The sequence below is a fragment of the Stenella coeruleoalba genome (genome assembly GCF_951394435.1).
Source record: "Stenella coeruleoalba genome assembly, chromosome: 1".
Classification (NCBI taxonomy): Eukaryota; Metazoa; Chordata; class Mammalia; order Artiodactyla; family Delphinidae; genus Stenella; species Stenella coeruleoalba.
In genome coordinates this window covers 51,662,938-52,200,434 of record NC_137169.1, presented here as the reverse complement: position 1 = coordinate 52,200,434, position 537,497 = coordinate 51,662,938, and the positions used below count along the sequence as shown (strand labels likewise).

The 537,497-nt window shown below is 40.6% G+C and overlaps 1 protein-coding gene and 1 pseudogene across 8 annotated transcripts; both read right to left on the bottom strand.

Annotated features, from left to right (window-relative positions):
• Nucleotides 1–50,255: 50,255 nt before the first annotated feature.
• On the bottom strand, nucleotides 50,256–448,272 carry NFIA (nuclear factor I A; the record flags this gene model as incomplete). 7 transcript variants are annotated; one of them, XM_079919085.1, is made up of 11 exons in its annotated part: nucleotides 447,704–448,272; nucleotides 436,541–437,072; nucleotides 257,851–257,916; nucleotides 206,554–206,628; nucleotides 184,984–185,101; nucleotides 178,614–178,741; nucleotides 136,597–136,725; nucleotides 115,427–115,605; nucleotides 113,000–113,165; nucleotides 87,494–87,585; nucleotides 50,256–57,583 (listed from the first exon to the last, which is right to left on the bottom strand). In XM_079919085.1, the coding sequence occupies exons 1-11, from the start codon at nucleotides 447,773–447,775 to the stop codon at nucleotides 57,566–57,568; spliced, it is 1,575 nt and encodes a 524-aa protein (XP_079775211.1). In that variant the 5' UTR covers nucleotides 447,776–448,272. The 7 variants fall into 7 exon arrangements, with proteins under 7 accessions (XP_079775211.1, XP_079775214.1, XP_079775215.1 ...); XM_079919088.1 differs by lacking the exon at nucleotides 447,704–448,272 and adding an exon at nucleotides 443,366–443,555; XM_079919089.1 differs by lacking the exon at nucleotides 447,704–448,272 and adding an exon at nucleotides 442,813–443,068.
• LOC307193596 (protein phosphatase 1 regulatory subunit 14B-like) lies at nucleotides 122,680–130,700 on the bottom strand (annotated as a pseudogene). The gene is made up of 3 exons: nucleotides 130,629–130,700; nucleotides 125,108–125,523; nucleotides 122,680–122,718 (listed from the first exon to the last, which is right to left on the bottom strand). The product of its transcript is annotated as a protein phosphatase 1 regulatory subunit 14B-like (transcript).
• Nucleotides 448,273–537,497: the final 89,225 nt, after the last annotated feature.

Genomic DNA, 537,497 nt, shown 5'->3' with positions numbered 1-537,497 from the left:
TTAGTCCATTTAAATTTAATAAATTACTAATTTATTTGGGTTGAAATCTACCATCGTCCTATTTGGTCTTGATTCGTTCCACCTCTTCTATGTTCCTTTTTCTCTCCTTTCTTTTCTTCTTTAGGTTGAGATTTTTTTATTGTTTTATTTTCCCCTCTATCATCTTGTTTTTTATACATTCCTTTATTATTATTTTAATGTTTATCCTAGGGATTACAACATGCATACTTGACTTTTTAAATCTAACAGCATAACTGTAATACTGTGATCAAATATATTATATATTATATATTGTTACATATAACATTATTTATAATACGAGAAATGCAAGAAACTTAGAACACCTTCACTCCATTTAATACCCTCCCAAATTTGTGCTTTGTTGTCATGTATTTTAACTCTCTGAATGTTTTATACATTGTTTCTCTAAAATTTATCTTTTTTATTCCTTTTCTTTCCTTCCTGCCTCTCCATGCTTCTGTGAGGGCTCATTTTCCTTCTGCTAAGAGTGTCTTTAGCATTTTCTTTAGTGTGCATCTGCTGTCTAAAAATGTCTTTATTTTGCCTTCATTTCTGAAATACATTTTTGATTCTAGATTACCAATTATAGTTTCTATTCTAATATATTTTATTTTAAAAAGCTGTATGTAACTTATTACATCGATTTAACAAACCACTGCATTGAAGTGGTTTAAAGGTCACCACAAACCATTGCAAACCTGTAAATGGAAAAACTCTGCTACAGAATGTGCCCCCTGACCATCCAGCTATTTCAAGCCATCCTGAGAAGTAAAGTGGTTTCCGTAGTGAAGAATCTCCAACAAGCTTGCCAAAACACTAACCACTTTTACAGAGGAGGCCTTTGGAAGAGTCATTCAGTCTTCAGCTTCCCAGACTCCACGGCTGGATCTGAGCCAACCTTGTGAATTACAAGAAAGTTTCTACCCTTATCGGGAACCAGAAATCAGATTGCTCATGCTGCCACTCTAAGGACAGAATCGAAAAGAGGCATACTTAGGAAATAACAACTTGTAAAGTCATTGACCAACCTTTGCACTCAGAACTTGAGTAGTACTAGCTAGAGGCAGGCTGAGGCAACCATAAAATTCTAGGATTCACTCACACTTTAAGCATTTGTTGAGTGTCTACTCTGTGCCAGGCGCTCAGGATAAAAAGATAAGGTATTCGTCTCCATAACTGATGGGACACCCATCAAAGCACCTGGGATGACCCTATCAGACATTTTTTTCCTCCCTAAGCCCTTTAGGTGAAGACTACCCACTTTGCCTCCACACCACTCCTGTTCTTCCAAAGTCCACCAATAACCCAGGTCACCTTCTGCGTGAAGCCATGTGTTTTAGTCACTATAACGCTCTCAGTCAGGTCATAGTCAAACCTTGGAGTATTGGGAGCCATTCTTCCAATCATTCCCTAAATACTAATTGTGTGTCTATTACATGTCAGGTACTGTTCTAGGTTCAGGAGATGTAGACCCTACAGTTATAGAACCTTGTGGAGTAAGGACGACAAATAACAAATAAACAAGCAGATATGTCAGATAGTGGTAAGGCTATGAGTAAGGGCAACAGGAAAGAAATCAAATATGATGGGGATATCTTAGGGAGTGTGGTCAGTGGAGTCCTCTCCAAGGAGGTGAGATCTGGGCAAAGCTCTTGGTGAAGTGAAAAAATGAGTCATGAAAAAACTTAATGGATAAGCACTTCCTGACAGAGGAATAGCTAATAAAAAATCTCTCAGTTGGAGCATGCTCGGCCCATTCAGGGAAGAAGGGAAGAGCAAAGAGGCCAGCATGGCTGGAGCACAGAGAGCAGGGGGAGGGCTAATAGGAGATGAGGTCAGGCGGGTGATCAGAAGCCAGGCATGGTGTCAGGTGTCAATTCCAGGTCTTTAAGGGGACTTGAGTACATGGATTATTCATTTAATAATTGCAGATAAATGTTTTTATTTTAATATGACTAACATATAGTTTTATTTCTCCAGTTTTTTTTGGTTTTTTTTTTTTTTTTGCGGTACGCGGGCCTCTCACTGTTGCAGCCTCTCCCGTTGCGGAGCACAGGCTCCGGACACGCAGGCTCAGCGGCCATGGCTCACGGGCCCAGCCGCTCCGCGGCATGTGGGATCTTCCCGGACCGGGGCACGAACCCGCGTCCCCTGCATCGGCAGGCGGACTCTCAACCACTGCGCCACCAGGGAAGCCCTCTCCAGTTTTTAAATCATTAGTTTAAAAGTCTGAACATAAATTTAATTCAAATTACAGCCCTAGGAAGAGCATGACTGTGGGGTTGGCTTCCCTTTTAGACCTATCTGTAAAATGAGGATAAATGACATAATATACAAAACTAAAGCATTCAGCGCAGTACCTGACACTCAGATGACACTCACATTTTTGTTTTGTGTCCTTAGAGCACAAGACAGGGGAAGGGTGGGAGAGAAGACTCCTTGGGGGAAGCAGGATTAGTTCACACAGAGTAGGTTTCATCCTGTTGGGGAGGTCTCTTTAAAGAGTTTTGGGAAATGGGGTGAGAATGAGATTACTCAGAAGAGGGTGGATTTGGGAGGATGCAGGCTGTGGTAGGGAAGGTTATAAGAGGGCAGGAGACAGCAGAACCGATAAGAAGGCGGCTGCAGTAATCAAGGTGAGAGACGGGGAGAGTCTGAACTTGCCCACTGCAGGAAGGGTGGGGGAGGAGGTAGGGGGGAAATGAATTTAAGAGATTCCCACAGCTCCCAAAGCTGTTCATGCATCGGTGCCATTAAGGGAGCGTCCTCCTCTGTCTAAATTGCTCTGCTCCTTCTGCCCCTGCTCTCCTCAACCTCATCTTAAGAATCTTCAGCTCAGGGAAGCCCTCCCTTGCCCCCAGGCTGGCTTTAGACACCCTTCCTTATGTTCCTTCCACAGCTCTCTGACCCTCCTGGAAAGATGCTTTTCTTGTTTCGCTTCCCACCTCCGTTCCTGGGAGAACAGCAAGGACCCCCTTTCCTTTGTACCTACAGCACCCTTAGGGATGCTCAGTCAATCTTTGTTTTTCACATTCAGCCTGGCATTGTGATTTCCAAACAGAAGTTGGTGAAGCCTGGGAATGCTCCTGTTTTCATTAAGAACCAAGTCACCCCTTATAATTACAAGGTCCCAGATTTTAAGGCCAACCTACGTTCTTTTCATTTCAGAACAGCGTGTGCCCTATAACAAGAATATGTCCCACTGCTCAGACTTCTTATTTCAGGATTAAGGTTTCTAAGGAGAAGCTGGCTTTGGTACCCAGTAACCAGGTTACTGTTGTTTGGCCTCCATCCTTGAAAACTTGTAATTTATTGATTCTGATATTTATTTTGTATCCCATCACAAGATGTGCAGATAACAGAGGCAGCCCTGAGATTAAGAATTAAGACTGGAGAATGATCCTAATAATTAAACCAGCTCCTTGGGTAGCACACTGCCCATTTACTCTGGGAGTCTACTGTATATAAATATTCTTTAACAAATTACATCCCTGTCAGGCCAGGACTCCCCAAACAGGAGCGCCTCTCAGGTTGCTCCAAGAAGACAATTACTTACAGCAAAGCCAGTGAGCGGGGAGGAGGCAGTATATCAAACCTGCAACAAAGAAAAATGTGAAGGCCAGCAAAGAGGAGCCCCGTCAGCGGAGCTGGCGTGGCTGTGCCCTTTCATTAGAGATGCATGGCTCTCTGCTCGAGTTCCGGCATTCTGGGAGCAAGCTGGACTGGGGAAGTGGCAAAAAGAGGATTCTCACGTGGGAGAGACAGTAGACACAACACCCACAGGCCTTGGAATCGGAAAGAGCAGTATTAACACCATTGCTACTGATAATACTAACATCGACAATAGCAATAGTAATAGCGAACACTTATGCAAGGCTTACTGTTTGTTAGGCTCTGTTCTAAACATTTAACATGTATTAACTCAAGTAATCCTCACAGCAACCCGATGAGACAGGTACAATTATCACCCTCATTTTACAGAGGGGGAAAATGAGGCATAAAGAGATCAAGGAACTTGCCCAAGGTGACGTCGGTAGTCAGTGGTGGCGGTGGAAATCATACCCAGGCAGCCTGGCTCCAAAGTCAAGCTTCTTACCTGCTCTGCTTTATCAGCTCTTCACCTTGGGTGATTCATGTAGAGCAGCGGTCCGCAACATTTTTGCCCCCAGGGACCAGTTTCGTGGAAGACAATGTGTCCACGGACAGCAGTGGGGTGGGTGGGGAATGCTTCAGGCGGTAATGTGAGCGATAGGGAGGGGCAGATGAAGCTTTGCTCGCTAGTCCCCCGCTCACCTCCTGCTGAGGTGTGGCCCGGTTCCTAACGCACTGCGGACCAGAGGCAGTCTGCAGCCTGGGGGTTGGGGACCCCCGACATAGGGCCCTTGAGTTAAAGTTATCTCCGCTGTTAACTGGGGATACTGGTACTCACATGGCAGGGTTATTTTGAGAGATCGGATAGTAGGCACTCAATTAATAGTAAACGAGAATTGGAAAATAGTGTAGTGAAAAGAATCCTGGACTGAAATATCTTGTAACAGTTTTGGATTGTAAGTAACAGAATCTGACTGACTCGCCTAGGCCAAAATGGAATGTATTGAAGGGATACAGGATATCTTACATTGAGCCTCCAGGAAACAGTCTCTTGGAGATTTCTCTACAGTGTTCTCAGTAACAAAACCCATGAGGGAGTGAGGAAGGAAGGTTTGGGCAGAGGGAGAAGTTAACTGTGATCCCACAGGGATGGCCTTTCAGAATTGTCACAAGGGAGGCCCTGCCAGGGAGGGAGCATAACCTTGGGTGAGGTGACAGAGCAGAGGGCAATTCTTGGGATGCGACTTATCTGTGGCCGTCAGCAAGCCACACTTCCAGTCCTGGGAGGAGATCTGGGTAGTGCATCAAAGCATCCCCTACAGGCGGTAATGTACAGAATTGAAGTAAAACTAACAGCCAGGCTTGAGAAAGGAAGTGGGTAGACTGCACTGGGCAAGCAAGGTAGCAGGAACAAATGGAGAGTCTTTCTGTAGTCACAACGTCACTTTCCTTGTTCCTTTCTTTCTTTCTTTCTTTTTTGAATAATTTTACTGGATCTTTTTTTTTTTAATTTCATGGAGGTATAGTTGATTTACAATGTTGTGTTAATTTCTGCTGTACAGCAAAGTGACTCAGTTATACATATATATTCTTTTTCATATTCTTTTCCATTATGGTTTAACACAAGATATTTTTTTAACTATTTTATATTGGAGTATAGTTGATTAACAATGTTGTGATAGTTTCAGGTATACAACAAAGTGATTCAGTTATACATATACATGTATCTATTCTTTTTCAAATTCTTCTCCCATTTAGGTTGTTACATAATACTGAGCAGAGTTCCCTGTGCTATACAGTAGGTCCTTGTTTATGACAAGATATTGACTATAGTTCCCTGTGCTATACAGTAGGACCTTGTTGTTTATGCATCCTGTATATAGTAGCTTGCATCTGCTAATCCCAAGATCCCAATTGGTTCCTTTCACTTAATGTTCAAATTCCAGGCAGAGAGTGCCCAGATGGGTCTACTGGGTTGCATGACACCTGTTGGCTAGGATGGGTGGAGACTTTGATCAAAAGTTCTATCAGGTTCCTCCCATCAAGAGATGGGGACTGTTTTTCCACCCCTTGAATCTGTGCTGACTTTGTCACTTGCTTTGACGAATAAGATGCAGTGGAAGTGATGATGTCTCACCAGTTCTGAACCTAACAGGTCTTGAGGACTTCTACTCTCTCATAGAATCCTGCTCAGCTGCCATGTGAATAGGCTTGGACTAGTCTGCTGGAGGGTGACCCTCCGTGTGGAGCAGGGATGAGCCATCTCAACTAAAGCCCATATAGGCCCGCTAGTTCCTAGCCGACTTTGCATCCAACTGTGCATGCGTGAGTGAGCCCAGTCAACACCACAGGAGCCCAGCCCCCAATTCTGATCCACAGAACAATGAGCTAAATATGTGGTCATTGCCACTACGTTTTGGGGTGGTTGGTTACTTAGCAAATGCTAACTGACACATACTTCTAATATACTATGTGTCCGTCAGCCCTTGCCCATGGGGATCACGTGAGCTTTCTTCCAGCTCAGGTTTGGTCATTCAGATTGGTACCTCCCTTCCCGTACATCGGCTTTTCCTTCACTGAAGGCGAGGGGGCAGAAGTGCGGAGGCAGTTAGTCTCAGGTTCCTTTTGCCACATTCAAATCCAAACCAGCAGTTCACTCCTCAAATGGAGCATGTGATCCTAAATGAGCTGGTATGTATGTGTGCATGTGGTTTTTTAGTTAGTTAACTTGTTAGATGACTTTTTTTAGTTTTCCAGGTTTAGTAACAATATTTCAGGTCTTGCAACTTTTATTGGAATCACGTTATGTACCATGCATTTGTTCTATCAGCTGCTTCATGCATATAATTTTAGGATTACCCCCATGTTCCAAAGGCTCAAAGAAGGTATATAACTTTCCCAAGGCCATAGAGCTAGTGGCAGAACCAGAACCAGCACCAAGGGTTTCAAAGTTTAATTTATATATTCTTTGTCCTATTATGGGCAAACAACCAAGCCAGGGGTCTCTGCCTGGGCTGTGTGACCACTCCTATAGAAACATGTGCCTTTTGGGTCCACCAGGTAGAATCAACAGATACCTAAAATTTAACAGAATTGATCTTCATCCAAAATTTGGGATATACATTGTTACATAACGGTAACACCATAACTTGTGTTTAATACTGTGTGTAGTTGATTAGTTTCATTGTTTTTGTGGAGACCTATGCTTTGTGTTTTATCATGTCGCCAAATGTTATACATACTGTTTTATTTGGATAATACAGCCCTGAAGGGATACAGACTTCCTGAAGCCTGCTTCTGAATTCAGGGGTAATATTTAGTTGGCATGAACAAGAATAGCTGTATTGATTGTCAAACACTGGAATAATTCCATAGTTGGCAGAACGCACTTACCCTGAGCCTTCAGAATACCTACCCACCCCTCCCTGACTCAGCTATCCTGTACCCTCACCTGAGACCTCCGCCACCCCACCTCCCCAAGATCCAGCAACTAAAGGGTGCACATGTGGCCCCGTGCGGCCTCCAGTACCCAGCCCAAGCAATGCTGTGGGGCGCCCACTGCTGGACCTCAACCCCAAGTACTGATATTTCCCTAACATTACTCATGTCCACTCAATAAACTTGGCACTTTAGAAAGGTGTCTGATAGGGCTACATTTGAGGATGCGCTGGAGATGGCAAAGACTGATGGAATAGAAATTCTGTATTCTGGAACTTTCTCCATCCTTTACCACAACCCTCCAAATCTAACTGACTCATGTCCTATCCACTTAGGGCTCATGCTCTGCTTGCCATGGGGAAAGGACCCATCCCCTGCAGAACACTAGTTTCCTGAAATGTTCCTTTCTGAATAAAAAGGTTCTGTGACCATCTGAGCTGGTGAATGCCACCTGCTCTGAGAAGACCTGTGATAAAGAAAGCTACTTTGTTTAATCCAGCCTTTCCTAACCACGAAACCCCATTTACCCCCCATTAGACCTATTAAATTTCGACTTTCCCACTTGAGAGACTGGGCATGTACAAAAGCCTCAGTGAGGGAGGATGAGGGATGAAGGGAAGGAAGGGAAGATGGAAAATGCTGCTGACTGTGTACTTGTAAACCAGATAGGGTCAGGAGGTGAGGCAGGGAGGTGGAGATAGGAGAGCAGAGAGTGCAGGAGAGCACACCGCTGGCCCTCCATGGCCACCACGCCCTCTGAATCCTGGGCAAGCGCAGAGAAGGGAGTTACAGCAGCTGGGACTGTCTGCCCAGGATATCTGGAAAACCACTGGGCTGATTCCAATCTGCTGGTTGAGAGCTGGGTTCTCTTTCCAGCTCGGTAATTTTCCAGCTGTGTAACTTTGAGCGTGTTATTTAAATTCCCTGGACCTCTCTTTCTTCAGTTCTAAAGATGAAATTAGACAAATGCATGTAAATGATTTCCAACCTGAAGGTGCATGGGAGTCACCTGGAGGACATGTTAAAACACAGAGTGCTGGCTCCCACCCCCAGGGTTTGACTCAGTAGGTCTGGAGTAGGCTTATGAATTCAGGCTTCTGACTAGTGTCCAGGTAAGGCTGCTGTTGCAAAGTGTAGTGGGGAACACACTTTGAGTAGCAATGGATATAAGTTAAAAGTGCTACGTAATTTGTAAAGTATATCTTTATTAGTTTAAATAAATGTATCCATTCTGTGTAATTTAACTCATCCGTTCTGTGTAAAGTAAGGATGTGTTTGGGATGAGGCTGATCTATTACCACCTTTGTGCTCTTGGGAGCAAATGTTTTTGTGTCTGTGCCAGAGGGGTGATTCCCATGGTAAAAGTCTCAGGAAAGCATCTGGGGACCCAGTAGCCTCTGTCACATTGCATGGGCAGGCATCTGCTCTGGCTACAGGGTGGTCAGTCCCCCAGACATCTCCCTGAGGATGCAGAGTCATTTGTCAACTCCAGGGGGGTCACTGACTAGTACATCTCCTTGGTCACTCACTGTATTCTGTAGAACTCTTGACTCTTAAGACACCCTGTGGTAAAATCTTTTCTGTGATTATATCCCCTTGGGTGTGTTCTATTTCCTCTTTAAGCTTCACAGTACTCATTAATGCTTAAAGGCTCTGAGAAGTACTGCAGGAAAGAAGCCTGTTCAACTATGATTGTGTAGTCTAAACCTGCACAGTCCAATACAGTTGCCACTAGCACATGCGGGTATTTAAATTTAAATTAATTAATTTTACATAAAATTTAAAATTCAGTTCCTCAGTCCCAACAGCTATAATTCAAGTATTCGATGGCCACGTGTGGCTGGGGTCTACCATATAAACAACGCAGACATAGCATATTTCCTTCGCTGTAGAAAGTTCTATTAGACCCATACACAGGACTTCAAAACCCAGATCCACCCTTTACCAGCTGTGTGAATTTACACAAGTTCCTTAAACTTTTAGTGCCTTAGTTTCCTCATTTATAAAATGGGCCAAATAAATGGTACATACCTCAAAGCGTTGTTGTGAGAATTAAACAAGTTAATATATGTAAAGCACCTAGAACAGTGTCTAGCACATAGCAAGCCCTCAATAAATAGTGCCTATTATAATTTGTTTAACTGATTGTTCTTAAACGGATTTTTACTTGGAACCCATTATCTATGTAATACTATTCACTTCATGGAACACATTGGAAATGTGTATATTATGGAACACACTGGAAAACATTGGAGAACGTATTCTATGGAACACAACACTGGAGAATATTGTCCTATATTTCAAAGCAGGTTTCAAGAAATCAGGGAGGTTCTTTACACTGTAGTTCTGAAGACAGTCACGAGAAATCCCTAGGAGGATGAACAGGGCTGTCTAAGAGCTCGCTGAAACCCTTTTGACTGCAAGAAACTGAACTCACTTGAAACTGACTTCAAATAAAAAAGGCATTTTTGGAAGGATTTATTGGGATCTCTTGGAATTCAAAGCAAAGTTGAACAACTAGGTCTTAGGCTGTGGGAGAACCATGGCAACTCCAGGATTGTAACAGCAGGACTTGAAAGCCTTCTGTTCTAGAGTTCTTCCAATGACCATTCTTAGTCCAGTTCCAGGTTCTGACTTCCAGGCATATTTTCTGTAGAGAGAAAATCTTACAGGCCCAGCTAGGGTCAGTCACCAGCTCTGGTCCAGTCAACGATGGCTGAGGAGGCTCAGTCACATGATAGAAATGTGACTCCTTCTATGTGATAGGAAGGAGGGCAGTTCTCAGAGAAAGGATGTCATCAAGCAACTCAGAGAAGTGACTTGCCCAAGGTCTCCCAGCTATCCCTGACACTAAAAGCCCTCGCTCTTTCTTGCTAGGCAATGCTCCCTACACTTCCACACTTCCAGTGTGGAAGACTCACAACTGGATTTCATCTTGGTCTTCAGGCAGCCTAATCCACAATCAACAGGTCTTTTATTGCTTGACAAAATGCTCATCCCCCTTTGGCATATGAAGCAAAGCCACAGAGATCGGAAAGAGCATAAGCAGACCAGAAAGATAATAATAACCTTACACAATGTTTCATGACTTATAGACCTTCAAAGTACGAAGTACGCATTATCAGAACCTCACACGGACTCGGAAGGGGAGTGGGAGAGGAGTTGTGACTCCCATTCTACAGATGGAGAAGTTGAGGCTCGGAAAAGATAAGTTCATTGGTAGAGAGACCCAAGTGTACTAATGGGTCCCCTCCCCCTCTCAAGGAACATCTCAATGATCCTGTGACGTAAGCATGATGGAAATGATTATCCCCTTTCCTGTTGTGATGGCATTTTTGAGCAGGATAGCCCAACCTCCTTATTTCATAGATGAGAAATAGAAGATTAGAGAGAAGGTGCTCTCCCAGTCGCCATTGACCTACTTCTGTTCCTCCTTTGGGAGAAAAAGTTTGTTAGAAGATGTATGTCTAAAGCCGTCATGGGCAGTCAGGTAAGTTCACTTGGATATTTATTGGATAACTGCTCTGTGCTGGGCACAGGGGACATAATACCACCTACCCTCTCCTCTGCACTAGTCTCCCCTTGCTCACACCATTAGCCTCCGCTGTACCTCAGACAGCACGGGCACAAGTACACAGTAAGGCCTTTGCTTGAGTTCTTCTCTCTGTCTGGAAGGCTTTCCCCACGTATGTGCTGGGCTCACTCCCTCAACTTCTGTTATCTCTGCTCAGATTACTTTTTCCCAGTGAGACCTACTCTGAACCTACTCAGACCACCTTATTTCTTATAGCAACCTGGGACCCCTCCCCTTAGCTCTCCTGAACCCCCTATCCTGCCTGACTGTCCAACTGAGCCCTCTTAGCATATCTCCTGTGCTCTATGATGCTAAGAGAGACTGTCCTTTCTGAATCTTTACTTGAATTACTACCCTCTCTCATCTTAACTTAGATAAAAGCCAGTCATGGAGAAAGGGGTGAGCATGTGGCAGCCCCCAAGAAAGGAGGCAGCGGTGGAAAAGAAAATGGAACATCCTGTCGCATACCCTGCTCCTTGAGACTATAGGAAGCCTGGCATATTGGAAGAGCTCCACATGGCCAGAGCATGGAGCAAAAAGGACAAAGGGGAAGGGACAGGCTTAGAGTGGGGAGCTCATCAAGTACCTTACAAACCTTGCTAGGAAACTTAGACTCATCCTGAGAAGACCGAGTGTCACTGAAGGGTGTTAGCTGCAGAAGGGAATGATTAGATCTGTGCTATGGAGAATATGTTTAGATACAGGAAAGTCTGCAAAATAGGGACTCAGGGAGACCCATTAGGAGGCTGGTGAGAAATGATGGTGGATGGCAGTGGATTCATAGAGAAATAGATTCAAGAGCTACAAGACAGATAAAACAGAAAAGACTTGTGGCTGATTGGTTGTTGATGGTGAAGGAGTGAACAAATAAGAATGACACTCAGATTTCCATCTTGGGCAACTGATACATGGTGGTGACATTAACAGAGGCAGGGAACACAGAAGGACAAGCATGTGAGCCAGGAGAGGGTGATGAGCTAGGTTTTAGGACTGAGGGTCAGAGGGACATTCAAATGGAAATGTCCAGGAGGCAACTGGATAGGCTCGAAGTCCCAAGGGATTGGCTTCTCCACACTTTGTCATGGAGGGGCAGGGAAGAATCAGAGGGGTTACAGTGGTTATCAACTGGGGGAGACATTGCCCCCCACCCCCTGGGAGATGCGACAACGTCTGGAGACATTTTTATTGTGGGGAGGGTCCAGGGGCTCCAGTGGATAAAGGACAGGGATGCTACTAAACCCCTACAACGCACAGGACAGTTTCCCACAATAAGGAATTATCTGGCCCAAAATGTCAGTGGTGCTGAGGTCGAGAAACCCTGAATCAGGAGGAGCTGAGCACCGTGTTGGAAGCGGCATAGTTGTTACCAAGGGTACAAGCTGGAGTCTGAGAGTCAAGGTTTAAGCCCTGGCCTGTACTACTCACTAGCCACAGGACCACTGGAGTGTTACTTAAACTTCCGGAGCCTCAGTTTCCTCATTTATAAAATGAGCCTGGTAATATCTCAGGCGAAAAGGAGCACAACGCGTGGCTCATGGAGAGCACTTAATTCATAGTAACTATACTGCTTGCAGGCAGGACCAGGATCCGTCTACTCAATGAAGAGTTGTTGAGCGCCTGTTAGGTGCTGGACATTGTGCCCAGAGCAGGGGTACAATGACGATAAAGTGCAGTCCTTGCCTTCATGGTTTCGACACTAAACACCACACACACACGCACGCACACACACACACCCATCCCAACATCTATCAGAAAAAACAGTAGCCCCTCCCCGAATCCTTCTCATGGATCCAGTTGGCAAACAGGATTGTCCAAAAGTATCTCCTCATCTCTCCCTGCCAGTCAAGTGTGTTTCTTCAGGAAAGAGAGGATGCTGTTGGTGTTTGAGCCACAGACTTAGCCCAGAGAAGGAAGAAGGGCTTTCCTTCTGTGCTCTCACCTTTGTCCCATCCTCAGAGCTCCCATGAGCATCCCAAGTTGGCGCCCATCTTCTCTCCTGCAGGCTCTGCTGGTTTGGGGGCGCCTGCTCAGTTTTGAGCCTTCATCTGTGACACTCAAAGGGGAAAGGAACCTCTGACTTCTCCCTGCTATAGGGAGACAGAGCTTTCCTTCCCACATGAGATCCCATGGCCACAGAGCCCATAAACCCTAGAAGAGCCAGATCTCAGGACCCACTGCAACTTTTAGTGAGAGCAGGAGAAGAGGGGCTAGAAACTGACATTAACTGAGCATCTACTAGCTGGGTGACATCGGGAAAATTACTTAACCTCTCAGAGTCTCAGAGACTTTATCTCAAAAAATGATAATACCTGCCTTCTAGGGTTCTCATAAGATTAAATGGACACCTATGCCAGTGTCTGGAACATGGAATGTGCTCGTTTATTCATTCAACAAATATTTATTGAATTTCTTCTCTGTATCAGGCACTGTTCTAGGCAATGGGGATTAACAGTGAATAAACTGGACTACAACCTCTCCCCTCATGAAGTTTATGTTTTATTGCTTAAGAATTGTGGCTATTTAATATTATTTGTTAGGTATTACACTACACTTTATCTAACCACCTATCTTTCTATACACATATATGTATATACATGAATATATTTATATTTATATCCAGTTAGTTATGATTGTTCCCTTTTATTTATTTTATTAAAAAGTTTATTGGGGCTTCCCTGGTGGCGCAGTGGTTGAGAGTCCGCCTGCCGATGCAGGGGACACGGGTTCGTGCCCCGGTTCGGGAAGGTCCCACATGCTGCAGAGCGGCTGGGCCTGTGAGCTGTGGCCGCTGAGCCTGCACGTCCGGAGCCTGTGCTCCGCAACGGGAGAGGCCACAGTAGTGAGAGCCTGTGTACCGCAAAAAAAAAAAAAAAAAAAGTTTATTGAAGTATAATTGATTTACAATGTGTTCCTTCCGGGTGTACAGCAAAGTGATATATGTATATATTCTTTTTCAGATTCTTTTCCCTTATAAGTTATTACAAAATACTGAGTAGAGTTCCCTGTGTTACACAGTTGGTTATCTATTTTATATATAGTAGTGTGTATATGATAATCCCAAACTCCTAATTTATCCCTCCCCCATTCTCTTTTATTTAAACAAAGATATTGAGGTTCAGATGAATAAAGTAAATTGTTCACGTTCCCAGAATTGGAAGGCAAGAGACCTAGAACTGAAATCCAGGTGAGTCTGCCTCTAAAAAGTTGCTCTTTCAACTATGCTATAGTCAGAGATGCAATCAGACCCAGCAAAACCTCAGAAAGTGGCAGCAACCATTTCAGGAGGGCATGTTCCTTTCCACGTCAACAGCTCTTGCTGCATAGAGACCCTGATTTTGAGCACTACGATGAGCACTACAGACCCTACCGTGTAGGCCATAATTAATGGAGATGCCAACTGCCAACTAACCAGAAAAACTCCAGCATCGTAAATCTGTCCCCTGGCTTCTCACGAGAACTGATGGATGAGGAATTCAGCTTAAATACTTAACAATCAATAATTCAAATACCTATCCAACCATTTGCAGGTTGGCATGTTTATAAATATGAGGGTTACACTTTCTTGCATCTTACATGAAATGTACCTCGGGTTGATTGGAGGGGCTAAAAAGTCCCCGTATTTTATGGGGAAGAATCTGGGGGAGGAGACAGAATTATCCTCTCAGTCTTGGCTCAACTTGAATCTATGAAACTTCCAGCTACTATCATGTACCTTTGTGTCATGCCCTCACCTTGCTGGTAAGCAAATCAACCACAGATAATGTGTTGGAAGGCCCAGTGGTGCAGCTGGAATGAGATGCCAGAGCCTGATCTCCTTTCCATCAGCAGCTCAGGGATGAAACCTAACACACAGCCGACAGGACAATGAATTATTCACTTTGAGCTTCCGCAATCTCTCTGTCACGCGAATGGGTCATCTCTGTGGCTGTAATTCAACCTGCTTCCTCCTTCCCCACTTCCCAACAGACAACCAGGAATGAGGCCCAGCTCTGGGAAGACATTCTAGCCCAGTGGCCGGGGGCTGTGAGCCGCGTGTATCTGGATGCTGGAGAGAAGTATTGCTGTTTGAATTTAACTGTTTTGAACGAATAAAGCCGAAGTCGGCACTGACAGCAGTGATTTATCTGCACTTCACAATTATTGAATTTAGATGCTGCATCCACTTGGTGATTTATTAAACTGCTCTCCCCTCCGAGGGAGAATCAAAGCACCTCCTTTGGCCCTAATGGATAGACACTTTGTAGGCACTCTGGGAAGCCTTTGCTGATGAGACTTACTACCTAAATGAGAGCCCTGGCTCACGGTGTCTCTGCACGGAAATAACCTCCATTATTTGCGTTTCCTTCACAGTCGATAGCTTATCCTTTCCAGAGAGGGGCGGGGCTGTTGGCAAACGCCTCTGATGCTGTAGGGGTGGAAGTGTCAGGTCTGAACAATGAGCTGCATCCCCCCACCTGTGTGGGACCTCCCAACGAGGTTGAAGAGAGACCCACAGCTCTGGCCACCGGCTGCCTGCATTCCTTGTTCACAGGTTCTACCTCCCCGTGGCTGTCCCTCAAAACAATTCCATTCAGGACCTTGACCATTTTCTCCTTCTCAAAACAATGCAGATTCTGAAACCCACCCGTGGGAATGGAGAGGAGAGAGGGGCCATGAAATGAATCCAGGCCCGGAACGCCCACCGCCCTCATGATTGGGAAGGGCTGTGGCATCTCTGTGCCACCCATCATGGACAATTCCAAGTGGCGGATGGCCTGTTAGTGAAATGAATCCCAGGCAGCAGCATATCTGGTGTGGAATGTTGCCTTTACTCTGGGAAAACAAAACTAGCCGGTGGGGAAGAAAAGGACAGAGCAATGAAAGCCAAGTTCTCCCTTCCAGAGCCACCAGTCATATAGGCGTGTCTTAGATTCAGGTTTCCAGGGCTACAGGGGAATGGATGAGGTAGAGGTCAGTTATATTTGAAAGAAGACAAAGGAAAAGCAAAGCTGATCTAAGACAATGATTCATGAACGTCAGAGAGCGTGATACGTACAATTACTGGAAACTTGTATAAAAGGCACAGGAATAGTAACGCACATGTGAACAGTTTGTGATCATTGTAAAGCATATTCACAATCATTTTTATGGAGTGGGGCAGTCCTGATGAGAAGGAGAATCTGGAAAAGGGCTCCGTTACAGGAGGAGGGAAAGACATAAAATTGAGTTATTAGAATCAAAGTAGGGAATTCTCTGGTGGTCCAGTGGTTAGGACCCCTCGCTTCCCCTCCTGGGGCCAGGGTTTGATCCCTGGTTGGGGAACTAAGATCCTGCAAGCCACACAGCACAGCCAAAAAAAAAAAGAAACAAAGTAAGTTATGAATACATTTAGGAGAAAGTGGACTAGTCAGGAAGACCTTATGGAGAACATCTGCGGTACCGTAGACCTGTGGTTTCTCTCCCTGACAGAAGGAGTCAGTATGGATCATAAATCTTACGACGGCATAACCAAGTTTTCCGTCTTTTCTTTTTTACCCGTCGGTGTTGATGCCTAGAAGGAGCCTCAGGCAGAATTTCCTTCTCACCTGTGTACCTTGGCTTGGGTTGAGAGCAATTGTAATGGCTGCCCTTATTCTTGTTCAGGAAACTTGGGCCTGCTTGGAACAGAGGGACTGAAGTAGAGCAAGAAGCCAAGCTTTTCATCTGAGGCTCATAATCATTCCGGTAAGTAAATATTATTGGTTCTATCTTTAAAACAAGCCAACAGAGGCAAAGAGTGGTTAGTACCCATCTCAAAGTCACACATTCATATTGTTTTTTTACAGAGCAGAGATTTTAGTCCATGTGTTTCCATCTCTCCCCCGCCCCAGCTCTTTTCCTGTTTTCTACAAAGAAGAGAATCAGGACCTGGGGGGAAGAGAAGGCCACGTAGGTGGGACCTGGGGCTCCTGCCTCTAAATTAACCAGAATATTCTCCCCTCTTTCACACACGATGGTTCCAAGTACAATCTTAGAGAAAAGTCCTTGTGCTTCCCAAATACATTTAAAGACCACTATAATAGACAAGCTAATTTTCCTTTTGCTGGCGACTGGATATGAAGATGAAACAAAAAACCTGCATGCTATCTGAAGGCCTGATTCTTATATATTAGCCATTTTTCACATAAATAATGCCTTTCCCTAATCCAATAGTAACATAACCTGGAACATCAGATTCAAACAGACTACTGAACCTTGTACATAGCAAGGTTTCAGAAATATTGATTAAACTGAATTGAAAGTCTCAAATACATTGGCAGCCGTCATTCATGGGTGAAGCCCCTACTTGCTTTTCTTGGGGTCAGCAAAGGCCAGACACTTCTCTGGAATTCAGTATGAGGCAAGAGGAGGCCAGATGTAGCTTGTTCCTTCTTGAAGGACAGAAACTTTTCAGCATTTTGGCAATTATTATTGAGAAACCACCCAGAGAGAAGGTAGTTTCAAACACAATTAGGATTCTATCTTAAGAAGAAATCAGAAACTGCCCATTTAACGCTAATGTTTGACCTACTGTGAAACAGAAGAGGGAGAAGCTATTACAAATTTGCTAATACCATCAAAACTTATAAAGTGATAAAACGAGGCTACATGAAGAAAAGGCAGTCACCCCAAGCATGAGGCAGGCTAATAGCTGTGAATATATAAAAGAGCAGAGAATTATTCTGAAAACCAGTGAAATAGATCGCGCTGTTTTATGGCCACTCTGCACGGTGACCCAAGGACACTCCTGATTCTTGACCGGTTGGAATGATCTCCAAAGCGGGACACACACCCCAGGAAACTAGCATGATGATTGGAACTGCTATTTGCATTTATTTTCGTTTCATCTATTAAAAATGACTATTTTGGTGTGATTTTTATGATATCCATGTATTAGTACAGAAGTACACAAATAATAATAATAATAATCTTAAATAAACATATAGCTATCTCTACTACCCAAACTCTTGCTATCAGAATGCTAGAGCCAAATCAATTCAGATGAACTTTAGGATACATTTTTTGTTATCCAAACTCTTACTACGTGCTATTGGAAACTCGGCGGCCAAATTGATTTGGATAAACTGGTATTCCTCACTCTTCAAATACTGTATTCCAACTTAAGAACTGATATATTTGGATAGTTGAAGGATGGTCCACTCTCCTTGGAGGATACTGAATCATGGAGGTGACAGGGGTGTTTTGGGTTTTTATTTATTTTTATATTATATTTTATTTTTTGGCCACATGGCATGTGGGATCTTAGTTCCTCAACGAGGTATCAAACCCATGCCCCCTGCAGTGGAAGCCTGGAGTGTTAACCACCAGACCGCCAGGGAAGACCTTTGTTTTTTAACTAAGATGTACTGTGAATGGAATTTAGGAGACCGGTGCTGCAGGCGGCCACATCGATAGGTCTGACTTTGAGTCACAGCCAGGCAGGGCTTGCAAGACCCTGGGTCATCTAATGGCCCCGGACCAAACAAAATGCTGCTTTCGTGCTCCCGTCGAGAGCGAAGTTGCATCTTTCTTGAGAATTAAATTCTGATATGTGTATAAGGTGGAAATTTCATGTCATCAAAATTTCCTTTGAAAATCCCTTAGGAAAATACTATTTTGGAGGTTGACGTACCATCTCTTAGTAAGTCCATGGTAGTCAGGTTTTTATTCCATATGGGGGAAAAAAATCACCATTTCATAACTGAACCCTCGTGAAGATATTGGGTTGCACTTTGAGGCTATGTGGTACCAGAAATTCATATCTTTAAATATTTGAATCAAACTCAGTGCAGCAACACATTTTATGAGAGGCCATGGGGAAGACAGATCCCCTGAGAAAAAGCCAATTCCAGTGTCCCCTTCTTATGCTCCCCCTGGCCAGACATGTTGAGTGGAATGAGAGTAGATTCCCCCTTGACTACTGAAGTGGAAGTCACGTGAGTGACGTGGTGGTTGCCTAACTCTTTGTATATACTTGAAACAATTGAATTGTATACTTTAAATGGGTGAATTACATGGTGTGTAACACATCTCAGTAAAGCTGTTATCAAAACAGAAAAAGCAATAAAAAGCATATAGCCCTAGGCACTCGTTTCTAAAAAAATAAATTTCCAAAAGGTGAAACCAGTACCATTCCCAGACCCAGGTTCTTCTCCTGGGCCCTATACTTTAGAGATCCCTGTCTCTGGCTCTCCTATAGCTGTGCCCTCCCCACAGACGGAATGTCCATGGGGCTAAGAGAACACACCCACCAAGATTCCTCCCTGCCCCTTATAGTCCATGCTACTGGTACTAAGCGCCCTGGAATTCCTGCCCAAATGGTCCAATCTGCTTTCATGGCTCGTAGAGGCTCTTCACCTGTCCATCTCCCAATGGTGATGGCAGGCTTTGTCACCGGTATACATACTCCTAATTTTGAGAGGGTAAACTAGGGGCTACTGTTTGCATTTCAGTGGGCATGCAGACAGAGCTTCGACATTCAGGTTGGGCTTTCCAGGCACATGCACAGGACTCCTCACAGCGCAGCACTGAAGTGGAGGTAAGAAAAGAAAAGGGTTAGCCTTGATTCAGGGGCCCTTTCTCTTATTCCTGGACCCTCATATGTTGGAACCTACCAGCCATGATGGAACAAAGATCAAAATCAGAATAAGCATCAACCTACCGTACTTTTTCCAATATAAGTACATTTCCTCTTTCTCAGAAATCCCCCAACAGTGATGGCTAATACGTATTAAATGTTAGGCTCTTTTTTCATGCATTTAACATGCATTATCTCACTTATTTCTTAACAATGAGGTGGATGCTGTTATCACCCCAACTTCCCTAATGAGAACGCTGAAGGCTTGCAAGAGGTTAAGAAAATAGTTGAGTCAGAATTTTGTAACAGGACAATCTGACAAAATCCCACCGAGTCATACTGCCTCCCTAGGAATGCCTGGCTCATAGATAAGAGTGTGTGAGCAAGAAGCAGTCCTTTTTTTAGCTTCTAACAACTCTGAGAATGATACAAAAGGAAAAAAATATGTATATCTTCCAACAGAATAGTTGACCAAGTTCCTTTCATTTGAACAAGATCGGATAGCGCAGAACGCGCATGAGTATTGTAATACGAATCACATTTGCAGAAGACATTTTCATTTTTCTCTGCAGTATGAAGCAATGGGTTGCCAGTTACTCCTTCTAAGATTAATCTTTCTGCATCAGAGATATGGAGATTAATGGTTCAGGGCATGATGACTTATGCACACATGAATATGATTTTCTACATGTTACTAAAAAATTGGTTCACAAAGCATTGCTTCCCTCTGAAATCTCAGTGCCATAATTACTTGAAACTTATTGGTCTGTACGAGGGTGGTTTTCTCAAGGTTGCAAAGAGGACCGCCACATTTACCAGCCCAAACTTGTTTTAGAAGAGCTGACTCAATTCCAGCATGGAAACAATTAAAAACAATTTATAATAAATGAATATTTGTGAGCATGTCCCATTATTAGGTGGCACCCCATTCTACAGAGGGGGAAACTAAGTCTCAGAGAAGTTGCATAAATTGTCTAAAGTGGTAGGTAAGGATCAGAAATCAAATCGGTCCCCTCATGGCACGTGGCTTGCTGGAGTCTGGCCTTTCTACAAGTACAAGGGATGGCCATTTTCACAGTTATGTGACTTTTGTATCAACCTAGAGAGTTGTATAAGAATAGGGCCATTTTGGCAGATGCTTCCCCAGCCTCAATTTCTCCATCTTCTCCTGGAAATAGCACCCAGATCTTGGTGCAGAGAGCAGCTCCTTCCTGGGCTGAGCTCCCCTCTCTGGAGGGAATGACTTCCACCTCATTTTCAGAGGGGGCTCTGATTGGCTTAAATAGTTTGGCTCATCTCACTCTGATCCACAAGGATCTTCAGGATGGGCATGGGACCAAGTTTTCCTGGTGAGACGTGAGGAGACATCTGCTGGGACTTCCAGGAAGGAAGTTTCCTTTTCCATCCACAGTAACAACTGGAAGAGACCAGTCTTCCTCCTTTGGGGCATGCAGTGTATGAAGGAGAGGCCTGAAAACATGGCTGTCATTCTTGCTACCACAGGAGAGGCAACCAGGGGAAGCGGGGGAGGGAAGGGGAGCTGACGCAGAGAAGAGGGCAAAGTGGAGGAATAGCAGAGAAATGGAGACACAGCCATGATAGTGTGACTTTTAGATCAGCTCACACCTTGACGTGTCAGTTTTGCTTAATTTTGATTGAGCTGATATAGTAGAGACTAGCTTCCCTTTGTATATGAGAAACTGAGGCTCAGAGAGGTTGAATAACTTCTCAGGTCCCCATAGCTAGAAAGAGCTGTGTCTAGGACTGAAATACATGTTCCTTTACCTCAAGTCTACAACTTCTTCAGTGTTTTAAAAGCTGTTTTCCCCAAACTTGGGTCAAGCTATACTTTTTCCTCTTTACCCGGGAAAAATAAGCAGACACCCACTCCATAGAAGATTTACAGAGAAAAGGCCAGAAGACACTGAAAAGAACAATAAAGCCATTGTAACAGAAAGAGCTGTACCAAAGCCAACAGAACCAACAGAATTGGAAATAGCCAATCCTGGGCATTCAGAACAAGTTCTATTAAAAATGTTGATTGATTTATTAGAAACCAGGGAGGCCATTGTAAGTTTTTATAATTAGTAGGGACCTCAAAATAGTCCCATTAGAGATGCAAGAGATATGGGAACATATGTATATGTATAACTGATTCACTTTGTTATAAAGCAGAAACTAACAAACCATTGTAAAGCAATTATACTCCAATAAAGATGTTAAAAAAAAATAGTCCCATTAAGATGCCAAAATGATGAACCTAGGGGCAGGACAGGAGTAAAGACACAGACGTAGAGAATGGACTTGAGGATACGGGGAGGGGGAAGGGTAAGCTGGGATGAAGTGAGAGAATGGCATGGACATATATACACTAGCAAATGTAAAATGGATAGCTAGTGGGAAGCAGCCGCATAGCACAGGGAGATCAGGTTGGTGCCTTGTGTCCACCTAGAGGGGTGGGATAGGGAGGGTGGGAAGGAGACGCAAGAGGGAGGGGATATGAGGATATATGTGTACGTATAGCTGATTCACTTTGTTATACAGCAGAAACTAACAAAATGTTGTAAAGTGATTATACTCGAATAAAGATGTTAAAAAAAAAGATGCCAAAATCCATGGAACAAATAAGAAATGTAAAAATAAATTAAAGCATAAAATACTAACTTTAGAAAAGACCTTAGACATCATTTTATCCTACCTCCCACTAAACTAATGGAGAATTCCTTTTACTACATTCCTTTTACTACATTCCAGATGGTCATCCTACCTCTGTTTGAATACCTCCATTGATGGAGAGCTCACTATTTCATGAGGCAACCAATCTGGTTTTAAATTACAGTGTACTCTGATTTAATTAATGAAAACAAAAATACAGATAGACAAAGCCAGTAAGGTTGCAGGATAGTTTATATTCTTTTAAGTTATTTATTATATTTTAACTTTTTGTTTCTTAGCATTTCCTGTTATCTTATCAATCTTCCCTTGATTTGGCAAGCAGCTTGTGTGTTCTGTGTTTTCTGCCTTGGAAGAGGGATGGCCAAGCCGAGAACTAAGGAAAGTCAGGGCATAAGTAAAAGATTTAACGATTTAGATGTAAAGCCAGACTATCCCACCTTCAGAACAAAACAACATCAGCAACAAAGACAAAATTCTCCAGACTGGAGAAGGTAAGAAATTCACAGGAGAAACACAGAGAGCTTAGACAGAGGGGGTGTTGCATCCCACCCTCCACCTTAGGTCAAGCTCAGAGTCAGAGGAGACAGCAGAAATTCCAGACAGGATTGCAGAAGTCAATAGCCCTCTCTCCTTCTCTGAGGAGAGTCTGTGAAAGGGGAAAATACCCCAGAGTAGAAACAGCCACGTGGGTTGTCTAGAGAAATAGCTCTGCTATGGTCCCACAGGTTTCCCCATAGCACAGCATGGTAAGGGGTGGAGGGAGGTTTCCCACGCACAGAGAGAGATGCTGCCCAGAGCTCTTGCCAGTGGAAGGAGGAGGATTCCGTGGTGACCTCTGTGGGCTCATGACATAAGACCACATAGAAGTGACAACATCCCACTGAGCAGATGGAGCTGAATAATGACCAAGGGTCAGGCTCCCTGTACCCCTCTGCCAATTTTATGGGCTATATAGCACCCTTGAAATGAAACACCATCCCGCGATACCGGTCATTTGTCTTTTTTTTTTTTTTGGCTTCTCAAAACCAAACCCCCATCTGGGTTTTGGTGAACACTTCCTTAACGGGAAGCGTTCCCTCTCTCTACCACCCCCTCCCCTGCTAGAGTGAGGGCACGTGACCTATGGTCACTAATTGAATGCTTCTACCCAAAAGTTTGACTCTTGAGTGAGTGAAGCAAAGACAAAGGGATGATGAGACCAGCCACAGGATGGTTCTGTTTGTTACTGGTTGTAGCTACATCCTGGCCAGTTTTCCTGCTGCCTAGCCTTGCTTGGCAGGGCTGACAATTTTCCAAACCCGTGAGCTACCCAATACCTTCCAATGAACTTTGTTATGAAAGTTAGTCAGACTCTTTCTGTTCTTGCAGTTTCCCAGTACAGAGATTTATACCGAGGAGTATGCAGCAGCAGGCTCTTCAAATCAGAAGGGCTTTAAGGTAGAAATCTGGGATTGATTTTATTGCCTCAGTGGGGAGTTGATGACCATGATCATCTTTTTAGGATTCAGAGATAGGAACATGGAAGCCCATGGTTCATGGCGGCAAAACATCTTAATCATCACCGGTGGTCATTTGTACAAAGGGCTCATGAGAAGCAAGGTTTCAAGACCACTGTCCCAGGACAGTATACAAGACAGGAGGAGTTCAAGGACTGCAGGATAGAGTGGCTGCTTCTGCTGGCCGTGGTTAGTTTATTAAAAGAGAACAAGTTTAAATACCCCAAAGTCTCCAGTTAAAACATTTATTAACACGCAGCAACCTACTATGGCAGTGCTATTGATAAATGAATGTCCAACCTCTAAAAGCCACATAGCTGAGAGACTGGAAAACAAATTCAAAATGGGACCTGAGGTTTGTCGAATTACATCATCAAGTTCTCAGCCTTGTCTTGCCTCTCAGGAGATAGTTAAGGCATGGATAGGATAAGACTTGGAATGAGGGTATATGAACAGCTCAGAGAACTCACTGACTCTCCCGTGCTAGCCAAAGCAGCCCTTCTCCTTTGACTGCTGATTCTTTTTCATTTTTGCTCAAAGATACTAGAACTCCCTTACCCCAAAGAGTTACACTGATGGAAGGACTATTTTTATGAACCGCCTTACAGCAACCCTCCCTTGTCCTGAGGATCAGAGCTTGAATACCCACGGGGAAGGTGGGGAGTAAAAAGTCAAACCTGCAAGTAGAAGGCATATAACAAGTAACTGGCCAAACTTTGCTAATTTACACCTTCAAGGATCTGGGGAATATGTGTGGGAATGAATTCTGTAGGCTCTTGACTAAGGACAGAAGAACATAATTTTAGACCAAATTGAAGTCATTGACGTGGATGCACTTAGCAGAGACTCCAGATTTTGCAGCAAGTTCGAACAGCTGGGAGTAGATACCGTTGTTTGTTCAGTTGGTTGACAGAAATCTGGACTCAATGGTGGCCAACACTAAACAGAGTTGAGATGTCATAAATTCCTTGATATCATGTAAAGGAAAGAATCCAAAGACTTTGAGAGATAGAAATGCTGGAGTGAATTTATCATGTGCAACTTATCCTTTCACTCCCTAACTATGTCTCCCAGGAGAGCACAGAGGACATCCCCTTTGCCAAAGTCTTGAGAAATACCTCAACGAGGGGAACACCAGCGTCTTTGCTGTAGCCACTGCTATCTGGAGGCTGGGGCTACTGATGGGAGCCACAGTTCGCATGGGGTCCCAGGATTCAGCAGGGGTGGAAGGAAGCTAGGGCAGCAGAGGCTGTGTAGTAGCTTTTCAATAGCAGAGGTGGAAGCTGAAGGGAGAATCCTTCCTGTCCCCTCCCTGGGGATATGTGACTTTAATGAAGCCAATGAGATTTGGCTCTGAATCTTTTATCAGACGTTTCTTGTGCAAATATTTTCTCCCAGTCTGTGCCCTGCTTTCTCATTCTTTTGACATTGTCTTTTGCAGAGCAGAAGCTTTTCATTTTAATGAAGTCCAGCATATCAATTATTTCTTTCATGGATCGTGCTTTTGATGTTATATCTAAAATGTCATCACCGATGCCAAGGTCATCTAGGTTTTCTCCTACGTTATCTTCTAGAAGTTTTACAGTTTTGCGTTTTACATTTAGGTTTATGATTCACTTTGTGTTCATTTTTGTGAAGTGTGAAAGGTCTGTGTAGAGATTCACTTTTTTTGCCTGTGGTTATCCGGCTGTTCCAACACCATTTGCTGAAAAAACAATCTTTGCTCCATTGTATTGCCTTTGCTCCTTTGTCAAAGGTCAGTTGACTACATTTATGTGGGTCTATGTCTAGGCTCTCTTTTCTGTTCCGTTGATCTATTTGTTTGTTCTTTCACCAATATCACACTGTCTCGATTACTGTAACTTTATAGGAAGTCTTGAAGTCCAGTGGTATCAATCCTTCAACTTTGTTCTTCTCCTTCAATACGGAGAGCTCAAAATCTCAAGCAAGCAAAACAAAAATGACAGATGGTGAGAATGTATTGGGGGACCTTAGCATAAACACCCAACTACTCAACCCCACTTAATGTGACTCTTGATATTTCACAAAGCTCAATATGATCAAACCCTTATTTAGCCCTCCAGTTTCATCTTGCTCTGCTCCCTACACATCCACTAGGCTTCCAACACATTGACCTTGTTCAAGTTCCTTAAACTTATCTAGATTTCCCTCTCCTCACAGCTTTCACACACAGTGTTTCCTCTGCTTAAAATAATCTTCCAGGGCTTCCCTGGTGGCGCAGTTGTTGAGAGTCCGCCTGCCAATGCAGGGGACATGGGTTCGTGCCTCAGTCCGGGAAGATCCCACATGACGCGGAGCAGCTGGGCCCATGAGCCATGGCCGCTGAGCCTGCACATCCGGAGCCTGTGCTCCGCAACGGGAGAGGCCACAACAGTGAGAAGCCCGCGTACCGAAAAAAAAAAAAAAAAGTCTTCCAGCTCTGGCCTGGCTAACCCCACTCATCCTTCAGGTTTCAGGTAAATTAGCCCTTTATTATTAGGTCTTTCCTATATTACACTCTTCTCTTTATTTTCCTCTATAGCTCTTATCAGAATGTTAGTTCCATTTTAGTTTGTGTATATTTTCTGTGATGTCTCTCTGTTCATCATCCTCTAGGTTTCATGAGGGGAGGAGTCATTTCTGCTTCGTTCCTTGCTGTGTTTACAGCTAACTTCTGGACAGTGGACCCAACAGAGAGATGGTGCTCAAAAATTATTTGCTAAATGGATGCTGTATGCTGTTCTGATGATTTTTCCTCACTTGTATAATGGGAAGATCTTTTCACGTCAATAAACACCAATCTACAAGGTCATTTGCAATGGCACCATAGTATTCTACAATAAGGATGGTGATGATGATGATGATAATAGCGATCTTTATTTGATCACTACTATCTGCCAGACACTGTTGTAAGGGCTGCACATATTTTAACTCCTTTAACCTTCCCCAAACCCTATGGTAGACATTTGTATTATTCCTATTTTACAAATGTGGAAACTGAGGCACAGAATATTTAAGTAACCTTCCTCAGCATCGCATAGTATCCTGTGCAGCCTGGATTTGAACCCAAGCATTTTGACTCCAGACCCCCCTGTGCTCTTAATCTTTTTTTTTTTTTTTTGTCTCACAACACAGCATGTGGGATCTTAGTTTCCTGACCAGGGATAGAAACCGCGCTCCCTGCAGTGGAAGCCCAGAGTCTTAACCACTGGTCCCCTTGTGCTCTTAATCTTGATGGTATATTGCACAGAAAATTCTATTTCATTTTACCAAAGGCTTTATTGTGGTCCATTTAAGTTGTTTCAAACTTTGGGTCATTGAAAATACTGGAATTAATTCCCAGTATCTTTGTACAATTATCCAATCATATTTGAAAATATTTTGCCAAATTCCCCACCAGACTGAACATTTTTCCATCGGCAGAGTAAGAATGCTCTTGCCCACATCCTTTGATCTTTTTAGAAACTTAATGGGAGAAATACGTCTACCCAGTTCAGCAAATAAAAACACAGGATGACCAGTTAAATTTGAATTTCAGATAAATAACAAATACATTTTTAGTATAAGTATGTCCCAGGAAATACTTGAGACACATGCTACTTAGTATAAGCATATCCCATGTAACATTTGGGACATACTTACAGTAAAAAATTATTCATTGCTTATCTGAAACTGAAATTTGACTACAAATTCCAGTTTAACTGGGTGACCTGTGGCCCCACGTATTTATGAAGCAATAACTAACTGCTGGATACTTTGACAGTAAAAAGGAACATATAGTTCCTGATATCAGCTAGTGCACTGTCCAGTGAGGGAGAAACACATAGTTAAATCTAACACAAGGTAGGGAAGGCAGTGAGAGAGACAGGGGTGTCCACGAGGGACATTTAATACCAGACAGGGGAGGTAGAGAAGTAGTCCTAAGAGACTCTTAAAGGATGAATAGAATTTAGTTGCCCTCAGAGGGAGTGGAGTATTTCAGGCAAACGGGAGTGTACAGTCAAAAGCAAAAAGCAGTCTGGCTATGTCGGTGACCACAAGCAATTGATGTGGCTGTAGACCAAGTGGGAAGTAGGGCATGAGGAGAAATGAGCTTGGGGATTGAGGTAGGAGCTGAATCATGAATGTGGCTCGTCATATAAGCCACGTTACTGAATAGAGCGCGATTTGAAGCAGGACAATGATGGGGACATCCTCTCTGCTGTCCAGATAAACTGCCATTGTTTTGAAGTCCCATTTCTGGTCCTAGCTCCTCCAGGAACCAGCTGCTACTTGATGGCCTGGGGGTCTCTCCTCGGGGCTTCTCTGGGAACAAACATTGACCACATTGTGTCATAAATGCCTGTTCGCTGTCTTCCCCCAAGGGACTTCCTGAGGGTAGGAATCATTTCTTTGGCACTCTGTACTGCAGCTTCCAATTACCCATTGCTTTTACTGAATCCTAAATATTTGCACCAGTGGGTACTGCATCCATGATCTCCCACTGGACCATATTCTCTCTGCTTCGAGATTGTACTCGACCTCCAGATGCACTTCCAGGCCCTAATCATACTGTCAGGAGCTTCCTTAGTGCTGAGAGCCCTCAGTTAATCCCAAGGCCTGGAAATGAACTTCCTTTTTCCAGATCGTTATCACGGTCCCCCACCAGTCTTCCAGCAGCTGGATGACTTCCGCTTTAGAAAACTTCCAATGAGAATGACTTCTGTCAATGACTTCCTGCAGCAGAGTCTCAGGTAGCAGACAGTGTCCTCTGGTCACCCCAAGGCTACGCTCTTTGGGATGTCCCATGGCCAGAACTTCGGCTCTCTATTATCCCCTCATCTTCCTTCCAGAGGCTTCTCCTCTCGCAGACCGTAAGGTTTCTCAATTTCTTGGGGGGTACTTTTCCGTCATTCCCATGTGACAGGTATATACTGGTCCATATGCTTGTATGCTGACCTTGTTATGGCCCCCACCCCCAGCAAGGATAACCCTGCTCTAGTTTCGTCCCTCAGCAGATCCAAGCCCTACATGGCACTTGAGTGGGTCCCACACTCAGTGCCCTGCTTGCCTCCTGGATAGCTCTGGCGGTGACATCCTGCCTTGGCTTCTGTGTCTCTCCAAGATTGTGAGTGTCTATGGTTTAATTACAAGAACTTTGAGTCTGAAAAGCCTGGCTTGGAATCCCAGCCTGGTTGACTTTCATTTTATTATTTAATTTAACCTGCTCAAGAATCCCGTGATGACTGTGTTATTATCTTTTGTAGACAGGCAAAAGCATAAGAAAACCAAAAAACCTGTGGGCACAGAAATGTTAAATAATTTTCTCAAGATTACCAATCTAGCGAGTGGGGTACCTGGGATTCAAACTTGGCTTCTGTGATGTCAAAACTCACGTTCTGCCTGTTGCGTGGTCTCCAGGCAATGCGTGGGCTCAGGGCAAGTCACTTCAGTTTTATGAGTTCCAACTTTCCTCTGTCTAAAACAGAGTTAATAATAGGTTAATAAGAGCCACCTCTCAAGATGGTTGTAGAGATTAAATGGAATTATGTAAATTAGGCACCTAGCCCAGAGCCTGACAACAAATGTGCAAGAAATATTTCCTTCCCGCCTTGCTATGTCCATCCGGGTAGATTTTCCCATTGTCTTAGCAAGGGGCAGCTCTGAGGAAATAGCAGTTGTGTCAGCCGCACCAACCTGGGAGGAGCTGCTTTGCAGAAGCGCAGGTGCGTGAAAGCTCTTTTCCCCAGTTATCAGGATGAAATGGGCAGAGTCCGAACAGGCGCCCAGGAAACACCTCCTCACAGATCAGGAAGCATCTCATCCAGCAGGATGGCCTGAGACCTCCCCTGGGACCTGGGAACCAAGTATCTACCATCCTGTGACATCCCAAAAGAAGGTATCAGCTAACGGGCTCAGTAAGTATTTGGGAGAAATACTCTCTTGGATAAAGCTACTTTTTGGTACTTATCTCCCCACCCCATCTGAGCATGTCCATGGCCCTGCTCTGAGTTACGAGGACATAAATTTCCATCACAAATTTATTGCCATCATTTATCAACTCCTGTTGCTCAATGGACAAGTAGTTAATTTTAAAATGAAGTGGGGCTGTTTTCATTAATACCCTTGCACGAACTACCCATCAAAACACTCAGAGACAATTAATACCATGTTGCTGAATACTGAGTAGATAAATATCTCCAGTCTTGGCTTGTCTCTGGGAGATAGAAGACATTAGACTCATCCTCTGCTGTAATAATATTCTCTCATTCTCTTCCTCTCCATAGCATCAGAAACATTTACATCTAAGAATGAGATTCAATAGCCATACCAGCCCATAACATGAATTTAAAGGGCTGTTGGTTCACAACATCTAAGTAATGCCTTCAGGATATAGTGGTAATGACAATAGACCTAAAAAGAAGATGGAACATATCTGAGGAAGATGCATCTCCAATACCAGAGCCTTCTGGCCTTGAAGGCTTTCTGGAAGGCAAATGCCTTGCCTCTGATGGGGGCTGAAGTCCAGGCTGGTTAGCAGCCTGAGCAGTGGGTGGAAGTTGGAGCCCACATTCCCACAGGCTCAAAACCTCCATAGAAAGAAGAGTCTAGATTTTGACAACTCTGGAGCCACATCAGGGCTTCATGGCTTGTGGTCGTTTGTTATTTTACTAAGGCATGATTTTATACCTCACATTGAGGCTGCTGTCAGAGTGATTTTCTCACTTTGGAGGAAGCCTAGTAACCCTCCCTGCCCCCAGCACCGCATCCAACCGTCGTTGTCCTTAACCATTCACTTGCAGGCCTACTGTGTGCCAAATGCTGTCTTAGGCCCCGGGGACGCAGCACAGGATCTCGACCTTCAGGGAGCGTGTTCACATCAGCTTTATTATTTTCTACCTGCCAGCATCATTTACACAACTCTTAAGAGGTAATAAAAAATTCGTTTCTTTGTGGAAAATAGCCCTGAAAAGAAATCCAGGTGGTGCATTAAAAAAAATTTGGGGGGGCTTCCCTGGTGGCGCAGTGGTTGAGAGTCCGCCCGCCGATGCAAGGGACACGGGTTCGTGCCCCAGTCTGGGAAGATCCCACATGCTGCGGAGCGGCTTGGCCCGTGAGCCATGGCCGCTGAGCCTGCGCGTCCGGAGCCCGTGCTCCGCGACAGGAGAGGCCACAGCAGTGAGAGGCCCGCACGCTGAAAAAAAAAATGGTTGTTGTTTTTCCCCCCATCTTGCTTAAAAAATACATTCACTGTGGCAAAAATTAGAAACTATAGGTAAGAAAAAGAGAATAATTAACCCCCTGAATCCCGCCATCCAGAGATCACCACAGTTAAGCTCCGCCTCCTGCGCACATGGGCTCTCGTTTCTTTTTTATATATATCCATAGCTTTTTTAAAAAATATGATCATTCTTTGTGTGATTGCCCCTCATCCCATCTTAATAAACACACTTCTATAACTAATGGCTGCATACACTCTCAAGGTTACATTTTTTGCTGTTGTTGCGTTACGCGGGCCTCTCACTGTTGTGGCCTCTCCCGTTGCGGAGCACAGGCTCCGGACGCACAGGCTCAGCGGCCATGGCTCACAGGACCAGCCGCTCCGCGACATGTGGGATCTTCCCGGACCGGGGCACGAACCCGTGTCCTCTGCATCGGCAGGCGGACTCTCAACCACTGCACCACCAGGGAAGCCCTCAAGGTTACATTTTAAGAGCATACACCAGATTGCTTACCTAGCCCTCCATGTTTGGATACTGAGGTTGTTTTCTGTCCTTTTAAAATGATAAACAACACTGTAGTTTCTTTTGTCTACCCATTAGTATTACTAGACCCTGGTGCACATCCCTAATTATTTCCTGAAGATGAATGCGTTGAAGTGGAATTTCTAGGTCAATTCACATGCACATTTTTGAAGTTCTTGACATATGTGGCCAAACTATCCACAAAATGGCTCCAGTTTAAGCTCCCAGACATTTGCTTCCTCTGTCATGTGAAGACTCACCAGCTTCTCACAGTCAGATTATAGAGACACAGATTGCACCTGCTCCACCCTCTTGCTTCCCTCTTACTGGGGCAGATCCTCCCTCCTCCTGCCCAGGGCTCCCTTTCCCCTGAGCTCTACATCCCAGCCCTCCCCTGGCCTCAGCACTTTTCCTCTACCAACTGTCCTTTCTTCTTCTGTGAGCTCTTTCCACATGAAAAATGTTGTCACTTGCATAGTAAAAGAAAAACATTTCCTTGAACTCTGCTACCACTGAATTGTGCTCACCCACATTCCTATGTTGAAGACTCAACCCTCAGTACCTGACTGCATATGCAGATGAGGCCTTTGAAGAGGTGACTGAGTTAGCACAAGGCCTTTGAGGTGGACCATAAGCCAGTGTGACAGGTGTCCTTCTAAGAAGAGAAAATTTGAATGCACAATGAGATGTGTGTGTGCAGAGGGAAGGCCACGCGAGGATCCGGTGAGAAGGCGGCCAGGAGAGAGGCGTCCAAAGAAACCAAACCTGCTGACACCTTGATCTTGGACTTCCAGCCTCCAGAACTATGAGAAAATAAATTTCCATTGTTTAAGTCCCCCAGACTGCGGTGTTTGTTAAAGGCAGCCAGAGCAAAGCCATGCAACCTCCTTACAGAAAACCTTTTCTACAGCTGTCCTTAAACAAACTTACCCTTCATTCTCTTGCTCTATCTCGCCATACAGCCCATGGCAATCTGGCTTCTGCCCGCACTTCAAGAGACAGCTGCCACCAAGGTTACAAACAACCTCCACAGTACCAACCCAGCCCACGCCCTGCCTAGCACAGACAGGCACTGGGCTGGTGTAGAAGGAGTTGCTGTTGTAATCACTTGAGTAAGAGGTGCAGCTCAGTCTGGCAAATTAGAGAACAGGGTAATAAATATGCCCATATTAGTTCTCCACAAAATGCATATTGGCATTTTTCAAGACATAGGTGGAAGAGACATACATACACACAATAGACTTACTTGGAAAATAGAATAGCTGTGCCCACTATAGACTCTTTGGAAGATACCTTGATCAATTTCTTCCAGGTCCTTTTTTTTTTTTTCTTTTCTCTATGCAGAGGTTGTTTGATTGCTATAGTCTGCGACATATTCTTGGTAGGCTTATTTTTATCCATCCTTCTCCCGTTTAGGGAACATTATCACTGTGCCTCCTCCAGCTATATTCAGGTTATTTAAAAGGAGGATGTAGCTCACTGATCTTCCTGATTCTCCCTTCAGTTTCAAAAAGTCAGGTTTGGGGCTGTTTCTGGTGGTGCCGTGGCCTCCATGAGGATTAAAAGTGAGTAGGTTAAGAAGCAGCCCCCCGGACTGGGAACCTGGTGTGTCCCCGCCACCGCCGCCCCCAGATGTCCAGGTGTGTGACCGAAGGCTCTTCAGGGGCTGGCAATGATGCCAAATGCCACTGAGAAAGAAGGGTGAGTCAGGCAACGGCTCTTGCAGCAAGCACCTGGCATGCGCAAGGGCTTTGGTTGCAGTGGGGCTGTTTCTGTCATCGGCTGAATGGCTGTTTTCCTTTGGAAGGAGGGACTTTAAGGTATCTTTCGCAGATCCAGAGAGACACAGCTCTGGGCATTTGAAAGCAGACTTATGGTCTCCGGCACCAAGACTGTCTGACTTGCTGCAGCAGATGAAGCTCTGATAACGAAAGAGGCGGGAATTTCCATCATACTTTAGGGCATGGGTTATTCATACCACATCCCCTTGGGCACGCAGGGCCAGTGCAGGAGGGTGGGTGGTAGGAGGCGTAGGGATTATCCTAACCAGTCCATCAACAAAACTTCCAGAGAATCAGACCCCAGAAGGAAGAGGCAGTCTGGACCCAGATGGCGCCAACCTCCTCTTCTCTGAAGCCCAACATCACTCCTTCCTCTGAGGCTTCCCAGGTGGCTCCTTAGAGGCCCAGCTCTCCCTTTTCCAGCACATCCTGCCCACTTTCCAGGCTCACCTGCTCTTCCATGGTGTCTGGAGCCTGACCAAATTCCTCCCTTGGCTTCCTGCCAGTTGACAGCCTATAGTTCAACAGCTTGTTTGTGCGGTATCTTTTCTGTAGCCAGCACTGAGGACCCAGAAATGTTTCCCATTATGTATCATTAATACATAAAGTGGAAAAATGCCAATATTAATGGGGGGAGAAGAAACACAGAGTGCTGTGGGGTTCAAGGCCGCAAAGACAGTCTTTAAACCCAACAAATATGCCAGATTCTCAAATTTCAATCTCTAGCCTACCTTTTTTTATCCTGTGCTTCAAACATTTAACAACCTACCTCCTTCTTGACATCAATGTGTCACATGCATATATGGCTTAAAATTGAGCTCTTGGGCTTCCCTGGTGGCGCAGTGGTTGAGAGTCCGCCTGCCGATGCAGGGGACACGGGTTCATGCCCCGGTCCGGGAAGATCCCACGTGCCGCGGAGAGGCTAGGCCTGTGAGCCATGGCTGCTGCGCCTGCGCGTCCGGAGCCTGTGCTCCGCAAAAGGGGAGGCCACAACAGTGAGAGGCCCGCGTACCGCAAAAAAAAAAAAAAAAAAAAAATTGAGCTCTTAATCTTTCACACACCCTGAACTAGCACCGACACTGGTACTGGCATCGAGGCCCCCGATGCCCACCAGCAGGCTACCTGAGATTCATTAGGTGCTGCCACTTTGTCCTCAGTTTCTGCTGTCTTTCTAGAACCTGAGGATTTCTCTTTCTTCCTTGCAAGCTCAGCCGTACAATGAACTTTTAAAAATTGCATATTGTCCAGTATCTTTAGTTGTAAGGTAATTTAATTGTAAAGTAAGTTGTAATTTCAAGGTAGCCTGGTCTGCCTGAAATGCCTTCATTATGGTAATTTTTTTTAATTGTGAAATATAACACAAATACAGTTAAGTGCAAATAAAAATCTATAGTTCAATGATTTATCATAAACAAACCTTCTCCTTTATTCTGTTGATATGATGAATTACTTTTATTTTTGAATGCTAAGTTAACCTTGCATTACTGAAATAAAATTAAACCCATTGTGTTATAGGTCCTTTTACTATAAAGCTGGATTCAGTGTTAACATTTTGTTTAGGAATTTTGCATCTATATTCGTGAATGAGATTGGCCTGTAATTTTTCTTTCCCTTAATATCCTTTTCACACTTTGGTATCAAGGTAAAATAGAGGGGTCTCTCTTTTTCTCTTCTCTAAAAGAATTATGAACTATTAACCTCATTTCTTCCTTTTAAGTGTTTGGTAGAAGTCACTGTTGGGAGATTTAGGTCCTGGAGTTTTCTTCTTGGTAGGTAGGTTTTAAATTTCTTTCATCTTCATAAGACAGTTTAGATTTTCTATTTTATCTAGTGTCAGGATTTTAAAGAAATTTGTCCAATTATCCATTTGGCCCATACTTTCTAGTTTTTTGGGATAAAACTATTTCACAAACTTCTCTTACTATATTATTTTAATAATTACCTTATCTATAGTTATGTCCCCCTTTTCATTCCTGACATTGCTTATTTGTGCATTTAAACTCCTCTTTTATGGGTCATTTTCCTCAGAATATTCACTCTTATTGTTTGTTTCAAAGTACCAATTTATGGCCTTGCTGACCTCTGTTGTATGTTTGCTTCGTCTTTCAATTTGTTTCCTATTTATCTTTCCCTTCTTTCCACTTTCTTTGGGCATAATTTAGTGATCTTTTAAAAAATTATTGGGACTTCCCTGGCAGTCCAGTGGTTAAGACACCATGCTTCCACTTAATGGGGCACAGATTCCATCTCTGGTCAGGGAACAAAGATCCTGCATGCCGTGTGGTGAGGCCAAAAAATAAATACATAAGTAAATAAAATAAAATTAAAAACTAAAAAACAAATAATTCTTGAGTTGGATCCTTAGTGCATTGACTTCATCCTTTTTTATTTGCTAAGATATGCATCCAAAGGTATAAAATGTTATATAAGTATGATTTAGCTAAATCTCTTACATTTTAAGAAGTGCATTTTTATTTACATGTAGTAAAATTTACTGTTCTTTGTTGATGAAGTGCCTGTTCAAATCTTTGGCCTATTTCTAGTTGGATTGTTTTATTACTGTTTGAAAGTTCTTTATATATACTGGACACAAGTTCCTTGTTAGACTATATGCTTTGAAAATATTTCCCCCAGTCTGTGGCTTTTCTTTTCTTTCTCTTAACAGTACATTTTGACAAGCAAAAGATTTTAATTTTAAAGAAGACTAATATATTATCTTTTAATGTATTACACTTTTGCTGTTGTATCTAAGAACTCTTGCAAAATTCAAAATCTTTTTTTTCTAGAGGTTTTATAAATTTACATTATACATTTAGTTTTTTTTTTTTTTTTTTTTTTTCAGTACACGGGCCTCTCACTGTTGTGGCCTCTCCCGCTGCAGAGCACAGGCTCCAGACGCGCAGGCTCAGCGGCCATGGCTCATGGGCCCAGCCGCTCCGCGGCATGTGGGATCTTCCCGGACCGGGGCATGAACCCATGTCCCCTGCATCAGCAGGCGGACTCAACCACTGCGCCACCAGGGAAGCCCTATACATTTAGTTTTATGCTTCAGTCTCAGTTAAATTTTGTACAAAGTGTGAAGTATACATCGAGGTTCTCCCTCCTCCCCTTTTTTTTTTTGCATGTGGACGTCCAATTTTCTAGCACCATATGTTGAAATAAACTATACTTTCTTCATTGGGTTGCCTTTGCCTTTGTCAAGAATCAGTTCACTACATTCATGTGAATCTACTTCTGGACTCTGTTCGGGTCCATTGATCTATGTATCTATTCTTTTGCCAATACTGTGCTGTCTTGATTACTGCAGCTTTATAGTAAGTTTTGAAATCAGTGTGAAACCTCCTATTTGGTCCTCCCTCTCTTTCAGAATTGTTTTGCCTATTCTAGTCATTTTGCCTTCCCATAAAACATTTGAAATCAGACTGTTGATATCTACCAAAAAATTGTGCTGGGATTTTTATTGAGGTTGCACTGACTCTACAGATCAATTCGGAGAGAATTGACATTTTAACACTATGAGTCTCCCAAGCCAAGAACGTGGTGAATTCATTTACTTAGGTCTTATCTAATTTCTTTCACCAGTGTTTTATAGTTTTCAGCATACAGATCCTGAACATATTTTATGAGATTTGTACCTAAGTACTTTGCAGGGAATGCTGTTGTAAATGATGCTTTTAAAACTGAATGCTAATTGTTCATTACTATTATATAAAAATATAATTGACGGCTTCCCTGGTGGCGCAGTGGTTGAGAGTCCGCCTGCCGATGCAGGGGACACGGGTTTGTGCCCCGGTCCGGGAAGATCCCACATGCCACGGAGCAGCTAGGCCCGTGAGCCATGGCCGCTGAGCCTGCGCATCCGGAGCCTGTGCCCCGCAGCGGGAGAGGCCACAACAGTGAGAGGCCCGCGTACCGCCAAAAAAAAAAAAATTATATATATATATATATATATATATATATATAAATGATTTTTGCATATTAACTATATATTCTGTGACCCTGCTGTTATGGACTAAATGTTTGTGTCCCCCTAAAATTCATATGTTGAAACCCTAATACCCGTTTGGTGATATTTGGGGGTTGTGCCCTCATGATGGGATTAGTGCCTTATGAGAAGAGACACCAGAGAACTTGCTTTCTCTCTCTCTTTCGCCTAAACTCACATAAAGAAGAGGTCACGTGAGTACACAGAGGGAAGGTTGCCAAGAAAAGAGGACTCAGAACAAAACCTACCTTGCTGGCACCTTGATGTTTAACTTCCCAGCCCTCAGAACTGTGAGAAATAATGATATTTTGTTATAGCACCCTGAGCCGGCAAATACACTTGCTAATCTCATTTACTAGTTGTAGGAACTTTTTTTCTGTCAATTCTTTGGATTTTCCTCACAGACAATCATACAGCCTGTGAATAAATATAGTTTTCTTTCTTCTTTTTAGGGTCAGTAATAGTAACATGTTGAGGCATCCTGGAGCCTGAAACAAAAAGAAAAATTAATAATATTGACCTTGTCTTTATTTGAAATGTTGATATTTTGTTTATTCTGAATATTTTTGCATTAATTTTTACTAAAAATATTTTCATTAGAATATTATCTTGATTACTGAGTTTGGGGGCACCTTTTTAAAAATATCTTTTCTTTTTTTATTTTATTTTTTATTTTTTTTGTGGTACGCGAGCCTCTCAATGCTGTGGCCTCTCCCGTTGCGGAGCACAGGCTCCGCACCCACAGGCTCAGCGGCCATGGCTCACGGGCCCAGCCGCTCCGCGGCACGTGGGATCCTCCCGGACCGGGACACGAACCCCCGTCCCCTGCATCGGCAGGTGGACCCTCAACCACTGCTCCATCAGGGAAGCCCTCTTTTATTTTTTTTTTAAATAAATTTGCTTATTTATTTATTTTTGGCTTGTTGGGTCTTCCTTGCTGCGTGTGGGCTTTCTCTAGTTGCGGCGACCGGGGGTTACTCTTCCTTGCGGTGCGTGGGCTTCTCATTGCAGTGGCTTCTCTTGTTGCAGAGCATGGGCTGTAGGTACGCAGGCATGTGGGCTCAGTAGTCCTGGCTCGCAGGCTCTAGATCGCAGGCTCAGTAGTTGTGGAGCACAGGCTTAGTTGTTCTGCGGCATGTGGGATCTTCTGGGACCAGGGCTTGAACCCGTGTCCCCTGCACTAGCAGGCGGATTCTTAACCACTGCGCCACCAGGGAAGTCCTTAAATTTCTTAAAGTTTATTGACCTCATGTTCAAGGAAAAAGTGCATTCAATGTCACAAATCTAGTTTTAACTTTTTTTTAGTTGAATGAAATATTCTTTAAATTCTATAGTGCTTTACAATTTTCAAAAGTTTCACACACATGATTTCATATAATCCTATAATAACCCTTTTTTCCCCCCCCATCCCTACATTGCCCCTCCCCTCTTCCCTCTCCCCACTGGTAACCACTAGTTTGTTCTCTATATCGGTGAGTCTGCTTCTTTTTTGTTATATTAACTAGTTTGTTGTATTATTTAGATTCTACATATACGTGATATCATACAGTATTTGCCTTTCTCTGACTTATTTCACTTAGCATAGTGCTCTCCAAGTCCATCTATGTTGCTGCAAATGGCAAAATTTCATTCTTTTTTATGGCTGAGTAGTATTCCATTGTACCCATTCCTCTGTTGATGGACACTTACATTGCTTCTGTACCTTGACAATTATAAGTAATGCTGCTATGTACATTGGGGTGCATGTATCTTTTCAAATTAGTGTTTTTGGGTTTGTTGTTGTTTTTTTTTTGAAATATACCAGGAGTGGAATTGTTGGATTGTATGGTAGTCTTCTTTTTAGTTTTTTTTGAGAAACCTCCATACTGTTTTCCACAGTGGCTGCTTCAATTTACATTGCCACCAACAGTGCACGAGGGTTCCTTTTTCTCCACACCCTCACCAACACTTGTTATTTGTGTTCTTTTTGTTGATAGCCATTCTGACAGGTGTGTGGTGATATCTCATTTTGGGTATGATTTGCTTTTCCCTGATGATTAGTGGTGTTGAGCATCTTTTCTTTTTTTTGGACACCTTCTTAAATTTTGCACCCTAGCAAGTGCCTGACTTGCCATGTCCAAGCCTTGGTCCTTGGTTCACTCTACCTCAATTGGGAGCCAGAGTTCTGGAGTCCTGTTTGTCAGAAGAGCAGAATAAAGAGATGAGGCAGTACCCATGTCAGGAATCTTATACCTCCACACACCTGGTCTCCAGTCATGACCTTTTCTCCTCACCTTAGCTGATAGGGACTCTGAGCTACAGGGCTTACTAGGAAAGAACAATTGGATGGCTGGTCCTTCCTGCCACCTAAATCATGTGGAACAACATCTCTATCGTAATGCCGGCAGTATTTTCATTGGTTTAAACAAAATAACATTGGTAACTGCCTGGCACACAGCTCTCAATTTTGGTAGCAGTTGTTATTATCTTTATTATTTTGGGGGACAATTTACTCAGATATTGTTTGTAGTTTGTCCTTGCTGCTACAGGAAAATCAAAACAATTAGATTATTTTTCTTCTCCCATCCCAAGAAGGGAGTCAGCCTCCATGTTCCAGGTCAAGGCTCCCTTGATTCATGGTGACTAACAGCTGTGGAGGGTCTGCAGTTTCCTAGTCATCATTTGGGTGTGTAAAAAAGAAATGTAACTCTGTTTCATTTGTGATTCTTGGCTTCTAAGCTGTTTTTTGGCCAGCAACTCAATCTAGACACTTTTGGGTAAATTCAGGCCAATCGGTGATTTCTGTCAAGTTTAGAATGATTAGGTCCACTTCCAGTTCAAAACCACTTGCAGTTTCTCCCCTCTCCCTCTCTGGAGTTGGCTCCAATGTCAGGGGCACTGAGAGGACCACAGCTGGGCAGCAGTGGGTAAAGGGAGGCATAACGCTCCAGTCTCTCCTGCATCTTGTTCTCATGTTGCCAGAGATGCTACTGTCCCCATGGCCTCCTCTCTTGTCACAGACAATGCCTGGGGGTTGCTCTGTCTAGGGGCACCTTTGGCTGTTGGGAAGTCCCCAGTATGAGTGATTCACATGGAGGATGCCTCTTCCTCTCTCACTCCCGCGGGCCTGTTCGCAGGCATTTCTGTTGTGCATCCCTTGGCCTCACCAGGTGGCCTCTTGTGGATGGCACACAGGCCCACACTCCCAAGGTCCATGTCTTCGTCAGGGCAACATAGGGTTGTCATTCTCAACGGGGTGTGCCCCACCCCGTTCCCTCAGGACTTTCTTGTACTTATTTCCCGGCCTCCCCTCCCAACCTTTCAAAACAAATGGGGACACCAAATGGGCAAACTCTCAATGCTACTTCTCTTTCTTCTAAAACTCTTTCTACCTTTCCCTTTCTAGAGCTTATATATCATTTTCTCCCTGGACAAGGGAAGAAAACGGTTGACCTCTTCAGAAAATTCATGAATTTGGACAAGGGCAGCTGTACTCCTTGAGTTTTATGTGTAAGGGACCAGGTCTCGGCTTCAGTCATGGGCTCTGTTCATAGCAATCAATTCACTTCTAGCTTAATTTATGGCTGTCTCTTTTTGAGGGGGAGGAGTGACAAACAACGGGTGGCCCCAGGGAGCAGAATGGAGCATGTGTCATTAATATTTCTGTGGCATCTCTGTTCGGATGCAGAGATTTTATTTTATTACCTTTCAAAAGAACCCCTTAGCACAGTTATTGGCACTTGGTTGTCATGAATGCAGGCCAACTTACAGAGATACCAGTCTGAGGTCTGCTCTCATTATTATATTAGATCCAGAAATAAGGATGGTATTTTTGCTTCTTCCATCCCAAGAGGCTAGCAGAGACTCCATGTTCTGAGTTCCCTTGCCTCAGAGAGACATTACCATTTTTTATGTTTCAAGGTCAAGGAACAGGCACCCAGGCACCTCCACCGAACTAATTTACTGGGAATACGGCCTCAATAAGATGGGTTAAGGCAGGAAGGTGAGGAGGTGGAAGACGCCAAAGTGACCTTTTTATAGAACCTGAGAAAGCAGGAGTAGAGAATGTTCTGTGACACTTGGGTCATGCGGGCAGAACCACTCAGAGGGAGGAATGTTGCCTGCGGTGCAGAGGGGGCTGGACTCTGGGCATCACAGCCTGAAGCCTCAGCTCAAGAGTCCCAGGCCCAGTGTGGGCTGGAGGTACCACTCTCTGAAGGGAAAACCAGGGCTTGGCCAATTAATCTCAGTAGAAGCAAGCCAGATACATCTCGGGGCAGGAGGCCCTTTCTTGTATTTTCTGGGTCATTAGATGGCAGGGAGCGGGGGTGAAGATCCTGACGACTTCTTTCCCCTGAGCAGAGGCAAATTCAGGCACACCATCTCTGCTCCATTTCTCTCAGACCTTAAAATCCAACTGTCAGCCTTTAATATGATCTTCTTTTGTTTAACAAGGACTTTTATCACCCTGTGAGAACCAGCCCCCCCCCCCCCCCCGCCTTTTACAAATAAGGAGTACTGAGATTCTGAGATGTGATGGTTAAGGTGAATCAGGGTGTCAAAGTGTCAGAGGAGAAACTCAAACCCAGGCCTGCTGCACGAGGCATCAATGCATGACCTCTCAGCTCCAGACTCGACCCTGAGTCCAGATCCTGTGTATTTTCCATCCCTGGAAACCATGAGGCTCAGGTCCCCCGCGGGGGCAGTGAGCCACAGAGTGTGACTCTCTGACTTCCTCTTGCTGTGCCATTGGCAGATACCTGGGTTTCTGTGCCATGCTTGAGGATTCACCCGGACCTAACTTCATGGGAGCTTTTGGAGGACTGATCCGTTGTGAGGACAAGACTCCTCTCACCTTGTGTAACAGATGTGGTTGTGTGTCCTCACGAGTGGCACCTGAGTGGGTCATGCTCCCCACTCAGCCCACTCTAAACGGTGCTCGGGGTAACCAATCGCTCCCTTGACAAGGTTTGTACTGACCACCCACTCTCAAAGGACAAGAATTGTTTAAAAAACTTAGCACACTCAAGTGGTGCTAAAATTATTCATATCTCTCTTTGATTATTTTGAAAGAGCTTAAGGGTTGTAAGGCACCTACAAGTCCTAATCATGAGCACCTTTTAGGGTTCAGAGGTGAGCCTTGTGGTTCACGATTGCTAGCTGGGTGACTTTCCTCTTTCTGTGACTTGTAATTTCTTCACTTTTTTTTTTTTTTTTCCCATACGCGGGCCTCTCACTGTTGTGGCCTCTCCCGTTGCAGAGCACAGCCTCCAGACGTGCAGGCTCAGTGGCCATGGCTCACGGGCCCAGCCGCTCCGCGGCACGTGGTATCTTCCCAGACCGGGGCACGAACCCGCGTCCCCTGCATCGGCAGGCGGACTCTCAATCACTGCACCACCAGGGAAGCCCAATTTCTTCACTTTTTAAGTGGACTAATAGCATCTCCTTTGCTGGGTTACTGGGAGGATTAGTGATTAAGTGGGATGACCCAGTGACACAAGCCAAGCACCTACTCTCCTGCTGAGTCAGGTTTCAGGCTGGGCATCTAATTGACGTAGGAATAAGTAAGGGCCCATATAGCCATCATTTATGCTTTAGTGGGAATGAGACAGAGGCCCTGTGTACGTATGTTTACCAGTCTAGGAATGAGAGTAAACACAATGTGCTGGACTGGAAAACACTTTAAAGATCTAGGTAAGTGGTTTAAAATATGTAATTGGGATTTTAAAAATCAGGTTTTGGGGAAGAACATTTTGAAAACTTTTGAAATAAATTTTGAAAAAAAACTCATTTGCAATCAGTGGTTTGTGGGCATTGAGGTTTATCAGATCCTGGCTGTATTCTTGCTCCTGGTTCCTGCCTGGCTCAGTTCAAGCCCAGCGAAAGCCCAGTTGGGTGGAGATTATAGGGAAGAAACAGAGGCCTGAAGAGCTGTCTATACAGCAGTGGCTGTTGTCAGGGATGGTAACTACCCGCAAACCAGCGCCCTCCAGAATTCAGGGTGAGGAAAACATGTAGAGGATAAATGGCCAAGGAGACAAGTCAATCAAAGGAGAAGAATTCCCCATCTCTCCTGTCGGGAACCCAGTCAGCCATCTTCAGTGGAGGTTGGGCTCCATCTTTCCCGCTGTCCCCCGACAAACCTTTTAGAACTCATTATTCTAAGTGTTCGTTACAGCGTAGTGTTCTCTTAGAACGACTTGAGACCAGCACGGGCAGAATATCTGCTTTCATTGATCTGCACTTGAGAGTTACAGGAAGGGAAAGATGATTTAGTGCCTATTTTCAAAGAATGAAGGATCTTTTGTTCAGCTCTTGCCAAGGAGCAGACAAAGGAAGCGGGCTTCACCTGTAACAGGAGGGGTTCGTGTTAGACAGAAGGGAGATTTATCAGGCAGGGAGGATGGAGACACTCGAGTGAGTTATGGTATCTCCTTACCTGGAGATCTTCAAAGTAAGATATACTTCTCTCTGACAGGAGCAGTCGGGGTTGATGGTGGGGGGGCAGGATTCCTTGCTGGAGGCAGGGAAATGGACTTTAGTGACCTTTGAAGGTTGAGTCCAGCCTTCTGAGGCTAGGATAAACTAAGATGGGAAAATTTATGGTTTTGACATCCATCCTGTGAATAAATCTGAGCCTCTGCTGGAGTTTAGGAGAAAGAAGACTCCGGAAGCCTGCTCTGGCTTGACCACTCTATCAGCCCAGATTCCAGCAAGAAGCAGACGGCATATTCAACGCAAGATCATTTGAGAGAGGTTTAATAAAGAGGCTATTGACGAAGGTTTGGGCAATAAGTAGAGAAATTACAAAGGACAGAGCAGTGCCCTCTTACCACCTCCTGACGAAGGGAATGAGGAGAGGGAGACGTTATCAGAACCCAAAAGGAGAAATGAGGGCCATTGTGAGAAGGGCTGTGACCTTCTGTTAAGGAATGCCACTGGCCAGCGGGGACCTGGGGAGAGAGCCAGGGAAATAAACGCCCTGACATCACTGTCCTGCCCCCCCCCCACCCCCGCATCTGCTCTCTGGGCTTCCAATTGGCTGATCCCTGGACACCTGAGGTCGAGGAGGCCCATTGATGAGGTCGTGCAGTCTGCCTCCTGAGCAGACAGTACTTGGAGAGGGGTGAAGGGTAGACCAGGAGGGGCAAGGACAGCTGACTGACACATCCATCGCTGGTCCTGTCACACAACAAAGTGCCTTTTACGTGCCAAGCAGTGTTTCAGGCACTAGGAAGAGGGCAGTGGACCAGACATATCTAGAGCTAGCTGCCATTAAGAAGTGTGCCCCACCCCTAGGCCCCTGTATGCACTTTAAGGTCACACACAGGCAGCTGTTAATATAAGGAAAGTTACTGAAACTCTGTGCCTCAATATGTTCATCTGTAAAATGGGAATAACAGTTGCGTCCCCTTCATGGGGTTGGGTTATACGTGCGAGCACATGTAAAGCCCTCGGTAAGGTGTATGGTATGAAGTAAGGGCTCACCCGGTACGTGTTGCTGTTCTCACTATTGTTATGCTATTGCTGTTTATATCTTTTAGCCACTGTCTTGAACTCTTTCTCTTCCTTGAATTCCTTCATTGTGCATCTCCTCCCTGGGCTCCCTCTCTGTTCTCCCTCTCCCTTGGGCATACCTGACCCCACGTTACCTGGCACATGATGTCTCCCTGGTTCTTACAAGGCCAAGGTGCAATCATTTGGTTTGCATGTCTATTTCCTCTGCTAGACTCTGTGTTCCTCTGGGATGATCTCAGATACATGGCACAGGAGAGGAACTCAATAATGGTGGTCGAGTTTGTTTTGAATGACTTCGCATAATGAGATTTTTGTAGTTTTAGGAACCAGAGTGTGGCCCAGGCCAGTGTTCAGAATCCAGGACGGTAGAAGTGAAGGTAGCAGATAAGGTAGATGAAGCAATCTCAGGGCTCTAAGAATCCAGCTCCACTGCCCCATAGAGCCTGATTGGAAGCCCCTCCTCCCTGCCCTGGGACCGACTTCTATCCCAGGGGCATACATTCACAAGGGAAGAGGATGCCCACTGAACAGGGCGCTAAGAACAGAAAGAGCTTTATCTGAGTTTTCAACCAGAATTATTCATTTTGTTCTTAAGGTGGCAAGCTGGTTTTTTTTTCTTTCTTTCTTTCTTTTTTTGTCAGCAGTGGGTGGCAAAGGAGACAGAGTTCTTTGCCATTGAGGTGGACTCTCCTTTGCCTCCACTGTCCCTGTCAGAGAAAAAAAACCAGTTAGGGATGCAGTTGGTGGAGAACAGTTCCTGGGGCACCTTTCACTTTGCCCCAGTTATTTTGGCCACAGCTTCCAGAGTCAAGGCACAAACACAAGGTGAGTTCCTTGATCCATCCCATAACAGCGTATGAGGCAGCCTTGGGATTGAATCCCATTGGGTCAACTTCCAAGGTCAAGAATAGGCTTCCAGTTTAGTGGTGGAACATGTTTATGCCACAGGGATGCAATGCACAAAATGGAGACTGTGAAAAACTCTTCAGGACAAATGGCCCAGTTTCTTCAGCAAATAATTGCAAGGAAAAGAAAAGACAAGGGGACCCTTCCCTTTAAATATTTAAGATACATACAACCACTTAATGTAGGGACTTTATTTGGATCCTTATTTGGACAAATTATTTAAAATATCATAAGACACTTGGGAGTATTTGAACACTGATTGGTTATTTGATATTAAGGAATTATTAATATTTTGAGGTGTGATAATGGTATTGTGAATACATTTTACAGAAGTCTGTTTTTTTATAGAGGTGTATTCTGAAATATTTATGGATGAAATATATGATATATGAGATTTGCTTCAAAATAATCTGGGGGTGGTCAAGAAGTGGATGGAGTATAGAGGGCCTAGGAGTTAATTGTAAGAGATGAATAGCAGGTACACGGGAGTTCATTAATCAATTCTATGTTGTACGTAATGGTATTCTTCCATAATAGAAAATTTTTTTTTTTTTTTTTTTTTTTTTGCGGTACGCGGGCCTCTCACTGTTGTGGCCTCTCCCGTTGCGGAGCACAGGCTCCGGACGCGCAGGCTCAGCGGCCATGGCTCACGGGCCCAGCCGCTCCGCAGCATGTGGGATCTTCCTGGACCGGGGCACGAACCCGCGTCCCCTGCATCGGCAGGTGGACTCTCAACCACTGCGCCACCAGGGAAGCCCTTAGAAAAACTTTTAAATGTGATAGAAATAAATGTACTGTTTGCTTGTTTGCCAGGCTCCCTGAAATGAACTTGAAATTCAAACTGAATGTGGCAGATTGCAGCTCTATTTACAATAGCCAGGACATGGAATCAACCTAAATATCCAACAGCAGATGAATGGATAAAGAAGATGTGGCACATATATACAATGGAATATTACTCAGCCATAAAAAGGAATGAAATTGGGTCATTTGTAGAGATGTGGATGGACCTAGAGTCTGTCATACAGAGTGAAGTAAGCCAGAAAGAGAAAAACAAATATCGTATATTAATGCATATGTGTGGAATCAAGAAAAATGGTACAGATGAACCTATTTGCAGGGCAGGAATAGAGACACAGACATAGAGAACAGACATGTGGACACAGGGTTAGGGGGAAGAGGAGGGTGGGATGAACTGGGAGATTAGGATGGACATATATACACTACCATGTGTAAAGTAGATAGCTAGTGGGAATATGCTATAAAGCACAGGAAGCTCAGCTCGGTGCTCTGTGACAACCTAGATGGGTGGGATGGCTGGGGGTGTGGCGGTGGGAGGGCGGTCCAAGAGGGAGGGGATATATGTATACACAGAGCTGATTCACTTCACTGTGCAGCAGGAACTAACACAACATTGTAAAGCAATGTCACCCCAATTTAAAAAAAAAAAAAAAGAAAGTGAATATAGAATGGCCTTATATGTTTCAAAGATAAATGGAAACTTGTTCATTCCTCATAGGTCAAGGGAAGCACTATTTCTCTCCAGAAGCCAGTAAGACTGCTACACGTTAGCCATTTTTTAAAAACAAAGAACTAGAACTTGAAGGGTTAAAAAGATGCCTAGAACCACTTCTCCTGACCAACTCCCCTGCCTGATGAGAATGGATTTCCCTGGCCATTCACTGTTGAGGGAAACAGAAACCAGAGCCAGGTGGGCCTAGACTCTAGCTGGGTTCTATTCAACGTAGCCTAGTGCCTGATGCTTGGAACTGTGCTTCCCCACACCTTCTCATCCATAGTCATTGACCCATTTGGGCCTTTCTCTCCACTGAGACTCAGGGAGAGGTGTAGTCACTTGTTTAATATCATATGGCCCACAAATGATGAAAGTGGGACTCACACCAAAGTCCTCTAGTTTCAAGCCCAGGCTTCTAGACACTACACAATATTGCCCTCCCAGTGTCAGGGGTCCTCTCCTTAGGATGCACCAACTCCAGGCTGCAAATAATAATAGTTGTTATGTGGTTGGTACCGTCCTGGGTGCTCTCATGCATTAATTCATTTAAGCCTCTTAAATGATCTCATAAGGTAGATACTATCCTTATGCCCATTTCACAGGCAGGAGAACGGAGGCCCCCAGTGTTGCAGAACTAATAAAATGAGAAACCGAGATTTAAACCCAAGTGTGTCTGTCCTCAAAGCTTCAACAATACTTTCTATGCTACTTCTTCCTACTTAGTGGAGGCAGGTGTTAGATGAAAGTTTTCTCAGAATTTTCAGCCAAATAGAGACCTGGAAATGACAAGGAAGAAGACTTATGCCATCAGTGCGCTGAAAGAATGCCTTAGCTCTACATTTTGCAATCACTTATTTTTTTAGTTACTGCATTCACATAGCATTTACAATGGGCCAGGCCACTGCTGGCCATTTTACAAATGTTAACTCATCAAATATTAACTCATCAAATACAGCAGCCTTTTGAGGTGGTCAGGTATTGTTGTTATTCTTCCCATCTTACCAATGGGGAAACTGAGGCACTCGCCAACACCACAGAGCTAACAAAATACAGAGCCAAGATTCAACCCTGGCAGTCTTACGCCTGACCCTGTATTTGATCTCTACATTGCCTTCACCCCAAACTCGGTACCTACAAACAATCTGTCCTAGAGTATGTCAGTGAGGGAGCAGAGTTAGTGACTTTAACTCCAAGTCTTAACTCCAGATAATAGAGACCAAAGTTCTGCTACTGGCCAGAGTAATAACCAAAAGGTAGTAACTGGTTCTGTCTAACTTGGACTCTAAGGTATGTATGGGAGAAATTGATCTATTCACCTGAGTCAGAAATATGTTTTGAGGACGGACTGTACCTTTTGGAAAGCTGCAATAATAAGAGAGAAAATATTAAATTTAATAGGATAAATCACGTATAGCACTTAGCACATAAAAGAGGTCAATACACAGTAGCTATTAACACCCTTATTAACCTCTCTGATCTGTTCACTTGTCTTCCACTCCATCACAGGAGCCACAGCCCAGGCGTCCTTTCTCTGGTTGCTGCAGTACGTTCTCGCTGGCCTTCTCCACTCAGCCCACTCCCCACACTGCACCCCCACCCCCACCCCAACTAATCGGCAGTGGTGTTCTCCAGCCTTCCCTGAGAATGGATTATCCTTCCTGGTCCTGCTGAACCACGTGACGTGCTCTGGCTGATGAAATGTGAGCGCAAGTGGTGTGTGTCAATTCCAGACGGAATTGTTAAAAGCCAGTGTGTGTCCTGCCATGCTCCTTCTCCCCCATGTGACATCCAGCAACGGTCCAGATGGTAGCTGCTTTTCACCTTGGGTCCTGGAATGAGGAGATTCTATACAGAAGTCCCAGCAACCCTTGTCAGACAAGCAAAATAAGATGTAAACTTTCATTGTTTGTTGTAAGCTGCTGCACTTTTGGACCTGTTTGTGTCACAGCATAGATCTAGCCTAATCTGACTGATACATGTTTTGTGATGCTCTTAGAGGGTAGGACAAAGATCTCTAATATGCTGGCAAGGCCCTGTAATATTGTGACCTAAACATGAAGCTTCATCTTGTACCATACTTCCTCTCTTTTTCTCCTCTTCATCCAAACAGGCCTTCCTTCAACCCCCTCCTAGGGCTACTACAGGCTCATGCTGTTGCCACTGCCCAGAACATTCTCCCCGCTGCCCACCCCTTTGCTTGGTTAATTTCTGTCTTACCAGTCTCAATCGGCTTTCACAGCAATGTGTACGTATCCTTTAGAGCACTTAACACAACTACATGCTTACCTTTGCTGCTGTTTGTTTGAATAGTACTTGTTTTTCTCCTAGGCTGTACACCTCCTAAGAATAGTTGCCCAGTCTTTACTTACTTACTATCTCTAGCCCTTTGCATAGTCCCTGGTACATAACAGGTACTCAAAAAATATTTGTTGAATAAACAATTGAGTCAATATATTGTAGCGATTACAGGAGGGAAGTTGGAGCCAGACTTCTTGGATTCAGATCCTACCCTGCCATGTATTTGTTGAATGACTTTGGGTAAATCATCGAATCTCTCTCTGCCTCAATTTCTTCATCTGAAAAAGGGGGATTAGAAATAGTAGCGATCCCACAGCGTGCTTGGGAGGATTAAACGGATTAAGATATGTATTTATTTACTTGTCTTTGGTCTCCAAGCCCACCCTTCCGTATGCTGTTCTGTGGGGCTGCTAGTTTTCTCACGACATTTTCCAGACTCTTGCCAGATGGCTCCGGTTAGATCTAGCCAGTGAGAGACCCTGGCAGGAGTCTAGGACTAGGAAGGAAAGCAAGAAGGAACTTCCTTCTGGGTTCAGTTCCTTCCCACAATGTGACAGCTGCCAAGGACGGAGGCACGATCAGCCCCAGCTCCTTTCAATTCTCCCAGCACCAGTCAGGCTTTACTGCCTCAGAAGTGCTGATACCCTTGGCTGTGAACCCCTCGCCGGTCACCAGCTGCCCACGTCCTCTGAGAGGTCTGAGTACGAGCCATGTGGTGTCCCCGACCTTCATGGTAAAGATCCAAACATCATCTGTGGGAGGTCCCTCCTTGGAGCTCCTAGGTTCTAGTAACCCGACCTTTCACTTTTGTTTCCCTAACTTCAGAGGTGGTGGCTATACTTGTGTTGGAAAACCTATTAGACCCTTTTCCTGGTGCCTGCCTGGGGCCCGAACGGATGCAATATCTAAAGCACTTAGAACAGTATCAGGCCCATAGTAAGCACTATGTGAGTGTGAAGTTTTGCATCTGCCTAAGTAGGTAAAAAAGCCAATATGGCCCATGAGAACCCTGTGAAGGGCACAAGGTGTCTGACATCCATCAAGGATCATGCAAACGCCATGGTGCAGAGAGACCGTCTGTCTTCCGCGGAAACTCCAATCCACATCCGTAACTGTCACTCAAACACCGCCACCCAGGTATGATTTAAAGCAAATGATGACACAGCTTCCATAGCATTAGCAATTTTTTATTTTCCTTTTTTGTTGCATAGGAAATGCAGTACTTGCTTCCAGTAATTGTATTGTAATGTGAGAAGGTGGTAGCACTAATGGTTGAATACAAGAGTTAAACTAATCCACACCAGCTCAAAAAACCTGTGGAGATTTAGTTGAATAAGAATGGACGCCCACAGTGATTCTCAACCAATTACAAATTTTCACAGAACACAGTCAAACTAAAAGGGTATCTATGAGAGTCAATACAAGTATACTAGAGGCACAGGGGGCCCGGCTCATAAAAAACAAATGTCAAGCCAACTTATTAACACGGGGGTGTTTAGTGTCACAACAGCTCTCTCATCACTGGAAGTGTTTAATCCCCTCCCCGCACAATTTGAAATGAAAAAAAAACCGAGGTATCTTGAGCAGACAGATTTCTAAGGGTGGTGGGAAAAGCCCCCGGTGAACTATGTTCCGGTCAAAGGTCAGGGCAGTAGGGGAGGGGGTCGTGTATTTGCCTTTGAAAGTCTTCCTTAAGGACCTCCTAGAATCTGCTAAAGCTCCAGCTCTGGGTCTAGCTAGTACCTCAGTGGTGATGCTACCAAATGCCTCTGCAGTGCAGAAAGGCAGTCGGAGACCAGGGAGAAAGGCAGCTCTCTCAAGCCTCCATCCCAACGTAGCCAGTGGCCTTGTGGCCTTCGGTTGAGATGTTTGAAAAAAAAAGTGCTAAATTATAGACTATTACTAAAAAAAATTAAAAAAATAAGAGTAACACAAATAGAATCAAAAAGGGAAGAAAGCTTGTGTTATTTTAAGAAGCTGAGCATAAAAACAGCAGGAAAAATAGCCCCATTCATTGGACACCATTTGTCCTTGAAACCACCGTGGAGAGACACAAGTTCACATCGCACACGCTGGGGAGTATTTTCCACCCTGAAGGTGCTCTGGTTGGATTAGAGGTGGCACTTCTACCACATATGCTTGTGGTCCAGACATACTTCGGAAATTGTGTTTTTTTAATTAAATAGATTCAGGAGTCCACAAGTGGAAATTCATGATGCATGGCACACAGGCAAGGTCCTGACCCCCACATGCTGCTGCCTCCCCCATTACCATGCTCAAGGGCAGGTGGTCCCCCCTTATCTTTCTGAGCATTTCTGGTATCTGCTCCCCATTTCCCCGGCCGCCTAATTTGATTATGTAACCCTTTGGGGCATAAAAGGCAGATCAGTGCTGGCTTAGGAAAAAAAAAAAAATGAGATGAAACATTTCATTTGGGAAGCAAGTCATTTCAAATTTAGACCGAAAAAAAAAAATAGTTGTATTTTAAAAATCCCGTGTTAATAGCCAATTTCTTTTTCTTATGAATCGGGCCCAAAGTTTGTACAGAGTTTTATTTTTGAAGAAAATATTGCAACTGTGCATGAAACTAAATAGCCACGTGATCTCATAAAGATTTTTTTTCGTTTTTTTTTTTTTCTTTTAATATGAGGAAGTCTGGTGTGAAGACGGATCAAGCATGGGTACCTGGCTGAACACTGTCCATTAAGAAAACGTTTCAGGATCAGCAAAGCTTCAGTCGAGGGTGAAGGAAAATGTCCCTCATTTGGAAATGTCCTCGGTGTCTTCAGAGCAGAGTTCTTGAAATTCAAATGGTCGTTTTGAGACAAAAGTCTTGCCAGGGACTGATTTCTGAAATCAAACACCCATGCTTGTCCCCTAGGAAAAAGAAAACAAAAAACAAAAACGAAAACAAAAACACAAGTAATACTGAATTAAGTAAATGTATACCTCCAAAATACTGAAAACAGCCGAAACCAAGAAAAGACAGAATTTGCATTCTCAGTGAAATACCTTTAAACCTAGCTGACAAGAACCAAGTCAGAAAAAAAGACTAACATAATTTTGAGTAATATTCATACAGTTCACTAAGCATTATGGAATAGCATGCATTAATATTGTACGGTTATTTTACATCACCTATACCAGAAGGTCCTGACTGACAGACAGCGAAGGCTACCGGTGTAGAAAAATCTTACTTCAGAAGAGCAATATAATACAGATTTCACAGGCACTACATTTTAATATATCAGGTATTATGCTGGTTTTCTTATAATCCTTTCTGTCCTAAAGCTGGCATTATAACAATGACCAAAAAGGCAAGGATTGAAGTAAACGGAAAGTAGATACCAAAGTTGATATAGTTTTTCTTCAGATAGATTAGTGCATAGTTCTCATGCAGATAAACACTGCTATGCATTTACACTGTTGGAAAGCAGAGTGAATTGAGCCCAAGTTGTCACATTTGTGTAAATCATTTTGTCAGCCTGTAATAGCACCATGTAATGGATTTGCATTAAACATTAAATTGATTTCAGAATTGGTGACACAGTATTCACTACAGTTAAGTGCTATGGAATAGCTTCAATGTTACCTGCTATATATCAAAGCAATTTTCATCCCACTGCTTTTTTATTGGAAAAAATAAAAGGAAAACATACACGACACTAATTAGACGAATGCACAGCCTTGGACGTGGAGAAGGCAGAGCGGGTTTACTGTCAAACAGTAAATACATGCATTGACTTCAGGACGAGATTGGCCTTGGAAGCTGATTTGAATGAAAGCTGTGCTGGGGGGCAGTGCAGCTTTCTGAGACTGTCTTATGTCTTAGGACAGATCTCGGAGCGTGGGTGGTGAGGTGCCACTGAAGCTCTCCGTACATTACCATGCCAGTTGTGTTTTAAATTTGTTCTATGGAGGCCTGCTACCAGGAAAAAAAGAAAGAAAGAAAGAAAGAGAGAAAGAGAATGAGAGAGAGAGAGAGAGACCACCACCACTAGGGACAAACAGATATGATGCCAAGTACATTAAATGACATTCTTAGAAACTCCCTCCCCCCAAAAAAAACAATCACAAGGAAAAAAATTTTTTTTCTTAATCCAGATTTCATAAATACTTTATGACACTGTAACTACAGAGTTCAAAGCCTATGAGGATAAGGGTTCGAAAAGTGAAAGACAAACTTTTTGAGATGGGTTTTGCATCTTCTGATGGGCTGCCTGAATACTGTGACTCTGGGAAGTCTGGGTTCCTTTACACTTCACCGGTCAGAGTATGAAGAATATAAGCTTTGGGAAGTGTGCCTTGGCTTGCCCGTAGCCCACGCCTGACTGTGGGGCAGGGAGGAGCTGTCATGCCAGGGTGTGAAGAAACAGAAAAGTTAGTTCAAACCTCAAAGGAAAGAAAACGACTGTGGGATGGATAGAGCGGCATTGGAAAGAGGTCCTCTGCCCATGAATAATCAGACAAGGAGCGTTTTAGTGGCAAGGGGATGGGCTAGAAAAAAAAAAAAGTATACAGAAAAATGATATGATTTAATGTTTGTGCCTCTGACTTCAGTTCCCAAAGAAGAAAATGGAGAGTTATTTGAGGGACTTATCTTTGCCAATATTGTTAATGCCATTTGACGGGAGAGAAAAAATTCAAATGGGTCTCAGAATCAAGGGCTGGGCCTCCAAACACGGATGGCCCTCAGTCTGTCAGTCTACACACCCCAGGTAGCAAAGTCTTCCTCAAAAATCTTCGCTTGACTTTGAGTCTAAAAAGGTTAAACACTCATATTGTTGGTGTTTCTTTTTTCCTGCTTGATCACAACTGAACTACAGTTTCCTGCTGCTTTCTGGACAATGAAACATGAACAAAAATATAACTTAGTGTGTTTAATACTTAACCCCTGTTCGTTATCACCCTAGACTGCCTCCCTAATGTTTTAAAGCCTTTAAAACATTTTTTTCCTGCAAATCTGTTCAGAGTTCCCTAATTTTAGCTTCATCAAACTTAATACAACAAAATACCTTCAAAAATACAGCATACCTGTAACGTCCATTTACAATGGTTTTTCAGTAGACCTATACTTCTCAAGCATAGGAATATGCTATACCATTGAGAGAGAGAAAAAATAACTGTATTTAAATACTTACAAAAAAAAAAAAAGGAAACAGGAAAGTTTTAAACTTAAATCCAGTTCCCAAAGGGAGGGGGGGCAGGAAAGAAAGAAAAGCCATTCTATGAACGCTGCCTTTATAATGAACAATCAGAAATTTCACTAGGCTAATTTGACAGAAATTTTTCCTCATTTAAACAACATTACAAAAGTCCTGCATTATAAAATAGGGTAGAATAAATCAGTGTAATCAATAAAACTATACAACAATACAAATTACATATCTTCTGAGTGGGCAGTTAATCTCTCTCTTTGCAGTCATGACTACAACATGCTCACTAAAAACAACTAAAACTGCCCAAACTATTGCTTAGTTTGTTTTGTTTTAAAAAAAGGGTGCAATTTTATTGTATATACAACCAATTTACTGGTAATACCTTGGCTTATCGCAAGGTTCTGACAAAATGTTTGTCTAGGCTTTTTTCCCTTCACTGTGAAGCACTGAAAGCTGCTATTTTTTTTCTTTTTTTTTTTCTTTTTTCTTTTTTTAGTGCACATATGTCATAATAAAGTAATGCCCAGCTAAGTGCTATAGGGGAAGGCAAAGTATGCTGGCTGGCTAGAGGAAGTGACACCATATACTGACAATCACACCATACAACAGCGCCAAACGACTATTCAACCACTTATCAGACACATATGAAAATCCAAAATGTTTTATTTTATTTTTTTTTCCTTAAATAGAGATAACCAGTAAACAATTTTCAGAACTTGGAAGTTTAAAAACGTGCATATAAAAATGGGCATTATATACTTTGTATTGAATGTGGATTGACTGCAGTCTGCTAAGAAAAATGGGGTGTGGGAGCTGAAGAAAAGGGAAGTTGTCTTTTTTTTTTTTTAAGGCTTGCTTGTGAAAGGAACAGTTGTAAAAACAAAATTGCTTGAAGCAGGGTCAGCTTAGTGCTTCACAGTTTGACTGCTTCTCTAAGAGGAGCCCTTCCTGCGCACGTGCATTCAAAAATCACAAATAAAGTACAAAGACAGACACCTAAAACACACTGCGTCAAGTGCAGCACCGACTTTGGTCAAATAAAAAAAATAAAAGAAAAATTAATCATAGCTAAGCTTTTCTACACGATATAAGCAGGTATTGCATATTTTCATATATCTGGGGGCGGGGAGGGGAATAAAGGAAGACTCCAAATAAATTGTAAAATGCAGCAACATCCAAAATACTGATATTCTAAGCATCTACAGATCTCAGAATAGCACTGCCACTGACCACAGAGGACAATAAAGACTACTCCTATCTGCGGAACAACTAACTCTCTATTTAGTTCTAGATGTTGAAACTGACAATGGCTGACATAAAAGTCACATTTACAAAAAGTGTCTCCAAATGCTTGACTAGGGAAAAACCCCTTTCAATAGAGGAGCATGTGCAACAATTCCACAAATAATCGCTATCCAGGGCAAGGCACATTGATATGGAATTTTTGTTTTCGTGCAAATTAAGGAAAAAAAACAAAACAAAACAACATCGTTTCGGGGGGGAAAGATGAGGAGCAAAGTGTCTTCCCAAGAATTTCAGTTACTTGATTGTATAGGACAGTAGTAGAACCCTTCTGAAGGGCTGAAAAACATAGTTTAAAGGCAAGTGCCTAGAGTAGGGATTACAATATTGTGTCTTAATGCACTCTACTTTATCCTACATTAGCTATATAAAAATTAGTTACTAACACTAGAACATGCAGAGACTTTCTCTGATCAGCAGGGCTTGCCAACCAGAACGTATATATATGTATAGTATAGGAAACCTTCTTGAAGTTGCATGGGAAGCAAAGGGGTGCTTCGCTGTCTGGTAGAAAAATCACTTGCACTTTTTTTTGTTCTTTTTTTGTTTGTTTTTTGTGGTTTTTTTTTTTTACATAAGATACAGGACATTTGGGGGTGCAAACTTTTTTTTTTCCCTAACAAGTACCCTTGATCTGAATGGGCACCAGCATTTGTGTCAGTATTGGTTTCATTATTATTATTAATATTATTTTCCCATAGCCCAGTTCAGGGGCGCAAAGGTCTTTAAAATTTCTGGACAATCTCTGGAACAATGAAGTGTCTGATAACTGATAAATCCTATGTTGCCTGATACATGTAAAAATTTTCAGAATTGGCATAATCCATTATAGTGACTTCTAGCTTATAAAATTAACAGATACCATGATTTCATTTTAGTTATGTGCTTTGATAACAGAAAATAATTAATTAGCATTTAATGTAGTTAACATATTGTGGTAAAAGCACCATTAGATTTGTTTTTTTGTTTTTTTTTTTAAATTTTCCTTCAGTTTTTAAAGGGATACAAGTTTAACAATAAAAAACATAAAAAGCAAAAATAGCTCCCCTTTTTCTTGCAAGGCTGTTTTTTACCCCAATAATTTAGAGTCCTGGGGTGGAAGGACTTGAAAAACAAAAATAGAATTTTCAACAATCTCTATCTTACAAAGATATTTAGCTATCCAATGAAATTGCACTTTACTCAATTCAAAATTCGATTGTTTTGATTGATTCCTGTCAGTTTCTGTCAAAACAGACCATCTTCCCCATTTCCATGTGAATTTGTGTGTCATTGTTGAAATTGTTGAAAAAATGTTTTTTTTTTTTTTTAAATGTAAGTGCAGCATTTCAAAACTTTTAAAAAACTGAATAGTAGTAGTAGTAGTTTGCCATTTTCGGAATTATTCTGCAACGTGAGTGGATTCACTGTCCTTCCGGGCCATGTTATCTAGTTTACTGCTGACTGCTGAACCAAACCAAACTAAAAGAAAAAATAAAAAAGGAACATAACTGCGTTTTCTTTTTCCAATATGTTACAGAAAAACATTGCCCTTTGACTGTCCCGTAAGTTAGATATTGCAGATCTCAGCTACTACAAAAGACTTAGTTCTCCATGTGTCTCCTGACTGCTCAAGGAGGCTCACACCTGTGTGGGTAAATTCATGAAATACTGTGAAACAGCCGGGCTCCGTAAAGAAAGTGTGTCACAACGGGAAGTCAGTGAGCAAGGGTAGACCTTCTCCAGCCACACTGCCTAATGCTCACGCTACCACGGAAAACACTTCAAATGTTACAAAGCCCAACCATTTCCAGCACCATATGAGAAAATTACAACAGTCCCTAAAGTATTAAAAAAAAAAATCCCAAAAGGTTATGGCCTTTGCTGTTGGACCATAATGCTCGCTGTTTCCATGTACAAGTTGATTTGATTCTCCCCTTCCAGTGACAGTGAAGTTGTAACTGCGCTGGGTTGAGGATGCGTCCATGTTACAGAGTTGAGAAGGGGTCAGGTGGTCTGTCTGGTGGATGGTGGGACGCTGTGACTTTTATCCCAGGTACCAGGACTGGAAGACAAAAGGAAAAGTGCAATTAGAGGCACAATTTGGAAAGTAACACATTTTAAAAGTTGCCCTTCCAACGGTGAAATCAAGATCTACGTTAGGGACGAAGAGGGGATTCACTGGGAAAAGTAAAGGAATGACAAACAGTAAATCTTGAGACACTGAAAGTGATCTCACTCTTCTGAAATTGAAATTCAATGCCTTTGTTGGGGTTTGCCAATGTTTTGAGTGTATCTTACAAAATAAAGTATTTATGTCCACTTGAAATACATATATGGGTTTTGCAGTCTGGAGAGGGCAGCTATAGGATGGCAGGAAGCTTCATCATCTGGTTTTTGATTGAACCCTCAGCACCTAGCACAGTGTCTGGAATAGAAGGTTCTCAACAAAGAAAAGTTGAATGAGTGGAGAATGGGCGAGGGGAGAGGTTCTGCGTCATGATGAGTGTCTTCTCTGATGAATTTCACAACGTCTCCTTTTCAATGAGACGTTATTGCCACATTCTTGTAACAGGCACAGATGATCAGCAGTGATATAAGAGTAAATGGAGCTATAGTAGAAAAAGTGCTGTACCAAGAATCCTGGGTGATTTAGGACAAGTCACAGCATCTCTCTTCTACTCAATTTCCTTAGATGTACATGAGGTAGATTTTATGATGTAAAATGCTCCTCTCAAGCTCAATCTTTCTAAGATAATGTTTTCAAAAATGACATAAAATAATCATGTGGTATCAAGATCTCATCCTATTAGCTACTGTGATGTCCAAAGGAAAAAAAATGAGGTCACCTGCATAGCCCTCGTTCACGCTTCCGTTCATGCGACATTTATTTAGACCCTTCCATATACCTGCTGGGCCCAGTTACCTTTTCCCTTCATAAATCCTTAGGTGATTAGCTTTGGGCAATAGTCTGATGATACGTCATTCTATATGCTGGTACTTCTTCTATGTTAGCTAAACAAAGTGACCAATTATGGTCTAATATCAGAGTCAGTTTCACAAGTGAAATAAAGTATGTGGCTTTTGACAACTTTTCTCCAGAAATACCCTACCAAATTCACCACATTTATCATTATTCACAGAAAAATCATCAACCTCTAGCAAAAGTGAATGCTTCCGAAATCTCTGAGTTGACAGCATCAGAAAGGGTTCCATTTGGGTTGATTCAGTCAGATGAAGGCTCATCCGTGTCCAAGAGATTCAATTAGGTAAAGCAGGGACTCGTTTGATCCCAGGATAAATGGCGAAGTGATAGCTACATGGAGGTTGGGATAAGATTTCCTGGTCACACAAGCTACCTTTGATCTCCAGAGGACTTGAAAAAAACCTAAGCCTAAACCGAAAAACTACTCATCCTGTATACTTTTAGATGTTATTCTTTGACCACATGCTTTGAGGAACACAATAAAGCCTCTTGTGTACTGAAAGGAAATCATCCTGGCAAATACACACGGCCTAAATCGAACTGGACAAAAGAAAGAAGGGGGAAGAGAGGCGCGGGGAGGGCAGACTCCAAACTGTTATTTCTAGTGGGCCTCCCGGTGAGCTGACGTGGATCCTAGTTAGAGCCGAGTCCCCCTCTAACAAAAGTCTCAAACTTTGGGTGCGGCGAATAATGCTTACAATTTCTGTTCTCACACTTTCTAAGTCAGTTGTGAAATTCCAGACTTCTTAAATCTGACACTGTGTCGTAGTTCTCGAAGCAAGCACCTGGGACCCAGTGAGTCAGCAGAGGGAGCAGTTTTCCATACACAGTTTCTGGACACAACCTTGGTGCACTACAAAAATCTGCAGTGCCTCTATGCTTCTCTAAAAAAGCAAAGCAAAGGAAAAAAAAAGTTTCTTCACACATCTTACTATTCAGTGTGTGCCTTGCCGACAAGGTTACCCCAGAGCAGCTCTGTAATCCTTCACTGAAATAGGCTTTATTGATTGCTCTGGTCTATTGTTCTCTTTTCAAGTCCCCCAAGTTCAAGTTCATCCTGGTGTTACATCATGTCTGGTTGCTACGAGCAACCAGACAGACCCAGACGTGACTATCATTAGCAAGAAACCCTCCGTTCTCCTCCCACCAACCTTCCAGTGGCTCTGACGTAGCAGGCTCACTGCAAACACATTGAAGTATTTATTCTGCCTAATTTATGACCTACACAGCAAGCAAGACCCCCACTCCAAAAACCAACACTGTTGTATATTTAATTAATCTGTCTTTCTCTGGCACTTGGGAAAGTTAGACAAAGGACTAATTATTGTGTTTCACTCTCCACACTTTTCTTTTGGGGGGTGAATATTTGCATGGGAAAGAAAACTACAGGCCCAGCCTTGGCCACCACCCCCCCCCCCGCCCCTTTTTCTTTTTGCCCTATTGACATTTCATGAAATACTTTAGCTGCTTAAGGGAATTATAAAAAAAATGCGATGTGAATGTTACTCCTTCTGAGTTGGTATTCAGTAACACAAATCAACTCATGACATGTTTAAATTTAAATGCTAACCACACACTCTCAGAGTTACTTTAAAGGTTAGTTTTTAATCAATAGAAGTTGCTGACTCCTAGTTTTGGAGCCGCGCACTGCAGCTCTTGGGCTTTTGTCTAACGTTAAAGCTTTCAAACTTTTTTTTTTCCTTGGGATGATTTTAGCAATGATTTGCAGACACAGAAGGCTATTGTGCTCTGACCAGCAACATGTCACCAGAGGAGCGAGTTGCCCTGGGGTGGGGTGTCAATATGGCTCCTGAAGGCCTGGGTTAGGGGTCTTTAAGAACCCGTGAAAAAAACTTAATTAACCCTTTCAGGCCCAAACCAAAACCTATTCTCAAACTTTTTCACTCCTATAATTTGACCATTAGTCCTTATTTCCACATTACACTAATCTTCATGACAATTAACCCGGCTACTTGACCAAAGCTTTCCAGAATGGGAAGTCAGCCGGTTAGGGGAACCACACAGGGATTTTTTTTTTTTTTTTTTTGAATGAGGGCTCTTTGATTAAATAATTTATTTGTAGAGATGGCAGATAAACCATTATAATGCTAAAAAAAAATCCATCCATTTCAACGAATGTTCTCATGATCAGTTTGTGGCTGAAGACCCTCCTAAGTCCGTTACGGACGAGCGTGATCGTCGCACGTGTGTAAGCCACTCGACTTCTAAAAACTTCCATGAACTACGAATGGCGTCCAGTGAACAAGATAATGTTTGGAAAAGCCCATTTTTCTCTTGTGATGTTTTATTATAAAATCTATTATTCAAGCAGAGTGCAAGTTTCAAAACATTACTTGACGAATAATTCTGGGCATTTTCTTCTTGGAACGTACAAGAAAAATATTAAAGAAATCTGAGATTGTTAAATTGGTGGGGTTGAGGAGAAAATCACTGGGAAAGTGTTGCCACATTAAACAAAATTCATTTATGGAGAGTCAAAAAATTGTCTTCAGATATTTACTGACATAAGCTTAGGTTTCTTATGGTTTCTGCCTTCATATTTTATAGCCCTTCAATCTAACCTCCTGTATCCAGATGGACTACAAAGGAATCTCTGTCCCTTATCTGCAGTGAGTTCCAATATTACAATACAATATCAGATGATGTTATCTTGATACATTTACATTAAGGAAGTAAACACAGAGCTTTGATCTGTTTTTTTTTTCCTTGCGGACTCTCAGCTATAGTAGTTTTGGAGGTCCATAAATCCACACTCCCACGGGGGCTCGAGTTAAGTAAAATTACTCTGTTACATTCACAATTTCTACAGTTTGGGATGTGCTAAAGGAGGAGGGGAGGGGGCTGGAAGGGGGGGGTAATTGTCCTCTCTCAGTGTTCAAGGTGAAACATCAAAAGAAATCTGCAGTCCAGGACCAGAGCTCAGCTTTCCTCTTCTCCAGTCAAATGAAGAAGTAATCTCATCAGGTTGGAAAGTGCTGACTAAGGATTTAATAAAGTGCCTGCAGATGTGGCGTCTCTAAGGTATTCAACTCATGTAATGCAAAACAGCTCCACACTGAATGTGCTTATAAAATTTCATTTAACCATTGCAGCGTGACTTTTTTTTTTTTTCACCTTTCTCTAAGGAGTTTTATCACACTTCCCGCCCCTTAATTTACAGCTCCATGAAAGTTCGAATCCCATTCTGCCAGGATTCTGGAATACTCACAGTAGTCAGGTTTTATGAACCATAAACAACATCTATCCGGCTGCATCGTAAGCAGGAAGCCTGAAATGGCTCTTGGTAGCTTTGAAAGCAGTCTCTTTCCTTTCCTATGTTGTAGGGAGAGCAATTAGGAAACTGAGGTTACTTTCCAAAATTTGGTCAGGAAGGTGCCTAAGACATGGTTGATGAAGACTCAACTTCTTAGTTAACACCAAACATGCTAATGCAAATAACGACTTTTAAAAAGGCTTTTAATTACACTTTTCACTAAGAGGGCAGGATGTATATTTTAGAAACAAAAGGAAACGCAGGTCTGTTTGAGATAGCTATATTTCACTTTAACCAAAAAAAGGGAGAGAGTGCTAGGGGTGGGGGTGGGGAGGGCGGAACAGACTGTGACGCAGCAGAATCTGTTTTTCAAATTAAAAAGTTAAACAAAAGGCCTCAAGGGCAAAGTTGAACACTGCGGAAGGAGGTTGTTAATGTGGAATCCAGAACTGGGTGTGACACTTTGCTTTCTTCTCCAGGCAAGGTGGGTTATTTCAGGACATTCACACACAGAAAACAGAAACACACAAATACAGGGAGGGAGGCCTCGGGCCCCAGTTCCCACTCCTTCCTACTCCATCAGCCCCCGAAGAGGATGCTGCCAACCAGTACTGCATGAGTTGCAGTCAACGTTTTGACTTCTCTCTTGAGAAGATGCTACCTCTACTGGGTCACACTAATCCAGTTAGTCATTTTTGGCTTCCTGCTCTTGTTCGATGAGCTCAAGCCCACCGTTTAGCCCAAATGAGTTGTCCTTGGCAAATCAGCCAGAGGTCTGGTAGACGCCCCTGCCCGCTTCTAATCCAATGGAAATGGACAGGGCCTCGGAGTGCACTCCTGGTTTCTCACGTTAGTATACATCATTTGGGAGTACTTCATCACTTACATAACAAGTACTAGCATCTACTGTGTGCTTTGTATGCTAGGCTCTGGGGATATAATGAATACAACAAATACGGTACCTGCTCTTAAGGAGTTGCCCTGCAGAAAGAAAGCGCTGGATTTTAGACTTCTATATCCTTCAAGAGACCAGCTACCCTGATCTTCTCACAGTTGGATCTTTAAAAACTTATGTCATCTGATAAGGCTGAGTATCCAATGTCCGAGGGACCCGGGACCTAGTCCCACTTTTTCCACTGACTAGTTGTGTGACTTCAAGTAAGCAGGCCTCTGTCCTCTGGCCCCCAGAGGACTACTGTAGGGCCATTCTGCATTCCATGAGGGGAAAGCAGTTTCTAACACTGGCTCCTTCTGACAAAGGTGACACGCTGTACCCAGGTGTCAGTTATCGGTCTTGCCAGCCACGGGCTTTGATCTCTGCAGCCATTTTTCTTGTGTGACTTTGTTAATTAAAGAAAGCCTGTTTTCAATAACACTAAACCAAGACTTGTTTATTGTACAGGAAACCACTAAAATGTTAATGTGCAGCGACTGGCCCTGCTTACCTTTGCGGCCTTATCTTTTCACTGCTGGTACTCAACACTCGTGCGGTGTTAACCTTCTTCCAGATCCCCCAAAGCCAAATACTTTCTCTCTGCTGGGCCTTGGCGAAGGGGTCCCCCTCTCCTTGGCTTTGCTAATGCTGGCTAGTCTTTGCTGTCTCAGATTATCAGTCCCTTCTTCCAAGGGGTCTTTCTCCAGGCCTTTAGTCCCGGGGTATTCCCTCTGTCCCAGTCACTGAACTGTCATGACCTATTTTTTTCCCTCAAGAAAACGAACTGTCTTCTTGCATGTGGCATCTCCAGAGGCTTAATAAATACTGTTGAATAAAGGAAGAATGGAAGGAATGAGGTTATCTCCAAGGCTCCCAAAGCCTGGTGCTGGTTACTCCAACAAGGCATTTAGATGGGTGACTTCTGGTACAGCCGTGCCACATCCATGCTCACGCCTCATGTCCACATCTCCCCAGGTGAAGGTGCTCTCCCCAGAGAGACACAGGTCTCCACAAGCCGCCCCAGGCAGTTCTGATGGAAAAGCTCTTGTGACGGGGCCAACTGCAGCCAACTGCGGCCGTAGCATGTGCAATAGTTTTGTAACATGGACCACGGCCTACTTACTACGAGCGCAGAGGAGTTGTCCAAACCACCACTCCCTGGAGAGTGACCGTGCTGCTCCCGGCCAAGACCTCCGTTTGGTTCAAACCTCAAGACGGGAAAACACTAATCTTTTTACCCAATAAGCCATCCAGCACCTCCAAACCTTGAGAGTACATACACAATCCAATTATTCCAACGGTCGTTCCAAAGTCTGACTCTTTCACCGTATTCCAACTTGCCCTAGTGTCTGCCTCACCATCAAGTAAAGTTCTTTTTTTCTGGTTTCCCTTTACATTTTTATCAAGTAATCTTTTACCTTGTGAAACCAAAGACTTCCGAATTAAAAACTGCACTCTGGCTCACTCAGATTTGCTCTGCCGACTTATTGGAGGGCTGAGTGCACAGTGGTGAGAGGTGGGACGCTGGAGTCAGAGTTAACAGAATCCCATCATTTAACTAGTACACCATTACATGCTAGTTAAGTGATCTTAGGTAAGTTAGTTAGCACCCCTGCGTCTCAGCTTTAGACTCCGGGAAATGGAGATAACAACTTTATCAGTTTTTGTGGGGACCGAATGAGCTAATGCCTGGAAAGAGACAAGTACCGAAAAGCCGAAAGCCAGGGTAGATGGGTTCTCTAACTATAAAGTGTGTACAGGCCTTAAGGTCCACAGGAGACCTACGGGGGACCAGTTCCCTTGGAAAGGCATTGATCAACAAGGCGGCTTTCTCTCATTTAATGATATAATTTCTTAGTTAAAGGTAGCAGTTGCGTCAGTTCCATTTCCCCAGTTGCAGAAGAAAGTTCTTGAGAAAATAAAAATCTGTCTTTAATTGCGGTATTAAAATCAGAGCAGCGAAACCAACTGCACAAAAGGAATTGGCTCAAGTTTATGAAAGGCATTTGGGCCCTTGCCTTGCAAGGCTGAACTGCATGCCTTGGAAGTTGGGGATGAGGGGGAGAGGGGATCCGGGGTCGGGTGGGGGGGAGGGAAGGGGGGAAGGGGGGGGAGGGTGTGGAGGGAGGGAGTAGTCAGGCAACCAAGTGGGACAGAAACAATCCTATTTTGGTTTTTGTTAGCGAATGGCATACTACATAGATCAGAGACTTCTTATAAAATACAAACCCCCAGTGTACACAAAGCACAGGAAAATGTGAGGAAAAAAGGGAAAAACGAAAAGCAGCTTAGGGTGTGTTAACGCTGCTATTCTGTCAGCTTAAAGAGTATTTTATGCTTGATCAACAGCTCTTTTTTATTGTGCTTTTCTTTCATTCATTCAAGACATCAAAGCCAGGCACCACCAGTGTACCTGCCCTTCTGGAGCCGCTTGAGAGGGGGTCCTAATGAAGCACGACTCTGGGAGCGGAGACCCCCGTGGACACGGCAGTTCAAAGGGAATATTTCAACAATGATTACATTTTGTAAATCTTTTTATGAAAGAGACAGCTTATTTCCTGCTTTTTCATGAAAAATAGATTATCCATTAAAGTGAGCCCACGCCACGGAAGCTGCTTGAGATCTGAGGTGCAGCGTGGAGATTAGGGGAACAAGGACCCGATGAAATCGTCCAGAGTTCCTATCTATTTGCCTATGATGGCACGGCGTCTGCTCTGGGAGGAGCCCGGACGGTGCGCTGGACGGCTCTGCTGCGGAAAAGGCGGTGACCAGGGTGTTCTGAGGTTGATTTTTCAGCTTGGGCCTTGTGTCTTATTATTTGTGCTTTAAGATGTTTTTTGATTCCACAAAGTCCAGCCAAATATCAGAAGGCACCAGGCAACCCCTTTTATTGCACAAAAGTAAGATGAAAGATTTTAGTTACAGATTCATTAAATGCTGTATTTTAATGCTCTGAAAAGGGACGACCCCTTTTCCGTATGGGAAGTTAGCCATAAAAAAAAAAAAGCTGGCTCTGGGCTGAAGATACAATACAGGCTTTATTATTGGCTAATGTCAGCCCCAAAGGCAAAAATAAAGAAGGCAGCCTGGCCCTTTGTAATTTCTGATTTTCAACATTAAATAATCTTTCCCCTAGTCTTTCTTTCTTTTTTTCTTTTTTGGCGGCAGGGAGAGTTGAGGGGAACAGGGCGGGAAGAGAGTATGATTTCCTGGGGAGCTATGAAATGAAAAAAATGTATGTTTTCTACACATCAGATTCCAATTTTAATTAAATGCCTGCTGTCTAACAAGTGCAGACGGTCACACTTGGGGCTGGCCCAATGGTGGCCCAGGGAGGTAACCTTTCTGGTTTAAAAAGAGAGGCGTGGGAGTGGAGGTCGGCGCGCAGCCGAGCGTGGCCACATTACAATAATCACGCCACCGAGTGCTTCCCCACTCCTGCTCTTCCCCCAGAGCCGAAAAGCTCTTCCCAAACATGACTCAGGTTCACAGTAAATCTATCATGTAGATTTACTGTTCCGATTGTGCAGGTAGATAAAATCTGGTAAGGAAGAAAATAACATTGAAGTGAAAAGTTCAGTAATTTCAAAAATTCTCCCGGAGACCTCCTGCAAGAGAACGACAGAAGACCTGCTACTTTGCCAGAAACGAATTCCCAAACGAACCTTTCCAGTCAAGGAGCCCTTTAGGCACTGGATGGTACTTGCCCCCTGGACCCATTCCCACCCCCGCGGGTAACCTCTTTGCCAGGCCCCGAGCACAGGTCTTTGCTTCGGACCTTCTCTGTTCCCTGTCCAGGGTCCTTCCTTCTGTCCTTTCCAGTCCCAGTTTCCTGCCTCCCTCCACCCACCCCTCCAGCCAGTCTCTCTCTCTCTCTCTCTCTCTCCCTCTCCACCTGTGTTCGATCCCCCACAAGAATGACGGCAGACCCCCACTCTCTCAAAGGCTATGCAAAGCAGCAGCCCTCCCCACTCCATTCACTGGATTAAGAGGAAGGAAGAGGGCACACTCAACTGCAACCGCAACTACCCGCCTGGCAGCCGGGACGGAAGCTTGTGTATTGAGCCAAACAAGTGAGGCGCAGAGGCGGGATCAGGACGGAGCGCAGAGCAGGTTGTAGCATCTCGGTTCTCAGATTCTTGAGAGGAGAGAGCGAGAGTACAGTAAGATACAACTCAGCACCGGACGCTGAGGCAGGGGCCTGGGTTCAAGTCTCGGCTCCATCACTGGCTGCCCTGCGATTTTGGCTGCTCTGATTACACTACGAGGATCCCGTTCCTACACTTTTACCTTCTGGGAACACCTGCTCTTCAATTGTATGGGTCCAGGAGTCATCTTTTCCTTGTTCACTGTGTAGATGTGATACTGGCAGGGATAAAACTGTTCATATCCCTCACTGAGGTTAGAAGGAGCTTGACCATGCAAAAAGTCAGAGACCTAAATTCTAGTCTGTGTGACATCAGGGGTCACAACTTTACGTATCTGCAGAACAGGCCTCAGTATACCAGTTGTTATAACATTATTATATTATTGGGGGGAGGAAATAACAAACATAGAGACAGAGCTTTGAAATACTGGCCTAAAATGTAAGCAGCATCATTAAGGGAGGCATTGGTGTGATCTAGATGTCACCCGACGGGGTTAGGGTTTCATCGGAGCCAACTGCCCTGGATAGAAATGGAATGATTTCCCCAAGTCCAGTCAAAGTTCTTACGTGACATCCCTGAAAGCACAAACTAGGGATCAGTGAACAATGCTTTCCTCCTCCTTCTGAAAATGTGGTAGGATTTAGGGTTTTATGGCAACAAAACTTGTCTTTGTTAAGACGTGACTTGCAAAACAAACCCACATGGGGGAGTTGGCAGTTTCAAATGACAGTACTTTTTTTTTAATGCTGAAACAGCAAATGCTTTTTATGTTCAGATTTTTTTCCTTCTATATTTGTAGATTAAATTTACAACTAAGCAATATTCACTACTACAAACAATTAGACTCTTCCTGAATATTCTTCCAGTTGGAAGCTTCTTGGTAGGGCTGGGTTGGGGGATTGTGCAAAGGTGAAATCCCACAGCATGAAGGGTCTCTGTCAAAGGTCTTATCAACGATTTGGACGTGAACGTAACATATGGGATCAACAGAGCTACTAGGCTTCCCTGTCAGGAATCTATGCTTCTGGGAGAGAGGTAGTACCATTCTAACACAGAAAATTTAATTCATTTTTACCTTTTAGTAATGACTTTAAAGATGGTGATTTCATAAGCAAAGATTCCTGAAGACATATTTAAGACTGTGTCATAAAATCAAGCACGCAAACAAAATCACTTACTTTGTTTTCAGATGAATTCTACTTGGTAGTGCTCTCCTAGTAACTGAGATTTAAGAACAAACTCAGAACTCGTGCACACAGTGCCGATTTGGAACAGTTCCATACCTATCACTTTACTATATTTTAATGAAACCAGTTACAGATTGGATGATGTTTATGTGTTCTTTGGCTTTTTAAATACGCTTTTCTCTTGTTAAATCACCCTATGGCTAGGAGATCCCATCGTTCACTTTGCAAGAATGGTGGCAAATTCAAATGACACATATTAACTTTCTTTCTGATTCTGCGATCACAAAAATCTTGCAAAGATGCCACCTTGTGCTATCCTAAAGGCAGTTCAGTTAAAAAAAAAAAATTACTCGAAGACTTTCTTTTCTTTTAAAGAAGTGAATTGTCTGAGCTGAAATATGGCTTCCTGTTCTACTGCATCAGCTTTCTGTGTTGTTCTCCAGGAACAGGTTTACAAGTTCAAGTTCAGGTTTAAACTAAATAAAACACTCCTCAGGAGTTTATAACTGAGCCTCATTTACATGTGCTCCCTCTGAACTCTACCGGCCTCTGTACACTAGTTTCCAAGGCTTGGGGGAGGAATGTTTTACAGTTGGAATCTGTACTGCTTTCTCAGGCATTTTAGACTCAGAGGCCAGGCAACAGCAAGCTTCAGTTAGTATTAAAAGTTTCCTCAGATCTACTATAAAGTCAAAGAAAGAGGGGAAGAAAGACAAGGCCAGGCCTGGAAAACTGAATCTTCTTAATTTTCCCGATAAGGCTTTCGTGGTAACATTCCAGTTAAAAAGATTCTGGATGCAAATTCTAGAATTCCATAGTCATGACTTTAGATTTCTCTGAAATCATTTTCAACTCTTTGTGGAAAGTGGTCAATGCATACTTATTCTCTCCAAATATAAGACCTAGGGTTTGTGTAAACTGGTTTTCTGACTTGAAAAATACAGTTAAAAAGTGTTATGAAGATAAATGCCCCCAACTCAGAAGGGACTCCTTAATATGTTTATGAAAAAACCTAAGGGATTTTTGAGGTCAAAAAGATCTCAGGGATTTTCCAGCCAACAAAGTTACACTAGAGAGGAAGGAATGGCTATTTTTGGTTTAGAAGCTTGAAGGGTTGAAGTAGGGCTTCTGAGATGCTCATAGAAATCAATCTGGAGAGAACTGGTTTCCTGGCTGACTGAGATTAAGACTCAGTTTCCTTGCTAAACAAGGGTCCTGGAGTTCAGAGAAAGCAGTGATGGTCTTTGTGGACAGAAATGGAAGGAGAGCTGGACAAACAATACCAAGAACTCTGCCACTCAACTTCTCTGTGAATTTGAGTTTGGCAAGAAAGTGGGTACAGCAATAATAAACCAATGCTTCAAACACCTGAGTGTTACTCTATAGCATCTCGGCCCTGGAGCAGTTTCCTGATAGGTGAGCATACCCGGCACTGCAGGGTGTGGCATGCCCAGTACTCCAGCTTCAGCAGCTGCATCCCTGCACAGTGACAGGTGATAAGTCAGATAAATAGCTCAAAAGAAAGCACTGCTGTGGGGATTCAGAGAAGAAACTACCTGGCTCAGGGAAGATGGACTGAGTCCATCGTGAATCTGGTCTCAGTTTGTGCCTCTGATTAAGAACACCTTCCTAGCACCGTGGTTGTGAGGATGAAGTGAAATAATACATGAGAATATGGAAGCGTTTTGTCTTTTAACTTAAGTTAAACTAAGCTGTTAAACAAAGGTGATGCTTTTTTTATGTATGTGTCTTCCTTTCTGACATGGGGAAGACAGAAACCTCATCTCTATATGCTAGCCCACATAGCTTCTTGGCCTGGTACTTAATGGGCAGTCACTTTTCTTGGATAAATACAGTAACAGCCTGAGTATGCTGGCTATATCCTCTTTTCTCTCAATCTCTTGAACTTAGCCTAGCTCAAATGCTAGACGCATTAAGGATTCTTAAAAACCAAATTAAATGTGAATATGCGTCCAAATAAAACCCTTTGCTATGAACGTAGTAAGTTTCTTCTATTGGATAAAGACATGAATAAAAGTAGAATCCACACAGATGACATTCTGTAGAAATGAACGATAAAATTAGTTTCTTTGGGGGCGGCAGTTAACTTATGACGACTGAATGAAATCAGGACTCACAGCCCTGAGAGTTTCTCTGCCTTTGGCCAGGAACAATTGGCCAAGCTGCAGAAAGATAATAATTTGCATATGTGATAGTCTCTACTATACCATTGGTCACTCATTCCCAAATTACTGAGAATCACATGTTCTTTCCTTTGTTAGTTTTTGTTTCTCTTCTTTCTCATAAATATCTATCCAATTTTGACTCATTCCCCACTATCCTTTGAACTTCTGCCTTAAAGGTTGTTGCAGGAAACAAAGTAAACATAACTGCCAATGTCATTTTTTTTTTTTTAAGTAACTCTGGCAAAATGGTGGATGGGAGGAATTCGATACTCAAATGCTTTGCAGATTTTCCTGAGGATTTCATCTATCCATGCAGCTTTGAATTCTTCTGAAGACAAAATAATTTGATAGTTGACCTGACAGTTCAAAAAGTTTTACATTCATCAGTGTGTTGGTAGACTGATGCAGATCTAATGTTATTTCATTCATGCTGAATCTTAGGGCAAAACCGTAGTCTCATCCTTCAGCAATTGTCTTTTAGAAACAGAGGCCACCAATTTGGAAACATGCTTGTTGGATGGAGCTACATGAAAGGCACAGGATGAAGAGGGCAAGCAATTGCCTGAACACAAATTAGGCCCTTGGAGAAGCTGCCTTGTCTCTCCTGCACCCTTAGAGTTATTCAGTGGGTACCATGCCTTATCTTACTACGGAGCTTAATTCTGTGCCTGGTTCTTATTCAAAGCAAGCAGCCAGGAAGGGGTGCAGAGGGACAGTCCAGATTTGACATCACTGTCCCCAGAACTGAGGAACACTAGAGAATTCCATAAGCAGTGTCATTCTGCAGTTCTTGTTTTACAAAGGTCATTGTGATGCAAGGCCAAGGGGAAGAGCCATGCAAAGAGCGTTCCTGGAAGATGGTGGGGGTGGGTTAAGGGAAAGGATTATGTTATTAGGAGGGAGGGGTGAAGAGAATTTGGTACATCTTTAGACTTTGACAGGAAAAAATATTTGGGAAGAAGCCAGCAGAGAGATACAGTCTGGCCCTAGCTGAATGGTAATGATGGAACTAATAGCAACATTGAGAGCTATCCAGATACCAGAGAGAACAACTGGCAGATATTAAAATCATTATAAGATGTGAAATTATACCTCTTGCTGCGTCATTATCACTACATTTCATAATATTTGTCTAGAAAAGCACACAGAGCCTATCAGGTTAAATTAATCCTAATGATCAATTTCAGTTTTTATTCTAATTAAACGATTTCAATTTAATTAATGTGAGCACAGAAATTAGGCAAAATTACAGATGTAAATGTTGAACTTTAAATCAAAGGTCCTCCCTGCTCCCTGCCTCCTATAAAAGTACCTTAAAATATTTGCCTGTGAAAGTAGATGGGAGTTTTAACCTTTGTCTGCACTGTGAAAGACAGAAGTTAGAAAAATACGCCGCCGAAAGCTTCCCTAGAGCACAGACAGAAGCACAGGTTTAAAAACCACCCATGCACACCCACACCCACATGCACACAATACTAGGTGGTAGTGTGTGAAGATAAATTCTGCACGGTGAACTCTGGAAGTATATGCTTTTGTTCCTCAGGATTCCAATGCACTTGGGTCAGTCTAATGGATATTGAACTTCTATAAAACACCCCTGTAAAATAGAAACTGTGCACCCATATCCTAAGCCACATATTAAACTACCAGTGCTTTCCCTCCCTGGTGTCAGAAACCCTGCCTCTCAGACCTGCTTTGCCTCTGATTAGCTGTGTGGCTTCACAAGTCGTTTCAACTCCCTGAGCTTGGGCCCTCTTGTTTGGAGGGGCTGTTTTATCAGAAGTATACACACTTTTTTCCAAAATGCACTTTAAGTCATATCTGAAAAATGATGGGATGTGGACGTGACAATCTTTAAGAAAACTATCGGCTTCAGGATTCTGAATTTCTGTAACTTCCCAAAATACAAGCATCTTAAAATGGATTTGAACATGGCATGGGGTACCATGTGTCTGAGTCATCCTATAAACACCTTTAAATAACCTTTCTTCTCCCTTAATAAAAATTCAAAGGAGATGGGATCCAGAGCTCTACAAGCTTGAAGAAGAAAAAGGACCTGTAAATGGATTCTTTTGCTACAAAGAAAAGAAAAAGATGGCAAAAATATGAAACAGAAAAAAAGATAATGAAACGAAATGCATGTTCTTTTTTTTTTTTTGTATTTAAAAAACTTGTCCTGGTGAATCATACTTAATAACAGGTCTGTAGTGTCATAGAGTCTTGGTCTTAGAAGAATGTTATATGCAGCGTAAGGTTCTATGTTATTTCTCTTATCCATAAGATAGCCACAACTTCTTTTCCCACAAATAAGCCTTCATCCACGAGCCCTCATCATGACTTGTTCACAATTGTATATGAGAATTATTTGACAGCAATCAATCCACTATTATTGTTTGGGGACATTAAAGGAGAACAGCAGAGTAATTTAACAATATAGTTGATTAGTGTAATAGTCATCATTAAATTTAGTAGTAATAGTGGGATTTCTCCTTACCTTGGTTAATGATCATGGACAATTCATTTCTTGACTGCCAGTGGTAGAAACGGTTTTTAAAATATTAACTCCTGCCCCTTGGGAATGACACTTAGCCCATCACATTTAATTTTTGACGTTCACTGAACAGCATGATCCTAATCTTTTGATTTTATCATCTTAACTAGGAAACATTAAAATATGGATTGACTCCAGTTGGCAGGAATCTTTATGTTCTTTTCACTAAAAAAGCTATAAATCCAATGGTTGACCTTTTATTTCCAGGTCACAAATGACACCCACTCACTTTTGTCCATTCACATAGGATTTATGTTAGGGTCTACAGGTATAAGCCATGAAAGTTGAACTTTAATGAAATGTCTTTCAAAGATGTGCACTTAACCAAAAATGTCCCACAAAAAATTAGCGGATGGCCTTTTAAAAACATCTATTATATCTTCAGGTTCACTGCTGGCTTCAACTAAGTCTATTTTTCACTTGTAGTAAGTTTCTTTTAATAGTAGCATTTTTCTGAGGATATAAATTAGGCTTGTGTTTGGGATGATAATAGTACCTTAGTTCCCAATTTAAGTTTCTAAACTGAAAGAAGATTTCTGAAATGTTCTCTCTACCATCACCATAATTCATCTATCTCCAGCTGAAAAATGTTCCTTGTCGTTTTTCACAGAATCAATTGTATTGATGGGAGGTGTTCTGTGTTGTCAATCAGGGAAATGTGATTTGATGGGACCCCAAAGCAGTGAGATGGGGGAAGGAATACCAAACCTGCTCAGGTCCACGCCATCTGAGTGAGATCAATGTTTCCCATAATACTCTTCCTGTCATGTAGCGCCCTGTCACAATTAATAATGTAGAAGGAGCTGATTAACTTAAGTAAAGTGCTCTCTGCTGTGTAAACACATAAAGATCTATGAGGCAAAAAAGGGGGGGGGACAGGAAAGAACAAAACGTCATTTTTATTTTTCACGTGGAAACGTTCTCACTTTCCATTCTTCTCTTGTAACAATTACTGCACCAGCCATTCTGACGGAGTCGATAAATTGATTTGGGTCTTGATGCTGCAGCAAAGCAGACTGATCTGAGACACCATTATCTGCATTGGAGAGAGTGTGTGTGTGTGTGTGTGTGTGGTGGGGCTGCACTTTGGTGGCAGAGGGCAAAGGGGCAAAGTCAGGAAAGGCACATCAGCATTGTTCTAGATGGGAAATTAAGGCTCTAACACGGAGTTTCTGGAATGGACAGATGCACGCATGTGTGTGCGCATGTGTGTGCATGTTACGTGTGTGCATGCGTGTGTTGGGAATGGATGGAGAAAAAGCAGCCTTCAACTTGGCTAAAGGATGCAGCCTAAGTAATACAGTATGCACCACTTATTTAAGTCCCCGCGGTATTTCAGTCACTCACAGCCATTTGCAATTCAATGAGGATCACCACCCCATTAGAGCCCGTCATGTCAGCTGCGTATCTGACAAAATAAACATTCAGAAACTGTGCTCCTAGGTTCATAACTTGTTTTTTGCACTGGGATTTTTTTCTTCTCTCCCTCATCCAGAATAAGGTTTAATCGTTTTTTAATATGAAATTATACCATACATAGAAACTCTCCATATACATTCCTCAGTGTATTTTTCCTCACAACCAGAAACTGAAGCTGTTAGCTGAGCTTTAACTTGCTCCTTGGGAGTATGCTAAGTATGTTCTTAATAAATAAATATCATTCCACTAGCTAGTGAGAGAATTAATGGCACAGTTTATGGAAAATGGACATGGGAGGATGGAGGGAGAGACGACGGAGCCCAGGGGAAAAATTACCAGATTACCTCTGTGGTTCTCACCATATTAACATTTCTATGTCTCTACTGGCAATCACGGGTCCCTGGTCCCAAAGATGAAGGAGATGCATCCTGCCTCACTTCTGGTGCTGACAGAGGTTCCATTCTAAGGAGTGAAAAGGCAGCAGCACACGTCAGCTTTCCCTGTGCCAGGGTGGGTGCTGGGGGCTTTACATTCTAACCATATTGAATTTTCACAAAACTCTACGTGGAATGCACAATTAATGTATAATTTTAAAAATGTGACATCTAAGGGTCAGAAAGGCTAAAAATTACCCCAAGGTGACTGTGGAAGTCTGCTCAGGCTGCCATAAAAAAATACCATAGACTGAGTGGCTTAAACAACAGAAATTTATCTGCTCACAGTTCTGGAGTGGAAGTCCAAGACCAAAGTTCTAACTGATTTGGTACCCGGGGAAGGTCATCTCCCTGGATTGCAAATGGCTGCCTTCTTGCTGAGTCCTCACATGACACAGAGCATGCTCTCTGGTGACTTTTCTTTTCTTTTGGTTAGCTGCACTGCGTGTCTTACGGGATCTTAGTTCCCCGACCAGGGATTGAACCTGGGGCCACAGCAGTGAAAGCACTGAGTCCTAACCACTGGACCGCCAGGGCATTCCCTGTCTTTTCTTAAAAGACCACTAAACCCATCATAAGGGTCTCACCCTCATCTAAACCTAACTACTTCTCAAAGGCCCCATCTTCAAATACTATCACATTGGGGGTTAGGGCTTCAACATATGGAATTGGGGGGGGGGTTACAATTTAATCCATATGAATCATGTACTGAGATAAATCAAAATCAAGTCCATCTGGCTCCAAAGCTTCTATTTTCTCTACTATGTTATACTGCCTTGGAGAGGAGAGTACCTCATGACCATAGGTCTTAATGCTGCTACTACCTGCAAAATCTCAGACCCCATGCATGGTAAACCAAGCTAAGTTAAGGTTTCTTCACATATAGAGATCCCACTGTGCCCTTCACCTGCTTCCCATCTCCCGCAGAATAAAGTCCAAGTGCCTTATCATTGTATAAAGGCATGTATGTATTCACGACTAGACCCCGTTTAACTTGCCAGCCTCATTACTCAACATTCTCTGTCATTTACCTTACATTAACCAACATATGAAACAGAATTCTCTGAACACACACCACTGTTTCTCTGCATGTGCTGTTCCCCTCTCCTGGAATGGAACTATTTCTGTCTCCTTCCAAACTAGCTCATGTGAAATCTCCTCTAGAATATCTTCCATGAATTCCCTGCTTCTCCCCCGGGTTAATTATCTACTCTCTGCACTACCTGTAGATTATACATACTTCAACTGTTTCCCTTACCATACCTTACTATAATTTGTTTACTTTTCTCCTTAAAAGTCTGTGAGCAATGGATGGCAGGGATTGGATCATATATATCAGTAGTACCCTGGTGTGGTAGTTACCAGGGATATAGTATGTGCTCAGTAAATTCTGGTTTCTTTTTTCTCCCTAAGGACAGCTGGTGAGTGGGACAGATGAGCTAGGAAGCCAGATATTTTGACTCCTAGTCCAGTGCTCATTTTACTCTACCAAGATGCACTACAGTCAGTTCCCTTACTAGACCTTGCCATTGTATTGTCCTTCCATTCCCCCCACCCCGACGCCTGGTACTTCTGCTTCCCCAATACACATACATAACACTTGGCCATAGATCCACAGAAGGGAGATTGTACTTCAGAGGGGCAGAACCTGTGTTCCACGAAGGCTGCCTTAAATTTCCTTTAACATGCAGCATATCCAGCCTTGGAAGGCGGTGTTGGGCACTTCCCACATCGTTAAGGCAGAGCCACGTGGGCCCAAGGCTGCCCTGTGCTGAGGATGTTTGTGCCTGGGCTGCAGCTCCATTTAGCCCAACACATTCCGATTCTGGGGGTGGGGGGTAGGGGGGTGGGACAGGTGGCAGCATGTGCGGGGAAGGGAGAGTGTGAAGGCGAGGAACACGGGGCCAGGACAGCCTGTCCTAACCCAGTGTCCCAGCTCCAACCCAGGGATCCAGCTTATCACAAGATCATGTGGTTCATTAGTTAATGTGTAAAGCATTTGGAAAGTGAAAAGCCAATTAGAAGTGCTAAGTTACTTTGTCTCTGCTATAAAGGAAGCGATGTGAAGCCTGAGGAAAAATTCTCAGGCAAATATTTTGGGGGAAGCCTGCACTGTGGAATGTAACTTAATGAACAGGCTCCAATGAAAGGCTATACCCCCAAAACATAGGCCACTGATAAAAGAATGTGTCTTCGTCCTCAATAAACAAACAGGAGGGTAAACAAGTGGGTGTGGGAAAAGTGGCCAGGAAGAATCACTGAGAACTCACGTGAGATCTTTGAGAATCTCACATTAGACAATAGGCTCTGGCCTTGGAACTATGTGTATCTGTGGAACCTTCAAGGTCTTAGACTCATTAGAAGGCCTGGGAAAGCCTGTGTCCTAAAGGAACCTCTCCTAATGCGAACAGTCATTATTTAGAGTGCAGAAACATTTGGTAAAGCAAATTCTTCCCCGGTATGGGATTTTCACATGCAGGGGCTTTGTGGAAAGTGGGAACCCCACCTGTACTGCCTTCTCTCCTCAGAGCATGTAGCAGGGCCAATGCACTCATTTTCCTGTTCTCTGAACTCTGTTGACTCAAGCTCAGCAAAACCAGGCTCTTTTCTTTTGCAAAGGAAGCATCTGGTTCCAAGTCATAAAAGAGAAACCCAGAACCTATTGCTGACTGTTTGATAAGCACCTGGGAGGGCACGTGGAGGGCACTGTTTCCCAGAGTTCCCCTGCAATTACAAAGGCACATGTCCTTCAACGCAGCCTTTTCAGAGTCCTCGTTTACCAGAAGAACCTTGACCCAGCCCTGTGGGAGCTGGTCTGCAGAAAACTCCAGCACTTCTGCCCAAATCCTGGACTCCAACAGAGGGCTGAAATGAGATGATCACTGTACACTCATACATGCACACAGCATACCTGTCTCCTAGATGCACAGGGAGTGAGTGTGGAGGAAACGCACTGGAAGGAGACAAGCAGCAAGAGAGGAAAGGAGTCAAGTGCAAGAACAGGAGTTGAAAACAGCATGAAACCTACCAGGGAACGGGGAAAAAGGAAGATGGGAGATACTGTTAACAATCTACCCACTATCTATTGCCCCTTCTTTCTGCAATTTTGTTTAGGGAGGACAATGTGACCAACCCTGGGTAATGAGTCATGATCATAGCCAATCAAGATAGTTTTGTGTTGGCTTTCCTGGCATCTTTTGCAACTAAAGATTAAAATGTGACCAGTTTTAGTCAATGAGACCCAAGTAGAAATTTGTTAACAGGAAACAGGGAAGGAATAAGGCAGGATCTTTGTTCCCTGATATAAGAGGAATAAGGGGGAAGGATATGGGTATGATGCCTGGAGCTGCAGCAGTCATTTTGCAGTCAGAGGCACCTGCTTGTGGATGCTAAGAATGGTAGAGCAGAATGTTAGAAAGAGCAAGGTTCCTGCTGGCAGCATGTAGCAGCTGAAACAATGCCAACAACCACTCACTGACAGATTTCTTGCTATGTGAGAAAAGAAAACCTGATTGGCTGAAGCCACACTTAATTGGGTTTTCTTCTATGAGGTAGATACTTTATCACCTTCATTTTATAGATAAGGAAACAGAATTTTAAAGGGTAACATGTCCAAGATCACTCAGATAAATGGCACAGCCAGGATGTGAAAACAAGTCTATTGTACTCTACGATTCATGACCTTTTCCTTGTTCCCCTAAAGAAATCAGACCATGAGCGTCAAGAGCATTTCCCTTAGGAACCCTCCTACGCTGCTGGTGGGAATTAAGTTGGTGCAGCCACTATGGAGAACAGTATGGATGGTCCTCAAAAAACTAAAAATAGAGTTGCCATATGATCCAACAATCCCATTCCTGGGCATATATCCAGACAAAACTATAATTCAAAAACATACACACACCTCCTACGTTCATAGCAGCACTATTCAAAGTAGCCAAGACATGGAAACAATCTAAACGTCCATCGACAGATGAATGGATAAAGAAGATGTACACATATAGAATGGAATACTACTCAGCCATAAAAAAGAATGAAGTAATGCCATTTGCAGAAACATGGATGCAACTAGAGATTATCATACTAAGTGAAGTAAGTCAGAAAGAGAAAGACAAATACCATATGATATCATTTATATGTGGAATATAAAATATGACACAAAAATGAACTTTTATGAAACAGAAACAGACTCACAGACATAGAGAACAGACTCGGGTTGACAAGGGGGAGGGGAGAGTGAGAAAGAGATGAAGTGGGAGTTTGGGGTTAGCAGATGCAAACTATTATATATAGAATGGATAAATAACAAGGTCCTACTGTATAGCACAGGGAACTATATTCAATATTCTGTGATAAACCATAATGGAGAAGAATATATATATAAAAAGAATACATATATATGTATAACTGAATCACTTTGTTGTACGGCAAAAATTAACACAACATTGTAAATCAACTATATTTCAGTTTAAAAAAAAAGAGCATTTCCCTCAGTATCTTGAAACTTCCACTGACTGGAAACATCATTATCAAGACACATTTCAGGGCTAGAAATTTTGACAGCAGTTCTGCATTTGATACTATGGTTTTCTGACTTCACTGTAAGGCTACCATCAAATTCTGATCTAACTCCTCTCAGCTCTTTACACCCATTCACAGCTTCTTGTTTCAATCTTTCTCCCCCGCTTCATTTTCTATCCCACTTTTCCCACAATCCCAAGGGCTAATTAAACAAATACCAGACGTTTGGTCCTTTTTCTTCTTCCACGAAATCTAAAATTTCCTGCGAAATCTCCCTTTCCTCTTCCCCTTCTCCATTGCCACTGATCTCATTTAAGTACTGGAAAAGAAGCAAGCATGAAAGGAACCACTATTTATTGTGCACCTACTGTGTGCCAGATCCCATGTAAGCACCTTAATTCTTTCAACGATCATCAATTTGCTTCAACTAAGAAGTTTCCCCAAATCTTTTTGGAGCAAGGCAACAAACAAACAGAAAGGCTAAAACCAAACCAAAATATGCCATTAAACATGATGGGATCTCCGAAGTATTAAAAACTAAGGGAGAAAAAGGAGACCAGTACCTAGAACTGAGGCTCTCGCTTGGTTCAGAAGTGAAATTTGTGGCTGAGGACAACTAAAATGTGCTGCCCAAATAAAACTTGAAAGACAAAGGTTCTGTTTATTGAAAAATGTATTTTAAGCGTGTCTCATAGGCTGTCCGTGAGTCAGCTGCCATGTGTTTGTGAAGAGAACGTGGTAAGAACTTACAGGCTGGGGTGGGGGCTGGGAAGCTGGGGGAGTCACTCCTGCCCACAGTAAGAGGGAGCAGATGGCAGGGGAAACATCTCCGCGAGGCGGTGCTGACTATTCAACACCTACGGCTGGAGCAGAGAACATAAGAGAAAAGAATGACCAGGCACTGCCTTTCCCCGCAGATTCTGGGGGGTACATTCATTTGCTACAGTTCTTGCCACCCTCAGAGACATGATTTCCCCTTGGGAAGTCTCCTCTGCCTTGGGGCACAATTTGGCTTAAGAGAAGAAATGGGGTGCAGGGCAAGGATAGATGTACCCAGTTGAATGAGGCTTTTGGAGTACCTTTAGGGCAGATGCTCAGTGGAAGAATCCACGAGATTCTGATCTTGTGGAGGTGTTGTCCTAATTTTGTCCTAACTGGATGGTTACTTTAGATCCAGCATTTGGTGGGCAGGTTCTGCCCATATCTACACAGTAGCACATGAGGACGCATACAAGTCCTTCCCTGATGGGGCATGCTGAAGGGAGTGTGGGCTCTGGAATCAGAAGCGGGTCTGTGTCCTGGCTCTACGAACCCCCAGCTATGTGGTTCTGGGGAAGTCACTTCCCTCTCTTTAAACCTCAGTTTTAAAGTCTGTATAATGGGGATAATGATAACGGCTCTGCCTACTTCAAAGGGTTGCTCTGAAGATCAAATGAGAAAATACTTTGTAATCCAGAAAATACTGTTTAAATATGAGTTTAGTTATCAACTGAACAACAAATGCTATTATTTGTTGAGCATTTAACAGGTGTCAAGCATTTACTTTCTCTACACTAACAGAATTTAAGACTCAACACAACCGTAGAAGGTAGATAAATACAGTTATCACCATTTTACAGTTAATAAACCAGGCTAGAAAAATTGAATTACAAAGAAAAAATTTTAAAAACTACAAGAATTGAAGTACACATACTACTGCTAAGTGATGAAATAAAGCTCCAACCAAGATCTGAAAGGAAAGCTCACAGTCTCAGCTGCTCTGCTATCTGGGCTCTGGGCAGAGGCTGGTTGTTCTCACAGATGCAGACTAATGTCATTAGTAAAGGTCTTTTTCCCAGGCAGGATGACAGAATGAACTCAGTCTTGATTTCACAGATGCAGGCTAATAGGAAACTGGGGCAGGTCGTCAGAAGAACCAAGTACAGCGTCGGTCCTATTCCTTGATGTAAGAGGATGAGTCAATCTTAGACCATAAAGAGAAAACAGTCAGTAACCTTTCATTATAAATGGTTAAGGATGAAGACAGTATTCAGGAAAGAGAGCAGTTCTGGAGACAGACTGGTTCAAACCCTGGCTACCTCGTTTGCCAGGGGGCAAGTATACTCTTTGAAATTTCAGTTTCCTCATCTGTAAAATAGGGATAACAGCACCAATCTCAGAGGGCTCTGAGGTCTGTAGGGAGTGCAGGCACAGAACCCGGCATGCCCTGGAGCTTAATACAGAATGCCCATTTGGCCAATTAACTTTTTTCAAAGTTAGGAGTAAATGGAATTTTATCTGCCATTCCTCTCCAATCCTGGGAGTTTTCAGCTGTATGGGCTTGTAACAAAAATGCTCAGATCCAATTCTAACTAGAAGGGGGACGATATTTTTTATTTTCCTTTCTCTAACAAAATCTGAGTTTCCTGCCTTTGCAACTATCCAGGCTGCTCCTTGAACTTCTGTGTGGTACCTAACCTCCTACAGGCAGGCAGCTGGAGTCTGGGCAGGGAATGGCTTCAGCTAACTGCAGTGCAATCTCAAGCGAGCTTGGTGTCCTGGGTGAGAACATTACGCAAGAAAGGCTGTTTCTTGGAAATGAGGGACTGGGGCGGGGGGTCTGGCTGATATGCCAGCAGTGGGAAAGGATTCTAATTTTATCTGCTTGGTCCAGAGAAGACAGAACTCAGCGTGTCTCTCTACCTAAGATGGGATAAAGCCTTATTGACCAGCTCATGGCAAAAATTAAAAGTACAGGAAAAAGGTAAAATGTATAAGAACCAGAGCCATATCATCAGTCCAAAGTTAGACAAGGACAGAAAAACTATCTAGCGTTTTCTGTCCCTTCCACTCTTTGGAAAGTTCTTCTACTCAGCTCTCTGGTCTCAAAGCCTCTTGGGCAAATCCTTATTGTAACTGGTATCCCACTGCATTATTAACGTTGTTGTCATTACTATTATTCTTTACATCTGTTTCCTCTATTAGACTTTGAACAACTTGAGGAGAATTGTTATTCCCTGCCTTCTTGGGTCCTGGGAATATAGTCAGAAATGATGAGTGACTGATGAAAGGGACTTAGGAAGTTTTGCATTCTGCAGATTGCCCGAGCTTTGGTTTCTTAGGCAGAGTTTCAGGAATATGACACACAGAATGGCAACAGATCCAAACGCTCTCCATATCCACCACCTCCCTATGTTCCTTGTGCATCCCCACCAAAGGCAGACAGCGGGTGCTATGCCCATAATTTAGCTCTGCAGGGACCTCTCCAGATGAGCCGGTTTCCAGTACAGTGAAGTGTGTGGTTTGCGCATACATTTGTAAATTTCATGAGGCAAAGGGAGCCACACTGCTTGCCAGTCAGGCAGCTAAATGATTTATTAAGCAAAGGTTACAGCACCTGTGTCTTTTTGTCAACAAATCAGGCCCATGCCATGCCAAGCGATTCTTCTAATAACCCAAATGGTAATTTGGTTTTAAATAGCATTTCAGATACCACAATTCTGTTGAGGTAGAACAGCGATAGATTTGGGTGGCAGGGAAGAAATGCCTGTTTTTTAGTATTGTTTGCACTCATTTTTCATTTTAAAGAATTAGTCTTCATGGGTGTTCTGCAGGTTAAGCATTTTATTTGAACATTCTGATTAAACTAGAACCTGAAAAAAAATGAGTTCTTTGCTCAGTCCTTCTGTGTGGGAATTGGTATTTCTATTTATTACCTCATGATGAAATATTAACTTTTTTTCTCTAAATAAATGCCTCCTCTTAATGGCTCTCATTTTCAGGGACCAGATTAAATTATGAGATGCAACTGAAATGGCCATTGGCTTTCTGCTGTTTGAGATGATGCCATGCTCTCTTATATCATTCAGTGGGCGTGCAGGGGACATTAATAGTGTCCAAAGTGAAGTAGATACTCTATGCCCCAGAGACTTTTCTATATGTTAGTATCAACTATCATGGTGGACAATACTGAAAAATAAGAGATTCAGGGTGGTCACGGTTTCTTAGAACAGATGGGTGTTCTAAAGGCTGTCAGGAGGTGGCTACCCCCCATGTTAATAATGAGCTACAAAATGGACGAGTATAAGGAAAACGAAAGGCAAATCATGATAGTAGCAGAGGTAGCAGACAAGTGATTCAGAAGAATGGGACAGATAACTTGGCAGGAATGTTCCAACAGAGCCAAAAGCTGGGATGAGATAGACAATGCAACTGGAAGGCGGTTTGAAAGAAAACTAGCTCGAGGGAAGGCTAAAGAGAAGGCAATTCTGTCTCAGTGAAGGGAGGAATTCTCTGGAGGAAAAAAGATAGACTGGAAGGGAAGGAGGAGAAAAAATGGCTTTCAATTATCCATGTTATCTTTCCCTACCAATCATTACAGATGATGAATAGGTGCAATAAAAGCCAATATTCAATTTTTCCAATTTACATGGAAAGAAGGCCATAATATATTGTTACGGGGAAGAAACAGCAGGTTACCCAACAGTGTATATAATATGATCTCATTTTTGCAATATATTTGTATGCATCGAAGCAGTCTGGATGGATTTAGACAGAAATGTTAACAGTAGGACTACAAGTGATTTTTATTATTTTTCCCATCTGTATTTTCCACAATTAACATGTATCACGACTGTAATAAGAAAAAGTCATTATTTTTAAACTTCCTTATGAATCATTTAGATTCAACCCGTATCTGCTGACTACCCACTATGTGTTGGACACGAGAGCACAAAATGACAGTGGGTTTTCTGGTAAACAGTCCACTCTTCCTGGCTGTCTTACAGAATTTTAGACTCTCAAGTGGAGAAAGGACCATGAAGAGTTTATCTAATGATTACATTTTAAAAATTGTGGTGAAATACACACAACATAAAATTTACCATCTTAACCATTTTTAAGTGGACAGTTTAGTGATATTCAGGACATTCACACTGTTGTGCAACCATCACCACCATACACCTTCAGAGCTTTTTTCATCTTATAAGACTAACACTCTGTCCCACCAAACAATAACTCTCTCTTCTGCCCTCTCTCCAGCTCTCGGCAACCACCATTCTACTTTTTGTCTCTATGAATTTGACTACACTAGGTACCTCACATAAGTGGAATCGTATAGTATTCGTCCTTTTGGGACTGGACTATTTCACTTTCCATAACGTCTTCAAAGTTCATCTATGCTGTAACATACTGCAGAATTCCCTTTCTTTTCAATTTTGAATAATATGTATGATACCACATTAAAATGGTATATACACAATAAAATGTATATACCGTATTTTGTTTATCCATTTATCTGTCAATGGATATTTGGATTGCTTTTACCTTTTGGCTATTGTGAATAATGCTGCGAAGAACATGGGTGTACAAGTATCTCTTGGAGACCCGGCTTTCAATTCTTTGGGGTATATACTCATGATTAGATTTTAGTGCAATCTCAGATTTAAAACCAGGGAATACGTCAGTGGTATTCCTGAGAGTTGAGCATCAGTCTCTGTTTGAGTATCTGCAGGGAAAGGTGCTCACCAGCCCATGAGGCAGTACAGCACAGTGGTTTGAGAGCATAGGCCTTGGAGTCAGACAAAACTGGGGAGGCATTCTTGCTCTGCCTCTCATCATGTGTGGCCTTGGGAAAATCAACGATCTCTTCAGATCTCAGGTTTCAAATCTATGAAGTGGAGATAATTATATATATCCTATTGGGTAGCTGTCAAGATTCGTTGGATAATGTACCTAAGGTACTCAGTACATAGAAAATGCTCAATAAATAGAGGCTATGTATAATCAAAGAACTCTCTTTTTTTTTTTTTTTTAAAGAAAGGTCTTATGATAAACTGAAAGCTGCCTACTTCAAATGTCTATTCATTAGCTGGAATTCTATCTGCTGGAAAAAACAGGGACCGTATCTAATCTGTCTTCTACAGGTTGATGTTTCAAGAGGTTTCTTTGGGGAAAAGGGAGACCATTTTATTTTGTATTTGTTTATGGATTTCTGTGCGGGATACCTCTCCTGCATTTATAAAGTTTACCTATCTGCTTGGGTGACACTTCAATTTTTACTTCTTTAAAGGCAGAAAAGAAAAGATTGTTTTTCCAGAAAACTTTTCCCATAATTCAACTAATACAAAGTTCATGCCTTATTAACAAAAATATTTATATAGAAAAATGCAAGCTTGCCTAGGAAATTACTAATCTGCAGGCCATGTTCAAATTATGTCTTAAAAAATTCCTATAAAAATTCTTCTTCTGATGTCCTCTCAAAAAGATTACCTAAAAATATTATTTTTATGATCTATATCTATATATGCCTACCACTTTAAATGGTTCCAGAAAGTAGTTCCTTTAAAAAAAAAGAGTTAATATATATACCTAAATATTAAAATACTTAGAGCACACTTTTATCTCAGGATATTTTTTTGGGGAAAAAGAGTAACTCCATTAGCGTGGTTTCTCATAAGACAATTGGGGATGGCTTTCTTCAAGCCAAAAGTGGCAGGTGTCACTGTGATAAAAAACATTTAAGCTGTTGTCTCTATGATGCCAAATATTTAACAGAAACCCAAAAAATTCAGTTCCAGATGCCAATACTGGGTCTACATGACATCATTCATACAGATGCGTAGAAAATCTGGATTTTTAAGAATTGAATTTTTGTGGTCAACATCATGAAGACTCAGTTTCTGGGTTAAATAAGGCATTTGTGAAACAAAGCCATGTTGGAATGCAGGGTACAGTTTCAGTTCAGTGAATCACAGCTTATATAAAAATACTATATAAAATACAAAACAGGACATTTCCAAACTGCATTTTTGAGGTTCTTAATGAAGTAACCTGAGCCCACTGGTGCTTTGAGAAAAGCAATCATCCAATGTAAAGCTACTGTCCCCAGTTCTCCCCTTCTCATTGACCTTGATCATGTGAGCCAGAAGTACAGGAAGAAATGTTCTTCTACTGTAATGCCTTTGAGGTAATTATTCAACTTCAAATTCACCAGTTAAATATTTGAAGGTATGGGAAAATAAGCAATAAACTTGAACAATTTTATGGGGAGTACTGAATAGGCGAAGTTAATCCCAGATGCCATGTACCTGCCAGTTTCAGAAGAAACAGCAGAAGTGGGAAATTCAAGAGTTAACCTTCTCCCTCCCCTCCCTCCTTCCCCTCTCCCTCTCCTCCCAGCTGCCTCCTCTGAGGCTGTACTTTCCGTGACCCTGCTTCAGTGTAAGGAAGGCTTCAGATGCAATGCTGTTTAACCCACGCTGTCGACACAGCAATAAACTAAAACCCTTCACAGAGAAAGCAAGCGGACCCAGGAAAGCAAATCTATCTCGTTCATAAGCACCTGCTCATAGCGTTACACACAAAGATGAATAGTTATAAATTAGGCATCTGGAGATTACATACCGAGGCGCATGCACAAAATATCTAGGAGAATTTTTCAAACACTGTGTTGAGAACCTCAAAGAGAAAATTCTTTATGTCAATTCTGATAATATACAGTCACATTCTGATTAGGAGATCAGAGAGTAGATTCTTCCAAAACTTGCATCTAATTCTATTCCACAACTCTCTAAGTATCTTTATATATGCTACCTTTGAATTCCAAAAGTCTTTCACTGTTTCTCAATTAACAGAAGCTATTGCAAAACTTTTAAAAGAGATTCTTTCTCCTTGGCCTATACTAACACAAAACACAACTATCTATTGAAAAACAAACTCTAGATGTCCTGGCATACTCTTTTTCAATCACCTACCTCAAAATATGACATTATATTCACATAATCCCCTCCCACCCCACTGGGGCCAGCGAAGCCAGTAACAAACACCTCCTATTTCAGTACCAACACCAGCAACTTAACAGCGCTCAGGAACCCTTTCTTTTCCTTTCTCTTAGAAAGTCTGCCAGGTTCCTGGGGACCCTATAATGAGTACATAAGAGGGACTGGCCCCCCATTCCCTGCATGCACTCTGATGTCGCCGGCAGCCAGAGTATACTTTCCAGGTTCAATAGGGGCCTACTTCTGTCTGCTTGCACGTAGAGAGGCACAGATTCCTAAAAGAGGGAGCACACGCTATCCAGCCTGGGAAAATTTTCTTCCCATAGCAAAAGCAGTTCTGGCACAGAAGCCCTCCTCTCCTACCCCCTCAATACAAGAAGCAAAAATTGCAGGCACTGTTTTCCATGATTTCTAAGAACACATGGAAATGTGGCTGAAGGGCCAGGATGGGTAGGGGTCGGGAGGAAAGGGGACTGAACAGGGGCTGGGAAATGCAGCCTGTTGTGCCGAAAGACGAGTTACAATGCACCTGATGAATAAAACAAGCTGCACCACATACAGAAAAGATGAGAGCGGCCCACCTGTGTCTGTTGAGGGATATTTACAAAGCTTGGATCCCGTGGTCCAACACTGACGAATCGGTTTGCGGGGGAGGTGCTGGGTGTCGAGTAGGCTGTGAAGGGAAGGGACACATGCGTTCAGGAAGCAGCACGAGATTGCACACAGAAACAACACCAAAACACACAGTCTCCGAGCCTACGCGGCTGATTAACAAGGAAATGTGCAAACACTGTAGCTAGCAGAAGGATCTGGCTAGCAAGGGCATTTTAGACAGTCAAAAAGGGAAGGAGTGTTGGCTTCCAAAGACTGTTGGAATAAAACGATGTCAAATTGGTGCTCAGATGAGCTCTTTTCTCCTTCCATCATACAAATTAGAACATGCAGGACATTTGTAAAGTATACTTTCTGAGTTAAACATGAGCTCTGGGGTCAGAAAGAGATATCCTAGTCTTTAAAAGCACAGGAGAAAGAAATTAGGTAGAAAGGGGAGGAAAGTAGTTCATTTTACAACCTTACTTTTCACACTATTACCCTCCTAAAGATCATGAAATGTTCCTGTGCCTCCATCTCTAAATATGGAAGAGGAGTCTTTATAGAAGGGACTGGGTTCTCCAGAAAAGTGGTGGAAAACCATTTAGAGCACGCTGTCTTTACAGGCTCAGTGGGGCGTCTAGAATTTTATGATGCACAAAATGCTCTTAGAGTACTAACATTTGTAGTCTTCCCACCCTAGAACCCTTCTGTTCAGGTACAAACCATCAAGATCCCGTGTAAACCTGGAACCTCAGGTACCACACTTCAGCCAACTATCCTTTTCACAGTACATGAACGTTTTGTTGTTGGTTTTTATACTCATATTTAAGAGCTTCACTATAGTTTAGAGAGAAAAAATTCTGTGGTTCTGGTGTTTCATTGGTTCATATATCCAAATGAACATTTTGTTTTCTGGTGTCCTTCAATTCACTTCTTTACCACAAACTCCAAGGATTTATTCACATTCTTTCTTTACTAAAATTTTTAGATAGACTATTACTTAATTTCAAATTTCTTAACAATACTTGTAAAAGGCATAAGTTTTCTGGACTAACACGAGACATGCACCATCTAAAAGATGAAAAGGATTTGCATTTCTTAAAAAACACAGATAATTGAGGGAATAATACCAAATTCATTTGCCAGATCTTTTTCCCCTTGTTGACATCATCTGCTTCTCTTCCTTTGATTTTCTGTTTCACAGAAAACTGCTCACACTTCTTGTTTCCCTTGTTAAGCACATCTAGACATAAAATTTCCACCAATCTGGGCCAAGTCCTATTGGTCATTAGAGCTAAGTCACCCACGCAGAGCTGTGATGGTCATGTGGGTATGGTTGTGTTAAATCAGCATGGAACAGAGGAGGAACATAAGGTTCCCCTGATGTCTATTCTTAAGAAACTTTTTGTTGTTGTAGTATTTGTTTTAGAAGAATTCATCCAATAACAGCTTTATATAAAGTGATCTAAACGTATGGTACACTGTACTGTCTAGCAACGCGAATCTACTGATTTCTTCCCCAGCCTATCCTATGTCAAGATTAACCTGAACAGATTTGAGAAATACCTCTGCATTTAGCCGTTCTGTATGTGCCTCTCACTCACTGGTATGGGGGAAATTTGCTTTTTTAAAAAGCTCAGTAAAATACTCTTTATTAATTGTTTCATTCAGCCTATTGCTCTACTTTGATATGCTTTCAGAAGTCTCAACAGAAAGTCATGTATTGAAAATGATGTACTATAATTAGCTGGCAGTGAATTTACCTGCTTCTAGGGCACAAAGAGGATGTGGGAGAGATAAGGAGGAAGCTAGTAGATAAAATAACCTGTTAGCCGTTAGGAGGAAAAAAAGTGTTTTTTCACATGTGAATAGGTAGGTAGGTTGAGAAGGAACAAAAAGGCATAAAGAGTAAGCTGAGGTTCTAAGACTAAATGACTGATGACAGATGCTGAACCACGAGGCCTTGGTTTGATGGTCCTAGCGGAGCAGTGTGTGCATGTCAGCCCTGGTCACTGCAGACACACAGCAGGATTTCCTATGATGTTTTTACCATACTGGTGACGTCAGAAACATGCATGCTGATTGATCCTAGGATACATGGTACTTTTTTTTCTTTTTCTTTTTGGTGTGTGAATATAGTTCTTCGTTGACCATACATAGCACTAAATCTGGAAAAGTGTGTATTACATCCCATTCTCTATCTTGCCTTTTTTTTTTTTTGCGGTACACGGGTCTCTCACTGTTGTGGCCTCTCCCGGTGCGGAGCACAGGCTTCGGACGCGCAGGCTCAGCGGCCATGGCTCACGGGCCCAGCCGCTCCGCGGCATGTGGGATGCCCCCGGACCGGGACACAAACCCGCGTCGCCTGCATCGGCAGGTGGACTCTCAACCACTGTGCCACCAGGGAAGCCCTGCCATTTTGAAAGTAGGGTTAGCATCCAAATAATTGAGCCGCTCAAAATTACCATGAGGCTAACAATTGGCTATTGTCCCTTCTTCAATCATGAGACAAAACATCCCAGAAGGCCTTTAATGCTCTCACAAGCTATTAAAACTTCTCCAAACTTTATTTTGGTTTTTAAAAAAGAGAGCAATGCTGAGAGAGGTGGTAATGTGTTTGCCTTTTTAAGAAAAGGATATTACAACTACAAAAATCTGAGAGTCTCTGAGTTCCATCGAATGGAACAAAAAGTGCCCAGGGAAATTTATTCTATAGAAAGTTGATTCTGGGAAAAATCAAGGACACAGGAAAAACAAGGGAAGGAAGAAAGTCTGACTCATCTTCCATTATTGTAGCTAAAATAGGCAGTGTTCACCTATAACAGGATGTAGTTCCAGAGATGATATGACATAAGTTGAATTTGATTTTCCTAAAGAAACAGTGGAATGAGGGAGTTATCCTGTTAAACAAAAGCCTCAGTTGAAACTTTTTACTAAAACAACCACATATACCATGGTGAATCAATTACACATGCCCAGTTAAGAGCTTTCAACATGAATATAAAATCAAGTAAAGGGGGAGATGTGGTAATGAATTATATACAACTGTGTTTACTATGCTATTATATCACATTCATTATCTTTCTTAATTATAATTTTTGCCTATTTACAGCAGCAATAATCAAATGCTGCTGGAGGAGCTTCAGGACATCATGAAATCCAGAAAATAATTTTCTAGGAAGATTATTGTAGGCATTTTTGAGAATTCTGGAGGGAAGATTCAGGGGCATTTTACGATTTTCTGATAAAGTCAACAGGGAAATCAATTTGCTTATATAACCTCATTGTAAAAGTCCTCATGGCAAACATGACTATTAGAAATCAAATTATGATTGCTTGCCTGTTTCTGAAAAAGAAAGTGTTTGCTTTTTTTTAGCAGCCATTTTACCTACATGAGCAGTATCACCATGGACCATTTTCTTAACATTTTGAAAAAACATTCCTATAAGAAGCTTCTACCAGCTCTTATTTGGGCTAATCTGATCGTACTTTTTCTCTTTCTAACATATTTCTTCAGATTACCCAAGACTCTTAGCCTTAGCCCCAGGGGTAAGTACCAAAATCCCAAATCAGAATTTGATCCCATATCCTTCTGTGTTGCCCACTTACCATATGCACTGCTAATTCTATAATCCTTCACTTAGGCAGTACAAGTTGGGCCTCAGGATGATCAACTGGAAAAACGGTTCATGAACAGTTCTTTATATGCAGTCGGGCCTCTGCGGATGCTGGAATCTATCTCTAGGGAGCTTGTGGGATGGGCAGGGAGAGTGGCAGAGATCACCCATTAGCCCTGCTCTTTACAACCCTGCAGGTGTTCCCTGGGAGAACTGCCTCTATGTCCTCAGAAATGGATGTAACTGACTGCCTGCAAGCCAAAGAGAATTCCAACTTTTGTTGTTCCCAGGTTGTCTGGTTTTTTGTTTGTTTGTTTGTCTTGTGTTGTTTTCCTGAATAAGAAGAAATAAGGGATGTGTCTGGATAGAGGAATCACGGCATTTCTAGATGAATCAGTTTTGAGTCTGTAACAGCCTTCACCCAACAATCATACCTGACCATGGTGCTAAGAAAGTGGTCAAATTGTTTTGAATAAAAGATGCTTGGAGTTTTCCTGTTTGGGGGAAAAAATATGACTGAAAAACAAGATATTAAAATATTAAAATATGTGTATCAATGTTAGTTGATGTTTCTTTAAGATAAAAATGGTATCAATAAAACTACTCAAATCTGACAAACTAGAAAATGTGAGCGCATCAGCTTGTTTTGAAAGTAGGCAGCCAGACTCAAGATCTAGTTCAAATTTAGCAACCCCTGAATTGCGTGTAATCACTGAAAAACAGGAGAGCGAGAAAATTTAGATAGATTTCTGTGTAGAGCTTGGGTGTGAAAGGAGAGCTGACCTTTGGACGAAGCCCCCTCCTGTGTCCACAGAGCGGCTACCAGGAGGTTGAGTGGCCAGGTGGCCTGGGGCTGAACGGCCTGAGGATAGTGATGGCCAGCTCCTCTGCTGGGGAGGAGGAGGGGGGATGACCTGGTGAGGCACCTTGGCAGGAAAGACAATGTAAGACAGCTAGTGAGCTTTGACATTCTTTGTGTGTGTGTGTTGTGTGTGTGTGTGTGTGTATGCGTTAGATATTTGTCTTTTTTTTCTTTTTTTAGTATATGTGCTGCCGAAGCGAGCACAGACATTTGTCTTTTAAAAAAAAATTTATTGAAATATAGTTGACTTACAATGTTGTGTTAGTTTCAAGTTTACAGCAATGTGATTCAGATATATATATATATATATATATGTGCCTATTCTTTTAAAGATACATTTCCATTATAGGTTATTACAAGTTATTGAGTACAATTCCCTGTGCTCTGCAGTAGGTCCTTCTTAGTTCTGACATTCTGAATTTACTTCCAGACACAGGAAGCAACAAAGTTCCCCAAACCCTGGCACAAAGTTTGAAGAGAAGTTTGTGATCTGTTTCATCAGAGATTCCAACTACGTAAAAGGAGGAAATACCAATTCTTCATTCCCTTAAACTCTACCAAGTCTAACCGCTGTGGTGCATCAAGGAAAGATAGTTTAATATATTCATATCCTCTCCCTCTCTCTCTCTTACTCTTTGTCTGTCTCTGTCTCTCTCTCGTGTGAACACTTCCTCTGTGCCAGGCTCTATGCTAAGTTTTATGGGAGTTAAAAAGATAAGCCAGACACACGGCTATCCATGAAATGTTAGAGTCTAGTGGGGAGAGATGAGTACAGAAAGTGAAAATATGAGTGCCTAAAAGTAATATAAATAAAAATCTTTAGGGTGTTAAAGGACAGAAAAGTGACACCTGGCAGGGGAACAGGAAAAGCTTTGTAGAGGAGATGGAGATGGCTGTGATGACGGGCTGTAAAAGATGTGTTGGTTGACAAGTTCAGATGGATTGGGGATCACAGAGGAAGCTGCATGAGCAAAGAAACAGAGTTGGGTAATGGGGATGTCAATCGCCGAGGGAAAGGAGAAAAGATGGGACGTTGTGAATATCTCTGCCATAAGGTCAGGGAAGATAAAAATTGAAGGATCAGAGACTTGAATGTTTGAAAATGGAGGAGGAAAAGTCTATTGAATTTTTCCTTCAAGAGGAAGAAATAATTTATAAAATTATCAAAGATACCAGATTTCCATTCTAAACACCATTAAGACCGTTAGGCATCCTAACACTTTAAACCTTTCCCCTCCTATCTCAAAATCAGTATACACTTCACATGTTCCCTTGTGTTCAGAAACTCAGACATACTCACATGTGCAGATATCCCTTTAAAAATGCTAGTCAAAAATTCAATTTCATTCAGCTAGACTTACTGCCTGCCCAGGAATGTGCTGGTTACTGGACAGAAGCCATCCAAACAAGTTTAGGAATGCAGACTTGAACACACCACTGTGTCTTCAGACTGCAATTTTCTAAATGTTTATCAGTGACACCTGACGGTGCACGAGAACGCATTCAGTTGCAAACTGAAGCAGTGAGATGACTAAATACCTGATTGAAATAGTTTCTGCAATCTTAACTGCACTATCACATGTTACTAGTTTTTTAAAAAAGCCCTGTGAGAAAACTTTCATTTCTAGAAAAAAATGTGGAAGCTATTAGAAAATAGATTGGCTAATTTCTAAATGAAGTCCATTACAATTGAACTCATTTGGGAACTTGAACAGCACTATTTCTTGCCAGGTCACAGAAGAAATGCTGGAGGATATTGGAGTTTTTTTCCTTCGAAATAATCTATGAGTATCGACAAGTTTATAGGGCCTGGGTTAGCATTATTAATGTAATTATACAGCCAAGGAAACACAGCCTTTGTTGACACATGAATCCCCAGTATTCAGAGGTTTAGAAATTCCCACGTGAATGAATGGATATTGTAGTTTTCATCCAGATGTTTGGAATCTAGAAGATAACCACACTGAATTTCCATTACTTTGATCACATCTGTGCAGTTACCTCATTCTATTATCTCTGCAGATCTTTTGTCTCTACAAACAAGCTACCAACAACACAAAAAGACACAGCCCTCAGGGCATGAAATTAAAGCCTACTTATCGCTAGTAAATTATTACAGCATAACATACCCACAAGCCTTCTTCCTGAAAAGCTAATGAATTCGAACTTTAATATATTAGCATTACTTAACATGTACGGTAACAATTTGCATGAAATGTTTAATGTGCCAATAGTTCTCAAAAAATCATGAAAAGAATCAATTTAAGCAGATGGCTTTGCTCTGCTGGTCTCTCTACTTGTATTAGGGATCTTCATAGGGGGCAGGGGCTCAAGTGACATCATGATTTGGGGTAAAACGTACAGAAGGGAAGGTATAAGACAATTCATGTGTGCACACAGAGAAAAGGGGATCAGAGCCACTTGTAAACTGGAGGTGCTTTGACGTTATGTTACCAAAATCTGTGATAAAGAGGTACTCTACAATGAGTGTTTCCTGTAAACAACCTATTTACACTGCCTATAATATTCTTTTTCGTAATAACTTAAAGGATAGGAATACAGCCTTGTTTCAGTTCATTTAAATTTATTTCTAATAACTAATCCACATTCTATGTCATGTATTTTTACGTGTATGCCAGCGTGTTGTGCAACTGATAGAACATACTTATTGATCACAAGCAACCACATAGACGGGTAGGCACAGGTGAAAGTAATATTAAAGAGTCACAGGGAATAAACCCTGGATTCAGCTGGGGTTTACTAAAAAAAGAAACGTAGATCAATAGATTAGATCCCTCCCTCTTGAAAGGCTTCTGCAGCCTCTCCAAAGGCAGTGTAACTTTGGAAAACCACTTCTGGGACTATATCCTCAACAAATACTTAAAAGTACATATAAAGATTTATGCTCCAAGATGTTCATTACAGCATTACTTACAAGTGCAACAAACTGGAACCAACTGATGGAATACTGCAGCCATTAAAAATGTTTTAATATAATAATGACACATGTTTATAATATGAAATAAAATGAATAAAATTAGTTTACAAAACTGTATATATATGTATGTATATGTAGGCACACACACACATATCATGATCAATTATGTTGAAAATATGCACAGAAAGTGATTATCTCTAAAGACTGGGATTATGAGTGATTTTAAAACACCTTCCAGTAATTCTTAATCTTAAATAAAATAAAGACAAACAGAACCTGAAAGCCCCAAGTAATATTTTTATTTTTACAGCAGTGCAAGGTAGTTAATAGAAAATGAATTTTAGAATCAGAAAATCCTGGATTGAATCCATTCAGTCTCTTACTAGAAATGTGACCTTGGCAAGCCAGTTAACCTCTCTGAGTGTCTCTATATAAAAAGTTCAGCATAGTAAATATTATTTACTCTAATACTCCCAGCTCTTTAAGGCTTCACCCACTCTGTGAATGTCTAATAGGCGACCCTCTCCACAGGCGCAATCCAGAGAGCGATCCCTAAGGAGAGGCTTAGCCAACAAGGTGGGAAATCTCCAGAATCCCACTGTACTTTATATTAAAACAGTTGAAGAAAACTGCTAAACTCATCCAATCAGGGACTACTGATTCCAAAATCTGATTAAGGGCATTACACCCTGAGATACCTGCCTTCCACCAATTAAAAAAATAATACTCAAACCTCTCAAGGGTTAACGTTATATCAGACTCAAATATAATTTGTAAGGGGTGTAAGATGGCACAACTTTTCTGAAAAGCAATTTGGAAACGTGTATCAAGAGGAATATTCATACTGTTTGCACTAGTAATTCCAATTCTAGAAATCTGGCCTAATAAAATTATTCAAGTTGGGGACAAAAATATATGTTCGACAATATGCTGGAGCATATTCCATAGGTTGGAACAAAAGTTAATGGTCTATGGTAGGAGAATAAGTAAAAATATTTAAAATCACATTTCCTAGCTTTTTATTTTTTTATGAAGAAAAGGTGTAAAATACTCGTTAAGAAAATAACATACAAAATATTATATTCAGTAGGTCACAATCATATACACATAGACATGCACTGAAAAAATGGGGGAAAACCAGACCAAAATGTTAATAGTAGCTGGTTATAGGAGAATATGATTTTTAAAATCCTTTTCTGTATTTTTCAAGTTTCCTACACTGCCATTGTTATCTTCATGAAGAAAATCTTAAAACTCATCTGTCATTTCTGTCATCTGAAAAAGTAAAAAACTGAGGCAAAAATAAGACCTGCATGGGTTATGATAACCTAAATGAATGTAATCATCTATTGTCGGCTCTCTTTTGTAACTCACTCCTTCTTTACAAAGTTCATTTCTTCTCTCTTTTTTCCTGCTCTCATTCCTGTTTTTCATCCAATTCAAAGTACCCAAGAGTTTTTACTGGAATAATTTAGAAGTTCTTTGGGACTTCCCTGGCGGTCCACTGGTTGAGACTCCCCGCTTTCAGTGCAGGGGGCACAGGTGTGATCCCTGGTTGGGGAACTAAGATCCTACATGCCACGCAATGAGGCCAAAAAAGAAAAAAAAGTTCTTTATGGCGTGTCTTAGGATTTTCAGAGGAAAGGTGTATGATATTATATCTTGAAACACAGTAAGTGTCCCGGTAGAGTAGAAAGCACGGGGCTTTAGAGTCCAACAGACCCCGATTTGAATTCTGGTTCAGTCTCAGTTTTCTTTTTTTAAAAAGAGGGCTAACGAGTCCAATTCTGCGGATTAAAATAACAATCAACTGCAACTAAGGTAACGCATATGAAAATACCTATCGAAGTGCCTGATTTCCAATAATTATTTTTCTTTTTCCTTTTCAAATTTAGACATTAAAAACTTGGGTTGTACAAAAAGTAGAAGTACTCTGCAAAAAGTATTTATGAAAAATTATGACTTAAGATAGCATGTGTGCATCTGTATCCAATGGGTTCCTAAAGCAGAACTTGTGACCAAATAATAGCTACTGAGAGTGAAAATGCTAACTTTCGACTCAATTCCATGTTCTCTGTGAGGGAAAAAGAATAGTATTCTTTACCAGAAAGAGCACATATTTTTGCTATCACACCCGAAGTTCAGGTTAGGGCAACTAAAAACTAGATGTATAAAATTTGCCAAGGATTTTATGGACCACCCCCCTTCCCTGCCTCCACTGTGTGAGTTTTGGTCACTACAGTTAGTGGTTGGGGTATAAAGAAGAATTTTAGTTCATTGGACAAATACTTTAAAAATTAAATAAAGCATTATATTTGACATAAAAGGGGATTTAAAACTCAATAATATCTTTCATTCTCGTTGGGCAAGGCACTAAAGAACTACCCCCCAATGAACCAGTTTCCATCCTTCAACACACAGTCAAGTGTGTATATACATCCTCCACTCTATGGCAGTAGGTATTCTATACATACTTTTTCTTAGTGCTCTCTTTTGCTTACTTAATATAACTCAAAGATTATTCCATGAATTCATACAGACTATCCTTACTTTTTCTTTTAAAAGATTTATTATTTATTTACTTCTTATTTTACTTATTTTTGGCTGCGTTAGGTCTTAGTTGCGGCACGCAGGATCTTCGTTGAAGCACGCGGTATCTTTCGTTGCGGCGCGTGGGCTTCTCTCTAGCTGTGGCGTGCGGGTTTTCTCTCTCTAGTCGTGGTGCACAGGCTCCAGGTCGTGTGGGCTCTTTAGTTTGCGGCACATGGGCTCTCTAGTTGAGATGCGGGAGCTCAGTAGCTGTGGCGCAAGGGCTTAGTTGCCCCGCGGCATGTGGGATCTCAGTTCCCTGACCAGGGATCGAACCGCGTCCCCTGCATTGTAAGGCGGATTCTTTACCACTGGACCACCAGGGAAGTCCCCCTACCCTTACTTTTAAAGGGTTTCTAATGTATATCATATTGGTGGATATGACTGGTGTTACCAATCTTTTATTATAATCACTGTTGCAATGAACACTTGATGTATAACTTTGCTCACATGTCCAACACAATGCATGGCTTACATTTAAAATTTATACACACACACACACACACACACATATATAAATATATATAAAACAAAATTGTCCTCTGAAGAGGTTGAACCAATTTACAGTCCTCTAACAGTATAGGAGTGTGCCTGTTTCCCACACACTTACCAAGATTGTGTCAAGATCCTTTTTGATCTTTGCTAATCTGATAGGTAAAAATACCATTCGAGTTTTAATTTGTATTGCTTTTATGCTACATGAATGAGACATTTTTCAAATGTTTTCCATTTCTCTATGTTTATATCATTTTGCTGTCTTTCTGTTGGATTATTGGTCTCTCTTACTGACTTTAAAAAACTATTCAGAGGGGGGACCTTGAAGATGGCTGAAGAGTAAGACGCAGAGATCACCTTCCTCCCCACAGATACACCAGAAATACATCTACACGTGGGACAACTCCTACAGAACACCTACTGAAGGCTGGCAGAAGACCTCAGACCTCCCAAAAGCCTCAGAAACAGCGGATTAAAGCTCCACAATCAACTTGATGTACCCTGCATCTCTGGAATACCTGAATAGACAACGAGTCATCCCAAATTGAGGAGCCGTGTGGATGAAAGGCCCTTGGTGCTCCAGCCAGGAGTCAGGGCTCTGCCTCTGAGGTAGGAGAGCCAACTTCAGGACACTGGTCAACAAGAGACCTCCCAGCTCCACGTAATATCAAACGGCGAAAATCTCCCAGAGACCTCCATCTTAACATCAGCACCCAGCTTCACTCAACGACCAGCAAGCTACAGTGCTGGATAACCTATGCCAAACAACTAGCAAAACAGGAACACAACCCCACCCATTAGCAGAGAAGCTGCCTAACATCATAATAAGGCCACAGACACCCCAAAACACACCACCAGACATGAACCTGCCCACTAGAGAGACAAGATCCAGCCTCATCCACCACAACACAGGCACTAGTCCCCTACACCAGGAAGCCTACACAACCAACTGAACCAACCTTAGCCACTGGAGACAGACATCAAAAACAGCGGAAACTACGACCTGCAGCCTGCAAAAAGGAGATCCCAAACACAGTAAGATAAGCAAAATGAGAAGACAGAAAAACATACAGCAGATAAAGGGGCAAGATAAAAATGCACCAGACCTAACAAATGAAGAGGAAATAGGCAGTCTACCTGAAAAAAAATTCAGAATAATGATAGTAAGGATGATCCAAAATCTTGGAAATAGAATGGACAAAATGCAAGAAATAGTTAACAAGGACCTAGAAGAAATAAAGATGAAACAAGCAACGATGAACAACACAATAAATGAAATTAAAAGTACTCTAGATGGGATCAATAGCAGAATAACTGAGGCAGAAGAACGGATAAGTGACCTGGAAGATAAAATAGTGGAAATAACTACTGCAGAGCAGAATAAAGAAAAAAGAATGAAAAGAACTGAGGACAGTCTCAGGGACCTCTGGGACAACATTAAATGCACCAACATTCGACTTATAGGGGTTCCAGAAGAAGAAGAGAAAAAGAAAGGGACTGAGAAAATATTTGAAGAGATTATAGTTGAAAACTTCCCTAATTTGGGAAAGGAGATAGTTAATCAAGTCCAGGAAGCACAGAGAGTCCCATACAGGATAAATCCAAGGAGAAATACACACACATTAAGACACACATTAATCACATTAATCAAACTGTCAAAAATTAAATACAAAGAAAGCATATTAAAAGCAGCAAGGGAAAAACAACAAATAACACACAAGGGAATCCCCATAAGGTTAACAGCTGATCTCTCAGCAGAAACCCTACAAGCCAGAAGGGAGTGGCAGGACATACTGAAAGTGATGAAGGAGAAAAACCTGCAACCAAGACTACTCTACCCAGCAAGGATCTCATTCAGATTCAATGGAGAAATTAAAACCTTTACAGACAAGCAAAAGCTGAGAGAGTTCAGCACCATCAAACCAGCTTTACAACAAATGCTAAAGGAACTTCTCTAGACAAGAAACACAAGAGAAGGAAAAGACCTATAATAATGAACCCAAAACAATTTAGAAAATGGGAATAGAACATACATATCGATAATTACCTTAAATGTAAATGGACTAAATGCTCCCACCAAAAGACACAGATTGGCTGAATGGATACAAAAACAAGACCCTTACATATGCTGTCTACAAGAGACCCACTTCAGACCTAGAGACACATACAGACTGAAAGTAAGGGGATGGAAAAAGATATTCCATGCAAATGGAAACCAAAAGAAAGCTGGAGTAGCAATTCTCATATCAGACAAAATGGTCTTTAAAATAAGGACTATTAAAAGAGACAAAGAAGGACACTACATAATGATCAAGGGATCGATCCAAGAAGAAGATACAACAATTGTAAATATTTATGCACCCAACATAGGAGCACCTCAATACATAAGGCAAATACTAACAGCCATAAAAGGGGAAATCGACAGTAACACATTCATAGTAGGGGACTTTAACACCCCACTTTCACCCATGGACTGACCATCCAAAATGAAAATAAATAAGGAAACACAAGCTTTAAATGATACATTAAACACGATGGACTTAATTGATATTTATAGGACACTCCACCCAAAAACAACAGAATACACATTTTTCTCAAGTGCTCATGGAACATTCTCCAGGATAGATCATATCTTGGGTCACAAATCAAGCTTTGGTAAATTTAAGAAAATTGAAATTGTATCAAGTATCTTTTCTGACCACAACGCCAAGAAACTAGATATCAATTACAGGAAAAGATCTGTAAAAAATACAAACACATGGAGGCTAAACAATACACTACTTAATAATGAAGTGATCACTGAAGAAATCAAAGAGGAAATAAAAAAATACCTAGAAACAAATGACAATGGAGACACAACGACCCAAAACCTATGGGATGCAGCAAAAGCAGTTCTAAGGGGGAAGTTTATAGCAATACAAGCCCACCTTAAGAAGCAGGAAACATCTCGAATAAACAACCTAACCTTGCACCTCAAGCAATAAGAGAAAGAAGAACAAAAAAACCCCAAAGCTAGCAGAAGGAAAGAAATCATAAAAATCAGATCAGAAATAAATGAAAAAGAAATGAAGGAAACAATAACAAAGATCAATAAAACTAAAAGCTGGTTCTTTGAGAAGATAAACAAAATAGATAAACCACTAGCCAGACTCATCAAGAAAAAAAGGGAGAAGACTCAAATCAATAGAATTAGAAATGAAAAAGAAGAAGGAACAACTGACAGTGCAGATATAAAAAAGATCATGAGCCATTACTACAAGCAACTCTATGCCAATAAAATGGACAATCTGGAAGAAATGGACAAATTCTTAGAAATGCACAACCTGCCATGACTGAATCAGGAAGAAATAGAAAATATGAACAGACCAATCACAAGTACTGAAATTGAAACTGGGATTAAAAATCTTCCAACAAACAAAAGCCCAGGACCACATGGCTTCACAGGCGAATTCTATCAAACATTTAGAGAAGAGCTAACACCTATCCTTCTCAAACTCTTCCAAAATATAGCAGAGGAAAGAACACTCCCAAATTTCTTCTACGAGGCCACCATCACCTTGATACCAAAACCAAACAAGGATGTCACAAAGAAAGAAAACTACAGGCCAATATCACTGATGAACATAGATGGAAAAATCCTCAACAAAATACTAGCACACAGAATCCAACAGCACATTAAAAGGATCATACACCATGATCAAGTGGGGTTTATTCCAGGAATGCAAGGATTCTTCAATATACGCAAATCTATCAATGTGATAAACCATATTAACAAATTGAAGGAAAAAAACCATATGATCATCTCAATAGATGCAGAGAAAGCTTTTGACAATGTTCAACACCCATTTATGATAAAAACCCTGCAGAAAGTAGGCATAGAGGGAACTTTCCTCAACATAATAAAGGTCATATATGACAAGCCCACAGCCAACATCATCCTCAATGGTGAAAAACTGAAAGCATTTCCACTAAGATCAGGAACAAGACAAGGTTGCCCACTCTCACCACTCTTATTCAACATAGTTTTGGAAGTTTTAGCCACAGCAATCAGAGAAGAAAAGGAAATAAAAGGAATCCAAATCGGAAGAGAAGAAGTAAAGCTGTCACTGTTTGCAGATGACATGATACTATACTTAGAGAATCCTAAAGATGCTACCAGAAAACTACTAGAGCTAATCAATGAATTTGATAAAGTAGCAGGATACAAAATTAATGCACAGAAATCTCTGGCATTCCTATACACTAATGATGAAAAATCTGAAAGTGAAATCAAGAAAACACTCCCATTTACCACTGCAACAAAACGAATAAAATATCTAGGAATAAACCTACCTAAGGAGACAAAAGACCTGTATGCAGAAAATTATAAGACACTGATGAAAGAAATTAAAGATGATACAAATAGATGGAGAGATATACCATGTTCTTGGATTGGAAGAATCAACATTGTGAAAATGACTCTACTACCCAAAGCAATCTATAGATTCAATGCAATCCCTACCAAACTACCACTGGCATTTTTCACAGAACTAGAACAAAAAATTTCACAATTTGTATGGAAACACAAAAGACCCCGAATAGCCAAAGCAATCTTGAGAACGAAAAACGGAGTTGGAGGAATCAGGCTCCCTGACTTCAGACTATACTACAAAGCTACCTTAATCAAGACAGTATGGTACTGGCACAAAAACAAAAGATAGATCAATGGAACAGGATAGAAAGCCCAGAGATAAACCCACGCACATATGGACACCTTATCTTTGATAAAGGTGGCAGGAATGTACAGTGGAGAAAGGACAGCCGCTTCAATAAGTGGTGCTGGGAAAACTGGACAGGTACATGTAAAACTATGAGATTAGATCACTCCCTAACACCATACACAAAAATAAGCTCAAAATGGATTAAAGACCTAAATGTAAGGCCAGAAACTATCAAACTCTAGAGGAAAACATAGGCAGAACACTCTATGACATAAATCACAGCAAGATCCTTTCTGACCCACCTCCTGGAGTAATGGAAATAAAAACAAAAATAAACAAATGGGACCTAATGAAACTTCAAAGGTTTTGCACAGTAAAGGAAACCATAAACAAGACCAAAAGACAACCCTCAGAATGGGAGAAAATATTTGCAAATGAAGCAACTGACAAAGGATTAATCTCCAAAATTTACAAGCAGGTCATGCAGCTCAATAACAAAAAAACAAACAACCCAATCCAAAAATGGGCAGAAGACCTAAATAGACATTTCTCCAAAGAAGATATACAGACTGCCAACAAACACGTGAAAGAATGCTCAACATCATTAATCATTAGAGAAATGCAAATCAAAACTACAATGAGATATCATCTCACACCAGTCAGAATGGCCATCATCAAAAAATCTAGAAACAATAAATGCTGGAGAGGCTGTGGAGAAAAGGGAACACTCTTGCACTGCTGGTGGGAATGTGAATTGGTACAGCCACTATGGAGAACAGTATGGAGGTTCCTTAAAAAACTACAAATAGAACTACCATATGACCCAGCAATCCCACTACTGGGCATATACCCTGAGAAAACCAAAATTCAAAAAGAGTCATGTACCAAAATGTTCACTGCAGCTCTATTTACAATAGCCCGGAGATGGAAACAACCTAAGTGTCCATCATCGGATGAATGGATAAAGAAGATGTGGCACATATATACAATGGAATATTACTGAGCCATAAAAAGAAACGAAATTGAGCTATTTGTAGTGAGGTGGATAGACCTAGAGTCTGTCACACAGAGTGAAGTAAGTCAGAAAGAAAAAGACAAATACCGTATGCTAACACATATATATGGAATTTAAGAAAAAAAAATGTCATGAAGAACCTAGAGGTAAGACAGGAATAAAGACGCAGACCTACTGGAGAACGGACTTGAGGTTATGGGGAGGGGGAAGGGTGAGCTGTGATAGGGCGAGAGAGAGTCATGGACATATACACACTAACAAACGTAAGGTAGATAGCTAGTGGGAAGTAGCCACATGGCACAGGGATATTGGCTCGGTGCTTTGAGACAACCTGGAGGGGTGGGATAGGGAGAGTGGGAGGGAGGGAGACGCAAGAGGGAAGACATATGGGAACACATGTATATGTATAACTGATTCACTTTGTTATAAAGCAGAAACTAACACACCATTGTAAAGCAATTATACCCCAATAAAGATGTTAAAAAGAAAAACATACAAAACTATTTATAGTGCCTGGAGGGGTGGGATAGGGAGGGTGGGAGGGAGGGAGACGCTAGAGGGAAGAGATATGGGAACATATGTGTATGTATAACTGATTCACTTTGTTATAAAGCAGAAACTAACACACCATTGTAAAACAATTATACCACAGTAAAGATGTTAAAAAAAAAAACTATTTATATATTACATAATGTAGCCCTCTGCCACAGGTGTTGCAAATATTTTTCCCACTTTATCATTGTCTTTTGACTTTGTCTATAGTGTTTTTTTTCCAGTGTATACATTGTTAATACTTTTAGAGTAGAACTTATCAGTTTTGTTTTCATGGATTCTGTTTTTTTTGTATTATTTGAAAGGCCTTTCTCACTCCAATATTTCACAAAAAGTTTCTCCTATTTTTTTCTTGGTATTTTAAGGCTTAATATTTCTATGTTATATTTTTTGCACCACCTGGAATTTATTTTGGTGTAAGGAATTTTATTTTTTCTGGACAGCTACTCAGTCATCCCAATATACTTTACTGAATAATCCCTTTCCCTCTTCCAATAAGAAATGTCACTATTATCATATACTAAAGTACTGTAGTTATGTAGGTCTCTTTCTAATTCAGATGAATATAAAAAATTAAAATATAATGGGGATAGTAGCAGTACTGACAGAAGAATAAATATCAATGTGGAAATAGAGAGATCAAAGTAAAATAAGTTCCCTGGCACTAAGTGACATCAGACAATAACTGAAGAGTAGATAAGAAAGAGTAGATAAGAAAGAGGAGGGAGTTCTTTAGAATTGTTCTGTATCCTGTCTGGTGTTGGCTGGAAGAATCTATGATGTTATAAAACTCATAGAACTGTACATTAAAGAGTGAATTTCACTGAATGTAAATTTTTTAAAAAAATTTAAAGACTAAAGGAATAGTGCAGGCATCAGTAATGAAAAACTGTTTTGTGAAAGGAAGCCGCTAACTTTTTTTTTTTTTTTTTTTTTTTTTTTGCGGTACGCGGGCCTTTCACTGCTGTGGCCTCTCCCGTTTCGGAGCACAGGCTCCGGACGCGCAGGCTCAGCGGCCATGGCTCACGGGCCCAGCCGCTCCGCGGCATGGGGGATCTTCCCGGACCGGGGCACGAACCCATGTCCCCTACATCGGCAGGCGGACTCTCAACCACTGCGCCACTAGGGAAGCCCCCCCCTTTTTTTTTTTTTTATTCTTTCTTGTCCTTATCCACTGGCTCTTGTCTGAAAGAGGAAATACAGTCCTTAGTCATTTAAAAATTGTGTAAATATGACATATCATTCACTGATTTGCTCTAAATTCAATTACTGATTAAAATTGTGTGTTTTACACAGAAAAACGTGTTGGTGAAAAAGAGAGCTGTCATTATGTGGGTGAAAACTCAGAAAGTAATTCTCCTAAGCATTCAGCAACAGTTCAAGCTCTGGAGAGCAGTGGGGAATAAAGAAAATCTGCCTTTAGCTATAGGTCCTGTTTGTCTACCTTTTTTGCTATTTTTGTCTTATCTCCCTCCAGATCTTCTACTCTCTTCCTTTCCCTGCTAACAAAAGTTACTCTCAGCAACAGAAACCAATCCACACTAAAGTATAAATGACCACTAATATCTTCCTCTGTACTATTCCCACAGGGTCTTCACTGCAAACATGGAAACTTTGGGCTCCGGATGCTCTGGCCAAGTGCATGAACTACAGGTTCAAAGTGGCTGGGTGTGAGTCATGATGCTGCTACCCTTGGCTAAGCGACCCTGAGAAAGTTACCTATATCTTCGTGCCTTGTCTTTCTCAGTTAGGGTATTTACTTTTTAAAGTACGTACTTCATAGCACTAATGTGAGGATTAAAACAAGATAATACATAAAAAACATTTTTTAAAGTGCTTGACACATTAATAAAAGCTCAATGGTTTGTTGTGTTATTAATTTCAGACGAGAGCAGACAGTTGTGCCTGCTCGGTAACCGAAAATCAAGTCCCATTGCTTTGTAATTTGGCTACAGTAGGAGCTAGTACCAAGCTACCATGGGATTACATAATCTTGGGAAAGTAACCTCCACTCTGGAATCTCAGTTTCCTTGTCTATAAAATCCTGACCTCACAGGAGTCTTAGGAAGACGGAACGAGATAACATACATGTGTAAAGAGCTTTGCTAACCAAAAAGCACTGAACATATGTTAATTATTACACTAGGAAATTTCAATCCCCGTCAGATTATTATCTTTCTGGTTAACAGGTTCAAACTCATTCATATAATGAATATATACAAGATTCATCAGAGATATAAAAATAAAAAAGGGAACTTGTTATTACATGCTTCTAATTTAACAGAATTCTAGTTTTAAAAAATCACAAGTTCATGGCTAAGAAGGCATGGAGAAAATTGTTTATAAGTCTTTTATGCATTTTTAAATTGAGTTTTTGTGTTCGTAATTAATTTAAAAAAGGAAAATATGCATGTTTTATCTTCCATCATAATTCAAAAGTGTTTCTTTCTTTTCATTATAATTCTAAGCTATGATGCCAATCTTCAGTTTCTTTTCTGGAAAAACCCATTTTTATAGTATGTTCTTGGTGCCAACCTATTATAAAAAAATTGAATCTTACAATGCAATTAAGAAAATGAATAGTGGATTTTGAATTATCATACCACAAACAGACCCAAACGTAATGAGAGATTTCTCCTATTCTGGAGCTGTTGTCCTCAGGACTCTCAGGAATATCCACTTGTTTTATTACATGTTTGCAAAGGAGTCCCTCCGCAATTAATGAGATGGTACATGTGGAAAAACTGAGTACACTGCAAACAACTGCAGTAGGTAGGATGTTATTATAATTGGTCTCACCAGTAAGATACCTAATAGGCATCTCCAAATATAACTTAGTCAAACCAAACTTCTGATCCCCACCCCTTGCCCAGAACTGCTCTTCCTGCAATTTTTCCCGTCTCAGTTTATGGCAACTCCATCCTTCCAACTGCTCAGGTCAAAAACCTAGGAGTCACTGCTGTTTCTCTAGTGTTTTTTTTTTTTTTTTTTCTTCTCAACCCACATCTAATGTGTCAGTAAATCCTATCAGCTTTACCTTTCAAATATTTCTCACCACCTCTACTGCCCGGATGCTGGTACAGGTCATTAGCAACTCTTGCTTGCATTACTGCAATGGTGTGCCACCTCCCCTCCCCGTGTTAGTTTTCTCCATTGTACTTACTGGTCCCTAAATTACTAGCATACTTATTCTTTAATTATTGTTTGTCCCCTCCCTCTAGCTAAGCTCCACAAGGGAAGGCGATTGTCTGCTTTGTTCACTTTTGGATCCCTGGCACCTAGAATAGTGGCTGGCATGCAGAAGACACTCATCATATGTATTGATTTTTTTAAAAAGCCTCTTAACTGGTCTTCCTGCTTTAATTCTTGCCCCCTGAAACCTATTTTCAACAAAGCCTTCAAAGAGTTTCTATTAAAACCTAGGTAGGGGGCTTCCCTGGTGGCGCAGTGGTTGAGAGTCCGCCTGCCAATGCAGGGGACGCAGGTTCGTGCCCCGGTCTGGGAAGATCCCCCATGCCGCGGAGTGGCTGGGCCCGTGAGCCATGGCCGCTGAGCCTGCGCGTCCGGAGCCTGTGCTCCGCAACGGGAGAGGCCACAACAGTGAGAGGCCCACGTTCCGCAAAAAAAAAAATAAAACAAACAAACAAAAAACCTAGGCAGTATCACTCCTCTGCTCCCCATCTCACTCAGAGAAAATGCCAAAGCCCTAACCATGGCCTATAAGAACCTCCTTCCTCCACGCCCTCTCGCCCCCCCCATCTCCCAGTCACATCCACATTCATCCACATTACCCCTCAGACCTGGCCTCCCCCTACTTTCACTCATTCACTCACTCTGCTCTCACCACACTGGCCTCCGGGTTGTTCCTTAAACATGCGGGCTGGACTGTCTGATCCTCCTGCTTGCAAAGCGCTTCCCTCTACAGTCTCATGGCTCACCCTCTCACCTCTGTCAGACCTTTGTTCAAATCTCCCCCTCTCAGACAGGCCTTCTCCAACCATCCTATCTAAGTTGTATCCCAACCCCACTAATCCCAACCCCTCTGTGCTTCATTTTCCTACGTAGCACTTATGTATCACCACCTTACATCACTCCTACCTATTATACTTATTATTTTATTTATCGCCTTTCTTCCTTCTGTAAAATGAAAGCTCCGCAAGATCAGGGATTTTTATTTCTTTCATTTCCTGCAGAATCCTAGCATCTAGAACACTGCTGGCACGTAGTGGATGGTCAATAACTATTTATTGAATGAATGAAGGATGTGATAATCTCTCGCTGGGTATCTAAACCCAGTTAATCAGCGGGAATGGAACCCATCCATTGTGAATTACTCTTAACCGGTTATCCTTTCTATTTGTCATGGTATCCTAAAGAGATCAGGCATAGTATATCAATCTTTCTCCAAACGAATCAACAGTATGAATGTCCTCCTTGAGAGACAGCAGAACTCTTATTTCCACCCTCGCTACTCTGTTTTTTAAGGCACTGGTAAAGATTTTTCCCATTAAAATCTATTTATTTTATAGGCAAACATGTCCCTCCCCAAATCTGCCTTACCCTGTTTTCCTGGCCACAGCTGCAAAGTTGCATATTGGTGCCAGAGGCAACTGATTAGTTTAAAAGTATATATTCTGCTTTAGGCTGGTATCCATTTGTATTTCATTATAAGAGCATATTAAAAATGATGTCTTGGACTTTTAACTGTCTATAGCACAGCACATCTGTCACCCCAGTTCATCCTGACAATCTACCTATGAGAGTGTGTAGAGCAAAGTATTATTCCAACAGACACAGGAGTCCAGGCCCAGAAAAGCTGGTAATATAGGTGATCCTGGGTATGATTTCCTACTTTTACTTTTTAAATCTTTTTTTTATTGCAAGTCATCTTAAACCCCTCAATAGGAAAGGCTGTCCTAGGTTATACAGTTAGTGTTTTTGAAAAAGCCTCAGTTTCAGACATACTGTTGGGATACTGAACATCTGTACTTAATACTCTGTTGTGATGTTTCTCCTCGCTAAAGTTGAGCTCTAATAAACTGACAAAGATAACCAGGATCCAACCATCCTGTGGTTTTAATTTCTAAGAAAGCACAGAATTTATGAAATATACTTTTGCTCTAAATTTTTATCCAGTGGTAATCCAATTTTAGACACCCCCTCCTTCCACCCACAAGCTGGTTTCTGAAGAGAAGTTCTACCTTCTCTCTCAGACTTAAAACACCAGAATGATATTCCTACTAAACAGCTTAGAAGTCACTCAGTCCAAAAAAATCTTACCTGAGGCTCCGCATCTGGACCCAAATCCCTCCCAAGTCTCTTGTGGCACCTATGTGCACCCCTGTCCCAGTGTTGTCAGTGTGAGCTACCCGTTTCCCAGCTGTCTCCTGCAATAAATCCCACATTTCTTTAGAGCAGGGATGAATCATCTTTGTATCCCCAGGGGCTAACACAGTCCTTGGCACATGACGGATACTCGATATATGAAGGATGAATAAATGAATGAAAGAAGGTAGTTATCAAAGATGAATGTTAAGGAAGAGGGGCTACAGCACTCTTGGTATCTTTTCCCTCCCATCCACTCTTGGGCCTCTCCACTCCCTCACTTATTGTAGCGATTGGAAGTAGACACTGGACGTGACTCGTCCCACCCCTTCCTCTCCTCTTTCCCTTAGGGAGACAGGTGCTGCCAGGAAGCACAGAGCCACCTGGACCTCCATCAGCTCTACACAGGAGGGCAGCCCCCTCCCATGGGAAGGCCTGCGGTGGTCCTGCACTGCCAGCGACTGGGTGGGTTTGTTTGTGTTTCAGCATTAGGAAGCACATTCGCCTGTAGCTAAAAAATACATTTCCTAATAGTAGAGGTTATAGTCTAGTCTTCCATCTGATTTTTTTTCTTGTATTTTATTTATCAATTAGTTCAGGAATTGGGGCATGGAAGAGGATTTGTTGTGCGGGGGTTCTTAAATCTCTTCCCAATGTGGACTGGTAGGCTTTGAGATTTTTAACTTGAGAGGCTTCTCTTATGCTATAAATTACCAGTTTCCCAGAATATCACTGTCTTAATAATAAAGTAGAAGATGGTCAGGTGATAATTGCTGTGAAACAACATATGACTGTGAATTCAGCAAACCCCAGAAAAGACCAAAAAGGCTAAGATTTATGATGATAAAAACCGTTCTATACCATCAGTAGGACCCTTTGTTTTGTCTACATTCCTAGAATTCTAGGATTCAAAAAGTAAGTTTCAAATTATTACGTAAATATCAAACTTTGGGTCCCCTTTCCTGATATTCTCTTTCCAAAAATCTCTAAACACTGTGCTAATGCACATGCAATCATAACCGGATCTGCCCAGACGCCCTCCACACTTCTTCCCATCGTGTTGAAAGAATGCTTGAGGCTGGGCACAAGAGGACCATGGGTATCTTTTTATACAAGGCATTAGATCCAATCCATGGAGTGGAGTCCAGGGAAGGGACCCAAAGGTATCAACCTGATTGAGGGATTGAGTAGCTTCTACATGTCCTACAGGAATATTTTTTCATTAGCCAAGCCTAGAGGCTTCCACTAGCTAAGAGTTTTGGCAGATAATAAAATGCTCCAATTTATTTGGTGGTAGCGCTTATCGTGGCTGATTTCACATAACCCTGCCAGCTAGGTATTATCACCCACGTTCTACAGATGAGGAAACTGGGGTTGGTAAAGAAATAGAGATAGCAGTGTGAAAGGTGAGGGTTTGAGCCCCTATCCTTTAGACTTCAACAGCTAGCTGCCCAGGGTATTTCCACTCGTCCACAGTGCCTCAGAAAAGCCCCATCCCCGTTACTGGAAAATGCAATACAGATGCATGAGACATTGATGGTGGAGGTAAGGATATGTCTACACAGAATAAAAAGAACATTAAACAAAGCTTTTTGAGGGTTCTGCCAATGTCCTGAACATACAGAGAGAAGATGAACAGAAAAGTGGTACCCAGAGGCATGTACAGAGCACAGTTTAAGCACATGGCTGCCGATGTGTAAGTCAACATCCCCAGTGACTAGATCTAAATAGAGTTTGGAGATGATTATTTCTCTGACTCCTTTGAAGATGTTACATGAATACACAATAAGCAGGACAGGCCTATGAGCTTCTGCTTCTCAGAAGCTTCTTTTCTAAGCTGAGCTTCCAAGATGCTTAGAGCAAGCCTAGTTTGCTTCCTATGTCACTGGACACTCAAGAGTTTTCTCCTTTGTTGAAAAGTGTTGAACCCCCTCTTACCAAGAGAGGTAAGCCTCCCCAGAATTGGCCCTAGACCCTCAATCTTTTTGCTATGAAACCAGAATCCATGCACAGGGCCACTCACTGCTACATGTGTTATCAAAGTGGATACGTACTAGAGAGCCCAAAGCTCATCCACGCCCAAGAGAGACCCTAGACATTTGGGATTCAGTGTCACCAAAATTAAATCCAATGAACACAGTGTCACAATGTCACAGTGTCACAAGAGGCTCATTTTTTCTCTTTGGTTCCTTCCGTCCTGTACTCGTGTCCCCAGTGCTGAGAAGTCTGAATCATCCTTCATCCTTCACTATATTCATCCAAGTGGTTGTCCAATCCCAAAGCTTATGTCGATAAGACATTTCTTCTTGTGCTCTCCTCCATTCAACTTCTATAACTGCTGCTCAAGTTCTTGATCTTAACACTTCTTTCGTGGTCTACGCTCATCTTTTCCTCAGTAGATTCCTTGCATTCAGCCTCACCTCCTTGAAGACCTCCTCTCCTTAGGGGCACTGTCACAGTTCCCATTCTTTCCTGTGCTTTGATCTCTCTGTAAAGCTTTAGAGAAGGTGGTCATCACACCCCCGTCAAGGTCAGGTAGTCCAACCATCACCTGGGAACTCTGCCTCCAGCTGTCACTCTTTTAGTCATTGTTTCAGGTACTAAGAAAAGCCAAATTTATGTGTTTAAGCTACTTCTATTCCCTGTCATCTTTAAAATATCAGGAGAGCTGTTCTCCCTCTAATTCATCAAGTAATGATTCCCATTATTCCAAAAGGTTTTGAAATCCTATACTGTCTGATCACATGTTCCCATACTTTTCAGAGACAAGCCAAGATTTCTTTTCTCTTTCCTTCCAGTTTCATCTTCCATCTCCTCCCTCTGCCAAGCCTAGCCATGCAGCTGCCATGGCTACTGGCTCTGACCTTCTGCCAGGCTCTTATTCTTCGCGAATGTTCAACGTACACACCTTTGAATTGGTTACTTTGATCTAAACTTTTTTTCTATTTGATGGATGAGTTGCATTAACCTTGGTACCTCATCACATGCATTTCTCTTGGATTGTAAGTTACTGGAAGGCAGGGCTCTAAGAAGCATGAGGAACTCTTTCTAATAAGAATCCATAAAAGTAGATGCTGTTTGATGATCATGAGGATAGCATTCAAAGCCACTCAAATAATAGGCAAAATTTAATACTTCATATCTTGACTTCAGCCCTTGGCATGTAGTTACACCATTTCATCCACCCAAACACCCAGTCATTTCCACACCTGATGTGGTTGGTAGCACCCTAGAGTGCTGTTTGCTCTGACCTGGTCTTGGTTCTACAAACTCATGCTACAGCCATCGCTGGGGATCGTGCCTTTCACTGAAGCCTATGCAGTGAGGGGCCAGGCGTAGGTGTGCATTCACGTGTGCAGAGCACGACCGGCGACCGGCGCCGCATCTCAGCGATACTTACTTGGTGAGGTGGGGGACGCTGCGCCTCCTTCCGCTGACGTGGTCGGAGGCTTTGTGTCTGGCACCGGCAGAGGCACAGGCCTGGCCATCGGTGGTGGCGGCGGTGGTGGCAACATGGGGGTGGGGAGGAATGGGTTGTGCACTTTGCCTTGGCTACTCCCGTTGGGCTGCCAGGGTGGGAACCAAACAAAACACGCACAAGAGAAAGAAGACACAGATAGAACCATTAGCCGCTTCGGAAAACAAAAGATTCCTTAGGCACCTTTCACATAAATTACTAAGTATTCTAGCTACTTGAATTCTTCCGTAAGAGCATATGGATGAAGAGCTGTGGGTTGCTCTTAAGGCATTCCACAAAAGTACAGTCTTAGGCATACATGCTCAATGCACCCTAAGCTTACCTCTTGAACGACTCTGACCTTCTTTGCATCTGATTCTAGAAAATGACCTGCTAACTTTTGCTTGGTATGTTTTGATTCTGTATTAACTGTGACTTTTGTCATCATTCTCATGATTATTGAATATTGATTTAATATATAAGTGTTTTATAGATTGTGGAATTATTCCATCATGTCTATTTATACAGATATAACAAAGTTTCCTAAATATGCATTTGAGATTAAAAAAATATTTTATTTTCACTCTTCAAAGTTGATATTATATAACATTTAATAAATATGTTAAGTGAACATAAAAAATTTCTTTCACATATTGTATAACATCAGGCACAGAAACTTTAGAATTCAGCTGTCAAAATTCTGCTAAGGAAAAATATCACTTCTAATTTTGATTTAAATTATATAAGCATATGCCTTAGGAGTCATATTTATCTGGCTGCCTGATGTTAGAACAACCAAGTAACAGCTCTTTAACAAAAGAAAAGTTTCCTTCTGAAGAAAGCAATAAAATCCATTTATTTTTGAGTTTTTCGAAACAGTCCCGTGAAGAACCTGCCTTAAACCCTATAAAATTTTGATCAAAATGCAAAACTGGTCATTTGATAGTTATAGGGGATGATGTCAGGACTATTAAAAAAGAGTTAGAAATTTTAAAAGTCAGATGCTTGATGCTGGTGATCACTTCAGTTTCCCATGGCTTCCCAAGTGGCCTTTCTGCCTCTGGTCTTCAGTGACACTATTCAACCAACAATAACAGCTCCTACTTAGGCTCTAGTCCTGAATCAAAATTCAGTTGCTGGCCCAGGCTTTTAAGTTTAAGCTTAGTAATTCTGCAGAGGAAGTATCACTGCCTCATCAACATTCACTTATATATTTAGTATTGTTCCTCAAAGACAATCTCATCTGACAGTCAGAATGTTGTGCTTTCTTGCCAACAAACTTGCCTGTGTGTCATTTCTGAGTGGGCTAAAAGTCCACAAGTGAATGCTTTAGAATAAGCCAAGCAGATGAATACACAAGCAAAAAGAAAAAAGGGTCCATATTGATTTGTTGTCTAGACAGAAATGTATCTGCTAACACATCACCAGACATTAGTCAAGGCTGCCTGTTCTGTCTCAGATATGCAGAATCAGGTATTTCTTCGAGGGAAGAAAATCGGTGATAGGGTCGTGGGATATAATATTCTAAATTAGGCAGTAATAATTATGGCCCATCTGTGGCTTCATTACAGTTATTAGGAGAAAAGGAAAATCACATTTGGCTTTATGCTGGTCATTATTTCCAATTCATTGTTATTATTATTGGCCTTGGGATAGAGCTCTCCATTGCAAACATTTGGTTCTATATTTGAAATAAAATTTGTGATTTTAAAAAATCACTTTTACATTAGGAATATTGTTTCAAATTGTGATTTGGTTTATTTGAGAAAAAATGAAAACCTCCATTCGAAACTACTGAATACTATTTAGCTTTATACAAAGATAAGTGGGAAAGATATCTACTTGCAGAAATAACAAACTATAATAAACTACTTCTAGAATCTTGAGTTCAAGTACTGGTCAACTTGATGTAAAGTGTTAGAGGACTATTTTTTAAAAATATCAACTTAGCTGATCTGAAACATCTGTGCCCCCTCCTCCCCCTACCTCTCCCTACCACCCAAAATCATTATTTCAAACTATTTGGTCTTTCTATTTTGTTAACTGCGTGAGCCCTTGGGTTAGTATGCATGAGGTGGAATTATCTGCCCACAGACCTTAGAAGGTTACACAGTTCACCCTTGAGATGATTTATATCCATAAACTTGACAGTTGCGAAGTTAACACAAACACTGTTTTTAAACCCTGGCCAATCCCTCTTAGAGTAAGTTAACTTTCCCACAATCTAGAATAAATATGACATTTGCCTGCAGTCAGTCAACACAACATCAGAGCACAACGTCATATGGTCATAAGGTCTTCCCTTGTTATTTTTACGTTCGGTTAATATTTCTAAAAAATTGAAAAAAAAAAAAAAAGAAGTTTCCTTACATTGAGGAACCCCACCTGTCCAGCCTGCTGACCAGCATCAGGGCAGACAAGTTGGACAAACTCTTTCAGCGTCTCCTGAGGGTGATAGCGGATGGCTGGGTGGGAGAAGTAAGGCCCAGGCTGCTGGATGATGGGTGATGTTGGAAAATGAAGAGTTGATGGTGTCGCATGTGGACTTGCTGTAGGAAAAGAAAACATCAGAGTTAATAAGAGAAAGACTTGTTTTGCCACAGCTTTTAAACTGGATTCAACTTCCTTTTAAAATTTCTTCTCCTGCCCCAATTCCTAGTAACTGCTCGTGTGACAGCATTTAACCCTGGAGAGGTCTGATAGATTTTCTTCCTTAAAGCTCTAAGACAAACATGGAGGCTAGATGAGGGTAGAGTTTCAAGCTGTCTTTCTATTTTCAGTGGACATGAGTTATAAAGGCATTAATAATCCTTGGTGAAGCTGAAGATTATTCATTACCTTAAGAGCCTTTTTAATGAAGCAGGCAATAAAAAATGTATTTGGTAGATTAGACCTGATTTAACTGACATTACATATGACAAATTCTAGTTTGCACATACGGATCCCCTTTCATGCTGAGATTTCCATAGACAATAATTCATTGTTAAAGCTCTTATACTCCTTTCAAGGAAATTTCTAGGGACTAATTCAGGATGAAATTTTTTGAAGTCTGTAGTAAATGATCACTTAATGAACCCATGCAATCTGGGTGCCTCACTTTACATAGAAGGTTTATGTTGCCTTTTTTTGTGGCCATTTCAAAGCCAAACTCAGAAACGCATAGATGTTAGTTATAGCAGGGGAACCCACAGGCTGAGTAGGTAGGCAGTGACCCCTGCTAAATTGTTGGCCCTCTGCTCATACAAACTGATGAAAGGCTCAGACAACCATCATTCCCTTATATTTGAACCCTGCTGAGTTTCACTGATACAGGAAGAAGATTACATTAGATTTAAAAAACGTATGTGAGGTGCTTAATAATCTTTCCTGGGAAGATTTCTGCCCTTGAAGTGGAAGGGTGATTCGTGAAGCCTGCTGAAGGGTAAGAACAGCACATGGGAAGGGCTGAAGACACTCAAACCAAGTAACGCCAAGATGGCGGCTCTCACTCCCCAATGAGGGCCAGAAAAACAACTGCCAAGTAAAAGCAGATGAGAGTATTTATTTTTCCTTTACTTTTTGCAGTTTAAATCTTTAAACTCAAGAAGGCCCTGCAAAGAGAAAACAAAGGAATACCCAAATATTTGGAAAGTAAGACTTTCCTAATATTGAGGGTGACTCATAAAACGAAGAACAACTAAGTGAGACTGGCCACACTTTCTACCACCATCCCATCTGTCAAAAAAGGATGCATCTCTATTGATCCCCGGACACGGGATTTTTGTTCCCTACTGTAGCTGTAGGACTGGAGCATTTTCTGACTAATAATTAGAGTGGCTAGGACTCTGAGGTTCAGAATGGCATCTGTAGTTTTTAAAGAGTAGAAATAGGGGTTTGGAGTGGAAACAAGAGTCCAGTCCATACGTTGCAGATGACCTGATGGGATCCTTTCATTCATGCAACCTTTAACCTATCCAAAAATATTCCAAGGCTCCTACTATGGGCTTGGGATACAACACTGAGACAATACAAAGTTTTGTCTTCAATCACATAATTGAGGGCATCTTGAACATAACCCACTCGAACTAGAATTCTTGTCACCTTCCACCCCTCATACTGGCTCTTCTCTCTTCTCCATATTAGTAAATAGCTTTTCCATCCATTTAATGATTCACTGTCATATCCCTCGAACAGTGTCTGGCACTCAGTAAATATTTGTTGATGGTTCAATGAATGATTAAATATATGAGTGGTACAGAAATTAATAAAGTAACCATACAAATAAATGGAAACTTAAAAAAAATATTTTTAACCTGGCAAACAGCCAGAGAGCTTGTAGAAAAACTGGTAAAACTTCGGGCTTCATACACTGAATGGTAAGTTTTGGAATCCATTACTGTCTGAGTTAAAATCTGCAGCTAAAAAGTTAAATGGCTCTGGTCATCTCTTACTTTGCGAATTGTGCTTTAAAGAACCCAAGGAATTTTTTCATCTAATATGGTATGGTCATCTTTGCTGGTAGCAAGAAGCTTTGACCCGGTGCCGTGCATTTGACCGAATAGTTTCTAGTTAGAGCTGGAATGTGGCATCTCCCAAATGAGGCTGGGAATGTACTGAGCACAACAAAATGATACACTCAACTTTTACAGCATGTCAAACACAAAGGTGGCAACTCCATTGTCAAGAGTCCCCAGGAAGCAGACCTTAATGATAAAGTGGCAATGCTTCAGGTGCTCAATGGAAAGTGATGAATGATTGTGAGATTATGAAATTGTGGTGGCCAGCAGAGAATGCTGCCCAAGGGAAAAAATTCACTTGAGCAAAGACTAGACAGATAAAAGTTAGAGAAACCTGACAGAGGAAATAATTCAACAGGACCGTGGAATCCCTCCCTTAATTGTTAATAAGCATCCTTGCCCTCCTGTTGTTACTGCTGTTGTTAAATATGTAAAAGAAAATCATTAACAACTTGAATGTAGACCTTAGTTTCTTTATTACATTTTACTAAAATCAATTTATTCACCTTTTTCCTGTGTCATAGAGTTTATTTTAACATAGACCTAAGAACACATGGTACTATATGGAGTTAATTCCACAATGGTTGATTTATAAGGATCAATTAATTCTTAATTAATACCAGGAAATCATTTAGCCTGTAGATTCACATTAGACAACTGCTGAGTCTGCACTGCAAAGGGTCATCCTTCACAAACCCTACTTTCTCATGCCTTGGACATTCTGGTTCAGCCATTAGTCCACTGTGGAACTGGATATAAATCATTCAAGATCCTGAGCTTTAATTTCTTCAAACAGAAAACAGTTGTGTTACAGACATCATAAAGTACTCTTAAATATTAGTAAATACCCACTATTTCTCTGGATAACCTGCTAGCAGCACTCTTTTCCTGAACAATGAGACTGCATTGGGTTCTTCCATTGCTCTAAAGCTCAGACTTAAGATTTCAGCCATGTCTAAATTTGGTTTTCCTCCTTCCCTATTTCTTGTTTTCTCCCTTTTATCTTGGATTAGATGTTTTCAGTGTGCCTAAGTTTTTGTCCAAGTAGTTGCAGATTATTTTAGAAAGCGTCACTGGGGTTAAATCAGTCAACAAATCATTCAATCAGCAAAATTCATTAAATGTATTTTGAGATGGTCAGCTCAGGCCCTAGAGAAGAGAAAATACCATTGTGAATCTGGCATGGTGCTAATGCAATGCAGAAACAATGGTATGAGTCCAAATTTTTGACGCAGAAAAACATCTCTTATGGATGTGTGTGTGTGAGTAGTTGACACAATAAAAAATTAGAGCACATTATGTAAATGCATATTTAGATCCTTTAAAATGTGCATTATTTACTTGAGAGTCAATAAAGGCTTTTCTCAAGTGGTTACAGTTTATTGCAATGCATCCATCTGTATCCAGGCTGATGTTAATACAATTTTGTGTATTAAAAGGCACTACAAAATTGGCTGCTTCTGGGGTCTAATACCTTAGGCCAGGAGCAGCAGAAAGTGTCAGAAACACTCCATTCTGGATGGATCTCACTACTAGTTTAAACTTTAACCAGAGGCCAAACTAGTTTCGAACAACTGCTTGGGCTTTTCACAAAGAATACCAGTAGGATGGGAAGGAAGGAAATTTGATCAGGTTTCTTTGGCTGGAATGGCCCTGCCTACACGTTCTGAACAAAGTAGCCACAGTTAAAGAAGCAGAGACCCAGAATTTCCCAAAGCTGTAGGCTCAGTTATTTATTGCAAAATGATCATATTACTGGATACTTAAAAACAAGAAAGCAGGTCAGTCAGGTTGGTTTACCTGTTTGCACACCACCCACCCACCACCCCACACAGTGGCCCCGATTATTTAAAGGACTCTCTTGGTTTTAGCTTGAAAGAGAAAACGTTTAAAATTCAATGTGATTGAGTATATATATTTTTAACTTAAAAAAATTCTTCCTTCTTTAAGGCAGAATTGATTAAGACTGGGGAAGGAGAAGGTCAAGGTCATTACTGTTGTATTGTGTATGTTGAGAGACTTTTTGTGGTCCAACAATTGATTCTCGGTCTGAGAGTCCACTATAGGGAGGAGGCTTTATGGACACATTTCTAGCTCAAAGAAGAGAAATATGCTCTTCTATTTAGCCCTGACATTGCCTTAATTCCTTTATTTCTTGTCCATGAACCACCGCAGACTCTCACGGACTGGACAGAGACTTGGATTCTTTTCATGTTAGCTTTTGCTTTCCGGCACCAGCCCTTAGAGCCTAGTCTCTCTTTTATAGGAGGCTCCAAAGATAAGCTTTCAAGAGAGCAGTGCAAACAATAAAATCTAATCCTCCTTCAGGTGCAGCATGCTCTTAAGACAGCGTTACACACAGCCTTCTTCCCTCACAGAATGAATGACCACTCCCAAGCCCTGGCACTTGCGAAACTTCAGTCTTACTGTTAATTGACACTGTCTGTGGCAACAGGTGAGATTCCAAAATGTTTGCTTCACTCTGTTAGCACCATTAGAAGAAAAAGCTACTCATCTGTCTTCAGTGGTAGGATGTTCAGACAAAAATAACCATTTCCATAAAGTACAAGGTGGCATTAAGAACTCCTGACTACTCGTATTTAAAAGTAAAGATTTTAATAAGGCAGAGCTCTAAAAGGAGCAGAAAGTGGAAGAAAAAAATTGTGCTTAAAAAAAAAAGCCTTCTATAAGGGCAAACGGAACCTGAGTTGTTTGGGTTGTCAACTACTATGCAGTTTGCTTCTTCAGAAATTCAAAACCACAATATATAACAACATGATAGCCTACCTAAAGCTGAGAAATCTATATTAATGGTCCATGGCTATAATTTATAAATCATGCATGAGTCAGACCTGCCATTTATGAAAGCCTAGAAGTTTGGAGTTATGGGATTTATTTTAACAGAGACACAAGGAACGAGGAATTGGCAATGGTTTTCAAGCCTTTGGGAGGTGGAACCTTTTCTAAATAACAAACCTGTGACTCAAGCCAAGGTTTTCAAAACATATAGTACGCATCTTTAACATCACTGAGAGGCATGCAAAAGAACCTGGGTATGTCAAATAAGAGAAATATATGACATCACATGACTTGCAAAACACCAGTATTTTTATATTATTGCTACCAAACAAAGTAACTTGCTGTTACAGTAGATTTCCAAGATAACTGATATATTCTATTCCATTTGAGTTAAGGTAGAGGTTCAGGGTAGAGATCAAATTCCAATATCTTTTGGTCTGTTTTTAACCAAAAAAAAAAAAAAAAATAGAGAGAGGGGTGAGGGGCAGGCCAAGGTCTTTTAAAATTTTAATTTAGATCAATTTTAGCTCTTGAAAGACTTTTCTTGCTCAAATGCCCTGGTTTATAGTCTAGACCAGGGGTTGGCAAACATTTTCTGTAAAGGCCATAGAGGACAGAGTTTAGGCTTTGAAGGCCTCATGGTTTTTGCTGCAATTACTTGACTCTGCCACTAAACGCAGGAGCAGCCATAGATACTACATAAACAAATCAGTGTAGCCATGTTCCAATACAATTTTATCTTAAAAAACAGGAAGAGGGCTAGATTTGACTGGTGGGCCATAGTTTGATGGCCCCTGGTATAGACCCACATAATTCCTGTTCACCCTCCAAACACCTGCAACGCTCTGCTTGTGAGCTGTGCACCAGACAATCACCGTTCCTTCCACCTCTTCCCTACCAAACTGCATCCTTGTCCCAGCTGCCCTTTCTGCTAGAGCCTCACCTTTTTTGAAGGCTTCCAAAGCAACCTGCTTGCCATCTGTATCTCCACGAACTATCCACTGTCACTCTTTGATTGTCCCTTTTCACCATTATTTAACATGCCTTGTGTATGTGCTGGTTTCCCACATCCATGTGTATATCATGTCAAATTAAACATATGAGTCAGAAAAGTAGTAGATAACCGACAAGGACCTACTGTGTAGCACAGGGAACTATATACTCAATATTTTGTAATAACCTATAAGGGAAAAGAATCTGAAAAAGAATATATTTATATATATAAATTTATATATATATATGTATATGTATGTATAACTGAACCACTGTGCTGTATACCTGAAACTAACAGGATGCTGTAAATCAACTATAGTTTAATAAAAAGAAAAGAAAGGAAAGAGAAGAGAAGAAAAGTAGAGTGATATAAGGACCATGGTCTTTGGAGTCAGATAGACATGGATTTAAATTTTAGCTCTATCATTTCCAGCTGTGATTCAAGTTTCCAAGCTTCTCTCAGTTTGCCATCTGTATAATGGGGCTTACACCTCATAGATTTGTTTTGAGGATTCAATGAGACAATGTATATAAGGCATATGGAGCAGCTCCTGACCATACGGTTAAGTGATCATCAATAAACAGCTTCTTTTACTTGTAATACTATTATAGGTAAGGATGGGTATGGGGATGAGAAATGACTAAATTGGAATTTGCTCCTATGTGCTAGGGACCTGTTCAAATCGTAGAATACACAGGGGGAAGGGAACAGTGGAGTAAGAGGCACCTGTTGCCTATCTGTCTCTTGGACAAATGAGTGCATAAATATTGATAAAAGAGTATGAGCTAACAATATGGATATGACATGAGGGTCTTGAAAAAAGTTCCATCAACAACAAAATGCAAAACCAAAGCAACAGAAGCAACCTTGATGTAAAAGTCATAGATTCCATAGAAACAATGACTGTAAAGGCTCTTTTTGGATGAAATACACCTTGAATCCCTACCTTTGCTTAAATCTTAGACTCTGAGACTTAACCTAGAAACTTAGAACTATGGGGCTATCTCCCTCTAGACTTTATTTTTTACTTAGACCTATAATCCTTAAGTGTCCATCCTGACCTCCCCCTTTACCATGTAGACCCCTGCTACCTAGGTACACTTCTGACCTAATCAGATTCTGAGCATGGCCTCGTCATAGCCTCATACAATGGAGATCTCTACCACTGCCCTTAAATGTCCCACTGTGTTAGTTATTGGGAGTTGCTTATCAGAGAGCCAATATATGTTAACTGCTTAAAAAGTTTTTTAGAAGCTCTGGGGTACTTTTTAGGAAAATTTTCTAGTTAGATAAAGAGACTTGGGTTTTAATTTTGTTGCTGTCTCTACCTGGCTTTAAATGTGGGCAACTTCTCTCTCCTCTGGTTCTTTCATCTGCAAAATGAGGAGTTTGAACGAAACAGTTGCTGAAGCTCATCGAGCTTTAAATTTCAATGAAATTCAGTCTCTGGGATTACATTTACAAATAACAATACAACTGATCCATATGTAACAACACTGAAATCTAAAAAATGTGAAACAAGGGAGTATGTGGGGTTTCAAAAAAAATTTATTTTCATTTATTTATTTTTGGCTGCGTTGGGTCTTCGTAGCTGCGCACAGGCTTTCTCTAGTTGTGGTGAGCGGGGGCTACTCTTCGTTGCGGTGCGCGGGCTTCTCATTGTGGTGGCTTCTCTTGTTGCAGAGCACGGGCTCTAGGCACACGGGCTTCAGTAGTTGTGGCTCGCGGGCTCTAGAGCGCAGGCTCAGTAGTTGTGGCGCACGCGCTTAGTTGCTCCGCGGCACGTGGGATCTTCCCGGACCAGGGATCGAACCCGTGTCCCCTGCATTGGCAGGCGGATTCTTAACCACTGTGCCACCAGGGAAGTCCCGGGAGTATGTGGTTTTTAAAAGAAATTATTTTTTAAACGTTTCTGGGATATTAGGTTCTCGGGTATATCTGGACTCAGTCTCTAGGAGCCTGTGCCTTTGGGAAGGCTGTGATATTTAGAGTTTTAAAAACCCTGAGGGAATGTGCCAGTTCAAGCTCTGTGAGATAGAGCCCCAGCCTTTGGGTCCTGACAGGACCCCTTCTCTGAACAGATCATACTTGTGCACGCATCCCCTAAGCTGCCACGACGGCTAATGTGCAATGCATTCAAGTGCCACAGAACAGCTGTGATTATTGGAGATATGAAGAGTGACCGGTTATTACGCAAAGTTGACAAGACTTCAGTTCCATGAAGGGAACTTGAGCTTCTACGTAATATGCAAGCAATACTGCGAGTCAAGAGATGAATAAAAGAAAAACATTTAAGGAAAAAACCACCACCATAGATTGGATGATCACAGAGGTTAACAGAAACCGGCAGAGAATGAATTCTCAAATGACCTGTCGGAAGGGCAGTCCCGCAAAAGAGAATTTCAAAAGTAAGCTCCGTGGAGGTTCTCTAGCCTATGCGAGGCGTACCAAGTCCTGGGACCGGCGCTGTTTGGGAGTCTTTGCTGGCTGACATTTAAAATAAAAAAGGCAAAACCAAGCAGATAAACAAACAAACCCCACAACAAACAAAGCTATGATTGATTCACGGCCTTCCCCCCACTACCCCCGCCCAACTGGCAGGTATACATTGCAGTTCAAGCCCCTGTTTCTGAGCAACACGATTACTAAGGCACAGGTTTCAAAGTAGCCTCCTGAATTCACCCTACAGGATTTAGGGATTTATCCTACTGCTGGTAGATTTCTCACAAGGGGAGGAAGTAGGAGAAGAATTGGTCCAGGGTTTGAAGTCAGGGTACCAAAGATTTACCCCAGGCTGGGTATCAACTAGCTGTGTGTCAGCCTCCTATGCACCTTAGTTTCCTCTGCTGCAAAATGGAAATTGTATGTCTGAATGGTTTTTAGAGCTCAACTATTTTGGGTTTGAAATCATTCACTCCCTATGTGAGTCTAGGAAAAGTTATGTAACTTTTTCAAACCTGCATTTCCTTGTCTGTAAATTGGGTAAACTGGCACTAATTTAAGAGATTTTCCCGAAAATTAGAATTATTTCTAATTCTAGGTGCCTAGTACATAGTGGGCTCACACCTTTAAAATGAATGTGCTGAGAATATATTGTGTGCCAGACAGCGTGCTTGATTCTGGGCTATTTATTATTCTTAGAGTTGTGTTTTTAGGATAAATTCAGATATATGAAAAGTAATCAGGATCATGCAGTGCCACGTGGCAACCTGAGATAACTGGGAATCAAGACTTGAACTGTTCTCAACTGTTTGCATGGCCCTGGAGGTCCCCGGCATGGACTAAGTGTCACTCTTCTAAGACCGGGGTTTGACCTGTGCTCTGTAAGCTCCACCTGCAGCACCAAGTCACTTGGCTGATAGCAGAGCCAAGCCCACTGCCTAGCACACAGGACAGCTTTGCTCTTATCTCCTGTACTGGACAGCTCTCAGTTTTGGCTGCCCAGCAGTCTTTCACCCTTTCTTCTGGAAACAGAGCTCTAATGTTTCTTTGGGTAACTATCCTTCCCTCCACCTCAGTCTGTCATTAGCCTAGACTTTACCCTCCCCCCAGTTCTGTGGGTGGGCAGGTAACCCAGGCCACACCAATGAGAAACCCCGTTATCTTTTTTGTTTTTTTTTTAATGTCCGGGAAGACACCTCTGGGCCAGAGGCACGGGGAGCCCCACTCATGGCACCAGGCCTGGCTGCAGGGCCCCCCAGTATTGCTGTTGCTATGAGGGCGGGGGCCAGGGATTGTCCTGTGGAGCCACTGTTCACTTGCGTGGGGGACCCTTCCTTTCTTCCGGGGTGTGCTCAGCTTCTGCATGTCCTGGATCTTGTCCAGCAGGCCAGAGACGGAGGCCTCAGTGGGTTTGTAACAGTCCACCAGGAGCTCCTTGACCCTGGCAGCTGGGTCTCATCACTCTCCACATCCAGGAGTTCACCCACAGCAATCTCCAGCTCCAGGATCCCCTCTTCCTGGTAGTTGTAGAGGCCAGGGAGCTGCTCCAGGATCCACTCCTCCAGGTTGAGGCGCTTCCGTAGCTCCTCGAGGTCATACTTAGCCGTCACCTTCCCTTGGCACCTTACTGGGCCCTCACCTGCAGCCCCAGGGGGGCTCTGAAAGCAGACACTGCCACTGCCCAGCTTGGGGGCCAGGACCGCCAATGCTGTGCCCCCTGCGGGGTGGCTGTCCACCTGGCAGCTCCCTCCACCCCATTATTTTTTAAACATAAAGATTATTTTAAAAGCGAGCAAATGACCCAAACCAGGCCAATCAGAGCCATAAGCATCCTACTCTAGGGAGTAGGACCGTCCCTAGATCTCTTGTGGAACAGCTGTTCTCTTTCCCTTGGGATTGTTACATTGGTGGGGATTAAGTCTGGAGCTGCTCATATCATCAGTGCCATGATCTGAGGAGATTCAGTCTAAGAATCAAGTTCACACAGAGGACAGCAGAGCTGAGAAAGATAAAGATATAGATTTCTGAAGGTATTGCCTGAGCGTCTGGATCCAGCTCTACCTGAAGCTGCAAACCCTCTGACTTTTCGGTTACATGAACCAATCCATTATCTCCTTTTGGGGAGACTGGAGGGGTGATTAAGCAATCTGGCTGGGTTCTTTCACTTGTACGAATATTTCACTTGAAAGGGTGCTTATTAACATGTCTTCTGTTCATTACTGGGTATGCAACAATTCAACAACTCTTATTACGGTATTCAGGAATTTGAGGTTTCAGGAAGATCTAGAGATATCCCTCAGCAATACCAAGGTTTTCTAAATCTGTATTGTATGCCAATAGAAGGGACCCATACAACCTGACACAAATAAATCCAAATTCCCACAATCACTTTAAATACCTGTGCTATGTGATCCCTGCTAATTCCCCTCTCATGAATCTCATCCGAGCAATAATTATTTGTTCTTCTGTTCTACTAGGCTGCAGGGGCAGGACTGGCTTGTCTGGTTTGCTCATTAGGGCCTAGCACAGTGCTTGGAAGATGATACATTCTCAAAAATTATTTGCAGAATTGACTCTCGTAAATAACAATGGTGCTTACCTCCCTTTCTTTCTAAAGATTTTTTTTTGATGTGGACCATTTTTAAAGTCTTTATTGAATTTGTTACAATATTGCTTCTGTTTTATGATTTTTGGTTTTTTGGCTGCGAGGCATGGATCTTAGCTCCCTGACCAGGGATCAAACCTGCACCCCTTCCATTGGAAGGCAAAGTCCTAGCCACTGGACCGCCAGGGAAGTCCTGGCACTTATCCCTTTAGCAAGAGCCATGCCTGAATGAAGACAAGCCAAAGCAGTCTTCACCATGGCAATGGGCTAATCATCATGGAAGGGGGTTCACCTGCCTGATTGGGAAGGCACCCCCCCGCCCCCGCCGCGTTCTTCTAACCACACAAGAATAATAGGATGGAGTAACCAGGCTGTCTCACTTCCCTGAGGCCCCATCTCTTCTAGGCTATGAGGCTCCTCCCAGTGAAGGGAAAAAAAAACACTCCTTCTGGACCCACAGGAGCAGATAAAAGAGAGAACTGGGAATGGGGGGTGAGGAACGAGGGAAGTGAGAATCCTTTCAAGAGAACCACACAGAAAGACAGCAAAAAATGATATGGGGATGGGGGGGAATCTGAGACAGTTAACATTAAAATATATATATATATATTTTTTTTTGGCTGCATTGGGTCTTCGTTGCTGTTTTCTCAAGTTGGGGTGAGCAGGGGCTACTTTTCGTTGTAGCACACGGGCTTCTCCTTGCGGTGGCTTCTCTTGTTGCAGAGCACGGGCTCCAGGCGCGTGGGGTGACTTCTCTTGTTGCGGAGCATGGGCTCTAGGTGCGTGGGCTTCAGCAGTTGTGGCGCACGGGCTCAGTTGCTCCACGGCATGTGGGATCTTCCCGGACCAGGGCTTGAACCTGTGTCCCCTGCATTGGCAGGTGGATTCTTAACCACTGGGCCACCAGGGAAGTCCCTGAGACAGTTAACATTTAGTAACATATTAATAACATATGTGGCCCTTTCCATATGTCATTTCACTTCCTCCTCCTATTAACACCTTAACGTTTTGTACAGGTGGGAAATTAAGAGACCAGCAGAAGATGGGTGACTGGCACAAGCTTATGCAGATCCCAAGTGGCTGGCCAGGATTTGCATTCTATCCTGGCTGACTCTACAGCCCATGCTCTTTTCACTGCACTCTGCTGCTCCCATTTGAATTATTTTTCAGAGGTCAAATGGCTTATTTCCTTTCATGATATTTGCCTCATAGGTCCCTTATTACCGTAATACAACCTGGCAACTCTGATGTTCCTCACATGTGTTTTGTGCATAAGAAGAATGAATTGTTTGGGGTTGGGGGAAGCAACTGCCATTTAGTACTAAGAAATATGGCAAATGTAAGTTTACTGTGGAAATACACATTTTAAAAAACATTCCATACACGTGAGTGGTTAAATACGCTAGTTTCAACAATACAAAGGATGCAGCGTGAAATGGGTAACTCTCCGTGATCCTGCAGCTACATTAACAGGACTGTACATTCCCATTTTGAGTATCAGTGCTCACCCCCCTTTGCCTACATGGATGATAAGCTGATACTACATAAACATTGTTAAAGCTACAGTTCCATGCAACAGTAATTCACTTAACTTTAACATGATTTATGGTTCTGTCAATCGGTGAGGTTGAAAACCCTGTGCTGAAGCTTAAATGTGAGCTTCATATTTAAAACAGCAAGTGTGTGTGTGTGTGTGTGTGTGTGTGTGAGACAGAAGAAAACATTTCATATAGAGAGGAGATACAAGTCCAATATTGACTTTTTATTCTACTCTGAAAAAAGAAAAATAAAGAATGAATCTAAACATGGAATCAACATTATATTAAGCTCAACCAGAAAGACCTGGGAGTTTATCTGATTATGTGATTTATAGTACAAGTGATACCCAGAAGTCTCATCAGTGACATAATTCCAAAGAAACCTTGCTCAGAACCCACGCCTTCACTGTGGCTGCATGTGTGGGTCTGTGGTTGGGGGGCGGGTAGGGGAGTGGAAGAGAGGGAGGGAGAGATGGAGAGATGGAGAGCAGCTTCTTTTGTCCACATGAGTTTAAATCTGGGTCCACGTGGTTAATCACCCATCACCCTATTCTCCTCTCCGGTGCTCACCCGGGAGGCATTTTGCCTCTTTAAGAGATAAGGAGCCAATTGGTCTTACTGCTCTAACCTGTCCTCGTTGGGACCACATATTAACAGATTCCACTGCAGAAGAGCTCTCTTTAGAAGTTTGCTGCTGGGATGACAAATTAACCCAGCAGGGTGTCCCACACATCTACCTCAGTACAAATTATTAGTGTAATAGAGCTTTTAGTTATGCATTTATCTAGTAATTATTGAACGGTTACACAAAACCAAGCTGAGCGCCACGGCCCTTTATGAGGCTCGCTCGGTGGGTGGCCTTCCAGTTCATTTAGGATACCAGTTCACTTGCAGACAAATTAGCTAAACAGCCTTCTCCTTTAAATATGTTCCATGTCACAATGAAACTCTTTACAGTACAGTAAAGGTACAGTTTTAATTACATGCTTCCTGACTTTTGTTTAGTTGTAGTTTTGAAACATTTGCTCGAACTGTTTTTTCCTTTGGCTGGGCAGTAATAGGTGGTTGTAAGTATCTGGCTAATGAATTTAATAATTTCCGGAACTGGGACTTAAAGGGCCTTTGCTAAAAAGCTGCTTCTCTTTACCATCCAGTTCCTCCAAAGCCCATCGACAACGTTTCCCATTAGGCTGGACACCAGCACTTGAGCTAACCTTGCCCCGTGTTCACAAGCCCTCTTACTCTCTTTTTAGTGCTCCTCAAAGGTCGTACTTGTTAGGTCTGTGATGCCTGCATTTGGAAGTCAATTCTGATTGTTAGAAAGACAATGTAATGTCTTCTCAAATGACACACTACAGTAATAAATAAACACCTTGCATCTGTTGGCAGATTATTTCAGCGCCTTGTTAGCAACAGGTACTTAATTGCTTCTCATTTTCCTGAGATGATTCAATTGCACTAAACCAGGAGAGACAAATTAGATTCAGCTCCACTGAAAGGAGCACCAGCGTGTTCCACAACTAAGTTAAGAAGTTTTCCTAAGAGGCAAAGAAGTTTGCCAATATGATACGAGAATGCTAAATGAAACTATTGCTTAGGTAGAGGGCCTATGTCAAGGAAGGGTGCCATGGTTATGAGCGTGACGAGGCGCCAGGGACTATTCCTTCTTCAGGATCCTTAGTTTGGGCAGACGCATTTCTAATACCATAGAAAATATTCCATAAAAAGGGGATCAAATCATTTTGAGCTCAGCATTTCTCTTAATGCCCATGAAAGTAGAAGTTCTTAATTAAAACCAAGCAAACGTATATCGAGCATTCATTCACCATGCTATGCATCTCCCTAAATGTTGCCAAATACACGCACTTGAATATTGTATTATTATCACACATGGGGGATGGAAAGAACTCCCTATTATTCCCGAACTTTCTGTTTGCTTTCAATCAAATCCATGTTCTTATTCATTTATTCAACAAATATTTATTGAGTGCTTTCCTAATGCCAGGCACAAGGCTGAGGGATACAGGATATCGGGAGGAAGAATAAAGAATGGTCCCTGTTCTAATGGGCCCTGCCATCTAGTGATAACTGCTGCCTTCCTGTGGTACCTCTCCTTCCTTCCTCCTCTATTATTGTCTATGAGTCTCCGCTCTTCCAACCTTTCCTGGTGACCTGAACTTCCTGGAAGGTTATCTTAATTCTCATAATTCTCCGCAGTATATTTTTCTTGGCCAAACCGGGAGATGTTAACTTCAGACCCTCAGATGTCTCATCACTAAGAGCAAGATCCCTGTTTGGGCCACGAGGATCATGGACTTAGAGAGGTTTAGAGAGCATGTAAACGTCTGAACAGAAACTGGCAGGATTCTTTGAAAGCTGCACAATAAATCTTTGGTTTATATGGCTATTGTTTTAATACATCTTGTGCATGTTTTCAGAATCAGGGCAATTTGATTTCTAAACTCCCTTCACATGTATGTGTGTATAAATATGTATATATATATATATATATATATGTGTATGTATGTTGTGTGTGTGTGTGTGTATATATATATATATATATATATATGTATATGTATGCATGTATGTATGTTTTGACCCATAAAGAAGTGGGGCTTTAGCCCTGTGCTCACATTTTGTATGTCTGGATTCCTCAGTACTTAGCTAAAGCACGACTGCTGTTGCCTTGCAGGCTTACGACTAGGAGGTACTCTGTCTGAGAACGGGGGTAAATCACGCTTGTTTGGACTCGCCCAGTGCCGAATGCCATGGTAGTCCTCTATCAGGTTGCCCCCGACCCTGACGGCACCCTGGAGTCCCCATCACAATAATACAACGGCTGGCTTTCTTGTCTGCCCTCCACCAGGAAGTAAGCATGCTGAGGCCGGAATCCAAGCTTCTCTTTTTTACTCTATTAAGCAAGTAGCAGAGCACCTTGTACACTTTAAGTGCTTGATAAATACTTGCAGAACGGGTCCCCGTAATGAGAGTCTGCAAGCTAATTTCAATATTCAAAAAAAACAAAAAAAGCCAAACTGACCTCCAAAGTTGTCTTTGAAGTGACTCGCACCTACCAGAAACCCTGCGTTTACCAGTAGCAAGGATTCAGGGGCTCATAAAAAATGTCAAGTGATCTGTTTATGGCTGTTATTAAAAAAAAACTCAGTGTGATAACGCGGGTTATGTCATGCTTATCGAAAGATCTAAATGGTTATGTCATGTTTTTGACTAATAAAAATTGTGCAAACAAACTAATTGTTTAAATAAATGCAGTTGATTTCTCCCAGCGGTAGAGAAAAAGGTAGAAACTGCTGATATGGTGAAAAAGGCACAGCACTGGAGACTGGATTTCTAGTCTTAGCTCTGGCCAGCTCAGATTTCACATTTCTATGAGTAATGGGAACTATGTTGCTGACTGCTAGCCAGCATATTTCTCCCCTATTTACCTACTTCTAAAGCCCCAATTTTATACAGAGCAGCAATATGCTCAGCTATAAGACCTAGATTTTCCAGCCTCCCTTGCAGCTAGAGGAGATTGTGTGGCATAGCTCTGATCATGCTGTGTAACATTCTATAAAAGGTGGCAGAATGAGCTGGCGGGCACTTTTTGCCCTTGTCGGTTCCCTTCTTTCTGCTTGGAAGGCAGATGCATGGAAAGAGGGTAGTGGCCATGCTGTGACCATGAGGTCACAGCATGAGGATGAAAACGACCCATTAAAGCATGGGTAAAAGAAGAAATCTCAGTCCTTGATGGTGCTTTGGTGACACCATGACAGTCCTGAATCATGTATTTGTTTCTATATGAGAAAACTACAACCTGCTTAGTCCGACTTTCAGTTACTTACAGCCAAACACATTCTTAGTGGATACAGGGAAAGGATTAAACCAGAAGATTCTCAGAGCACTATTCTGAAATTCTATGGCTCTAGATGAAGCTCAATCAGTGCTTATTTGCGATTACTCTCAACTTCTGCCTCACAACGTGTATAGTGCAGGCCCCTCCCTGCTTCTCAATCCCGAAAGCACAGAGTTGCCTTACCTAGTGCTGAGCATTTAAATTAAGTATCATTCATTATCTTGTTTTTGAAAATAGCAGACTTTAGGCAGAAACATACGTTTCAAGAAGACAAACTTTCAAGAAGTTCGAAAATATCTCTGATGAGTACTCCAAATAATTATCAAAAAGAGTTAGGCTCTTTTAAATCATCAGGCAAACCTACAACTCTTAAAAAGGCAAAAGGAAGAAAAAGGATTTTTTTCTCCATTATCATGAATAAGATAAATTTTCATGATTAAATACTTTATTATGGTTGAAATTTTAAGTACTGGTAAAAGAAAGTCTCTGAAAGCCCAATCGCTCAGCTTGAAGTACACAGTAATTGTAATAATGTATAACAAAATACAAATGCCCTTACTGAAACTTAATCTCTTCCCCACTCCCTAGGACACTGCATAATTTTTAACCCCTTCACCTAATTTTAACTACATAGGTGGCAAAGTATTACCCCCATGATACAGATGGCCAAACTGAGGCCACAAGGTTAAATGATTTATCAAAGCCATAAAGAAAGCTAATATCAGAGAAGGGATTCATTTTAAGAAACCACATGTCTCTACCTTCACGAGGTAAATAGGAAAGTGATTGGAATAGCATAAACTAAGAAAAAACATAGCCTTTAATAGCAAAGCCTTACTTCATAATCTTGCAAAAGCTTTCTTTGGATGAAAGGCCATCGTTCTTCCTCATCTTTAACATTCCTCATAAAGAAGTACTATATAAACTATTATCCTTTGTCACCCTTTGTTCTTCTGAAGCAATGACAATCTGTCAGTGTCAGGGAGGGGATGAATGTCTCTTGTGTACCTTTATGTGCAACTTGAGTACTTTTTATTCACTCAAGCAATATTTGAGCATATTTGAGCATTGTGTATGAGACACAATGAAGATACCCAAAAGCACACATTAGAGATCCTTCCTCTCAGAGGTTTTGCTCTAGAGGAGGGACAAGACATGTACATTAACTAACAAAGCAAGACCATGTCGGTGGAGGGAATGTGCAGGTGTGAAAGTCTCCCGGAGTCTGTGGAGTGTGAGATGATGGTGGCCTGGGTGGAGCTGAGCAGGTTTCGGGTAGAAGGTGGTACCCAAGCTGGTCTTAGGTTGGGCAATATGTGGACAGGCAAAGGCAGGAGGACAGCCTGAGATTTTCAAACCCTGGATGAAAACGGGTGATTTAATTGTTTGTATGACCTGAGTACATACTCTACTTCCAGGCACTGTGCTATGGACTGCAAGTACATGATTTCCTCTACTCCTTAGATAATACAATTCTCTTGAGGTTGAGATTAGGATCTTCAATTTATAGATGAGGAGCCCATGGCTCCAAGAAGGAAAGCTATGTGCTAGGTTCTCACAGTTGGTGAAAGTGGTAGAGACAGGATTCAAATACCAGTCCATTCGACCCCCGAAGTTTTGCACTTACCCACTCCCTTCCAGGCTCTATTTTTCTGCCTCAGCTTTACAATCATCAAAGAGAGGTTTCCTTTTTAAAAGGTGGCCACCGAATTTCCAAACATAGATAATTTTTGCAGTGAAAAATGGGGTCATTGTTTTTTCAGGGAGGAGACCTTGCTTTTCTGTAACTCTGTTAAAATATCACCCTTGGCCTGGGCACTGAGGTACGTTACAAAGCTACTGCTTACTAACTGGTGTTTGTCTCATCAAGGTAGTCCCCTGAGAAATTTTAAGGAAGGCAGCAGAAGCCTTGCAACCTAGGTGCTATCCAGAGGTGACTATACCATGTAATTCTGAACAAGAGTGCAGTAAACAGCCTCCCCAGTGCCCCAGGATCCTGATAAAGGACACACCTTTCTCTTCTTCCTTCTGAAGTTGGATCATCTGTCAGGATTTTCTAATGATTTATCATTTCAGACTGTGGTAACTCCTTATAATAAAAAGAACATGTGCAATTGAATTCTCCTTTATGTCCAATGTCTCATTTATTCCACACTGGCTCCCTCGGTCAGACTCTCCTCCTTTAAATCCGGCCTCATCTTCCTAAAATATCAACTCTTACTCCCAGATGTGATGTCATTCCAAGCATTAGCTTTCCAACTAGTTCAGAGAAGAATAACTGGGATGATGATACCTGTAGCAAGTATGTCTTAAATAATAAGCACCTGAATACCAACCTTTAAAAAGGTCTTAGCCCAAGAGTGTCGCATGTTAGTCTATCTCAATTCTGTGATGATGACCACAAAGAGGCTGCTGAAGTATTTCATCTCAACTACCCCACTTCCCTTCACCAGACCACTAAGTGGGGCAGGATGCAATAAGAATGGGTACCTGAGTAGATTTCCCAGAAAGGAGAACTGAGGATGCTGGGAACCATCTTGAATTCTGGTGAAAAAAAAAGAATCTTTGGAATTCCATAATTCTTAAATTGAGCATCTTTCTCTTTTCCACATAAACAATTTCATGAGTATGAATAGATCAAAACTCACTGTCCTGTAGGCTAAGACGGTCCCCTCTGGTCCAACCCAGTGTGGGTCATTTTAGCAAATGTGATTGTTTAGCATGAAGAAAGCACCCAATCATGGCACCCACAGTAACTGCTAGAATCATTTCAGTAATTTCTAGAACTATGGTCTTACGGCAAGACACACAGAGGGCATTCAGTATTTATTGAATAAATGATAACATATGCACATTGCTTTGTGCTCCTTAAAGCGTCTCTACAAATATTGTTTTATTGTAGTTTCTGTATAAGCATATGAGGTTGGGAGAAAACATTCATTCAGCAGTAGTATTGTTCCCATTTTATCGATGAGGATATTAAAAAATTCAGAAGGTAAGTGGAAAGGGAAAGAGGCAGCTTAACCAACTAACCTGAGTGCTGACATTGCTGCTTCCCAATTCTTATCGCTCTGCTGTGCCCATGAGTCTTTTCTTTGTTTGGAATGCCCTCCATTCATGTAAGCAACTTTTAAGATTTGACTTCAATGTTATGTACACTTTGAAGTCTCTTTATTTGACATAAAGTGATAAGTAACAGTGCATTCCACATCATCTTCTAAATGCTTATTTTCCTGCACTAGATGATATGCTCTATGAGGACAGAAACCACTGATTTCCCAGTGTCTGTATAGTGACAGGTACTCATTAAATCCTTGTTTAATGGATGAAGGAACCTCCATAGTTCCCTCCTCTGAGGCCCTACAGAACTGTCTGCTTTTCACATTAATTTACCATTTAGAATGTTAACCTGACCATAATAAAGATGAGAAACGCCACATGCCTTATCTCCCTGAGACCAAAAATCTTCTGACTAAAAGGGCTTTGTATTTCTTACTTCGCACCACATTTCAATGCTTAAGGAATGTTGACAACGAGGAAAATATCCTACTGGCCCATTTAAAGAGACTCATTCTGGGACCACATAATCCCATTCAGATGCAAGGTTTTCAAGTTAGGAAAAAATACATATTTAGCTTCTCTGATTGTACCACACACACTCTCACACACAAGTGAAATAATTAGGGATCTTGAGAAAGTTCCGTCAATGATCACAAGATGTTCAAAGATGGGGCAAGTGAGCAACCATAATTGTGGAGAGAGAAACTGCTTCACACAATAGTCAGAATACTTATTTTCTTCAGTCTGATTTCTGCACGTGTGCATTGGCCAGCCCTCTCAGCTGCCATATTTCCCTGAGATGCACACAGAGTATTCATAAAGGGATTCAGATTTGTGGCACTCACATTGAGATTAATGCAAGAAACATCAGTTTCCCCAGGCGTATGTCAAAGTAGACAAGAGACCATAACTTTCTAGGATGTTTTATGATACCAGCTGGTAGATCACAAACCTACCTAAACGAAAATCCGATGGGAGAAAGCAAACGTGGTTACAATTATTCGTACTCCTACTGTGGGAGTTTCATAAACAAACTAATAAATATTTTCATCTTGCAATAAGATCAAGTTAAGTGATTTGCTGACATTCTCTTGAGGTTTAAAGCTTGTCTTTAATGTGAAATACAAATCATATTTCTTGTGGACACATTTTAATAATAAACTTAAAAGCACATGAGACAAAAATAATGAAAACATTGCAATGAAAACCAGACAAACTATCTACCACTTCAAAAGGAGGGAATGAAGATGGCTCGTCAACACAGTGATTGCAGACAACCTCAATGCAAAATGCCACATATTGAAATCAGGTTTCAAGGAAAGGGAATCAGCAGGGGTGAGAGAATGAAAATAAGCTATTGCTTGAAAAGAGGTAATTGACTACACAAAAATAAACTACCTAACACACGCACACAAATACACACACATTCACGTGCATGTGATCCCCTCGTACAATTTGTAGGACAGGTTTGATTTTACTTTAATTCAAATTACCTCCCACCTCTTTTCAACATCCCACCAGCAAAGAAACAGGTAAGGATCAGGGTTTGATGCCAAACCTCTTGGGTCCCTACAATTCCAAAGCAGCCCCCGAGGATAAGAAATTGGAACACTTGCTGCCTTTAGGACCACTCTGGGGGAGCCTTCATTGTCTCTCATTTTGCTACTCTGGTCTCATGTCTCTCATTTTGCTACTCTGGTCCCAAGGTCATGATCTAAGCACAATCAAGGGTGCCTGTGGAGCAGCTCACCTCTGGGTCCTGTAATGACAGGTCGGTGATGCTGTGTGAATGCCGTTCCCAGGGAGGAGGTCTGCGAAGGGGAGGGGCTGCTGAAACCAGACTTCTCCGACTTCTTCAGTGTGGTTGGAGATGGCATTCCTGGCAGGAAGGATGGAGTGACAAGCACACTTAAATCACGGAACAACAGTTTATGCAACCTAAAAGATCAAACTTAAAAGAATTTAAAAAAGAAATCTACCTGTAAAGGGAAAATTTGTTTTGAATTGGTTTGAACTTGTCATAGGAACAAACAGGTGACAGAACGGTCCCCTGATATCAGCATAGAGCTGATTTCAACTTACTCTCCTAAATCACAGTCCATTTGGGGGTTACTGATCTTCTCTAATTATGGAGCACCACTTCCCCAGTGCTTCCTGAAGTTGTTGTCCGAGCCAGTGGCCTTTCGGACCCTTTGTAAAGAAGGTTATAGAAGCATATGAGGACCTCATATGCAGTCATCTTATCTTGCCAGTTACTTTACTTCAGTGTCAAGGCACTCTCTCCACATTTTATACAATTTAGCTATTTTAACACTTAAAAAACCCTCATCAATGGTAACTCAGTTGCTCATCCAATGAATAATTTATAATAGAAAAAAAAGAAAAGGTAAAAGTTAAAAAAGAAAAGTTAAATGGTTAACTAAGGTATAACCAATGCAAATAACACTGTAAAAGAATAATGACAAGGGAAAGATATTTAATGACATGAAATAAAGACATGGAAAGCGATTACAAAATAGGATATTATACAATGATGCCATTTTAAAATGTATTTCTATGTACAGAGAAAGAACTGGAAAAAATATGCATAAACTATAACAATAGTTCTCTCTGCATGTTGGATTTCAGTGATTTTCACTGCTTCTTTTTGCTTACTTGTTTTTTCTATGATGAATATATTTTAAGAAAATAAAAGCTTGTTTTTTAAAAAATAGTATTTTTACTATAGTCTAAACTTTTCATAGCATTTCCAGCATAGGAAATGCTTTGGGAAGAAAATAATGGGAAAATGGTCCCTTGTAATTACTGCATCTGTAATGTTCTCGGCAACTACGCTGACACACACAACTAGAGGCATCTATCAGTTTGGTAGGGTGCCAGTTAAAACAATGAAAACTTGGATATAAAAATAAAGGAAATGACTCCTAGTCTCCACATCACAGGAAAGATTTGGGCTCTTTTAAATTTGCAGCACAAAATTGGTCTGATTTCATGTTAAAAGAACCAAATCTCATTTTACTTATACATATCTACATGTATTATGTTCTGCCTATGACCAGAGAATTATTTGGGTGAACTGGAAAAATAAGTAATAAAAATAATAATGATATTAGCATGTAAATGTTACCGAGTACTTGCTAAATTCCATGTACTATTCTAAGCACTTTATAGGTATAGATCTGTTTAGAAATTTAGTTAGTCTAAACATGTCCTTGTTATTTCTAATCACAGATTTCCTTAATGAAATTCTACAAGACAACCTTCAAGTGTGACCACAGATTCTATAAGGAGAGAGACCAGGTCTGCTTTGCCTGCCTCTATTTTCAGGCTATCTAACAAAGAGTCTAGAACATATCAAGTGGCCTGAAAAGATATGTAAACTACCTGTACAGTTCTCGGCTTTATCTGTGGCTTTACTAAGAGATGCCTGGACAGAGCAAAACTTGGGGTATTGACACCTAAGAAAGAAACAAATTGCAAATCGGCAAGCACATTTGCATAGTCAGACATAAGGACAACATGAAGTGGCGTGTGATTTCACACGAGCTAGACAAATCCAGATCAGATCCGTTCTACAGATCAATATGTGTGTGATTTGAATTAGAAGCAAGTCACTAAGTGATTTAGCTATATTTATTTGCTCGCTGAATCAGTAACCAAAGTCAAGGCATGCCAATGTCCTAACATCCCTAGGACGAATTGAGATTTTGGATCAACGTTCATTACAAGTAACCTAACCTAAGGTATCATCATGTAATTCCATCACAGGAGAGATTTCAAATTAAAAAGTGAAAGGAAAGAAATAAAAAGCTCCCAAATGTAAAGAAATCTCCCAATTCATTCAAAACTCTTCTGTGCAAGGCAATTTTTAGGCTTCCAACCAGTCCACTGATTTAAACTCAGTCAAATGCCTGAATTATGTGTCATGGAACAGAAATAGAATAGAAAATGAAAATGTCAAAACTTTTGAGATGGCAGAATTTTTTTCAGATGATGGAATTGATGATGAAATGCAGTATCTGAACTAATCTTATTAAAGAAAGCAAATGGCTGGACTCAAGGAAAAGTCATTTCTTTGAAATGTTCATGTTTTCCAACCCATGCAATTCTAAATACGTCAGAAATGTTGACATGATTTAAACCCACCACTTAACGCTTTTAAAAGGGGAAGTGGAAGTCAAATATAGACAATTAGCATCAAAATGCTTATCAGGTTAGTAAATGGATTCAAAATGATCAAAATTTAAATCCTCTTTGAAAGGGTTAAAGAGAGAAGAAATACTTTCCACATACAAGAAGAACAAACCAAACTCTGTATAATCTTCTAAATTTATCACGGTCAAGTAATATGAACCCCAAGGCTGTCATGAATCTCAAAATTACTTTGTGTTTTCAATTTTTAAAGACTCATATTGAGCATGTTTCCTTATTATTTACTTATATTTTCTCCATATGCATAATGTATGTTTTGGTTAATTTGCTTTGTATACTTAATTGACCAAATGACGTTTTAAAATGCTAGTCAACTGCTTTATGTTTAAAGCTAGACAACATTAATCCTGCCTTTTATTTTTGAAATCAAATTTGGTTTCTGTACGTTACTTTAAAAAGAAACTCTTTGTTAAAATTTCTTTTACCAAATAGCTATGCAGAACTGTTACACAATTACTGCACAGATTGACTGATTGGCTTTCTCTTAATGAGTCAAAATTTTGATTTAGAACTATTTTTTAGAAGTATCAGATTTTTAAAAAAAGATTATAAAGTAATGCTACACGTTTTTCTGGAACAAAGTATTACTTCAAAGTTCCTTTCAATATGTAAAAATAAAGAATTATATAGAATTGGAAGCAGAAATTTACCATAATGTTTATTTTCAATGGGACATTCCTGGAGACCTTCAAGATGGAGGAAGAGTAAGACACGGAGATCACCTTCCTTCCCACAAATACATCAGAAATACATCTACACGTGGAACAACTCGTACAGAACACCTACTGAACACTGGCAGAAGACCTCAGACTTCCCAAAAGGCAAGAAACTCCCCCACATACCTGGGTAGGGCAAAAGAAAAAACAGAGACAAAAGAATAGGGACGGGACCTGCACCAGTGGGAGGGCTGTGAAGGACGAAAAGGTTCCACACATTAGGAAGCCCCTTTACTGGCGGAGATGGGGGGTGGCGGACGGGGGAGCTTCCGAACCACGGAGGAGAGCGCAGCAACAGGGTTGCGGAGTGCAAAGCGGAGAGATTCCCGCACAGAGGATCAGTGCCGACCAGCACTCACCAGCCCGAGAGTCTTGTCTGCTCACTGGCTGGGACGGGTTGGGGCTGGGAGATGAGGCTCCGGCTTCTTCAGAGGTCAGATCCCAGGGAGAGGACTGGGGTTGGCTGCGTGAACACAGCCTGAAGGGGGCTAGTGCGCCACAGCTAGCCGGGAGGGTGTCCAGGAAAAAGTCTGGACCCGCCTAAGAGGCAAGAGACCATTTTTTCGGGGTACGCAAGGAGAGGGGATTCAGAGTACCACCTAAACGAGATCCAGAAACGGGTGTGAGCCACGGCTATCAGCGCGGACCCCAGAGACGGGCATGGGACGCTAAGGCTGCTGCTGCAGCCACCAAGAAGCCTCTGTGCAAGCACAGGTCACTATCCACACCTTCCCTCCAGGAGCCTGTGCAGCCCGCCACTGCCAGGGTCCCATGATCCAGGCACAACTTCCCCGGCAGAACACACAGTGCGCCTCAGGCTGGTGCAACGTCACGCTGGCCTCTGCCGCCGCAGGCTCACCCCGCATCCATACCCCTCCCTCCCCCCCGGCCTGAGTGAGCCAGAGCCCCCAAATCAGCTGTTCCTTTAACCCCGTCCTTTCTGGGCGAAGAACAGACGCCCTCAGGCGACCTACATGCAGAGGCGAGTCCAAATCCGAAGCTGAACCCTAGGAGCTGTGCAAAAAAGAAGAGAAAGGGAATCTCTCCCAGCAGCCTCAGGAGCAGCAGATTAAAGCTCCTCAATCAACCTGATGTACCCTGCATCTGTGGAATACCTGAAGAGACAACGAATCATCCCAAAATTGAGGCAATGGACTTTGGGAGCAACTGTAGACTTGGGGTCTGCTTTCTGAATCTAATTTGTTTCTGGTTTTACGTTCACCTTTGTTTAGTATTTAGAGTTTATTATCATTGGCAGATTTATTGATTTGGTTGCTCTCTTCCTTTTTTTTAATATATAGATATATATATATTTTTTCCTTTTTCTCTTTTTGCAAGCATGTATGTATATACTTATTTGTGTGATTTTGTCTGGATAGCTTTGCTTTTACCATTTGCCCTATGGTTCAAAGTCTGTCAGGATTTTGTTGTTGTTGTTGTTTTTTAGTATAGTTTTTAGTGCTTGTTATCATCTGCTTGTTATCTGGTTTGGTTACTCTCTTCTTTCTTCCTTTTTTCTTATTACTTTAAAATTTTTAATAATCATTTTTTATTTTAATAACTATTTTATTTTATTTATTTCTTTTTTCTCCCTTTTCTTCTGAGCCATGTGGCTGACAGGGTCTTGGTGCTCTGGCCAGATGTCAGGCCTCTGCCTCTGAGGTGGGAGAGCCGAGTTTAGGACACTGATCTACCAAAGACCTCCCGGCTCCATGTAATATCAAATGGTGAAAGCTCTCCCAGAGGTCTCGATCTCAACGCTAAGATCCAGCTCCACTCAATGAGCAGCAAGCTACAGTGCTGGACATCCTATGCCAAACAACTAGGAAGACAGGAACAAAACCCACCCATTAGCAGAGAGGCTGCCTAAAATCATAATGAGGTCGGAGACACCCCAAAGCACACCACCAGACATGGTCCTTCCCACAAGAAAGACAAGATCCAGCCACATCCACCAGAACCAGTCCCCTCCACCAGGAAGCCTACACAACCCACTGAACCAATCTTAGCCACTGGGGGCAGACACTAAAAACAACGGGAACTATGAACCTGCAGTCTGTGAAAAGGAGACCCCAAACACAGTAAGTTAAGAAAAATGAGAAGACAGAGAAACACACAGCAGATGAAGAAGCAACGTAAAAACCCGTCAGACCAAACAAATAAAGAGGAAATAGACAGTCTACCTGAAAAAGAATTCAGAGCAATGATAGTAAAGATGATCCAAAATCTTGGAAATAGAATGGAGAAAATACAAGAAATGTTTAACAAGGACCTAGAAGTACTAAAAAGGAAAGAAAAAAAATGATGAACAACACAGTAAATGAAATTAAAAATTCTCTGGAAGGAATCAATAGCAGAATAACTGAGGCAGAAGAAGAGATAAGTGACCTGGAAGATAAAATACTGGAAATAACTACTGCAGAGCAGAATAAAGAAAAAAGAATGAAAAGAATTGAGGACAGTCTCAGAGACCTCTGGGATAACATTAAATGCACCAACATTCGAATTATAGGGGTCCCAGAAGAAGAAGAGAAAAAGAAAGGGACTGAGAAAATATTTGAAGAGATTATAGTTGAAAACATCCCTAATATGGGAAAGGAAATAGTTAATCAAGTCCAGGAAGCACAGAGAGTCCCATACAGGATAAATCCAAGGAGAAACACGCCAAGACACATATTAATCAAACTATCAAAAATAAAACACAAAGAAAAAATATTAAAAGCAGCGAGGGAAAAACAACAAATAACATAAAAGGGAATCCCCATAAGGTTAACAGCTGATCTTTCAGCACAAACTCTGCAAGCCAGAAGGGAGTGGCAGGACATATTTAAAGTCATGAAAGGGAAGAAACTTCAACCAAGATTACTCTACCCAGCAAGGATCTCATTCAGATTCGATGGAGAAATTAAAACCTTTACAGACAAGCAAAAGTTAAGAGAATTCAGCACCACTAAACCAGCTTTACAAAAAATGATAAAGGAACTTCTCTAGGCAGGAAAAACAAGAGAAGGAAAAGACCTACAATAACAAACTCAAAACAATTAAGAAAATGGGAATAGGAACATACATATCAATAATTACCTTAAACGTGAATGGATTAAATGCTCCCACCAAAAGACACCGATTGGCTGAATGGATACAAAAACAGACCCATATATATGCTGCCTACAAGAAAACCACTTCAGACCTAGGGACACATAAAGACTGAAAGTGAGGGGATGGAAAAAGATATTCTATGCAAACGGAAATCAAAAGAAAGCTGGAGGGCTTCCCTGGTGGCGCAGTGGTTGAGAGTCCGCCTGACAATGCAGGGGACATAGGTTTGTGCCCCGGTCCGGGAAGATCCCTCATGCCACAGAGCGGCTAGGCCCGTGAGCCATGGCCGCTGGGCCTGCGTGTCCAGAGCCTATGCTCCGCAACGGGAGAGTCCACGACAGTGAGTGGCCCGCGTACCACAAAAAAAAAAAAAAAAAAAAGAGCTGGAGTAACAATTCGCATATCAGGCAACACAGACGTTAAAATAAAGACTATTATAAGAGACAAAGAAGGACACTACATAATGATCAAGGGATCAATACAAGAAGAAGATATAACAATTATAAATATTTATGCACCCAACATAGGAGCACCTCAATACATAAGGCAAATGCTAACAGCCATAAAAAGAAAATCAACAGTAACACAATCATAGTAGGGGACTTTTAACACCCCACTTTCACCAAAGGACAGATCATCCAAAATGAAAATAAATAAGGGAACACAAGCTTTAAATGATACATTAAACAAGATGGACTTATTTGATATTTATAGGACATTCCACCCCAAAACTACAGAATACACTTTCTTCTCAAGTGCTCTTGGAACATTCTCCAGGATAGACCATACCTTGGGTCACAAATCAAGCCTTGGTAAATTTAAGAAAATTGATATCGTATCAGGTAGCTTTTCTGACCACAACACTATCAGACTAGATATCAATTACAGGAAAAAATCTGTAAAGAATACAAACACATGGAGGCTAAACAATACACTACTTAATAACTAAGAGATCATTGAATAAATCAAAGAGGAAATCAAAAAATACATAGAAACAAATGACAATGAAAACACGACGACCCAAAACCTATGGGATGGAGCAAAAGCAGTTCTAAGAGGGAAGTTTATAGCAATACAATCCTACCTGAAGAAACAAGAAACATCTCAAATAAACAACCTAACCTTACATCTAAAGCAAGTTGAGAAAGAAGAACAAAAAATTCCAATGTTAGCACAAGAAATCATAAAGATCAGATCAGAAATAAATGAAAAAGAAATGAAGGAAACGATAGCAAAGATCAATACAACTAAAAGGTGGTTCTTTGAGAAGATAAACAAAATTGATAAACCATTAGCCAGACTCATCAAGAAAAAAAGGGAGAAGACTCAAATCAATAGAATTAGAAATGAAAAAGGAGAAGAAACAACTGACACTGCAGAAATACAAAAGGTCATGAGGGATTACTACAAGCAACTCTATGCCAATAAAATGGACAATCTGGAAGAAATGGACAAATTCTTAGAAATGCACAACCTGCCAAGACTGAATCAGGAAGAAGTAGAAAATATGAACAGACCAATCACAAATACTGAAATTGAAACTGTGATTAAAAATCTTCCAACAAACAAAAGCCCAGGACCAGATGGCTTCACAGGCACATTCTATCAAACATTTAAAGAGCTAACACCTATCCTTCTCAAACTCTTCCAAAATATAGCAGAGGAAAGAACACTCTCAAACTCATTCTACAAGGCCACCATCACCCTGATACCAAAACCAGACAAGGATGTCACAAAGAAAGAAAACTACAGGCCAATATCACTGATGAACATAGATGCAAAAATCCTCAACAAAATACTAGCAAACAGAATCCAACAGCACATTAAAAGGATCATACACCATGATCAAGTGGGGTTTATTCCAGGAATGCAAGGATTCTTCAATATATGCAAATCTATCAACGTGATACACCATATTAACAAATTGAAGGAGAAAAACCATATGATCTTCTCAATAGATGCAGAGAAAACTTTTGACAAAATTCAACACCCATTTATGATAAAAACTTTCCAGAAAGTAGGCATAGAGGGAATTTCCCTCAACATAATAAAGGCCATATATGACAAACCCACAGGCAACATTGTCCTCAATGGTGAAAAACTGAAAGCATTTCCACTAAGATCAGGAACAAGACAAGGTTGCCCACTCTCACCACTCTTATTCAACATAGTTTTGGAAGTTTTAGCCACAGCAATCAGAGAAGAAAAGGAAATAAAAGGAATCCAAATCGGAAAAGAAGTAAAGCTGACACTGTTTGCAGATGACATGATCCTATACATAGAGAATCCTAAAGATGCTACCAGAAAACTACCAGAGCTAATCAATGAATTTGGTAAAGTGGCAGGATACAAAATTAATGCAAAGAAATCTCTGGCATTCCTATATACTAATGATAAAAAATCTGAAAGTGAAATCAAGAAAACACTCCCATTTACCATTGCAACAAAAAGAATAAAATATCTAGGAATAAACCTACCTAAGGAGACAAAAGACCTGTATGCAGAAAATTATAAGACACTGATGAAAGAAATTAAAGATGATACAAATAGATGGAGAGATATACCATGTTCTTGGATTGGAAGAATCAACATTGTGAAAATGACTCTACTACCCAAAGCAATCTACACATTCAATGCAATCGCTATCAAACTACTACTGGCATTTTTCACAGAACTAGAACAAAAAATTTCACAATTTGTATGGAAACACAAAAGACCCTGAATAGCCAAAGCAATCTTGAGAATGAAAAACGGAGCTGGAGGAATCAGGCTCCCTAACTTCAGACTATACTACAAAGCTACAGTAATCAAGACAGTATGGTACTGTCACAAAAACAGAAAGATAGATCAATGGAACAGAATAGAAAGCCCAGATATAAACCCACACACATATGGTCACCTTATCTTTGATAAAGGAGGCAGGAATGTACAGTGGAGAAAGGACAGCCTCTTCAAAAAGTGGTGCTGGGAAAACTGGACGGGTACATGTAAAACTATGAGATTAGATCACTCCCTAACACCATACACAAAAATAAGCTCAAAATGGATTAAAGACCTAAATGTAAGGTCAGAAACTATCAAACTCTTAGAGGAAAACATAGGCATAACACTCTATGACATAAATCACAGCAAGATCCTTTTTGACCCACCTCCTAGAGAAATGGAAATAAAAACAAAAATAAACAAATGGGACCTAATGAAACTTCAAAGCTTTTGCACAGCAAAGGAAACCATAAACAAGATCAAAAGACAACCCTCAGAATGGGAGAAAATATTTGCAAATGAAGCAACTGACAAAGGATTAATCTCCCAAATTTATAAGCAGCTCATACAGCTCAATAGCAAAAAAACAAAAAACCCAATCCAAAAATTGTCAGAAGACCTAAATAGACATTTCTCCAAAGAAGATATACAGAATGCCAACAAACACATGAAAGAATGCTCAACATCATTAATCATTAGAGAAATGCAAATGAAAACTACAATGAGATATCATCACAAACCAGTCAGAATGGCCATCATCAAAAAATCTAGAAACAATAAATGCTGGAGAGGCTGTGGAGAAAACGGAACACTCTTGCACTGCTGGTGGGAATATGAATTGGTACAGCCACTATGGAGAACAGTATGGAGGTTCCATAAAAAACTACAAATAGAATTACCATATGACCCAGCAATCCCACTACTGGGCATATACCCTGAGAAAACCATAATTCAAAAAGAGTCATGTACCAAAATGTTCATTGCACCTCTATTTACAATACCCCGGAGATGGAAACAACCTAAGTGTCCATCATCGGATGAATGGATAAAGAAGATGTGGCACATATATACAATGGAATATTACTCAGCCATAGAAAGAAACTAAATGGAGCTGTTTGTAATGAGGTGGATAGACCTAGAATCTGTCATACAGATTGAAGTAAGTCAGAAAGAGAAAGACAAATACCATATGCTAACACATATATATGGAATTTAAGAAAAAAAATATATCATGAAGAACCTAGGGGTAACACAGGAATAAAGACACAGACCTACTGGAGAATGGACTTGAGGATATGGGAGGGGGAAGAGTCAGCCATGACAAAGAGAGAGAGAGGCATGGACATATATACACTACCAAACGTAATGTAGATAGCTAGTGGGAAGCAGCCGCATAGCACAGGGAGATCAGCTCGGTGCTTTGTGACTGCCTGGAGGGGTGGCATAGGGAGGGTGGGAGGGAGGGAGACGCAAAAGGGAAGAGATATGGGAACATATGTATAGGTATAACTGATTCACTTTGTTATAAAGCAGAAACCAATACCCCATTGTAAAGCAATTATACTCCAATAAGGATGTAAAAAGAAAACCAAAAAACAAAAAAAGAACCTAACCTTACACCTAAAGCAATTTGAGAAAGAAGAACAAAATATCCCAAAGTTAGAAGAAGAAATCGTAAAGGTCAGATCAGAAATAAATGAAAAAGAAATGAAGGAAACGATAGCAAAGATCCATAAACTAAAAGCTGGTTCTTTGAGAAGATAAACAAAATTGATAAACCATTAGCCAGACTCATCAAGAAAAAAAGGGAGAAGACTCAAATCAATAGAATTAGAACTGAAAGAGCAGAAGTAACAAGTGATACTGCAGAAATACAAAGGATCGTGAGCAATTACTACAAGCAACTATAGACTTATTGGACATCCAGGGAGAAATGGACAAATTCGTAGAAATGCACAACCTTCTGAGACTGAACCAGGAAGAAATAGAAAATATAAACAGACCAATCACAAGCACTGAAATTGAGACTGTGATTAAAAATATTCCAACAAACAAAAGCCCATGACCAGCGGGCTTCACAGGCAAATTCTATCAAACATTAGAAAAGAGCTAACAACTCTCCTTCTCAAACTCTTCCAAAATATAGCAGAGGGAGGAACACTCCCAAACTCATTCTACAAGACCGCCATCACCCTGATACCAAAACCAGACCAGGATGTCACAAAGAAAGGAAACTACAGGCCAATATCACTGATGAACATAGATGCAAAAATCCTCAACAAAATACTAGCAAACAGAATCCTACAGCACATTAAAAGAATCATACACCATGATCAAGTGGGGTTTATCCCAGGAATGCAAGGATTCTTCAATATATGCAAATCAATCAATGTGATACACCATATTAACAAATTGAAGGATAAAAACCATATGATCATCTCAATAGATGCAGAAAAAGCTTTTGACAAACTTTAACACCCATTTATGTTAAAAAGCCTCCAAAAAGTAGCCATAGAGGGAACTTACCTCAACATAATAAAGGCCATATATGACAAATCCACAGCCAACATCATTCTCAATGGTGAAAAACTGAAACCATTTCCAGTAACGTCAGGAACAAGACAAGGTTGCCCTCTCTCATCACTATTATTCAACATAATTTTGGAAGTTTTCGCCACAGCAATCAGAGAAGAAAAAGAAATAAAAGGAATCCAAATTGGAAAAGAAGAAGTAAAGCTGTCACTGTCTGCAGATGACATGATACTATATATAGAGAATCCTAAAGACTCTATCAGAAAACTACTCGAGTTAATCAATGAATTTGGTAAAGTAGCAGGATAGAAAATTAATGCATAGAAATCTCTTGCATTCCTATACACTTAATGATGAAAAATGTGAAAGAGAAATTAAGGAAACACTCCCATTTACCACTGCAACAAAAAGAATAAAATTCCTAGGAATAAACCTACCTAACGAGACAAAAGACCTGTATGCAGAAAACTATAAGACACTGATGAAAGAAATTAAAGATGATACAAACAGACGGAGAGATATACTGTGTTCTTGGATTGGAAGAACCAACATGTGATAATGACTCTACTACCCAAAGCAATCTACACATTCAATGCAATCGCTATCAAACTACCACTGGCATTTTTCACAGAACTAGAACAAAACATTTCATAATTTTTATGGAAACACAAAAGACCCCGAATAGCCAAAGCAATCTTGGGAAAGAAAAACAGAGCTGGTGGAAGCAGGCTCCCTGAATTCAGACTATACTACAAAGCTACAGGAATCAAGACAGTATGGTACTGGCACAAAAACAGAAATATAGATCAGTGGAACAAGATAGAAAGCCCAGAGGTAAACCAACAGACCTAGGGTCACTTTATTTTTGATAAAGGAGGCAAGCATATACAATGGAGAAAAGACAGCCTCTTCAATAAGTGGTGCTGGGAAAACTGGACAGCTACATGTAAAAGAATGAAATTAGAACACTCCCTAACACCATACACAAAAATGGATTAAAGACCTAAATGTAAGGCCAGACTCTATAAAACTCTTAGAGGAAAACATAGGCAGTACACTGTATGACATATATCACAGGAACATCCTTTTTGACCCACCTCCTAGAAAAATGGGAATAAAAACAAAAATAAACAAATGGGACCTCATGAACCTTAAAAGCTTTTGCACAGCAAAGGAAACCATAAACAAGACCAAAAGACAACCCTCATAATGGGAGAAAATATTTGCAAATGAAGCAACTGACAAAGGATTAATCTCCCAAATTTACAAGCAGCTTATGCAGCTCAATATCAAAAAACAAACATCGCAATCTAAAAATGGGCAGAAGACCTAAATAGACATTCCTCCAAAGAAGATACACAAATTGCCAACAAACACATGAAAGGATGCTCAACATCACTAATTATTAGAGAAATGCAAATCAAAACTACAATGAGGTATCACCTCACAGCAGTCACAATGGCCATCATCAAAAAAGCTACAAACAATAAATGCTGGAGAGGGTGTGGAGAAAAGGGAACCCTCTTGCACTGCTGGTGGGAATGTAAATTGATACAGCCACTATGAAGAACAGTATGGAGCTTCCTTAAAAAACTAGAAATAGAACTACCATATGACCCAGCAATCCCACTACTGGGCATATACCCGGAGTAAAACATAATTAAAAAAAAGTCATACCACAATGTTCACTGCAGCTCTATTTACAATAGCCAGGACATGGAAGCAACCTAAGTGTCCACTGACAGATGAATGGATAAAGAAGATGTGGCACATATATACAATGCAATACTACTCAGCCATAAAAATAAACTAAATTGAGTTATTTGTAGTGAGGTGGATGGACCCAGAGTTGTCATACAGACTGAAGTAAGTCAGAATGAGAAAAACACACACTGTATGCTAACAGTTATATATGGAATATAAAAAAAAAAAAAAGAAAAAAAAATGGTTCTGAAGAACCTAGGGGCAGGAAAGGAATGAACACACAGATGTAGAGAATGGACTTGAGGACACGGGGAGGGGGAAGGGTAAGCTGGGATGAAATGAGAGGGTGGCATGGACTTATATATACTACCAAATGTAAGATAGATAGCTAGTGGGAAGCAGTCACATAGCACAGGGAGATCAGCTCAGTGCTTTTTGACCACCTAGAGAGGTGGGATAGGGAGGGTGGGAGGGAGACACAAGAGGGAGGAGATATGGGGATATATGTATATGTATAGCTCATTCACTTTGTTATAAAGCAGAAACTAACACACCATGGTAAAGAAATTATACCCCAAGAAAGATGTTTAAAAAAAAAAAAAGGGACATTCTCTCCTATTGATTGCTATAATAACCCAACGGTGGTAAACAGAATAGGAGATGAATTTCAAGAAGATTTTTGGCTTGCCATTGGCTTTCTAACAAGTAGACTTTCTGAATTTCTCTCCAATTAGCCATTTTTCTAAGCTATCTGAGTCATTTTGAATAGTGTTCAATGGACAAAGGCAACAAATGCACATGAAATTCTAGTCTTTCAGTGATTCTGTTCCCTGGAGGCAGTTGTGAGTGAAAGTACAGGCCAAATACAGTATTCATAAAGATTCTGTTAGCTTCATCATTGATATTTGTGGTAGTCAGATTTCTAAGAAGATCCTAAAGTTCCCTGCCACTTGGTTGCATACTTTGTATAATCCCTTCCCCTTGAATGTGGGTGGTACCTGTGAATAAAATGGATGTCATTCTTGTGATTAGGTTGTTATTTTGCAAAGGGGAAAGAACTTTTGTGAATGTAATTAAGGTCCCTAACCAGGTGATTTTGAGATAGTAAAGGATTATTATGCTGGGTGGGCCTGACTTCATCAGATGAGTCCTTCAAAAGAAGCATCAGGGACTTCCCTGGTGGCACAGTGGTTAAGAATCTGCATGCCAATGCAGGGGACATGGGTTCGAGCACTGGTCCGGGAAGATCCCACATGCCGCAGAGCAACTAAGCCTGTGCACCACAACTACTGAGCCTGTGCTCTAGAACCTGCGAACCACAACCACTGAAGCCTGCACTCCTAGAGCCCGTGCTCCACAACAACAGAAGCCACCGCAATGGGAAGCCCACACGCTGCAACAAAGAGTAGCCCCCACTCGCCACAACTAGAGAAAGCCCACGCACAGCAATGAAGATCCAATACAGCCAAAAATAAATAAATAAATTTATAAAGAAATAAAATTTAAAAAAAAAAGAATTAGAAGTCAGAGAGATTCTCTTGCTGGCTTTGAAGTAGTAAGCTGCCGTGTGATAAAAAGGCCTGTGAGAAGATCACATGGCAAAGAACTGTAGGGACCTCGAGGGACTAAGTGGGGCTGTGGCTGACAGACAGCTTTTAAGAAAGCTGGGACCTTAGTCTTTAAGCTACAAGGAACAGAATTCTACCAACAATCGCAGGCATGTGCAAGAAAACCCTAAGCTCCAGAAAAGAATGCAACCTGGACAAAATTTTGATTGCAGCCTTGTGAGTCCCTGAGCCAAGAGACCAGTTAGCTGTGCCCAGACTCTTGACCCATGGAAACCATGAGATAATAAATGTGTGTTGTTTTGTTTTAAGCTAAGTTTGTTGTAATTTGCTATACAGCAATAGCAGACTAACATGATATTCAAATATAAGACTACTGTTCATGCTAGGAATGGGTGTATTAGAGATGCCTACTATGCACTAATTAACCTCTAGGCATCCAGAATTTTCCATTATTTTTAGCAAGTCTGTCCTAGCAGTGAGGTATTCCATTAGCCTACACTCACCCAGAGAAAATGGTAAGACACCTTCTTAGGAAAGAGGCTAATAAATAGTGATTTCCAATGGTGTAAACACTTTCTATTTCCTCCTGATTCTTTCAAGAAACATCAATAATAAAATGAGATCAATGATATGAAAAAATTCAAAAATCAAGGGGTTTTTGGGGGGGAGGGGTACTTTTGGCTGCAACCTGATGTAACAAAAAGAATACACAGGGGAAAAAAATCATAATCAATTTCAACCCCCCCTCTCACCCAAATCATGAAATTTACGAAACACTTTGATCAAGAACTTTACAGTTACAATTGTGAAGCAAATCCTACTGGAACGATAAGAAAGTACAATGCTGTTCTCTGCTTGAGAAAGCTTCTAAAAGGGGATATTTTTTAGGAGTCAAAGGAGCTACAGTATTAATGGGAAGGGGGGAAGGGAGAGATCACAATAAACTATAATTATTCCAATGACAATGGAACAACATGCTGGATTTTTAAAGAGGAGGTGACAAGTCAGGGTTAGTATTTATTTTGTTAGAGGACTTAGTCAAACATCCACTGTCCTGTGAAAATGATCCCTGGTTAATGCTACTCAGGACAGCAGGACCTTATCTTGTCTGTTGTAGGAGTTTGCGTGATGCAATTTCAGTTGTCAGAGAAGATTTAACTGGTATATGTTTCTTTCTTCAAAGTATCAAAGTCAAGAACAGAAAGGTTAGGGGACTTCCCTGGCAGTCCAGTGGTTGAGACTCTGTGCTCCCACTGCAGGGGGCATGGGTTCGATCCCTGGTCGGGGAACTAAGATCTCACACGCCTCGTGGCACAGCCAAAAAAAAAAAAAGTTTAGTTTCAATACTGTTCATTTATAGTCACAATCTGTTTGGGAGAAACCAGCAAACTCTGCACTTTCATTTTAAAATCTAATATATAAGCTGGTTAGAGAGGACCACAAAATGCTGTTTAAGTTCGTCTGTTCATGTTTGACTTCAGACATTCTTCTGTTTGCTGTCACGATCGAATTCCCAATGACCTATCTTTACTGCTTTACCAGAACAACTATTACACTAAACCTAAAGGCTACTGGAAGCCTTCATCCACCGAGGAGCCTCAAGAGAGCCAGGAGGCAGCTAAAGAGATGGTCATCAAATTCCTACATATTGATCATTTCCAAAAAACAGACTGAGAATAATAAAAGCCACCTACATAGTAGGAGTACCTACTATGTACCATGTACTTACAAATCCTTACATTTTCATCTCAGAATGGTAGGTATTACTATCCTACCTACCTATAACTTTTCAAAGAGGAGAAATGTCACAGAAAGTAGATATCAAGGATGTCAAACATCTTGCTCAAGGTCATACAGCCATTCTTTGCTGTACACCTGTAACTAGCACATCATTGTTAATCAACTATACTCCAATATAAAATAAAAATTTAAAAAAAAAGATCATACAGCCATTAAGTGATAATTCCAACCCAGGTCTCTCTGGTTCTAAAGCTTGGATATTTTGTAAAATACCACACTCCCTCATGTAGTTTCCCTTGTACACTATAAAAAGTGTCCTATTTAAGTCAACAAAATATATTCATAGTTGAAGTTTCTAACATGGTTATCCAAAGAAAAAAATCAAAGGAAGTTTATATCAGCTGCAAACGAATATGCGAAAAATAAAAACAACTCTGAAGTACAGTACTAGGAATCACCTTGTCTTACATACCAAAGGTTTTTCTTGGCCTTAGTAGGAATTAGTATTTTTTAAAATATACTCAATGTATTACCAGTAATTCTAACACAGAACCTCCAAAGGAAAAATACCACACAGACTTAGAAGTAGTCTTCTAATAGATAACGACCCAAAGATGTTAAATTGTAGAAGAGTAAATACATTTAATATGTACGATAGGCCGCTTGCCTGTTCAACGAGTGGCTTTCTCTACAGCCTCCTGCGAATGACACCAGAAGGATCACAATTTTTCTAAGAATCATTGACATCTTCCAAGCCTAGTCTATATGATAATGCAGAACTACCTCATGTAACCAGAGGTAAAGTCTAACACACAATTATTAAGAATTCAGTAAGTCCTGACATTAAGGGAGGCCTCTGAGCTACTAACATCAGTGTCAAAGTAGGCAACTAAGTTGAGGCATTTTACTCAGAGGAAAGTGCAGTTGTACAGAAACTAAGGGAAGTATTTCAAGGAAACGGCTGTGATGGATTGCGGTGAAGGCTGCTGAGAGGTCAAGTATAATGAGAATAAATGAGCACCAGGAGAGTGAGGCCCATGGAAGATGGGTTAGAATGGCTTTCAAAAATCAACGGGAAGGGAAGAAGCAGGGACAATGGTTGTAGTCAACTCTCTCATAAAACAGGTCTGTAGAGGGGAGCAGAAAATTAGGGTAGTAGCTTTAGGGAGCTGGAGGGAAGCAAAGCACAGCTTTCTGAAGATGGGAGCCAATAAGGCATGCTGGCCTTCTGATGGGCATGTCTAGCAGGTGGGCAGAAGGCCATGCTTTGGCGGGAGGATAATTGAGGGAGCAAAGTCCCGGAGAAGGTGAGAGGTCACAAGATTAGTAGGGGGAGGAGCCAGGATTTGAACCCAGCCAGCCAAAACTCTTCCTCCTTTCAGTGTACTGCTCCACCCAGATGCCTACTTCTGAAAAAAGGTCCCATTATCTATCTATCTTACTGGTATAAACAAGCTGGTTTAAAATAGAGCTCATTAAGGGTATGGAAATATTTTTCTCCAGCCTAAATGACATGCTAACTGCTGTCGTACTGTTCTCTGTACATTTGGGCCTTCAGATTCCCCTATACCTCCAGGTCTAAGTGTGGGGAATGGATACGCCAGTCAGGTCTGTCAGACTAATTGTGTCGGCATAAACTGCAGTGCCATTTCTCAAGCACAGGATGAAAACTGAGGAGCAGTACCGTATTTTGCAAGTCACCTACCACCAGCAAATTTACACTCAGACTCATGGCTTCCAGATGCAGAGCACTGCCCCACTCTCTAGCAGCTGCCCCCCAGGCAAGAACTGGACCTTCCTAGGACCATTTCAGCTATACCTTATGATGAGATCATCTCCAACCACGATGCTAAATAAAGGCTGTGCTTGGATAGATTAATCCCACAGTTAAAGGACCATTCTGTTCCTTGGGTATCAACACATGCTGTGTGACAGGAGGAAGTAATTCAAGATACTGTATTCATCTTAGATTTGTGTCCTAATGATAAAATCCATTAGGGTTCATCCTAATGTAATTTATTATGATTAACATACTCAACAATAAAAAAGTAAAACATTCAGACTATTTTGACTTTTAACCTTTTTCAGTGAATAAAAATGTTTTAAAATCATTTTTATGATGGAGAGAATAAAATGAAAGTTAATACAGCTTCTGAGGTTTATCCTTCTTGCTCTATATGCAACTATTTAAAATGAGCTAAAAGGACCCCCTCAAACAATTACCACATCATAAAGAAGTTCAGGTAATTTAAAGGCTTGGACACAAGTGATATCTTCAATTTTTAAAAAATAGGAGAATGGAGTAAAAATTATATGGATTATTCAGGAGAAAAGAAATGATGAGTTCTCTAATGTATTCCAAATGTTCACTTGTAAGTGAAAATTTACAACCAGAGAGAGTAAAAAGAACAGACACAAGGAAAACGTCATACAAAAAATCTAGTTCCTATAAACAGAGCTACCATACGACACAGCAATCCCACTCCTGGGCATATACCCTGAGAAAAGCATAATTCAAAAAGAGTCATATACCACAATGTTCACTGCAGCTCTATTTACAATAGCCAGGACATGGAAGCAACCTAGGTGTCCATCAACAGATGAATGGATAAAGAAGATGTGGCACATATACACAATGGAATATTACTCAGCCATAAAAAGAAATGAAATTGAGTTATTTGTAGTGAGGTGGATGGACCTAGAGACTGTCATACAGAGTGAAGTAAGTCAGAAAGAGAAAAACAAATACCGTATGCTAACAATATATAAGGAATCTAAAAAAAAAATGGTTCTGAAGAACCTAGGGGCAGGACAGGAATAAAGACTCAGACGTAGAGAATGGACTTGAGGACACAGGGAGGGGGAAGGGTAAGCTGGGACGAAGTGAGAGAGTGACATGGACATATATACGCTACCAAATGTAAAATAGATAGCTAGTGGGAAGCATCCGCATAGCACAGGGACATCAGCTCGGTGCTTTGTGACCACCTAGAGGGGTGGGATAGGGAGGGTGGGAGGGAGACGCAAGAGGGAGGAGATATGGGGATATATGTATAAGTATAGCTCATTCACTTTGTCATACAGCAGAAACTAACACACCATTGTAAAGCAATTATACTCCAATAAAGATATTTAAAAAAAAATCTAGTTCCTTGGCCAACAATAAAGTCTCATGACTTTTTAGGGGATTTCCTCTCCTTTCAGGGTAAATACAGACACCCCAGTGTCAGGGTTAAAATTTTAAAATTGCATTTCATGCTCCATATACTTACGAGTTGGAGATTCCCTACCCATCCCATCTTCCCCCTAACCATCTCATCCTTCCATGTGTTCAGGGAAGGATTGATTTTGGCTCAACATAGCAATCACACACATTCACAGAGGACTGAGAATGAAGAAGAAATTACTGAGAAAACCAAACTATTTTCTTTGTATGAAAAATAAATATAGTACAATATAACATAATGTTTTATTCATTCTGCCTAGATACCCAGATGAAAAGTAAAAAACTCAATCATACATATGTTTGGTTTATATCTGCCCTGTCCGATATGGTAGCTACTAGACACATGTGGTTACTTAAATTTAAATTAATTAATATTAAATGAATTTAAAAATTCAGTTGCTCAGCACAGCCACATTTCAAGGGCTCAATGGCCATATCTGGCTAGTTGGTACAGTATTGGACAGTGCATATTTAGAACATTTGCATCACTGCAGAAAGTTCTATTCAATAGCTTTGGTCTATATGCCACCAAATAACATTTTTAGCTTTTTGGTCCTGTTGTAGAACAGTAGATAAATCTTACTTTTATATATTTTTTCAGCATGTTTAACCCTCTTTTAAGTTGCAAAAGCAAAATATATGCACTATATAAATACAGAATTGTATAAAGGGGAAAAAACCAAAAGCTCTTTCCTCTTTATGTTCAACAACCTGGGGGTAACCCAGTGCTCAAGCTTGGTAAATATCCTTCTAGATACTTTTCTTCACCTACAATATTCATTTAGATGATGTGAAGTTATGTGTTTATTAAAATATGTTCAGTCTGTGTGTTAAACCATGATTGAAATCTTGGAGTTTAAGGTTCCTACTGGTAGAATTTAATTTGTAAGAGATGCAGTCTGCGATGTTCCATGCTTGGGATATGCCTGCACTGGGAATCTATTAAGTCCTAATGTTCCTTGGATACAAGCAGAGCACCCATCACCTCATTTAAACTAAAATTTGAAACTGATGGGAACATTTCATAGGGGAAAAAAAGCAATATAATTTTAGGTCTCTTCAAATTGCTTGAACTGTGAAATCAAGTAATGAACACTAGAAAAGGTTCTGTCAGCTAGAATCTCAGCTTAGTGTAGTCAGCATTTTGTTGCTAAACCTTATTACGGCAAAGTATTTGATTTTTCATCTCTGCACTCTGTTCATCCCCACAAATAAACTACTTTGACCTCCACCTGTTACTTAGTGAAATCTGCCTCCCATCCTTCAATAACCCTATTCTTTGCCTTCAAAGGCCTTTGAGTCGTTGAGAAAGTGGGGAGGTAGAGCTGTGCAATGAACGGAGCGGATACCACTTTATAACTATGCGGTAGTTCATAGTTCAGGCTAGAAGCCCACAGAGCAAAAGGAAATGGATTTTTTAAAAAGGCAATGCCTGTGGATGCTGAAAGGGGGCAACACATTTCATCATTTTAACATTAAATTTTTCACTGAGACACGTTCTCTCTCGAGCTCTTGTTTAATGCAGAAAACGTCTGGCTTCTTCCTTATAAGAAAGCCTCTCTCTAAAAGAGTCACGCCTTCATTTCAGTGAGATGAGCCAACAGGTCATTTCAAAGCTTCAAAATACTTCAAGTAGCTTTGTTATTCTGATAGTTGGCAAAACGAAATGAACTGCTAACCTCAAATGCAGCTTTGTGGATGCAAAAGGCCCACACTATTATTAAACACTACTAAAACAAACAAAAACATAAAATCAAAAGGAAATAGCTGTGCACAACTACGTGAGTCATTTTTGGAAGCAAAATGACATATTAGAAAAGAGTATTCTTTGTAAAGTTGCACTTCTGATTAATGCTACATTCAACAGAAGAGACGGTGTCTGTCTAATTACGTTGAACACTTAAGAGACGGTGTCTATCTAATTACGTTGAACACTTAAGAGACGGTGTCTATCTAATTACGTTGAACACTTATCAGAGACGGATTAGCAGGATGTTTCTTCTCACTGTCATTCTTTGTGACAATGTAATGATAGATCCATTTACTTAGGAGTGCAATTATTAAAAACTGTGCTGTCTTCTTAACTGTCTTCATATCTTGGAAATATTTTATTAAAAATTACTTGTCTGATGTGAAGGATAAATGCTTGGCAAAGCTTTTCACATCAATTAAGTAGATGAGTTAGTTCCATTCAGTCACAGCCTTTGTTGAGTGTCTTATGCAAGTCTGCTGAAACTTGATCACCATAACACTTTTATATTGGAGTTTAATGATTCACCCTTTTTTCTCCTTGTCTTATTTGTCCAAATCCTAAAGTTTGGTTTTCACTTAAACTAAAAACTGCTCATGGCCGACATTTTCTCTGGAGTCATGATTTAGCACTTCTCCTTCATATTCACACCTTTTTTTGGAACCCAGCACAAGGATCCAATTTTATACAGACAACTCCCCACGGGCCAGTCAGAATGGGATGCTAGCAACGTACCATCTTTTGCATCTTTTTCTACTAGGATAATTAACTCTATAGAGTGTTTATTAGGAAAAGGTCTTTACGCACTATAAAAACAAAAGAGCAAACTACATTGGACTCTTTAAGTAGGCTGGCTACACCCAAGCCAAAGCACTATCTTCATATGTATCTAAACAGACAAAACTAGGTTCCTCTCCTTTTTTTCGTTCTACTTACCAACCCTCAAATGACAACTGTCACCAATTGAATGTGAAAAACAACGAAATATCCGTACTGAATGTAAGTTGCTGAACCTCTCCCACAAGGGAGAGTTTATTTCTCTGGCTTTGGTCAACTTCAGACAACTATCAATTAGTCCAAGGGGGCAGATAATGACATTTATAACAAATATATCTCTGCAAAAGTCTCTAAATATGTGGCTAGGATATAAATTTATGTGACCCAATATAATAATTATGTGTTATAAAGATTTTTTTTTTAAACTAAAGGCATGTTAAGGCTTCAGTGCCAATGGACAAACTCATAAAAATATCAAGCACATCAAAAGGGGAAAAGTTACCAGTTAAGTCTTTTGAGGATACGATTTCTTTTCTGAAGAAAAAAAGAAATCACCCACTGGCAAAAAGAACTCTTAAAATTAGAAGCAGGTGTCACTGCTATGAAGTGATAAATATCAAAGAATAGCTGGCCCTGAAAAGTATTCTTATGCATCCCATACTACTTTTAATCCTCGCACGTGTATTTTGACATCAGAACATGAAGCGCTGCTTATGTAAGTCCCTAAAGAGTGCTGCACAGCCATTTTGAAAACCATCTCTTCGCTCAGGTTCACGAAATGGCTGAAAGGCAGATGGCGAATTCTAACTGGCAGTAAGTCACAAGCAATCATGATATCCTAGAATTCATTCATCTTAGAAGCTAATCACAGTGAAGTGATTTCTGGGTTGGGATAGCTAACGCTGCAGAATAATCTGGTACTGCAGAGGACACTTCAGATTAGAAATGGATGTTGGGTTGCCATTCCTTGAATTCCTAATGACTTGAGTGCAAGGAGGCAAATGAAAACTTTACCTCTCATTAGATACAAAGTGGAAAATCCCTAGAGGTTGGCATGTTTCTTCAAAATGAAGGACAATAAGATGTTTGGACCACATTAAAATCCGGAAAGGCTGGAGCATCATCTGAGTGAACGTTCACAGCTGTCTGTGAAGCCCTTCCCCACAGTGGCTGGAGACACTGGACCACAGCACAGAGTCCCTTACTCCAAACAGACCAGAGAACGAGGAACCAAAGTAACCCAGTATTTAAAAATCAAAAGCTTCAGAGGGGGATTTTTAATTGCTACAAAAGGGAGATCAGTAATACTTTACTCTGAAGAGGCAAGCTGCATAATTGTATAGAAATGGGTTCAGTTATTTTATCAGGGTTTAATATTTCATCACTTAGAAATAAAGTGACTTTTTTATTCCTGAAGTTTTCTCCTATTTGAGAGACATACTTTGTGATTCAGTGCAGGAAAGAACCCCTCTCCATTTTAGTATTTGGTGGGTTGTTCAGGAATCCATCAGGAAACAGTCCCTGATTTACTACGTTGATGTGAGTGTTTCTCGTAATCTTCTAGGATGTAATTCACCCATCATCTCAATATGGATGTCGTATCTTTGATTAATTGATGAGTTTATGATGTATTTGAAATCCTTGGATGGATGGAGTTGGATAAATAGGCATTATTGTAATCCTCCGCCGAGCAGGAAAGCGACTGGGGTGTGCACAGCCACATCAGAAACTGCTGCACAGCACGGGCGGAAAAGCTGTTCCCTCCTGAGACCTGCGTGCACCTGAGGACTTCTTTCCTCCTTTTCTCCCCCCATCCCCATAGAAAGCCCCTTAATTCTAGAGCATGAAAAACCGATTTTATTAAAAACACTGGTGGCCAAACTGGAGAGAACTTTATTCCCATATAAACTGACAGTGTCATACTTGATTATTTAACATTTAAATAGAATCATCAGTATGTAGGACCGAGAGAGGGAAGTAAGTCTGCAAATAGTATTATTAGTGATCGGTATCACTTTTACAAATTGAACATATATGTACATATACATGTTATATCTATACATATATGCACATATTTGTCACATATATACGTATAAATATATAGCTACATATATAAAAATACATACAGATAGCTTAGAACAATGTATGGCCCATGGTAAATGCTCAAGAAACATTAGCCCTTTCTAATAAAACACTTATATATTTAAATTTTCAGCAGCATTCCAATGACAAAATACAAGTAAATTTATCTTTTATTGTTAATCAGATTGTGGTATTACTCATGTCTATGAAATATCTACATTGTGTTCAGAGGAAGTAGGAACACTTCTTTAAGAAGTATTTTTTCTCTTTATATCAGAGGTTAAAACTACATTCTGTTTGAGTTCTACAAATATTTATTAGTATTTATTAGATAAATAAAATCTGTTAGACAAAGGAAAATCAACACAGGACATTCTTAGGTAAGTCTGATTATCTATCTATCTATCTATATCTTTTGTTTCTCCTCTTCCAACTATACTTTCTGGTTACTTTTCCCTTTGGTGAATTTAATCTCAATTCAGAATAATTTTGTTTCCTCTAAGTAAATATTTGCTTAGATTCTGCCCATTTTCACTATCTACAAGTCAGAACACTGCTTTAGGAAGGGGTTGAGTCCATGGGTGCAGAAAGCTGTATCTTTTGCTGGAGTAGGATGGCATTGCCTTGTGTGCTTCCAGAGTGTTTCCTAGCACATCAGCATTCTACCTGCTTCTCAGAGATAAAGAAAGATAAGACTCTGATAGTATGAAAGGAAGGAAACAGGGACCAGTGTCCACTGATGCTCCTTTAATAATGGAATGGCTGATGCATCTGCTTTTTCAGTTACAGCAGAGGATGGTGGTCTAAGCCCACGAATCAAATCCTAACCTACGTGACCCTTAGCATACTCGATACCTTGCAGAACTGGGTATTGGTTTAACCAGTTACCTGTCCTTCCTTCACTGGGCTAGAAGGTTTGTCTTATCTATTTTTATATGCCCTCTACCATCTTGCACAGTGCTTTATATATAACAGACGCAGACATGTATACTAGGGTTTCAATTTAATTTCATAATATCTTAAACTCACATAGCACTTCAGCATTTTGAAAAAGGGATAGCTAATATCTGTATAAAGCTTTATGTTTATAAGGATACGTTACATTTATTAAAAATACTCCTATGTCCGGTGTCGTGCACAGTGCCTTTCACACAGCTGGTGCTTAATAAATGGTAGTTCCTATTTTTATTAGCATCTCATCAGATCTTTTCAAAACTGTGAGTTAGGAAGGCCAAGGTGTTTTATAGAACCCAATGTTGACATATGAGGAAATGAAAAATCAGACAAGTCGTTTGCTAAAAATTCCAGGCTTGCTCATGACAGAAGCCAAGAATTGGAGGCTTTTGAATCTTAATTGTACTTTTCTCCTCTTTATAATACATGCTACTTTTCTCTTATTTTCTCCCTCCCCAGCGAGCCTATGAAGATTGTTGTGGCTGGAATGAAATTTGCTTTTTTTTGGCTGCATTGTGTCTTCGTTGCTGTGCGCGGGCTTCCTCTAGTTGCAGCGAGCAGGGGCTACTCTTCATTGAGGTGCGCGTGCTTCTCATTGCGGTGGCTTCTCTTATTGAGAAGCATGGGCTCCAGGCGTGTGGGCTTCACTAGTTGTTGTATGTGGGCTCAGTAGTTGTGGCACACGGGCTCTAGAAGCACAGGCTCAGTAGTTGTGGTGCATGGGCTTAGTTGCTCCACGGCATGTGGGATCTTCCTGGGCCAGGGATCGAACCTGTGTCCCCTGCATTGGCAGGCGGATTCTTAACCACTACACCAGCAGGGAAGTCCCTGAAATTTACTTTAAAGCTCCTCCTTACAATGTGCTAAATAAGGCCACTCAATGAGCCAGCTCTTTGCTACCTAAGACTCGGGCTGTACTGAAGACGGTGATAGCAACAAGGGAGGGAGGAAGATTTCCCGTGTAAACCTAAGGTATAGGATACATTTTTCCTTCCTTCTTTCTAGCATACTTAACACAGCTTCATTTTCAAACATGAAATAAAAAATTTGGCGACTTGGGTAATTTATTTACTCAGATAAGACCAGCTGAAATGCTGCATCTGTTTTCCTGGGAGCTTCTGTATTCACGAAATCGTGCATCTGAGTTCTCTGACGCAAGTCAAACTGTACTCATTCACTCAACAGATGTACGCAGCACTCTGCTTCCTGAGCACTTTGCCCTCCTCAAAGGACAAGATAAGACATGTGTGGTCCCCATCTTATTCTTTATTTAGTTATCCAACAAATCTTGGTTGAATGGTTACCATGTGCCAGGTACTATAACAGGCTTCAGGTATACAATGGTCATTTTTTGGACCATGTTGTACCATATCTACGTATTTGACAAACACACACCCACACATATATAGTGTACGTGCACGTATGTGAGAAGAGTATTTCTTTTTTTCTAATAGGTAACGTTTTAGACTCCAATTACAATAGGTTGTTTTAGCGCCCCTTTTCTGGCTTTAAAAAATAGGCTTGATAAAGAAAATTCGGACATTTTTGAAGGGTAGTTAAGGAATGCTCATTTTGTAATATAGCTTTCCTTTCATAACACCTTATTTGGATGAAATTTCTCTGCTAAAAGAGGGTCACTAAAGAGCAGGAACCCTTGTTACTGTAGTGGTGCTGCCTGGAGTACCAGCCTCTAAGAGCAAGTGCCAATACTAAAGAGCTAATGGGAGACAACGCTGTCACATAATGATGATTTCCCACTGCTCTATAAATGTAGACGAAAAGCCAAGACACTGATCCTATGGCAGTGTTCTGTAACAGTGACTCTTCCTATTACAGCAGGAGATTGTGGGAGATTTCATCATTTCCCCTAATACATGCCAGTACAGCTGAGTGTCCATGATCGATGTATTACTGTTACTAGTCTGCTGCCTTTTTATTGGCATCGATAATGGGGCTCTGCCTATGCTTCTCAGCTACAAGTTTATGTTGGCAAACTTCCCCCACTCCTACAACCGATGAATGACTGTTGACAGTCAAATTAGGACTATCAGGGTTGGGAATCCAAGTGAACTTATTATGGAGTATTGAAAACTACAATGAACCAACATAAGTCTGCAAAATCCAACTGTGCTCCTAGCAGTTGTGACACTGAACTCTGGTTCTAAATGTCCTGGGCTGCTGGTTGATGAGATGTTTACCAAATATTCTTCTACAAATGCCTTTAAAAATGTATTTCCTGACTTCATAATTGTGATAAGAATAGACAGTATGCTATCACAGTGCTTAATTTTAACCTTCAAAAATGAGGACTGCTAAGCCTTCGGGAAGAAATCTATCTCTGAAAGAAGTTTATCTCTGAAAGTTTTTAAGGAAAGGACTACAGCTAAACTTACTACTTACCAAATTTGACTTTAAAACTTTTCACTGAACTGTTTAGAACTTCCAGCATCTTGGCTAAAGTAATGGTGTCTGTTAATAAGGTTTTACAATCACAAAATAATTGAAGGCATGCTAGAGTTCTGAATATCTTCCTACAGGAGAAAAATTAAGGAGTAAGAGGCTCCTGTTTTCAAACACAGAACAAAATTTCACTGAAAAAGTCCTATAACTTCATGTTTTTTCACAATAAAAACTATCTTTAACTGTGCTGAAATTGACTGGTATGTATGTCTCAAATGTGGAAAGGGGTGCAACTCAGTAATCCATGAAGCCCACTGAACCCTCGGATGAGTCAATTCTGGGGACACAGACAACCTGAGAAGTTTCACAGGACAGCCACAAAGCTGGCTTGCAAGATATATGTATCTTAGAAAGAAAGGTATATGAAGAACACTTAAATTTATATATATACCAATGATTGAAAGGCTAAGAGACATCACGTCTCACTTTCAAGTGTGTGAGCGTTTCTCATTTGGGTTCCAATGGAAACCCAGTTTCGTTGCCTCCTTTTGAGGACAGTGTCCCTAATTCTAAAGTCAGCTCTCTCCTTTTACTCCAATAGCATTTAATCCAACCACCATGAGCTGGGTAGGGTTTGTCTCTCTCCTACCAGTCAGAATGGCCATCATCAAAACATCTAGAAACAATAAATGCTGGAGAGGCTGTGGAGAAAAGGGAACACTCTTGCACTGCTGGTGGGAATGTGAATTGGTACAGCCACTATGGAGAACAGTATGGAGGTTCCTTAAAAAACTACAAATAAAACTACCATATGACCCAGCAATCCCACTACTGGGCATATACCCTGAGAAAACCATAATTCAAAAAGAGTCATGTACCAAAATGTTCATTAGAGCTCTATTTACAATAGCCAGGAGATGGAAACAACCTAAGTGTCCATCATCGGATGAATGGATAAAGAAGATGTGGCACATATATACAATGGAATATTACTCAGCCATAAAAAGAAACGAAATTGAGCTATTTGTAATGAGGTGGATAGACCTAGAGTCTGTCATACAGAGTGAAGTAAGTCAGAAAGAGAAAGACAAATACCGTATGCTAACACATATATATGGAATTTAAGGGAAAAAAATGTCATGAAGAACCTAGGGGTAAGACAGGAATAAAGACACAGACCTACTAGAGAATGGACTTGAGGATATGGGGAGGGGGAAGGGTAAGCTGTGACAAAGTGAGAGAGTGGCGTGGACATATATACACTACCAAATGTAAAATAGATAGCTAGTGGGAAGCAGCCGCAGAGCACAGGGAGATCAGCTCGGTGCTTTGTGACCACTTAGAGGGGTGGGATAGGGAGTGTGGGAGGGAGGGAGATGCAAGAGGGAAGAGATATGGGAACATATGTATATGTATAACTGATTCACTTTGCTATAAAGCAGAAACTAACACACCATTGTAAAGCAATTATACTCCAATAAAGATGTAAAAAAAAATTAAAAAGGGAAAAAATAATTCTAGTGATACTTCACATGATTAAAGAACATTAATTTTAACAAAGGACTTTGGCATTTGGAACAGAAGTTCAAGTTCATCATTTGATTGTTGTAACTTTGTGACAGAGATGGGGCAGAAACAACAGTGCCCATCTTAACAGATGGTGACTGACAATGGAGGAAATTTGGTTTGCCCTTGAAGACAGGGACTTGACGGGGTCATCTTGTAACTCCTCTGTACTGTACACAGTCAGCACTTAATAAGGATTCAGTGACTTGGCTCAACTTGAACTAAACTGATTAGATGACCAGCTCTTCTTCTCCATGCACTTCAAATGGAGGAAGATGAGAGAGGCAGAAGAGAGAAGTTTCTTTCTTGCACTGAGGTATGAATCACTGTGTGAGGGTACCATCTTCTCTGATCTGTCTGAAAATAGGCTAGATTTCTATCTATCTAGAAGAGTGTTAAAGGCATTCCTACTTAAAGTAGGGAGAAAGCTTGGGGGAGTGCAACACTGAAAGTTCAGGGTGCCGCTAGACAAGGCAATGATTGAGTGGTGAGAGCCTACATAAAGGAACAATCAGAGGAGGAGCCTAGATCAGGGCTTTTCAATCCCTAACATGTGTAAGTATCACCCAGAGATCTTGCTAAAATTCTGTGGGCCTGGGTAGAGCCTGAGATTCTGTATTTCTAATAAGCTCCCAGGTGATGCTATGTTGCTGGTCCTCAGACCACACTTTGAATAGCAAGATTAGACCTCATGTGATACAGATCTCATAGTGTCTCATATGGGTGTTACTTATACTTGTATAAAAGAAAATTTCACGTGGAAATCTTAAAATTTTCAGACATAAATCAGGAAGGCTACATAAAACATTCTATAAAGATTCACTATTGGGATTCTTTTTTTTTTTTTTTTGCGGTACGCGGGCCTCTCACTGTTGTGGCCTCTCCCGTTGCGGAGCACAGGCTCCGGACGCGCAGGCTCAGCGGCCATGGCTCACGGGCTCAGCCGCTCCGCGGCATGTGGGATCCTCCCGGACCGGGGCACAAACCCGTGTTCCCTGCATTGGCAGGCGGACTCTCAACCACTGCGCCACCAGGGAAGCTCTATTGGGATTCTTGATATAGAGCTTGTGATAACGAATTATCTTTTTTTAAAAAAAGTATTATCTTAGAAAACAATAAAGTATTATCTTTAAAAAAAAGGTTTGATTCACTTAAAGGGATACCCTTTAACGTGAGGAATACTTGTAATAAAATTTGATAACACTACCACTTGTCAACAGGGCCCATGGTTGAGCCTTAGCAATTGTTTTGCTTACTACTTGCTAATAATTGGATTTGACTGAATAACAGCCTACAGATTGAGAATATAGTAAACATCAATTCTGAGAGAATTACGGGTGGCAAAATCTGCTTTCAGATTTATGGAAAGCACCCAAATTCCCTGCTTTATAGGCTTCATTCATTCACTCAATCAACATTTATTGAGTACCTATTATGTGGCAGACTGTCACGGATGCTGGGGGTACAGCAGTGGAAAAGACAGACTCAGCCCCACTGCTCAGAGTGTATATTCTAGAGGGAGAACATATGATAACAAGAGATAGTGGTATGAAGAAAGGAAGGCAAGCAGGGTTATGAATTATAGGATGATGCAAGAGAAACAGCAGCTATTTCAGATCACTAGAAGCCTCTGTGATAAGGTATTATTTGAACAAAGATCTCAATGCTGAGGATTGTTTGATTTTATGGGCAAAAAATGGTAGATATTTCACTTTGTTAACAGTTAATACCGTTTGCTCATATATCATATCCTATGCGTATTTAATAAACCCACATTCCTTCTCTGGCCTGGGTGCATGACAAGGGTTTGGGATAAGGAAAGGGGGATTTTTCAGGTCTTTCTGATGAGTAATTTTTAAAAATTTTTAATTGTTATGCTTTATATTTAAATACAAGCTCAGGACATAAGACCTTAAAATACAAGCATAAATGTTTATGGTAAAAGAGGTTATTTTGTCTTCTGGGTACAGAAGACAAAACTTATACTCCGAAATCAGATTTAGGTTGAAATTGGGATTCAGGATCCACAGGTTTACTATCTCTGTGGCGCTGGGCAAGTCACCTAATTTTTTATAATTCTCAGTTTCATCTCTACAGAGGCAAGCTCATTCTACTTGCATGATTTAGGGCAATTAAAAAAAAACAAAAAAACCTGGTACACAGGAGGTACTTAAACAATTTATAACTATAATCATTACCATATATATGAAAGCACCATGTGCAGCGTCTGACCCAGCGTAGGCGCCTGCCTGTTGGTTTCCTTCCTATTTATTTGCATTATCAGTTCCTCTGCAATTTTTCATTTGTACAGATAAACAAGAGTTGATGGTATGTGCACTTTTGCTTGATAGAATTTCATAGGACTCATTTCATCAGTGCATGATTAGCTTCAAAGCTTCGAATCTAACCCAGTTTTGAGATAACTGGGAAACGAAACTAAGTGGAAAGAACAAATGCAGCATTGTAAGAGAAGCAAAAGTCAGCTTGAGGTTGTCTGATGTTTTTAAACTAACATCATCTTTAATCTCCTATGCCCCTCTTCCCAGATAATAAGAGCTGTGCACTAAAAGTGCTGAGATAAACTAATGGGGAACAGGATACTACAAAAGACATTTGAAAGAGCCCATGTAATTTACTGCATGTCTGGTTTGTTTTACTTTCCAAAGCCTTCCTGTTGCTCCAGGAAATTTGTCTCTTCTGGCAACCTTCGGCCCTCTTTTGGCCGGGGAGCACTGAAAAAGCATTTGAGGGCAGGTAAACAAGATGCAAAGCTCTCTGAGTGAGGAATAAGTACAGGCCTTGCTTCCTGGGTCACATCTGAGGCATAAACAAAGTATCCTTTAGTACTTGCTTGAGAGAATTATCCCAAATGTAGGCAACTACGAGGCGGCTGGTGCCTTCAGATATACATAACGCCAAACACGTTCTGAAGGTAATTTACATGCGTGAATCACTAAAAGCCTCCTACTCAATGAACTGTACCCCTGGGGAAAAGCTATGCAGTCCCGGATCAGTGTGGGAACAACAGAAGGGTGTCCTCTCTGCCAAAAAGGGGATTGGGCTGGATGGAAAATCCCCAAAAAGGACCATCTGGCAGCATAAATTATCCATTTAAAATGGCTGGTGTGAGTTAATGACACCAAAGTCACCACGAACATGTACAACATCCTTCAGCTGAGTTTTAATGTCCCATCAGGCCATGTTTCAATTATGACTTTCTATGCTGAATATGGCCAAATGTAAATTTATTCACGGTCCTCCCCCACCCCCTGCACATATACCATGAAACTGCATTTTTCTGTAAAGAAATAGGGATAGAGAATGGAGCATCAGTGCAGGAATACAGTATAATTATGGGGGATTTCTCTAAAAGTATAAATTTTTTTCTTAGAGAACCCCCCTACAAATATACACTTATTCTCTCTCTCTCTCTCTATATATATATACATACATATATATATATACATGTATACATATATACATGTATATATATACATATATATACATACACACACACATATATGTATAGTATATACAGTATATTATACTATATGTACATATATGCTATATACATATAGTATAATATGTAGTATTATTACTATATATATATTTTATATATATATATATATATATATCCTCCCAAAAAGGATTTAGCCATTAAACTTTAGTTATTTAATGGCCACAAAGGATATAGGTATTCAGATGTTAAAATGTATGGTCATTTGAATCATAACATGCAGAGAAGAATAGAATTACTCTGAATAAAAGAGTCACGAGGTCAAGGTACTCTATATTCAACGTACTCCCACCTCCCCCAGATAGGCCCCAAAGGAATCGACCCTGACAGGACAGGCTTACGGTGGAGGCGCTTCATGTACATCGACACAATGAAGCACCTCAGTCTGTATAAAACCACATCAGTATGACCCTCAGGCACAATGTCCCAAACTTATACATTTTGATTCTGATTTTCACAAAAGCAGGTAAACGGGCCAGGACTTTAATTGGCCTTTTAAAAAGAGTTCAAAGAACATTTAGATCTGCAAATTTTTTAATAGCACATAAGCTCCTCATTGGCACTATCGTGAGGTCGCGCTGATGATGCATTTGGCAGCCTGGGTGGTCAGCATGTTCATTCGGGCCTGGGTGTATTTCTTAGTTGCTTTCAGCAAACTGGCATGAATATCAGTGTGGAGTGAAGCTGACGCGTGGCCTTTGTAGAAGACCCGCCACACCTTGAAGGCTGTGTTGATAACACTTAGAAAACGGCAGCACCGGAGGCTAATTCCCCATCCTTGCGACTCCCATGTCACCACATAATGATCTTCTTCTTTTTTTTCTTTTAAATAAGATTTATTTTTTTAAAACTCTAGATTTACAGAAAAAAATGTGACGACAGTACAGAGAGTTCTCACATACCCACACCCAGTTTCCCCTGCTACAGACACTTTACATTACTATGGTATGTTTATTACAATTAGTGAATCAATATGGATACATTATTGTAAGTTCACACCTGAGTCCCATCTTTTCAGTTTTTACCCACGGTCCTTTTCCTGTTCCAGGATCCCATCCAGCACCGCACACTACATTTTGGGGTCATGCCTCTTTGGCCTCTCGAGGCTGTGGTAGTTAGTCAGACGTTCCTTATATTTGATGACCTTGACAGTTTGCAGAGTAGTGGTCAAATATATTGTACAGTGAGTCTCAACTAGTATTTGTCTGATGTCCTCATGGTTAGTCTGGGGTTATACTTTTTTTTTTTTAATACAGCAGGTTCTTATTAGTTATCTATTTTATACATATTAGTGTATACATGTCAATCCCAATCTCCCAATTCATCCCACCACCACCACCACCGCTTTCCCCCCTTGGTGTCCCTACGTTTGTTCTCTATGTCTGTGTCTCTATTTCTGCCTTGCAAACTGGTTCTTCTATACCATTTTTCTAGATTCCACATATATGCATTAATATACAATATTTGTTTTTCTCTTTCTGACTTACTTCACTCTGTATGACAGTCTCTAGGCCCACCCACATCTCTAAAAATGACCCAGTTTCGTTCCTTTTTATGGCTGAGTAATATTCCATTGTGTATATGTACTACTTCTTTATCCATTCATCTGTCGATGGGCATTTAGGTTGGTTCTATGACCTAGCTATTGTAAATATTGCTGCAATGAACACTGGGGTGCATGTGTCTTTTTGAAGTATGGCTTTCTCTGGGTATATGCCCAGTAGTGGGATTGCTGGGTCATATGGTAATTCTATTTTTCATTTTTTAAGGAACCTCCATACTGTTCTCCATAGTGGCTGTATCAATTTACATTCCCACCAACAGTGCAAGAGTGTTCCCTTTTCTCCACACCCTCTCCAGCATTTGTTATTTGTAGATTTTCTGATGATGCCCATTCTAACTGGTATGAGGTAAGACCTCACTGTAGTTTTTTTTTGTTTTAATTAATTAATTTTATTTTTAAAATTTTGGCTGTGTGGGTCTTTGTTGCTGTGCATGGGGTTTCTCTAGTTGCGGTGAGCGGGGGCTACTCTTTGTTGCAGTGCGTGGGCTTCTCATTGTGGTGGGTTCTCTTGTTGCAGAGCACGGGTTCTAGGCATGCGGGCTCAGTAATTGTGGCACACGGCCTTAGCTGCTCCACAGCATGTGGGATCTTCCTGGACCAGGGCTTGAACCCGTGTCCCCTGCATTGGCAGGCAAATTCATAACAGCTGTGCCACCAGCGAAGCCCCCTCACTGTAGTTTTGATTTGTATTTCTCTAATAACTCATGATGTTGAGCAGCTTTTCATGTGCCTTTTGGCCATCTGTATGTCTTCTTTGGAGAAATATCTATTTAGGTCAACTGCCCATTTTTTGATTGGGTTGTTTGTTTTCTTAATATTGAGTTGCATGAGCTGTTTATAGATTTTGGAGATTAATCCTTTGTCCATTGATTTGTTTGCAAATATTTTCTCCCATTCTGAGAGTCTTTTCATCTTGTTTATAGTTTCCTTTGCTGTGCAAAAGCTTTTTAACCTTCATTAGGTCCCATTTGTCTATTTTTATTTCCGTTACTCTAGGAGGTGGGTCAAAAAAGATCTTGCTGTGATTTATGTCAAAGAGTGCTCTTCCTATGTTTCCTCTAAGAGTTTTATAGTCTCTGGTCTTACATTAGGGTCTTTAATCCATTTTGAGTTTATTTTTGTGTATGGTGTTAGGGAGTGTTCTAATTTCATTCTTTTACATGTAGCTGTCCAGTTTTCCCAGCACCACTTATTGAAGAGACTGTCTTTTCTCCATTGTATATCCTTGCCTCCTTCATCATAGACTAGTTGACCATATGTGCGTGGGTTTATCTCTGGGTTTTCTATCCTGTTCCATTGATCTATATTTCTGTTTTTGTGCCAGGACCATATTGCCTTGATTACTGTAGCTTTGTACTATAGTCTGAAGTCAGGGATTCTGATTCCTCCAGCTCCGTTTTTTTCCCCTCAAGATTGCTTTGGCTATTCGGGGTCCTCTGTGTCTCCATACAAATTTTAAGATTTTTTGTTCTAGTTCTGTAAAAATGCCATTGGTAATTTGATAGGAATTGCACTGAATCTGTAGATTGCTTTGGGTAGTATAGTCATTTTCACAATATTGATTCTTCCAATCCAAGAACATGGTATATTTCTGTGTCTGTTTGTGTCATCTTTGATTTCTTTCATCAGTGTCTTATAGTTTTCTGAGCACAGGTCTTTTACCTCCTTAGGTAGGTTTATTCCTAGGTATTTTATTCTTTTTGTTGCAGTGGTGAATGGGATTGTTTCCTTAATTTCTCTTTCTGACCTTTTGTTGTTAGTGTATAGGAATGCAAGAGATTTCTGTGCATTAATTTTGTATCCTGCAACTTTATGAAATTCATTGATTAGCTCTAGTGGTTTTCTGGTGGCAACTTTAGGATTCTCTATGTATAGTATCATGTCATCTGCAACAGTGACAGTTTTACTTTTTTCTTTTCCAATTTGTATTCCTTGTATTTCTTTTTCTTCTCTGATTGCTGTGACTAGGACTTCCAAAACTACGTTGAATAATAGTGGCAAGAGTGGACATCTTGTCTTGTCCCTGATCTTAGAGGAAATGCTTTCAGTTTTTCGCCACTGAGAATGACGTTTGCTGTGGGTTTCTCATATATGGCCTTCACTATGTTGAGGTAGGTTCCCACTATGCCCAATTTCTGGAGAGTTTTTTTAATCATAAATGGGTGTTGAATTCTGTCAAAAGCTTTTTCTGCATCTATCGAGATGATCATATTGTTTTTATTTTTCAATTTGTTAATATGGTGTGTCACATTGATTGATTTGCATATACTGAAGAATCCTTGCATCCCTGGGATAAATCCCACTTGATTATGGTGTATGATCCTTTTAATGTGTTGTTGGATTCTGTTTGCTAGTATTTGGCTGAGGATTTTTGTATCTATATTCATCAGTGATATTGGTCTGTAGTTTTCTTTTCTTGTAGTATCTTTGTTTGGTTTTGGTATCAGGGTGATGGTGGTCTCATGGAATGAGTTTGGGAGTTTTCTTTCCTCTGCAATTTTTTGGAAGAGTTTGAGAAGGATGGGTGTTAGCTCTTCTCTAAATGTTTGATAGAATTCACCTGTGAAGCCATCCGGTCCTGGACTTTTGTTTGTTGGAAGATTTTTAATCACAGTTTCAATTTCGTTACTTACGATTGGTCTGTTCATATTTTCTGTTTCTTCCTGTTTCAGTCTTGGAAGGTTATAACTTTCTAAGAATTTGTCCATTTCTTCCAGGTTGTCCATTTTATTGGCATAGAGTTGCTTGTAGTAGTCTCTTAGGATGCTTTATATTTCTGCGGTGTCTGTTGCAACTTCTCCTTCTTCATTTCTAATTTTATTGATGAGTCCTCTCCCTCTTTTTCTTGATGAGTCTGGCTAATGGTTTATCAATGTTGTTTATCTTCTCAAAGAACCAGCTTTTAGTTTTATTGATCTTTGTTATTGTTTTTTTTGTTTCTATTTCATTTATTTCTGCTCTGATCTTTATGATTTCTTTCCTTCTACTAACTTTGGGTTTTGTTTGTTCTTCTTTCTCTAGTTCCTTTAGGTGTAAGGTTAGATTGTTTATTTGAGATTTTTCTTGTTTCTTGAGGTAGGCTTGTATTTATATAAACTTCCCTCTTAGAACTGCTTCTGCTGCATCCCATAGGTTTTGGATCGTTGTGTTTTTGTTGTCATTTGTCTCTAGGTATTTTTTGATTTCCTCTTTGATTTCTTCAGTGATCTCTTGGTTATTTAGTAACATAGTGTTTAGCCTCCATGTGTTTGTGTTTTTTATATTTTTCCCCTGTAATTTATTTTTAATCTCATAGCATTGTGGTCAGAAAAGATTCTTGATATGATTTCAATTTCCTTAAATTTACTGAGGCTTGATTTGTGACCTAAGATGTGATCTATCCTGGAGAATGTTCCATGAGCACTTGAGAAAAATGTGTGTTCTGTTGTTTTTGGATTGAATATCCTATAAATATCAATTAAGTCCAACTTGTTTAATGTATCATTTAAAGCTTGTGTTTGCTTATTAATTTTCTGTCTGGATGATCTGTCCATTGGCGTAAGTGAGGTGTTAAAGTCCCCTACTATTATTGTGTTACTGTCGATTTCCTCCGTTACAGCTGTTAGCGTTTGCCTTATATATTGAGGTGCTCCTATGTTGGGTGCATATATATTTATAATTGTTATATCTTCTTCTTGGATTGATCCCTTGATCATTATGTAGCATCCTTTCTTGTCTCTTGTAACATTCTTTATTTTAAAATCTATTTTACCTGCTATGAGTATTGCTACTTCAGCTTTCTTTTGATTTCCATTTGCATGGAGTATCTTTATCCATCCCCTCACTTTCAGTCTGTATGTGTCCCTAGGTCTGAAGTGGGTCTCTTTTAGACAGCATATATATGGGTCTTATTTTTGTATCCATTCAGTGAGCCTGTGTCTTTTTGTTGGATCATTTAATCCATTCACATTTAAGGTAATTATCAATATGTATGTTCCTATTACCATTTTCTTTTTTTTTTTAATATTTATTTATTTATTTAATTTATTTGGCTGAGCCAGGTCTTAGTTGCAGCTCCAGGGCTCCTTAGTTATGGCTCCAGGGCTCCTTAGTTGTGCAATGGAAACTCTTAGTTGTGGCATGCATGTGGGATTTAGTTCCCTGACCAGGGATGGAACCCGGGCCCCCTGCATCGGGAGCACAGTCTTATCCACTGCACCACCAGGGAAATCCCTATTAGCATTTTCTTAATTGTTTTGAATTTGTTTTTGTAGGTCCTTTTCTTCTCTTGTGTTTTCCACTTAGAGAAGTTCCTTTAGCATTTGTTACATAGCTGGTTTGGTGGCACTGAATTCTCTTAGCTTTTGCTTGTCTGTAAAGCTTTTGATTTCTCTGTCAAATCTGAATGAGATCCTTGCCAGGTAGAGTAATCTTGGTTGTAGGTTCTTCCCTTTCATGATTTTAAATATATGGTGCCACTCCCTTCTGGCTTGCAGAGTTTCTGCTGAGAAATCAGCTGTTAATGTTATGGGAGTTCCCTTGTATGTTATTTGTCATTTTTTCCTTGTTGCTTTTAATAATTTTTCTTTGTCTTTAATTTTTGTCCATTTGATTACTACACATATCAGCATGTTTCTCCTTGGGTTTATCCTGCCTGGGACTCTCTGCGCTTCCTGGACTTGGGTGGCTGTTTCCTTTCCCATGTTTGGGAATTTTCAGTGATAATCTCTTCAAATATTTTCTCGGGTCCTTTCTCTCTCTCTTCTTTTGGGACCCCTATAATGCAAATGGTGTGTTTAATGTTTTCCCAGAGCTCTCTTAGGCTGTGTTCACTTCTTTTCACTCTTTTTTCTTTATTCTGTTCTGCAGCAGTGAATTCCACCATTCTGTCTTCCAGGTCACTTATCCTTTCTTCTGCTTCAGTTATTCTGCTATTGATTCCTTCTAGTGTATTTTTCATTTCAGTTTATTGTATTGTTCATCTCTGTTTGTTTGTTCTTTAATTATTCTAGGTGTTTGTTCCTTAATTCTTCTAGGTCTTGGTTAAACATTTCTTGCATCTTCTCGATCTTTGCCTCCATTCTTTTTCCAAGGTCCTGGATCATCTTCACTATCATTATTCTGAATTCTTTTTCTGGAAGGTTGCCTATCTCCACTTCATTTAATTGTTTTTCTGGAGTTTATCTCGTTCTCTGGTACATAGCCCTCTCCCTTTTCATTTTGTCTGTCTTTCTGTGAGTGTGGTTTTTGTTCCACAGGCTGCAGGACTGTAGTTCTTCTTGCTTCTGCTGTCTGCCCTCTGATGGATGAGGCTAGCTAAGAGGCATGTGCAAGCTTCCTGATGGGAGGGGCTGGTGGTGGATAGAGCTGGCTGTTGCTCTGGTGGGCAGAGCTCAGTAAAACTTTAATCCATTTGACTGTTGATGGGTGAAGCTGGGTTCCCTCCCTGTTGGTTGTTTGGTCTGAAGCAACCCAACACTGGAGCCTACCTGGGCTCTTTGGTGGGGCTAATGACAGACTCTGGGAGGGCTCACACCAAGTAGTACTTCCCAGAACTTCTGCTGCCAGTGTCCTTGTCCCCACGTTGAGCCACAGCCAGCCCCCGCCTCTGCAGGAGACCCTCCAACACTAGCAGGTAGGTCTGGTTCAGTCTCCTATGGGGTCACTGCTCCTTCCCCCTGGGTCCTGATGTACACACTACTTTGTGTGTACCCTCCAAGAGTGGAGTCTCTGTTCCCTCCAGTCCTGTCAAAGTCCTGCAGTAAAATCCCGCTAGTCTTCAAAGTCTGATTCTCTGGGAATTCCTTCTCCCATTGCCGGACCCCCAGGTTGGGAAGCCTTACGTGGGGCTCAGAACCTTCACTCCAGTGGGTGGACTTCTGTGGCATAACTGTTCTCCAGTTTGTGAGTCACCCACCCAGAGGTTATGGGGTTTGATTTTATTGTGATTGCGCCCCTCCGACCATCTCACTGCAGCTTCTCCTTTGCCTTTGGGTGTGGGGTATCTTCTTTGGTGAGTTCCAGTGTCTTCCTGTTCATGATTGTTCAGCAGTTAGTTGTGAATCTGGTGCTCTCACAAGAGGGAGTGAGCGCACGTTCTTCTACTCCGCCGTCTTGAACCAATCTCCCCTAAAGATCTTCTTATGTGTCTCTTCCACACCCCCACTGTGAATTCCTTGAAAGCAGGAGCCATAGCCTTCCCATTCATCCTTGAGTTCCCAGAACCAGGCATAGTTCCTCATCATGAGAAAATTTCCCAGTGAAGGTGTGAGTGAATGAATGAATGAGTTGGGTGAAAAGATTAGGTAGAAGTAAGGCAAAGTGAAATTTCTGCGTTTTAGTAAAGTGAACAAGATAAAGGAATCAGACAGTGGGGCCTGAGGTTTTGTTTTGTTTTTAATTATCATATAGCAAAACTGCCTGGGGGTTCAGGAGTGGAAGGCATACTTTTCTATGAATGTTAACACATGTATAGATTCCTGTCCATCACCACCACAAACAGGATACAGAAGAGTTCCATCATCCCCCAAATCTCCCTTGTGCTATTTCCTTTTTAGTCACACCCTCTGAGGATTCTCTTTTGATATGTTAGAGAGGAGAGAAAAAAGTTAAGATTTGAAGATGAAGGGGTTCAGAGATTTTCTTGGCGCTTGTCTGCTTTTGCAGGGAATTACTCTGAGGCACGGGTTGGGGAAATTTTTTCAAACTTACTGTACGAGGTGTGATTCACAGACAGGTTATGTATATTACCTCATTTAATTCTCAAGAGCACTGACATAGCTATTATTATTGACAGATTATAAAAATGGGGACAATTAGTTTCAGAGAGGTTAGGTAATTTGCCCATAATCACACAGCCAGCAGGAGCTGGAGTCAGGATTACACTCTGCCTGTCTTTTTCCAAAGCCCACTCTATTCTCTACAGCATTTGACTTTGCATATCGAGGAAGCCACTGGAGAAGATTTTCCCTTGCCCATGTGGAGGTTAGACACTGAGAAAAGTTTCAAAAAGCTTCTGCTATCAGAATTAGTCACATTACTCAAGACTCCAGAGCCAAGACTGAACTACCCCAGGAGGTTAAACTAGCAGTCATCATTTGCTTAGTCCATGAAAGAGGGGCATAAAGATAGCTGTTCCTTTTAAATAGAAAAAGAATCATGATGAAATCCAGTAACAGGAAAACATATTTAAAAGTCTCCTCATTTTATAAAGATCCAAGTACAAGCTATCACACAGGGAACCCATCCTACCTCTCTAATGTTATCAACGTAGTTGAAAAAGTTGAAAGATTTTTATTTTGATTATTAAAAGATAAAACCAGACCCAAAAGGCAATTAGCATAAAATGAAAGCGAAGGCAAATGGAACGCTGGATTGCAGTGTAGGTGAAAAGATGTAAGAGTAGAAAACCCTACACACCATTTCCAGTCTCTCTTCTCAGTTAAATGGCATCCTTGCGCTACCACCCTTTCATAAAAGCAGCAGTCAGGTACAAACACGTGTTCACGTGGAAAAAGTCCACTGCTCTGAGCTTGCTGTGTTCCCTTTATGCCTGGCGTGGACTCCCACGCATCCTAGACTTTACAGGGGCGGCTGCAAGCCCAATGCCCAGCCCGCTTACCTGGCTCCACTTCATGCCACCCGCTGGACTGACTTCCGCTCCCCGGGGAGCGCCCTTGGCCTGTGTAAAATGGCTCTTCACCAGGACTGTCCATTTCATCCTCCACAGACTTGAGGCGCTTTGTGGAGCTGAAATAACAAACGGGTACATGTTTAAAAGTCATCCAAAGCACCTTTCTCCTGGACATGGCATCTCTGGTGGAAAGAAAGGCAAGGGAGGAAGCAGTTGGGTAACTCAGTGTAGTTCATGGTCTCTCTTTAGGCTCTTGTTCAGTTTAGTGAGTCACTGGATGTGGAACAAAGTCTTGGGTCTTGGTTGTCCCAAGTGTCTGGGTTTGATTTTTATTGTCACTCAAGTTTCTGCTGCCCCCTACCTCCGGTTCCTTTTTCCTTTGAGGAACGGGTGGCTGGCTCCCGCTCCTGTCTCCACCTGGAAGAGTCAGTAGTAAGCTCACATTTGCATCTCCTAGAGCAGTGGCTGGGGCGTAGCCGTCAGCAATGTCCCTAGACATCAATTCAGTCCCTCCTGGTACCCCAGAAAGGAGAAAAATCAGGGTGCATGACCCTTGAAGAAAAGCTCGGATTGCTGTTTGTTTTTTTGCCATGTTTTCTCATCTTCCATTTAGATCTGTTCATTTAAAAAATACTTATTGCACAGTGACAGCAGAGCAGGTACTGATCTAGGCACTAGAGATAAAACAGTGAACAAACAAGATAAAAATAGAAGGAATGGGCTTCCCCGGTGGCACAGTGGTTGAGAGTCCGCCTGCCGATGCAAGGGGACACGGGTTCGTGCCCCGGTCCGGGAAGATCCCACATGCCGCAGAGCAGCTGGGCCCGTGAGCCATGGCCGCTGAGCCTGCGCGTCCGGAGCCTGTGCTCTGCAACGGGAGAGGCCACAACAGTGAGAGGCCCGCGTACCGAGAAAAAAGGAAGGAAGGAGTACACTTCCTTTTGTGAATAAGGGACATGGAAAAAAGAGTGACCCAGTGACTTTTATGCACTTTCTCTACAACAAAATTACCAAAATGAAATTCTATGCCATCAGGGTGGGGATGTTTTAGTTTTGCATAGGTATGGTTGGGACATTTCCAGAATATTTTCTACCAGTTAAAGGGCTGAATTTTTTTTCCTCCCAATTTGAGACTTCAGGAGTTAAAAGGTAGTGAAATGCTACATGTTGCTAATGTTGTTCTCATTGTGTTAACTGATTATGACACTAACATACCAGAATTGGTAGATTTCATACCTGGTGCAAGTGCTTGTTGGGAAATCTCTTCCTCCTGTGTCAGGGTACAGAATTTTTAATATGTGTTCATTCATCAAACACTTATTGTGCACCTCCTGCATGCCAGGTGCTGTGCTAAATGCTGCTATATTGAAATAAATCAGACATAACCCCTGTCTCCATGGGGTTTAGAATCTCATGGATGAAGACAGAGAGGTAAACAAAATTGTGCAAAGAGAAATACAGGTATGATGATGGAACCACACAGAGGTTATAGTGGGTTCTTTGAAGGAGTTAGGAAAAGTGATACACAGGGAATGTCAGGAAAGGCTTCCCATAGGAGATGGTTCCTGAACTGTCTGTAAGAGAGTGTCAGGAGATGGGGCAGAAAGAAGGACAGGGCAGAGACAGGCTGTTATTCAGCTGATGCACCCCTCAGGCAGCCATTCTGGATTTTAAAATACTGAAATACTTCTTTACCAGTTGGCAAAGTGCCATTGTCCCATGCCCCATACATTTCCCCCAACCTTGTCATCCCATCTTTGCGCCAGAACGGACTCATGATCCCAAACCTAAAGGGTTAAGGTTTGGCATATCAGGGCGGCATTCCAGGACTTCACACTGTGGCAGGGCAGGTCTGTCCTAACTGGTATGCTTGAGTCACACAGGTTATCTGCTAATTTGAACATCACTCCAGGAGGGAGGTGCATATCAGGCACTAACACCACCATGAGCAGAGTGTGACACATGCAGAGAATTGGCAGGTGTTTGCTATGGCTGAAGTAGTAGGAAGGGCAGAGCAAAAGAAGGGGATAGGGGTGATAGAAGATATTGTATGTCTGGACTTTATCCTATAAGCAATGGAGACTCCCTGAAAAAGTCTAAACAGGGAGTGACATCAGAGTCATCTGTTAGAAAGGTCACTCTGGTAGTTGCACAGATGATGGCTTCTGAAAAGCAAAGGGAAAAGAAGGGGATGGAACCTTCCCCAGGGAGAGAGTTAAGAGGCTACTGCAGCAACCTGAGTAAAAAAATGCAGAGGACCCAGTTCAAGGTACGAATTTCTAGTTATTAAATTTGGCATTCCAGGATTCTTAGTCTTTAAAAGTTCTATTTTCATTAAAGCCAGACCACAGGAAAGCAACGTATCTGTAGCATGCTAGCTTAGTACCCAAAGGAAAAACCTTTAGTAGCTTATTTAATGTTCTTTGCTTGGCTTTCCTTGAAGTTCAATGAAAAAGAGCCACTCAAAGAACTTTTCTGTATTTTATGTAAAACTGCATCTAACAGAGTCCTTTATAAAAGGATATACACACAAAAATTCCTCCTAATGCATAAAACCAGAAAAAATGTGGTCTCTTTAAATGAATTTCTACTGTTTCCTTTTATTAGAAAATGTACATGATATAACCTAGCGTTTCCCCTTCTTGCCTTGGCAACCAGGAATTTCGGGGCTAAACGTAAGGCATAATTCTGGGTTCACGTTCCTGATATAATAATCTCTCCTATCTTTCCATATGGTTTCTGTCCCTTCTATATTTAATACTATCTGCGGTGTTTTTAAATTGAAAACCGCTTGAAATAATTTTGGAAGTTGGAAGAATACAAATTGGAAACAAAATAAATATTTTCCTTATGTTCCTTGGCAAATAAAAGGTAAGACATGCATAGTCTGATAAAACTGTGAGATCTGTGGGGAAGGAGACTGTCAGGTTTTTTGTTTTGCTTTTTTTAATCTCTAGTGCCTATCACAGTATCTCTGACTAATAACAGATGCTCAAAAACTGCTGAACTGGGCTACAGATTTATTTATTTATTTATTTATTTATTTATTTATTTATTTTTTGGCTACAGATTTAGAAACAGTCATATGAGTACTTGTGACAAGGATTCGCCCAAGTGTCATGACTCAGTGAGATCCCACCCAAAAGGCCAACTTCACTGCCCGTCATTCTCCCACTATTAAGACTTTTCTGAGTTTCTAAAGCTTTTGGTTTCCTTGGTGTCCTCTACTAAGACGCAAATACTCATGCAGTTAATAAATCCTAAAGGTGAACGAATCTGTAGATATTAGCTGACCCCTTAGTTTGAAAGCAAGGACTGTCAAGGGTTGATACAGGATAAATGTTTGGAAGTGGAGACATAGGTTGGAGGAGAGAACAGGGTGCAGGAGGGAAGGAAATTAGAAGTGCCAGGAGGGACGAGTGGAGGGCTTCCAAGACAAAGGTTACTGACTTCACAAACTTGGCAGTTGATTTATCTTGATGAAGTTCTTTGGGATTAAAAAAAGTATACACTATCCCAATTTTTACAGTACCCTTCTATGATTTTGCAGATGTTTACTATGAAGGGTTACAGAACCTACAGTTAATGCTTATCAGTCTTCTTTATTTTTTTAAATTTAGAAATGAATCAGTCATTAATTTTGGTTTCTTGCTCTTCTAACACACTGATTCTACTCTCTCAGAAACATCTGAGGGACCCTGGAAAGGACCAGTAAGATCTCTATGTAAGAGGGAGGATAAATACTCTTCCAAGCAGTCTCTCTTGTGTGTGGAATTTGTTTTGTTCCTATCAATTCTACCTAGAAATGAAGGTAAGACTACTACCTTCATTTCAAATATTTGCTTAGTTCCTACTACATACAGAGCCTAGAAGCTTTACCCTGTCCCCACAAAACAGCAAAACACATCTTTCCTGAGCGTTCCTAGTGCCCTGAACTGCCAATCTCCATTCATTTGTTGGTCTCTACCTCGAGACTGCAAAGCTCCTGTACTTGACTTTATATCCACAGTGCCTAGGACAATACCCTTGGGACCTAATAAATGTTTGTTGCTGATTTAGAAGACTTAGACACTGTTCTCTGAGGGATTTACAGTCCAGATGGGGAAGCAGGACCTGTACATACCTCAAAGATGATAATAATAATTCAAAATAGTAAATGCTAAGTGTCCAGGAAAAGCAGAGATGCTGGATATTCCTTTCTGGGGGCTTCCCATTCTACTGTTCCTTACTAAAAGAGAGAGCCTCATTCCTAAGAGGATTCAGTGTGAAAAGAGCATGGTTTTAAACTTCCAACAGACCTGAGTTTGAATGCAGACTCTGCCATTTACTTGGTCTGTCACCTTGGGCAAGTTACTTAACTTCTCTGAGCTCCAGGCTGACCCACTGTTAAATGGCAGCACTGTCTATATTGTAAAATTACTGTGAAGATTAACTCATATCAGGGATGTAAAGCACCTAATACAGTGCCTGCCACAGAGCAGGTGACCAATTAATAGTGGCACAGCATGAACAAATATTGATTGGTTGATGAACTTTTCTATATGTAAATCTGGGGCATTCTTCTGGGCACATTTTCTCACCTGTACACAGATAATTCTGCTGAGTCTATATAGTTAAAGAATAATTATAAAAGAAGCATCTTAGGAGAGCCTAATGTGAGCGAAACAAACATATTACCAAGTTATTAACTACTGATGCTGTTTATAATTAGCACCTTATCAGGGTTAGTTATTTGCAGATTATAGGAACAACACTAGCCTTTTAAACAACATTAATAACCAGGTTTCCACACAGAGAATCACAGCAAAAGGCAACAAAACAGCTGGAGAAGTTGAAGGGTATTTGGGATGTCCATGGTACATACGCAGCACACATATGAAAAACAAATAGCCCATCAACTTTTAAATTAATCACTGACCACAAGTATTTGCAAAGCTCTTTCATGTTCACTGAGTGCAGTTACACCCAATGTCTCTTCCATCAGCAAACATTCAAAATCCTCAAAATGTATTAACATCCAAATGTGTTCACAATCATGTGTTCACAATCTCATTCTTTTATTATAAGTGTTTTTTTCGGATTGGAGACTTTTTTTTTCCTGAGGGGCTGATACCCCAGTGAACTGAGGGGGACATTTAAACAGCAAGAAAGATGATGGTAGAATCTGGTGGTTATATTTAAGGAATAACTGTTTCTTTAACTGTCTTCAAGGTATTGGTAATGACTAAGCTGATTTTTTTTTTAAGTAATGATTAAATATATGTTTAAAATATGGTTAAAAGTCAAGGTAAGAATGAATCTCTACCATGGAAAATTTCTATCATCTGGCCATTGTTTTAGATCCTAAAACTCTGGTACTTGCTTTAGGAGGACTATACCTTTGTCAAACGTTTTCCTGCAAAGTACACAAACATTAAAGATTGTTCTGCACCATTCTTTTCTTTGTTGTCACAGTCCAGTGCTAAAGCCAATTTGTAAAAGAATACTGTGGGTTTAAATGCCTAATCCCTTTCCCTCTGGTACAGGTTATCTAGAGACAACAGGATCTTGCAAAATGCTTCATTTTGATTTTGGCTTTGTGACCTCAAGGGAATCAAGAACCCCAGAATTGTTATCTGATTATGTTCTTTTAGCTTTGCTCTTTTAAAGGTCTCCCAGTGTAACAGTGTTTATGATCTGGCCTCACACTGCTGGGGGACTGCATTTGCTTTTACATCCTCACACCAGGATACCAAGTAGGTTGCATCTCACAGAGCAACTCCAGTAGACTGGATTTTGAGACCTGTCGGGGCTCAGTAGGAAAAGAGCTGGGACTGAGCTGTAATGTCTGTTGTGGGCATGGAGACTGGGACTGATGTCACCAGTGTCAGCTTTCTGCCAAACAAGCCCAAACACACCCCCTTTTCCCTAGTCAAGGCTTGTCCTTAATTTCCTGAGAACCTGCTATGTTCATCATCCATCCTTCCTCCATGCCTTTGCTCGTGTCTCCACCCCACCCAGAACACCATTCCTTTACTTTCCATCTCACCAACCCCGACCAGTGCTTACAGTTTATAGCTGAGCACAAGTCACTCTTTTTGGATAAAGCTGTCTTTAACTATTTTCAGCCTATGCCACACAATTTTTCACTGACTTGTGTGTGTGTGTGTGTGTGTGTCGTCTGTGTATGTATACACATATACGCATGCTCCACATGCATTTGCTTTCTCTCCCCAGTGAGACTGAAAATCCACTGGGGCTGAACGCATTTCTAGTATCTTCTACTAGACACACTGCTAAGTGTGTAGCAGGCCCAGAATTAAAATCAAGGTATGTAACTATGAATTATGACCACTTTATGAGCCATCAATCAAATTACCTGGTAGAGGATGTGCTGGGTAACGACCTCCTCATTGCTCCCGGACTCATGCTGTAGTATGAAGAACTTTCTAAATCTGAGAGAGAAAAATTTGGGCCAGTTCCTGCAGCTATTGGTGCTAGAATTAAAAAAAAAAAAAAAGGAAAGAAATATCAGGTAAGTTCTGTAAATAAAAGACCAATGAGAGCATATTTCAGTGTCGCATTTAACACATTTTATTTTTGAATTTATACGGTAAGGTCATCAAAAATAATCAGTAATGAACTCGGACCTTAAAAGAATATTGACAATAAAAATCATCTACATCGGAAGGGCATATTTATTTTTACTTTTTTGATAACATACCTTTTCATCTTTTCTCTTTTTGTAATGGTAAATTGTCACCAAGGTTGCAACATTCCTAGATGCTTTTAACAAAAATACCTCCACGTTTTGGTCTGAAACTTTTCTTAAATGACCAGACAAAATACTCCCTGGGCTTTTCTAACTTTGTCTGATCCTGAGAGCTTCCACTCACCTGTATTTTGGAATTAGTTCTGAACTGCAAATTCATCTTTCTAGGCTACTCATTCCCAATTTCTTGCCCTGAGGAACGTGTGATTTCTCCTTACTCCAAATCACCTCAGCACCCTGCATACATCTTTACTTTACTATTTGTCCCACCTTCTAATGTAAGGCAGGGTCCTCAAACTATGGTCCCTGAGCCATAATTTTTGTAGATAAAGTTGTACTGGAATAGCCACACCCCTTCATTTACATACTGTCTCTGCTTCCACACTACAACAGCAGAGACAAGTAGCTGTGACAGAGACCATATGGTTCACACAGCAGAAAATATTTATATAGAAGAATTTGCCGACCTCTGATTTAAGGGACTGTTAAAAATAACTTTGACAACACATGATTTTCAGAGCTGACCCTTGTGGGAGATGTGATTCTCTGTACTTTTTTATGTCTTGGATATCCTGTTTACAGGAGTAGCTTAATAAATATTTTCAAATGAATAAATAACATCTATCAATCTTGGAAAACAATTCTGTGTAAAATCAGTGATGTAACTATGTAAGTGCAAATAATCTGTTCTTTTGAAAGATTACACAAGGTGGGAGCAATAGATGCATATATTTCTGTATTGAGGCATTAGTTTGAGAGTTTTAAGCCCATAGAAGTGGATATATAAATAAATTAAATAGAGCCTCATATCCATAAGAAGAAAGGATAATTAGGAAAATCATGAACCAGGGACTTTCATTCTTTCAGCAAATGATTACTGGGAGTCTGCTATTGCTAAGAATTGTGCTGCGTAAGGAAGGCACTTAAATGAATGACATGGTCCCTACCCTGAAACAGCCCTAGAGAGTGAGGCTGACAGATTAATTTCAATACAGTCTGATAAGTCCTTTGCTAGAGTTATTCCTCAATTGATATGCCTGCACAAAGTAGGTATGTAACCCAGCTGAGGGATAAGAGGTTCAAGGGAGTAAAAGGGCCTCAGTAAATGTGATGCCTGTTAAATGTTATGGAAGAATGTTAAAAGGACAAGTAGGATTTACCCAACTGAGAGGAATGGAGGCATTCTAGGCAGAGGGAACAGCATTTATAAAGGTAAGAGAACAGGGCTTCCCTGGTGGCGCAGTGGTTGAGACACGGGTTCAGGGGACACGGCTTCGTGCCCCAGTCTGGGAAGATCCCACATGCCGCGGAGCGGCTTGGCCCGTGAGCCATGGCCGCTGAGCCTGCGCCTCCGGAGCCTGTGCTCCGCAACGGGAGAGGCCACAACAGTGAGAGGCCCGCGTACCGAAAAAAAAAAAAAAAAAAGGTAAGAGTACATAAAATGTGATTGGATTTCTGATAACTTGATATGATGTCGTATATAATACATGGGGAAAAGAGGGGAGATTTAAGGTCAGGTCATGAAGGGTAGGTAGGTTTCTTTAAGGAACATGAATTTGAGTTCAGTCGATTCCCAACTTTATAAGCTATTAAAGGACTTATCACACTCCACTATCATTGGGGACTTTTGGGTTTATATTGCTAGTATCTAATACAATCCCTGACACCAGGAGGCAGTCAGTAAGCATTGGTCAAATGGAATCGATTGTTAGTCAAAGGAGAACCAACAAAGTATAGGAATGCTGTCATCAAATTTGCACTTATAAGCTAGACACACCACCTGTCAGGAGGGTAAGCTTGGAGTGGGTAGGCGTGGCAGTTAAAGAATATAATCAGTAAAACCGTGGAGGCCAGTGGAGTTCATTTAAATAAAAGAAGATGGGGGTGTGGTCTAAATTCAAGGGATAGAAAGGAGCCTGGTGACCGCTGTTTAGGAGTTAGAATTGAGAATATGTACTGACTTCTTGAGTGTGGTAATAATGGAAAAGGAGGAGTATGGGATAATTCCCAGGACGGCTGCTTGGGAAACTGGGTGAATTGTGAAGCCATAATAAAACTATGGAATCAAGAAAAGGCATGAGAGGACACAGCAATTTCTAAAATAAACATTTAGTTGTTTGATTAATAGCAATGGCTAAACCTTAATCGCAACTATTGTTATATAGAAATAGTCACTGCTAAGAAATAGAAGGCTCTGAAATTCACATATACTTTCTGAAATTCAGACACATTTCTCAATGACAGGCTCTATGGAGGAAGGCCTTTACTTCAAAAACAAATGGTTAGGCTTGACAATAAGCGTAAAGGGAGTTCTAATTAATAATTTTGCTAGTCGTTCCCAAATTTGCTTTTTATATTAAATTTATTTACATAATCTCCCCTTTGATTTCATAATATTTTATGTCTGAAATAGGCCATGGGGTGTGGAGGGGATTGCTCTAATATCGGCATGGACCACCCATTACCCCTTTTAGCAACATGGCATATAATAGGTGCTTAATGTTTGTGCCATCATGGAGCTTAGAGATTGGCATCTCCCGTTAACTAAAAAAGAGGATAAAGCTAATCAGTATCATGGGTCTGGATTTAGATTTTCTTCACAAGTTTCAAGATGGGGTTGAGGCTTCCGCCGGATGGAGCGCCGTGGAAACTGCATGACCCCACTCCCTCCCTCTTGGAAGGAAAAACAGAGCAAGATGTGAGTGAGATGGACTTGACTCCACTGAGAGAAGTCTGAGGTCTTCCACCTATTGATGAACATCCAGCTGCTCTTCCATTTAACACTTTATCATGTTCTACCCTGGAAAATATCTTTTACCTTGCTTATATTTTTACAATGTCAAGGGAGCCAGAACAGGTGAAGGAAGAAAAATACATGCGTGCATGTGGTGTGTCTACTTCTCAGAGAGAATAAAAAAATAATTAAGCCCACAGAAATGTTCCTTAACTTGCCTGTATATTTACTTCCTGTGATCCATTTAGTACACTGTAGCTATAATCTAAAAAAGAGCATCCAAATTCTGCCTTCTTGAAAAGAGTCTTGTAAGGAAACATCACCCGGTGCTGTCTGTATGTATGTTTGGCATGAATGTCAGCTTATTGGCGTGGATTCTGATTCAGTGATACTGTGACAGCCAAAGAGAAAGCCTTATATCTGAGTGTAGAGGTCAAAGTATCCTTGCAATGGGTTGGGTATTCTCAGTGCCTCTAATCTGAAGAACAGGAATAGCCTTGACAAGTAACTAAGAACTCAAAAGGTGTACTTTCAGCAGGCTTTTCTGAGTACCTAGGGGGCCATGTTTTGAGAAGCACTTTATTATCTAACTTAAGCCTCAGAACAATCTTTTCAGGAAAGGTACATTTTCTAGCTGGGGAGAACTAAGCCCTGGAGTGAGGTTAAATCACTTGTCCTGGATCAGAGAAAGGCAAGAAAGAGAGAGAGCCAGGATTAAAATTCAAGGATGTCTGACCTCGAAACCTGTGCTTTTCCTGCTGCAGCACCCTGACTTTCATGTACAGTATTGGCCTTAAACTTGAGATGCTAAAAGGGTATGTAGTATCTCTGTCCCCACAGGGTTTACAACCTAGCAGAATAATAAAATAATACCTGAATATCTAATGCAAGGCTGAATGTGTTAAATCTCATAGGGAAAATGAAAAGAATGTGTTAGGAAAGTTCAAAGGAGTAATAGATCCCACTGGCTGGTGGGATCAGAAAAAGGGTTATACTCCAGGAAGGGTGGGTGCTTAAGTTGAGCCTTCAAGGATGGTTGGGATGTAAAGAGGCCCAGAAGGAGATAGGAGAGGGTTTCTAAGCAAAAGACTACGTACGTTAAGTTTGGAGGTAGGAGGTAAGTGAGTGATCTGTGGAAACCATGACATTTTCTGAGTAGCGGGGTGATAAAATAATTGTTGAATCTGAGTAATGTTAATATAACGACAGCATACAGAATGAGCATAAGGGGACCAAGACTCCGGAGGTGGGGAGGTCAGTTGGTAGGTTGATTCCGGAGTCCTGGTGAAAGGGAATGGAGACCTAAACTACACTGTCAAGGAAGAAAATAGAATTTTCACAATTGGTATCTGTCACCTCTTTCTGGATAGTAAACAGGTATAAAAGACATGTTTCTAATTATACACTATGGAAGGGCATAAACGAGCAAACGATTATACTATTCTAATAAATATAAAATATCAAAAAGATGTATATAACAAAATGTGCTTCTTAGCTAATGATGGTATTACATCCTTTTTGCAAATTAGGGAAATAAGTTGTCGAGAGAGGGTTAAATGATTTGTCAGGTGTCTGTCCAGGATGTCATGCTGGGCTTCTGAAGCTAATGACTAACTTCCTGCTGGTGTGGTGCAGAGATTTATAGCCACTGCCAGTCAAACGTGGGGATGTCAAGGAAGGACTGGACCAACGACAACATTTCCTGTCTGCTCTGTATATTGTGAAGCCTGATTTTGCTCCATGTGTACTTGACCATAGGCTTCATCATTCTTTAATTAACTCATACATAAGATTTTCTACCCAACTAGATTGAGTGCAATTTGAGCTCTGTAAAGATAGACATCCCAGGGCATAGAAAAAGTGCTGGTCAGGGCCTGGGAGAGATTGTTTAGAGTCCAGCTCTGCCAATAACCACCTGCAGAACTTGGTTAAGTCACTTAAACACTTTGGACCTCATAATTCTAATATTCATTATGATAAAAGTGAAAATTCACCACCACTACCACCAGCACCACCCATCACTGCTACAGCCATCACCATCACAACAACAAGGACTAACATTTACTAAGCATCACTTTGGGGCAGACACTGGGCTAAGAGTTTTCAGCACCTCATCCTATTTAATCCCTACAACACCACTAGGAAGGACTGAGGCACAAGGAGGTTTAGTAACTTTCCTAGGTCATGAAGTCAGAGGCCTTATACCAGATGGCCTTTAATCCTACAGATCCCACAGTCTCTTTTATGTTTCCAAACAGCTGATGATCAGTAAATATACTTTGAATTAAGAAGAGTAAATAACTACCCTCCCTCTCCATTTGTACCCCCTCTCCCAATCTTTAAGCAGTGCAAAATGACACTTAGAAATCTGTAAATACACATAAATAGTGAGAACTGGCTCTCCAAATCTCTTAAGCGGCACTGAGATTACTCCAGCCTGAAGTATTTGTGGACTTTGTTGCACCGAGGAGTTTTCCTCCAAAGGTTAAGGTTGGGCATAGAGTTGCTTGTAGTAATCTCTCATGATCTTATGTATTTCTGCAGTGTCAGTTGTTACTTCTCCTTTTTCATTTCTACTTCTATTGATTTGAGTCCTCTCCCTTTTTTTCTTGAGGCGTCTGGCTAATGGTTTATCAATTTTCTTTATCTTCTCAAAGAACCAGCTTTTAGTTTTATTGATCTTTGCTATCGTTTCCTTCATTTCTTTTTCATTTATTTCTGATCTGATCTTTATGATTTCTTTCCTTCTGCTAACTTTGGGGTTTTTTTGTTCTTCTTTCTCTAATTGCTTTAGGTGCAAGGTTAGGTTGTTTATTCGAAATGTTTCCTGTTTCTTAAGGTAGGATTGTATTGCTATAAACTTCCCTCTTAGAACTACTTTTGCTGCATCCCATAGGTTTTGGCTCATCGTGTCTCCATTGTCATTTGTTTCTAGGTATTTTTTGATTTCCTCTTTGATTTCTTCAGTGATCACTTCGTTATTAAGTAGTGTATTGTTTAGCCTCCATGTGTTTGTACTTTTTACAGATCTTTTCCTGTAATTGATATCTAGTCTCATAGCGCTGTGGTCAGAAAAGATACTTGATACAATTTCAATTTTCTTAAATTTACCAAGGCTTGACTTGCGACCCAAGATATGATCTATCCTGGAAAATGTTCCATGAGCACTTGAGAAAAATGTGTATTCTGTTGTTTTTGGATGGAATGTCCTATAAATATCAATTAAGTCCATCTTGTTTAATGTATCATTTAAAGCTTGTGTTTCCTTATGTATGGACAACCTGGAGAAATGGACAAATTCTTAGAAATGCACAACCTGCCATGACTGAATCAGGAAGAAGTAGAAAAAATGAACAGACCAATCACAAACACTGAAATTGAAACTGTGATTAAAAATCTTCCAACAAACAAAAGCCCAGGACCACATGGCTTCACAGGCGAATTCTATCAAACATTTAGAGAAGAGCTAACACCTATCCTTCTCAAACTCTTCCAAAATATAGCAGATGGAGGAACACTCAAAAACTCATTCTATGACGCCGCCATCACCCTGATACCAAAACCACACAAAAATGTCACAAAGAAAGAAAACTACAGGCCAATATCACTGATGAACACAGAAGCAAAAATCCTCAACAAAATACTAGCAAACAGAATCCAACAGCACATTAAAAGGATCATACACCATGATCAAGTGGGGTTTATTCCAGGAATGCAAGGATTCTTCAATATATGCAAGTCAATCAACGTGATACACCATATTAACAAACTGAAGGAGAAAAACCATATGATCATCTCAATAGATGCAGAGAAAGCTTTCAACAAAATTCAACACCATTTATGATAAAAACCCTGCAGAAAGTAGGCATAGAGGGAACTTTCCTCAACATAATAAAGGCCACATATGACAAACCCACAGCGAACATCGTCCACAGTGGTGAAAAACTGAAACCATTTCCACTAAGATCAGGAACAAGACAAGGTTGCCCACTCTCACCACTCTTATTCAACATAGTTTTGGAAGTTTTAGCCACAGAAATCAGAGAAGAAAAGGAAATAAAAGGAACCCAAATCGGAAAAGAAGAAGTAAAGCTGTCACTGTTTGCAGATGACATGATACTATACATAGAGAATCCTAAAGATGCTACCAGAAAACTACCAGAGCTAATCAATGAATTTGGTAAAGTAGCAGGATATAAAATTAATGCACAGAAATCTCTTGCATTCCTATACACTAATGATGAAAAATCTGAAAGTGAAATCAAGAAAATACTCCCATTTACCACTGCAACAAAAAGAATAAAATATCTAGGAGTAAACCTACCTAAGGAGACAAAAGACCTGTATGCAGAAAATTATAAGACACTGATGAAAGAAATTAAAAATGATACAAATAGATGGAGAGATATACCATGTTCTTGGACTGAAAGAATCAACATCATGAAAATGACTCTACTACCCAAAGCAATCTACAGATTCAATGCAATCCCTATCAAACTACCACTGGCATTTTTCACAGAACTAGAACAAAAAATTTCACAATTTGTATGGAAACACAAAAGACCCCGAATAGCCAAAGCAATCTTGAGAACGAAAAACGGAGCTTGAGGAATCAGGTTTCCTGACTTCAGACTATACTACAAAGCTACAGTAATCAAGACAGTATGGTACTGGCACAAAAACAGAAAGATCAATGGAACAGATAGAAAGCCCAGAAATAAACCCACGCACATATGGTCACCTTATCTTTGATAAAGGAGGCAGGAATGTACAGTGGAGAAAGGACAGCCTCTTCAATAAGTGGTGCTGGGTAAACTGGACAGGTACATGTAAAAGTATGAGATTAGAACACTCCCTAACACCATACACAAAAATAAGGTCAAAATGGATTAAAGACCTAAATGTAAGGCCAGAAACTATCATACTCTTAGAGGAAAACATAGGCAGAACACTTTATGACATAAATCACAGCAAGATCGTTTTTGACCCACCTCCTAGAGAAATGGAAATAAAAATAAACAAATGGGACCTAATAAAACTTCAAAGCTTTTGCATAGCAAAGGAAACCATAAACAAGACCAAAAGACAACCCTCAGAATGGGAGAAAATATTTGCAAATGAAGCAACTGACAAAGGATTAATCTCCAAAATTTACAAGCAGCTCATGCAGCTCAATAACAAAAAATCAAACAACCCAATCCAAAAATGGGCAGAAGACCTAAATAGACATTTCTCCAAAGAAGATATACAGATTGCCAACAAACACAGGAAAGAATGCTCAACATCATTAATCATTAGAGAAATGCAAATGAAAACTACAATGAGATATCATCTCACACCAGTCAGAATGGCCATCATCAAACATTCTAGAAACAATAAATGCTGGAGAGGGTGTGGAGAAAAGGGAACACTCTTGCACTGCTGGTGGGAATGTGAATTGGTACAGCCACTATGGAGAACAGTATGGAGGTTCCTTAAAAAACTACAAATAGAACTACCATGTGACCCAGCAATCCCACTACTGGGCATATAGCCTGAGAAAACCATAATTCAAAAAGAGTCATGTACTAAATGTTCATTGCAGCTCTATTTACAATAGCCTGGAGATGGAAACAACCTAAGTGCCCATCATCGGATGAATGGATAAAGATGTGGCACATATATACAATGGAATATTACTCAGCCATAAAAAGAAATGAAATTGAGTTATTCGTAGTGAGGTGGATGGACTTACAGTCTGTCATACAGAGTGAAGTAAGTCAGAAAGAGAAAGACAAATACCATATGCTAACACATATATATGGAATTTAAGAAAAAAAAATGTCATGAAGAACCTAGGGGTAAGATGGGAATAAAGACACAGATCTACTAGAGAATGGGCTTGAGGATATGGGGAGGGGGAAGGGTAAGCTGTGACAAAGTGAGAGAGTGGCATGGACATATATACACTACCAAACGTAAAATAGATAGTAGTGGGAAGCAGCCGCATAGCACAGGGAGATCAGCTTGGTGGTTTGTGACCACCTAGAGGGGTGGGATAGGGAGGGTGGAAGGGAGGGAGACGCAAGAGGGAAGGGATATGGGAACATATGTATATGTATAACTGATTCACTTTGTTATACAGCAGAAACTAACGCACCATTGTAAAGCAATTATACTCCAATAAAGATGTTAAAAAAAATCAAAAAAACACAAAGGTTAACGTTGGGGAATTGTCTCTTAAGATGTTATTCCTAAGTCATTTATCCTCCTCCCCGCACCCTTCTTTCCTGTCATGAGTAGAACCTAGTCTTTGTGTCATTTCTTAATAAACTGTTTGCTATTAAGGAATCATTACAGTAATGTGGGCTATTGGAAGAAAGGGGTTACTTTAGTAGCCAACCCTCTTAATGACCTGCTCTTCTGTACACATTAGTAGTTGGATAAGGTTGTGGTTATTGAACTTCTGCCATCCACCAGAGACAATCTGCTCGGGCTTGCATTGCTGGAAAGAGAAGATGATGGAAAAAAAAAAAAACTCTATCCAAAATTTCAAGCTACTCTGCCTCGGAGACGACAGTGCACTGAGTTCACAACTTGTTCAATGGGAATCAGCGGGGAGCATTAACTGAATGACTAGTGCGGCCGGCCTATGGCTAATGGCACATCTTCTCTGAGAGGCTGCATTCAGTTGAATTCACCAAATATTTATGGAGCACCTTTAATATGTCAGGCTCTGCTCCAGATGCTTGAGATCCATCAGTGGACAAGATACATAAAAACCCTTGCCCTCGTGGGGTTTACATTTTAAAGATTAACAGTCATAGCTGGTCTTTCCTCAAATTTGCATGGCAACTAAAGAAGATGGAATATTGGCTAATAGGTATCCCCCCAAAAAGAGTATCAGGATTTAGTACTGGATTTCCAACTTGTAAAATAACTATTAAAAAAAAGAAGAGAGAGGTTTATTTCTCTCTGGATTACATACTCTAATGTACTGACTGAGACTTTGGGAACTTGTACTTTAAGACTGGGGGGGAAAACGTCCAACAACAGCACACAGTTCTACGGGCCCAGCACAATTTAGTGTTGTTTTGCATTCTAGCGGCACAGATCTTGTTAAGAAAGTCCATGTCACTGGCACAAAAGGAGTGAACATGGGAAAATACTTGTTCTTCTTTCTATCAAAGGCACAGTTGTAAACGCACAATGCTATGAAAACTCAAGCAAATCTGGAATCATCGTTAAAGGGAATTAACTTGGAAAGTAATTTGTGGCAAGAAAATTCAACTCCTTTGTTATCTTCCTTTTACCGTAATATGCTTCCTGAACACTGCTTATGAGAGAGGGCTCTTAGAAAGAAAAAAGTAAGTATAGTAAAATTAACTCATTTTATCAATTTGTGCTCTCGGCCAGAGTTTCCTGACTGTGGCTTCGAAGGGCTGTAAAACTGATGAATTTGCATGGAAAAAGAAACCAGTGTAAGTAATTTGTATAAGAGGGAACATGGACATAGACTGCTATAATTCAGACACCCTGCAGATAGCAGACTGCTGCAGTGTGAGCAGTTATGGGTTAGAAAAATGACCACACGGCAGTCAGTCTGACTTGAATGCAAATCAATCATAAAGGTACTTTCTCTGCAGCTTCTACGCCACGGTCTTCAGCAACTCCTTTGCCAAGCAGATTTCTAGTCTGTAAACCGTGTGCTGATCTCCTTTCCCCACTCTTCCATTCTGAAAGCTCTGACCCAATGCAGGCTTGGAGTATGTTTTTCCAGAATGGAACATAAAAGAAAGGCACTGAACCAAAGCAAGGGTTTCCCTCTAGGTGAAAATGAACTTCCCTGCTATTATAAGATTGAAGCAATGTTTCATTATGAAATGTGGCATTAGGTGCCAAAAGCAGCGAACACAGAGCACTGTTTCCACACATTCACGTTTTGAGGACACAGGGTAAGGATTATGTAAATTTGTGGTGGCAAAGAAGGTAAATAGAGGAATTTTTATTTCTAAAACAATAATTTCCTTTTACGAAAATGGGAACCATTCACTGATACCCTCTTCCTCCCCACTATGAGCCATGAAGATGGTTTATCTTTGATAGATAATTACTGTGAGTTCAATTTGTAAATAAAGCGTATTCAGGCACTTTATCGCCATAAAGTCCAGTCCTGGATCTCAGTAAACTTACATATCTACTCTACAAAGGAAAGAACTGTCTCCTACTTATTTCGGTATTCTCAGCACACAGTGAAGGATGCTTCATATACTCACATGCAACAAATGTTTACTGAGTTGAACTAAAATTATATGAGCTTGTTAACGAAAGATGGTGAAGAACTAGTACTTACCGAGTATTTATTAAGAGGCAGGCAATGGGATAGGTGTTTCACCTGAATTATCTCATTTCATCCTTGCATGGGGACATGGAATATGCACTTGTATTCTTCTCATTTAGAAGTGAAAAGGGAGCTATGAGGTTAAGTAACGTGATCAAGATCACACAGCTAAACATGTGACAGAGCAGGGATTTGAATCCAGATATCTCTAGATACCTGCCCAAAGAAACAGAGGGGAAACCCACATTTCTTGTCTCCTTGTCCTTCCTTCACCATTGGTTACCGGGGAGATGAATTCAGTAAGATTTAAATAGAGAAATATTTATCACCTACCACTTAACTGGCAAAACAAATATCTCCTCTTCCTCCTTCCTTCTTTGTTTTTACAGGTCTTTAGAGTGGCAGGCAGTGCTTCACTGGGTGAAGGGCCTGACACCTGGTCCTGCAGAGCAACCCACAGCGGGGTGAGCGATGCTGACAGATCTCTTGCATTAGTGGCTTCTGCCTTTGGGACTGAAATTGATTTTCTGCATTTTAGAGTATCATCTCTTCTTAGCTTTTTGGTTGAGGTCAAATGTGGTACCCGCTTAGTATATGATACAGCTTCAGCCATGGGATTAAGTCTTCTCTGACAGGGAATAGATATGATAGCCTAAGAGGTCTTTTCACCACAATGATCTATAAACCAAGGATGGGCTTCTAAACATAAGCCCCTTAACCAAGAGTGCACTGGGACTATCTGACCATTAGCAATTAGGAAACCAAACTATGTCAACAGAGTCCCATCTCAACAACCTACAAATCCAGCTGTCTGCAATACTTCTCAATATTTTCACCAAGAACTGTTTAATTTTTTCTCTCCTCCATCTCTTGAAAAATTCTGGGTGCTAATATGTCCTCACACCAATCACATACTGGATTAACTCAGTTTCCAGTATTTGACCTAGTATGTGGCTTTTCTGAGTGTGAACCCCCTCAATCTCATCCTAGACATGCCTATAGGGTCATCAGCAACAGTCTTTGTAATCATTAAGAGTTATAGTGAGGGGCTTCCCTGGTGGCGCAGTGGTTGCGAGTCTGCCTGCCGATGCAGGGAACACGGGTTCGTGCCCTGGTCCGGGAAGATCCCACATGCCGCGGAGCGGCTGGGCCCATGAGCCATGGCCGCTGAGCCTGCACGTCCGGAGCCTGTGCTCCGCAACGGGAGAGGTCGCAGCAGTGAGAGGCCCGCGTACCGCCAAAAAAAAAAAAAAAAAAAAAAGAGTTATAGTGAGGACAATATATTCCAGCCAAAATCTCAATAATATTTGCAGTCTTCTTGTGTCAGGCTTTTGGAAAGCCCCCAAATGCCTTTTAGTTCCCCAATGTTACCTACTGGATATGAATATCTGCTCTTTAACAACTGAGGCTTATGAGTGCATAAATGAAGATTTACTAAAAACCAACTGGCAGTAATGACCTCCAGCATACTGGAATTTTTACATCCATAATGTAAGAGAAAGCAAAATTTTCAAATACTATAGAACCAAATACTTCGAAAAACTCTGATAAAAATAACCATGGTGTGGCTGGCCACTTAAAAAGTTGTTAACGTGTCAATGTTAGACCGAGAATTTTTAAACATCTTGTTATCCATTCTATACCCTGGAAGAGAAATTCCAAGAATAATGCAGAAACATAGGCTTTGGCTGAAAACGTGTGGAATAAGAAGTTTCTGGCTTCCTAAAGCAGATGAATTAGATCTAGTATTGGCATGCTCTTTTTCTATTGGAATTACTAACTCTGAAAGGGTCACTAGAATGGTCCTTGCAATAAATTGATTTTTAGAACATGAATTCTAAAATCAGTCCTTCTTAATTTATACACACACACACACACTCAGCACATATAGACACACACACACATTTTTTTTTTTTTGCGGTACACGGGCCTCTCACTGTTGTGGCCTCTTCCGTTGCAGAGCACAGGCTCTGGATGCGCACGCTCAGTGGCCATGGCTGACGGGCCTAGCCGCTCCGCAGCACGTGGGATCTTCCCAGACCGGGGCACGAACCCGTGTCCCCTGCATCAGCAGGCGGACTCCCAACCACTGCGCCACCAGGGAAGCCCCCCCCACACATTTTTAATAAATTTGCTGATAGTGTGGTCAACTCAAGGATCTGCTGAGTGAAAGATCGAGGACAGAGGCTTTGTTCAATAATAATCATAGTAGTTACCATTGTTGAGCATCTACTATGTGCTAGACTCTTGACATTTTCTCACTTCATCCTTGAAACACTCCTGAAAGGTGTTTTTTTTTTTTTTCTTTTTTTAAACATCTTTATTGGAGTATAGTTGCTCTACAATGGTGTGTTAGTTTCTGCTTTATAACAGAGTGAATCAGCCATACATATACACATTATCTCCATATCTCCTCCCTCTTGCGTCTCCCTCCCGCCCTCCCTATCCCATCCCTCTAAGTGGTCACAAAGCACCGAACTGATCTTCCTGTGCTATGGGGCTGCTTCCCACTAGCTATCGATTCTGAAATCGATATTTCCAGCACTCAGACTTAGATCCAGCACACAACTGGTACTTAATAAATCTTTGCTGATTGAATAAATGATGGTTACCTATCAGGAGAACACATCTGAGAGGGGTTAAATGTTGCCCAAAGTCACTTGGTAAGGCCAGATCCCCAAATCTGTTATCCTGGACTATTTTATGATACCATTACGCCATCTTGCATATAGATTTTATAAATTATCCAAAGAAAAAATTACCTAGAAAAGATGAGAAATAGACAAATATATGAAAAGAGATCGTGATAACAAAATAGTATGTACATCAAGGTGTTATGTGTTTTGCTTCTCCCTGAGTCAAACCTTTACAATAAAAATGTTCATAGTCTGGTAAATTTAGTAGGAGCTTCAGCTAAGAAAAGAAAACAAGAGGCCCTCTAAATCTTGCTATGAAAACTCACTGCCAGCTCTAACCAGGAAGCCTGTGGGGGTATGAGTGTAACAGAAAGGACAAGACCTTCATGCACAGCATTGGCTGATGGGTCTGCTGATGTCATAAGCTTGTTCTTATCATAGCTCTAATTTCAGCCGACACGGTGGTCATAACACGGCTGACAGAGCCCACACCAAACACAAGGTATATGCACATTTCAATTTGTAGGTAAGGGTGGGAACACCTTCTACTTTACGTGGCTCTTTCTCTAGTGGGTGAGGAGAGTGGGACAGAAAAAAATATCATGTTTGGCCACACATACTGTGAGCCGGGATTCAGAAGAAAGAGTAGTTGACGAAAATTTCTGCTACTGCCAGTTCATTTCATTTGTTGCCAGCTTTACTGTCCAAATATTCACCCCAAATATGTCAAGAAAATTAAAAGAAAAAAAATGATACAACAAAACATCCTTTTGAAGTAACTCAATTTCAGTATTTATTTTGAAAATTTATTGAATTATAGTAGAGGAAACCCACTAAATTAAGCCAGCCAGACTGGTATTTTTCTTCCTAAGAGTATGGCAATATTTATTATTTTACCTCCCCATGAGGGGTTGATTAAAACTAGAAAATAAAACATTTGCAATGTCATAATGTATTCAGAATAAGGTGGCTTAGACAGGCAAATGAAAAAATATATAGGGCCAATCAGTATTTTCTATTCCACAATGTAACAGATTTTCTTGAAAAACTGCATTCTGGAGATAGGCATTGTGATTTTTTTAAAGGGACTCCTACTCTTTTGTCTGCTGCACACGATACCCTTACTCTGGAAGAGGTGCCATTGACTTCTACAGATAGAAAATGTGTGATGTTCATTTTAAAATTACTAGTAGAGCCTGCTATTGACCATCTAATTATGCCGAGTTCCATTTATAAACATAGCTAACCACTAAGTTTATGGAGACGTTTTGTGCTGCTTTAATAGGATATTGATCGAGAGCATAGTTGGAGTGGACTGCCATTGAATTGTATAATGGCAAACAAGAGGCAAGGTCACAGCCACTGTTCATGCTAGGGCTGCAGTGTATTTTTTATTATAATCTTTTTGTTTCTTCCTTTAATGCTCGAGCCCAAATGGTTTCTTTCGAAAGGAGAGCTTGCGTAAGAATATGACCTTATTTTTAAAAATAATTTCCAGTGCCGTGATCAAAGGTGAACCAACAGGCCACCTATTCAGAAAAGAAAGTTTCAAATCTATTCCACAACAGAGACCTAAAATCTGGCAAATAAACGGCATCCCAAAGGACCGGGACATCCGGAATCCCTTATCCTACACCAGTTTCCTCATGAGTCCTTCTCTGCAGGAACGTTTCGTAATTTTCACGTTTGGGCTTGTCCCTACCAAAGATCTTCGTTTCCTTATTGCACCGTGGAGCCCAGTTAATTCTGCTGTAGTAGCACCATCACGGCAGGTTAGACTATTGACAATAGTTCCTACTAAATGGCTGGTCAGAAAATCCAAGGGTGTGGATATGGGCCCCCAGAGACACACAAAGGACCTAGAGACTTCAGAGAGACTTCAGAGAGAATTTTACAAATGAACTGCAATCTGGATCTTCATGACAATTCTCCTGTGAGAATCCAGAAAGAGTGCACATTTCTAAGGCAGAAAACAGCCACTAGGGTGCCACCTCATGCCAGGCTGAGGCATATGCCTTGCTCCATTCACTCCCACTCTCCATTGACAAACAACTCGGGAATCCTGTAGCCACCCAGCAGCCTAGCTTTGTGGCAGAGCCAGGACGATTCAGCTGCTGGATTTTAATAGATTCTGCAGCAATGCAACAGGAACCCAAAATCAGTCTGGGTAACTGAGAGTGGTTTTCACACCCAAAGACTCTAAGGCTGGCCACAGTGTGCTGAGAACCCTGGCTTTTCAAAATTCCAGGGCCATGAAATCATACCCAGCCACGAAGTTTACTTAACCCTTGCAGCCAGCTCGGGTGTACAAACCACTGCTAGAAAATTAGAACCCGTCAGGCCAGAGTCACAATGGCCTGTGTGTATTTGCGGTTTTCCTCTTTCCCAGTGAAGTATTTAAGGTTTCAGAGTCACTCCACCAACTTCAAATAAAAGAGTCAGCACTTTAGAAGGATATGGGCAGAAGTAGTGGATTTTTTCGGGAGGATTTTCTGGGTGCATACCAGGAAGGATATTTGACAGCCTCAAAAGCACACACTTTGAGGAAAACACTGGTGCAAAATAAACAAGAGAGGGTGCTGACAGAGAGCTATCTAAGCAGCATCAATTTAGCCACCAGTAGAGTGGGCTCTCTTTGTAGCAACTTCATGGGAAAGAGACCCATCTGAAAATGCTTCTAGAAGGCTTTGTTTTAAAATGCAGCATCATGTAAGAGCCATTTCAACAGATGGTTCCTGTCTCTTTCCTCACAGTGTTATGCTAAAGCAACTTTAATGATTCTGAACCTCATCGTTAGCACTTATAAACCCCCTCCCCCAGAGCAGAGAAGACTTCTCTCTCTCTCTGGCAACGTGTCTAGTGGTCTGTATGTCACCCTCCCTCCCCCGGAACAAAGTAATAAATAACTAGAACTACTTTCAGATGGTCCTAGCACATGGAGGAAAAGGTAGGAGGAGAATGAATATACATTTACTTTTATGCTACAGTACTCTCTTTGCTGCTAAGAGAAACAGAACTCTCCTTTCTTGCCTTTCACAGAGTCTGGATGATGCAAAAAATTAAAAGGTAGGCAGGCAGAAGGTAAGGGTAAGAGGGGAATTGGTGGGAGACTGCAGCAGGAGGCCCTGATTCCAACAGCCCCGGGCATCTGAGGAGGATGATTTCATGTCAAGCAACCTTGTCGCCTGACCCTTCACCTCTGAATGTGCAAGGCTAAGCCAGCAGCTTTCTCTTGAGTTTCTCGGCCATGGCCACCCTGTAGTAACACGATTATAATCAACAAACTTAGCACAGTTATTTCAGTGAATCCTCATGAGGAAATACTGAAATAGCATCTCCCTCCTCTATTAAATTTGAAAGGAGGAAAACTAAAAACAGAAACGAACGGGAAACCTCGGGAATGTCAATATTTGTATTAGCAAATTTAAAAACTGAATTCGAAAGATCCAGAAAGAGGGAAAATTTTCAAGCTGAGGCCACCATTAGTGTGAAATTTCTGGGCCACGTATGTGGTCCCAGGTGTGACTGGGGGGACTGGGTGGGGCAGGGATAGACAGGAGGAAGTTAAGAAGAAATGTGCAGCACAGTGGAAGAAATTCTAAGACACTGAGGCCATTAGAAACATCCAGGTGAAAGGCTAAACTATGAGAAAGAGTAAAAAGATCACTTGTTGGGGGAGTGGGAAAATGAGTAGTAGGAGCACACGTGATTTGTAAGGAAGTGAGACTATTCTGTATGGTACTGTAATAGTGTAATAATATGATACTGTAATAGCCTATTCTGTATGATACTGTAAAACATTTGTCAAAACACACAGAATGTACAACACAAAGGATGAACCCTAATGTAAACTACAGACTTGAGTTAATAGTAATGTATCAATATCAGCTCACCAATTATAATAAATGTACCACACTGACAAAAGATGTTAATCATAGAGGAAACTGGGGAGGAAGCGATATTGAAAGTCTATTCATTAAAAAAAATCAAACCTGAAAACAAATCCAGGAAAAAAATTGTAATTAAGTATTTTACTTGTTTTGGTTTACCTGAAAATCATGTAAACGTTTTGTTTGATGCACATATTAACAATTGAAAAGTTTATCAACTCTCATAAGAAATGATAATTTAATAAAAGCACAGAATCTTTGGATCGTTTAGTTCTATAATGCAGTTATAGGAGAGGTCATGACAAAAATGTCTACAGGCAGCTAGCTGAGTACAGTAAAGTGAAAAGAGCAAGTTTCTTAACTTTGAGCATCACCGACTCCTTCATCTATAAAAAGGGACAATAACAGCAACCATGGGAGGACTGAATGGTGCCTAGCACAGTGCCTGGTACTTGGTGTCTGCTTGATAAATGCTGGCTACTGTAATTTTTCATAGGTTACATTATGCTCCTACCAGGGCTAACGTCATGCATTTAATCAACTTACATGCCAGTTAGCTTATTTCTATCTCAAGGTTACAGAATGCACCCCAGCCCCACTTATCTGGAAAAAGTGTCCACTGCACCTCTAGAATGGATGCTTAGCTCTTCTAATGTGGGGAGGTGGGCAGTGCCGTAAGTAATGGTTAAGGATTTTGACTCCATCATACGGTCTGAGTGTTACATCTTTCAGAAAGGTGTGTGGGTGAGGAAACACGAGCTGGGGGACACTTCCCTCATCAGCCAAGGCAATCTCGAGACACAGACCCTGAACAAACCTGGATTAAAGATCTGCAGGAGGGAGGGGGCTCTGGATGGCAGTTTGGCCAGAAGCCATGGTTGAGCTGACGCAGCCCAGTCCCACTCTTGCCAAACAGTTGCAGTCAGCATGAGGGCATGTGTGAGTGAGTCCTAGAGCAATTACACAGCAGTGTACAGAATCGAAAAGCATTCAAGGGCCGAAGGATGCTCGCTATGCCAGGCATCAGCAACACAGCCCTCTAAACAGGGACAGGAAACAAACCAGGTCCCTCTGTAGATTCAGTGTGTGGTCCAGCCATACCCCCTGGCAATCTCGAAGCCAGGTTGAGAATTCCCTTGGCAACCACGTGTGGTAGACTGAATGGAAATCTAGTCAAGCTTGGAACTGATAAGGCTTGGGATATAAGACCTTAAAGGGACACAGAGACAGTGGAAGAAGGATGAGATTCTGGGGATGGTTCTGAGCAGTGAAGGCCTTCACATGCAAACCCCCAGGCCTCAGGACACTGATGGTAATGAAGACTAAATGTAAGTATTACAGCAGCAAGGGTAGAATTAAAAAGGTCTTGTGCACCAATCTTAAAAGGGTTTTCTTTTCACTCATTAAGACTATGATTAGATCCCAGTAAGGGCTCTATGAATGAATATATGCCCCAGTAATGCCATGAGGACAGTTATACTCTAATACATATACTCTATATTACTCTTATTATTAAAATTGCAAGAAAAATGTACGATGATGATCACCTTTTAAAGATCTTAAAAAAGTAAAAATATATACATACAAATGCATTTTTATTTGTCTACGGCAAATAACTGGGTCATCGGCTGTGCTAGGGCAGTACGTATCCTCCAAGTTAACAAGGCAATCTTCTCTCCAGCTCGCTGGTTGGTACTCTAAGCACACTTCATCTTATGGCAACAGCTTCGCCATTCCAAGTCATACCTCGCTGCTCATAATGCTTCATTCTTTAGGGTTCTGACCCCCTACACCAGCACATCCCAGCATTAACCAAGGGTTCCCGACTGTAGAATTCTAACACCCATGGTTACCTGCCTGCTGTTTTCCCTGTCTAGTCTCAGGTTGTAGATTTCTTCAAGTTCCTTTGGGCTAGTCTAAGAGTACAGATTGAACTGCTATAAGACTTAGCTTAACTTTTTACCCACTTGTTTGACTTTGGAAAAATGACTTAACTAGACCCTCGATTTAACTCATTTGTAAAAATGAGAGTAATTTCTTAATCTCACATGTTTATTGCAAGGATTAATTTTATGTAACATACATGAAAGCCTAGCACAGTGCTTGGCGGATAGACTCTCCCTCCACCCTCAGATCCCCTGCCCACACCTTGTATCCCACTTTCTGGATTTTTAAGAAATAAGAACAGACAAGAACCTGAGCCTGTGAGATCGGGATGGCTGGGCTTGCTTGACCTGACATCTTGTCATGAGATTGACTTGCTTACTCGGTCAAGCTTGCAAGACTGTAATACAGTGAATGGAGGGTATGAACTTGAAATAAAAATATTTATTTTTACTCCACCTCATTCCACAAAGAATTTGATGCAGCTTGAAACCAATTTCAACAATGTAAATTTTATCCACCAGTGGTATTTTGAAGTTGAAGGGGGATAAAAAATAAAATTTTAGGGCTTCCCTGGTGGCGCAGTGGTTGGGAGTCCGCCTGCCGATGCAGGGGACACGGGTTCGTGCCCCGGTCCGGGAAGATCCCACATGCCGTGGAGTGCCTGGGCCTGTGAGCCATGGCCACTGAGCCTGCGTGTCTGGAGCCTGTGCTCCGCAACGGGAGAGGCCACAACAGTGACAGGCCCACATACCGCAAAAAAATAAATAAATAAATAAAAATAAAATTTTAATATTTAGTATAATTTTCCTTGGTATTGGGACCTAGAACACCATAGTCATTGTAGATACACTTTTTTAATGTTAGCCAGAAACTTTTATTTTAATCCATTAAGCACAGTAGGCACAATGCCTAAGGCCTATGATCTTTTCAAGGCCTGCAAAGTTGTTTGAAGTGTGATGAAAATTATTATTATTAGTTTTTTGAAGTATAATTGATGTATGACATTATGTTAGTTTCAGGGGTAATATAGGTAGGGTTTTAAATAAAAACAAAGATGTTTTTGTGGGTAATATAGGTAGGGTTTTAAATAAAAACAAAGATGTTTTTGTGGGTAATATAGGTATGGTTTTAAATAAAAACAAAGAGTGTGTGTGTGGGGGAGTGTGTGTGTTTACATGGGGTGGAGGGAGGGAGAAGGAGAATCCTATACTTTCTCCTTGGACTGTCTGGATTATGTCATAGCAAAAATACAATCAATGACCCTTTGATCAATGGAACAGGGTGGTGACAGGTACTCTTAATTCACTGTTGTTGGTGATTATTGACAAGCTGGTAATGATCATGCTGCACGGTGTCACTCATGCTAAGGGCATTAGCATTCTTTAAAGGTCAAAACCAAATTCTTTTAAAACTCAGAATTTCTTAGAAATCCAGGAAGCCTCAATTTTTTTAAAACAGGTTCACACTATAGACTAGGGACTATGTGAGACACTCAGGATTTCAGTTCTTTCCCTGTGTCTCACATTAAAATGATATTAATTTTTCCTGACTTAAATTCTTGGCTGTCAAACAAACTACGTGGCAAAATTCTTCCAGTGGGAGTATGAAAAGGAGATTCTGAAAGGTATTTATGTCTTTAGGAGGCCTAGGCAAAAGGTAAGCACAAACCCAAGGCAAATCTGTACCAAATCAAAGCAAAATTATACTTACTCTGTGACACTCTTACTAGCTCAGTCACACTAAAAACCCCTGATGTGACAAAACTGTCCTGGAAGCCCAAATGTCCTGGGGAAACAAAAACAAAAGAAGCGAAGTGTCATAAATAGAAGACATCTGACAAGAGAATTTCAAGTATTAGTTTCATTGTGATCAAAAAATGTGAAGTGTAATTTCATATTCTGCTCTAGTTAGAGTCACGTAGGAGGGTAGAGTCATTTAGTTACGTAGATGGTTTTTTGGTTTGAATCTTTGAATCTGGAGCTTATGGAAAGCTACGACACAACAACTGGGTGATTTTTGAAATGGTTAAAAAAAAAAGTTCAACAGGAAATCTGAAACAAAAGACGATTTAAAATAAATGGTTACCTTGGCTGACCTCTGAGACCTTCACAACCGGGATGAAAACAGCCTACCTAAGAATCAGCTAGGATAGCTAAATTCCCTAACAGTTTTTAAACATTGTTCTCTAAAGAAACATCTAATCGGGATTAGCTATCCATTCCTTCAAACCAAACAAGATTTAAAGATGTTCCCCCTTCATTTCTACAGGCACCATAGCGTGAATCCTTAAGAAGTCAGACTGCAAAAGACAAGCCCCAACCCTTGAAACATAAACACAAATTCTTCTGAGCACAAATAAAACTTTATATTTGTTTTGAGACAAGAGTTTTTTGTGGAGGGGTGGGTTGAACCTTATTTTTTGAGAAAAGATAATAAATTAATTGTTCAAAATGACTTACTCTTTGATTTCTGTATCTGCTTTATTTTTGCTGGATATAATTTCCTTTAAGATATCTGATATTACATCTAATTGTCAACTGCTTATTTATTTTTATGGTATATACAGGAACATATTTATAAATGGCAAGGAATACATAATTTATGAATGTCATTTCCCTCTCTGCCTCCAAAGTCTTCTGATTCTGAGTCTCACAGGTAGCATCTAGTTGAGGGATCTGTTTATAGGGCTAGTGTAATCTGCTTTAAAATTAGGGTCAAGGAAAAGTAGTGGGCTGAAGGGATTTTTTTTTTAAATAAGTGTTCTTTGAAATAAGAAACATACTTTTAAGAAACGCAATGTAAGAAATAGGACTAGTCTGAATGTACAACAAACAATCAATAAATAAGATTTATGTTATTGATAAAAGCAAGATTTCGCCCACTACTAAAAGGAAGCAGGTTTACCTGTGGCACAGTTTATGCACCAATAAATTTGTTAAATATCATGCACATAAACACATGCAAAAAAAATCACCATGCTTTGTAGAATTATAAAGGGACCTACAAATTATTCTTTTTCTTTTGGTTACATTGGACTTTTGCATAAGAAACATGTTTTGGCTGAGAATTAAAAGACAATTTTCAGTCAATTTTGATATCAAACATACAATCTATGATATTTTAGATGAAGCGGCTCTAATTTTTAGAATATACAATAATCATAACTTGCTTTTTTAAAATAAAATGGCACGATGTGTGGTGACGGATGTTAACTGGACTTTATTGGGCTGATCATTTCGCAGTACATACAAATTGAATCACTGTGTTGTACACTTGAAACTCATAGAATGTTTATGCCAATTATATCTTAATAAAAAAAAGAAAAACAGAATCATGTATATATACCACAATTTTTTAAAAAGGCAAAATTCATTTGAAGAAGGGCCTAAGAAATTTCATCTCTTCAAACAACCCACACCCAGGTATTTAGTTGACTTCTACTTGGTAAGTGCCTGAGGTGTTGTCTCTTGGGTTAAAAGAACTGAGAAGTAAAAATAAATAAATAAATAAACAAGCAAATAAATAAATAAATATTTCTAACAAAGTCTTGGCAAAACAGCACAATATCTCTTTCTACTGTGACAATGTTAACATCACATTTATCCCACAGACCATAACAAAGGAAATCCAACCACAACGTACATTAAGTTTGACTTAAGACCCATATAACAATAGCAAGGAAATTCAGAACTGAGTGGGAAAATCTGGGTTGATCTCCAGCTCTTGCTCATCTCTGTCTGCGTCACTTGCTTGCGGGCTGATACTTGTTTCAGTTCCAACCTGTGAAATTCCTTATTTTAAGGATGACTTAAAATGAATTTCTGAACAGAGTGAATGTGAACGTACTTTAATCCTGCCACCGGAAAAAGCAACCAATCTATTTTGAAAACTTAGTTTCGTTTAGCATAAGGACTTGGGAGGGGGAAACCTGAGTGTTCATCCATTCAAACCATCATCCTCTCCGGATTGTTCCTTTTCTTTTGTCCACCTCTTAAATACTGGTGTTCTCCAGCATCTGTACTCATCTCTCCTTATATATATATTCCCTATGTTATTTTCTTTATTTCCATGATATCAGCTACCAAGCTTGACTGTGATATTTGTGAAACTAGAAAAATGTTTGCTTGCTTCACCACTGTATTTAATACTTGGGACACAGCAGTTAGTAAGTGCAGATTTGTTGAATCAGTGCATGAATGAATCTATAGGCCAATGACTCTCAAATCTTTATCTTTTGCCAAGATCTCTCTCCTGGGCTCCAAACCCATAAATCAAAATGTTTATTAGATATTTCTATCCAGATAGCCCACGGGTATCCTCAGACCAAACATGTCCAAAGCCGAGTTCCTTTTCTTCTCTCCAAAAACCTGTTCTTACTCTTTTGAATTCCCTACTTCAATGAACCATCCACTGTTCATCTCATTTTCTGTTTGGTGTCATCCCTGAATCTTGCCTCTTACAAACACTCATGTCCAACGAATCTCCACTGATTCCATTTCATACTGTTTCTTCACTCCATGTATATCTCCATCTCTCCCTTCCAACTGTGGCCCTGGCTCTTCCTACTTCTCACCAGCATGATAGGACAATCTCCTACATTCTCTGTCATCAGCCTTGGCTTCTCCTCTCATCTGCTCCCCACTCTGCAGCCAGAGCTGTCTCCCTGATGGGCAAATCTGATGATTTATTCAGCAAATACTTCTTGAGCACCTCCCGTGTGCCAGGCATTGGGCCAAGGGCTTGAGACACAGTCCCTACCTTCAGGAAATTTACAGTCTAGGATTAGACACAGCTGAAAATCTAAAGCAGATGAATTATTTTAAAAATCATAAAGGGAATAAATAATATGAAGGAAACAAATAAGAAAAACTTTAGAAACAGTGGCCAGGGAAGGTCTCTCTTAAGAGCTGACATCTGAAAGATACTAAGGAGACAGCCCGGAAAAGAAGGAGGAAGAGCTCTTAAGGCAGAGGGACTGGCATGTTCAAAGGCCCTGAGGTAGAAAAGAACAAGGTGTTGAGGAATCTGAGATAAACGCAATGTGTTCAGAGCTCACTGTCCTGTCAGAAATCTTGCAAGAGCCCCACAGAGTGTTCAGGGTTTAGTACAAACTCCTTCACGTGGCGTACGACCTCCACACCCCCTCCGTTTTCCTCTTCAGGCTCATTTTCTATCCCTTGTCTTTCTCTTCCAGCCCTACCTCTTGGCCGAAAGGAATACATGCTCCTCCCTGAAATGTCGTGTCCTTCATACCCTTTGTTTGTCCACCGCCTACTTGTCCTTTAAATCTCAGCTTTGTTGTCATCTCTATCAAAAACCTTCCCTGGTTACCCCCACTGCTGGCGAAGACTTCTTTTCTCTTTTCTCAATATTCTCCTGGTGTACTAAGCTCTAACCTAGGACTTAGCACACTGAATTGTAATTTTGTCTTTTTCTCACATTAGACTGTGAGCCCTCTGCGGGAATAGAGAGCATCTTCTGCGTCTCCAGCCCTTCAGGTCTTAACTCAGTGTCTGGTATGCAGTACGCACTCCAGACATGCCTCTGAATGAACACAACTCAAATTGGGTTCAATATGCTTTCTTTCCTTTTTTATAAAAACGTTAACAGAACTTCTTATTTGTCTCTTTTTCTCTCTCACCTCTAGCAATGAAATCAAGCCAACGTGCACCTAAACACTATTAAAATAAATTATCAAAATAGTTCCTCCCAACTAAACAGGACAAGGACAGGATGGGCAAACCACTTACACAAAGCTTCCAATCGAGATGGTGCTATCAGTTTCCCTGATGAGAAATGTCTGGGGTTGTCCTATTGTTGTGTTTATGGTTAATATTTTTGGGAGACCAAATAAAAACACAGATAAAGGGCAGCATTATATAATGGACATAAGGGGTGGATCTAGTCCCACACTAAAGCTAGGATTTTGTGTCACCCTGAAAGTCACTGCAAAAATAACAATTGGATCCTCCTTTCCCTTCCAGCAACCTGCCTCCTAAAGCCATTTTAATAGAATATGTGTAATTTAGAAGATGAAATATATGTCAAGGTACAATAACCAGAAAAATAACAATAAAGAGTAGAATTACTTCACAAACTCTGAAGCCACCATCCCTTTACAGTATCATGAGATTATCAGATTGCCTTGACTATTTCATGTTTATAATAAGTCCCCAAGGAAAGGCCAGTGTAAACACTCCATGTAACTTTAAATGACTATGAAACTGGTTTTGTTCCTTCACCAATTATTTGGAAACCCAGTGATGAACTCTAGAAGAAGATAGCAACGAGAAATGAAACCTGAGAAATGATGGAAAAAATGACACAGCTAGCGTAATTACTAAGCAAACCTGAGCAGATTAGTATTTCGTTCTTACTAACACAAACCAAATCACAAAAATGACTTTCAGGGAAATAACACCCATCTTGATGTTCTACTTTATTGCAAGATGAGAGAAAAACAGAAAAGGCAATAAAAAGGCAAATTCAAGTACGTAATTCAGAATTCAGACGTTAGCATTAAAAGATCTTCAGATAGAAAGCTGATTAAACATTCCCAAAAGGTCCCAAGATTTATGTTTTGAATAGGGCCTCTCAGAAATGAATGCAAAACATATACTTTCGTTAAGTATGTCTTAGGTGAAAAGCCAGACTGCACACTGATCTGACTCTCTCCAATTCTGAACTACTGTTCAGGAGTAATTGTACAGGACATTGAAATAAGGAGCAGATTCTTTCTCATTTTAGATAAAATGGCTAAAATAGTTCCCTCACTGAAGTCTTGTTCAATGAATTTCCAATTACAGTACAGGTTTCAATACCTGGAGTCAGTCATACTCACAGTGGGGAGAGATTAGGCTTTCCAGAGAGGCAGAAATATAAAAAGCTAAATTCTGTTATGGGTGGTTAGGAGAAGCATCTCTCTTTACCTTGATGATATCAGCAGTTATTATGGAAAATGCCATTATATGGGAACCAAATCTTATCTCATGAAGGGACTGCACATCTATCTACCTCTTAAAGGAAAAAAAGTTCGATTTGCAGAGACACAGGTAACCTTGCAGAACCTTCACATGTTGGAGAAGGAACAGACAAACCATCTGGAGGGCTGGTCTTTAAAGAAAGTTGAAATGCCCATGAAACAGAGTTAATGTATCTGAGGAGGAAAGTTTATACATGAGGTGGTATGTTTGTTTGTCCTGTCGGAAGAGCAAAAGCTCTCAGTTCTAAATTATCAAACCTCATCTGGCCAGTAGATGTAGGCCAACTGCAGTACACAGGTCATTTCACCACAAAGAATGTACAGCCCGCCTTCCGTATAGGGGGTTCAGAACCTGTGGATACTGAGGGCCAACTGTGCCATTTTACACAAGGAACTTGAGCATCTGAGCATTCTGGTATCCACGGCGGTCCTGGAACCAACATCCACGCATATGGAGGGACGAGTGTATCTCTAGTCTGTTCTCCCATGGTAAACATGGTCCCGTCACTGGTAAGCCAGGCCAATGTCTGGGACTTTTCATGCTTGGGTCTGGGCTCCTCAAAGAGAAAAGAGCTCCCTCAATGTCAGGCCATCTACATTCCATAAGTACTTGGGACTGTCTGTGACATGAAGACCCTGAGCTAAATCCCAAAGACATTGCTCTCACAGAACTCACGTTCTCCTGCTCCTAAAGAGAAGTTGACCTCATCAACTGTTCCTCCCTGGAATTTTCATTCCTCCTTCGGTGAGCTCCCCATTGGCTTATGAGCCGCGTGAAGGGAGGGAACGTGGCTCCTTCCTCTTCCCCGTCCCCCCAGTTCAGTCCATACTTAGCAGCTGTGCTCAATCAATACTGTTGAGTAGACCTTCAGCTTGACGTGCCTTCTGTCATAGGCTCTTTCTCTTTATTTGACAGTGATTTGTTTTCCTGTTGCCCTTCAGCACTCCTACAACAAACCAGGTAAGAGCAGGCTGTGTCTCCTGATCTGACAATGCCCACAGGGCCCAGCACAATCTCTGCTTCTAGGTGTGTAATGAATATTGATTCAGTGATTCAGATGAGCGCCTTGAGATACCCTCATTTAGTAGCCCTTTAAAGCACAATGTAAATTATTTTAGCTTACGTCCAGTCACATTTTCCTTCTATACTTGTATTTTGGAGTATCTTAGAAAACAGGTTGTTGTTTTTTTTTTAAGGTGGGGTGGAGGTATATTTCCACTGATCCATTAAGCCCGAATTTTAATATTTTGGTCTGCAGACAAAGACAGAGCCCATGGGATGGGAAAGCAATAAGACAGAGGAAGCTGGGACCCTGAATGATGGTGTGAAGTGGAACCCCCCTGCCAACTTAGCCTGTCATCTGGAACAATTACAAAAAGAAAAATAGATTTTAATGTACTTTAACCACGTATTTTTTTGGTCTCTGTTATAGCAGCCTAGTACTTAACCTAACCAACGTAAGTGCCAGTCTTTCCCTTTTGAATTGAAAGTGCTACAAATTAGCAGCCCAAGGGCCAACTTCAGTCTGCAAACACATTTTGCTTGGCTAGCAGAGTACTAATTTTTTTTTTTTTTTTTTTGCATACAAAGGTTTTTAAACTGAGAGCAAGCTTACAAATATACCACACTCCCCAATACTCTTTATTGTATTTTATTTATTTAAGTGTTCTGTAAGGCCCTTCTAGGCAAAGAAATTTGTGACGCCAGCTAGGTATCTTTTCTCCACTTTAATCTACTAGCACAATAGGGAGAGAATGCACGGATGGTTGGTGTGTTTTGTCTGATAATAAAGCCATCAGTATTTCATGATTTCTTCGAGAGTTAAGTTTAGATTTCTTAGCTAGGTATTTAAAGCCCTTCAAAATCTGGCCTCTAATACACCTTCTCAGCATTTCAGGTAGTAGTTCCAATACCACCCAAATACATACTCTCTGTGTTGCAGCCAAGATGTCCCACCTGCTCTTCTCCAAATACTGTTCCATCCTCCATATCAGGGTTCATATCAGCACTTCCCAAACCGTGCTATGTAGAATAGTCCCCCAAAATGCTCTACCACAAACGAATTAAAAACAAAGACACAAATACATATTAAATAAAGATTTCCACAGTAAAATAAGTTCAGAAAACATTATCACACCCACCCTTGGAGAATGATGAGGAAAAATTACATATTAAAGCCTCTGAAAGTTCCTGCAATAAACAAACTTTCTTAATATCATTTAACTCACGATTTCCTAAATACTTTGACAAGGATACCATTTGTTTTTTGGCAAATGTTGTTCTGTTAATACACTATTCTGCTCCTTTTCCTATTTTCCCCATTTGGTTTATGTACCAATGTGCCAAGGGGAAAGCAGAATCTGAACTCTCTGAGCTTATTAATTAACACATTTAAGGCAAGGCTCAAGGATATTCCACGTCTTAACTTGCAATCACTTTAAAATATCTACATTAGGGAAATGGATCAAGCTGGTAACAGGTATTATAAAGTTAAGCTACCTAGCTGAAAAATTTTTCCATAGAACAACTCTAGGTAGCATTAATTTTCATCAAAACCATAGCTTTCATTTATTCAGTATTTACTACGTGTTTGGCACTCTGCTAAACACTTTAGTCATATTAGCTCTAATTCTTCCTGCAACTCTGTGTAGTTGGCAATATTCTGATTTTACAGAAAAGGAAGCTTAAGCTCAATGAGGTTGACTTGCCTAAGGTCACACAGCTAGTGGCAGAATTAGGATTAGAACACAGGTTTGTTTAGTTATCTTTATATAATGAATTTTATTGCATTTTAATCCAACAAATATAATGCTAGAGACTTGATTATCCAATCTAGCCCAGAGGCCTTATCACATCTTTTTACCAATTCCTGCAGTTAATAAGGGAAGAGTAGTATTTCATTAAATTAAATTTCATGGTTCGACTTTACATAAAGAGGGTTTATGAATTTGAGTTACAAGTGATTAAGCATTTAATTAAAGGACTATGTCTAATAGATATCAAAACGCCTAAATAAAAAGTGAAAAAAGATTTTTACCTATTTGTATGTTTAGAAATACTGGATGCATGACATCACAGAATGAACTGGAAATGAAGGGATCTTAAAGATCATTAGTAATGGAGTAATCATTGTGTCATAAAGAATTTTAGACTAATAAAATAATGAGGTTTGGTTTTTAAAAAATAATTCATTAATATGTTTGCCTTCCTATAACTTCACCTCATTAGCCCCTGGAACAGGCAGAATAAATGTAATCTCCCTTCCATTTTGCTACCCTTCAAATATATGAAGACAGTCCCTGAGCCCCGCTCTCTCCCCCAGGCTAAACATTCTTCCTTTCATTCTTTTGTCATGTCAGCAAATTAATTTTCCCGTTGCCCCTAAACATTTAGAATTATACATATATTATACCTATAATAAGCAGAAATAGATATTTTGTAAGTGGACCCAGCTACAAATTAGCTTTGTACAAGAACAGAGAAACACTTGCTTTAGGGAATTTTTTTTCAAAGCACCGTAAAAAAAACAAAGTTTTGCTTCATGTTAGAAAAAGTAAGTTCCAGTATATTAGCATAATAAGATTAGTATTTTATAAATATTTGAAAATTAATGTTTTGTTTTGTTTTTTGTGTGTGTGGTACGCGGGCCTCTCACTGTTGTGGCCTCTCCCGTTGCGGAGCACAGGCTCCGGATGCGCAGGCTCAGCAGCCGTGGCTCACGGGCCCAGCTGCTCCGCGGCATGTGGGATCTTCCCGGACCGGGGCACGAACCCGTGTCCCCTTCATCGGCAGGCGGACTCCCAACCACTGCGCCACCAGGGAAGCCCAATGTTGTTATTTTTAATGCATCATAAACTTAAAAGTATTTCATAATTAACCTGGTTTTGAACTAAAAGGGGTTTTTAAGCAACCTTATTGTTTCTATGTTCTGAATCAAAGTTTTCTCTAAACTTGGACAGTAACGACTGTTAATCTGCAAACAGATCAAGCTATTTGTAATAGCTTCAGTGTCTGCTTATAAACTCTTACATATACTAGAGAAAAAAAAAAGGAAATGCATTCTCTGAATACATCAGAAACTGATTATCTTAAATGAAACAGACATGAAACTGTATCACCCGAGGGCTACCCTGGTTTATGGATGTAAAACAGAAAAAAAAAAAAAATTAATGCCCATTATTCTGTTCTTCCTTTTTAGGTTTAATTCTCATTGCTGTGAAAACATTCACAGAGAGCCCTCTTTGCTAAACCACCTGAGGACACATGCAATGACAAGGAAAGAAGATGACCAGGGGCCATGTGCTAATTTTAAGACACTTAACACTGATTTTGGTTCACCAAGGATGGAAAGAAAAATCATTGATGAACTGAAGCAATATATTTTAAAAGAATTCTTGCAATGACTTGTCCAAGACTACAAAAAGAAAAAAAAAATTACAAATAGGTAGGTCCCATTTTCTAAATATATAATAAAATTAGTTAATGTTTAGAACCACAAAATACAAAGAGCTTCCATCCTTTTTAAAGTCATTTTTTTGTGCAATTCCTACTCACCCAGCAATTACTTAGCTACTGATGCCATAATTCACAGCATTTATTAAATTATAGGATCTATATTATACATTTCTGCAGATACCACGGCATGCCACAAATTGTGCAGGCCACTAGACTTTGAAGTTCGCTGGCTCAGCACAAACACAAAGTGTTTTAGAAGTAGCAGAAAATTCTTTGTGAAATATAACAGAATGAATTAGACTGTTCAGGCCATGTCGTGTTAGCACAATGGGGGAACACTTTTAAGACTTTAAAGTCATGTAATACAATTCTAGCCTGGATTTTTCTTGTTAGAAAAAGTAGAATGGGAGTGATTGGAAGAGAAAAGGGCCAATATTTGACAACAGAAATCAGCATAACCTTTTAACTGCAGCAGCCATGGGTGACTGCCCTTTGACCTTGAAAGATTATGTGGGATTTCAATGACAACAGCTGGAAGTGAGCATGTGTGAATGGAGAACACAGATCTGAGGCCTGGTACAAAAGGCTGCACAATCTCTGCCCAGATCAGAGTGCTGATTAGAAATTGTTTCCTGCTCCTGGCTTAATAGAGTGTGATAATGAAAGTTTTTTTTTTTTTAATTCTTCCAGCAAGAAATCATTGGTAGATTTCTTCCATACCTACTCTCCCCCTTCAGCCCCTCAAATCTTCTGGGCTTCTATTTATAACAGCCCCATCTTTCTTAAGGACATAGTTAAAAACAAAACTTTGTTTCACAAGATACCTCTCACAGACAAAATTTCTTTAAGTTCCTGACTTTTTCTCCTGAGTTTTAAAATAACCTCTGGCATTTCACGCAGAGTATCATTATTTTTTGTTTAAGGATCTGTCATACATACACACACACACACACACACACACACACGCACACACATGCACACACAGACACAACTTAAATGAGAGTTCAGTGAAAGCAGGAACTGTATCTATCTCATCTTTTTAATTCCACCATTTATACAGTGATTAGCATATGGTGGGTCCTCACTATTTGTATGACAATGGAACACAGAAATGAAGTATTTATTCTTATCCATTTATTCTTTTTATTCTTCTTGGGATATAAAGGTAGGTTCCCACACAAACATTTAATAATATCACCTTTTTCTTCAACAATTTTCACATATAAATTAGCAAGTTTTTGTTACATCTTTAGGTATGTTTACTCAACAAGAATTTATGAAAAAGATGAGTTAATTACTTCCTTTCAAAGATAAGGTAACTTAACTTAGTAGATATAGAGATTTGACTGCTTGGTGAATGTGGTCATTTTGATCCATAAGACCCTCAATGAATGACATTCATTGAGCTGAAATGTACATAAACTGATGCAGGTGCAATCTCAAATTTCTATGCGGAATCCCCATACTTGCTGACATTGTTCTGAAACCACCCGAACGATGCCACATGATTACTGAAAGGACACTGAGTTATGACTCATTTATGTTGTTTTGGTTTTACCATACACTCTATCTTACCTTCCATTGCTCTGGATTTTGCTAATTTCTCTAGCTCTGGATTTTGCTAATGACTCTAGTTTCTACATCAAATGAGCAACTCCTTAGCTTCAGTAGAAGGGAGCCTTTCCTTTATGCAAATAATACCCTGACTTGGGCAAAAACCAACCTGGCTGTGCAGCGTGAGACAAGCAGAGGCTGGTGAAATTGACTTCCGAAGCAGACATGCGTTGTCTGCCTACATCCTTCTATAGCAACTCTAGATGTTATTCCAAACAAGCCACGGGACAGATTGTTTTTCAGAACAGACCGAATCCATTTGCTGTTTCAAAATTCTATAAACAGAGTATTAAGGAATTCAATTCCCACAGCAACTATATGGGCGTTGGCTTCAGTTTTATGGGAGTTTCTGCCAAGCTCACATACTTGTAGAACTATTGGTTTAGAGTGTCCTTTGCAACCCAGAGCAGGAGGGATCATTGTTTGTGATCTCAGTTCACTTTAAGGACTGGGTCTTGCTGGTGACAGGTACACATGATAAATGTTCCAGAAGCCTGACCTAATTTCCCTTGAAGTGAGTGTTTTGCTAAGAACATTCCCTCAAAGTGTCAGCTTGCAACCAAGGATTCAAACCTGCCAGTGTCCATTCTTCTTAGCGAGTTATTACCATTGCTTTGAAAGTTCACTCAAAAGGAAGCTAATTCTGCCTCACTTATCAAGCTTCTTCGAACTTACTTTTGCACTTAAATAAGTTATATATTTAATGTAAAATAAGTAATTATCAAACATACTCAGTTTCATAGTTTTTAGCTGTTGGCGATCAGAAAAACAAAACACTGTAGGCTAAGTATAAACCAAGGTGAACTTGCAATGTGTCTTTTCTCTTGTAAAGGGATCAATATGGCAACATGTTCATTCATCGTGTCTTTCAAAAATTATATTTGCAAGGTATTATTTACATATCATATAGTAGTAGAGAAAATATTACAGAAATCAGAATCCCAAATGTCCTAGGCCTCAGTTTCTGTAGTTGTAAAATGGCACTAATGGTTGTACCTACTTTAAATTTGCTGCTAGGAATAATGAGAAAATGTATTTAAAATATTTGGCCAAGAACCTAGAACACAGAATGTGTTCAAAAAATGATAGCTATTATTATAATAATAAATCTATTCTTTATATCTTAGATGTTGATCAGATAGAAAAATTTTAAAAGAAACCAGTAGAAATAACTATGTTCTTTTGATGTGGAATAATAAATAATGTACTATCCATATAAAAGTTGTGTATACAAATAAAAATGATATAATTTTATTTATAATGAATTCTTGAGTGGAAATGAAATTTAAAGCAAGCAGCAAAAAACTTATTAAAAACAAATCCTCTAGCATTTCTCAGGTTTTTCTAAAGTGAGATAAAAGCAGTACTTAGTCTCCCAATTGTTCTAAATAAACTGAGTGCAAATTTTAGGAATCTGATTCCTATATTTACTTATAAATATATTTATTCAGAATATTTGTAAAAATATAATTATTTATAATTCCTAAAATAATTTTAAATATAGATTTATTCTTTAAATGCACCTTAACTATCTACATGGGCCGAGCATTATCCTAGGTATGGGGATACAAATTTTGGTTTCATATCTTGGGAGTGATAACTATAGAGACTCAACCAAGAAATGGACCCTAGGTCAATTTTTTTCCAGTAGATCAAGTTTTACCTAATTTTTCAATAAACAATATTTAGGAGTATTTAGAGAAAGAGAGAATGAAAAATGGCACACTTATTTTGCCAGTTACATTTTACTTTTTTAAAGAATTTTTAAAGAATTTTGGTTTGCTAAAAATTCTTATCGGTAACTAAATGCAAGCTGCATGTTCTAGAAAAGAGGTATTTAAAAATCTAATTTTGTTTTTCAGTATTTTTCAGATGAAAACTATTTAAACTTTTTTAAACGTTAAAATCCTTTGGATGGCATAAAAATGCCTACAAAATAACCAATATTAACATCGAATGTAGAAATACCTTTTTGAAATGAACTACCCTCAGTCCAGAGCCTCCATACTTCAGCTCCTTACTTCAACATAGACAGAGAGCCATCAGAAAGCATCATTAGAGGAAGGGTCTTAATTCCTTAGAGCTTTAAATCAATGCTAAAAGAATCTGTCCTTTCAGGCAGAAGAATGATGAACATGGTTCCCTTTACTGACCTTGATCACTGAAGCCCTTCATGAGGCAGGCCATTTCCTTGATTTTCGGGAAAACAGAACCTTTGTATGACTCACAGAGTAACCAGGTACGTCTTAGACCTGGCTTTAGCTAAGCCAGAGCACTGCGTTCTTCTTCGAATGTCTGCAGTGTTTCTCCTCAGGGTTATCAGCATTTTGAGAGGGATTCCTTCCAATGTCCAGAACTACCTTGTATGCTGTGTAGGACACTTAGCATCCCTGGCCTCCACCAACTGAATGCCAGCAACATCCCCTCCTTGTGAGAACCAAAAATGCCCTCACACGTTTTGAACTCCCCTCAAGGGGGGACATTTGGTCCTTTGGTGAAAAATATTCTCTAGTGTATAAACACTGTCTTACAAATCTCATTAGGTATTTGATACAACGTAATTTTGCCCTCTACTTAGCTGACTTATTTGTCTCTATAATTAGAATGCAAACTCTTGTAAGCCAGGGACTGATTCTTACAATTCTTTTGAAATTTCACTTCCTCCTCAGTCCTGCCCTCTACCCCTCACCCTTATCCAAGTATCTACTTCGGATATTACAGTTAGAATTTGACTTTTTAAAATTATATCAGAAATACTGTAAGTTTTATTTTGTTTGGGGGGCTCTCATATATATGGTCCATAAATATAAAACATATTTTGGCCTTTCTGGAAGAGTCTTGATTTCAAATATTGGCTCACTGGTCTGTATGTGTACGTGATCATATTGGCCAAGCCTCTCTGATCTCCTCTTGTTGCCGAGAAGACACATTCACTGTTAATAAACTCCCAGGAACCTCACAAATAGTTTGTTTGTTCATGACAGTGTCACTGTACCTCAAGTCCACAGAATCTACAGAAATATGAAGTAACATGTAAACCTTGAAAATAAACATTCATTCTGCTCTCTGCTCTCAGAGAAAGGATGTAGGTGAAATAAAAAGAGACAAAGGGCCAAAATGACCCAAGTCCCTATTGCTAGCACAAAACCAACTACACTATGAAAATAAACTAAACTAAGCAACAACAGGCTACATGCTGTCAACCAACCAGGAATTGCAATGACTGCCTTTGTCTCAAAGGAGGGCAGCTCCTCCAGCTCTCTCATCTTCTTCTTTAATCATTCTGATACTTTATTGAATTCTTCCAAAAGTAAGAGCCAAGGGCAGCTACCCAGTACCTGTGGCATGGAAGTCCTTCTGCTTTGTGATCACCAAGGTGCACTCCATTAGCTCCTTTCCTACCCCTAACAGTAGGGGAGCTACAAAATTTTCCCAGGTTGCAGAACAGTCACAGGGCAGGTGGGAGCCCTGTGTGCATGCATGCATACCTGTACATATACGTACGTGTGTTTAATTTCGTTTACTCCCTCAAAAACCAACACAGAGAAAAGCACTTTCTTTTCAGATGTAAACTGTCAGGGGCACCAAATAATATATTTTTCACTAATGTAGGCATTTCAGGTCTTCAATGTCTCCATTAGCAACAATACCATGAGGGACATGATTTGTGGCTAATTTGAACATGGAGCTCTTCTGGGCACAGCTGGTGAAGCCAACAGCATTCTGCTCTGTTACATAGCAAATCATTTGACAAAATCAGTATGCTCAATGGCCAATTTCTGAGGTTCCAGCTACTATCAAAAGGGTTAGGGAGAAGTTAAACGTAGTTGTTGCTGTTGTTTTAAGGTGCTTTAATTATAAATCTAAAGTTTTCTCTACAGCCTGATTCATTAATTCAACAAATCTGTTGATGCCAATCTATGAGCTAAGTCTAGGTGATGAACTTGGAACAAATATTAACAAATTCCCTGTCTTCAGTTTAGCAAAAATACCTTTCAAAGAAGAGCTAGTAAGAAGACTGGATTCACCTCTGCAAGACCCAATTCAAATGTCATCACCTTCTGATTTCATTTCTGTATCCATAGAGCATCACAGGCCTCTACATTGCAGGCTCAATAAATATTGACAACTGTCTGAGAGAAGACGAGAGTGTAAGTGATCAAACTTATGGGGATCAACAAGGATAACCCTATGGGTAGGGAGTCAAGTGTATATGTTGGCAGCGGGGGAGATGGCAAGTATTACTGTAGATAAAGGTTGTCTTTTTTAATTTAATTTAATTTATTTTTCATACAGCAGGTTCTTGTTATCTATTTTATACATATTAATTATATATGTCAATCCCAATCTCACAATTCATCCCCCCACCCCCCTCTATCGCCCGCGCTTTCCCCCCTTGGTGTCCATACGTTTGTTCTCTACATATGTGTCTCTATTTCTGCTCTGCAAACCAGTTCATCTGTACCATTTTTCTAGGTTCCACATACATGTGTTAATATACGATATTTGTTTTTCTCTTTCTGACTTACTTCACTCTGTATGACGGTCTCTAGATCCATCCACGTCTCTACAAATGACCCGATTTCGCTCCTTTTTATGGCTGAGTAATGTTCCATTGTATATATGTACCACATCTTCTTTATCCATTCATCTGCTGATGGGCATTTACTTTGCTTCCATGACCTGGCTATCGTAAATAGTGCTGCAATGAACATTGGGGTGCACGTGTCTTTTTGAATTATGGTTTCCTCTGGGTATATGCCCAGTAGATAAAGGTTTGAAAGGATGATAGGGCCAAAATTTGTAGAGTTTCAATAAATTTGGACAATATTCTGTAAGTAATGGTCAGTCTTGAATCATAATTTAATGTATTATTATTATTACTAGGGGAATGTTGCCCATAGCTTATTATTTATGTTTATAAGACATGGTTCTCATTCAGTTACCAGCTTTGTGACCTTAAATAAGCTAATTAAACTTTCATTAATTTATCCAGACAACATATGTTGAATACCTATTTGTTCCAGGCACTATGGGAGTCATTCGGGTGTATATCTTTGACCTTTAGGTACTTGCAGTCTAGTCGGGGAGGCAGGCCAATATTGGAACAATTACAACACAACCTGATAAAGGCCCTGGTAGTAGAAGCAGACTCTGAGAGGACAGAGGAGGGTCCTAGACTAGTCTGGGAGGGTTTAAAAAAAGGCTTCATGGAAGGGAAGTGATGTCCTGTACCATCCCCAAAGACGAGCAGGATTAACACTGTGAAGTGGAGGAAAGTGGCACAGTTTCTTTGTGGGCAGGAGAATAACAATGGGGTGACGCTAGTGAATGTTTACTGAGTGCTCACTACGTGCCAGCTATTCTTCTCAGCTTTTCATGTGCTATTTTCTTACAATCTTCAAAGTGCTATGAGGTAGGTACTCTTCTGTCCTCATTTTACAGATGAGGCAATCGAAGCACAGAACATCATCCAAGCCAAAGGTCACAAAGATAGTAATTGACAGAGCTGGGATATCAACTCAAGCAATCTAACTGAAGAACCCATGCTCTCAACCATGGCACTGTCCGTAATTGCATGGATAAGAATATCTACTCCACAGGCCCAGGCACTGAGACAGGGCTCAGCAGATGACGACACGATTATAAGCATCACTGTCATCAGTGTATACATACAAACCCCTGATCTGCAGATCTGACTACAGTAGATTTCCTTCCCACCAGATGATGGACTCAGTGGATTCTACCCAAACTGAAACTCCAGATTTATAGTCAAAGGGAAGTGTCCTTCACCAAACAACCCCGGGGGAAGGTTAATTCTTCCACATCAGTACCACTAAAACCACGAGTTCTGAAAACAATTTGTATCCTTTAACACCACTTCCCTCTTACATCTTCACCATACATATGATTTTGATCCATCCTTGACTACTACTTAATTTACTGTATATTTGTTCATATGTGCAAGCTTAAAGCAGGGCCAACTTAACAGTGGAAGCTGTGAGTTAGCTGTCACTCGAGGGACAGAATTATTCTAAAAGTTACAAGTTTGTTTTTTTTTCTATCAGTTGAGACTTTGAATAAACTTTATTGTAAAGAAATCCCAATTTAAAATTTTTTCAAGTAAAAATGTTGAGGAGGGGGCCAACAGTGAATTACAGAACGCCACTAAGAACCACAATTTCAGAACTCACGTGGCTTTGCCATTCAAGTTAGGTAATAAAGAATTCTAATAAAGAACAAGCTTGGAGCAATGCTGATATCTATGTTTTCACCTGAGAGCCCATTAAGGGATGCGGACACTGCATTTACAAAGGTCTGATGTAGACAAAAGATGAAGGAGATTATAAATTTCTTGCTTGGCCACGGTTCACCTCCATGAACTCTGTTGCCCAACACTCAAAGTGCAGGCCAATTGTGTACCCACAAGTTTACGTAGTCAGGCTTATCATTATCAGATATTTACTGGGTTGCCAGTGATATAAAGAATGCAGGCGTTACTGTGCAGAAGAGGTAACATATGGCTCTCCACACCTGGATGGCAGCCAACCTCTAGACAGAAGTGGGCTGCCTCTCTTCCTCAGGGAGGCAGCATAGGACAGAGCCTAGGCCTTGCTGCCAGGCAGACGTGCGCTCAGATCCCAGCCCTTCTCCACGTGCGCAAGCTATGCAAACACTTTGAGCCCCAGCTTCTTATTCTATTGCTGGAGCAAGGATTGCATGAAATAATGCAGAGACCCCAGCATAGTACCTGTAGACATGGGAGACCAATGCAGTGGGTACCATTTCCTAATATTAAGCTGACGCTATGCCTACGCACCTAATATTTCAAAGGCGATTCCAAAGGGATGAGACTGAACAGTCTGGCAGGCCCTTTCTTTTTTTTTTTTCCGCGCGGGCCTCTCACCGTCGCGGCCTCTCCCGCTGCGGAGCACAGGCTCCAGACACGCAGGCTCAGCAGCCGTGGCCCACGAGCCCAGCCGCTCCACGGCATGTGGGATCTTCCCGGACCGGGGCACGAACCCGCGTCCCCTGCATTGGCAGGCAGATTCCCAACCACTGCGCCACCAGGGAAGCCCCAGGCCCTTTCTTAATGGGGACACTACTGGCATTTTAGGAAAGTTAGTTCTTCATTAGATGGGAGTATCCAGAGCATTATAAGGTATTTAGCATCCCTAACTCCCCCCTTTATTATTCCCCATACACTAAAGGGCAGTAAGATGCTTCTTCCCCAGGCATCTTCCCCTCTACTTGTCACCAATACCCCACAAAGCATGAGCACTACCTGCTCCGTTGAGCTTGGTTCAAGTACTGAAGAGCTCCTTAAGAGTATTAAGCTTGCAGTAATATGATCAAAGAGAAGGTGAAAATGGCAGTTCTAACTGGAAGGAGGTTGAGCCCCTCCACTTCCAGGGGTCTTTCCCCTACGTCAGTACCATGGTCTCATCCTTGTTAAGGTCTGACTTGTTAATAAAGTCTGATACCACACCTGTACTACAGGAAATGTGGCCACCAGCCCAGCACACTAAAGAGGTTTCCAAAACACAAAGAAACACTGAATGGATTAACATTTCACCTGAGACATATCTAGACTGAGCAACTCCAACTGGGTCTTACTTTGTAAACCATCTCTGTCACAGGAAAACTCTAGGCATTCTTCTGTGTTCAAAGCAAATGGACTTAAAAACAGACTTCCACTGTATTAAAAAGTAAAAAGGAAGCAATTGCTTCTATCCATGCAATCATTCTAAGAAATAGAAAAGAAGGAGGGCTTCCCTGGTGGCGCAGTGGTTGAGAATCTGCCTGCCAATGCAGGGGACACGGGTTCGAGCCCTGGTCTGGGAAGATCCCACATGCCGCGGAGCAACTGAGCCCATGAGCCACAACTACTGAGCCTGCGCATCTGGAGCCTGTGCTCCACAGCAAGAGAGGCCGCGATAGTGAGAGGCCCGCGCACCACGATGAAGAGTGGCTCCCGCTCGCCGCAACTAGAGAAAGCCCTCGCACAGAAACGAAGACCCAACACAGCAAAAATAAATAAGTAAATAAATTTATTTAAAAAAAAAAGAAAAGAAAAGAAGGAAACATCCACCTAAATTTCCTAAAGAAAACCATTGAGGTTTTCTTTCACCCCTTGAACTGAGGAGAACTTGGACCCAAGTCTTTACATACATAAACCTTCCTGTGAATTTTCCTGGCTTTCTGTCTCACAGTTGAAAGCGAGATTAAAAAAAAAAAAAAAAAGATTTAAATCATGAAAAGATTTCAGTAAGGAAGAATCATGTATAGATTTGTGGGTCAGGGAGCTTTTTCAGCGGGTGAGGGGGGCACTCACATTTTGCCCAAAATAGAAGATAATGGATACTGATATTGAAGAAAGAACTCAAGACTCTGAGATTTGTAGGAGTGAAGCCAGGGGCCACGAGTTAGCCATCTCTTCACATGCAAGCCAGATGAACCCCCCCTGTAAGGACTGCCTGGCCCTGGGCTCCTCATAATTAACATAATGTACAGTGTCAGAGCTCAGATGAAAGCAGTAAAGGCCTTGTAAGGAAAATCAGAGAAAAGAGGAGGAAGATGGGGAAACTCTATAGAGAATTCACAAAGAGATAATGAACATTTGGTCTCTCTTCTGATGATCATGCAAATGGGAAATGGTTTGAGAGCCAGGCCCTGCAGTATAGATTACTAAAGAAGAGTGAGATGGGTTTCTCACGGCTTCTGTAGAAATGCAGGGTTGGAGGGCCTTTACATCAACACTGATCCTCCATCATTCACAATAGTTAAGTGTGGGTCCTACTTGGAATACAGCATGGAGTGTCACCACCAGGGCTCCTGAATCAAGACAATCACAACAATAACAATAGCAGGAACACCAACAATGATCGTTTATTGAAGACTTACTAGGTACTTGACACTATAGCATAAAAAAATTTGAGAGTCAGGCGTTGACTTTTTTGCTTCCTAATGGAAAACTGAGCCAGAAAGTTTGATTTGCTTGAGGTCATATGGTAAGTAAAAGACAAAGCCAGGATGTCAACCTATATGATTCCAAGCCCATCTTCTTCCCACAGGGACACCCCCCTCATTACCCCACAGCTCGCCTTTATGCAGAACTACAACTTACTACACCACCCCCCACCAGCTCACTAACATAAGATAGTCCCATGTTACATACAGCCTTGAAATCATGAACTCGAATTATACACACCTGGGAAGGAAATCTCATCTCATTCATTTTAAAAATAAATCTTTGCTCTTTCCTGTAGTGTAACACTGAGACCTCAAGTAGTTCTTATTATCAATGATGATGATGATGTCCTATGGATTTTTTTCCATTCATTTAATCCCTTGACTCAAGCAATAAGATGGCAAAGCATATGAAAAACTGCATTCATTGTTTTGTTAAAGATTGTCACTACCACCTGCTTTCTACCATTACCAGAAAGAAAATGTGACTTCCTTCTTCTCTGTCCCCCTCTGCAACATTCATACAGAGATAACCTGGCTGTTACTGCATTTTTCCAGCTTAAAAATTTAAAGCCAATAAATCCCGAGTACCACCAGGTTATTCTGCTAGACTTGTCCTTCATCTGGTTCAGCTACAGAAGGGGATAATGATCTGTCATAAAGGTAAACTCATTACCACGAGATAGTATCATCATACTCCTACTGCCATTTTCACAGCCAGCCACACTCTCTCTGCGATGCTGTATCTCAGTTCTCCAGGGAGCAGTTTACCTCTGGCATAATAATAATAACAACAACAACAACTTACATTTATAGGGAAGACAAGACTGCCTATAGTTTCTAACTCTTGACAAAGAATAGCTCCCAGTTCTACTTCAGATGCATCGGAAAATCTGCAGTCTTTAAAAGATGCCTATAAATGGATCTGCTAAAGGTTCATAAAAGTTTCGCCATCAGAAACGGGTGACTCAATTGCCAACTTCCTTGTGCCAGGGAAATACTCACAGTGGTATTACTCCAGAGCAGCTTAATACAAACACAAAAAGGAAACACGATCACATGCGGGTCCTGGAAATGATTCTTTATAGACCACTGGCTGATTCACTTGGGCATTTGGCGCACTTATCCAGGTGACTGGTTTTCACTGCGGTTTAGAAAAATCACATTTTCTGGTGTTGGATTGTGGTATGGTTATTGTAGAATGCCTAGATCCTTCCATATTCATGCCACCCCACTGGATTTTTTTTTTTTTCCTAAAGACACGGCTGTAGGCTAAAATGGGTAATCTACTCTCCATTAATGAACCCAGTGCTTTCTGGACGCCTCCTGTACGCACAGTACTGTGCCTGATACGGCAGAGGAAGGCAAGATGAACCGGACAAGATGGGCCCTGAGGAAGACACACCAGGGCAGGGTCGTTCCCCAACTCTGGCACGGGGCAACTCTTCTTATATCCTGAGGGTTTTGCATTCCTGGGTGTGCAGGACAGGCAGTGCCCGGCTGTGCACACCTGGATGTGGAAAAACAGAGAATACTTGCTGATGCTAGGGAACAACTCCTCAGAACTCGCAGGCCAAAACCTGGGCACTGCCTGTGTGTGAGGAGGGACTGGTGCTAGTGAAGAACCTCCACGAACTAGGTGATTCGGGCCAACATCATTTTGTGGGGAACCTAGTCATCAATCATGGTAAGTGGTAAAGAAGAGGCATGTGTGAAAGAGAAAGTGTTCTAGAAACAAAAGCCAAGGAAACAACGAAACTCTACACGAAACCCTACAGAACTCTATACCAGATCCCTATCCAGGAGCGATCCCGGGGTTTGAGGGTGAGAGGTGAATGGCCAAAAGGCAGGCCGAGCGCCACGGAAGTGAGAAAAGCAAAGAGGCCAACGAATGAGTCCCTGAAAACACTCAGAAGACAGTGTCTTGCTAACAGAAAGGCAGACCTTTGGAGCCAGGCGCCAGGTTTGAATTCCAGCCGTAGCTCTTTCCAACCTAAGCCTCAGAGTCTGCATCTGCTAAATGGAACTAATTCTGCCCATCGGAGGATAAAATAAGGGGGAGCCTTTTCATTTCCACCCCATTGGAGGAGCAGGCCACTCCGGGTTTGGCCCCAGGATGTGCAGAGGAAGGATTCCTCAAACGCTTCCATGGGGACTTGTAACAACTGTCTGGGTTCTCAGATTATCTGCCTAAAAGGTCTGCATGGATATCAGATTTCATGAGTCTTCTTGCCACAGACAGCGCTGCTAAGTAGAGTCTCTGAGGTCTAACTTGTGATTTCTCTGATACTTCTTTTGTCGTTTTACGCTGCCCCTCAAAAGCACAGAGAGGTCTGCCGGGCCAGCCAATGGCCATCTTGTGAGTAATGCAGGCTCGGTGAGGTACCCTCGGCCTGTCGGGCCCTGGAAGCAAGCTGCCTCCATGTTATCCTCTGCCCCCACAGCCAGTTTCAGGAACTTCTGGTTCCTTCCACGTTGCCACGCTTTCTCATGCCCTCCTCCCCCTTTTCACGTTGCCTCTGCTCTCCATCTCCATCTCTCTCCTCTGGTTCTCCATCCTATCTCCATTTTCTACCTGCCTGCTCCCCTCCTCTCTCCTTCAAAGGGGTTACTGCTCCCCCCTCGCCCATGCCCACCATGCATTTTAACATCCACAGCATTCCCACCATTTCCCCTTTGCCCTGACTTTACACTTTGCTATTTTCCTTTGCAGTGGGAATTTGGACAAGGGACCAGGAAGTGTCAGACTTGAAAAGCCCAGAAATCTACTTAAATTTCATTGTGACAATCATGGCAGTTACAACTAACATTTGATTTACAGCCTCACCTGACCCCTGCCGTGAGACAAACACTATTATTATTATTCTTCCCATTTCCAGATGAGATTAAGAGACCTGGGCAAAGATGCAGTTATTCATTGGAGACTGGTGACTCCAAGTTCGACTTTCTCCTCGCACCTTCCCTCATGCTGCCTATCAGGAAGGAGGCAAAAGCCTGTGCCCCGTTTCAGTTCTCTCTTTCCTTATTTATTCCTCATAGATTCGAGCGTCTCAGGAAACAATGGTATCCACCTACCAACAATATTTCTTGGGATGCTAGGCACTTTCACCTCTCCAGTCCTACCAGCGATCAGCTTGTAGATAGAGGGTCAGTTGAAGGTCAGCTCTGGGTGCTCTCCGACCAACCATCCTTGATGCCTCCCCAAGGGTCACTCCCCCAAGTCCTGTGTTCCTGAGCAGATCTTTGTAAGCTCTATTAGAAAAATCTCTCAACTCAGAACTCCCCATATTTTCTGTCTTTTTCACAAACTTCTAGACCAGCAGCTCTTTGCAAAGGAATTCATACACTCATTCTAGCTAGAGATTTAACCAAAGGAATTTTAGGTTAAACCTAAGGCTTAGTACACTTTTACTTTAGAGGTCAAGCTCAAATAAACTCAGAATAGAGATAACGGAGCTTAATGCTGTCACCATGATCTCTTATCTGGATTACTGTAGTAGTGCCCTAATTGGTTTCCCTTCTTCTGCCCTTGACTCCTACAGCCTACTCTCCAGGGCACAGAGATCCTATCTCTCCCATGCTCAAATCCTGCCCATGGCATCCATGCGTCGAGAGTAAAAAGCCAAAGTCTGACAACAGCCTCAGTGCATCTCAGAGCGTGATCCCTGGACCACAGGGATGGGGTACCAGCTGCATCGCATGGAACCTTGTTAGAAATGCAAACTTCTGAATTAGACGCTCTAGGGGGAGTGCCCCTCGATGTGTGTTTTAACAATAGTCTTCCGAGTGATGGTGGTGCTGCTAAAGTTTGACAACCACTGTCCTGCATGAGCTGCCCTCATCCCCAGCCCTTTACCGGAGTCCCTCTCCTTCTACTCTCCTCTTCACTCCCTTCGTTTCATCTTCACGAGTCTTCCCCCAGATAGGTGCCTGTCCCGCTCCCTCACCTCCTTCTCGTCTTTGTTCAAATGTCCGCTTCTCAGTAATGCATGTGTGGCCATCTTTTTTAAAACCCAAACTACTCTTGACTCCCCACCCCACTTCCTTTCTTAATTTTTCTCCACTTCTAACCAGATGACACACTCTACATTTTTCTGATTTATGTTTGAATTCTCTGTCTCCATCAACTAGAATATAGTTGGGGGGGGCAGGGTTTTAGGCGCTTTATTCACTGATATATCCTGTGCCACTAGAAAGGTGTCTGGCACAAAGTAGGTACTCAATACATATTTATTGAATGTTGAAAGGAGGAATGATTGTTCTATCACTTAGTAGTCACATGACCTGAGCAATGTGTTTAAGCTCTCTGAGCCTCAGTTTCCCCCCCAAAAAAAGAGGATTAAGTAAGATGAAAAGCCTACAGTACTCAGATCATTTTAGTCACTCAATTAAAAGTAGCAATTCTGATCATCAGAATAGGGGAAAAAATGTACTTCAATCAATATCTTTAGAACCAAGTGAAAAGTAATAGTTTGAACTTTTAAAAGCATTTTTACAGTCCGGAGAACATTTGGAGGGGTAGTGGCAGGGCTAAAGATACATTTCCCTTTCTAGAAACAGGTTGTTGGGAAAAGGAATAATCTTCCTGTGTTGAAACTGCTTTCCCAAAAGGCAGCATTTTGATGCATTAAGAACAAAGGAATTATAAACATACAATTTAATTATCCCTCAAAAACAAAATACATATTGAATAGGAAACACATTGAAAACTTAGATTTGTTTGTAGCTGTTTTTTCCAAAATATTGCAATAAAATGTTTGGGAACATCTAATAAAACTAATATGCAGCTGGATTATCCTGCCCCCAAACTAATTTATGCTGATTGCAAGATAGGTCGCAAGGTCTGCATGCTTTATTTTTGATGCATTCATTATAATTGTTACTATGGACGAAGACTAAACACAAAAAATAAAACATCCTGTTAGGGAATGATCTACCAAACACACACCACATGTTTTCTCTTCCATCATTAGTCTAAGGGGGATTTCCACAAAACCGAGGTTCTTAGGAACTAAGCTTTCACTCGTCATTGCTGCGTATTCCCACTTAGTCACCGTCTTGGGACCTCCCAGTTGTTCTCTGATGAAATAAATCTGAAGTTACACATTAAAAAATGACTGAAACCAGGAATTAGGGGAACAAAACCCTCTTTTTGTACTGTTATGCTTGACAGTATAACATCAGGCTATATGGCTCAGCAAGTTGTTAACATGACCACACTCCATGTGGTTTCTACTAGGAGCGAAGACTTTTCTAGAATCCCCATCCCAAGTACCTAGGTGAGGATATGGGTACCAGCCCGCACCTTTCTGCCATGAATGAACAGGGTCAAAAGAAAATCTGATCACTGCATGAGGAAATGGCAGTTGTCAAAATACACACCTTTGCACTACCACTTTATCCCTTGTGTAAACAACCCTTTTAGTCCTAAGCAACAGTGGTGTGTGCGTGTAATACTGTAAGTGGAAAAGTTCTCTCTCAGAGAGTGCTCTGGATGAAACTCAACGGAAAGGTCACCAGGCCAGAGGTGACTGCGTACTGCCAACAAGCACCTTAGGAAGCGGCACTGGCATTTGCTTTTGTAGGTGACCTGGCTTGGACAGAACCTACCCTGTCACTCCCCTTGAAGAACCCAGAGTTCTTTCCACTTGGGAAAAGTGCATTCAGACAAGAATCTGATATCAATCATTTCTATTTGGAGAAGAATTAAATCAGCGTGTGCTCACTCTCTCTCTCAAAAGGTTCTGCATTGAGTCCTGTTTTCCTTTAACCAACAATAGACTTGATCTACTGCTAAATGAATCTTCAAGCAATTGGGGAGAGACTTGAGATTTTTTTTTCCTTTTTTTGGGGGCTACATTGGGTCTTCGTTGCTGCGCGTGGGCTTCCTCTAGTTGCGGTGAGTGGGGCCTACCCTTCGTTGCGGAGTGCGGGCTCTAGGCATGCAGGCTTCAGTACTTGTGGTGCATGGGCTCTAGAGGGCAGGCTCAGTAGTTGTGGTGCACGGGCTTAGTTGCTCCGCGGCATGTGGGATCTTCCCGGACCAGGGCTTGAATCCGTGTCCCATGCATTGGCAGGTCGATTCTTAACTACTGCGACACCAGGGAAGCCCAAGAGAGAATATTTTAAAATACTTAAAAAATAACCACAAGGGCAAATACCTGTTTCCCCCTACATCCGGGCAAGAATCATCTTTGAGGAGCCAGTTTCTACCCTGAAAGGCAGAAACTGGCTTTTTTTTACTCTGTGAGGTATAAAGATCCAGTCTTTCAGCAAATGTCAGTTCTTAAAACACATCAATGGGAAATTTAATCAAAAGCTTAGTTGTGAGAAACATTTAAAACCATGTGAAGACATTGAGACCTACCTACTTCCATAGATTTTTGTAAAGATCACAATGTCAATTTCTCTAGCTTTTGTAAATTTTCTGATGGATTAGAAGCACGTTCTGTCACTGATCATGCCAAATAATTTTCATGAAGTTAGACATTTGCATTAGTTTCTCAGTTTCTAGTTAGTGGACACCAAAAGAAGCTATCTTACCAAATCCTCTATTGCATCCATGTCCTGAATGCCGCTCTATCCCTCAGAGTCCTACTGCTGAAGTTCCACATGAAAAAGCATTACAACTAAGTGCCATGAAAATCTTTCTTCCCTTGGGGAACTGGTATGTATCATCTCATAGGTAAGAGAAGCACATAATTAATCATGTGTATTTCTCTTTTTCCTTTGGCTGCGAGGAAGTTCAGAACCAAGCTTATGGCTCAATGCTATTAACTATGTAGAACAGTATAGTAGAATCTTTGTTCAAATTTAATTATCTTTCTACTTTGATTTATATTATTTTCCAATCCTCATTTTTTACTCGAATATATTTTCCATTTTACTGTACTTTTTCTTTGTAAGTAAGTCTTCCAATCTTCATAAAATGGAAGTTCATATATGTACAAATTACATATATACAATCTATACACATACACTCATCTGTAAAGATTACAATTTTACTAGTATATTTTCATGAGAAAGAACGATTACATGAAACAGAAATAAAGTTGGCTGTACTGGATTATTCATTGTAGAGAATTATTTTAACAAGTTCAACAAATCTCTGTGGGCTATCTACCAATATACAGAAATAGCTATATCATACTTTAATGGCATTTTCTGTAACATTATTTTACCTAATACAAATGTGGATTTAGAGTTCTTGGAGTCTAATTTCTAAAATGCCTTATTCTCAAAAATTTCAGACAGGTGTCAATTTTTCAAAATTCAATATGCTTATTACTCAGACTCTACTGAAATGGGTTTAGATCTATTTGAATATCATGTAATTATACTTAGAAGAAGATCTGCAAGATATCCCATGAGATGATGCATAGGAAAGTGTTTCGTAAAACTCCAGGGTATAATACAAATGTTAGCTATCATTGCTGTTACCCATAGCATATAAAATATGATCATCAGAGCTGAACCATATTTTACTGCTAAGAATGGTGATAACTGCGAGACAGCCATAAAACATAAGAAAAATCATTATTTTAAGTCATCCTTAGTTCATTTGCTCATTGAGAGGACCTTTAATGGGACTCTACAAAATAAGAGTATACACAAGAACCCTCAGATATTTGAAAATTCTTCGATCTCATGAGAGTGGGACTCAATATCTAATGTGAAAATAGTCTTCATATGAAACTGAAGGAAAAACCTAAGTGATGAGAGAGAAATAAAATCTTAGTGAAGTTATTTGCCTGTTTGTTCCTTTCTTTCTGGTTATTAAATACAACTGAGCTATTCACTAATAATCCAGGAAGCAAAGGACTAAGACATTAACCAGCTTGTGTTCCAAACTAAAAGGAGGTTAAAAACACAGCATTGTAATACAAACACAGCTTATAAGTACAGCGTGTGTACCTACTGTTCTGCCATTTAAACTTTGAGTAGCTGTACAAACAAGTCTATCTTGAGGAAACAGACTGGGTAATTTTCCATTCCGACTATTTGAGATTTCACCAAGAGCTTCAAACTTGCAGAAGTCTGTGTTGCCAGACCTTTTCTTCAAGGTCGTTATCTATAGTTCTCTCCATTAAGATTTCCCTTTAACAAAAATGCTTTTCTTAAAGGTCATGCTTTAAGTGAAAATTTTTCTTGTACAGACATAGAGATTAAATTAAAAAGAAAAATTAAAGAGGTAGTGGCCTGATTTGGGGAACGTAAGTTAAAACTCTCTCCTCCATAGCCTAAGCCAGACCAAGATCGAGCTTTCAAACACTTGTGTCTTTTCCAAGTTCAGAGGCAAGTTCAAAAGATTGAAGAGGAAGGGAAAATACTAGTCAATGAGAAGATCAAGATGCAAAATTGCTGTAACAGCAGTAAATGCTAACAGTGATCTGAGGGATCTTTAGAGCCCTTTGATACAGGATGGGAATCTGTAAGAGAAGGAAAACTTCAGCACTCGGGATGTAACTAGAGAGGCCCATCTTCTCTTCGCTTCTATAAACTCACTGGAACACTCAGGAACAAATGTCAAGCAATGGGAAAAGCTCTATTATATGATTATTTTAGATATGCATTAAAGTATAATTTCATAACCTTCAGGTCTCAAAATTTTCAAAATACCTGTTCTACAAATACAAGTGAGTACTTTCTTAGTGTGATTTTTATTGTGAAGAATATAAACTGGATCTTGTTTCCAAATTAACGCAGCCACGTTGAACAGAGGGCTTTTTCCCACTGTACTGTAAGTTATCAATCACTAAAATAAAGTCCAGTTCACTTAAGATAGGCAATGAGGTATCAAAGTATCATTTTAAATTAGTGGTTCCCATTTTTTGAGCACTAGCTACATACTGAGCACTATACTAAGCACCTTTTATGCATTATTTCATTTAAGACTGTTTTAATAACCATGGAGTAGGTACTATTACTATCTCCAATTTACAGAAGAGTAAATCAAGGCTCAGAGAAGAACAGTTACTTATCCAAGAGCATAGCTAATTAACGGCTGAACCAGGAATGGAACACAGTTTTCTGGGTTCCTAATTCAAGGCATCCTCTAACGCTCTGACTGGTTGAGTGATGGAGTGGGGGTAAGTGAAATTCTGAAGATAGTAGTGAGTCCACCAACATGTGTGGACTGATAGGATCTTTGATTTACACTGCAGGGAGAACCTCAAAGGGGAGGCTAAAACATGAATGTCATCCCTGTAGATGCTATGCCTTCCATCACCCCTCATTTTACTTTGCACAAGTCATACCAGACTACGGCTATTTTCAAAGTTCACCACAAACTTTCAGACCACACAGTGACTCTGGTGGCTATTTCACTGATTTGAACATGCCTCTTCCTCTTTCCTCCTCACTCTTCTTCTCTGCTGGGTGAAATGTAACTTTCCACTCCCTGTCTCTAAAGTCTGAATTAAAGCATTCTCTCTTCTACATCCTCAGAGCACTTTGTCTGCTTCACTCTTAGAGCATGTAGCATATTTACCCTGCATTATTATTAGGAGCATACATGTCTATCAACTGCAGGAAAAAAGTATGTCTCTTAAAGGACTGCATCCAAAAATCGTGGCATCATCTGTGTATCTTAAACAGCACCCTGAACACAGCAGGTACTCAATAAGTGTTTCATGTGTAGTTAAAATAGGAAACTCAGGTTCCACTACTACAAACACTTCTATCAAAGGAAGGGCTATTCCCAAAGGAACTAGGGAGTATTTTTGCTCACTCTTCTTTTTGAAAGGCTTTTTCAGACAGCCAATCACCATTCCAAGGAAGGTAATGGGGCTATTTTTCTGTTTAGGAACCAGTGGTTTAAGTAATGTAAGCTATGGATCAGTGGTTTGCAATGATGGGGCTGATCGAAAGACAATCACACTCAGCACTGCTAAGGTTAATGGCATTGCCTCTTATGGAGGAAATATAAAAGGGGAAGATAGGGAAGAAACCAATAAAAACATTTACACACACCTTTAATGGTATGCAGAGTAGAACCCGCTTAAATGAATACCAACTAATGAAAACATCTTGAAAAGTGAGTGATTTTTACAGAAACCTTTTATCTACAGGTCCTATATTTATAGAGCAAACCTTTTAAATGAATACAGGGTAGAAAAGGAATTAAACTAGTAATTGTTGTGCTTCACTGTGGTTCATATAACTTACATCAGGCCAGTGAAATGAACGAACCATTTAACAAAAGAGGCTCTTCTCCACCAATTCATGTCATATATGTCAAAGTATAAGTAAGAGCTTCCTCAGCAGATACCACAGAGGAAAAAAAAAAAAAAATGGTCTTGGCAACGGCTGAACCTTGTTTGTTCTGCTGCACCTCTATGTGGGCAGGGTCGAAGACTTTTCTGAGAAGGGGAGGTGAGAGAATTTGGTTCAACCAGAAAAATGCCTGAAAAGGCAAATGTATCACAGCCCTCCCAATAAATACTGGATGTTTTTGTTCGATGGAACATTATTTTCTTTTTAAAAATAAACTTTGATGTCGTGAAGACACAAATATTTTGTGGTCAGGAATTATCAGTGGGTAGAAATGGAAGCTCAAGAGCAGAGATAAAAGTTGGAATCAGAAAATGCTCAAAACTTCTTTCTGAACCTTGGAGATAATTCGTCAGGGAACTTAGAGTCTATGCTTGATAGATCTTTCAGACCAGTGGCTTAAGAATGAGGACACTAATACTTTCTTTTAAGACCACTAAATACACATAAGAATTATTAGAAACAACTATATCCCTATAACTCTCACCATCTAGCGAAATCTATCGATTTGCCAAAACAACAAATACACAGGGTTAGAGCCTATTTTGTCTCAGAGCTGTTGTCCCAGAAAAAGAAAAGTTTACATAAAAGCCAACTAAAAGTGGATTTAAATGCCACTGGGGTGAATATATTCAATGCAAATAAGAAAAAACGTCTGGGGATTCAAGGGAGTTTAAGATCGAATAAACCTGAGTCAGTTTGAAGTCAAACACTGATACACTAACATAGTCTGAAGATTCCTTAGATGCATTCTGCCAGCTGGAATTTCATCAGCAACTGTGGGTTTCACGTATCTATTTTTTTAGGCTATTTGACGTAATTTTGGATGCCTACCTTTTAAAAACTCATCTTTGAAAATTTTAGAATTCCAGCCTAGTTCAGAATAGAGGGTAAAAGTGGTGCCACGGTAAATGCAGAAAGAATACCTCTCTGCAGGTGAAGGTACTCATGGGGGTGAAGCCCTGTGCCAAATGGTAAACTACGCTGCCCATGGAAAGGGGCGTTCACTTCCCACGCAGCAGCTCTGGGACCATATGCACTTGAAAATGAGTACTGTTGGGGTGGAAGGAAAAAACTGTGGAATATACTCAGTGGCCTCCCAGCATGTTTCAGAGAACCAGGGATGGAAATGAAGGAATTCCTGATGACCTGAAATTATTACAATAGCTCATTTTATATATGGCTTGATTGCCCATAAAGTGCTTTCAGATACATTATCTCATTATATCCTTACTAAATCCTTGGGAGGGAAGGGCAAGAATCACCTAGTTCCATTTCACAGATGAGGAAGATGAGACACGAAGAGGTTAGTTCTCTTCTAGGGTCAGTTACAGTTCGTAAGTGTGGGAAGTCCAGGTCTGAATGTTTCAAAAACATTTCACAGCCAGGCAGGTGACAAAGTCAAGGGTGTCCCATCCCTCTTCCACCCATGCACCTGTCAAAGCTCAAATCACAGGACTTCACTCTTCCTTCCAAAAACCAACTTCCTCCAATAAAAGTGACTATCAAGCTCATTATTTCTTCAAATTTTATGCATGTTCTTTACCCTAAAAGATCGTGAGAAAGAAAAGTGAACTAAGAGACCATGTCTAATATTTATGCTTTTCCACATAGTTTGATGCTTGTTAAAATCATATGAGCTGGCCTTTCTTGTCACACACGCTCACACAGAATCCGCTTCTATCTTATTCTTGCTTTCCTTTGCTCTGCTCAACCTCTCATCGCAAAGATCCCTTCATGTCAAAGTCAGCTTTGCCAGGTAACATGCCTTTATCTCACACTGTGACTAGCTACAGCCAGCTCGGCCTCTTACAAGATTTTCCTTCAGAGCATGGAAAGCTGACAGCTGTGGGCAGAGGAGGATGGCAGTGATGGGGCACAGAGAGAACCATCAAATGTGGAGCCTGCAATGCCGCCAGCCCCAGCCAAGTCCCAGGGAAAACCTTCCCTCCCTGACCGGCAGCAAACTTTTCATGCCTCACCATAAAAGCACCTTGCTGTGTCTGCTGTGTCCCGGGTATCAGAGGCTGCTACCACAATCCAGCAAGCAACACTCTAAGCTGCTTGATGGCCATCTAAGCGCTGAAACAGGAGGATATGGGCTGGGAACTACACGTCCTCAGCAGAGGCCCACCGAATATGGATCACGTCACGTATAATCTTTCCAGCGACAGACTTCTCTGGAGAGCTCGTGCTGCATGCATACTACACCAGACAAGAGCAGTACCGTAAGGCATCAGATAAATCAGATAAATATCCACACACACTATGTGGTAGGCACTGTGCTAAGTAGAAAATGGCAAATAGGAAGGGATAAATACTCCTTGCCTTCATGGAGTTTACAATCCACTTTATAATGATGTTGGCCTTGCAGACATTATTCCCACAAATAAATGTAATATTAAAGTTGCCAAAATTTGATTCAAAATACTAAGTGAGTGACTTTCAAATAAACTTCACAACTTGTTGCCAAATTAAAAGAACGGCTTCAATAGCCTTTCAAGTAACCATTTGATTTCAGTCTATTTGTGGGGAAAAGTGTAAGCCTAAGAAAAGTAGAGTAATAATACAGTAGAAACAATGCTGGACGGGGGACTGGGATATTCAGGGTCTCAGGTCTATGGCTAAACTGTGTGTTACCTGAGGCGCATCTCTTTACTTCTCTGGGTTTCCAGAGAAGTAACTCAGGGGTCTCCAACCTCCAGGCCACAGACCGGTACCGGCAGCATTAGATTCTCATCGGAGAGCAAACCCTACTGTGAGCTGCGCACGCGAGGGATCTCAGTTGCGCGCTCCTTATGAGAATCTAATGTCTGATGATCTGAGGGGGAGCTGAGGCGGTGATGCTAGCGCTGGGGAGCGGCTGTAAATACAGATTATCATCAGCAGAGAGGTTTGACTGCACAGAGACCATAATAAATCAACTGCTTGCAGAGGGCTTCCCTGGTGGCGCAGTGGTTGAGAGTCTGCCTGCCGATGCAGGGGACACGGGTTCGTGCCCCGGTCCGGGAAGATCCCACATGTCGCGGAGCAGCTGGGCCCGTGAGCCATGGCCGCTGAGCCTGTGCGTCCGGAGCCTGTGCTCCGCAACGGGAGAGGCCACAACAGTGAGAGGCCCGTGTACCGCAAACAACAACAACAAAAAAAACCCTATCAGTGAGTGGCAAGTGACAATGAAGCTGCATCTTACAGAGTAGACTGGACATAAGCAACACACTTCGGGTGTCACTGTCGCCCATCACCTCCAGTTGGGACTATCTAGTTGCAGGAAAACAAGCTCAGGGCTCTCACTGATTCTGCATTATGGTGAGTTGTATAATTATTTCATTATACATGACAGTGTAATAATGAGAGAAATAAAGTGCACAATAAATGGAATACTCTTGAATCATCCCGAAACCATCCTCCCCCTGTCCCGGTCCATGGAAAAATTGTCTTCCACGAAACCAGTCCCTGGTGCCAAAAAGGTTGGGGACCACTGCTGTAACTAATGCCTGGAACAGTGTCAGGCCTCCAGCAGATGCTCAATAAATAAATGTTGCTTGAATGGATGAACATAATATGTGAAGATTTAGTGTGACTATCTCTGTGGTTCTCTGTAAACATCAAGAAGTTGGAAATAAGAACAGTCAAGCAACATATATTCATTCATTTTTTTTATACCCCCAAATGATGCACTAGTAAATACTGTCACAGGGGCTAAATGGCCGGCAGGAAAATGTGGAGCTAGGACGCTTGCAATACTTTCTCACTGCATCCCTCAAGCCTGAATTTTGTGACAATTTAAACTCAACAAATAGCCTTTTTTCTGATTTCAACCCAGTAGGCTAGTTCCTTGGCTAGCAAATTCACAAGTGCCACGCTAAGCCCTGTCTTCAATATTTACAGAATAAAAGGCAATTTCGATTTTAGCTTCGGGTGCATCCGGTTTTGACAGCTTGGAAATGTCATTCTCAGAGCAAGGACTTTTCACACGCACAGAATTCTACCTCTAACTGTTCTATAAATGCAAATGCAAATATCCTTGACCAGAAAACCTTGAGCATCATGTTCTAAGAATGTTCGTGAGATTACATGAAGTTCTTTTTAACTGTATTAGTTTCCATCCAACATCTACTAAATTGAATTAAAGTGGGGGAAGGCCTAAGTTCGAAAGGTGGATGCCAAAGGAGTCACATTTTAATTTCGACTCTGTCTCTCATTTATGGATGCTTTCTAGCTGTCAGACAGGCAGCCTGCAAGCTTCACTCCGAGGGAGACATAGCAGATGACTGGCCATCCAAGAATTAAACATGATGTGACTATGCTGTATTAGAAACTGTTCAGAAACACAATGCCTTAGCCAAACTGAGTCTAATGTGGTGGGTCGAATGTTCTTTTTGCTTAATAAGGATGCTACGTCTTCCCTCTCACACATACAGAAGCTGTGAATCCCATTTATTATATTATCAAGAACACCAGCATTCACTGATTAGGAAAATGTACTGGTGGTACATTTCTTATTAATAAAGGAGACCCCCCCCCCAGGAACATCAATTTGCAAAATTCAAGGAAATAAGATATAGTGAAACTCCTCTGCATTAAGAGCTAAACAAGAACAAGAAGAAGCTCAGAGAGGAGGGGGGAGGGAGAAAAGAGAGGGCCATGGTAACATGGCACAGGCGCCTAAGTGTTTTTAGGGACAGAGTTGTGTAAAATCAGTGTGAAGTAGTTTGTGTGTTCTGAGACATAACCTAAGTGCTCCCTCCCCAACCCCGTTACCACGCAACTTACCAACCTCAGTGACTCACATATGTTCTGTGTGTGCACAGAACAGAAATATGGAGAAGGGGCTGATCCCAACATCTGGAGCACAGTCCATGGAAGAGAGTGTTGTATGGCTTGAGAGATGATCTATCACTTAAACTAACTCAGCAAGTGTAGGAACCAAGAGCCAGAAGGGAACTGTAGCCTGAAAGCCCTCCCAGAAACATGCAGAAATCCTGGGCTGAAGTTTAGATTTCTTCAGAGTGTGGAATGGGGGTTCTGAGCTCATTCTAAGAGGCAGGGAAGCCATAGGATAGCACAGCCATAGCATAGCATACCATACATATGCTTCAATATTTAGGTCAAATGTTTAATAAAGCTCTTCTATAAACACCTATAACGATTGCTGCCTCTTGCATAGCTTTAATCATGTGTACCTTCCTCCATCATTGGCCCCAAACACTATCTAAATACCTTCAGGAGATCACAGTCACAATTTATGGAAAATACCTATTTAAATATCCATCTCCCGTGATAGAATATATATCTGGTGAGCATTGGGTCTGCATCTCATTTATCTTTATATTACTATTGCCTAACGCAAGGATTAGCAATATATGTATAATTAAGAAAGAATGAATTGGAAGAGGGTAGAATTACTTTATTCCCCTTAAAAGACTTTAAACTCCTAAAATGGTGATTATCAGAAGCTGGGGGTGAAAGAATGGGAGAGATGTTATTTCAGGGTGCATACTTGAATCTAGTAGGTAAGTCAGTCCAGGAAACTTAATACATAGTATGGTGATTACAGACTACAAAACTATACTATAAACATTAAACTTGCTAAGAGACTAGATCTTAATTGTTCCCAACACTAGAAAATGATAATTATGTGATGCCATAGAGGTGTCAGCTAATGCTACAATGGCAATCATATATATATATTTTTTTTTGCGGTACGCAGGCCTCTCACTGTTGTGGCCTCTCCTGTTGCGGAGCACAGGCTCCAGACGCGCAGGCTCAGCAGCCATGGCTCACGGGCCCAGCCGCTCCATGGCATATGGGATCTTCCCGGACCGGGGCACGAACCCGTGTCCTCTGCATCGGCAGGCGGACTCTCAACCACTGCGCCACCAGGGAAGCCTGGCAATCATATTTTTGCAACGTAAATGTATCGAATCAATACGTTTTATACTTTAAACATACACAATGTTATATGTCAAATGTAGCTAAGTTTTAGAAAAAGACTTTTTCACAGATACAGAGAACAAACTAGTGGTTACCAGTGAGGAGAGGAATGGGGGGAGGGGCAAAATAGAGATGGGGGTGGGAAAGACTTCAAACTCCTGAGGGCAAGAGCCATTCATACACTCATTTGCTCACTTATTCATTCTCTCCAAAAATATTTATTGATTGCCAGATACTATGTTTGGAATACAACCCAAACATTAATTTTCTCCCCCAAGGGTGGTCTCTCAAAACACATATTAGGGGGCCCAAAGAAAACACTGGGGTTTCTACTTATTTTTATGTTGCATCTTCTAAAAAATAATGATGAATTTGTTATTAACAGTGCCATCTCCCTCATTTGGTACCTATGTCAGATGGTCACGTGTCACCCACGGTACATAACAGTATCCCTAGGAAAATGTGGAATTCTGCAGACCCTCTCTTATTGGTTTAATTTTCATCGCATTATGACGTATTACTCTATTCATTTGTTGGTGTTCACTTAAAATAATGGATGGATTATCTAGTTTTAACTAATTCACCACCACTATCCCCACCACTGTCATTCTCCAACCACATGTTTACGATTTCCCTGGGAAGAAAGGACAGGACATAGAGAAAATACATTGAAATAGTACAATTATTGTACTAATAATACAAATTACTTGAGATTATTACAGTTGCTGAATGTAAAGCATTCCAAAACCTTTCAAAGCACCTCACTATCCGTTATCTGTTTAATGGTAGAGCCTTCCCCAGGAAGACAAAGCAGCATTTCCTCCGCCACTCACTAGCTGTTGACCATCGATCTGTGCCTCAATGTCCCTGAACCTCGTTTTCCTTATCCTCTACCTCTTAGATTAGGACAAATTAAGACAACATAGCCAAACCATTTAAAGTGCCCAGTGCCAAGGTCAGTTTTCTCACCTCTCCTAGTGATGGACAGAATCCACACAGAAAGAGCTCTGAACCCAGAACTCAAATGTTCTACACAATTATGAATGATTAGGCTAGCCATACTTTGTTAAAATCTTATATCCTAAAAGTATGATTTCCTGGGTCAATTTATGCACAGAAGTGCATACCTGAGTCTCCTACTTTGAGCTGCTTTTCTCATTGGCCCTCACTATCAATTCCGCTCAGAAAGAAGTGAGTTCAACAATATCTGTTGAAAGAATGAGTGGAGGGAGGCACTGTGGAGATGATGAGCAGCCCCTGGGCACAACTCGTCTTTATTGGCTCTTACGGGTACCTGCTTTTCTCTTCTTCCCTCTCCTGCCAAAAGAAAAAGTTAAAGGCTATTATCAACCACTGGTCTATAGCAGAGGCTTCTGTGTCTTTTCACCATTAAGGACATCTCGTAATAGTTTCCTCTCACGGTGCCTATTTCTCAAAGTATTTAATTTACCATTTTTACTAAATTATGGATAATTCATCTCTCCCCCACCTTGAACTAAATGAATCCAAACTATAACTGCCAAACAGAGTCTCTGTAAGTATAAGATAACCAGTGAGTTCACAAAGTCAAAAGCAAAAATTGTCAGCTTATGCATCTTATTATCTAGGGAAAAATGCATAATTTCTTTACATTTTTTTTTTCCTTTGGTCACCTTCAAGAACTGCCAGTTGGCAACCACTGGTCAGGAGCATGTGTTAGCATGTGTTGAGTTTTACTTATATATATTTCATGATATTAATTTGCAAATCCACTAGAACTCAAGGGACATGCATGTCCTGGGCACTGCTACCTTTAGAACTGGCCGATGCTCTGACAACAAGGTGCCTCATTGTTCCCTCTCTACTGTTAAGGATCTTACTTATAGTCCAAAGCTGTAAGAATGCATTAAATTGAAAAGCTTTCAGTTTGGACAGCATTTGCAATTTTAAAAGAAGATAAACCTCTCTAAGGAGTTAACATGATCTGTGAATGGGGGACATGCTAGGAATCAGATATCCTAATGAACTTTGTCTAACTCACTTGAAATGGAGAATTAACCAATTCTTTTAAATAATTCAGAAATCTAAAATCAAACGGATGAGGTGCAAATTTCTATTGTACTGCACAAAAAATGGGGAGTGGAAATAAATGTTTTATATGTTTTCAATAAAACTACACTCCTACATCTTTTGCAAGTGAAATACTTTCCAATTTATTGGCAATCATAATTGTTTTATGCCAGCCCACAAACACAATGGCATCTGGTATAAATACCTTACAACTAATCTCTTTTTATACACTCCACCTCCAGCAGAAAAATCTAATAAAAATTTAGTCCATTGTTTCAAAGTATCCATTGTGGAGCTATAGACTAAGGATGCTTGAAACTGTAGAAGAAAAGAGTAAAGAATGTTCATATGAAAAATAAGAACGTAATTTTTCCAAAAGAATGTAATTTTGCCCCAAAAATTGAAAACAAGAAAAAGACATGTTCTAGATTGCCCTCTAGCACAGGGTTCGTGTCCATGAGGCAATGAAGTGGATGAAAGAGCAGGTGGGCTACGCTTTATTGTGTATCTCCTATGGATCACTGCAAGTTCTGGGCACTTTATACACACACACATCCATACAGATATATTCATATACATAATCTGCATAGAAACAGTCCTGTTAGTTCTGAGGACGTAATTAAGCCTGTGGGTGCCTGAGCAAGGCTGAGGCAGATACTGAGAGAATGAGACGGGGAATAAAGGAAGACATGACCATCCTAGATGAGGGAACAACACGAGGAAAGAAAGGAATGAACATTGTTTAAGCTCAAAACGAAACAGCAACTAAAACACATTTCCTGGGAAGGTGACAACATTCTACCTTATAAATGAGGAAACACAAGCCCAAGAGTTTAAATTACTTGCCCAAATTTACATCATCAGTAAGTTACAGAACCAGAGTTTGAATACTATTCTTGCTATAATGCAAGGTTATTGTTAAGCACTTAGACTCTGGAGTTTAAGTTTGAAAACTCTGTCCTTTCTGCTTCTTGACTGTGGGCAAGCTACCTAAATTCTTTGCATCTCAGTTTCCTCATCTGTAAAATGGGTAACCTAAGAATACCTATCTCCATAGGGTTGTATCAGAGTGAAACAAGATCATGAATCTAGAACCCTTAGCATAGTGCCTCGCTGTGGTGGCCATAAAAAATGAGACACTCATATCGCATGTTACAAGAAGCATGACTGCCTGACAACCCCAACAGCTCCCCTCTGGATTTATCACCATGTTTGTTCCAAGGAGCTTCCTCCAGGCTCCTAGTCAATGACTAAAGAAGAGGATACTAATGCAGACTGGTTCCTGTGGGACAAAAAACTTTATAACAAGTGACTGGCTCAAAGACTCTCCATTGGCCTGTACAAAACTTTCTTAGAAGCTTACTGATGTCCAGGATTCTTCCTTCCCAATCCTCCTTCCTTTCCTGTTTCCTTTCACAGGTATCAAATCACTATTGCAGTCTGAAGTCTCTCCAACCTAGCCTGGCTCCCTCCCTTCATAGTCCAATAAATCCCTGCACATCTAATCCCATAAGGGCATATTCTTCTTGGGGGACCCAACCTAACACACCAGCACACAGGAAGTCCACAACGAATGTGAGCTACTAGCATGACTGTTAATCACCAAATTCATTATTCCTGTCATCACCTGGTTCTAAATCCCAATAGAGTTTAACCCTCCTTTCCAAAACTGCTTTCCTTAAATCTGTGAACATGATCCTTTCTTAAGGCAGGAGGGTACAAAGACCATGCCATGCTCCTGTAACATATTCAGACAAGTTTTGTCTTCCTAATAAAACAGTCCTAAGTGAAAACATATGTATTTAGTTTCCCATAGAGCATAAAAATACGGCACCTTCTATTTTCAAGTCAATCTAAGTGTCTTTTCTCTATATCGCCTTTGAAGGAGGAATTTTCCAGTGCTGTATTATTTGACTGATTTTCACCATCTTTCAAGAGGCAACAGTCTACCAATAACTGGATCTTGCGACAAGGTATACTTCCTTTGAAGAAGTGACTCACGCACTGTCCCAACGCCTTACTCAATTACTATCCCACGAATTGAACTTACACACTGACTTGGATAGGGAGTGCCTCTCAACTGCAGTATTGTACCCACTGACTGTGCCACACAAGTGGCTTATTGTATAACTACTGGGCTAGGTACCGGCAGCTGCAGGAGGAATGGAATTTAAGCAGTCAAGTCATTAGAACTTCATGGTACTCTTCCCAGGTCTCATTTTCAGCGGGTTAAATTCCAGTGGTTTGACCCTTTGTGATCAATGAAATCATCACAGACTAATCAAACCTTTTCCTATACTGCTGTTACTATTGCCCATGTAACCTCCATGGGAGTGTGTAGAGAACTAGGACTGGTGGCCAGATAAAATACAGGACTTAGTTTAGATAAACAACAAATCCTTTTTTGTAATAAGTAGGGTCCACGTAATACTAAAAAAAATTTATTTGTTGTGGATCTGCAATGCAAATTTAACTTGGCCTCCTGTATTTTTATTTGCTAAATCTGGCAACTATTAGGGAGAAAAATCAAGCTTCGGGGTCGTGGACTTGAGACCTGGGGATTTACAATCTAAATGGAGTCCTGAGATAAGGGTTAAACTGCAGCTGAACAGATTTAGACCTCCATTAAATGAAAAGAGAATCATCTGCATGAGAGGGTATGTGAAGCCAACTATCCCATGCGAGTGACTCTGCTTTCAGTGATACACACATAAGGGAAAACCTTTGGGGATACTAAAAGATATTGCCATGGCAGACGAGAGTCTCCTTCTTTGACAATGCTATGAATTAGGCCTTTTGCTTTATTCACCACTTAACTTTAAGTATCTAACACAGTGTCGGGGCTCAGGGCATATCCACCACATCAAGAAATGAATGGATTGGGTATGTGCATACCCTTGTAGAGGATATCATAATTTGTCAAGCATGTGCCAAGTCCTTTCCTTGGCCTACAAGGTCCAGTATAATTTGGCTTCCTGCTACCCCTACCTCCAACTGCTCCTCTTTCATTTGTGCCCCGCAGGCCACACTGACCCTCTGAGTGTTCCTCCAACATGCCTCAGGGTCTTTACACTTACTGTTCCCTCTTTCTAGAACAAAAGTCCCAAGTATCCGCATAATTCTCTTCTTCACCTTCCTCAAGTCTTAGCTCAAAAGTCAACAGATCAAAAAGGCCTTCCCTGACCACCCTCCGTAAAATAGCGCCCATATCCTCCACTGTTTATCCCTTATCTTGCTTTATTTTTCTTCCTAATATTTCATACCATTTGGTATATTATATATATATTAGTTAGTTCATTGTCTGTTTCCTCCCACCAGAAGGAATAAGAGAGATTTTATCTGTTTTGCTCAGTGCAGTATCTGATTCTTGGAACGCACTTGATAAACATTTGTTGAATGAATGAATGAATGAATGAATGAAGCCTCTTTCCCCTTACTAGACTATCAGGTCCTTTAGAACAGGATGTCTGATCCATCACTGTATTCCCTCAATGCATCCAGCACATAGTCCAAATGTACCCAGCGGATTCTTAATAACTATCTGCTAAATTACTTATGAGAAAATTGAGGTACAGGTCTTTAAATGACTTGGACAACTGATTTCCCCTTAACAGATGCTCAGTGTCAGGCTTATAATGGCAGCTCTCCTTTGCTAATCTGACCTATTCGGAAGCTGTGATTTGGCTTCTACTTGTTCATCTCTTGAGTTTACAAATGCTGCTTGCTGAGAAGCTCTCTGGTTGCAAAAATGCCTACAGAGATCTAAGAAAACACTGACTTTCCTTCATGAAGAGATTGTTGGAAGCCTATTACTATTTTGCTGGGCCTCACCATAACATCCTTTATACTTCTCTCTTTGGATATTTGCCATATGATGCCTGTGGATAAGGCATATGAGACTCCCCTGTTCCCTTTGGGATAAAATCAACCAAGTATAGAAATTAACAACTGAGATGGAGCAGAGTAATCTGCAGTAAGTATTACCCCTCCACCACCTCGATTTGAGCTATCCCAGTAGATTTCCTTAACGACAAGGTAATGCCAAGGGAACAGAGTTGCCTGGAGCTGAGTGAAACCTGAAGAAGAGAAAAAGAATGAGGAAGCTGTAGGGAGAAAAGGTGCCAAAAATCCTTGTGGTCACATGAATTTTTCTAGCAGACAACTAATCAAGCTGGGTTAGCTACTCCAAATCCCTGAATAAATTATTTATATTACATTCAGTTTACTAATACGATCCACAGATGTATAATTCTTTCCCCAAAATAATATATAGGATTTAAATCAACGAATTCATAGTCAAATGTCAAATCAGACCCTGTTATTTGTGGCAAGGAAAGCTCACACACTATTCCTGACCCAAACTAGCCTCGCTGAAAATTCATCATGCGGATTTTTCAGTGATGGAGAGGTATGTGAAAGTGACCGTTAGGAGTACACTGCAGGTCCTTCTAAGGAGATCTGTCAAGGGTCCTATCAGAGCCCATCCAGGCTTCGACCACAGGGAACAGAGAACAAGGGCAGATGGCACTGCAGCCAAACACCAGGTGTACCTTCCAGCACGCCTTCTCCATGCAACTGTGATGTGATGACGGCACCGCATTTGATTTCTTTTCTGAGCTCAATTCAAATACTACGTGAACTGTTTTGCTTCATATTTTGAGAATCGAGATCTATGGATAAATTTACACAATCCCATATAAGCTATAAACAAACACTTAAAAACACTTTTCTATTTGCAATGTTACATCCAAATGGCTGTCTCTCCTGGAACAAGAGTCACAGGCATGAAGTAATTCGAGGACCAGAAAGACACCTCTTTATTTCTTCTTTCCTCTATAACTATTTGTGTGTGAGGCACTGGGAGAGGGGAGGAGGTGGGGTTTGTGTCTGAAATAGACCACCCAGCCAGTCCGTTTTAGAATTTGGAAATCAGGGGAACAGGGGTCTAAAACATTCCCTATATTGGCTACTAGCCAACTACTTAAAAGTCTGTTCAGCTAGTTATCCTCTGTATGTAGACAATAAAACACCCATAATGTTAGAGGTAAAACTACTTCTTTAAAATGACTGCAAATTTCATCCTTCTTTTTCAGTTAAAAAGGCTCCTTAACTACCCTGAATCCTGTGGTAAAGCTCATCATACTCTACGCTGCAGCATGCGGATGGGGGAAGCCTCAGCTGGTACCTCATCTTTCAAAAGGCAGGATCCAAGAATTTCCTTTGTCTGCAGGCATTTCTCAAGAGCCCCTGTAAACAATGATGGGTCACATCTGCTAACAATATTTAAGAAAGCACAATTCACCTGGTCTCAGACTGACATTTTTAGACTAAACCAAATTCTAGTTCCCCAGTCTCTAAAAGAAGATAGACTAGCTCCACTGCATTGCTGAAAATTCATCAGTCAGAATTTAATTACACAGATCTGGAAACCAGAAAGCATTTAGGTTTTAATGTCTCCCCGAGTTGGGACCTTTACAATATTTAGAATATTGATCATTACTGTTACTGCTGTTATTTTGGTGGTCACTCTACTGTGTCTGTCCCTGCAGGGTTTTTGGAAAAAACACGGCTGAGAATAACTGTTGCTAGGTAATTGCAAAAGAAAGTCATGCAAATTATGAAATACTGACAAGTTGCATTTACAAGTCAATGGTGCTAGAATGCTCCTGCTTTCCCAATAAAACGCTGACTGTTCGGCTGCACGTTGCCTCCAAAATTCCTAAAATGACCCAACTATAATGACCCAGTAATCTAAAAATAGTTCCTAAAACAGCAGTCCATCCAGTAGTAAGAAACAATTCTTAGCACTTGGAGTTATGAATTTTATTTTGCCTTCCAACTATGTACTAATATTATAACATAATATTGCAATGTATCTACTACATATTTGAGGAGGTAGTGAAACAAGTTAAAGCAAAGGGTCTGTACTTTCTTATGAGAATATTATCAGATAAAAGAATGTGTGTCCAAAAAAGAAACAGAAATTTATAGCTCTCTTATCTCACCTCCAAGTTACAAAGTGAATCCTACATATAAATCTTTTACAAAGTGAATCCTACATATAAATCTTGTCAGGAAGTCAGTAGCCTTGGAATTTATTTCGTAAGTACTAAAATATTCAAAATACTCACAGAAGTGAGTTAACTGATAACCAATGAGATAGTGACAATTGAGACTGAAGAAAAGTACATTCCTTGCTCCTCCAGCAACTTTTAGCAACGATCCCTAGTTTGGTGATACAGGATGGGAATGACATAAATAAAGATGTTGAACATGAAAGCTAGATTCAACCAGTACTCCAGGGTGATTTTCACAGCGGCAGGCAGAGCTGGAAATTTTCAAAATCTGGGGCAAGCATCACGACTCATGGCCTTCCACTGATTGCAAAGGCCCATCTGAGGGCTGATGTCTCCGACATACGTGCAACTACCAGATAAATGAGGCAGAGCAAACACGACTAAAACTAAAGAAAATTATCTAAATACCAACTCTGATTTCCTGTTATAAATATCACATTTTAAAAACCACTAAGATGAGGTTATTATTATTATTAGCAGCCAGTGCAGGTGATGAGAGAGAGTAAATAGGAAAAACAAAAACAAAAAAACCAAAACACACGTGAACACAACTTTTCTTTTTCCAGCAAGGGAACACCACATTTTCTTTCCTTTTTTAGTTAAGGGTGCATCTACAGGGAGTCCCAGTGCGGGAGTGTGCTTTCAGAGTGCCATTGTTGGACTGTGCTATTCCCTCAGCGTGGTCACACAGAAGTGTGCCTTGAATTAAGTAGGAGGGCTATCACATGAGCTTTTCCCGCAGTAATGCCTGACCTGATGCACCACAGGACGCAAGCTCTGGGGGACTGTTCACAGGCCCTGTAAATATCGAGAAAGCATTGCAAATATAAAGCATTCCAATATCCACAAATACTCTTGAATTCACAAAGGTGGTTTGAGTAGGTGTTCTAAGTCAAAGTCTAACAAATAGGGCTTAAAACCTTCAGGAGCTCTTGAAAAGCCAGAAAGGGGGTTTCAGTAATATGCAAAATGATTAAATGAACGATACCAGTCAGAGCTGAGAACTTTGTCGGGATTCCATTCCCTATGTGGTTATCAACCATAAAGGAACATGATGATATTGCATATCTTTTTTTTTTTAGTCTTTGACATTGCAATAACTTTAAATGTATTGTTTGATTTTTTCTTATATTTGCTTCAGGTTTAACATTTTAACAATAGTAACTGGAGTTCTGGGGAAAATCAAAGCTGTTCTCAACACATGAAACCACTGCCTGAATGTAACTTTTCTAAGTTAATGCTGCTCAATTATATCTATTCTCTAGTTTTTTTTCTTCTCAACACAGAGTCTTAATTTTTCAGGTGCATTCATGTGGAAATATTAGTAATAAGCATAATTATAATTTTAGGAAGAGTCTTTAATTTTTAAAGTTCTTTATTATCCCAATAAAATTTCACTTTCTTTCTGGTACAGAAGACAAGTTTTAAACTTAGGTCACAAAAAGTGAATTCTTTATTTTAAGCTGTCTAGGTTTTTTTGTTTTTTGCGGTACACAGGCCTCTCACTGTTGTGGCCTCTCCCATTGCGGAGCACAGGCTCCGGACGCGCAGGCTCAGCGGCCATGGCTCACGGGCCCAGCCGCTCAGTGGCATGTGGGATCCTCCCGGACCAGGGCACGAACCTGTGTCCCCTGCATCGGCAGGCGGACCCTCAACCACTGTGCCACCAGGGAAGCCCCTAGCTGTCTAGTTTGATATGTCTCTAGGTGACCAAGGCAAGTACTAAGACAATCATCATTTTTGGAAGAAATATTTTTGGGTTTTTTTTGGAATTTTTACTTCTTTTATTTTTTTAACATCTTTATTGGAGTATAATTGCTTTACATTGTGTAAGTTTCTGCTGTATAACAAAGTGAATCAGCTATACGTTTACATATATCCCCATATCCCCTCCCTTTTGCGTCTCCCTCCAACCCTCCATATCCAACCCCTCTAGGTGGTCACAAAGCACTGAGCTGGTCTCCCTGTGCTACGCGGATGCTTCCCACTAGCTATCTATTTTACATTTGGTAGTGTATATATGTCCATGCCATTCTCTCACTTTGTCCCAGCTTACCCTTCCCCCTCCCCATGTCCTCAAGTCCATTCTCTACTTCTGCGTCTTTATTCCTGTCCTGCCCCTACGTTCTTCAGAACCTTTATTTCTTTTTAGATTCCACATATACGTGTTAGCATACAGTATTTGTTTTTCTCTTTCTGACTTACTTCACTCTGTATGACAGACTCTAGGTCCATCCACCTCACTACAAATAACTCAATTTCATTTCTTTTTATGGTTGAGTAATATTCCATTGTATATATGTGCCACATCTTCTTTATCCATTCATCTGTTGATGGACACTTAGGTTGCTTCCATGTCCTGGCTATTGTAAACAATGCTGTGATGAACACTGTGGTACATGTCTCTTTTTGAATTATGGTTTTCTCAGGGTATATGCCCAGTAGTGGGATTGCTGGGTCATACGGTAGTTCTATTTCTAGTTTTTTAAAGAACCTCCATAATGTTCTCCATAGTGGCTGTATCAATTTACATTCCCACCAACAGTGCAAGAGGGTTCCATTTTCTCCACATCCTCTCCAGCATTTATTGTTTCTAGATTTTTTGATGATGGCCATTCTGACCGATGTGAGGCGATACCTCAATGTAGTTTTGATTTGCATTTCCCTAATGATTAGTGATGTTGAGCATCGTATCATGTGTTTGTTGGCCATCTGTATATCTTCTTTGGAGAAATGTCTATTTAGGTCTTCTGCCCATTTTTAGATTGGGTTGTTTGTTGGTACTGCATATCTTTGATCACACCTCCTTCTCATCTACTATGGCCATTAGTATAGCCCATAGCTTTGGTTTCCCAGCAGTATTAGTCATATCTGTATGTATGCCCATGTGTCATACACATACAACTGTACAACTTATATCCACACCCAAATTAGACTTCAACTTCTCCAGGGTTTCTTTTTTTTTTCCTTAAACACTTCTTGGTAAATCAACAGTGAGCAAATACTCAAAAACTACTTGGGGATAATGACAGTATATTTATCTACTTATTAATTTTAATAAATCCTAGGTATCTGTCACGTTCAAGGCATATGGAATTGGTCATGAATCCTATCTTTCATCGGCTTATAGTTTTAATAAGCCAGATTCTATTTGGTTTGTGCCAAGGAAAAACTCAGACAAAATTAAAGACATCTAAGTGGAGTCCCCTCTGTCCAGAATAACTTTCTTGAGCATTATTCTGAAGGTTCTAGCAACTCTGAATCACTTTTGTAGCTCTCAACTCCTGGGAGGTACACAGAATGTGGAGAAGAGAACTAAACAGCGAAATAGATGTGCCACTGTGGCGAGTATGGACGGATTTAAGAGACTTAAGCCTGACATTTCAGAACACAGTAGGTATCTACAAAAGCTGTATCTAAAGAGTCTTGCTTTATTTCTGATGTTATCTCCCCTTCCACTCCAAGGCTCCCAGCTTTTGACCTCTTGAATATGTGTATCTCATTACAGATATGAGCTTTAACTGGAGAGTGGTGGTAGTTACCTTTCTTTGAGTCCTTACTACGAACCCGGCATTATGCTGTTTCACAGGCATATTCTCATTTGAATACTCATGAGGAAGGATCTTTTAGTGTTCCCATTTTACTGATAAGAATACTGAGGCTGGGGCAATACCTTATTCAGAGTTGCCCAGCCATTATTTAATCAGGCCTGTCTGACTCTAGAGGTGGAATTTTTAATCATTATATTATACCAATTTTGAGTTTCAGAGATTCTGATATTTTATCTCTGGACTTCAGATAATTCCTTCAAAATTCCCATCTAATACTGTAATTGGACAAAGATTTGTTTTCTTTTACAGTTGAGTCTTAAGGGAGTACAAGAAAAGAAAGCAAAAATTCCACAGAAAAAAAACAGACTAGTTGGGCAGGGAAGAAACAGCTGCATCCACTTTAGGTAAAGTTACATGGCCTAGTTTATGGTTTTGGATGAAACAGCATGTTACCATTTGTCTACTCATTTTCCATGGTTTACTAGGAAAATACCATTCGTTTCCCATTACCTTTCTCCTCAAGAGCTAGCATAAAAAGAATATTATTTCCCCTCGAATATATACATAAATAAGGAATAATGAGTTCCCACTTTGTTTGAAGACCAGGGTCTGTCACTTCTTCATCCACCAAGATTTCAAAAGTTCTTGAGTTTTGTTGATATACTTATGAGAGTTCTCTTCTTAAAAATAAAAATGAAACAAATAAACAAACAAACAAGAACTTTTCAGGAACTCATCTTCCATAACCTGGGGTAATGAAAACGAAAGAATACTCTTTATCAAAGCAACCCCAGAAAGTCATCTAATGCATGTAAATACCTAGTCCTGAAATCCTCATTTATTTTCCTTTAGGGATTATAGGACTTTAAGGAAGAGGAAATATTTCCTCCAATAACTTCATCTGAGATTGACAAAAGGCAGAAAGAGGAAACCGAAGAGGCTGATATTCCTCTAGTCTGAGCTCCAGTTGGAATTGTCTAAGATGAACCAACTTCAGCTTTTCTCTGAAATAAACAGAAATTTGCAACATAGCAATTTATTACTGTCTCTCCTGGATATTAATACTTTCTTTCTTTGAACTCACACGATCCTTCCCAAATGGTACCGGGAATCCTTGAGGTGGCACCAAGTGATCTGGGGTTAACAGTGAACTTGGCCAGTCTCTCTGTGCCTTTGGCCGAAAAATCCAGGCTCGATCCTCGCTTCTTTTTGGAATGGGAAACGCACAATATCGGTATTACAGCAGCTCCAGAAAGGCATGCCAGGCCTCTCATGCTCTCAATTTATATTTGCATGTGAACAGCTTGTCGGCCATTTTATGAAGACAGATGAATCGCAGGCCTGCGAGAGGGGCGGCCAGACCTAAGCACGTGAACCACACACCTCGGCAGCCCACCAGCTCTTAAAGGTGAAAGTAAAATGAATATCTCTGGACACAACTTCAGGCAGATTATATAGAGATATAATGTACGAAGAAAACGAAACTATAAGGCATCATCTATAAGTCAAGTGGGAAATAAAGAATGAAACTAATCTATAAATATCGCTCTTTAAAATGTCAACAAAAAATAAGATGTAGCTGTTTATGACACTAAAAACAAGCCTTCAGAGCTCTCTCGCGCGCTCTCTCTCTCTCTCTCTTTAATGCCTGCTGTGAAAAGATGACTTTGATAAGGAAAATACCACCAAAATACCAGGTTGAGGAGAGGAATAGTCAGATAGTGTATATTTAATATGGGAGCCCAACAATGTTATAGAGAATTTCCCAGGCTTGGGAAATGAAACGAATCCTGAGAAATCAGTGATAGGATATTCAGTGTGGTAAACTCAATCCTCCACCCCACAAAACTGACATAATTCAGTTTACCTATCTATTCCAAAAGATCAGATGGAGATCAAAACGGAAAAATAGATAGAACAACAAAAAGAAGAGAGTCAGGAGGAATGAGGTCATTCTAAGTAAGTGAAAAACAATGTATGGTAGAACTATACTGACTAGAAAAATAATACAAGGAATACTGAACAACAGCCAGCTTTTTTAGTGTAAAGTCTATGAAAGATACTATGGTAAGTATGTTATACACATTATCTTATTTAATTCTTCAACATGTCAATACAACTATTACCGTACCACTTCAAAGATGAGGAATAAATCAATACTCTGGGAGGGTAAATAACCTATTCAACATTACAAAGGCAGGAAGAAGTAGAGGCAGACTTTGAACACAGGTCTGACACCACAGCCTGAGCTTTTAGCCTCCGTGCCGTATTCCCCTCAAAGGTCCCTCAAGGTCAAGTTCCCATCAGAGTCTTCAGCTCTCTCACCAGGGAAGATCACTTTGGAATTTTATGAGATGATATCTATGAAAGTGTATAATACAACGTTTAGCATGTCATGGGTATCACGAGTTTACTTCTTGATTTTTGTTGAAACTGATGGCTTTACTCAATCTTAAATTCTAACCTATGACAACCTTTTTCGTCCTTGGAGTGCATATACCACACAGTTAGTATTTTAGTGGATACTATTATATTCATATATAAAGTGTGTATTCTAGGTTAGTCAGGTTTCTGCCACGGAAAGTTTATATATTTATGCAACTGATGAGTTTAATTCTGTCACGTATCCTTAGTGTTTTATTTTAGACAATTTGAAGTGAAAAATCCTTCAAAGGCAGAGATGATTTTCTTAAAGCAATTAGCAAAGGCTTTGAAAAGGCCTCAAAAATACTTGTCAGTCAATAAACTTAAATCACTAGTGAAGAAGATTGTGGGTCACTTGCCACCTTAAAAGGAACTGAAATGAAAAGGCGTTGGCGCCTCACTTACGCTGTAAAAGATCCTGATCTGGTAAATCAACACCGCCTCTCACAGTAATCAACTTTCTTGGGAACTAAGGTTCTTAGGAGTACCCTGATAGGGTTTGTGGCTGAGGGGAAGGGTTTGGGGAGGCTAGAGTGGCCCAGAAAACTCCTTGAGTCCTCAAGATGGTTCCTACCGTGGGCTGCCCATAGGGGCAGACCTCAAAAGCCTTGTACTTGGTTGGCTGCTGGCTACCATGGACTCTCAGAGCAGCAGTCAAGAGTCCCAAAGTAAACTTACCATTTTCTGGCTGGTCCTTAATGTCAGCGTCACTTGGCTGGCTGGGACTTTCAGATTGACTTGAATCTGAAAAACATAAAAATACAGCCAAAAATTACAGGGTCTGTGAAGGAAAGTGGATCAGAGGTGCCAGACTTTCTCAAAAGGTTCAGCATGGAAACTAGGAATGAGAACGTTACAGAAGTGACATGAGGATCGAAAAAAGAAGAGAGAAAAGACAGGGGGTGAAAAGCAGCAGAGGCCGCAGCCCGTGCCTTCAGAGATGACTCTCGGTTCTGTTGCCACCTCCAGTGGCGCTTGGCTTGCGCCAGATCATAACTTGAAACTCTTCAGAAACCATCCTCTTACAGAGACACCATTTCCAAACTGCTCTTCTCCATTATTTATACACTAGAGTCTGATAAAGACTTCATCCTTCATTACACACATCTGAAGCTTGATTCAGAACATAATAAAGTGTCAAAACATATTTTGAAGCTGGTATATAAAAGCAACCCAAACAACAGAAACAAGTTCTGTTGATATTTAGCTCTGTATTACAGCAACAGACTATGCAGACTAACACCATTAAATACTAGAATCCTAATATTCTAGTGCATTTACTTAAAATAACAGGATCACTCAAAGATATCTTTCTCCCCCACTTTATAAGTATTATTTTCCTCTCGTACTGCTGCATTTGGGAGATCCTAACAGGCCCTGTGAGCAAAAACAGGTTCCTGCACACCTTTATTGGATCCCATTTATTTTTTATTTTAAAAACACAATCATTTTCAAATGAAAAAATGTGATTCAATCAAATTAACTTCTAAATGAGATAATTTAAAATAAAGTAATATTTAATTTTAAGATGAGATAAAATTAAGTTAGATCAAAAAATTTCACAGAATTAGAAGTAGGAATACTTATGATACATTTTGGGGGGAAAGGAGAAAAAAGGCAAAATATGTCAAGGAGAGAGTTTTTTATGTAAAGCATTTTCTGAGACTTGAAACAATATATAACATTATCAAAAAACAAGCAAAAAAAAGTTTCAGAAAAATCTCTGTATCTGTGGAAAGCCTGGATCTGAACTTTACCTTGACTTCACAGGGTTAGAATGGGCTGCCTGAAATTTGACCACATTTCAGCAAGAAGTTCAATGCAAGATCCAAAAGGTCATGACACTTAACTGTGATTAAATTGAAAATATTAATTCTATTTCAACAGAGTTACAGTTTTAGCATTCTCTTTCTTGGAGATACTGCAAAAGGTAGCAGCACTACTAGTGACCCTAGGTCGAGAGAAGCACTAAGTTATTACTTTAAGAAAGGCCCCCTGCTTTTAGGCAAATGAAGATTTTAATTATTGGGAAGTACTATTTTTTAAATGTCTATTTAAAAATTTTCAGATGCTCTTAACCTGGTAACTAGAGAAAAAATTCTAGATTGATTCAAAGGTTCAAATAGCAAATGATGTGAAAATTTGAATTTTTATTTGCTGGCAAAGTGATAGCTTTTATCATAATGTAACAATAGCCATAGTGAAGACACAAACAAAAAGCATTACAGGTCAGAAAACTTTAGACAAATTCTTCAAAATGAACCACAAAGTTAAATACAAAATCTGCACTGAAAATTGGAATACAATTTATATCGGATTACATTTGAAATTTTAACTCCATAAATTAACATTATTTTTATAGCAAATGATTTAAAAACACCGCAGGACTACCTTCTCTTTTTCTAAGGGAATATCCTGTAATTTCGTCATTAAAAATTACAAATTCAACATTCTTAGAAGTAATTCAGCATGTTTTAGGAGAAAGGCATACCTTCATTATTTTTGTACTAGAAAATTTTAAACCATTAATATCCACTATTAAAATTAAAGAAAATATCTGTTTGTCTTAGGGAAAGTTAAAATTCTTCCTGATCATGTCCCAGAATAGATACATAAAATTTTGCCAAATAGAACATTTTCTTTGGAATAAGACTGGCAAACCTAACTTTCTATATGATAGCTTAGCCAATATTCTTTTTCTTGATGTAATATCTTTACGATTAATCACTTTACAAAAAGAAAAATATTTTTTATCTCAATTAATTTAAATATACCCTAGCCAATTACTTCTCTGATATTTAACTATTAATACTAAGCTAAGGTAAAAAAATGAGTGATTCAAACAATTGTTTTAATAATCTAAAAGTGGACTCCTTTGTCCTTTTAAATTTTCTTTTACGTTTGTCACCCTATATTTATAGAAAGGTAGCATAATTATAGAAAACATGAACAGCAACAAAAGATGGCAATAGATACGTTCAAAGAAAGTTTAAAATTCCAAGCCACAGAAAAAGAAGCAAACAAACAGCAAATGACTGAGTGGCAGGAAAACAGCTCAGAGTTGGTCTGAAAGGGGCCGCAGCACTCTTGTGAAAGCTCAGATACAAACACTGGAGAAGGCATCTAGCCAAATTGAAAACGGAATTTAATTTCTCCACTTTTATTCAAAAGCTGGGGATACTGTTCTCCACCGGAGGACTGCATACTAAAATACACCATCTTGGTAATGGATAGGGAAGGCCAAAGATCTACAAGAAAAGTTAAATGATCTAAAGACTTAGGTAATTATTTTCTACCATGGGCTGTTGAATGCCGTTTCTATTTTGAACCAACAAGGAACAAAATTACCCAGTGCTGGTGCAATTCTATGCTGAGAACGCATGGATACTTTCTCTGGTATTGCAAAAGGTCACCAATGCTGTTAAGTATGGAGCCGACCAGATAACCAGAATTATAAATTAATTTCTACCCATACATAATTGATACAAATGAAAGATCTCTTTCTTAAGCATTTGCATTAAAACACTATCACGAAGGTTAGCAACTAATTTACTTTTCTGTTTTAAATACTTGGTAGAGACTTGTCAGAAGCCAAGGTAACTTTATGTCTTACTTTTGGGGACAATTATCACATGGTCTTTTGATTCCCACCACCTGAAATAATTAGAGGCCCCAGAAAAAAAAGAACCACCTGCATAGAATTGGGTGCCCTTGCTGTATCTGAGTCTCCCACAGCAGTGACTTCCTCTGGTTCCCTGGTTGAAAGCCAGAAAATTTGTATATTACAATGAAGAGAATATAATTTAAAATGTGTTTAAATGATGGAGTTGGAAATGCTATTGTGAGGAAGTATATTAGGATTATCAGTTTTTTTTCCATCTAGGGATTTGTTTTTTGTTTAAGGAACCTTAGACTTCAACCTAACCTAAAAGAAAAGCAATTTTTCTTCTGGTTTGTAAAAAATTTATGAGCAGAAATTTAAACCTAAAATTGACAGGGTTTTCATATAGGAGGCTGGATTGAGACCTCTTAATTGAACTGGCAGTCATCTACCTATGCATTTTTATGGCGCCTACAGCTATATTGCTGGAGTACTCAGACAAAGATATTTCACTATCAATATAATCACTAGGGAAAGGAATAAAATAAATCCTAATGCCTGCACACTAGCCTCTGCTTCCATAAGCATGTGCACTGCAGGAACAGAAACCTTGTACTGGGTTTGCTACTTATGCATGGATCCAGTCCCCCTAACCTCATTTCTGCTCCCCTTCAACCTGGAACCTCAGAGAATACTCCTTTTGGTCTGGTGAAGAGTGACAAAAGCATGTCAATATGGTAAAACTGGTCAGGCAAAAATATAGACATCGCTTCCACGTATTTTCTGTTCTCTAGGCGTGATGCAAAGATGGAATGTTGTTAAATCTTCCTTGTGCTCGACCCAGAATTAAACTTTTCCTCTCTGATTCCTCTTTTATTGGCCATACATCTCTTACAATGTGACTTACATTATGTTGCACTACGGTACTCTTCAATGATCTCCTATGAGAATTTGAGCTCCGTAAGAAAAGAATTCCTTTCTTCCTCTAGTCTTACCCCCTAGTACCTTCCAAGGGTACCTGGTCCAGCTAAGGATTTGTTAACCGCTGAACTAAAGAGATGAATTTTCACTTGTTGTTCAGCTTTCTAATGCTGAACCACTGCCAGTGACTGAAAATATACTAAATTCACACCTAAAAGCAGATTGGGACTTATGAAATGAAAAAGGAGGGTAAAAAAGGTCTTTATTTCTGCTTCATATCTCCCTTCGTGGGACCTGGCAAGGAAGAGAGAGACACATCCCTCTGGCTCGTGAGCAGGAAATCTTGCACAGCGTTTAGAAGTTGCAGACAATCACCTCCTCTGATCCCCTGGCCGACACACCCACAAGAGGCTCCTTAGAATAGTAAGAGCTGAGAGTGGTGTCTGACACATAAAAGGCCCCCCAGAAATGTGTGCAGGCTAAAATGATGGATGGCAGAAATATTTCACACATTCAAAAAAACACAAAGATAAGAGAAAGCTGCCATATTCTGATGCCCGAAGAGGGACTCAAAATCCTAACAACTGCTGTTGTGAACAGCTGATAAAAGAAGAGCAGCCACGCAGTGGTGGGGAACCCTTCCCACCCCGAAACAAACCAATGTAATTCCTATTCAGTCAACATGATATCAACAAAAGTCTATGGACCATGAAAGTACAAATTCAGGTTCCAGGGGAAAAATAATTTCACCTAAGTTCAACCTCCCTACATGCATACTGATTTGGTTAAGGATGAAGCTTGAAAAGTCTTTGTTAGAATTTTGTGTCCAGTTTTAAATCTCCCAAATTAAAAGGTGATACGAAGAAATCAGAAGGCATCCAGAAACAAAGACGAGTTAGTCAAGTGAAAGAAAGTGAAAATGCCGCCAAAAAGAGATGAAGTTGTTCTTCATAGTGTGAAAAAGAAAAGGCAAAGTTAGGAATGAATACTTTCCTGCAAATAAATGAAGCGTCAGGAACATTCCTGAGGTAAAAGACAATAAGGAATAGGGTGATTATACTCTGAATATAATAAATACCCCCTAGGACTGTAGCACTTAAAGATTTTTAAAATTTAGGTAGATTCTTTTTTTTCTTACAGAGGTTTGGGAAGATGAGTAGTTTGCGAAAGGGTCAAGCCAAAGAATCCAAGATTCATTTTTCTACATCCATGATGTTATAGAAATCTACTTCTGATTAGTAGTATAAGGCTTAGAATTACTCTATTTTGATCATTCAGTACCGTAAGATGTTTATTACAGTAAGGAAATCTAGAAAAATGGCTATAATAGTCACATTTTGCTTATTAGTCTCTCTCATAGCTGTAGTTATAAAAGAAATATTATTGTAGTACTTTATAAACTTTAGGAACATTGTCTATTTTTTCCAGTATCACCATGACCTTAAAGACTGAGGTGTGAGGAAATATTTTAAAAACCTTTGAGGTGTAGAATGTCCCTTCACAGGTGCACATATGTATATACAATCTGGGGCTTACGAGTAAAACTGATGAATACAATACCATCCACTACATATAACAGTATCCATCATGGTCTGGCAAAGAACAAACAGAATTTTGTAATACTATCATTAAATCTGGACCACCAAAAATCTTCAGTTATCATCAGCATTTTCAGAGAATGGATAAATCCTTTAAGCTCAGTAAACAATCAAACCAATATTTAATGGTAATGAATGCATATGACTGTGGCCTACTTAATGAAAAACAAATACACAATAACCTGGTTTTTAAAACAAATTATGAGGTGAGTCACACCATAAAAGTTTTCTTATCTTTGAAAATGGAAACACTCCATGGTTCCTTAAATGGGAAGTCTTATCTTTACTGTATTTAAAATACAAAATTTGATCTGTGTAACTTTCCCAGTAAGCTAGAATTGCATGTGTCATGATAACCGCAGTAATCAAGGTATGCACAGCAAATCCTTCTTCACCAGAAGGGAGGTGGGGAGATGGGGCAGAAGGAAAACCCTAATTCCAAAAGGACCAGGCTAGTTTGTACACGTTGGCCCTTGAATCCTCTAATCCGAATCCGAGCGGGAAGGCTGTGTTCACGCAGCAGAGACTTGGAAGGGCTCCACCAGACCACCCCGGGGGCTGCCAGCTGCTCGGGAGATCCACCCCTTAGCCACTCCCGGGTTTGGCATTTTCGGGGTCGGAACTTAAAAGCATTATATAATCTAGATGACTACCATTTTCTTTCTTAAAACTTTTTTTTTACATGCCTTTCGGAAGAAGAATTTGTGAAATATTAAATTTGCAGGAATTAGATTTTTTGGCATTAATGCTGGTATTCAAGGCCCATCTGTTTAGTCAGGGCTGTTTCTGATGATGAGACTGTTTAGGTTGAAGAGTGATTCAACTGTCTTATCACCTACTCATAAACGTGTTATTTGGCTACATGCAGAGGGAGGTTGTGGAATGATACACAGTTTTAACACGTTGAGAAAAAAGTAAAATGGTCTCACCATTGTTGTGTTATGACACTGAGGGGGAATCATTTCTAAGCTTTGAAAATTACAAATTCAGTCACTCTGAAAGTAAAGACCAAATGACTCAATCTTTAAACCTTCAGTCTTCGCATGAGGCTGATTTCCAGTCATCATCGGGTTTTTCAGCAAAGTTATAAGTGAAGTCAATGGCAAGAATGTGGTGATTATAAAAGATATGTAAGCACGATACTCTGAATAAATTTATAATTTCTCGTATTTTCTTTGACAAGGGTCTCTGACTAAAATAAACTAAAACTGACATAACCACTTTGAATTTTGTTTTTCTCATAACAGGGGCTGTGTTAACACGTGATGGTGATCTGTTGATCAATTCAGAACTCACATTAGTGAGTCAACCTGGTTACCTACCCACTCATGAGTAAACAAAGACCTGCCTAAAAAGCCATGAGTATAACATTATTGCATATCAGAATTGTGCTCAATTTCCCCTTTTGAGTCACTTTTTTCACAAACAAAATTAATTATAACAGTAAGTCCTTGGGGTTCTTAGAAGAAAATATACTTGAAGATGACTTATGTAGTCAATCTATACAACTGGAAGTAGAAAAACTCCCTGTATACTTTCATACTATAAAAACAAATGTGTCAAATGAAAATGATGCATAATTTAGTTATAGTCTATACACATTATTTTCATGTGTCTGGATATCTGTAAAAAATTTCATTAAAATAATAAAATGATCTCTGTTGAGGATAATCATGGCTATTTAAGTTCAGTTAGTATTCTAAGGATTAACTTTTTTTGCATTCATATTTCACTATTGAAAGAAGTATGAAAAGGTACAAAGATGGAATCCTAAAAAAATCTGAGCTATATAATTTAACTCTGGATCTCGTATTTTTTTCACCTGTAAAATGGGAACACTAATGACTATTTTGCCTAATTTAATAGAGTTGTTGTGTGGATCAAATAAAATAATGCAAGAAGACCTGATTTTGAAACTGTAAGGTCCCCCAAAAAGAAATGTACTTTTACCTCTGCAATATAAATCTTCCCATCCATATACATTTTTTGTTTCTTTTAAAAAAATCAACCCCAGCCCACACATGACATGATTCTGGTAGAAAACATCAGCATCACAGCCCTGGTTTTAAAGTAAAGGTTCTTAATTCCAATATACTGGGAAAGAGATTATCTCTGATAATGGAAATTTAAATCTCAGCTTGCCGTTGTTTATTCCAGACAGACATTTGTGTGTTAAGTCTGTTTATCAGGCAACACTTTGTCTAAGCCAGGAAGTAGTCAGTCTTTGTAACAAGATGTATGCAAATGAATTTCCCATGAGTCTCCACAGCAAATTGTAGTAAGAAAAAAAAATTCCTTGTTACTTTACCAGCAAGAAGCTACCTCAAAAGTAGACTAGAGACAGAGAACTATGAGCTAGACTATGTTGATGAGTTTAAATGAATCCTAAATATGTGCTCACAGTCTGTTGCTCTTTATTCTAAGCAGACTTGGTTCCTTACATCTGTTTATCAGACAACACTCTGTCTGGCTTTGTAACCTGTGTGAAAATCAACGGTGACCATAATCCCATGAAATAACCTCTTGGAGGCAAAACTCCAAACCTCCCAACACTTTAAGGACCCCCACCAATAGACGTTCCTATGAAACCTTTGAAACTTTTAAAAAATACATCCAACTCTAACTTTTGCTCACCTTCTATCTTAACTTTTCTACACTCATTGAATTCCCTAAAGGCACGATAGCCTCAGGACAGAATGGTGAATTTTACCATACAATTTGGACTGATAAATAAAAAATTTGCTAACATGCCCTATCTAATGATCAAGACCAGGGAGGTTTTTTTTTAATATACTTTTTTCTATCGTAATAGTAAAATGTTTATTCTTTTATTCTATTACTAAAGTATCTATCCCGGGATCCTCTTTTTTTTTTTAATCCTAATATAACTGACTCTTTTAAAAAAACTAAACATGAAGAGTTGAAAAGTGTATTTCTTTTTATTTTTCTTGTTGGTTTTCTATAGGGTTTGAAAATCTTACCAAAGGCATCAAATTGGTTGAGCTTGTCTTCCTAGACAAAATAAACACTTTAGGACTCTACTTGTTTGTATTCTCCTCAGTGGTGCTGTATGCATCAGCAGCTAAAAACAAAGAAACTTTTTAGCTGCTCAGACAAAATGCAGAAGCTTCCCAAACAAGGAGGCAAGGGAGGGGGCATGGGTTGAGGGGACGGTAGGGGTGGAGAAGTGTGCAGAAAGTCTGACAGTCCATTCAATATAGGGATGATGGCTATAATGCATCCAGGGTCCCCTTGCTAATTAAATATGCATTGGCACAGTTTTGATCGATGCAAGCCATGGATCAGATGACACACCTGCAAAATCTTGAGCCCAGAGCTCCCAGGAAAAGGGAAAATACAGTCTTGTCTCCTTATCTTTGTTTTCAAAGGCTCTCAATTTCTGTGCTTAGATATCTAATTTAATTCTCTCACCCCTCAGCAAACTGGATTAGGGAAGTCAATACTGCCTTTGTGCATCGACAGGAAAACACAGCTTTCCTTTTATTCAATTTAGCTATGACCTTTATACAAAGATAATGACAACTGTCTAAAAGTAAGGTGAAGGCCTCAAGAAGAAGACCCCCTGAGCGAAGGCTCCCATGGAATTTTGGATGACAAGGTAGTGGGGTTTACTGGGACATTTTCCTGCTTGGAAAGGAAAAAAGGAGGAAAGGGAATTAAGAATTGGTGGGGGGTGGGAAGGGAAGGGTTGGGACACAGGGAGAAAGCATGGTGGAAGAGATTTCAATCCACTGACTAAACGACCAAAGTCTCACAAATCAAATCACTGGACCGTGTCATATCCATAACCAGAGAATAATGCTGTCAAAGAAGATGATGAGAAGGGCATAGTAACAATTTGCCTAAAAAATGCAGACGCCTTAATGAGAAGGCTGAAGATTCTGCGGTTGGGTAAATCAGGAAGTTTGGGTTTTCTTGTTTCTTTCTTCCTTTCCTTTCTTTTTCCCCCCTTGAAGCTTTTGAGAAAACAGGACTATCAGTGTGTTTGTGAGTCCTAACACCAGCGATAGCTAGAGATTTTTGGAGAAGCCTGGGATTCTGCAGTGCTCCAATGTTCAGACCACGACTACTAACCAAAGGGGAAAATGATACTGGAAGAGTCTCCTGAAAAAGCACTGCTTCCTTTTAACTTCCTTGTCTTTGGGCTTACTTGTTCCATTCATTAATTCAGGCATTCATCAATGCATCTACTATGAGCCTTTCCCCCTGCGTACGTGGTGCTAAAAATTTTAAAAAGCAAGGTCTCTGCTCTCAAGGATCTCTCAGTCAATCGGAATAACGATAATAAAATTAAGGTTCTGTGGCATCCCCTCTTGATTAAGTCCTGTCCTCTAGTGAAGTTAATGTACAGCAACATGTTATCGTGCACATTTGTAATGGCTTTTATTCTCTTACCATTCGCAATCAGTACTGTACCACTAAGTGTAGCCTTGTAACAGAATTTACAGTAGCCTGGATGCTAACTGTTGGTGGGAATGGATGGCTGGGATTAACTTTTCTAGTAAGATATAGAGAGGTTTAGGCAGAGTCCTTTCAAGTGAAAGATGAAGGTATATTACTGCAGAGTTAGCATTGTTGGGAATGGTGTAAAAAATCAAAATGGTTTTTAAAAATCAGGTTTATTCCCCCTTAGAAAGAATTTCATAGACAATATTCCTAATCAGGCCTGGTGTACTCCCTTTAACAGAAATGGCTGTTTAACAAAGGTAGCTGTGGTACACTGAAAAAGGCAGAGGACTTGGTATTAGAAAACCTGAGTTTGGGTCCCTTCTTGGCCATTTATATTCGCTTTGTGGAACTGGGCAAGCCCCTTTACTTCTCTGAATTTCAATTTACTCATCTTCCAAATGCCTGACTTTCAAGTTTATGAGAACTGAATGGCATGATTTAAAATGCCTTGTAAATTATAGCAGCTATAACTCTAACTGTACACTGCATACGTTTGCTAATGTATAGAAACTGGTTAAAGAATCACATTGACTACTTACTTTTATTTCTTGTCTCATTATTTTATTTATTTATTTATTTTTTTTTTTTTTGCGGCACGCGGGCCTCTCACCGCTGTGGTCTCTACCGTTGCAGAGCACAGGCTCTGGACACGCAGGCTCAGCGGCCATGGCTCACGGGCCTAGCCGCTCCGCGGCATGTGGGATCTTCCCGGACCGGGGCATGAACCCGTGTCCCCTGCCTTGGCAGGCGGACTCCCAACCACTGCGCCACCAGGGAAGCCCTGGTCTCATTATTTTTACTGCACAGAGCATGGTATCTAGAACATATACGTACTAACAGATATTTGTTGAAATGGAATTGAAGAGGGTGAAAGAATTGCTCTTTCAGGGCCATGAAATACAATAGGGCCTATCTTGAGAGATGTCAACAGATGTTTGGGGGTAAATTTTCTGGCTTTGGGGAGACTGCATGACTGGATGGTGGTATATCCCATGTGGTGAGAACAGACCTTATGGGACTCATAGGCTTGGCTTTCTGGCCCTAGACTCAGGACCAGAATGAGGGGGGTTAGGCACCCGTAAAGGTTGTTTCCAGCCCTAGAGTTCTAATTTGAAACAGATCATTAGCTTCTGGTTGCATTCAAGGTTGGGACCCACATTTCATCAAAAGGGACTGGGTGATATTAGCTGCTGATCATAAGTACAACTAGAAATAACATGAGTTCAATAATCATTATAAGTCAGACGATCTCTTCTTTACCTTATAAATGATGACAAATACCCTACTATGAATTGCAAATGTTTATCTTCAGTGACTTGGCCAGTCCTGACTACAGGAGCCAATAAACAGTGTTTTCTTTTTATTTCTCAACCCATTATGTAATTCAGAACACCAGGAAACTTTTTGTTTCACGAGCTACCGTATAAGGTATCCTTGAAGAATTTAGCCTAGGTCTTAGGTCTTAGACTAGTATTGAGGACAATACTTTCTCAAAAACACTTTAGATATACCTTCTCATATATACAGTCAACCACTGACAACGCAGGTTTGAATTGTGCGGGTTCACTGTATAAGCAGATTTTTTTCTATAGTAAAAGTTATATGAGGATTTTTGACTGTGTGTAGGGTTGGCGCCCATAATCCCTGTGTTGTTATAATATGTAATGTAAAATATATATTTTTTTAATAATGTGTTTTCAGTTTCCACATTGACAATAACTTTTCCCTAACAACTTGGTTTCTAGACTTTTAACAAATATGCATGAAAACAGGGAGCTATCATTTGGTCAACCAAAAACTTGTCCTCAGACTCCCACAGCATCATAACAAAGTTCAAGTGATAGCTGATTCTCTAGAAATTCACCCAAGCATTTTGCAAGTGGAAATAATCATATATGTTTTGCTTCTATGTCTTTATGATAGATAAAATGATTTAAATGTACTGAATCATTTCACTTTTAGGAGTTTCCATTTGGATTCTATCATGGCTTTCTCCCTGACATATGCAGTGCTAAGTTATTTAAAATTAATTGCAGTACAATATTTTAAAATTTCTTCACATGGTGCTAATCTCAAGTGCTTTGGATGTTTGAACCACACTTGGAAGCCATCAAGTTCTGTGTATCTTTATACCATGGAGCAGTTAAACATGCTAAAAAGATTAGTCAGTGAACTTTAATCTATAACCAAAACTATACTAAATTATAAAATTTCAAAAATGTGTGAGTTGATACAAATGAGAAAACTGCAAACACCCTACATAAAAAGAAAAAAACGAACCTAGATAATTAAAACACATGAATTTACTTACGTAGCTTTGAATCCAGAAAAGCTTTCAGAAATTCACCACAGATCATGGGGTCCTACCCACATAAACCCAGTTAGGTGCCAGTTGAGCTTATGTGCTTTCACCTTCATCTGAAGTTCATTTTATCTGTCATTTTTATTTTCATTTTAGGATGCAATGTACATTCTTTTCTGTGGTTATGTTGAAGGAGGGATAAGTATTTTCCATTTCAGTAACTCAGTATGGATGAGTAATTTGCTTAGTAATAATCCTAAAATTAAACTGTCTTCCATACAATGTCTAGTAATAGTTTACATAGGATTAGGCAAATGAACTATCTTCGGGATGTGCTTTAAAAAAAAAAGTTTCGGGCTTCCCTGGTGGCGCAGTGGTTGAGAGTCCGCCTGCCGATGCAGGGGACACGGGTTCGTGCCCCGGTCCGGGAAGATCCCACATGCCGTGGAGCGGCTGGGCCCGTGAGCCATGGCTGCTGAGTCTGCGTGTCCGGAGCCTGTGCTCCGCAACAGGAGAGGCCACAACAGTGAGAGGCCCGCATACCGCAAAAAAAAAAAGAAAGTTTCTTATTTGCCACCTGGATTTATTTTGATTTAAAAAAAAATCATGTTTTCTGTAAAGTTTCTAATAGAGGTGCTATCTTCAACACCTGCTCCTGATCAAAAAGTCTAAGTGGGTGACTGGAACTTCATTCTGATTCACTTTTCAAGAACCATTGTCACTTTAAAAAATGACTAATAATTAGTGATTCCTAGAGGAAGAAGCTTATTTCAGTTCATCAAACATTTAGCACCTACTGTGTGCAAGGCATTGTGAGCTTTTATTCAGTTCTGAGGTAGCTCATAATGTTGACTAAGAATTCCATTCATTCAACTCTGGATGGTTTATTAAAGTGTATATTACTTGTTTTTTAAGTGTAGCTATTCCCCCCAACCCCCCAATCTCCACCAGTGGTGGTAACATGAAGTGTTTCTGAGCACACTTTCCTAAGTCTATTAGGGGAGGAGAGAGGAGGTGGAGATTTCTACAAATAGGAAATGGTTTATCTGTTTGTTCTCTATTTAACAAAAATGACAAATCTCTGGGTTCCATGGTTTTTTCAATTTTTTGGTCATGGTGGAAGCCTACAGACAAGAGGAAGCTGGAGCACCAGCGTATAGAACAAAATCGAGTAGTTCTACCTGCCAATCATACCCCATTATTACCCCAACTCACCCCTACACCCTATCCCTGCTGAGCTTCCTGAAGCAATGTTTAACCCCCTGCAGCATTCACACAGCCAAGGCCCAAACCTGGGGTTCAGAGTGATTTCAATATCACCTCTGTCTTTTCAGATTTACAATATTAAGGTAAGCAAAGAACGGGACTTCCCTGGTGGTTAAGAATCCACCTGCCAATGCAGGGGACACGGGTTCGAGTCCTGGTCCGGAAAGATCCCACATGTCGTGGAGCAGCTAAGCCCGTGCACCACAACTACTGAGCCTGTGCTCCTAGAGCCCATGCTCCGCAACAAGAGAAGCCACTACAATGAGAAGCACACACACCGCAACGAAGAGTAGCCCCTGCTCGCCACAACTAGAGAAAGTCTGCACGCAGCAACGAAAACCCAACACAGCCATGAATAAAAAATAAATAAATAAATAAGAAAGATAAGCAAAGAATAAAAGGTGACTAAATCATTTTTGGTTGAAATGGCTCAGTGGCCCTTCTAAACTGTCCTATTTTATTTTTTGGTTACTAGAATAAAAAGATTAAAAACAAATTATAAGTGGGGAAGAAAAAGAAGAAATAGTAAAAAGAAAACAAATCGCAGTAACAAAGCAAGTGGCATCTTTGAACAGGGGTCAGAAATAGCAGCTCTTCAAATGAGACAGGAAATCTTATTTGCAACAGATCTGGGGAAAGTTACAAGAAAAAAAATCAGAGTTTATTCAGGAATTAAAGGTGACATAATACCTGCATGGTGTCTCTCAATTATCAGGTTTGTATTGGGGGATGGTTGGAACAATAGCAGAGCTTAACATGGGAATGCTGTAAAAGAAGGGATGAAGGCCTCCGTTATTTCCTTTAAGTCTGGCTACCACCTCCAAAAACAGCACAGAATTTCATAATTCTTTTCCATTTAGTAAATTTGGGGCAATAATTTCTTGTTATATTTATCCAAATGATCTCCAAAAAAAAAAAAATCACTGGGCTGGTTTTCATTTTCCATCTTTATTCTATACTTTAGCAACTCATCTAACAATTTAATGATTTCCTTTTCTCCTCTAAATGGATGTCCTGTAGAAAGGGGAAATTTTCTAAAGTCTTAGTCAACAGAGTCTTAAGTTTTTATCATACAAAACAGCCTCACATCACACTATTGTAGTCACATGTTCTCCCACCTGGTCTTAAAATCAGAAAGCACTTTGTTTTAATGCCGCCATGTTGGTATTGTCCTGACATGCTTAGACTTCAAAGGGGAAGACTTTGAACAAACCTATTTGGAAGGAATTTCATAAAAAACATTAGGCAAAAAGACTATTTTAAATTCACAGGAAGAGTGTAACATCTCACCAGCAGTAGATAGGGAAATGAATTATTCAAAATTGTATACAAACCCTGACGTCATCGTGAATAGAGGCAGGCTCTAAGGAACTTTACTGAGAAAAGCTGGTATTTACACAGTGATTGGAAGCAAAAAATAAAAAACCAAAATAAGAAAATCTTTTTTTTCTTTTGCCACATAAAGAAAATCTGCTACACTGCTTTTCATAACCCCACCTAAACTCCCTACTGTGGCGCTCTCAAAGCACGACCTCTGGATTTCCGTAAGGAAAGTATAGCACAACATTAAGAAGTCCCAAGACTCTTCGAGAAGAAATTCATGCAGAACATCAAATGTTACTCAACATTTTCAAGGAACCATGATATGTCAAACAGACCACATGATGCAAGTACATTTAAATATAAGTTTCTATTTCTGTTTAAAAATAAAAAAGATCAGAAATCTGAATCTGGAAAAGCAAAATCTCTTGCAGGTTTAGAAAGCATATACAAAACCTGGCAAAAGAAAACACTGTTCACTGCCACCATCTGCTTTCTGGCACAGAGGAAACTTTTACTAACAGCAACATTTTCTTACATTAGAAAATCCACTAATTAGTTTTGTTGTAATAAGAAAAATAACCTTTGCGTGGAAGGCAGATTGCCAGCTCGCTTTTTTTTGTTGGCTGCACCTTGCAGCAGGCCTGTAACATTTCCATGTGAAGTTCACCTCTGAGTTCCCCTCTCCTGGAGTACTTTATTATTCCCTGTTTGGTCTAAAGAAAGTATTCACAAATGAGAGATCAAAAGTGAGAGCAACAGAGAGGAAAAGCTTTAAGGTATTTGGGTTAATATCCAAAAAAAGAACACCAGGTTCAGAATCAGGAAATCTGGGATCCAGAATCGATTGTTAAAAGCTCCGTAAACCTGGGTCTCATTTTTCTCATCTTTAGGGCTATTAAAGTAAATGAGCTCTAGCTTTCCCCTAAAATTCCTAAATTCTTGTAGTCTAAATCATTTTTTCCTAAAAATTGTACGTCCCAAGAAACTAGTGATTGCAAAAGAGTAAGTGGAACTTCAAGTGTCACTGATAAATCTGAAATAATTGAAAAAATGTTGACATATGCTGATTAAAATATTACAAATCTAGCAACCGAGGAAATGGAAACTCAACTGAAATTGCTTAATAATATACTCTCATCATTTAGTCAGCATATCATTCCACAGATAAAACCAACAAATATGGATCAAGCAACTACTGTGTGCCCAGCACTCTTGTGAGCCCTGGAGACAGAGCCATGAACAAGAGGCTCACAAGCTCTGGGCTCCCAACACCTAGGTTCCAGGAAGCCTGCAGGCCTGGGAGCTGCCGGGCATCCTCTGCAGAATCACCCGCCGCAAGTCCGCGCGCTGCCCTGGACAGGACGGCACCAACGGGGAGAGAAAATGTGTGTGTGCTCACCACACTGCAAGATCTGCTTGCAAGTTCCTTGAGAAAAGAAAATAAATGGGTACAAATACTTTCCGAGAAATTTTACGGAAAACAGACATCATGTCTTTAGAAGCAAAGCAAAGCAGAACACTGAAAGGGCACACAGCCCCCTGTGAAAGATGTCTCAGGCTTACATTGTTCAAACTGGCCCTCTGCCTTGACTGAACGAATTCCCTTAGTTAAAAAAAACTCACCACTTCCATTTTCTTGATTTTTTTTCTGTAGGCTCAAACTTAGCTACATTTAAAACACAAAACTGCAACGCAGGATGACCTATTGCAAACTCAAATGTTCCCCTGCCTGAGGAATGAGGGACAGACTATCGCAAAGTTGATTAACCCACTGGTATTGCACAGCCCAGCCCACACTACTATTCTCAACTGTATGGCAGCCACACGTTGATGACCAGGCCAAGTGCCCATTGGGTTTATTAACCCTCAGCTGCCATTAAAATACAGTAATTAAAACTCTAACATTTTATCCAAAGCTTCCTGTCGAATATCTGAAAAGATTTCAGTCAATTTATAGAGTTCTGTCTTTGCTTTTACCCTCTGTTTTTGTCAACACCCACTTAGGCACAGAAAGTAATTGCCTTCTTTTCCGATGCCGGTTAGTCACATTTATACAGCACAGATCCCTGTCCTGAATTTAGAAGATAATTCAGTGTAGAAGAGGATGAAGATAGGATCCTTTCCCTTCCTCCTGGCAGAATTAATCCCTCCTTCCTCTGGCTTCCTACAGCCTGGTTACTAAGAACAGGGCTCAGCTTCTATTTCATTTCTCTGTGTGTATAATCCCCACCTGCCCTACCAACAAGTTGCAAGCCCTTGAGGGCACACGTTTAAAGAAAGGCTTGCACACAGTAAAGGCTCAATAAGTGACCTTGAATAGAGGAATAGAGGGGAGAGGCTAGTCTGGGCAAGACTTTTAAGCAAGGGTTATCCCAGAGACAGTCTATAGATTTTTCTATCTCCTAGCAGAAATAAAGTACAGTTAGAAAACATGCAGGGTTTTTCAATTAAGGCTAAAATTCCTGAAATGGCTACATATAAGGGAAAGACTTCCCCCTCTCTATCAGAGATGGGCAAATGGCTTGTCTAGTGCCCACGATAACCTTATCAGATAATTTAATATTCGAAACATAAACAAACAAAAAGTTAGAATTTAAAAGGGAAGCAGATTACTCAAATCATGAGACAATTCTGACAATTATTTGCAAATATACTGGGACCAGAGTCTTTAAAAACATTTCCTATTATCTGTAGTAGGAAGAGTAAGGCTAAGCTTACAAATTTTGTTTAATGTAAATCTTTTAGGTTCCTACTATAGAAAATTCCTGCAGTATGTGAGAGGCTTCTGCATTTCTGATTTCATAATTAAAGACTCCTTGATATGTATCGCAGAGCAAGAACACTTTACTAAGTATGTGAAGGAGTGACATAACCATGTTTGGACTGGTGTATCAGTAAAGCTTCTCTCAGTAAGAGAAGAGTAATTACAGTTAAAAAAAAAAGACATCGAAAGTTTCATTTAGATAATCGAAAATAAGATGTTAAAATTCCTTTTTGGTTTTCATTCTAGCATGCATTTCAGAAGACCAATATTGAAACTGTGTTGAAAATGTTAGGCTGAAGACCAATTCTGATAGGAATTATGGCCAGTTTGACACACCCTATTTATCTTTGGCTTGATGTAGACATAAGTTCAGATACTCTTCAATTCTTTTTTTAAAACCTGGCCTGAAGTTGAGAATGTGGTTTCTAAAATTAGCCAAAAGTTCTGAAAATGGCTTATTTTCTATATATTAGCCTTTTATCAGGCACTATTTATTAACAGACTATATTTAGAATATCCATAAAGTGATGTGATCTTGTACAGATGATAAAACAATATAATGCAGACTTTCAAGGCAGGTAAGGACGTATGATAAAGGATGATAAACTAAGAATAAAGATTAAGGAAGTAGTATTCACATTAACACAATGAGAGAAAAAAAATTAAAAGCTTCACTTAGAAGCTAAGTAAAAAATGGAAAATTCATGACCTGGGACAGTTTTTTTTTAACCTCCGCGCGCTACGCTTATATTGCTACAGAAATTGATGATTAGTTAGCTAATCTTGGGCAGCACAGACAGACAAATTTCTGTCACATTCCACGCCCAATCTATTCTTCTTCTCTCATCTCTCTGGGAAACTGAGGTAAAATTCTGCTAAGGATATTGGATTTCTCTCTGGCTGAATAAAGGAACTGACCTTGAAAAACATAAATACAAAGAAATTAATTCTTTGCAAATTTGCTAAAATAGGTGTATTATAATTTAAAAAAATAACTGGTACTCCCTTAATTACAATGCTTGAATGCAGCTCTAAAGTTGGAAGGTTTTATTTTATTTACCAAATTTATAAAAACGGCGCATCTTTTTTTCTCAAGCCTTGAGGTTCTCTTCCCAGGCTAGAATAAGATCACACACAGTCACACGCAAGTTTACAAACAGCGACTTGTTAACCCTTCCTTCTTGACCAAAAAATAAAACGCACAAAAAAAGTGGAGTCTGGGTTCACAGAGTTCTTCTTTTCTGGTTTAAATTTAATAACACTTAGGAATTAAAAGGTATGCTCGGTATCTATAGGGCCAGCAATACTTCCTGCTGGGCTTAAACCTGGCTTTCCTGGGGGCAGAGAAGCCACAGCCCATCAGTTCATGTAGGAAGCTTGAGTCCCAAATGAAAAATCGACTTCCAAAAGATCTGGGTTACCAAAACTAAGCAACAAAGTACCACAGTTTCCATTTTTGTGTGCTATGGAAACTCCGTGACAGTAAGAAGCCTGCCATCCAACGTGGGGTGAAAAAAGAGACACCTTTTTGCTCACTCCAGCAACTGTCAGTCAGGTCCCAAGATGACTCAAGATCAAAAGCTTCCACCAGAACCAGAACCTTAGTGGGGGTCTGTACCCACTATGGAATACCATAAAAATCTACTTTTAAAAGGATCCGAGCCTCCTGAAGTAGCACTCCTTTCATGTGACCACATTTCAAATGGTTTACTCATCACAGTAAGAACTGAAATACATATGGCATGTCTCCTTGGTCTGTTTCCTTTATTATTCGTGTGGTTTCATCTTTCTAAATTCGGACTTCTGCCCCATCCTAGAAGGTGAGGAGAATGTAATGCATAATGCAAAAGTATTTAAAGCAAATCATATGATATCTGTACTTGATAATTTTTCATGGCTTTATACCAAAGAATCACCGCATATGGAAGCTTAAACATTTTTTAAATGCTAGAACACGGAGCCTTCCTTTCAAACAATTCAAAGCAAGGGGTATATTGCTGACACAGCAACACTGTGGTCTCCGAGAGACTGTGGGAAATGTCAAATCTATGGTCCTGGGGGTGATTGGTGGATGGTTTTGTGGTGTGTATGGTGTTTTGTTTTGTTTTGTGTGTGCTTTTGCTTTTCTCTTTTGAGTCTCTGACAGAAACAGAGCTCCACAAACTTTCTGGCGACCTCCCAGGAAAACAGAAGGAAGCTGTATCCTGCACTTCCCCTGGGATCTAATGAAATATACAGCCTCTGGGCTTCTTTCAATTTGGACTTTCAGATTGCTAAGCCAGTGGAAAGGGGATCCTAGCTGTCACAAACGTCACATGCTCGGGGTCACCTGCTGCTCGGGGGTTCTCATGCCAGTTGTTGACATAATAAGCACCCCTTACACTTTAATTACAATTCACAGTGTGCAAACTATGCAATCTGCTTTAAGGCAGCCTGTCTTTTAAACCAACACTAAAATTCTATTACTAATATGGCGATGAAATGTAGCAGGGGAAGGGTGTGTCCAGATGACTAACTATATGCAGATATCTGCCATTTGAGGACGATACAGGCAACATTTGCCAAGAGATAAAATGGTGTTGCTGCCCTTAATTCTGGGACATGGGACTTTATTCTAATTCTGCTCTGAGATTCCTATGAGTGGACCACAAAAATGAAATACAGTATGTTTCGCGTGTAGCATTTTTACATTTGTGTAACTACTATGTATTTTCTTTCCACATGGGGGCTTAGCTATTCTGTGTAATATCTTGCCTATCCAACAGGGCTGATCGACTGTTAAAGGACAAGGAATTTTTACTCCCCCCCCCCGCCACCATATCTTCCCCTCTAAACCTAGGGCAGTGCTAGAAACGTTTAACACATGCTTCTACAGTTGTGTTGACTCTCTATGGTTTGCTAGATCCTTGTATTTTGCTAACTACAGACCCATGTAAGCTATATTCTTGAAATCAAAGCATGAAAGGTTATTTTAAAGCAGAGCCCATTTAAAATAATATGACAATGCAGGGAGCTGTTTAAAAAGTGCTAACACATAATTATAGTCTACAGTTTTCTCCAGAAACAACAGTGGAAATTAGTTATAATTATATTACACAGAACTACTATAAACATAGGTGGGCTAACCTTTGAATGAACTGTCCCAGCGCTCTGGGAATTACAATCTCACTTTCAGTGCCACAAATGACGTAATTGATACACTTGAAATAAAGCCATGCAAAGTACTTTTATACTTAAAAAGTCTGACTCAAACACCTTAGCTGAGCTACAAGTAGGCCTCACTGCAGAACACCACCAAACCACCACCAGCAACAACAAACTAGTAAAAAAAAAAAAAAAAAAAAAAAACCCAGAAAACAAACTTACAAAAATAGTAAGTAGATATTTTAAAAAATAGTAATAATGCCTGCACTTGCTTTAATAAAGGATGAATCTCAATTACAAATGCCATCCAGATAGATCAAATTAGCCAACAATTATTCCTTGCTTTTTTTGGTGCCAGGCAATACTAGATGACAGGACAGACAACAGCAACAATGAAAGACAAAGAGTTTACCTTATTTAGGTATGGTTAATCTAACACTGGAAGCAGATGCATCTTCCACCGTTCTTTCAAAAACAGCAGTTTCCTTGGTAAAACTCTCAGTCCTTTGGCTATTGGGTTTTGTCTTCAAGAAGACAGACACACAGCTATTTTATTTTCTTCCTTATTTGAACACTTGAAGTCGTCACCTGGCTCTCTGCCACCCCTAGGTAAGCCCTCTGATGTCCAATAGTGTAACAGTCCCCATCTGTAAGCGCATCCGTCCTCCGGAGACAGGAGGGGCTCTGAGAAACACAATTTCCCCAGGGGCCTCAGCATTAAGCTACCCCCTAGCCTCTGTCCTCACGCTCCAACTCTGGTACCAGCAATCTGTGCCATGTTCTCCAAAAGGTAAACTCCACCTTAAGTGTTCAGTCAAGTACCCTGGCTCGTCTGGAACTGGAGATACTGATGTGCTTTTCCTTACCTGCTTCCCGAGAATGAAATTCTGGCCCTGAAATCCAGGTTAGCACCTGGAACCCTGCTACCTGATGACAGACTTCTCTGATGCTAACCACCTGCCTGGATTAGTGTCACCTGTCCAGGGACTCTATTTCTTGGTTCTGCCCAATTCTGGGGACTCTCACCTTCTGCCAGTTAGACCTCCATGTTGTCCACTGATCCACTAAGCTACCACCCAAAATCAGGAACATCTTCTGGCTGGATTGATTTTTTTTTTTTATGGAACTGACCGACCTCAGCATATCAACTTTCACATCATAATTTCGGGTCTTGGCCCTTTACAAGTCTCGTAGCCCAACATATGAACCCTATCTGCCAATTCCCTCTAATTTCCCTTGTTAGGAAAACAAAACAAAACAAAACACCAGAACATCTCTAAATCTCTGAAAAGTATATGAATAAGAAATAGAGTAGAGGCATTCCTATCCAATACTCTTGGGGCTAGTAGTCGGTCGGTTAGTTTAAAAAAATGGATAATTTTTTATGAAACATATACACCTCAAGCATTTTAACTGTAAAAACATGTACATTTGTTGGCCAGTCTTTTTATACAGGGATAAGGCCTTAACTTTAATGTTTGTTAACTGCAGCATCTTTCTTACATAAACCACACCTATAAAGCATCATGTAAGATTTCCAGGTTCTGTGTTTTTTTTTCAGTACAGGTTGAATCTAAACATACTTCTAAAATAATCTGAGCACAGGATCCTTTCATATTTTTACAAATTTCCCTTTACAGTTGAGACAGCTCACCCACACTTAATCTGACAGAATTTTTTGTAACTCACCTTTAATGAGACTTTTCAAAGCACTGGCTTATTTTCATAGAAATAAAACTTTCTTTTTTATTTTGAGGTTGTATGTCATCAGATCACATAAATTTAATTAAATTATGTTACAAAAATATCAATAATACTAGTATAAACAGGTCTGAGAATAACACAACTTTTGGTAAGCACACAACTAGTAAAAACAAAATTGCTAGCTTGTGCTAGCAGGTAACTATTGGCCATTAGTATTCAGCATACTCCAGGCATCAGTTAGTATGTTACAAAGAAGAGAAAAAGTCTTAGTCAGTCTTGAAAGCTGGTTAATACAGAGCTTCTAAGGTGAGGGTCTGCGCAATGAAAATAAAATTCAAATAGTCATCGAGTGGATATTATGAGAAGCCACTGATGCTTGATGCATAATGCTTGATGGTGGGACACAAGATTGAAGAAGATATCTTTTCCAGCATTCATACGAGAATTTAATTTCTAATAACGTAAGAAATAACTAGAACTTCTCAGAGCTACTGTATTTAAAATGGTAGCTGAATTGATACCTCTATCTACCTGCTATAGGAAACAATATTTAAATTCATCTGACTGTATTTAAAGAATATAAATAATTACACAGCTTAGCTCCTGATATAGTATTTTCAAATTCTAAACTTCATTTACATTTTTGTTATTTTGTACAACTATCAGTATATCATTACTTCTGTTGATTTAAATTTGTAATTGGTGAAACGTTTTTTTAAAAATTATAGACATAAGTTGGCTTGACAATTGAAAATCACATAGATAATACTGTCATTGTTTAGAATGTTTTACTATTTTCAGGTTAATATAACTATCACTTTTCATGTGATTGTACTTAAGATCAATTGTTCAGGAACAAAAAGCCTTAATTTCAACCTTCTGCTTATTATCAGTTAACTTATTATCAGTTTCAAGATCAATATATTACTTAATTATATTCATATATGATGATGATGATGGTGATGGAAACAGCAAACATTTACCAACTGCCTGAAAATAATAAGAATGGCCAACACTGTGAGCTAAGTTATTTACATTCATGTAACTTTCCCAGCCGCTTCTGCAAAGTAAATATTATTGTCCTTATTCCAGGTTGAGGAAACTGAGAGAGCATTAAGAGAAAAATGTGGATCTCAAAAACACATTGACCCCAAGCTTAGGCTTTATCACTTCAACAAGGGGTGTGTGTGTGTGTGTGTGTGTGTGTGTGTGTGTGTGTGTGTGTGTGTGTGTGTGTGTGTGTGTGTGTGTGTGTATTTAAAGTAAACCAGAGATCACAGACTTTCCTTTCCAGTGAAATTTTTATTTGTACAGATGTGTGTGTACATGTTGGAGTGCACACATATGCATGCATGCACACACACACACACACACACACACACACACACACTCTTTAGTTAAATCAATTTCATATGCAAAAGAAAGTGAGCCAGGGTTAAGTTATTAAAAGAAGCCTTTGAAGCAAGGAGCGATGATGTGTGAAAGACATACCACAAAAGTTTATTTGAACAAAGGACAAGCACAGAGGGATGGAACAAAAGTGAAAATAAGGGAAATGAAAGCTCTCCATCTTTTCCATCCTTTCTCTGTTGTGTATGGATTTCTCATATATAGAAAAGACATTAAGAGATGTCTGGAATTTATGGAATATCCAAAAGTAAAATAGGTTTCATCAATCTATAGTTCAGATGAACCAAATCCACACAGATTTTCAATGAGTTTTTCTATATGAAACACAATTATATTATTCTCTAGCAGGGTCCATAATTTTAAAGATAATTCCTTACTTGCAAGAAAAAAATTTCAAGGTAAGATTTTATAAAATATTTGTAAAATATGTTTTTCAATGGCATGTTATGAAAGCAAAAGTTTTGACTTGCTTTAGAAAAGAGATAAAGAGAGCCCTTTCATTTTATACTCATAATGCTTTACAGAACATTTCAATATCCCAAAGTACATTTCTAAAGGCACCTAACTGGCCCATAGTTTTCTTTTCATTTCAAATTTTGTCTTGTCATGTAAACAACATTGTAAAATTTAAATTCAAATCATGAAAAGAAACATATTATATGGTATAGGCCATTTAATTTCTAAGTCTGTTTCATGTATATACCTATATACAGATGATGCAACATTATAATTGAGCTGTTATATCTATATTATCAGAGGTACTCTTAAAAGTAAGTTAATAAATTCTAAATTATCTCTCAACACAAACGTTCCCAAGTATTGTGCTACAGCAGACATCTTAGCTAAAAGTGAAAAATTTGACCAATCATATAAAAATTATATTTATGACACACACCATCCAGGTCATATAGAACCGACATGGTACTTGTAGAAATAAATACTCCTTTTTTAGAAAAACAAAAAGTGACTTTTAAATTGCTCTTGGGAACAGAATTAGAAAGAGTGGCCAAAAAAATTGCAAAGGAGAAAGATGGAGTTGGTCCTCTAAAGTTAAAAATAATTTTGGTCTGCTTGCATTTAAATAGACAATATTATAAAAGTCTTACAGAGACTCTATGCTTATAGAAGGCATTATTGCCTTCGCATATAATGGAAGCACATTTCTAGCACTTAGATTATTACAAACATTGAAAATGGCTTCCAGAAGCTTTTAGCAATATGCTCTTTGTCTTCTTTCCAAAGAAGCAATCCAATTAAAACAATAATTTTCAACATACAGGACAAGGACCTGTACACTTTACCCAGCATCTTACAAATTCAATGAAAATAGATTGAAAACTTCTATATGCTTTCTATGTACTTGTACTAACCAAACACAATTCACAAATATTTTCCTAGAAAAGGAAGTGTATTTTTTATGCCTCTTCTATCCATGATAATTTCAGCCTATGTTTCAATTCATCCTTCCTTGAATTCACTGTTTCACTAGTGTACCTGTGTACTCAAACTTGTCAACAGGAACATGGTAATGAATATTATTCATTTCTGATAAATTTCCTCCACCTCTCTCTGTCACATGCCCCATAAAAAGCATAGAGAAGACACTAAACTGTGTTGGCTGAATTAATTTTCTTCTAGTGGGATTATTTCATTGTTCACCCTAACTATAATATTTGGCTTCCTTCTAAAGAGAATTTATTCATTAATTTATCATTTCTTATGTTCTAGCTTTTTTCCTCACTTAATTTCATAAATTTAATTCTTGTGGCCATCTTTTTTCAGTCAAAAGTACTTATCGAGCAACTTGTATAAGTTGTGATTTAAATCGTTTGCACTATAAAGAATATTGATGAAATTACTAAATAAAAAGATTTTGTTTTATATCTTTCAGCATGTCTGCCATATAAAAGATGGATACCTTCCTTTGAAGATATCTGAATGGATCACCAAATTATTACCTACTTCTCTCTCACAGCTCAGATAATTAAAAGGAGATGTACACAGATTGGCTGCACACTTAAGAGTTAGAATCAATTAAAACAAAATTGTATGAATGCTCTTCCAATAATATATCACTTCAGGGACCATGAAGAAATGCTACCTTTATATTTGCAAAATCACTAAGGTCAGATCAGAGCCTTAATGCTGTCTCTCCGTGAGCATTTAGAATGGGTGTGCACAGAGGGATGTGGAAATGGAGGGGAGAGGGTTCTAATTGGCGATTGTTTAGTGACTAATATCTTTATAAAGTGGTTAGAAGTGTCTTATAACACCCCAGAAATGATCACAGAATACTTATGGAGCACACCTAAAGTCAAGTTTCTTGTTTAAGTTGGTATTTAAGTTAGGACTGCAATATGGGCATCTCCCACAAAGAAACACTTTGTGACTGGTTTTAAATACACATTTAAATCCGCTTCACTAATTGTCTCAGAGCTTTCCTAAACAACTTAACAACATGCTACAGCTCTGCTCCAACCAAAAGAATACGGCCTCAGGAAGATGCCACTATTGCAGAAACAAAAGGTCATACGGAGAAGTAGCTACTTTTAATTCAGTTCTGTGGGCAAACTCTAGTTTGCGATTCCAGACAGCCTGAAATCCTCCCTCACAGAGTGTCTTCATGTTCAGGGGCCTGTCTATAATTTGTGCATTGAGAAGTTTTGTGCATGAAGTTTTCTCAAATCCATCTCACCCAAGTGTTTAGTTAAAAGCACGATACACAAATCGTAACTGTACGCACGCTGTTACACACTTTTACTTCATTTTCACTTTAATCACTCTGCCCGATGTTATGGTTAGTTGTGTATAGGTTTGTCTGTCTTACTGGAGAGAGAGCGAGTTGAAGTCAGGCCTTTATTTTCCCTGTACCTCGTTCAGTAGCTGACAGATAAGGGGCTTGGTAAATGCTGGCTGAATGAGATTTTTCAGAACTTCCTCAGATCAATGTTTACTTATCACCCTGCATATATAAAAGAAATATGTGAAACTCTTGAAGAGGAAATTTAATCCTTTATGCGTTCAGAAATAATGATGAAAGATAACATTCTCGCAAAAAAACAAAAAGTTCAAAACCAGGAAACACTTACTTAATAAAGGAGGTCATGAGGATACTTATTCTCTCATTTAATAAACATAAGAAAGTTCTCAGGGTCATGTTGGCAGTGGACTGTTTCTGGCCCTGAGATGAATAATCCTTTTCCAAGCTAAAATCATTGCCCAGCTGTGAAATAATGATAGCTGCGAGGAATCCAATGGTGGCAGCAAACTCAACTCAACGGTCCAATGTTTGTAGGCACCAAGCAGACACTGCAGTGAAACAGCAGTGGTGACCAGATGTCAGTAACGGCCTGAGGGCATCCTCTCACCTCCCCTCACCCACCCATTAAGGGTGGCATCAAGAGCAATTACAGCACGCCCCCAATGGATTGTGCCAGGCTGGCAGCTGTAACACCTGTCACAAGGTCTGCATGACATGAACAAAGACCCAGAAAGTAGCTTTAATGAGTAGACCCTACAACAGACAGAGCCTAGTGCATGTAGTGACTGCTTCAAAGACAGTGTTCATGGTTGACGGAAGACTATTTCAGCGGCTATTTACTGTCTTTAGCACCTAGAACTAAGCTAAGCATATACATTCCAAAAGCCCATTCTTCAGAGCGCCATGTCTTACCCGGAAATGAAACATGAACGTTTGTAAAGCACACACTTCACTCAATGTCAGCTCAATATTTGCTTATCTGAAAATATTTAGCAGTGCCATTTAGGTAACGAACTTAAGGTGCACCTTGACACTCTCTTCATGGTGAATCTGTAACTTTGGAAGTTGCAAGCTCTTGAAGACAAGGATCATATCTTATTCACCTAGTTTTCTCCAGTGCGCAAAAGCCTGTGTGTACACAAGAGGATAGCTGGGTGGTTGGAAGAATGCACGGAAAAATATACGAAAATTACTTAATCCTTATCAGACTCATCATAAGACTGATAGTCAAAAAAGCAAAATGGTTAGGAGAGTGAAAGAAAGTCCTCATTTTGGTTAGCTGTCAAAATTTACAGGCAAAGGGAATGATTTCAGGATTCTTGAATACTCAAGGACATTGGCCTGTAAAAACAGTCATACAAAATATGTAGTCAACTTAACAAAATCATTGATACACTAAGACACTAAGGCTACTAATGAAAAACTACAGAAAGATCAGTGAGCTAATTGATGGAAAGAGCTCAGCACACGATATCCAAGGTAGAGTAAGTACTTGACGCGTGATAACTATGATTGTACTTCTGATTAATAAGGGAAATCAGGCCAGTGATTTATAATGTGTCCTCTATGGATCAGTCACCTCATCTTCAAAAGGGATAAAATAAACAATGACACAAAGACTGTTATTTCTGGGGATATGCTTTCTAAACCGACAGCAATACCATTTGCAGATTTTTTTAAGAGTTGAAAGGAATCTAAGAAGTCATTTTTCAGAAGAGGAGATCAATGCCCCAAAGATCAATCTACCCGTATCTGAAGTCATGCAACTAGTTGGAAGCCAAGTGACTTAACTGATCAGCGATTCTGTTTCCTTTTTGCATAAAAGGACCAGTAATACTTAGCTCCCATCAACTCACACTATCGTAACAAAGGATAGATTGAGTCTTGTTTTAAGTATTTGGCACAAAGGTTCAGGATAAGTTCAAGACAACATTACTCTTCCAAAATAATGTTGATGAGGATCTCTACTATTAATACCATTACTAGGATGACAACCTAGTTCCACTACTACTATTTATGTCTTGCTGACTTTTGAGAGATCCTGGGACTATTAAGACTTATAAGGAGGCGCCTGTTCCTCTTCTGAAACAGCATTATTATTAGGCCTTCACAATGGGATAACTGTATCTAAGGACTAAGTAGCTTATGATTCATACTTTCTAAAATAAAACAGCTCACTTCCAAATGCAAAGTTTGTCTTCAAATTTGGGGCACATTTAAGCAGCGAGTAGAAAACAGTGGGTTTTAATGAAATGCACCAGGTTTAGTTATTCTGATTCTTTGGGGTTCACACAGGGTTTACCGTACTTCACTCAGTTTATGGGGTTCAGACAAGGCTTAAAATGAACTTCACCTGGAACTTTTCACATGGTTTGAGCATTAACCAGGGATTGAGTGGTTTATAGATCATCCAAAAGAATTTCTGTCTTGGAATCTTGCCGTGAACTCTAAGTATTTAAATTCTGAGTAAATTTATATCCCAAACTGACTACAGGTTTTTAGTAACTGTTTCTGTTTACTTATTTTTGCTGTTTTAAACGAAAATGAAATGTAAAGAAGATACACAGAGAAAAGAGTTTGACAATCCAAAGTTTAAGAAAACATAAAAGAAATAAAAACTTAATGTTTTGATATTTATATAATATTTTACAGTTTAAAGGGCTTTCGCATACATTAACTTGTCTGAATGTTAACCACTAACCTTTGTAGGATACAATTAGATCAATTTATCCTAATATTATCTCAGACTCCTCACCTATGTAATTATATTTTCTAACTGAAATATTTATAAGGAATAATAATAATTATTAATAGTATTTATTTTGTAAACAAAGTGTTAAAGTCATTTTATGGCATTTTTATTTCCTGAGGAACAAAAGCTTGGACCATAATATATGGAAAATACTTTGATATCCCACAGTGAGGACTCTGAAGTTTGAAAAATATAGTTTATACTTATGGAAATGTTTTCAGGGGCTATTATAATGTAGACATGTTTAAAGATCTAACACAATGAATGGATACTTAACAAAGCAAAAACTACGTCCCTCAGTTTAATTTTGCATATACAGTTTATTAGCTTTCAGAATGGTGTCATAACTTTAGTTAAGAAAAAGCCATCTGAATTTACAGGGCCAAAGTCATCAAAGGTCCAATTAAGTCCTCCTCGTATTAATGTACGAAATGCCATTTTTGCTTGCATATTGCAGATTTAAATTTATCCCAGTCATCTTTCTATACGCATAATGTATTTGAGTTGGAAGAATCTAGCAAGAGGATATTTAGTCCAACTTAGTTCAATCTATTCAAAGAATTTAATGAAGACAAAACTATTTAAATCTCTAATATATCTTAGACAACAGACTAGCAGTTCATATCTGAGTCCACTTACCAGTGACAATTTAAATCTAGACAAGTAGAAATAAAATTTTTAGGATTATTCCTTGAAAACTACTAGGTGTGTGTATAAAACAGTTTATCTGAAGCAAAATATTATGGCATTTAAAAGGAAGGGGATGGTATTCTTTTGTTTGAGGAAAAATTCATGATTTGGGCCTACAGCCAAAACTCATGAATAATCTAAGGTTTTTCAACAATCAATGATGAAAAGCACTAAAACACTGTCACATTATTTGGATGTTACTTTAAAGTAAATAATAACTACTCTTCTGAGAATTTCTAACCCAAATCCAGGTGACTAGAAGGAACCAGATTATCCATCATTTTATTTAGAATTCATAACTATATAATTAAACTCACATTCATTCAAGAAGCACAACAGCTAACCCCCCATCCCTCCAGCTCCACTGCACACTGGTGTTTAGTGACGGGCAGCCAGCTTCTCTCACCTATCCTGGCAGACCCAGGCCTCTGGCTGTGAAGAAAACCACAATGTGGGGAGGAAAGCCTACAAAAGAATGAAAACAGAAAGTGTCTAAGGCCTTGGCAGAAGGACACTAAATAAAATAGAGAGCGGTGACTCATTCTGGCAATGAATCCCCCTCAACCCCTTCAAAGCCTTTGGCAAGAGTCCTCAGAGGAGACCCCAGCCTTTTGCCAAGCCACAAAACACCACAATTATTATCGCAGCAGTCATCAACAAAACAGATTTTGTAAACTGACTTGTTGGCACATAGATTAAAGAAGCTATAAAAAGGAGTAACAGCTGTTTGGGTTGCCCTATGCAGAAAGCTACTATATAGAAAGTAAATTTTATATCTCTATACATACTTGGGTAGAACAGGCATACACATACAAGCCATGTACTAATTATACATGCATACTGTGTAGAAAAGGGTAAAACGCCAAACACACAACATAAGTTTAAAAGACAAACAATTCTTTTAAATTAAAATACTCACTTTGGAAGGACTAATAGAAAAATTTCCTGAAGAAATGATCTTGTACTTCACTAACAGAAAATATGGACTATGTCTAACAATGGCAAAATGAATAAAGTTTTTCTTAAAAATATTGAAAAGTACTGTGTTTTTCATATAAGCAAGAATGTTGAATTCTTTGTGAATCTGCAAAACTCTGCTTTATTCTACCTCCCTAAACATTGCCTGATTGACATTTTATACTATAAAATTTAGCATTATCTCATGTTCCAGGCCATCTGAAAAAATTCTACTTGCTTACATATTCATGGATACGATACATTATGAACAAAGTAAAAATAGCGTATTTTTAGAGATCTAATTTTTACCTTTGCTACAACAACATTACTCACCTAAATAAATTGCCAATGAATAATATACGATAGAAAAGAATGGGAAAAATTGACAGGTAATAATCAGTACTACTTACACATTCTTAATTTGAAGATTAAAAATGTACTATGGGGCTTCCCTGGTGGCGCAGTGGTTAAGAATCCGCCTGCCAATGCAGGGGACACGGGTTTGAGCCCCGGTCCAGGAAGATCCCACATGCTGTGGAGCAACTAAGCCCATGAGCCACAACTACTGAGCCTGTGCTCTAGAGGCTGCAAGACACAACTACTGAGCCCACGAGACACAACTACTGAGCCCGTGAGCCACAACTACTGAAGCCCACGCGCCTAGAGCCTGTGCTCCGTAACAAGAGAAGCCACCGCAATGAGAAGCCCGCGCACAGAAACGAAGAGTAGCCCCCGCTCGCCGCAACTAGAGCAAGCCCACGTGCAGCAACGAAGACTCAACACAGCCATAAATAAATAAACAGATAGATAGATAAATAAATATATTTTTTAATTTAAAAAAGTACTGTGATTTATTGTGAAGAGGTATGAACTCCTGATATTTAATTTAAAAAGGTTTTATTCAAGTTCCTTGTCACTAACTCACAGTAAAATACACAAGAATTAGCAAGAAATGCTTTTAATTAAACTACTTTACGTTCATAATATCATATAACATTACAAATGTACTCTGTAAATACGTATTAAGGGATCTGCCATGCAACTTTCATATTACACGTTTGCCCAGCTAACTTCTAAAAGCCTATGTAGCTCTATGTTGAAACTTCCAGAGCTGAAGCATCTTAATGGGCATTGATCTTTTACACTGAAGGATGCAGAGTTCAAATTTCAGCACTGTCAATAACATTTGGCTTCACCTATTGAATGACTGGGGCTTGGTTGACAATTGCCTACCAAGAGAGAAAAGACTGGAAAAGAACTTACAAGAGTCTTAGCTACAGTCATTGTTGACTAAACGGAAAAAGTTTCAGTAAAAAAGAACTGAGAAGTCACATTTCTTGGCTACCTCTTACAATAGAGTATACACCAAGTGTACATCTCCCCCACCTAAGGGCTCCATGACTTACCAAATCCTAAAACTGCATATTGCCAAAAGCTCAAACTATATAAACCATCCTACTGTAATATTATCACTAGCCGATTCCAGCACTGATTGACACAAAACAAAACACCACCACCTTCGTGACAACCAGCTCTTTTGTATAGCCACTTAAGTATTAAATAAAATGCTCTATCAATTAAAAATTCTCTTCAGGAATTCAGGTTTTCATCAGTATATAAAACCTAGCCCGTAGCTGATATTAAACAGAAGACCAATTTAAGGAATTCCCTGAGTAAACTGACTGCCTGGAGAAGTTAATTCACCAAGTATATTTTTTAAAGTGTCACACAGAAAAATTTTAACAAGTTGTAGAAATGTATTCACTATTAGGTCATTGTTCAAAATATCACAAACCCGACAGTTCTTCAATTTAGTTTACTATTAGTTATTTATATCTAATAACCAAAACACACAGTAAAAACTTCACAGGGTCTAATTAAAATCCTTTTTTTCCCAAGTTTTGTTTTTTAAATTCCAACTACTTTCCCTTATTATGATTTCCCCAGCTTCTCTGTCTACCTTGGAACCCAAGCACATGATGCAGGCAGCACAATGAACTAACATGCCAGCAGAAGTAGTATGCTCCACCTATCCAAGAATTTTAAAAGCATCCAAATACACACACACTGTCTCCTGTGTAGCCTGGAGATCCCTATTGAGCTCATGCCAAGTGTCTGAGAAGTTGGACCCTGCATCCGGTATTTACACTAAGCTAAAATTCTAATCAGCACTAACAGCAGTATGTTTTAATTCACCCTTATGATTTTATTTCAATCTGCTAAGTAGCACAACTGCCAGAAAGCAATTGCTATAAACTTAAGTAAACAAATGCAAAACTAAAATAAATCTTAAACCTGTTGTATATAAAGTTTGTGCCACTTTAGGCAGGCAGTACAAAAAGGCACAGCCCAAAGTCTTGGTTAATGCTCTTGGATCTCCGTTAGAAAGCTCTTTGAAAGCACTGCTTCATCTAGTCTCCCCCCTCCCCACCTCTTTCTAAAGAATGATTTGGTGCATGTTAGATCAGGTGGAGAAAATGGCCATGTTATTTTACGGTGGTGTTTTCACCTCACGTATTCCCCTGAATAGTCTTCTGCCAAGCATGCGAAACAAGGAGTACACGGTAACTACTTGAATCTCTGGATGACACTACTACCACTCGTGCCAAGGAGCTGGTGCCAAGTCTTGCATCTTCGGGGTTTTTTTTCTCCCTTCCTTTTTCGGTGGTAGTCGTGTGTTGTGGGGGTTGAGGGTGGCAGTGGGAGAATCTGACCAACAAATCCTGCGAAGTTGGTCACCATTTTGAACCTGTTCAGTGTGCTCAGACCTTGGCAGCCATCTTACAGCTTGGCAACCATTTTGAGAATGTGTTTGGCAAGCTCTCAGAATCCGCTGACACTGTTTAAATAGAAGGCTAGTTAAAAATAGTCCACGTTCAACAATACAGTGTGATATCAGGTAGAATAACCCTCAATAAATCTTGCCAACCAAACAATTTATAACATCTTCACCGAGCTAAATGACATCCCAATTTTCTTAACTTAAATACATCACGCTGAAGCGCCTCAAAATCTGACTCCTTAACCCTTTAGCAGACAAGTTCTTAAAAATCAATCCTGGAGGGACATCAGTGAGCAGGAAAGTGGAAGGTAGAAAGAAGGAAAGCGATGGCCAAAAACATAGACAGAACTTATATCAAAACATTCACAAGCCCATTCAAATTCAAGATATAAAATAGAAGGGAGAAGGGCTGTCATCACACCCTGCAGAATACAATTCTAGAAAGTGATCCCAAAATGTGAGACTGTGCCCCACTTAATGTTCTGTGAGTTCATGGAAACTATCTTAAGGAGCTTTAAGGAAATTACCCAAAAACAAGAACAAATCTTACCTTAAGAACTAGTCTAAAAGAAAACAAAAAGAAAAAACTTGTACATGATACCATTTTTCGAAAACTAAGAGTTATAAATGTTTTCTTACAATTGTGTTATATTCAACCTCACTCTTTCTCCATAAGTTTCAATGTTTCTAACTCAACCAAAAAATAAGTTGTGTCTTCAAAAACATTTCTTGATGGCTACAAATCTGAAATAAAAATGATAATTTTACATTGGTGTGACTCTTGGCATCCTTACCAGATTTATGTCATTTTGTAGAAGGCTGAATTAACTACATGACACTGGATGATAATTTTGCCACCAAATGGAAAAGCAAAATGACAGTCTAATAATCTGAAGTATCTTTTCCATATTAAAAAAAATAACATATTAATATACAATTTAGTATCTTCCCATCAATTCTGTGAATATTTAATATCATATTATATGAGGGGATGGTTAATGGTAAAAAGACCATATTGCTTATGGTGAAAAAAATCTAAATGAACTAAATTTTCTATGTGTCTACAATTATGGTTAAATCATAAATATGAGGATAAAGCCTAAAGAATTTTGAATCTTGTGATGTTAAAAAACAAAAATTTAGAGTCATTAAATAATATCCCCAGCGAAATAGTTGTTATTTACATTTCAATGTATCTTGGGGCATGATGGATACCTAGCTTGTATTTTGGTTTTAACTGTGATATAATTCAATACAGCACCTAAAAGGCTATATCAATGCACTATTTACACTGTTTATAATATAGCAGTGCTTTTTAAACTTGAAGACTAAATTTTAAAATGTCTACTGAGGTTCAATTCAAGAACTATTTTACTTCACATAATATCATACAAAGTGAAACAATTAATTAAACCATGATCCAAATTAGAACATAACATAGGAAAACATTATGCTGAAATGGATCAGTCTAAAGTCTTGATACTATTAGATGTCTCTTTATTGAATGACAGTATCTGCAGTAGATGACGTAAACGGTGCTAGAATAGTTTGGAATGCATTGATAAATGGCTCTATCGATTCCATTCTGCTTCACTTACCATAATTATAGCACGGTAATGGAAGACATAAATGATATATTTTTACTAGAGCAGAAAGCCCAGAGCTTGCCTGTTTCTTTATGAGATTATACCCAATCCTTTCAATTAATACAGCACGATGGATATCTAACACTCTGAGAATAAGAGGCCTGATTCTAGTATTCTTGCTTAAATATCGTTGTTCAAATATTTGGCCATTATTTCAAATAAATATATTTACTATTTTGAAGACACAGCATTTGCACCTCTGTAGGATGCTGTTTCAACATAATTTTACAGAAACCTTTTCATTCCATTTAGAAATTTATCTTTCAAAATTTGAAGCCATCTTACAGACACAACTTTATCATCCCGTATTCATTTAACATACTAGCGGTTACCTTACAGCTTCTCAAGGATAATTCTGATAAGACTTATTATGCTGAAGGAGAATAAATATTAGAATGAAAGAAAAAAATAGGTAAGCAACTTCAACTATTGTTTGTAGAAGAGAAGATGTAATGATTTGCAAATCCAGACAGCAAGAAATTTAATAGAAAGGACTCAAATGAAAATTAAAACTTTTAATAGAAATTTATAGTGACTATTAATTATCTATAATTATTCAATAGCCATAAGTGCCACCATAGAGTTTCAACGAAACCAAAAGCTGCATTAAAAACCACACAAGCACTATATTTGACATTGTGCCATTTTCTTCCTGATATCACCATTCCAGAGTATCGCTAAGGAAGGACACCAGGTTTTCCCAAATGGATACATTTAAAATTAAAAGTGTCATTCCAAGTCATGCAAAAGGAATTTGAGAAATTCTGAACAGGATACGACCGGGTCTTAACAACTCAGAGCAAGGATTGAATTGCTTTTTATTTGAAAATATTCTTTAACGAAAGGCCTCATTCTGTTAGCTTCTGTTGTTTAGAAGAAACAGGGTAAATTTTTAAAAGAACAATCAATTCACAGAAAAAAAAGTTTCCCCCAACAACTAAATGGTGTAAAAATTGATCTGTACTTCCCCTCTCGCTTTACAAAGGCTGTCACAGGGAATAAAATGTAACCCAGGAGGGCCCGTGGCAGCTATCAAACTTTCCCTGATACATTATAATGTCTGAAGCCCAGACACCAAAGGTTTACATCAGAAAAACTCCAACATGTAGTGATCAACTCAAAACCAACTATCGACCACGCTATTGATTTTTTGTGAGGAAACCAAGAGGAGAAAAGCACCAGAAAAGATAGAGTTTCCCTTTTCCTTTCTCATCCCCAACTTAGTAGGCTGCCAGCCTTAGGTCTTCTTAGGCTTCAGCCCTCTGAGTTTTGCATTGCACCTAGCCAGGATGTCTGCCTGAGATAATTCAAGCTAAAGGCATACGATCTCAGTGGAAGCTGATTCTCCACCAACTTGCAACACAACCTAACTCAGACCCAAAAGCATTTCTTGACAGAAGGGTACAGGAAGAGACCAGGGAACAAGTAGAAAAATAAGACATATGATTCATATGATTATCTTTTCAGAGGGTGTTTGAAGATCTCTGACTTCTAAAGTTCACAAATTAAACTTGACTCAATAACTGATAGGAAGCGAAGACAAACATATTTAGAACAACTTATATGTATAGTATGGACAAGGTGTCACAGATAGATGTATTTGGAAATTAGGAGGTGACCCACCCGCTCCCCAGTTCCCAACTAATTACACAGAAAAGTCCAAGTTAATAAAAAAAAAAAGTTTATTTTTTCCCTTTCACATAAATTAACACAAAATGGGTCATTCGAGAAGCTGAAAGGTAACAAAGCAAAGTGCTTGCTTTAGCTCCTTGGGGCCTTAATCACATAATTTTGAATTGGTTGAGGATCATTTACTTGGATCATTATATAATCATATCCTACAAGTATTCTACCATTTAATTTGTGAAATGCATGACCACCTATCATGTACCTGGGAAGAATTATTAGATGCATTCATTTTACTACTAAATTGAGAGATGGCTCTGAGCCGTTTAAAAATAATAACAATAATAATAATGATTAATAACAATGCACTTCCATTCTGACTCACAGAGCTATCTCAAGGGGTTTTCCAGCTGTTTGCTAATTAAGTCTCATACCCCCCCACACACCTTGCTAGTAGATGAGCACTGTTAGGCCAATGTTACACCTGGGAAAGCTGAGGCACAGCAGACTGGGAAGGGTAAACCAAGATACCAGAACATACACAAGAACGAAAATAAGAATGTGGGAAACTTACAGAATATTCCACATTTTGACATTTATATCTGAAGACAGTGATAGAAAAGAAAAAAAAAAAACTTGTAGAACTAATGAAAAAGCAATCTGACTTCTGTTGACTTTGTTGCTTCAACAACAACAAAAAAATCAAACAATGACTCTTGTTTGTGTGTGTGTTTGTTTTTACCTATTCTGCTCATGAGGAAAAAAACTAGTTTGTGAATTTTCTGAATTTCATTTCTAATATACTTAAGTACAATATTTTGCCCACCATAGAGACTTAGGTATTTATCAGTTAATTGTCAAAATAATTAAACCTTCTATTGTTAACATAACCCAACAAAGATGAGGTTCTCTTATTATCTTTGGTTTAATAATACCACGTGGATATTTTAAAAGTAAGTGTATATTTTGCGGAATTACGAGAATGCTTTTACTTTAAACGTGGCTATGTTAGTCTGAGGTTCTCGATAATGTGAATTAAAAATTACCATCTCACTGACTCTTTCAAGGGTTAAGAATGCTTTGAACTCATTCATTCATTCATTCAACACTGGAAATGGAGAGGAGAAACACGTACTAGGTACCATGCAGCGTTCTGGGCACCATGAATATAGCAGTGAACACAAGAGACAAAAACTCCCTGCCCTCTGGGAGCTTACATTAGACTGGAGTTGAGAATAAAGGTTCTAGATACATATTAATTCATCCATGCAACAATGATTAAACACCTTAGGCACTGGGATAAAAACATGAAAAAGTCGTTGGCTATGGCTTCATAGAGTTACCTGTTTTGTTTTCTTTTTTCAAAGGTTAATATTCGCAAAGTTTTCTCACTGATGAAAAGCAAAAGAGTGATTGCCAGAGCTCCTTGGCCGGACATAATTAGAGAAATGGGCTATATCTGCCAATGGACTAAAAAGCACACAGTCCTTTGTTGTGCCCTTCACACATTAATACAACAAATGAATCCACTCAGTCATTTTAAACCACTTGAAAACAGGAAAAAGAAAGAAGTCACAAAATAAAGAGATCGATCAGAAACAAGTAAGAGGGTCCTTTCTAGGAAAACTCTTTTCCAGTAACAGTTTAAAATGTATCCAAGTTAGACTCTTAGACCAGGTGCAGTTTGGAAGGTGTCTGTTAGTCCTAGAACTTGGGTCTTTTCTATTTCTATATGTCTTTAAATGTTTATATAACATTTTTGTAGGTGAGGATCATGATTTCAGGCTTGGACATGATAAAGTACATTGTGACAGCTCACATCAAAGAAACCATGTAAAAAGTATATATAGCACCTGTGCCTTAAAAGCACAGAGCACACACTGTCTGTTATTTTGTTCAAGGATATCTTGTGCCATATGTTTTGGGACCCTAACTAGCAGTACACTCAAGATACACCCTCCTCTTCACACCTATTTAGCTTAAGAACTCTCTCCAGCAACGATTATGCTTGCCAGTTCTAAATAGAATAGCTGTTCCCACGTCGACACTGATCTAGAAAGAATTACTTCTCTCTACCCCCTTTCCCCACCTTTTTTAAAAGATGGATATTTTCTGAAATGATAAGTATATCCTGAACTGGATGCAGATTAATTGCCCATTTGAGGATGTTTTTAATGTGTTCTGAGTCAGAGTTAGAATGCAAGAGCAGCCTCAATGTTCTGTTACAGGTGGGGCTCAGGGAGGGAAGGGAAGTTCAGAAGCCACATGACTAAGACATCATTCCCAGTGTAGATCTATCATCTACACTGTCAGACACTAACCTAAAAAAACAGTGAGTCTACGTAACAGCAAAGCAATCTTCAACTGAGTTGGGGCAGGGGAGACTCAGTCCTCTTACTGTCTTACAAATGAAATGACAAGCGATAAATCTACTTTTTTTCACTTTTTAAAATTGCTCGTGGGCTTCCCTGGTGACGCAGTGGTTGAGAGTCCGCCTGCCGATGCAGGGGACACGGGTTCGTGCCCCGGTCCGGGAAGATCCCACATGCCGCAGAGCAACTGGGCCTGTGAGCCACAGCCGCTGAGCCTACACATCCGGAGCCTGTGCTCCGCAACGGGAGAGGCCACAACAGTGAGAGGCCCGCGTACTGCAAAAAAAAAAAAAAAAAAATTGCTCGTGATGTAGTAGTTTCCTTCCTTTATTCACTCGACAGACTCTGCTCCTGCTGCCTACCATGCCTTGTATCGCATGTTGTAACTTCCTTTTGTAGGAATAGCTTCTTGAGAGTGGAGTATAAGGGGTAGAAAGGCTTGACTTGGTTCAAGATAGGACCCACCAGGCAGAGAGAGGGGCTGAAACATGAAGTGGGGAAACCACAGATAGATGTCACAGTGGTCACAAGTGTGTAGAAAGCTAGACGTCACAATTACAGTTGAATTTCCGGGAAATAACCCAGTTGTGGTCATCCTTAAAAACAAATTAAAAAAGCAAAAATATTGTAACCAAAATGTGTTTCTTCTTGTCTTTTAATAAAAATCCCATTCTGGAAGTGCCAGAACTCAAAATATATACTCGTTCTTCTTGAAAAACTTGTAAGTCATCGGATCTCTGACCAGTAAAACAGTACAGCTAGAAAGGCGGGAATATGGTCAGTTTTACGATAATATGAAAAGCACAAACTTTTTTGCCAAAATAGTTATAGTTAGATACCGTATCTATTGCTGGGGCTCGAGCTAGCTGCTGGGGCCTCTCTGAGGGATTCGTTTCATTCACATGCCAGTATTTCTGAAAGGATTACTAAGGGCAAAGTAGCCTGATAGGTGTGTAGAAAGAGAAAGAAGAGAATAGACATTCCAGCTCACAGAAGAGCTGACAGAGACCAGGGGAGGCAGACATGTACCCACATAATGCAAGGATGGATCAACATCAAGCATTCATAACTGCAAACCTAGGGTTACGGTCTGAGGAACTGCTTTTTGTATTAGGTCCCTGTGAAACAGGCCCTTAGAAGTCCTGAGTACCAGGGCAGACTCTCCTTCTGCACACATTATTTAAAATGAAAAAAAAAAGTAAGAGTTCAAAGATCACTTCACAGCTCTCACCTATGGATTCTCAGTAGAAAATAATAATAAAGTATGCCAAGTAGCTACTGAAACCAATTTAATGGAATCAGCATTGAGGATACCCCAACTCATGGTCACTCTACTCAAGGTCAGAGAAATTAAAGAATTTGCTTAGGGTCATAGAGCCCCAGGATTTCCGCCACATCAGTACAATTCTAAATTCAAATATTCATTCATTTATTCATAGAGCAAGTATTAAGCATCAATGATGACACTGCTCCTCTGACTTCTCCAGTTTCAGTAGGTGTTCCTCCACTGGGCTCCTTGAACATCTGGAGCATGTTGCTATCAATAGGACTTTTAAAATAGCACAGCAGTATGATGGTCGCTTATAGTATGTTCTCTCCTAACCTATAACTAGGATTCCTCAAAGTCTGTGGGTGCTCAGCGTCAGAATCACCTGGTGTTTAGAAGTATAGCTCTTTGGCTCCCAGCCCTTAATCTCTGGGTATAAGGCTTAGGAGTAGACTTTCTTAACAATTCTCCTTAAGGTATTGTTAGGTACACCACAGTTTGAGAATCATTTCTATAAGCTCTTCTCTAGGCAGCCTTTCTTCTTCAATATCCAGTGCATACTAAGGCATGAAAATAAATAACAGGCACTCTATCAATGTCTGTGGAAGGAAAAGAGGGAAGGAAAAAAGAAAGGACATTAGAAACAAAGAAACAAAAATACTGTTCTAGAGGCCAGGAACAACATAAAGCATTGAATACACTCTCTAGGAGCTTAGAATTTATTTGGGAAAGACAGTATACACTCAATTAAAAGCTTAATAATGATCAACTTTAATAGTTTAACAATAAACTACAACTTAAAGAGTGGTTTAAAAGCAATAAAAACATCTGCTAACGAATTTATGGGCAATAAGTAAAAGTAAGTGTTCAGAAAAATGAGATTAAACTTAGGGGTGATGTGAAGGACCCATGGAGAGCTCCTTGGAGATGGGGCTTGAAGCAGCTTTTGAAAAGAGAAAAAGATTTACATAGAAAGGGAAGAGAGAAGATAGTATTTATACTTGGAACTGAAAAAACAGAACTAAACTAGAAAGAAATATGTTTTAAGAAAAGACCCCTATCATGAGTGTTTTTTTTTTTTTAAACTCTCTGTTCACTAATTTTTACCACAATTAATGGAACTAATATTTACCAGGCCAGCAAGTTTGAAATATAGCGCCAATAAAAACTTTTATAACTCTGGATATTTCTAAAATTGGTTCTCTTTTAAATTTGCAGCATAGGCAGAATACTGGATGATGTGGTACAGGAAAAACATTTTATTGGCATTTAGTTGAGACGACCTGTATAACTCACTTGCGGCTTTGCCACTTATAAGAGGTCATCTCAAACTCACAGCAATAAAATTTTGATGCAATATTGTTCTACTATGCTTTACATAAATATGTACATATATAATATGGCTTAATTTCCCTTTTAGTTAAAATGGTCTAGTCCAATCACTCAGAGGAATGTTTGTGACCTTAGATTAATTAGTATTTCTGGAATGCCTACAAAATATCAGAGCCGCCCAAATGCCATGCTTTATTATTTAGATATAACCTACTCAATATTTACTTCTATATATTCATAAGTAAAACAGAGGGAAACAATTAGAAAACTCTTTGTTGAACTTGCTTTACATTTTTCGAATTCATCAAATTCCTCTTTAGCATATTAAACTCTGTTCTGAGCCCTTCATCAGAGACTGAAAATCTAGGTCCCAGCCTCAAACCCATCATTAATAGCTGGGTTTGTAATGCTGGTAAAGCCACCAAACTTCTTTGAAACTCTGTTTCCTTATCTATAAAATGATGATGATGACACTTGGTTTCTCAGGATGAAATACTCTTTTGTTTTATCTGGTCTGGTTGTTATGCAAGCAAGTCTTTTCTTTTATACAAGCTTCTTAAAGACTGAGCTGTTTTATACCTTTCTAAAATGTAATAGCACCAAGTTCAGCCCTAAGCATATAAAAGAATCTGAATAATTATTTTGAATGGATCTGAATTTTACATATCTATGATCTTGTGTCATTTATTAGTTTAAATAAAACATGTTATATGATTGCAGATGTCAGCAAATAAGCTAATGACCTTAACCTAGGCATCTAATAAAGAAATGATTAGCACTAAAAACATAAACACAAATTATAGCCTAATTCATAAAACTTTATTATAATTTATTTCTGAAACAACAAAAAAAACTAAATATTTGTCAGACTTTAGCTGTGACATAAAAAATGTGTGTACTTATGTTTTATGTCCAGTCATTGTTTAGTTCCAAAATGCCACAAAACTAAGAAATTTTAAAGCAATTTTCCCTGAAAACAATTTATAGCTCAGAAACATAAAACTTCATGAATTTCAAACAAAGAAATTTTTTTTTATATTCATTTCAACAAATAATATTGAGCATCTATTATGTTCCAGCCGCTGTGCTGGATGTTAGAGATGCAATGAGTTCCTACTCTATTGGGGGTTTACCAATGGCTACAGTCTAGTGTGGTACGTAAAATGAAAGAAGTATACCAAGACCGTAAGGGAACAGGGAGACACAGTAACTTTGCAAGACTGTGTCTGCAATGGTCTTCCAAATGACACAAAGCTTACACTGAGTGTTGCAAGAGGACCTGGAGTTTTCCAGGCTGTGGAGCCATTTGGATGAGAGTATTCTCAGCAGAGGAACTAGAACATGCAATGGCGCCACACTGATGTTGCAGTACCGAGGCACTGATAAGGCACAGAACCTTGGTAAATGGCAAGTATTTCAGCAGAGCCAGATCAGAGGGCTGGAGCGCAATGTATCCAAGTGTGAAAGATGGGGGTGGGTGGTAATGACACCAGAGGTGTGAGGAGGGACCAGATGATAAAGAATCTTGCATGGATTGCTGGGAAATGCAGAATTTCTATAGCAGGTGATAGGAGCCATTGAAGGGATGTCAGTAAAGGAGTGATAATTCTCTTTTCGGAAAGATCCCTCTGGCAGTAAGTATATGGATGATACAGAAAGAATGAGAGCAAAAAGAGGAGGCAACAGAGACAGTCTAGGTTAGAAATAATAAGGGCGTAATACTAAAGGAAGCATGGGGTAAGATGCGAATTGACTTGCATGCTAATAAGAAGGCAGACTTGGCAGAAGTTGGTGGCTGATTAGATAGGAGGCACATGAAACAGGAGTAAGGTATAACTTCCAGGTTGCAATTTGAGAGAAATGTATATGGGACGATCCCTTTAGATGCCATCCTTTCCCGTTCCTATAACCCTCATGATTCAGAACACAAACTTCAGAGCAGCCCTTTTCTTCAAATCACTGACAAGTTATTCTATGGTTATTCCTAGATATTTTGTGCTTTTTATTATTCTCCTGAATGAGATCATTTTTCCATCATAGGCTCTTATTGGAGATGACTGTATATGAAAATTTATTGCTTGGGGGTATTTATCTTTTTTTTTCTTTCTTTCTTTTTTTTGCGGTACGCGGGCCTCTCACTGTTGTGGCCTCTCCCGTTGCGGAGCACAGGCTCCGGACGCGCAGGCTCAGCGGCCATGGCTCACAGGCCCAGCCGCTCCGCGGCATGTGGGATCTTCCCGGACCGGGGCACGAACCCGTGTCCCCTGCATCGGCAGGCGGACTCTCAACCACTAAGCCACCAGGGAAGCCCAGGGTATTTATCTTTGAATCAGATATTCTGCTAAATTTTCTTATTAATTCCACATGGTTTTGGTTGAACCCTTTGTCTTAGTAGATGATTATATCATTTGCAAAGAGTGATAATTCTGTCTCCTCTTTTCTTAATTCTGATTCAAATATTATTACATTGGCCATAACTTCTAGGAGAACATTAAATAACAATGGTGATAATGCTCATCTTTGTTTTGTTCCTAATTTTAGTGAGGATGACTCCAATATTTCACAATTCAGTATGATTTCTTCCGTTGCTGTGACATAGATAACTTTTATCATGTTAAGGATACTGTTCTCCTTTGTTACTGGTTATCAAAAAAAGGTTTTAAAGGCTTGAAATCGTTGTTGAATTTTATCAAATCCTTTTGCCTAAAATGACTTTTAGTAATGTTTTTTCACCTGTATCCTAGGTTTTAATTGAAAATTCAACACTTAAGCATTTTCCAAGGGTAATAAATGAATGTTGGGGAGGAAGGAAAGACACAGGGGCTCGTGACTCAAAATCATGCTTTAATCTCCCATAGGTCAAGGATGGGGTTTTTAGCACCAAGTGTAGTAGGCACTCAATAAATAAATCCATAAATGATTTCTCATTGAGATGACATCCGATTTAACACTTCATTTTTTGCTTGATAAGTTCATCTAGTTGAGTGAAATCAAATAAAGGGAATTTTTAAAAACACTGTCTAAGGATCCTGTCTGAGGCATCAGTGATGTTTGTGGGGGACCTGAGTATAGGAAAATATGTAAGAGATGGGATATAAATTTCACTGTACTGTAAACATGTAACAAATTTTCAAGCATAAACACAAAAGATATTTCTTTTCTTCAATATATGGTTGGTTAATTGGTTGAGGGGTGATACTGAGGGAAGCAGCATAATAGTTTAGTTTTCCAAGAATATCTTTTTTTTTTTTTTTTTTTGCTGTACGCGGGCCTCTCACCGCTTGCGACCCCTCCCGCTGCGGAGCACAGGCTCCGGACGCGCAGGCTCAGCGGCCATGGCTCACAGGCCCAGCCGCTCCGCGGCATGTGGGATCTTCCCGGACCGGGGCACGAACCCGTGTCCCCTGCATCGGCAGGCGGACTCTCAACCACTGTGCCACCAGGGAAGCCCCCCAAGAATATCTTTTAAGTGATATGCTCTTTAAATCTAATTGACACTGAGGTACATATATATATATATGAAATATACACATACCATATATATGGTATATACACATATGAAATTTTTGATCCAATAAAGGAAAGAATCTTGGTTTTTTTTTATTCTGACACCATGAATGACTTATTTTAGATGATTTGGATGAAATGTATTCATTTGCCTATATCAAACATATACATAAATATCATAAATATAAATGATACACATCATTTTCCTGTATCAAAAAGAGGGAGAGAGTTTTTGTATTATTTGGGGGGATATTTGCATTCTTGGTTATTAGTGTGTCCTTATAAGGTTCTTTTATCGTTCTTATAAAGAACATTAAAAGGTGCAAATAATTAACAGCCTTTTCTTTGTCCAGAATTACTGAGCTTCCTGTTGCTCACAAATGTTTTTAAAAGAAAAATTTGTATTTCAAAATGAATGAGGGGATAATAAACCAAGATATGAAAGATGGCTACCTACTACAAAAAGCTTAACTCATAAGATAAAAGCATGAATCAAGGAAGACACTATGAATATGGTTGTCAAGATTCTTTTGGATTTAACGTTATGCTGCAAATCTTCATGTACACATAAAAAAATAAACTGAAAGCCCAGTATTTCTTTCAAGCAGGATCCAGAAAAACAAGCAATATAATGAACATTACAGAAATTTTAGAATTTTAGAAATGCCACAAGGCTAAATCTTACAGTTTGTGGAATATAATAGTTCTCGTCTTCAAACATTAGCCCTATGATATTTTGGTCATTATTATTGGAACCATACCATCCATTCCTTTCGAACATCTTTCTTCAGGGTAAGTGCTCAATACTGAAGCCCAGTCCAAGCCAAGGATGCACAGATGGGTGGTTACAGCTGCAGCTCCTCTGACAGACTGCAAAGCCCGCTGGGACACTTCCCCCAGCTCTGTCTATCCATCTTGTGAGCTGGTGCAGCTCCACCTTCTCAGGCCTTTGTTGAGTGTGTCCGAGGACTTTGGCCAAAATGTTACGATCCGAATGGGTCTTATTAGTGGAATGAAAAATGGGCCCCCAAAATACATACACACACAGAGATCACGTTTTTCCTGAAATGACTGACGATTCTAATCAAAAAGAACATTATAATAGTTTTTTTTTAAACCCTCAGAAATAGTGTATTCAGACTCTCTTCAGCAGGGTGAATGAGTCAAGTTACTCAATAGAATCCATTCAGACTGATTAAATTGGAGCCAAGCCAAAACAGATCTTCAAGATCTGAGAGATAGTGGTCATTGAGCCAGGAAGAGGGAAATGGCATCCACTAAGAATGTACAGACCACAATACTGATGGGAAATAATAAATTGGCCAGTCCAAGGCTAGTGCAGAAATTTATAACAATGAACGTTCTAGGCCTAAATCATCACAGTTCCCTTTAGTTAAAACATGGGATGATTAATCTGAGACACCTGCAATTATACCAGAAAAGTCCAGTTAAAGATTTTAATTAATTCTAAAGTTTCTGAATTTATATTTACTTATCACACCTACATTCCCAAAATGATTTGAGATGGTTCACAAACATATATTAAATGCACAAATACCTACACACATAAACGAAAATTTAAGGCCATGAAAGAAAAATACGACTAAAAACAACGGGGTTAAAGAAGAGAAGTTATGCGGGAAGAAACCTGGGGTGAACTATTTACTGAGGCTAAGAATTAAATTTATCTCTGAGTTTCTTGGGAGCCAAGTCCAAAAAGGAAATAAGACATATTACATAATTCTTAAGATCAGATGAAAGAAAGAACACTACCTTTTAGTAGTAAGACCTTTCCTATTGTGACTTTTGAAAAGAACAAAATCAGTCTTCGAGATTCCATCCACAATTTTAAGGTTGCCTGTCCTGCACAATTCCTGACCTAGATTGCCAAAGACTATGAAATCAGGCTTGATACATAAATTATGCAACCGCACAACCAATGTCTAAACTAAACAAAAAGGGAAAAACCAAATGAACAAACGTTTCCAAACATTTAAAAGTTAGAAGCACCCAAAATAAAAATTGAAACCGGTGGCAAATAGAGTCAACCCAAACCTCAGCAAACCAGAATCACAAAACCCTATCGCTGCAGGCTTGGGAATAAAATGCTGCTTGTCAGTCAAAGTGTCTACGGCATATGGGTAAAGGTTTCAGGCTGCTATCTCCAGACTCATCTTATGGCAATGGTTCAACACCAGTGAATGGTGTTTTAAACAAAAGGAGAGCTCATTCAAAATGGGTGTTTGTGAGTCACCGGTCAGTGTAGCTGTGCCGTTTGTCTGAGTGAAAACTACTGGCATGGGAGAAACGAAGTGCAGCTCCCAGGCCTTTGGAGTTTCCTAAGCACTGAAAAGCAGCCGGGAGGTTAAAGCTGGCTGGTCGGAATGGCATACTTGGCTGAATGCACAGCCAGGTGGCTTGGGCATATTGGCAAACAACTGGCAACCTGCCCAATACATATGGCTTAGATTGCTTTGCTCTTCCCATGAAGCCTTCTTCGACTCTTGAACAAGCATTCATTTTAGAACAAAATGCATCTGAGTGTTAAATAAAATCTTTTAATAATATCTGACATAAAATCCTTTTACCAAAAATAAAAATAAAAAGAGGGGAGGGGTGGTTGCCAATGCATAAACCAAAGCATTTCTTTTTTTTGCGGGGGGTGGTGTGGTGGAGAGAAACTTGCAGATCCCTTCTCGAGCGTCTTTGGACTCCATTATTCGGAACTTTCAGTTTCACGGGGGTTAAAATGACCCCTGCAATCCCTAGGAAGCAGGGTTAATGTGAAGTTTACAGAAGGCTGCCAAGAGGTTAGGCAACCATGGATTCTTAATGAATACGTAAAAATACAAAATATGTAGGGTAACTTAATGGAAATGAACACCAGATACATTTTATCAAGGAACAGTATTAAATCTTGATTGACAGATAACACTAAAAGGTGTTAGTATGGTCTATCATGTAAATACATATCTGGAGACTTGTTAAAACACAATCTCTAAGTGCTAACTGTTGAGGCACATGTTACTTTACGGGCTTTACCAAGTGGCTGCCTAATGTCAATAGCATGACGCAAACTTAAGGCTTACGAACCCCAGCTGGTCACTGATCTCTTATAATGCTACCATAGTACCACATTACATGTTCCACAAATACTATTTTCCTGCTGGAGTTGGATTTTCTCCTATCACACGTGTTTGCTGGGTGCCCAACATTTCATTTTAGTTTACAGGATATCTTAAAAGTACTAACAACTGATGTATTAGCTAATTAGATTATATGAATTATTATCAAGATCCTGTTTCACTTATAATAATTTTTAAATATATGTTCATGGTCTCTTAAAATTGCAAGTCATTTATCTAATAAACTGTGTTAAATCCTCTGGAATTACTATGGTCTACTTTGGTAAGAAGATTATAGAGTTGGTATTGTATTATGTGGCTGGTTTTATTTTCTTTTTTTTAAGATATTTAGCTCAGTAACAGCTCAAACACTAAAACAGGTTCACCTCTCATACTAATGAGGGCTCAGACACTAGCAAATCTAATATCTCTTAGATAGCTGCAAACATACATGTTATGATAGAAAAATAATCCTTTATGCTTATTCAGCAAATACTGAAGATGTCAGCTGGATGAGAACAGCAAACTTCTTTTTTGGTAATAAAAAATAAAATTTCCTGCCACACTTGTTCCATCTCTTTCCCATGCAAAAAGATACTAAGAACGTATAAATTCATATGATGGTTTTAGATTGAATATTTACTGAGTTTTAGGTTAAAATCTTCACATCAATTTCCCTTCTGATGGATTTTACTTTCTTTCCAAAAAAAACTGGAACTGATAAAAACCTTTTTTAAGGCATGGGGCAAATTTAAAGCAGAAGTGTACAATGGATTCTTATGTCAGGAATCTTGAAAATAATTCTTTTTAAAAGTCTGTTTCGTAGGAAGCATGACATAATAAAAGAGAGCTTCATTAACAAATCTTTCCAATGCTTAAAAATTAAGGGGTGAAAGGAAAGGAGACATTTTAAAAATGAACTTTAGAGTCATATGAAATGACCTTTGTAGCATCACACTGTCACCACCCTTCCCCTCTCCTCTTGATCAGCAAGTAGTACCACTTAGAGCTTTATTAGAACATCCCTTTGGCAACTTGGAATAGCTCCAGGCAAAGCTGTCTTCCAAGGACACAGTCAGAAGTACTTAAAGTAAATTGCAATGGACTGGATGGATGAGTAGTGGGGGTGAAACAGACAAATCAAGCAGCATTGCTTCTGAGATAAAGTCCCCCTCCAAGGGGTACTTAGTACCCACATAGAGACCAGAACATATTCATTTTTAAGGGCTCTCCCTGAGCAGAAGGGTCAACAGGAAGATGACTTTTGCACCAAAAGGGACCAAAATCCTAAATTTCTTCACTTAATAGCAGAAAAAAAAGACTGAGGGCATAATTTCGCAAAGTGTGTTTTGGGGGGATTCATAGGGGTTACAAGCAAAAAGGTTCCACTGACAAACAATTTCAGAACTACTAGGTTAAACAAAGTTCTCAGACCCCTTTAATATATTAATGTGCACTGTGACTCTTCAAGAGGGACAACAGTATGCATTTATATTTTAAATATATTTCACAAAAAAAACCCAAATCCTTTTTCCATGGAGCGTAAGATGCAAATATTGAAAACTGTACTTCGGTTAGTATTATGTTAGTAAAATGTTAGATTTAAGTAGAATTGTTTAAAATTAAATTGAATAGCTGAATTCAAGACAACAAACTAACACAAAATCTTTCTTAAAAACTAACTGAAATTCTTTAATAATTACCCTATTTTAAGCACATTGTCTGGCCTTACTGTTTTATACCTCAATAAATAAAATGTAATTCTATCAGCGGTGAAAATCTCTCCTCCTCTCCACAAAAGCTCTACCTCAACCTTTTCTCTTCATATTAGGCAAGAACCATCTGGTAATTTGTAAGTGGAGAGGTCAGTTTTCAAACAGGCTGATTTCTGAATATTGGCTTTAAATTATTTATAACAAAATTTAAGGTTAATTTTCCTGGAAGGTTCCTCTGATGAAGGTTTAGTTGATATCCTCAGAAAACCTCACAGTAAATGTTAATAGAGTTTAGCACCGCTGATTTCCTTGATTATGGCGATAGAGTTGTCTGATAAAAGAATGTGAATATGAATAAACAGAAATACAGAGGATAGAGTGGGGGGATAATAACTATCATTCTAATAAAATTACTGCTTAATATCAAATGGGAAAGCTACACTTTCAGACAAAAAAGAAATTTAGGACAAAGAATCCTGGAATTATGTGGAATCTAAGAAAAAGTCAAAAAGTGATTACAAAAATATTTTCCAAAATACAATTTGAAATGTTTATCTTATGTTATAAAAATAAGTGAAATTTTATAGAGCTTCCAAGTAAATAACAAGCTCATTTTATATTCTCAATTACCGCTCTCAAACTTGAAAAACTGTAAGTTGGTACACAGAGTGTCAAAATTTAAATTAAGTTTCCGTTCAGAAGTACGCGGAAAGGCTCTTCTGCCCATAGTTGCATGAAGTACCTTTCATAAAAGCTACTTTAGAAAAGTGATACAAGAATCTCCTTGGGTCACAGTTAATTTTCCTGGTAAACATTTGTTCTGTTTTATTTTTGCTTTTGGACTCTGCCTATTTCCTGCCCAAAGACTAGTCTCATCTAATGGTAATAAAGGACTCATTTCTTGGTTCAAACTCCTGAAGAAAATGTCCTTGAGATGGTGTAATTTTATTTAACTTAATTTTAAAAGAGCTGCTGTTTAAAAATTCCAGTTAAAAAGAAAAATTAAACAGTTCTAAAAATAAACAATATTTGGTTAAACAAATACACAGATTTAAAGCATATGGGTAAAAATGAATGTTAGTGTAAACATACGGCAACATTTTTTCCCCTTCAAACAATCTCAGAGAATAAACCAAAAAAAAAAAAAAAGTTATTTTGGTTTAAGTTGTGAAGCCATTTTAATAAGTAACCTTTTTTACTCAACAAAAAACATTTGTATAGCCTCAGAAATCTGTTTCATTTCAGTCTTTGTGTAAAACTGCACATGAAAAGTATATTTATAAAAGAAATACCAGACTTGGAATTATTTATGTCATTGTAACATATATATAATAAATGAGAGCTCACTGGAGATATACATATCTTACACACGTAAAGGTTGAATTCTGTCCTAAAACTTACACTAAAAAAGTTTTCTTTTCTAACTGAATCAGATTTTAAAGTTTTAAAAAGCATTATTTCAGTAAGGCTTTCCATAATGCTTTTTAAAGTATAGGTAATAGTGTGTTACCTACACTTTAGCAAAACAGGATCTAGCTTTTTCCCAGATGTGCTACCAACCCTAAAAACACACCATTAAAGTTAGTAAGTATTGAAATATACTGCTCTTGGCTCGGGGTTCAGTCCTCTTCCCGTTCTAAGTTAAAGGAAGGCTATGAGGACTCAAATCTTAAGCTTCTGGTAACATTCACCCCAAAATGGGAAACCAGAGCTGTATAAATCTGCATTTAACAGATGTTTCCAGAACGCAAACAAACAGGTTGAAAATATATTAACGAGGAGAAAAGACAAGGTACATAGAAACCCAGCCGCAAAACTCTTAAAGGTGTATTGGGAACCTTAGAAACAAAATACAAATCACTTCACTTTCTTTGCAGTCTGACATTCCTGGTTTTATATTCAGTATTTTACATCATTGCTATGGGAATTGTTCTTTGAAGGTATTGCTTCTGCCTGCAAAGTTTAGAAGACATAGAAGAAACACATGGAACTTTTAAACTTCTCTGTAACAAAAAAAGAGCCCATACTATCAATTTCTAGAGTAAAAATTAAACAAGTAGATCATTTTAAAACTTCTTATAGTGATGGTGTTTGATATAACTTTCAAAAAAGTGTCTTGTTTTAGGAAAAATTTTGAATAAAAATGTTGTACTGAGTTCAGAGCGCTTTTGAAGCCCAGGGACCAACTGTTCAGTTTTAACAAACCAACAATGTCTGTTCATTTTGCCCAAATCTTTTCAGCTTAAATATTCACAATGTGCCATTATTACCGAATCATTATCTGCCTTTAGCTCTGACAACAGCATCATACGGGCTATGAAAGGCTCCTTTCTTCTCATGATTAGTCCCTAAAACATTTCCTCATCTTACAGTGCTTTTCAACTTCCCAGAATGCATTGCTCAATTACAGTGCTGAAATTAACTGTATGCCACTCTTATTTATTGAGGAAAGAATAATCAAGTACTCCAAACCATGTCATGGGTTGCCCACAATTTTATATCAAATTTCAAGTAATAAAAATATTAACCCTTTCCAGATGTCAATTTTTTAAATCTACTATTTGTTTATCTTTACTTTCTGGGCTGTGTCTTACCAAAAAATCAACAGTTTGGATTTCTGCTGTTCTTTATAATGTATAGCTTTTACAATGAATTCTACATGTTCATGGAAGGGCTGTTTATTCTTAAAATAAAGACCTATCTGAGTTTTTAAAAGTAAGTTTTTATCAGAGCCCTCTTTAAACTTAAATTCCTTCTTTCTTTGCTTAGAAAAGTAGGATTTCCTTCCACTTCTACAAATGCACAGCGTGGAACTGCTGCAAATTATCTTTCTGAAAGCAGGAAGCAGAAATAAATAAAAGCCCTGAGATTAAAGTGTAGAAATGTTCCAATTCCACAGTAATTTTGTTTATACCACTAGATAGCACCTCTTCCTCCATGATAATAGTACATAATCTTATTAAACAGAAAATGTGAGTAATCTTTTTACATATGCTCTTCTAGAAATAAGTATGACTCTAATAGGTATTATTTTGAACACATTATCAATTAAATTTGCCAATCTTCAAATATTATTCAATTGATTATTTCTATATTGGGGAGAAAGCTATATTCAAAGCACTTAGCAAATTTAAAAATGGATTACATATCAAACACCGCAGCTGAAATATAATTAAAGGATATGCGTTGAGTAAACAAACACAAAAAGCACAGAAAACAATGAAAAGACTATGATGGTACTCAACGCTGCAAATACTTGTATGAAAACGGATGGGAAGATTTAACACATGTGGATTTGTATTTGTTTGTTTTATACCTTCAGCCAATGGAAGAACGTAAATAAAAACACTTTTTAAACCTCAAAGATACTTACTAACCCATGCATACATTAATCATTCATACCACATGATTATTGTTCAGTATTTTCTGCAATAACAAATTGGGGGGTGTGGGGGTTATTGTGGGTTTCAGCAAACCACATTCTATTTAGGCAAAGCCAAGTATTAAAGAAAGGCCTAACTTGCCAAACCAAGATAAATACATGCCATTATTATGATTACATAAAAGCCACTGTTCTCAGCGTTACAATTTCTCTTATAATTGGCACTATTATAATTAAATGGATTCATATGTTTACAATTCTTCTTTGAATTGTAAAGTGATTTAGCAATGATAGTGTCTCTAATTTCTTTTAACTATACTGACAGACTTCACTTAATCAGTGGTCTAAATACCACATTGCCACAATAAATTAGGTAAATACCCAGTAAGGCCTGAATTGCTATTGAGTTTAAGTATGTTATAATAAGGTAGCAAGTAACTTCTCCAAAGTCTGCTGCTGGACTAGCCCGCAAACCCACAAATTGGAGGGGACAGGGTAAAGTATTCCAATGGCATTTGAGATATTCTATGATGGATACAGAGGCATAAAGGCAGGGGAACACACACACACACACACACACACACACACACACACACACTGAGTTAAAACCCCAGGAAGTAAAAGATTATTTTAAAAAATATAAACATTAATATTGTGGATTTTGTGGTCCCTCTTCTTCCTTAAGACCCAAGAAATTCTTCACTTCCCATCACCAGGGAGACAGTGGCATAAAACATACCCCCAGATTATTGGTGGAAAATGCCAATGGAATATGCCCTAGTTTACCTTCCTCCCCCCAAGTGGAAGCTATTTTATGTTGTTCTATTAGTGAAAATAATGTGAGATAATTGGTATTTCCTTAAACATAAGATAACTAAAAGTTTAATAACTAAATTACTCATGTAACATGTCAAAACTATACAGCTAATAAATGTTTAAAAGCAGTTTTTAAGTAATTGAGGTGAGTAGTTGGATAAATAATTCTTTTACAGACAATGAAGGATACAAGGGAGGAATTGATCAATTCCATATTACTTAGTTTTGTCTAAAAAATGTTTTAAAATCATAATATTGCTTTTTTAAAAGATGATCTATAAATCACAATTAATATATGGATATTTATTTCCATATTAATTATAATAGCAAAAACTTGCAAACAAACTCAGTATCCAATGCAGAACTGATTTTATAATAGTCCATTCATTATGGCCCATATATTATGGACTAAATAATAGTCCATATATTATGGACTATAAGACAGCCATTAAAATGATGCTGGAGGAGAATATATGACAGAAAAAGGTGTTTGTGATAATGCACTAAATTTTTAGACAGGATTTTAAAACTACATACATATATTCAAGAGGCTGAATCCCAGAATGGCAAAATTTTAATAATGGTTTTCCCTAGGTGATTTTTTTTCCCCAGGTGATTTTATTTTCTTCTTTTTACCGGGGTGTATAATGCAAATTACAATGATGGCATATAAATCCTATAGTAATAAACAGAAGTAAGCTTTTGTTGTTTTTTATAAAGATATTATAACACAAAGCACTTGCGCTCTGGGCACTTAAATCACTCCTATGAATTTCAATCCTCATGGTAAATGTATTTTAGAAATGTTAGCAATTTTTTTGTGTGGCAGTACTAATCACTACTTGTTAAACTCTGCTAAATTCCCAAATGCTACAGGGAAGAAAATTTCAGAGACACAGTAGATATAGACTGCTATTAGAGTACTATCATGAAATTCTCTTAGAGAAAAATTAGGTAGAAGGAAAACTCTTAAAATTTGAAAACTGTCAAGAAGTAGAACAGGAGCCAGAAAGATTATGCGACTTTGACCAAAGATACACAATTTAGTTAACACTCCTAATTGAAAAGTTTATGATTATTAGGCTCAGGTTTACCTTTCCTCAACAGTTTTCTAAGTAACTTATTTGAAACAGAGTTCATAAGAAGCAAGTAAAGTCAGTCATATCCAGTAGAAATTTAAAACAAAATATAATGAATATGTAGAATTAGGACAAAATTGGCTTTTTCACTTTTATGTTCTCTGACATTCTAAATGAAAAAGAACCCGTAACTGTCTGGTTTGGTTTCCAAGTTTCAATGGAGACATCATATTTCCAGCCCAAATGAAGCAAAATCCTCTAACTGCCCTAAAAATTCAAAATCCTTTGAAAAATCTTCTAAAGATGGCTTTAGAAAAACAGCAATTCTATTATGAACATTTTGTAATGCATGCTGGATGTAAAACTGTAGAGGATCATGCAGTCAGGAAAAAGAGTACCCGGGCATGTAATTCTATTTGATAGTCATCATTTTTGATGCTATCACTGTATTATTTTAAACACAACAGGTATGTTTAAAAGACAATAGACATGAACAAACCCCAGGTACAAAAGGGCTACTTCAGGAGATGTCCGGTGAGGCTGGACAACAATTCTAATCAAGGCAAATACAACCCTACCTCTAACTCACAAGTTTTGATAATTTCAAGCTATGCACATATCATAATAGGTCAATTCAAACAACACACTAAGAATTTGCTAAGACCCCGTATTGAAGATTTCCTCAAACCGGCCAGTGTCCAGCTATTTGGCAGTATGTGTTATCCCTAATTTTCCCAGCTGTAACCGGGACACTTCAAGGCAAAAGGCTTCCCGCTATGGGTCTTTTAACCAATCTGAATCTTCCGTAGATTTCCACCCCCTCCCCACTCCCATAGAGGGGATAAAGAACAGTCAGAGCTAATGTTTCTGACAATGGTAGACTTTACATACCTACATAGAAAATAAATAAAATCCCCCCAAAACTGAGGTTCATGGTCTAAGGTATATTCCACACACCATGATTTATGAAATGATCATCTTCATATCACCTTAATTTTTCAATGCTTTAAAAAAACCTCTAATACCTTTAATACATGGTATAGAAACACAATACTATTATTGAATCACAATTTTCACATTTAGGGTAAAACTATGTACAGAGTGAACAGTGGAATGAATTGTCCATCCCTGGTTTTGGTCTTCTACCATGCTAAGGCAAACTGTGCCTGGACTTTCTATTCCTGATGGCTCTAAAATACCTCTGTGGGCTTTAGGTTCATAAAGGCCCAGGTTCCACTGGGATAACACATATAATGAACTTAGCCCAGCATACAATAAACCTTCAACACATATCAGTAGCAACATTTATATTCCTGGACCAAAAAATATAAGCATAACGTCATCATTAAGATCAATATTAAACTTTTGGGGGCCCCTAACTCTTCAGATATGATGAAAGCCACACACCCCCTTCCCAAGAAAATATATATACTCAAAACATACACCACTTTGTCAATTCAGGGGATTCTCAAATATCTTAAAGCCAGCACATGAATGGAGTTGAAGAACCCCCATTTCAATCAGAAGACCCCCCCAAAAGAATTTATAAACATATTTTAAAATTATACGATTTTCAGAGACACAGAGGTAAAATAAGAATCCACAATGCATTACAAAAAAGGAGTAGTAGCGGGCTTCCCTGGTGGCGCAGTGGTTGAGAGTCCGCCTGCCGATGCAGGGGACACGGGTTCGTGCCCCGGTCCGGGAAGATCCCACATGCCGCGGAGCGGCTGGGCCCGTGAGCCATGGCCGCTGAGCCTGCGCGTCCGGAGCCTGTGCTCCGCAACGGGAGAGGCCACAACAGTGAGATGCCCGCGTACCACAAAAAAAAAAAAAAAAAAAAGAGTAGTAGCTAAATTGTAAAATATCTCTGCATATTTAGATATGCGTCTCTCTGTTTTAATTACTTAGCAATAATGAGGTAAATACGTTTGGCAAATGCTACTGAAGTAATGAATATATAAACATCCCCCCCACCAGCTTTCCTCCTTAAGCTTTTGCTGAACACGAAGGAAACCAACATTTATGAAGTATCTTCAATGTGCCAGCGACTATGTGAAACACATTTCTTTTTTTTTGCGGTACGCAGGCCTCTCACTGTTGTGGCCTCTCCCGTTGCGGAGCACAGGCTCCGGACGCACAGGCCCAGCGGCCATGGCTCACGGGCCCAGCCGCCCCGCGGCATGTAGGATCTTCCCGGACCGGGGCACGAACCCGTGTCCCCTGCATCGGCAGGCGGACTCTCAACCACTGCACCACCAGGGAAGCCCTGAAACACTTTTTAACATTACCTCATTTCTTCTTAATAACGATGCCACAATATAGACATTGTCATTACCCTTTGTAGAGGCAAAGAAATTGAGGCTAATAGATAAATAAGCAGCGTGCCTGAAGTCCCAAAGTTCTTAAGTGGCAGAGCTCAGACTGAATACAATGTCAGATCTTAAGCCTTTATTCTGTTACATTTATGAATTTCTAAACCACTGAAGTCAGGTTTATTCTAATTCTAATTCTCATTGAGTAAGTCTGAGAAACCTTTCCTCTCCAAAGTAAAGGTTAATCATGTACAGGGTTGTGGGGCAAATATTTCATATTCTCCTTTGACCTATGCCTCCAAAGTTCTATTTCTCAATCCTGAGCTTTTCCCAACACGAGCCAGCTCAGGTCCTCTGGGACCATCCCTTCCTGACTTTAGCTCTGTCATGGGTTATTAACCTAAACTTGTACTCCTGAATACCTCCTAAAACACAGCTAAAGGAAAACTAGAAGAAAATAATGTATAGATCACTTAACCATAAATTTTGTAATTACTTATAGTTCTCTTCCAGGCATAATTATGTACATTAATATAGTTCATACAATAGACTCAAGCTATCTCCAAGTTTAATCAACTACCTTTCTGGAGTATATATACACAGACAATTAAACAAAATAGGACAGTAAAGATTATTGCTACACACTGATACCAAAGATCGTACATGAATAATTATTCTAAACATTTGCCTCAGAGGCAATTCATTTGCCGGTGCCATCAGTCCTGTCTTGTTGAATCGATCAGTTTTTAAAAAACTAAGATGACGATTCAGCTCAGCTGAAACAGTGAAACTTTTTCAAGTTCCAGGAGCCAACTGGAACAACGTTTATGTTCCACCATGACACTCCATCTATGTGCCACAAGAACAAGAAGGAGAAGCCTTTCTTTGAAAGTCCTCCACTCACCTTAATATTTTTCATATACATATATATGTGTGTGTATATATATATACATATATATATACACACACACACGTATACATTTTTGTATACATGTATGTACACACACACAATTTAGGGCTTGTAGGGCTGGTAGGCAAAAACTGAAACCCATGATACTGAACTGGGCATCCCAAGAAGTTAAAACCTATTGAACACGCACCTTCCAGGAAAAGATGATATGATGACGGCACAGGGTTATTACTCAAACCTCACAGCCCTTCCAGAAATGTGAACTATATATCACTATGAACTGCATGCAGTGATGGTCCATTAAGGCCCAAACTCTCTGATGGAGTGAATGGAAAATGAACCAGGAAGCTACTAACACAAGGTTTAATTGTGCCAAGTATCACTATGAGAGTATATCAGCACCACGCAAAGTTCATGACCATCCACATTTCTCCTTGCACTTGGTAGCAAGAGCAGTTGGGGGGAACTGTCAAGTTCTTGGCAAATAAACCATCAAGTACATCAAGGGTTTATTTAACCAAAGCAACGTACATGACTGATGACCACAGGTACCTAAGTTTGCGTCCTCGTGGCCTCTTGTTCAATTTACCTGTTTCAGTCAGAACGACCTTAGCAGAGCAGAGTGTAGAATCTGATTTTGAGTCACATGGAAAAGGGATGAACAAGTCTTGAAATACTTTAGACCATCATGTTACTGAAGTAAGTTAATAAAACAGTGATTTCGAAGTGACCTGATTTGAACGGGCAATTAAAAAAAAAGAAGTCATTTATAGGTCAGATACTATCATCCTTGTTCAGTTGCAGCTTGATAGATGGGGAGCTGGTTTATCTCACCTACTTGAATAAGTTACACTTGTATAATGACGAGGTGCACTTTAAAAGCCTTTTATGGTAGGTGGTGATCACTGGAAAGCTCCCAAGGAACTGAATTTTTATCAATAGGGTTAATCTTCTGATTTTGTTCTGGTCTTTTGATTTCTCACCTAGTTCTAAATGTATCTAATGATGCTAATTCCTAAAAAAGAAGTGACAGTCTTTTGTCTCCAATGGTGGGTGGCTTTAATGTTTGTGTTCAGAACAGAGAAACCTGGAACATGCTTATCAAAAACTGACAGCATTACACAATCAGTAATTGCATGGACATGAACCCATCAGAATTTTCCAGCTGTGTTACATATAATGGAATTATTCATATAAGTGATATAAAATATTTTATACCTCAAATTACAGTGTAATCATTTTTAACAATTTGTCAATGTTGAATAATCCATAAAACGTACTTTTTAATTCTCTTCATTAAAAACACATTTTAATGCAATGATACAAATTCTTTTAAGATACCATTGTTTTCAGTTTTAAAAGAAATATACTCATGAAGAAAGACCTAAATTTCAATAAATATTTCACCTCAGGCCCATATCTTCTGTTGAAGACTCCAGACATGTCATAGTGCTATCTGGTGTTAGGGAGGGTAAAAGTGTGTCTCAATCTTTGCAGTCCTTTGCAAACTTCATTATAATAATATAGTAGTTAAGTGTTTGGGAGCTAAGGGAGTTTAAGAGAGGTAAGGCCTTTTCACAAATTGTGCTGATTTTAGCAGGCAAAGTCTATAACTTCAATGCCATTTCCTATATTGGCTATGGAAGTATTACAAAATCTGCATTTATAAAACATCCTTAATTCTGCTGGAATGCCAACTATAAGATAATAAAGGACAGTGAAGTCCTCAGAAAGCTAGGCTTAGCAACAGTATACTTCAGAGGCAAAACACAGGATCCGGAGACAGAGATCTTGGCATATACTCAGATTCAGAAGTAACAGTTTAGTAATTTGGGAAAAATCTCTTAAAATTCTCAGAGCCTCAATTTTATCACTTATGAAATGGAAGGTGATGTTGATAATAATGGTAATAGTAATATTAATAGACGTTTTCCCTCAGTGAACAATTATAAAGCTCAAATAATATAGTATATGTGAGGCAGTTTGCAAGCTGTTAACTGATATGCAAATGAAAATTTATTATGAGCTCAACTTTTAACTTCCATCAGCCAAACACAATTCCCTGGCTTTTCGTCCCAATTCCCATCACTGAGAGCCTACATAAGATATTAGCAAAACTCTTACTTTCCAGGATTTTCTGTTTTTACTTGCAAGGCTGAGGGTGAAGTTCCATTTAACTTAAGTGGTTCAATCCAAACTGGACAAGCAGCTTCCAGCAAGGAATATCCTGAAAAACCCTAGCAGAACACAAGAGTAGACCCCTTCTGACCACAAATTAGAATCCTCTCTCTGATACGATCCATGAATTTGTATCTTTTAATTGACTGTCCACTCAGGCCTAGGGGAGTCATGACATGATGCCCTCCACACACCTGTTAGAAAATAGCAACCCAATCACCTACAGTTTTAGGTTGTTTGGGGGAAACCTCCAAACTCCCATACTTCCAACAAAACGCAGTGGTGCTTTTTTTAAGTCAGGCAGGTCAACAGCCTGATTCTTACTTTCCTGGCATCCATCCTTCCCTGCTAGAGTCATGAAAGGTATAACCAGGTCCCTACACGTGCCTGATGCGTCAGCAGGCCTCACACTGTTTGACTGGCAGGGGGTGGGGGGCATCATCTGTGTGCAGCGTGAGAGAGCAGCAGCCGCCAGGAGAAGTTGAGTAACATGAACTCTGACCATATTTCAGGCCACCCGAATTGCAAGGTTGCTGGTAAATGCTAAAGGGAAAAGTGGATTTTACTACCCCTTTATGAAACCCCTGATATCCTTTCCAAGAAACTGTACTCAAGCAATAATAAATATTCAACATACAGTTATTTGGTATCAAGGGCATTTTACCCTCTGGATAAAATAGTAAAGTAAGATCACCAAGACCTGAGGTTCTTCTAATTGAGGTTCAAAATGGGTAGGAAACTAGGCCCAGGTGTTGGTGCAAATATAAATATCAACTTGAGATGAAAATGGAAAAAGAAAAAAATGCAGGTTAAAAGAAACAAGAGAGAGAAAATGAACAAGGCTACGTACACTAAGTAGCTCATCCTGGGAGATGTGGGTTTGCAGTCTGTCTGTCCCACATGAACACGTCTCTTCACAACCTTCCTCTCCTACGGACACTGAGACACTCACACATCATCTGTAGCCAGCACGCCATGCCTCTAACTAAAATGGTATCCAAGTCTGGAGCATCAAGATGGATACACTGATGGCCTCAAATATCAACTGCCCACCAGAAACTTCTAAGGGTCTGAATCAAAGCACATGAAAGAGTTGGAGGAGCCAGGAACATTTTCACATGCTGTAAATATTTATATCCAGCCAAACTCAGGCCATGTTAAATTTAACATTTCATTATTATTATCAGGACTTTCTTGATTTTTGTCTTTTTTTCTTTTGCACTCACTGCAACTGATCCAACTGCCTGAGACCAGAGAACATGGCCAACTCAGTGAAAACACTGGAACACGCAAAGGAACTGTCAGAGGGGAGCCATGGTGAGCTTCCTCAGATGCCTCTGCCAGGTCACCAATGGTGAGCAAGCCACAGAGCGAAGACAGCCAGGGAAAACTGCACACTTGAGGAAGAAGCTAATGCAGCTGCCAAATTGAAAATAAGTATGGTCGACTTTCGATTATCCCAAGTGGTTTAACCACAGGGCTTCCTTCTTCCCGCTGCCCAACCTCAGTCTGGGCTGCAGCCCGGACGCTGAGCAGGGTGGGGGTCTGCAAGTCTGAACAGAGTGTCTGTGTCTGAAGGTGTGGTCCCGACTCTACTGAACTGTGAATTTTCTTTTATAAACCAAGCTACAAAGTTCTCTTTTATCAATAAGTCCAATTACAATATATAATTTTTATCAATAAGTCCAATTACAATATATATGAATGAATACTGAATGAATATTGTCAAAAAACAAGGTTATTAGCCTCTTTTTATTGTTATTAAAAGGAGGCTCTTTAAAATCATAGGCAGATGCTTAGTTGATGATAGAAGGAAGCTCTGTAAGTTTTGTTCATTCATTCCTTCGCTCATTCATTTATTCAAAAAGCTTTACGAAGTCCTTACCATGTTATCTGTCAGACCCTGTCCCAGGCACTCTAGACGTAAAGATGAAGATAATTCAGTACCTACTCATGGGCTCACAGTCCCTACTGGATAATAAAAACTTAGAATGCAAATCTAAGTGTTTCTAAATCTAAAATATTTCTCTCGATTCATACTTTACATCCTCAAAGTAAATGTACTTTACTTGGTAGCTCTATAGAACACTAAGCTTTGGTATGTGTCTCAAAGGTGACGTATAAGAAAAGTTTTATTGGAGTAAAAGGTGAAACTTTAGCAGTAGATGGAATCTGTCTTTGATGTTCTGCCCCATCCTGTGCCCTTGAGCACAGAAAGCCAGTTTGCTTGCTTGTCCCTTTTGTTAAAAAAAAAACTTTTTAAACCATCACTCCTCCTTTTTTTTAAAAAAAACAAAAATGTATTTATTTATCTGGCAGCCCCAGGTCTTAGTTGCAGCATGTGTGATCTTTAGTTGCAGCATGTGGGATGCAGGATCTAGTTCCCTGACCAGGGATCAAACCCAGGCCCCCTGCATTGGGAGCAAGGAGTCTTAACCACTGGACCACCAGGGAAGTCCTCTTCACCTCTCCTTTAAATCTCTCACAAACAACCCCATTATCCTACAGCTACAAATCCAACAACTGGTTTGTGCACTCAAATTCACACCATAACTCTGTATGATTAATGAACACCAAAACCTCTACCAAGGTTTTCTCTTTTTTAAAAAACAGGCCCCTTTTCCAAAACTCTCTAATTAATGGACTATGCTATGAAAGCATATTTAGTGGAGGGGAATATTTCCCGATATCACTTATTTACTCTAGATATTTAAGACCTATATTCAAAAAGAAGTTACTTAAGTGCTCAAAAAATTCGGTTTCCTCATTTATAAAATGGGAATGATAATATTATAAGATTTACAAGATTGTTGAGAGAATTAAATGAGATAATTCATGAAAGCATTTAGCTTGGTATTTATCTTTTAAAAAAATACGGTGTTACTATTTATCATCATCTTCATCATTTAAATATTGTTATTAAATAAATAGCAATTGGGCAATTCATTTCTGAACTGTAATCCACCACTGATTCAAAGAACAAGACAATCATGGAACCAAAATTTTCTCAATATTGTTAAAGCTTCATAAGATCTCAATGACTGGGAAACACAATTTTATCGTAATCTGCTTATTAAAAAATTGGGCACTCTTTGTTTTTTAAGTTAACATATGCAATTCATCATAAAACCCTAGAACTTAGCAGCTATGGGGGCAGCAGTCATGAGAGGGTATCTTCAGGCTCTTAGAATGAGAGAGAGAGAGAGAGAAAGTCACAACCAAGCAATAATTCCGGGAGCTCAATTTAGTTTAAAAAAAAAAAAAAAAAGCCTATCCTTTAACTGGCCAGACACATCAAGAACAACCAAAGAGCCTCTGAACTTATCCCTTTCAGTTCACTCAACCAGGGAAGTGGGAAGAAGGTTACACTAAGATACCAGTAAGCCACAAAAGTATCAAACTTCCTTCCTAATACAGCATACTCCTTGCAATCTATTTCCTTGCTTAAAATTTATTGCTATAAATACAGAGCATGAAAAATGTGAAATGATGCCAGTTCAGCCATCACTTTGGCCCCGATCCTTTGCTAAATTTATGCATCTCTCTAGCTTGTTTAAATGCCAAAGAGCTAGGCAAACTTGAAGAATATTATGCTCTTCTCTTTGGTAAAGAAGTCCACCTGAGCATTGCACACAGATGGAGACAAGAGAGCCAAGGGAAAAGGGATAAAAACATTCACTTTGCAGATGAGAATAACAGGTTTGAGATGTCCAATCAGGAAGGATTACAGTGAAATCATCTCTCAGTACAAGTGATCTCTGGATATATTGCACATTTCCCAATGCCATATCCATTCTTCCAGTCTTTGTCCAATAATGGAGATATATACATGTATACATTTGTATGTATATATGTGTATATATATACATATATGTATGTGTGTGTATATATATATATATACATATATGTATTACATAAAAAAAACAGAATAAAGTATGACTCATCATGAGAAAAGTCAGAGATGCATGGGCCAGACTGGAAAGCAACTATAAAGAAAGATATAACTCAATAGAAGATAGTCATGATTGAGGACAGTCATGCTGAAAAAATTTGTATGTGCTAACTATTCTCAATTCTCTTATGTTTATGTCTCCCCCTCCACATTTGAAGTTAATGACAATAATTTAATTCCTAATGGGAAATGTTCAAGGGAATAAAGTTACCTTCAAAACTTGGACATGTTGGAACTAATGATTTTTTTCTGAATACAGGAAAACCAAAGCACAGCCAAATTCTTTTTTTTTTTTTTTTTTGATTGCCCTTGTTACCTACCACAGGGACAATATGAAGATCTCTTTTGAGTTCGCCTATCCTCCCTTTACAGTCTTTTTTCACTTGAGGAAAACCACACTTGCCACTGCAGAGATGCGTGCACCCTGGGCTGAGGAATCCAAGGGCACTCCACCCTCCCCTGTGATTCTGTCATCATTATGATTATGTTCACACACTTTGCCTGGACACCATCAGTTTCTGTCCAACAACACCTGGCCTCAGCATGAGAAGATCTTTGAGGATCCTACATATATATTCATAATAATGAATATCTACCATAGTGCTCTCTACAAACAGAAAAATATCCAGAAGGAAGTGCACCAAGATTTAATGATAATTATTTTTAGATGGTGCAACTGTGTATGGTTTCTCTTCCTTCTATTTTTCTGTATTTTCCAAATGATCTATAATAAGCTTATAGTAGTTTTATAATAAAAGTCTTTAAAAATAAGGATGTGGGGCTTCCCTGGTGGCGCAGTGGTTGGGAGTCCGCCTGCCAATGCAAGGGACTCGGGTTCGTGCCCCGGTCCGGGAAGATCCCACATGCTGCGGAGCGGCTGGGCCCGTGAGCCATGGCCGCTGACCCTGCGCGTCCGGAGCCTGTGCTCCGCGACGGGAGAGGCCACAATAGTGAGAGGCCCACGTACGGCAAAAAAAATAAATAAATAAAGATGTGAATATTAATTTTCAGCATCGGTGCACACTGTGATGTGTACTTTGAAGGCTATCTGATCCTGCCCTCAAAGAAATTATATGGAAAAATGAATCTTTAAAAAATAATCTACAAAAACCATTTAAGGGAGAGAAAATTATTTGACCCTAAAGGGTTAATGATGGCTTCCAGGAGAGCAAATCTAGACACAAATAACTGCTTTTACAGAATAAACAGGTTTCAGTTTCTCCAAAGAGAAATATGTAAATCTGACAGACAATTCAATTCTCTCAAGTATTTCTTTCCCTCTGAAAAATCAACTTCTACTTAATATCATTAGGATGCAATAGATCAATTTCTGAGAGAAAAAAAAGAAACCTGCATGTTTTAGTTTCCAAGCTCCTTTAATTCAGGAATTCTTTGGGGTCCTTCACCCAGGGCTTCTCCGATGCAGCAGGAAATCCACCCTTTTCCCAGCAGCACTGGGAATGACTTCTCTATTTGGTCCTCTAATTAAAGGGGCTGTTACCATTACAAGCTTCATTCAATACTTTCTCTTAAACATGTCATAAGATGAGTATCTTATGACTGCCCAGTACTTAATCACCAAGAAACCAATCCTGTGTGAACCCTTTTTAAAGTCTTAAATCTTAAACTCTAGACATGTTTATTAAAAGTTTTAAATCATATTCAATCATAGAGCTTAATATGTATTTTATGGAAATTACTAATGGGAAGAAATACCAGAACATCTTTATTAATACAAGAATAATAACAAGCCACTTGCTACGTGCAAAGCCCTGTGCTATAGACCTTATATGAAGTGTCTTATTTAATCCTCATAACAACTCTATGATATACTGTTATTCCTATTTTACACACAGCAAACTGGACCTTGGAAAGATTAAGTAGTTTGTCTAAGGTCACAAAGCACAGCTCCAAACTCTGGTCTTCTGGACTCCAAAGCCCATGCTTCTATATCTCAAGTTGCTTCCCTTTGAACAAAAAAAAAAAGTGGGAGCTTGCGTCTTCTCAAAACTAAAAAACAAAACAAACACAAACACAGAAGGACCACCAGAATACTCTTTTCCTCTTCATGCTCTTAAACCACTGTATATTTCTCCTTCCTCTGCTGAGCTCATCCTCCGCCTGGCGTGAACCAAGTGCACTCCGGCAGAGAATGGCAGCAAGAATGATGAATTGATCAGAACTTGCTTGCAGCAGGATTTTTAGATGCAAGATCTCACTGGTGTACGAGAACAAGAGTTTAATCATAATGCTAAGAACAGAAAAAAAGAAAGAGATGATCTGTTATAGGGAAGGCTTCGGAGGAGCTAAGTTGTCTCTCTTGGCTAAATATTAAAGAAAGGAAGCACTTGATCTACTCCTGCTACACCGTGCCTCCACTGGGAGTTCTCACTTTTTAAAAAGTATTTCACACATTGCAGATAGTGCCTTACCTTACCACTCCTGAGAAGCTGAGTCAAAAAAAAAAGCTCAGTACATTACAAGGCATACCATCATCTAGCTACACTGAGTGAAACTTCATTCAATTCTGTTTGTTTTCCTCAGCAAAACCCCACACAAACACCAAGATGAAATGTGCATACCTCCCCCCAAAATGATAACTCAGGATGTTATTAACATGGACGTATGTTCTAATCTTGTAAAAATGTGTGTGTGAATAAATAAAAGCCCCTTGCCAAACAAAAGCGAAGGGAGGCAAGAAACAGTGAACATCAGCAACGGTGACGCCAGAGAAGGCTTTTTGTTCATGAATTGCTTTGCTGTTAATGCCACAAAAGTCCCACTTCACAGAAGAGAGACTCGCGGGAATTCCATCTGGGCACATCTTAACAGTGCTTCTCTGGTCAAAGATGAATGCTCACAGCTACATATTTCCCGGGACTCCTCCCACACTTCCGACCATCAGCTGAACTCTACATGCCCCATGAGCACCCAAGTTTCTTTTTCATGGCAGCTACCAAGCTGGGGAGGGAGGTACATGTAAGTGGAATTTGTAAATTTTCTAGGACAAAATGATGAAGTTGGAAAGAAAGGAAAAAAAAGAAAGGAAAGATGATCATATACAACACAGTTTCTGGCTAGACAGTTTAACATTGCCTTATGGTCTTGTTTTTAAATTTTAAAAAATATAGGGAAAGAACAAATATGGGTATTTGTGAAATAGGTCTACTGTTTATTACTCAGGAATAATTTCCCAGTGAGTGTTTACTTAAATCTGAGAAAAATAAAGTGGAAGAAAAACACCAGTTGCTCCCCCAACCAACAATTCACTAAATTTCATTTCAAAATCTTAAAAAATTGTACAAAATTTTGAAGGTTGTCTCATGCAATTTCCCAATCCATCTAAGCTACAGAATCCCTGAACCACTTCAGCAGAACCGTTCCCTCCCAGATGTGGGATCCCTAGCCTCTCTACAAGTCCAGTCCACTGTTGGACATCTTCAATGATTATAATGACCTTCCTCATACTGACTTGACTTCTGTCTACCTCTAAGTCCCACATAATAATCCTAGCTGTCAGAAATTCACTTATTCTTTCATAGGACAGCTCTTCAGAACAATAGGGATGTTGATGCCAAAGCAAAGGTTTGCAAACTACAGTACAATGGTGTGCGTGTGCGTGTGCGTGTGTGTGTGTGTGTGTGTGCATGTGCTGCAACCAGGTCGGTTCAGGAATGCAATGATGGGCAGAAAATAACAGTTCTGAAAGACAAAGAAGGAAAGGATGGTTCCGTGACTATCTTTGGTTCTTTTCAAGCGTTAGAACCCAATTAATTTATATTTATCTAGGACACACCTTGCATCTTTAAAATGCTTTTTGGTAACATCCAAAGTAGGAGAAATTCCATTTGGTCAAAGGATTCAGAGAAAAAGGAGGCAATATGTGTCTCTGAGGTCACATTGACAAGAATTATCAAAACTGGGGGAAGAACATCTTCAGACTGACTTCTAATCATGCTTATGACTGAGAGAAAGAACATGCCAGTCATTGGTTTCAGTTTAAAGCCCACCGAAGTTCAAAGTTTTCTGTCCCATCAACACAGTGAACTTGGTCTGATCTGAAGCCTTGTTAGCTGCCAGGGCAGTACCTGTAGCTCTTCTTCCCAGCAATGGCTGATACCAAACCTTGAAAGCTTCTCAGCAAGAAACTGGGCATCAAATTGGATAAGATTTAGTGCGTTGACCAAAAGATTGGTGCCAACACTGAAACATGGAATAAACTCCGGATCACTGGAGTTCTCATCAGTTCACTTCAACCAACTTCTTGGTCCTGCCTCTTCTGATAAACAAGTGTTTGAATGCTGCCCAGTCTCACAACTTTCTGACCTCTACTTTCAAAATTTTAAAATGAAGAATCCAGTGACTAGATCATCTCCAGGGGCTGTAAATTTGCATAATTCTAGAAATTTCTATACTTTTATATCATTACTACAATATCTATGAGGAAGCCTCACTTCTGAGAACTAACTTTTAAGAAAATCTGTTAAATAAACCTTCAGAGAAACTGAAATGATGTACACCATTTAGGCTAAGTCTTGCTAAAAATCCTGGACAACTTAGTGTGATATTAAGAGAACAGACTCAGAGATTAAGACTAGCTAGGTTCACGGTTTGCAAGGCAGAAGCAGAGACACAGATGTAGAGAACAAACGTATGGATACCAAGGGGAGAAAGCGGGGGGTGGGGGTTTTAGTTATCTATCTGAAACAGATAACTAATAAGAACCTGCTGTATAGCACAGGGAACTCTACTTCACTTCTCTTTACACTAGAAACTAACACAACATTGTAAAACAACTTATACGCCAATTAAAAAAAAAAAAACTACCTAGGTTCAAATCCCAGTTTTATAACATATGCTAGCAGTATGACCTTGGGTAAATTGATTTGCCTCTTTGTGCCTCAGTTTACTCATCTATAAAATGGGGTAATAATAGTATTCGTTCATTGCTGTAGAGGCTTCCATTGTTTGAATATACCACAGCTTTCTTTTAAAAAGTAAACAGAGGGGCTTCCCTGGTGGCACAGTGGTTGAGAGTCCGCCTGCCGATGCAGGGGACGCGGGTTCGTGCCCCGGTCCGGGAAGATCCCACATGCTGCGGAGCGGCTGGGCCCGTGAGCCATGGCCGCTGAGCCTGCGCGTCCAGAGCCTGTGCTCCGCAACGGGAGAGGCCACAACAGTGAGAGGCCCGCGTACCTTAAAAATTACAGCCACGTGAAACAACACAGATTAATCTCACAACACAGAGTTGAGCAAATGAAGACAAACTATGAGTAACTATGAAGAGGCAAGCAAGGAAGTGATTACCATAAGGGTCAAGAAAGGGATCATCTTTAGAAGGGAGCTGTGAGCCAGAAAAGCACACGGTGGCTTCTGGGCTCCTGGCAGTGTTGCTTCTTGACTGAGTGGTGGCTGCAATCAGTGGTTCTCATGATAAAATTCCTGAACCTGCTCACTTAAGTTGTATGCCCTTTTCCTAAATGTTTGATTCCACAACAAAAGGGTTTAAAATAAAAAAAATAATCTGAAATTTAAAAAACAGTATTCCTTCATCGGGTAGCCTTTAGGACATAACTGAATAGACAGCAAAATCGATTTATAATTGGCAATGGCCTTTAAATCAATCAACATGTCCTAGCACTACAGTAAGCCTTCCCAGAAAATTATGTCTGAGCTAATAGAACAGAAGCCCCGGGCCTAGAAGAGTGGGTACTATGTAAATAGTGGTTGGGTGAATGAATGAGTAAGCTCTGAGACAGAAAAGCTCTACCTAAATGTTTTTCCATATCACCCAGGATACATCAGGAATGCTCACATAATAGCAGAATCACAGGATAGAGTTTTCCTCAACTCAACCTACTATCCCTGGCAGGTAAGAAGAGCAGCCGAGTTTGTTCTACTAAAATGAAGGTCAACGTCCAGTCTCCACTGGAGAGCTCCATTATCTTCAGCATCCACCCTTTGGGGCCATAAGGCAGACTAAGGCAGATACCGTCAAACATCCACAGCTATAAATTAAATCAAATTTTAGTGCATTTTTGCTTCTTTGTCTTTTCAAGGAATGAAGATGGATACAAATAAAAGGAAACCACTTAACAAACCATCTAGGATTACACAGTAAAGGCTTTTTAAAAAAAAAAAAAAAAGATCGGTCCTCCTGCTATGTCTTATACCAGGTACTACCTTTAGGGTCATTTACATGCATGCTCTAAATCCAAACAGATGCATGGATCAGACTGACTATAGGAAGTTCTGTGGCCCAGGACAACCTCTTAGGAATGAGGTGTGAATCAATTCAAGCCTGAGTAACTTCCAGTCCAGCAGCTAACCGGCTCCAGTTCACTAATCACAACCTCAGCTTAGTTTTGGTCCTCTGAGCCTATACCTAAGTAGGTAAGAATCTTAAGACAATAAACTAATCAGAGGTTCTTCTAGACTAGATCCACTTCAAGGAGGCCACAGGAAAAGGGGAGGTCACTTTGATGAGAACAATCCAGCTGGAGACACACCTCTGTTCCACTTTATCATTTCATAAATTGCTAGGCGGTTAGTAACTAAAAAAAAAACCTTCAGAATTTACAGAAGAGTGATTTATAGGAATATCTGTAAAGAAACAGCTTCTCTGGTCAAAAATGAGTATTCACAGACCACAACACACACATGTACCTTAAAATCTACCCTAAAACATGGGGTCAGACTGTTACATAGTCCAATTGGAGCCTGGCAACCAGCCTTGATCCTGGAGAGACACAGATTTCCCTCAATGTATCCTCACCACTTTATGGCCTGGCTCCTACTGAAGTAGACTTCTCTCATTTTTTCCTTTAATTCAATCCCAACAATAGTTATTGAGTATCCACTGTTACAAAGAACTATCTCAAGCAGTAAGAAAACAGAGCCTCATGAGGAAGACCAACTCTCATACAACCAAGTACAAATGCAAACCAGGCTTAACAACCGTAAAGCAACCTAAACCATGTGCAATGGGTGAAAGGATAAGGAAGAAGGCTAATCAAGGGGGTCTGAGCAGAAGAAGAAACATGTATTCCCTGCCCTCATCCTCCAAAGACTGGAGGCAGCTTTAAGGATGAGCAGGGTTCCAGCAAGCAGAGGAAGAACTGGGCACCCGAGACAGAAGAACAGGCATAGACAGAGGGGAACAGGGCAAGTTATGTGCAAAGGATATATCTTGTTTTATAAATAAGGGAGGATGGTGAGTAGTCCCGTGTAACTTTACGCGTTAATTTTGACATGTACACTTGAGCACTTGAAGTGTTAGCATTTACACTTTCTCCCTATTAATAATGTTACTGATTTCAAAGTATTCTTGAACTCATTCCAGTATAAAACTCGCCTGCCTACAAGGTCTTTTATACCACTTGACTCCTTCGTTTCGTCAGGGCAGGCTTTAACATGTGGTTCACGGAGAAAAGTGAAACCATAGGCACCAATGGAACTCAGAATAAAAAACACATTTTGAAATAAAATAAAGGTTAAGCTCTCATACCAACAGACCTTGCTAGATCAGCAAAAACGTAGGTGTTACAGGAAATCGCTATATTGTGCAATCCCCATTTCACCCTCCACAAAATTGCACTATAACTCAAAATAAGTGAAGCAACAATTGGATGGATGACCAGTTTTTGTTGTTTACATAGTTTAATGCACAAATGTGCAGTTTCCATGACTTTCAGAATGACGTGATTTACATGAGGCTTTAACAATAAATAAACTTGAAGTGCTGCGTATAGTTAGCATATGGTGAAATTCTTAAGCAAAACTCTTTCTTCCACTCCCTGCAAGACATTTAAAATATTCTTCCCTATTGGGGGCTTTTTGTCTTTAATTTACACCCTGCTAATTCCCCTCTTCTGCAAATGTAAAATTTTTGTTTTATAAATAAAATCTAAGGGTGGAAAATAAAACAAAAAAACATGTTCCTTACACATTAGTGCCACAGTAATCAGTAACAACTGTGCATAGACTTTACAGATATTTATAACTTTGCCACTTTAAAAGTTAGTCATGGATACCACAAATACTTATATTCCTATGTAATAATTTATGGCATTTCCATAGTCCTGTTATGTATCGTCCTTCTTTAGCCACCCGGCCTGTCGGGATATCTAGGAAAAGATTAACAGGATTATTTGTAATAAATCCCCAAAACATACCTTCTGAGGAACAGACACAAATAAATCCTTACACAACGAATTATTCTCTTGCCAATTTTTTTAAAACCCTCCGTACAAATCTTACATATATGAGATTTCCCAGAGTCTTAGGGAACATATTTTGACCAAGGTTAAGGTCATGCCTTTATTGCATCCTCCTTCCCCCAGTTTCACCACAGTGTTCTCCTTCCCCTTCACCAACTTGGACTTTATTTAAAAGAATCCTGATAAAGTTTATGACCACAATTACATTATAGGGAGATAACGCCCTAATTCCCTCTGACCAGAAATGGGAAACAAATCATGAAGGCAAAATCTCAATCTAAAGTCACCGTTGGCACCTATCCTTCTGGAGTATCAGGACAGTCAATGAGTATGCAATGCTAAATGAGGTGTGATCTAACACGAGTGCAAGACAGGAGTCAAGTGAGGCCAGGACTACACTTAGATGTTCATTGACCACCTAAAGAATGCATTGGAATCTGATTTTTTAAAAAGAGAAAAGGATTATCTTGCTTGTGACAGCTGTTCACTGAAATCATCATTAAGAAATACCAGTATCCACGTAGTTTACTGAATACTCTTAATTCAGAAATTGCCACTGGGGCCACTTGACAGGTTTTGTTTAGAGCTACATTTCTATGCCCACCTGCTACAAATCTTTTACCTGAAGTACTTTGTGTGGAAACATTAAAATGCTCTTGTGAAAAGAGAGCACATCACTACTGCCTTCCCTTTGTCTAATGGCACAGGACCTCTCCCTCATAAATTCATTCTAATTAAATATGCTTCTCAAGGTGCCCCCTCTCACGCATCTTACAATTATGTAATTGTACCTAATACTTTCTCCACAATTGACGTTACATTAAACAGGCTTTTACTACCTGCTATCCTCCTAACGGCCTTACCCTTTTTCTTTCTTTTCTTTTTTTCTCTTTCTTTCTTTTTCTTTCTCTCTCTCTTTCTTTCTTTCCCTTATTTTTTTAGCTCAACGGAGACAGGAATTTGACATGACAAACTCTATTTTAAGAAATTTGTCTCAAGCTTTCATCAAGTTCTTCATAATTTTCTTAATGACACGTAATATACACAAAGGCTTAAACAAATATATCTCTTTGAACACCAGGGAGAGCGTTACATTTTAAAGCTCAATGAAAGAAGGAAAACAGGTCGGTTCATGGGTCATTAGCCAGTTATATCTCAAAGCTGTGATGCTATAGGTGAGAGGATGTGTTGATTAAAATGAGTACAATGAATCTCACAAAAGTTATCAACAGTCGTTACCTTTTCACAGATGTAGTAAAAGATATTGATTCTTTAAGCTATCAGAATGTATTTTCATATGACACTTGGGGTTGAAAAAAAGCCAAATCTGAGAAAGTATGTGAAATCTTAATACATATCTTGGCTTGTGTCTCAGATTCTCATCAGAATTTTCTATTTTTAAACAAAATGTAGAGGGCGTAGTTGTTTTCTCTTTCACACTTTGCTGTGTTTCAGCAACCCTGTGGAATACATGGGAGTTTTACAAGAAATGAATAATTTGTGGTGGGAAAGATCTGAGCTGATAGAATTTCATAACTTTGCTAAGTATGTAAATAGCTTGTCTAGAGCCATAAGAGTAGCTGCTTACATGTGCACTGCTGGCATCTACTTCTGTTATAATCACTGTTAGAAATATTACTATTAGCATTATATATGTTATTAAAATTTATGGGCATGTTTTTTGGTTTGTTTAGCTTTTCTTCATCCTTTCCGTCATTACTTAGGATTGAGTACACATTCCATTATGTAGTTGTGACAATTCACTGTACTACATTTGTAAACACTCCAGAGCACTTGTTGAAACATAAGTAAGAGGATATCTTTTCTACCCAACATGACAGGAACCCTTTAAGGTTTATGATAATACTTTTTATTTTGGAGATTCCATACATCACTTCACACCAGAAGCGCCATCAATGATTGCTGATTGGCAGATCCAATCAAGAGGTTGACTCATTTCATTTAGGCAGTCATTTTATTTATGCTTTCAAAAGGTCATTGTGTTAATATCAGAATTTTCTGTAAAACGGAGCAATTACTCTTCCTCGAAAATAACCTCTTTTTCTGTGTAAAGTATTAAATGGGATGATTAATTTTTAGCTAGCCTTGACTGAGTACTTCCAGTGTCCCAGGAGCCACATTCTGAAGTGTTTTACATGGATTAGTTCATAATATTATCATCCCTCTTACACAGATGAGGAAACTGAGGCACAGAGAGGTCAGGTGGCTTGCGCGAGATGATAATGTTAGTCAAAGGGGACGCTGGGATCTGAACCTGGAGGAGTCAGGCTCCAGTGTCCACACTAATGACCAAGCTGCCTCCTCACCTGGTCACCAGTCTCCTAGTTATTGAGAAAGAAAACCACATGCATTCCTGCTTCTGCAGATGAGTGGCCTCATCATTAATCACAAGTTAGTAAGTAAATAAATGAGATAAATTCCATGACACGTGTTTGATCAGCCACGTAGGCCTGAGCAGTGACATCTTTGGCAACAACGTCCTCATAGAGCTCAATATTGGAGTTTGTCAGAGATTTAAATAGACCACAGGCATATTTCACCACGAGGCACTATGATCCCAACCTGGCTGTGGATGAAACCACCCCTGGCTTGTCAACACTGCATATGGTGACAAGGGGTTGATATGAAATGAATTGTATGAAGCCTAGCTCAACTTTCTGAACACATCAGCAAAACTTACTAAGACTACACACAAGAAGCTAGGATTAGAATGAACCAGGAAAAAACTTGCCTCTTCTTCCCAGAGAGGAAGCAGTATAATATGCATAGTCTCCTGTCAGGCAGATCTGGGTTCAAATCTCATTTCCATAACACACTGGGTGTGTTACCTTGGAAAAGCTTCAAAAGTAAGCCGTAACATACACATCTCTGAAATGAGGATGCTAGCAGCTGCTGTGTAGTAGGGGTGGTGTGAGAGTTAAATGAGGTGACAGAGGTGCACCAATTTGCATTTTCCTTAGCCTTTTGTAATTGATCAATAAAGGGCAGCTATTAATAGATGATATTCCCAAGCAGCAGTAAGTCTCGGCTGCTTTGAATAGAGGGACTTATTCCATAGAATTTCTTTGTTACTGTTTTACAGGAGGGATCAATCTAATCCTTTTCAAAAAATTTCAAATGTAAACATACAAAGAGCTGTATCTATGCACAAAGAGAGGACAGCACAAATGAAATATACGTACTTATTAACACCACCTCACGGTGTCTAATTTTAAAGTATAAATATGTATCATAATAAACAAGCTTCATTAAAAAAATTATACTATGTTTAAGGGATAGTAATATTCACTTTCCTTCAAATGAGAAGAGAGATAAAGACTGAGGAGTACTCTGTGCAAGCCACTGGTAAAAACAGGGACCTCACTTCTGGCCTTCGGAGATCTAGTCGAGGGCACCAGACACATTTTCTCACAGCCCTCCTTCTCCCTTAAAATAGGGACTATTCTTCCTTCAAAATGGGAGGTGAGAGAACAAGAGAGGGATGGTTTTTCCGTGAGGAAAGGCCGTTCTCCAACCCGTACCTACGGATGTCAAACATAATACCTCAGAGCCGTGGAGAAGGAGGGCAGGCTGGGGTGGTGAGGTCTCTGCCTTTTAAGCAAGTCAGCCAGCAAACACAAATGCATGCGATTTGAAATTTTAATTAGGGTGCCATGTGCTGGTGACATATGGCGACACACTGACAGCTGGGCGTCCAGGTTCAGGAACAGACCTGGGTTCTGAAGTCACAGTTGGCAGAAGCAAAGTTCTCCGCTTGTGCGCTAGGTGCTAGCATGCCTGGAAAGTGCTCGGCCGGCGTCACCCCGCTACCAGCACCGCCTTCCCGCCGCTCACCGGCCTGCCTGCCAGGGGCCACTGCTGCAACTCGATGGAGTGGAGAGCAGGGCAAAGAAACGCAAAAGGTTAAAAGCCCACCTCCCATGCTCTGCTTCCAGCCGGAAAGTATTCAGAACAGCCTAGCCACTGATTTCTTGTGACTTCTCACTTGATCGCCCCTGCAGGGGGCGCTCTCCCTGTGACTCTGACAGGACGCACAACAGGACACAGCAATCACAAACTGTGTTACCTGCTCCGAAGTCCACTGCATTAAGCCCTTACATAAAACCCAATATGATGTAAAAGTCACATTTACATAGATTAGAAGGTGAATCATGTTAGCAAAGTATCTAGATTGAAAAAAACACTTTAAGACAACTTGTTATGTATTAAAGGTCAAGATGGCTAACTTTGTGCTTCTACCAGAATTTTTTCCCGTGATGAATTCAATGTCGGTCACTTTGACCTTTGAAGCTTAACAAGTTGCTTGAAAATGTCTTCAAATGGGTTAATGAATTGCCTTGTGGCTTCTTCATTGGCTTTTCCCGGCCCCGCTCTGCTTATTTATTCTACTTGAAGCGGGAATAGTCTAAGTCTGCTGTTTCTAGGCAAGTCTAGGACGCACGGCGAACAGAATAATAAAAAGGTTTCTTAGCCAAACGACGCAATATTAAGAGAACCATTCTTTAGATCCTTCTCTACCTACAAGACTCCTTCTGAGCTATAAATCTTTGTAAACAATAAGGGTAAGTAAAAGTACATGCCAAATCGCACCATCTACAACTCTGTGGGAAATCTGAGTTTCTAGCCAATAAGCAAGGAAATTCTTCTGCGATATTATAAATACGGGGTCCAAATCCTTATCTCTTCCTTGCATTCCAAATACTGCTATCAAATCAGCCAAATGAATTTAAGGTAGAACCATCACTTAAGTGGAAATTCAAAATTCATCAATTTGATTAAAAACCAGAAATTTACTGCTTCCCCTATTCAATTAAACACACACACACACACACACACACACACTCCTTTAAAGTTTTTAAACACTATGATATATAGGAAATTTCACTTTATATCTTACTATTAGTATTGTTGTTATTATTATGCAGGGAACTTGATTTACATCACATTTTCTTTTACTTCAACTTCATTTTTGGAAAGCAACAAAACAAACCGAAGATTAACATCAGCTGTTTCAGGCTTCAGACAACACTGCTGCAAGCTGGAAAATACAGATACTAGAACTTACACCCTCCAGTTGTAAGCCCATTAACTCGTTTGGACAGCAAATACGCATTCTGCATACAGCTACGCTTAGAAAACTAAAGCATGCTGATAAAACAAACAAACAACAAATACCACAGTGTCCTATATATTAGCATGAGCTTTTTGAAATAAAATACCACTGGCCAGTCATATTGCCTATAAAATTTGCTCGACACTAAGAATGCACTAAAATGTAGCTTCATGAGCAACACAGAAAACCAAAGGCATATATATTCTCAATTCTAGATATTTTCCAACTGTATCTTAAACTAGCTTTTAACTGGTTCAGGTAAAGATTCCTTTAACTTGAAGAAGAGCTCCACAGACCTAGGAGTTTACTAATACATAGTACTGAATACTGCCTTGGGGATGTACTTTTTTTTACCCTGCTAAAATCCTCTATAAAGTTTATACCAATTTCTTGTCCAAATAAAGTGTTAGATACTGATTCCCAACACTAGGCTTTCAGTAGCACATTACAGCTACAATTTTCTCAAAAGATATGACTAAATTTCATTTAAAACCCACCTACAGCACCTACACTAAAGAAGAGTAAACACACCCCCAAAAGCAAATTTACCTTTAATTTTCTTTATAAAATTGAAACCTTGTAAAAATTTCTTTATAAAGATGAAAACTTATAGAGTTTAAAATACACTGTCCGAGTCAGAAGGAGAAAGACAAATATCATATGATATTACTTATAGGTGGAATCTAAAATATGATACAAATGAACTTAGTTACAAAACAGAAACAGACTCACAGACATAGAAAACAAACTTATGTTTACCAAAGGGGAAAAGTGGTGGGGGAGGGTTAAATTCGGAGTTTGGGGATAGCAGATACAAGCTACTATATATAAAACAGATAAACAACAAGGTCCTACCCTATAGCACAGGGAACTATATTCAATATCCTGTAATAAACCACAATGGAAAAGAATATGAAAAAGAACATATATATGTATAACTGAATCACTTGCTGTACACCAGAAACTAACACAACATTGTAAATCAACTATACTTCAATTAAAAAAAAACAAAACTTTCCAATCAATATTAGCAAAATTAGAATTCACATGTGGACAAACAAAGCAAAATCTATCCCAAAAGATCGAGTCTCTGTTATGAAAAATCCAGTTACTCTGTAAGAAAAAAACAGGCCCATTAAAAACTGTTAGAATATCTTACTCTGCTTTACTTATACATGTATTTTTTTCTGATATCATAAAACTAGGTTAATAAAAGCTGCAATTGAATTCCTAGTCTCTGAAATAATATTATAAAGAAACAGCATTTAACAGAGATATTTCTTATGGTTCTAAAAAATATCTGCTGTTAATCTGATGTAAATTTTTACTGAGTCTTTCATAGAATGGCAAATTACAGAACATTTACAGAAAATAAGCATCACCTTTGAATAGGCTAAAACTGTCAGGAGTTAAAAGAATTCATAAATCTAATACAAAACTAAAGTGTTTAAATATAGATAAGGCAATAAATTATATTTTTAAATTTCTTAACTTTGAATGACACAATGTAACCAAAAATAAGAAAAAGGCAAACGTACGGAGGGGGGTATGGAAGAAAGGTCAGGAGAACAATATTGCTTATGGGAGTAAATTACAGATTAGAACTGAAGTACAAAGAATTCAAGAAAATTAAGATGTAAGTGAAAAACCTATAGCCCCTCGGGTTGCATTTCACATACAAGTTGGTTATGTTCTTACGTGGCTAAGATAATATTAACTAACGGGTACATATTCATGATTGCGTAAGACCCAGTGATCAGAGCAGTTCTGACAAAGGAATCTCAGTTGAACAAAGTTAACATTCCATAAAATAGAACAGGAAAAGGAAAATCTGTTAAATGCATACCTAGAAGCCCTGTAATGGCCATATTGCAGAAATAAGAATTAATTGGAAGTATTTCAGTACTGATTCCTAGCTATCATTATTTTAAATGTGGCAGCTACAGTCAGAGGAGCACATGTGACAAGAGGTGGTGACAGAAAGAAGCAGAGGTCTACAGAACTGATTTCTCAGAGGGCTATAGAAAAAGAGCCAAGATGTTAAAAAGGGGAAATTGATAGGAAACTGTTATGGATTCTATGCTGTACTTACATAGGGATCTTTGAAACTGAAAGGAGCACCATATCGTCAGAGTATCTGGATTTAATCCAGATATACTTATTAAACAGTTTTGAGAACCCTAGAAATTAAGAGCTATGAGCAACTTGTCAATAAGAGGCCAGGAATAGGGCATGTTTAATTAAAAAAAGAAGTGATCAGCATGGTGTGGTGGAAAAGGCACTGAACTCAGATCTGCTTTGCCAGCTTTGCCACTTACTACACAGAACTTGAACACAGGGCTTCTGCACCAACCAAATGACGGGGTAGAGTCCAGGCCACCACATTTCCTGCCGCCTCTAAAATTCTGTATCTCTATGACCTAACCTCTACCTTGACCACCTTATAGGGTTTTGAGAAAATGAAATAAGATAACCTTGTAGAGAAATTATTAATTTTTTTTAATATAGGGACTATTATTATGACCTGAAGTTGATGTGAATAAGAAAGGGAGGAATGTCTCAACTGCAAAAAGGTGGAGAAAATTCAGAGACCATATGATGCTTGTGCTACTGATGTCTTCAGAAAACGAAGGGACTCTGTTCACTCGGAAAGAAATCTGACAGCAATCTGAGACACGGTGTCCCTCCGAGGACACATATCTAAAAATCCTAGAACATAACAAAAGGTATTTTGTCCACCAGCAACTGTGAGCCCAGCGCTGTGCTGAGCACTTTACATGACCAATTTCACCAATTCTCACTGCGCCCTTATGAGGTATGTGCTATCATGCCATTCTAATAGGTGGGGGGAAACACACTTAAAACATTTAAGACAAGGTCACCTAGCTAATATGGATTGGAACCCAGGTCTCTGACTGACACTAAATTATCTTGTTAATCAAATTATCAAATTAATTAATTATCAAATCAAATCAGTCTTGTTAATCTTAACTACCACATTATACTAATGCTGGTCCTCTCTGCACAAGCACTTCCCCTCTTTTAATTAACTTCATCAGGCCAATCAGTTAATTGGGTCAAAAAGTTAAGCTGACTTTGGATGCATGTAGACAAAGCCCTGAATAAAAATGTAAGTATAAGGAGACATATTCCTAAGAATCTGTCCTATAATGTTCAGTCCTATGAAATTAGGATATTTGCCTTCTGGCAACAAGGACATCAATGGGGAAATTTTTAAAGGGAAAAGTGGGCAGACTATAACATAAATGCATTAACCATCAGAACTCATCTGGGATACAGCAAATTTGTAGCTTGTCCAGGAAATATATCTTACTGGTGTACTGTCTTTGGTAGAAGCAAAACACAACTGACTACAGACCATGATCCTTCATCATCTCTCTTCTACCACATTAGTAGAGAAAACATTTGCAGAATAACATTGAAAAGCTCCTACTGCACCTTTGTAAATAGAGAAAGAACTATTAATTTTGACTACCTGTTAGAACCCACTTATTTCTGTTACACCTCATTCAGAAGCTACTCTATCTTTCTCTGGATGGGGAGAGGCAGGGGCAACACAGGAAGCATAGTAAGTTCCACTTCTCACTAGATGTAATTCTACCGAAGAGACTTCTAAGAGTGGAAAGCCTGGAAATGAAAAAGACCCTTCTCACAGCACTCAGTGACTAAAAGAGAGATACTGGGAGTCACAGAAAAGCTTCTTTTCTTATACTTTTCTGTTCAATTTTATACTCAACTATTCTGAATAGCAGAGATTTAGATTTTCACAAGCATGTGAACATTTTATAAATTGGTCCAAACCAAACACATGGCCAACGCTGGTAGGTCTGGGGGTGGCACATTCGATGGTAACAGCCATGGTTTTTCCCATGTCATAGGATTCTGACAGCGCCTGCCAGTTTTGAACTCTATATTAGGCTCTGAAAAATATTTAACAGAAGATCTTAAGAATATGAGTATTAACATTTTCAAGAATGAGCAACAGAAATGTTCAAATTTTGAAATCCAGCTTAGGACCAGGTATACGGTCAAAGGCCATGATGCATGACAGAGATTGCCTACACCTCCCCAGAATACCAAATGAGACATTACCACGGATGATTTATGGAACCTCCTCTTTAGATCAGAAATACTTCCAAAACCACCTCCCCCTCGGCGCTTCAGCACTTCCAGTAAATGAAGTCAAAAGTGAAAATATACACAAATCCCTCCTTATTTTGACATTTCAAACCTCAATAAAAGCTTAGTTCCACACGGTGGCCTAAAATTAGACAAAGTTTAGTAGACTAAAGAAAGAGAAGGAAGTTTTTTGTTGGGTTATTTTTAATATGCTTCAAAGCTTGTTCAGTCCTTTTTTGTAAATTTTAAGACACAGTTTAGAAAAAGGAAACAGGTTCCTGCAGGGGCAAACTAAATTCCAAACTTCAGGGCTCAGAAAAGGGCTATCATCACTTAGCATCTGAAAGAAAAGTAATGGCTTCCAAATGATTTACCAATATTTGTGAAGAAAGGCAGGGCTTGGATTGGATCAGTGCAATCATCCCCATTTTGTGTCATGGAAGAGAGAAAGGAAAGAGAAGGGGGAGGGAAGGGGGAGGGGAAAGGAGAGAAAAGACAGAAACTGATTTGAAAGTCTTGAGTTGAGAAGGGATCAGAATCCAGAAAGATGCACATCACAACACCCTCACAAAGTTCTTCTAAACAGAGTTACTGTCTGCACACCAGAAGCTGATGGCATCAAAAACCTTCAGCACTATCTCCTTCCTAATTGAATTGGTGCATGTAATGGGAGGAAGCTGTTTCTCAGAACCGAAATAAGTGGTGCTGGGAAAAGGAGGAGGCCAAAAAGGCAGGCTGCAGACAAACAGAATTGGTGGAACAGGCACCCAGATTGTCCAGAAAGCAAATCCTGTTTAGCCCTTATCCATCCAGGTCACGGTGAAGCCTGTATCGTAGCAACTTGCGACTTTAAATACTACTATTCATTTGGTCATTAGTTTCTCTTGGTTCCTTTCACTTACCCCACTATTTTTGATAGCCAAATCCTCAAATGAAAGCAGGGACTATGAGAATGTTGTCAAATTTCAATAATGCTCAAAGGAAAAAAAAAAATCGCCAATCTCCTAATGGTTTGGTCTAACATTCTTTCTGGAGTTACCCAGTAACAGATTAATGTAGCTAAGCATTGTAACATTGAGCTGAAGTACTAAGAAAACATGCCTGAAATTTACAAGTAGGGCTCACTTGCTAGTTTAAAAAAAAAAAAACATTAAAGAAACTTCCCACATTTTCACTGCTATGTTTCTTTATTTATTTATCTTTAATTTATTGTGGTGTCAAAGCCCATGTCTGGTCTTGGAAAACTTCTGGCACAAAATTGGCTTTTTATAGTACCAGACCATTAAAACTACAAAACCTCAATTAAAAAACTGCCCGGAGAGTTTGGTGCTCAGTACCAAAAATGATATAAAGCCTGCCGTGGGGAAGGAAAAGAAAGGACTTCCTCGTGCAAGAAATCCAACTCTAAGTCACATAACTAAAATCCTTGATACAAGGGCAATCAAATATAGCCTACATTTTAAGTATATCATCCAACTCATATCCCTGGGTCCCGATTTCACACATATTCTGATTCCAAACTTTGTACCTAAAGGTCAGAAAGCATTTTGTTTATTTGTTTCAGCAGATGCCTCAAATCAGACCCAATCAGTTACACCACAAGACGTGTACATGATAAAATCTGCAACAAATCCTGAGACACATTAGCTTCCACGCTGCCCTATTTGTGTCTGAATAAATGCAAATCATTCCTGTGAGGTAACCATAAAAATAGGATATAGTATGTGTGTCTGTTTTACAAGCACAAGGCTGCAAGCCATGAACTTGGAACTTTAAATTACAATTCTGACAGCAGCCCTACTTAGGAAAATGACTTAGCCTCCAGAAATAATTCCATATCCCATCCCATGCCTAGCCCAATTCTGGTAGCACAGAAGTAAGAATTATCCGGCAAACGAAGGAATTCACCAACCTCATGGTGCTGGGGCGAGGATTAATTAGTCCAAAAGTACCATGAAGATGGAACTATTCTGACTGGAGACATGTGGGGTGATTAAGAGGGTGGCTTTGGAGTCACCTGACTGGTGCCAATTTTCCACTCAGCATATAGGAGGAATAAAAGTACCTCACTCAGAGGGTATTGTGAGGATTAAATGAAATACCTGACATAGAGGCTTAGAACACTGCCTGCCTGCCACACAGCAGCGTTCAATAAACGCTATCAATAATATTAAAACTCACCAGCATCATAGAATCAGAAATAGCCATCTATGAGATTTTCCCTTATCCTAAAGCTGTAGATGTGCACGAGAGTTTCCCCCATTCCAGATATGACCCAAGCAAATCAATCCATCAGCAAGTATTTAATGAGTGCCTATGACCCAACATTCCTAGCACATCTATTGACCAGCTCTCCTTACATGTAAGACAAGGAAGTCTTTTTTCATACAGGCAAATGGATCTTATAAAATAAAACATTAGTGGTGAACTTACTGATTTAGAAATACAGTATTTCTTGGAAAACAGGGGAAGCTACCTGTGGCTTATTTTTGAACCACATTTAGAACTTCCTCTCCATTGACTGGGACTGACATATATACACTAATATGTATAAAACAGATAACAATAAGAACCTGCTGTGTAAAAATAAATAAATAAAACTAAATTAAAAAAAAAAAAAAAAGAACCTTCTCTCCATACCTGTAACCTGTACTCCAGGTTCTGAAGCCATGTGCTACCCAGACAGAGAGGAGAGAGGAAAGCAGGACTCCAGGAGTTGTGGCCCGAAGATCAGGCCCAACCCCACACCTAATCTTCAGGACTCCTGCTCTGTCTGCCTTGGCTTCCGAATCCTCCTCTTCACCTTGCCTTCTCTTTACCTGCTTTCTCCTGGCCACAGAAGACTACCCACCTCCTTGACCCCCCCACCTTGCCTACACCCGCTGACTCAAGGACTTTGAATCGATCACAGGTTATCCGCTGGTTCCTCATGAGCCCGAATGCCTGACTAGCCATGATGCCCTCAAATTTGTAAAAGGCAGCCAACTGGCCGTTTTTTACAGGTATCACGTATCATCTTCACGAAGAGCCTGTTACATAGGTATTGCTATCCTTGTTTTACAGGCGAGGGAACACTTCCTGTACTTAAGTTAAATAATTTATCTCCAGATGGAATCAGACATACAGGACTTTGAATATCAACTCAAGCACCAGTTATTATGACCTTAAGTAATTTATTTAACTTGGAAAAGATACAAATTAGGTATGGCCTGGTACGCAACCGTTAGTAGTAAAATAATGACTAAAACTGGCCCTAACTGTTAAGGAAGGAAATTTTTAGGTATGCTGAATGACTGATTACTAACTTAGAAGAACGGGTTTCCATCCACCATAAATGCCCTAGAAGATTAATTCCAAAATTCAGCTAAATAGCATCAAACAGCAACAGCAGCACAGAGTTAATCTGCCTAAAATCAAACAGTGCCAAGTGGCAGGGCCACGATTAGAACCCACATCATTAAGTTATTCTGTTTTAAGACCCAAGACTGAATGCATAATTCATATGGGGACAACAAATTTTTCAGGCTAAAATAAAAAAAGAAAAGAAATCTCTAGTATCTTGTTCTGAGTTCCCAGTATACATCTTGCTTTGCAGTACACCACACAATAGGTGCTTTTGTTCAACTCAGCAGAGCTATTTATATGTTGTAACTCCCGGTGCTTCGGGGGACTGCGTTCCTCCCTCTCTGAACTCTGAAGATGGTCGTGTAAGAAAACTTCAAGAATAAGCCCACTCCGTTTCGGTTACACGACCAACCACACCAAGCCCCCCACCTCTGGAGCTCAGAGCCCACCTGCACCAGGACAGCAGAGTCAGAGGCGGCTGCAGCACTGCCTCGTCCAGGCACAGAGCGGGCACCGTCCCCTCTCGCAGAGACCCACTTCCACAAGAGGAAAAGGGAAATTGGGCTATCGTGAGCCTTGCCCTGGATTTTAGCGGGCACAGGACCCTGGCTGTGGGAAACAGGGGCGTCTATCCAGTTCTGAAGTCTTGGAGACAGGGAAACGTGGGAGGCACCAAAGGAACAAGAAACAGAGGCAAGTTGGGGGCCATCGGTGCTTCCCTACTCCTGCAGATAAGCAGAGTCCGGGAGGATGGGCCGGTCTGTGGTACCCAGTGTGTGAGGGGAAGGAACAGATCTTTCCGAGGCTGTTCTCTGACACTGCAGAGCGAGTGGGTGGCAATATTGAGTCTAAACGCAGCGCGTCTCCATACCACCACCAGGGCTCCTTACACTTCCCCAGGAAAACAAACTGCCTCACAGATGCATCGATTTCTGAGCTGAAATATAAAACGGGAAGAGTAATTTTTAAATTACGAAGGCAGCTATGGCAGTTGGAGAGGCAGCTGAGGGACGACGCTAGCAACCTGGGTGGTGTGCCATTTCAGCTCCGGCAACTTGCTCTCTTTGGAGGTGGCTGTCCCACCGCGGGGGATACCAGGAGAAGGAGGGCTCAGGCCGGTCCCAGGGGATCACAGAGCTCATTTCAATGTGGCTAAACATACAACGATACTAGTTATGGCGAACATTTGTTCAGTGCTTACCATATGCTCAGCAATATGCTAAGCCCTTTACCTGAATTACCTCATTTAATTCTCATCATCACCCTATAGGGTAGGTGGAGACGGCTACAGCTGACATTCTACCAGTCAGGCAACAAGGGCTAACAGAGTGAAACCAGCTCTTCACAGAATCCTTTTAGGGTTTCCGTGCATTATGAAAGCAAAATGGAACACCACAGAATGCCAAAGTGACTGAGCAGGGGTAGCCCTTGTGTTCTAACAGCAAAAACGTATGCAATCCCAGGACTGACAATGGATAGCGGTGCCACCTTAGACATGCCACTTAACCGTTCTTTGGCTCCATTTACTCCTCTGTAAAATGGGGATAATCGTACTGCTTCACAGGGTTGCTGAGAGGATTAAATGAGATAATATACGTAAAGCGCTTAGAGTCTTGCATATCAGTAGAATTACATAGGTATTAGCTGCCATTATTTTATTACTATCTCGAAGGAACATATTTTACCTGAAGGGCAACCTAATCTGGCACAGTGCTCCTTCGCTGTCTACTGAGAGGCAGACGTTCCCCTTTCTGTGTTCATTAATGCTCTGTTCACATATCCTTACAGCTCTTGGCTACAATGTACTGTAGGTAATTCACCTACAGCAGGTCATTGACACAGATGTCTCTTCCACAGACTGAATGGACAGGGATGTTTCCTAGCACAGTTGCACTCCTGCCGTCAGGACTGAGCCTGTCACACTGTTTTTTGTTTGTTTGTTTGTTTTTTTCCTGCAGTACGCGGGCCTCTCACTGTTGTGGCCTCTCTTGTTGCGGAGCACAGGCTCCGGCTGCGCAGGCTCAGCGGCCATGGCTCACGGGCCCAGGCGCTCTGCGGCATGTGGGATCTTCCCGGACCGGGGCACGAACCCGTGTCCCCTGCATCGGCAGGCGGACTCTCAACCACTGCGCCACCAGGGAAGCCCCTGTCACACTGTTCTTAATGAACAGGAGTAGTAGTTAACAACAGTAGTAACAGTTAATATTTTTGTGATGTGAGTTTTACATATGATATCACATTTAATCTTTACAATAGTCCTGTGATGAAGGAACTACTTTGAACTCTACTTTACAGATGAGGGAACTGAGGTGAAGGGTAGCTGAGTCACCTGCTTCAGTTCCCACAGCTGGTCGACGGCAGAGCCAAGATCCAAGGACAGCCCCACCGAGGGTTCCCAGCTTGGTCCTCTCTGAACCAACGTGTTCTACTGACTCTCCATAGACAACTGAAAGCATTCGTCTAAGGAGGCGTTTTATCCTAAAAGTTTTACGAGTATAAGTAATAAAATATAGGACTCTACAGTGAAATTAAAGGTAAATGAAGTACGCACTTTGGAGTACTCTAATTTGCCCATTTCATTCCCAATGTGCTTACGTGTGGTACGAAAGGCAGAAAACAGAACAGTAAAGATCATTATGGGGCTGAAAATGGGTCTAAAATGAGTAATCAAATATATCAACAAGACCACTTCAGATTGCTAAAAGTGCTCTGAAAAATACCAATATGGAGGCTGATTTTAGATAGAATGCTCCTCTACAGAGATATCATTTGAAATGAGAGCTGAAAGGTGAGAATAAGCCAGCCACAGGAAGAGCCAGGAAAAAAATGCATTCTAAGCAGACAACAAGGAGCAAAGAGGTTGACAGCTTCCAAAAATCAAAAGGAGGCCAGTGTGGCATCCAAGGAATCCGTGGTACAACGTGAGGCTGGAGGAGGAGACCATGCAGTGTCTGCAGACCACGGCAGCAAGTTTGGATTTTATTCTAAATCCACGGGAAACCATGAGAGGTTTTTAAGCAGAGGGATGATAAAAAAAACTAATTGAATTCTTTAAAGGTCATTTTGGCTGCCGTGTGAAGAAGCAAGAATGAAAGAAGGCAGAACACCCAGAATTATAGAAGTAGAGTCTGAGGAAGGATGACGGTGGTTTGAACTAGAGATAGCCCCCTTTTCCCCTTTCGACTGACAAATTTCCACACAAAACTGAAGATGTGTTTTATACTTAATGACTGCTGTTTATTCAAATTCAACTTCTGGTGTCCTGAGAGCTCAAAAGGATCTTAACTATCTTCTTTAATGTCTTCATTGTACATATGTGGAAACTGAGGTACAGAGAGCTTACTTACTCCACGCACGTAATTAACAGCAGACTTCACTCAATATCAGACGTCAGGGGGCAAAAGCGTAATAAAACATGTAAACGTACGAAGTTTTCTGTTGTTCCTAAGAAGCCTGCCAAGAGTCCATATTTGGCATTTGCAGCTATCCTTAGATTTAAGTCTTTTTAAAGAGCTTAAATCTCACATTAATTCTTATTTGCATATTAAGTAGCCCACCACTCAGCCGAGACACATAGATGGAGCCTACAGGGTTAAAAGAATGCAAGCAGAGTCAAGTCAGGCTACTGTGTCTTATGTCTGGGAAAAGTTCATAAAAGCAATTTTTAACTCCTCTGTTTTCTTTCAGTTCGTTCCTTCGTGTTTATGTGCAAATTACACCTTACTGTCTAGGTTGCATTTTGCCACTTTCCTTTCGTTTCCCAAAGAAAGCTCCCCAAAGTGACAATGCTTTGTCGGCGGGGGGGTACGGGGGGGGGGGCCGTATGAAGTTCCTCTGAGTTCCTGCTCTCTTCGAGCACGGCTTCTATCACACAATAACGTGTTATTTTGTTGAATTTTGGCATCCATCGAGCTTGTTTGGTCAGAAGCCAAAAAATTAGAGTGTGTCGGTCCACCAGTTTCTCAGCAGAGAAGCTCTCTTCTCACCCAGCGAGTGTGCTGTACCCTTGGCCTCTGGCCAAGAAGGGAAATCCATTTTACATAAAGAATGCACAAAGCTCAAGTGCTCGGAGACTTTTTACCTACTAAAATAACTTTATGGACAAATGCCAGTCTGCTAGACACATTCTGCAGGAACATTTGGCATGCAAAACAAGGTAAAGTGCTCTGTGTAGGTAGCAAGTTTTTCAGCAGCGAGGAAATGGCTGAGCGTGCCCTCGTGGCGTGTCACGTGCCCGGCCCGGCCGGCGTGATTGGCTGCGGCCAAGTAAATACAGCCGCCATGTAAGGAGCCCAGCGTCGCCCGGCGCCGGCTTCTTAAAATGGCGGCCGAGCCCGCACCACGAGAAGCCGGCCCGGCTCCCGGCTTCTCCCCTGAAGTTTTCTGTTTTTGTTTTTGTTTTTCACGAAACCTTACGGATTTGAGTAGAAACAGATTTCTCACAACTTGCTTCTCCGGCTCGATTTCACAGTTCGGCATACACTCGGGCTCTGTCAAAAGCTTGACAATGTTCCAGGGAAAATATTAACTGTAAACCTTCCAAGAGGAATTAAAGGAGCAGGCAGAAATGTCAGGACACCCTCCCTTCGGAAAGCACACCCTCAGGTTGCGCCTGGATACGTTTGGGAAAGAAGCACATGCAGCCTGAGCTCCAGCGACCTCCAGGATGGTCCCACTTCACCAAGTCACTCTGTGGAAGGGGAAGCAGGGGGGTGGCGGGAGGACACATCCTCTTTGGCGAAAAGTCACGGAGGTCTCTCATTTTCCCTCTCAGGCCTGACCAGTTGAACACTGCACACTCTGATGTATAAATATTTGCCTCTGGCTAAAGTTCAAGCAGCCCTGTGTGGCTGCCAGACACAACAGAAAACCAACATCCAAGGGAAAGTGTTTACTGCCGTGGTGGCCAAAGGAGCAACTGCCAGCAGAAGAGAGCATCTGATTGGCCAGGCCTGCCTGCGGTGTTATCCTAAAGCACCTGGCCACTGGCCACTGGGCTGTTCCCACCCTTTTGGTGATGGTTATGTTCTTTAATGCACAGCCTTGCCACAGTGAATAAAAGACCGATAGACATGCTGATGGTTTTACACGTGTTCCTCCAGAGAGAGGAGCCTGAATGAGCCAAACCGCCCATATACCTGCTACCATTGCTGCAAAACAAGTGTCCGCTCCTTGAAGCTACCTCAGCAGGGCCTGTGACCTCTTCACACAGTCCCACCTCAGCAAACCACGGGCATTTCTCGGGTCCAGTGACTCCTGCACACCTCCCAAGTCTCATCCCTACCTATTCTTCATTAAATTCCTCAATCATCATCATTTGATGAATTTAAGCATCTTTGAAATTCCTGCAAGAAAATTAATTAGGAGAGACCTCCGATAGATAGCTGCAATAGGATATTTTAAATAAACCCATGCGCCCTTCAAATTCTCTCTCCGAAAACCAAAACATACGTTAGTTAACGCTATTTTACCGGTACCATAGCTCTGAAACAGGTAGAAATAATGGCAGCTGTCCTTCAGAAGATTAAGATCTCTAATTGGGATAAAGGGACTGAATGAGAAAAGGATCTTGAAGAAAATCTTTTCAGAAAAGTTATGAATTCATAGTTTACGCTAAGCAAGCAGCTAGCAGGGCAAAGTCTTTTCATGGTTTTCGGTTTTCAGTAAAGGCAGCCTGAATACAACCAAGTTAAGTCGCCATATTTTTAAATCACTGTCATCCATATAACATTTCTATTTCATAAACAATAACGCATGAATCAAACTTTTCCTCAGTGCTGCAAACGAAATGTTTGTTTAGTTGAACTGAAAAGTTACACAGAAAATGGGATAAAAAAATCAGAATATGAGGATAAGAGATTCTTTTAAGTAAAATTTTTGATATTATAGAACAATAATTTAGGTAAAGCAAGCCAAGCTGTTATGATTTCATCTGTTTCAAATAAAATACACATTTGCTTAATTGAAAAATTTGCTGTTTGTTGAAAATAAAGAAAATTTTACATCCACGCACAATTTAGAGTTCTAACTTTGGAAATTCTTCAAGGTCCTGAATCTTGATTGATCTTGGGCTTAAAGAAATTTCTAAATTTGAATTTGTTCCAAAACTAAGATAATGTAAAAAAAAAAAAAAAAAACCTAAGATAATGTTCCAAATAATTCCATTTTCAATTGTTTGTGAAACTTTAACGACTACCTAGGTCTTGTCTAATCTAATTCTTAACCAAATGTGTCAGTATGGTTGATCTGTGCTCAACCTCAGAAGCCCAGGACTTATGGTATCAAGTTTGACTTCCAAGAGATCCCAGCGAATCATGGGCAAGAGGATCACAGAGGAATGTTCTGTTCCCAGCTGTGAACAAGACAGAATTAACTCTGAGACGCTTCCTCCTGCTGCCCTGGTGGACAGAAAAGGTCAAGATGGTTAGCTCTTATAGTTTCAGTACCAACCGTCAAAACAACATGCATGTTAAAAATAGATTGTCTGTAGGCAACAAATGCAGAAAGAATTTAAAATAAAAATAGTTTTAATATATTTCAATTTTAGCTTAAAGTATTTTAAAGACTGTAAGATGAAACCAAGGAGAAAAAGGACAGAAACGATAATTTTCCCAAGTGCATTAACTTCACAAAATTTGAGTCTTAATATTTTAAAAACAACCATTCTGACCCATGGATGACACTTTTCTTAGGAAATTCCTTGGATTCACAAGTAATTCATTGGGAATTAAAGCACAAGAGACAAATTTACCACTTTTATTTGTTTATATTTTGATAACTGCATTTTTCTCAGCTCAATTTCTATGGAAATAAAAATACTGTTTACTGTCAGAGGAATTTCTTTATCTATCAGTGGGGAATAGAGTTGAAATATTATGAGGGTTTGTTTTCTTTTTAATGCAGTGGAATAATCAAGGCATTCCAAGGTGCTATGATACTTCAATTCTATCATAGCCATGTAGAAAAACAGGGGCAACTGCTGTTTTATATGTAAGTAGGTACTTAAGACTTATCAGCAAGCAGCATGTTTAATAAAGTCTGTGGCATCTGTACGATAAAATGTTAAAACATTAATAAAACTAAACTGGTGATAAAAGTAATTCCATCTTATAGACTTCCACAATGAACAAAAAAGTACCTTCTAAATAAAAATAATGTTACAAATGTAATATTCCTTTTAAAGCTGCTGAATGCATCACTTTACTAGGAAAGGCTTAGCTATGTTATTTGCAATTCCCTCATTGCACAACAATGTACATTACTGTCTGTAAGCTCTAATTTGGCATGGCGCATCATTAATGACCTGAATGGTGGCTGTTTCACACATACATATTTAATTACAACAGCTGAACAAATTACATATTTATGCTTTATAAAGGGGATTGCCAGTCTAATTCATTTGCTATGCATGCAGGTACAGGACTCCATCTGCAACAGCATCTGCATAACAAGAGCTAACAATTATCCATTGTACACCAAGTAAGCATATCTGGGGAAACCTGTAAGAGAGGCAGTCATGTTAACCATTTCACTGCCACAGGCTCTGCATTTTTTCCGGGGGTTGAAATCTTTTACAACAAAAATTGTAGCCCTAATGTGCCTGACCAGTCATTTAACAGAAGCATCCAATCCTCTCATCCATTCTAATTTCCACTGGGTTTAAGATGAGAGACAGAAATAAATACTCTAAATCCCACACTCTCCGGTAAGGTTGTACTCTATGTGGCTTCTTATAGAAAGAGGACATTTTCTTCTGAGACGTGCAGCCCCAGAACTCAAGCACTGGTCCTTAACAGCCCAATAACAGCCTTCACCGAGATGTCAACAGGGCTTATCTTCAGCCAGGATAGAAGTTAAGTCTTTGTTACCACACCCTCCATCACACCATAGCCCCGGGTGTTTATAGAGGATGGGCCTGAAGAACTTTCTTAAACAGAAACACACTCTGAGCCCCTTTTGAGAGTCCCAAGCCCTCTGCTGAGCCATTCTTATCATCCATATACTTTCCAGATAAGCCACAACTAAAAGCTACTATTCCCTCTTTTGGTAATAAAGTCCTATTCACCAGTGCTGCAACCTCATCTTAAATGGCTTCAGGACTTTCGTATGTTTAATTTAATATATCCAATGAGTAATAGAAATATTCTGGACCATCACTTCTACTTCGAAACCCAAAGAGGAAGAATTAAGAGTCAGCCAATCAATAGTGAGGTTTCCCATTATCATTTCAGGCTCTTGCTAGGCAATAAAGAGGCTCCATGGTGATGGCCCCTAAAAGCTCCTTACGGCGTCTTTGCCTCTTTAGGCCGCAGAATCAAAGCATGAGTCAGAGGTGTGGGTTTTTTAACGTTCCCTCTTGAGTGATGGAGTTCAAGCCAGGGGCTGACTGGGTGGGTGGGGTGAAGGCACGGAGTCCTGGGCATGGCGCTGGATGTGAGGGGGTACAGCCACGGCCACGTGTTCTCCTCCTGGAATGTGACTCCCGAGGAGCCAGGGGGTACTGCAGGGTGGATACCAAGGTGGGCTCCCAGCCATCCACGTAGTTCTTGGCTATATGAGGGCCAAAAATCACATGTGGAGAGAGTCCTGATTCACTTGACATCAGTCACCCATGGAAGAGTCAACCTCTGGTCAGAAACCAAAAACAAACTGAGAGTGTGAGAGATGAATACCTTGCTGACATCTTCTAAAAAGACTGATGGACCTTTAGAAGAACCAGTGCTTGATCTACAGGGTTGCAAATCCAAATCAACTCTCACCAGAAAAGGAATCGGCACTTCATAGGGAGCTACTGCAAATACAGTCTCACTCTGGTGCAGAATTGGGGTTAGCAGTTCTCAGTTGGTCAGAAACCACCTGAGAAGGAGGGGCCTAGACAAGGTTTGAATTCACTGACCTTTGACTTCCAAAGTGTCAGGATATTTGAGGACAGGCTTCCGGGGGGTATTAAGATGGTACTCACTCTTCAGGAGCATCACATAAGGCAAACAGCTGCGCTCGAAGTTCCACTAGCACCTAGCACTCCATCAGATGCCTCGATCAGGGGCACCAATGTTGCACATTGCTTTATAATTTACAAAGGCTTTTTTATGGACCCTGTAAGGCAGCTATGTCCACTTTATAGATAATAAAACTGAGGCTCAGAGAAATTAAGTGATTTGCTAACACACATTTAATAAGTGGCAGAAACTGGGACCAAAGCCTGAGACTGCCTGACTCCAATTCCTGAGTTCCTCCCTTGGGACCAATCCCAGCTTCACTGCCTTCCCTGCTGCCTTGCTTGGCTCCTACGAAGTGTCAACCCTCTAGTCCGGGTGAGCAGTCCAGATGCACCTTTATCAGCACAAGTGTTGGCTTCAAAAGCAAACGTGGGAGAAACTATTGGTGCCTTTCACATGCTGCCCGTCTCACCCTGGGGGTCACCTACTGCTGGGGTGGACAAGCCTTCCCGTCTCGAATTCAAACACCTGAGTCCCTCTGCCTCGGGGCTTTCTCTGTCCACTGGGCAGAAAGGGACAGACTGGAAGTGCAGGAGAGTTAATGTAACCAGGAACAACCTCAACCAATGAAGGACAAGAGTTGGCCCTCGGTGAAAGAAGTATGAGGCATGCGCTCCGGACTCTCAGTGGGGGACCCCCAGCGATGGAGGCCCAACTGTTCACAGGGGTAATCTGCTCATTAAGGTGCCTTTTATTGGACTTACGTCCTCCCCACACTTCCTGGGATCACCTCCCAAATAAACGACTTACACCCAAAACGTTGTCTCAGGGTCTGCTTGTCAGGAAACCCAAACTATAAAAACAAGCATTAGCACTATTAGCAATGTAAGCTTGGCCTCAGCGTCCACTGCTAACTGTAACCTCATACCAGTATTCTGCCTCGATTCATTTGTTGGCAGAATGTTATGTACAGTCTGCAGCATCCTTCAAACAGTGGGTGATTCCAATAAAGCTGCAGCCTTGCCAGAGGATGGTCACAGAGGCAAATGTTGGCGATGCCTGGTTTTGAATCCTGATTCTGCCCTCTGGTTATGTATTCTTCAGCAAGTTGTTTCATCTCAGTAATGATCAACTCGTCATATGAGAAATGAGGATAATGACTCCTCTGTCACGGTAGAATTGTAAGAAAAATATAGAGCATTTGTAAAAGCACCTAGAATATAGCCTAGGTACATAAAGGTGCACCATTCTCATCAGCATAGAATTAATTATGAAGCCAAGAGGATGCCAGTATAATCTGGACAAATGTTAAAGAGGAAAAAACATGTCTCATGGTAGGATACAGTAACAAACGTTTTCTCCTACTGTTTTGTCCATCCTCTAGCCACCTTTAATTAACCAAGCATAATTCGAATGCTTAGCAAATTAACTCCTTTGCTGGTGTGGGTGATATCACCCTAAAAGTTATGGGTGATACTCAGTACCAGCTCTCTGTAAGTCAATGCCACAGGCACCTCAGCTGACCTTGGCAACTTTTCAAGTACAAAGCCATCCTCTACTGCACTTCTGCCTTGATCCCTGGCGATCTAGGGGAAGTGGGCAGAAGGAATAACTAGGAACCCACGTAAGATAAATGAGCTCTTGCAAGGTGCCATGTACCAATTCATGCGCTCAAAGGAAGAGATGAATGGTGCCTTGAAAGAGCTGATTTACAGTCTAAGGAGAAAGCCTCCTATAGATCTTCATTAAGAATGCTAACTTCCCAAGGTTGATTTGCAAGAGTGGCTACTGTGTGGGACAAAAGACAGAAAATAAAGTTTGCAAATGTCAAGGTCTTATAGAACCAATAATAGAGATGGTTTATTAAAGCTCCTCTTTATTCAGGATGGCTTAAATTCAAGGAGGGGGATTATGGAAAGGGAAGTCTGACTAGCTTAAAAATCAAGAGACTTGTATACAATGCATGGCGTTCCAAAACACACACACAGAGGATACAAAACATTCTTACTATAAACACTATACTACATATAATATAATCCTCTTTAATGATTCAGAACATACCTGAGGATCACGGCACAGGGTTATTTTCTCCATGCTTCAATATTCTGGTCTTTAGAATTATTGGTAACAATAGTGAGGTGTAAGAATTAAGTGAGATAATGTACATGACATCACTAGGTAAATGGTGTTATACGGATGTTACTTTTTTTAAATCAGGGTTATTATTACCGTCATCATGAATTCACTAAATACTGTTTAAGATACATATAGAAAGTATAGGAGGTTGGAATAACTTGACCCTATAACGTGCATTTGAAGTTATTTTTGAACTAACTCTTCTTAAGCTTCTTTTGAACTTTCTCATAAATAGAGAACTAAATATAGATGGGGAGAAATACAGTTACTTCTGCTTTTCCAGTTTTGGTATGCCCAATAATTGTCAGAGTTCCCTACAGAGGATTTAAAAGGTTTGTTTTGCTATGGAAACGTAATAATACAACCATCTCTTGAATAAATTGATTTTTTAAAATTATTTCATTGCAGTGTGATCCTGCTTTTATTTTTAAATGCATAGAAGGAAAGAATGCAAGAAAAAATGAAAAAAGGCAGAGTTAATTCTAATATTCACCTATGTATTTTTTTCTAGATTTTCTATACTGCAGATATTACGTATTTACAGTCAGAGATAAGTTATTTTTAATATCAACACATTTTATATGAAAAAAACTTTAAATGAAAGTAAGCAGTTAGAAGGGAGGAAAATCCATGATTTTATGTCTATCCTATTAAGTGTCTATTGAGATGAAAAGAGGAACTCGGTAGGACTACTTAAAGGGAGATTTAAAGTCCTCTGCCATTCACTAATTCATGCCTGCCCCCCTCATCCTGCAAAAAGTTTATGACCCAACTTAAAACAGTAACATTTACAGTAAAAACGATGGCAAAATTTACAAAGGGGAAAAAATTATTAGCACCTGGGAAGGTGTCACTATGGCCCTTGAGAGAGTACAACACCAGCCTCCACGCAGCTTTCCACTCTGAGGCCACGGCAGTTAGCCATGGCCTTAGAAAGTTGCATACAGCTTCACACGCCCCAGGCTGAACCAGGCACCACTGCTGGAACATACTCTGCTCCCTCCAAGCTCTCCACTTCTCTTCACACACGCTACTCTTTCCATCTCCTCCCCAAAACAACCCTCTGCCTCTTCATTTCCACTCACTCATCCTCTAAAACTCAGCTTAGAGGAAACCTCTCTCAGAAAGATAGCCCGAAATACTCTGCATTTAAGTCTATCACAGATCAAACTTTACTATATTCGCTTTTCTGTCTCTTCATTGGGCAGTGAGCTCCTTGAAGACAGAAACATGCCTAATGTGTGCATGGCACATAGTAAGTGTCATAGATTGTTGAATGAATACGTGAAAAAATGACTGACTATATAACTGGAAGCTAAGAAGGAAACAGTCACTTGACAGAAGGTAATCGCCTAAAGATGTAATTACCTATGAAATAACTGACTTACAATGTCGTGTAGCAATAAGTAAACGTGAGAATCCTCTGCATAAATACTGACCTACTAAACAAGGCTTTCTGTCACACGGGTTTTTAATACCGTCTTTTTTTAGCGGGAGGCAGGGGAGGAGATAAGGTATCAGAAGGATTCTGAAAAACCATGACTAAATACTACCTGGTGCCCTCCTCTAACAGTTATAATGGCAGGGGGAAATGCAGTTAAGAGTTTTTTGCATCTGTAGTTGTATGACATTTCTCAGAATCTTGAAATAATGCTAAATATCAACACAGAAAGGCTTAGTTTAAAAGTCAACAATCAATAATGTCTTGGGGACTGGTCTGTTAATACCCAATATATTCCACGTCTTGAGATATATTTTTTGAAACCCTTCACACCCACATTGGGGAGGAGGCCACACTTTCAAGAATACCAATCCTCAAACACGTTCCAGCTACAGAGGGTGCTTCTCACTGCATGCCAGGGTGCCCCTCAAAAGAACAAGCCATTCCTTGTCGGTCCCCTATCCAAAGCTCATCCCCCAATCCTAACTTTTATAATTCAAAGCATAACTTCAGCTCCATCACAGTGGCTCAAACGAACCTTCTCAAAGACAACATCTGTATCTATCTTCCTCATACCCTAGGCACCTACCACAGTGCCCGGCACATTGCAGGCACTCAAAGGTTATGGAATAGAACCAAACCAATTTGCCCTTCCACGTGGGATCAAAGGCAGAAACACGCTCCTTCCCTTCTTCTCAGTTTTCAGTGCAAATGGCAGATGCCTGGCTACTCACTCGTTTCGGACCACAAGGTAGCAGCTTCATTCACTCACTTCCTTCTCCTCATTCCCCCACCCCACTGCCAGATGAAACTAGGAGTATAAATTCTTCTACAAGCTGTGGGTATACCATATCTCTGTCCTTGTACCAGAGTCACAACAGAGTGTGGAATCCCCCAACCCACTCTGTTACAGGTCCATTTCATTTTCGACCACATGGAAAACAAGAGAAGCCATCTGCTTCGTGAAGTGCGTAGGTATGTGTGTCGCTTTCTGAGCATGCGACACTGTCTTGGGTGAAGCCTTCTCACAGCTTTGCAAACTACCCTGGCCTGCTGAGAGGGCATGTGCTCCAAAATTGAGGAAACTGGGAAGAGGGACTTCTGCAAGTACCGTTAGCCATGGACCTCTCCATCAGCATAACGCCCTCACCTCCTAGGTTGTCTTTTCCTTGAAGACACCTTCCATTTGAGAGGGAAAAAAATGAGAGACAAAATGAAGTCTGATAGATAATACAGCAAACAGTGTTTCCAGTGGAGAAAACGGCCAAATCTCAAAGCCATCCCTCTCTCCATCGACTTCTCTCATCAGCTCTGCCCTAATCATCAGTCTCTAACACAGAATAATATTTATTGAGAGCATACTGAGTGCTGGTCACTCTGCATCCATTACCTCACTTCATGCTAATCCCCCTAGGCATCCCCCTTATCTCTGCTTGACAGAACAGAAACTGAGGCCGAGAGAAGTCAAGTCTCATGTCCAAGGTCACCCAGCTGGAAAGTGGTGGCGCTGGGCTATCTGGCTGTAAATCTGATATTCCTTCCATGGCAGGCCTTCACCTCGCATAGGAAATGCTTAGGGACATCTTCACAGTCCCGCCCAGAGAGGTGAGAGAAAGGAAATAAAGGAAGAGTAAGCAACTGACTGAGGACAAACAAAGCAATCCCTTCCTCTTCCCTGGAGGGTAGATTTGAGGCCCCTATAAATGGAAAATGACTGCTTTTCCACCTCACACCTCAAACTCAAATACTAAAAACACGTGTAGTGATACCACCTTTCTGATGTATAATGTGTATCACCCAAGGACCCCCCCCCCCGCCCCCGCACAGAAATCACTTCTCTATCATCTTCACCATAGACCTGCAGGATGGCTACGGCAGATGAGAGATGATCGTCCTTGGCGAGATTAAAAGGGAGTTCTCAGGCATGGAGAAGTTAAGTGACCTGCCCATGATCACACAGGGAGTGAACCAGGGCAGGTGGCCAAGACCCCTGACCCCCTTGGTCTTTTCTCATTTTACTCTTGAGCCAGTACAGCTCTCTCGGATCTGTTTCTCCCAGCAGATTTCCGTGTTCTCCAGCAAGAGCTGCCAATTTTTCTTTCCTAGATGAGCAGTGAACCTTCCAAGGGTATCAAAACAAACAGTGGAAAGAGCACTGGCCTTTGAGCCAGAATAAAATCTAGGGGGCTCGCGTCCCAGTCATTTACTAGTTGTGAAACCCTGGGCAGGACTTAGAAGCACTTGAGTTTCAGTGCTTCATCACAAGCTTCATCTGCGACTTGCAGGTGATGATACCTACCCTCCTCTACCTCACGGAGTTGCCAGAAAAAACCAAATGAGAGAATGGATGTGAAGCTCCTTATAAAACTGCAAATACTAGACAAATAGAAAGGATTATTATTTTTGGATTCAATAGACTTTCTCAATTGAACGAAGCCCTGTGTAGCTGGGTGGTCAAGTTATGTTAAAAATAACCAAGAAAAATGTTCTGGTTCCTGAAACAATTTTACCAGCCTGCTTGCTCCCATGAAAGGACACTGGTTGTAAAATGAATTATATCAGCACTCCTTGCTGTCTTCAGGACATAAGTTGTAACTGGCTGAGGACAGGTAGGGGAATGGCCATTTTCAAAGGCATACATACCTCTGACTATAAAAAGCTGACCTTCTCTAGTCTAGAACACAGGGCATGGGGCAAGATGGAAAAACAAAGGGGATGTCTGCTGGTTTTACAGCAGGAATTATCCAATACTGGCTGCCTTATCTCCAACAATGGTTGAAAGAGCTCATATGCTAAACTCAGCTTCTTGTTAAATATTTCAAAGATGCTAATGGAACCAAAAGATCAACTCCGTTATGCATCAACAGGCTGGCTTTATCCTAAAACCAATTATAAATAAACTTCTAAATACAGCCTGCTTTAAATATGTATTTAAAAAACATACCCCACCTTCATGCCATCCGTCCCCAGCACACATCTGACTCATCTAAAACCCTCTGTCTTCGGCGACCCAGTCCTGTGCCTCTGTGACCATTTGCCTTCGGAATCATGGCTAGTCCAGCATTATTTCTAATAACTTCTAAAGGTCCCTTTCTCTTCAGGAAGCATAAATCCACTGTCAAACACACTGCTTCCATTCACAAGATTGTTTATGGCACTGATAATTGAATTCCGGTCACATGACTAAGGAAGACTGGGTTCAGAGGGAAAAGAACCCAACCATAATTTCTAGAGAGATCCATAAATGACTGCTTTTCTCCCCTGGAGGTTGAAGTCCTTGGAGCTCTATGGATTCTTCCCTAGCATTTATTCTAAGTTTGGAATCATCACAGAAATTCCTCTCTCCACACTCAGGGACAAAGCTGCTAAGGTGAGTCCTTTGAAATTACCCTTTGCACCAAGCCCTGAAATCCCCTAAGCGGTGCATAGGAAATCCTCCCTTTTGCAAGGATCAAATACTGCTGTCTCCACTAGGGCACACAGTTCCTAAGGGGGACAGCAACTTAGAAGGAAGGGTCTAATGCTTTCCAGCATTGTCCTTCCCCAGCAAAAGCACAGAGCCACACCAGCACAGGACCACGGCATGGTGGGCACAGTGAGGTGCAGTTTCTTATTGCTTCTCAAAATAGATCAGCAGGGCGGGCATTTCCCTCATTTCTGTAAAGAAGACCTACCACAACTCTTTCCTAAAAAGGAACTCCTGGGACTTCCCTGGTGGCGCAGTGGTTGAGAATCCGCCTGCCGGTGCGGGGGACACGGGTTCGTGCCCCAGTCTGGGAAGATCCCACATGCCGCGGAGCGGCTGGGCCCGTGAGCCACGGCCGCTGAGCACGGTGAGAGGCCCGCGTAAAAAAGGAACTCCTCCTCCCAAATCATATATTCAGTGTTTTAACAAAGATGGGGCTTTTAATGATTCAATGTAGCCTGCATTACAGATAACATTTATCTCTTATTATCCCTTGGTTCAACCAGACAAGAAATGTCACTATAGTTATTTTAAACACACTTTCAAGTTATATTTAAATTAAAAATACAATGAATAGTGTCAGTCTGGAAGGAACATCCAACATTTTTTTCCCCTCTAAGAAACGCCCTCTTAAATATATCACATTTCCATTTGCTTGGCTTCTTACTTCAAGTAGACGGGTTAAACACCATCATCCTATTGTAATACCTTTAGCCTGGAATAAATTTAGTATTTTGGAATTTTCTTCCACAGTTCCTTTTATTTAACAATTTCAGAGAACATAATAAACAGTGTTTGATAAAAGATTGGGAATAAAAGGAATTGAGAGAGCAAATAAATCTTCCAAGGTTACAGAGCCAATCTGGTATCCATTCAAAGGCATTATACTAAGTACACAAACTAGCAGCCGTGTGTGCTTGCACACACAAACACAATCGCAGGACAAGGGTAAACAGTGGGTTAGCAACTTAGCGTTATTTTCTATAAACTTTCTGTCTTTTCTATTTAGGAAAGAATACCTCTTCTCTGTCTTTTTCTCTCTCTTTCTATTATGAAACTGAAATAGAGTCCAATAGCTATTTTTTTAAAAAAACAACAACAACAAAGTCTGCTTCTTCACAAGCTTATCAAGACCAAACACCTTTGTGGCATACCGTCACTGATGTTGACACGGCTTGATGATAAGTGTCCAGCCGTTAAAGAGGCAGTGACACTCATTTTTGCTCTGCTCAGACCATCATCTAAAGTGCCGAAGTAAAGAAATACACAATTTTGCAGGAAAGTTCAAAATATTACTGATAGTTATCCTTGTCATTTAGACGGCAGTGTGGGGTGAGGGGATACTCTTAGGCAAGAGTACAGGTTAGGTTGCAGAAACATCCAGAAATCCTACACTGGCTAGAGTACAGGGAAAATGCCAAATGCTATGACCAGGGCCATTCTCTGGCAAGCTGGGTTTCTAGGCCTGTCCTAATAATGTAGCTCTTCGCCATCATTTGCCCAGAAGCCCTACAGCTTCTTGGAGTTCATCTCAAGTTTTAACTCTAGATTCACATTTACAGATGTTACTCCTCCCCCATCTAGGTAAAAGGAAATTCTGCGACACTACTATGGATCGGAGCAGCTGTGAACCTGTCCAAATGCCACCTACATTTTAGATCCTTCAGGGAGACAAGTGTGAACTTACTCATTCACTTAACCTCTCTGGGGTCATGAATGCCTTTGGAAACTTGATGAAAGCTACAGCTGACAGGGCCCAAAAGTTGAAGTCAGTCAGCTATCTATGCAGGAGGATCCCTAGGGTAGCTTAATGGGGCAGGATGAGGAAGCCAACTTGGTATCCACCAGTACTCAATAAAATTCTGATTGCCTGACCCATGCTGTCACCATGCCTTCCAAGAAAAATAGCAAATGCCCAAAGAGTACATGGCAGAGGTAGTGGGAACATCTTCCTTTATATACCACAAAAAAAATCACAGTGTAATTGCAAATAGCATAAATAACACTGCTTTCATTCGGATCCCAAAGACAAAAGCTAATCCTTCTTGTTCAAATTCAATCAGAAGAAAACTGATTTAGTCAACCAATTTGACGCCATGAAGATTTACTGAGCCGCTACTATGTGCAAGAAGCCAGGATGTTCAGAGGATACCCAAGAATCCTAAGACTGCTTCTATCCGTTGGGAATTCAGAGCCAACTTGAGAAAAGAAAAGACCAAGAGGTACTGACATCACAGGCAATGTTTCAAACCTTTGGTTTCTCCAGTAAATAATACACATCTGGCAAAAGCAGGCATTTAGTAAATGTCTGTTGATCCCCGAACACTACTAAATATGCAAATACCTAAAAGGCAAGGCAGAAAAACAATCTACGGGGTCCAACCACAAGGTAGGTAAGGGAATTGTATTGGAAAGCGTGGACCCCTTTCCAGAATAACCATGTCCTGTTGGGGAGTCCATGAAGACTTCAAGGAAGAATTGGCACTTAAAATGCAGATTGAGGATAGACAAGATTCCTTTGGACAGAGATGTGAGGGTAGAAAGAAGAGCATTCCTGGAGGAATGAACCGAGAGAGCACAGCGTGAAAAGTGTCCTAGAAACACACAGCAAGTAATCACGTTTGACTGGAACACAGAATCGTTTGGGGGCGGGGGGAGATAAATATTTGGAATCCTCTATTCTGTGCTTCTTACACAGCTGGAAAAGCCAGGCTTCAGACTATCTATGTTGCTTGTTAAGCTTGGGGGAAAAAACTTGGGAGTATTTATCTAAAAGCTTTAAAGAGCCACTAAAATTACCTTTCTTTCCCCCCCCCCCCTTTAGGGAGGAATCAACTCAACTGTGTAAATAAAAAGATCTCCTTAAACAGAATCCGGGCTAAGTTTAACAAGTTGCCATTTTATTCGTTTAGGCTTCCCCCAAACAGAGGCCTGATATGAGGAGCGAAAGGGTCACAGGTTTGTTCTTTGTTTTTTGTAGCCACATCTTGTCGCCAACAAAATTAGGATAAGACAGACTTTGTTTTCTAAACAAACGTGGGGCCTTCCATAAGCAAAGGAAGCTAGTCTTGCTGCAAAAAAAAGAAAATGCTGATAAGTGGGTAAAAAAAATGTTTAACAGCCATTAATAATTAAGCTTTCAAAACCTGTGATCAAAGCTTTGGGCTTAGAGAAAACACCAAAACTGCTATAAGCCAGGGTTTAATTTTTCAACCTCTAAAAAAAGAGATATGTAACCTCCATCATCCCAGAGGCTTGCACTAGTCCTAGGATATCACAAATTTAATGTCATTTTAAAGAACTATAACAAGAGAAGTTTTCACTGACTATCTTCAAGAATCATGGCCACAGAAAATGTTGGGTCCATAATCTCCACATATGTCCAGTTTGGGAAACTAAAACTCTTCCTGAAAGGGATCTCAAAAAATTATTATTTTAAAGGCTCACCCAGCTGTGTATTTAGTTTGAATTTATGTTACAAATAGTGCTCTTTTATTTTTACTTAATCTTTAAAATTAAAAAATAAAAGTGCAATTTACTTTAGTATTTTTTGTGTCAAACACTATTATCTTTCCAACTATATCTCTCAATATATACCTATAATAGACATGTACACACACTAAAAATCTACTTAGGCAGAAGTAGACATACCTGAAATTAGCTACTGTAGAAAAATAATATAAGTCAATTCTTTTTAATAAATTTATTTATTTATTTTTGACTGCGTCGGGTCTTCGTTGCTGCGCACCGCTTTCTCTAGTTGCGGCGAGTGGAGGCTACTCTTCATTGTGTTGCATGGGCTTCTCATTGCGGTGGATTCTCTTGCTGTGGAGCACAGGCTCTAGGCACATGGGCTTCAGTAGTTGTGGCTTGCAGACTCTAGAGAGCAGGCTCAGTAGTTGTGGCGCACGGGCTTAGTTGCTCTGTGGCATGTGGGATCTTCCCGGACCAGGGCTCGAACCCGTGTCCCCTGCATTGGCAGGCGGATTCTTAACCACTGCACCACCAGGGAAATCCTAAGTCAATTCTTATACTTCCACAAAAGCACCAGTTGTTAAAAGTCTTACAATTTTGGTCTTTGTATTGGTTAAGACCTCACATATATCAATATGAGTTAATTCCACAAGCTTGTATGACTGTTAACGCCTTAATATTGAACAGAAATGTGTTTGTCAAACTTGGCTGATACATAAAGAAACACAGGAATCTTTTAGTAAAAATCCCTGACAATGTCCCCACAACCTCCAATCACTCTCCTTAGCCCTTCCATAGTCCTTTGATCAATCATGTAAATGCAACGTATCAATTGGCATGAAATCTTCATAATCTTATTTCTACATCAAAATCTGTATATATGGAGAGCATCCAACATTGGAATTTAACCTTAGGATTTGAGCTGGGGGTTTTTCCAGGCACACCCAGAAATCTACTGGAGATAAGGATAAGCTGTGACACGCTTTTGAAAGACTGGAGACAGAGGAAATGAAATTAAAAGAAAACTAAAAGGATCATAACACCTAAAACCTGCGAATGTTTTAATGGGAAATAACACTGAAATAACTCTGGCTCACAGAAATAACAGAATTAATAGTTGCAGATTTGTCCCTTCTACTAAGATCCTTTTTCAAACTATTTCAAATGAACACATAAAGGACTGATTTTTAAACCCACGTAAATTCGTAGAGACAATGGAGACTGACTTAATTATAATCAATAAAATTTACAGATGTTGATGCAACCCAGCAGAAACGTTGCTACCAAAAAGCATGGCATAAAAATCACTCCATGGCTCCCTTTGTATGCAACAGTGATATGACCTTAATAAATATTTCATTTCTTTCAGTGAATAACCAAGCATCAAGATGGCAAATTTTAATAGCCAGGAAATAATATCATAATGACTCCACTAAGAAAATACCTCCTTTAGATCAAAGTAAACTTATTCTAACTTCTAGTCTTCATTTCCAAAACACACTCCAAATCAGTACAGGGCACTGAAGGAGGGTACCCTTATCTCTCCTTTCCATATACAGACCAATGTATTGTTTAGAGAGCTTTTAACGGGAACTTTTCTCACTACAGCAACATTAGAAAAGTCTTATGAGAAAAGATGTAAGTTTTTCAAGTGCAAGAACATTTTCTTTCTATCTCCACGCAAAGTAAGTGCTCAACAAATGTTCCTGGATTGACTGCCGTTAGGGAATGGGCAGCAGTCAGCTTGAGTGACAGCCTACACAGTGGCCCCAGGTTTCCTTCATGACGTGTAATTTGTAGCTAAGCGCCCACATCCTATAAGCAGTTTGGATTGTTCCTTTGCTAAGTACATTAACCCACGTTTAAGTCCATCTGCTATTTGTCTCCTCACTCGCCCAATGTAGGTGGAACTTCTGATGAAGGGGGACGAGAATGAGTGTGGAACACAGAGCTGGGTTCAAAGCTCAACTCCAGAATGTTCTGTGTACCTCAAGCAATTGAGTCACTTGGAGGACTCAGAGCTTTGGTATCTTCATCAAGGAAACACAGGTCACAATACCCAATCTATGACTGATCTGAGGAGTAGATAATTAGTTTAATGCATCTGGCACAGAATCTCTCACATGATAGGTATATACTAAACAGAAGTGCGTTATATTTTCCCATCCAAAGAAGTCTCCTATTCTTTTCCTTGTCTCTAAAATAGTCCCTCATTGGGAATTCCCTGGCGGTCCAGTGGTTAGGACTCTGTGCTTTCACTGCCGAGGGCCAGGGTTCAATCCCTGGTGGGGCAACTAAGATCCCACACAAGCCGCGTGGCATGGTCGAAAAAAAGAAAAGAAAATCCATTCTAAAAATAAAATAAAATAGTCCCTCATTACAACTTCACTCTACAGTAGATTTTGATATAGCATCTGGGCAATATTTTTAATCTTAAACATATTATTTATAGTGGACTGGTTCACCTATCTATTGACCCCCTTAAATCATTCTAAAAGGTTGTCTCAGCATAAGTTTCCCTAATAAAAAAGTTTTGCCTTTTATCTTAGAGCTTATGGTTACTGAAGTATTTAATTATCCTAGTATTATTAGAGATTTCTCTGACTTGCTGGGTCTGACAAAGTGATTAGACACTGGAATTATATGAAAGCTGTAAAGTGTGGTTTCCATGCTTCTAGTCACTCAGTAGGTGGCCAATTCACAGTCCCTAGACTCTACAATACCCTCCTACAATGACGAGTAACCCTTCAGACTATCAGGGGTTGCTTTGTTTGGGTTTTTTCTTTTCTTTTCTTCTTTAATTAACATTGGGGTCATGAAAACCCAAATTTTATAACCCTGAGAAGAAACGATCAGGATTGAATTGGCAGAAATATTTTCTCTCAATTTATGTACACACGGTGGCTTCCCAAATTTGTCAGGGACATTAGAGAACAGCTAACTCAGCAGTTAAGCTGCAAAAAAGTGTAAGCAAAAATATTACAAGAGAGTCGATTGGCTGGAGTCAAACGGATTTGATTTTCCTTAGTGTATGCTTACCTGCGATTAAGAGTTCTTAATCTTAAACTTCCATAATTCTTGAGTTTAATTATCTAAATATATACTTGGTTTGGTAGCATTTCAACTACATCCATACATATCAAACGTGCTTTTAATCAGCTTAAAATGGCTGCTTTTATAAAGCATTTTGAAAGAGCTTCCCGGTGTTTAAGTTAAATATACAGATAAATAAAAAAGCAGAAAAGATTTCTTTCTGATAAAGGTTATCAAAATCAGATTAGAATGATTTATAAAGCATATACTTGTTTCAGAATAAAAACAATTACAGACAAATATAGTTTATCCATAAATTTTAAAAAATATATATAGGGAAATTTACATATTTTATTGTAATGTAGTAGTCGTCCAGAAATAACATTAAATGGTATGTACTTTTCTAACTCCTGTACTAAAACTCCAGATAAACTTTTCTAAAAATTAAATAAATTCTTGTTCCCTCAGCAGTTTCCTCATTGCTAGCAACGACCTATCTCATACAATGCAAAACCACTAAATTAAAAAACAGAGCCCTGGCCTTTCCCCAAATGATACTTTCCCTTCACAATGCTCAAATCTGGAGATTTCTGATACACGCTGAAGGCCGAGGGGTCTCCAGGCCCTGCAGCTGGGTTTCCTGCTGAGCTGGGTGCTGGGGTAGGCACTGTGCCCTGGCAAACACCACAGCCATTTACAACCTCCTCCTCGCTGCCCACTGCAGGGACTGGCAAGCTGCACACTCGCTTCCCCAAATTTCCTTGCAGCGAGGGATCCAGTTTTAACCAGTGAATAAGGAGATGCCACCTGTGTCGCTTCTGGGGCAGTTTCTCCTTCCCTGATAAATGGAACTAATTAGGCTAGCATGACCCATCTCCTCATCATCCTCTCTCGAACATACATATGGCGACTGTAACATGACAGGAATTACAAAATAAGTCAACAAATAAAGCATGTCAGAGCATAAAAATGGAAAGTGCCGGGGGGGCGGGGGCTTCCCTGGTGGCGCAGTGGTTGAGAGTCCGCCTGCCGATGCAGCGGACACGGGCTCATGACCCGGTCCAGGAGGATCCCACATGCCGCGGAGCGGCTGGGCCCGTGAGCCATGGCCGCTGAGCCTGCGCGTCCGGAGCCTGTGCTCCGCAACGGGAGAGGCCACAACAGTGAGAGCCCCGCGTACCGCAAAAGAAAAAAAAAAAAGGAAAGTGCTGGGACTCTTGTTGGCATTAGTGAGCAAATAAACCCACATTAGCTATTACCTCTGAACTTACCGCTCTGTAAGAAAAATAAATCTGTGTTGAGACCACTATTTTTTGTTTCTTGCAGCCAACAGCATTCTCAAAGACACAGCTGCCAGTATTTAAAACACCCGTTGATTCACATGAAAATGTGGATTTCCATGGATTCTTAAAATAATAATAATAAAAATTGGGACACTGCATCCAGGTTTTCACCCAACACCAACTGACTCAAGCTAAGGGGCCTTTCAATGGGACTCACTGGCCTTCAGTGGGACTTGGGTGCTCTCTGCCCACAGCCTACTTCATTCCTCCTGCTACTTCAGGAGTCTGAATGTGAGACCCTAGCACAGAGAATACAACAATATATACTATGCACCATAGAAACGAAGTTCCATTATAACAAAATGGTTCTTCTTTGCTGCCTAGAATCCGGATATCTGGCATGGACCATCATGGTCTCACTTAGGAAAATACATTTTCTTTTTCCAACTACTAACTTTTTCAACAGGCACACCAATTTTGGTTTTGCTTTCAAAGCACACCTACACAGAGGGGAGAAAAACACTGTGTCACCAGAGAGCAATATACTGTTAGTTAGGGCTAAAGACAATATGATGGTGATAATAATGATATTAATACTATTTACTGGGACTTTACTGAGTCTAGGCAATGGGCTAAGTGCTGTACAAATACAATGCCACTTAATCCTGAAAAGAAAAAGAAAACACATATTAGGTAGCACTATTACCTTTATTTTTTTTTACCTTTATTTTTAAAGTAAGTCTCAGAAAAAACAACTGATCGAAAAATCATACAGCTAACAAACAGTGGATAGAGAATTTGAATCTAAGTCTCCCTGACTCTAAGACACATACTATTAACCACAGGTTACGTTGCTTCACAAAGATGAAACCAAAACTACCTGATTTTTTTGAGAAACATTCCATAAACTTTCTCAGATCCTCCATCTCATTCCTATGTAAGTACTTTCTAACAGGAATATTATGTCAAATATTTGATTTTTAATACCCATTAGTATCAGTCTTGATTCCGGTACAGAATTCTTTTTCAAAAGGCATTTCCTTCTTAAGTATAACTGCCCTGGTACAGTAAATTCTCAAGATTCAAAAGTGACTCATTTCCAAAGCTGCACACATTAGCAGCTGGTATTATTCAATCTGAGATTTAAATTTATAATGTACTCTTGATAATGTACTCCCAATACATTTTTCACTTCTCTATCTCTTGAATGACACAAGATAAAAGATCTTTAAGGTATAAATATTTTATATAAACTTTCCCTCTGTTTTTCCTCAGCCATTTCCATTTGCAAACACTAGACATCATGCAAAAAAAAAAAGGGGGGGGTTGAAAGAGTTTTATGGATTGTGTTGGGGGGGTGCTGAGAACCGCTTATCCATTCTGCTGTGGCAGCAGACACCACGGCAACTGGCCTAACGGCCCTTGCTGGCTAATCAGAATGTTCCACCCTAAATGGGGTCTGATTCAAAGTACTGCTTTTCCATGGGCCAGAGAGTGGACTGGAAGAGAATGCACTCCCAGTATCGTCTATAGTGATGATAAGTTTGTGCAGGGCCCTGGTAGAGCCAATGGAACCCTGGTACTGGGCTACCTCATTCAGCCAGAAGGGGTAGGACACAGCCGTTCCTTCCAGGCAGGACACAGAACAGAGGACCTACCAGAAATCAGAAGACCCTCACTAGGCATGTGGCTTTCGGCAACGCATTATTAAGTCCAAGTCTTTCTTTTCACATTTACAAAATGAAGAGGTTGAAGGATTTCAAACTGTCTACACAGATCCCCCAGGGACTTGCTACTCAAACTGCGGTCAGTGTATGTTTAACACCTCCGGAGTTAATTTAAAAATGCAGAGTCTCAAGCCCTACCCTTGACTTATAGAATCATAATATGCATATAACAAGTTTCCCAGGTGATTCCTTGCCCTAGGGGTCAATTCCAACAGAAGCTGCTTCTGGAAGAAAGAATAGAAAGGCCAAAGCCAAGACAGACCCAATACCCATACACTTTTTCAATTATATATATATATATATACACACACACACACATACATATATACACACACACTATATATATATATATGGGGAGAGAGAGAGAGAGAGAGTACACACTTCCCCATGAATTTAGTTCTGAATAAAAGATCTCTGTTTAAAGAAAATCTGAAACCACTGGATAAAATGATCTATAAGGTTCTTCATAACTGCAGATGTCCATGATTTTATGAACTGGCAACTTAACGACTCCTTAATGACTATTTGTTTTCTACATTAACTTATTTTAAAGAGAAACCTTCTGTAATTGGTAACTGATATTCTTACATACAGAAACACAAGTTCCTGAAGATATTAAGAACGTGAGTTACATGAGTATTCCATTACAGTAAATACCCAAAGAACTATTTGGGAATATTAGTATATGGAATATGTGTGTGTATGCATCTATAAAATAAAAATGCAACTACTGGGTTGGCCAAAAAGTTCGTTCAGGTTTTTGGTAAGATGTAATGGAAAACCTGAATGAACTTTTTGGCTAACACAATATTTATACGTATATACACATTTGTATACCATACATATTTATTTTTATATATACGCACACAGGTATACTCATATGCACTATATATATACTTATTATATTGCACACAGAAATACATATATGTATACATGTGTATATCTACATACACATAGAGAGAGGGGCTCAAGCTACGATCTATCTTGCCCTCCTACCTGCTCTACTTTTGACAGTGCCTCCAAGTCTTTCCTCACTGCTCAGCTGCCAGCTAACACCTCTTGTTTGTCTCTACTCTCCAGACTCAAGCAACTGCCCATTATGGCTTTATTTGCTGCTGTGGAGTAAAAACCAATCAGACTTGTATAGACGTTGCTAGGCTTCACTGAGGGTCTCTTCTGAGCATAAAGATCATGAGCTTTAGTGCTTGAACTTGATAAAATCTACTTTGGACAACTGGAGGCCTGGTTAATGCTTTTGTTGTAATTTTCAGATGTATTTCCGAAAGTAAAAACAAACAAAAAACCCAAAACTGCAGGTATGTGAAGTCTAACTGGAAATGAATTTAAGAAAATCATGTATTTTACTCTCAGCTCTCATCTCACGCCAATCTACCCTACACAAATAGACTGCAATCATCTTTGTGAAAGTGCTCGAAAAGTCTGAAAAATATAAAATGGTGCTGGGTTAGGCTGACAACCATCAGGGGAGCAGGAGAGGAAAGAGGAGGATGGACGAGAACCTCCTGGGTCTGCACGTTCTGCTCTGTCTCAATCAGCTTTCATGGGCCACTGAAGCAGCCCCAAAGCTGGGATTAGCTAGAAAGGTATAAGTCAATGCAGTAATAATCTATTCTGACCTCCAGGGAGGTGAGGCTTAAACCCCCGGCTGTTCATCCCTCCTTTCCAGATGCTCAGTGAACACCTTGGGGAACTCCCAATTCTTCTCCGCCTGTGAGACAGGAGATGACACAAAATTTAGACTGGAAATCTGCATTTCTAGAAAGTTTCCAAGTGATGCTGACGCTGCTGGTCTTGCGACCACACTTTGAGATCCACTAATCCAGGCCGAGCCCTTATTTTAAAGATGAGACAATGAGAGACCAGAAGGCTGAACTGATTTGGGCAAAGGCAGCACAGAGTAGATGCTAGGGAAGGAAGGATTCCAGCCTCTCTCACCATTCAGGGCGCTTCCCATCACAGAGCAGCTCACAGTGATTCGAGGAAAGGTATTCAAAGAATGTCTTTATCTATAAACAAAGATCCTTGGTGTCTTATACTTGTGTAGCCTTTTAAAATTTCATCTACATTATCTCATTTGATTCCCATAACAACCTGATGAGGTAGGGAGAGCAAAGATTAACCTCCCTATTTTAGAGATTAGGAAGCAGAGATGCAGAGTCGTTAGGTGTATCCAAAACCACAAAGTTAGTTAAGCGCTCTAACGGATACTTGGCATTTGGGGTGTGGTCTGGGGTCCGACAGCATGGACATCCCGGGAAGCTTGTCAGAATCTTGCAGAGAAACTTGCAAAATCTCAGCGAGCACCACAGGCCCACTGAATCTGAATCTGCAGTTTAACAATCTCCCCAGTTGATTCATACGCACATTAAAGTTTGAAAAGCCCTGGTATAGACAGGCCTAGAAACCAGGTCATCTAATTCCAAGATCGATGCCTTTTCGTCCCTCTTTTCTCTCCCTCTCTGAAAGTACTGGTCAGTGTCCTATTTTGACTTGTTTTCCAACAGAGCCTAATTAAGAAGCTAACTCTCACCAGGGAAAGGACAATTAAGAGTGTTTTGCCTTAAAAAAAAAAATTATACCAGGTTAAATTACCTTTATTACCAGTCTTGGTAATTCCTCTATAGTCATTTTCTTGACTGATGTATAGACACCTATGAAATGAATCCTCTGAGAAGAAGATGGAAAAAAAACAAGACAGTGATCAATGGATTCAATTAGTTACAGTAGAATTCTACCCAGATGAAAGAAGATCAAGATGCAACTGCTCCAGGGTGGCTAAGATATTTTACCCAGAAAGTATGCCATTTCTTTCCCACATTCTTCAACTATTAAGTTCAGGAGAGCACAAAACAGCTGCTTCTAAGACACCTGGGAAAATAACCACAATAAACGTAAGGCTCCTCACAACTGGAAGTATTTAAATACTGTTCTAATGGTCTAGGCAAGATGACAACTGCATTTCTTCACACACAGGAAGTGTTACACAGACCAATTTCTCTAATGACAGCAAAGAAACCCCTCTCGCGACACTCCGTCAACCAAGGATTAACTCAGTGGTTACTGTAAGACCACAGTCCTGAAACACGTATGCCGGTTTTTCCCTGCAACTTTTCAAATCAATTCTTTTGATTGAGATTCTTTGTTGAACAGAAACCAGACTGCTGATACAGTGCACCTGTGAAAAGCTGTTTAATTCAGCATGGCAAAAGGTAAATGCAAATGACTTCTTTAAAAATATATCAACCCTAGGAATTGGGAGGACTGAACAGAAATACACACACACAAGGGTTTTCTTGTTTTGTTTTTGTTTGTTTGGTCATTTCACAGTGGCTTTGTGCAAACACATGATTAGTTAATCAGGGTGGTGAGATGCCAATCATTAAAATGAACACTCAGGACACAGAAACAGCCATTTATAATCCCTGGGCAGGTCGGCATATTAAATAACACCTCTGCAACACACAAATTATTTTAGAAAGATGCACATCTATTAAAAGGAAGCTTTCTCACCTAGTTGAAAAATAATGTGATGACTTAATAAAGCTGATCAAGTGACTTAATAGAATCCACAATCTTAACCTTATTATTTTCAAAGATTAAAAGGCTTTTCCACCAAGAGCCAACTGTCTCCATTTGCCCACGAACGATAAAATCTGATTGACTGTGATCTACCTACGCTGAGATAATTTGGCACAGGTCTGTCTTTAATTCTCCTTGTATTTCTTTCTCAAGATACACAAAGCTGTTAGTGGTTTATCCCTCTGAAACCTGGGGACTCATGTAAATAACTTTTAACAGTGAGATCGCACATAACAATTTACAGAGCACTGTGGCATAATGCAATTCAAAGTTGCTCTTGATTTAAAATGCTTCAAGTCCAACTACAGTGTCAGCCTGCCCAGAGAAATCTCTTATAGAAGTTTTCACACTCTGTTGGGTTAAGAGACAGTGGGTATTAATCCTATGGCTTCTACGCAAAGCTTCCTTTTTGTGGTCAGCAGAGAAGCTATGTGGTTGGTCTGAAGGAGTCCAAAGTCTTTTTTCTGTGTTAAAACAAGGGAAAGTGGGCCGGTTACAGAGTAAAAGAAAAACCACAGCCAGCTCACTCTGCTGTAGCTTTTCCCTTAAATGTGGCCTAGAGCAATTCTGCTTTCCAAAAAAAGGTTTAATTTAAACCATACACAGTGCTGCAGGCTGCCACGTTTCCAAACTCAACATTCCTTTCTAATCTGTGCACTTCAGAACCAACGTACTCTGTTTCCAATGGTACTCCGATGAGCTTTAATAAATAAAATATCACTGCCCATCCATTACTTAATTTGATAATAATACGCCCTTTTTTTCCCTTCCTCTATTGACATTATTCTAAGTGCTTATTCGAGTGTGTTGAACTGTTGTAAACATCACCTCTGAAAAATCGGCTCTGTTCTCTTTTGGGGAGTGAAGGGAAGGAAAAGGGAATTACTAAGTGAGGGAACTTCAAAATGTTAGCAAGTGGGCCAGAGCTCCAGAAAACCACCACTCTGTGAAGAGGTATATGCCAAAAATAGCCTACATGTTAAAAAAAAAAAAAAAAAAAAAAAGAACAAAAAATATATATTTATCCCTTAGATATACGACACTAGGATCTGTGCTGTTATTCAAAATGTCACTAGGAAAGACCACAGTCACCCTAGCTGACAGCTACCAAAAAGCCGCATGACCAATATGGGTCTCTGGCCATCGGTGTGGCTGGGGCTAATCACCACATTGGCCAGGATGAACAGAATGAATGGCCCACAGTTGGGGCGCTTTAATTTTTTGCCTCAGTGTATTCAGTTGTATGTTCATTAAGAACTCCAACCCCAGCAGGAAGCCCGGCCCATGGTTTTCTATGTGAGTTGCCATGCTCTATTACACATGACACTTGTCAATTAAAGAGGAAGCCCTTTTAAAGCAAACTGAAGTTAAGCTGGTACTTTCTTCAACATCTGACTTACCGCTGCTGTTATCGTCCAAAAGGAAGTTTGTTTTAGAACAATGATAGCAGTAGTAATCCTCCTATTTCAGTAGTGAGGGATTTAAACACATTCAGGGCACTGGGGACCGGTGAAAAGGTTTCTTTCAACAAAACTATGTATTTTCAGTAGTAAAAGGAAGGTCTTACTGATGGGATAACTGCCAAGACTGGACAATTTTTCAGCTTCCCAGTTTAGAGGCTATCATTTTAGACTACCTGGTATAATACAAATGTGGCACAAGGGATCAACGCAATGAATTCTCTCTAGTCAGTAAAATGCTCTCCCATTACTAATGATTACTACCCCCTGCCTTTGCCACGGAAGTAATGCCCAGTACTACATCTCAGTGGCCCCTAATAAATACATACAATCCCCACAATAAGAACATAATCATAACATGGCAAATTAGTGCAGCTTCCAGGGAGAGTACAAATTAAAAAGCCATGAGGAAGGGTAGTTCCTGTTCAAAACCTATCTTACCTTGTAGAATACACATTCCTTATCTGTAAAATGGGGCTTAGAGGAGAGGGTCGCTTAGGTCCCTTCCAGCTCTCTCAGTCCGTGAGGGTTTAGAGTTTTCTCAAGGGCTTTAAATCTTTTTTTTTTAACATCTTTATTGGGGTATAATTGCTTTACAATGGTGTGTTAGTTTCTGCTTTATAACAAAGTGAATCAGTTATACATAAACATATGTTCCCATATCTCTTCCCTCTTGCGTCTCCCTCCCTCCCACCCTGCCTATCCCACCCCTCCAGGCGGTCACAAAGCACCGAGCTGATATCCCTGTGCTATGCGGCTGCTTCCCACTAGCTATCTACCTTATGTTTGGTAGCGAGAGGGAGGCATGGACATATATACACTAAATCTTAATGCACTAACTTTAGGACTCTCACCAGCACACCGACAATCATTAATGCTAATAAGAGTCCATGAAACGTGTGCAATGAAACTTTAATTTGGATCGATCTGGAGGGAAAAGAAAATGTGACGGAGAAGATTTCAACTTTAGATTTTTAAGGTCGAACGTCATGAAAAAACTGAGAGCGGCACGTTTGGACTGCTGAAGCATATGATTTCCTGGAAGTGGAGGCAGGTGATCCAGCGTGTATGAACACTCTCAGGAAAGCATACCTTTAACCTCTTAAAAAGAACAACTCAAAGCAGAGAAATATGTTTCAATTATGTCTTAGCTCATAACGATAATTAGTATTGTTTATTCTGTGACGAACAGCATAAATCCTTCGTGTGAATTACTCTCATTTACTCCTCACAACAAGCTATTATTATCCCCATTTGACACATGAGGAAACTGAGGCTTATGGAGCTTTAGGTAACCTCTCCAAAGTGAGAACTGATAAGGAACCAAGACAGAACTAAACCTAAATTGGTGGAACCCCAGAGACTAAGCTCTTACCCACAACGCAGACACTGCCTCTTCTTGTTAATGGTATCCACGTGGTGATCTGCTTAGAGCAGGTTGCTATCTTCCAAAGCCCCTTACTTTTGCGTGATGTTGACCACTTTAAGTGCCGAAGGGCAAGCCTCAAGATTGGTTTGCATGCAGGTTACTTCTATGCTATAGATCTTTAACTTGCTCTATTTAAATGTGTGCTTTTAAATTCTCAACCTTCAATATTCAACAACAGCCTCAGCTGAGATGAAAGAAAGCCTTCTCCTTAGCTTGGGAGTCAAGTATCAAACTGTCTCCCTCTCCTTCTGACAAATCTTCTAAAATGCTCTTGACTAAAGGAGAAAATGGAAACGAGGGCCTTTGGGTAAACTCATAGGAGGAAGCTCTTTTCCTCTTATGGAATATAAAAGACAGGTTTTATAGAGGCTTCTCTAGGCTTACCCGTAATGAGACAATTAAGACGTGGACTGCATACGGAGACAAACAAGTTACTCGAAGCTCTGAGGACAAGGGTAGCCCAGAAACTCACAAAAGAATAAGCTAAGCATTCAGGTAGAGTCCTTGGACCCTCATGTGTCTAAAAAGGCAGGAAGATCTAGGAGCTATTTTTAGTATATCAAAACCTCAAACAGAAACTATATACTTATCCACAAAACAACGGCACAAGCTTGCTAAAACATCACCCAACTCATCACACAAAAACTATTTCATACTCTCAGCTCGTGTGTATCTGCGTGCTCAGTTACAGATGACCGTTTGCTTCAAAAATGGGAAAGCAAATTAATGATTAACCAATGCAGTTTGTCTGGAAAACGAAAGTTTTCCAAAATGAAATCAAAAATAACAGTTGAGGTTCTTGTTGATAAAGTTAGAGAATTAAAATTACAGTCAAAGGCATCCCTGAATCTCAGATTTCGACCCTTACTGTAACAACAAAACAGAAGACCCCATTATAAATCTGTAACTACGAGGAATCGTAAATACAGGCCATGCAGGCAAATGGTTAAAGCAGGCTGCTGATACAATATAATACAACAGGGGACGGCGAGGATTATGGCAGCCTAGAAAGCCCAGATTCCATCTAAAGGCATTCCAGATTCAAATGTCTGAAAACTGGGCTGGCAGCATTCAACTCACAGGATACCGATTCACCAGCTCTGAACGCAATACACCCATTTCATTGATCAGGAAACTTGTTTTCAGAGAAGCCAAGTGACTTGCCTAAATTCACTGCCTGAATCTACTCCCCACCTTAAACGACTGTGTCAGGACTGGAAGGGAAGTTTCCCAATTCCCATCCTTAAAGGCAGTTACTGAACAAACCCCCAGCTTACCCAGTTGGGCTCTCCAGTAAAAGGGCTAGAAAGACAAATGATGGAAGATCCCTGCCCTCACTCTCCTTAGAGTAGGAGACACAGGCCAGGAAACAAACATTACAATACAGCACAAACAGGACAACAATGCTCTGTTCTCAAAAACTGCAATGAGAACACAGAGAAGGGGGACACAAGCCACTTTAGGGGATGCCGTGCTCAAATTTTAAAGTGTCCAACCTTGGTAGATATGGACTACTATGGCATAATGTTTCTGGGCTTTATTATTGATATCTTTAAAGAAACATAGTCCACAAAAAAAAAAAAAAAAAAGGTCTCAGATCATGACACTCATGGCAAGTCTTAGCCCAAGAAAACTTTAATGGTCCAGTTATATAAATCTTCCAGAACGAGAATTTCCAATAGAAATACTGACAGACCTTTAATTATGGCATTACTATGGGGTTTTGTATAATAGAGCCCACATATTTTCAGCTTAGGTCATTACTTATAGGATGTAAGGATTTTATTTACAAGTGCCTGACTGAATCAATGAGGTGAAGTTTTACACAGGAAAGGAAGTGCAAAGTACACGGTTTGAAAAAGCAGGGATTTACCTCCTGGGGTTCAGGAGGCCCAGGGACCAGGGGCTTCAGGCAGTGAATGATGATTTTGACTCCTCCAGTGTGTATAAAAGGTTGAAGTTCAGTCTGGCGCAGTGCAGCATTCCACAAGACCTGCTGCCTCTTTGAGCAGGCGATTAATCTCATGATCGATAGACCATATGATTAGGCACTAATAGCTGATAGGAGGAGAGAATAAACAACCATAAATTTGCTTTGTACCGAGTAATCCAAGTGTAAGCAGGGTCATTTAATGGCCACATTGGGTCATGTTACCTAAGGAGCCATATGGAATAAAAATGGAAGATCCTTACACTTTTTAAGATCTTCTATTGTTATCTCAGGGGATGGGACCAGGGTAGGGGCTCTCTGAGCAACACCTTATCAGTTTAGTATTCTTGGTGACAGATGCGAAGGTTTCCATGTGCTGAGTGCAGAGGGCTGATTACAGAAAGAATAATGGCAAAGTCCCATTGTTGAAATAATTCCTCTCTAAGCACCTCTTCAACTATCCTCCGTATAACGTGAGTGGCCCTGGGTGGTCCGTCTCATAACTCCACGAAACACCAGAATCCGTGCTGAGGGGGCAAACTAAAGAGAAGCAGCACTTGGGATCTAGAACAGGACTGTATGTGACTCTCAATCAAAGCACTTGCTGGACTGTTTAATTTCACCTTTGCATGCAGATCACTGCTCCGAGTTCCAGGGCTGTTTCTCAGGGTGTCATGAACTTCCAGTGTTGGGAATGGTTACGTGACATAAAAGCTGGGATCCAGAAGGTCATAAACCTCATTCTTTCTTTTCTCCTTTCCCTGGCTTCTTCCCCTTTCTAACACACTGACCTCCTCCATCAGTCCCTTGAAAGAAAGAAATCAATCACCCCCCAGACCGAAATGCAAACCTGAGCCTTCCCTGTGCACTGGATGGTTTTTCCTTGTCTGTGACAAAATTCACGAAATTTTGCAAAATGTCATTTCCCTCTTATGTGTGTCCTTCTCTCTACCCTACCCTGAGCCCTGGGAAGCAAAAAAACCCTTAAGCTCTTGCTATCAATGACCATGAAAAAGGAAGGAAGACACTTTGTTAGCCTAAAAAGAAATGTGCCAGAGAAAAGTAATTGTTGGACAAAAAAGAACATCAACTGGTTTTGCACTGCATTCTCAGCCCCACAGCAAACTACACAAATCTCTTTTCTTTGAAAACTATCTGGGAAACAAACCCCTCCAATCACCCTCTCCACTTCTGAATTGTTCCTCCCAGCCCCCATTCTCTTCATCCCCCTCCTCCGGGGACTGACTAATATGGCCTTTGTTAATTTCCAAGCCTTTAGGGAACAACTGTTCACAACCCTTCCTTCCAGTCTAATTGTTCAATACTGCTGATAGCTCTTGAGCCCACAGAAGGGTATTCGATCGGCTCTTCGAGAAGAGAGCAGGCGCTTCAGACACCCTGGGGTTTGTTGGGGGAACGGTTGTTGTTGTTGCTCCTAGGAAGCTGGGAAATTCATGCCCCATTCAAAGACAAGCATTGTCAATACCCCGAAGAAGTCCAGTCCGGTGGTCTGAGCAGTTGCTACAGCCGAGACAGATGAGAATTTTTTAATTTACCCTGACGATCCCTTCCTTCCTGGTTGGCATTTATTCGAAGCGTTTCAACTCACAGAATTTCTCAGCTGGAAGACTTTTTGGCCAGGTACACTGTACCATTAAAGACTTCCCCAAAATGTCAAATCACAAAGGACACTCCAACGTCCAGCCATTTCTCTGCTGACGCTTTTTGGAACAATAAAACCAGCCCAGCTGGGGCCACCCATACTAACTCCCAGTCAGGAAGAAGCACCTGCCTGGGCCAGGATAATTGTCTGGTCCAGTGTGCTCACTCCCGGGGAAGAGATGAAGGGCACAGCGAGAGAAAGGGGCTCGGCAGAGAGCGCAGAGCTGAGCCCCAGGGAACACAGGTCAGTGCTCTTGCCTCGACACCACCTTGTGTCCTCACATCTATATTTTTTAAAGTTCTTCCTTAGCAACTAGTACCAATTTCCAGCCATCTTTGAAACACCCAGAACATAAAGAAAACACTGTCAGTTCCCTTCTTAAACCAACCTGAATTCTCCCCAGAGGAAAATAAGAAAATCTCCATTGCACACACAGGAGGCTGTTTAAATGTTAACTCCGCTGTCCCACCCTTATCCCGGTGGTTACTGCTAACCTTGTCCTCACTGAAGCTCTGGAGGGCCTGTAGCCAACCTGGTTCATAGCAGTAATAGTAGTCTTAATATCTACCATTTACTGAACATCGAATATAGACTAGGACACTTACAAAATCATTTCTAATTGTCAAACAACCCTGTGAGTTAATAGGGTCCCCCCACCCCGCCCATTTTACAAAACAGAAAAAACAGAGATGAAGAAACTCAGAGAGGTTAAACAGCTTGCCCAAAGTCACACAGCCTGTCCGCAGCAGGCACAAGATTGGAATCACACCTATCTGTCACAAAAGCTGATTAGTTTCTCAGGAGCTTACGCTGTTTTCCAAACTGGCTTAAGAATGTAAGAATGAGATTGCCCTATAGCTCTCAGGAACTAGTTGGTACCGGTACCAACAGCTGGCCCTTCTGGTTTACATTTTTCTAAGCATGAAAGCAATACAGACTTACACCATTCCCATGGATACCAGAGTCTCATATCACGAAGGCAATCAGAAACAAGATGAGTCAGTTTTAGCAAAAGCACTAAGTATAGACTGAGGTTAGGGCTATGTGTGCAAAAAGGAGCGGAGTGGAAGAGACTATCTAAGGATTTTTTTTTTAATCTTAACGTAATGCCCAAAAAAGGAAAAAAGTAACTTGATTTATTTATTCTTCCATCCTCAGCAAAGGTTGGCTGAGCACCTACTATGCACGCAACTTTCTAAATTCCATTAGAAAGGGAATGGTTCAGTTTCTCAACTGCTTCTTGCCTACTTAGTCCCTTTGGTATCAGTCACACTACTGGTAATTCATCAATGGTTCTCCATCGACCTCTGTACTGATGCTCTGTAAACACAATAGAACCTGCTGCTAACTTGACGACTTCTGTTCCTGTTATGACAGAGTCATGTTTTGCCCATTCCAAAATGGAAAGTACCAATAAAGTAGAGTTTGGGAGATGTAATCCAAACGACTCCACACCTGACAGTGTTCCACATGCTCCCGAAAAGAAGGCTCAGACACAGATTTCAACAGTTCCACTAGTCAGTGTCTTCCTGTTGTTATCCAAAGGGTCACCTAGATACCAGCAATGATGCCTTCTAAAAGTCTTCTAGGAGACGCCAAGTCATAAAGTTCTTGCAGGAATTAGCCAAACTGAGGGGATAGGGAGGGTGGGGTTAGAGGCAGAGGGAATGACAGGTACAGAGGTCCAAAGGCAAGAAAGAGTGTGGAATATTTAACAAGCTATCAATACAAAGAATATACTGAAGGTGGGCGGTAGTAACAGGGCTAGAGGGATAAGCAGAGGCCAGTATTTTTATGGGGCCTTGCCTCAGCGACCATTCCTTCGTTCTTCTATTCATTTCACAGACGCTAATGAGTGCCTACTATGTACCAGGCATGATGCTAGATCCTTGAGATATCGAGATGGGGTAGCAACGTCTCAGGGTATCTGTTACCACCACTCAGTGATGAGCTGTCCCTCATGCAGCTGGTTAACGTTCAACGTGTAATGTAAACTGGAACACAAGAAAACACCCCTTGTTTTTCCTAATCCACCTACTAAATTAAACTATTCACACCTGCAGGGGAAGGACTCCCTTGCACTGGTTTACAATGAACATTAGCCAAGCCCCCTAGGATAATGTTGGACTTTTGCCCACTCATCAATATTAATTGCAACCCATACAGATCCAACCCTGTGTTCTCCCATTTCTCCAATTTCAGCCCTCACATCAAGGTATGTTCTTAATCCAACTGAAATTTCAGGGCACACACTTCAGTGCAGCTGGGACCATAAAAATTCACATGGTATCATTAAACACCACTACGTGAAGAAAAAAAATGAAAATTACATGCTTTCCAGCCACACAGAAAGCCCAAGGTCCACTTACAGAAAAGAAAAAAATCAGCCTGGATACTGTAAAAGAAGGCAACATGATTTTCCAACAACAACTGTATAGGACTCACAGATTCTTCCACACAGGAAGATGCTACTTTTGAAAACTGAAATAAAGTAAAATATCTCAATTACCAGAAACCTGACTCCAATGACCGTAACCCTAAAAGTGACCAGGCCACAGAATCTGTTCTTTGGTGACAGAAACTAATTTTAGATTTAAAGATTCACTCAGTCTTTCACCTTGATTTACATCATTATTTCCAAATATTCAGAACCTGCCTGGTTTACGGTTAAGATTTCTGGTGACACAGAGAAAAGAATGGTGCATAACTTCAGGGTTACATTCACCTGGAAAGAAGCATCCATGAACTCACAGTCAGGTGTCCTAAAACCGTGACATACAATTTAGACAAGCCACATGATGCCAGTCCTTCCACAACCCACACTGGCTGCCCTCCACTTTCAACTTCTAGTGAATACCTCGTTAAGTGAAATTAAGTGAAACACAACACGATTTTTTTTAACATATGAGAGAAGAGAATCTCCATTCATTAAAAGAGAAACTTTTATCAAATATCTCTACGTGCCCAGGACATACAGCACCTTCCTGTAAAGGGCACACCATTTAGGGGAAGGAGAGAGAATAGGGGGGCAGTGGGCTGCAAGTAAATCCACACAATTACAACAGGGGAGGTGTGGTCCCGTAGTCACTTACACACAACACAGGGCACCACAGAATCGCAAATGAAGAGTGTCAAACAAGCCCAGGAAGGCTTCCTGGGGGAGGGTTTTTTGAGCTGAGTCTTATAGAAGACACTGGAGTGATTTAAGGTTTTCAGGTAGTGAAGCAAGTATAACTAGCTCTGCATAGTTAGCAACATTTGCATTTTAGAGCATACTCTGCTGGGTTGGGTTTCATAGACCAGAAGAGACTACTCAACAAAACTGGCTTATTTGCTAATGAGCCCAGGGACACTGACAGGGTGTGGGTGGCTGAATAATGATGACCCCCCCCCCCCGACCCACACCCCCAAATGGCTACGTCCTAATTCCAGGTCCTGTGAATATGGCAAAAGGTGATCAGGTTAAGGATCTTGAGGTAGAGAGATTATCCTGCACTATTCAGGTAGGCCCAATGATGTAATCACAAGGTTCCTTGTACGAGACAGGGAGGAGGACAAAGACCTGGGAGAAGGAAGCAGAGATTGGAGTGATGCAGCTGTGAGCCATGGAACACCAACCCAGCGTCTAGAAGCTGGAAGCAAGGAACAGGGTCTCCCCTGGAGCCTCCTGGATGGACCAGCCCCGCTGACACCAGACTGTTTCTTCAGACTTCCGAACACCAGAATCGTTAAGAAAACAAATTTGTGTTGTTTTAAACCATTAGTTTGTGGCCATTTGTTACAGCAGCAATAGGAAACTTAAACACAGGGCTTGCAGTAATAGGAGGAAGAGTTGAATTAAATCAGCACTGACCCGATCCCACAAATCCAAGCACCACGATGTGCCTGAGCAGAGAAACAATGACAGTGACACTGACCGTAACTTCACACATAAAACTTAAAACAGGTGCAAAATACTACAAATGGTTCGACGCGCTTATAGGTGAGCAGTCACCTAATAACTCAAGGTGAGCCGTCACCTAATATCCAGGGAATTAATATCTGACTGCCTCTGCCATGGCCAGCCCACCCACAGGCTCAGATTCTGCATACAAATCACTACTCCCAAGGCACCCACACGCAGTCCCTTGTGTGAAAAAGAAAGAAGCCAAGAAGCTGGAGGGCAGGGATTTTTGTCCTGTTCAGCGCTGTATCCCCAGCATTAGAACAATGCCCGGCACATAGTAGGTGCTCAGTAATATTTAGTGAACTGATGAAAGTCTGGAGTTAAAAGATAATCTATTTGTGAATAACAACTAAGTCTCTCGTGGATAATGTTTCTACTGAAAGGTTATCTGATTGGCCAGACTCCACAGATTTCGAGAAAACATCTTCCTCATGATTGCACTTCTGGTTTTAGCCATACAACGTGACGTGTAATAAAAAGGGCAGAACAAAAATTCGGAAAGTCAGTGAAACCGGGTTATACGGCAGTGTGTTAGCTCCGTGCTCCTACCATGCTTGAGCGAAGAATTAATTTCCTTGAGAGTTTTTCTCCTTGGCTTAGTGCTGAAATGGCACAAAACAGGCAGAGGTTTGATTCTCTTAGATTTACTAGTAATGCCACCAGCATTTCAAGAAAAAAATATCTACAAGCAGATATGGAAGCCCCTTAATTAAATGAAATTTTATAGGCATTTGAAATATCCCAAAGCTAAGGGCCAGAGGGGAAGAAGGCAACATGACACTTAAACCTGTGAGGATTAAGTAACAGCAGCAGCTAAACTGAGGCAGGCAACGCACATTTCCAAAAGGACCTTGTACGTCAGGTATGTTCTGACGCCAGGTCTCATTATCCTAGTTTCTTCCACTAAAGATGGACAAAGGGTAGGAATTAAATAGCTACAGGCCTGCACTAATGGCTAACGCAAAGGGAAAAAGAAACATCCATCTGTTTTCCCCAAGACCGTTTCCTGAGCACCTAACCTGTGCCAAGCCGAGTGCTAGATCCTAGAGACAGAAAAACATTCTAATTAGTTCCTGGGCATGTTCTCCGTATCAAGCAGCTGTGCTAAGTGTGGTCCCATTACTACCACCCTCATTGTCACAATGAGAAAACTAAGGCTTAGCAGTTCCGTGAGTTCACGGGGCTAGCGCCTGGCAAAGAAAGAATCTGAATCCAGCTACGTGTGAATTCCAGGGCTCAAATTCTCATGGACAAGTGTCCCCATGCCTCTGCCCAGCAAGGGCCCATCACTGAATGGGTGAGTGAAGACCTCAACACACACACACGTACACACACACTGATCAGGATAAATCTAGAGACAAAAGTTTTCCACAGAGCTGCCAGTCACAGGAACACAAAAGCGTTGTTTTAAGCCTTCTAGACCAGTGGTTTGCTTAAAAACAGATTACTGGGCCTTAACTCCTGAGTTTTTGATTCAGCGGGTCTAGAATTCAGATCAAGGACATGAATTTCTAACAAGTGCCCATGTGAGGCTTATGCTGCTGATGGGGGGACCATACTGTGAGAGCCAGCGATGTATAAACCTGCAAATGTGATCTCTAAGGGCAAGAATTCTGTCTTTTTTGTTCTCTGTATCTAGAAGAATACATGGCACATGTTTGGCATTCAGGAAGTAATTACTAAATAAATAAATCTGCTGTGTACTTGAAAAAGAGATAACCAACCTTATTAAAATTGTGTGTGAACAGGTTCTGACTGGGGCCTGAGAAATCTTCTCGTGATTAAGGGCGTGAGCATCTTAACGAATGTTGTGACAAAGCCTTTGGCCTCTCAGAGGTTTGGTGTCGATGCATGGGTCCTGTTATCACAGCCTTTCTCAATCATGGTGAAATGGCATATTGAACAGAATATGGAATCAGTGCTAATTCTGTACTTAGTAAGTACAGATTCTACACAGCTAATTCTAGACAGCTCAGTGTCCTCTGGCAAGTTCCTAACTTAGTAAAGCTTAGTTTTCCCTTCTGTACAATGGGTTCTTAGGAAGATCAGAAACAACATACATGAAGTGTTCAGATATGTGTCTAGCACATGGTAAGAATTTTTCAACGGTAGCTACGATCAACCGAATCACAAACATACCGCTGTCAGAGCCATCACAGAAATCTTCATCTTCAGTAAACAGTCGTTCGCCCAACAATATTTAGCAAATATTTACTAAGCATGCCATTCACTCTGTGGGGAGGGTTTGATTCTCTGATGCCACATTGAGTAATAGGTTAAAAAACAAATCCCCTCCCTAGATTTCCTGTCACCCCAAAGGGCTTGCTCTAAAAACCTTAGGAGGAAAGGCCCAGAAGTGCCCTCTGGAAGAGCTCAGGGGCAAGAATCGACAAGAGTCATGTAGAGAGATGAAGCCAGGTGTGCCTCCTCCCTCAGGAGGCATGAAGAGGGTTGAGTCAACAAGCCTACTTGCTCTTGGGCCAAACAGTCACCACAGGAGCGATTCTCAGGGCAGGTGTGAGCGGATCAGAAGAGAAGCTGCACTGTCCGGTGGCTGCAGCTGGGAGGTCCTCTCCCAGGTGCTCTCTGAGGCTCCTGGCACCCACGCAGACACCTGCTGAATGCCAAAGAGCCTCTCTGTCTTCAGCCTCCATACCTGAAACACTAGCGCCGAAACAAAACGCCCCCCACTTTGTGAAACACTTCGTGCAAAGTTAGCATGTTTGCATCAAGTTATACTGTTAAGAAAACTAAAATCACGAGTAAGGAACCAGAGAGCAGAAAGTAACCTTTACAATTTCATATTCCTGTGTTCATTCATAATGTAAAAGACTTAGAAAGGTACCCATTTGGACTCTTGGGAATAGGAAAATCCCAAAACCATAGTTTACTATTTTCAAAGGAGTTTCAATATGGGCTGGAATCAAGAATACCGTTCTTCAGGCTAAGTTTATATCCTGAAATATGCTTCTTGTAAGAAATAATTTTAAAATGTGGAATCTAAAATTAAGCAAAAATAACATACAGTATGTTCAGCTTTGAAATTTGCCGGGACTAAGCCAAGTTTACCATAAACAGAAGGCAGAATTGTCTATTTTTAACTTTACAGCCCTTGGGTGATTAAAATTTTGAGCCATAATAAACAACTTTTTTCTTCTTCGCAACATAATTTCTCATTTGAAATTGCAGTCTTTTTAGTTGTTTAGGAGATATGGATTGAGCACTTCATGTTTTTAAATTCTTTCTTAAACGGAAATTTCTTGCAGAGACTAAGTGCGTGCATTAGCATGCCAAGAGCACAGATTTTAAAAAAAGAAGAAAAGACCTCACCAAGGCCCCAAACTACACTGCCTTCTCCTCTTCTGTGCTGTTGAACAATTAGCACCTCCAGCCAGCTGCATTTTGGGAGAACAGAGTAAGTGATCCCACCATTCTGTCTACATAAATGGAATCACCACAAACACCTCACCATCACCCAGCAGATTATTTGGCAATTGGGTATCTTTGCAGATATATTATGTCAGCAGAAAGTGTACCTTCCCACCAGGAAAGACAGTTGCATATGCAATAAACCAATAGCCTTTGACACACCAGTTAATTACATCAGTTAGCTACTATCTCCTGTGCATGATCTCAGCGTTAATGAAACTACTTTGGTGTGGAAGTGTTAACAGGTCAAGACAAGCAGATCAGGAAACAGAAGGGATTTAGGGTCACACAGAATGTCAGTGTGCTGAGTCACAGAGAACTTAAGCTTGGCCCCCAAAAAGGATATAGAATTTTTCCCTCTGCTGCAAGTAGCTAGTATTCTTTTCCTTTGGCATCACTTAGAGCAAAATAGCTCAAAACTCTTTAGAAATTATCAAGTTTAATGGTATTGCCTCCCTATCAAGAGCTATTAGCAATTGAGTTACTGGAGATAAACTGAAGCCTGGTACCATGGGTGCTGACTTTACAAGCAATAGTTTTTCTCCCTGAGGGAAAGGGATGAGTGAAAGATGATGCCTGATTTCTGGTTTGGATGACAGGGTGAAAAATGGTGACAGACACTGATTCTGAAACACAGGAAGATGAGCAGATTTTGTTGGAAAAATGGGTCAGGCGGTGCAAGATGTTAACCCAGGTTTTTGTCTCCGTCTTTTCTTGTGGAGTGTGTGTGTGTAAGGCTTCAGAGAAAGCCCCAAACTCCTACTCCTGTCTTCCAGAGCAACAGAGAATATCCTACAGGACACTTAATATTGAAGCGTGTTCTTAAGGTAATTCTAAGGAATCTCTCCTCCAGACTTGATAGCCACGCTTTCCTCACCTGCCCCTCCTATGATATGATTTCCTGATCCATGAGTGTCCAGATCTCCATTCTGTTGGCGTTCCTCTTAAACATTTTATGCCCAAAACTGGGCAAAAAATTCCAGCTGTGGTCAGACCACAGCCCAACACAGCATCAGCTTTGGGAATGACACTGTCACGTTGCTGGCCCCTATTAATCTTGCGGTCAACTTACACTCTTAGGCTGTTTTCACATGGACTGCTGTCAAATTATGTTTCCTCCTTTGTACAAGGAAATTTCTCATTCTAAACTCAGGATGCCCCATTCCTAGCCTGTCTATATTTAACAGAAAATGAGGATTTTCATCCATTTTCACTTCATTCTTACCAATTTTGTTCCCAACTTTGCCAGGATGCCCAGAGGCCTATTGGAATGAGCTTTCCCACACTACCTTCCAAGAAGCAGTCTGAAAATGTTCTTATCCCTTTTATCACTGGATTCTCCTTATCCCAGGTTACTTTATAAATAGCATTTTTCCTTACAGAAAATATATAAAGCTACAGGGGGAGGGGAGGCACCTGCATATTAAGAACAAGATAATTTGTCATTAGCCTTGGAACAGTGCAGGTCTACTATAAATGATTTCTTATTCTGGAGAACAAAATTTGTATTTCTATAATGTAAATTTAGATACTGTACACTGGCCTTCCTCCACCCACCCACCCCAAAAGAAACCCCAAAACAAACCAAAAATACCAGCCAGATATGTACCAACAGCCTGGAGGTCAGTAAATAATTTAGCTCTTTTCTGTAGGCAGTAGTAAGGAATGCTGATTGCTTTTACTTAGCTATCAGTATGTAACAGGCTGCGTAGCCTTCAGGGCAGAGGTACAGAAAGGTGCAAAGGAGGGAGCTATGTTTAAAAAAAAAAAAAAAGAAGTACCCTGGCCAGTTTTCGGTACTTATCTCAGCCTTGCAGCCCCACTGCCTGGCTGTCCCAGGGTCATATAAGGATTCGAAGCTTAGGGAGTAGGTGGTCTCAAGCCTTCTACGTCTCTGGATATTCCTATCACTATTTATTGGTTATCATTCAGTTTGGTCGAGCCTAACCTCTGGCTTTTCACCAGGTCATGGAAGTGCAGGGAGAGCTACTCTTCTACTGAGTTCTCAAAACATCCTGCAAATTCAATCCATTAGCAGACAGCAAAATTTTCTTTGTAAAGATCCTTAAATAAGAGGTATACAAACAATTTTATACCTCTAAGGAAGATGGCAGGAGTAGAAATAAATTTAACCTGATGCTTATCAATGTTAGAAATTAGAATGAGCTTCTTAATAGTTAAGCTCATTACATAGTCTTTTAAAGAAGACTGGAATACATCTGTTTGGGGTAATTTCAATGTAGTTGTGCCTGAAGGCAAAAGGAAGGACAAGATCACTTCCCAGTAACCGTCTGAGTTCATTAACAATGCCACCAGAGCAGGCACCAATGACTCAGAATTGAAAGGAGAGAGAATATCATGAAATCTCAAGTTAGGGAGTCACTGATTCCTATCAGCTACCAACTCCCAGACCGGCTTTCAGGGAAGTACCCTAACTTCTTACTTTCTGTCTGTAAAAGAGATACCCAGGATCTCTTAGGTGAAAGAAAAAGATCTTTTTGAATAGAAGCATCCTCAATTAGAGTCAACTGCAGGCCTCATTGCTCTGCAGAACCCACCAGCCCTACAGAGTCTTCTCTGGAAACCCCCCACCTGACCAGTATCCAAAGACACTAGTGTCTCCCAACAACAGAAGCTACCCAGGTCAGGCTCTGGGCCAGCCTCTGCAAACTGTTTTTCTTCATTTCATCCTCGCAGTAACTAAATGAGTTAAGAATTATTTCTCTTTTACAGATTAGGAAACCAAGACTCTGAGAGTTTAAAATGACTAATTCTGTAATAGAAAGTGAAAGCCCGGGTTTGACCACAGATCTGTCTGACCACAAAGCCTCTTCCCACCTCAAGGGAGTAGGGGTAAAGGTCAGTGTATTTTGTAAATAATTTTTGTTTTACTAAAAATAAAGAAAAGGGTGGTCTTACTCTTTCATTCTTGAGGGAAAAAGTTGCCATGATCACTTTCTTTTTTTTTTTTTTTTTTTTCTGTAATCTTCACTCCATTTAACTCAGCCTTTTTCAACCAGAAAAAAGAGAAAATGAGCTAACAGTAAGAATAGGGAATATTTAATTTTTATGTGCTAATTAATGCATAAGCAACATCTATCACAACTAGAAAAGATTTTAGGCCTTCTATATATCTTCCTCTAAACCAGCAGGAGGATCATAATTGACTCTGACAAATCACTGCTGACACTTAGGCTTAAAACTGGGGACAACCAGTTTTAAGATTATTTTTAAGATTATTTTAGATCATAATTGACTCCGACAAATCACTGCTGACACTTAGGCTTAAAACTGGGGACAACCAAAACACCCATGCCTGAGGTAGACATATCCGAACACCGTGGTTGCATACCAGGAATCACCAGGGAAGCTTTAGAAAATACTCATGCCCGACCCCATCCCAGGTGATGCTACAAGGGGAGTCAAGGCTGAGAACCACAGTCCCAAAGCAATGGAACTGAGGGTTAAACACAACACAGAATAAGTGCATTGAGAAGTTATCCAAGGATGAAGAGAAAGAGAGCAAGCACTGTGAACCAAGTCAACCCTGAGTTCCACCCTGGTAACACACAGCTCACTCAGTCCTTCTGAATCTCTTTTTCCTTGTCCGTAAAATGAGGTGAATAATACCTACCTTGCAGAGTTGTCTTCAATAAGGTATACAAGACACTTAGCATGCAGCACTTAATAAGTGTTTCAACTTTCTGAAGTGTCTCTCCATTTGGCTACTCCAGGCTCCACACAATTCACTTATTAAGTTTGAGTCACCATTCTTTCCAAGATCTATGAGCTTCTGTCCTCTAGCATTTTTCCCTTAAAATGACCTTGATCCATAAAACTATGTGTAGAATATTTACATTCATAATCCAATTCTCACATATTTATAGGATAGTTCACTTGAAACCACCCTTAACTAAGTGGAAGTTTCTTTTAAATATGGACACCTAGTTTTGAGCACCTATTATGTGCCAGGCATTGCGCCAAGCATTCTATACATATAATCTAATTGAATTTCTCTTAATTCTTATAAAGCCTCTCCAGGAAAAGAAACATTTCACTCATTTTATAAATGATGAAATTGGATTTCACAGAGGTGAAGTAACGTGCACACACATGCACACACACACAAAGAGCAAATGGGGGAACTTTCTAGAATTTGAACCTAGGTCTCTCAAAAACTCCTAAGTCAGACCATAATTGTGTCTCCCAGTGTATACAATATTTCACATACAAAGTGCATACGTTTGTATACTTAATGTATATAGGCATAAAATACTTTGTGCATATGTGTGCACGTGACATACTTTAAGAGATTTAAGCATAAACTGCATTTCTGCACTTAGAACAGCATCATAAAATTAATTTCTAAATCAATATTTAAATTCATCTAGTTTGTATGTTTAGCGATTGGTGTTAATTCATCTCTCATAAGTGTTAGAAAGGGTCTACAGCCCCTCCCCCCAGCCCTTTTATACTATTCAAGCTTTTTATTAGCCCTAATGTTGATTCCCTTCCCAGGGCATCTACTGGTTTGCGTATAATTTGTCTAATTAAATTTAAAGAAGAGATGTTTCAGTGAGCACCATTTCATCATTTCCTCTTATACTCCATGCTGTGGACTTTAATGAGGACCTAAACCCCATCTTAACTCAGCCTTAGTTTCAGCACAGATGAGCTGTGCTTGTTAAGACAGTCTTCAGTTGTCAGGAAAAATAGCTTTATTAAGGTCATGGAATGTGGAGAGTTTGATTAAAGCTAATCAAGGAAGAAAGCCAGGCGGCAGCACAGTGAATCAAGCCTCGGTACAACATGTTTAACATAACTTAACCTAGCCTATCTGTTAAAAGCAGACATAAATAAGATCAGGTTTCCAAGAAGAATGCATGGACAAATGCAGGCATATTACACGGTGTAATATATCTCCTGAGTTTAAGCTGAACAACTCTTTCAATAAGCAGCATATATTTTAAGCCACATGGATGCAAGTGACAGTGGAGGGTTTTCAATAGCCCCCGTCATTTAAACGAGTGTGGGGGTGGTGGTGGGGTGAGGGGGAGATTACTTATATTCTTTCAGATTTAAAATGTGTGATCTATGGATATGTCTGGCCAGTGATGGCACATTCGATATCACTCTTATTAATCTGAAAGTGAGGCTTCCAGCTCAGTAAACCTAAGTGACTGCTGTTAGCACATGTAATGCCAAGGCATTCAACCTTTGCAATATTTTGGAAGGTTTTTCTAAGGGGGGTTTATACGATTGTTTTAGTTTTATGAAAGTTAAGTAGTTGAGTAACAGGAAGGAATTAGTCGGAATCTGGAAATCTGAAGATCTAGGCTACAGTCCTGATGCTAAAGTAACTGATCACATGACCTTCCAAAAGATTCCTGGCCTGGGCCATGTGGGTCTCAGTTCTTCAAAGACCCAAATGAGAGTATCTGGACTAAATGGTCTCTTAAAATCTAAAACTCCTATGATGCTCTTACAGTCTACTTCCAAATCTGAAGTTCTACCATGCTATTAAAGTCTACTGCAGGGACTTCCCTGGTGGCGCAGTGGTTAAGAATCCGCCTGCCAGTGCAGGGGACACGGGTTCAAACCCTGGTCCGGGAAGATCCTGCATGCCATGGAGCAATTAAGCCCATGTGCCACAACTACTGAGCCTGCGCTCTAGAGCCCGCGAGCCACAACTACTGAGCCTGAGTGCCACAACTACTGAAGCCTGCGTGCTTAGAGCCCATGCTCTGCAACAAGAGAAGCCATCCAATAAGAAGCCCGTGAACTGCAACAAAGAGTAGCCCCCTCTCGCTGCAACTAGAGAAAAGCCTGCACGCAGCAACAAAGACCCAAGGCAGCCAAAAATTTTTTTTAATTAAAAAAAAAAAGTCTACTGCAGCCTTCACACCATTTTCTTCCTAATTTAAGGCAATATGTTAAGATGAATGGCCGCCCTAAATTGTTACTCGACACTGAAATTTAAGAATCTTAATTCAAAAAGTAACTGTAGAGAATGAATGAAGCCTTGAAGAGTTTCAAAAATGAAGAACAATTGTCCTGATGATGATGATCTCTTTTCTCTTTGTTAATACCACTCTACTTACTTTTATTTTTTTTTTTTGCGGTACGCGGGCCTCTCACTGTTGTGGTCTCTCCCGTTGCGGAGCACAGGCTCCAGACACGCAGGGCTCAGCGGCCATGGCTCACGGACCCAGCCGCTCCGCGGCATGTGGGATCCTCCCGGACCAGGGCACAAACCCATGTCCCCTGCATCGGCAGGCGGACTCTCAACCACTGCGCCACCAGGGAAACCCATCTACTTACTTTTTACTTTCTATTCTTTTCCCTCCCTTCCAGGCGTGCAGCTTCAGGACATATTATTTTTAACACACACACACACACACACACACACGCACACTTTTAAAAAAGATATCTTTATAGCTAATTCCATGATACTCATTATCTAGGCAGACTCCATGTTAAATTCATGATTATCAATCTAGTATTAACACCTAATAAATATTTTAACTTGGTCATCCAAGAATCTTGAAGTGGTCATATCTAAGCTATTCCACACCCCACGCTATATCTTATAGAGCTGAAACAGGTAAGAAACTTCATGAGGTACATGCCCTCAAGATTTTAGAGTTCCACAGAGTAAAATGGACATCAGAAAACAGCAGGCCTTGCTTTCCACTCTAGCCTGACTCACCACCTTTTTCTGATTTACTGGAGGTAATGGAATACAGAGGCTTAGGAAGAACAGAGGAGAGCTGTGCATAATAGGATTTAAATAATCTGATTTTCCTAAGAAAAGAAATTGAGAAGCAAGAGATAAAGGATTTTCTGTACCTGTACACACACACACACACACACACACACACACACACACACACACACACATACACAGACATCTTTAAATCACCCTGTAGTTTCCAAAGCACTTTTGTATCTCTTAGATATCATTTAATCATTATTTTAAAAAAAAACCTCAAAGGCAAGGAGGGCAAGTACTATTATTTCCAACTTTTAAGAAATGGAGGAGCAAAGAAATTAAGTGACTCCGTTAAGAAATTAAACAACTTCACATAGTTTGTTAATGGCAGTGTCAGAAGCAGACTCCAGGTCTTCTGAATTCTTATCTAATGCTATCCTACTATACGATGCTGCCTATTGACATTCATTTTTGAAAAAATCAACAGATATTTACTGAGTGCCAGTTATATGTCAAGCACTATTCTAGGTACTGGGAAAACAACAGTGAACAAGACCAATAATGTCCTTTCCCTCCTAAAACATTCTAGTGTACATATGCACGTATTTACAATATGTATAGTTTAATATATATGGCTTTTCATACACTTTTCTATACCATGCAGTTTCTGAGACTCATTAAAAATTAAGATCACATATAAATATTTATTATTTTTTAAGAACTGCACTCATTAGGTCAGCACAGAACAAATAAATCCCAGCCACTCCTGCCTCCCTTCCTTCCTCATTCCTCCACACAGCTAGCCTTTTAAAACAATCTAAGTAAATAGCAAAGTAACATCTATTCCAGTTACATATTTGTTCACATGATGGGAAGAAAAAAATGGCTATAAAAGTCTTCAGAAAAAGGAGAGGTTCAAAATTACGGAGAGCGCTTTTTCTAAGGATCATCTTAAGCACACACACACAGGATCTTAAAGAAAGAACATGGACATCTTGTTTGGGAAAAGTTTGTTCTTTTTTTCTTTCTTTTTAATCTACACAAAGCTCAGTCTTAAAAAGCCTGGGGTGGGGGGTGTCCTCTCCCCATCTCTAGTTCTGTTGCTGAATGAAAGATCGACAGGAAATTAACGCAGTGGTAGGGAGATTCTTGCCAAGAGTGAATTCTGAAACAAAAGACTCACTATTGTGTTAAGAAAATCTGACATCTATACCCTCAGCCATGTTCTAAACTTCAGTGATCCTTTAGTATGATCTATGATTTGTTGTAAGTTTTTAACATACATATCTAAAGTGTTGTATTACTCCTCATTTTCCAACTCCTAAAAGAGGAACAGATTTGTTTCTTTGTTCCTCCCTTCTCTGCTTGTTTGTCTTTTTTTAGCCAGTGACAGAGTTAGTCAATGGATTCAACTAGCTTCCTCCTTTTACCGTCCAGGCCAAAAGCATACCACTTTTGAGGTTTACAGGATTTCAATTACCACTAAGTTACCTATGATGACGGTATTGACCTCCGTTGTTTTGAGCTGATGTTACAGAAAAGGCTCATTTCTTGATTCCACATATAAGTGATATTATATGGTATTTGTTCTTCTCTTTCTGATTTACTTCACTGTGTATGACAATCTCTAGGGGAGAAGGGGGTTGGGATGAACTGGGAGATTGGGATTGACGTATATACACTACTACGTATAAAACAGATTACTAATGAGAACCTACTGTAGAGCACAGGGAATTCTACTCAGTCCTCTGTGGTGACCTAAATGGGAAGGAAATCTAAAAGAGAGTGTATATATGTATACGTATCACTGATTCACCTTGCTATAGCAAGAAACTAACACAACACTCCAAAGTAACTATACTCCAATAAAAATTAATTTTAAAAAAGGCTCATTTCTTGACAAATTTGTGAACTTGACATTGTTGCTATTTCCCCATTTCTAACAGCCTTTACAACATTAATACCACGGAAAGAATACCAGACCATGATAGTGGAAGCCAGTAATCTAAGAATTTAAAATCAAACCAAGTGTTACTCAGCTAGATCCACTGAGCATGAGGCATATATATGAGATTAAGTTAAAAGGTGAGATTCTTTTAGTAATCGTAGTGGATCGCCTTATTTGATATTCAGTGCTAATCTCTCAGATAACTTTTTAGACAGATTTTCTTGATTTTTTGGTAATGACATAACCAAAGCTGGTCATATCTTCACTTGCTCTTCTCGAAAAACAAACTGGGTTCACTTTGTTTCTATCACTTGGCTTACCTATAGTTAACTGCTTCTAAAGAAATGTATAAAATTGTGACCTACCAACATGAAATCGTGTTCCTCTGCTATTGAAATAGGTGCCAGTAAAGCCAGAAGTAGGAACAAGTCACCAGTGTATCAGCTGTAGAAGTTTTCTGGGCACGTTCCAAAAGTCTACATCTGCTTGGCAACAACTCAGAAAAGAGATACGGTTACTCTTTCTACAGTAACATAGCTTTCCCAGGCTTCAATATATGAAAAACAGCTTGCTCCATATCAGAAAAAAATCCAACTAGATTTGTGAAAATCACATACTCACTATTCTGTCCCATCAACTTAAAAATCACTGCCATAGGTGGAACCAAAATCATCAATGACATAGTTATCCTCTATTGTCCTGTTCATGTGATCTAGGAGTCCAAGTGGGAATCTTTTTTTCCTTTTCTTTTTGCAACATAAACACTTAAGCATTTAGTGATAAAATATTAAAAGCGTGAGGCTCCAGACCCAGTGAGTACAAGTTGCTGATAGAGCACCAGGCACCAAGGAAAGGTGTCAAGTATGTTAAAATATGGCTCTAGCTTAGACATTAGGGGCCCTATTCTTTCTCTAATATGCTTGCGTTATTCCTACTGTCCACAGTTAAATGTGCACATCAGCACTAAAATGCATCCCCTTAAAATCTAGGGAGGAAATTCAACACATCGATGTCAATGAACAAAGCAATTGTCACATTTGTTCACCACAAACAACAGATCTAGACACTGTTTTTAATTATAACATTAATTGATCTTTTGTCACCACTAATTAGAGCGATAACATCACATTTAGTTACTTCACTAGCAGGAGTCGACTTTGAGTTGCTGGAAAATGCATCAGTGGGGAAGAGAGTGAAGTGGGCAGAAAAACGAGAATGTAGGGGGGAAAAAGTCATAGTATTTTTTTAAAATAAATGTTTATCGCTGTTGAGAGCATTTTCATTATTTAATTAATCTTGTTTCTCATGAAAACTTCACTTGGTCTGTTTGCAGTTAGGGTTCATACTGCTATTATATAAAATGTTCCCTCATTGTTGGGAAATTACGGACAAGGAAGACTAGGTTGATGACCGGAAAAGCTACCTTTGTACTTTGAAAAAAAAAAAGTTGCACGAACCTGTCATAGCCCTAGTCTATGAGAAATGTAGGGAACTTTAATGGGAATTTTAGTAGAACCACTTAAAATTAAGTGATGAGTTAGAATGGGAAAAGTTATCCCAATAAAAGCAAACAAACTAACTCACCTGACCTTGGTCCACATAAAAGATTCATTTTCTTAATGGAAACAAACTCTGAGTCTAGCTCAGGTTTAACCACTGAAGTGTATGTGGAACCTAAATTAAGCTATAGAAACGTATGCCTGCAGAAACTCAGGTGTACATGCACAAGTAGGTAAGCGTTCTTGTAGCTGCGGGATATGCCACTGTCATGGTCTAGTATGACCCACTTCTGCAATGATTACCACATGAGTCAGAAACCTGTTAAGAGCCAATTAACAAAAATGTTATGCATCACTGATGCATGCTTTGTCCAGAGCTTAATTCCACTGTTTTCCTAAGTAAATTCTGTCTTTTCTATTCATTAACTTTCTCTTCCCTTGGGTACAAGAAGCAACTTCTTCCATTTTGTTTAAAAAGGTTACAGAAGATCTGAAAGTTACTGGGCAATGGGCATGTCTTTTTATCCATTACTCTAAAAAAGTAAGGTAACATTTGTCTTCATCATACATCTGGCAACTCTGATGCTGTAAAAACCAAGAATCTTTCTTATTTCACTAGCAGTCTGAAAGATAACTTTAACACAGCCCAAGAGAACTGGAAATGGGTTGGTCTTTCCTCTTCTTCCTACCTCAACAAGAAAAACTGTTTTAAAACAAAGTAGAATTACTGGGAGCATAAGAAAAGCTTAGAGTCTAGGCTGTATGCTTGAAGCAAAGACAATGACTTTGACTTTTTGGAGAAGAGTCAAGGAAGGTTCATCATAACGCTGTAAGAGCCATTACAATGGGTCAGCTCCCTTGTCTATCAAGCAAGGATTCTAATTCTAATGGGGCCCCCAAGAGACAGTTTGTAAGAACGTATGGCTAGGCTCTGAATGTCTCTCAACATTCCTAGCTTTATTAGATGTCTTTAACACAGTATTTCTAAACTCCCCTTGGAAAGTATCCCTAATGGGAAATACAGCAAAGAACTCACAACTTCAGATGAGAAAATGTGACTGTGGTCTTTCTGTGGGTATATTTCACTTGCACAGAAACTGTCCTTTAAAACCAAGTTGTGTGGATTTTTGCTCTTACGCCACTAGATAACGGTGGATAGACATAAAATAAACTACTCCTGGGGCAACTGGGCTACTTCACATGGTCTAGAAATGATCTTTACTTAATCTTATACCTTTGACATTTAGAAGATAAAAAAAAGAAAACAAAGCATGAGGTAGGTAGGCACCACTGTTTATAGGAAAAAGTCCTACTGTTTTTAGTGTGTGACCTTAGGAAAGTCACTTTAGTATCAGGACCTGAGTTTCCTTATCTAAAAAGCGTAGGGGATTGTATTAACTAACCTCTCTAAAGCCTAGATGTCTAAAACTCTCTTTTTATGTATGTAAAATTGTCAATTTCCGTTTCATGCACGCCAATGCCCATCTTAAACAACAACATATGAGGGGGGTTATGTTCATCAACACTTTCGCTTCAGCTACATATTTTTTATTTCACACATAATAAAGCTCATCATTTTTAACTGGGCTCTTCACTTCCCTGTAGCTCACAACTCATTATGGTCCATTATTCTTCCTCTTCATTGTTTATTAAATTAATTAGGCACTCAGTACAACTGCATTTTTACACCATTCACCCAAAATAAAGGCACATGAAATAAGGTTGACTAAAATAAACAACCCACAACACTAAATAACAGGCAGTTTCATCTCAATCACTCCATTCAGTTCAGAAACCTTCGGAGTTTAAAATGTGCCACACACTGGGCTTAGTGCTAGGGAGTCAAGGGCTTGCCAAGGCCCCTGCTCTTGAGAATCTCCCAGGCTACTGAGGACACCAACACCTACTCAACAGCAGGTAAGTGCCAGGTGTAGACAGGATACTTTTCAATATCCCACCTGTTTTCAAGGTTCCTGCAGAGTAAAGGGTAAGGTCTTGGTGAATAATACTTAGGCTTATAATTAAAAACAAAGAAAAATGGAAAATAAATGCAAACTCTTTTAACATTTATATTTTTTACCTTTTAAAGGACACTTTTTAAAAAACGGCTCACTTCCTATAAGACTATTACAGTCTCTTTTCCATTTTTAAGGGCATAATTACCCTTTTACAATGTCCAGGAGTATCAAGAGAATGCAGAAAACACAGCAAACTTTAATTTTAACCCGGCATCTTACGAGACTATTTCACCTGTCTGCTGGACAAAGTAAATGGTCTAGATGCTGGTTATGTGAATTCATGGTCACTTGGGAAGCCCTCCTCGAAGAGGTTAGTTAACTCAAGCTAGAGGAAGTTCTCTACTTTGAGTAGTTCTCAACTTTTTAAGATAATGGGTTCCTTTAAAAACCTGACAATCGTTACGAACCCTCTTCCCAGAAAAATTCACAGGCAGTGTAAATTCTGCATGCAATTTCAGGAACTAATACACAGACCACAAGTTAACCTAGCCTGTTTGTCCTGTTCATTATTTTTATTAATGGCCTGAATGATGGCATACTAACAATTGGCTGATGAATCAGGCAGGGCGGAATGAAACTAAGGTATCTGCTAACACCCATCTTTTCTGAGTCTAGACCCCTAGGATTCAAAAAGAATCCTTCCATGTGTTGGAAGGTGAATCGCAGTCAGAAAGAGGATGGTTGAGTGTGTGTGTGTGTGTGTGTGTGTGTTCGTTCAAAAAAAAAAAAAATCAACTACGTACAAGATGGCAGAGACCATATGGGCAGCAGTGGTTGTTAACATACCTGAATGAGGAAAGAAAATTCCATCAACTCTGTGATGTCCCTGAGGTGGAATGGAGACCAAGGAGAGATTTTAATGAGAGGCAGATTTCTGCTAAATAAGAGAAAGTATTTTCAAACAATATGCATTAGGACGGAAGAGGCTGCCCTGTGAGGAAGGGAGCTCTTCTTCAACCTGGGAGGCAGGTTAGTGCCGTGCAATAAGATGGAACTTCGTTCTAATTTCGGTTTTGCCTTAAGCTAGATACATGAGCTGAGGCAAGTTGCCTTACGTTTGTATAACTTAGTTTCCTCATCTGTAAACTGGAGGTTATAAAACCCATACGTAAGTCAGATGAGACAGTGAGAAAGTGTCTACTAGAGTATATTGCAGATATGAGGTATTTAACATGAGGGCCTGCAACCTTCTTCTCCACTCCCTCACTTTTCTCTGGGAAGTATTTAAGCAAAGGCTCTTGGGGGCATCACAAAGGAGCTTCTTACAGAGGAAGGCTGTTAGACATGATGGCCTCTAATATCCTTTTAAGTCTAGGGTTTGATTAGCAAAACCGTGCTTCGGTGATACCTCTTCCACATTATGTGTATGATGTTGAAAATGATTTACTTTCGTCCTTCTCCCTTCCTTGAGCAGCCCCACCTGAAAATCAGAATGAATGCGTCTATTTTTCTCCTCAGGTATTATATGCTTGCTGGCTCATTCCACTTTATTTCAAAGAATTTTCCATAAGCTCTTAAATGTTTCCATATGACACCATATTCTGCAGGTAACCTGAGTTCATACCATTCCCCAAACGAGAGTCCCTATAAAACGTTCCAGGATCTCTTTGTGTGCCCTGAATAGAATTTGTTAGGCTGCCAAATCATTCGGTCTTCTCCAGATACCCTTGTGGTTCCTAACTTGGGTTATCGAATTCTTTTATCAGCATATTTTAATCAAAGCCTTTCAAAACAGTCTGAGGGTTAGGAAACACCATAGGGTCTAAACGAAAAAAGGCAAGAGGGTAAAACAGAACTACCAATGGGGACAAAAGCAAAGGGCTGTTCCGACTCTGCTTTAGGGTACAACCACAGCGGAAGCTACTGTTATCTTAGGAGGAAAAAAAGACGCCAGCTCAAATGTCACATGTGAATAAATTATTGGCCGTTCATAAACAACAACAAAAAGGAAGGTATTCTAGTTTTCTTCCTAACCCATGAGTTTACACAAGAGCCTTCGTTAGCACAGTTTAAAAAGAGGGAATCGTTCTTTTGTCAAGAAATCATCAGCCACCACTCAAAAAATATAAAAATAAGACGAAAAATTAAAAAAGGAAGAAAAGTCGCAGGCTCCACGCCTCCTAAGGCATCAGAGATTCACTCCTCTCGCAGTGAGAAGCAGAGATGGTGGGCGCGATCCAGAGTCGCAGCTGCTTTGGAAGCCGCCGGGCTCCGCTGTCATTTCAGAAGCCTCGCTGCACACACACATCTGAACACGGCCACCTGGACTCCCTCCTCCCATGGAGGGAGGCCAGGCTACAGCGGTTCCATCCCTGCCACTCTCTGCGAGGAAGGAGGAAGGCCTCTGTGCAGAGCACTTGCCACCCCCATGCAGGATGCTTTGTCACATAGGGCGGCGATTGAAATGAGGAAAAACAAACCAAAAACTGGCTGCCTCCTCCCATCCAGCACAATTTCAAAACTAAAGGAAATCATTGTTTCTTTCATTATTACTTTCTTTCAGCCACGACAATAAACACTCTTGGGCAAGTAACTCATCAGTGGAAAGCTATTCAAAGAATTTTACATTGATAACACTACACATGTGGAACTGGAGAGAACTTTGTTGATAATTTGTTCTGAACCTCTCACCATTTAGATACCTGGAATGTCTAGAGCTCCTTGGCCTGTCAAAATAGAAAAGCCCTAGGAAGGATTCATAACACAAATCTTCCTGTCTGTTCCGGACAGAAGGAATCTTCCCTTCCTCTGTGAGCCCGTATCTCATTTATGCAACACTCACTCCACTGTTCAGTTGTAAGGTCTATCTCCACTGCAAGACCTGAAGCCTTTTGGGCCTCTCACTGTTGTGGCCTCTCCCGTTGAGGAGCACAGGCTCCGGACACGCAGCCTCAGCGGCCATGGCTCACGGGCCCAGCCGCTACGCGGCATGTGGGATCTTCCCGCACCCGGGGCACGAACCCGTGTCCCCTGCATCGGCAGGCGGACTCTCAACCACTGCACCACCAGGGAAGCCCCTAAAGCCTCTTGAGTAGGACCCAGGCTTATTCCTCTATGGATCCATAATGCCTCACAGAATGGTTGGCTCAGAGAAAATTCTCACAGTTGCCCCATAAGCGGTTGCTGAATTAAGTGGGATCAAAGGACACTGAAGGTCAAGAAGCTAAAATGACTGGCCAAGGATCACACGACTAGAACCAGAACTAAATCCCCCAGCGGGGCTCCCTCTCCTCTTCCACATGACTCTCTCACGCTAAAAAAGGTGATAGGAATGGCTTAGGATTTTATTGTCTCTTGAATCCCAACTGTCCTTCTTTCAACATTGAAGCATCTCTTCTTCCAGTAAGACACTCAGATTCAAGAAAAAGGAATCTGTTTTGCCAAGTATTAAATAATTTGATAAAAGGCTGGTAAAACAGAAAGGTTTTGCACATGCAAATCTGCCCTTGCACCCAATTTCAATTCTCTTATTTTCCTGATCTATATTCCTGCTCTCCAGATGGACCATCAGCTTTATACCAATGCCAGCAACAGCTTGCGTATTGTTTGTTTAAAACAAAGATGATGGATTAAATATCATATGCAATGTGAGGAAAGAGGTTAAGGCTAATATTCCTGTTCTGAAATATAGCATAAATCCAGTCCATGTAGCTTTTTTCCCCAGTGGATTCGTATAAATAAAAATTTAATTTTATTTTTCAGACTCATAAGAGGAAGCATGCATTCCTCTAAGAATATGGAGCCTTTCCATCGCTCCAGATTTATTCTTGTTCTAAGGCATCATTACCCTCCAAATTATACAGACTTATGTCATTTCATTGAAACACTCATTCACCCATCACATGCCCAGATCCAACAGTAACACTTTTGTTTTAAAATTATGCCAAAATGAGCAAACTTGAAATTCTTTCACCTATATTTGAGTACTCTGCAAAATATCTTTAATCATCTCAAATAAATTCCAACCAAAAAAAAATCTGCAATTTCAATGCAAAATATATAAACCAAAGAAATCACAGCAGAGGTCTCTTTTTGTACCCTATGCATTATTATACGAAGCATCCTACAAAGTAGTTGCCAACAGGGTGGACTGTGTATCAAAACCAGCCCTACTACGTAGGTTTTCTGCCATGACTATGGATTCTGTCCTGCATATTTATATGTAATCTCCATTAGAAAAATGACTTAAGGGGGGGAAAAAAACACTTTTAGAAGCCAGGATGAAAGAATTGTGCAAAATGCAACGATAATTCCATCAGGGGATTCTGATGATAAGATATCATTTAAGTAGATTATCATCAACAAAAGAATACTGATTAGTGTCTAGGAGCCCGAAGAGGAATATCTCTAGAAAGAGAAACCAAAGGTGGAACTCTCCACTTCCTCCTGGCTACTGAGGATGGGTGTACTGCATAGAAACAAGGAGCCGATGGGGAATAGTCGCAAAGGCACAGTCTAACCCCAGATACAGTCCAGGCATCCGTTTCTTGACCGAAGGCTTTATTACTCTGCCATTTCTGTCACTCAGGTTGAAACTTTATTTAAGGTTGGAATTTGGCCCTCCCCAGTTGTACCATGAAGAGAAAATATTTAAAGAAAGGTGTTTTGCAATTCCTATGTTTGGAATGAGTGATAAGATCTGTAGTGCTACCGATGCTTTCTAGATGCCAGTTCAGTGACATCCATTTTATATGTCAGGACAGAATAGCAGGCAGATTGTATGTCTAATGAGACACTCAACAACCCTGTACAGGCTCTGGGATGCATGCGGGGTAGTCTAAAACTTTAAAATATGACCTTTATGGCAACTTGACTGCCAAAAGCACAATTAATCCAGTCTTTTTGCATTATATAACTCTCCATTTTACAATACTGGATTGCCATTTTCTCTTTTATGTTTGCACATGTGAGATTAGTAGACTAACAAGCATATACAAGCACCCAGACAAATAAAAAGGAGCGATAATACAGAATGTTCCCATTAGCGAGATGAAAAAATAGCCACAAATAGATCATGGTAAACAAGTGGACACATTAATAAATTTAACTTTTAAAAACAGAAAAGTCCCATTCACAACACAGAATATAAATTTTATCTAGGACCTTGAAGCTTGAATCTGGGTTAAATGAAACCTCAGGTCCCTTACAGCTATAACATTCTATAATTCTTTGAGTCTATTTTTATTTGTTCACTTGAATTTCTTCTTGTCAGGGAAGGTAGCTTTAGCCTCCCTTTAGAATATCTTTCCACCTACACATCTTCCTACTGCAATAACACAAGTTGAGCTGAATGCACAGTTATGTAACTTTAAGATCAAAAGAAAATGGAAAAGAGAGTCCTACCCCAGCCCCACATGCTATCATCACCAAGAGCCAGCTAGGGAACATTTCATTTTACCAATATACTAAAGACTGCACTAAAATACTTCGCAACAGGTTAAAAATTCTTTCTTTGGATTTACGGCGGTGGGGGGGGGGGGAATCACACCATTGAAAGTTACCTGAATGATGGTATCTACTGCTGCTATAATTTCCTTCACAATGCTATTTAAGAACAGCAAAAAGAGTCTTATTGCACACATCTACTTATGGAGTGCAAATTCTCTGCCTCTTAAAGCAAACTCTATTTGTGTTGAATGTATATTCACCATTTCCTGCTAATAGGGTAAAAACTGATTCCAGATGAGTAGAAAAATGTCTTAGTTTTCACAGAAAATTAATTCCAGGGAAAAAAACGTTTAAAAGTTTTTTAAAAATTTATAACTTTGTAGATAAATTTCTGGTTTCTTGTTTCTATATTTTACTCCCTGGAATTGTTTTTGGAGGAGGGTCAGTTTGTGATAACACAGTGTACGTTTACACTCTGTGCATAAGGTTGCTAATTTCCATCCAGGATCCAAGAGAGCTTTAACGTTTTCTTGCCTCAAAGAGAACACTTTTTTAAAAGAACAACAGAATACAGCATAGACTACCACCTGAAAAACAAGAGTACAAAAGCCCCGGGAACAGCAGAGTTAAAGATGATCATTTAATCAACCTTAACTCACACTAGAATATTTAGCAATTGCATCATTCCTAGTACACAAGTCACACGCTGTCCTCAGTGCACTGCATTGAGTAACAGACAATGCAATGCTTTAAATTTGATTTCCTAATGTCCTGGAGGTCAATGTAAGACCTTGCAATTTGTCAATACATTTATTGTAAATTTATTCAAGATTTTACAAACTGGACCTGGTACTACAGCTAATGGATACTATTAACAAAATACCTTACAAGGCACTAATTAGACATCACAAAATGCAAAGCACTGCCATGTTCAAGTTTTGAATCTGATCTGGGCAGTTACAAACTTAAAAGCATCTTCTGCCCAAGAACTGTCTTTGACTATTAATTTCTGATGTTTTCATTTTCCTTAAATTTAGAACCAGCTACATGTTTAAAAAGGAGCTGGTACAACAGCCACTTTTCAGTCTGAAATGGAGTTAAGTGCAGATCGTTAGTGACTTCAAAAACCTGAACTGTACAGGGCCTAGTATGTGCTACCCTGATCACTTTTAAAGACATTTTCAATACTGTCCTTTGAGATGGGGCGAGAAATGACTTTATTACTTTCCCAAAGGCTTCACTTACAAGCTTATCACTCTTGATGGCAGCTCTGTGTTACTGAAAACTGTCACTGTCATGGAAGATGTGAAATGAGTGGACATGAGAGGAACACCGTTAAAAACGACCGGAGTTTGCCTGGAATGCCCAACCCTGTGTAGCCACAAATGTTGATTTTGATTCTAACAATATTTCCAAACAATCCTTAAATCTGGCAGACAGAAAGAATACTAATCACCTAGATAAATGTGTTTCTTCTACATTTTGGAGAAGCGCCATAAGAATATATCACGTTTACGAAGCTTATGTGAGTGGAACACTGTCCCACTTGGCATTACTTACTGAATTTCATATTACTTTATTAGGAAGTTGGTAAGGACACTGTGTAAAGCTCTACAACTAAGTTAATTTAATCGTCTCATCTCACATAATTACAAATATTACAGGGCCCAAACCAAACCTATGGCCACCTGATTTAGGCCAAAGATTCCTGGTTTGATCTATATGAACCAAAAAATTAAAGTGGAGGGGGAAATTCCTTTTCCTTGGCCTTGAGGATTCAAATATGCTATCTCTAAAGGTCAGGTTCCCTCTGAGATGTGAGTATACCCTACCAACCCTCTAAACATCCAAAATTTCTCCTTCAAACATTTATTTTTATTTTTTCAAACATTTATTTTTATTTTTTCAAACATTTATTTTTAAAACAATATCAATGTTAACAAGTTCACAGACAGGGTGAGCAGAGGCAAAGTTGTTAAAATTCAAAGACATTAAGTACAAGTATCTACTTACCAGCTATAAATTTGCTATAAGAGAACTAGTTTTCCATTGAAATTATATATACTCTCATAATATACATTTCTTCCCCAACAATGAGGCAAGTGAATATTATAGTGGATATATTTCCACAATAAACGTTTTCAGTTACAATAAATGGCTCAAACCTTCAAACCTAAAGATTGAATTTTTTTCCCTTTCCAGAGTTTCAGTCTGAATAGATGCAAAAATTTAGCAAGAAATATCACAAGAGTTATTCCAGCCAAATTATTTAATGAGCACCCATGCAATCTATGCCAAATAAAATGAAGAACACAGTGCAATGCCAACTTCTCTGATTAATGCATCCTTAGCTTACATTTCCATACAGTTTCTCTTAATTAAAGACAAACAGAAATTTCCTCTCGCTAAACACTTTTAGGTTCAAGTTTACTTTCTAGAGCTATTTCTAAAAGTGTATATCATTTGTTTTGCTGAGTAACTGAATTGCCTCATATGATAAAACCATTAATTGTGTGGACCTGGTAACAAAGGAAGAATGCTTGGCCCAGGAACAGAGGCTGGAGAGTATACTAGTGGTGTGGACTTTGGGAGTTGGGTAAGCAAGATTTTGTAAGTGTCACTAGGGGGAAAAATACCTAAATAAAAGCAAAAATCACCAAATTATATGCACAAATATTTAAGATTTCGTGGGAAAAGGTTAGCTAATAAAAAACGCTTTATGTACATGATTTCTTTCAGCAAGAGATCATAATAATTTACTGGAACATTAGCCTGAATAATTTTATAATTATATCATAGGAGGAAAAGACCTACAATATCTTTCACATTCTGTACATTTTTGAAAAGAGAATCCTGAGCTATCTTCCAGATCAAAGTGATTTTCCTTTCGTCTGAATGCCTGTAGCAATTATCTCTTCTACTACTCTTTGGCACTTACTCCCTGGTGCTTACAACATGTGGTAGAACACCAGCATAGTCTGCAGTCAGACAGACCTGAGTTAAATGCTACTTCCACCTCCACTAACTCGCTCTGTGATCTTGTGGCAAGCTGCTCTTCCTCTCTGGAGGAACTTAGTTATCCCTCTCTAGACCACTCTCCCCTAACACACCACTATCCACAAGGGCCTTCCTGTCTTCAGTCCCTAGGAGACACACACGCACACGCACACACACACACACGCACACACAATCACTCCATCCCCCACCCGGTTCTTTGCACTTGATCATCTCTCTACTTGGAAGCTCAGGTGCCCATGGTCTGATCCTCCACAACCCCATCTAAAGCAGGCCCTTCATTTATTCTCTACCACCATGTGTTTCCTTTAGAGATTTATCACATGTGTTTACCCACCCCAAACTGTAAACTCCATGAGAGCAGGGCTCTATCTGCCTCGGCCATTGGTGCACTCCCAGTACCTAGCACAGTGCCTGGTACACAGTGGGCAGACAACAGTAGTTGGCTGAAAAGATGCACTACCTAAAACAATACTGATTGAAAACATCATTACACATAGAATTATTTTCTCTAACCAGATTCCCCGAAGTGATATTGCTGATTCTGAATTTCTTTCCCTTTCTTTAATCTGGGCAAGTTTCATAGTTTGTGTCCCATGGGAAAGTGCCTTAGGGACTGGGGTCTACTTTGATCATAAGCAATCTGAGATAAGGGTTATGCCATATGCATTAAGCTCAGAGCCTTATACACAGTAGGTACTCAATAAACACATTTGAGAGCCTTAATACCTAAATGATAAACTGCAGTCTGCCAGGATAATGAATTATTAAGCAACGCTTATCAGCGAAGAATATTAGACCTCTTAAAACTTTCAAGTTATGTCTACCAAATAATATTAAGTAAAACACAAAATTATACATATACACTATATCATTACATAACACAAAAATTATACCTACCCATGAATCCCTATATATTTTTTTTCTGTTCTTAACATTATTGTAGACTTGACAACAAAGGATTAGGATGGAGAGAGGCTAGTCCCTAAATGTAAGACCTTAAACTTTCAGGAGGGAAAAAAAAAAAATGGTATTAGGGAGAACAAGTGAATCCTGTATCACAACCCAATAATTCATTACTAGCATTCTTTTCTCTGGGGCTCATTCTTCCATCACTATGGAGGGATTTATATCCATAACCTCCATTAACATTAATGGAAGGTATCCACATAATTTCACCAGAAGTCTACTAGAGAATCAGGCCTGTAAGAGAAAACGTTTTCATTTATTAAGTTTATAAAGAATTCCTAATATAACAAAAATGGCGGTGCCTCTGCGAACAGTTAAACTAACTCCGCTATATTGATAGAAAACCCAGTTCCTAAAGCTATATGCCTCTAACACCTTCCACGCCCCCCACTCTCAACAAAAGACTATCCTTTGCTACTCTACAGTAATTCCAAAAGCAAACAGTGTTTTTAAAGTATTTCTTGTATGAAACTTAAAACCTTTTGCACAGCAAAGGAAAACATAAATAAGACGAAAAGACAACCTTCAGAATGGGAGAAAATATTTGCAAATGAAGCAACCGACAAAGGATTAATCTCCAAAATTTACAGGCAGCTCATGCAACTCAATATCAAAAAAACAAACAACCCAATCCAAAAATGGGCAGAAGACCTAAACAGACATTTCTCCAAAGAAGATATACAGATTGCCAACAAACACATGAAAGAATGCTCAACATCATTAATCATTAGAGAAATGCAAATCGAAACTACAATGAGGTATCACCTCACACCAGTCAGAATGGCCATCATCAAAAAAATCTACAAACAATAAATGCTGGAGAGGGTGTGGAGAAGAGGGAACCCTCTTGCTCTGCTGGTGGGAATGTAAATTGATACAGCCACTATGGAGAACAGTATGGAGGTTCCTTAAAAAACTAAAAATAGAACTACCATACGACCCAGCAATCCCACTACTGGGAATATACCCTGAGAAAACCATAATTCAAAAAGAGTCATGTACCAAAATGTTCATCGCAGCACTATTTACAATAGCCAGGACATGAAAGCAACCTAAGTGTCCATTGACAGATGAATGGATAAAGAAGATGTGGCATATGTATACAATGCAATATTACTCAGCCATAAAAAGAAACGAAATTGAGTTATTTGTAGTGAGGTGGATGGACATAGAATCTGTCATACAGAGTGAAGTAAGTCAGAAAGAGAAAAACAAATACTGTATGCTAACACGTATATATGGAATCTAAAAAAAAAAAAGTGGTTCTGAAGAACCTAGGGGCAGGACAGGAATAAAGACGCAGACAGAGAATGGACTTGAGGACACAGGGAGTGGGAAGGGTAAGCTGGGACGAAGTGAGAGAGTGGCATGGACATATATACACTACCAAATGTAAAATAGCTAGTGGGAAGCAGCCGCATAACACAGGGAGATCAGCTCGGTGCTTTGTGACCACCTAGAGGGGTGGGATAGGGAGGGTGGGAGGGAGAGAGACACAAGAGGGAGGGGATATGGGGATATATGTATATATATAGCTGATTCACTTTGTTATACAGCAGAAACTAACACAACAATGTAAAGCAATTATACTCCAATATAGATGTTAAAAAATATAATAAAGTATTTCTTGTCATTTAAAAAAAGCATATTTTAAAATGGAATGTTCTAACGAAATACATTCACATATTCAGGAAATAAGGAATTTACAAGCCAACAGAAGGTCATTATTTAATTTTTAATTAGGTTTCACCTGACAATGGAAAACTAAGTCTTCCTTCATCCATTTAACAAAATGTTCATTTAGAACACTCCATGGCTTAGAAAGCTTCCGAACAGATGTCTAAAATGAGAATTCAAGACTCAGGAAAATATGAAACTCACTTTACTCTGTTCTCAAGTGATGTGATAAACAAAGAGCCTCACCCACAGCAGTCACGGTTGATAATTTATTTCTAGAGTCTGATGACTACATGGCAATTCACTTTGTTGATGAAACATTCTTTATTTGGGTGGGATGCACACAGATACCAACTTAACGAATGTCATTCCCCCAAGATAACAGACCATAGAGAAGATGCATGCCAGGCAGTACTGCATCAAAAAACCACTTGTCACTTATCAGAAGATGCCTTAACAACTGACAGTGTTCATCAAATTCATAAAACCTCATTCTTGCTAGGCAAAGTTCCAAATCCGACTTTATTTCTTCATTAAAGTCGTCTAAACTTTCTAATATCCATGTTTTCTTCATAGTTGCAGTTACCAAAACTCCTTAACTTTGCAAATATTTGCAGACGCGCTGGCAGTGGTAGATATGTGCTGTGAAGTTATTTTAATTAACTCAGGGTCTCACTTTCACTGTATACAAAACTTCCTCGAATCCAAAAGACAATTCTACTGATAAGTGAAGAGCTCTCCAACATTATTTGGGGATCTCTAACTTGGGCCTTGCATTTACACCACTGACCCCTCTTAACTGGGCAGCCTTGGAAGGAGAGGCAATCAGCATCAGACTCTCTTAGGGGAGAAAAAAAAGGGGACTCCTTAAGGCAAGGGAAAGACTGACGATATGGCAGATACTCCTCAGGTCACGCTTGGAGGGAAGGCAGAATCTGGCTGCAGGTGAAGGAAGGGAAAGAACAGGGAGAACAATGGTCTTCACCATCTTTTTTATAGGTTCAAAATTTTCACACTTTGGCTAAAGGAATTTTTATAGGTTCAAAATTTTCACACTTGAACCAAACTCTTACCTATGCCAAGGGATAATACATTAAAGGCACCATGCATGGACCTTCTCCCTCTCTGAGGCAGAGGCAACTGGACAAACTCTTTCCATTCTGTCCAGGAAGAAGTTGGTGAGTTCCTCACGAGCAGCCTCGCTCTACAGTTGGCACAAGGGAAGCGATGGGTGCTTGCTGAATGACTGAGGACAGGAGCGAAGACACCACATACCCTACGCACCCTGAGCTCCATCTCAACCACCTGCCATTTCCAGAACACAAGTCCCATGCTCCGTCCCTTCACTTCCCTTGCCAGCCGTCAAGGCCCTGCTTTAACGCCACCTCCTTCACAGAAGTCTTCCTCAACTCAGAATCAATATAAACACACCTTGTTTCATTGCTCTGCACTTCATCATGCTTCACAGATACAGCATGTTTTACAAGTTGAAGGTTTGTGGCCACCCTGCTTGTTAGATGATGGTTAGCATTTTTTTTAGCAATAAAGGATTTTTTAATTAAAATAGGTACACTGTTTATTAAGACATAATGCTTCTGCATTCTTAACAGACTACAGCATAGTGCAAAGGTTAACTTCTATATGTACTGGGAAACCAAAAAATTCATGGGACCTGCTTTATTGTGATATTCGCTTTATTTCTGTGGCCTGAGACTGAACCCGCCATATCTCTGAGGTGTGCCTGTGCTGTCCTCTCTCGGGCCATGTGGGTCCTTTGTATTCTACACTTAACATAGCACTCAACATGTTTGCCTCTTTCCCTACCAATCTCTGGGCATCTGGAAGGGAAGGACAGCTTCTCGATTTTCTCTATTATTCTTCTATCAACATACACCACATTACCTTATTTCTAGTAAATGATTAATATGTATTTGTTGAATGCTTAAGATGAGGACTTCTACCGATGCCAATGCATTCTACCCTCCTGTCGGAATATAATACCCTATTTTCTCCTGATTACATTAAAATACCCAAAATGTGGTGTCTGAGGTCAAATCTCTTCTAGTCTCTTGAAGGCACTCTCAGATTACATACTAAGAACAAGGTAAATATAGAAAAGTGACAAGAAGAATGATAAAAATCACCATGTACACATCATGTCCAACCTTATCAAAGATAAGCCTTTAAAAGATAAGAAGAAAAGTCCAGAACATTCTCCTGAGTAACTCTGACATGCCCTCAACTTCCAAGAAAGATCAAATATTGACAATGAAACAATTTGGCCATACTCCAAGAAATAGAATTTTGTTCTTTTAAAATCAACTTTTAAAAAAATAGATGGGAAAATAATCTGGAAATAATTTTCCTTTGAAAGGAGAATGGAAATAATGTTCATTTTTTCCATACCTATCTTTCTAAACATATAGAGAGAATTAATATTAAAAATAAAAAAGAGGACTTCCCTGGTGGCACAGTGGTTAAGAATCCGCCTGCCAATGCAGGGGACATGGGTTCAAGCCCTAGTCCGGGAAGATCCCACATGCCACGGAGCAACCAAGCCCATGCACCACAACTACTGAGCTTGCACTCCGGAGCCCACAAGCCACAACTACTAAGCCCACATGCCACAACTACTGAAGCCCGCTTGCCTAGAGCCTGTGCTCCACAACAAGAGAAGCCACCACAATAAGAAGCCTGTGCGCCGCAACGAGTAGCCCCCGCTCGCGGCAACTAGAGAAAGCCTGCAGCAACGAAGACCCAACACAGCCAAAAATAAATAAATAAATTTTAAAAAGAAATAAAATAATAAAATGAAATAAAATGTTTTATTATACAGAAATATATCTTTTTAGTTTTAAGTACCACCCAGAATCAGAAATTATTTTTTTTTCTAAAGCACCCTTGCCATTTTATTTATTTAGTTCATTATATTACTCAGGGAATAGGAAATAAAAACTATTATGATTTATAATTTTGTGCTGGGACAACTACATAAGCTCACTGTCCATAACTTCACTCCATCCTCTTTTTCAAGGCCCCCTGTATTGAGCCTCATGATTAATTTTGCCAAAACACTTCTTAAAACATGTTCCTGTTCAAAAACCCTACTAGATTTTCTATTGTCTAAATCTCTAATTGGGTACTCAGTGCCCTCCCCTAGAGGAACCCCCATTCCAACCAAACTTGTCCGCTTACCTGACCTGGAAAAGATCTTGCATATTCCTGCTTCTGCACTTGTACTCATGCCTTTCCCTTGCTCTCCAGGTCTTCTCTCTACTAATTCCTACCATCACCCCTCCTCACTAACTCATTTCCAAACAATCCTTCAATCCACAAGTCAAATTTAGTTTTATACAAAAGCCTTCTACACTGTCTCAATTCTTCATGAATTTTCTTCTACATTTCTACAAAACATGTTCTCATTTGGTATTTATTTATTTACATATCCCCAAGAAGAATGTATGTTTCATACAAGCAAGGACTACATTATATATGTATATATAAGATTACATCCCTCACCAAACCCAGCACAATGGCTCACATGCAGTTGACACTCAATATGTATTTGTAAATTAACTATTTCTAAGATAGTAATTTATAAACTTTACCTTATAAGATCAAATTAAAGAATATATGTAAAGTACCTATAACTAAATTAGGATAAACTATATATTATAAACAAAATGTTTTCAAGACATACAATTTTAAAGTGAAACTTTCATTCTAATCTTATTCCTGAGCTCCTCACATTTTTAGGGCTAGTAAAGCACTGGAAATACTAATTAAGCAGCCTAATTTTTAATTCCTCAACCCAAAATTACTATAAAAATTAACAACAAAAAAATCCTAAACCTTGCTGGTGACATTTTATTTCCATATATGCACAATGTAATTAATGCAGACTGAATGGCAACAATAACTGCATATGAAATAAATGAATGTTAGACCTACAAAGGAGAGTACAGCAGAGTTTTGTGGGTTAGTATGAAAACTTCATTAATCCACTATATGCAAACATGTCCCTAATTTTAAATGAGTCGTAGAGAAGAAGAGAGTTTACTGTACTAAGTCATCCCCCAGGAAGCTAACTGCATTTGCGTGGCCATTAAAAAATAAGTTTTCGGACTAGAGGTGTGAGCTATCACACATGTAGAAGACCTGGGTATAAAACTATCTTTAACATATCCTTAATCTACAACAATAAAAAGGCAAATACAAGACATTGAAAACACCTGCACAGATCTGAACGAGACCAGCCAAGACTTAAAAACTTTAACTGACCATTGATAATCTACAGGGACACTTAAATTCCTAACACACACACGCACACACACACACACACACACACACACTCTTCATCATACATCTAACGAGTCATGTAATTCTACACTATTACATATAAATGATACCGTACCTTGATTTTAATCTCGTTATCACTGATTTAGGAAACAGAGTGTACTGGGCTTTTTTTTTTTAATTTTCAAAGCATACTGAAAATGAAATATTCTAAAAAGGATAAAGAAATATATTCTTAAACAAATAAAGCATTTATTTTTTAAACGGCACAGCTCAACATACTAAAGACATACTCAAGCTGCCAGTTTTTAGAGCATGGCTTTTTTTTAAAAAAAAAAAAATCTTTCTATTTTGGACAAATAGGATTAAGCTTCTTAGACAATTCTTTGTTGTTTTGACTTCAACAATTTATGCAAATGAGATGTTAATTAGTATAATTGTAACTTAAATTATGCTTGTGTAAACCTCTCCATTGGTAGAAAAGTGTGGGAATCTACACAACTGGTATTTAAAGTAGCTGTACCAACCCCCTTCTGAAAGCCCAGCATAGCAAGATCACTTTCATGTCTTTACAATTTGTTTTTATGAGGTGATAACATTTTTACAAATACCATCATTTTTGGTTTTTTATATTGTAAGTGACAGTCTGACATTTTACAACTGGCTTATTGAAAACAAGAATTGAGCACTCTAGCAGTAACGGACATTAACTGCTGAATAGAGATTCAGATGCTAATGAGGTGAGAGGGGCTCCAGAAAGTTTTGATAAATGCTACACACACTCTAACTAGCTGTGAATGTGGGTTGACAAAGAACATCTACACCAGGGTTCAATAAAATGTAACCCTTTAAATTAATCATACTGGCAGTATTTAATAGAATGCACAACAATCTCCTTTTCTGTTGGCCATAAAGCTGGAGAAATGCAAAGTCTTCACAAATGAATGCTCCCACATTTCCCACTCCACATTGCTACTTTCATTTGAACGTCTACAGCTGTTTCAAAAGTACTTACTGTAAATAGCAAAGTATAAGCAGATTTCAGAGTCTGACTCTTTCACAACAGAGGATATCATTTTTTTCTCCATTTTTATGCCTACACTGAAACAAAAACTCCTAAGTAAGAAAAAAACATGGGAGATTTGAGTGTCTGGTACAGAACCCAGCACATAGTAGGTTCTCAATAGATGGGATTTCTTGTTATAGGGAAGATCTGGCAGCTTATAAAAAGAAAAACCATCTGGTCATACAGGAAAAAAAAATCAAAGAATTCTGGAAGTAAGGCCTTCTGTCTTCAAATTCACAAACTTAAAGTAGGCCTTTGTTCTCCAGGGGCTGTTGGGAAACCCATCTTACAGTTTTTGTGAAGAATTCTTACACAGAAGAAAAATTAAAATGTCCTAGTAAGTGAAAATATAATGAGCCTTATTATCACAAATGTCAGAGAACCTCAACCTATTTTATTTAATTTTTGATGCTCACACTGATCAAACTTTTCTATTGATTGCAAACTCATAGAATTCAACAGACTACAGTTCAAGAGATCACCCTTATATTTCTTAAGCAAATGCAGAACATTAACATGTTATTTTTTCTTAAAGTGACAATCCCTAATATCCTCTCTGGTTTTTGCCAATTTCAATCTTGGCAGGAAGTGGAAATCTGTGCACTCAGCAACACTGCAATCTTGCTGGCTGTCAAAATTATGTGTCAGCCAATGCCGGAGTGGTATTCTTGTCATTTCACCATGGTAAGAAACTTATCAGTCTGACATATAAAGCCTCTAAAAGTAGTGATTTATGCCAAAATGTAGATACATTTACCCACCTCCTAAATTTCATTTTATAATTTCCAATTATTGTAACGTCCCCTAATTATATATCTCAATTGTAGTTATAATCAAGTTTATAAATCTAGGATGCTTTAAAAAATTCAAGGAATAATTATGAGTCAAATAGGTTTAGATCAAAAGACAGCTAAATTTTAAAACACATACATGCGTCTATAGTAACACATTATACATGTTAGTATGCGCGCCTGAGGATACTGCATACTTTTTAAAAAGCCATTTTCTCCCAAAGAGTCTCCGTGTGAACCACACATTTCCAAGTCAACAAACTACTCGTTTCTCAACAGACTGCATAAAAGTGATACCTTTACCCTTCAGCGAGCACTGGTTACTCTTTGACTTTTTAAGAGTAAAAACTCACTTAAAAAAAAAAAAGAAAGAGTGAACAAGTAGAGAATGTCTGCTATGGTTTAGAAATGGCCATTTAGCCAAATTGCATACCTGTGCTGTGTCAGCGTCCTGGCAGAGCCATCTAATTCCACTGGTCTAATGGATGGCAATTGAATTTAATTAACAAAACTCCTTTGACTTAGTTTCATACTGCGCTGAATGTAATGGAATCCTCTCTCTCTCTCTCTCCTTTCTCTCTCTTTCTCCCTCCCTCTCTCTCTCTCTCTTTCTTTTGCATTCAACTACAAATGTCCTTAACTGCCATCCACTTTAAGAATATTAAAGGCTATACATTATACTTAAAAGATGTAATATAGTCATCTCCTTCCCCATGACTTCAATTTAGTTACTGAATGATATAACATAAAATAATTAAAAAGATACTTTGATAGTGATACACAGTACAGATTCAATTACCACAATGTATCCATTAAAGGTACTTTTATAGTATGAATAAAATGCAAATCCTCTTTATGGATCAATACCAGAACATAATTCTATTCTTCCTCCTAAAAAAAAAAAAGGAAGTTAACCATTATAAATCATCTTCACATGAAAATGGAAAAAAGGTATTCCTCTGAAAGTTTTCTGTTAATCTCAATGTATTAAGAATGTTACATTCTCTACTCTACTCATTTTTAAACAGTAGACCTAAATTCCAGCAATATTTGATAATCAGTAAACATAAAACTTCTTTACTATCCTTTTTCATATTTCTCACATTTATTTAAATCCCTGACACTAAATTCAGAGAGACATTCCTATTAATTAAATAATCTTTTCTAAATAAAATCAAGAACACACCAAAAAAAAAAAAATGCTCCTAAGGGATTCTGAGTAAATATTACTGCTCTGCCTAACTTTTGCCTGGCTGGGCACTCTGAGACAAGTTCCTATGATTGATTATTGTGTTATCTCTGAATCTTTGACTTTGAACCATAACCTTTTTTGCGAACAATGACAGTTGGGACTTACCATTTGCCATCTGTAGAGATGGAGGGGGGAAAAGGACTTCACGTACATTAATCAACCAATTAAGAACAGACTTAAACAAAACACTAAAGCATAATAAACCCCTGACTGCTTAATAGCCTTCTACTTTTAATAGTTGTCTTCCTGCAGTCTGCTCACAAGATTAGGAGTAATCTGTTCAAGTCTTAACAAAAATTGCATGAGGAAACATGGAAAAAGTAAACCCATCCAAATCAGGCATTTTAAATTGTAAAAAATTATCCTTAAGGATTCTATAGTTCAAATTCAAACTTAAGAAGCTGATCCACACACCACAGTATCAAAGAATCTCAAGTCAATACAAAATATGGTACTTGTCTTCACTGAAATATCTAGAATGATACTTATATACAAGTTGGTCTATCATTTTGAAATTTTAGATGAGTGCATTCTTCAAAACACCACTCACCTAATAATTTATACTACTTCATTTGACAAGAAGTAATTTGCCAGGAGAATTTGAGGTTTCAGTTACTGATAACATAGAGCAAACCTAGTAAGAAAAACTCGGGAAAAATGAACAAAACTAGGTAAGGTCTTGCTTGACCTTTCTCTAATTAAAATGTGATCAGCAAACGTAATATTTAAATAGTAAGGCATGAACTCAGTCTTATTCATGAATAAAAAATAAATAGGAAACCAAGGAAAAAGTCAAGGATGCCCACACTCACAGGTTAATTCAACAATGCCTTGGAGGTACTAGCCTGTGTAGTGAGAAAGGTAAGGAAAATAAAAGCATAACGTTAGAATAGCAGAAAGGAAAATGTATGATTATGTACACAGTAAACACAAAATAATTTACAGACAAATTATTGGCTGAAAAATATGTAAATACAGCTATACATAAGATCACTATACAAAAATAAACTGCATTTCTATACTAGAAACACAGAAATGTATATATTTTTAAAAACACAATGTACAAAATCAGCTTCAGAAAAATGTCCAAGACCTGGGTGAAAAATATCCAATTTATTGAAAGATAAGATGTAAATAAATGGAGAAACATACCATGTTCATAGATGTAGTAAGATCTGACAGTAAAAAGATGCCAATTCCCCTCAAATTCATCTGTAAATTCAATACACTTCTAAACAAAATCCCAACAGGACTTTTCATGAAACTTGACAAGATGATTCCAAAATATATATGAAACAGTGAATGGTCGAGAATAACTAAAAACACTCCTTAAAATAAAGCGTAAAGGATTTGCCTTACCAGATATCAAAACTAACTATAAGGGCTTAGCAACTGAAACAACATGCTTTTGACACAGAGTAGACAAACTGATCACTGGAATAGAACAGAGTCTAGAAACAGGCCCACACAAATATGAAAACTTAATAAATGACAGGGATGGCACTGAAGATCACTTGAGAACAGAGAAACTATTGAATAAACGATATAGTGAAAACTACTATTCATAGAAAAAAAAATGAAATTGGATCCCTACCTCATGCCATACCCAAAAATAAATTCCAAGTGGAATACAACCTTAAATGTGAGATTAATATTTAAAGATGTATAAGAAATACCATGTATTTCTAAACTCAGAGTAAAGAAGATCTTAAACAAGACACAAAAGCACTGACTGTAAAATAAAGGGTTAATAAAATTTATATTAAAATTAAGAATTTCTGTTCATCAAAGATACCTTAAAGAAAACGAAAGACAAGCTACAAACTATGAAAAGATATTTGTAAACATATAACACAATGAAGAGGATTGAGGATATATGAAGAACTCCTACAAACGAAAAAGATAAGCCACAAAATAGAAAAAATGAGTAAAAGGAATGAGCATTTATTTCACAGAAAAGAAAAGATAGTGGCTCATAGATACACAAAAAAGATACTTAATCTCACTAGCAAACAAATTAGAAAGGAAAATTAAGACCACAATGAGGTATCATTTTATAGCCACTAGAATGGCAAAAAATAAAAATTCAACAATGGCAAGTGTTGGAGAGGATGCACATCAACAGAATCTTTTGTACACTGCTACTATTAGTGAGAGTGTATATAGGTACAACTATTTAATAAAATAACGTTATCTTTTTTAAAAATGTAACATTTACATGCCCTATGATTCAACAATTCTACTTTTAGACGTATACCCTAAAGAAACTCTTACACACATGGTCCAGAAGACATGCTACTGTTCATAAAACTTGCTGATAATACGAAACTGAAAACACCACATCGATCCATTACACAATGGAATGCTATATAAGAAGAAACGAAGAAATTCCAGTACAGTTAATCTTTGAACAACAAGGGGGTAGGGGCACTGACCTCCATACAGCTGAAAATCTGCGTAAAACTTTACAGTCAGCCCTCCATGTCCACAGTTCCACATCCTTGGATTCAACCAACCTTGGATCCTGTAGTACTGTAGTATTTATTTTAAAAAATCCGCATATAAGTGGACCTGGAGTAGTTCAACCCATGTTATTCAAGGGTCAACTGTACAGGTAGTTATATTAGAAACATGATGTTGAGTGAAAATGCAATTTCCAGAAGAACATATGTATGTATGTACATATATATATATGTACAATTTTTATAAAATTTAATAACACACAAAACTGAACATATATTTAGTACACATATGTGATAAAAAAATTTCTTTTATCGAAGGGGATTGAAAAACACAATCCTCATGATAATGGGGGGAACTTCAGGGTGATATTTTTAGGGAACATGGAAGTAAATACAAGGTATTGGTAATGTACTCTTTCTTGGGTCAGGTGGTAGGTACATAGGTCTTCACTTCATTATTATGTGTCATAAATTACATATATTCTCACAGTGAAAAATAAAGGGAAAATCAATAAGAAATCAAACCAGTAATGTTTATTAAAACAAAAAGTTTTCACAATATCCTAGAACCTTCCAGCAACAGGTTTGAAAAGATTTAAAAGAAATATATTTGAACTTCTATTTTGGATTATTTTAATAATGCTTTTTCCTCCAAGAAAATATATGAATAGTCAAATTAGAAAAAAAGTCTTCATTCCTTTTTACTTGACTGGTGTGAATAATTTGTATTTTAAATCTAATTTCCGCTTCCCATGCTAAAGGGGAGGCTACAGTGATATAGGAGGTGAACTCCAGTATGGACAAATCCAAACAGCAGATAATCCATATTTCTGTTCAACTTAAAATGCATCATTCAGTCTTTTAACATTCTATTTCATTTCCTGATTATGCCTGGTTTCAAAGAAATTTCTATTCCTGGGAAGGGAAGGGGCTAAGAAAGGATGATGATACAGGTTTGCTGTAAATAGCTAGGCAGTGTCTTTGTGTGTGTGTGTGTCTCTCTCTCTCTCTCTCTCTCTCTCTCTCTCTCTCTCTCTCTCTCTCACACACACACACACACACACACACACGTCATATATCATATATCTAAGAAGAAATCAACAAGATGGGATTTTTGTGCTTTGGCAGAGAGGAAATGATAGATGAGTACAAAGCCTCCTTCCAATGGTAACATTCAATACCTGGTTATAGATTTGAGTTTCTATAAATAATCTCCAAAAGAAATTTTTTAGAAACCTGACCGAACATGAGTGGCATGCAGAACTCAAAGATGAACTGAACTGAACTGGAGGGTTCCCTATTTCATCACAAGCCCAGTCAGAATTTCACCACAACCATTTTGTAGGTACACAGATACACTATTCTTTAAAAAGGTATTCTACCTCAAAATGCCTTTCTAGGTGTAGTGAATTAAGAAATTGCAATAGCAACATCTGTCCATCCATACTTTCCCAGAATGAAGGTGATCACCTTCTCTCAGATACAAAAAAATAATCAGAGAATTAAGTAATAATTAAATGAGTTAGAATTTCACTGATAAGCATTATAGTGGCTGATATAAAGTTACTCACTACCAGTCAAGATATCTCTACTCTATGCCATCTAAACATATACTCCTCACCACCTGAGAGGTGTTCAAGCAGCCACACAGGAAAAAGAAGATGAACGTTACAAGAAAGGCCATGAAGGCATTGCTATACAGCATCAACTACCTTATGAAATTAGAAAATAACCAATTTTTTCCAAGATGCTGTAATTTCACTAATTAAATATCTCCTTTAGAGATCAATAATACTCTAAGGAATAGAAAACTTAGAGCACTTAATTCAAGTGCTTAATATTAAACATAATTTTAGTATAATTTTAAGGAAGGAAAAGTAGATATATTTACCTCTCCGACACATTATTCTTTGTCATTTAAAGATAATTTTTGAGTTACTGTATGACTACAACATCGAACAGATATTTCTCCTTCCCAAGATTCTTACGTCCCTATAAGCCCTACATTGACCTTGACCTGAATCTTACACTTCAGAAATAAAGTGGAATTGCAGGAACATATATAAGTAAATGCCATTTTCTCATTAGTTTAAACATTTATAAGATGTCCCAATCATATGAAGCACACTGGGAAAATCCCGTATTTTATATCACTTTGCAAAGTGTGGGCTGGTACACTATCCTCTCGGCAACTCTGAGATCCAATTAGAATGTAAGGGGAAAAATTACATTCTAGTTTCCATCCCCCACTGGAATATTGCTGGTGATTGCTCACCAAAGAAGACAGCCAGAATTTGGTTCCCTTTAGCAGTCTATGAAAACACAAAAGAAGACTTAGTCTCTTTAAAGCAAATTATTTTCATATGATTTTATAAGTTTTTCTTTTTCATTATTATTAAAGTTTTAGTTAAAAAAAAAAGAAAGAAATGTATATTCTGTCAAAATCCTCCCATTATCCTTTGCTGAAACAAGTAGGAGCTTTCAGATATGAAAACAGGGCCAGGCAGAAACACTTTCTGGGGAAGTCTGCAGTGGAATGGTTTTGATAATGAACATGCCTAGAGAAATAAAATCATGAATGCTGTATGTGTTGAGGGAAGAAACTCTTATCTTCAGTTGGGTTCTGTTTCCCTTAGAGAGGCTTATGTTACCTACAATCAATAGGTCTCCAATTAAACAAAGAAGATTTACATATGCTGGTGCATTTTGGAGCTAATGAAATTGGTCTAACAGCTTTAATGAAAGTGAAGCATTGGATAGGAGGACCCAGCTCCTTAATTCTGATCTTTACCTTTTCTACCACTACTGCCCTTGGCCTCTCCCAACTTAGGATAAGTAACCATGCCGAAATCTATCCTATTTAGCGAGGATAGACAAACAAACCTGCAAATGCTCACCAGAGATAAGGCTATGATTGACAGACACTTTCCCTGCAGAGCAGGACAGTATGTGATTCAAAACCAAATGTGTGTCCATCCTGAGGAGAGGGTTTCCTTTTTAATCAAGCTTGTGCTCTTCACAAATTCAACAGCATGGAGTTAAAATCCTTTCTTTCTCCTCCTAGCAGGGTAGCTAGCACATAGTAGGTACTTGATAAATGGCTATTGGTATAAAGATGGATTTCCTCACATATAAGCTGGAGCAATGACTATATTACTCTATCAACCCCAAATCATCTTTTCTAGGTAAACAGTCTGGATAAAAGTCAAGACTAGGATCTCAGATGGAAACAGAAATAGCCTATATAATTTTATACAAATGTCCAGCATCACCAAACCTTTGTTTTCAGAATTATAATTATTCACATGTCATAACTTTTAGGTTAACATGAAGCTTTGGATTTTGGTGAAAAATCAGAATCAGTTAACATGATAGAGTGAAAAGGGAAAATTATTCTGACCAAAAAAGTTTAGGCTTAAGTTCAGTCCTGAAGTGAACACCTAAAAAACTGTATTATATGTTACCTAGTTTTAAAATTCACGTTATAAGCTTCTCACATTTTTTGGTTTTGTTCAACCCAGATTCTCCATTAATTTATACACATATATATATATATGTATATATGTGTGTGTGTGTGTGTGTATACATATATATATATAGTGTGTGGGTAGAGACTTGGCAAGGAGACAGGTTGCCCCTATATGTTCCATGCCCCAAAATTCTCATTTATGTCTTTGCATGTGCTCTCTCCAGTTTCAAGGTTAGTTATGTCCACTGGTTCACTCAATCCAGAAAGGTAATTTACTCGTGTTAATTATCCCACATTTGTCTCATACACCTTGCCCTTATTTAAACATTGCATTTATCATCTTGAGAACAAATAAGAACCTTCAATAACGCACAGCATTGTGAAAGGAGCCTTGTCAGAAGCACAAGTCACCCCATAACGCGAAGTTCCTTAAGTCCTGAAATCCCTTCTTAGAGTTCAGCCCCTACCTCCAGAAGTTCAAGAATCTAAGGCTAAGACATCAGAGTTTATTGAAACATCACCCTGGTGGGAATCTGCGATTGGGGATTCATTCCAAATTTAAAGATGAGCAATCCTTTTTCCAGATGTCAGACTTAGTTAGACAATGAGTATCCCCTCAAACAATTTCCCTCTAAATAACTGATTAAAAAACAGAAAATGGTGTTATATTGACTCATAATTATAGACTCATAATTCTACCTGAATATATATAATTTAAAATATATAACATTAATGAAGGTGGTTTATCATTAATGTGTTCAGTTTTATTCATATTTCATGAAAAAGAAAAAGGAAGACCAAAGAAAACAGAATTAAGGCCAGATGTGTAAAAATACCATGCAGGATTACAAGTGGGTAAAGTGTGGTCAAGGAAGGAGGAAAGAGACAGGGTGATTCTAAAGATTAGTAGGAAAAAAAAGAGATTTTCAAACTTGTTAAAATTTCATTATTTGGAAAAAAGACATTCCTAAAGTAAAGGAAACATCAGATATTGTGAAACTCACAAGGTAAATTCTGATATTTGTATCCAAGTGGTTTATTTAATCTGAAGTCAGCTGTGTTTTCCCTGGAAGAAGTGAACTGCTAGTATCCCATGAACCCTATGAAGTTTGCCTCACTTCTCATACTGTCAAACAAAGAAAAACGTCTTGCGTTCCATGATGTCCCCCATGTCACTGTGACTAATCCCCAACCATTTTTATTTACAGCGTTCAGAACGAGTTTCTATGACAATCCCATGCCACTCTCAATGTTACACACAAATTTTCTGCCTTTTGAAAATAATTACAGAACAAATCATTTGTTCTGCACTCTATACAAAGAAAAGCACATATATTAATGGCTGCAGAAACAGATTTCACTTTCAGATTAAACAACAAGCAGATATAACAGAGAACAAAAAATTTCCAATATTTGGGACCACCAGATTGCTGTTGGTGCTGTCGCTGTTTGTATTTCACTTATCAGACATGCAGTAGTTCTTCTCCTTTCTATCACCATCTGTACACACTTTCCCAAAGGACCCTCACAGCTGCCCCATTACCACACTAACACACACTCGTACACAGAGGACCCCTTAATACATTATCTGTTTTCTTCTCACAAGAGAAAGAAAGGCAGAGCAGCTTGAGAACTCGGACAACTTAAAATCCACTTCCACGTCAAAGTCTCAAGATCTCTACCTTTCTTCGGAGATGGAGCAAAATAGAGAATTTAAGTGGTTATGCTACTGGGACTTGGCTGTGTTTTAGGAACTACCAACTGCCAAATGAAATCACCATAGCTTGCTCTCAAGGCCTTCCCTTCCTTTCTGTTTGTTACTCCCTCATTCTCCTGCTGTTTAGTTTGCCTATAACTGTTTTATACCTCAGCATTACTCAAAGGATGTCCTTAAAAAAAAGTAGAACTTTTTTTTGTGCACCAGCTTTCTCTAGAGAAGACGTGCTATGGTGAACTATTAAATAATAGAAAACACCTGTGCCCTGTTCTGTGTCTGCTTAGGTTTTCTTTCCATTTACATAGGTATTTCTGACATAATAAAACCAAAAAGTTAACACTTAGCAGTAATATCACCAAATGATAGAATTCCTCAATGTACACCAATTGTACAGGAAAAAGGTAGTATCAACAACCAGTTCTGCAAATGTCTAAAACTTCTAATGGGCTATTAGTTGGGAGAATCCTAATTTTAAAACACTGAAAGCCTTAAAATCTTAGTTTCTGAGGAAAATTCATCTAAGATAGCAACAACTCATCTCCCAGTATTTTCTTCAGCTGTGTATTTTTGGCACCTAACACAGTGCCTAACAGATAGTGAGCGCTCAAAACATGTTTGCTGAACTGAGTTGCCAAGGACATGGTGGAAACTGTCAATAAAGGCAACCAAAATACATCTTCTATGCCAACACCAACCAAAGAGCATCCACCTTGATGCAAATGATAACAGGCCACAACTGCTCCTCAACTTATACAAGAATTTTCTATCTCCAGAGCTCCTGGGATGCATAGACTCAGTTTCTTCACCGGCAAAATGAAGGTTTCCTCTAAGTTTCCTTCAAGGTATAAAATTCTGAATCTATTAACAAACCAGGACAAGGTCTAGCTGCTCACCACTTTTTAAACTTTAGAGAAAACAATGGTTTTCAGCACTATAATGTACTGCCAGAGAACAGTTTTAGCCCCATCCATAAATTCCAAGGCAGAGCTTAGGGAGTATGATAATACTGGGAAACACTTGAGAGAGAAAAACAGGCCATAAAAGGGTCAGACCTACTTACCAGCCCTAACCACTTACTAACCATGTACCATGGACACATTACTCAGCCTCTCTGTTTCTCAGCAGCATAAAGGCAATTATAAAAGCTCCCCTACCCAAAAGGTAAGGTTTATATGAAGAGCTAATAAAATAATGTATAAGAACCAACTTAAATATCATGGAGGTTAACGAGACTAGTCTGGGGTCTGACAGATCTGGCTTTCATCCTGGCTCTGCCACTACCATTGGCGTGACCTTGAGTGAGCTACGAGCACTCTCTGAACCTCTGTTTCCTGAATAACAGGAGTAAACCACAACAAAAGCCATCTACCAACTCCACTCGCCCCTACCACCCAACATGAAAAATTCTCCAAAACTTGGAGAAGTCCAAAAGGAAAACAAAACAGAAACAAAGAAACCCACATAAAGTCAAAGAAACCCATATCCACAATTCAGAAAACCAACAAAGCCAATCCTAAAAAATGGCAGCCAGCTATGTAAACTCCTTCAAGTGCCCAAAATATTTAAGAGTCTGTCACAGAATGCTCTAGCACAAAGCAAAACGTACCGTTGCAGCTGCTCTGCTCTCACTTTTTTAAAGGTGTCAGTAATAAAGGGCCAAACATGCAAATCCCTAAATGTGCATCTATGTTCCTCTCCCATCTAGCTGTCTCCCTCCAGTTCCGCTGTCTCATGACCCGGCCTCACTTACTCAGCATCACCCCCATCCCAGCACCTGAGGCTCAACTGCAAATAAAGTTAAAAGCTATGCATAATCAGTCATTAGATAGCAAAATTGAAAATGTCTCTCTTTGAAGAATCACAAAGCTTTCTGTCTGAAACCTCTGACCTTTCTGGAGAAATCACAGTCACCATAGTTTAAAAATGTAGGTGGTAAAAGTACAAAGGATTACATTTATCCATTTTGCATGTTTGCCGTCTTTTCTGAGATGAGGGGCAAATAGCTTCAGAACAATTAGTTCTTCAACCCTAAAATTTCAGGCTGCAATAGCCTCATTCTCCAAGAACTGTATACATCCTGGGCCCAATGAGATGGCACTTTTCTGTTAATTTCTATTCCTACTTTATTTTACAGAGTATCTAAAATACATGATTCCAGAGCCTTTTAAAAAAAAAAAATAAGACTTTTGTCTATACAGTAAATGAGCCAAGAAAATAATAAAAATTCATCTGAATCTTCTTTAAAACCACTGTAATCCCTGATTGGGTCAGGAGGGTAAGGGACTTCTAAAAGTACATTTAAAAGAAAAAAGAATTCTTAATAAAAGTCCTTGTCACATATTAAGAGGCCATACAATAAAAGTACTGCAATGACTATCTTTCCCGGACAGGAACATACAACAATAGTTATGCTGTTGAAGAGCATCAAGTTACAAAGACTTCATTCTCAGAAGTTACTCGAAACTACTCTCCCAAAGAGAACCTCCACCATTTAAAAGAAGGGGAGAAAAAGCCAACTAAATGAATCGATCAGAAACTTTAGTAACTCAGTACTTTTTATATAAAAGACACCCATGCAAAAATCGTGCCACAGTCCTACAAAGATGCAGACAAGTTTTTGCCAAATTCTTATCCAGAATCCTTACTTCATCTTAAGTGTTTGTAACCCAACTTATCTTTAACTTCCAATTACTTAATGCTAAAAATATATTCTCAGGTATACACTGTTTTCCATCAACACTTTTTTATATCTAATATTATTTATGAATTATACTCAGCATAAAAGATGTTTACGATTTTCACTGTTCATCTGCTATTATATCTGAGCCCATACAGCTCTGCTGAATAGTATGCTACGAAGGTTTACATGCAGATGCACAGTATCTTAATTACTTATTCTACAGTAAGCTCTGTAAGCATCTCCATTCCTCATTCATTTGGAATGTTTAAAAATGCCACAAGAAGGGCTTGATGTCATCTTAACACTGAAATCCATCTGTCTATGGCCCTCTTTTGACTTTACTCCTTCTGCAGCCAAAATTTTCACAAAAGTTGATGAGAATTTGTCAACCTAAGGACTTGTAATGTCAGCTCCTTTGAAAGGCAATGGAATATTTGAAAGTGACAATGATGGGATCCCGTACATACAATATTCACTTTATGTGGGACCTTAAACTTAAATAACTAATCCCTTTAAAATTAAAATACATAGAATTCTAAATGCTTCCAATAGGGGAAGAGGAAAGAGGAAGGCACATAACACAGAAGAGACAGTTCTGAGTTTCCCATATTAATATGTCCCTAATTTTAAAAATCCAATTAAAATTGATATTGTAGCACCACAGTTCCTATTATCCACTGACAAATACCTTTCCCTACCAAAAATTACCCCTTGGATAAAGCTATATAACTCACCACAGATACATCTTCCCCAACAGCGTGAACATGTTGCATTAGCCAATCACAGGCTGGCAAAATTACAAAAGGAAATAAAATCACCCAAACCATAGCAACAAAGACAACAGTCTGACAATGGCAGATGCTACACAGACATACATACAAGTTGTTAAATCTTATTCATTTTTAAAATACATTTTATTGCTACTTTTATTTCATCTGGCTTTTATAACCCATAGAATATTTCAAAAATAGCCATTAAAATATTTACATCAATATATATGCTCTGAAAATTGTTTCTGTTTGGAAACTCATAAGCTATTGGGACCACCAGAAACACTCATCAGAGACATCAAAGGTAGGCAGTATGGAATCTGATGGAGAGGACAATGGGGTGTGAGTCCTATTTTTTTTAATTGCAATCCTCTTTTGTTTCCAATTTAATCACTTTTATCACACACCTCAGTTCTCCCTTTCTGGGGTGACTGACATTCCACACCCTAACTTTCAGATTTATTAGCATTTCTTAAAAAAAAAGAAACTTAAAAAGAAAGTCACATTTCTATTTTATTTAATATAAGTTCAGTTCAGCAGCTTTTTAAAAAAATAAACACTAGAAGAATTCACACATAAAATGAATAGATGTAGTATGTTATAATTATAATCTTTTTTCTATTTACAGTTATAAAATTCATGTTGAGTGAGGCTTTGAACTTCTGCACTAAAGTCATTAAGAACTAATCTTGCCGCAGTTTAAAGAAGTGAAAATAAGGGCAATAAATAAATCCATCAATAAATCAGTTAGTCATTTAAGGGCGTTAAAATGAAACTTTTCCCTATTTTCAATTTTCTTCCTTTGTCTTTTAAGTTAAAAAACAATTTTTTAACTAATAAAATTCCATTTCTGCTTTCCTTTAAATAATTACACACAGCCATAATCACAGAAACTTTTGGAAACAAAGTAAATTTAAAACTTTTAAATCTATTCATCAAAGGACGTTAGAAATACATATCTCTTGTGCATATTTTAAAATGCATAAAAATTTACCTAGTAAAATATTACATGCAATTCTGATTTTTAAAATAATGCTTGCTTTAATTCTCAATGGCTTACCAAAGCATCTAGAACCAATTCATCTAACTTCATCTTACAAAAAAAAATTTCTTAAACCTGTGTTATAATGCTTCTATTCACTAAACTTCTACATTCTAAAAACAAGAAAGAACAAGTCATTCCAGATTTTTGACCCCAACACTAACAAGCATGAGACCATTTCTCCCTCTTCTAACCAAGTGTGGCTTCATTCTGCGGCTAAAACCAAACTCCACAGTAAAATATCTCCGTGGGAAAGGTTTGGATTTTGACTTTTTATTTCCCCTTTGACTCAAGGTGGGTGTGTGATACCACTTAAGTGACATCCAACGCCAGACAACAGGATATAGACAGGGATATAGAATGGATCTGAATTTTGTTTTTAAAAGCATAGGATATGGAATCAGGAGGCCTGGGTTTAATCTTGCTCTGCACAAATCCCTTGGCACCTCTGAGACTTGGTTTTCACCTGTCCAAACGGACAGTGAATTACTTATTTACAATACTCCTGTGAAGTTAAAGAAAAAAAATAAAAGAAAGCTACAATGTATGGCAAAACTTAGGACTGTACTTGCTGCAAAATAGACAATAAAAGTTATTTGTCTGGCTGCCTGCCTTCCTTCCTTCCTTTCTTCCATCCATCTCCTTCTCTCTACTCTCAATCGATTTAGGTCCAAAATTTACCACTAGGAAAATATGTGTAAGACATGAAGACAAAGAGTTTAAGACAAATAGTTTAAAGTTCTCAAAAAACATTAAAGCTATTCCACTTCAAACTCCAGTTATTATGATCATCCTGATCATTTCTGAGATTGAGATTAGCAATATATCACAGAACAAACTCGCCAAAATACGTAACACAAATGAACTTATTTCTCTCAATCTTATCTCATTTAGTGTCTCTTACAAACAGAAAAGCAAAAATATCCTCTGCTACAAAGTAGCAGCAATTTGTCATTTGTGGAATTATTCCTTTGGCTCATAAGCCATGTTTATTTCACTAAAGTATTAATAAGAAGACTAATTCCATTAGATAAAATATACTTTTACCCTGTGGAATTATCATACCAAAACATGAAGCACTGTTTTCTAATATTTTAGGAAATGCCTAGGGAAAAAGCCATTTCTATCTTAGCAGCAGCTGGAGAATTCTGGTAAGTTCAGGGACACCAAAGTTTGGATCAATCATTTCTATCTTACAGTTGCCTTAGCGGGAGAGAGCTAAAATGTTGACAACATTGTAGGTTACCCCTTAAAAAGCAAAATGGTAATAATAACGAATATCTCAATAGCCCCTTTTCCAAGTTTATGCATGCCACAGTGTCCCTAACTAGACCCCTAAACCCTACAAAGAATTTCTGCAAAACTTTTCTTTCTAACAATCTGAATAGAAACTCCAAAGCCCCCAATAGGTCTCTTAATCTGAAGCATACTATGCAAAAGTGATGGTGAGATGGATTATAAAATTCTCCACTAGATATCCTGCTGCTTGGGATCCTTTTACAGTCATTACTTAAACCAAAATACTTTTTAGAGCATCTCCATTTGCCATTAAGTTCACGGTTTTATGTTTCTCTTAACAAAGCATGTCAGTTTATTCATTCTCTTCCTCCTCCACCTGACTTCTTCTTCCTTCCCCTGACATCACCTGCCAAGGCTTTACAATTTATAATATATTTAAAAGCAAGATCTGACCTCTAAACGACCATGGGGAAATAATTGCTGAAATGACAACAAACTGGTGTTTAGCACATTCAATGAACGCAATCTGTATTTTATGTTTTTTCTTCTATCCTAACCTCAAAATTGTTTTCAATAATCTATATTAACATTTGTGAGCAATTAGAATTGTTGTTGCTTCTGTGCAAGTTTTAAAAAACCGACAGGCTGTTCTGCATCCTCTGGAAGCAGCTTGAGGCCTTAACCAAGGAAAACAACCAGTCCTACTGTGTATACCAGTGACCACAACAAAGGCTGTGGTTTCTCCCACACTAGCCCTAAATAGGTTCAAATTAATGCTATCCATCACTGGGTGGAAAAGCAGACAAGGCAAATCCAAGCCAGCAGCATTGGGAAATTTCTTACCAACACCAAACCTCTGAGCCACAAATGAGCTGACCTCCCTTCTACTCAAGAACACCTATACCTCCCTATACCTCTACACTCTCTATCCTTCAACTTCCATCTTCCTCACTACATTCTAGATAAAGGGTATTGTTACTATGTTCTAAATAGAGGATATTGTTACTATCTTCAAGTTATGCAGAAAATACTCAAGGATATAAAAGCCATATTTAATCTCAAGTTTGTTGATTGTTTGTGCTATCTCCCTTAAAGAATTAAAAGATAAACAGAAAGATAAATGACATTTTCTATAACTGTGTGCATATACCAATAAGTTACAGTAGATCAATCAGCCACAAAATCCACCTTTAGTTTAAGGTTAGAGTTTGAGATAGGGTGGTACTTACTGTCTTCATTAAATATCACTGTATATTAATCTTACCCCTTCTTTTTCCAAATATGTTTTTTTATTATTATACATCACAGAAACTAACTACACAACTTTCTACTAAGGAGTTTATTAGGGTAATGAAGAAGTTTAATTCAGTAATGTATAGTCTTGGATTTGAGTGTAAACACACATACACACAAACCCCTGTTAACAGAATATATTGAATATATTTTAGATATACAATCCTGCCACAAACTAACATGGTAAGTTACCTAAAAATTTAAAAATTATCATAATTAATTTGGCATAAAATTATAAACTGTAACAATCTAACATTATCAACTTAAATTTTTTTACAATTATTATTCTGTATGCACTGATAACCTTACACAGTTACACTGTGTTTAAGGTGGCAGCTTTTTAAAAAAAGAAATCATTCCCCCTACTCTAACCAGCACTCTGTGTGCAGCCTGGATGTGCACACACATGCACACGAAGCGCACACACGTTCCTACACAGACACTCCTAATCTTACACCTGCTCTGGAGCAGCAGGAAGTGAATTCTCAATCTGTCAACATGACCATCTGGTCTATCTGCATATCACGGCTTTCTCTATTACTATATGAAGGAATGGCAATCACGAAGCCAAATTACAACTAGAATGCACCTGAATGGGAGTCTCTCTCTCTCTGCTGAAATGGAATAATACGTGGCCTATCAGAGCAGAACTAGCAGTAATGTAAATAATTTGAAATGAGCGTTCAGGACAGCATAATTAAGTGGACAATATGGTACAGGTAATGTGGTCGTCAGTGACACCACTGTCAGGCTTCCAGGACCGGCACCAGGCTTCTCAGACACCGCAACTCTTTCAGTAAGCGACGGGACCTTTACTATTCCTGCCGAGCAACACTAAGTAAAGGTAGTAAAGGGAGACCACGGAAGCGATCCGTAACTATTAAACTAAAACACTACTGTGCAAACGCGTTCACTTTCTACCCTGAAACTAACAAGTACTCCTGCTACCATTAGGACAAGTTCAATTCGCTCCGTCCCTGGCTAATTAGCAATTACAGCAACTACCTGACAAATTCTGGTCATGTATTAGTCTTTCAGAGTGAATTTTAAGGTAACTAAAAATACTTCCAATCTTAAAAAATTCCTCATCTGCAAAAAGTGAAGATGTTCATTGTGATTTAGCTTTGGGGCCTAATGCCACTCAAAAATTAGCAAAGGCCTTCACTGAATTAAACATAATTCTATTTGTTTAATTTTAGTTTTTAAACATCTCCACACAGCTACCTCAGCTTTCATTCTACCCACAGCAGGTAATAACTATAAAAAGTCATTTTATGGCCTAGATACAGCGACCTACCTCTATCCAAGAGATGAGTCCTTAAAAAGTCTAACCTCTTACAAAATTTAACTAACTCAACAGAAAATCTTTCTAGAATCTGATTACATTACCAGAAGTTATACAGAAGCAGTTTAAAAAAAAAAAAAAACTCTCCAGAAAGTTCTCGGTTGAGTGCCTACTAATGAACAAAGGTTAACTTTATCTAAAAGGTCAAATGCCTGGTGGCTAAGGTTATGACCTTAACAACTTAAATTGTGACCTTGCCACGTGCCGGGTATATTGTAGATTCTGATACAGATCATCTGGTAAAGACTGGTCATAAATTAGCTTTACTGTTACATGCCCACAAAGAACACCATTTACCACAATACCATAATATCTCAAAGTTGTCATACGATACATGGGAAGAACGACTCAAAGAGAGACCAAATTAAAGGCATAAAATGGTTTTACTCTTTTATACTTTTAATGAGATGAAATTCTCAGGCTTATGGAATCACTCCGATTTCATTACACTTGTTACTGGTTATCAGCCACAAAATTCACACAGTTCTAATGCCCCTGGATTTAGAGGAGAAGAAAAAGGAATGCAGTTTATGTATTGTATTTTAGCGTCTCAATACGTCTTAGAAAAATCACCTCCGCTTTTAAAAAACAATTGATTCTGCAGTAACTTCCAGTATTTACATGTGCGTTCTAAGATTTCAACTTCCTTCCCAAGGAGAGGCTGAGGCATGAAGCAATAATTATTATATGCATTTTTAGAAAGAAAAAAAAGGATCTTCCCGTGGCCATCAAGGGGGAAAAATGGCATTTTGGGAAAAAAAAATACATGTAAAAGAAAGAGAGGAAAAAAAAAGACTATAGGTGAAAAGGCCACAATGGTTTTGGCATGTTTCTTGAAGCACATTTCAGAGTCTCTGCCTCCTGCCAATACTGGCAAGTTCTCAAAACTTTTAAGGAGGTAAAAACATTGTTTAGTGTTTACAAATCTTCAGCATTATAACAGATGCTTGTCAAATCAGTTGTATGTGAGTTGACCGATCTACCTCCTATTTGTATTGGCAGCTTCCCTTCCACAAATAACAGGTCTCTAAATCTCTTAAATCACATTTGAGATATTTTCAGACAAAAGGCCTTGAGCATCCCTCAGACCCATCCTGGTGCGCACAGAGGCGCCACGGCTGCGCAGGGAGAGCCAATGGCCTGTACTTGGCCACCGTTCAGGCGACCGAGGGATTCTGGGAGGCGCAGGAAAACCGAACCGAAAGGTAGTCTGATCCACAGTGCTGGCAATAAATCTTTCATAAGCAATAAGGATGCTAACTCTCCTAAGCAACAGTCTACCTGCCATTTTACCAACATCACCCTTCAGGTCATTGAAACCACAGTAACTATGATGGCTCAAGGGATCTGGAGCCACAGCACAGGCACAAACTGTCAATAGCGAGAGAGAATCCAACGTGAAACGGCGAGAGCGAGGAAGGCCGTGTCTCTGTGAATCTAAGGGAAACGTTCACATCTAAAAATTAGAAGAGATGCTGCTCACACCCATAAACGCATAACAGGTATTTCGCTTTGATGTTACCTTGTAAGGAAGCACCTACCATGATGGGCATCACCCACTGACACCTGCAATTTCTTATATTGGTCCATCAGAGCATTTATTATGTTATTTACTTCTCCAAATATCAAAGAGATGAAACACAAGATTTTTAGAGAGTGCTCCCCCAAAGCATAAAATACCCACAACTTTTTTTGCACCTTGTCCTAGTAGATTCTCCACTTATATATGCAAATAAATTTTGAAAAAATTTTAACTCTGCTTTTTCAATAGACAAAATAAAGTAACAACAATAGGGTTAACAGGGAGTTAAGAAAGGGCCACTTGTTCCTGTTCAGAGGTCATCTGAAAGGTGCTGCCTTTTCGTTTTCGCTACCCAGAACTGGCTAAAGCAACAGGCACTTCTTATAATTAAGTATACATTTTCAAAAACCCAAATAGTTGAAACACTTACAGATCACATCCTCTAAAATACTCATTTATCCCCTGCCAACAGAATGCAAATGATGATGTGACATGCTTGCAAAGTAAATTTCTCCAGTTTCTTATGTAAGGACGGATGGATAACAAAAGTTCTCTTTCTAAAACATATATTGAGAAAAATAATAGAATAGGATATCAGATGACTTCTAAGAGCTCATATTTTTAGAATTGAAAATGTTTTGCAAAACAATGGAGTATCGCTTTTACAGGTAACATCTTCTCTGTCCTTTATGAAAAAAAAATACATGAACCCCAAAACAACCTACTGGTAGGATTCCACAACCTTCTTTCTTCCATCTGGCTCAAGTAACTGCCATGAAGGTAATCTAGCAAGACCGATATGTACATATAAAAAGTCAACAAGTTTCACAAGACCTGAGCTTTCACGTAACACAATGAGCCTTTTGTCTAAAACAAGATGAGAGGAACAAAGTAAAAATGCATTATTTTATCCAGTCCTCAATAGTTTTATCCTGAATGCTATTCTGCATGCTGTAATATGCACAGGTAAAGCATGCCTTGAAAACCGCCTTGGAACAATAAAGAATTTTATTACAAATCAAGCAACTCACCAAATCAATTATCAATATCTATTTCTCAATGTGCTCATGAACTATACAGGTTTGGTTACTTTTAAGATTAATCTTTCCATCAATTACTTAAAGAATTGGTTTGTTTTTTCCTTTAGCTATTGTAAACAACACTAAGTATTCCTAATACAAAGCTACTAAGTTTGTACTAGTGTGATTTCCTTTTCCTTCATAAATGATCAGCGATTTGATAGCAATCTTACCTCCAACCTCTTCTTAATTAGCAGGGGGGTTCAAGAGACCCCAGTAGATAAAAACACTCCCAGAAGAAAAGCAACTAAAAATATTGCCTCACTACCAAACTAAACGCTTTTTAACTAGATCACTTGCCAGTTAAAACAGACTCTTTCTTACAAGGGTTTTTATAAGACTTCTCTCACCCCTCATCAAAAAACGTGATTTAAACATATCCCATAACTGACTACTAACACCTCTGAGAACACTACTTGACAAAAGAACTAAACTTAGCGAGAATGCTCTCCAAGCTACGCTTTTCCACCTGAATGAAGGTGGAACCTCAAACAATGGAGGATCTGGCTACTCTGATGTTGGTCTACCTTGGATACCACACCGTCCATGTGGACATGGCCTGCCATAGGGAGCTCGGGAATGGCCCAGCACATACAGAGGTCATCAGGAAAAAAAGCACACGCGAGAAAGTGGACCCACTTTTCACCATTGCACTTACCTGCTGCATGCACAAAGTATGCCAAATATAAATCGAGTTCCTTAACAGAAACCCCTATGTGATGGGGCTGGACACAGAGCCCTGGATTAGAGCACTGCGGGGACTTTACAAGGCGCTCGCCATCAGTACTTTCAAGCGGAATACCTTTAAATAAAATCACCATAACAAGGTCCAACCTCCAGACTTTATCTGCCTGGCGGAGGCAGTCAATTCTTCGCATCTTGCCTTTCTGGTCTGGGTTGGAAAGAACACAACACGGAGGCTTTTTCCCTGTGACTGTAAGAACAAAATCCTCTCGGTACTCAGGTCGGATATCTTTCCGCAACTTGGCCAGAAGTCGAGATGCCCACTTCTGCTTGACCTCTGGTTTTTCACTTAGCAACTCATCCTTCACGGCTCTCTCTTCTTCTTTTGACATACGCTTTTCATGTTTTTTGAAGTATTTTCGTTTTCGGGCCTGCAGGTTGAACCATGTGTAGGCGAAGGCTCGGACGTGGGGCAGAAGTGCTTCGATGAAAGGATGAAATTCATCCTGAGGAAACGAATGAAGACAAAAATGTAACTATAATGAAAACAAAAGGCAACAACGCTTCTTCAGGTGTTCACCTTTAAAAAAATATATCCTTATTTCACTTGAAATTTGATTCAAGCATTATGTTACCAAAATCATACGTGGGATCCCTTTGGGAAGTCCAAGAGGGGGGAAAAAAAATTCATCGGTATCATGTCTCACAATCTTAAAGAAGAAAACTGTTAAAAAGTAAAAAATGTTTTGTTATGTTCACGGAAGTGTACCAGGTTCTATTGTCGGGCCTAGGTCCCAGGTTCCTTAGACAGTAAGTGAAGTTTATCGAAATGTTTATAACAACATATAATCTTAACCCTATTTCAAGGAAGGCATATCTAATTTTGCTCCAGCCTTGACCTCACTACTTGTAGTACAGCCAGGGCTCGGCGGCCAGATTGGCAAATCCTAAACATTTAGATGCCAGTCAATGTTTATGGAAGTCTAGGAGCAAAAATCATCTCTACGATCAATGGAAACAAAGACTTTCCCCTCTAAAAGTAGACTCTGATGTAGACTCTGATCTGTTTCTTAGTCATTTTGGTAACATCTAATTCCTTTCTAAGTATTAGTTACACACAATTTTTTTTAGTCAAAAACTTAGAAAAATTTGGCAGGTCCATATACAAAAGAAGAGATGGATTTGATATTCACCAGACTAAAATAAAAGATCTATGTTCAAGACATAATTGCTGATATTATAGAAATGAAACAAAACAGGGAAAAAAGGAAAAAAAAAAACAAAGAAAAGCGTACAAGCCAGATAGTAAAGAATGCGTCACTGTGACAACACGGTTGCAACTAAACACATTCAATTTACTGATCTGATTGTGAAATACCTTCAGTAATAATCATTCCGAAAAAACAGAATACTCATTCAAATTTTGAAAATAATATTTCAGGCTTTTTCTCACAGAGAAACAGGGAACCTGGTATATTCAATGTTTACGAGACTCCCGGGAAACCCTCATGGTTGCCTCTTAAAATCCAAGTAATTTGAAAATAAAATTGAATTTAAAACATTTAAATTTTTCTTACTGTTTTATGGAAAATGTTTGATTCTTTTACTTGACATTTTCTTAGGAAGTAGAAATATAAAATTAAAGAAAAATTAAACAGTAACTCCACAAAGCTTTCTGAGTACATCTAACTTTTGATTAACCAACCCACAGTAATCTTACTAATCTTAACTTCTCTCCACCGCACAACCCTCCCCCCAAAAGATAAATTATTTACTTTCAAATAAATGAGGATAAGAAAACCAAAGAGATATTTGATGACTTTTTTTAAAAGGGTGTAGGACAGACAAATATAAAATGCATTCTTTTTTGGTTTGTAATATCCATCTAAATATATTTTGGAGGCACAAGTAACTGTAATGTCCAAAATATTATTACTATTAAAGCAATTATTAATTTTTAAACGTTCAAATATAAACTGAGTGCTTAAAATTGGTGAAATACTTTAACAATCAAGCCTGTTAAAATATTGTAAGTTATAATCAATCACTTAAACACTACATATGACTTTTTTTTTTAAGTAAGGTTATATTAATATAATACACACTAAATCATTTCAATAATCAACATTTTTTTTTTCCTCTCTCAACAAATTTCAGGCTCCGTATTTCAAGTTTAGGTTTGAAAACTGCTCTTTTTCAATAAAAGAATCCAAAAGAGAAGTCAGCTTTCACAACACATGTGCATTCTTTAAGTGGAGAAAAAAACAGAGAAAAATACAAGAATTCTATTATTCTTCCCCATACACCATTAGCACTTTAAAATTTCTGATGTTTGAGAATCTTTCCTATTGCCGTACTTTAGAAGAGAGAAATGGGGTGGGGGGAGCATTTTTCAAGTCACAGTTTATCTATAAGGTATACGCCAAACTGCAAAGCATTTAAACATTACTAAATTCTGAGCTCATCCTTGAAATGCTCTAAAATACATAAATTTGGGGTTTGAAACAGTCCTTCACATTGACTGATTTTCTTATATACACAAGACATGCTAGGGACCAAGGCTCTGTGGAATTATGCAAAGAACGCCCGGAGTCTACCTTAACTACAAAGTGAGCTTTCACCAAAATGAGGATTTCATTTTAAAGTCTCAGCCCCATTTTAAAATGCAAAGAATAACTTAGCTCCAAACAATTCACATTTATGTCAAAACCCTGTCATATTAAAGAGCTTTATTAATGATGATAAACATTTAAAATAAACCTTCTAATGTGACATTTAAGTGTTCGAAGATACTCCCAATATGCTTCTCAGAGAACTGCGAACTGCGTGCATTCGTGTTCAAAAGGATTTTGTTTACCTGCCAACCAACTGCCCATATATCTCATCATAAAAATCCTTAAATGAGGCCAACTATCTCAACTAATCATTAAGAATAATCTAAGTTCCCAGTTTTACATCAAAAGTATTTACAAGTTATTACTCCCCAAAGGTCTTAAGAATGTGCCAATAAAAGTGCACAATATTTTGTATGACTCTTACTCACATACACAAGGAAAGGGCTAGTTATACTTCTCAATGCACAATTAGAAATATTCCAGAACATCAAAACTAAAGAACATCATTCACTTGCAGGAAATGCCCAGGCACAGCATAAATTAGTTTAAAAACAAAACAGTATGCCCTTATAAAGCATGTTGTTGCACATATCGCCATAAGCTATATAATATTTCAAAATATTCAAGAGAAAACAAAGAATATTTTACGTTATGTACTCAGTGAGAAAGTTATGGGCCACCAATAAAAACAAACCTGAAAACCTGTTTCTAAAGTGGTAGGACTTTGAATCAGCATCTTCAACGTTCATCTGTTTGTAAGTAAGCCAAGTTTCGGAACCACGGAATGCTGATATTTTTGGAACTACTTCTTTCAAAGGTTCACCTATAAATTTCTACTGTTACCATTCTATGACCAGGTACATGATTTGGTTAAGATGTGTCCACATGGATTAAAATACGATGTCTGGAATTTTCCTGATAAAGTTTTTAAAAATTGCACACGTATATGGATTTTATTCTTTCATTTAGAGTAATTTTTATCACTGCGCTTTACTGGACTTTCTTTAATGACCAATAAACTACCTAAGTTTTTCTTTTTAAAACTGGCTCTAAAGCTTTATAAATATTCCGGCAAGTTAAATAAATTGTGAATCAATTTCTAAAAGAAGAACTCATAAAATATATGGCCCTCATTCACTATTTAGTGTACATTTTCTTTACAAACTGTTACACTAAGTAAGCGTTTCTCTTAGTGGTGTTTCCAGAAGAAGGCCTACTAAATGTCACTGCCAAATAGGTTTAAAAAAAAAAAAAAACTTTCTTAATGTGATAATAGCTCATGAACCAAAAGAATCCAACTTTGTTAAATACCTGACTATGCCCTGGGCCTGCATGGGTACACAGGTATCCTCATGTATGCACCATCCCAAAATACAAATTTATCTATTGAGAGCTCACTGGCGAAGACGCTAATGTGTCTGCTAAGGTCCTTCCCCACTAGGGCAGCACACTGGTATTATCTACCAGTTCTACGTGTTGCAAACTTTTGCCAGCTAGAACTTCAGCCTTTGAATCTCAGCATTTTCACTGTAGTCATAACTCATTCAAATTATCTTACACTTTGCATCTTATCCATATGCAATTGTGAACCTTGCCAAAACTGGTTGGAAAAGTTTCATTCCATACTTCCACGAGTTACTAAAATAGGAACTTTGGAAGTTTGTTAGGGAAAAATAAAAAACTTTTACAATAACTAAAAGCAACTGCTATCCATTATTAATGCTAGGCCTAAATCCCAAACAGACCATTTCAACATAGAAGATGCATTTAAGAGTCTTCTGAGATCAAATAGCCGGTAGATGACTGTTAGATATTGCAATAAGAAGGCATGTCATGTGGGAAATGAATCCAGAAACTAGAGAGGAGAGAAGAAACTATGGATACTTTTTAGTCTTCCAGAAAGTATTCCGGTTAAACCGTTATCTCCTGCTAAATGAAAGCAAGAGGTGGTAGCAGGTTTTTGAAGGGAGTGGTGAATAAACATTTTATATGAAGCATACAAACTTCATCTAGGTGATTAATGGTCAGATCGCAATGTACCAAAACAGTATGAAGGCTCACACTTTTCTTCAAAAAAATTTTAGCGCAAGATCACTTTAGCTTCATGCCTTTTACTCAAAGGAAATAAATAATATATTCAAAACGGACCAAACTTGGGGCCGTGAAGTAGCAATATTTTGCCTGGGGGTGGTGCAGACAAGGGAGGGATGGAAAGGGAGGGCATGGAAAGGAGAGGCGCTGGGGCGACAGAGACCCACGCTCCGAGTTAGGTCGGAGGGAAAAGTTGCCCCCGTCCTGTGCGCTGGGCGGCCCGAGTCGCGCGGCAGCAGCGGGAGGCGGCGGCGGCGGCGGCGGCGGCGGCGGGGGGGGTGGGGGGGAGTCGCGTCCGGCTCGGCCGCCGCTCAGGCTCGCGGCCGGTAGCCCAACTCCGCCCGGCGCGCCCCGGCCCGCGGCCTCCGTCGCTCGCCGACCCGCGCAGCGTGGGCTCGTCCCGACACCGAAACTTTCGCTCGGGAAAGCGAGCGGGCGACTGGCGGCGAGGACGCAGGCTCCACCCGGCCGGCGCGGGGGGACGCGGGGCCACGCAGCTCCGCTCCGCCGAGCCCCGGGACCGGCTCGCCGCCGCCCGCCCATGCCCAAGGGGCGCTGTCCCGGCGGGGGCCCTGGCCCGCGTCCCTCCCGCGGCCGGACCCCAAAGGCTGACAAACAATAAACAAAAGTAAGAGTTTGGGGAGGCTGCTGCGGCGCGGGCTCAGCGGGCGGGCAGCGGGCGCGGGGACCCGAGTTCTCCCGCAGCCAGGGGTGCAGCGGCCCCGAGAGTGCGGGGCGTGCTGGGGGCTCCGTCGGCGGCCCCCTCCCCGGGCGCCGCGTTAACTACAGAAACCGGCCTCGCGCCTGCAGAAACGCTGAGTCCAGATTTCAGCGTGTCATGGGCTGCAACCCCGCCGAAACACGTGCGGGGCGTCCGAAAACACCGCCGTTCCGCAGTCAATCGCCCCGATATTAATTAACGCATTAATAAGAGGGCGCCATTAGCCATGTGCCCACACAAATGGCCGTGCAAGAGGAATGCACCCGCATGGAAACAAAGTTACTTTCTTAAAGCTGTATTTCTCCACCACCCCCCCTCCACGAGCATACGCGCACACACACACACACACACACACACACACACACCGAAACACGCGCAGACACGGGCACACCCCGAGACACATGTCCCGGGCCCTGCTGGCGCCGGGGTCCCCGGCACCCCCGGCCCGGCTCCAGGTCGGCCCCCGCCACTCCGACCCCCACAGCCCCTCCGCATCCAAACAGCTGCTTACCTGGGTGAGACAGAGCGGAGAATACATCACTGCCCGGCGGTGGGGTGTGCGTGTGCGTCTGGGTGTGCGGTTTGGAGGTGTGCGTGAGTGCGGGTGAGAAAGGAGAAAGAGGGAGAGAGGAGGAGAGAGAGAGAAGGGGGGAGAAAAAAAAATCAAGCCTGCTTCTTGCGTTCACATTTCCAACTCGGCTCAACTGCAGCCAGCCAGCGCTATTGCCGCTCCATGAGCTGAACTTTAACCCCGCCTAGAGTTTCCCTACACTCCACTATACATGTCTACTGTACGCGGGCGTTAAAGGCATAGCGCACCCTTTCCAGCTCCCGCGCCCGCCGGCCGGGTGCCCGCGAGCTGCCCGCGCGCCCGCCTCCGCCTCCGCTCTGCACCGCACCGCACGGCCGCCGCCCGCTCGCGCCGCCGCGGGGGGGTGGGGGGGCGGTGTGGGGGAGGGGGCGGCTGCGGCGCCGCGCGGCCAGCCGGGTCCCGAGCCTCCGCGGCCGCTCGCGCTCGCTCCTCTCTCGCTCCCTCGCTCGCTCCCTGGCTCGCTCGCTCGGCACCCCCCTCCGCCCCCCCAGTCCCCGCTCAGCGCATTACTGGGTAACGCAGTGAGGAGCAGTTACAGTCTGTACTCCCGGGCAGCTATAGGCTGCCACAGGATGTGCTTAAGCAAACAAAACTACTTTTCCTCGTTCCCATCCCCCAACCCCCGCCGCAGACCTTCGCGGACCTCGGTGGAGGACTTGGGCAACTTTGCCAGGTTGCCCTGCACCCCTCGGTTCGCTGCGCGGGCACGTAGAGAACCGCGGAGAAGGCGGGGGGGGGGGGCAAATTTGCATGTATGCAAATATTTTTTAAAAATCAGACCTCCTAGGTAACTTTTGTTCCCTTCTGAAATGCGGTACGGCTCAAAGCATTGTAGTCTCTCCAACGAAGCTTTTTGTGGGAATAGATCGTCGGCAGAGGTAATTATGCACAAAATCCTGCAAACTTTGTGCAGCTTCAGTCCTATGGCCTCCAGAAGCGGGGGTGGTGGGGGAAATTTTCACAAGGAAGATTCACCGGATTTGGGGGCTGGGGGGGGTGGTGTCTGGAGAAAGGGAGGCGGAGATTAACTAGCTTTCTCCCTCCCAGGACTGTGAAACTAGTGGGTTTGAACACAGACGCCATAGAAAAAGTTCTATCACGTTCAGAAACAACAGTGGTTTAGCTATGACATCTTTCTCTTTTTAGGAAGAAAAAAAAAATGTGAAAGGGATGTCCCCTTAGGGAAGGGAGATATTCTGGTCCACAAACACGTGCCCAGAACTGGACACATGCTATCATTACTGTCCCTGTTCCTGAGACACCTCTGGAAGGGTGCCTTTTAAGAATCCCCTCTTTTTCCCTCCCCCAGGTAATAGTTCTTAAAATGGAAAAGAGCTTCCTGCAATTATTTTAGGTTTGCTAAAGTATTGTTTTGGCAAAAGAGGGGGTGGTTTTTAGGGTTTGGCAAGTTGCCAATAAGCCTGCTTTTCCAGTTTTTTTTAACCTCATATTTTCTCTCTAGGCTGTCTTCACTGATGGTAAAGAAAAAAAAAAGTATACCTCCTTCCTCCAAACTCCCATCCCATTTCTTCCTCCTCATCTCCCTCACTCTAGTTTGCAGCCTGCTGCATTTTCTAATCCTTCTCAAGATTCCAAAAGGAAAGACGACTGTATCACGTTAAAGGCTCTGGCACACAGACAGGGGAATCTGCACCTTGGTAGAGGTTACACAGCTAGAGAGCCTCTGAAAAGAGGAAATTACTGTAGGAATGCCCACTCAGCATGTGAGGGTGAGGTGACATGTTAAGGCCACTCTCATTCAGACTCTCCCCCACCCCACCCCCTTTTTAAAAGTAAGGAGCAAGAAATATGCTACTGGAGAAAACAAAGTTCTCTGAAATAGTCTGCATCTTTCTAACGTGATTTTATGCTTGTTCTCCAGTTACTTTATTGCCAGAATAATTCCTGAATTCTCAAGAGACCATTTTCACACGCGCCCCCCACCCCGCTTCTAAATCTCCTTGGAAAACTCTGATTATTTATTAAGGGGTGAGGGGAAATAATGACTTAAACCTTTAATGAGAGAGCCCCGTCTTCCCAAACTACACAACTGCTTTTCCTCGGTTCCTCTTGGATTATCAGTAGGGGAGAAACGTCCTAAATGGCAAGCCGAATAACGGAGACAACATCCCTGGCCACGAAAACCCTCGCTGGGATCTATAACTTCAACGCGCTCCAAGTTTCCTCGATAGAAGTTTCTGGCTGACGGTTCCAACATGTAACTGAGGCACAGTGAGAAGTTATTGTTCCGAGTGTGTACTCTTGGGAAGCTTTCTTCCAGAGCAGATTAAAATCTTTCTTTTGGTGTGTTAAAAGATAGACTTCACATCTGCCTCTTCCCAAAACAGCAAAGATGCTGACTTTTAATTGAATCTCAAAAAAAAGGAAAATAATTTTTTAGAAAGGGCTGGCACGTCGCCCTGGTTTAAAAAAAAAATGGGGAAAGAAATTTAATGCTGCTATTTCTACTTTGAAAACTTCTTTTGTTGCAGCAGTGGATGTGCCCGCGATTTCCAGCTTTCTGCGGTTAGCAATATTATCTTAAGTAACTTTTGGCGCCCTTCGTAAGACTTTTGGATATGGGACGATTGTTTGCGCCCTCTAGGCAAGGGCTGGATCCAAGTTCAGCACCAAAGCCCTGCACATCCGCTCCTGCTTTCTCTCCTACCTCCGCCAGCTCCCGCTCCCTCCCCCGCGGGAGGTGGGGGGGTGGGCCGGCGGGGGAAACACTACAAAGCACAGTTCCAACTACAGCCTTTGGAAACAGGACTGCGAAAAATACAGTAGAAGAGTTACAGTTACAGAGAGGCTTCTGGTAACTTTCTCTCCAACAGGCATAAATTTAAACACACAAAGAAACAGATGTTCCTCAAAGGGCAGACTGGGGGTAGAAAACCTTTCCAACCCTCTCCCCTACGTCCCAAGTTGCAAAAGTAAATCCTTGTCCAGAGTTCACAAAGATACTAAGACCCTTGAAAGAGAACAGGGATGGAGCGCGAAGAGAAGAAAGAAAGGATAGTAGAGAGAACAGTATAGGAAACACAGGTGAAGTACAAAAACTAGTTTACTGCAATCGTATAAGTGACCCATTGTTAGGAAGGATAAACCCCTTATTGGAAATAACCACTCCAGTCATTTATTTTGCAAGTGCTAGGCGGCTGCCTTGAAATGGGATTGTCTCTGCGCAAAGGAGGCTCCTGTCATGCTCTCTGCTATCCATATTCTCCCTGGCACAGAGCCCAGCCTTGCATTTGCTGTGTTTTATTTGCAGAAATGTTACCTTGCCAGTTTTAGTGAAATCCTCTTAGATATATAAATTATGTCAATAAGGTTTCACTTATATGTACATCTCAAATACCTCTCATTTTGGAGGTTACTTAATAGGAAGATCTTATTAATATGATTTAGATTTTAATGTACAAAGCAATGAAGGTAAAATTGGGGTTTGTAAGTGACAACGCCATTTACTCTAGTTCCTACCAAGACTAACTTTATTACTAGCAGCTTCCAACATTTTTCTTCTCTAGTTTTTTGACCTACAGTCACTTGTGTGCAGATTTTCTTATATGCATATATTCCTAAATTGAATCATGTTCCTGAACTGAGCATCCAAGTGGATTCTTACATCAGATTTCCCGGCCAGATTTGATTAGAATGCCTAAAGCCCTGGGAAATAGCTCAATGGGAATTTAAGCCAAAGATGGGAAAGAGCCTATATTATTTTCCATTCACTTCCCAACAGAATTAGGTGTCTACACAGCTCAGAGGGAAGGAAGAGATGGATATATTTTAGTCAGAGGCTGCCAGTTACTGTCTCCAAGACAAGCTACCGCAGTTGGTTTCCACTGGATTGGTGTCAAAGACTTGTCCAAGAGGCCAGACTCCAGCTAAGAGTTAGCGAGTCAGCAATCTTCCACACACACCCTCCACAGGGGTTGTTGTGGTAACAAGAAGAAACGTGAACTTGGCCAGTCTCAAGATCCTATTCGCTACTGACCATATATTTAAACAGAATTCAAGAAAAGTCAAGAACAACACTCTCTTTCTCCCCATCTTCCTTTCAAATGTATAAAACAGCTGTCAGTCCACCTGTGAAACAGTCTCTCTCCCTTAAAACTGTTGTTTAAAGTTCAAGAGAGGCTTGCCTATTCCTTCAAAGTACCTGAAAAGCCAAAGCTTCTAAGATAATCAGAGTAAGACGTTTTGCAAGGCTAATTGTGCAATATATTACTTCCCAAAGCTCACTACAGTCCCAGTTTTCAAGCCACACATTTTTAAAAGTTGAACCTCACCTTCCACAACCATTAACAACTTCCCTGAATTTACAAATAACAATTCATGCAAAGTTAAAGGTTTCTCTAGTAGAATTTTTTTAAACTTTTCCCAAAAGGCAAAGAAGAAGGCATACAATTCACGCAAAACAAGACAAAACAAAACCCACGCTGTTTTGGTTTTTTTTTTTTTTTCTTAAACTCGAAAACTCTTTCCTATTGTGTTTGCTAAATCCGGAAGAGCTTGTAGCTTTGACAGCTTGAACCGCACCATCCCCTTCAGAGCCGCAGAGAACTTCAGATCTTCTCTGCCCGGCCCCCTCTGGCTGTTGCGAGCCATTGTACACCCATGCTTGGATATGATTGGATAAAGCTTTTGTCAATCTCCCATGTTGTCCCATTGATTAGAGGATCGAATAGTCAATTACTCTCTGGGTCCAGACATTTCTTTTCGGGTTAGGTTGACTGCTGAGGCCAGACGTCTTTTTACGGAACAGAGCACGTACAGGATTTTTTTCCCCCTTCTGGAACCGAGCAAGCGCTAGGAGGAAAAAAATCTGTCAAGCTCAGCAATTTTTTCAAATCTCGGGGAGGAAAGAAAAAAAAAAAGGAAACCCGGTCCTTGATGCACATAGCAAAAAAGAAAGAAAAAAAAAGCCATCCACAAAGCTACATCTTTAAAACAAAACCATTACAATAGACATTTACCCAGCAGTCACTTCAATGCATATGCAAGCTAGAGAAATTTTAAAGTCTTAGCCATTAAACAAAATCATTCTACCATTATTGTTTATAAAACACATATCGTATAAACGCAAAATAGAAAGTTTAAAGATGTACCACGTACCACTGCAATGTAAAAAGAGTACGTGAGAAACTTTAAAATGTTCGGACGAATTGCTTCATTTGTTGTCCCCATTTTTTTTTTTGCATGAGAAAAGATATCTAAATAAACTTGGAACCGTTGAAAACCCGGAAGAGATTTTTTTTTAAGCTGTTGGCCAATTGCAGGCTTCTTGGAGATTTTTTTTTTTTTTTTTTTTTTTTTACTCCAAATCAGGAGGCTTTTGCAATTGCAACGCGCGCTCTCTGCCTCTCTCACTGTCTCTCCTCTTTTGAAAGCGATCCAACCCCGGCTGGCTGGTTCTCAGATTCTCTCTGGTTTTGCCTTGTGTGCTTTGGATTGTACGAGACTTTGCAGAAGTTGCCATCGATTCGCAGTCCCTCTCTCCCGTCCCTACTCCCTTGTTTATTTCCGCAATCGCTGCAATTTGCATAGTAACCACGCAGGAGGCGCCGGCGGCTGCCTGCGGAGGGGGCCGGGAGGGGGCCGGGAGGGGGCAGGGAAAAGGCCTTGCCCCCTTCTCCCTTCCTCCTGTCGCTCTCCCCGCCAGTCTCCTCCTCCCCCACGGCGTGTGGCCAATAGGAGCCCCGGCATTCAGCGCAAGCTCCGGTCGGGACACCGTTCGGAAGAAAAGCCCCTGTGTTACTAGGCCCCGCTCTCAGGATGGTGTTTTTGGCGCAGTAGTAGATCCCCGGCTTGCGGACCTCACAGCCGGTACTAGGGAGATGTGAGGATATAGTACCTTTGCCTGCGGTTGTGCGGGTTTTGCACGTTTTAATCAAGTCTGCGCACCTGCTTTCTCGGTTTCTTTTTCCACAACCTCTCGTGAGTTATTAGGCTAGTTCATGATGGTTAGTGAGAGATTTAACCTTTATTTGCACTGGTGTAGACCAAGAGTTAAAGATCCTCTTTGGTTCATTAAATCAAGAGAGTGCAAAATGTCACAGAGAACTCGCAGTGAAATAAAGCTTGTGCTCCAGGTTCAGAAAGGAAAAAGCGTTGACTCTGCTCTCTGCAGATGGCTGACATAAAATTGTTAGGTGCGCTCTCTCAAGAATAAAGCTCTTCCTTTAAAGCAGGAGATGCAGTGAAGTTCTAACTTAATTGCAATTGTCTGGTTTGTCAATATCCTTACAAAACCTGGGTTCCACAAAGTTTAATGCACCCCTCTACCTCCCATCCCCCCAAAAGAAGAGCTGTAAGAATCTCGACATTTAAAGGGGGAGGAGGGTTAAACCACAATTATTGGAATATTAAGTCCTTCATCTCACTGATTCATCTTATTAATCCAGACCCTTTAAGATCATGTAATCAGGATATTTCAATGTCAACCTTTCATGTGTTTGTTTTAAACAACAAACTAGCCATTGATGCAGTGGTGGTGTGGGGAGAGTGTCCCTTTAATTGGAAATCTTCACAACCGGGCTATTGCGTTTTTTTTAAATGTGTTTGCTTTACATCAGTTAAGTAGGGTAGGACGTTTTGCTGAATAACTGAGTTACGTGAAAATGTGTGCTTAGCTCACTTGATAAAAATTATCCAATAAGAAGTCAAGAGGAATAGGAAGCAACCTGGCAGTTGTCTGATTTTCTTAACTGTCCTTGGTGAAGGTACCTAATTAATTAATAACAGGACCTTGCACAGTTAAATTAGAGGTTAGAGAAACCTCCTGTTTTATTTTGAACCACATTTTTGGCTGTAGGCTTGCACTTTACAACTCGCTAACTGATGCAGCATTGCTGGGAGGTTTAGTACTGTGGCTGCCCTTGGTGTTAAGCAAGCTTGGCTGTTCTGGTCTGCCGCTGATAGATTCAGATATTGTCTGGCTCTAGGAAGTCTGTGGCATTTAATCCTGGCCTCCTCCACTGAGCATACATTTCCACTTGGCATACTACTTTCACCCTAGAAATACACTTGATGAGATGTAGTGGCTTAAGTAAAAAGAAAAAATAATTTTTTAAGTAATCAAAAAAGTTCTAAGCCTAGTTCAGCTGGTGCTAGGGCTGTGTGATCTTGAGATGGTTACATAACACCTGTAAAATAGGACATCGACCTATTGTGAGAATGGAGGTCTGTTTTGTCAAGAGCTAAGAGCCTTTGAAATGCACAAGAGGTATCACCTTGTATTGCATTGCTCTGTAGAGGCCATGGTCTGAATAATTCCCAATGCTAAGCAAGCCAGGCCTTGTCAGTAAGTGGTAACAGTGAGTTTTGTGTACAATGTCTGTAGTTCATTAACTTAGCCTAATGTGGTAGGTTAGTACAATTTCCAAAGTGAACTTTTATATCTCCATCTAGTTAACAACATAGTATAGGCTTTGGAGTCCAACTTAGGTGTTAATGTTGGTCCTACTATGTGACTCCAGGCAAATTATTTCACCTCTGTAAGCTTTAGATTCCTCATGTGAAAAATGGGACATATTAAGAACATTTGTAAATTACCTAGTACATTATATGTGGTCAATATACGGTAGCTATAATAATTATATTATTACTGTTTAATATGTACCATGTTCTAGGTACATTGAATGTGCTAGCTGGGGATACAGAGAATAAGATATTATCCCTGCCTCTAAGAAGCTTTCAGTCCATGGCAGGGACAAGACATAAAGGTAAATAACAATGTAATGTAATAAGTGCTGTGTCCAACTTAGATATACATAAAGGGCAATGGGAACACAGATGACTGATTTTGCCTGGATGTACAGATAAAAAGCTAAAAAAGGGAAATGACATTTGTGTTGGGCCAAAAGTATGAATTTGCCACGTGAACAATCAAGGGGCAGGGCACTCCTGTCCAGGAAAGCACAGAGATGTCAGTGTATGCAATGGGCCAGAGAATGGGGATGGGTTTGATTGTGGCTTGTTGCTCTAGCTAGTATTAGCTTGTGTTACAGTAACTAGAGATGTAGTTAGAAAGGCAGACTGAGGCAAGATGGTGGAGAACCTTGCGAGCCATTTAAACTTTTGCTTGAGGGACCAGGGAGGCATGAAAGGTATTTAATTAAAAGATAGACGAGGAAAGATTTGCAAATTAGAAAGATCATGCTAGCAATGGAGGCAAAGAGACTAGTTAGAAAAAGGTGAGAGAAGATAAAGTCTTGAACTGTATAGCATAGCAGGAATGAATGAGCAAGAGAGAGAAAGGGGGGCAAGAGTAGAGGGTAGGAGAGAGGTGAGGAAGCAAGGGAGACGCGCCATTGATATTTACTTTAGGGACTTTGATCAACAGGGACAACTTAAGAGTGCAATTTGTCCAGACTCTCCCCAAAGTTCAAATATCCACCCGATGTATAATAAGACCTATTAGTGAAAGAGGCTCTCCTTACCCCACAAATTGCCACTTCTATATCCTTAAACCTACCAATATTAAATAATTTTAAAATAAAACAGTAACCATAACGAGAGCTCACATAGATTGACTGTTTACTCTCTATTAGCTCTTCCCACACCCTGAATTTGTGTTCCAGTAACTTCAGCCCCACTGAAAATCAGCTGCACATTGAATAGGGTGATTTTGAGTCGTCAACCCCATTGAGAGCCTCATGTTTCCACATAGGCCCGTTTTATGCCTTGAAAATAGTAGGCTCTTCCAGGAATCCTGCTTTGTTGACCCAAATAAAAACTTAATCCTCTTGCAGGGCATTGATATGGAGACTAGAACATCAGAGTCTTACAGAATTAGAAACATGATTCAGAATTGCAATATTTTTCTCATAATAAATTTAAATTTCCAAACTAAGTTGAATGTTGAACACACAGATATATTTCACATTTTCTTGATTTGCTTGGTAAATCCTAGATCATCCAAAGTACTTTTTAGGCTAAGTAATCAACACTGGCATTTAGAGATCTAACATGGCAATATAAAGGATAAATACTAGAAGCAAATTTAAATCTAGGATTTGATGAAGCTTCCAAATAAGCAAGTTGTGGCAGACTATTGTCTCCCCTAAATCTGTTCTCTATTTTTGGAGACATAGATGAACAGTTTAGAGCCTATATTTCCCAGCCTTCCTTGCAGATAGGCATGACACATGGTTAAGTTCTTCTCAATAGAATGGGAGCAGAATTTCTGAGTCCAATCTCCATGTCACTTGCTTCAAAGAAATTTCTTGTCAATTTCTGACCTAAGGACTGCAGTGAGCCTATGTTAGAGACTGAACTTCAGTGAAAAAGACCAGGACAATGCCCTAGGAGACAAGAGAGCAGCAAGGTAGGAGAACCTGTGTCCCTAAACGACCTCATGGAGCAAAGCTGCTCCTCCAGCCTAGATCATATTTAAACTGTTGTGTTCTGAGGCCTCTGATATAGCAGCCTAGCCTTTACTATAACTAATAGTCAAGATTATAAAATAGTCTCATGATACCTTTGGATTTCTCTCTAAAATGTTATGGTTTTCCCCCAACTTGGTACAGATCACATTTGGTTTTATTATCACCCTCCTTTTCCAGACTCTCCTCCTGCCTCAATTCTCTCTGATACCCCCTCGTCCCATCCACGCTAAATGACGCACTTTTCTCATCACTTTCTGAACACACTATACATGTTAATTCGTCTCTTCCCTTGTTTGTGTGCTTTTTGTCTGTCCAGAAATCCCTAAAAAATGGGTTCCACTCATTTTTTTTCGAGAACCAAATGCTGCTTCCCAACTCCCCTGGCAGAATCCATCAGTCCCTCCTGCATGTTCGATAATGTCTTATCCTCACCTCTAGGACAGCTCTCTACATATTGTATATTAGTTATTTGTTTGTCCATTTGTCTGCTAGACTATGAGCTCCTTGAAAGTGTGATGACTTCATTCATCCTTGTATAACTACAAGCAAAGTGCCATAGTAGATCCTCAGTAAATGTTGGGCAAATTCACATGTGAATGAATAGATGAACAAATTGTTAGCTTTCCAGCCTTGTAGTCTGATGAAATACAGGGTCAGGAGTGTGGCTCATGCAAGATGTGGCATTATGACCAGGTGGAAATTTTAAGTATCAAAATAGTAGGACATTGAGTTTGTCACAGGCCTTCCACATATGTTCTCACCTTTACCTTTCCTCTGGATAAGTCAGCCATTGTCATTCTCACCACACAATCGAGGAAACTAAGGCTCAGGAAACTGCAGGGGTTACTCAAGGTCATTCACATAGTGAGTGGTTGAATAGAATTCAATTTGTTTAGCATTCCTCCCCAAAGCTCTAGCTATGATGTGTCTGACTTGGGAAAAAGTTCAGGCTTCAATTTTTTTTAAGTACTGTTTTAACAGTTAGTGGGCTCTAATCATAATCAAAGGCAAACACATGGACCCATCCTTTTTTTTAAAAAAAAAAAACAGCTTTATTGAGGTATAATTGATACACAAAGAACTGCACATATTTAATGTATACAGTTTGATGAGTTTGGATGTATACCAACACCCATGGTACCATCACCACAATCAAGGTAGTAGATATATCCAGCACCTCTCAGAATCTCCTTGTCCCCCACCCCAACTTTTGTTTGTGGTAAGAACATTCAACTTGAGGTCTCTCCTCTTAAATCTTGAAGGACACAGTACTGTATTGCTAACTCTAGACACTAAATTGTACAGCAGATTTCTAGAACTTATTCATCAAGCAGAGCCGATGAATAACGTTGAATAACAACTCCCCATTTCCCCCACCCCCAGACCCATCCTTCTTATCTTAGACACACACCATAATAAACTAGAAATTCCTCAAGACCAAAGACGATGGTGCACAACTGAGCTGCTAGGACAACCAGAGAGAGGAAATCTGTATCATGACTAAAGTGAAGGTAGCAAAGTACGAGTTCCCAATTCACAGAAGAAGAGCTGAAAGGGACCTCAGAAGTCTCCAACCACCACATTTTACAGATGATAAAACTGAAACTAGCAGAGTGAAGTAGCTAGCTCACGGCCACACAGCTGGTAAAGAATTAATCCCCAGTTCAGTGCCAGTTTCATTACATCATGCAAGGGATATTTTGCAGGAATGGGAAAGGAGTGAATCTCTGCTATCAAAGTTGAAAAGAGGCCTGGGAAAGTGAAGAAATACTGTTTGTGAATCTGATAAGAGAAAGAAAATGGTTAATTATCTAAATTGAAGGGACAGCTATAAAATCCAGGCAGGTACCTGAAAGATTTACCTCTACGTGCTCAGACAGTTCAAGGATAATTCTGAGGAAAAATAAATGAGGATGGGGGTGAGAGCAGCAACTGCAACTTGGTGTGAAGAGCTGTGAGGGATCTGGTTCTCTATTCTCTGCTCTTTGTGGCCTCCGGCAGTTCAACCTCTCCCTCTGGCTTCCTTCTCTATAATATGTGAATATCATCAGCCTCGCTTACATCATGAAGTTTTGTGAGGATTCAATGAAATCATGAACGCAAAACTGTACAACAATTTGGGTTTCTCTTCTGTGAAGGCCTATACCACCAACAGTTGTTTATCATCCAGCACAGAATCAAGAACACGGATATTTAGTTGGTCGTATTTATCCTGCCTCTACTCAAAAATGTTTTGGAGTGGGGATGTGTGTGTTTGTATATGTGTATCTGTGTCTATTTATCTCTATCTGTCTAATTATAGCTATACACATACAGACACATACCAGTCATATATATGTCATATAGTCACATATATATCATGTATATACATATATGTGTGTATATACATATACACATATGTATATATACATACACATTATATATGAGTGAGAGACTATTAAGATAGAAATAAGGTAAAATCAAAGCCAAGGTTAGTGTCCAAAATACACGCAGTGAGATCCTATGTACTTTTCTAGAGTTGGCTTGCAATTTTGACTTTGCAAGCCAACTTAAAAATCAACTTAAAAAAAAATCAACTTAAAAAAGGAAAGGTAGGGACTTCTAATCAACTTAAAAAAGGAAAGGTAGGGACTTCCCTGGTGGTGCAGTGGTTAAGAATCCTCCTGCCAATGCAGGGGACACGGATTCAAGCCCTACTCAGGGAGGAGCCCACATGCCGCGGAGCAACTAAGCCCATGTGCCACAGCTACTGAGCCTGCACTCTAGAGCCCGTGAGCCACAACTACTGAGCCCGTGTGCTGCAACTACTGAAACCCACACACCTGGAGCCTGTGCTCTGCAACAAGAGAAGCCACCGCAATGAGAAGCCTGCGCACCACAATGAAGAGTAGCCCCGGCTCGCTACAACTAGAGAAGCCCGCACGCAGGAACGAAGACCCAACACTGCCAAAAATAAATAAATAAATTTATTTTTTTTAAAAAAGGAAAGGTAAAAACATATGAAATATACAATATTCATATGATTATAAAATGCAAAGTCAAGAAGGGTTGTTCAAAAGCAACACAGACATTCTGAGGTCTGCAAAGTTGTAATACATAACCTTTCACCACCACCATCACTACTGCTGCCATACACACACACAGACACGGGTTGTCCTGAAGAGGACAAGCTTCACTATGAGGCATGGAACCATGTACTCAATCACTGGATGAGCTTCCAGCCAGCATAAGGACAGAGGAAGTAGGAAGGATGGCATCTTCTAAAATGACTAATTTAGGAACTCCTCAACTGTAGCTTGAGTGCCCTGGGCTAGTGGTACTAGTGTTCCAGATACCGCTAAATTAGAATGTACCTGCTATTGGTTTGACAGCAGTGACTATAGGGCCCAGAACATCAGCAACAAAGAAAGGCGAGAACCAGTTGAGGTTGACCCCTATGGCCCTGGGGTTTTTCATACTCTAATTTTTTTTTTTTTTTTTGGCTGCATCCCACGCAGTTTGTGGGATCTTAGTTCCCTGACCAGGGATTGAACCTGTGCCCTCAGCAGTGAAAGTGCAGAGTCCTAACCACTGGACTGCCAGGGAATTCCCCACACTCACTCTAATATTCTTAAGATCATATCCCACTCCCCCCAAACTAGTATGGATAGGAAGGAAACAGGAACTGGACAACCCAGTTGTCATGGACACCAAGTTCAGACTCTCTTTTCCATCCTCAATCCTTCAGCTCTCCAGCTTCCCCTTCTCTTTCATAAGATGACTCAAAATGGGATCAGCAAAGGGAACACCAGCAAAGGAATTTATAGAATTGGGGTTGTTGTTATTGTGTTGGATACACTAGCAGTAACAAGTGTGTAGCTTGCTTCAAAGCCCAGTTAATAGGCTAAGAATCACGATTATGAGTCAACCAAAAACATTCCAGAAAAAAAATGCCTATGTGGGTCAGGGTAGGGAGATGGGGCACAATCTGACACTGTACTGGTAGAACCCTTAGGAAGATGGCAATCTTTTTTTTTTTTTAGTTGTGGTAAAATATACGTAACGTTTACCATTTTAACCATTTTTAAATGTACAGTTCAGTGGCATTAAGTATATTCACACTGTTGTGCAACCCTTAACACTATTCACCTCTAGGATTTTTTCTTCATCCCAAACTGAAACTCTGTATCTATTAAAGAGTAACTTGCCATTCCCTTCTCTCCCCAGCCCCTAGCAACCAGCGTTTTACTTTCTGCCTCTATGAACTTGATTACTCTAGGTACCTTATATAAGTAGAATGATTCAGTATTTGCCCTTTTGTGAGTGGCTTATTTCACTTAGCATAATGTCTTCAAAATTCATGTATGTTATTGCATGTGCCAGATTTTCCTCCCTGTTTCAGGCTGAATACTATTCCACTGTAAGTATATACCACACTTTGTTTATCCATTCATCCATTGATAGAAACTTGGGTTGTTTCCACCTTTTGGCTATTGCGAATAATGCTGCTATGAACATGGGGTATAAATATCTGTTTGAGTCCCTGCTTTCCATGCTTTTGGGTATATAATCAGAAGCAAAATTGCTGAATCATATAGTAATTCTATTTTTAATTTTTTGAGAGGAAATGGCAATTTTAGTTTGGCTTTGGGAAAAAATTGAACAAATTATTTAATGACATTTCATATACAGAGTTGCTTTCATAAGCATCAGGAATCTTGGATTCTATTCTCAGTTCTCCTATTAACTGTGTGATCTTTAAAGCCACCTGTATTTTCAGGACCACTCTCAGTTTGCTCATCTGAAAAATGATATCTTTGAGCTAGTTGATATCCAAGGTCCTTTGAAATTCTAAAGGTCTCTAACTGCATATTCTCTTTTGTATATGAGTTCATCCTCTCATTTCTTCATTCATTCATTTTGGAAATGCTGTTTGAATGTCAGAGCAGGGGTTTTTTTCCTCAAAGATAAATAAGAGTTATCCAAGGGGAATGGGAATGGGAATGGGAATGGGGAGAAGGAAGGCTGGGGTAATAGTTGAAAGAAAAAATAAAATGAACTGCAAGCTAGTTGAAGGGCAGGTATCAAGAGGAGGCTGAAGGGGTAAGTATGGGTCAGAACACTCCAGGCCTAGTGATCAAATTTTAAGATTTTAGACTTTATCCTAACATTAATGGGGAGCCATTGAAGGGCGTAAAGAAGGTGGTAACGAGATCAGTTTTTGTTTAGAAAAATCACTCTGACAACGAGGTGGAGAACAGATTGCAGAGGTTCAAAACAAGTGAAGCTATTCTTTCTCTGCTCCCTTGCCTCATTTTTTCCTTTTGCTTTGTAAGTGGGAAAATTAGTCAAGATGTCCCAGAGCCTAACTTGGAACAAAAGACATTTAGATCAAATTTATTTCATCTTGGTAAATAATACTGTACTGTACTTCTCCTTACACTGAAACATATTTGGCCACCATTTTTCCTAAACTGTAAAAACTATTCACCATGGTTGGGAATGTATTGTTGTCTTCAGGTCATTAGTTTGCCAATTAATACTTTAGGACTATGACATTAAAGCAATTTTTAAAGAAGTTCTGATAGGAAATTATTATCCCTTTATCTGCAACACTAGAAAATTAACTATCACATATTAATATAATACCTTATATTTTATGAGAAAACTTAAGAAAATTCATATTTAATTAAGTGGAGTTTTTCTTTAATTGGGATGCAAATAGTCTAGTTCTGGCTTTATATAATGTTCTTTATATAAATAATGTAGTATTCTAAAATCATAAAAATACACAGTGATGCTGTTTTCCTTTTTTATATACCTCTTATTTTCTTTACTAAGAAAGTTATGAGTTGTGCTGCGTCAGCAGATTGTATACCTATGAAAACAACAAATGATCCTTGAAGACCATTATTTTTAATGGGTGAAGAAAAGGAGTTGGTTTCTATCTTAGATCACACGAATGCAGAACCAAGTTGTCTGGAAAAATACTCTGAGTTTTAGTATGCAAGAATAATGCCTTGCTTTACTGCAGATATTAAGAGGCGTTCAATCACTCATGCCTTGTTTGGTAAAATAATGCCGAAAAGGGTGGCATTTGCCTTCAATAAATTTTGGCAGTTTGGCATAGTTTTTACTTTGTGTTTACCAAGGAAAGAAAACCAAAATGAGAGCAAGGAGAACCAATTATAAAGAGTGCTTTAGTCTGGCGAGGATGCTTGAAATGGCCAGCTTGTAGCAAGCAGGTCCAGGCTGAGAGCCGAACAATTAAAGTTTGTATGGTACGTGGTATGTTTTTAGTATATTGAAAAAAGAAGTGCTTCTTCAAGAATGAAGCCAAAGAATGGTAAGTGTTTCTGGTTTTAACATTATTCCTATTAGTTTGCTAGTCCTCCCAAGAGCTATAAAGTTGACAATAAATCAAATATATTTTAATTTGTCATGAGATAGTAGATAGAAACAAAATTTTCCCAACTGGTTTTCTGCCAAAGTATTTCTACTAGCCCTATCCACTTCCAAAATTTACACTCACTGTCAAAAATTAAGAAAAAATTGAACTATCAAATAAATCCAAGGCTCGGAAACCTTTACTGGATGCTGCAGTAGCCTGGCACTACATTATGTTCTGGGGACGCAGGACAAGTAAGTGGTGATCTGGTCTTCAAAGAGGCAAGTGACTCTAGGCAAGCCTGGGTTATCTTATTTGCCAGAAGGCCAGCATAGAATACCTTCTTCAGGTGAGTTAAAACATATGACACATGACATTGTACCAAATAATAAGGCACATCCTACCTCACGGCTCTCCCTCCAAATCTAGTGCCTTACATTAGTAGGACTAACTTTTGAAAGTCTCTATTTGAACATCAGATTGTAGTAAGTCCTACATCATGTGGAGGTATAATATTTGAGTACATCCTGAAAATATAATATGTATGATACTTGTTTCAAAGTGTGTTAAAAATATGATTCATGTTCAGTTTAGTTTCTCAAAGTCAAAATTTGAGAACACAATTGAATTTTATATTACAGATAATTGAAAGAAAGACTCATTGCAATATCAATATCGGTGCTAGTTAAAATACTACTTGAATTTTTGGGGGGGCATGTAGCATGACCAGGAAAGAGTTTTTCTCAGTGGATAATTACAGTGATACAGACACCTGTTATTTCCCAAGCTAAGGGTTAATTGGAAAGGCTTATAAAGCTCATCTTCCTTGTTCTTTTTCTTTTGTAAATTTGAATGTAAATAATGACTCAAACACATAATTTTACAAGTGTCTGTATTGTTTTGATATTGTTACTTGATCACTCTAGTTGTCTCAATTTGCTCATGTCCTTCGCTTTAATTTTTCTAAAAAATGTATTATATAACATTACTTACTATTAGTCTTAATGCATTGCTAGGTACAATAGTAATAGACTCCCATGGACTGTAGATAAAATAATTGAATTAACTTTGAAATCAAAAAACAAAAAGAAACAAAAAAACCTTTCTGTTTTCACAATTTGTTATATGAAAGTTTAACACAACAATCCTAAATTGAAAGCTAAAAAGCACCTCACTGATAGAGCAATCCCACAATCCCAATTATGAGATAATCTGAAGTTTTTCACTATCAGAAATAGTTACTTTGAAAATAAAAAACATGATCAATTAACTAAGAAAATACCATAACCAATGCTAACAGTGTTCAGATATTTACTATTATCATCAAAGGACATGCCTGTTCACATTAGTTCTAAAGCAGCAACACATTAAGAATTTTACTAAACTTTTCTTATAACAAGAAAGTTTAGTTTGTGATTTTTTTCCCCTTTAAAAAAAAAAACTTTGATACCACAAAATTTTTAAAAAGCTAACTCTCCTGCCCGAATAGGGTCTCTGGTAAACGACAAATCATGGTTATACAGAAGATATCACAAAAAAGTATTAATTCAGATAAACTTTAGGGAAGCATTTCCTAAGTTTATAGCCCTGCCTAATGGCCAACAAAGAGTTCTTTATTTTTTAGTTTTCATATGTCCATGTGTGAACTAATACATTTTGGTATATCACTTATAGTTATACATCAGATTCATGCCCAACTCTGAGGTCCTGGAATCTGGGTCTCTAAGAAAAAATGACAGTGGAAGTGTTGCTGCCTGGGAGAGTGTGGGCTTCTGAGTTGCTAGGCCGCCTTTCTGTGGACCTAGATGTATAACTTACTTTCATTTGTCTCTAACGACTGAATTAAAACACTCGTTTATCTCCAAGTCATTATAACATGTAAATTGTGCACTGTCTACACATCATGGGCTGTGAAACAGCAGCCTGAACACATGACAGACTCAGTATGTCTGAAATGGTGGAGCAAAACGGTGGTTGGTTTTGAATTCATTTGCACTCATTTTTACTACTTGAGACACGCTCATTAAAAAGCTGTATTTCAGCTCCCATTTAACTGAGCTGGATTTTCACAGCACTGCTGCCTCTGGCTTTTTAGTTTGCCTTGAACAGGAGTATTCTTCCAAGTCATGGACAATTCAGGCAGACTTTTTCAGGTAAAGCCAAGTCATCAGCTTGGCCTTTTCCTTCCACCCTACTCCTGGGACCTACAGGTTGGGATTGCAGCTAAAGATGGGAACTGCAGATCCCAGGTGGGAGGGCTGAATCACGCTCACTTTCTTCAGGGCAGTTGCTCACTGGCAAGCTGCTCTGCACTTAAACCCTTTAAAGCTACCAACAAACTTTGGGAAAGTTACATCACAGTAAACAAAAACAGTTGCTTAAATTATCATTATGCAACACTGTGTCATTACACATGGACACTGCAATTATCTTCCCAATTTGGCAAATACCACCGTAGCTTTGCAGGCAGCTTCGGGAGAAGTAAAAATCTGGGATAAATAATGTCAGTGCCACCTTCACGAATGGAAAAGGTTTCCTACCCTCTGGAAAGATAACTCAGGTTTTCTCCTGCAAACAAAGTGGGACGCCGAAGCCGCCTCCCAAGTCTTTGGAATCCCACATTTTAAATGTAAATGATTAGTCTGGTAGGATCCGTATGCTCGGCTGTAGAGAAGAGCAATACAATCACGAACACGTGAAAGTGAAATTCTCAATGTGCTTTTTAAAAACTCGCAGGCGTCAATACACATTTGGTAACTAATTTGTTAATTAGACAACCCCCCCCCCCAAAGGTACAGGTAACCACTGGGCTGTGTCTGCCCCAGGGGATCTCTACAGATCGGGTCCGGAGATTGCCCTCACCCCACCCCCGCTGCTGTTCAACCGCTGCAATGTTGGGTGTTTAAGCAGAAGACAAATCAGATATGTTCCGGACACGTTTTTATTAAAAATTTGAAACCAGGTGAAAAGGATCAGTTTGTAAAAAGAAAGGAAGAAAAAAAGGTAACTACTTGTCGAAACAAAAGAGCGAGAGTGAGGACAGATGACCCGCACAAGTGCCTAGGACCATTTTTTCTCCCTGGGCTGTCGCAGAGCAGACAGGAGGATGGGGGCGAAGGAGGGAGGAAGAGAGGAAAGAAAGAGGATTTCAAGCATCATCTCCCTCTCTGCAAAGGTCTGGCCTCCCCTGTGCTCGGGAAGCGGTGGTAGCCATTTTCATTTTTTTCCCCAAACGTAAAAGGAAAATAGAAGAGAAAAGGTATATCTCCCTTCCTGCACTAACAGCTGGGCTCCTCCTTCTAAAGAAAAAAAGTATTTTAACAATCTCAGGTACAAAACCCAATCCGCTTGCATCCACCGAGGCTTCTGGAATCAACGGATTCGATTTGGCGACCCGCACCGAAGGAGACGTGATCTTGAAAAATCAATCCGCGCTCGCGCCCCCGCGCCGCCACCGCCCCGGCCGCGGCCGTGGCCACAGAATTAGCGGCTCCGAGGACGTTTTTGCCGCAGTGCACGTCCGCCGTAACAGCCGAGCACTCGGGTGAATAATGCCAGTACAGTGAGCAGGCGAGCAGGCTGATTTATCACGCAAAATAATTCACGGCTACAGTCCGGCTCTTGGTCCTGCCACTTTAAATCACAAACGCGCGTCTACACAGTTCCACAGGCGCCCACCCATGCATGGTACACGTGTGTGCGTGTGTGTGCGCGTGTGTGTCCGCGCGCAGGGCCAAGTGGAATGATTCCAGATTGCTTCGTATATAGGAAGGGGGGAAAAAAGAGCAAAAGAGCCAGTCACCCCAACCCCTACCCCCCACCTTTTGCAGCGTGGACAAGTGGCTTGTAAGGCAGCTTGGAGCAAAATAAAGTCTGAACAAAACTAGACTGTGAGACTAGCACGTCGCAGAGTGAAAGTGAGTGACGTTAACGCAGACTCTGTAAAGACTCGGATCACTTGCAGGCAAAACTAAAATTCTCCCCCCCCCCTTTTTTAATAAAAGAAAGAAAAGAAAATCATTAATTGGGTTCAGATCTAAAATGCTGCTTTGAAAATACACGCACATGTTGAAGACTCTGCGACTGTAATTTCTTGGGTAAACATCTGGTGAAGATATTCCAGGAACACATCTGAAAGGAAGAAAGGGGTAAGACAGCCCCTTCTTTATATATCCTGGGTCAAAAAAGCGTTGTTAAAACTTTTTAAAAAGAGTGTGCTCTCAATGTAAATACCTTTATGAACTCTAAGGATGAATTCAGGTTGGGAGAAGAACTGAACTGGGAGTGGGGTCCTGGGTCCCACACATTGGGATGGTCTGTAAGCTTGGGCAGGTCTCTTTCTATAGCCCTCTTTTGTCATCTGTAAAAATCGTAGAGAGTAAATGATATGCTTTCTAAGGTCTTTTTTTGCACTGACAGCATGATTCTAGCTAGGAGGGAATGATGATGGGGGGCCAGGAGGAGGTCTTAATGTAGAGAGAAAAAGAGGTCACATTCTTCAGGTGGCATCTGTTTAAACTGGTGGTGATAAAAGTGATGAATCCAGTATGTCTGCGTCCTTAACAATAAAGATTGTGTCTATATTAAGAACTGCTATTGTTCCAGCTCTGAAGTATGTATAGCATACAATGAATGCTCTTTGAGGATACAATGTAATCTTGTAATTATTTTTGGGGGGATAGAGACTATTTTCAAGGATCAGCCAAAAGGATTTTGGGATTGGAACAATCTTCAATATTCTTGTTTATAATCTGTTTCTGAAATGCATTAAATGACTTGGATAATTCAGAGAAAATAAGTTTTTAGTAGGTAAGAGTTCTTCTGTGCCAGATTGGCTGTCAAGATTGACTGCATTAAGGGGATTAATTACTCCCTGTCTACTTTTTTTCAGAAAACAACTCCAAAGGTCGCAGGCAGAGACCACTCTTTGACACTCCTCTTATCTGTGTAGTAACTGGTCAGGAGTGTGGGTGCTAGAACCAAGGCACTAACTAATTTTGACATGCACTAGCTGAGTAATCGTAGCCAAATTATTTAGTTTAGTTGTGCCTCAGTTTCCCACATTTATAAAATAGGGATTATAATAGCAACTAATTTGTAGCGCTGTTGTCAGGATAAATGAGTTATCATATTAAAGTGCTTGGAATAGAGCATGGCACATGTAACCAACAGCTCAATAAATGTTAGAGGTTATTATTACTCCAGTGTAAACACAGGGAAAGCAAGGTCAGATATAATAGAGGGATCTTTGATCTGCTCCTGGATTTCAACTAAGGCCTCTAAGCACTTTATTTTATCGGGCTTTTATGATGTCAGCTTAAAGCAAGGAGCTCAGCAGTCTTTATTATTATTAAGAATAGGCCAGAACATTTTCTACCAGAACTCCATTCCCATACATTCAATAGTTGTGAAGCTGGAGAATTCTCCACTTGACCAGATCAATGCAGATGTGGAGTATTGGGGCTGTATGTTGAGTGCATACTTATTAATGTGTGTCTTGACTGTCCAGGTGGTAGGAAGCCAAGGTTTTCTTTGGAGAGAAGTTTCCAAGCCATCAGTTCCTGTCTGTTTCTGTTGTGATACTTTCTTTCCTACACAATGTGTTACCTCAGGCCTAATCTCTGTCATTGAATTATGGAGTCAAAACAATCACAAATCTCTGGCGTGCTCCCTTTGTGTCATTTATTAGTTTAAAGGGGAAAAGCAACATCCTGACTCTTTCTCCTCTCTTAATGACCCCCAGAGTGCAGACTTGAACCAGGCTTTAGGAAGGGTCACAGGCAAGGAATGCTTAAGGGAGCAATCCCGATAGTGTTTGCAATTTGGGATTGGAGGCGAGCTGCAGTTAAGCTTTATAGAGGAAGTGGAGATTAGGTGTTTCCAGAACTGGCAGGCTTAGGTCACTGCAGGTTGGAAAGTAAGGTCCCACTTCTTTCCTCCTACGGCACCTGAAGCCCCAGGTGCACTAACTGTTTTACCAGGGGCTGGTGAAGAGACCGCCCCATCCAGGGCTGGCAGACCTGGGGCGCCCGGGGTGACGTCCAACCCCAAGCTGAGGGGGCTGCAGGCACCAGGTTAAGTTCTCCGTTAGCCAGACAACGTCTTGCTGAAAGCGCAGGAAGAAAAGTTGTGTTCCAAGCGCTAGCGTGAGCGCTCGACTCCACTTTGTCAATCTGATTAACACAATCTCCTAAATAAATAAATCAATAGAAGAGGGTGAGCTGCCTTTCACAACACCTGCTTGCCTTCCTCCCTTTCGCTCGTGGGGACTCCCACCCTCTCCATCATGCACACACTCCCTCTAAAGAGGCCCTGTAAGGTGCCGAAAGGAAACCGAAGGTACCTATATACTTTAAAAAATTTCCGGAAGCAAAGGTGGGAACCCCGGCGAGTTTCATTCCTCCGCGCCCGCAGCAACCTGGCACCCAGAAGCCGCGGGCACCTGGCCTCGCAGAGCTTTTGGAGACCTCCAAGGAGTCCCTGCGGGGACGGTCCCCAGTGGCCCGCGGACTTTCCAAGTTGCAGAGGTACTGGGGGAATTTGAGAATAAATAAATTCAGTTCTACCCTCCATCATCACCGACCCGGACGATAGGTCGCGGATCCTCAGCTCCAGGCCCTGAGAGGGGGTGGGGGCGAGGGCGGGTGGAGGAACCGAGCGGGACTCGCAGAAGCTGCCCGACAAGGTCACGACCGCGAGGCTGCCGACCGAGGCGCGCAGTGGCCGGGCGCCGCCCTCTGGCCCCGGGGCTGACCCCGCGCTGCTCGGGTCTCGGCCACCGTCCCGACACATCCCTAGGGGAAGGAGGGGGGGCGACGCCGCAGAACCAACCCTTACTTTTGAGGTGGAAGCTGAAACCCGCGGGGCTCCCTGGCGAGGTGTCCTGGAAGGCAGATCGGATGCCCAGCACAACCGAACTTTAGAAGGGGCTCTCTGCTTTGCCACCCCCTTCCTAGTGGCGACCTGTGAGAGACTTTCGTCCCCTCCCCTCCGCGTCTTCATACCCGGGGAACTTGGCCCAGACAACCTAGTTTTCCATATTAATTGGTGGTTCTACCAACTCAGCAGCCTCTTCTCTCAGACGGACTTCTAGGATGTCTTGTAAAGAAGGGAACCAGTTCAATGCTTCCCCCTCCCTTTCCGAGGGAGTATTGTGTGAATTTAAAATCTTCTAGGTGTTAAAAACCAGACCAAACAACAAACCCAAAACCAAAACGTGCTGCCTTCACGTGAGTGGATATGAAGTCAATTCAAGACTTCCTTGAGCCAGCCTTTGCTCAGATAGTAAAGTTCCTGAATCCATCAGCAAAACAGAGTCCCTTTCACGCACTTCTGGAGGGGGACTTAGTAAGACTGCAATATATTATTACCATGTTTAAAACGTTCCGCGGAGGCAAGGTTTCCTAAAAGTGACTTGCCAGCGATGCATGGAAAAGCAAATCCGCTTACAGAGAGGGGCCGCTGAAGAGGAAGGGGGGAGGCAGGACCCAGCCTCAATTAAAAACCGCAGTTTCCAAAGCTTGAACCACAGTACTGATATTGTGGGACTGGTGGGATGTCGTGACTGCCCCTGGAGCTGACAGGTTGCAGATCTCTGGGGCTCTTTTTCACTGCTTGCTGGAAGTCCCCAGCTTCTTCAAGATAGCCCTTCCTAACACCCAGAATTAAGCTCCCCTTTTGTGTTTTGTGGGCATGTATTTGGACTCTGCATTAAGCCTTGCTCCTTACACACTTGGGGTGGATAAGCTCTTGTTCTTTAGCTGGCAGTCTGTGCACCCAGGGTGGGAATGAGGGTGCCAGTGCAGATGAAGATGTGTGTTTGTGCCAGTTTGTTGTCTGCCCCCCTGACCCACTGCTAAGGAATAGGCTCTAACACAGCCCTCATCTCCAGAAACTCTCCCTGCAGTTTCTTTCTGGGAGAAAACACCCCCTAAATTATTTAGCTATCAAGGTTTCTGTGTTTTGTATAATGAACTCAAGAGAAAAGTTGCAGAGTTTGCCAGTTGTGTGATTTCTCAGGTCAAGAGCGCTTGCAAAGGTCTTAGGTCCCATAACTCTGAGGGTGAAATCACCAAGAGTGTTTTGCCCAGAAAGTATAGCCTTCCAGCTTCGTGAGAATAGGACGGCTTTCTGTAAACCTCAAATCATTCAAACAACAGCATAACAAGTCTCAATCACCCCCCTTCACAAACACCGATGCACACCCAAGTATTTCTGGTCCTCTGTGGTTACCGCATTCTTTTGTAGCACCTTAATCTATCTCTTTGAATGGTGATTCCAACTTTTCAAAGTTTCTTGCTCTTTACTCTGATAAGTTGCACTTGCCCTGTGTGGAATACAGGCTTGCCTTTGAGCCCTTGACCATGCTTTCAACCTGTTTTAAACGTTACATTTTAGTCTTAAGGGATAAAAATGTTGCTTTCACCCTGTATACGGGGAGAATGCTGGGCGCAAAGTGGGCGAGTCTATAAGAAACCCGATCGCTTAGCTTTTGTCCATCAGATGGACAGTTTCAACATGCCAGTTCTTGTCTGCTAAAACGCCAGGGCAAGGTACTCAGGACACTGCTGGCGGGTCATCTGTTTCTCTGTCTCACCAGGTCCCGGCTCTAGCGCCGTGGATGCTGCACACACCTGCCGATTTTACAGCAGCGAAATCGGCTCAGGCCACCGAGAGAAGGAGGACCACTTTTACCGTTGGGGGCAACTTCATTGAGCAAGTGCTAGACCTTCACAAAAGGGAACACATTTTGCTTAAGCCTGCTCTTTCTTAGGAAGCGCTTAGAGACAAGGCCCACCAATATTCCCGGTAAAGTTAACGCTACCAGAAATGTGTACTGCATTAGGATGACGACTGGGGACTCATTGAAGACCAGGCTGTTACAATTAATCTCGTCTCTCTCTTTGTTTCCATTGCTTTGTTTTTCCTTCCGTCTCTTTCCTTCCTAGTGTTCCCTACCTCCTGAAGTTAGAATAAAAACACTGCCTTATTTAAAAAAATACATGAAGTCAACACTAAATTGGAAGAGTTAATGTTGCAACTAAACTCTCCTGGCGTCTACCGATCTGTTCGCCACATCTCTGCTGTCTGTAATGCCAGCAACTATTGTTCTTAAAATTTGCTAAAATAATTCTTTCAAGGCCTTTGAGAAAGTGTAATAAACGCTAATTGGAAAAAAACATAACCCAACTCTCACTTATTTTACTTCCTCAGATCAGGGAAAAGGACTCCAAGCAAAACAATAAACTTTATGTAGTTTATTTTCAAACGACTCTATTTTCAGCAGCTATTTCTTCCTTAACTAAATCACGCAGCTTTGTTCGAGTCCATGTCTACCTCTTCCCACGTGTCCCCACTAACCCACCCATCAATTCACACCCAGAGAGACCGCAGGGGTGGAAACGGTCCTACGAGGAGCCTCCCCGTATTTGCTCCCCAGCTAAAGAGCTCAATTTCAGAAGATCTGAGAAAAATGTCTTCTTCAGAAACTACCAGTGGAGCAAATCATTTACCTAATTCATTCAAGAGCCTCTATAGGAAGGACTTTGGGGCCTGATGATCCTCGTAATGCGGTACTAATGAAAATCCCTTTAGTTCCCTTTCTGTTCCGCGAGGGGCGGCGTCCGCTCTCTGTCGAAGAGCCGCCCTGGCCAGCGGCTGCCCCTCCCCGTGTGCCCCCAGATGGCACAAGCGGGGCGCACAGCGATATCGGCGACTCCAGACGCCGCCCGCCGGGACGACTATCCGATCCGCCACTATGCGACCCTCGCCACCCTCCCCTCCCCAAGCGTGGGCCCCTCCTCCCGCTTTCCCTTCCTTCTTACCCTCCCCAGTGATTTTTATGGGGGTAGAAGGTAAAATGGGAACGTTTCCTCCTTCGCGGTGCCCACTTCCTCGGCCGCCTCCCACCCGGGCGGATTGGAATTAAAATCCGGGAATTCAATTTTGCTGCGAAATCTCGGGTTCCTAAGGAGGGGCCTGAGGGAAGGAAGACCCTGCGGGGAACGCGCGGCCCAAAGAGGCTCCCACCCCGCCCCGCTGCTGTCCCGCGGGGAGGATGAAAGCCAAGGTGCCGGGAGGGGCCGCGAGTTCCCGGAGGGGGCGAGGGCTTGGGATGGAGGAGGCTGAGGCCAGGTGGCGAGTGCGGGGCCGGAGCTTCAGGGCTCGCGAGTACCCAGACCCTCTTCCCAGGCAGTGCGCTCCCAGCCCTACAGGTGCACCCTCCGCCCCCTTGTAGGCCCCTCGGTGGAAACCGCCTTAGGGCCCAAATTCGGTCCCTGGAGGCTTTGAACGTGGCCTTTCAGAAGTTTTTAAAGCTGCCCCGCTCCGCCCAGCATTCACGGGTCACACTCTCCCCCCATCCCTCCACCCCCGCTACAGCTGCGGCACCAGAGGGGGCGGGAAGGGAGCGGGGAGGGGCGGGGGCTGGCAGGACAAGGCTCCTGGGCCGAAGCACCGCCCCGGAGCGCCAGGCTCGGCCTAGAGGGCTTGGAGATCTGCTCCCGAGCCCGACCTCGGGGGAAGCGCAGGAAGACCGCTTCCGCACCGCACCAGCCGCTGTGGGGAGAGGGGGTGGAGAGGAGGGGCCAGGCGGGGGAGGGGAGGGGCGAGGTGGGGGAGAGGAAGAGAGACCGGGCAGGGGGGCACGTCCACATTACCAGGGTTCCTGTGCTGAGCTCCAGCCAAGGGACTATTTAAAATGGACTTGAGGGGAGGCAGCTGGTGACCCGTGTCCTCGCCCTCCAAATTCCCCGAGCGATTCAGGGCGCCACCTACAGCCGTGTTCCAGATAGCAGCAGAGAGAAGGGGAGACAGTTGGCCCAGAAAGGCGACCCAGGGGAAGCAGGGCCCTGTTTTGTCCAGGGCCATCTCTCAGCTCCTAAGCCTGAGTTCTGAGCTCCAAAGTTACGGATCTGTTGGTAGCAGCACGAGTCCTGAGGGCACTGAGAATGAACTTTTGGGGAGCGGGGAATTAGGGGAGTAAATATAGGAATTGGGGGAGTAAATACAGGAACTGGGGGATTCGAGGACCAAAGACGTCCCTCCTCCAAGGCCTGTGTCATGGAGTGCAGCTTGTTTCACTGAGAAGCGTGGCTGTGTGGCCTTGGACAAGTTGCATGATCTTTCTGAGTCTCGGTTTCTTCATTCTTTAAAAGGGGAATCGTGGTACCTGTCTGACAGGATCCTTGCGAGAATTAAACGAGATAATGTAGATGAGAAACTATAGGTGCCTTCTAGAGTGAGCTTTCATCGATTTCTAATACGAGAAAACCATCTTTTATCCTAATAAATCTAACTTTTAAGACTTTGTCTAGCTGTTTTCTGTTTTTTTGAAGATTAGGGCCTTAGAAGAGGGCAGAGAGAGCCAGAGAGGTTTGAGTGTCTGATTAGGATAGAAGGACAGGTTAGTGGAATTTTGATAACGACTCTCTCTAGCTAATCCCCTCCTCGTAGACAAATAATAACATATTATATTATGGATCACTTACTACTGCTATTTACTATTACCTCATTTAATTTATATCACCTTACATGTTATCCTCATTTTGTTTTTTTTTTAAAACATCTTTATTGGAGTATAATTGCTTTACAATGGTATGTTAGTTTCAGCTTCACAACAAAATGAATCAGTTATATATATACATATGTTCCCATATCTCTTCCCGCTTGCGTCTCCCTCCCTCCCACCCTCCCTATCCCATCCCTCCAGGCGCTCATTTTGAATATGAGGAAATAAAGACATGGGGATAGAAGCCATAGTTGGTACATTTTGTTTCTTTAAAGAAATTTTCCTATGTCAGCAACCCAGATCTATATTCCAGAATCTACCTTTAACATCAATTTATTAGGCACCTACCATGTGCTCGGTTACTGTATTAGAAATTTTACCTATGAGGTCTCGTGTGATTCTCATAACCCTTCTGTGAAGTAGGACTTCAAGTTTCCTCTTCACAGAAGAGGAAACCTTGGTTCAAGGATACCCGAGGTGGGGGCTCACTTAAAGTCCTACAGAGAAGTGGTGGAGTCAGGTCATGGAGAGCCCAGATCTTCTGATTATACATCTGGGTGCCTTCTGTTGCACCACAACCTAGCATAGTCCCAACTAACTCTGGGGCACTATTACAAGTTATTGGGAAAGGTCACCTGGAGAAATGGGCACCTTGGTGGTTTTGCCATGTTGAAGGTGTGGTACAAGATGGTGTTTATAGCCTTTAGTAATGGTAGAGTATTACAACGTTTCACAAGGAAGTATTAATGGTGGAGGAAGGGGGCAAGTGTGCATTGGGAGAAGCCAAAGAATGAATTGATCTATACTTCTATAAATATGAAGAACATATTTATTTAATGACCAAACCAACCAAATCTCATTTTAGCATACTATCACACTGAAAAATTTGGTATAGTGTAGCTATTGCCAAATCCTGGCATCTGACCTATAGTGATGGTCCTTCGTTGATTTGGTTACAAAAATTAGTATTGTTGCACATTAAATATTTTTGCTGGTCTATATCTATGTAATAGTAACAGTTCGTGATGAAAGGACTGGATTATTTAGGCAGGAAAATTATAGTCCTTTCAATGCTTTTGTTTTTCCATTGTGTAACACTCATTAGTTCCCCTTCTTCTTACCTACCTAAGTACCAAATCAAACCAGCATTCCTACCCAGAACACCTCCTTTTCACTTTTGAGAATAACTCAACGTATCAAAAGGAAGGTTAAAGATGGCTTTGGGTTGGGGTATTGGATGTAAATGTGTGCATCCCACTTTCTTCTTTTTTTTTTTTTAACTGGGTCCAGCCTTGATACTTCTGCTTGCCAATGCAATGTCAAGAGCTCAGACTTCAGCTGCATTTCACTTCTATACAGCTTCTGTACACTGGGAGTGTGTCTAATAATGTAATAGATTTTCATTTTGAAACAGATGCCATAGGAGATTCATTAGCAGGAAGACCCCACTGTGTAACTAACAAACACCATAAAGTTATCAAATTTAAGGTCAGATGGCTTTGGACTGTCAGCTTTTGGGGACCAGTTAGTAATTAGGTAAGAGGGCTTTGTGAAGAAAAACCAGTTGAAACCAACACATATTTGTGGAATTTATTTTATGTGTCCCACACTGTTCTGGGTGCTAGCAGAGATATGAAGAAATGCAGGAGTATTTCTCTTGGGGTTTACATTCTAAACTTTAAGGTAGAAACTTCTCCCTCTCTCCCAGTCCCTAGGTCCATGCCTTAGTTTTGTCATAATAAAGTGATGGGGTTAATGTTCAGAGAATACAAATCCCACCTCATACATTGAGCTGACATGTTTCTCTTCTGCAATTACTACCTTTATCCTAGAATTTTAGTCACTCATTTCATCATCTTCACGCATAGTTATATAAATGAACGAATGGAGAAGACTTTAGAAAAGGTGGGAACTATAGCTTATGGCCTCATTTTATAATGAGACATTTTATAAGAGACAGCATTGTATTTTGGAGACACCTGTTTTATTCTCTGATGTGTAATTGTGCTTTTTTTTTGCGGTACGCCGGCCTCTCACTGTTGCGGCCTCTCCCGTTGCGGAGCACAGGCTCCGGACGCATAGGCTCAGTGGCCATGGCTCACGGGCCTAGCCGCTCCGCGGCATGTGGGATCCTCCCGGACCAGGGCACGAACCCATGTCCCCTGCATTGGCAGGCGGACTCCCAACCACTGCGCCACCAGGGAAGCCCCCTGTAATTGTGCTTTTATGTCATGGAAACACATATTGGTTGGTGTGTGTGTGGGCATATATCTGGAGATCTTAGCTACTTCTTTTCCGTACCTTTCCCCAACAATGGGCAATCCAGGGCTCTTTTTGGTAATGAAAGGGCAGAGTGGGAGCCAGTCTATATGTCACTTTGAAACTCATTACTATTCTTCACATCACCTGTGTTGAATCAGAGCCTCTCCCAAGTCTCATTCTCAGAGCTTCTGAATGTGGGCTATCTCCCCAAGTCAATTGCAGGTCAGAGGTTGTTCTGTGTAGGCCCAGCTCTGGGAAGGCAGATACTTAATAAAAATGAAATGGCCCCATGGGAGTTGTTTGAGAAACTGAACTGCTTCTCCTGCTCATGGAGAATTGAGTTTTCAGCCAAAGCCATTGGTGAAGGTCTAATAAACCCATGTTACACATGATTGGCATCAGATGGACCAGTCTGATGGGACAGCTGCTCAGAAAGCTTATGGTAAATACTCAGTATTCTCAAAGAATTTAGATATTATAAAAGATAGCAGTATAGCATGGACTCTCGAGTGTCTGGAGGCAACCGAGCTGACTGAATTTAAGCAAGAGTGGCATAGCCACATGTTTATTTAGATAACCTTTAAAGATGCCTTGAAGAAGCCTAGGGATCATGGGAACACTTGAAATAGTTGAAAGGGAAGAAGAGGTTATACTGGTCCTTAATGTATTAGGACCAAGGACATTGTCTCATATAACCCTGTGTAATCATGACAGCACTGAGGCATACTTATCCCATTTCACAGAGGGGAACAGAGACTCCTAATTACAATTTGTAAGAAGCACAGATGAGATGTGATCTAGTCTGGCTCCAAAGCACAAGCTTTTCCTACTTTATCCACTCAATCCAGGCCCCTCAACCTTCTCAATCTGGCCTTGGTTGACTTGTCCAGCGTTCTCTTCCAGCACGAGGGATTGCCTCTTTTTCTTGGCACCATCATGTCAAACTTTATTAAGTATCTGTTTCCTGTGCTGTGCTGACACAGAATCACCTCTGACCTGCCTTTCACTTGTAGGGATGCCCAAGTACAGAAGTTTTGAGACTCTAATAGCCAATTCTAATTTTACCCACCCTTTATTTGTATACCCAGCCTGGCTGCACCATTTGAATATTTAATCAAACCAGTTTATCCCTTTTTTGAATTTTACTCTCTAATCAGTTTGCAAATTCCTACTTTCTCAGTAACTGCTGGTCCCTGGTTCAGTGCTTCACACATTGCTGTCTATCTAGAAATATTTGTTGGTTGCTTGTAAGAATCCAACTCCTCACTCCCCCCTTTCCCCCAAAAAAAGGCTGGTGCAGAAGGATGACAAAGGGGGTTCGGGGTGGAGGAGGGACAGGTTCAGCCAGGTTCTTGACCCTGGGCCCCAACCAACCCACACTTCCCTGTGATCCGAAGGTTCCTTCTCTTCCCAACTCTCGGAGTGAACTTAGGCACGCGGACTGGGAAAGAGGAAACACGTGCGTGCTGTGGGGTATTTGGGGGGAGACCGGAGATAGCAGCAATGGAGGGGGCTGAACGTTTCCCAGGGAACCTGAGAACCACATTCTTCGCGACGGGCGACTCGCAACTCTCCCAAAGAGAGCCTCGGGCCCAGCTCATTCGTCAGTGTCACGTTTCAATGGCAGCGCGGGGCCGGCCTCGGCGAGGTGCCCGCACGCCTTTCGGGGACGGCTGGGCCCCGCGGCGATTCAGACGGAACCGAACAACAAAGGCCCCGCGGCGGACGGCGGAGGACCACCTCCCGGGGCGGGTGCCGGAGCCCCTGCCGCCCCGCACCCCGCCACCGTCCAGACCAGGGGCTTCTCTTTTTCCGGCCTTCGGAGCCCAGGGCCCGCCCTGGACCTCCACGCCGAGGCCGCCCGTGGGTGCCTGCACTCGGGCCGGGGCAGCGCGGGAGCCCGGCCTGGACACGGAGGCCGGGGGCGGGGTGTTGAGTCCTCGCGCGACCCGGGCGCGCCCGACGGAGGCGTCCGCGCACGACGCGTGCGCAGGGTTGCTAGCCCCTTCGGAGACCTGGGCTTTCCGCGTGCGAACCGGCTGTAAAGTTAAGCCGGCCGCTCCAATCCTCTCATCTTACCCGGCGGCGGCGAGCCGACGGCAGAGGGCGCCCTTCCAATGCGCGTCGGTCGGGACCCGCGCTAGTACGGCGGGAGCCGCGGTCTGGGAACCGCCGCGGCGCCTCCGCCCGGCGCGCTCTCCCTCGGGTGGAAAGCTGGGCTAGGGGTGCGGACCCCGCCGCCCGGTCCCCCTTCCCTGCTCCCGAGAGGCAGTCTACTGGCGTGGTTCACGCCCCGGCTTTTTTCACCAAAGGAGGGTTCCTCGCAGCCTTCTGGGTGAGGAGGAGGAGGAGGGGCCCCTCACTGACGCCGTGCCCCCCCCCCCAACTGCTAAGGAACATGTCTGCAGGCGTCGTTCAATGGCAAACGACTAATTAATTTTCCAGCACTTGTGCAGAATACTTTAAAATGGAAAAATGAAGGTCTTCGATGAAAATGAAGCTTGATAGTGTGCACCTGCCACTAATGTACGGTGCACGGTAACTTCCCCTCATTAGAGAGATGACTTGGGTTGAGAACAAGTCATATAGTGAAAATCACTTCAACACGTGCCTGTTCATATGCATAAACTCCTGTGTACCAGATGGCAAAATATAATGACATCTTAAACAGCTAATTGCATAAACCTTGTAATGCAGATAATTGCTGTACCAAAGTAGGAGTTAATAATTTCCCACTATCGCCTGGCTTCAGAGTAATCCTTAAGGAAAGTTGTGACAATTCTAACACACTAAAGTTCACCAAGCGGTAATTAAAACTAGCACTTAAATCATTTGACTTTCAAACCCTTAATTACGATTCGGAAGAACTGCTTTGTGGAAATCCAGAAATTATGAATAGTTACGGGATAACATTTAGTGCTTGTATTTTATCAAGTTTCCTTTCATGGGTCTCCTGTGGCATAATATTATAGGGAGTCAAAGGGGATACGTTCCATTCTCTAAAATTATTTCCAATAGCAGGAGCTTTGTATTTTGGAGCAGGAACAGGTAACTCCCACTCCCAGATGGATCTGTTGATTATTTTCAGCTTACATTTCTTTACAGAGCCCCTGCTGTAATAACTAATTCTAAGCCTTAACATGTGCCTGGAATTTTTCTAAGCACTTTACAGGTATTACCTCATTTAATCCTCAAAAGAGCCATCTGAAATGTGTACTATTAACATCCCCATTCTCCAGATGAAAAAGCCCAGGCAGAGATGCTAAGTAGTTTGCTCAAAATTAGTTCGAAGTCACTGATCCAAACTCATTTTGGCTCCAGAGCCCATGCTGTTTACCACTGTATTATACTGCCCCACAGGCTAAGCCAGGGTTTTAGTAACACAATATTTCTTACTATTTTATGTTCTACTAATATTTAGAAATAAACTAAAATAGCATAATTGAGTTTAACTTGTCAGCTTAAGTTATAATACATTTCAGAAACAGGTATCTGCTATTTTCCATAAGGTAGTATTAGAACAGTAAATAAGCCAAGCAAAGTAAACCTTTGAAACTCAGTTTTGATTACATCGACATCTAGTTTAAAAAGCATGTGTGGCTTCGTGTTTCTATTTCTTCATCTTCAAAAACACTTTACAACACCTTAAAGAGGATATATAATAATGAACATAGAACAAAATCCTCTTTATTAAGTATATTGTGAAACATAGCCGTTTTTCTCCATATTAATACTGCAGGGTTTCCCTTTCCTCACTTTGGGTAGACGTATGTGGCATAAGATGAGAGATACTATTTCCCTAGTATGGAGGCCATAGCATCTGAAATCCCACCCGTAGAGATCCTTTTCTGTGAGTCAAGCACTATCTCCTCTAAGATGCCGTTCTTAAGATCCTTGATTTAGTGGGAAGCATATTGGTCTAGAAATCAAAAGGCTGGCATTCACATTTTAGTTTGGCCATGAACTTGCAGTATGATCTTGGACAAGTCACTCCATCTCCCTGAAATTCAGTTCCTTTGCCACAAAAATAGAGAACTTGGCTTATGACTACTTACATCCCTCCCTGTTTTATCATTCTAGAATGTTATGCACCTATATCCCACTCTTACCTTAGTGGGAATGAGATTTTTAGGTTGTATTTTCTTTAATAGAAACAAAGTCCTGGATTTGGGGAATGAGTGAAAGAATATCTGTAAGGGAAGGAAAGACAATTTAAGGAGAATTTTTCAGGTGCAGTGCTGAAACTACAAAGAGAAATAAGACATAGTCCCTGACATCACAAGTTCTTAACTGGTCGGGTGACTCTGACAAGTAAACAGAGGAATACAGTGTAGAGTGATAGGTGCTGTGATAGAGATGAATACAAAATCCTACAAGATAGGAGTTACTCCTAGCTAGGATGTGGGAGTCATGGGAGACTTCCTTGAGGAGATGACATCTGAGCTGAATTTTGAAGGATAAATTGGAGTTGATAGTGAATAGAAGAAGAGAATTCCATGCAAAGGACACTGTATCCATGGTATAGGGGAGAAGTAGAGAGAAAGCATGGCTCTGTCTGGGAGCTAAGAGGAAGTCAGTATTGCTGGCTGTTAAGGTATAAAGTCAGAAAGGAGAAAGTCTAGGCAGGAGAAGTGGGGAACAGGGCAGATCTCAAAAGATCTGTTAAGGAGTTTGGACTTCATTAGTACTGGGGAATTCAAACCAAAGCTTGTCTATTTTAGAGTGTTGCTTAGGTATTATACTAATTTCTTTTTTTTTTTTTTTTTTCAGTACGCGGGCCTCTCACTGCTGCGGCCCCTCCCGTCGCGGAGCACAGGCTCCGGACGCGCAGGCTCAGCGGCCATGGCTCACGGGCCCAGCCGCTCCGCGGCATGTGGGATCTTTCCGGACCGGGGCACGAACCCGTGTCCCCTGCATCGACAGGCGGACTCTCAACCACTGCGCCACCAGGGAAGCCCTACTTTGCTTTTTAATAGAGGGTTTGTGGGTACCAACCACAAAGTAGAAAGAGGAGCCCTACTTTGGCCACTGGAGGGCTGAAAGTCAGTGGCCACCCCTGGAGATCCTCAGTAAACCAGCTTTTATGCAGACCTCCCTGCTGTCCCCCACCTCCTCCACAGAGGAAATGTTTGATCTCCAATGCTAAGCCCCTAAATCCCTCCAATCCGCAAGCTAGTGGCTTATTTTATATATTAAGGAACAAATCAAAGTCACGACGGTGGCAAAAGCAGGACAGAGAGCATTTAAACTGCTTTTTATTTGTTTTAAAATGGTAAATCTCACCTCTGTTGGTAAGGAAATAATTGCTCAGAAGTTCTAATCTGATTTTAGGAGTTGAACACTATCATTCTCAAACACTGCTGGTAGAAGTGTGCGTTGACAATGCTCTTCTGGAGGACAATTTGGCGATATATACAACACCTTCTATCTTTTGACCAGCAACTCCACTTTTAGGAATTTATCCTAAGAAGATAATAATGAACTATTATCCTAAGAAGATAATAATGAACTATTATCCTAAGAATTTATCCTAAGAAGATAATAATGAACGATCAAATGACTATTTGATGAAATAGTGTTTTTGATAGTGGTTTTATAATGGTGAGTAATTGGAAAAGTTTTGATATCTAATTCTATAGAATTGTTTAGATGAATTATGGCACATACATGTACTAGACTTCCATAAAGCTATCAAGAGGTTGTGATATATTAAATGAATAAATTCTGTTATAAAATAACTACAGTGTGATCTCATTTTTGTTAACAATGTTTGTATATATGAGAAAAAAGACAAATAGGGAGTTATAAGTGATTTTTAAAATTTTCTTCCTTCTTGTGTTTGTATTTTCTAAGTTTTTGACAGTGGAAATGTGCAACTTTCAGAATAAAAAAAGCAATCGTAATAAGAAAACATAATAAGGAAATTCCCTGGCAGTCCAGTTGTTAGGACTCTGTGCTTTCACTGCAGAGGGTGTGGGTTCGATCCCCCACCTGGAAACTAAGATCCCGCAAGCTGCGTGGCCAAAAAAAAAAAAAAAAAGAAAGAAAGAAAGAAAGAAAGAATAACAAGAAACTAATGTAAATCACTATTTACATTAAAAAATAAAATAAATGGAGAGCAGACACTTTCACTTATCTAATTATGGTGGATCAGGTAATTTGGAATGATCATCTCTCTGAGGACAATAAGAAAAACTGATGAAAATATCAGCTTTAAGGCATTGGAGGACTAACAAGGTAGTGAAGAATGACCTAGCTAGGATCTAGAGGAGAGTGAGGCCAAACAGGTAAGCTCCTCATTTGGACCTACTTATCCATGAGGGGGATATCAGGTCTAGAGAGGGTGGCTGAGGGGTGAGGGCAAGGTGGGGAGAGATTGAAAATCAGGACCTGCCCAGTTTGGGAGTCCTGGCTGTGACCCTAGAAAGCTACGAGCCCTGGGAGTGTGGGTGAACCAGAAATAGAGAGGCCCAGCAGGGACTAAGACCAGTTCTGAATCATCTTTAAATTGGATTGAAGTGATTAGGGCTTGAGGGCAGAGACAAATGTAAATCCTCTCTGGAGAAGATAACCTCATCCTAGGTCTCAAATTAATTCTATAAACACATTCTTGAACATGATGACCATCATGTAATAAGAAAAGAAAATAAGTAGGAATATAAGGAGCCCAGACAACAGGAATGAAAACTAACAAAACCAATAGGCAACAGAAACTGACCCATGGGAATTCCAGATATAGGAGTTATGAGACACAAATTTTAAATTACGATGCTTAAGGTATTTATAAAAGGCATGCCTAAACATAAAAATACAAAAATTTGAAGGAAAGGAGAGTAAAAATATACATAATACAAGTACTAGCCAAACTTAACTGTTATAGTTATGCACTTTAAGTCAGTATAAAGTATTATTAGAGATGGAGAGAAACACTTTACACTGATAAAATATTTAATTCACAGGAAATTTGTATGTTCCTGATAACAGGCAACAAAAGTATATAAAACGAGGATTAACAAAACAAAAAGGTGAAATATACTAACTTATAATCATAATAGGACATTTTAATAGTCACTTTTGATATCTAATAGAACCTGCAAACCAAAAATCAGTAAGAATATAGGGGGCTTCCCTGGTAGCGCAGTGGTTGGGAGTCTGTCTGCTGATGCAGGGGACGCGCGTTCGTGTCTCAGTCCGGGAGGATCCCACATGCCGCGGAGCGGCTGGGCCCGTGAGCCATGGCCGCTGAGCCTGCGCGTCCAGAGCCTGTGCTCTGCAACGGGAGAGGCCGCAGCAGTGAGAGGCCCGCGTACCGCAGAAAGAAAACAAAAACAAAACAAACAAACAAACAAAAAAAGAATATAGGGAATTTGAGCAACATATGATCACATTTGATTTAATAGACATAAATAGACAAAAACAATCAGTAATGGCAAAATACATATTGTTTTTTCTAAGCACATGCAAAACTTCTATACCATAAAGTATCAAAAACTTTTCAAAAAATTTCCCTCCATGCAATTATCCTAGAAATCAATGACAGAAAGATAACTGGAAAACCCCTGAATATCTGGAATAGTAAATATTGTTATATAGTCTCATAGTTCAAAGAAGGAATGACAACAAAACTCAGAAAATAATTTAAACTGAAAAATAATGAAAAGTATGTATCAAGATTTATGAGATACGGGACTTCCCTGGTGGTCCAGTGGTTAAGAATCTGCCTTCCAACGCAGGTTTAAACCTGGTTGGGGAACTAAGATCCCACATGCTGTGGGGCAACTAAGCTCAACCACTGCAACTACTGAGCCTGTGTGCTGTAACAGGAGAGCCCGTGTGCCACATGCTTTGGAGCCCGCGTGCCACAACTAGAAAGAAGCCCGCATGCCGCAACTAAGACCTGCCGCATCCATAAATAAGTAAATATATAAAAAAAAAGACTTGTGAGATACAACTGAAGCTATGTATAGAGGGAAATCTATAGCTTCAAATGCATATAAGAGAAAAAAGGCTGAAAATCAGTGAGCTAATCATCTGTTTTAATAATTTAAAGAGAGCTGAACATTAAGGTCAAATAAAATATATGGTAGGAAATAATAAAGATAAGCACAGAAACAAATGAAACAGAAAATCAACATAGAGTAGAAAGGATGAACAAATCCAAAAGTTAACTTGTAAAAGTTAGTAAAGTTGATAAATCCCTCATGAGGCTGATTAAGGGAAAAAAGAAAAAGAAAACAGTAAACACAAATAATCAATGTCACAAATGGAAAAGGGGACATGATTACAGATACTACACACACTAAAAATTTTTGACGAAAGTATAGTATGAATAACTCTGTGCAAATATATTTGAAAGTTTGGATAAAATAACACAAATTCCCTAAAAAATACAACTTTCAAAATAGATAAAAGTAGAAAGAGAAGGTTTGAATAATTTCATAATTATTAGAGAAATTGAATCCATACTTAAAAACATTTTTATAAAGAAAATCTTGAACTAGATGGCTTTCCCAGTAAATTCTACCTATCTTTTTGGAAAAGAAATGTTGCCAATCTTCCAAAAACTCTTCCAGAGAATAGAAAAAGGGGGAATATTACCTATTTGATTTATGATTTATCAGCATAACCTTAATACCAAAACTTGATGAGGACAGTTTATAAAATTGTATGCTACTCTCTGTTGTGAACATAGATGTAAAAATTCTAAACAAAAATTCGGCAATATGTAAAAGGATAATAACTCATGACCAATTTGGGTTTATCCCAAGAATTTAAGGTTGGTTTGCTATTCAGAACTCAACAAAAAGGCTGCATTAACTGAATAATAAAGGAGACAAGTCATGTGCTCATCTAAATATATGCAGAAAAAGCATCTGGTAAAATTCAATATCCATTTATGATTTAAAAAACCCTAGACAATTAGGAAATGTCAAATACTCTCAAATACTCAGGAATAAACCTCAAGAGAACAACAATATTGTATAAAACTGCCTAGATAAAAAGAGGGATAAACCATGTTCCTAATTGGACAATACAATATTATAAATATGTTACTTCTCTCTAAAATGATCTATAGATTCATGTATTCCCAATTAAAATCCCAACAAGATTTTTAAAATGGAACTTGAAAAGATTGTCCTAAATGCATATGTTAATGCAAGTGGCCAAGACTAGCCAAGACACTTGATGAAGAATAGTGGAGGATGTGCTCCACTGGATATGAAGACTGCAGAAATTGGTATAGTATTGTCATCTGAATAATGATAAGATAGGGATTCCAGAAAGAGACCCATGCATATGTGGACACTTGATTCAAAGCAAAGGTATTGCTTCAGAGCAGTCTTTTTCAAAACTGCGTCAGTTGGTGATCCTTATGCAAAAAATGAAATGACTACTGCTCTGCACCAGACCAAACAAACAAACAAACAAATTCCAGGGTGGCTGTAGTTCGAAAAATGAAAGATAAAATAATCAGTATTCTAGAAGATAATACAGCATATCTTCACAACCTTGGACTAGGGAAAATTTTCTTAAATTGGACAACATAAAGCACAAATTTCAATAGAAATGTTGAATAATAATGAGCTACATAATATTTAGAGCTTCTTTTCCTGCAAAAACACCACTAGGAGGGTGGAAAGGAAACCACCAAATAGGAGAAGATATTTATAACAGATATAACTGATAAAGGCTTGTGTTCAGAATAGATAAAAATAACTCTTATAATTTATAAAAGGAAATGACAAATCTGGCACACGGGCCTGAACAGTCACTTCACAAAAGAGGGTATTCAAATGGTCAAAATATATATGAAAGATGCCCATTAGTCATCAGGGAATAAAAATTAAAACCACAATAAAATAACGCACACACATCAGAAGGGCTAAAATTCTCATACTTTGCTGATGGAAGTGACATTGATGCAACAACTATGAAAACCATATATGCATATGAAAACCATATGGCATTATCAACTAATGTTGAACATAACGAATACCTTATGACCCAACAATTACTCTCGAGGCATAGATCCAACAGAAATGTGTGCTCCAAGAATTGTGTATAAAAAAGTTCATAGCAACATTATTCAGACTAGTTAAAAATTGGTAATAATCTACATATCCATCACCTGTGGATTGGATAAATAAAACTGTCATATATTCACACTTTTTAATACTATACAACAGTGAAAAATAAATGAGCTACAGCTATCTGCAGCAAAATCGATCAAGCTCATAAACATAATATGGATTAAAAAACGCAAAAGAGGGTTTCTCTGGTGGCGCAGTGGTTGAGAGTCCGCCTGCCGATGCAGGGCACACGGGTTCGTGCCCCAGTCCGGGAAGATCCCACACGCCGCGGAGCGGCTGCGCCCGTGAGCCATGGCCGCTGAGCCTGCGCGTCCGGAGCCATTGCTCCACAATGGGAGAGGCCACAACAGTGAGAGGCCCGCGTACCGCAAAAAAACCCAAAAAACAAAACAACAACAACAAAAAAAAACCGCAAAAGAAAGTATAGCATATGAATTGATTTATATTAAGTACCAAAAAGAAAAAGAAACGAAGCAAAACCAAGCTATGATGCTTAGGGATACATACGTGGGTGATAAAACTATAAAAGAGAGCCAGGACGTGATAGCCTTAAAAATCAGGACAATGGCGGGTAGTGTCTGGGAAGGAGTAAAAGACAGGAGTTTGTAAGAGATGGATCATGTTCTATTTCTTGACCTGGGTGGTGGTAACACACATGTTCACTCTGGACAGATTGTTGAGCTGTATATGTATATCTTATATATTTTTGTTTAGTAATGTGTTTTGGATCAATATGTTATTTAGATATGTTTTATTTCATAGTAAGAAGGTTAAAGAAAAGGCTAGAGTCACATGCACACCACAGTTTATAAGGTGAAGGATGATGTTGAGCATTTAGATTGTGCCAAAAATCTTTTTTTTTAAAAAATTTATTTATTTTTGGCTGCATTTGGTTTTCATTGCTGCATGCAGGCTTTCTCTATTTGTGGCGAGCGGGGGCTACTCTTGGTTGCTGTGTGCGGGCTTCTCATTGTGGTGGCTTCTCTTTGTTGCAGAGCACAGGTTCTAGGCGCGCAGGCTTCAGTAGTTGTAGCATGCGGGCTGAGTAGTTGTGGCTCACGAGCTCTAGAGTGCAGGCTCAGTAGTTGTGGCACACATGCTTAGTTGCTCTGCGGCATGTGGGATCTTCCCAGACCAGGGCTCGAACCCGTGTCCCCTGCATTGGCAGGTGGATTCTTAACCACTGCGCCACCAGGGAAGTCCCCAAAAACCTTTTAAAAAGCCACATTAAAGGCGACACCCATCAGGGATGGCATATGTATAGCCCTTCTGTTTCCCAATCACCACATCCTTCACCTGTGGCCAATAGACATGACCAATAGATTAGGCCTCATCTTCCCACAGAGCCCAGCCAGCTATTCTCAACCAACCTGACCACTGGAGAGAATGGAAGAGAGAGAACTCACGGAAGTTCCAATCTATTTTCCATCTGTTGTCTATGTATCCCGACCTACCAGGTAATGTAAAATAATCAGACTGGTTTGTGTATGAGCTTGGAATACCCTCCAAAACTCACTATATCTTGACATATATAAAGAAATTGTGCATAAAATTAATGCCAGCTCACAGACCGAGGGACCTTAACAAAGGACTCCAAAGGCATATTCTGTCCTTGGAAAGTAGGACTGAACATACAAATAGTAAGTATGACTTACAGTTCTTCTAAGATGAGTGGAACAGATTTTATTGGTTTATTTTATCAAGAGATAAAACCAGGCACTCCACTGGTCACTTGGCATAAAGAGGAAATATCACAAATATGATCCCTGCCGTCATGGAGTTTCTGCCCCTGTCTTCCAGGGCCCCTCACTATGTGTGCCATTTTTTCTGGTTATCACCCTCCCCTCTGATCTCCCACTGCTGTTGTTTGCTAGTCATTGCTGCTGTCTCTATTCAATTCATCAAGAAATTTTTCACTGCCACCTTGGTGCTTAGAACTGTGGGCAGAATGGAAATGTGAGCCATAGTTTCAGTCTTCAATGCCCTTCCGTGAATTGAGGGATGAAAGATACATGTACATGTTAATGAGGTAAAAATATAAGTATATGGTAAAGGGGCAACCTGCCCCTGGGATGGAGAAAAACTGCTGTAACATTTTCAAGGCAGGAGGGATTGGAGAAAGTTGAAGTGTATGGGGAAGACTTTAAGGACCGAGTCTTTAATGAAAATCTCTGACGCTATTAATATAAAATCCAGTCTTCTAAAATGGCATAGGGGCTTTGTGACCTTAGCTCATGACAACCTCTCCACCTCCAACTCCTTGTTTGGCCAATTTACACTTGACCTTCAGATTTAACCCAGGCACCCCTTCCTTTAGGGAGCCTTTCTTGATCTCTCATCATAGTAATGTGTCTCCCTCTTTTTCTCCCTTATCATCTCTCCAATAAAATAGTCCATTATGGTCTGTTCAGTGTAGTTACATGATATGAATATTATTAAAAAAATCCGAAACAATGACAGAAGTTCCAGGGTCAAACATTAAGGAATTTGATTTTTTTCCCCTCAACTCGTCAAAAACAAAGCAGACTTTTGCAGAAAGAATCTCATGAAAGACTGATGAAGAAACTAAAAAAACACCAGGGTATCAACCTACAGTGAAGAGAAAAATAGTAATATTGATAACTAACACGTATGAACCCCGACTCAGGGCCAAGCACCATCACACACGATCTCATTTCATACTCACGACTTCGTAAGAAAGGATCACAATTCTCCCCATTTTAGAGATGAAAATTGCCAAAGCATTAGTAACTTGCCCCAAAAGGCATAATTAGAACTTTGCACACTTGGTTTAAGAGCCCAGGTGATCAACTTAATTGTTTATTTTCCTCATTTCTGTAACCTCAGCACATATGCACAGAGATTTTTACTTCATCAAGGCAATAAATTACAAAGGGCAAGGAAGTATATGTAAAGGTACATCAAAGGTGGTGATCATGATACTAACACGCCTGCCAGAATGTGGCATTATGGAGAAAATCAGGAGAAAGACGGAACAACACTCTTTTCAATAGTGCATCTGGGATCAATTGTAGTGACCAAATTTTCTTCCTCATGCTCAGTCCAGTATTATACTCACTTTTTTTTTAATCCCTCCTGTCATACTATCTGTGCTTGGCTTTGTGCATTTCAACATTTCTGTCACTTATTTGCCTGAGGAATAGATGTTTCATTTAATAAAATCTACAGATGACAGAAAGCTGGGAGGAGTAGCTAATACCACAAATGATAGAATCAAGATTTAAAATAATCTTGACAAGCTACAACACTGGTCCAAAACCACAAGATGAAATCCCATAGGGATATATGCAAAGTTCTGTATTTAGAAAAAAAAAATCAATGGCACAAGTATACAAGCCTAGCTTTAGACCAGTATATTGGGAAAATATTTAGGAGTTTTAGTTGGTCATTGACGGAGGTTACAAGGCATCAGCAAGGAACCCTGCCTCCAACAAAATCCAAAGACTTAAATTACAAAATCAACATATAATGGGTGGGTACAGAAGCACCTTCAAGAGGAGAAACTGGAAAAGCAAATGGAGTTTGACTGTGGCATAATCGATGGTATTGTATCTAAAAAGAGATATCAGTGAGAAGAATTGGCTGGTCAGAGTGAAACACAGAAAATAAAGAGCCTGTGCAGACAGATTGGTCTGGTTTCAGAAGAGAACTTTTCACACAGTGTAGTCAGTGGGTAAGTACATGCCCCTTGGGTCAGCCAGGTACCTGGGCTCTTAAACCAAGTGTGAAAAGTTCTAATTATGCCTTTTGGGGCAAGTTACTAATGCCGGGCAATTCTCATCTCTAAAATGGGGAGAATCATGATGCTTCCTTACAGGGTTGTATGTATGAAATGAGATAGTGTGTGATGGTGCTTGGCCCTGAGTTGGGGTTCATACGTGTTAGTTATTACTATTTTTCTCTTTACTGTAGGTTGATACCCTGACTTTTTTAGTTTTTTCATCAGTCTTTTGTGAGATTCTGCAGATGATTCTTTCTGCAAAACTCTGTTTCATTTTTGACAAGCTGAGGAAAAAAAAATCAAATTCCTGAATGTTTGACCCTAGAACTCCAGTCATTGTTTGTTTGTTTGTTTTTCAAATAATATTCATATCATGTAACTACACTGAACAGACCAGAGTGGACTATTTCATTAATTTATAAAAATCTATACTCTAAAAATGGCATGGACGAACTGAAATATATCTGGGTTGCCATGGCCTAAGAATGGCTAACCAGCTAGAAATGCTAAAAGGAGCTGGTATAATTGTCTTAAATCCTTGAATACGTACCAAGAGGAAGAAGGCTCAGAACGTGCTCAGGTCCATGAAAGGAAGGAGCTGCCTAAGGGCACAGCAAGCTTCTGTCCCTGAATATGGACATTGCAGCCCCTGACAGGAAAGCCAGGGAAGAATGGCTCTTGGGCCTGTATTTCTGTAAGTCTGGGTGTAGGCAAAGAGCTTTACCTGCCATTTTGTCTTTTGAGGCCTCATGAACACCCTACAAAATAACCAGGATCTAGAACTCAGTCTTTGGCCTCTAAATTCAGTGTACCTGTACCAGAATCACCCATCTGAGGTGTTTACTCAAAATCCAGATACTTGAACCACATTCTTAGAGATTCTGCTTCAGTAAGTCTGAGTGGGACCCAGGAAGTGGCATTGGTTCAGTTCAAAGTGCTTTTTGCTCTTCTACTAAAATTTCTACTATAATACCCATTTTAAGACTCTTTCAATGGATATATGTACTTCCAAACATGTACCAGACCCACCTCAGAGGCTAGTGGATATGGTGGTGAATAAGACTATATAGGATCCTTCTAATTGGAGCTTGTATCTAGTGGGAGGACACATTTGTTAAATAAGCAAACCAATAAAAATTAAGAACCATATCAGACAGTGAGAAGGGCTATGCCGAGCATAAACTCAAGTGTCGTTGCTGAGAGTGATCAGGTGGCCCTTCTGGGTTGGGGTGCCTCTCTCGGAAGGGGAAGTTGATCTGAGGCGCTAAATGATGAGACCACCATGCAGAAGGTGGGGGTTAGAGAGTTCCAGCCAAGGAGCTGTCTAGCACCAAGGCCCTAAGAGGAGAATCCTCTTGTTGTGGTTGAGGAATATAGAAACAAGCCGTGGCTGGAGCATCCTAAGTGAGGGAAAGGTCAGGGATCAGGCCGACGGTTGACAGTACCCAGGTCATGCATAGCTTCGACTTTAAGTGGGATGAGAAACCATTAGAGAGTTTTTTTGCGGTATGCGGGTCCCTCACTGTTGTGGCCTCTCCCATTGCGGAGCACAGGCTCCGGACGCGCAGGCTCAGCGGCCATGGCTCACGGGCCCAGCCGCTCCGCGGCATGTGGGATCTTCCCGGACCGGGGCACGGACCCATGTCCCCTGCATCGGTAGGCGGACACTCAGCCACTGCACCATCAGGGAAGCCCCGATTTACATTTTTTTTTTTTTTTTTTTTTTTGCGGTACGCGGGCCTATCACTGTTGTGGCCTCTCCCGTTGCGGAGCACAGGCTCCGGACGCGCAGGCTCAGCAGCCATGGCTCACGGACCCAGCCGCTGCGCGGCATGTGGGATCTTCCCGGAGCAGGGCACGAACCCGTGTCCCCTGCATCGGCAGACGGACTCTCAACCACTGCGCCACCTGGGAAGCCCCCGGATTTACATTTTTAAAAGGTCCCTTTTGCCGTTGCTCAGATTCTATAGGTGTGTGACGCCCAGCTATTAAATATACCATCACTACCTCTGGAGAGAATTTGCTTTTTATGGGTTTCTCTGTTAACACCTATATAGCGCTTTACAGTTTATAAAGTGTTTTTATATACCTTATTTCATTTGATCTTCTGAAAAAATCCTATGAGACTCATTTTACTATAATCCTCATGTTACCGATGGAGAGAGTAAGGGTCATAAAGGATGAGATTCTTCTAAGACTGCATGTCTCCTACGGGTAGATGTTTGAAAATGGGGAGATTTTACATAAAAATCTGGATATTTTTGCTTTAAAAAAATGAAGATGTGTCCCCACCAAAGCCACATTCCTCATGGGGAAAGTAGACAGGAGCTGCTGTGGGAGGTCCCTTAGGATGAGAGCTGCCCACTCCTGTCCTATTATACCAGATCAGCTTCAGTCTCTGTCATCTGCTGACCCCTGGCTGTATCTGAATTCTGCTCTCAGGTGACCTCAGCCCGCTCCACTCGTTTGGTACCTCGTCAACAGCCATTTTCCTCTTCCCCATCAAGCCTGTTCCCAGAAGAAGAGAGAGAGCAAGGGCCTGGTGCAGCCTTGTTATCCCTAGTCAGGGGACTGTGGGCTTGATGCCCTGGGGCTTAGCCCAGTACAGCCTGTGTAACAAACAGGTTTCTTTGATGTATGTGCTTTAGCTTAGAAGATTATGTTAAAGTTGTCTTCGCTCTATAATATGGCTTCTTGAGATTCTGATTCTCTAGGAAAATAAAAATCCAAAAATGTTTATCCTATGTTTCCACTTACTTTAACCTCTGGATGGCTGGGAGCCCCCCTAAATTATATGCAAAAATTTGTGTTTGTGTGTTTTTTCCTAAGGAGAGGGTTCATAACTTGACTCAGACTTTCAAAAGGATCCATGATCCAGAGTGTCGTTTCTGGCATAAGAATTAAGAGTCAGACTGAGCAGAGTCAGAGCCTGGCTCTGCCACTAATTAACTCTGAAGTTCTCCAAATCTCTGACCCTAGGTTTCTTCATCTAAAAAATGGATTCATTAATCCTGGGCTTGTGGAGCACTGATCAAATGAGATAATACACAGGAAGTGCTTAACTCAGTGTCCGGCACATAGGAGACTCTCAATGGCAGGAATCAGTATTGTCATTGCTTGTGTTGGATGGGCCTTCTCCCATAATATCTAAATACTTGCTGTGGACTGAATTTTGTGTCACCCTCACACCACTGCCAGATTCATATGTTGAAGCCCTAGCCCCTCTTCCCCTCAACGTGACTGAACTTGGAAATAGGGCTTTTAGGAGGTAATTAAGGTTATATGAGATCATAAGAATGGGCTCCTATCTGATAGGACTGGTGACCTTTTATTTTTATTATTTTATTTTTTTGTTTGTTTTGGCAGGCTTCAGAGCTATATCATATATATATATATATATTTTAAACATCTTTATTGGAGTATAATTGCTTTACAATGGTGTGCTAGTTTCTGCTGTATAACAAAGTGAATCAGTTATACATACACATATATCCCCATAACCCCTCCCTCTTGCATCTCCCTCCCACCCTCCCTATCTCACCCTTCTAGGTGGTCACAAAGCACCGAGATGATCTCCCTGTGCTATGCGGCTGCTTCCCACTAGCTATCGATTTTACATTTGGTAGTGTATATATGTCCATGCCACTCTCTCACTTTGTCCTATGGTGATCTTTTAAAAAGAGGAAGAGAGAGCCATCTCTCTCTTCATGCACAGGCACCAAGGAAAGGCCATGCGAGCACACAGAGAGAAAGAGGCCACCTGCAAGCCAGAAAGAGAGCTCTTACCAGAACCCACCCATGCTGGCACCTTATCTCAGACTTCCCACCTCCATAACTGCAAGAAGAGATATTTCGGCTGTTCAAGCCACCTAAGGCATATTGTTATGGCGGCCCCCAAGGTAAGGCAATGCCTAACACCCTTCTTTCTTGAGCCAGTTCCTTCTAGAGCGGGAACAACAGGAGCCCCTACACCATCCCTGAGGGTGAGGTTGGTTGGAATGAGTCTGGCTGCTGTATGGTCTAGGACTCATTGTGCTTGAAGGGTCCTGGTGGTCCCCAAGATGCAGCTTTTTTTTTTTTTTTTTTTAAATAACTGGTAGGCTGACCTGTGCTACACCCAAGCTTCTGGCTGTCTTTCCTACTGAGTACTCCACTTCCCTGTTGACTAGAGCATAATTGTCATCAGTCTTCTGAGGAAGCAGTGGGGTTTAATGATTAAAGATGCAGACTCTAGAGCCACCCTGCCCAGTTCTGAAGCCCAGCTCAGCCACTCACAATCTGTGTGACTTTGGGCAAGTTACTTAACTCCTCTGTGCTTTAGTTTCCTCACTTCTTAAAATGGTGTTAATAATACTGCCTATGTAAAAGGGCCACAATCAGGATTAAATTATTTAATACATGGAAAGTGTTTGATTTAGGTCCTCACCCAACTTTGGTTGCCCCCTCCCCTGATGGTCTTGAACTTGTTTCCTATGAGAGCAGCTACTTGCAGGAATCCTACTCCAACTAGATGTAGCAGGTGCATGATGTTGACTATAACTTTGCCTGGAACCTCCGGCCACTGTAATGCACTCACTAGATTTGAGCCGTTTGTGTACTGACAGCAGTGTTGAATTACTCTTCCTTATAATGCAGTGCCCTACCCAACCCAGAAAATAGGATGAAGATGTGAAATTAATGTTGATAACTTAAGGCCTTTCTGTGTTCCTAAATAACAATAAAAAGGGGGGGAACTGTTTATCATATCTCTCTGCTAAGAGAGCTTACGTATCATTCTGTTTATGGGATGGGGGGAGGGATAGAACTTTGGTTTCTAAATGTAGTGGTTAAAGACCACAATCTCTTGAGGAACTTATTATTAACCTGGATCCCTAGATGCCACAACCACAGCTTCTGTTTCAGTAGGTCTGGGGAGGGACCTGGAAAATTGTATTTTTAATAAGCAACTCAGGTAATTCTGATGCAGCTGTTTGACTTGTTTTTGAGAATTACTTGGCCAAGTATTCTTTCAAGGATTCTTTTAGTTTTCAACATGTAAGACTCCAGAATTAATATAAAGACAGGGGAAGGTCAGGAAATAACTTAGAGCAAGGTTCTACTTCCTTAAAGCAATTCCCAGGTCAATAGCTGGCTGGCAAAATCACAGCCAGACACACTTAGGTTTTATCTAGATTTTCATCTAAATGGGCTGCTGGATGTCTCTAGTTTACAGCAACAAAAGAATTGGCAGTGACCACGTCAGAAAATGGAATCACAGGGTAAGCTATCATAGCTCGATTTGCAAGTAGTCATTCTCAAAGACTTTCAGCCACACATTCTGGGAAGGGTCTCTGGAATGGTGGTCCCATCTAATTTACTATAAATTACTTTCTGGGCAAGACGGATCGCTGACACTTATGGCAACGTTTATTTGTAAGAATGAACTATCTATGGTGGCTAAGATCTTTCATGTACTAACTAGAATTTCAGAGTAACTGGAACAAGAGGCGTCCTTTTAGGGAAGACTTAAATCTTAGAAACGACTACCTAGGAGATAAAATGCCATCCTCAAGTATCCAGTGAAGACAGTCTGGGATTTGTTGAGAAAGCTAGCTGGTGTCAAGGAGGCAGCAGGCACTGCACACTGAAAGCCATCTTCCCTTTTTTTTTTTTTTTTTTTTTGTGGTACGCGGGCCTCTCACTGCTGTGGCCTCTCCCGTTGCGGAGCACAGGCTCCGGACGCGCAGGCTCAGCGGCCATGGCTCACGGGCCCAGCCGCTCCGCGGCACGTGGGATCTTCCCGGACCGGGGCACGAACCCGTGTCCCCTGCATCGGCAGGCGGACTCTCAACCACTGCACCACCAGGGAAGCCCGGCATCTTCCCTTTGACGGGTGTTTAATTTGGCCTTGTTAGTGTATAAAGTGAAGTCATTTAATTTGTTTGACAGAAGCAAGCCCCAAGCTCCTCCTGTAATACTGTGCCGCAGGGGTTCACGAGTCTTAACCACACGTTAGGCATAATCTGGGAGTCTGTATGAAATAAGCTTCCAATAAGAACAATAGTTGGACAAAGATCTGCTTTCACTAAAAGACACAAACCTCTCTCTTCTGAGCCAGGTGGAGGGACATAAAGGATTCCACCATCCACCATCTTGTCCTAAGGAAGACTTTGCTCCTTCCTATAAGAGGTCAAAGATGGGACAGGCAGGTAGGAATCTATCAGTGGGTCCTAGGATGTCTCATGTTGCCGGCCTCCTGAAACATTCTCTTTCCTCCAACAATGCTGGTTATCTACCACAATATCAGTTATCTCTAGCTGAGACAGTAATGATCTAGGATACCACTTTTTAAATATTATGTTTTAACAAAGCAGAACTAGGAAACTCTACAAAATCCACACACTTTGATACCCCGCGCATTAATATCCAGCTGCTCATAAATCAACCATATTCATCAAGCTTTTCTGCCTCAAGCACGTTAAATGACCGTATTTTAACCATCTATTAAGTATTCACCCAATCCGAGTATTCTGCGGCTCCCTGTCATCTGCTTAAGCTTGGCTCTTTTTGTATGAAGAGCGAGTAGCTCTCTACTCCTCTTAAAGAAGTCTGAGATGACAGGTAGGCTAGATCTAACTTGAGATACACATATGGCTCTCTTTTGGGGGATCGTTCACTCTGAATTTCCATTTCCTCATAACATGGTCAAATCTTCCCTTTCCACTTCATTTTCCGCCACTTTCTCCCTTGCTCTACATGCCCAATGGCGTTCTTGAGTTCCCTCAAAATCGATATGCCCTCCTACTCCAGGAACTTTGAGAGAGGGATCTCTCTACTGAGAAATCCCCCCCCCCCCTTATTGCTGGTTCCAACATCCCCAAGCCCATTTCACTAGTTCCTGTGTTGTATTTATTGAGGGTCTACATGTGCCAAAGACTTGAGTGAATGAAACTGTTTGCAACCCTCATAGAACTTACATTCTAGTTGGGGGAGAGGGTGGTACTCAGACCAAAAAGAGACATAATAAGTAAATTGTATGTTAGAAGATGATAATTGATAGGGAAGAACAGAAAGGAGTAAGGTTTATGAAAAATGCTTGTAATTATGAATAGGATAGAAGTCTTTACTGACATGATAAAAGTTAAATTAATTCTCAATTGTTCTTAGAATTTAGTGCGAATTAACTTCCTCAGGGATGTCTTCCAGACTAGATCTATCAGCGAGTCTTTGAATCCCTGACTAGGTCATCTTCTGTTATATGCTCATATAATCCCCAATACTTTTCATTCAAAGCTCTTAGCACCATTTGTAATTACATATTCATGCAATTATTTATTAAAGAATGTCCTGCTCACTATATTGTAAACTCCATAAAGGCAAGGATGAGATCCTTTTTGATTACTTCTTTATCTCCAAAGCTTGCTAAAGACAAGTGCTCACCCCATACAAATTTGCTGTATGAATGAAAGGACCATACAGTGTGGATAAAAAATGTACATTCAGGCTCCTTTAAGAGAATCAATTGAGATAATGAATGGTGAATGAATGATATGAATGATAATGAATCAGTTATTTTTTTAAATCGCAGACATCATTATTTCTGATGGCTGAAAGACCCTCTTGTATCAGTGTGATTCTGTGTTCATTGATATTATATGATCCAGAATCCCCTTTACGGAGACAGTGAGGTTTAGTGGATAAGACCGTGGGTGCTGCAACTAGACTTCCTGGGCTGATTCTTAACTCTGTCACTTACCTTGTGGTTTCATTGTGCCTCTACTTCCTCATCAATTAAATGGGATGACAATGGTATCACCCTCACATAGATGCTGTAGGATTAAAAGAGTTTATATCTCTAAGGTGCTTAGAAGAAGGCCTGGCATATAGTAACTACTGAATAAATATTATCACGACTATGGCTGTTATTATCTGCCATGCTTTCAACTGCCACCCTGGGGCTGGTCTATTGACTGAAATCTTCCTTGATTTCTTCTTAGAGACACACAAACTAGTAATTCCTAGTTCAGTGAGGTTTTCTTTAACATAACTCAAAGAGTGAGGATGATACTCTTTCAGGCCCCATCCTGTAGGTTTTAGCATCTGTTGTAGCTCATCAGTGACTTATGTTTTAACTTTCCAATTGTCTTAGCTGCTGGAAGCTAAGCTAGCACCACTGTTGGTTGAGAAAACTGGGTCTAAATCCTGGTTCTGCCACTTACGGGTGGAAAGAGCTTTGGCAAGACATTAAACTCTCTGAGGCTCACACTCTCATCTATAAAATGGGACTCATAATTACTCGCCCACAGGGTTACAGTGGGGCCTGAATGAGATAATGTCCTTGAAGGGCCAGCTCAGAGAGGAGGTCTGCAAACATCAGTTTTGCCTCCTTGCCCTTTGCTCAGGAGGAAATCTACATTTTAAAAGGAACCTTCTGGAGACGTGGTGACATTGGTCTATGATGAAGGCTCTGACAAACATTCTAAATCAGGAAGCCAGTTCGACATATTTAGAGCTCACTACACATGCCCTAAAATGATTTACATTACCGGCAGAGATTAGTGCAATAAGCACAGTGTTCATTTGTTATCCTGTAATCAGGAGGAAAACACTCATTCAAAAATATTCTTTTCAATGTCAGAAATGTATCAGTTTGTAGAGAACTAGCTAACTAACTAAACAAATAACTAGAAATGCCATACAAGTGTATTGTGGATTGCAGAAAAATTTTACAAAACAAATGATTATTGTTGATTAACAAATATTAGTTAGGGATATTTGATGGTATAATAGTCATAGAAGCTTAGAAGAATCTTTCTGAATGTTCAGAGTTATTGCTTGATGTTTGTAATTAGGCATTGTCCCAGGTCATGTGTGTGTACACATATGATCGTGGCAAAACGGAAATAAGTCCAAAATGTTCCCTTCACATGCATAAAGATTCTAGATTTTTTTTCTCTTCTGAATGTTTTTGCTGACTTTAGCTGATGATTTTCTCCACTTGCTTACTTGCAAAATATGCTTTTCAATATGTCACATTTAAACTCTTCAAATTCTGTTCCACTTCAAAAGACCTAGTTTTAGTTTCCAAATCTTCTTTTTCCCATGTTTGCGGTTTTTGATCAACAAATGTTTATTGAGGCACCACTGTCTAAGTGGCAGGCTCCCAGAAAGGCTTTTCCAGTGCCCTTGGTGTTCCAGAGGTTGGATAAATTGGAAATCTGTGAATCTGAAGTTAAAGCAGAATTAAAATTATGTGTGAACATGAACCGAGAGCTTAGAGGGCAACATGCTGCTCACCAGAGGCAGCAGCAGAATTGGGGGATTTATTTTCTGCTTATTGGCTTAAGATGTGAAATCTAGCTGTGAGGGAGCCTAGCCTACCTGTCCTGAGGGACTCTTCATACCAAAACTACTTATTCTAATTCATCTGACAGTCTTGTTTGCTTGGTGAATATTCTAGCCATTCACTGTTGTTCCAGACAGTGTCTTTGATAACATTTCATGGTCAAAATTTGGCATTCTAGGCTCTTCATGATGTGAATCCTGCTTACTTTTCCAGCTCTGTTTTCTTTTGCTCCTCTGCTAGCTCCCAATGGTTTAGCTGAAACCAGCTTTTTACCCCTTCCTCTTCATTTGCTGAGTACTTATTCTTGGCCAAGCACTGCTTCCTTAATTTAATTTTATTTTTAAACATTTATTTATTTTTAGAAATTTATTTATTTTGGGCTGTGTTGGGTCTTTGTTGCTGTGCGCGGGCTTTCTGTAGTTGCGGCGGGCGGGGGCTACTCTTCGCTGCGGTGCACAGCCTTCTTATTGTGGTGGCGTTTCTTGTTGCGGAGCACGGGATCTAGGCGCGCGGGCTTCAGTAGTTGTGGCACGTGGGCTAAGTAGTTGTGGCTTGCAGGCTCTAGAGCGCAGGCTCAGTAGTTGTAGCACACGGGCTTAGTTGCTCCGCGGCATGTGGGATCTTCCTGGACCAGGGCTGGAACCCGTGTCCAATGCATTGGCAGACGGATTCTTAAACACTGCGCCACCAGGGAAGTCCCTGCTTCCTTAATTTTAAAGAATATTTTGTTCCCTCAGTTTTTCTGGGAGGTAATTATTGTTATCCCCACTTGATAGATGAAGATACTGAGGCTCAGAGGTATCAACGGACTTGTTCAAATTCATGGGTGAGCACGTGGACCAGTTGTTAATGTAACCCAGGTCTTTAACTTCAAAGCCACAGTGTAAAGGGCTCTTTCTATCACACTAGATGCTTTCCTCTTCAGAAACGCCTCAACACAGGCTCATTCTGTCTGCTTCTTCCATGTAGTGGCAGAATAATGGCCCCTCAGATGTCACAGTCTCTGGAACCTGTGAATATGTCACCTGACATGGCAAAGGGGAATAAAGGTTGCAGATGGAATTAAGGTTGCTAATCAGCTAACTTTAAGGTGGGGAGATGATCCTGGATTATCCAGGTAGACCCAGTGTAATAATGAAAGCCCTTAAAGGTGGAAGAGGGAGGCTGAAGAGAAGAGTCAGAGAAGATGTGAGGATGAAGGTACGATCAGAGACAAACAATGCTGCTGACCTTGAAGATGGAGAAAGAGACCAGGAACCAAGGGCTATAGGTAGCCTCTAGTCACCAGAATAGGCAAGGAATGGATTCTCACTGCTGGTCCATAGAAAGCTGGGGGACGAGGTGCTGGAGAGGTTTGGCTTCAGCTAGAAGCATGAAGTCTACTGTCCTGTGGTCCATTTACTTTTCTTTTTTCTAAAGGTTGCTCTACCAGAGCATGGCTATTTGTATTTATTTATTTTTTATTTATTTGGTTGCACTGGGTCTTAGTGGCTGCAGGTGGGCTCCTTAGTTGTGGCTCGCCGACTCCTTAGTTGTGGCAGGTGGGCTCCTTAGTTGCGGCATGCGTGTGGAATCTAGTTCCCTGAGCAGGGATCAAACCCAGGCCCCCTGCATTGGGAGCGTGAAGTCTTATCCACTGCGCCACCAGGGATGTCCCTGTGGTCCATTTTCTATGCAGCTGCTAGGGTCATCTTTCTGAAGTGTCAAGTTCACTATGACCCAAATCCTCAGACAGCCTTTTCTCCATGGTCCCCAGTTCCTTCTCTGGGGTGACTGGCTACTCCTCCACCTCAGGCACTCAGTGCCTTAGCTACTCCTTACTTCCTCTTGTGTGTATATTTGCTATGGTGTGACATTGCCTGGAACACCCTTACCCCACTTTATTTGTCCAAAGCACTCCTACCCCCTTTAAAACCCAGCTCACACATGACTCTGTGAAGCTTTCCCTGGCTTCTCCTCCATGAATCACCCCATCCTCCTCTGGGCTACCTGGTGTCTTATACAGATCTCTTAGCTCATTGTGTACATTATGCTAAATTAACTATTTATTCATCAACCTCCTCCATCAGACTGGGTGTTCCTGGAGACCAGTTTTGTGCATCATTCATTGCTGTATTTCTAGCACATAGTTGAGACTTGGTAAATGTTTATTGAATGACTGATTGAATCAATGGATGAAAGGCAGACAGATCTTCAGGATTTTCTAGTAGCTAACTCTTTTAAAAAGGTGGATTGGGAGTCCTATAAGTAATTACACTATCACACTCTGTAACGGATTGGTGCTTGCCAGGGAATGACAGTATGTCCAAAAGGTAATGAATTAAAACTTCGCTTTGGCATATACCTTTTCAGAAATGGGGGCAGTCTTTCAAGTGACTTGAAAAATAGGCTTCAGTAAAGTGTAAGAAAATATATGCAATTAGACTCAATAAAGTTGTCCTTGACTAATGTCTACATTTAAGGGAGTTTAACTAAATTATGAAAAAGCTTTTCTGATTTAACTGGCAGTCTGGTTTATCATGTATGTACATGAGCTCTGCATGGGGTTTTCTTTCAAGATTTCTAGACCCTCAACCAACACAAAGACATAAAGAAGTTATCAACACAATAGCTAAGAGAGGAGAGTCTAGTAGGTGAGCTCAAGAAAGCAAGGAAACGAAAGCAATTTTTCCAGGAAGGCTGACAGAAATATGTTTTTTCTCCCCTCATTCATTCATTTAGAAAATACTAATTCAGCACACACTATATGTCAGGGTTTGCGCTAGGTGCTGGCAATGCAGTGGAGTAGAAAAGGCAGATATCCATCACAAATATAAATAATTATAGATTATGTTTATTATGTTTATGCTCCCGCAAACCCAGAATGTCCTATCTTCTTTATTTTGTTTATTAAATTTAACATCCTTGCAATAAACAAGAAGTAAGGAATAATATAAAAATGTGTGGAGTCTACTGTATGTCAGACATTGTGCTAGGTACTGGGGACACAAAAATACTTTCAAGGAGCTTATAGCTTTAGTGGGAGAAACAGACATGTGAACAATAAAATATAATAATGTAGTATGAAAAGTGTAGTGATAGAGGTAAGCACAGGGGCAGCCAGAGGAACACGGAGCAGGCGAGCTTCCTTCCTCCCCTCCACACAGGCACAAAGGCTCGACATGGGACTGGAAGAAATTGAATGACATCACCAACAATTTTTCCTAAGGAGAGCTAGCTTTGAATGGAACTCTGCACCTCTGCCTACCTCCTGTCTTACACAAGCAGAGGAAGGGTGGGCTGCAGGCAGTGTCATTTCTCCTGGGCAGATGGGAGAGAAATAAAAACTGCTACAGTTAGGAACTCCTGGACAGAGCAGAGGAGCTGCCCAGAGGCAGTGGTCCTGAAAGCTGCATTCAGGCGCTAAACCCTGCAGGAGAACTCAGAACCCACCTGGACCTACTCCATCACCCAGAGTCGCTCCAAGGTGCCCCAGGCAGAAGGGACTGATGTCAGAGGCAGCAGGAGAACCAGTAATGGCCAAGGAAGGCTCAGCTAAAATTTCATATTTGAAATCTATTTAATTTCACCAATTCTATTTAAAACATCCTAAATACTTCTGAGATAAAGGGTCACTAAATAAAATAAGTACTGAAATACCGGTAGCATCATTTTGCTTTGGCTGTATTCAATAGCCAGAGCCCACAGCTTGCAGTCACAGGACGAATTTCGATTGCAGACATGTCTTGCTGTTCAAGCACATTTTAAAATTTTGGAATAAAATTGCCTTTATAGGTGGTGCAGGCTTTCTCTGTTCACCATGGCTCTGAACACTCCCTGTTGGCTGCTACTGTCAGCTATGTGACCTGCCTGGTCCTAGAGGGTGGTTGAGTTTCCAACCTCTCATTTAGGCTGACACCTTCCTTTTGCTGATGGGTGAAGCTAAGACTTGGAGGGAAAAGTGACTATAATACAGCAGAGCTAGGACAAGAATCTTGGGGTCCCTACCTCACCAGGCTCTTCCCATGACAGGGGCTGCCCTCTCAGAGAAGCACTTTGTGAATATAGTGTGCCTGGGTTGCACGAAACAGCCATCCCCAGCTGCCCTCTGCAAGGGAAAGAATCCCCTTTAGTAGCAATAAGTGCAGGCAGTGGGGTTCAGAGGGAAGGTTGCTGCAATCTATGCAAGAGTTTGGTCTTGTACCCTGAGATAAGTGACAGGCTACTCACCTGATATGGGTACATGATGTGTCTCCCTTGAGGGTACCCCTGCAGGTGAGAGATGGGTGTGTGTGGAATGGAACTCAGGGCAGGCTTTGGCTGGGGAGAACAGAGTATGGTGAAAACCCTCAGAGCCAGGGTCACTTTTGAATGCTTATTTGCAAACTCAGATGTGGATGGGTGGGGAAGATTATGCATCAGGGCTTATCTCTCCCTCTCAGCTGGGTTTCTCTTATCCCTGGGCCCCGTGGCGGGGGCCTGGCAAAGGGGCTGACCTATTCGCTTGGCAGGCTTGATCTGCATGTGTTCATCTTCACTGCTTGCTCGCAAGGAGCGAGCCTGGGGAGGGAGGGGTGGGGTGGGGTAGGCGGCTTGTTTCGATCAGAACACAGATAGGAAAAAGAAATCAAATCTACACATCCAGAAACAAACTTACAAAAACATGGGATAACTGGCTGACCCTCACTATTCAAGCCAGCCAGGCCTACCAGTTGAGGGAGAATATGCTTCTGGGAGGAGAGCTGATAAACAGCCTTTTTCCCAGACCAAAGCATGCCCTTGCCTTGCCCTTGGGACTTTTAAGTTCAACCAACACACAGTTCTTGCAATTCATTGCCACTAGTCACAAGGGGTGGGGGTGATCCCCGGATGGGCTTTATAAGCCTGTGACTCCCTAAAATTGGGTGCAATATCTAGAAATTTCCCACCCACATGGGCACCCTGAAAGATGACGGGGAATCAGGCCAACTGTTGCAGAGAAAACTGTCACTTTTCTCAGAGGGTCCCAGGGAGACTGTCACCTACTTTGCAGAGGCCTTGTAAGTCACTCCTGGTCCTCTCCCTCAGACCCACCACCTGCATCCAAGGACAGATGGAGGGGATCCCTAACCCCTGTAAAAAAGTCTGGATATCTGAGTTCAGTACCCTCCCCCTTGTGCTGACAGATGGCTTCTGAGGCAGCTCTGTAATAAGAGCCCTGGCCCTGGAGTCTATTTGAGTGACATCTTGCTTTCTCTACAGAGAGATCCCAAAGTGTTTACCTCAGCAGGTTAACAAAGGATCTTATAACTTCAAAGAAAGGTAAAGAACCCTTGTCTCAAGAAGAACTACAATCCTGCAACCTGTGGAACAAAAACCACATTCACAGAAAGATAGACAAGCTGAAAAGGAAGAGGGCTATGTACCAGATGAAGGAACAAGATAAACCCACAGAAAAACAACTAAATGAAGTGGAGATAGGCAACCTTCCAGAAAAAGAATTCAGAATAATGATAGTGAAGATGATCCAGGATATCGGAAAAAGAATGGAGGCAAAGATCGAGAAGATGCAAGAAATGTTTAACAAAGACCTAGAAGAATTAAAGAACAAACAAACAGAGATGAACAATACAATAACTGAAATGAGAAATACACTACAAGGAATCAATAGCAGAATAACTGAGGCAGAAGAATGGATAAGTGACCTGGAAGACAGAATGGTGGAATTCACTGCTGCGGAACAGAATAAAGAAAAAAGAATGAAAAGAAATGAAGACAGCCTAAGAGACCTCTGGGACAACATTAAACGCAACAACATTCACATAATAGGGGTCCCAGAAGGAGAAGAGAGAGAGGAAGGACCTGAGAAAATATCTGAAGAGTTTATAGTCGAAAATTTCCCTAACATGGGAAAGGAAATAGCCACCCAAGTCCAGGAAGCACAGAGAGTCCCATACAGGATAAACCCAAGGAGAAACACGCTGAGACACATACAATCAAATTGGCAAAAATTAAAGACAAAGAAAAATTATTGAAAGCAGCAAGGGAAAAACGGCAAATAGCATACAAGGGAATTCCCAAAGGTTAACAGCTGATTTCTCAGCAGAAACTCTACAAGCCAGAAGGGAGTGGCATGATATACTTAAAGTGATGAAAGGGAAGAACTTACAACCAAGATTACTCTACTCGGCAAAGATCTCATTCAGATTCAATGGAGAAATCAAAAGCTTTACAGACGAGTGAAAGCTAAGAGAATTCAGCACCACCAAACCAGCTCTACAACAAATGCTAAAGGAACTTCTCTAAGTGACAAACATGAGAGAAGAAAAGGACCTACAGAAACAGACCCAAAACAATTAAGAAAATGATAATAGGAACATACATTTCGATAATTACTTTAGATATGAATGGATTAAATGCTCCAACCAAAAGACACAGTCTTGCTGAATGGATACAAAAACAAGACCCATATATATGCTGTCTATAAGAGACCCACTTCAGACCTAGGGACAAATACAGACTGAAAGTGAAGGGATGGAACAAGATATTCCATGCAAATGGAAATCAAAAGAAAGCTGGAGTAGCAATATTTGTATCAGATATTACAGACTTTAAAATAAAGAATGTTACAAGAGACAAGGAAGGACACTATATAATGATCAAGGGATCAATCCAAGAAGAAGATATAACAATTATAAATATATATGCACCCAACATAGGAGCACCTCAATACATAAGGCAACTGCTAACAGCTATAAAAGAGGAAATTGACAGTAACACAATAATAGTGGGGGACTTGAACACCTCACTTACACCAAAGGACAGATCATCCAAACAGAAAATTAATAAGGAAACACAAGCTTTAAATGACACAATAGACCAGATAGATTTAATTGATATTTATACGACATTCCATCCAAAAACAACAGATTACACTTTCTTTTCAAGTGTGCACAGAACATTCTCCAGGATAGATCACATCTTGGGTCACAAATCAAGCCTCAGTAAATTTAAGAAATCTGAAATCATATCAAGCATCTTTTCTGACCACAACGCTATAAGATTGGAAATGAATTACAGGGAAAAAGACGTAAAAAACACAAACACATGGAGGCTAAACAATATGTTACTACATAACCAAGAGATCACTGAAGAAATCAAAGAGGAAATCAAAACATACCTAGAGACAAATGACAATGAAAACACGATGAACCAAAACCTATGGGATGCAGCAAAAGCAGTTCTAAGAGGGAAGTTTATACAAATACAAGCCTACCTCAAGAAACAAGAAAAATGTCAAATAAACAATCTAACCTTACATCTAAAGGAAATGGAGAAAGAAGAACAAACAAAACCCAAAGTTAGTAGAAGGAAAGAAATCATAAAGACGAGAGCAGAAATAAATGAAGTAGAAACAAAACCAAAAAAACAGCAAAGATCAATAAAACTAAAAGCTGGTTCTTTGAGAAGATAAAGAAAATTGATAAACCATTAGCCAGACTCATCAAGAAAAAGAGGGAGAGGACTCAAATCAATAAAATTACAAATGAAAAAGGAGAAGTTACAACAGACAGCGCAGAAATACAAAGCATCCTAAGAGACTACTACAAGCAACTCTATGCCAATAAAATGGAAAACCTGTAAGAAATGGACAAAGTCTCAGAAAGGTATAAACTTCCAGGACTGAACCAGGAAGAAATAGAAAATATGAACAGACCAATCACAAGTAATGAAATTGAGACCATGATTAAAAATCGTCCAACAAACAGAAGTCTAGGACCAGATGGTTTCACAGGTGAATTCTATCAAACATTTAGAGAAGAACTAACACCTATCCTTCTCAAACTCTTCCAAAAAATTGGAGAGCAAGGAACACTCCCAAACTCATTCTATGATGCCACCATCACCCTGATACCAAGACCAGACTAAGATTCTACAAAAAAAGAAAATTACAGACCAATATCACTGATGAATGAAAAAATCCTCAACAAAATACTAGCAAACAGAATCCAACAACACATGAAAAGGGTCATACACCATGATCCAGTGGGATTTATCCCAGGGATGAAAGGATTCTTCAATATATGCAAATCAATCAATGTGATACACCATATTAACAAATTGAAGAAGAAAAATCATATGATCATCTCAATAGATGCAGAAAAAGCTTTTGAACAAAATTCAACATCCATTTATGATATAAACTCTCCAGAAAGTGGGCATAGAGGGAACCTACATCAACATAATAAAGGCCATATACGACAAACCCACAGCAAACATCATTCTCAATGCTGAAAAACTGAAAGCATTTCCTCTAAGATCAGAAACAAGACAAGGATGTCCACTCTCACCACTATTATTCAACATAGTTTTGGAAGTTCTAGCCACGGCAATCAGAGAAGAAAAAGAAATAAAAGGAATACACATTGGAAAAGTAGAAGTAAAACTGTCACTCTTTGCAGATGACATGATACTATACATGGAGAATCCTAAAGATGCCACCAGAAAACTACTAGAGCTAATCAATGAATTTTTTAAAGTTGCAGGATACAAAATTAATGCACAGAAATCTCTTACATTCCTATATATTAATGATGAAAAATCTGAAAGAGCAATTATGGAAACACTCCCATTTACCATTGCAACAAAAAGAATAGGATACCTAGGAATAAACCTACCTAGGGAGACAAAAAACCTGTATGCAGAAAACTGTAAGACACTGATGAAAGAAATTAAAGATGATACCAACACATGGAGAGATATGCCATGTTCTTGGATTGGAAGAATCTATATTGTGAAAATGACTATACTACCCAAAGCAATCTACAGATTCAATGCGATCCCTTTCAAATTACAAATGACATTTTTTACAGAACTAGAACAAAAAATCTTAAAATTTGTATGGAGACACAAAAGACCCTGAATAGCCAAAGCAGTCTTGAGGGAAAAAAGCAGAGCTGAAGGAATCATACGCCCTGACTTCAGACTATACTACAAAGCTACAATAAGCAAGACAGTATGGTACTGGCACAAAAACAGAAATATAGATCAGTGGAACAAGGTAGAAAGCCCAGAGATAAACCCACACACCTGTGGTCAACTAATCTGTGACAAAGGAGGCAAGGATATACAATGGAGAAAAGACAGTCTCTTCAATAAGTGGTGCTGGGAAAACTGGACAGCTACATGTAAAAGAATGAAATTAAAACATTCCCTAACACCATACACAAAAATAAACTCAAAATGGATTCGAGACCTAAATGTAAGACTGGACAGTATAAAACTCTTAGAGGAAAACATAGACAGAACACTTTTTGCCACAAATGACAGCAAAATCTTTTTTGATCCACCTCCTAGAGTAATGGAAATAAAAAGAAAAATAAACAAATGGGACCTAATGAAACTTAAAAGCTTTTGCACAGCAAAGGAAACCATAAACAAGACGAAAGACAACCCTCAGAATGGGAGAAAATGTTTGTAAATGAATCAACGGACAAAGGATTAATCTCCAAAATATATAAACAGCTCATGCAGCTCAATATTAAAAAAACAAACAACCCAATCCAAAAATGGGCAGAAGACCTAAATAGACATTTCTCCAAAGAAGACATACAGATGGTCAAGAAGCACATGAAAAGCTGCTTAACATCACTAATTATTAGAGAAATGCAAATCAAAACTACAATGAGGTATCACCTCACACCACTTAGAATGGGCATCAACAGAAAATCTACAAACAACGAATGCTGGAGAGGGTGTGGAGAAAAGGGAACCCTCTGCACTGTTGGTGGAAATGTAAATTGATACAGCCACTATGGAGAACAGTATGGAGGTTCCTTAAAAAACTAAAAATAGGGCTTCCTTGGTGGCGCAGTGTTTGAGAATCTGCCTGCCAATGCAGGGGACACAGGTTCAAGCCCTGGTCTGGGAAGATCCCACATGCCGTGGAGCACCTAGGCCCATGAGCCACAACTACTGAGCCTGCGTGCCTGGAGCTTGTGCTCCACAACAAAAGAGGCCATGACAGTGAGAGGCCCACGCATTGTGATGAAGAGTGACTCCTGCTGGCTGCAACTAGAGAAAGCCCACGCACAGAAACGAAGACCCAACACAGCCAAAAATAAAAAACAAAAGAAAACAAAACAAAACAAAACAAAACCTAAAAATAGAACTACCATACGACCCAGCAATTCCACTACTGGGCATATACCCAGAGAAAACCATAATTCAAAAAGACACATGCACCCCAATGTTCATTGCAGCACTATTTACAATAGCCAGGTCACGGAAGCAACCTAAATGCCCATCGACAGATGAATGGATAAAGAAGATGTGGTACATATATACAATGGAATATTACTCAGCCATAAAAAGGAACGAAATTGGGTCATTTGTAGAGACGTGGATGGATCTAGAGACCATTATACAGAGTGAAGTAAGTCAGAAAGAGAAAAACAAATATCGTGTATTAACACATATATGTGGAACCCAGAAAAATGGTACAGATGAACCGGTTTGCAGGGCAGAAATTGAGACACAGATGTAGAGAACAAATGTATGGACACCAAGGGGGGAAAGCGGTGGGGAGTGGGGGTGGTGGTGTGATGAATTGGGAGACTGGGATTGACATGTATACACTGATATGTATAAAATGGACGACTAATAAGATCCTGCTGTATAAAAAATAAAAATAAAATTCAAAAATTCTAAAAAAAAAAAGAATAAAAGAACCCTTGTCTCCTAGAGTATGACATTCTTAAGAGAAGAAGTTATCTGATATAGGACCTATACTGCTTTATAGGACCTATAATATGCTTAACACATGCGTGGTGCATAACAAAGGATTCTTAAATAAATTTACAAAGTGCTAATTACAGAATATAGTATTTTCCCACGGTGCTAATCAGAACAAAAATAAGCTGCATGCTTAATCCACAAAGAGCTTAAATTTTATGGGGGAGAAGATGCAAAGAAAGAGTTCCATTCACAGAAAAGAAAGGGTGATCATCTGTTGAATGGAAGAGCACAAACAAGGGTATGGAGATGGACCATTTCTCGTGACAGTGCCCTTCTGCAAGGACATCTCTTTGACTGACTTATGAAGAAATGGCACAAGCCTTGCACCTCAGGTTTCCCATTTCCCAGCAGAACTGTGTTGGGCTGGGTCATAGGTGCCATGTCTTGTATGCCTGGACTCTGGCCCACTTCCTATGTTTCCTACAGGTAGTCACTCCATCACTGGAACTACTTTTGGCGATCAGATTCACTTTGAGAAAAAAGTTTTCTGGATGTCTTTTTAGAGCTTATTTTTGAAAGATAGTCCACCTGGTGCCTGCTCCCCAGCTCTGGATAGAGGCCAGGGGATGACAGCAGCATGAACTTGCTGTGGATAACAAGTTCTCTGTTATGACTGGGAGCGTTTGCAATGCTATAAATAACTCTATCAATATTGTGATAATGGCACTTTAAAGAGGTCTATTTTACAAGTGCTGAATGTAAGAGAGACCGCAGCTGCGCTCATTAATTCTGAAGTATGCCTCCCTCCATGTACGACTTGCAGGTGTAACAATAGGCGTGTTGACTCAATGAAAGTCAAGATAATGTTTAGATTAAGAAAAAGGTTAGAGTAACATTGTTAGTTTTTCCATTGTGTTGGCATAATGAAAACAAATTATAATAGCTTAATTGGAAATGGAAAAGAAAAAGGGCAAAACATAACTTGGTTACAGATTTCAGAGGCTCGCAAATAGCTCCTCCCTGCTCAAGAGCAAGTATCGTAATTGACAGCAGTAGATCTTTTGATAATTAATTGCAGTAAATTATCACTTGGCACAAAGAAGGCATAATTGTAATTAATTTGCAACCTCCCCAGCATAACACTGAATTAGAAATGGCACTGCCGTCATTTTTCCAAGGGAGGAAATGGGGGGCGGGGGGGGGGGCGGAAACAATATGCCTTTCCTTTGATGCGCATTCGGAGTTTTGAGGCAAGCCCTGGTTGTAATTTTTCCGGTATGATGGTGACATCTCTGCAACTCTCTTGGGCTAGGGGTGTTTAATTTAGATTGTGACTGTTGGCTTTGGGCTGTGATAGTTAGCAAGAGCGGTCCCCTGCTGAGTTCTGACATGGCCTTCCATTGTGTCAGCCACCAGTTAGTCACTTAACCTCAGCATCTTTCCATATCTGTCTTTCTGTATGTCTCATTCTCCAGGGTGCTGAAAGACCTCATTAGTTCAGGTAATAGGTATTGTTTCAGGACAAAATGTTATTATATTTTTAATTGAATGAATTGAGAAAGATTGGCCCTCAAAATATTTTTCCTCTTTTTTTTTTCCAGAACATCTTACTTTTGTGGTGATGCAGATCATTATTAAGACTCTCTGCCATGGTACAATGTTATAGTGACTGCCACAGATCAAGGTTCAATCTAATTGCTCAACAATTAATTAGAAACAGAAATGAGGAATAGAAACTATTTTCACTGGATTCTAGAAAACTGTTTATATTTCATCAGAGTGCCTGGGAGAACAAATCATTAAGCTATAAAAGATTACATCTGGGTTTCAATTAAAGTCAAGTGGATTCATTAAGCCAAATGGTGGCCCAGAGATTACTGCCATGGTGTGCTACACTGTTGACCAAAGCCTTCCAGGGGTCATGGGAGCTTCCTTCTCTTGTTCCATGTGTCCACTTGAGAGAATGAGGAGGATCTTACTTCTGACAATAAATGCAAGGAATTGTTCTGTGTAGTGGTTAGTCATTAAAAAAAAAGATAAGGATCATGGCCCTATTTCAAGTAGACCCATATAACAAAAACAAGCTTTATTAAATTATTTTGTACACTCTTCGAAGTTCTTAAACCCATTGTTATAAATGCTGAAAGAAGGTGAATTTATAGCCAGAGCCCTTTAGCATGGCTGCCCTGGCAATGAACTCAGGTTTGACCTATATGTAACACCTTCTCTGGGGGTTAACAAATCATTTCAGTCTTCATTCATGCAAGTTTCCTTTCTCAAAAAGCAACGTCTTAAGTCACCCCTGCTACCCTGCATCCCGCCAATAACTTCCTCCAGTTGGGTTGAATTAGTCATGATAGTTTTACTGTGTGATCTAATACACACAAGTGTCAGAGTTCAAGCCACCCAACATATTTCACAGGAGACTTCAAACTGAACTCAAACCTTAGCCCTAGTTGCCAAAGGCCCCGATATTTATTTTACTGAAGTCCCTATATGAAGACCTAAAACACACAACAAGGTCTTGGAGACACCATCTACACGTGCTGTATTTTGCGCCCACGACCCTGGGATGTTAGAATCTGCAGTGGGCACAGAACTCTAATTTTCTGATCTGGAACTGGAACATGATTTCCATGGAGCAAATGGAGGAAAGGCATTTCTGAGAGGCTCTTATTTGAAAAAGGAAGGAGGCTTAATCTGTGTATCCTCAAAGGAGTAGAAGAACTGAGATTCATGAATGGTTGCTTCAGAGGTAGGTTTTGGCTTAAGGAAGAATCATTTTGACATTTACAGTTGTTCGAGAGGCAAAAAAATGCCCATTGCAGAAGGAGTTGTTAGAAGAGAGTAGAAATCCGTAGGTAGGGAGAATAAAGAGATTTAAGTATGGGATCAGAGAGGGCAGGGTGAAGGCTTTAGACGATGTGCTTTTTTTTTTAATATAAATTTATTTATTTAGGGCTGCGTTGGGTCTTCGTTGCTGCGTGCGGGCTTTCTCTGGTTGCAGCGAGCGGGAGCTACTCTTCATTGCGGTGCGCGGTCTTCTCACTGCAGTGGCTTCTCTTGTTGCAGAGCATGGGCTCTAGGCTTGCAGGTTTCAGTAGTTGCAGAACGTAGGCTCAGTAGTTGTGGCTCATAGGCTCTAGAGCGCAGGCTCAGTAGTTGTGTCGCACGGGCTTAGTTGCTCCGCGGCATGTGCGATCTTCCCGGACCAGGGCTCGAACCCATGTCCCCTGCATTGGTACGTGTATTCTTAGCCACTGCACCACCAGGGAAGTCCCTAGACTACATGCTTTTAAAGTTCTCTTCTAATTTAGAAAAACTTTGTGGGTGTTTGATTGCATGACATAGGAGAAAGCAAGTTAAAATGAAAGACAAAAACTGAAGCCTAGGAATCTAGTTTTTGCTGTGGAGGATGGGATGGGGTGGGTAGCTCTCAGTGGGTGAAGGTCTAGCCCACGGCTGAGGGCCTAATGAATTAGTTTCTAGCTCTTTGGGCAGAATTATCGATAAATGAATGGTTAAACCGAGGGTCACTTGTTTATTCTTTCAGTCATTCATTCATGCAACAAATGCTCCTGCAACATCCCAGTGTGCTAGGCCCTCTTGCGTCCTGCTGCTCTGAATTATTCAGGTATAACATCTGCCCTACGGCTGTGCTTGGTCAGGTTGGCCAGTGTGCCTTAATATCTTGATATTTTTATTTCTCATCCTCAGTAGCGTCCAAAAGAAGGAAAATACATTAGCTAATGAGAAAAAAGTGGGAAGCAAAAATTTCTGCATCCTGTATAAGGTTTGGTTTGCTCATAAAAGCTTCGTCTGTCTCCTACCTGCCTCCCTCACTAAACTCATCTCTCGACTCTCACCATTGTCCTTTCCTGCCAGCCACACTGGCCTTCTTTCTTCTACTTCTTTATTTTTAAATTTTAGTTATTTATTTTTTGGTCACACTGCGTGGCTTGCGAGATCTTAGTTCCCCGACCAGGGATCGAACCCATGCCCTCGGCAGTGGAAGCGTGGAGTTCTAACCACTGGACCGCCAGGGAAACCCCTCTTCTACTTCTTTAATTACTCCATGTCTTTTCCCGTGGTAGAATCTCCACTCATGCTCTTCCCTTGACCTCCCCACACCCCTGCATCCTTTAGCGTGCCAACATAACTTCTTTCAGCAAACCTTCCCTGCTCCACCAATCCCAACCCCTGCCACCACTGAATGTTCTCCGGGCATCCTGTACTTTTCTAGCACTGAATCCTAGTTTAAAAAGATTTGAATTTATTAAAAAATTGAAATGTGATTCCATTGTTTGCAGAATTCTTGAAACATCAACTGAATCACAGTTTGAGATTCAGTGGTGTAAAGATTGGGTTAACATCCGCGGCACCTCTAGGAAGGTGCTAGTTAAATTAAAAAAATAATAAGGGAACAATAATTTCTTAAATCATATACATGTTATGCTTTACATGTATTTTAACACATATTTCTCTTCTGTTCCTCGAAACAGACTGGGACGGCAGACATTCTTTTCTCTCCATTTCACAAATGAGTTGTCAAGAGTTGCACGGCTAGGAAGTGACAAAACTGGCCTGAGAAATCAGACCTCCTGACCCTGGGTCAAGATTCATTCTGTTTACAATGGCAACTTCCTCCTTCAGTGTGTTTTACAATTAGATCGAGGTATACATAACCAAGCACTTATATGGGCACCATTTTGTTTTAAAGATTGTCAAACTGAGTGAAGTAAGTCAGACAGAGAAAGACAAATATCATATGATATCACTTTTATGTGGAATCTAAAAAAATGGTACAAATGAACTTATTTACAAAACAGAAATAGAGTCACAGATATAGAAAACAAACTGATGGTTACCAGGGAGTTAGGGGGGGCAGGGATAAACTGGGAGACTGGGATTGACATTTACACAGTACTATATATAAAATAGATAACTAATAAGGACCTGCTGTATAGTACAGGAACTCTGCTCAATACTCTGTAATGCCTTATACGGGAAAAGAATCTAAAAGAGTGGATATATGTATATGCATGACATTCACTTTGCTGTATACCTGAAACTAACACATCTTTGTAAATCAGCTATACTCCAATAAAAATTAAAAAAAAAAAGATTCATTCTGTTTCCAATGGCAACTTCCTCCTTCAGTGTGTTTTACAGTTAGATCGAAGTATACACAACCAAGCACTTAAATGGGCATAGTTTTGCTTTTGTTTTTTTCTCTTTACTTCTCCTCTTTATTCTCTTCTTTCATCTGAAATTCCCCAGCCTCCAGGCTCCTGGCGGGGGGCAACCAGGCTGAGTTGGGGCAAAGGCAGAGAATTGGGGTTAGCCCTGTGACTGGTCTATTTTGGAGTAAGCATATTCCCACAGTCTGTCGGAACTGGAAGGGCACTAGGTTGTCCTGTGATTGTTTGAACCGTGCTCTGAGGAACTTTAAAGTTAGTACTGCTCTACTGCACAACCCCAGGGGGTGCCTCCCACGTGGGCTGCCAGGTAGGGAGTGCCTCTGCAGCACTGTGTGTCTGTGGGTGACTTAGGGCCTGCCATGGTCACCTTCACTTTCTTCCAGCCAACTCTGCTTTGATCTCTTTTGTACATTGAGCTTCTGAATAAGATTTTACTTGAAGAAAGGGCTCTGCTCCTTGAAAGAGAAAGCACTTGACACCTCATGATTTAATAATGCCGCAGCTGAGGCTTGAGTAGCTGACTGACCTTATTCATGGTAGTACAATTGGAGAAGGGCAGAGTTGAGGCTTGAATCCAAACCTCTGGAATTAAAGCTAACACTCTGGCCTTGACCCTGGGCTGCCCATCTAGAGGTGTCGCAAGTTAGAGACGTGCTGCAGTAGGAAGGGAAACTGGGTTCCTACTGGAAGAAACCTTGTGAAACAAAGGGGTAAAAGTTGGGATGCTCCAAACTAGCCACCCTTTGGGGACCTACCTGCTTGGTTAAACCTGCTCATTACTTTGATCTTCCCAGAAAATATGCACCTCCCCTACTCTCATCCTAGCCACCTGCTAACCCCTCTCCACCTCCACCCTGAGGTCTTCTCCCCAGGGGAGTCTGTTATCTCTCAACCTCAAGGACATTGGAGAAGATGAACACCAAGGTCCTTCCTCTGTTTCCCCAAATTCCTGGGTGTGCAACTTCCTCAAATTCTCCCTTATCTTTCAGATTGGACCTGATTGGGACCTTCCACCCAGCAGTGACCTGTGTGTGTCTCTAGGACTTTCCAACATCTCAGACGATCTTTTTCAAAGAATGAGAATGTTTATTATTGCTATTCTTGATCACTAGTAAGATCAAAAAGGCTAAATACTTTTATGCTTTTTCCTTTGGAGTGAAGCAATCTTTCTCCCTTGACCTCATGACACCACTAATCATGTGTGGTCCTGTGAAAGCTTATGCAGTTGGAACTAAAGGGTTTCTGGAGTCTTCAAACCTAGGCAAGCACAAACATACCAAACAGAAAGAAGGAAAGTTATTCTCAGTGTGTGTAGTTTGCCGCCAGAGTCAGCAGACATTACCGGCTTGGATTAACGACTGTTACTATATCTTAACTCTCCCCGTGCCCTGACATTACAGGCAAAATCTGTGTTTCTACAGTGTTAGATGCTCTGGTTAGGTGATATATAAATTGAACACCAGATGGTATCTCCCCATGAATTAAAATGAAAACAAGGCAGACTCAGACGCCCATTTCATGGAGTGTGTAAGCAGTAAACTCTCCCCAGGATGATGGAGCATTGCCCAGAGTCTTCTGTTCTTGCAGTCAGCTCTGGCTTTGAGCTCCAGTTTTAATTCAATCACCTCCTTTAGGGATTTTCTCACTGCCCTGCTCATGTGTCTGATTCCTCACCTCACCAACTGAGATATGAACTCAGCTCTTTCTCCTGATTTCTGCCAGGAAAGCCATTCACAATATGGCATTTGAGTGTATAGAAGGCTTTCTTTTTTTTTTTTTTGCTGTACGCGGGCCTCTCACTGTTGTGGCCTCTCCGTTGCGGAGCACAGGCTCCAGACGCGCAGGCTCAGCGGCCATGGCTCACGGGCCCAGCTGCTCCGCGGCATGTGGGATCTTCCTGGACCGGGACACGAACCCACGTCCCCTGCATCGGCAGGCGGACTCACAACCACTGCACCACCAGGGAAGCCCTAGAAGGCTTTCTTGAAAGCGGAGGAATGGGAGGGATTTTGATTGCAGTGGCATAGATAACTTAAAATTTCATGTTAGGGATTTTTGCTTTTAAAATCCCTCTAGTCAATTTGGCACACTGGACTCCAGCTTCCCGCCCGGGGGCAGAGCCTCCACCCCACCCCATCTCTCTCCTGTCCACTCTATCACCTCTAGCAAACAAAACAAAATAAACTCGTCCCTTTCATGCAGTGAAGTTGAGCTTTCTTAAGGCTTTAACCCCTAAATTTAGACCTAAATTCATCAAGGTCCTTAGCAGTACAAAAGACCTTTTATGTAACAGGTGCTTTTCTCCTTAGAAATGAAAAGCATAAAGACAAACCAAAATTGCCCTTGCTTCCATATGGAATCTGTGTTGGGTACGGGACTGAGATGAAGCCTTTGGTGGGTGTTGGCTGGCACGGGGTACCCCAGACACCAGGAAAAAGATCTGGGCTTCCAGGTATAATGAGGAGGGGAAAAGGGTGCGGGGTCTCTGCAGGGCCTTTGCAGGCAAAGCGGCTTCCCTTCTGCTGACTCTGCACTCCCGGCTGCTGTCACCATTCGCTCTTTGGAAAGGGGACTGCAGAAAAACGTGCCCTGCTTAGAAATGACGAGCCACCAAGCCTTGCCGGAGACGGAGGATGGCTACTGAGTGCAGGCACGTCCTGAGGATGTTCCTGCCCGGAGCCTGTGGCTTGGGACAACCGTTATTACCGTCACTAACGTGAATGAGTGTGATTCTGTGCTGTGCTCCTGCGCTGAGCTGCCTTTTTACACTCCTCCCAAGAGATGGGAATTTGAAAGATGGTTGACAGATCTATGTTAAAATGGCAAGCCAAGTGCAAGAGGCAGCTAGAGCTGATGGGGTGTACGTAGGTTGTGTCGGGAGACACGGTTCTAATCCTGGTTCTGCCTTGTCCTTGCTGAGTGACCTTGGATAAGTCATTCCTTACCCTCTGGCCTCGGTTCTCTTACTATAAAATGAGGGGTCTTAGTTTTCAAAGTGTGTTCCCCAGGGGTGCTGTAAGGCTTGGCATGAGGGTGGAGAGGTCAGCAGAGAAAGAGGCCCCACCAGAGCAGCTCTGGTTCATGGCTAGTGGGGCTAAAATTTTTCTTTGCATAAAGGATTTGGCCATAAAAGATGTCTGAAAACTACTGCTCTAAAGGATGGCTGTCTACGGTCTCCTCTAGCGCTGACATTACATGATTCTAGAATGAGGCAGAAAAGAAGAATGGGTGCTGGGAAAGACGCAAGCATAAGAAAAAGAAATTCCTGCTACAAATAAATCCCCCGACCAATCTCTCTTAATCTCTGAAAGTTTAAAGATTTAAAATCTACTTTAAAAAAACCCTGCAGTTCTCAGCAAATAAAGACTACTTTAAATTATTCAGGTTTGTTACACCCACAAATCACCCGTACAGTACATTCTAAATAAAAAACTAATAACTCTCGTTGCAAGAAGGGTCCCTTCCAGAGGCCACAGATAAGGCATTAACCGGCACTGGGAGAAAATAATACCAGTGATTTCCAAATTACAGTCACTTTAGGAAGTAACTTAAATACGTGAATTTGGCCAAATGCAGCCTGTTTATTTCCTCTGCATTGAAATGCAGGGGTAATATTTTTCTGCCAGCAAGTATTGGAAATAAAATCACTTAGAGCCATACTCAAAGAACATTTTCGAACCTTTCACAAAATTAGTTTAGCTACATTTCCAGAGCCTTGGCTTTTTATAGTGCTCAGGAGAGTTGGTGAGGGGCTGGGGTTGGGAGGGTAGGAGAGAGAGGGACCCAAGGTCTATGGGCCCAGGGCTCCAAATCCAGAGGGCATGGGAGTCGCCTCTGGTCACCCCTATCCCCACCAGATGCTTCTGTGTCTGCTTTTAACATTGCTGCTAGGTGCTCGCCCTGCCTCTAGGGGACACCCTCCAGGTGTGGCCAACAGTCTCTTCATTTCCGATAGATCTAGTTATTGGGAAATGCTTGCCATGTAGTGAGCACCCCGTGTTTGTGAATTCGTGCGAATATTCTACCCTCTGGTTTTTACCTGTTGGTCCTGGTCAGCCCTCTGCGGAAGCCCACAGGACAACATTCCTTTAGGGGTGACCCATGAGGTTCGTTTCTCAAAGGATGGTTGAGGCATGCTGACTGGAGGTGGGGAGAAGCCAGGACACATGTTTCTTCCTTCTGCCTCAGTGGCAGTGAATGGCAGGGCTAATTCTGTGGACTAACGCAGGTTGGAATAGCAGAAATCAATTGAAGCATCCAAGACTGAATAAGGCAGGGAGGGGAAGGAGATGAGGGCATGGGCTGGAAGCCTGAGTTTCAGGCCCAGCTGGGGCCCCTCCTAAAGGTTGATGCTGAACAGTCCTGCAGTGTGTCTGAACGTCCACCCTCATTTCTACAAATGAGTGTCCTCAGTTGTAAAAACGAGGATAACAACGTTCACTGGATGGGGTGGTAGTGAGGACTCAGTCCAGGAATATGGGTTGTGTACCCACCATTTTACCTGCAACTATGCAATATCTCCGCCTTGAAGGAGTTCACAGTCTGAGGAGGGGAGCGACCAGTAAACAGAGCCTGGTGATAAAGTGAGGAAAGCGCTGCAGAGAGAGCAAGCACAGGAGCTAGAGGACTGCCGAGGAAGAGCCTCAGCTCAGCCAGGGCGTGAGGCATGGGTGGGTCAGAGCTGACTTCCTGGAGGACAGAACGATGAAGTGAAGCCTGTGACCTGTGCTCTGGGGATGAAGCCAAAGCAACAGGCAGGGCCAAGGTCACGAGCGCCTTTGTATATTATGCTAAGAACCTGGGCTACATTCTGGGTGATGGGAAGCCATGGAAAGTTCTGGTGTAATGATAAAGTTTGCTGATGTGTTGGAAAGTACCTGGCACATAGCTCACTCTCAGTCAACATTCATTCAAAATTTTGAACTGACAGTTTTTTTTTTCCAGGAGCATTCCTATACATCTTTGCTTTATGCATGTGAAGTAATTCATGATGAAACATTTAATGCTGTAGAAAGAGCAGTGGACCAGGAGTTAGGAGACATGAGTTATCCCAGGCTCCCCTATTTACTAACTGTGTGATCTCAGGAGATCACTTGATATCTTTGATACTCAGTTTCATGATCTCTAAATTGGGATTAACTGTACCTGCCCTATCTACCAAGAATGCTGGGAAGGTAACCTGCTATATCAATATCCGGGGCGGGGGCGTGTTGTACTTTTTGTGACTCTCCAGAAGATGCTGGGAATCTAAGATCCTAGGACAGGGAAGGAGCGTGCAGGCAGGGTCGTGAGGACAGAGTTTTGGGCGGGGTAAATACATAGCTTCCTTTACTTTCTCAACCTGCACCTCCCAAGTGAGAGAAGTGTATGCTGTGTGCATCTGGAGACGGCTGAGCGGAGTGGCTGAGGATGGAAATAGTACTGCTGATTTATGAGCAGGAGACAGATTTGCTTTAATATCGCAACACAAGAAAGTCAGGTCTCTTAAATAACAAGGCTTGCAGATTTACGGCTGTGCTGCGTGTTCGCCTCATTGCTGTCTCTGACCGTGGACAGTGCTTTACTCTGGAAAGGCTGAAGTCAGCAACTTCCAAGATGCTGGGCAATAGATCCAGTGGCAGCAGCCAGTCCACTGGGTCAGCTGTTTTCTGCGGGCGCGCCACTCCCTCCTGTCACTTTGTCATAGATTATCAGGGCTCGGGCGAACTTCCCAGCAGGCCTGGGGCTGGTTTGGGTCTTGTGAAGCCAGATGTATAGCAGAGAGAAAGGGCTGGTGCTCCCAGGGCACAGTTTGGGAGATGCTGGGAAGCTCCAATATTACCTTTGCCCATAGCCATTGGTTTTGACCACTGACACATAGGGTTGCTCTGCCCTTAGGCCTTTGGAAAAGTTGCAAGTAAAGTCGTCCCTTGGCATCCATGGAAGACTGGTTCCAGGAGCCCCTGCAGATACCCAAATCCAAGGATGTTCAAGTCCCTTATATAAAATGCTGTGGTACAATGGGTGCAGTCTGTCCTTCACATCCTTGGGTACTGAGGCTCCACTGTAGCTCAGGAAGGGGGGACACAGGAAATCACTGGTTCCTAATAACAATAATTAACTCAGTCTACAGATTTTTAGAAAGCACTTATTATATAACCCAGGCACTGTTCTAAATGCTTTACAACTATTGACGACTTTAATTCTCCTGACAGCCCTCTGAGGCAAGTCCTGTATTATTTCCATTACACAGATGAGCAAATGGAAGTAAGTGTCTGAAGTAAGTAACTTGTCCAAGGTCCCAGGGCTAGTGAGAGGTGCAGACAGAATTTGAACCCGATGGTCTGGCTCCGTTGTCTGTGTTCATGGTCACTATGCCATCAATAATAGCACGACACGAATGACAATAGCTATGAAAGGTCGCTAAGTACTGTACACCAGGCACTGAGCTAAATGCTTTTCATGCGTCTCATGTCATCCTCACATAACCCTGTGAGGTGGGTACTATGATTGTCATCCCCACTTTATAGAAGAGAAAGCTGAGCACACAGTTTGCTGAAGATCACATAGGGAACAAGTGGCACAGCTGGGGTTTAAACTCAAGTAATCTGACCCAAGAACTTGGCTAAATATGAATGTGGTGATTGAATTTTTTCCCTTGTACTTTGGGGAAAAGAAGTGATGAAAGAGGGAGAGAGCTGTTAAGGCTAAATGTGGGAACGCAGCGGTACCTATTTTAGTTTCTGCCAGGGATGGTCCCGTCGGTCCTGCCACTAGGTTTAGGGGATGAAGACACCATGGAAACTGCACAATGTAAGGAGCAACCAGGCTCCCTGCACCCTTCTGTTCTCATTAACAGGGGGTTTTGGCTTCCTTTCCATCCACTACTTCTCCTCCTACCTCAGCAGCTTCATCAGCTATCAGAAATCATCCCTATCTCGGGGTCTTTTGTCGTGCTCTTGAGACCAACCCCAACTCTTCTCTACCAGTTCCAGTACCTGACTTTTTCCTGTACCCAAGTGTCCACTTTGATGAACTGTCCAAGTCCTACTTCCTGTAAGACCAAACCCGCTTTGCTTTCTCCAGCCTCCCAAATGCTCAAGGTTTGACTCAGCCCTCCAGACCTGTGAATGTGCCTTGCTCTATACCTGCTATCAAACAGGTTGATGAGACACCCTTCTCCATTCATTCAGTGCATGTGTATGGAGCTGAGAGGGCACCTACCGTGTGCCAGGCACTGTGTTAGTTGCTGGGGAAGCAGAAATGCACAAGAAGGTGTCCCTCCTAACAAAGAACTCACAGTCCGGCACGGATGAGATAAATCAGCCGTTACAGTACAGAGGAGGAAGTGGTGTGGTAGGTGTGAGCACGTGGCATTGTAGGAGCAGAGGGGAGGAGTACCTGAGGTCACATGGAGCGTGTGTGTATGTGTGTGTGTGCATGTGTGTGGACTGGGGGTGCGGGAGGCATGCGGAGATGGAGGGAAGTTCAACCTTGACACAAGCTGATTTCTGAATGTTGAGGGAGTGGGTGAAGAAGGAGAGGGATCAGGGTTTTGCACAGAGGAAATAGCAAAGGTGAAGGTTCTTGAGTGTGGAACGTCATGACAGTCTGGGTAACTCTTAGCAGCCTGGTATGGAGTCAGGGGACCCAGGAGGGGACGTAGGAAGGTGTGACGCCAGAACTGGAAGGTAGGGGAGAGAGCAGGAGGGGCCTTGTGCACAGAACTAGGGGATTAAAAGTTAGATGGAGAGCCACTGGGAGATCGGCATGCTCATTGTTGCCTTTCAGTGCTGCCTACTCAGGCTTGCTGAGACCTGAACTCGTGCTCAATTCCCCTGCTCTCTCCAAATGCCCCATATTCTTATTCTGCATCTACTCCAGACAAATCGTGTCCCACCCATGAGATTGGACTTCCTGGAGGTGCATCATGTGCTCTGCCCATTCAGAGCCCTGGTGGGCTCTGCCTCTGTGGCCCACTACTTCTGGGTCATCTGAGGAACAGTGAGGAACCAGGGGAGTGGGTACAGAGAGGGTGGGGAGGGGCGTGAAGATCCATGGTAAGGAAGGTAACGAAGGGCACACCATGAGGGGCATGGTGGGCCAGTGTAAGGACCTGACCTTGCACTTTTATTGAGATGGAGAGCCACCGGAAGATTTAAACACAGACACAGCATAATCAGATTAGGGTTTTAATAGGATCATGCCAACTGTAGTGTTGAGAAACAACTGTAGACTGGCAGGAATGAAAGTAAGGAGACTAGTTAGGAGGCTGTTGCCTAATTCAGGTGAGAGATGATGGCAGCTTGGATGGGGTGAAAGTGGGGGAAGTGGTTCGATTGGGGGCATATTTAGGAGGCAGGGGTAATAGAATTTCTTGCTGTATTGGATGTGGACTGTGAGAAAAAGAGGAACCAAGGGTGGCTCCCAGGTTTATGGCCTGTGCAGTGGAATGGCAGGGTTGCCATTGACTGATATGGGCAAGACTTCTGAGGCTATAACCTGTTTGTCAGTGTCCCCAGCAGATTTTGCATAAGTGTGGTGTGACAAGGGGACCAAAGGAGAGGCTCAGGAGATTCAGGGGATGCTCGGGGAGTAGCATCATGGCCATGGGGCTCCCACTACAGGGCCTAAGGCTTGCAGTTTCATTACAGGAAGCCTTCATTTCTGGAAAATACGAGTAACTAAGTCACTTCCGTCAATTTTCCATATTTAGATATTTCTGGGCACCTGCATGCCGCATCTGCAGCCCCGCTATATCTCTCTGAAGGTTCTGTCTTCTCTTGCTTTTTGCTAAGTGACGGGATTTACTGTGGCCTCTTGTGTTAGGCTTAAATCAGGCTCTGTGATGTTGACATTTTGCTAAGCAGGAGCTCTGATGAAGGGACTCAGTAATGAATGGGTCTTTCCACAAGCCTCGTGTGTTTAATAACTGCTAGGTTATCCCCAAGTGGTTTCCAAGGGACTGAACCAAAGATTGCCTATCAGTCCAAATGAAGTATGCCAAAATTTCCCCTGCTTTCCAGTTACTCTTTTATTTCAGCACCACCTGCTCCTACTTCCACCAGGGCTGACTCTGCCAGCATAGTCATTAAGGGTTTTGTCCTTCTGTGATGTGTAACTCATCATGGCATAGGCCTATCCCTGCTCAGGGGCTAAAAAATGTATTTGCTGGTGTATCAGCATCTCTGGTCTGAGAGGCAAAAAATGCGCTGCCCTTTAATATCCCGAAGAGACTTTGAACCCATTGGCAGAAGTGTACCACATCATTATGCTGTGTGTAAATTATTCTTGGCATCAGGGTGAATTTTACCCAGGCATGGCATATCGAAGGAGCAGGGCTTTTGGTGTCAGAAAGGAGTGGGCTGAAATCCTAGCTTTATGACTTACTAAGCTGGTCACTTCAGGCAAGTTAATTATGTTGACTAAGTGCTTTGAGTTTCACCAACAGTACCATGGGTATGGTACCTGCCTCATGGGATTGCCGCAAGCAGTAAGAGAGCACATGGGAAGCACGAGGAATGGCTTGGCACATGGTGAGCTCCTGCTCTATATCAGTTGCTTCCCACTGTCTTATGTGTATGGTCTCACGAGTTTCCTCATCTATAAAATGGGGATACACTGAACACGGCTAGAGGTGGAGAGTGCCAGCATTGGTGCCAGGGCTCTTAGGTCTGAGTCCCAGCTCTGCCTCTTTCTAGTTGCATGACTTTGGGAAATTACTTAATCTCCTTGTCCTCAGTTCCTCATTTGAAAAACAGAGATAATAATAGTTCAGGCTTTAAAAGATTGTTGTAGGGATTAGGTGAGTTAATTAATTCCTGGAAAAGCCCTTAGAACAGTGCTGGGCACAGAGCATGCCCTCTACAAAATGTTAGCCATCCTTCTGTAAGGTCCCTTTTCCATCAAGGAGCTATTTTGTTTGTAGTTAATAAGTCCCTACATCAACCTTGCAAAATCAATTCAGATACTTGATTTCACTTGATGCTCATAATCCTGAGAGGTGGGAGGAAAGATTTTTTCAAACTATCATATGGGAAACTGAGACACAGCAATGAAGTCACAGACTCAGTGGCAAAGACCAAGTCAGACCAGCTCCTCAGCCCCTCGTCCCAGTTCTCCCCACAGTGTGATTCTGACTCCCATCACCAGCTGGGTGGACCTTATGGGCCAAGTCCTTGGAGTGGTGTGGAGCCCGGTGGCCCACATAACTTTTGAATCTATGACCCTGTCCTCATTCAGAATGATAGAATCACTACAGGTTTATTGAGGATATTCCTTGTGTCAGGTGCTTTACATATAGTATCTCGTGAAATAACCCCACAGCCTTACATCCTAGATAATTACATAAAAATAATTTTTCAAATAGAGACTTGCGAAACAACTCTAATCTATTTTTTTGCGGTACGCGGGCCTCTCACTGTTGTGGCCTTTCCCGTTGCGGAGCACAGGCTCCGGACGCGCAGGCTCAGCGGCCATGGCTCATGGGCCCAGCCGCTCCACAGCATGTGGGATCTTCCCGGACCGGGGCACGAACCCGTGTCCCCTGCATCGGCAGGCGGACTCTCAACCACTGCGCCACCAGGGAAGCCCAGTACTTCATTTCTCTTAATGGCCAAATAACATTCTTTAATGTGGATATACCACCTTTGTTTACCATTCATGGCTGATAGACATTTGGGTTGTTTCCACGTTTTGGCTATTACGAATAATACTGCAACAACACTGATGCATACATTTTTATATGAATACATATTTTAATTTTTCTTGGATATATACTTAGAAGTAGAATTGCTGGGTCATATGGTGACTCTATGCTAATTTTTTGAGGAACTGTCAAACTGGTTTCCAAAGCAGCTGTACCATTTTACATTCCCATCGGCAATGCATGGGGCTCCAATTTCTGAACATCCTCACCAATAGTTGGTATTATCCATAAGGTATTCATTTTATAAAGCCATATTTTTATTCTGAAAACTTCCATATTGGATACCATTAAAAAACCACACTGTTCAGTCAAATAGATTAGGGAGAATCTTCAATGTTCATGGACACTAGAAGAAAAAAAAAGTACGCTTGCTTTTTTGAATTTTAAAAATAGCTTTAATGGAAGAGAATACTTAATTATTGGCTTATATATTCCTATTTACCATTTATTCTTAATATGAATCCTTTATACACTCCTGTTTTAAGAAATCATTTTCAAGAATGTGCATCTTGGAATAGATTAAATTACATGACTCTTAAGTTTGTTAGACCTGCTATTGCAATAGGACTAGTAGTACTTACTAGTACTAGTAGTAATACGAGTTACTACTAGTAGCAGCATAGGACTGGTAGTAGTATATTTCTTCCACGTGCCTAGCATTTACTCTATGTATATTATGCATATTAACACTTAATATGTACAAGTTTTTGAGATGGTTACTATTAAAATTTCTGTTATGCAGATGAAGAAACTGAAGCACACACAGCAAGTAAACCGGTGGAGGAGAGACGGGAATCTATAATCTGTGGCTTAATCACTTTCTACTGTGGGACTAACTTTTATAAACTTTGTCTGAGGTCTCAACTTATTCTGGGCTGATACACTCTCAGACTCCAAGATCTTTGGGCAGAGGTTTGACTTGTTGAAGTAGGTCTTCATAGTACCAGGACCATAATATTACTCTGTGCTTGAGTAATGCTATCAATTGAAACAACAAACTTAGAGAAAATTCCAGATTAAGACTTTAAATCCTCTTCCAAGAATTCTTTGATCCCCCCATGCAAAATTATCTTTTATTCTTCATTCATACTTTGTAAGACAATTCAATTCAACAAATGTTTTTGTGCCAGACACAGTAGTAGGTGTTGGGATGCAGACATAAATTATCCAAGGATCCTTCTAGCACTTTACAACAGTTTGGATTGTATTCGTTATTTCCATGTTTCTCTGTCTCTTCTTTACCCCTTCTTTCTACTCCTTTCCCCAGGTGAATTAAACTGAAAACAAAATATAATTTTAGGGTGAGCATTTGTAAGCATTTTCTTATAGGCCTATGATGAAACTTCTCCTCATCTCTCTAGGAGGAGAAAGTATGGGATCTGCATCTCTTGTCCTCCTTCCTAAGGACTGACCTGATTGGAGACACCAAGAGGAGGAAGGGAACACACCCATCTCACTCCACTCCCTTCTCACCACCAAACTTCACACATGGTCCTCCACACCTGGGCCTCTGCTGGTTTCCTATCTAAGGAAATGGCACTGCCATCTACCCCATTGTTCAGTCCCAGACCTAATAGGGCCCTTGACTCCTCTCTCTTTCTCATCACCCACTTCAGTCATACACAAGTTTGTGACCGCTTTCTCCAAAAACATCCCACACCTGTCCACCTCTTTGCACCTCCACTCTTACCTGAGTCTGTAGTCTCTCTCGCCATCACCCCTTACCTGGACCACCTCCACTGTTGCCTCTCTCCTGACTTCTACTCTTGTCTCTGGCAAGCCATTCACCACACAGCAGCCAGGATGATATTTTAAAACATAAATCAGGTCATGCTACTCCCTTGATCAAAAGTAGGCAATGGGGCTTCCCTGGTTCCGCAGTGGTTGAGAGTCTGCCTGCCGATGCAGGGGACGCGGGTTCGCGCCCCGGTCCGCGAAGATCCCACATGCCGCGAAGCGGCTGGGCCCGTGAGCCATGGCCGCTGAGCCTGCACGTCCGGAGCCTGTGCTCCGCAGCGGGAGACGCCACAACAGTGAGAAGCCCGCGTACCGCAAAAAAAAAAAAAAAAAAAAAAAAAAAAAGCAGGCAATGGCTTTTCAGTGCACAAACTCAAATCCAAACTCCCAATGAAGGGATAAGGCCCTTCGGGATCTTGCTCATGGCAACACCTCCCCTCTCTTTTCCTTCTATTCCTCCCCTGCCCACCCTCTCCGGCCTCACTGAGCTGCTTACTATTCCTTGAATTCTTCTTGAACATGGCAAGATAGTTTTGTGCCAGAACCTTTGCATTTGTTGCTGCTGCTGCTGCTAAAATATTTTCTAACCCTCTTCTCTCCCCAAATTTTGTTATTTATTCCTTCCCTTCATTCAGGTCTCTATAGGAATGTCACTTCCTGAGTGTGGCTACCCTGACCCTATCTAATTGTCAAACTTTCTCCCTACCCCCACTTCTATCATTCTCTATCCCCTTTTTATCCTTTTTAGTTTATATTTGTGGCACTTCTCAGTATCTAATACATTATTTTAAAAATTGTCTATGTCTCTTCCATTAGAATACATGCTCCATGAATTTTGTTCATAGCTCTCATGCCGCCTGGCACATAGTAGATGCTCAATAAATTTTCCCTGAATGAAAGGAAAAACTGAGCTTGTGTGGCTCCATTCCCACCGCCCTACCCATTTTCTTTTAGGGAAGTCCTGTTCTCGGGATGCCCACCATCTTTGCTCCTACACATGGTAAGCTTTCAGGGAGCTACTAGTTATCTCTGTCCTGCCAAGGTCTTTCACCAGGGAGCAATTAGTCATCCACTAGTTCTCAGTTTAAATGGGAACACTTCCCTGGCTACCCTATCCAAAGTAGATCACCCTCAGCAAAACTACTCTCTTTCTCAGCATCCCTTTGGTTTCTTTCTTCATAAGGCTTATAATTACTGAGTTATTTGTTTATTGACTTCATATTCTAGCCTCTGTTACTATTGCAAAACAACCTCATGCCAAGAAGCCGGCAAGCCCCTTGGAGGTCTGACATGGTCATTGCACTCTGATCGCCTTCACTTTAATTGGGAAACAGAGGAAGCAAGACAGACAGACATCATGGCAGCAAAATTCTAAAGTGCAGGACATCAGGCAGGGAGCATCTGTTGTCATTGTTCATACCGGCTAAGCTAAATTCACTTACGACTGAAAGAAGGTGTAAGAGATGTGGCTCTGCCAAAGATTCACTATGTAATCTGCTTCTTTGTCGATGGTAAAAAGATAACAAAAACACCTACCCTGTTGGGATAAGAATGAAATAAAACTGTACATGGAAAAACGCTCTAAAGTGCCATAACTGGTAAGACGTGTTAATGGGCAATGCTTGGTGCTGAAAACAAAAATCTGGGTTATTTCAAGCTGAATTTGATTCCTTCCCTTTCTGTTATGGGGGCTGCCAGCTTAGTAGGTATTTGTAGCAGATTCTCAGGGGTGCAAGCCAGGTTGGTTAGGAAGGCACCGTGGTGCAAAGTTTCCTCTCCTTTACCACCAAGACACTTATGCGGAACGGAGAATCGTTGGAGGGTTTTGATCAGAAGAGTAACATGACATATTTGAAAGGGTCATGACTAGATGACGGATAAAGAATGAATTTTGGAGGAGGGGGCACTCATGGGAAGAAAGATTATTGAGGACTCTTCTAATAATCCAGGGAAAAGCAGATGCTGGATTGGACCCAGATGGCAGCAGTGGAGCTGGTAAGAAGTAGATAAGTTCTAGATGTGTTTGGAATATAGAGCCAGTAGGATTGTCTCCAAATCACTGTTGACTAATTAAATGGAGTTAACATGGCTTAAGAATATGGTCTCTTTTGAGGATTTTTTTACATGTTTCAGTGTATTATCTCATTTGATACTCTTATGATGTAAGAGGGACTGGCAGCCCCATTCCCAACACTGAGAAGACAAATGGTTCTCCCAGGGCCACACAGTGTGGAAATTTGCTGAACTGGGACTCTCAGCCCCCCATTCCCTGGCTCCTTTTCCGTTCTGTCTCTTACTGGCTACCTTGAAAGCCAGTATCAATCTTAGCTAGATTCTACCCTCTATTTTCCGAGCTCCTGCTGGACCGTCACCATTTTTAATGGCCTTACTTACTCATATCCATCCGAGCCTCTAAATGCAGCGATTCAACAAGGACAAGCAGGAGTCAACAGAGACTTTCTGGCTCCCGGGCCCTGGACCCCCTCCCTCTGTCTTTCACCTCCCCTTAGTTTCTCCTCCCTCCACCCCTGTTCGTCTGGACTGAATTCAATTATTTCTCGCACTCTCATTACCGTCTGACCAAGATTTATGAGTTGATAATTGTTTGAAAGTAAGACCACAATGTATCATTTGTGTTTGGAGCTAACCTTCCTGGGGACTGTTAGGATTAAAGGCAAAGTGAAAAGTGCGATTTCTGCAGAGCCAAACAGGGTAACGTGATCCAACCAGGCTAGTCATCCAGAGCCTCGGATTTCCCTAGCGGAGGACATGTTAAAGCTGGCACAAAGGGGGACAACTAATCCTGCAGGTTCACTTCACAAATTAAAAATCTGAAGACGTCACAACGTTCCCCTCTCGCTTTGGGGTGCATTCTGAGTGATGTTTTCGGAACGGGATGATGACAACACCTCACACCTCTATGGCCTCTATCGGATTATTTTTACGGGCTATTTAAAAACACTTTTTTGAGAAGCCTAATTGAAAACAGACCTCTCCCTTTGTCTGAGTTAGCCAACGGAGCATCACTGAGGGTGAGAGGAAAGTGACTTCATAAAGACTTTCCCAGGTCGGCGGGTGAGACCTAATCCCAAACTTTCCCGAAGCCGTGATTTCCTGAAGCCACCATCCTGGCCCTTCCTGATAGCTCTTCCTCACGTGCCCCAGCTGGTCAAAGACAAAAGCAGAGAAAACACTACCTGGGACTCAGAATAAAGCTTCCAGCCAGCCTGAGACATTTGTGAGGTCTTTGCGGTTCCCAGCGGGGAATGTGCAATACTGTGTCATTCTGAGTCAGGAGGCCACTTCCTAAGGAGCAGTTGGCCCGTGTCCCATGCAGTGACTCATGAAATGAGAAGACCTAATAAATATGGAACGGTGGGAATTCCTCCCCTCTGCTCCGGCGGCCTTGGGGTTCAGTTCAGCACCTATTTATCATCCCAGGCACTGTGCTAGGTCCTCTGGGAAAAATTTCTGTACAATCTCAAGACGCTCTCAGGCTAGAATCTCCGGTCTGGGACAAGGACCCAGGGCTCTGCCCAGGCTGGGCTGCAGGCTGGGCTGGGGTCTGGTGCTGGGCATGGGTTGGGCTGACTTGCACGCACTGGCCTTAGAGCAAGAGGCACCAAAGTTGTGTTTGGAGAAAGGAGACTCGGGAAGCGAGGACTGCTCGTGGCGTCACATCCGAGGTGTTGAGCGTGGGAGTGAAAGAGTGAAAACTGGAGCTTCAGGAGGGCAGGGACTAGATTTGTATTTTCCTCAGCGTGCTCCCAGGGCAACTGGTTCACCAAAAGGCAAGATCAGCCGCTGCTTAACTTAACCCTCTCCCTCCCCCATAGGCAACCTGTGGTGATACCTCTGAACACAGATATTATTTTGGACCAACTATTTGAACACAGGCTGGAAAACGAGTATTTATTCCACTTTGGCGTATTTCTTCACATACTGCTTGTTTTCTGGAGAGCATTTTAAACCAGCCCAGCACACACATGTGCCTGCATCACAAAGCTAGGGTCACCACAGGCTCTGGAGTTCGGCTGTCTGCCCCATCTGTAAAATGGGGCTACCAGTAGTGGGATAAAGCATGTGTTGCACGTACAACAGCCCTCGTCTACGTTAAGTGCTCCGTCATGATTATTAAGTGCTCATGAACAACGATCAAGGGCATTCATTAACGAATGTGAGCTGCGCAATCGCTCAGATTTCCGTGGTGCCTTCCAAAAACCTCCTCACTTCTTCCCGACCTGTTCTCTTTGTTCTCTGTCCGACTGAGGCTTGGCCCCATATCAACTCTCCACTGCATTTTCTTTGTGGAGTTGGCCCCTGGCTCTTTTGGTCTGCTCTCAGTACTTTGTCTCCTCTGTGTCTGGCTTTCAGCTCCCTGTAAATGTTGGCTTGGCCTGCATCCCTAGCTCTTGCACTCCAGATGGCTTCAGGTAAGCTCTCGGTGCACATCTGGCCTCTTTGTACCCCTGCCCTGGCACTGGGGCCCTGCTCAGCTCTCGGTCCAAGTGAGGTCCATCCAGCGGTGTGCTGGAGTAGGGTGCAACCACCCATAAAAGCCAATTGTTAAAAGCTGCAGGAATTTTGTGAGCTGGTTGTTAAACACAACCACCATTAAAACCTAAATTAATCTCAATTTGCAATAGAATATATGATACTTAAAACAGAGTTAATAACTACTCAAAATTCATTGCTGCCAAATTATTTTATTACATTTTACTGTGTGCCACAGAAATCTGAGAGATTGCACAGCTCACGTTTATTAAGATCTAGAGTCTTGAGGTTATTACGTCTATTGTACCTGTATGGTGGAGGTACTACATACTGGGGTGCCACTGTGCATCTTTGCCCAACTCTCTGTTCTGTGACATCATGTAGGTAGCTTGAAATTGGTCATCGTGGGAGTATTTACACCACGGAAATTGGTAAGAGCTACAAATTAGGGCTTCTCCCCTGGACAGCTGGTTGTTAAACACTGACCGGCATACCACTGGATCCAGCTCTCCCAGGCTGGCATATTGAGGCTGCTCAGACTTCTGATATAACAGTCACCACACTCTTTGCAGTTGATGATTTATCAACTGTGTCCCTTACTGCTTGGTGACAAGGTTGAGGTTTCTATTCATCTTTGGTACATATTCTCCATTCCCCCCTGCTGCCCTGCCCCCAGCCTATTTGTAGAATGAAAACTTGAATGTGGGCTTATAGAAAGGTGGCCTCTGGTACCATCTGCTAGCCTCTCCTGGCCCTTTCCCTTGATGTCACAGGGTGACAGAGGGAGAGAGGGTGAATGGCAGCAAGGGCTGTAATCCCATCCTCACCACTGTGGCTGGAGGGAGCTGGATTTTGGTTGGGGTGGAGTTTTTCGGGACACTTCGTGGCTAATCTTCTGCACCAACACATCTTGTGCCAGGCAGTTTCTATCTGAGGTAATTATCTTTTCAAAATGGAATTGTGTGTGTGTGCGCGTGCGTTTGTGTTTGTGTGTGCGCATGTGTTGGGTAGATAGGAAGAAAGTTCACGTTGTTGGTCTGTAGGAGGGAGGGGCATGGTAAGAAGGCAGTTGCTTAAATATTATCTAAGGATGCGAAACACTTTCCGAAGTTTGAAGAGGTTTATGGTGATCAGACTATGATATAAATGTTTTCATTTAAGGCCTTTGCCTTGAATTTGATGTCGGCATTGGAAAATCTAAATAGGGAATACCAGCTCCTTGTAACTGCAAATTATTGAAGAGCCTAGGAAATGATATATAGCCCTGGGCTAGGTACATTCATAAATTTCATATAACAATAACAAGTTAACACTTTCCAAAGGTCCTAGGACACAGCCCGTATGAACCTTCACATTTAAAACTCAGCTTCACACATTTTATAATTAAACTGCCTTCCAATGGACTTATAAGGTGGGATTTTTCTTTTTTCCTAACAGAATACCTTGGCCCCTTGTAGAACTTGGCTGTTAACTTGGGTGTCTGCCTTTTGGGAACAATCCCTAATTCTGGAGAATAAAAAGCCATTCCTTGTGCTCCTGCAAGAGCACAGTCTCACGTGGGAGACCCGCGTTATAGATGGCTCACTCCCCAGTACCCCGAAACATGTGGTTAGGTGAGTCTGTTAAGACTGTCACAGTTTCTGACTCTGCGCACAGTGAGACATCACCAGAGATGAAACTGCTCTTCAGCTGAGAAGTTGTCTTCCAACAAGCAACTGGGGACAACTGAGATCTGTAGGGCAATCGATCTGAATCTGTTTTAAAAATTGTCTTAAACAACATGGTGGTGGTCTTTGTTCTAAAACAGTCATTTTAATCACGTGGCTACGAGACTGTGGGCACACTTCCTACGTCTGAGGGCTCTTCACTAGATCAGGGCCAGGCACTATAGCACCTTAATGAAAATTAATACACATTTATGGTGGTGTCTACTCACAATACTCATAACTCTAGCTAACATTTCTTGGAGTGTGGCTATAAGCTGGCATATGCTAAGAATTTATGTACAATTTCATTTTGTCCTCTATGCTGGGTGTTATGCTTATCATCCCCCCTTTTTACCAGGGAAGAAAACTGACGCTTCGAGAGGTTCAATAACTTGTCCAAAGTCACAAAGCCACTAAGTAGTTGAGGTAGACTTTGAAGCCAGAGCAGGGCAGGGTGGAGAGGGTAGAGGGGATCTGGAAGGGGAAATGAAGATACCCAGCACAAGATATATTGCCCAAAGAGGGCCCAGGTGCTGTTTAGGGAAACTGTTATTTCATTTGTATGTACTGGGTTACCGTGTGAAATGTATTTCTTACCGTGGATAACAGTTAAAAAAAAGTCTGAAGAACATTTTAAAGACAACAAGGACTCACAGGGGTGGTAGTGGTGGTGCTGGTGGTGGTGGGTGTTCAAGGACGTGTTCAGGGACGTGACCAGGTGACTAGATTAGCTCTGCCACTTACGGTAATCCTCTCTGGCTGCTTCGTGCAAGTGGGGTGGGACCAAGGCCAGGTGGGTGAGTTAGGTGGCTACACTTGTCCAAGTGCTGGCTGATTTCCTCCCAGTCATGGGAAGGGTGTCCACTGCACATTTCAAAAACCTGGCCTGTTCTGTTCTACTGAGAGGCAGGACGGCATGGGCAGATGAGTGTGAACTCTGGCTAGGTGGCCTTGAGCAAGATTTCTAACTTCTGTCTGTCTCAGTTTCCTCACCTGTATAATGAGGATAATAACAGTCCTGTATATACTGTAGGTTTGCTGTGAGGCCTGAGTCCTCAGTTAGCTTAAGTCCCTAGATGAGGGCTCAATACATGTTGCCTAATATAATTTTGAAATTGACATAAATATGGCAGTGTTACAATTATGGATTCATCTAGTCATTGTCTATTCACAAGCTGGTTACTGAATACCCATTGTGTGCCTGGAACTTTGCCTGGAGATACAGGTCAGTAGGGGAGACAAAGAGTGATGCTACAGAAATAATAAACATAAACTAACTATGAGGGTCACTGATATTTCTTTAGGGTGATGTCCCCACTAGACTATTAGCTTCATGAGGACATGGATTTTATTTTTTGTCCGTTGTTTTTATTCCCTGTTGTATTTCTAGCAATTACAGTAGTGTCTGGCATATGGTACATATTTATTGTTAGATAAATATGCCAGCCACTATTCATATATATACATATACATACATATTCATATATAGATTTGAATGTAACAAGGCACCTAATTTCACAACAACCCTATGAGGTACAAACTTTTCATAACCCCATTTTAGCGATGAGGTAGGTGAGCCCCAAGGTCACTCAGTTGGTAGGAGGTAAAGCTGGGATTTGAACCAAAAGCAGCCTGATGCCCATTGCCCCTGCTCTTAACCTCTCTTCTTTGCAAAAGAGATAGAGCATCAAGGACCCACAGATGTTCCGTGGTATCAACCAGGGGCACCACTGATGCACGAGAAGGTCCACCTTGGGTCACTATGTTTGGATCTGAGCTACTGCAATGGGGGATTAGCTCACTGACACAACCCCACTCTGGTCTGTGTGCTTTATAGGAACTTTCCAGACAGAGTAAATATCCCAGGACCATCTTTTTGTACACACCTCCTTTCTGAAGAACTTCAACCGATCAAACAATTTAATAGGCATTTACCATGTGCTGGGAGCTGTGCTTGGAGCTGTGGGGACGATGGAAGAATAAGATCAAGTTTGTGCTTTCAAATTCCCTCGACTCCATCTGGGGAGAAAGGATCTCTGCAGAAGGGAAGGTCACTAAGGACACAGGTGTTTGGAATGAGGTGGAGAGGCCATGGCCATGCCAGGGGTAGGTGAAGCCTGAGACAGAGCTTGGAGTCACAAGTCTTCCAAAGCACCATGGTGTGGATGGAACTCCCTCTCTACACAACTCCATCCAGCCAACTCTTGCCAACTCTTCTTCTTGGCCATTGGTCTCTACTGCTCAAGGGGCCCCATATGGTTTCTGGACAGCTTGGCCTTCTCCAACGTACTCTCTTACCAGCTGGAATCTTCCTTATTTCGTAGGTTTTGGTTAAGGCAGAGAATTGGAAGAGAGCATGGGGAGCCTCAAGGGAGGGCGAAGGCTTGAGGAGCAGCATGTGGTACCTGGCAGTGAATATGCCTTGATTGAGAAGTGGATTTCCCAGATGGTAGTAAATGCGAGCTAATGTCTGTGCTAAGCTGTGTGCCTTTGAAAGAGAATGATTACGGATGTTTTCCCTTCTTATTACACACACTAATTGCCCCCCCCAGGACCCCCCCCCCCCCCACCAAATAACAAGTCCTGAAGGCTGACGTCTGCTGGGAAACTGTATCCTTGGGAGCCATTTCCTGCTTGTAAGTTCATTTGGAGTTTGTTCGGTGCTGCAGGGAGTTCCGGGTAACCTGCCCCTCCCTGGTTGCCAGCTTTCCCTGAACAGAGGACAGGGCTCTGTGGGCTCCTGAATAAGTTTGAGAAGCCCCTTCTTGCCTTGGGCCCCAGGTCTGCGCCCTGCTGCGTGGCGGACTCACTGAGATGTCTTCTTCCCACCCCGAACCCTGGGGAGTCCCGTTGGGCCAAGCACAAGCTGCTGAGTGGCTTGTTTTGGTTCGTGGAGCCGACCCACCAGTCATCGGGCCCCATGATTGATGGAGGGCCCAGCGCTCTGGGTTAAGCGAAGCCTGGGTGTTTTCAAGGGAAAATTTTGGTCATAAGGCAAAGCCTAGCCAGATTTGAGATAAGTGAGAAAAACACATTACAAAAGGAAACCAACTCGAAGTTCCCAGACAAGGGGAACGTTTAACCCTGTGTGGAAGGAATGTGAGAAGCACTCAGGCAGAGATGCTGCATCTCTGTGCGCTCATGTCCCTGCCGGAGAGGATGTCTGAGCCCGTGGGGCAGACAGCACGTGTGCCGGAGGCTGTGAGTGTGCCGTGTGGCTGTGTATGTGTGTTAGAGAAAGAGAGAGAGAGAGAGAGAGAGAGAGGGAGGGAGGGAGAGAGAGGGAGGGAGAGAGAGAGAGGGAGGGAGGAAGGGAGAGAGAGAGAGGGAGAGGGAGAGAGGGAGAGAGAGAGGGAGGGGGAGAGAGAGGGAGGGAGGGAGGGGGAGAGAGAGTGAGGGAGGGAGGGAGAGGGAGAGGGAGGGAGAGAGAGAGGGAGAGAGAGAGAGAGGGAGAGGGAGGGAGAGAGAGAGAGAGAAGGAGGGAGGGAGGGAGAGAGGGAGAGAGGGAGGGAGGGAGAGAGAGAGAGAGAGAGAGAGAGAGAGAGAGGGAGGGAGAGAGGGAGGCAGAAGGAACGCGCCTTGGGGAAGGCAGGGGTATTAATCATGCTAAAAGCAATCTGGCCCCATGGGAATTTATAAGGATCGAACTAAAATCAATGGGAAGTTTTATGAGGCAATTTTCTTCTCGCTGGCTCTGGGGATTGTTTGAACTCTCATTGAGCTTAGGGTGGCTCTGGCTCACATTTCCTCCAGTTCTCCCACCTGTGCATAAGACAATGTGCATTTTCCACGTTCGCAGCCGTGAGCTGACTCATCTCGAAAGGTTGCCACCGAGATGGGGGCCCGGCCTCCTCACTGCCCTGCTCTCTAGTTCTGACCGAAGCATCTGGGGAGAGGTCTGGAGATGCGTGAGGAGGGGAGGGACGAAGGGGTGGGTGGTGGGCCCCCTTGAGGCTGTCCAGCTAATGCCAGGGGCCTGCAAGAAGCACGGGGGGGCGGGGCGGCTAAGAGCCTCAGCTAGCTTACGTGGTTCCCCATTGGTCTCAGAACACAGTCCAGACACCTTGGGGTGGCTGGATCCCACTGACCTTTCCCATTGTCTTTCCCAACCCAGCATCCTTCACGCCTGTCACAGCGATGCTTTGTGTTTCACCTGGAACCACTCCTGGGACACGCGATGCTTGCGTTATTCTGTGCTCGTGGTGGTGTCGTTTCCTCAGCCTGGAAAGCCTACTCCTCCCCATTTCAAACCTTGATGTGGCTTTTCTAATTTAAACAGGATTAATTATGTACTAGTTCAAATTTCCATCTAGAAAAGTAGAGAAATTGTTTACCAGAAACGCGTATGCTCATCATCCAGCTTTAAGAGTGGTTGGCGTTTGTAGAAGTCCTTTTCCTTTTCCCTTCCCTGGAGGTAAGCACCATGGTGAAGCTGGTATAGAATCATTCTCAATGCACTTTTACTATATTCAAATGTATCCACAAATAATACATAACATTATGTGATTTTATATTTTGCATAATTGTATTAATCTGCCCATGTCCTCTGGGGAGCCGTTTGGCAATAGTTGGTAAGGAATATACACCAGTCCTTCCACTCGTAATTGTCTACGTTAGGGAACGATCTCAAAAGTGACTGAGGCATGGACAGGGATAGTCAGCCTAATAGTGCAAAATGGTAACAGTTTAATTGTCTCTTAGTAGGCAAATCAAAATATGCTGTGGCTTCAGAAAGTGCAATATTGTATAGCAGTTAAAATAAACGCTAAAGGCATTGTAAATGTAATGATAGGTTAAGAGAAAAGGCAAACTGCGAAACTGTCTGCTCATTTTTCATGGCTAAGTTAAAAATGTAATCCTTCTCTTTATAAATTTATTTATTTATTTTTGGCTGCGTTGGGTCTTCATTGCTGCGCGTGGGCTTTTCTCTAATTGCAGCCAGCGGAGGCTACTCTTCGTTGCGGTGCGCAAGCTTCTCATTGCGGTGGCTTCTCTCGTTGTGGAGCATGGGCTCTAGGCGTGTGGGCTTCAGTGGTTGTAGCATGCGGGCTCAGTTGTTGTGGCTTGCGGGCTTCAGTAGTTGTGGCTTGTGGGCTCTAGAACACAGGCTCAGTAGTTGTGGCGTATGGGCTTAGTTGCTCTGTGGCATGTGGGATCTTCCCGGACCAGGGCTTGAACCTGTGTCCCCTGAATTGACAGGCGGATTCTTTTTTTTTTTTTTTTTTGCAGTACGTGGGCCTCTCACTGCTGTGGCCTCTCCCGTTACGGAGCACAGGCTCTGGACACGCAGGCTCAGCGGCCATGGCTCACGGGCCCAGCCGCTCCGCGGCATGTGGGATCTTCCCGGACCGGGGCACGAACCCGTGTCCCCTGCATCGGCAGGCGGACTCTCAACCACTGCGCCACCAGGGAAGCCCTGTAATCCTTCTCTTTAATGAAACTTTCTCTGAAAAATCCCATCCAAATGAAATGAATTGTTCCTCCTCTTCCTGCAAAGCTTGATTTACAGCTTTATTTAAGGATTACTTCTTACCCCTCATTCTCCATCACATGCACATTGTGAACTTCTTGAACACAGAAATCCGGTCTTAGTCATGTTTGTGTCCCAATGTCTCAGCCTGAGAGCTTGCTTATAGTTGGTACTCAGTCAAGTGTTGTGCAGAGAGCCAAATGCACATATATGTGTTTCTAAACACTTCCACATAGTTCATGACTTTCTCATGTCTTGGCATCTTTATTGTCTCTATATTCTGATGAGGAAACCGACTGTAGTACATTACATAATGTGACTTGCCCGTGGCCACTGAGGGCAGTGGCAGACAAGACTCCAGATGTTTTGTCTCTTGCACTAAACTGGCCTGCCTTGATTTCAAAAAAGTGGGATGGTTTAAATTTTGTCGCTTGCCTGATGTATTTTGGAGAGATGGTGGAAGACTTTCTTGGAATCTTAGAGTCAGAGTGAGAAAACTGAACCCAGAGGGAGGAGTGATTTCAACCCAGCATAATTGAATAAATATGTTTGAATATTCATAATGTGCCAAGCAATTGCGTGAGGTCACCTAGGTAGAACAGTTGGAAAATCACTGCGGAAGTGCCTAGTAGAGCATTGGCACAGGGTAGGTTTCAGTAAAGGTCAATTCCCTTTCCTTCTTTAAGGACAGATTCAGTACTAGAACCCAGATCAACAGATCCCAAGCCCAGCATCCTTTCAACTCTGTCACGGTCATGCAGAGGTGCAAACAGGAAAATGAATCTGTCCGGAGATCACCCCTGTAATACCGTTGCTGGAAAAAATGATATCGCAGATTTTCTGACAGCTCTTTTGCTCCATCACTTCAGCCCCCATCTCATTTTATGCTCCCATGGCCATTACTCTCTATTAGCATACTAATAAATGTTTATGAGATTATACTGTATAAACTATAAACTTTTACATATTATTAATGAACCTCGTCCATTGGATTGGGAGCTCCTGAACATTTTTACTGACTTATAAAGCAGGAGAGTGGTGTAGAGGGAGCCATGTCTGCAAAACTGGTCCTATTTGCTCTGTCTGGAGGAAGGCATGCATTTTCATTTGTGTGTTCCTTAAGTGCAATCCACAGACAGCACTGTATTTAAGAACAGCAGAGCTGGTCTTACCTCTTCCCAGCTGTGACCTTGGGTAAGTTTTCTAACCTCTCAAAGTCCCAGTTTCTTTGCTTGCAAAAAAGATGTAATAATGTGTCTATCTATGGGGTGCTTGGCACGTAGTAGGTACCCAGGAAAACAGAATAACATTGAACCACTGCAGAACCAATGAGTGGACATGGCAGGGAGTCAGAGTTCTGTTTGTTTATGACATAAAGACAAATAATAGGGATTTCCAAGAGTGGATGTCCTGCATTTCAGTGTGGGAAGTGGTGTGTTTTCACTGGAAGTGTATAAGGAGAAGCTGTCTGCATGGGGTGTGAGAGTACACTACGTAATGTTTCTTCTATCCTTACCATCCAAGGATCCCATAGCTGTCTTTTTTCAAAGCCAGAGAGAAGGCAAAAGGGGGAGTGGTAACCCAGGAGTCTTAGATTCTAGTTTTAACTTAGTTGCTGACTAGCTTTACATTTTGTCTACACTAGAGACACTTAAACGCTCTCTCTATTCTTTTTATTTTTATTTATTTATTTATTTATTTAATTTTGGCTGCCTCAGGTCTTAGTCGTGGCACTTGGGGGAATCTTTCGTTGAGGCGCGCAGGCTTCTCTCTAGTTGCCTCGCGCGGGCTCAGTAGTTGTGGCACGCGGGCTTAGTTACCCTGCAGCGTGTGGGATCTTAGTTCCCCGACCAGGGATCAAGCCACATCCCCTGCATTGGAAGGCAGATTCTTTAGCCCTGGACCACTGGGGAATTCCCTACTCTTTTATGTATAAAATTGCTACACAAATTCAGTGTAGTGACTAGAAGAGAGAATGACTGAGAAAGCACTTTTATAGTATAAGGTTGATCTTTAACAGTTAAGTCTGTTTCACCACCTGTAGTGTTCAGAGTTGAACATGCCAGCATTCACTCCGGAACACTGCAAAGACATCACTGGAAGAGCCCAGGCCTGGGATTCAGAGCCAGCCCAGGCTGTCACTAATAAATTGTGTAACTTTGGGTAAATCTTTCTACCCCTTGCATCCCAAGTAACTGATTTTATGTCTGTAAAATGAGGCTAGCAAAACTTCT